Consider the following 576,716-nt stretch of genomic DNA (forward strand, 5'->3'; position numbering starts at 1 on the left):
ACCTCTCCCTCAAGCAACTGGAAAGGATGGAGGTGTAGAAAATGGAAGGAAACAGAGTGGCCATGGCAGACAGGGAAAAACTGGGGGGCCCCTCCACAGGATATAGAGGTGAAGCCTGTGTTTTTTAACTGCTGGAAGGTAAGGCCAGTCCAGGCTGGAGGCTATGTAAAAGGACAAATGGGATTTATCAGGGTGCAGACATCCCGTGTAAAGGATGGGAATCAGTCAGAGAATCTGGCAGGTCAGGCCACAGCTTTGACTGGGACTATGCATCTGTGTATCAGTAATCCTGAGTGCATGCGTGAGATTAATCAAATCCCTGACAGCAACCAGGACTTTGTATCTGAAGGAAGCGTGGCCATGTTTCTCCAGGATGGCGCGAGCAAGTCTGTAATAAGGGATACTGGGGTCTGCAAAACTCTCCTACAAAGGGTAAGGCCTGATCTTCCTACGAGAGTGTGTGGTGAATTGGCAAGGTGTTGGTAAAGTAGATTGAGGAGAAGGATAGGGGGAACTGGCTACATGGAGAAACTGAGGGCTGCAGATGCCGGAGATCAGAGCTGAAAATGTGTTGCTGGAAAAGCGCAGCAGGTCAGGCAGCATCCAAGGAGCAGGAGAATCGACGTTTTGGGCATGAGCCCTTCTTCAGGAATGACAGGAATTCAGGAATAAGGAACTGGCTACATGCCCATTTCCCTTCACCAGGTCCATTTGGACACCTTTTGTCCAGAGCAGGGAGATATCAATGGGGTTGTCCTTTTTGGCAATGATCTGACACAATCAGAAGCCTCTGAGATGCTTACTGAGGTCTGGGAGACTGATGGTGCTAGTATCTTCCCTGACTGTGTGACTATATGGTCTATGATCAGCCAAGCTCCATCTATGCAGGATGCAAGCAGGAGACCTGCCTCACCTATTATCTGAAATCCTTTTGTCCAGAAACTCAAAGACAATGAGAACGTAATAACTCAATCCTCTTTGGTAGCAGCCCGGCAAGCCGACCCACTGTTAGAAACATCAGTTCCAAGTGCTCACACTGAATCCCCAGATCATATCGCCTTACCAATAAGTTGCTGCCACAGGGGAAATGAACCATCAGCTAGAAGTGCTTCCAAGATACCTTAGTGAAGTATTGTAGCTATCAAAAGCCTTGCTGATGTCTAAGTAGCCGAAATCAAATGCATTGCCCGTATCAACACACTTGGTCACCTCTCTGAAAAGTTCATTCAGGTTGGTCAGACAGTGACTGTCCCTTAACAAAACCATACTGACTGTTCTTGATTAATCCCTGCCTCTCCATGTGCAGATTAATGCTGTTCCTCAGAATTGCTTCAGTAGTTTCCCTGAGGTCTAAGAGTGACTGGCTTGTAGTGTCCTGGTTTATGTCTTACTTCCTTCTTAAATAGTGGCCCCACATTGTCTGTTCTCCAGTCTTCTGGCATTTCTCCTGTGGTCGGAGAGGAATTGAAAATTATTGCCAGCGCTGCTGCTGTTTCCTCCCTCTCGCAGTCAAGAGCCTGTGTTAAATTTCCTCCCACCCTGGACATTTGTCTAGAGCAGACTACATCACTAAGAACCTTCTCTGTCTACACTAACTTGTTTAAGTACTGTCCTTCTCCCTACCCACTGTATACCCACTGTATTGTCCTTCCTGCTAGTGAATACTGACACAAAGTGGAACCCTACCTTCATCCTTCGGCTCCCTACACAAATTCCCACTGATGTCCTTAATGGGTCCTACTCGTGCCTTTGTAACTCCAGTTGAACTACAATGGTACCTTATAATGTCATTCAATCTCCAAATCGCTCCGACCACCTTTTAAAGGCTGATGAAGCAGATCGTGGCTGGCTTCTCTCATTGCATAAGTGTTTTTAGGTGAGTTCCTATTGGGCTGCAATGCTTGGGAAATAAATGCACATATAGCAACTGGAAACTCTCTTCCAGGGAGTACAGTCAGATAATCTGGTCAATCTCATAATGAGCAAGTTCAGTAAAACCCAAGAGTCTTGTCCTGCCCAGGGAACCAAAGTGGGCTCCCAGGGCTGCAATGGTGCAAGCAATAGCACAGTCCACCATTCCCAGAACAGATTAGGAAATTGTGAGGCTCTCAGGGACATAAGGGTTCTATTGGAAGCTTGTCCCAAACATTAGCAGAATAGCCACTCCACTGTCAAACCTACTACAGAGAGAAACAAACACCTTTTGAGAATCTGCAAGTCATTTTAACAGCAGCTCCAAATGTTAACCAGCATTGTAAGTTACCTTCCATTTGAGTGACATAAGGGCAGGGCCTTTCCTTTTTCAAGATTAAAATGGTGCTGGAAAAGCACAGCAGGTCAGGCAGCATCCAAGGGGCAGGAGAATTCATGATGAAGGGCTTTTACCTGAAACGTCGATTCTCCTGCTCCTTGGATGCTGCCTGACCTGCTGTGTTTTTCCAGCACCACTCTAATTTTGACTCTAATCTCCAGCACCTGCAGTACCCACTTTCATTTTCCTTTTTCAGACAGACCAATCCAGAATAGAGACCAATTGGGTATTTCCCCAAAAATCTAAACAAGCATCAGTGACCATTCTCCACAGTACAGAAGGAAACCGCTGGTGTATTACCAGCTCACAAACACTTTGAAATCTATGTCTGAAATGGGCACGGAGAGTTCCATAGTCTAACCAGAAGACATTACCCCTTGTGGAAAGGTTCAGACTAAAAGCCAAGTCTTTCCTTATCCCCCATTTGTACAACCTAAAAATGAATGGGAAATCAAATGTATCACTGAAGCCTTATCCAAAATGTAGAGAGATCAGGTCAGAATTGAAAAGATAACATTTACCAGGACCAGGAGAATGTGTATGTGAATGTGTTTGTGGTTTATATACAATTCTTTTTTTTAACCCTGCCCTTTTGGAGTGAAATGAGAATGAATCAGAATTCATTCATAGTGCAGTGAAGTGTCATGGCAATGGATCATAGCCCTGATTACTCTCAGTCATTACGAATGGATTTCAGACAGGTTTTGTTTTGATTAAAAAAATAGAAATAAAGGACACACTGAACAAAGGTGGCTGCAAATTTAAATTCTGAGAAGGGAACTCTGCGACTTTCTGTTATTCCCAATCCCGAGGGAGACAGCGGAATCTCACATGGCATAGCAACTGGTGTGGGCTGTGAAGGTCTCAGCTGCGGAACATCCACCAGACACCCTTGCAGTTGCCAGCTGAAGAAAAAGTTCCTCTCTCACTGATTGTTGGAAACGAGTCACAACTCAGCAAAGTTGCGATCAAAAAGGAAACAGGACAAATTCCTTCGGCTACTTGAAGAACCAAGAATCTCCAGGTCAACTGACCAATGTCAGCAGCAACACTTCACCATCTCCAGGACCAAACGACATAGGAGCAAAAGTAGGCCATTCAGCCCATCAAGTCTACTTCACCATTTAATGAGATCAAAGCTGATGTGGCAATGATCGACTTTTTTTTCTACATAACCCTTGATTCTCTTTCTCATTAAAAATCTAGATCAGCCTTAAATATACTTAATGACCCAGCCTCCACAGCTTCCTGTGGTAGAGAATTCCACAGATTCACTACACTCTGAGTGAAAACATTCCTTATCTCTGACTTAAATGGGTGACCCTTTACTCTGATATTATGCCCTGTGGTCCCAGACTCTTCCGCAGATGGAGAAATTACACCCTGTCAAACCTTCGCAGAATCTTGTGTGTTTTTAATAAGGTGACTTCCCAAACTTCTAAATTCCACTGAACACACCGCCAATCTACTAACCTCTCTATAACCTGGATCAACCTAGTGAACCTTCCCTGGATTGCTTGCAAGGCCAGTTTATCCTTCCTTCGGTAAGAAACCCAAAACTGGTCACACTGCTCCAGCTGTGGCTGGTATTGTTGTAGTAAAATCTCCCTACTTCTTACCTCCAACCCAGAAATTCTCCTCACAGGCAGGCCAAAGACTGATCTCAGGATCTCTTTTCTCGTTATATGTTTGCTCACCTTACATTTCTGATCTGGATATGAGTATGTGTTACATTTTATCATTTTCCCATGTGGCCTAGTAACTGATAAACTCATTCTTGACTTAACTCGAGAAAACCAAGTTGTTTTGGGTCCTTTTAAAACAAGTACATTGGAACTGGAGAAGATATTCACAAAGGACTCCCTTGTGTTAAGTTAACCGTGTTGAGTGCAACTGAATTGAGGACAGTTACATAGAAAAGGGGAGTTAGTTCCTCCCTTCTTGCCTGGGAATATTACCATCCAGATTCAAAAGGAATTGGTGATTGGGGAACTAGCTAACATTCTCCGCATTATACTGTAATCCAAGGAAGTTGCAAACAATTTCATTTATGCCTGAGAGGAAGTGATTTGTACAGAATCCATTTAGTCAGCACCAAAGCCTTCTGCACATATCATATAACATACTTGCAGTATTCAGTTTATTTTTCAAAACATTAGATTGGAGTGGCACAATCAAGTAATTGAAGCATATTAATCAATTTAATTAATACCCTGTATTGCATTCACCTGAATTATAATTGGCGTAAGACACTCAAACATCATATGGCCATGCCTTTGTCTGTAGGTGCATCCTTACTTGTCAAGTTAGATATATCACATGGTCAAAGGGTTGAAAAAAACTACATTTGCATTGCTTAATTGCAGACTATTTCTGTAAAGACCTTAAGGGTGAATCAATCCAGTCTGAGTTGGCCATTATACTGTTCTGCACTCAGCATTTGTGATTTATAACTCAGAGGCTTACTGTGAAAAGAAAACAATGGTGAGTTTTTCAAGCTTTTAGCTTTATGTTGTAAATTAGTTTAGCCTTTTAACTTTAGATGATTTAAAAAGAAGAGAATTCAAATTATACAACATGCTGAATGTTTATTAAGCACCACCTTCAAACGGCACAACACACACTGAGAAGTACCGAATAAGACGACTACGGTCAAATGAAGACTAGCAGAGACAGTGGTGCCAACAAAACAGGAATTGCTGGAGAAACTCAACAGGTCTGGCCACATCTGTGGAGAGAAAGAAGAATGCTTTTGCAAAACAGTTAATTCAGATTTGAAACACTAACTCTTTCTATCTCCACAGATGCTGCCAGATGCTGATTTTTTCTGGCACTTTTGGTTTTTATTTCAGGTTCCAACACCTGCCGTATTTTGCTTTTATTCTGAAGTGAAATAGCTGCATATCACTACATTTATTAAGCATTGTGTTACAGCATGAGCAGCAAGTGATAGACAGAGCTAAATGATTCCACAATCAATGGATCAGATCTAAGCTCTGTAGTCCTGGCCCATCCACTCATGAATGGTGGTGGACAATTAAACAATTCACTGGAGGAGGAAGCTCCACAAATATTCACATCTTCATTCACAGCACTCTTATTGTATCAGTCATCGCTACTTCATATTTAGGGAAATAGGGGCGGCAAGGTGGCACAGTGGTTAGCACTGCTGTCTCACAGCGTCTGAGACCCGGGTTCAATTCCCGACTCAGGCGACTGACTGTGTGGAGTTTGCACGTTCTCCCCGTGTCTGCGTAGGTTTCTTCCGGGTGCTCTGGTTTCCTCCCACAATCCAAAGATGTGCGGGTCAGGTGAATTGGCCATGCTAAATTACCCCTAGTGTTAGGTAAGGGGTAAATGTAGGGGTATGGGTGGTTGCGCTTCAGCAGGTCGGTGTGGACTTGTTGGGCCGAAGGGCCTGTTTCCAAACTGTAAGTAATCTAATCTAAGTAATCTAATCTCATCAGGAAAGTGCTGGTGTAGTAAACCAGAAAGCCCAGAATAAAGTACCGAGGGCATGGGTTCAAATCCCATCATACTGCAAACTTGATTTCAATAAAAAAATCTGGAATAAAACCAGCTAATCTAAGGGCAAGTATGTAACCACTGTTGACTGTTGATAAAACATCCTGGTTCAATCCCTTCATTTAAGAAAGGAAATCTGCCATCCTTACCTGGTCTGGCTTACACGCACCTCCAGCAAATGTGTTTAACCATTAACAAAAAGCCCTCAGGGCAATTAGGGATGGACAATAATGGCTGGTCTAGTCAATGATGCCCACAGTTGCACGAATGAATTTTTAAAAATCAAAAATGGCTGGAGGCATTGGATATGCAAAAGCTGTGGGCCATAACAACAGAACAGTAATTTATTGTCACTTGTATTTTTACAAAAAAATAGTGAGAAGTGTTTAAGTCACATTACTCCAAAGTCTATTTTAATAAAATTAATAACATTGGGTAATAGTACTGACCTGCTGCGTCCCTATTCAGGCTGTTCCAGCACAGTTACAACTCTAACATCTATCTGAAAATATGGAAAATTTCCCCAGTATCTCCTGCATGAAAAAAGCAGGACAAATTCAACTGGACCAATTACTGTTTCATCAGTCTACTCGAATAATCACTAAAATGATAGAAGGGGTCAGTAACAATGCTTTCAAGCATCACTTCTGAAGCATTACCCTGCTGACACTCAGTTAGGGTTCTGCCACGGTCACCTATCTCCTGAAGTTATTACAGATTTGGCTCAAATACAGACAGGAAAGCTGAAATGCAGAAGTGAGGTGAGACTGCCTGTCTATGACACTAAGGCCATACTTTCTGAGCCCTAACTAAACTGGAGTCAATGGGAATGGGGAGACCTCTCCATTGGTTAGTCATACTTAGCATAGTGGAAAATAGAGGTCAGTCATTTCATATGCACGAGTTCCTCAGGGTAGTGCCCTCATCTTTCCCTGCTTCATCAATGGCATACTCTCCATCAGAAGACTAAAATTGGGAATGTTCACGAATGATTGCAAAGATTTCAGCACCATTCACAACTCCCCAGATACTGAATAGTCCATGTTCAAGTGCAGGAAGACCTAAACAATTTCCAGATTATGGTTGACATGTAGCACACAAGTACAAGGCAACCACGATCTCCAACAAGAGAGAATCTATCAATCACCCCTTGACAGTCAATGACATTACCATTACTGAATCCTTCACTATCAACATCCTGAGGGTTATCATTGATCAGAAACTGAACTGGACCAGCCATTTAAATACTGTTGTTACAAGAGCAGGTCAGACGCTAGGAATTCTGCAGTGCGTAACTCATCTCCTGACTCCCAAATCCTGTCTATCATCTAAAAGCACAAGTCAGTAGTGGTGATTGAATATTCTTCACTTTCCTGGATGAGTGCAGCTTCAACACCATCCAGGACAAAGCAGCCCACTTGATTGGCACCACATACACTTCTCATTCACTGATGCTCAGTGGCAGCAGTGTGTATGATCTACAGATACACTGTACAAGTCCACTGAATCTTCTTAGACAGCACTTTACAAGCCCATGAACACTACCCACTAGAAGGACAAGGGCATCAGATACATGGGAACACTACCATCTGCAAGCTCTCCTCCAAGCTATTCACCATCCTGACTTGGAAATATATAACTGTTTCTTCAGTGTTAAAATTCAAGAACTCTTTCTAACAGCATTATGGGTCTACCTACAGCTTGTGGACTGTAGCAGTTCAACAAGACGGGTGGCACGGTGGCACAGTGGTCTCACAGCGCCAGAGACCCGGGTTCAATTCCCGCCTCAGGCGACTGACTGTGTGGAGTTTGCACGTTCTCCCTGTGTCTGCGTGGGTTTCCTCTGGGTGCTCTGGTTTCCTCCCACAGTCCAAAGATGTGCGGGTCAGGTGAATTGGCCATGCTAAATTGCCCGTAGTGTTAGGTAAGGGGTAAATGTAGGGGTATGGGTGGGTTGCGCTTCGGCGGGTCGGTGTGAACTTGTTGGGCCCAAGTTCCTGTTTCCACACTGTTAGTAATTTAAAAAAAGACAACTTGTCACCATCTTCTCAAGGGCAATTAGGGATGGGCAATAAATTCTGGCCAACCAGTGACACCCACATCCCATGAACAAATTACAATAAATCTATTTACCATAAATTAATTAATACATCTGTCCCCCATGCATCCTTACTCACAGTCAGAGTGATTTGCATTCGGTCTGAATCAAGAATCTCCCAGGATTCTTTACACTCTGTAGATTTCAGCAATTGTAAAGAACACTGGAAAACAATGATCATTTCTAAAACTCAACACCCAGTATTAATCAAATCAGTAACTAACCTGAAAGTGCCAGTGGTGGGGGACAGAGTGGGCAACATGATTCTCCTGTTTAACTTGTGCTCAGCTGTAAGTTTAACAAAAGGCATTTGCTGAATCATTGAACTCCAATACGGCAGAACAAACATTAAATCAAATTTTACACACGAATGACATTACACTTGGTATACTGTGAGCAGACACTCCCAGCACCTGTGGTAAGACACTTACAAACAGCAGCCATGCACCCTTTAGAAGACAATGTGTTATAAATTGATTTTCACAGAAACAATTTTTGAGAGCTCAGTTCTTTGCTTTTAGAAGGAGTCCCTGGGCTTTACTGACTTTCAGGAAAGGAACCCCAGGTCTAAAGCACAATCGCAAATGATTTCAAGTTTATCCATCACCTTTTGGGACAGCAGTGAAGTAATGTCAGTGGGATAGTACTCCCGATTAATGTTGTTGGCATGTGGAATTGAGATATTAGGGACCGGTAATAAATACTGGCAAAGCCTATATCCCATGAATGAATTAAAAAGTCTCAAATCTTGTCTTCCATACATAAACGCAAATATTTAAATATTAATTAATTTATAGAATAATCAAGAAGAGGATTTTCAATTGACAGAACAGTCGAGATACACAGAAACTGAGCTAGGAATATTACTGATGATGCACAAATGTGTGGTGAAGAGTCTTACAAATCAGAACAATGAAGTGAAGGGAATTATAAGTCAACACAGTAAAGAAAAGCAGTGAAATAAGATGTAATCCTTCTAAAAGTGAGAAACAATAATGAGTTTATTTTAGGCATTTTTAATAAATTCCTTTCCTGGCATAATCAGAGTGTTCTTTAGTGACAACATTTAGCAGAATGCACTGAACAAGAACACACAAGGATGGGTGTCACATGTCACATTTTACATGAATAGAATTCAGACTTTATAGTCTGCATTTCAAATTATGGTAAGCATAATGTGCTTAATAATTTTGATCACAAATTGAAACATAATGTAACATTTATCATGAATGATATATTGATTAAAGTTTAAAAATGCATGAATTGCAGTAGCAAATTCAAGTTTAAAATGATCAATATTTGGCGCTTTGGTTGCATTGAAGACTGCAAACAAATTGAAAAAGTTGACTCACTTTATCTAAAAGAGCTATGATATCGTTAGGAAGCTTGCAATAACTTGGAGTGAACTTTTTAAGCACAGTAAACTAAATGAAATGCCTATTGGACTTGATTAGATCAAGACACGCAGAATGAACGAGAAATTATGGAGAATTTACAAACATCTATATTTAATGTGTTAGGAAATATGGCAAGAGAGGAAACAGCTTATGACATTGATTTATACAAAGCCATTCAATTCAAGCAATGAGAGTTACACAGCACAATTTTACAAGATTAACGGTTCTATAAGAAATACAGAAATGACAGACAAATCAAGCGGAGTAGTATGACATAAAACAGCATTAAGTCCACACATATTTGTGATGAACTATTTTCAGACTATCTCTGGGTTATGTACTATAGAATTTGTTTGTATAAGGCATTTAGTCATTGATAAATTTTCTCAAGTCACAACGTATGCAGCATGCACAAACTGTTTCTTCTGTGAAATCTCTAATTTACTGGAGAAAAACCTCCAATCTGCAACATGTTGTAAAATTAAAAAATATTTTAGCCATATTTGACTTCTTTCCTCTTCACTATGTACAAAATTAAGAAGCCTTCTTTTAAAATATTTTAACTAAAACCTCTGGACATACACAACACAGAGTAAACTCAAAAGCTACTGTAGCAAAGTTTGACAGCAGAGTTGCACTGAGTTCATTTGTACACCTTGCAATTCATTGAAGAGCCATAAACCTTGTTTTGGCATTGCTGATTTTTGTTACGTTGTATGATGGAATTCTCACAGATATGGGAGCAAATGAAAGTGTTTGTCAACTTACTGTCACAATAATACAGCAGTATTAATTCTTACTAGCTTCTAATGTTGCTTCACCAAGGTAATATTGTATTGCATATCCAATTCATGCCAATAGAAATATAAATTCACTTCTGTTTACATACCAATGACACCATGGCTGTACAAAAATGGTCACCTTGATACGTCATGCACCATTAAACATCAATCCATAAGTGAACAGACACTGGGTAAGTTTAAACATTGCTCAATATACTGACTTTTTTAATCCTTATGAACATGCTCTATTTCTTTATTTTCCAAACCAAGATGTGTTCCCCAACCTCCCCAGTCCAAATTGCTGCTATGAAGATGAAAATGAAATATTAGGATTTTAACAGTGCTGTCAAAAGAATGTAAAGATTTCAACTCCGAGGCATTGGATGATTCACATCAGAGGTAGAAATGTTATGTTTTATTGGAAGCACCACAGACTACCTACACAGCCCAGCTAATGGCCTATTCAAGATGCTGCAGCCTAAATTGTCACAATTACATAGAATCATATGGCCCTTTTGCTCTCGGTAGTGGGTGTGTTCATAAAAAAAAAGCAATCAATATGCTGTTAGAAATGTATTCTGGCACATGTTGCAGGGTGTGAGGGATGGAGCAATTACTTACTGGCCATGAAACTTAATCAATCAACATTTTAGTGCTGGGTCCCAGATTTTTGTTGAAGGGATCTGATGACATTCTGCAACAAATGTTTTAAGAGTCAATTTTAACTGCTGATGGAAATCCTAGAGTCCTCACAGCGTGGAAGCAGACCATTCAGCCCCTTGAATCTACATCGACCCTCCAAAGAGCATTCCACTCTTCTATCCAAAACCTGTGACCTTATATTTCTCATGGCTAATCCGTTTAGCCTGCTCATCCCTGGACACTATGGGCAATTCAGCATGGCCAATCTTTGGATTGTGGGAGGAAACCCAGCAGACACGGGTAGAATGTGCAAACTCCACACAGACACCAAGAGTGGAACTGAACCCAGCTCCTTGGTGCTGTGAGGCAGTAATGCTAACCACTGAGCCACTATGCTGCACTGTAAGGATAGTGCAGTTAAATGGAGCAGAGCCTTTCTTCACAATGATTATTTCCCTCTCAAAGTATTTGGTTTTTGCTGGAAGCCATCTGTTCCCCTTGGAATCTGGCAGCAAGTAGTACATTAATCAGCTGAGGTTAGGACTCCCTGTAACATATCCAGATCCGGTCTCCCACCCACAAGCCCCTGCAATACAATAACATCCATGGCTAAACCTCCCACTACTGCTAGCAGTCCCAGACTAGCTTCCTTCAGACTAGTCCTGGACTAGCCTCCCTCTGACCAGTCTTGGATGGTCTCCCTCTGACCAGTCCCTGACTAGCCTCTCTCTGACCAGTCCCGGACTAGCTTCCCTCTGACCAGTCCCAGACTGGCCTCCCTCTGACCAGTCCCGGACGAACCTCCCTCTGACCAGTCCCGGACGAACCTCCCTCTGACCAGTCTTGGACTAGCCTCTCTCTGACCAGTCTTGGACTGGTCTCTCTCTGACCAGTCCCAGACTAGCCTCCCTCTGACCAGTCCCAGACTGGCCTCCCTCTGACCAGTCCCAGATTGGCCTCCCTCTGACCAGTCCCAGACGAGTCTCCCTCTGACCAGTCCCAGACTGGCCTCCCTCTGACCAGTCCCAGACTGGCCTCCCTCTGACCAGTCCCAGACTAGCCTCTCTCTGACCAGCCCCTGTCTAGCTTCCCTGTTTTTGCTTTTGGCTGAACCCTCCTACCAAACCCAGCTGCTCACTTTGCTGACCTCCTGGCTGCTAATTAGAAACAAATTTCTGTTTCCCCTGCAATTACACTGGGAAAAAAAAATCAGAGATGATGGGAATGCTTGTGATAATAGGCTTGCACAAAGGTACATCTGTCTGATGGGAGCATTAAATGTTTTTTTATTAATGGGGCTAATTCCCCTGTTAAAATTAGAGATAGGAAAACAAAATGCATCAAGTTCAACAGTTAATATCAGCAGCACAAAATTCTTGACTGTTGATATTTTTAAACTCATTGTATAACATGAAAGGCTGAAAAAAATTGCATTAAATGAAGTAATTCAACCATATCCTAAGCTTCCCTTTGATCTTTATATTAGCTTTGGAAGAAAATTTATTCACACTTCTCAAAGTATGCACATTTCAAAATATTTTATATGAGTCTGTAAATTATCATATCAAAGTAGAATTAGAAAATTGTTGAATTTGCCATTGTGCACTTCAACAATTTCCTCATTTCCCTTTCCCCCACCTCACCCTAGATCCAAACATCCAGCTCAGCACTGTCCCCATGACTTGTCTGGACTTGTCCTACCTGCCTATCTCCTTTTCCACCTATCCACTCCACCCTCTCCTCCCTGACCTATCACCTTCATCCCCTCCCCCACTCACCCATTGTACTCTATGCTACTTCCTCCCCACCCTCCTCTAGCTTATCTCTCCACGCTTCAGGCTCACTGCCTTTATTCCTGATGAAGGGCGTTTGCCCGAAATGTTGATTTTGCTGCACTTTGGATGCTGCCTGAACTGCTGTGCTCATCCAGCACCACTAATCAAGAACGCTGTAGCCTGTTCTCAATGAGCATTAAAATTGCTACAGCAACAGATCAGCTTCTCTTTAGTTGAAGTGTTAACAACAGACCACTAACATTACAATGAACAGAAGACACCCAGTTAGCAGCAAAACCATCTGAAAAGCTGTCATAAGTCCCCTCCACTCATGTGTGATAATACAATAAGTCACCAAGCAGCATCCCGAAAGCAAAGTTAAAAATCACACAACACCAGGTTATAGTCCAACAGGTTTAATTGGAAGCACACTAGCTACACGCACACTCTCACATACATACAGACACAGGTACATACAGACGCACACAGACACCCACACACACCCTTATAGACACACACACTCCCACACTCACACATGCACCCCCTTGCAGACTTAAGACACTCTGCACTCACTACACACACACACACACGCTTTCTCACACTTACAACCCCCACCCCAGGCATATACACACACACACACACACACACACAAAGACCCACATGTACACAGGTGAATTGGCCATGCTAAATTGCCCGTAGCGCTAGGTAAGGGGTAAATGTAGGGGTATGGGTGGGTTGCGCTTCGGCAGGTTGGTGTGGACTTGTTGGGCCGAAGGGCCTGTTTCCACACTGTAAGTAATCTAATCTAATCTAATATTTTGTGGGGTGAATTTGTACTTGCAGAGTTACATTGTACTTTGCTCAAGAACTGCATGCATTCATGTAGAACTCTGAGCTCAAAAACTGCATGAATTTATGTAAAACTCTGTTATCTCACCTTTTAGATTAGAATCGATCTAAACATCATGGCATAGACAGAGAACACAGGGGGCCAATACCTTCAACATATTGACTAGCTATCACCATTGTTAACAGCTAACCCGAGAATGCAACTTTAAAAAAAGGTTTTGTGATTTACACATGAAAGAAGTGAAACTATCACTGTATTCTAACAGATGAAAGGCTTAACAATCAATTTTTCAATGTATAATTTCAGTTACATCACACAGTAAATTTTTGCTATAAATTCTGTGTTACGATCGAGCCCTCCACGATCACCTGATGAAGGAGCGTCGCTCCGAAAGCTAGTGTGCTTCCAATTAAACCTGTTAGTCTATAACCTGGTGTTGTGTGATTTTTAATTTCGTACACCCCAGTCCAACACCGGCATCTCCAAATCATCCCTAAAGCAAAGCATTGATTCAGTGCAGCCGTGGAATTATAACAGTGATAACAGGTAAATCTGTAAAACTGGAACAGGTATCAAATGCACAAGGTCAGAAGTGTCTTCCGGTGACATAACACCAACAGGATGACTTAAAAATACTGAAAACTGTCTGACATAATCCATACAAAATGGATGCATTTTGCAACTGTCAGAGACAGTAGTGAAGTGCTCAATAGTGCAATATTAATTGAAAAGGGAGATTTATCATTTGATGTTGCAAACATTATAAGCGCACTGTTGTGCCAAATTCATTACATTGTTTGCTTTAGGTGTTTTTAGCTACATAAGTAGCATTAACAACAAATTGCTTTTCATCTACCAGCATATCCCTGTTCAGGATATGATTCAACTTACTGCTCTATATGCTGATGTTTTTTGCACATATAACCAGATGAGCGAAGTCATGCATATGATCTTTTCAGTTTCAAAGGTCTTCCCACGAGTAAAACTAATAGGAAATTAGGATGTGGTAAACAGAAATAAATTCTGCTTGAACACAATTCATTTTAATTACTTAGTTCAAAGGGGAGATATTTTACTGTGTAATTACAGCCCTTTGTTCATTCTCAAACCTGGGTTAATAAAGCATTTCGTGCTGATGGCAGGGCAATAAATAGTGACACTGACAGGAATCAAAGTACCCATTTCACTAAACTCTGGTCAGACAAGAAGTATCTTGAGAAACCTATGGTTTAGCTAATTGTAAAGTGAATCTTAATCCTTTGATTTTTATGTTTACCTGTCATGTTTAAATCTAATTTTAAAAGGGCAATGATGATCAAATGAAGTTTATTTTGCATGATATTGTGAAGAATATGTATTTATTGCAGAGCTGCGGTTCCGTGACTGAGTTTCACAGTTGGGTTGTTTAATATCCCCACTAGGACAACATTTATGATAGGATCCTTAATTTTCAATTAGGTAAAGTTAAATAAACGACTGTCCCTGAAACGCAAACAATAATAAATATGGCTGAACATTAACTTAAATAACCATGTGCATTTACGCAACTTACTAGCAGGTATGTTGGAGAGATACTTTCACTAAACCATAAGACACAATATAAAAATAATACTCCAATAATAAACTGCTAAGTTATAGCTACAACATGCACTCACATGGTGCCCATGCAGAAAGAATGCATGTTGGTGATCACCATGGAATCCCCTACCTCATCAGTCCCAAATTTTAGTGCATGACCAGGACAGCTGCTGAGCATTTGCACATCACTTTCCCCAATGAGAAATGGACAAGATGATAAAGATAAATAATAACAATATACAGGTTGCATCTTCTTGGGGTGCTGAAAATCAGCATTATTGAAAGAGGACTGGGTCAGATGCACGACAGTGTCACAAAGAAAATGGCAAAAGGCTCTATCAAATATGCTGTCAAGATTAGAGTGGTTCTGGAGAAGCACAGCAGGTCAGGCAGCATCTGAGGAGCAGGAAAATCAATGTTTAGGACAAAAGGCCTTCATGATTCCTGACGTGCTGTGCTTTCTTGCTCCATTTTAATCTTGACTCTAATCTCCAGCATCTGCAGCACCCACTTCTGCCTCTATCAAATATGCTGCCAGTCCTCTGGTGCAGCACTCTAATGCTCAACCTTCTTGTTATGTGTTTGAACAAATAAAATCGCCATGCCAAGTGCTAGCAAACTCAGTTGCAAGGCTCTACAACCATCCACGATAACTACTTGCATCTTTTTTGCTTCAAACACATCACATCTGTCCTTCATTGGACAATTAGTTTGCACCACTAAGATTCTCTCCTTCTCTCACTGCCAATATAAAATATTTTTTCTTGAGAATTTAATGATCCCTGCAAGGTCCCTTTTTATAGTGTTGTGATGGAAAATATTTTTCAGCAACAAATCATCAAATAAGGCAAGAACTATACTCATAAAGAGAATAAAATTGTAATATTGACAATAAAAATGTATTTAAACATCAAGGACTAGACAGCAGAACAGCAGCATACTCTGTCATTGAATAATTACATTTGCTCCTAAGATTTCTTTCTCGAGATCTGACCATTCATTTTCTGTGCTAAATGTGCAAATCAAATAAGGTCTTATATTTTTCATTAAAGTAATCAACAGCAACTGTTTAAGGTGGATTTTTACAGTCTAATCTCCCTCAGTGTACTATGACACGTTTGTGACTGTGGCATCAGAACAAACAGATCTTGAATGACAGTGCTTTGTGTAGTAATGTGAATGATCAAGGCCACTGGTTTATAGTTTCACTGAAAAATGGATGGAGTCATGGAATGTGATCTCCAAGACTTATCCAGTTGCCATAAGTCAATGGCCCTGCCACTAAGCTTCAAATTATTCTAGTATCATAAGTTTTGCTGAAATGACTTAAACTTCGTGCATGCGTAAATCTCAATGGAATAAAACTTTGCAGCGATGGTGACATCGTGGTCATATCACCAGGCTAGTAGCACAGGGATCAAACCTCACGCTGCATCGAGTGGAACTTCAATTCAATTTTAAAATCTGAAATATAAAACTAGTCTCAGTAATCGTGGCCATGATGACTGACAGCTATCTTAGTGAAAGTTCTAACGAAGAGTCTCATGTCGGACTCGAAATGTTAACCGTCTTTATTCTCTCCACTGTTGCTGCCAGACCTCTGGTGAGCTTCTCCAGCACTTCCTGTAGTGAAAGTTCACCTGGTTCACTGAAGGGAAGGTAACCTTCTATCTTTGGGCAGCCTGTATATCATGTGAGTTGAGCAATGTGGTTGACTCTTAATTATTCTCCAGAAATCAACCAGCAACCACTCAGTTCATAGGCAAACGGGGCTGAGCAATAGATTCTGAGCCTTGACTGCAACATCCACATCCAGTGCAAGAATTAGAAAACATTTCTCTTTCTTCACCCAGGAGGAATATGACTTGCTTATGGAACTATTGCTTGCTTCGACAGAAAATTAACCAATGCTATTGTCTTCAGTTATACACATGGTTCATATTGGGAACCTGTCTCATCATTTAAAAACTCGTGAGAAGAGCCTGTAGCATTGTTAAATCGTGGAAGATTGTTTCTTTTTTCTTGTTACTGGCATGTCCTTTAATTATACAGCAACATCATTTACTAATTTTTAGAGAAAAAAGACAATCTGACAGCTAAGAGTTAAGTCACTACAAGTTAAAGTGGTCACTCAAAACAAAAGCAAGCACACACTACAGCACTTCATGATGGGGGGGCGGTTACAGTGTTTTTAATAAATAAATAATGCATGACACATTGAAGGATGTACGTATTTGCTGTGTGATGATTATGTTCAACCAATATTCAATATCCAATGAGGATTAAGTGTAACCTGCCTGCAAATGATCAATCGACCAGTGACACCAAATGTGAAAATTTATCCTTATGTCATTTAAAGTATAGAATAAACCAAAATAGAAGAAAAAACTTAATGCACTTAATAATGTACCCTTTATTTTTTCTGGAGTGTGCATGTGAACTACGTGAGTGCACAACCCTTTGAGGTTTTATTGTGGGGCTATGCAAGTGTGAAAACCTGAAGGAGCGGCCTTGTGTGCTATCTGCTGGTGAACTTTTCGGTTTCTGCGCAATTTGCAGCCTACAGGGAACAGTGCACTTAGTTCTTCATTCATTAGTCCTTATAGATCTTAACTTATGGCTCACAAGAAATTGCATAATGTTTTTGCTTCAATAGTTCTTATTCAGTTCTTATTTTGCATATATCACTTGTTCTACATATAAGCTATCTGCTGTTTCCTGATCAACAGCTCCAGTGGTGTTCACCTGCAAACATTTAATGCCACAGGGCACAGCCAGCATTCTAGAACACGTGCTTCTTGTAACAACTTTACTCAGAAGGTTTGGAATTGGATTTTGATGGCTGGACAACACAAATGACCCAAATCACCAGCAACGGTCATGAGTTCATTGATTGCTGTATTTCTGATGTCCCCTTAACAATTTTTAACATTTACATTAATTGCCTTTCTGTTCAGGGTAATTTAAATGCACCATCCCAATTACACTGTTTCCTGATTTACTGTGCCACAACACTGACAGGAACAAAAGCAACCAGACAACAGAAATATTAATACTGACATTTTAAATAATAAAATGAAGACAAATGACCATGAACAATTTTAAAACACACTGTTTGACTTCTAAGATTTAAAAAAAATGTCATATTTATAGATCAAGTATGTCTTTGTGAAGGTACTCATTCCAATAATACCACTTAGAAATATTTCTAAGTGATTGTGGTACATTTTAGGTGGAAGCTAAAGCTCTTTCCCCTCACTATATGCAGCAAGCAATTCCTAATAATAAACAATACACAGTAGGTCTTGAGATTGGTGACATATTTATATTACATACAGGACAAATGTCTTAATCATGCACAGCATTACAGTATCACATTTAACACTATTGTACAAAAATAACAAATGACACGGTGTATGGGTAAATGTCTTGCAGTTACGCATATTTTGTGCATTTTTACTAAGGAACCCAGATTAAATTAAATCAAAAACTCCAAGATGTTGACAACACTAGAGTTTAATCAGGAGCTGTCAGCACACAATATGTTAAATGAAGTGTAGGGCACGCAGATCCAAAACAAAACAAAATAACAGGATGAGCCATTTTTCTTGTGTGTTAAGCAATTTGATCTCATACAGTCACATTAGTACAGAGGCATCATTCCATAAATGGAGGAGGGCATGCTACTGCTGTTAAAAGTGCCATAAATACTGCTTTAGGCTCTTTATCATCAATAAAAAATATTTCCCATTTGGTATAATTATTTGTACAGTAGCAGATTAAGCCCTACATTCATAGCCTTTGCTGTTATGATGCCCCTGCAGATGGAATACTGCGAGATCCACTTCTACCTAGTAAAAGGAATCCTCTCAGAAGTTAGCATTCCATTAGCAGGTGAGTGAAATACTAAACGTCCATTTTGTTCATGTTCTGTTCACTATTAGAAGCCCTTTATGTAGCAATAGGCCTCCAGAGATGAGAAAAGAATGTACATTAACCAAAGCAAAGTGAAAATTACTGAGGTTAAAATCTTGGCAGTCCGTGGTCCACCCAACTCGCCACCAATCTCTGGCTTCCTTCGGTACAGTAACACACCAAAGTTTATGAAAGCAAATATAGTATAGAGAGTGACTGAAAAGGCCAGGTTTCCAGGCAGCACCTCAAACTTCTTTCCCTGAGCATTCCAATAGATTGCTGCAACTGTCCAGGCCACCCCAATTCCTAAGAAAATATTCACAGCATTGCTCCCAGTCACATTACCAATAGAAGCATCAGCATACTGGTCTTGAATTGCAGCTACTTTACTGGCAAAGGTATCTGTAAAACAAAACAAGAAACAACGAGCTCTTTAAATGGTTAGACTATCAAGTTGTCATCTTATACAGGTTGTAATATTAATTCAACTTGTTGGTATTGTCATTAATTTCCATGTCAGCGAGTAAATTCTCCATAATAAATGTCACCTGAGGAAGAAATAACTATTAGTTTTCACAAGGCCATAACAGGCTCAAAGACACTGGGTTTTTGGACAATATTTTCCACTGCACATTTGTAAAATGGCCCAGGAAAATGGGATGGATTTAAGATGGGGAGGCAGTAAAATAATAATAATCTCTGTGGACTAGTAACAGTAATGCAACACCAATGTTCTGGCAACGTAAAATTACACCATGGCAGACGGTAAAAGATTAATTTGACAAAAATCTGAACTATTTTCATAGAGACCATGTCAATGAGACAGGTAGAAATGGGGGAATGTATAATAGGGGACAAAGAAATGGCTGAGCAACTGAACAAATACTTTGGTTGTCTTCACAAAAAGGGACACAAATCAGTTAATAGAAATGATGCAGAATGCAAAATTTAGTGACAGGGAAGAACTGAGGGAGATCAATATGAGTAGAGAAATGGTGCTGGGAAAATTGAGGGGATCGCAGGCAGATCCCAGGGCCTGACAATCTACATTCCAGAGTACTTAAGGAAGTGGTTCCAGATATAGTGAAAGTATTGGTGGTCATCTTCCAGGATTCTATAGACTCTGTTACAGTCCCTGCACATTGGAGGATACCTAATGTAACTCTAGTACTCAAAAAGGGAGGCAGAGAGAAACTAGGGAATTATAGACCAGCAAGCCTAACATTCGTAGTGGGGAAAGTTCTCGAACCCATTATCAAGGACCTTATACCTGAGCATTGAGAAAGCAGTGCACGATCAGAGTCAGCACGGACTTATGAAGGGGAAATTATGCCTGACAAATCTATTGGAGTTCTATGAAAATGTAACTAGTAGAATTGACAAGGGGAAGCCAATTGATGTGGTACATTTGGGCTTTCAGAAAGTGTTTGACAAAGTCCGGCATGAGAGATTATTGTGCAAGATACAAGCGGATGGGATTGTGGCAAGTGTATTGAGATGGAGCGAAAACCACTTGGTAGAGAAGAAGCAAATAGAAGGAATTAATGGGTCCTTTTCAAATTGGCAGGCAACTAGTAGGCTGCCACAGGGATTTGTGCTTGGACCCCAGCTATTCACAATAAACATTAATGATATGGATGAGGGAAGAAAATGTAACATCTTGAAGTTTGCAGATGATACCACATTGGGTGGGAGGGTGAACTGTGATGAGGATGCAGAGATCCTTCAGGTTGGGTGAATGGGCAAATGAATGACAGATAATTTGGATAAATATGAGGTTATTCACTTTGGAAACAAAAACAAGATTACTACTTGAAAGGCTGTAAATTGGGAGAGGGGAGTGTGCAGCGGGACCAGGGTGTTCTTGAGCACCAGTCGCTGAAAGTAAGCATGCAGGTGTAGCAGGTGGTAAAGAAAGCCAATGGCATGTTGGCCTTCATTATGAAAGGTTTCGAGTTCAAGAGCAAGGATGTGTTGTTGAAGTTGTACAGGGCCATGGTGAAGAATATTGTGTGCAGTTTTGGTCTCTTTTTCTGAGGAAGGATGGTCTTACCCTCGAGGTAGTGCAGCGAAGGTTTACCAGGCTGATTCTGGAGATGGCAGGACTGACATATGAGGAGAGATTGACTAGATTATGATTATTTTCACTGGAGTTCAGACCTGTGAGGGGGGGCCTCATAGAGACTTATAAAATTCTAACAGGACTAGGCAGGGTAGATGCAAGGAGAATGTTCCTGATGGTGGGTGTGTTCAGAACCAGGGGTCACAGTCTGAGGAGTTAGGTGGACCATTTAGGACGGAGACGAGACTTTTCTTCACCCAAAGAGTGGTGAGTCTGTGGAACTTATTACCACAGGAAGTAGTTGATGCTAAAACACTGAATACATTCAAGAAGCGGCTAGATATAGCATTTGGGGTGAATGGGGAGAAAGCAGGATTAATCTACTGAGTTGGACAACCAGTCATGATCGTGATGAATGGCTGAACAGGCTTGAAGGGCCAAATGGTCTCCTCCTGCTCCTATCTTCTATGCTTCTACTGTTGACTGTCTTAAGAATGTATCTAATTCACTAAAGCTTTTTAGGAAGGGAAATCTGCCATCCTTACCTGACCCACACTTGACTCCAGACCCACAGCAGTGTGCTTCACTCTCACCTGTCCTCTGTAATGGCCAAGCAAGAGACTTGCTTCAAGGGAAATTAGGGATGGGCAACAAAGGCTGGCTGAGCCAATGATATCCATGCCCCTTGGAAAATGAAAGAAAAATGTATAGACCAGATGCACAGCTCCTATTTGTGGACATAATCTGAGCCAGCTTTGAATTAAGGTAGAAGTAGGAGCCAGTGAAAGCAATGTGGGGGTTTACCGGGCAGGTTCACCTGTAAAATGCAAACCAATTCCTATCTCAAAATATGTTCTCATCAGAAACAGAAGCAAATTGAAGAGAGGTGAAAGGAAAGCACAGAGAGTTAGGGAAATGAGAGGTTGAGAGCGAGTGAGTGAGAAGGAAAGACAAAAGAGGAGATGAAAATAATTACAGAAAAATACATTGGAAAAAATAGAGAAGCAAATAGAGATGGAGAGAAACACAGAGACAAGTTTACAGAGTGAAGATTGGGTGGTGAAACATCCTCATGTCTGTGTTAAGTGGGTGGCCCGAATTCTGAAATTCTGCCTTCTAGTCCTAGACTCTCCCACAAGAGGAAATGGAAACAGTCTTTCCACATCTACCCTCTGAAGTCCCCTAGAATCTTGTATATTTCAATCAGGATGCCTCCTCTCATTTTGCTAAAATCCAAAGAGTATAGGCCCTTCAGTCTTTCACCTCCATCATTGCATGGTGCCAACTTGGCCCTGGCTATACCACACCCTCCCATTTGCTGTGAGATGGCTATTTCTGATGGGTATTTCCAATAAAGTCCAACTGCAGTCTGGTCAGGAGCTCTGAGGGGAGGGACCTTCTTACCAGGTGCAGGAAGAAGTCTCAGCTCAAGGAAATGAATGGTCTGTGGATAGTAATGTTGTGGGGCTAGGTGCCAGAGCGGACCCATTCACTTGGTGGGGGTGGGGGATGGACGATTATGGTGGGTGCAGTGTCCCTGCCTGGCACTACTTGAAATTCCAAAACAATAACTTCAACGTTTCATGCAACTAAGCTGTTGTGACATGCTACATTCCAAGTAAGAGCCACTTTGAATTTTTAAAAGCAAACCATTGATGGGATGCAGATGACTTTCTCTTCAATATACCAGATGGATAAGGACAGCACATTCCCATCTCATTAGGGGAACTATTCCGGACTTCAGGATTTATAATGGCCAGCTGTTCCTATTAAGACATGCTAAGACAAATACAATGTTTCCAACCAACACACTGCGATGTGAACCTATGCCCTTAGAATTGGTCATATAAGCCTACAGACTACAGGTCCAACTACAGAAACACTACACTACAACATTTTAGGATAGCATGGTGGCTCAGTGGTTAGCACTGCAGCCTCTCTGCGCCAGAAAGCCAGGTTTGATTCCACTCTTGTGTGTATGTGTGGAATTTGTAATTTCTTGCCCTGTCTGCATAGATTTCTTTCGGGTGCTCAGGTTTCCTCCCACAGCCTAAAGAAGTGTAGGTTAGGTGGATTGTTCATGGGAAATGCAGGGTTTTAGGATTAGAATGGGGAGGTGGATCTGGGTGGGATGCTCTTTGGAAAGTTGATGTGGACTCGATGGGCCGAACGGCCTGCTTCCACACTGTAGGGATTCTATGATTCACTGCTAGACCACTTCAACAACACTCACTCCACTCATACCTTTCTCACTGTCACTTATTTCACAATTCTGTCACAATGCTGTTCCATGCTCCAGTGATAAATAGTCGACCGAGACATTACTTCAGAGTTGTCTTAGGTCCAGTCTGGAGGAATCTAACATGTAAAAAAGAATTAACTTCTTTCTTAGCATTCTTCATACATACTGAGAGAGACTGGGCAGCCACTTGTATATGAAGTACTCTGTTGTATCCATCGCAACATATAATCACAATAAATTAAATAATATCTGAATTAATATATATCACTTTCAGAAGCTACTAAATTCCCTAATTGATTTTTGCATTATTGGCTGAGTCAAACAGTTATAAAATGTGCACAGAGGAAATTTCTATCAGTGTTGCCCATTCCGCCAAAACCACCCTCACCCCATTGCATTCATCACGCAATTTGTGAACAATCTTTGTGTTTAATACCTTTCACTAGAATGTGTTTCCAAATTCAGGTAACCTTTAGTTTTTTCCAATTTTCCTGGAACTCAATTGACACCAACATTTTGATGAATGCTCCACTCATAACTCTCTCATTGTAATTTATTTTTTAATTCCATTCTGAATTCCAATCACAATATAGTCTTGGCTCTCTTCCCAGGTTGCAATTTATTTCAAAACCTGAATTTGTTCCTTCATACTACGTACACTGTATCACTGTCAAAAAAAGAATCAGAATGATGAGTCAGGTCTCAGAAAACAATAAAGGATACCACGACCGTTTTTCCTTCCACACAGTGACACAAATCTTAGTTTCAACATATGATTTTGTACCTGACGCATGTAGAATCCCAGTGTTGTGGTCAAAACCAGATTACAGAGAAACTTACACCCATTAAAACTTCAGTTGAACCTTTCTAAAATTAGGTTCTAGGGACATGGTAGTTGGTGGAGGGAGGGGGACTTAAAATAATGTGGAAAAGCAGAGTTGGGGAGACAGAGACAGTGTGTGTGAAAGCATGTTAGTGTGAGTGTGTGTATTGTTTGTGTGAGTGAGTATGAATGAATGAATGAATGAGTATAACTGAGTGTGTGAACGAGTACGAGTGTGAGTGAGTGAATGATTGAGTGGGGAGTGAGTGAGGGAGGGAGGGACGGCTTAAATCAGGGAAGGTGGGTGAGGAAGACCCAAAGCTTCTCAGCGCTACGGAAATAGATGGAGATTGCAGAGGATTGTTTCCCCCAGCCACAGGCCAATTGATGCCCTTCCTGATGAAGGGCTTATGCTCGAAACGTCGAATTCTCTATTCCTGAGATGCTGCCTGGCCTGCTGTGCTTTGACCAGCAACACATTTGCAGCTGTGATCTCCAGCATCTGCAGACCTCATTTTTTACTCGATGCCCTTCTATAGACAATTAAGGGCAACTTAAGGGCTTTCTCCTGCCCCTTTGAACAGCAGTGTTGGTTCCTTCAGGAAAATGCCCAGCAAATGTTCAGTGCCTCCCTGTGGGCATAGGGATGGATGGGGGCCCCTCACAACTGGAGACTCTGAATCCTACAGAAAAGTATTTCCAGCAAGAATAGTCACCCTTGCGACAACTACCATGCCACCTTCACCAACCACAATCATTCCCACTCTCTCAGCCCACACACTCGAGCCTGGGTGACTGACCGCAGCAACTCAGTCTCCATGTACTTCCTGCCAAGAGCAGTACCCATCACTGCCAGTGGAACTGCTGCTGGGATTAGAAATTGCTTCTGATTCATCAGTAGGTTCTGGAGGCAGGATCTTGTCTCTGAAAAGAGATGGGAGCAGCTCATTGGTACCTGACTGCCCCAGAATCTGGTCCCAGAAATTGCTGAGGAAAACTGTCCCTGTTGTGACCTGTGGTTCAGACATGAGATTATTTCATGTATTACTGAGTACTTTCTGTGTTCGCTGCAGAAATTGACTGCCCCCATTTTAACAGATCAATCCAAGAAAATCAATTGTAGAAATCTCATTTACCTACTTTGCTCAAAGAGTAAAGTCACTGGGTATTGAATGATAATTGGTTGGAATGAGCTTTCCCAAGCATACTGAATAGTTTCAAATAAAAACACATCCTGAGAAGGGCAATCATGTGGGAACCAGAGTTCTATTACTTCAGATGTCATAAAAATAGACGTACTTCTCCGCTTTTAATGCTTCTGCTACTTTGATTAAACTTTGTGATATATTTCGTTCACTTTCTTTTGCAGGAGAAAAGATCTACATCACCATCTTCAATGCATTAGATGCTGCTGTCCATTACATCTCCAATTTTGGCGTCATCTGTAAACTCACTAAATATTCCTCCTATATTCACATCCAAATCATTTATATAAATAACAAAAAGCAGTGGACCCAGCATCGATCCTTGCAGCATACCACTGGTCACAGGCCTACACTTCTATAATGTTCTCCATGTGTAAAAACTAATCCCAATTTATTCCATTCAAAACAAAACCTGTGGATCCTGGAATTCCCTTCTTATTCCTTAAATCAATTCAAATAAACTCTGAACAATACAGCAAAATAAGGATTCAACATATTGAAACTTTTATTTGTGGGATGTGGACTGGCCAGCAATTTTTGCCTGTTGCTCGTTACCCTTGAGAAGGTGGTGGTTAGCTGCCTTCTTGAACTGCTGCAGTCCCCCTGCTGTGAGTTGACCCACAATACCATTAGGGAGGGAAATCCAGGATTTTGACCCAGGGACAGTGAAGAAACTGCAATATGTTTTCAAGTCAGGAATGGAGAGTGGCCTGGAGGGGAACTTGAATGTGGTCATGGACCCATGTATCTGCTGCCTTTCTCCTTTTAGATGGAAGTGGTTGTGGGTTCTGGAAGGTGCTGAAAATGTGTTGCTGGAAAAGCGCAGCAGGTCAGGCAGCATCCAAGGAACAGGAAATTTTGCTGTATTGTTCAGAGTTTATTTGAATTGATTTAAGGAATAAGAAGGGAATTCCAGGATCCACAGGTTTTGTTTTGAATGGAATAAATTGGGATTAGTTTTTACACATGGAGAACATTATAGAAGTGTAGGCCTGTGACCAGTGGTATGCTGCAAGGATCGGCGCTGGGTCCACTGCTTTTTGTTATTTATATAAATGATTTGGATGTGAATATAGGAGGAATAGTTAGTGAGGGGCTTATGCCCGAAACGTCAAATTTCCTGTTCCTTGGATGCTGCCTGACCTGCTGCGCTTTTCCAGCAACACATTTTCAGCTCTGATACTCCAGCATCTGCAGACCTCACTTTCTCCTTCTGGAAGGTGTTGTCTTGGGAACCTTCAGTGAAACTCTGCAGTGCATCTTGTAGATGGTACACAATGCTGCTATTGAGTGCCAATGGTGGAAGAAGTGGATGCTTGTGGATGCTGTGCCAATCAAGTGGGCTGCTTTGTTGTGGATGGTATCAAGCTTCTTGAGTGTTGTTGGGGATATGCTCATCCAGGCAAGTGGACAGTGTTCGACCCTATAGGCTTTGGGGAGTTAGGTGAGTTACTCACCACAGTATTCCTAGTCTCTGACCTGCTCTTGTAGATACTGTGTTTATGTGGTGAGTCCAGTTGAGTTTGTCAGCTCTCACACAGATTGCGACATTACATTTTGGATACTGTTTGAAGGTATTTCTGGCTGGTAAGTACAGAACATGGGTATGAGGAAGATAAGAACGGCGTGTCGCAGAGCCGTTTACCTGTGGAGTGTGCTTTCCTCAAGTGTTGATGAGGAATTGTTTTTGAGAATGAAGGAAACTTCCTGAGGTGGCCATGCAAGGATCACAGAGCTATAGGCCATCCAGATGGAAATGCCACATTCAGCCCATTCATTGCCAGCATGTTGTTAAAGTCAAAGGGGGCAGTCATCATTGCCATGAGTGGGCCTTCCCCTGACTTTTCAGACAAGGGGTCAGTGTTAAAAGGCTCTGTGAGATCTCAAATCTATTTTAGTTGGGAAATGCCAAATGGATGATCCATCTCAGCTTCCCCACTGGTCCCCAGCATTACAAATACCAGTCTTTGGTCAAATCAATTCACTCCAAGTGATGCCAAGAAATGGTTGGAATCACTGGATACTGCAAATCCTATGGGCCTTGACAATGTTTCAGCAATATTACTGAAGATTTGTGCTCCAAAAATAGTTACCACCCCTAACCAGGCTATTCCAGTACAGCGTTCAGAGTGTGTTGCTGGGAAAGCACAGCAAGTCAACAGCATCTGAGGAGCAGGAGAATCAACATTTCGGGCTAAAGCACTTCATCAGGAATGAGGCTTATGGGCCAGGGGGTGGGTGGGGCCCTGAGAGATAAATGGGAGGGGGAGGTGGGATTGGGGAGAAGAAGGTAGCTGAGAAAGTGATAGGTAGATGAAGGTAAGGGAGAAGGTGATAGTCCGGGGGAGGGGGTGATGGACAGTGGACAGGTCCGGAGGGCGGTGCCAAATTGGAGGCTTGGGACTGGGATAATGTCGAAGGTAGGCGAAATGAGGAAGCTGTTGAAGTCCACATTTATCTGGTGTGGTTGCCTGGTCCCAAGGCAGATTATGAGGCATTCTCCACCAAGGCATTGGGTGGTAACAGTTTGGCAGTGGAGGAGGCCCAGGACCTGCATGTCCTTGACAGAGTGGGAGGGAAAGTTGTAATGTTCAGCCACGGGATGGTGGGGTTGGTGGGTACGGGTGTCCCTTCAGGCACAGGGTTGTGGGGTTGGTGGGTGTGGGTGTCCCAGCATCTGCAGTCCTCACTTTCTCTTATTCCAGTACAACTACAACACTGTCACCTAAGTTTCAATGTGGAAAATTACCCAAGTATGTCCTGTACGTAAAAATCAGGACACATCTAACTCTGTTAATCAACACCCCATCAGTCTACCTGCAACCATTAGCAAAGTGATGGAGGGTGTCATCAACAGTGAAATCAAGCGCACATGCAAAGGAATAACTTGTTCAAGTGATGCCCAGTTTGGGTTCCACTCAGCTCTAGATCTCATTAAGATCTCTTGGTCCAGACATGAACAAATGAGCTGAACTTGAGATGTGAGGTGAGACTGACTTGTCTTTGATGTCAAGACAACATACTGGGTATGACGTCAAAGAGACCTGGCAAAATTAGACTCAATGGGAATCAACTCTGAGGTGGTTGAAGGTCAGTCATCTCTAAGACATCTCCGCAGGAATTCCTCAGGATAGTGTCCTCGGCCCAAGCATTTTCAATTGTTTCATCAATTACCTTCCCACCATCATAAGGTCAGAAGTGGCAATGTTCACTGAGTCTGTGTACATATTCAGCAAGAGTTGAGCAATACCCAGGTTTGGACTGATAAGTGACAAGTAACAGCCCTGTCACACAAGTGCCAGACATTCACTATATTGTGAAATAGTGAGCTGTTGAGGATTATGAGAATCTGGCACAAAAGAGAAATAGAGACCTGGGGCAGATGATCAATGTTCTTGAAGAATGAAAGGGCAGGGATCAATGGCTGAATGGTCAACCTTTGCTTTAATTTTTTTTAAATGTTCTGCTTAGCTCCAACAAGACAGAATCTAACTATTGCTTCTTATGTTCCATCACTGAATTTTCTGTTATCAACATCCTGGACCTTATCACTGACCAGAAACTGAACTGCACAAGCCATACAAATACTATTGATACAAGAGATCAGATGCTCAGAATACTGCAGTGAATAACTCATCTCCTGACTCCTAAAGCCTGTCCGCTATCTACCAGGCGCAAGTGAGAAATGAGATGGAATAACTCCCACTTGCCTGGATGAGTGCAACTCCAACACATTCTAGAAGCTTGACACCATTCAAGATATAGTGAGCTGTTTGACTGAATCTCTATCCATGACCTTCAATGTTCACTCTCTGCACTGCTGACGAATAGGTGGTAATAATGTGTACCATCCACAAAGTACATTACAGTAACTCACCAGAGCTTCTTCAACAGCAAGTTCTGTATACTAAACCTCTACCAACTAGAAATACAAGGACAAGAGATGCATGAGAATACAAGAACTTACAAGTGTCTCTCTAAGCTACTCATCATCCTGACTTGGAATGATTGCGCTGCCCATTATTGTTCTTCCCTTTAGAGTCCTTAAAGTCTAAAGACTACAGCAGTTCAAGGAAACAACACACCTCACCTTCTCGAGGGCAATGAGAGATGGGCAATAAATGCTTGCCTTGGGAGCGATGCTCGCATCCCATGCATTAATTTTTTAAAACTACTCAATTCCACAGTAACCCATTCTTAAGGGTTTTAAGAGACAAAATAACCAAGATTTAGACGACTGAACAATCAGCCTTTCCAGCATTTCCAGCTTTGTCACTTATATTATGTTTTGAGCCCTGGTTAAGAGACTGCAATCTGGGGGGATTTAGAGAGTGAAGTATGCAGTGAGGAGTGCACGGAGCTTAAGTGGATAGAAGAATCTGGACACTAAGATAAGAAAGAGAGCAGTTGCTCACTGCAGGATCAGGAGATATCTGTTCTCAGTTGAATAGCTTTGAAAGCCAAATGTCATGGGCCTTACTTTTGACAGAAGATGCTTGCAAGGCATGTCCAGTCATTGAGAAAAGAAACCTCAAGTTTAAAGCCAACAATGACAAATAACGAATGCTAATAATGCATCTGAAACACATTACTTAGCCATTACTGACATTTACATCCAATTAGAAAAAAAACCCTGCATATATTCTGCCTTGTAAATTGCACTTAGGACAAATTTATCTAATGATACCTGGCTAATGGTGCTCTTTTTTCTGTGCATTGTCGAGGAAGTTACATCAATCATATGATTAATCTACAACCAAGGTTTTATTCTTTATAGTAAAATGTCTTTTATAGCTGTATATCTATGAACTTTCCAAAAAAAATTGATTCTATTACAAATGATTCTATCCTTAGCTGCACTTATTAATGTGGAGAATGATTAGTAATTAAGCTAACAAAAATGGACAAGCCTGAGTTGCTATATATTCTGTATCTCCTTTATCTGCACATATGTCTATCTCACACATCCATATATATATATATATTATGTGCACACTCCCCACCTCTCCTAAATCTGATCTCCTAGAGGTAAGAAACAAAAAAATTCAACACAATTTGAGGTAAAAGAAACAAACAGCTCAGGTAAACTGTTTCCCCTTTAGGTAATTCAAGCAACTAACGTTTCTGTTGGTATATGAAACACAAATTGTACTGATGGAGTGCAAGTTCTATAATAAACAAAATAAACAATCAAATGAGGCTTTATAAACAGAGAAATTTTTAAAAATCTATGAATAATAATAAAAGAGAAAATCAAATAGTACAGGGAACAATTCTGAAAGAAGGAGCATCATGATCAGAACGAGTAACACAGAGGATAAATTAATTTATTGAAGTGTAAGTATGACCATTCGGGGTGTATAAGCAAATCTCACGGAGAATGAAGGAGTGGTGAAGATAGATAAATCGCATCATAAACACCTACAAAGGTTGGGTACAACAGTGAGTGGGGAAGGAGCATGATCCTGCTCACAGACATCAAAGCAGTTATACAGAATAATAGAGAAGGAGAGAGAATGGGGAAACAGGGTGGACCAGCAGTGGTGGCTGAGAATGAGAGAGAAGCAGAGTGGCAAAGTAGGAAAGACCAAGCAATTAACACATATGAGAGGTGACATCAGAACAAGCTATCATGTATGGTGGACATACTGGTAAGCTTTATATTTCTATTTGAAGATAATGTAATCAAACATGAGGCCAATTATTTTGCGAACTATTGAGATCAAACCACAGAACTACAGAATTATTGTGGAACAGAAGGACGTCATTCAACCAATAGTACCTTTACCAGCTCTATTACCAAGGGCTAATTTCCTGCCTTTTCTCTATTTCTCTGCACATCATTTCTATCAAAATAACCCTCCAATGCTCTCTTGAATGCCTCAACTGAAACTGCCTCCACCATATTTTCAGGTAGTGCATTCCATACCCTAACCACTCGCTGGATAAGAAAGGTTTTTCTCACATCACTCTTGCTTCTTCTGTACATCACATTAAGTTTGTACATTTACAAATCAGAAGAAAAATAAATTGCAGGGTGATGGCAAATAGTAAGGGGAGGGAAAGGCTAGCTGAGTTGTTCCTGGGGCTGGCAGAGATATTACGGGTGGAATGGCCTTCTTCTTTGCTGTAACCATTCTATGATCAAAACACATTCAGTCTTCACAGGGCAGTGTGACGGTGGGAATCAAAAGAGAGAAGCAATTGGTCAATGTGATTGAAGTTAAGAATAAAACAGCAGAGAAGGAGGCCAGTGGGCCTACTATGTTTGAGCAGACGCTGACAGAGTTAGTCAATGAGTCAAAATTCCTGGCCCTTATTCCCTTATTCAATCAATAACCAATCCCAAGTTATCTGGTTCCACATATTTCAGATCATTACAACTTTTGACATATATTTTCCTCATCATTAACTTAGTCCTTCAGACTGAAATTTCAATTTGTGCCTGCTGATTATTGGCTCTCCCGCCAAAGGAAATCATCTCCTTGTTTACTCTATCAAAAATATTTCATGATTTTGAAAACCTTGAATTAAAACCTTTCCAAAACTAGCTTTGCTCTAAGGAGAACAATCCCAGTTTTTTGTATGCACCTACAAATAAAGTTCCACTTCGCTGGTCTCTTTCTAGTAAATATTCTCTGCAACCACCACTCGAAGGTGTGATTATCAAAATTGGACACAATACTCCAGTTGGGGTCTGATATATTTAGTAGCAGTCTTCCACCTTCAGCTTTGTGCTGTGAGGGTCAACATTGCCGTAAATATTGCCAGATGTGGTTCAGGATGGAGTCCTACGCAATCACAGCCACATTTGCTGCAGGGGACAGAGGACAGAGAACGTGTGTGATTCCCTAGCCTCCATTTTCTAAGGAGCTGTGTTCCAGGCTAGCTGAGCTTGACATTTCAGCTTGTCTCTTCCAGTGCACCTCTAAAGAGTCAGCTTCCAGAGCTGCCAGCGATTTGCAACTGTCTCCTGAGTGTCTGTGTCAAAGTCTGTCTTGCTTGCAGGTGTCCTTATAGGGATGGTATGGAAGCCTAGCACGTGTCCGTCCAGTGATCAATTCAGAAGAATTCTGATATTTGGTTTCATTGATCTGATACATAGAAACATAGAAAATAGAAGCAGGAGTAGGCCATATGCCCATTCCAGCCTGTTCCACAATTGAATATGATCATGGCCGATTACCCAACAAAGTAACTTATTCCGGGTTTCGCCCCATATCCTTTAGCCCCCGATGAACAAAACCAAGTATTGGCGTTGCCTTAGCTTTGGAATTGATATGCTGCAGGCACAAATTGTCCAAATTTTTCAGGCTATTCTCTTAAATTAGGCTGACTTTTCTATATTTGTCAGCTTTCCTGCTGTCACCTTTTCATTGAACATGGCTCCAGCTTTTGGCATACTTGGCACAAATGGTGCTGAACATTATGCAATCATCAGTGAGTATCCCCACTTCTGATCTTACGATGGAGGGAAGATCATTAATGAAGCGTTAAAGATGTTTGATCCAAGATACTATCCTGAGGAATTTCTGCTGCAATGTTTTGGGACTGAAATAGTTTAGCTCCAGCAGCCAATGCCATTTTCCTTTGAGTCTGGTACCCAACCAATGGAGAAATTTCCCCCCAATTCCAATTTTGCCAGGGTTCCTTGATGCCACACTTGGTCAAATTTGGCCTTGATGTCAAGGACATCACTCTCACCTCATCTCTGGAATTCAGCTCTTTTGTCCATGTTTTAACCAAGACTGCAATGAGGCCAGAAACTGATTGACCCTGGCAGAAAGTAAACTGAGCATCAGAGGGCAGGTTATTTGTTTGGAAGTGACACTGTATGCACTGCTATCAATCTAGCTATGTATTGTTGATCATCAGTAAATGATATAAGTAGCCCCTTCCATTACTTTGTTGATAATCAAGAATAAATCGATTCAGCAATAACTGGTTAAGTTAGGCTTGCCCTGCTTTGTTTGAACAGGATATACCAAGGCAATTTCCCACACTGTCATATAAATGCCAGATTGTGTATAGACAGTTGATTCGGTTATAATCAACAAAACAGCTTATTCAACAATAACACAATCTGGAATATTAAGGTTCAAAAGTTAATTCCTGCAAGCAGCAAAGATGTTTATCCCATATCAATGACTTTCAATGACAGTTTACTAGCTGTCTTAAATGCTGACACAGCCCCTTTTAAAACACACTCCAATGCATACATGTGTCTCCTCTGTGAAGAATCATGTCAAATATTCTTTTGATAATATGTTTTTTGCAGAATTCATCATTTTGATAGATCTGTTGAAAAAACATTCTTCTGTGAAGACCTGTATAGCTCAACAATTAATCATTCTGAGTTGACTGTAATTATATTTTGTTTTAGTATAGTTTGCTAGCACTTCTTCCCTGGGGAAGGTATCCAACATCTACCTGACTCCAATCTACAATTTCAAAAATGTCATTACAAACAGGTACTTTAAGGCATGCACTGAGAAAAATAATCCGGTGAGCTTTACTTAATGTTAATATAGTAGAATCATACAGTACAGAAGAGGTCATTTGGCCCATTGAGTCTCTGCTGCCAAAAATACACTCCTACCTACAAGAGTCCCACTTTTCCACATAAGGCCCATAGCCTTGAATGTTCTGACATTTCAAGTACTCATCCAAGTACGTTTTAAAGGTTGTGAGGTTTCCTGCCTTAATTACCCTCCCAGGCAGTGCATTCCAGACCCCCACTACTCTCTGAATGAAAAATGTTTTCCTCAAGTTCCTTCTAAATTCCTGCCTTTTACTTTAGAAGTGTGCTGCCTTATTCTTGTCCCTTCTTTTAAGGGAAACAGCTGCTTTCTATTCACATTGCATCTGACCATCACAATATTATGCACCTTTATCAGGCTCCCCCTCTCCCTCCCAACATTCTCTGCTCCAAAGAAATCAAACTGAGCATTTCCAGCTGCTCTCCCAAGCTGAAATGTTCCTCTGCACCCCCTCCAGTGAAATCTCATCTTTCTTAAGGTGTGGTGACCAAAACTGCACACAATATTCCAGCTGTGCCTTCATCAAAGTTCTGTTCAGCTCACATACAACCTCCCTGCCCTTACAATTTATACCATAACTGAAAAAGCCAAGCAGCCCATTAAGGGGAGGTAACGGCCTAGTGGTATTATGGCTGGGCTATTAATCTAGAAATGCAGGTAATGTTCTGGGGACCCAGATTCAAATCCTGCCATGGCAGACTATAGAACCTGAATTCAATAAATATGAGTCTAATGATGACTATTAGTCAAGTGTCAGCAAAACGCATCTGTTCTTTAACGTGCTTCAGGGAAGGAAACTACCATCCTTACCTGGGTTGACACACATACGACTCCAGACCACAGCAATGTGGCTGACTCTTAACTGCCCACTGGGACAACAAATGCTGGCCTTGATCCCGTGAATGAATTTAAAAAGTCTTAACTACCTTATTACCCTGCCCTGCCACCTGCAAGGATCTATGGACAAGCACCCCAAGATCCTTGTATTCCTCTGAGCTTCCGAGTGTATTGTCTTTTACTGAGTATTTCCTTGTTACTTTTTTCCAAAGTACATCACCTCATTTTTATCGGGGTTAAATACCATCTGACCAATCCATCTGTATCGTACTGTAACCTAAGATCTTCTTTCTCACTGTCAACCACCCAGTCAATCTTTGTGTCATCCATGAACTTACTTCTCATCAACATCACATTTTGTCCTATATCATTGTTATATATCAACATTATCTCATGGGAATGTGGAGCTACCTATAGCACATGGACTGCAGAGATTCAAAAAGCCAGCTCACTACCACCTTTCACATGGTTAATTAGAGATGGAGAACAAATTATGGCCCAGTCAGCGACACACACATCCTATGGATGAATTGAAAAGAAAGCTGTCCACTGCAGGCTATACCACCAGATATAGTGGCTGCTGGCTGTAATGTTCCAGGAACTAGATCTGTGATCGTTGTTGGCTCTCTCTGCACTCAGGTGAGTGAAGGTGGGATGCAGGTTACAGGGTTGAGGGTCATAGGAAGGAGGGGGTAGGATTCAGCGATCTCATCTTCGACCATAATTCTAACCCCAACAGCCTCAGGCATACAGATGGTAGAATGTGAGAGACAAGCCATAAGGGCATTGGAATAGTTAATTTTAGAAGGAGCAAACACTTGCACGAGAGTTTCAGCAGAAGAAGAGCTAAGCCAATAATGGAGTTGGGCGATGGTATGGAGTTGGAGGAAAACAGTCTTTGACATGGCATGGATTAGTGATTACAAGCTCACTTTAGAATCAAATATGACAAAGTTAAGAAGCATGTTCATGAGCCTGATACCTAAATTGAGCAGTAGTACTCCCAGTGCGCTTGATTACAAAGCTTGCTAAACTTTATTAGAAGTGTTCTAAAGCATTTAACCTGTCTTTGGGAATTAGTATTCTTCCCATTCAGCCAAATAGGTGCACTGCCTCAACCTGCACAGGTATTGGGATTGGCATACTAGGTTGGGAGAGAGATCATGAGAGATGGAGAGGCAGAATTTCAGGGAATATTTCAGAATACTCGGAATAAGATTATTGCTAGTATAAAGATAAATTCTAAAGGGAGGTCTCATCATCCATGAATCATTAAAATATTTTGGAAAACATAAGAACTTAGGATAGGCAGTTCAGCCCCTTGAGATGTTCCGCCATTCAGTGAGATCATGGCAGATCTGTGGCCTAATTTCACCAATTTGCCTTTGGTCCATGTTCCTGAATACCTCTGTTGAATAAAAAATCATCTATCTCTGATTTAAAATAAACAACAGATATAGCATTCACTGCTGTTTGTGGAAGAGAGTTCTAAATATCTACCAATCCGTGTGTCTAAAAGTGCTTCCTAACATCTCTCCTAAACAGCCTGGCACTAATTCTCGGACTGTGGCCCCTAATTCAAGAATCCCCAACCAATGGCAATAGGCTATCTTTATCTACCCTATCATTTCCTCTTAATATCCTGAAGACTTCGATCAGATCACCCTTTAACCATATAAATTCCAAAGACAGGCCTGATTGGTATAATCTCTCCTTGTAACTTGATCGCGAAAGTCCAGCTATCATTCTTGTAAACCTACGTTTTACTCCCACCAAGGGCAATATATCCTTTCTAAGGTTTGGTGCCCAGATCTGCTCACAGTACACCAAGTGGAGTCTAATTAGGTTTGGATAACTGCAGCATAACTTCTGCATCCTGTATCCCAGTCCTGTAGATATAAAGGCCAACATTCCATTAGCTTTCTTGATTATTTTCAGCACCTGTTTGTGACATTTTAAAGATCAATGCACTTGAACCCCCAAGACTCTTTGGACATCCACTTAATACCCCGATCTATCCTTTTATGGTCTAAAATGGATAACCTCATAGTTGTTTAAATTGAGATCCAGCTGCCACATTTTCACCCATTCAACTGGTCTATCGATATCCCTTTGTAATTTTATGCTATCATCCACACGACAATGCCACCTAAGTTTGTGTATTTTAGTCACCTCTTCAAAAATTCAAGAGAGGTTTGTCAGGAATGACCTACCTGTCTTGAATCTACATTAGCTCTCCCTGATTAACTGAAAAAATTCAAAGCATTCTGTTAGCCCTTTCAGGGGTATAACCTGGTTTAGTGTTGTATTAAATGTTTCTTTAAACATCCTCCACTGTTCTTCTGTTGTTTTACCCATGAGTAGATTTTTCCAGTTTACTGTGGATACTCTCTGTCTCATCTTATGAAAGCCCGCCTTACCTAAATCTAAAGGTCTAGGAGTTGATTTATGCTTTTCACTTTCAAATGCTACATTAAGCTCAATCACAATTTGACAAATATGTTTACACACAATTAGGTTCCCAATTAAATCCAGCTCATTACTAAATCCAATACTGTTTATCGATTTGTTGCATCCAGGACACTCAGACGATGCTGTGGCTTTAACAGGTTATGTTGTTCTAACTTTTTCTTAAAGAGAAGCTTTAAGACTGAAGTCATGAGCTGTCTAATTGGAAAACCAGTAAAGTAAACAACTTGTGAGGTCTTGGGGTTTTATTAAAAGTTGGAACAGTAGAAGCAGGCTCAGCAGGTGTGGTTAAGCTCCCACAGAACCCAGATCTTTAGTTGTAGCTTTCAGTATCAGAAGCTGCTGGGGTTGTGAAAAGCTGCCAAATCTCTCTTTGCTACTGCTGAAAGCTGGAGTTGTCTCTCCCTCAGAATTATCTTTTGATGCTCTTTCCTCGATTGGAGAACTACACGTGGAACAATGTGTGTTCTGAATTTGCCTTTTGCCAAGACTGTGTTTATAAGATGTTACTATATTGGAACAGTTAGCCAATAGCACAGTGGTTAGCACTGCTACCTCACAGCACCAGAGACCTGGATTCAATTCCTGTCTCAGGCAACTGACTGTGTGGAGTTTGCACATTCTCCCTGTGTCTGTGTGGGTTTCCTCCCACAGTCCAAAAATGTGCAGGTTTGGAGAATTGGCCAGGCTAAATTGCCTGTAGTGTTAGGTGTAGGGGATTGGGTTGGTGTGGACTTGTTGGGTCAAAGGGCCTGTTTCCACACTGTAAGTAATCTAATCTAACTAAATAATTTACTATTCTGTTAAGTTTTCCAATCGAGTTGTTATTTCAAATTCCTCTTTCTTTTGTTGCATTTTAACTGTAGAGGATGCATAAAGTGTGTTTTGCTTTAAATCTGGGAGTTTGAACAATTTAATTGCACCTGGAATGCAGCACCTGACATTTATCCTTAAATGGGAAAAGGTTAGGGTTTAGACTAATTTTTGAATACTTTGAAGTGGTTTGCTCTGGCCCATAACAAATTAGGGACTCTTGTCCGGATCAAGATCTCTAATTCCAGGTTGGGTTTAAGCATATTGGACTCTAAGGCAGTGAGTGACAAATTTCGCGCCTTTTGGTCTGGGTGTTGACTTTGATTGGTTTAAAAAGAGTCTGCCTTGTATAATAATGGCTCTTCCAATCACACAGAGTTTCCTGTGAGTCATTCCATAAGGTTGGAGTAAGTGAGCAAGACGAAGCTTTCTGAATTGACAAACAAGTTGATTTTGGAGTAGCTTGTGTGAATAGGGGAGATAGTTGTGGCAATCCTGTAGCATTTACAATTGCTGGAAATACCATTGGAATCTTTGGAAATAGCTAAAATCAACTGAAAATGAATCAGCTTGAACATCAAAAAGGAAATGACCATTTGGATACAGAACTGGCTCAAAGGTAGAAGACAGAGGGTGGTGGTGGTGGAGAGTTGTTTTTCAACTGGAGGCCTGTGACCAGTGGAGTGCCACAAGGATTGGTGCTGGGCCCTCTACTTTTTGTCATTTACATAAATGATTTGAATGCAGGCATAAGAGATACAGTTAGTAAGTTTACAGATGACACCAAAATTGGAGGTGTAGTGGACAGTGAAGAGAGTTATCTCAGATTACAACAGGATCTTGACCAGATGGGCCAATTGGTTGAGAAGTGGCAGATGGAGTTTAATTCAGGTAAGTGCGAGGTGCTGCATTTTGGGAAAGCAAATCTTAGGAAGACTTATACATTTAATGGTAAGGTCCTAGGAAGTGTTGCTGAACAACGAGACCTTGGTGTGCAGGTTCATATCTCCTTGAAAGTGGAGTCACAGGTAGATAGGATAGTGAAGAAGGCGTTTCGTATGCTTTTCTTTATTGGTCAGAATATTAAGTACAGGAGGTCATGCTGCGGCTGTACAGGACATTGGTTAGGCCACTGTTGGAATACTGTGTGGAATTCTGGTCTCCTTCCTATCGGAAAGATATTGTGAAACTTGAAAGGATCTTCGGAAAAGATTTACAAGGATGTTGCCAAGGTTTGAGGATTTGAGCTACAGGGAGAGGCTGAACAAGCTGGGGCTGTTTTCCTGGAGCGTCAGAGGCTGGGCAGTGATGTTATACAGGTTTACAAAATTATGAAGGCATGGATAGGGTAAATAGACAAAGACAGGGGGTCCAGAACTAGAGGACATAGGTTTAGGGTGAGAGGGGAAAGATATAAAAGAGACCTACGGGGCAACTCTTTCACACAGAGGGTGGTACGTGTATGGAATGAGCTACCAGAGGAAGTGGTGGAGGCTGGTACAATTGCAACATTTAAGAGGCATTTGGATGAGCATATGAATAGGAAGGGTTTGGAGGGATATGGGCCGGGTGCTGGCAGGTGATTGGTTGGGATATCTGGTCGGCATGGGTGGGTTGGATCGAAGGGTTTGTTTCCATGCTTTACATCTCTACGAATCTATGACTCTATGAACAGTGTGAATTACAACTGAAAACAGAGGAAAAAGAAATGGAGAGGAAGGCCCTAGCAGAAGAAAGGGAGAGAGAGAGAGAGAGTTTTTGAACTTCAGAGATTGGAACTGAGAACTTGAAGGTGAATTAAAGTGGCGGAGGTAGAGGTGAAAGGTAGGAGTACTGATGAGGAAAGTGTTGAAGAGCAATCCCATTGGAGCCAAAGGCCTGGTGGGAACCTGTTTAAACATGTCCAAGCCTGATTTTGGTGAGAAAGGTGTAGAAGCTTTTTTCATTTCATTGAGAAAATGGCTAAACAAATTAAATGGCCCATGACCCATGTGGGTATTGTTGATTCAAACAAAGTTGGTAGGTAGAGCTCGCTAAGTAATTGCATCACTATCAGAAGAGGTATCTGGAGTGTAGGATAAGGTGAAAAACAAGTGCTTTTGAGTTGGTAACAGAAGCCCACAGACGCTTCAGGAATCTAAGGAGGGACCCTGGTCAAACATACATTGAGTTTGAAACAATCAAACAAAGTAATTTTGAAGGTGAATAAGGACATTGAAAATAGATCAAACATATGATACTCTTAGACAATTATTTTGGAGGAATTAAAAAATTCACTTCCTGAAGTAGTGAGAACTCATGTGAAAGAGCATCGTTATAATTGCAAAATTAATAGCAGAAATGGCAGATGATTATCAGTTAGTTCATAAATCAAAGTTTATATTTCAACATCAATTTCAGTCTTTAAGGGATATAAATTGGGGAAAAGAGAAATCCTCGGGGGTAAACATCAGGTTATAGTAGAAAGTGCAGATGCTGGAGATCAGAGTCGAGAGTGTGGTGCTGGAAAAAACCAGCAGATCAGGCAGCATCCGAGGAGCAGGAGAATCAACATTTTGGGCATAACATTTTGCCTATGGACCTTCATGTCCAGTATTTAGGAAGTACATTAGAAACATCATTAAAAAGTACACCACTCACAAAGGATACCAAGGGTTCCTAAGCATCTCAGGCACAAAACTACTTTGTGTTGCATGACAGCATTTATGAGTCTTGTAACATTGCAACCATTAAGAATCGATTGCCGTGAAGCATTAATGTGTAAAACAACATGCAAAATCCTTTCCCATCATGTAAACACAAAATTCTTGCTAACTAAAGCAAAATACTGGAGATATTGGAAATCTGAAATAAAAATAGAAATGCTGCGATTATTCAGAAAGTCTTTCAAGTAGGATCATGCAATGGATATAGCACAGGAGGTCATCCTACCCATAATATCCATGATCTTTCTCTCTGAGGGTATTTCAACATTTTCTGTTTTTAAAAGGTATATTGCAGAGAGGAGCTTCAGGAGGGAGGAGACGGTAAAAGGGGATTAACAGCTGAATATGGTAATGGAGTCATTAAGGACTGCAAGGAATCATAAACACCTGGAGGATCCTTAGACATGAGCTCGAGGCTTTAGTTCCCACATTCACGACAAACTAGGAAACAGTTGCAGGTCTCTAAAGCTGATAGATTGAGGTTCAGGGCCGTTTAATTGTCAGCAGGACGCATGCATGCTGGCCATGTTTATAGGATGCAATGTACAGAAGAGGCAAACGCACACTCTTTTACAAAAGTTTAGGAGAGATTTTACACTTTGAAAACTGCAATCAAGAGAAATGTTTGTCTCTTCCGAAGTTTCAGACTTGAAGTAACAGTGATTACTTTTTCACAGGATATCATAACAGCAGGATGTTCAGGCAGAAAACATAAACCAAGCATCTGCAGAAGGCTGTGGAAACCAAGTCATTGAGTGCCTTTAAGACAGAGATAAATAGGTTCTTCATTGGTAAGGAGGTCAAGGGTTACAGGGAGAAGGGGTTGAGAAACATATCAACATGATCCAGTGGTAGAGCGAACTTGATGTGCCATAATGGCCTAATATTGCTCCTATATCTTATGGTCTATTGGTTTATCACTCTTGGAATATTTGAACTATGAACTGAATACAAACTTTAATTGATAAATTGTGTCGGCAATGCCAGTCCATTCGGGAACTGATAGACATAAATGTCATCAGTGACCTGGGTTTAGTTGTGTCTTTCCTTTCCAAAAGGAGACTTAAGAACAAGATGAAATCACCTCTAAATTACAGAAAGGCCATTTCAAATTAAGTTTCAAAAAGATTCATGTTAAATCTAGAACTCACTTCCTGAAAAATGCTGTCAGATCTTATTGATGCTCTGAGGACTGAGATACATAGATTCTTTTTTGAGATGAGCTTATCAAAGGGTATGGAACAAAGACTGTTCTTATGTTTGCTTCTCCTAGTCTGTGATCCAAAATACATTTGACAAGCAGTACCCTATAAACACCAGTGTTAAAGTCACCTTCAATATTACACCAGCAGCACATCTCAGCAACAAGGTCAGTGAAGAAAGATTTGTTAATAAGACAAAACAGAACAGCACAGAGAGAAAAAAAAGTAAAATAGAGAGAGTACCAGTAGAGAGAGATATGACAGGGGGAGTACCAACACACAGACAGGTAAGAAAGTGAATCTATCCTTAGACATGTTGAGATTTGTGGGTTTCATTAAAGTAAATAAAACCCAGATGGTCATATAACTAGACACAATTACAGGATGAGCACATTATCTATGTGCTGTGACAGTCAAATCAAAGAACTTAAGTTTGGTTAAAGTGAAGATGTGTTATAAAATCTCTGGTTGAGCAGTTTATTTATTTATATATACTATATAGGTGCGCACTCTCATTGCGGGAGATATACTGCAAAGATTTTGATGTGGGCAGGATGATTACTACTTATTTCAATGAAACGTATTTCAGATTTTTGACATTTATCGGTTTTCTTTGATTTTGTACAAGGCATTGACTTTCCAGCAACTCTTTCACTATTTCATGGTATTTCATCTTACAACTGAATAATAAAAATCAAATTATTGGAGATGCTGGAAATCTGAAAAAGAAACAGAAAATGCTTCATTAACGCTTCAGGTCAATGAGCTGTGTTCTTTCAACTATATTTGGAAAAATGTTGAGAAGATATTTACAATTCAGGATCCAAATCTAGATAATATTTTAAATCGCAAATTGAATTACTGAATTTTTAATTGACAAAAATTGTGAGGAACTGCAAAATTCAACTTTCTTGTCTGCAAGTTTAGAACAAACACTTGCCTTGCAAAATTTAATTGGCAGCCAATTACGTTTGAAGTATTAAGATTATTCAAAGAACAAAGAAACGTTTCTTTACCTGGAACAGAGGTTCCCAATGCAACAAACACTACTGCAGTAACAGAGTCCTTCAGTCCAATGGTACAGCCAAAATGGGAAGCCAAGTCACCAATAATTGCAGTTAGGATGCCAATCATAAAAATGGAAACTACAAAGCAGGCCCAGCCATTCCAGTACTCCGTAGGAGGTACAATAGCAAATAGAACTTTCCAGAAGACAGTCAGAAAGTGCATCACATAGTCAAAGCATGAAGGCAGTTTCTCCTCAGCACATTCATCGTCGTCGTCATCTTCTCCTGAAATAAAATATCAGAAGATTTTTAATTAAAACCAAATTGTTTCATGAAGCAGTGCCTGTGGGGACATCACACGAATATAAAAAGCATCAACATCAATAGACTCAGAACTCTGTATCACAAGTGTTTCATCATTAACATGAAAAAATTTGAAAAACATACTTTGTTTTTGTGCTACATGCTCTTTTCACAAAATCACAGAATTGTTACAGTGCAGGAGGCTGCCATTCAGTCCATCATGCCTGCGCCGGCTCATTAAATGAACATCATTACTTAGTGCCAATCTCCTGCATTTTCTATATCCCCTGCACACTACTTCTATCCAAATAATCACCCAACACCATTTTGAATGCCTCAATTCAAGAACAGTACAAGTAAACTTAAATACACAGTACAGCCCGAAGTATCACAAATATACGTTAGAATTTCAGACAATTGAATGAGAAGCTCTTTGGATCAATATGTTCATCGTTATCATGTGATGCTTGAGTTTTCTTTTTAAAAACAGATTAAACTTTTCTAAGAGTCAAAGTCATATTGGAGCTGGTGTTGAGGTTTAATAAATATACGGCAAGGAATTTCTCTCTTAAATCCTTTTAGCATGTGTGTAATGTTCTTTTTACAGAAAAGAGAATGCATTAATAAGGTGAATTGAGTCCAGGATCATGTTCCAGGTAATTCAGATATTCCCTCAGTTTGCTCAGAGTATCAAATCAAAATGTTCGAGAGGCATGGTTACTGCATAAATGTGTACATGACATTAAGGTTGTTGTTCGGGATTTAACAGCATCAGTACAAAGGCAAACAGACACTTTTAGATTAGATTAGACTCCCTACAGAGTGGGAACAGGCCCTTTAGCCCAACAAGGACACATCGACCCTCTGAAGAGTAACCCACCCAGACCCATTTCCCTCTGACTAATGCACCTGACACAATGGGCAATTTAACATGGCCGATTCACGTGGCCTGCACACTTTGGACTGTGGGAGGAAATCGGAGCACCCAGAAAAAATCCCATGTCTACGTGCAAATTCCACACAGTCACCCAAGGCTGGAACTGAACCTGGGTCATTGGCACTATGAGGCAGCTGTGCTAGCCACTAATCCACCCTGGTTATACTGCTTTTAAATTGCAAAACATTACACTGTAATGTATAAGCTATAACTTGAGAAGTTAGAGTAATCACTATCCAAAGTTGCTTAGAAGACAGAAAACTGTGATAATAAAAGTGTCTTTGACTGCAGACTTATCAGGAATGATTCTGCAACGTTTCATCACCGTATACTCATGTGAATTGTATTGCATGTTCCTGATATTTTCATTGTAGCCCTTTATCTTATTCTTTACGAGAAGTTTCTTTTCAAACAGTTCAACAAAGACAATACTAACTGCCTTATTTCAAGTGGATTCTGCTTTTCTGAGCATATGAAAGGCAAATCTTTCTTGAAACTTCCTTGTAAATAAATGCTTAATTCCATTTAAAGCACGCTTGCCGCATGTTCACTTTATTGCTGGTTGCTGTAAGATTATGTGCATTCAACAGTGTTGGATTTCACTCTAGATGATGTGTTCCTGTACAGGGACATACATAGAGACCTATAGATGCAATATTTATGGTGTCACATTGTTAGTTGTAGCATTTCTGATTGTCCTGATTTGCAATTTGAACCTTCAGTGGCATTTGTGCTCTGGCTTGAATCGGGGATAAAAATACAGCTCATCATGGGGATCCGTGCTCTAGATTTTAGATTAGACTTAGATTAGACTTACAGTGTGGAAACAGGCCCTTCGGCCCAACAAGTCCACACCGACCCGCCGAAGCGAAACCCACCCATACCCCTACATTACCCCTTACCTAACACTACGGGCAATTTAGCATGGCCAATTCACCTGACCCGCACATCTTTGGACTGTGGGAGGAAACCGGAGCACCCGGAGGAAACCCACGCAGACACGGGGAGAACGTGCAAACTCCACACAGTCAGTCGCCTGAGTCGGGAATTGAACCCGGGTCTTCAGGCGCTGTGAGGCAGCAGTGCTAACCACTGTGCCACCGTGCCGCCCTCAGGACCCAGGAATATTGTATTTTGGGCAATGAGACACGGCCGGGGAGAAGAGTGCAAATACCCCTCCCAAAATGCCTGGGGAAATTCAATCATGGGGGATCAGTACATTGGGCAATCAGAATCTTTGAGGAACTGCTCTCCAAATTATAGGCTAGTTCTATCCTGTGTTTGGTGCTGACAGGCTCACTACTGATCAAACACAAGACAGAATAACCCTGTGATGAGAGGAGCAGCAGGAAGCCACCTGATTGTGGTGGGGGTTGAGATGAGGGCTGGGGCTGGAAAAGTGGGGCCAGAGAAGCAGGGCATCAGCTGGAGGAAACAGGGTTGAAGAAACGGTAACAAAACAGAAATTTCTGGAAAAGTTCGACAGGTCTGGCAGCATCTGTGGAGAGAAATCAGAATGAATGTTTGCAGGTTGAGTAACCCTTCCTCAGAACTGGTTCTGAGATCAAGACCTGTTGAGCTTTTCTAGCAATTTATGTTTTTGTTTCTGATTTACAGAATCCAGTGTTCTTTCCATTTTATTTCATAGAATCCCAACAGTATGGAAACAGGCCCTTCGGCCCAACAAGTCCACACCTACTCCTCCGAAGAGTAACCCACCCAGACCAATTTCCCTACTCTATATTAACTACGGACGAATGCACCTAATCTACACATCCCTGAACATTAAGGACAATTTAGCATAGCCAATTCACCTAACCTGCACATCTTTGTGATTATGCAAGGAAACTGGAGCACCTGGAGAAAACCCATACAGACACAGTGAGAATGTACAAACTCCACACACTGAGGCTGGAATCGAACCTGGGTGCCTGGTCCCCTGAGACAGCAGTGCTAACCACTGAGCCACCATGCCATCACAACATCTGCTGAAGGAAGTGTTGGGGCTGGACTAGAGCTGTTTGCTGACCTTGTAGGGATTGAGAGAGTGAAATAGGGACAGGCAGAAAAAGTTGGAAGTGAGAGAGAGAGAAGGGGGGGGGGGGGCGGGGTGGTGGTTGAGGCTTCGGGCATCGGGAGGGAGGTTAGGAGGAAGGCTGGGGGGGGGGGTCAGTGAAAGTAGCTTAGGATTGGGGGTGGTGAGACAGAGGAAGGTAGACTGAAGACAGAGAAAGAGGGAGGCTGCAAGGTCTTAGTGAGTGTGCAAGTGAAGTTGAAATCGTAAGACATCGGCAAGAGGATAAGGAAAGAGGGAGGCTACAAGACTGGAAGAGTGAGCTGTATTGTTTAAGCACATTGCTAGTGGATAGGCATTATTTCAGACTGGTCTGGAAGACTGTGACAGAGATAGAGAAACTGGGAGAATGGAATGGAGTCCTTACAGGAAGCAGGGTGTGAGGATACATTGTCCAGGTAAGTGTGGGAGTTGGTGGGTTTGTAATGGATACTGGTGGCCAGCCTACCCCATATACGGAAACAGAGATATTGAGGAAGGAAAGAGAGGAGTCGGACATGAACCAAATGAAGATGAGAGCGGGGTAGAAACTGGGTGAAACTGATGATTTCTTTCAATTCTAAAAGCGAGAAGGAAGCATTTTCTTCCTTCCAGTTATGTCATCACTGTACTGTAAAAAGAGTTGTGGGAAGGTACCCAGGTCAGAGTGGAACAAGAAATGTTCCACATACCCCAGGACTCCATCCCATTCTTTTGCTTTCTCTTGTCTCCATCATATCTGTTCTGATGATGCCACCTTCCACAGGAAATGCCCATCTTCTTCTTCAACTGAAGATTTCCTACCATTGGGCTCGACAAGACTGTCAGCCATGTCTGATCCATCTTCCGCATTTTGTCCTCCTCACTTCCCTCCCTCAACAATGATTGGGTCCCCCCAGTCATCACTTAACTCCCATCCAGCCTCCACATCCAAAGGATTGTAAGTCACCATTTCCATGACCTCCACTAGGATGCCAACCAGGCACACATTCTCCTCCCCTCTCTTGTCAGCATTCCTCAGGGACCGTCCCTCTCGTACACTCTGGCACACTCCTCTCCATTCCCACTCCCTACATTGTCACAGCTCACATACGATTGCAGTAGGCATAATGCCTGCCCATTTACCTCCTCCATCCTCACTATCCAAGGCCCCAGACACACCTTTCGGGTGAAGCAGCGATCTACCTGTACTTCAGTCAATCTAGTCTACTGTATTCGCTGCTCACAATTCAATCTCCTCTACACTGGGGAGACAAAATGTAGACTGGGTGTCCGTTTTGTAGAACACCTTAATTCTGACAGCAAGACCGCCAAGACCGAGCTTCCTCTTGCCTGCCACTTTAACACACCACTGTGTTCCCACACCAACATTTCTGTCTCAGGCCTGCTGCAGTGTCCCAGTGAGCCTCAGCACAAGCACAAAGGGCAAGATCTCATTTTTCGCTTTGAGATCCTGCAGCCTCAAGGACTCAACGTAGAGTTCATTAAGGTTACAGCCTGATTTCATCCTTCCATGTTTTGTTACCCAGACCCATACCTACTCCTGTCATGACATGTGTTACTTGTAGCACTCTCCATTCTCTCAAACTCTTAGCTCTTATTATCACTTATTCAGTTTTTCTTCTGTCCTGGCCTGCTATCAATAATCTCCTTCTTTACCTATCCTTCTCATTTCTATCTCATTCTCTCCAGGCTCTATCTCCACTAATCCGCTCACTTGTCCTTCTCCAGGCCCCCCTCAAACCTCATCTTCAATATGAATAACACTTTTTTTGCTCTCAGTTCTGATGAAAAGTCACCAGACCTGCAACATTAATTGAGGCTTCTTCCCACAGCCTTGCTGAGTTTCACCAGCAAGTTCATTTTTTTTGTTTCAAATCTACTGCATCTGCAATTTCAGTTTGTTCTATTTTGTTGAAAATACACACCCCGCAAGAGGTTAGAGAGTGAAACTTTTCACGTAGACAAGAAAGGTATCCCTGGGCTTTTATCACACTCATTTTTTTTTCAGGTCCCTGCTGCGATGAAAAACTGTGTTGAAATAGCTGTCAATGACATCTTAAAATATTCAAATTCACAAACCACCTCAGGCAGCCAAAAGCACTGCAGTTAAATCCGAAAGTTAATGGATTGGAGCTACCCTAATGAACTACTGCCACTTTTAACACTTCTAACCACCCACCTGCTTTTTGAATTTAATATACAAACCCCTACCCCAACCCCGCCCCCTCCCAATGTTTTTGTAACGTTTTGACTTTCCTGATTTCTGAATTTGGAAAACATGATAATCTAACTCAGGTTAATCATGGGGTTCATAATAATTGAACCATAAAAAGACAGGAATTTTCACTGCTGTTTACTATGACTCATTTGGCAGTAGAATCATGTGTTGTAAGAGCATAATGAAGTAGAATTAATTACCATCTGAATCAAAAGTTTGTTGATGCTGTAACAACGTGAAAACCCAATGGCCGTATTTTCATCTGGTTACATGTGCAAGTGGCCAAATGCTGAAAGAAGTTAATTTTCTTCCACACTTCACATCCTGCACCATATACCCTTTTCTGCAGCTCAGGAATGCTTTATGTTCAAAATACATTTTGAATGAGAGATGAAAATTGCACTTCCTCAGTCATACCATTTTCATCAGGGGCTTTGGAAATCCATAGAAGACCAGCAGGTCTAAGAGTTTGTGAAAAGTATGCAGCACCTACTGAAGGGTTGGGAATATTTGGAAAACAAGTGCAAAATGTTTCCAATTGTCAATTATTGTTGTCAGGTGCTGGATTGCATCAGCTCATACTTCTTTGCATTGGACATTCATATGTCGTCTATCTACCAAATTCACTAACATGTCCTTTTGAAGTCCTTCAGCATTCTCCTCAGAGTTTGCAAGGCTTTCAAGTTTTATATAATCTGCAAATTTTGAAATTGCCTTTGAAAAGATCTAGATCATTAATATAAATCAGGAAAAGCAAGGATCCCACTACTGACCACTGGGGAATGCCACCAAAATCTTTCCCTGCTTGAGAAATATCCCATTATGCTTGACCATTATGCTTTGTTTATCATTCAGCCAAAAAGTCTTGTGTGCAGTGCGCAGTTTCTTTAGCTGCCATGCCTGCTTTCCACAAATCTCTCCCTGTAATAGTTCCTCCCTTCATACAGAAAATATCTCAAGTGGATAAAGGATCTAATTCACCATGCCAGCACCAGATATCTATAAACACATGATAGAGTGGGTGGCACAGTGGTTAGCACTGCTGCCTCACAGGGCCTGAGACCCGGGTTCAATTCCCGACTCAGGCGACTGACTGTGTGGAGTTTGCATGTTCTCCCCGTGTCTGCGTGGGTTTCCTCCAGGTGCTCCGGTTTCCTCCCACAGTCCAAAGATGTGCGGGTCAGGTGAATTGGCCATGCTAAATTGCCCGTAGTGTTAGGTAAGGGGTATATGTATGAGTGGGTTGTGCGTCGGTGTGGACTTGTTGGGGCGAAGGGCCTGTTTCCACACTGTAAGTAATCTAATCTAGAGTAGCAGAATTTGGCCCGAGTCTGCTCCACCATTGCATTATGGTTGATGTTTTGCAACCCCATTCTCCTGCGTTCTTCCCATAACCCTTGATCCCCTTACTAATCAAGAACTTATCTATCTCTATCTTAAGGACATTCAATGACTTAGCATCCACAGCCTTCTGCAGCAATGAGTTCCACAGATTAACCATCTTCAGTTCCCTCAGTTCTAAAACGTCATCCCTTAACTTTGAGGCTGTACCCTCAGGTCATAGCCTCTCCTCCTAATGGAAACATCTTCATGTCCATTCTATCTATGCCTCTCAGTATTCTGCATGCTTCAATGAGAACCCCCTCATCATTAAATTCCATCAAGCACAGAACCAGAGTCCTCAATGCTCCTCACATAAGAAGCCCTTCATTCCCAAGACTATGTTGTAAACCTCCTTTGGACCCCTCCAAAACCAGATTAGATTCCCTACAGTGTGGAAACAGGCCATGAAGTCCACACTGACACTTCAAAGAGAAACCCACCCAGACCCATTTCCCTCTAACTAAAGCACCAAACACTATGGGCAATTTAGCATGGCCAATTCCCCTGACCTGCACATCTTTGGACTGTAGGAGGAAATTGGAGCACCCGGAAGAAACCCACGCAGACACGGGAAGAATGTGCAAACTCCACCCAGACAGTGGCCCAAGGCTGGGGTCGAACCTGGGTCTCTGGAGCAACAGTGCTAACCACTGAGCTAGTGTGCCACTCAGCACATCCTTACTTAGATATGGTGTCCAAAACTACTCACAATACTCCAAATGTAGTTTGACCTCAGCCATATACAGCATCAACATTACATCCCTACTCTTGTATTCTAGCCTCCTTGAAATGAATGCCAACATTTCCATATCAAGAAATTACCAAGAAACCATTTCCAATAAGAAAATCAATAAAAAGAAAACAAATTGACAAAAGGTTTTGCAATGTCTCTCCTAGCCATTGTTCAAATATTTATGAAAAGCAACAATGTACATGCATTACAGTAATCCATAATTTCTGTGAACATTGACTACTGGTTAGGTACAGAGCATATAGCAGGTATCAGAATGCTACTGGATGAGACATTCTGTGTAGGCTGAGCAATCTGACAGTATTTGGTGAACGTGTGACTAAAGTAACATCATTGGTTGAGAAGCGTTAAACTTCATGGGACACTGGCACTAATTTTGGGACAGGAAGGAACTATACCACTGAGATAAGCTACAGCTGAACTGAGCAAGGATCAGGGTCTTATCACAAAGGATAAATATATTAGATAGCAAAGGTACCTGGATGAAACCTGGAATGGTGGGACTAACATACAATGAATGGCTGAGGATCCTGGGATTGTATTCATTAGAGTTTAGAAGATTGAGGGGAGATCTAATAGAAACTTAAAAGATAATGCATGGCTTAGAAAGGGTGGACGCTGGGAATTTGTTTTCATCAGGCAAGGATACCAGGACTTGTGGGCACAGCCTTAGAATTAAAAGGGGTCAATTTAGAACAGAAATGAGGAGACATTTCTTCAGCCTGAGAGTCGTGGGCCTGTGGAATTCACTGCCACGGAGCACAGTGGAGGCCGGAATATTAAATGTCTTCAAGGCAGAAATTGATAATTCTTAATCTCGCAAGGAATTAAGGATTAAGGGATACAGGGAGAGTGCTGGTAAGTGGCACTGAAATACCAATCAGCCATGATTGAATGGTGGAGTGGACTCGATGGGCTGAATGGCCTTACTTCCACTTCTATGTCTTCTGATCTTACTTCTGGCTTCAGAAGAATAGTTTGGGTGCTGCATGGTTTTAGCTTTTAAACAAATTGGACTGCTTTTCCTTCAGTAAGTGAAATTCTCAATTCAAAAGTTTGCCTTGTACGAACTCTGCTGGATTTTCTTGATTTTTTAATGATTCCTTTGATGATTTTCACTTTCATCTAATGACTAGGGATAGTGTATAGATTATGTATGGTATTGAATTTCCTAATGCTTCACTTGTGAATTGTGGCCCCTGGCACTTATCACAATTTCAAGAATGTCATAATACATACTTTGCAGTACTCTACACTCTCACTGCTGGTCATTGACGTGAGCTGGTCTATCTCCTAGCAATTAGAATAGTCATCAGTAACATGATAATAAACTCCTGCAAGAGTGAACAATGAGAATGCATACTCCGATCTTCATCTGCTCTGGCCGAAAGAATAACTGCAAAATTTACATTGCTTGCCATTTCAATGCTCTCATGCTAAAATTTCTCTCCAAGGCCTGCTGCAGTACTCCAGGGAAGTTCAACAAAAGCTGGAGGAATAGTTTCTCATTTTTGTATTAGGCAATTTACAATGTTTAGGACTCAAAGGACCTGGTTTCAACTATTCATACCAACCACTAACATCTATTATTCATCAATATCTTTTCTCTGCTACCATTAACACTTCCTCAGTCATTTTCTCTGTGCACCCTCACTATCTATTCTATTTGTTCCTTCTTTCGCTTTATGAATTGCATAAAAACACTATTTTTCAGACCTTTTTAAATCTGAAAAACAGCAGCCATATTGAACGTTAGTTTTGTTTTCTCTCCAACAGATTTTGCCAGCATGTTTTTGTTTTTACTTCATCCTTGGCCTGTTGAGATGCCATGTATTATAAGCTGATCTTTAGACTCTTCAGTATTTGTTTGGCCAATGGAATAGTTTTTCTTAGTTTTGAAGGAGTTCTGGGGAAGGGTCACTGGACATTAACTCTTTCTCTCCACAGATGCTGACAGGCCTGCTGGGTTCCTCCAGCAACTTGTTTTTTTGTTTCAGATTTTCAAGATCCGCAGCTCTTTATTTTATTTAGAGCACTTTCTCTTGCCATCCTCAAACTAGACTCAATTCTAATGTAGGTTGTATAGACACATGCTTTTTCTCATCTCCTTCAGGATAATAATTCTATTTTCTTTGTATAATGAGCTACCTTGGGCAACTGCATGCCTAAACCTTTCTTATACCAACAGATGTGCCCTTGATGTTTTAAGGCCAACCTTTCATCAATTTGCATCTTATTGTATAGTTGACTTGATATGAGCATGCCACATGTCTTTCAGATTCAATGTCTGTTGTGTTGAAGACAAGAGTATATCAAGCTGTCGCATTCTATCTGGAAGGTTTTACACTGTCTTATAGGTCACATCCAGATGATACTTCTGTACACGAAGAAACATTCGCTGCAGGTGCTTTGGCATAGATAGGAGTGGATAGAGGAAGATACTTTGAAGTTGCTTGTGGTTGGGCTCCACTGTCAGTTTATTGAACAGATACTGATTAAAATGCTTACAAGCAAAGACAATAGCCAAGCATTTATTTTCTATCAGTGTAGCGCTGTTTAGTTTGCCTAATGTCTTGGATGCAAGTGCAATTGGTTGTCCTGGCTATATAAGAGTTGCTAGTAAACATTGCAATGTGACTTCATCATTGATTGCCATTGATTCATACAGTAATCGATTACCATTGTCACCACTAGTTGTCTGATTGTCATCAGAGTTGTTTCCTTTCTTTGTCCAGATCACTGCATGTCCGTAGCAATAAACTTCCATAAATGTTCACAATCTGATGACAAATTAGCTAAGAACGTTACTAAATAGAACATGAATCCATTAAATTAATGCATTGCTTTCATAGCCTTTGATTGTCACATTCTCTGTTACTGGTCTCATCTTGTCAGGATCCAAGCTCAGCCCAGTGGTCAGTTCATGATCTATGCAGTTGGCTTCAGACATCTTCAATTGTATCATTTTGTTGTTCAGTTTCAGCTTCACCTGGTGAGCTCTCTCTAGTAGTCACACCAGATTCTGATCACAATCTGCAACAAATCCTTTCATTGTGTAACTGTCTCCAGAAATCAGTAGATGGCCTAGTGGTATTATCACTAAACTATTAGCCCAGTGAGCCACCTATCATTTTAGCGGCTGGGGTTCAAATCCCACCATGGCAGATTGTGGATTTCGAATTCAATTTTTTAAAAATCTGGTATTAAGAATCCACTATTGACCATGAAATCATGGCCAATTGTCAGAAAAACTCATCTGATTCATTAATGTCCTTCAAGGAAGGAGATCTGCTATCCTCACCTTGTCTAGTGTACATGTAACTCAAAGCAATGTGGTTGACTCTCAACTGCCATCTGAAATGGTCTAGCAAGCCATTCAGTTATACCAAATGCTACAAAATCTCAAAGAAATTAAGTTGAATAGATCACCTGGCATTGACCTAGGCACTGGAAAAGACAATGGCAGAAATTTCCTTATTGACCCTGCAAAATACTTTTTACTAATTTTGTGCCAAAATTGGGAGAGCTGTCTCACAGACTAGTCAAGCAACAGCCAGACACAGTCATACTCATGGAATTGTAGCGTACAATGTCCTAGACACTCCCACCATCACCATTCCTGTCCTGGTGGCTATCCACCATCAGGATAGACCCAGCAGAGGTCATGACATAGTGGTATACAGTTGGGATGGAGTTGAGTGAGTCCTCAACATTGACTTTGGACCCCATGACATCTCATGTCTTCAGGTTAAACATAGGGAAGGAAACCTCCTACTGATTATCACGTACCATCCTCCCTTAACTGATGAATCGGTACTCCTCCATGTTGAACAACACTTGGAGGAAGCATTGAGGATGGCATGGGCACAAAATGTACTCTGGGTGGCAGACTTCAATATCCACCATCAAGAGTGGCTTGGCAGCAGTACTACTGGTCGAACTGATTGGGTCCTAAAGGACACAGCTGCTAGAATGGGTTTGCAGCAGATGATGAAGGAACCAACAAGAGGGAAAAACATACTTGCCTTCATCCTTACAAGTCTACCAGTTGCAAATACACCTGTCCATGACAGTATCAGTAACAGTGAGCATTACACATCCTTGTGGAGACAAAGTCTTTACATTAAGAATAACCTTCATTGTAATGTGAAGTATGATCGCCATGCTAAATGGGGCAGACTTTGAAAAGATCTAGCAACTCAAGACTGGGCATCCATGAGGCATTGTGGGCCATCAACAGCAGCAGAATTGTACTCCAGCAGAATGTGCAACCTTATGGCCCTGCATGTCCCCTACTTAACCACTACTATCCAGCCAAAGGATCGACCCTGCTTCAATGGAGATGCAGGAAGACATGCCAGGAGCAGCATCTGGCATTCCTGAAGATGAGATGTCAACCTAGTATTGCCACCAAACAGGACTACTTGCATGCCAAACAGCATAAGCAGCAAGTGACAGAGCTAAGCAATCACAACCAATGGATCAGATCTAAGGTCTACAGTCATGCCACATCCAGTTGTGAATGGTGGTTGATGATCAAACAATTTGCTGGAGGAGGAGGCTCTACAAATGTCCCAATTCTCAATGATGGAAGATCCTAGCAAATCAGTGTAAAAGATAAAGCTGAAGTTTTCACAGCAACCTTCAGCCAAAAGTGGATGAGCTGTCTCAGCCTCCTCCAGTGGTCCCCAGCATTACAGATATCAGTCTTCAGCCAATTCAATTCCCCCCATGTTATATCAAGAACCAATTGGAGGCATTGGAAACTGCAAAGGCTACGAGTTCTGACAACATTCCGGCAATAGTACTGAAGATGTGTGCTCCAGAACTTGCCACTCTCCTCGCTAAGCTGTTTCAGTACAGTTACAACCTGGCAATGTGGAAAATTGCACAAGAATGGACAAATCCAATCTGGCCAATTACCGCCCCATCAGCCTGCTCTCCATCATCAGTAAAGTGATGGAAGGTACCATTAACAATGCTATCAAGCAGCACCTGCTCTGCAATAACCTGCTCAGTGACGCTAGTTTTGGTTCCACCAGGGCCACTCGGCTCCTGACCTCATTGCAGAATTGGTTCAAACATGGACAAAACAGCAGAATTCCAGGGGTGAGGTGAAAGTGACAGACCTTGACATCAAGGTTGCATTTGACCGAGTGTGGCATCAAGGAGCTCTTGCAAAACTAGAATGAATGGGAATCTGGAGGCAAACCCTCCGCTGGTTGGAGACATACCTGACACATAGGAAGATAGTTCTGGTTGCTAGAGGTCAGTCATCTCTGCAGGAATTCCTCAAGGAAGTGTCCTAGGTCCAATCATCTTCAATTGCTTCATCAATTCCCTCCACCATAAGGTCAGAGTGGGGATGTTCGCCAATCATTGCACAATATTCAGCACCATTCGCGACTCCTCAGCGACTGACGTAGTTGTGTCCAAATGCAACATGATCTGGTCAAAATCCAGGCTTGGGCTGAGAAGTGGTATGTAACATTTGCGCCACACAAATGCCAGGCTATGACCATCACTACTAAGAGACAATCTAACGACAGCCCTTTGCATTCAATGGTGTTACCATCATTGACAACATCCAAGACAAAGCGGCCCACTTGAGTAGCATTATATCCACAAGCATTCACTCTCTCCAGCACTGCTGCTCAGTAGCAGCACAGTGTTCTATCTATAAGATGCACTGCAGATATTCACCAAAGATCCTCAGACACCACTTTCCAAACCCACGACCACTTTTATCTAGGAGGACAAGGACAGCAGTTGTATGGGAACACCACCACCTGCAAGTTCCCCTCCAAGCCACTCACTGTCTTGACTTGGAAATATATTGCCATTCCTTCACCGTCGCTGGGTCAAAATCCTGGGAATTCCCTCCCTAATAGCAGTGAGGATAGAAAGGGAGGCAAGAGAGGAGGGGGAGTGGTATTTTTGGCAAAGGATAGCATTACAGTTGTGCTGAGGGAAGGTATTCCCGGAAATACATCCAGGGAAATTATTTGGGTGGAACTGAGAAATAAGAAAGGGATGATCACCTTATTGGAATTGTATGATAGACCCCCCCCAATAGTCAGAGGGAAATTGAGAAACAAACTTGTAAGGAGATCTCAGCTATCTGTAAGAAAAATGGGGTGGTTATGGTACGGGATTTTAACTTTCCAAGCATCAACTAGGACTGTCATAGGTTTAGATGGAGAGGAATTTCTTAAGTGTGTACAAGACAATTTTCTGATTCAGTATGTGGATGTACCTACTAGAGAAGGTGCAAAACCTGACCTACTCTTGGGAAATAAGGCAGGGCAGGTGACTGAGGTGTCAGTGGGGGAGCACTTTGGGGCCAGCGACCATAATTCTGTTAGTTTTAAAATAGTGATGGAAAAGGATAGACCAGATCTAAAAGTTGAAGTAAATTGGAGAAAGGCCAATTTTGATGGTATTGGGCAAGAACTTTAGAAAGCTGATTGGAGGCAGATGTTTGCAGGTAAAGGGATGGCTGGAAAATGGGATGTCTTCAGAAATGAGATAACAAGAATCCAGAGAAATTATATTCCTGTCAGGGTGAAAGGGAAGGCTGGTAGGTATAGAGAATGCTGGATGACTAAAGAAATTGAGGGTCTGGTTAAGAAAAAGAAGGAAGCATATGTCAGGTATAGAAAGGACAGATCGAGTGAATCCTTAGAAGAGTATAAAAAAAGTAGGAGTATACTTAAGAGGGAAATCAGGAGGGCAAAACGGGGACATGAGATAGCTTTGGCAAATAGTATTAAGGAGAATCCAAAGGGTTTTTACAAATATATTAAGGACAAACGGGTAACTAGGGAGAGAATGGGGCCCCTAAAAGATCAGCAAGGCGGCCTTTGTGCGGAGCCACAGAAAATGGGGGAGATACTAAATGAATATTTTGCATCAGTATGTACTGTGGAAAAGGATATAGAAGATATAGATGTAGGGAAGTAGATGGTGACATCTTGCAAAGTGTCCAGAATACAGAGGAGGAAGTGCTGGATATCTTGAAATGGTTAAAAGTGGATAAATCCCCAGGACCTGATCAGGTGCACCCGAGAACTCTGTGGGAAGCTAGAGAAGTGATTGCCGGGCGACTGGAGGTTGGCAAACATGGTGCCACTGTTTAAGAAAGGCGGTAAAGACAAGCCAGGGATCTATAGACCGGTGAACTGACCTCAGTGGTGGGCAAGTTGTTGGAGGGAATCCTGAGGGACAAGATGTACATGTATTTGGAAAGGCAAAGTCTGATTAGGGATAGTCAACATGGCTTTGTGCGTGGGAAATCATGTCTCTCAAACTTGATTGAGTTTTTTGAAGAAGTAACAAAGAAGATTGATGAGAGCAGAACAGTAGATGTGATCTATATGGACTTCAGTAAGGCGTTCGACAAGGTTCCCCATGGGAGGTTGATTAGCAAGGTTAGATCTCATGGAACTAGCCATTTGGATACAGAACTGGCTCAAAGGTAGAAGACAGAGGGTAGTGGTGGAGGGTTGTTTTTCAGACTGGAGGCCTGTGACCAGTGGAGTGCCACAAGGATCGGTGCTAGGTCCTCTACTTTTTGTCATTTACATAAATGATTTGGATGCGAGCACAAGAGGTACAGTTAGTAAGTTTGCAGAAGACACTAAAATTGTAGGTGTAGTGGACAGCGAAGAGGGTTACCTCAGATTACAACAGAAATTGGACCATATTGGTCAATGGGCTGAGAAGTGGCAGATGGAGTTTAATTCAGATAAATGCGAGGTGCTGCATTTTGGGAAAGCAAATCTTAGCAGGACCTTTACACTTAATGGTAAGGTCCTAGGGAGTGTTGCTGAACAAAGATTCCTTGGAGTGCAGGTTCATAGCTCCTTGAAAGTGGAGTCGCAGGTAGATAGGATAGTGAAGAAGGATTTTGGTATGCTTTTCTTTATTGGTCAGAGTATTGAGTACAGGAGTTGGGAGGTCATGTTGCGGCTGTACAGGACATTGGTTAGACCACTGTTGGAATATTGCATGCAATTCTGGTCTCCTTCCTATCGGAAAGATGTTGCAAAACTTGAAAGGGTTCAGAAAAGATTTATAAGGATGTTGCCATGGTTGAAGGATCTGAGCTAGAGGTAGAGGCTGAACAGGCTGGGACTGTTTTCCTTGCAGTGTCAGAGGCTGAGGGGTCTTATTGAGGTTTACAAAATTATGATGGGCATGGATAGGATAAACAGACAAAGTCTTTTCCCTAGGGTCGGGGAGTCCAGAACTAGAGGGCATCGGGTGAGAGGGGAAAGATATAAAAGAGACCTAAGGGGCAATGTTTTCACACAGAGGGTGGTATGGAATGAGCTGCCAGAGGATGTGGTAGAGGCTGGTACAATTGCAACATTTAAGAGGCATTTGGATGGGTATATGAATAGGAAGGGTTTGGAGGGATATGGGTCGGGTGCTGCAGGTGCGACTAGATTGGGTTGGGATATCTGGTCGGCATGGACAGGTTGGACCAAAGGGGCTGATTCCATGCTGTAAATCTTTATGACTCTATATGACTGTGATCACTAACTGTCTCAAAGCCAGTTGCTAACAGTGACATGAACAAGTGACATCAGCCATCTTTACATGGCTATAACATTGCATCCAGATGAAGAGCAAATGGTTGACTCGACTAACACCTGGAATGAGCAGATTGGAGTTGGGGTAACATTTTATCACAGAGGATTACTTAATGGACAGAGAGCAGAGTTCGGATAAATGGAGCATTTTCAAGTTGGCGGACTGTGATTATTGAAGGGCAGCAAGGATCAGTATTGATGTTTCATGTATTTACAATGTATATTAATGACTTTGATGAACTAACAGAAAATAATGTCACAAATGTTGTTGACCATACTAAACTCAGAGGGCTAAAAGAGATGCAAAGAGATACAAACAGGTTAAATGAATGGGCAACAAGTTGGCAGATGGAGTATAATGTGAGGCTAATTCACTTTGGCCATGAGATTTGAGAAGCAGAATATTTTTCTAAAAGGCCTAACATTTTATAAATGTTGTTCAGAGGAACACAGAATGTGAGTTCACAGGTACATGTTAGCTTTTATTGCAAGGGGAATGGAATGGAATGCATGAATAAGGCACCTTGTGAAAACTGTCCAGGGCTTTGGTGGACATTAGTGTGCAGTTCTGAACTTCACCAGGTTTCTGAAGGGACTCTATAACGATGGCCTAAGCAGCTGAAAGCATCACTGGTGTTGCAGCCTTGAAAATTACTGATATGCAAAAGGCATGTCGGAGTAGGTTTGCAAATCTGGAGAAGGTAGGGAAGTACAGCAGTAGGAAAGCACAAGGTAATGGTGGAATATGACAATCAGTATGAGAATGTATTAACAGCTTAAGGAAAATATTTTAATGCTAAAATTGTTATAGTCAAAACATCAAATAATCAGTATATTAATGCAGAACTAATATATCAAAATAGCACGTATCATATGAATTTGAATGTGAATGATTTAACTTATCTACATTTGATAATTAGTTGTCTTATAATCCAGTGCATTCTGTCTGGATTGTGAATAGGACTCTCACATAGGATTAAAAGTTTAAAAGGGTCTTCAGAGAAAATGTTGATAAGGGAGCATAGAATACAGTCTTTACTGCAGATGAAAGTAAAGAACTAACTGCCCTCAATTGAATTGTGAAGATAATTTAAAACTATCAGCAGCTGACAGGTTTAAATACAAGTTCACCTCATTTTTTTCAGTTGCTCTGAAACATGGAGACTCATCCATGAATCCATTCAAGACACTCAACATGGACACCAACATGGGTTGTATATTGCATCATTCCTGATGAAGGGCTTATGCTCGAAACGTCGAATTCTCTATTCCTGAGATGCTGCCTAACCTGCTGTGCTTTGACCAGCAACACATTTGCAGCTGTGATCTCCAGCATCTGCAGACCTCATTTTTTACTCGTGTATACTGAAACAAAGCACTAAAATTACTTCTTTAAGTGGATTATATGGGGCCATTAATGCATTCACTGCACAAACAAGTTCATTTTAGGTTAAAACTTAATGTTGACAATTTTAGCTCTTAAATGTATTATTAAATGTTTAATGCATTTGGACAGCACTCCTCTGACTACAATTTAAGGATTAGTCAATGTTTGAAAGATTTTTTCTTTAAGATAGTAAAAGGATTAATTCTTATCTACCACTTTAAGTCTTTGTCTTCTACTATCACCAACAGTGATTTCTAACCTTTAAGAATATATGATATTGCTGTGAAGGTGGTTTAGCAAATAAGTTAAAATTACGATAATCTCAAATTGCTGCAAATTTATTCACCTTTCTTTCCAACTGCTCTCCAGTAACAAAAGGAAAGATTTTTAATAGCAGAAAAATTGTTAGCATGGTCTCTCAATATTTTTTTGAAGTCAGGATGGTGTCAATTTGCAAAGGAATCAACTGCGGCACAAGGAGAAGTAAGTTTTGACCAGCAAGTGGAGGATCTGGACTGTGCTGCTTTCAAAAGAGAATGAGATAATTATCTGGAAATAAATAAACTGCAGGTTGTGGGTAAACTTGGGGGATTGGGACGTGGTGAATTGTTTTTGCAGCAAACAGGCACAGCCACAACAGATCGAATGGCTTCCTTATATGGTGACTCATTTGATGATTATGTGATTCTTATGGAACATCTGTATTCACAATTGCAAGACTAATTTCAGAGAGAAGTTATTGAATAAAATATTTATCCCCATCCCACGTTACTACAATAAGCATACATGCTCACTTGGGGCTGATAAAATAAAAGCAAAAGGCATCAAAGAATCACAGTAAAAATGATTTGCAAAATACTGTATTTGTGACAATGGTGCCAATCTTATCGTTAAGATGGGACTGGGGAAGGGAATTAACGTTGCTATTTGGAAATGCAAAAAGGTAGTTTTTCTTTAGGCCCTGCCAAGTGACCATCGTGTGCCCTCTGTCCTAGAATCATAGAATCCCTATCATGTAGAAGTAGGCCATTCAGCCCATTGAGTCCACATTGACCTTCTGAAGAGCATCCCACCCACACCCAAACCACCACCCCATCCCATCCCTGTAGCCCTGCATTCCCCATAGCTAATGAACCTAACCTGCACATCCCGGGACACTATGGGCAATTTAGCTTGGCCAATCCACCAAACTTGCACAACTTTGGATTGTGGGAGGAAACCAGAGCACCTGGGAGGTATCCACAGATATACTGGGAGAACGTGCAAACTCCACACAGCCAGTCACCCAAGGGTGGAATTAAACCAAGGTCCTTGGTGTTGTGAGGCAGCAGTGCTAACCACTGAGCCACCATGCCACCCATGATGTCCTGGCACTTAGATCTACAAGTGAATAAGCATAGAACATAGAACATTACAGCGCAGTACAGGCCCTTCGGCCCTCGATGTTGTGCCGACCTGTCATAACCAATCTGAAGCCCACCTAACCTACATTATTCCATGTACGTCCATATGCTTGTCCAATGATGACTTAAATGTACTTAAAGTTGGCGTTAAAGCAGAGGAAGGCATCAGATACTTAACTTTGTTTTCACATTCCACCCAACTCAAACCTGTTGCACATAAAAACATTAGCCACCAAACAAAGTGCCTTATTCTGAATTGCTTCACTTCATTCTGTAATTTTTTTTAACTTACCAGCACTGACAGTGACAGCTTCAATAAACTGATCCCTCCAACTGTTCGTCCCCACAACCAAGGCTAAGTTTGTCTTCTTTATCAGTTTGTCCACAGTATTCTGCAGCAATAAAGGAAGTATTTGTAAAACTTAGGTTTTCAATTACCTTACAGATCAGATATCATGACAAATGAAGCAGTTTAATATTAGTTATTCCTTTAAACAAAAGCCTGTATAAAGTTGACTGGGAACAGATAAGGTAGTGAATTGATTATGCCACAGAATTAGAAATCCAGATGTTGCAAGTTCAAATTAAATTGAATATAGCTCGTTATTCATGGATTGACAGAAAAATGATACATCATGAAACTTGCTGAATTGTCATTAACAATAGCCTTCAAGATCTACACATGACTCCAGGTTTAGGTCAAGATATATATTCATGGGTGAGTTAACATCCTTGGTTGTAAAATCGGTATACACATAATACTATTTTACATGATGTTTAGTGTTGCATTCCTTTTTAAAAGCTGGGCAATGCTGGTGCCTGAGGGAGTTCCTTGTTACACAGTGTTGGCAGTGACTGAGTATCTGCTCTACTGACTTGAGGGATGTTTGCACATTACAAACTGAATGGACTTATACATTTAATGGTAAAGTCCTCAGGAGTGTTGCTGAACAAAGAGACCTTGGAGTGCAGGTTCATAGCTCCTTGAAAGTGGAGTCGCAGGTAGATAAGATAGTGAAAAAGGCATTTGGTATGCTTTCCTTTATTGGTCAGAGTATTGAGTACAAGAGTTAGGAGGTTACGATGTGGATATAAAGGACATTGGTTAGGCCATTGCTGGAATACTGCGTGCAATTCTGGTTTCCTTCCTATTGGAAAGATGTTGTGAAACTTGAAAGGGTTCTGAAAAGATTTTCAAGAATGTTGCCAGGGTTGGAAGATACAGGGAGAGGTTGAATAGGCCAGGGCTGTTTTCGCTGGAGCGTTGGAGGCTGAGGGGTGACCTTATAGAGGTTTACAAAATCATGAGGGGCATGGATAGGGTAAAGAGACAAAGTCTTTTCCCTTGGGTTAGGGAGTCCAGAACTAGAGGGCATAGATTTAGGGTGAGGGGGGAAAGATATAAAAGAGACTTAAGGGGCAACTTTTTCAAGCAGAGGGTGGTACGTGTATGGAATGAGCTGCCACAGGAAGTGGTGGAGGCTGGTACAATTGCAACATTTAAAAGGCATCTGGATGGGTATATGAATAGGAAGGATTTGGAGGGAAATGAGCCAGGTGCTGGCAGGTGGGACTAGATTGGGTTGGGATATCTGGTTGGCATGAACAGGTTGGACCGAAGAGTCTGCTTCTGTGCTGTACATCTCTATAAATCAATGCCACAGTTGTCCTCCTGAGATAAGGTTGTCCCTCTCTTGGAAGACCACAAGATATGGGAACAGAAGTAAACCATTTAGCCCATCCACTCTGCTCCACCATTCAACATCATGGCTGATATGATAATCCTCAATTCCACTTTCCTGCTTTACCCTCATAACCCTTGATTCCCTAACTGATTAAAAATCTATCTCAACCGTGAGTAGATTTAATGATTTCACAATGTCAGCCCTCTGTGGTAAAGAATTCCACAGACTGATTACATGCTGAGAGAAAAAAAACTCTTAAGGTTTCTCTGGTTCTTTTTGCTTTCAGCTTCCAGCACTGTCTAAATGGTTTTCGCCAAAGACAAGTCTTCTTTGTATAGTAATAAGTATAACAAAGAGTCATAAGTAGTTCCATCAACAATTCTGTCTCTTATGGATTCTCATTTCAAAACTTCACAGTCACAGTTTTATCCCAATCTATAGAAATCAATAATTAAATTATCCATGGATTTCCCTAGATGCTGAATTCTTCTGTTAAATCTTGCTCTTTCAAGAATTTTATTTGCTCTAAGATTAATGAATGTTTCAAACTTTTGTAGAACTTCATTAACAATATCTGTGCCTTCTTTAATGCCTTGGCAAGCTATAATGACTTCAGGTAACTTCCCAATTGAATACAAATATGGGTTTACCTGTTATGCATCTGATTTAATGTCTGTATTTTAAGTTTTATATTTTAAGGACTGGTTTCTCCAAGAATTTTTTTCTGTGTTCTATTTGATCCACCGCTGAAATTAAATCTTCCAATGCAATATTATTTCTGCTGCCATTTTTCCTATTTTAATTATTTATTCTTCTTACTTTAAAGATATTAAATTCTTTACAAAGGAATCCTGTTGTCTGTGCCTTCAGAGCTGAATCCATTCTCTTAATGACTTCACCTGGATGAGTTACACTTTCTGCAGCATTGTTAACAACATTTCAGTTTCAATAAAGATTCCCATTCTCTTTAATTGCTTGTCTGAATGAATCCAACTATCTGCAGCCTTAACAAATTCTTCCTCTATTTATCTTACTCTCACATTCAATTCAAGATCTACAGCTCTTACTGTTGTCTTAATAATCACCTTACTTTCTTCTTCCATTAGACTCTGTCTGGTTAGGTTACTAAACTTTCTCTTTATCACTTTGATTCTAGCTGCCTAACATTCCTGGCACTGCGACTTCATTTTTAAATCTGTATCCTTCTTTTCTCTGACAGTAACTGCCTTATGACACTTACTCACTATGCTGGCTGTGAGTTGTACATAATTTGTGGATTTCTAGTTTTCACACTCTGTAAATGTGCTGAATTTTTACAGTTATCCTTTTGCTCACCAGGTATTTCAAATTCACTTAAGGAGCCTCAAATCTCCAGCTGAGACTTGCCTCAAGACCACTCCAAAAATTCACTTACATCCAATGCCCACGGAGATTCTATCTCATACTGTTGGATTTCCCTTTGAGTTCACTGGATGGTGCACTGCTGTCTAACCCTTTGTATGGCGCAGTTAAATCAAATCCCAATCCCTTTCATTGCTTACCACATTGTATAACAGATCCTCACCACTGCCCACCGTGCTGTACGGTGCATCCCCACCACTGTTCACGGTGTTGTATGGTGGATCCTCACCACTGCTCACCGTGCTGTACGGGTGGATCATCTCACCACTGCTCACTGTGTTGTACAGTGGATCCTCTCACCACTGCTCACTGCGTTGTATAGTGGATCCTCTCACCACTGCTCACTGCGTTGTACAGTGGATCCTCTCACCACTGCTCATTGCGTTGTACAGTGGATCCTCTCACCACTGCTCACTGTGTTGTATGGTGGATCCTCTCACCACTGCTCACCGTGCTGTAAGGTGGATCCTCACCACTGCTCACCGTGTTGTATGGTGGATCCTCAGCGTGTTGTAGGGTGGATCCTCACTACTGCTCACCATGTTGTATGGTGGATCCTTACTGTGTTGTATGATGGACCCTCAAGGCAGCACACCGTGTTGTATGGTGGATCCTCACCGTGTTATACGGTGGATCCTCACCATTGCTCACCATGTTGTAGGATGGATCCTCACCGCTGCTCACCATGTTGTACAGTGGATGCTCTCTGCTACTCACTGTGTTGTATGGTGGATCCTCACCGCTTCTCATCATGTCGTACGGTGGATCCTAAGTGCTGCTCACCCTGTTGTACAGTGGATCATCACCGCTTCTCATCATGTCGTACAGTGGATCCTCACCGCTGCTCACCACATTGTACAACAGATCCTCACCAATGCTCACCATGTTGTATGGTGAATTCTCACCGCTGCTCTTCATGTTATAAGGTGGATCCTCACCACTGCTCACCATGTTGTACAGTGGATGCTCTCTGCTACTCACTGTGTTGTATGGTGGATCCTCACTGTGTTATACGGTGGATCCTCACGGCTGCTCACCGTGTTGTATGGTGGATCCTCAACGTATTGTATGGTGGATCCTCATGGCTGCTCACCCTGTTGTATGGTGGATCCTCACCATTGCTCACCGTGTTGTATGGTGGATCCTCAACGTATCGTATGGTGGATCCTCACTGCTGCTTACCATGTTATATGGTGGATCCTCACCACTGCTCACCGTGTTGTATGGTGGATCCTCACTGCTGCTCTCCATGTTATATAGTGAATCCTCACTGCTGCTTACCGTGTTATACGGTGGATCCTCACCACTGCTCACCGTGTTGTATGGTGGATCCTCACCGTATTATATGGTGGATCCTCACCGTTGCTCACCATGTTGTATAGTGGATCCTCACTACTGCTCACCATGTTATATGGTGGATCCTCACCGTGTTATACGGTGGATTCTCAAAGTTGCTCACTGTGTTGTGTGGTGGATCCTCACCGTGTTGTGTGGCGGATCTTCAAGGCTGCTCACCGTGTTGTATGGTGGATCCTTACCGTGTTGTATGGTGAATCCTCACCGTGTTGTGTCTTGGATCGTCACTGTGTTGTATGGTCTTTGCTCACTATAAGGTTGATTTGCTGCTACCAATCTCCCTTTAGGTTGAAATCTACAGGTCCTGCTTTGTAAGAAAATTTGTAGTATAATGAGAAGAGGCTCATCACTTAGAAAATGTACTGCATGACAGTAAAGTACAAGTTATATTGATGTGTAGGAATTGGTCCTAAGGCTACAAGGAGGGATAAATGGTAAGTCCACTTCCTTCGATGTCTAGAGCTGTTCTCTCTACCAAACGTCTTTTGGTATTACCGTTGTGGGTTGAGTTGAATGCACAGTTAGCACCCACCCTTTAAGAAATGGGTTTGTGGGTTAAGAGAGTGAAGGAGTTTTCCTCCAGGCTCTGCCATGAACTTAGACTTCCTTGCAATTGACCTCCCTCCTCTGACAATGATGCCCTCCACGACTCTCTCCTGACCGTTTGATTTAGTGCTGAGTGCCTTAGTACTCTGACAGAGTGCTTTCTCCTGTCCGGTGAAATCCTACACAAAGCCACCAGCCAGAGAGTGATTTTCACTGGATTCTGACCCAAGCCATTCTTCCAAAGTTGATACGAGGGCCTGGATTTAACAGGCCTGACTTGATCTTTTTAAAATTCTTTAATAGGATGTGAATGTCACTGACAAGATCAGCATTTGATGGGATCTACAGGAGTGAATGAAATGTGTGGGGTCAGGGAGGCCTCTGTAACACAGCCACTTAAAATCTGGGGTCAGAAACAACTTACATGCTGCCACGCCTTATTGCTCTCTCATGACAATAACAGACATAATTTGATGTTCTAGTGGCATAATGGTCATGTCGGCAGTATGTGAATAGCTGGGTTGATTGAAGAAGCTATGTTAGCTAGTTCATACACAAAACTCCCTTGCTTTATTTTCTACAGACAGTGCTGTGGAATCCTTCACATCAACCTGAACAGGCAGAATTGCCATCATTAATATTTTCTCTGAATTTCTAGCCGTCATTGTGTGTTCAGGTCTTACATGAGATTTCAATCCACAACGTTGTGACTCTGGATAGAGCACAACTGACCGACTAAATGTGACACCAAGCTGTATCCCATTCTTATTGGGCATTATTTCATACAGCACGAAAAGGCAGAATTGAAGACTTGTTCAGAATCAATGGAAGAGCTGAACGATTATTGAGCTATAAAGTAAGATGATGAGAATGGGGATGAGCTGGAAGACTGTGGATTAATTGTTAAATTCAAATATAAAATCCTGAACATGAAACTAATTTACAGAAGGAAATCAGACTCTTTGTAAGATTCAGAGCAATGTGGTTGACTCTGTAATGTTACTCAAAAGCCACTCAGTTGAAGTGCAATTAGGGCCAGAAACCCAGGAAACTGGAGCAGGAAGTCATTCAGTCCATTAAGCCCACACCATCATTCAATATTTCCACTCTCTCTCCTTTGACACGTCTAGACTCTGGCAATCTATTTCTTTCTTAAACATATTTAGTGACTTGGCCTCCAAATCCTTCTATGATTAAGCACGATGGTCAATAAATATGCCTTAGCAATGATGCACATGAAGGAAAATTGAACAGAATGTTCTAAAAGCCCATCAACTTCACAAATGCAAAGAAAAATGCCATCCTTTCCTGATTCTGGAATTGCATAGCCTACAGTGACTAAGTGATCCAATGCCAGATCCAAACAGCCTTCCATTGGTAAGACATAGGGTGGGATGCTCAGATTTCTACACAGTCCTTCTGCTATTTGTGCTTAGCCTCCACGTTTGATTATCAAAGATACTTGCAATGGTTGGTACATTTGTGGATGCTCTTTCTTCAGTTTGAACAGTCTTGAGTAGAGATTCTTATAAGTTGGCAGGGATATTGCATTTTTTTTCAGGAAGGCTATGAGGACGTCTGTGAAGCATTTCCTCTACCCTCCTGATAACTTCTTTAATTGCTATAACTAGCAAATAAATATACTTTCTAAACATGTTTGCAGTGAACTTTTAATTGAAATGTATACAACTACATCTACATGCAAAATTGTACTTTTGAAATTAAGATTTACATGTTTTACATGTATGAATCACATAAACAGCTGTTTTTATTGCATTATTGTTATTATTGTATGTAGGAGCCCATTGATACAAAACATAAGGTTGTTGGAGAACATAATCATAATCTCTTTGTTTTCACTGCTCTTGCCAGACGTATGTAATAACATGTCTGAGTTCACATGATTAGAAAATATTTACAACAGCACTGATGTATTGGCATATTTTAAATCAGAGATTCAGAAATATAAAACTGTTTGATACCTTAAATTCATAGGATTCTTCAATTATAATTTCTAACTTTGTATTTTCTCCAAGGACAGGACGGCCCATGTCAGCTATCCGCCGTTCTTCGTCATTTTTATTTGCAATGGCCTGATTATCTTCAGTATCACCTACAATACAATCAAATAACTCAATATCAATAGAATCAAATAAATTGCACAAGACAATTATGAAACTAAATTCTTCTTCGTAAAACTTCTAGATGTTTAGTTACACATGCTTCAACTTTCCCAAGTTCTATGTAAAACCACCTACACTTTATTACACTTACCATATCTGAAATTGTTTTCCCACATTGTCCTCAACTTTAGTGTCAATCCACATGGTACATATATAACTACATAAATTTTACATGGCAATATCTATACAAGAATCTTTTTCAATTAGCATTTCAAATCATATTTTACAAATAATCTGGCTAGGGCTATATACTAAAATGTGTGCTACATTTTTTTTCACAATACGAGGTCACGCCACAATTTATCTCAATTACACATCTAGCAACAAACCACATGGACAAAGGGAAGATCTAGATTAAGAAAGACACAAGACACTACATTTTTCGTAAAGGACAGATTAGAATTGAAATTGCACAGAAGATCAGAGAAGAATGAATAAAAAGTTCTGAAATGGACAGGTTGGGACATTATGGAAGATGTTTGTGGATGGCAAAAAGGTGATAAACTCAACAAAAAGTCCTTATGTGTCAAAGGACTTTGTGTCATATATTCATAAAACTAACACATGCATTGTTTATAACACTTTTTTAGTCTTTAATCTTTTTGGTTCTTGTTTGGGTCTCTGTGAACCTGTCAGTATGTAACTCTGAAATTATACCTTTTTCAAGGCCACTTTCCCTTCTTCTTAGCCTTATATGATCGTTAATACACTGCATCACACAAAATATTTTTGTAGAGTGCTAGTGTCCCTTACATGTTATAAAAAGATAACAAGATGCACAACAGCTTATTATGACACACAGTTACTTTACAAATATTTGCTCAATACAATCATGCAGATTTTCCACTTACAAAGCAAAACTAGGTATGTACAATAGAAAATGTCACTTCTCTATTCATTCTAAAATCAATAGATGGAAAATCAGGCAAGCCCTGATATATGATTGCAATCCCCCTCCCCCAGCTATTTCTATATGCTACATGTATAAAATATGGAAAACCAATCTTTTACAACATTCATTTAATAGCATCTCCCAGACAAATTAGCTTGATCGCTAGTGTCACAAAGCCAGTGACTTTTCTTTTCTAAAAGCTGTTCGTTGGCTCAAAGAGACTCTGTCCTTAATTTTTTTCAGAGGGGTAATAAACCGGTCTGGGCTCCAATCAGTCTGCTTTGGTACAGAGATGAAAAGGATCTTGACAGGCCTTTTGTTTGTATGTAAACAGATGAGACTTCAGGCCAAAGTGGTCATGTTTTAGAAGTGACCTATATAATGAACAGAGAGTGATCAGCTCTCTAGTTGTGCAGTTTTAATTGAGTCTTGAACTGGTTGGAAGTTCAACAGGGAGCTGTATTGAAACTCTCTCTCTCTCTCCCTCTCGCCCTTGAACTCCAAGCTGCAAGCATGTGTTCCATTTATACTGTTTTTTAAAGGGAGTTTGCTTACTGGGACTTTTGTGTATACTCGGAACAGCATAATTAAGTCTAGTTGGATAGGTTGAGTTTTGTAGGAGTTATTTATCCTGTTCTTTGTGTTTCATTGTGTAATTTTGTGAATAAATTTTTGTCTGTTTTAAAATCTAGTAGTCAACCTAGTTAACTTAATCCAGAAAATTTTCACTATACACTTACTGAAACAAATTGCAAAGTTATGGTCTGAGCTGCCTGCTTAAGAATGTTTTGAGTGGTCTGGTTTAGTCCATAACATTAGAAAGATACTGGATGCAATATTAAGACAATTTAATTGAAAGCTAAAAGGCAAAATAGCCTGACCTAATAGCTTACAAGCAATAAAGTCATAAGAGAGTCCTGGTCAGTGCCAAAACGGGAATGTAGACTATATAGTAAAATGTTTCATAATGTGTTCTCTTAACATAAAACACTTAGTAAAACGAAAGTAATAGAAAAGAAGTGTTTTGGATTGTAAATGAGAGGAAACTTGTGCTGTCTACTTCTGGTGATGTTGCTAAGAAATGTTCTTTCTCTAGTCATCCCTTCTATTTTCTGTTTTGACATAGTCATCATTGAATGTAGTGAAGTGCAATATGAATAATAACCCTGCATACCTAGACTATATATATGTATCAAGATATTTATTTCAAAAAGATTAAGCTTAGTCAAAAATTAGAAGTGCATTCCTCTGTGACATGTTTAGTTTCAAGTACAGATTGATTTGAAATATTCGTGGGCAACGTAAGGCCATGCAAGTTTATTTCAGTCTTTGGAAACTCTCTCAATCCATTACAATTGCTCACCATCACAGTTTATGAGGTTGAGCACTGGACTTTCAAAAGGACAAGGCCAAGGATTGAATCTTAAGGTATTTCTCTGTCTCTTCAACTTACCTGCTCCGGGCAACCTGAATTTTATCTATCCCCATCTGGGTCACTTGGCAAGCAGTGGAAAGGAAAATTTACATTTTGCAGATCACATTCTGATAATAACACCTTGTTCACAGTGTAGCAGGGATAATAGTGATGAAAAGCTCTATAGGCTAGTGTCTGGCCTAGAGAAGGAGAACAATCTGCTTTAAAGGAAAGAAACAGGACAACAACTTATTCTATAAAGAAGAGCCTTTACATTTCATTACACTACAATTAACTTTGATGGCTTGTTTAGGAAATTTGAGTGTCTGAAACTCAATTGAACTCTTCAGGTTTAAAAGATAAATATATTTGAATCATATGAAGTAATGCAATTTACTTGGCTGTACATTACAACTTTCAGATCACTAGTTTATCCAAAGCAGATAGAAATCAACATTATTAAATTAGTATACATTTTTAATGTTCTGAAGTTGTTAAATTGAAAATATATTATTACATTTAGCTGTATATTTCCAAAACATTTACTCAGTTGAATTTAGAATTATTTAATTAAGTGACAAAAGGTCAAACTTTAATTGGTTTCCATTAGTACATTTTTTCACAAATATTATTATTAATATATTAGCACTGCACTTGCACTTTGATTAAAACTTTACAAAATGTATTTTTATTTGCAACACCACTAATTGCCAAATTTGATTAAAAATTTTGCCAACCTCATTGTGAATCGAGCAGTCATCTATTGGAACCCAGGACATTAATGAAGGGAGCCTTCAATTCTGGAATTTTGTGACTGACCTTTTAAAGAGGGGATCTAACATTTGCCTCACTACAAGATCAATGGCATCAGAAGAACAGATATTCCCATTATTTTCACTTACATATTTATATATTCATTGAAATCAATACTGAGTTTGAGTCAACTCTACTGTGGTATCAAGGCCAGAAAATCTTAAAAGAAGTTTGTTTTTAACAAATAATGCATCAGCGTCCTTGCCCAGGGGTATGGGAACTTATACCGAAGTTTCAGGACTCATAGGGATTGGTCAATTTGGCTCTCACGATGAGCAAGCCCCAGGTGAACAAGAAACAGATGGATTCCCCTGCAGGAACCCTATTCCCCAAACAATACCTAATAAATTAGGTAACTGATTCATCCAAAACTCGATAGCACTGAAAGGTATAGGTAGGTGCGAATGTGGCATGACGATTAGAACTATAGCCAGGTAACTGTAACTAGAAGCACATTACACATGAAGAATAATATAAATTTAATTTGAATCAACTTTGAGAACATCTTTGTTTTTAGATGTGGAGTTGCTGGTGTTGGACTGGGGCGGATGAAGTTAAAAATCACACAATACCACAATACTAGAAAGTACTTCCAAATAAACCAGTTAGACTATAGTCTGGTGTTGTGTGATTTTTAACTTTGTTTTTAGAAGAATATCTTATAACTTGCTTCAGCAATGCAGTACTAAGAAGTGTTACAGAAAAAAATGATAGCCACTTGGTGATAAATAGAATAGTTCAAACTATTATGTTAGCTTCATAACGTCATGGTCAGGCACTCAATGTGATCTGAATGCTGTACATAAAGTTATATTGAATATGTTGCAGACTTGCAATAATACACTTCAATGTTTTTAATTTAGTATATAATCAGGTCCCATTGTCTTTTTTTCCCCACTATATGCAGGTCAGTTCACGTCTGACACCTATTAAATTCTTGACATTGTTAATTTGTAATATATATCAGTCTAGAGTTTGGGCAGCTGAAAGTAACAATTTACAAATGCCATTGAGAAGCGATATCAAATGGGTTGCTTTTAGGAAAAAAAATTCTGTTTATATTGCTATTCATGATGCTTAGCTACTTAGTGTGCATGAGCTATCCATATTTTAATTATATGCATTGAAATGTCATCAAACCTAGGAATGAAGATCGTGATATTCTATACCTGCTATACTAATAATAGTAATATCCTAATACTTGTTGTCTTGAATGATAATAATATCATTGTCATCAAATCCTGGCACGTTTGTAGTTTGTTAGAGGGAACGTGGATACCACGGTCACATGTCATTGCAAAATCTACTGCTTGCACAAGGTTTTATTCGGATAACTGACCATTTGCATAACTGATCTGATCGTAAACAAGCAGTAATTTATGAGTACCAGTTATTGAAGATGCCTCGATTATCTGGCAAAGCACGCTATTATGCTGTTTAACTGATAAGTGAATGCTGAGTTGCCTAATGCCGTTTTTACGGGACCCTGACATCTTGTTCGGATAATCCAAAATTCGGATAATTGATGTTCGGATAATCGAGATTGTACTGTAATCACCTAGATCTTCCAATGCAGAAACAAGTTGTTCAACCCAAACAGTCTATGCCAATTTTTCTGCTTCACACAAATCTTTTACCCTCTTTGTCTAGCTCAATTAGCGAATTTCATCTCATGTATTTATCTAGATTCATCTTAGATACATCTATTCTATATTAACCTTTATAAAGCTTACCAATAGCTATATTTTAAAATTATTTATTAAATTCACAGTGCTATCTGAAAAAAACTCTAATCTATAACCATGAAATGATTGGAGTGAGAGCGTGATTGCAGAAACTAGCAAACTATAATGCTTGAACTGAAGGGATAGCATCAACATTTGCTCATATTCTCCACGTTTATATACTGTAAATATATTTATCCTACATTCTCATTTTAAAATCTGACATTCAAATATGTTATAATCTTCTAAATATTAATAACGAGTTATTGGGCTTCCAGTGGGTGGAATGGTGCTATATATGATTAATGCTTAATAGACAAGTACATGCAAATCTTAATTAATAAAAATATTACTTCAGTAGCTTTAGTAATAACTACTGCTAACTGTCAATGCAACAGGATGACAAATACAAAGTGTAAAGAATCACTTTATATTCACGTTGATAAATTCATGTAATTATGGTGCCTCAGTCCATATAGACAGAATCTTAGTGAGTGAGTGAGATATGAAATATAGATTACCAAATGTGTCAAAAATGCATGCTTAATTTTTCAAAGGATTGGAATTTCTCTGTGTTAACTGAAGTGCAGCTAATGACTTACAAAACAGAAGTACAGTACTCATTATACCTGCAAAGAAGATCACAGTAGATGGAATCGGATTGTCCCTAAAATGAACCTTCCTGTAGAGAGCATGGCCTAAAAACATGGGAATGATCCACAGCATAAAATAATTTTCCTGTTCAGAACTCATTGACAACAAAAAAATTAACATATTCTCTTATTAGTATCAAATTCTGGATTAATTTGTATAAAATGATAATTTAAAAATTTTGTCTATTATTTTCATGTTAGACTGCAAAGTGTGCAAGATTTCAAGATATTATTAAAATCCTGAGTATTCCGAGTGTTATAAAGTGCTACAACGTTTATCTAATACGTAACTAAGTAATAACTAATATTACACGGTGCACTGGAAATTCATTTTAGAAAATTCTTACCACTGAAGTATTTTGCTTCAAAATTAAAGAGCGAAAAGGGAAACAAGAAAGTATATTCAATAACTTAAAAATATCATTAACTTAAAAACTAGCATTTGGAATTTAAAGAAATAGCATCTAATAAACAGTGTCATACCTGTCTTTGTGAAGGGTCCTATTAGTAATAATATCAAAAATATTGTTATTGTTCAAAATATAATACTTATATTACAGAAGACAATTTTCATTGAATTTTCCTAGCTTTAAAAGACAATTCTATCTATACTCCTTAGCTGGTGAGCAATACTATTAATTTCCATTGTAATTTGGTGGCAGAAATAAATCCAATTATAAATTGACCTTATTTTAGCACCACTTTTGTTTCTCTACCAGGAATGGAATCCTCAATGAGCCCTTTAAAGATGTGCAGGTTAGGTGAATTGGCCATGCTAAATTGCCCATAGTGTTAGGTGAAGGGGTAAATGTAGGGGAATGGGTCTGGGTGGGTTGCTGTTCGGAGGGTCGGTGTGGACTTGTTGGGTCGAAGGGCCTGTTTCCATACTGTAAGTAATCTAATCCCCTTTCTCCATCCACTCCAGGTGTATGACCAAGCTACATACAGTAGGGCTTCTGATGATATTTTATTTGTTTCCACTCCTCGTGATAATTGTTGTAAGTACTCAATTGATTATCATAAAGGGTCTAGGAGATTAGCTGATAATTTGCATTATTCTACTGACATTGTATCATCGTGCAAACATTTCCCTGCTCGGGAGGTGAAGGGGCAATTTCAAACTCTGAGAAAAAAGTGCCCACCGAGGAATATTCCTGACATTCCAGATGGAGAAAGGAAAAGGCAACCAAGATGAGATCGACATATAATTGGATTTAATTCTGTCACTGAATTACAGTGTAATTAAAATGCTGACCCAACAGCTCCTCCAAGCTGTCCCAATATTCTTTTCACAGCACGAGCATAGGAATCTATAAAGTCATCAATACATCTTCAAAGGATTATAATTAATGTTTAATAGCCTTCCAGTTATCCTTCTAGCAACAAATTACATTATGTAGCACCTTCAACCTGAGCTTCTCAGATTCCTTAATAGAGCTTTTGGAGGGGTGAAGAGTGTGAGGGCTTTGTGCAGCAAGGAAGAGAAGATAAGAATTGAGGCATGAGCTCCCAAGGAAGTAAAAGGAAGAGGTTGAGAGGTTTGATTGAAAGGTTGGTTGGGTTTGATGGAAGACTTTCAAAATTCAGGAAGAGGAGGAAAGGTAACTTTCAAAGGGGGGGGGGGGTCCAGAGGATAAAGGCAAAGCAACCAACACCTTTCCTACTGATGGCAGCCAAGGGAATAGTGGCGTATATGGGAGAAAGGGTGCTTTACAGAAATTACAGGAAACTGACAGTCACTGAGGCAGACTGAAGACTGGAGGAGATTGCTGAGATATGATGAGTTGAGATCACTGAAGAACCTGACAGGGAAATCGAATCTAGAGGTGACTAAATCAGGGTAAGAATTTCAGTGGCAAAGCGTGTGAATTAAAGAAAGAGGTTGGCAATATTGTAGGGGTTTAAATAAGGAAGCTTTGGAACTGGACAGGGTGAGAGGGTTGATGCCAAGTTCCAAGTCAAATGGGAGAAGTTATGGCTTTGTCTGATTTTGTACCAGTAAGTATTCAATGAGTAGTGTGGCAGAAGCTAAAAGTAACATTTTAGGTTTTTTTAGATTACTTACAGTGTGGAAACAGGCCCTTCGGCCCAACAAGTCCACACTAACCCGCCGAAGCGCAACCCACCCATACCCCTACATTTACCCCTTACCTAACACTACGGGCAATTTAGCATGCCTAATTCACCTGACCCGCACATCTTTAGACTGTAGGAGGAAACCGGAGCACCCGGAGGAAACCCACGCAGGCACAGGGAGATCTTTGTATATTGAGGTAGATGAGGATCTGACTCAGTTACAGCCTGATCTCTGATAGGCACTGTAACATCCACAGGGATGGTCAGTGGGTTGAGGGAACTGGTCAGAAAGTACAACTGTTTGCCATGAACATAGATGTGGAATCTGATTAGCATTCATTGCAGAAGAAAAATCTGAGAGAAGAAACCAGTTTAAACTCAAGGATCTGAGCAGGCATCAGCAGATTAGAAATTAATCTAGATTCTCAATCAAAAGGCCAGGTCAGAACCTTTGAATTGTAGTTCTAAGCTGTTCCTTTCAAAAGATTCTTGGAGAAAAGAACAATTCAAGCAAAATGCATTTAAAGTTAATGCATTTATTTATTTTACCACTGAATTCCTCCCACTAAGAGATGGTGACTTAATTGATGTGAGTTACAGTTGACTTGCAGCCTTCCACTATCTTGCCTAAATATCTGGAAGGTTTGTGAACACAAAAGCATTGCGGAAGAGGGATTCACATGCTAATAACAGCTGTAAATAAAGTCAGCTTGTCGAGTGCTATGCTACTCAGTATAGGTTCAGATTAGCCAAGTCTTGAACTCATAGAAACTGCTCTTGCACGGTTTCAGACTGGTTATTCCAATAATACTGACAACCTCACTACAACAGCACAACCAAGATTCAAACCTGAGTCTTTTTTGTTGTGTATATCCCAAAATTTCATGACACAGTGTATCTGTTCATTCAGTCTGAATGGAAAGCTTTATTGTCAAAAATAATAAAGTGTATTATGGTCTAATCTTGAAAAGAAAGACTGGAAGATTATACTGTAAATGTAAGCTAAGCAACTTCCTACACATGTTTTATCACATGGATAGCTCGCATGGTACAGCTAATGTACATAGCAAACAGAAACAAAGAAGTTAAAGAAGCTTACCCAGCTCATTCAACAACAATGCTGTAAAGAGAACAAAAGTTTAAAAGAAAAGAAAGACAAAATAAGGAACTTAAAGTTAGAACAATGAAAGGATTACAAAAAGAAAAGAAAATACACGTTTTTACGACAATAGCACTGGGGTGATACGTGAAATGACTATTTCAACTCTGTGCAGGATAGTGTGTCAATTCTACTAATTTATTACAGGGAACAAATGTGCAGATATTAGGAATGTCAAAATCTAGTCCCTATAAATAAGATTTGGATAACCATAATACATCTTCTTAAAAAGCCTCCCGTTTAAAAGTGATTCATGTTTTTACACACTTTTTAACAAAAAAATGAATTGATTGTTCAGAAACTTTCTTCTGATCATTTCAATTTGTTTTCATCTTTATTTGAGCACCACAGAGAAAGAAAATATCCTCAATAGAACTAGCTTGTTGTACTGTGTGTAAACATAGACAACCTGACTCTCAGAATCTGTGCAGCACAAAGACAGTTCAACATTCATCATGGGAAAATAAACACAGAAAAATACACCCAACATCTGATATGATAAAGGACTTAGATAGTAAAGTAAGAGGAGAAAGTCAGTGTGAGAGTAGGACACAAACAGAGAAGAGAACAACTCTCAAAATGTCTTTTGTTACTCTCACACCTTTCATTCCTCTTCTGATCCATACAGGTTCACCAAGTGCAATGAAGAAACTGCCTTGCTTTTCATATTCCCCACGGTCAACTATATTAATGGTAATGGTTTTCCTGTAAGAACATAAGACAAAGGCAAACAATGGATTGGAGTTGTCCATCACAGTCACACATGCTTAAGTAAACTAAGTGATGGTTAGTGAGATGTTATGAAGGGAGGGATCCTGCATCACATTCAGACAGTGCGATATGTAATAGGGTATAAACTTATTAGTGTTGCTTTAAAACTCAATGAGCTAATCTGTCATTTAGAAGAACTTTACTTTTTTGAACTTTTATGCGGTTTTTAGTCCAAAATACATAAGATTTTAAACTTGGACTGATTTTTAAAGTCTTTCAGGTAACACTTTTTATTGAATGGACACATGGTGTACCATATCAAAGGTTACATATGCATTTTTGAAACTATCATCAGAAGGTCTACAAGACATTTGCAAGTTGTATTCAATTACCCATTGATAAGTTGGCTTTTTATGTTTTTACCCTATTACACATATCTAAATGTGTGCATTTATGTCCTGGGCATCTGATAGTGCCAAGCATCCCTGTGACATTCAGGCATGGCATTAAGGCCTTAGCTCTGAGCAGGTACCCCACCTTTCTTCTCACTCATCTCCACCAAGCGTGGCTCCCCAATCTCAATGAAGAAGTTCTTGTTTTTTTCATACTCCTCATCATCAATTACTCTGATTGCTATTGTCTTGCTGAAATAGAGAAAAAAAGAATTGGGAAAAAAAGCAAGAATTAAGAACAAAGAGAACAGGAGACAATTGACTTTTGTATCTTATTTTAAAAGTTATTTTTGAGTTTCTCATGCTTTTAAGGTTTTTTTAAATGGACATCTGATGCTGTTTTCTAAACTACAAAGTGAAGAGAACAATAGTAAATTTTATCTCATGGACAGTGATACAAACGATCCCCAAATCCTACAAACAATTTGCTAGTCAGTTGGGCTGTTCCAGACTTGGATTTGGCACTTTGAATCTTTGATGCATTTGGACTGACATAAAATGAGAATTAAAAAGAAGAGACAGGGCAACATAAACAGAAACTAGGTTTGGTAATGGTGATTACAACCCAGAAAAAAGCAACTGGGTTAACAAATAACACTGGTGTTGGAAAAGACTGGGTTACAAGTCATCAAATTCATTTGAAAAAACTAACTAGGGCTACAGAAAAGAGGCTGTGGGCTGGGACAGGGTGTTGGAACAGGACAACACCATCTGGTCAAGTGCAGGCTTCCAGCTGGGACACAATGACCATTGAAGCTATGTTAACCAACATCTTCTTCCATCTTAGGCAAAGTTGCTCATGAAAAATGCTGTAAAACGCAGTGACTTTCAAAACTTGTGTTTGTTATGTCCTCAACCAATTGCACATTATTAACTTGTTTTTTTTTCTGAAATAAACAGAAGCAAGTATCAAAAGTGCATCCCGCATTTCTCATTCTTGTTACATGTGTACATAATTGTTGAATTGGAGTGGAATTTCAATTGGGTAATTAATTGACAATTAATTTGTTTAATAACAATCGATTCTTCTAATACATAAAAAATACGTTATACAGAACATAACATTTCTTTATAAACCAGAGAGGTTTGCAACAAGCATGGGCACGAATATGAACAGAGAGTCTCAGCAATAGCTCCAGCCCTCAAAACTGATGATCTTGGCATTCATTTCCAAACCACATGTCCTGTATTAAATTTAATGCTTCTTTGCATTGACAGATTTAATATTTTCCTACTGCACTGCACTTATTTCAACTTCCATTAAATATTGAATATCACAAATTGCTATAAACATTTACGTTAACTCAGAAAAAGTGAAAGTACAAATTTATCAAAATCCAAACTATTTTAAGATAATAAATACCTAAATTTAACAAAAACAACTGTTTACTTTGCAGATTTGGCCAATTTGCATATCCAATCATCAAATAAATACTAATTATTCACAATATGTAGAATTCAAATGTAAATATGTCTATGCATGATCATTAATTTTGAAAACGTTTTCATTAATGTAATTAACAGCAATCTTCTAATAATAAAACACTCAAAATTTAGTAGTTTCAGTCATGTGATGCCATATACTTTAGGTCTTACAATTCCACTTAGATCACAATGCATTTACCAACCGATAAATTCCCAAAATAAAAGCTGTAATGGTCTGGAAGATATTGATTATAGGTGCACAATATCTTGTGAATAACACTGAGTATCAAAAGCAAGTAAGTAAAAACATTGCTCATGAGAATTGTCAAGAATGAAAAAAAATCTATGCCCCAGATCTCCCAATTAAGACTGGAAACCATATTTGCAACCCTGAAGTGATGGATGTCCCACATACATTCCACTGCCTACCATGGCACTTTCTGTTCTTTAGTGGGTTGTTTTTACCTGGAGTTAGAGAAACAGAAAGGGACTAAATGAGATGAAAATGGGTGGCAAAAATGTTAGTGTTGGTGGGGTGGAGGAAAGGTGGTGAGGTGTCCTAAATGAGTGAATAGGCAGCAGAAAGGCTATCTATAAATTATTGGGATCTTGGAATACAAAGTAAAATTTTAAGATTTGCTGACGGTGCAAAACAGAGTGGTACTGACTCATAGATAGGCTAGTGAATGGGTGTTTAAGTGATAGATAGAATTCATTGCAGAGAAAATGTGAAATGATTGAATTTTAGTCGAAGGGATGGGGAGTGGCATTACAGACTTAATGGCACAGTTCTTCAGTAACAGTTGGCTTATGTGCATACATATTTGAAAAAGGTAAGATACATTTAGAGCAGCTAGGAAAGCATATGGGATCCTCTCCTTCACAATTAGAGACATTGAGTACAAAAACAGCAAATTCATGCTGATGTTCTATAAAGCTCTGACTGGACTTTAACTTGAGTTTTGCATCCAGTTCGAATCACCATGCTTGAGGAATGATGTGAAGATCCTTGAGATGGAGCAAAGGACATTTACTGGAATGGTGGAAGGATTGTGGGGGATGTGGAAGGGAGATTTAGTTAAGAAAGTTAGGTTGGAAAGGCTGGGGTTACTGCAATTGCAGCGAAGGAGAAAAATTTGACTGAGGTGTACAAGATTATGGTAAACTTAAGTTACACAAACATGGAAACCCTTTTCCTATTAGCCTAATGGTATGTGAACAAAGGGACATAGTTTTAAGGACAAACGATGAAAGGGAAATGTGAAAAAGACCTATTTTACATAACAAGTAGTAATGGCCTGGAACACAGTGCTCACAAGAGTAGTGAACTCGGAAGCAACGGTTTAAAAAGGAATTTTAATGAGGACTTGCAGGAAATAAGGAAACGTGTCCGATCACAGCTGCAAATGTGTTGCTGGTCAAAGCACAGCAGGCCAGGCAGCATCTCAGGAATAGAGAATTCGACGTTTCGAGCATAAGCCCTTCGTCCGATCAGCCCTGATCAGATTAAATGATGTATTCGAACTCATAAGTCCCTAACTTCCAGGTTGATGGAGATCAAACAGGAGAGTACAACTGATTGCATGTTCTGAGGAAAACCAACATGATTTCAATGGTCATATGCCTACCTTTCAATCCTGTGGAACCTCTGCAAGGTTTTCCTCACTAACATCTGGGGTCTGCTGCCAAAGTCAGAGTACAATCCGACAGATTAGGCAAGCAATAAATTTTATTCATAGATTTGTGCCTTCAACATTCCTTATATGTGTGCTACCTATAGAATGCACTGTAACAAGACGCAAACACTTCTTCAGTACCTTCTAAACCTATGACTTCCACCATTTAGAATGACAATGACAGCAAGTACATGTTCACCTCCAAAGTCATGCACTAATTTGACCTGAATATATATCTCCAGCATCAGTGAATCAAAAGTCTTTTTCCCCTTACCAAGCAGTATGGTGAGAGTAACTACACCCCACAGACCACAAGAGTTCAAGAACGGATTCTATTAACAAGGATAATCAGGGATGGGCAATATTGATGTTGCAGCACTGAATATGGCCTGAGAATGAGTTATAAATACATCATTACATACCTAATCTATTCAACTCATAACTTACTTTAAACTAATGATATACTAAATAATGTAAAATGATGTGCACTATATTAACTGTATGCACAATACAGAGAAGGGAAAGCCATAGTAAATTAAAATCATTTTGAACATATCATTATAAAGGCTTCACTTTTAATATTTTTGAAAAATTTGAAAGATTGTGGAAAACACATTCAGTAGTGATACCTGGATTGATTTTTGTTTCAAGGTCACATAAGACACACTGGAACTTTTCTTAAACAATACATTCCTTGGAAACCACTGGGTTACCACTAATTGTTGGACTGGTTTGCTGGAGGTTCAGCTACTTGGGTTTTTATGGCTGCATCGTTTGAAAAGGTTTGTGAAGGAAGCTAGAGATTTGGGTAAGTCTGCTGGGTAATAGACTGCTTGGCTTATCTCTCCTGTTTCTGCAGCACCATTGATGTGAATTCTATGTGAAAACTCACTGACCTCTTGAAAACAGACTGGAAGATGTCTCGATGCTGAGTTTCCTGAGCAAGCTGCATCTAATAAGAACCTAGAAGCAAATGCCATGACTTATGACATGTGTGTGTGTGTGTGTGTGTGTTCGCGTCAGAATATCAGGTCAACAGCCACCTAGACACTTCATATATTATCTATTGTTTACTCTTGAAGAATTAACCATTTCTGGTCAAAAGGTGTGTTTTTTTCCCCCCTAAATCTCTGCAGAGTGGAATCCCTCCTTCCCCTTTACATCTTGTGTGTGCATATTTTAGATCGGTAAATAGTTATAATTTCATATTACAAACAATGTGCATTAATCAATTCTGCATCCTTATGAAACATATTTTATAATTAATCAATAATATTGTGCTTTTCAAAAAAATCTGGTTGATAAAGCTTTTTTATTTTAAGTTCAATGTAGAGAAATCAAATGGATGGTCATATTGGGAACGAGGTAAAACAATTAAATTCATCTTGTGACCTGTCGAGTGGCCGGATTAAAACAATGTATTCTTTCCTGGAGAAAGTGAGGACTGCAGATGCTGGAGTTACCAGAGTTAAAAAGTGTGGTGCTGGAAAAACACAGCAGGCTAGGCAGCATCCGAGGAGTAGGAGAATCGATGTTTCGGGCATAAGCCCTTCTTCAGGAATCTTACTAGAATTGAAAAATGTGGTGCTAGAAAAACACAGCAGGCCAGGCAGCATCTGAGGAGCAGGAGAATCAGGATTCCTGAAGAAGGGCTTATGCTCGAAACATCGATTCTCCTGCTCCTCTGATGCTGCCTGGCCCGCTGTGTTTTTCCAGCACCACATTTTTCAAATTTATTCTTTCCGTCTGGGTCATTATAATATCAATAATAATGTTCAAAAAAGGTGAAAATTAGACATTTTGGTGGCTTTCTGGTTGTATGCCCAACACCACGTTATGAAACTATGGAAAAGGTTGGAATTGAACTCTAACAATCATACTGGAAAATCTGACCACAAATATTTTTGGAGGATAAAGGATAAATCTCCGTTGTGGAATATGCATGCTTACTTGGGAGCTGAACAGTGTTGAGGGTGAGGACCATGAAACCTTGCAACGAGTTAAAAGACAAAAACAATGTGTGGGTATAGAGTAGAATGGATAAAAGGTCCATGGGATAGAAATCAGGAGAACATAGCCATGTATTAAAAACCTTTATGGGTGAAGCTGGCTTTTCGTTGTACCGCAACAGTGATAAAGAAACCATAGAATCCCTTCAGTATGGAAGCAGGCCATTTGACCCACTGAACAGCATCCCACCCAGATGCACCCTTTACTCTATCCCTGTAACCCTGGATTTCCTATGGCTAATCCACCTAGCCTGCACTTCCCTGGATAGTATCTGCAATTTAGCATTGCCAATCCACCTAATCTGCACATCTTTGGATTGTGCACCTGCAGGAAACCCATGCAGACATGGAGAGAATGTGCAAATTTCACACTGACAGTGTGGAATCAGCAACCATTTTGCAGCTTGCCCAATTTCCCTTTGCAGAGTGAGGGAGCATGCAGCAAGGCAAAGAATTGTTCTTGCCACAGTGTTTTGTCCACATCTGCTGAATAGTTACATATAGGATAGACATATGCAGCCATATGTCAATCCAAACGGCGTTGGACCTATTTTCAAGGTCACACGCTGACAAAGACTGACACCAACATCCCTAAAGATGAACATGGCAACAATCCCTTTGTTCTTCCCCCTGAATAAAAACTTTAAAGGAAGCATACTGTTGAAAACCAGAAAAATACATATACGCACTTCCACTTAAAAGAAACATTCAGGTGTTATATCTGTACCATATCCTGGGTGAGTACAGGTTGGGATGATGATATTATAGTATGAGTTGAAGCTCTTTTGAAGTGGTGCAATTTTAAGTGGCTGGGAGGAATGTCGCTGTTTTTATGGATATAATATTTGACTGAGTGATATGGAGGAGTTGCTTTATTTTGCTTCCTTGCAGATGTGTAAATGGTTGCAACTCTGATGTCTCTCTGCCTGTAACATTTCTTTGCAGGGTTAAGTTACAGCACATAACAGGAATTTTGAAAACGTTGGCTTCATAAGCTCCTTCAGTTATGCCCTTACTTCTTCACAACCAGTACGTAGGGAGGGGGTTGGCCACTGGGACTGCCATAACTTCCATTTAGATGCAGCTTAACTAAAATTCCTTTAGCTGAGACCCAGAGATGGCATGTAAATCCCGAGATTGGTGAGGAGTTGGGAAGCCTTTAAAAAAAGGTGGGTCAGATACAATTTCAAGATTCTTGCCCTACTCCCATTTCCAGTCAATTTTACTGGTGCAATCTAATGGTGCAGATCACCAGCCTCATGCTATTCAATCCTGTGTAGCTCGCTCTTTGGCAAGGGTGGGCATTTTAACCAACCCCTGCAATTTTGATGGAGTCGGGCCCAGTCTGTGAGGAGATGTAGTTCATCTGGCTTCTGAGAGAAGTCCTGAACCATGAAGGAGTCCTAGCCACTCAAATGGGCTTTGCAATGAATTATCTGCTTGCTTTCTCAATCAGCTACAGTCATTCATAGTATCAATGACAAAAAGCTATTATTGGCTTCACACACTCTCAAGTGTTTTACAAGGTAAAGCTTCCAGTCCCCTTTGCAGCTATGTTAACATAGCTGCTGAGTTCAGTACAAATCCTGTTCACTATCTGCAAGGCACAAGTCAGGAATGTCATGGAACACTCTTCACTTGTCAAAGAGAGTGGTGCTGGAACAGCACAGCCAGTCAGGCAACATCTGAGGAAAGGAGAGTTGACATTTCCAGCATAAGCTCTTCATCAGGAATTATGCTCAAAACGTTGACTCTCCTGCTCCTCGGATGCTGTCTGGCTGGCTGTGTTTTTTCAGCACAACACCTTTTGACTCTGACTTCCAGCATCTGCAGTCCTCACTTTCTTCCAGTTAATACTCTTCACTTGCCTGGATGGGTACAGCTCCAACAATACTCAAGAAGCTTAACATCTCTAAGACAAAGCAGCTCCTTGACTGACACCACATCCACAAACATCCATTTCTTCCGCCTCAGTATCATAGTAGTAGCAATGCGGACAATTCACAAGTTGCACTGCAGAAATTCAGCACCTTCCAAACCTTTCTATCTAGAAGGATAAGGGCAACAAATACGTGGGAACACCACCACCTGCAAATTCCTCTCCAAGCTAGTCACCATCCTGACTTGAAATTATGTTGCTGTTCCTTTACTGGCACTATCACAATGCTGAATCCACAATCACCTTCCTCAACATGGATGATGACAGTTCAAGGCAACGAGGTAAAAACAATGATTGCAGATGCTGGAAACCAGATTCTGGATTAGTGGTGCTGGAAGAGCACAGCAGTTCAGGCAGCATCCAAAGTGCAGCAAAACCGACGTTTTGGGCAAAAGCCCTTCATCAGGAATAAAGGCAGTGAGCCTGAAGCGTGGAGCAAGGAGGCAGCTCACCACCACCTTCTTCTCAAGGGCAACTAGGAATAGGCAATAAGTACTACCCAGCTAGTGATGTCCACATCCCATGAGTGAACTTAAAAAAAGGCACACTTGGGAGGTTATCCAAGCTGAAACTAATTAGCAACATATTCACCTTTGGTTGGGGTCTAGTGATTGTGTTGAAAATGTGTTGCTGGAAAAGCGCAGCAGGTCAGGCAGCATCCAAGGAACTCCTGAAGAAGGGCTTATGCCCGAAACATCGAATCTCCTGTTCCTTGGATGCTGCCTGACCTGCTGCGCTTTTCCAGCAACACATTTTCAGCTCTGATCTCCAGCATCTGCAGACCTCACCTTCTCCTCTAGTGATTGTGTCTCAGCATGGGGCCAGGAAGTCCTTCCAGTCTTGGAGGTGTGTTGGAATATGTCTGAACAGGTTGATTAAAACATAACTACTCACCATTAGGAACATGAACTGAAGAGTCAATTTATGCAGGTTTGATCACCAGCTGTTGTTTAAGTTCCGTGATAATATAACAATACAAGATCTCTCAAAGTTTTTTTGGAGCCGACATGTAATGAGCAAGCACATTCTCATGTATTATATCATTCTTTATAGAATGAAGATACAGCAGGACTCAGAACCAAATTATGCAAATATCCTGTACGCTATATCCAGCGCTGCTCCTCACACTGTTAAGGACTGCTCATGAAATGAGAGGAAAAAAGTCTTTAAAAACCCACATCCAGTCAAGTTAAACCTGCCAGAAGACTTTGAACAAACTTATAGTTTGTCAAATAAAAAGAGCCAGAAATAAAAAAAACTGCATGACATGACAAATATGATCAATCCTGAAGTGACAAGAAATAACAAGTAATCACAATTATATCATTATAATGCCTCAATTAAATACTCCTATTCTGACAACTACGAATAATGCTCTCTTCAAATTTCTGCCTACTTAATTGATTGAAAGATCTTAATACGCCTACAATAGTTTATCAATTTTAGACTCTGTTACAACTTAATACTGTTATAATGATTTTTGACTCATATTTATTAGTTAAGAAATGTTACGGTTGGATTGTTATTTCAAAAATCACATTTTTCACCAATTCACTTAATTTGCTCTGTCACCACCAAAGACTTGACAAATCAACCTATCTAGTAATTCAAGGGGGGGAGGCAGTGGCATATGTCACTAAACTAGTAACCCAAAGGCCCTGCCTCATACTTTGGAGACGCGGATTTGATTCACACCACAGCAACTCACGGAATTCTCGAATCAAAATTTTGAATCCTGTGATTAATGACAACTATCATTAATTGTTGTAAATCTATCTGATTCACTAATATTCTTTTGGGAAAGAAAGCTGCTAGCCTTACTCAGTCTCTCTATAAGTGACTTCAGACCACTGGAATATGTTGGACTTTTAACTGCTCTGAAATGCTCATGTCAAGGATGAAGGGCAAAAAATGCTGGCCTTAACAATGATAGCCACATGTCATGAAATAATAAAATCTAAACCTATTTTACATCAATGAATAGACTTAAAAATGGATCTATCCATTAGGCAGTGGCAATGGACTGATTATGCCAGAGCTGGAGAGTTTGAGCTATAGGGAGAGGTTGAGTAGGCAAGGGCTGTTTTCTCTGGAGTTGGAGGCTGAGGGGTGACCTTATACAGGTTTATAAAATCATGAGGGGCATGGATAGGGGAAATAGAAAATGTCTTTTCTCTGGGGTGGGGGAGTCCAGAACTGGAGGGCATAGGTTTAGGGTGAGAGGGGAAAGATATAAAAGAGACCTAAGGTGAAACCTTTTCACGCAGAGGGTGGTATGTGTGTGGAATGGGATGCCACAGGAAATGGTGGAGGCTGGTACAATTAAAACGTTTAAAAGGCAACTGGATGGGTATAATGAATAGGAAGGGTTTGGAAGGATATGGGCTGGCTGCTGGCAGGTAGGACTAGATCGAGTTGGGATATCTGGTCTGTATGGACGAGTTGGACCAAAGGGTCTGTTTCCGTGCTGTACATCTCTATGACTATATTTATTGTGATGAATATTATATACTAATGATCTTTTTTGGCAAATAGTGAGCACTTGGGATTTTATATTTAAATGTTAACTTTAAAGTAAGGATTCGACAAAAAGCAATCTGGAGCACTGTTTCAAAAAAAGAATAATGTTTGTCAAGAATATATTTTTTACTTGTTGATGGTTTGTGGATGTTTCTGGCTATGCCATTTCTTACTGCCCTGGAGAAATTGGTGGTTCACTGCTTTCTTGAACTGTTGCAGTCCTTAGGTTGCAGGGAGAGCTACAGCGGTGACGATTTGGGCCAGGCAAGACATATTTCCAAGTCAGGATGGAGTGGAGCATGAGTGGGAACTTGCAGGGGATTGTCATTCCCATGTAAACCTATTACTCTCTCTGCGTAGTTAGATATTTTGATTTCAGAGACGTTCAAGTTTGGAGACAATTACGCATTAATACTTGGGATTTTACTCTGTAGTTCTGCATGATATCAAGACTAATGATGATGGAGGGTGATGGAAAGTATGATTAGTGAGGCTTACCACCATCTCTGAGCTAGGACATTCCTCCTCACATGACCAAGGGTGCCACAACTGGCTACTCCTCCTGTCACCCTGCCAGGCTAATTGTGACCACTCCTTGTGTGAAGGTGGATATTGAGGCAGCAATGCCCGAACCCTCTCAGGGATTATCGTGATTATTTTAACACTTGGCTTGTTGCTCAAATTTGATTGTCAATAGACAATGGCTACTGCATCATAAACATTAAGAGATTTCAAGTTAGGTTCTTGCGCACATATTTAGACCACTTGTGAGAGTCTATTGTGAACCTGACAGAAAACCGAGAAAACTATGCTGATATTCCCTTTTCTTGCACAATGGAAAAGCCACCTTTAAACCTCAAAAGGGAATTCTAGTGAGCTGGACAGTATAATCAGGGAACACTCTCCTTCAGGTATTTCGGTTCATGACACTCATGGCTACGTTTCCTCATTGCAGAGAGCTGTCCTTATGTCGTGATTACTGATGGATAACTGAGTGATGGTTGTAAGGTTGGTGCCCCTGGGGAATGGTATTCACATGACCTCAAGAGAGTCTGTGAGTGGGGAAAAGTGATTTTTTTAATAAGGCAACAGAAAGGCACTGAAGAATAAAAGTCAAGCAGAAACTGAACTGCCCTTTCTTAGAGTGGTCCTTTGAAAAGTACCCTCCACATCTTGTATCACTAAGGATGTACATATACTGCATACTCCATCACCAAGATTTGAAAACAGCTGTGGGCTCCTAAGTCATAGAGATGTACAGCGTGGAAACAGACTCTTCGGTCCAACACGTCCATTCCAAACAGATATCCCAACCTAATTTAGAACATAGAACATAGAAAGATACAGCGCAGTACAGGCCCTTCGGCCCTCGATGTTGCGCCGACCGAATCCTACCTAACCTACACTAGCCCAATAACTTCCAAATGCCTATCCAATGCCCGCTTAAATGACCATGAAGAAGGAGAGTTCACCACTGCTACTGGCAGGGCATTCCATGAACTCACAACCCGCTGTGTAAAGAATCTACCCCTAACATCTGTCCTATACCTACCACCCCTTAATTTAAAGCTGTGTCCCCTAGTAACACCTGACTCCATTAGCGGTAAAATGTTCTCAGTGTCGACCCTATCTAAACCCCTAATCATCTTATACACCTCTATCAAATCTCCCCTAAACCTTCTCTTCTCCAATGAGAACAGCCCCAAGTGCCTCAGCCTTTCCTCATAAGATTTTCCTACCATTCCAGGCAACATCCTGGTAAACCTCCTCTGCACTCGTTCCAATGCCTCCACATCCTTCCTATAGTATGGCGACCAAAACTGCACACAATACTCCAGATGAGGCCGCACCAGAGTCTTATACAGTTGCAACATGACCTCAGGACTCCGGAACTCAATTCCTCTACCAATAAAGCCCAGTACACCATATGCCTTCCTCACAGCACTATTTACCTGGGTGGCAACTTTCAGAGATCTGTGTACATGGACACCAAGATCCCTCTGCTCATCCACACTACCAAGTAGCCTACCATTTGCCCAGTAATCCATCATCTTGTTACTCCTACCAAAGTGAATGACTTCACACTTAGCTACATTGAATTCCATTTGCCACATTTCTGCCCAGCTCTGCAACTTATCTATATCCCGCTGTAACCTACCACTTCCTTCCTCACTATCCACAACTCCACCGACTTTTGTGTCATCCGCAAACTTGCTTACCCAGCTTTCAAGCCCTTCCTCTAGATCATTTATAAAGAAAACAAAAAGCAATGGTCCCAAAACAGATCCTTGTGGTACACCGCTAGTAACTGCACTCCAAGATGAACATAGTCCATCAACTACTACCCTCTGTCTCCTTCCAGCCAGCCAATTCCTAATCCAAACCTCTAATGTATCCTCAATGCCATACCTCCGTAGTTTTAGCATTAGCCTACCATGGGGAACCTTATCGAATGCCTTACTAAAATCCATATACACAACATCTACTGCTTTACCCTCGTCCACTTCCTTAGTCACCTTCTCAAAGAACTCAATAAGGTTTGTGAGGCACGACCTGCCCTTCACAAAACCATGCTGGCTATCCTTGATCACGTTATTCCTATCCAGATGTTCATAAATCTTATCCCTTACCATTCTCTCTAAGACTTTGCCCACCACTGAAGTCAGACTCACTGGCCTATAGTTACTAGGGCTATCCCTACTCCCTTTCTTGAACAAGGGGACCACATTCGCTATCCTCCAGTCCTCTGGTACTATTCCCGTTGACAATGACGACATAAAAATCAAGGCCAATGGCTCTGCTATCTCCTCCCTAGCTTCCCATAGGATCCTAGGGTAAATGCCATCAGGCCCAGGAGACTTATCTATTTTCATCCTCTCCAATATTCCCAGAACCTCTTCCCTGCATATTTCCAGGCCATCCGTTCTAATCATTTGTGACTCCATATTCACATCAGCAACAGTGTCCTGTTCCTGAGTGAACACTGACGAAAAGTATTGATTTAGTGTCTCTCCAATCTCCTCCGCCTCCACACACAACTTCCCACTACTATCCTTGACTGGACCGGTACCTACCCTAGTCATCCTTTTATTCCTGACATACCTATAGAAAGCCTTTGGGTTTTCCCTAATCCTACCAGCTAAAGACTTTTCATGTCCCCTTCTCGCTTCTCTTAGCTCTCTCTTTAGATCCTTCCTGGCTACCTTATAACTCTCTATCGCCCCAACTGAACCTTCACGCCTCATCTTTACATATGCCGCCTTCTTCCCTTTCACAAGGGATTCCAATTCCTTACTAAACCACGGCTGCCTCACAAGGCCCTTTAGTCCCACCTGCCAGCACCCGGCCCAAACCCTTCCTATTGATATACCCAGCCAGATGCCTTTTAAATGCTACAATTGTACTAGCTTCCACCACTTCCTCTGATAGCCCATTCCACACATCCATCACTGTCTGTGTGAAAAAGTTGCCCCTTAAGTCTCTTTTACATCTTTCCCCTCTCATCCTCAACCTATGTCCTCTAGTTCCGGGCTCCCCCACCCCAGGGAAAAGACCTTTTCTATTTACCCTATCCATGCCCCTCATGATTTTATAAACCTGTATAAGGTCACTCCTCAGCCATTGATGCTCCAGGGAAAACAGCCCCAGCCTATTCAACATCTCCCTATAGATCAAATCCTCCAACCCTGACAACAATTTGGAGATGCCGGTGTTGGATTGGGGTATAGAAAGTTAAAAATCACACAATGCCAGGTTATAGTCTAACAGGTTTAATTGGAAGCACTAGCTTTCGGAGCACCGCTCTTTCAGCTGATGAAGAAGCAGTGCTCCAAAAGCTAGTGCTTCCAATTAAACCTGTTGGACTATAACCTGGTGTTGTGTGATTTTTAACTTTGTAAACCCTGGCAACATCCTTGTAAATCTTTTCTGAACCCTTTCAAGTTTCACAACATCTTATTGTTGTAATAGAAACCTGATTTGCATAGTATAACATGGCTCCTGTCTATTTCCCCCAGCCCCAAACCCCTCCTTCTAATTATTTCACAGATACCCTCCCCTCCCCCAGGCCTAATGAAAGGTTTCGACCTGAAATGTTAACTCCCCTTCTCTTCTGAGCTGCTTGACCTGCTGTGTTTTTTCCAGCTCCACTCCTTATCCATTCCCATTCAATAAAATTCTGCAGAATAAACATGGTATTGTGAGGGTTTTAAGGACTTTTATGTGAACTAGCATGCCTGAAGTTTGGAGATGACAAGTGGAGGCACTAATTTCACTCTGTGCAAAATTTAGAATAGCAGTTTTGAATTTAAATTATGGCTCAAATTCTGCATCACATTTCCTGCCTTGATAAGAATAATTTTCTGACAGCGACTGCATATTCTATGGTTGGGAATGGTACAAATTCAAATTGAAATGTTCCTCAGGAAAGCCAATCGTGGAGATGCTCCTAATAGATGGCAAGAATAGATTTAGCAACCATAATTCCCCTCAGGAACACTATCTGATCAGACCTTCTGAGAGTGATGACAGATTTGGGCTGGTATGTGATGTTGCCAGGGTCAACAATTTCCCAAGGTTCACCATCTGAACTCATATTTGACAAGAACCCATATCCCAGCAAGGAAGAGACCCACAAACTGGTTGTTACTGGGCCTGTTTACTGGTGCCTAAGCTTCAAATATTGTTTGTCGGGAGCATGTGTCACCAGGTACATCCCTTACCATACTGGTTAAGACACCCCCGGGAGCTATAAAGAACTGTACATAAACAAGTAAAGACTTTAACCTCTGTTGGTTCCACTTTCTCAAATCATTCCACCCCAATCACTTTCACACTGAACTGGCTCCATTCAGGAAAACTAGGCTTACATATTACCTGCAGCCCCTGCCATTCCTACCTCCTGAAAGCCTCACCCCTATCTAATCCTCAGCACCCTAGAACTCTGTAGGAAGCCAGGGAAGTGATTGCTGGGCCCCTTGCTGAGATATTTGTATCATTGATGGTCTTGGCCAACGTAATACCATTATTTAAGAAAGGTGGTAAGGTCAAGCCAGGGAACTATAGACCAGTGAGCCTGACATTGGTGGTGAGCAGTTTGTTGGAAGGAATCCTGAGGGACAGGACTTACATGTATTTGGAAATGCAAGGACTGATTAGGGATAGTCAACATGACTTTGTGCATGGGAAATCATGTCTCACAAACTTAATTGAACTTTTTGAAAAAGTAACAAAGAGGGTTGATTGATGAGGGCAGAATGGTAGGTGTGATCTTTATGGACTTCAATAAGGCATTCGACAAGGTCCCCCATGGGAGATTGGATAGCTGGGTTCTTGATCAGATGGACGAATGGGCTGAGAAGTGGCAGATGGAGTTTAATTTAGATAAATGTGAGATGCTGCATTTTGGGAAAGCAAATCTTAGCAGGACTTATACACTTAATGGCAAGGTCCTAGGGAATATTGCTGAACAAAGAGATCATGGAGTGCAGGTTCATAGCTCCTTGAAAGTAGAGTTGCAGGTAGATAGAATAGTGAAGAAGGCGTTTGGTATGCTTTCCTTATTGGTCATAGCATTGAGTTTGGAATTGGAAGGTCAAGTTGCGGCAGTACAGATGTTGGTTATGCCACTTTTGGAATACTGCGTGCAATTGTGGTTTCATTCCTTTTGGAAAGATGTTGTGAAACTTGAAAGGGTTCAGAAAAGATTTACAAGGAATGTTGCCAGGGTTGGGAGCTCTGAGCTATAGGGAGAGGCTGAATAGGCTGGGGCTGTTTTCCCTGGAACATCGAAGGCTGAGGGGTGACCTCATAGAGGTTTATAAGATCATGAGGGGCTTGGATAGGATAAATAGACTTTTCCCTGGGGTGGGGGTGTCCACCCAGGTCATAGGTTTAGGGCGAGAGGGGAAAGACATAAAAGGGACCTAAGGGTCAACGTTTCCACACAGAGTGTGGTGTGTGTATGGAATGAGCTGTCAGAGTAACTGACAGAGGATGATACAATTGCAACATTTAAAAGATTATATGAATAGGAAGGGTTTAGAGGAATGTGGGCCAAGTGGTAGCCTAAATGTTGGCAAATGGGACTAGATTAGGGATATCTGGTTGGCATGGACGAATTGGACCCAAGGGTCTGTTTCCGTGCTGTACATCTCTATGACTCTACGAGACGCCTGAAAACTGCGACTGGTCACGCAAATGCGCAAAAACACCCTGAAATCTTCATCAGACATGCTGCCTGGGAGTGAGCAGCAGATCTCTCTGGTCTTGTGCTAGTGGGGTACAATGCTCAACACTGGGCATACACTGGGTCCTACCTGCATTACATCAGGATTATTTCTTATGCACAGTCTGCAGGAGTCACTGCAAACCAATTTCTAGGCCAGTGAGGAGTTAGGAGGTCATGCTGCATCTGTATAGGACATTGCTCGGGCTACTTTTGGAATACTGCACTCAATACTGGTCTCCCTGCTATAGGGAAGATGCTGTGAAACTTGAAAAGGTTCAGAAAAGATTGACAAGGATGTTGCCAGAGTTTGAGCTATACGGAGAGGCTGAATAGGCTGGCGTCACTTTCCCTGAAGCATCCAAGACTGAGAGGTGACCTCATAGAAGCTCGTAATACCATGAGGGGCATGGATTGGGCGAATAGCCAAGATCTTTTCCCCAGGGTAGGGGAGTCCAAAACTATAGGGAGCAGGTTTAAGATGAGAAAGGTAAGATTTAAAAGGGGCAACCTTTTCACACAAAAGGAAGTGCATGTAAAGAAAGAACTGTCAGATGAAGTGGTGGAGGATGGTACAATTATAGCATTTGAAAGGCATCTGGATGGGTAATTGAATAGGAAGGGTTTAAAAAGACATGGGCTAAATGCTGGCAAAAAGGGCTAAATTAACTTAGTATATCTGCTCGGTGTGGCTGAGTTGGACAAAAGTATCTGTTTCCATGTCATAAATTTCTACGACTTCAGGAGAAGGGGAGAGAAACTGGGAAGATAAATAGTGTATAATTACATCGATAACTCAGAATTGCAGTAGAGACACAGAATATTTGCTGCAACAGGTCTATGTTTGTGTATATACTCCAAATGAACCTTTTCCATCCTTATTTCATCGTATTCCATCAACATCTCAGATGTCTGGATAGCTCACTGGCATCTTGCCATTATCAAAAATTAAAATATACACAACAGTTTTGCAATGTGAGTGCTACAAACTTCAGCACAATACTGAAATACATGACGCTTTTCCATTTATAAAAAACAAATTCAATTGGCTGCGTATAATACTTCTGGGAAACACTGATGAGCGTTCTTTATTGGGAGAATGTCTAGTCATGATAACGAAAACGCATAGGTGGCATGTACTTTTAAAGATCTGGGAAAATGCAACTGCTAACTCCATCCACAAATCCCACTGATTTCAATGACAGCAGACCAATGTAATCAGCTTCTAACTGCTTTTGGCAAGAGCAATGGCACCAGTTTAATATCCCAAAGTAGTACAATAATGGAAGACATTATTCACTTATTCGACAATATCAAATTTTCCTGGAGATTTACACTAATTTATGTCACTAGCAGCCTTGACCAACACAAAAAAAAGACTTGTTATTCATAATTCAAAGTGCATTTTTCTGAGATTTTGAGCTTGTTGCCATTACCCTCACCAAAAACAGTCAGAAGATAATTATTATAAGTCTGCCTCCAATGAAACTGACCATTATGCACTTAAATCAATGTTCATGTCGCTGCCAATTAGACTTTAACGTAATGGTTTGTGTCAATGATTCCAAGAGTGGTATGGAAAATAGACAGCCAAAATTAAAACAGTACACTGCATTTGCAACAATTATCATAGACAGCACAAGCGTGGACCAACAATTCTTGAAAATAAATTATGCCGCTATCAGGAGCCCATGGTGTATAATTACATTGATAACGCAGAAGGGCAACAGACACACAGGCTATTTGCTCCAATAGGTCTATGTTTGTGTTCATACTATAAATGAGCCTTTTCCATCCATATTTCATCTTACTCCATCAACATCTAAGATGTCTAGATAGCTCACAGTCACTACATACGTAATAATTACATTACATCCATCTACAGTCTTAGAACTGTTCTGCCTGTGATCAATCTAATTGTATTTTTTGATGAAGTAACAGAGAAAGTTGACGAAGGAAATATGGTTTACATTACCAAGATTGACAAGTAACAAAATGCACCACAAAAGCTGGTTAACAAAATTGAGGCTCATGCAATACAAGCGTTAGTGTCAACTTGGGCAAAACAGTAAGTGGTGGTACATTGTTGTTTTTCAGACTGGAAGGTTGCTTGACAGTCACATTTTCCAATGTGCTGGGTTAGTGCTGGAACAACCATTTTTTAAATTTCTATAAATTACTTGGACATTGGAACAGAGTAAAATTTCAAAACTTGCTGATGACAACAAAGCTGGAGATATAGTAGACAGTGAGAATGACTGTGGCAAGGTGTATTTAGATTAACAGAATGGACAGAAAGGTGATACCTAGAATGTAATGCAGAGAAATGTGAGTTAAAGATATTTGGCAGCAGACATAGGAAGAGGCAATAAAAACTTAATGACACAGTTCTGTAGATTATGCAAGGATAGAGGAACCCAAGGGTTTATATGCAGGGATCTTTGAAGATGGCAGGATATATTGAAAGAGTTGTTACCAAATGGATGTTGGGCTTCGTAATAAATGGACTGAGTACAAAGTCAGTTATACTGAACATTTAGAGACTTCTGGTTAGGTCACAAACACGGTTTTGCACCCTGTCTGGACTTGAGGGGATGCAGGGGCGGTTTACCAGAATGGTTTCATTTTGAGGGATTTTCGCTACAGTTATTTTGGAGAAAATGAGGTAGTTCATTTTAGAGAAAAGGAGACTGAAAGAGGTTTGAAAGAAGTGAACAAGACTATGACAGACGTAGCAGGGGGAGGCAAAGAAATGTGATCTGCATCATCTGACAAGGACTAGGAGATAGAGGTTTGTCCCATTGCAAGTTTGGTGGTGAGGACACTTAATCACATTTAGGATTTTGGATATGAGGTTAACTGAGGATGGGAAGATTCTTGTTTAATGCAGTGGATGTCAAGGACCTGGAATTTGCTATCTATAAGGTGGATGCAGAGATAATGAATGTCTTCAAAAGAAAATTGGATGGGCAGTTGAGATAAACAAGCTTAATGGCCTTTGATTCTATATTTAATATGATGATAGGTACATGGGTTGTTTTGTCCCAAACGTTGGCAGAACATATCAAACAGCATGTCTCAGACTAAGGAGTGACAATTTAAGACTGAGATGAGGAGGAATTTCTTTTCTCAGAGGGTTGTGAGTCTTTGAAGCTCCTTGCCACAGAGGCATGTGGGGGCAAAATCCTTCAATATATTTAAGGCTGAGCTAGATAGGTTCTTCATCAGTGGAGGAATCAAGGGTTAGATGAACAGTGGAAGTGGGAAATGCCAAATCAGCCATGATTGTGTGAATAGTGAGCAGCCTTGAGGAGCCAAATGGCCTATTCTTGTTCCTATGACTTATGGTCCTTATGGCTGCTTATAACAGGCGAAGTATTGACTATGCCTATGCAGCCTGCATTTGCAAAACTCAAAACATGCAGTTAATATTAGATGTGAGTCCATAAGTGGACAACATTCATTGAATAATCCAGAGTGTTCAAAGAATTTTGCAGAGAACCAATTTAAGATTGCCAGTCAGGTTTATGGTATAGCACACTTGCTTTTACTGGGAGCTATGCACATTAATGCATAAAACCCTGCACTTTGAAAACAGAAAGAATTGCTTCAACTCAATAAAAAAATTGGTGGCTGCCTTGTTCTAGTTCATTCCTCAAGGCAATGCCTTGATCAATCAGTTCAATCAATACCTGATGAAGGGCTTTTGCCCAAAACGTTGATTTTCCTGCTCCTTGGATGCTGCCTGACCTGCTGCGCCTTTCCTGTACCACTCTAAGCTTGATTCTTGATCAATCAGTGCCAACTTACCTGGTTTAAATATAAAAAGAGCCTGGCAACTAACTGTTGTTAAGTTCAGACCCTCGGAAAGATTCCCCAAATTATTATTGTTCCTGATGGGTGTACTCCAAATTGCCAAGCCTCTGGGTGAGGAAGGGTGAACTGAATCTTCTTCGTTATTCACTCGGTCTCTCAGTGGTCACAGCAGGATTACCACTTACTAACTGTGAGAAGAAATTATAATGTAACACACATATACACAGATGAGAAGTGAGAAGTGAGTCCCAAAAAAAATAAAAATTAAAAGATATATGGATCAGTCTCTGTGGGTTGTTGGTGAGGAGTAGATCATGGGATGTTGACAGTTGAACAGTTAGGTTCAGGGTTCTTGGTTTTGTAGGTTATTTACAATCCTTTTGACCTGTTTTCTTTTGATTAAATTGCTGGCAGGCTAGTTGATTTTCAGCATCCAGAGTTAGAAACATTTACCAACAAAACAAGGGTGACTAGTGTCTGCTTCTTCAACTGTCACCTTCAGAGCACACCATCTCAAACACAAGCTCATATACACACACATATCTCAAATCACAATTTCTTCTATGAATATACACAGACCAGCTTGAATTGGTTTTTAATACCTATTCTTAAATCATAAGACCATAAGGTATAAGAACAGAATCAAGCCTCTTGGAGTAGTGAGTATGTTCCACTCTTCAATTAGATAGTAGCTGATCTGATCATGCACTTTCCAGCCATATCTCCATAATCATTAATCCCCTACTGATTAAAAATCTGCTTATCACAACCATAAATGCAGTTAATAACCTAGCCTTGTCAGCCCTCAGTGGTAAAGAGTTCTATCGACTTACTGCCCTCTGAGAGAAGAATTTTTTTGTCATCTTTGTCTTAAATGGGAACCCCTTACTCTGAGATTATGCCCCCTGGCCCTATACTGTCCTATCACTTGCTGCTTACACTGCTTGACATGTTTTGTAGATTCATCAGGTTTAATACCTCATTTTTAGGTGCATATGCTGCTCCTTTTGATATGACCTCCTAACTTTTTTTTTCATTCAATCATGGGGACATGGATATCATTGGTTGGCCAGACTTAATTGCCCATTCCTACTTGCCCTCCTGAATCAATGCAGTCCACGCGATGCAAGTTGACCCACAATGTCATTAGAGAGAGAATCCCAGGATTTTGACCCAGTGAGAATGAAGAAATGGTGACATATTTCCAAGTCAAGGTGGTGAGTGGCTTGGAGGGGAATGTTCAGGTGGTGGTGGTTTGGGATTCTCCTTAATTCTGCTCACTAAAGCTATTTCATGACCCCTTTTAGTCCACTTGATTCCTCATTTAAGGCTGGTCCTTCTCTTCCGATATTCCTCCAGGGCCCATTCTGTTCTTGGCTGTCTGGACTTTACGTACGCTTCCCATTTCCTCTTGGCTAGTCATACGATTTCTCCTGTCATCAACGGTTCACGAACCTTGCCTTTCCTATCTTTTGCTTTCAACAGGACATGCCTATCCTGCACTATCTTTAACCTATCTTTGAAAGCCTCCCACATATCAAATATGGACTTCCCTTCAAATGGCTGTGTCCAATCCACATTTCCCAGCTCCTGCCTAATTTTGATATAATTGCCCTTGGCCCAGTTTAGTACTCTCTCCTTAGGACCACTCTCATCTTTGTCTACAAGTATTCTAAAACTTACAGAGTTGTGGTCACTGTTTCCAAAGAAGTCCCCCACCACAACTCCTACCACCTGGCCTGGCTTATTCCCTAACACCAGGTCCAATATGGCCCCTGCTGCAAATGTGTTGCTGGTCAAAGCACAGCAGGTTAGGCAGCATCTCAGGAATAGAGAATTCGACGTTTCGAGCATAAGCCCTTCATCAAGGGCTTATGCTCGAAACGTCGAATTCTCTATTCCTGAGATGCTGCCTAACCTGCTGTGCTTTGACCAGCAACACATTTGCAGCTGTGATCTCCAGCATCTGCAGACCTCATTTTTTACTCCAATATGGCCCCTTCCCTTGTCAGACTATTGACATACTGCTCTAGAAAACTCTCCTGGACGCTTCTTACAAATTCTGCCCCTTCCAGACATCTGACACTACGTGTATCCCAGTCAATGTTGGTAAAATGAAAATCTCCCATCACCACTACTCTGTTGCCTTTACATTTTTCCATAATCTGTTTACCTATTTGTTCTTCTACCTCACGCTCACTGTTGGGATGCCTGTAATACAGCCCCAACAATGTAACTGCACCCTTCTTATTTCTCAGCTTCACCCACAATGCCTCACTACTCAAGCCATCCATAGTGTCCTCCTTTAGCACGGCCATGAAATCATCCCTGATTAGCAATGCAACTCCACCCACCCCCTTTTACTTCCCTCCCTATCCTGTCTGAAGTATCTATATCCTGGAACATTTAGTTGCCAATCATGCCCTTCTTTCAACCAAATCTCTGTGACTGCAATAATGTCATATTCCCAGGAACCAATCCAAGCCCTAAGTTCAACTGCCTTACCCAGTATACTCCTTGCATTAAAGTAGATGTACTTCAGGCCACCAGTTCTTTTGCATTCATCTGCTCTCTGTCTCCTCTTCCCCGTATTAATGCTATCTTCATGACTCTTACAGTCTCCAGTTACCACCTCGTTGTCTACTTGTCTTCTCTTCTGGTTTCCAGTCCCCTGCCACATTACTTTAAAACCTCCCCAGCAGTAGCAAAAACTCCTCCAAGGAGATTAGTTCCAGTCTGGTTCAGATGTAGACTGTCCATCTTCCCCAGAACAGGTCCCAATGTTCAACAATCTGAACCTCTCCCTCCTACACCATTCCTCAAGCTACATGTTCATCCTGCCTATTTTTAGCACGTGGTTAGCACGTGGCACTGGTAGTAATCTCGAGATCACTACCTTTGAGGTTCTCCTTTTTAACTTCTCTCCTAGATCCCTGAATTTTGCTTTCAGTACCTCATCTCATTTTTTACTTATATCATTGGTGCCCATATGTACCAAGATTGTTCACCTTCCCCTGTTTGAATGCTCTGCAGCTGATCGGTGATATCCTTGACCCGTGCACCTGGGAGACAACATACAATCCGGGAGTCCCATTTTCGGACACAGAACCGCCTATCTATTCCCCACAGAATCCGCTATGACTATGCCCCTATGAGTCTTTTTCCTGCCATTCTGAACAGCAGTGCCCACCACGTGCCATGATCTTGGCAACGGCTGCCCTTCCCGGTGAGCCATCTCCCCCAAAAGTATCTAAAACAGTATACATGTCTTGGAGGGAGATGACCACAGGGTACACCTGCACTGAATCCTACTCTTTTTCTGCCTTTTGGTCACCCATTCATTGTCTCCCTCAGCAATTCTAACCTGCGGTGTGACCAGTTCACTTGACTACAGTGAAGCCCACAGGTTGGGGAGCTGGTAAAGAGTCAAGCTATAAAATGTTAAAACTAAGTTTATTATATCTTTGCATGTGCTACACTTCCTACGCGCTTATTCTAAATGGCACATCATAGGAATGGCATCAAAATGCCCGAGCAAATGGGATGTACAGACAATGAGAATCAGCGGAAATTTACCCAGTGGCTGGAGTCATTACTACCACAAAGGAAACTGGATGTGGCTTTCAGAGGTCAATCATCTTGTTCCTTGTACATCGCTGGAGGCATTTCCTACAGTACTGTCCTAGGCTCAACTATCTTCAGCAATGATTTTCCTTCCATTATAAGGGCAAAATTGAAGTGTTTAGTGCTGATTGTAAAATTTTCAGCATCATTTACAACTCGTAGATATAGAAAGAAACTGTGATTTGGGCAGCAAGACTTGGGACAACATCCAGGCTCAAGCTGGTAAGTGGCAATTAACATTTCATTGCCTTACGTTTGCCAGACAATGATCACCTTCATCAGGAGAGAATTTAACCAACTTGGATTGAATTGAATTGAATAACTTATTGTCACTTGTATTTAACAAATAAATAGTGAAAAGTATAATACAGTATATCGCCATGCTCCAGCACCATTTTGAGTTACATAAGATAGTAAGATATAACAAAAAAAAATCCTTCCTCCCTTCTTGTGTTCTGCTCGACATCAGGATTGGAGGGTCTCCACTTTGTGTTCCATGTCCACCAATGAATCAACAATCCAAGATGGTGGCAGAGTAGTGGCGCTGCATCAGTGCTTCTGGCCTGGAGCTTATCTGCTTTCTTTGCTTTTTTCCCCCCCTTTTACTTTTTGCTTTTGCTGTTTTCGTTTGCTCTTTTTTATCTTTTTCTTCTGTTTGGAGGTCTTTTTGTGTCATTGGTAGGGCAAGAGTGGGTCTTTCAAGCATATGCGGCAGCAGGAGTTGGCTCTTCGGGGAGAGTGAGCCCTCAAAGAGTTCACAACAGCAGCAAGTGTTGGCCCAGTGGTGAGAGGTGGCACTGTCTTCCTATGATAATATTGTTGAATCCCCTATTTTAAACATCATGGGGTTACTGCTGACCAGAGACGGAACTGGAGCATAAATATAAATACTGTGGCTACACGATCAGCTTTAAAGCTCAGAATTCTGTGGCGAGTCACTTACCTCTTGTCTTCCCAGTGTCTATCTGCCATCCATAAAGCACAAGTCAGAACTATGATGGAGTGCTCGCTACTTGGTGAGGTACATGCAGCAAAACTCAAGAAATTCAACACCATCCAGGACAAAGCAGGACTTAACTGGAACCATTCCATCAACATTCACTTCCTTCACACAGTGGTAACAGTGTGTACCATCAACTTTGGCAGCACCTTCTAAACCCACATCTACCACCTAGAAGGACAAAGGCAGTAGTAACACAGGACCACCATCATCTGCAAGAGATACACCATCCTGACTTGAAACTATATCATTACTCATTTACTGTCATTCAGTTTAAATCCAGGAACTCCCATCCTAACATTACTGTGGATGTACCTACAACACATGGACTGCTGCAGTTCAAGATGACAGCTTATAGGGTGGGCAATAAATGCACACCTAACCAACAATGTCCATATCCAATGAACAAACAATAAATGAAATATTAATGCTAGCACACAGAAACAAAAAGTAACTTGAAGATATCCTTTAGAGAATTATACAATATACAAAGTGGATTGTGTCTTTGCAGACTGAAAAAGCATTTTAGGTAGCTTTACTCTCTTATTCTTTCAACAATCATGTAAATTTATCCTTTTCAAATTTATGATGATTCTGCATTGATTTCCATCCTGTTTGATGATTATCTGTCTCCTTTGATTCCTAATGCTGCTGACAGTGGAAACAGTATCTCCCAATTTCAGTCAATCAAAACCCATCATAATTTTAACCTTAACATCTTAATCTTCTGTGTTTAAGAACAATCCCAGCATCTCTGGTTACTTCAATAACTGAAGTCGCCCATTGCTGGTACCATTTTCCTCTGCTCCACGGCATAAAATGCAATGCTCAGAATTAAACATAATACTCTAGCTGAGGTGAAAGTAGTGACACATGCCTTTGAACTCTCTGTGTTAATAAAGCCAAGATACTAGATATAATTTACTAGATAAATAAAATATCTAGTAAGCCTTTATTTATTGCACCCCCCCCCCCCCCCCCCACCCCCAGTCTGCCTTCTCAACTTGTCCTGGCACATACAAAGATCAAAGTGTTTGAACTCCCCGGTCCATTTATTCTTACCTCTCTTCACCACGCAAAGTACAATCTGAACTAATGTCAAGTCTAGTGGTCATTACATTTCTTTAAAAAAAACAGAATTTAAACCTTGCCTACACCTTTCTTTGAAGATAATTGCAAAAAAATAAGCCAGACTGACTATATAAACTTAATTTCAATATTATTACTTCATTGCCAATTTCGTTCATATGCCAGTATTGTTACTCCAGCACCTCAGAAAACTGAAAACTTAGACAATGTTTAATCATCACTGCCTTCAACATTTATCTCTGGAGGCGAGAAAAGATTAGAGGTGGGTGGCAGATCACAGATCACACACAGCTTATGGATAAATTGATTCCAAAATAACAATACAAAGCAAGTCAGTCCAGTCAAATGAGACAACCTAAATTTAAAACAAATCAGAAAGATACTCTTAAAGGGTGGTAGAGATTTGGTGTAATCATTCAGTGTAATCAGATGCTCTGTATAAAAAGGGATTTAAATTTATTTGGATGTTGACTGGGCAAGTCAGTCGCCCAGAGCAAGGATGGATTTGGATGGAATTTTATAATTCATGGCTTTTCTAATGTTCTTATATCCATAACTCCCAATCCTGTTGCTGACCAGATGTTCATGCTGAACCTATTAACTGCTTGGTGGATAATCTCTTCCACATGTCTACCTACAGTTGAGGAAACTTTGCTTCTAATCTTGAGTCATGATTGAATTCTGGGGCTAACTTTGACACTAAATTTGTAAACCGATGCAGGGATCCTGATGTATGTTTAATTATTGCCTGTCAAAGGCAATACAAACAGCATGCTGTCTGTTGAATTTATATATTGTAGCATCAAACCAGCGCCAGCTACAATATTGATTGGCTGGATGAATAAGGAAGTGGAAGCCTTGTATCTAGGCTGCATGCTTAAAGCTAGCTTGCACCTTTCAAAAGTTTGTTTGTTCTTTTACTCACTCATGGGTTGTGAACACACTAGTTGAGCCAGCATTTTTTGTTCACTGCTAGTTACTGATCAGAAGGTGGCAGTGAGCTACCTACTTGACCCACTGTAGTCGATTTGGTGTAAGTAGGACGAAGTGCCATCAGTGAACGTATTCCAGGATTTTGACTCTGATGTGAAGAACTGATGAGATATTTCCAAGTTAGGATAATGAGTGGCTTAGAGAGCAATGTGCAGGGCAAAGTTGCGTATAAACCGAGGCAGCAGGTACAAACGAGAGAGAAACAGGCACACATGCATGTCCTCATTCATGTAGGATATTGATTTTGGGTTATGGGTGGGGGCTGACACTGAAACTATCAGAGATATCTACATCTTCATGTCTAATCCTGCCTCTTTCCTTTACATCAATATACCCCACTAATTCTCATTGCTAGATGAAGAAATAGACACTCAATAACTAGTATTGCACTCAGATGAGTTCTTCAGAGACAGTCCAGTCAGGAAAGATCTATCTAGGGTGTCTTCTCATTTCCTTTTCATATTAACCTTGATCACAAAAGCAAAAAGCTGACACTGTAATGCAGTCCTGAGGAGTGTTGCACTGTCAGGGTGCTGACATCCAAGTGTGCCTGTTTCTCTCTCGTTAGTACCTGCTGACACAATTTATACACAACTTTGCCCTGCACATTGCTCTCTAAGCCACTCATTTTACTAACTTGGAAATATCTCACCAGCTCTTGGATGAGACATTAAACTGAGACTCTGAGTCCTGTTTCAAGTGAATGTGAAAGATGACAGGACATTGTTTTGAAGCAGAGCAGAAGAGTTATTCTAATGTACTAGCCAATATTTATCTATTAATCAACATCATAAAATCAGATTATCTGACCAGTACCACATTGCTATTTTGGAGACATCATTTTAATGGAATCAGTAGTGAAAAAAGAGCCCATTCGGCCCATCTAGTCTGCATTGACCCTCCCCTCATAATCCTGCATTTACTATGGCTAATTCACTCTGGACACTATGGGCAATTTAGCATGGCCAATCTACCTGATCCACACATCTTTGGACTGTAGGAGGAAATCAGGGTACTCGGAGAAAACCCACGCTCTCGTGGAATTTAACCCAGATCCCTGGTGCTGTGAGGCAGCAGTGCTCACCACTGAACCACTTTGGTCCTATATTGCAGACACCTGAACTTGTCAAAACACTCCAAAAAGTACTTCATCAGCTGGTAAGACATTTTGTGCTCATCCCTTGGTCATGAAAGGCACTTTTGAAAGGTAATGCCCTTATGGTGAGGGATCTAGCATGCCACTAATCTTGACACAATCTCTGAGAAGTACTGTTACTGCTCTTCTCCAATGATCCTTACAGTGCAAATGTATGAATGAGCCAAAAGCCATCACTTTCAGTCCCAAAAGTTCCCAGTAATATTCATTGAATTCTAGATTTTGTTTTTAACTGAATTCAGAGTCTAACGATGACCACAAAACCATTGCGAACTGTGAGGAAAACCCACCTAGTTCACTAACGTCCTTTTGGGAAGAAATCAGCCATACTTATCGGTTTGGCCTACATGTGATTCAAGACCAACAGCAGTGTGTGGATTACTCCGAACTTCCCTCTGAGCAACTAGAAATGGGCAATAAATGTTGTCCTAGATAGAGAAGCCCACATACTGTGAATGTATGAATGAAAACAAACATTCTTCAGTGAGGTTGGACCTCACTGGTTTAACTCAGGCAAAAATACTCTTGAATTTTCACTAAGTGCTGAATAATTTTGTATATGAACTCTTTAATATGTATGGTCTACATAATATATCTGAATGCTTTATTCTTCTCTTCCTTCTCTGATAAATACTTTCTCACAATATCCTTAAATGAATTCAGTGAACGTGATAATGAAATATAAATACAAAGTACAACGATATGTTATAAAGAATAACAAACGTCTGGCAACAGACTTTGCAAAGTAATTCAATCTAACACTTCTGTTGGCATTCATAAACTGCTTAAGCTTTATTCTTGAGGATAATCACATCATTGGCGCCACAAAATTGAATTACTGTTTTAGAACTCTCAGCCAACCATCAGTTGTCTTAATAGTCATGGCCAAGAAGAGTCTGTATGGGACCCAAATGATTTTCTAAGTCAGCCTCATTTGTTCTGCGCGGGTTGACCTGCCAGATAGACAGAAAGGATACCAGAGGCTGAAAGGCATCAAGAAGCATCATGCATCCTCCTCAAGTGTGAAAAAATCCAGGATTTATGACATCACCTCCCCCACTCACCCAACCCTCCCTAATGAGGATGCCCAAGTAATGAAGCTGTTGATGTCGATGGAACTTCACGGATACCCAGTTTTGAGCTACTAGATCTGTTCAAAGTCTGTTCTATGTAGCTCAGAGGTATGCCATTCAACACGACGAAAAGTATCCTCAGTGTGAACTTAGTAATCACACAAAACTAGGTTACAGTTCAACAGGTTTATTTGGAAATACTAGCTTTCGGAGCACTGCTCCTTCGTCAAGTAACTAGTGCTGCAGGATCATAAGACACAGAATTTATAGCACAAGATCATAGTGTCACGCAACTGATAGGATATATTGTACAAACCTAGGTTGCTGTTCAGTCTTTCATCTTTTAGAATGGTTTGCAGGTTTTGATTCTTTTAATATGTAATTCCCAGAACCTCTTTCAAGTTACATTGCTGAGATAACTTAGAGATAACTTAAGGTTTTATAAAAAAAAATGACATCTCAGCTCAGACACTCTGTTCAATACTCTTAGGACAACATCTCCCCCCATCCCCGGTTCCATGCGACTATGCCGGCACCTCTGCTGGGTCTGTCCTACAGTGAGACACTACATACTTGTGGATGGCGATGGTGGTACCTAGGACATTGTCATACTGGCAATGTCATTTAATCATATCATACAGACATTGTCAGGCTATTGCTTGACTAGTTGTGTGGGACAGTTCTCTAGATTTTGGCATAAAATCTCAGAGATTCTTGAGGAGGACATGGCCAACAAGACTAAGTTTGCCCCTGTAATTTCAGAGTCTAGGTTGATGCTGGGTGTTTATCTGATTTACTTCTTTACCTAGACTTTATAATGGCTTGATACTTAGGAATTGCTGTAGGTCTGAAGTAAGCCAGCTCAGGTAAGGACAGCAATTTACTTTTCTTAAAGGGCATTGGTGAACCAAAACGTTTTTATATTAACAACAATTGTCAGTGGTTATATAGTCACCATTAGACTAGCCATTAATTCCAGGTTTTAAATACTATGTTCAATTCTGATTTCCCTGCAAAGGAAGAATAGTGCGAAACATGAAAGAGTTCAGAAAAGGTTCACAAGGATAACGGAGGGTTTGAACAATAGGGAGAGTTGAATAAGCTAGGGCTATTTTTCCTGGTTTGATGGAAGCTGAGGGGTGACCTTATAAAGGTTTACAAAATGAGGGGCATGGTTAGGGTGAATAGCCAAGGTCTTTTCCCTGGGGTGGGGGAGTTCAAAGCTAGAGGGCATAGGTATAAAATGAGAGGGGAAAGATTTAAAAGGGACCCAAGGGATAACGTTTTTGCACAGAGGATTGGGTGTGCATGGAATTAGCTGCCAGAGGAAGTGGTGGAGGCTGGTACGATTACAACATTTAAAAGGCATCTGGGTGGGAGCCTTTTTCCGCAGATGGTGAAGACTAACATGAGGGGACATAGTTTTAAATTGAGCGGTGATAGATATTTGGGGTAGTTTCTACAATCAGAGAGTAGTAGAGGCATGGAATGGTCTGCCTGCAACAGTAGTAGACTCGCTAACAGTAAGGGCATTTAAATGGGTATTGGAGATACATATGGATAATAATGAAATGGTGTAGGTTAGATGGACATCAGATTATTTTCACAGGTCGACACAACATCAAGGGCCGAAGGGCCTGTTCTATGTTCTATGAGTTGCTAATAATGTAAGAGGCACCTTGCATTAGATGCCTCTGAACAGGATTCCCTAAAATATATTCTTCCTTTCTTTGTGTTTGAACACAAAGTTCTTTCTAAAACAAGTCTGTACTTAAGCTAGACAAAATGGCTCTGAAATCGCATGCAAACAGCTGCCTTGATGAGTAATGTCCAGCAATTCATCCAGCAATGACTTACTTCTAATTTCAAGCTCAGATCATTTGCATGCTCGATTGTGAAGTTTGGCAGGACTGCTGTTTAATATGGGAGTGCTGTGCCTGGGATAGAAGGAAATGTCAGGTATGTCTTTTAAAAATCTGTATCCTTATTAAACTGTCACCAGCAGATGGGGAGCAATCTTCTTCAAGATTAAATGTAATGTTACTTTGTGCCTCATCCGAGGTCTCATGTTTGTAATAAAGAAATCCTTCATCACACACCACAACATAACGTGAGTGAAGCGAAGGCAGCAAACTGTGAGTAAGAGTGGAGAGCATTTATGGTTTCTGAAGAAACGGTAAGGTCTTCAATTTGTGTTCAGGTCTCTAGTCTTTTTCTTTCTCTTTCTGAAAAATTATCTGGTTAAGTATAAGATTGGCTCTGGTGTATAAAACAAAATTACACTTTAAAGAGTTGCAATACTAATTAATAAATTAAACACGAAACTGATGACAAGATGAAGATGTGCTGCTACGGCAGCATGTGGGAGTTGATGGACACCAAGGTGTTCCAGGGTGAACATACACTCAGCACACATTTGTTGCTTGAGGAACTATCGATCCAAGTTGAGGAGCTGGAATCTGGCCTGAACATATTATGTCACATTAGGAACAGCAAGTTACTGAGTCACTTTGCTCCAGGAGGTGTCATACTCCTCAGATTAGGTAATTTGATCTTTTATTTTTGAGAAGATAACCTAGAATGTGGCTGATAGCTTGGAATGTTGAATTTAATGTGTTAACAGTGATTTAGCTTTTGATAAGGTCCCTCATAGTAGACTGATGAAGAAAGTAAGCCCCATGAGGTCCATGACAAAGTGGCATGTTGGACCTAAACATTGGCTGAGAGCCAGGAAGAGGGTGATGGCAGAGGGATGAATCTGTGAGTGGAAGATTCTTTTTTAATAATTTATTCACAGGTTTAGGGTGTCACTGGCCAGGCCAGCATCTATTGCCTCAACCAATTTGCCCAGAGGGCAGTTAAGAGTCAACCTCAATGCTGTGGGTAAGACCAGGTAAGGATCGCAATTTCCTTCCCTCAAGAACATGAGTAAAACAGATGGGTTTTTTCCAAAATTCAACAATAGATTCATGGTCATCACTGGACTCTTTAATTCCAGCCATTTACTGAATTTAAATTCCACAATCTGTTGTGGCAGGATTCAATCCCAGGTCCCCAGAACATTATGTGGGTTTCTGAATTAACCAGTAGGCAAAAGTGAGGACTGCAGATGCTGGAGATCAGAGTCAAGATTAACGGTGCGGGAAAAGCACAGCAGGTCAGGCAGTATCCGAGGAGCAGGAAAATCAATGTTTCGGGCAAAAGCCCTTCAGCCATTCCCTCCCCCATGTTTCTATTGAAGTCTCAGAGGGTTTAGTGTTAGGGCTATTGCTGTTTGTGTTGAACATTAATGACTTGGGCTTAAACATATCTCTGCCTCCTCCTGGCTCTCAGCCAACTTTAAGGTCCAACATGTCACTTTGCCATGGATCCCATAAGGCTTAGTTTCTTCATCAGTCTACTAAGAGGGGCCTTATCAAAATCTAATGTCCACTTAAAACACATCAAATGCAACATTCCAAGTTATCAGCCACATTCCAGGTTATCTCCTCAGACATAAAAGATCAAATTACCTAATCTAAGGGTATAATACCTCCTGGAGCAAAGTGACTCAGTAACTTGCTGTTCCTAATGTGACATAATATATTCAGGCCAAATTCCAGCTCAACTGGGATCGATAGCTCCTCAAGGTATGATCAAGAAGTTTGCAGATCACCCAAAATTTGTACGGTAGTTAACAGTGAGGAAGGTGGCCGTAAACTGTAGGAAGGTATTTAAAGACTGGTCAGGTGGGCAGAACAGTGGCAAATGGAAATCAACCCCAAAAAGTTAGAAGCAATGCACTCTCTGAAGGTTAACAAGGCAAGGGATTATATCAAAAAGGATCAGACTCTGGAAAGTACCGAGATCCGAGGACCTTGGTGTGCATGTCATGGAGGGAGTTCCAGGATTTTGATTTAGCGACACTGAAGGAACAGTGATATAATTCCAAACCAGGATGGTGAGTGCTTTGGAAGAGAACCTTTCTAAGAATGTGCCTCGAATCCCAGATCTGTCACTGCACATCAGTGTAATTGTAACCCAGTTTCAAATAAGAAACACTGGAATTTGGAACCAGTTCAGGATTTTAACCTACTATGGCTACAGCTATGATTGGACAGTTTATATGCCACAACTAAGTGAAAATAACTGGATAATTTGTAAAGGATTAACTGTATCTAATTGATATAAGTTGAGCAACCTGAGCATCAGAGTGCACACATGCAGATGGTAAAGAGGTAAAATGTGGAAAACAGATGTAATAATATCTGAAGAAGAAATAGCTTAGAGGATGATCGACTTATGAGCTCTACATTATTTTCCAGCGGCGCACTGCGAAAAGCAATCAGAAAGTTCAAGGTTATTCCTTGGACCGTCTGTTCACAGTGAGTTTACACACTCCATCATGGAATCGAGCACTTTGTGTGCAGTGTTCCTCAATTTGTCAAGTAGTGAATTGACAGCTTTCCGCAGCTGTATCCAGGGAAGTGGCTCGGTTTAATAGTTATCAAAAGAAAAATGAGCGGTGGTTTTATTTTCAGCAGGTGATTAAATATTGGTTTTATACACTGAGTACAGACTCAGCAGTGATGACTGAATTAAAATGGGGACATCTGTGCTCTGTGTATAATAAAATTATTAACACTTTGATAGGCAATAGACTTGCCATTTTGTTACCCCTAGCTCAGGGGAAAAATCTTTTACTCAAATGAGCAAATGCAATGTAGTTTTATTTGATCCTTGCAGTGCTGTGAATCATTAGCTTTATGGATTTTTCGGACATGTGAAACTGTTCTAAATAGCCTTCACTAACTTTTCGAACATAGCATTCCAGATCATAATCACTCTTTGTGTTAAAAAATCTTGTCCTCATTTTGCCTTTGCTTCTTTTGCAGATCACCTCAAGTCTGAACACTCTAATTACTAGATCTTTTTGTCAATAGGAAAACATTTGCTGTCTCGTCTACTCAGTCTAGACTCCTTGTAATATTGAACATCTATCTCTTAGTAATACAAGTCATTTGACGATGGAGATTATAGAATTATCTTGAAATTCATACCATTGGGTTCAGTCATGACCTGACACATGCCTCAGTCTCCGTGAAGCCATGATGACATTGGTGGAGATACAGGTAAATTGCTGTCGGATGTGGAAGGATCCTCTGGGGCCTTGGATGGAGGTGAGGGCAATCATGTGGGCGCAGGTTTTGCACTTCCTGCAGTGGCAGGGGAAGGTGTCAGGAGTGGGGTGTGGACTAGGTTGGGGGCATGAATCTGATGAGGGAGTTGCGGAGGGAATGGTCTCTCTGGAACACTCACAGGGGTGGAGAGAGAAAAATATATCGAGTGGTGTAGTCCATTTGCTGGTGGCAGAAGTGGTGGAGGATGGTGCAATACATGCGGAGGTTGGCGGGTGGAAGGTGAGGACCGGGTTCGGGGAGGGTGTAGGTTCTGTCCTTGTTGCAATGGGAGGGGTGGGGTTCAAGGGCAGAAGTGTGGGAAGTGCAGGAAATGCGCTGCAGGGCAGCATCAACCATGTGGGAATGCTGTTGTTCAAAAAAGTCATAGCTTTTCGTCTTGAACTCATCCTGTCATTTGTAAGAATGCCACTGACAAGGAGAAACAATATTTTATATGCATGAATCAAGAAAACTGATTGGTTGGCAAGTGGATATTGATTAGTATGGACATTGCTATGGTAAATGCATCAGTTCAGTGATGGCTAACACTTTATGGCTAATCTTTGTTTAAATTTAAACCAGGCAGGTTGTCTTTTTTTAAAACTCATGTATAGGATGTGGCTGTTATTGGCTGGACCAGCATTTATCGCCCATTGGGCAGTTAAGAGTCAACTATATCGTTTTGGGTCTGGAGTCACATGTAGGCCACAATGGATAAGGGCAGCAGACTTCCTTCCCTAAAGGGATTAGTGAACCAGATAGGTTTTTCCTGACATTGGTATGGTTTCACAGTCAACATGAAACTGTTATGTCACAATTATTAATGAATTCAAATTCAACCATCTGTCATGGTGGTATTAAAATCCTGGTTCCCCAGAACATTATCTGGATCTCTGGATTAGTAAGCTAGCAAAAAATACCACTTGGACATCGCCTACCCTGACTCTGATTAGGCAATGCCTTGACCAGAGGAATGAACCAGACAATGGTTGTTAACTATTTCTTTCAGCTGAAACAGGTGCAAGTTATACACTTGTTCCCTCTGTTTCAAATAACAGGGGCTTAGGTACGAGGCATCTGGGTATTGTCTGTATGTGCAAAGCCAAAAACATGTTGTGCTTGTTCCATCTTTAAAAAATAAACAGCAGCCATAATCTAGGCAGTTAATTGTCAATAACCATTGAACTGATGCATTGTCCATGTCATGCCTCTGCCAATCACAGTCCATTGGTCAAACAATTAACATTCTCTTCTCATCCAGCTTAAAACATTGTTCCTTTTTACAGTAAAAATCTCATAAATATTCAGAAAGTGCAAGAGAAAAAGCTTAAACAAAACATGTCTTTTTTCATAATAATCAAATTCTGTACAATCAAACAATTCTTTAAAATATAAAATGTTCCTCCAACTCTTACTCATTGCACTTCCCTGACTGCCCAACACCTTCACACACTCCCTATGCTCCATCCATGCCAATCTGTGCAACTCCTCTACCTATCCCCATATCCCCTATGCTACCTCATGCCAGTCGGCCCATATGCATGGATGATCATACTATTTCATTATATGCAGACATTTCTTGACAATTTTTTCCTATGTCATGACAAATCTGGACACTTCTTGGCATGTCTTGTCAGATCTTGACCATTCTTGGCACTTCTTGACAGTGTGGCGTTTTTTGACAAGTCTTGACAGCATGACACTTCTTGACAGTTCCAAAGCATTTATGTACTTTCTGCACACAGCCTTTCCAAAAAGTACTTTACAACACCTCCCAACCCCACTTGAATGTAGTGCAAGCTATGGCTAATAAAACCGCTCCCCACCCATCCTCCAATCCTGTTCTCACAAAGGCTAAATTCAGTATGGGATCTTTTTATAGATGTCTGTAATGGCAAAGATCCAGGGCTATGTTTTATGGATCATATGCAACCTCTACAATAGTTCGTTGAGTTGATTACATGAAAAACGATGGAGAAATGTTAGATGACAAATTCTGGGAAGAAAAGTCGAAACATGCAGCAAGTCAGGCCACAGGGAAAGGCAAATTTCCTTAACTTGTGAAGCTGTAGTTACAGGCTGAGGGATTTGACGTTCATTGATGCTTGTGAACTCTAATTGCAGATACAGGCATGACTTGATGTCACAGATGTGACATTCAAATAAGGAATGCAACATACAGATTCAATCTGACATTAATATATAACAGATTGTTCAGCATTACAAAGGTTCATACATGATACCAAAAAAAATACACCCATGAAAGTCGCAGTCTCTACGACTTGAGCAAGTCCTTCAGTGCATTTTGGAATACAAATATTATTTGCAGCAATAACTTCTCTTTGGGGAATTTGCAGAAAAATAGTATTTACTGTTGTATTACACTTTCATTTCAATGAAATATCATAATCACATTTTGAGCCAGGCATGGAATAATACACCCCCACTTGGGGTGAAAGCTCTGTTCGTGATCCATCTTTCAAACAAAAGATTAAAAAGGCTTGCAAGGTTGAGGGATATTTTCCTGTTAATAAATAAATTAGGACAGCAATATTTTGCTCTAATCAGCCTGAATGATTTATTTGCCATTATTGCTGAGATTGCATGTGGCTGTATTTATTTTACCACAGCTATTGTCCTTATTAAAATAGATTTTAAAGTTATTACTTTCACCCTGCTTTACCTTCAATATTGACCAACTTTGAGGCACAGAGATCCATGTATTTTTTAAACAGAACAGCACTGGTCATGATGGTAAGTTGAACCAAATGCTCATGAGAAGTCCTTTGAGGCTGATTACACATGGACCTCATGTTGAGTAAACTCAGTATCAGTATAGATTACACCATGTAACAGAGATAGGAATAATAAAAAAATTCCACCTGGCTACCACTAAATCACTAAAAGACTCACTGGGTGGAAATTTCCCAGCCCCTAATCAATATGGTCAATAGCAAGAAATTTGGGTGAGTCACAGCCAGGAGCTTCCCAATGTTGAGAGCAAGCAGTCCCAAATATATAATCACAGTGAGATGGGATACTTGCAAGTCAGCAGTGAGAGGCCTAGCTGTATGCAATTCCATCCTCATTAAGTTGTAACGCCACTCATCAATAAGCAGTTAGCCAATCTCACCACCTGCTGGGGAGTAACTAGGCAGCAACCAGTCTTGCCCATGAAAGCTGGAACTACAAATTGGTCCACAGGCTCTCCATTAGTCACCAGCATCTCAGGACACATTCCATGGACAACGATGACATCCCTCTGTCCACAGAATCTCTATGCCAGCGCTGGCCGTACAACGTATCAATTTGTCTCTGTGCCACACATTTGGGGTACCTGACAGGAACCATGCAGTACAGCTGCACACTGAGAGCAGTTCAGCAGGTGCATAATTGAGTTTTAAAGGTGCTGATGGCTCTTGGAAACCTGGGAGGTCTCAGCATTTCTGCTTGCAGCAGTAGAGAATACAAACATCAGGGTGCCAGAGGGATATGGTGCATTTGGAAAGAGACTAGATTAGGAAGATAGCATGAAAAATCCTGACTATTTCACAGGGAGAAACCCACCATGAAACTTGCCAAAACTGCCTCGTTGCCTGTTTCTGGTAAAACTGAGCCCATGGAGTGGCACAGTGGCTGGCACTGCTGCCTCACAGTGCCAGAGAGCAGGATTTGATTCCACTCTCAGTCGACTGTCTGTGTGGAATTTGCATGTTCACTGTGTGTCTGCGTGGATTTCCTCTGGGTGCTCTGGTTTCCTTCCACAGTCCAAAGATGTGCATGTTAGGTGGATTAGCCATGCTAAATTACCCCATAGTGTCCAGGGCTGTGTGGGATTGGTGTGTTAGCCATGGGAAATGCAGGGTTGTGGGGACAGAGTATGGGGGTGGGTCTGGATGGTATGCTATTTAGAAGGTCGGTATGGACCTGTTGGACCGAATAGCCTGTTTTCACACTGTAGGGATTCTATGAAAACAGAAAACAAAGTCACTGCACTAAGAACATTTTTGTCTTTGCAGTTTTGGGTCTAATTTGAAGAATGATATAGAGCCAAAACATGGCAATTCTTCTTTCATAACTATGGACGCAGAATGATTTCGTGAGAGGCGTCAGTGTTTTCTAATTTAATATTTTCAGCATTTGCAGCATTTTCTTTCATAATGATCCTAATGTTCTAATTACTTTCAGGATGTCGGGAGGTCAAACTCCTTATTGAAAATGACAGAGTAACAGAGACATTTGAAACAAATGGGATCTGCTGTATTTTAAATCTTTGAGCCTAAAATAAATAGCTGATGGTTTTACTTTAAAGTGAGCTCTCTAGTGACACATTAAATAAAACTACTTCAAACAGAGTCATTAACTATTTTCCAACAGCCGTAATGTTCAAGAGGAGGCTGAAGGCTCCTTTAAAACGATCCATTAAGCGCTACTTCAATGTTTCTCCTACACAAAAAGGGACTGAAGAGGGTGCAAGGCTGTGGGCCATTAGTTTAGCTTTGGCAACACAGATGGGACAGGGGATGCAGAGCAGGGCAAACTGAAATTCCCCTCACAAGGCTAAAACCTTTTGTGTTTCTGCTGACTTGAAATTAACACTTGTATCATCCACCAATATCATGGTGGTTAAAATCAAAGAAAAGGATTGGAACCAATATATAATCTGTTTCATCGTTTGGTTTCCTATGGTCTAGCCAGCTATATAATTAGAACAGAGGAACATTTATTAAGAGTACACACTGGTGTGACTTGTTTAATGGTCATCACCCTGGACAATTAACAGCAGCACAAAGAAAAGCAGAGGAGAGATGAAGAAATAAAATAAAATAAAAATCTTTACAAGAGTCTGAAGTGATAAGTGATATAATTAGGAGCTACCTGATGTATTACCTGAAAATAGGAATAGGCAGGCTTAATAAATGAAAAGATCCGAGTGGAGCTGGAAAAGCACAGCAGGTCAGGTAGCATCCGAGGAGCAGGAAAATTGATGTTGGTGGAATGTGTTGGTGAAGTTAATGGTGGTATCAACTTCACGAACACATTCCACCATCAACATCACCAACACATTCCACCAATGTTGATTTTCCTGCTCCTCGAATGCTGCCTAACATGGTGTGCTTTTCCAGCACCACTCGAATCTTGACTCTATTCTCCGGCATCTACAGTACCCACTTCTGACTTAATAAATGAAAAGACAACTGGGATGAGATTTCAGAAGGAATGTTTTTAACAAAGGAAAATATAGGTCTGGAATAACTTGGCAGGCAGCACAATAAAGAAGTCAAAACCTGGCTGTTGAGCTGAATGAATTTCTATCATCCATGACATTTCTTACTTTCTTGAATTTATTCATGGAGTCGTCAAGCAAACACCTGCTAGCAGATTGTTACATGGTGAAACACAATACACATTAAAATCTGATAAATGTGTTATGTGCTAAGCTGCTGCCTCCTATCTAATCACTGAAATTAACACACACTTTTACCACAAGGTTTTGTGTTCGAAGAAGCTGAACTGTATCCATCAGTATCTTCGCAAGAACAGGCTTTATGACAATTGCTCTGCACGTAATACAAAAGGGAAAGACAGAATGTTGTGTGCGAGTAACTTCTGCTTTCTTGGTGTGAAGGATAGGGCTAAAAATTGGATTCTCCAGGTTTCTGAGTGTTGAGGTTAGTCTTTGCAACTAAAATAAAACAAAGAATTGCAGTTGCTGAAGATCTGAAACAAAAACAGAAGTGGGTGGAGAAACTGAGCAGGCCTGGCAGTATCTGTGACGATGTTTCAGAGGGTTTTCAGAAAATTCACTGGACCTGAAGTGTTTCCTCTGCTTTCTGACGCTGCCATGCCTGCTGAATTTCTCCAGCCAGTTCTGTTGTTGTTATCACTGGTGTTGCCAGTTGTGTTGGAAATGGCCAGCATTCCCATTAGATGTTGGCACTTTGTGACCATGATTGTCTCAGCACTGGCTACATTGAGCATAGGAGTTGAGAGGTCATATTGTGGCTGCACAGGACATTGGTTTAGGCCACTTTTGGATTAGTGTGTTTAATTCTGGTCTCCCTGCTATATGAAGGACGTTACAAAACTAGAAAGGATTCAGACAAGATTTACAAGGATGTTGCCAGGGATGGAGGGTTTGAGCTGTAGGGAGAGGCTGAATAGGCTGGGCTATATTCCCTGCAGCATCGGAGACTGGGGGATGACCTTATAGAGGTTTATAAAATCATGAGGGCATGGATGAGGTGAATACCCAAAGTCATTTTCCCAGGTTGGGGGAGTTCAAAACTAGAGGGAATAGGTTTAAGGTGAGAGGGGAAAAATTTAAAAGGGACCTAAAGGGCAACTTTTTCATGCAGAGGGTGGTGCATGTATGGAATGAGCTGCCAGAGGAAGTGGTGGAGGTTGGTACAATTACAACATTTAAAAGGCATCTACATGTGTATATGAATAAAAAGGGTTTAGAGGTAAATGGCCCAAATGCTGGCAAATGGAACTTGATCTATTTGGGACATCTGGTTTGCATGGACGAGTTGGACTGAAGGGTCTGTGCCTGTGCTGTATATCTCTGTGACTGTAAATGGGACTACATTAATTGTCCAAATTGTCCATGCCGACCAAAGGATCTGTTTTCATGCTGTACATCTCTGTAACTCCACCTGGTGTTATAAGGGATGAATTTGCTCGACTAGTCATATCATAAATGGCCTTCAGCTCTCAAATGCAGATTATCTCTGTTTTAAGGGAAGCTGTGTGACTGAAAGGGAAGCTAATAGATAGCAATTTTAGAAGACTGTAGATCAAGGTTACTGCAGACAACAGAGAGGACCCAATACAGAGTGATCCTGCATTAGAGGCACAAGTGACCTAGATAGAACACAGAACAAGAGATCCTAGGTCAGAACCATATGACTTAGCTTCTGCCACATTTTGGGACCATGTGCCTTACCTCTGATAGCTAGGCTTTCCAGTTATTGCTGGCCAAACCAATTAAGAGCCCACTCTGAGCACCTTAGTCAATGAGGGATGGCAAGCACGATGGTACAGTTACCGTTTCAGACGTTTTCTGTCTAAAGGGAACATGCCGTGTTTCAGAAAACCTCAGCACCACTCAGACATTTTCAGGCTTCAGAATCCCTGGGAGTAAAGAGCAGAACTGGGTTGGCCTCTCCCACCTCCTCCTCGAAGGCCTGACTGACAGATCTGACAAGGATGAGAGAGCAAGAAATGACAAAAGAAAAGTGCAGGAAAAGCTCAGCAAGTCATGCAGCATCTGTGGAGGGGAAACAAGTTAAATTTGCAGCTCATGATGACCTTTCAATTGTTCTTGGATCAATGCAGTGGACACTAGGACAACACTGGAGGAAGTGGCAAGTGTAGAGGTATTCTATCTGACTGGGTACTTGGCCTCTTGACAGGCTCTAATATTTAAGGTTCCCTACTGGCCACCTCAGTCAAATGTCCAGCTGAAAAGCTGCCTGACATCTTTAGAGTCCTGTGCTTCAGACACTGCAGTGATAAGCCCATTATAGCACCACCACATCTAACTCCCCAGACAGCAGTGATTAAACTCTATTTGCTGCCAGGAGTTGGCTGCTTAGTTAATAAGACCCTGAGGAAGAAAATATGATCAGACCACTGTGGAATTGAGATGACAGGTAGAAGTCTTGCCCTCTTTCTTCCTGGACTAAACTCAAGAAATTGCAGTTTAATGAATAGGAAATCTACCTCATCCGCTTGATTGTTAATTAACTCAACTTTAACCCTTAATTTAAAAAACTGGATTATCATGCCTACATATTTTGATGTAATGTTTTATTTAAAGTGTTTTGATTATATTAATGCAGTGCAGACAGAATAATTAGGTAATTAATAATGCATGAGGTTCTTTGTGGAAAATGGGCCACTGTTAAATTGTATGAAATTACATTATTTTGTATGTAATAAATATTTTATTTCTCCTAGTTCTTATCTGGAGAAGTCAGATTTACTGGCATAAATAATAAGTCAATTTGGTCCCAAGACAGAGCTGGAAAATAGCAGGGCTGGCTATGTTCCATCTTTTGCACTTGCATGACTTCTACTTTACCATCTATTTATTTAAACTGTGAGTGGATTTTTCATGGTGATAAATTGACTGCATTCAAAAAGGGTTAATGTAGGTCTCCCTTTCCAGTATTGTGCCATGAATCACTAACAGTGAATAATGTAGCAGAGATGGGCTGGAAGATTGAATTCTCTACCTTCTTATCGATAATTGTCACTCGTGAAGGTTTTCCTGAAACTAGACCCTGAAAATTCCCTGAATGTCATTTGCGAGATGTGGGCACTGCTGGCCAGGCCAGTCTTTATTAACCATCCCTAACCGCGCGAGGTTTGATTATCTCATACTCAGCGACCCAGGAAAAATTAAAAAGAGAACAACAGCATCTGCTCGAAGCTCGTTTAAAAGCGGCTGAAACAGCATATGCTGACAGACCTTCTATTATCAAATTGCAAAGCTTACGGCCCTGAGGACAACTCTGAACACCACGCTTACCCAAACAGCTAAGAGGGAAATATCATTTGCAAAACAAAGGTTATATGAATTTGGTGATAAACCTGGTAGATACTTAGTATTTCTGCAAAGAAAAAGAAGGCCCCTCAAACTATCACGTCTATCAAGGAAAGTATGGGTATTTTGACTCATGATCATAAAAAGATTAACGCAATCTTTAGAAAATTTTATTCTGATTATATAAATCGCAGGATTGCGAAGACAGGACTAGGAGGATGCAGTCATTTTTAAAAAACCTGACCTTTCTTGACCTAACTCCGGAACAGGTATTGGTCTTGAATGTTCCCCTAACAATCCAAGAAAAACTTGACGCAATCAGGCAACTTCAGAGCGGTAAGGCACCTGGCCCAGATGGCTTTCAAGCTGGATTCTATAAAGAATTTACAGGAATATTGGCTGGTCCACTTATGGACATGTATAACTATTCATACAGTCAGGGCTGTCTCCCACCTTTGCTGAAAGAGGCGAATATCTATCTTATCCTCAAAAAAGGAAAGGACCCAGAAGATTGCGCGTCATACAGACCAATATCTTTGCGTAATGTAGATTTTAAAATCCTCTCTAAAACGTTAGCATTGAGGCTAGAAAGGGTATTGCCACATATTATAAAGGAGGATCAGACGGGGTTTATTAAGGGCCATAGATCATCAATTAATGTCAGAAGGGTTTTGAATGTGATTCAAGTCTGCCATCAGGGAAAGATACCAGGAGTAGTAGTCTCATTAGGTGCGGAAAAGGCATTCAACAGGGTTGAATGGTCATATTTGTTTTACACATTGGAAAGGTGTTTACCAAATGGGTCTCAACACTGTAAAAGTGATCCCAAGGCAGTTGTGATTACCAATGAATTAGGCTCGGACAGCTTCAGTGTGGATAGGGGCTGCCGTCATGGATGTCCCCTTTCACCATTGTTATTTGCACTAATAATTGAGCCACTAGCAGAAGCTATATGGGCTGACCCTAATATAACGGCCCCAAGGATTGGTACAGATAAACATAAAATTACCCTTTATGCAGATGATGTTCTTCTATTTCTCAGTAATCCTTTTATGTCCGTGCCTCGCTTAATCCAAGTTATTGATACATTTAGTGTATTCTCAGGCTACGAAATTAATTTCTCAAAATCAGAGGATATGCCAATGGGCGGCCTTGCTAGTATATCCCACTTATTGGATGGATCCACTTTCCCTTTCGGTGGTCCCTGGAGGGTATCTTACATTTAGGCATTTACCCCAGTATTTGGTCAGTTATACAAGGCTAACTTTGTGCATTTACTGGAAAGGATAAGGCAGGACCTCCAGCAATGGACAGACCTTCCAATTTCCTGGTTGGGTAGAACAGCACTAATTAAAATGAATGTCCTGCCCCGTCTCCTATATCCTGTGAGAATGCTTCCGGTGATGCTGCCGAGGCTGGCACTACATAAATTATATGGCTGTTTGGGTTCCTTTATCCGGAATCATAGACAGCTCCTCATTAAGCTGAAGAAGCTACAGCTTCCACAGGCAAGGGGAGGATTGGGTTTCCCAGATTTTAGGAAATACCAGTTAATTTCCCTATTAAGTTATATAGCTGATTGGATCTAAACTGACCCGCAATCAATCTGGCTGGATATCGAGGCTTCTCAAGTAAAATGCCCACTTATTAACCTTTTATTTTCAGACAAGAGGAAAATCATTATGGACTACTGTAAAAACCCTATAATACTAAACACAATTAAAGCTTGGAATATAATGTGGCAAAATGAGGGCAATTCACATAAAAATCCCCCTATGCTCCAATAGTGGGAGCCTGGGAATTTCAACATGGGCTTACAGATGCCACTTTCAGACCCTGGAAATCCAGGGGTATCTCATGTTTAGGGGATCTGTTTAAAGAAAGGGTCCTGATGTCTTTTGAACAGCTGCGTCAGAAATTTGGATTAAGGGCGGCACGGTGGCACAGTGGTTAGCACTGCTGCCTCACAGCGCCAGGGACCTGGGTTCAATTCCCGCCTCAGGTGACTGACTGTGTGGAGTTTGCACATTCTCCCCGTGTCTGCGTGGGTTTCCTCCGGGTGCTCCGGTTTCCTCCCACAGTCCAAAGATGTGCGGGTCAGGTGAATTGGCCGTGCTAAATTGCCCGTAGTGTTAGGTAAGGGGTATATGTAGGGGTATGGGTGGGTTGCGCTTCGGCGGGTCGGTGTGGACTTGTTGGGCCGAAGGGCCTGTTTCCACACTGTAAGTAATCTAATCTAGTGGAGACCTCTTTCGATACTTCCAAATTCGAGATTACATGCAGAAGAAGACTACGTTATTAGATAGTCTTTATAAATCAGATAGAGAACGTAGAGTGATGGTATCTTCCATCAGTACTATTTATCATTTATTACAGGATGAAGTATCAGGAGATATGGACAATCTACTTAAAACATGGAATCAGGATTTGGGACTAGAAATCTCTATAGAAACATGGAATGACATTTGGGAAAATGCCAGAAGAATCACCATCTGCAACCGAACTCAAGCCATTCAGCTAAAGATACTTCATAGGGCCCATATAGCACCAGATTGATTGGCAAAATTTAAGGCAGGAGCATCTCCAATGTGTCCCAAATGTAAAATAGAGGTGGGCACTCTTGTACATTGCTTATGGACCTGTCATACGATCCATAGATATTGGACTGACATAGCAAGTGCTCTGACAGAAATCTTAGGAACGGAAATGAGAGTGGACCCTGTATCTCTCCTTTTGGGCTTTTCGAACTTACCCTCCCTAGATATGCACGGGAAGAGATTATTTTCTATTCTCTCTTTCTGTGCAAGGAAAATTATTTTGGTAAACTGGGTGGCTGAGGGCCCTCCTGGACTTTCGAATTGGCACAGATTAATCATGGAATGTATTCCCCTTGACTTCCTTACAAATATGGTGCACCAAAAGACCGAATTATTGCATAAAATATGGCAACCCTTCTTGAATTATACAAATGGAGATATTTCGGCCATCCTAACAAGAGCTTTTATTTAATTGAGATGGCGAACCTGGCTGGTTCGGGGCCCCTTGGGAGAGGAATCCAGCATGAATATGGGTTTTGTTACAATTTGATGTTAATACATTCCGAACATGTACCTCACTACCCAATTTCTGTGTTATCCGTCAGTTGTTTTTTTTCTCTTATTTGAATAATGTAAGAGACTTAACTATACACTCTGGTTAGTTGTAGGTTAGGTTAGTAGTTAGTTGAGTTTTGTTTTTTTCTCTCGGTATTTTCCTTTTGTTAAATTTTGGTTATTATTTATTTAATATTTAATTGTATATCAATGTTTATACTTGGGGATTTTTTATTGTAAAATATGTTAAATTTTCAATAAAAATATCTATTAAAAAAAACCCATCCCTAACTACCCAGAGAGCAGGAATGTGGTTAACCACATTGTTGTGGATCAGGAGTCACGTGAAGGCCAAACCAGGTATGGACACCTGATTTCCTTCTCTGCACGATGCTAGCGAATCAGATGGATTGTTCCAACAACTGGGAGTCATTATCAGACTCTTTATTCCAGTGTTTTTTAACTGAATTCAAATTCCACCATCTGCCATGGCAAAACTTAAACCTGGATTCCGAGAATATTAGAAACAAAAACAGAAGTTGCTGGAAAAGCTCAGCAGGTCGGGCAAGATCTGTGAAGACATATCAGAGTTAACATTTTGGGTCTGGTGAGCCTTCCTCAGAACTGATAGCAGTTAGGAAAATGTTGGTTCATATGCAGGGTGTGGGGAGGGGATAAGGAGTAAACGATAGAGTCTAAAGAGAGAAAAAAAATCTACTCAAAAACAGCCTGTTATTTCTTTTCTCCATTTGTTGTTAGTTTCATAGCTGTCCTTTCGTGGATTTGTTCCTCGGGTTACATAATCTGGGTTCAAAAAAGATGGAGAGAAACTAAAATGCCCATGATTTGCAAATTGAATGATCAACGTTCAATGAGACCCACTTGATAACTCAAGATTTAAATCTAACTCAATTAAAGGTTGACTGGCTGAGGTGTTGCCATGGAGAAAGCTATGGAATAGCCAAGATCCCTGGCTATTCAAAAATGGAGGCTTAGGCATCCCATAGTTCCCTGGTGCTTGCTTTATGACAATGCCACAGCCAATCAGAGTTGACATGTAAATTGTTATGAAGGTTTGTAAGTTGGCATTCTTGTATTTGAACTAATAAGCATAATGCGAAGAGCTTTAGTAACATATCTCTCTTTTCAGTAATATTCAAGGTTTGTACCACAATATAAATGGTTGAAATAAAGCTCTAACACATTACACATTTGGTCAGGGAATTGTAAAATGTACTCTAATGTAAATCAAACATCCAGCATATGGAGTTGGTGGATTATAATGCCGCTGCATTTTATTGAAAATAGACAGAAGAAGATACGCTGTATCTATCCTTCAGAACTTCTAATTCAAATCTTAACTTGAAATTGCACACAGTCAAATGGTGAAGGAATCCAGGTACTCACCTCGGCCAATGGCAACTTGAAAGAGAATCTCACCAACTGGAAAGTGGAACTGCTGATGTGTCAATTCAACTCCTATGTGATTTTTGGGATCCTGTAAGTGCAGCACTATTCGCAAGATTGTTTCCATTGCCAGACTGACAAAGTGACCTTAAGCAAAGTTTCTTGACAAGGTGCTAATGGAAAAATTGCCCAAGGAAACCCGGGATCATCAGCTTCCTCTCAGTAGAGTACAGAGGTCAAACCAATGGATAATGTAACATATCATGAAGCAGACTGTAGTTTAATGGAGAGCAACAGGCTCAGTTAATGAGCAGCAGGGACATATTTAAAGTATTTTCATTAAAGGCTATAATCTAAATGGTCTACACAGGAGACTCTCTGCTTTCCTGACAGTTCTGCTCTCCAAATTCTGAGTAGAGATATTGGAAGAACAAATACTCAGTTTTGTTTGGACTTCATTCCTGAAGAAGGGCTCATGCCCGAAACGTTGACTCTCCTGCTCCTTGGATGCTGCCTGACCTGCTGTGCTTTTCCAGCAACACATTTTCAGCTTTGTTTGGACTTCAGTCAAGGTAAAGGAATATTCATTGTATATCTAATGCAATATCATCAAACTGATCCTATTGATCAAGGTTTAAATTATTGACAGTAAATGTTTGGCCCAATTTGAACTCATTTTCTCTATCAATGTGCTAAATGTTTATTAACTGTATGCAGTTCGTGGAGATTCACTTGTGCCCCTACAAATAACGGACATAAAGGGTGATGGTTGAGTTGGAGGTGCAAGTTTGGGGGGTATACTTATATACATACATGTCTATAAAGTACATGCTTATAAAAGATTATCAAGATTAGCTATAGAATACAAAGCGTTTACCATGATGAACACTGGAAACTGTTTTGGAGATCCTAACAGCATTCTAATCAATGGGCCACATTACATGTTATTAGATCCTGCAGAGCCATTCTAGTGTCTTTACTGGACTAATGGAACAAGCTGAGGACACTCCACTTTCTTAATACAAAAGATACACTGACCGTGACTCCAAAGTTTGCATTTGAATTATGTGATTGTACATGAATTTCTAATTTACATCCATTCAATTTCTGCCTTCAATCCCTGTGTACATTGCTCCTTAAAATTAACCACCAAAGCATAGCTGTCACAAACAGGAAGAGCTCTCTTTTTACAGTTGTGACAAGCAGATTAGTCATGTTTTTACAAGCAAAACGTGACATCTTAAATTGCTCAGAGCTCCTTTGGTCATCATTTCCTCGTCAACCAAAATCTACCTTGGATACAATCCCCAGTAATATCCAAGATCTTGCTGGGGCAGTATGGTGGCTCAGTGGTTCACACTGCTGCCTCACGTCGCTAGGGACTTGGGTTTGATTCCAGCCTTAGGCGACTGTCTGTGTGGAGTTTGCATATTCTTCCTGCGTCTGTGTGGTTTCCTCCCACAGTCCAAAGAGGTGCAGGTTAGGTGAATTACCGATAGTGTTCAGGGATGTGCATGTTAGTTGCATTAGATGGGGGTAAATGTAGGAGAACGGGTCTGGGTGGGTTATTCCTTGGTGGGTCAGTGTGGGCATGTTGGGCTGAAGGACCTATTTCCACACTGTAGGGATTCTGTCTTCCTGTGGATCTTAACCAAGGGCTTGGAATGCCAACTGACAGTTTCAGCATGAGTGTAGTCAAAGTCAAACTCTCTTTCACGTTTTTGTTCAGGCCAATTTAGCACTGGAAAGGGACTAAACGTGTCCACTGCGAGCTTGGCACTGGAAGACAGCAGAGAGCACAGCATGAAACAAACAAATCAACACCAAGTTTCATCTGGGTCCAACTGAAATCAGGCTTTATGTTTCAATTCTTTAAGTAATATAGTGTATTATTTTCTTCTCTGCTGGACAGTTAGGCAATGCAGTGCCACACCTGGGCCAAACAAATACAGCTCACTTACCATCTCCCGCATACAACATCTCCCATAGTTCACGATGAGCTGCTTGGAACCTTGCTGCATGTTAGGACTGCTTATGCTATTTCACACAGGTTGACACTAAGAAAATGAGAGAGGAATTCTCCATCAAGGAACTCACTGGAGGGAGCCAGCAACTGGGTTACATACCATGAACTACTGAGGTTGTAGGTGACTGTACCAAAAACTAAAGAGTAGCAGTAATTTTTCAGATATAAAATGCACTTGTCAATGACATATTTCTGAATATTTCCATTTCTTCCTAATGTTTTCTCCCGAGTGTCATCTCAACAGTATTGCCTTGTTTCAGGCTCAAGGTTTCAGGTCATTGATCACTTTCTTAAAGTTTTCCCTGAATGAGGAAATGAGGATGAACATTGATAGGCTCTTCCCAAACTAAAGAGGCTCATATAGCTAAATAAAATATAAATAATAAATAAATACATCATATTGGACTCAAAATGTAACTCTTTTTCTCTCTTCATAAACACTGCCTGATCTGCTGAGTTTCTCTGGCACTCTGAGTGTTTGTTTCAAATGGGTACAGCCTAATATCAAATGTTCACACTTTCACCTAGTTTATATTTTTTTTATTTCTGGGATATGGGCCTCACTGACTATGCCTGAGTTTATTATCCATCCCCAACTGCTCTGGAGAAGTGTAGTGAGCTGCCGTCTGCAACCCATGCAATCCTTACGGTGTGTGTAGTGTGCTGTGACAGAAAGGGAGTTCCAGGATTTTGACTCATGACAGTGAATTAAGTGATACAGTTCCAAGTGATGTGTTTCTTGGAGAAGAACATGCAGGAGGGGACTTTCCATGCATCTGCTGCTCTTGACTTTCCAGACGGTAGAGGTTGTGCATTTTGAAGGTACTGTCAAAGGAATGTGAGCTACTGCAGTGCATCTTGCAGACAGTGCACAACTGCCATTGTCCATTATTGACCAAGGGAGTGAATGCTGAAGGTAGTGGGCATGATGCCAATCAAACAGAATACTTAGTCCTGTGTGAAGTAGAGTTTATTGAAGTTATTGAGTTTATTGTTGTTGGAATTTGCAAGCGGAGAATTCAATCTCCTGGTTTGTGCCTGTGTGGATGGTGGAAAGCCATTGGAAAAATAGAAGGTGAGTTGTTTGCCACAGAATTCCTGGATTCTGACCTGATGTTATAACCTTTGTATATGACTAGTACCATTTAGTTTCCGGTTAATGGCAACTTCAAAGGATGTTGGTAGTGGGAGATTCTACAATGGTAATACCATTGGACATCAAGGGGTAGTATTCTCTTAAGGTGGAGATAATCATTATTTGGCTGTTGCGTGGCTCAAATGTTACTCAACACTTAGTCCAAGCCTGGATGTTGTCTAGGTCTTGCTGTCCATCGACAGAACGTAGTTCAGTATCTGAGCAGTCACAGATACCAGATTACCACGAGGAACAGTAATTAGCATTTTCCCAGTCCTAGTCTAAGTATTGAAGCCAGCTGTTGAAATCTATCTCTACCATGGTGACTTCATCTGACCCAGGCCATCATGCAGGCAGACATTAACTACATGCATATTATCTTGTTGACATTGCACCTTAACTGCATCTCAAAGAGTACTGCAACCAAAAGGGATCGGCTTCCACAGCATTCAGCCAGCATAACACCACTGGTGTTATTGCCAGGCAGGTCACCGCCCATTTATCAAGATTTGTTATGGCCAAGTTCTTGCTCTATCACCTCCTGATCACAAGAGTAGAACTCTTGCTACAGTTTAATGTCAAGCAGCAGCAGAGGTGAGTAGAAGAGGAAGCAGAAGCGAATGGGAGGAGAGCTTTTCTGACTGGGTTGTCAATCCAACTGCAGTACTAGCAATTGCAACTCCGACTTCCCATGCATCAGCAGTCCTGCATCTTAACCTCATTCTGCCTGAAACATGCGAGTCTCCACTTGGCCAATGTAAAATAAAAGCCATCATTGTCATGTGCTGCTTATATTACATAAACATTGCAATCCAAATGTGTCAATCAAATGTCGCCATATTGCAGATGTATGCCAACTGACTACCTATGACCTTAATTTCTTCTCTGTGCCTTTGCCTGCCCTAGTGCAGAAGTAGTACTATCACACAAAGGCCCAGAGCTCTGCTGGTAAATCCTGTGAAGTGGACTAACCCCGGCAAAAACATACTCAACAGCATGTACAGAGCAGATCAGACAATGGGCCTGTTGCTTTAGAACTCCAATGGTCTGTCCATGAGCAGCACAGCTTCTACTGTACACATACCAGACCAGAGTAAGTGACTTGCAACGCAAAGTCATGAGCAGACATGAAGTGAAGTTCTCCTGTTCCACAGCAGTCTCCCTCTGACATGAGGTGATGGCTCTAAGACTGACGGAACAGGAGAGGATGATACAGCCACAGAATGAAAGCACCATGACTGTTTCCACGACAATAGGTGTCCACCAGTTTGACCTGCTTTGTGGGCCCACACACCAAATGTTCATTTTAATAAGGGGTAACTTTTGCAGAATGCAGAACATTTCCATCAAGCTACATAGATGCAGTTGACCATGGAATTCCATCAAAGCTACCTGAATAATCTGAATGCTTCTCTGCTTAAAAGAGCACAATGAATTCATTTCGCCTGGCATAACTGAAGAAAGAGTGGATGGTGAACTGGGAGATGTTACATATATTGTCTCCTTCAGCTTGGATGCGATCACATGTTTTCTAGTCGCTAGCACCTTGTTGGCCACCCAACTAGCAACATACACCCAGCTGGACCACAAGGAAGGGTATCTCATCCTAGGGCACTTTAGGATGAAGCACTACTGGTGATAAAATGGTTCCCTACGTGGTGTTCACACCCACATTTCCTTTCAGCTTGATCTGTGTTCATCCCCTCTGCTATGTGGGGTATTTTGTGGTTGAAGAGAAGATAGTTGCTAATGGGAATGGTTTTGGTGTTACTCTTGCTTTAGTCCTCATCAATTGCACAGGTGCAGCTGCATTAGTTGCCACTATGCCCCAGTAAAGGTTGACAGTGGGAAAGTGCAGGAGAAGGTAAGTGATGTGCTCGACAAGTGAGGCTAGTAATTACCTATCAAGCCATTAGGAGTGCTACAATCAGCAGCATCTCACTTGCTCAATCATCCAAATCTTCTCAGCCTGTGCTGCATGAAGAGGCCCTTGTGTACTTTCCTCATTCATGTGGGTGAGTAATTGATAGACTGGGACACAGGTGAAACTGTTAGGAAACCAGAATTGAAAATTAAAACAATAATTAATTACCTATTTCATCACATTAACACTTTGCTGACAGCTACATCGTTGTTTTCTGCTCACCTTCAATTTTACTTGACTGAAACCCGGAAAATAATGGGATAATCAGGATCCAAACCAACGTAATTTTGGGGAATTCACCTTGTCACATTCTCCAAATCTTGATTGCCTTTGCCTGGAAAAATTCAGCCCAATATTTCTGACAGAGACTCTGTTTAACTAACTTCATCTAGGGCACTAATTATACTCAACTTGTCAACTTAATTGTTAAGAAATTTTTTATTTGTTATTGAAACAAAGCTTCTAATGAATTACTGAAATAATTTTTTAAAAAATACATTCATTCTAATATCACACAAAACAACAGCAAGCCCTATATACTCAACTGCTCATTTCACCATTATATTACCAGTTAAAATTAATTTAAACAGATCAAAAGCATTTGTTTTAATTTAACCTTACCAAGGTTTAAATTATATGGAGGCATTTGCCTTCAAAACCGTCACAGTGATTCTCAACCCTGTGCATGAAGCTTATCATTTGAATTAAGCCCCATTGTGGCATGTTGCTGAAAGGACATTAGGAGTGATGGAGCTGCAGATGTGGCTGATCAAGGTAAACAAATTCCTCTAGAATTAATTATGCAAGTGAGGTGCAGCAGACTTTGTCTGCGTTTTGTGTTTTTGAAGGTGAAATGGTATGCAATCAAAATATCAACAACAATATGAGGATGGTAGGGTTGCACACAAGTCCAGAATGTTTGATTACGGCAATGATGCTGCCATATGGAAACTGTGAAAAATTTGCAGCTTTAATTTGAAGAGATCTTATGGGAAGCTAACATTCAAATTCGGGATCATATCCTTTGGGATAAGTCATTTGGTTAATAAAATTTGATTAAAATGAACTAATCTGTAAAACGTAATTTGCTTCAAGTTTCATCCATGTTCAAACTGCTCCGATGTTCAATTCAAAGAATGTGAAAACCGTGGGTTATAAAAATGAACTTTATCTTCCTTTCCTTTCAGTTTATCTGAGAATAGGTTTAGATTCCTTTGTCTCTTCATAGTTCAAAATACTAACAATTTTCATTCCTTTTCCTGAATCTTGTCTGTGTTTGTGTTTTTTTTAAAACATGATCACAAATGAACTTGGAAAGTCACATCATTAATGTACTTTTCTAGCGTTCCTGAAATTGTGGGAATGCTAGAATTTTATAGTAATAAAAATCATCTGTTGATTGTGAATTGGCTCAAGTTGGCTTTTGGGTGGGAGTGTGCAGGGGGAGGGAAGAATAAAAAATAACAAGGGAGTGAGACGCTGTAAGCAAAAACTTTATGGGTGTCTACTCTTCATAATGAGCTGCACACATACTCCTGCCACATTATGGGCAGATTTCCCTATTCAAATATTCTCATGATCCTAAGAAACATTTGCAATAATCTGTGCTTTGCCAATGCTCATTATGTTGTTGACAAATGGAGCACTGTGTAACACTCAGTTTGATAAATCTAAAATGGTATGACAAGCCTTAATACTTGATAATAGGAGAAAGGTACACCCTGAAATTGCATTACTGTTTTATGCCTTTCTAGTGGCTTTGCTGGAATAATTTCATGAACTTGTGTAATTCATGTGTAGTCTAATCTACTGGCAAACAACATTTCACATTTGCAACCCCTCCTAACATCTCCTATTGAAAGTAATGACTGCAAGCAATTGTAATCCAGCTATAAATGTTGTGCACAAACCTCCAAAATCTGCAATTTTTAAAACTTTTATCTGGGTATGAAGGTCTGGGTTCAAGTTCCACCTGCCAAAGAGATGTGTCTTAATATATCCAAACAGGTTAATTAAAAAACAAAATCTCCAACCTGGAAGCATAAATTCAAATCAACTAGTGTTGATACCTGACTTACAGTAAATGAGGAATGGATATTCTGAAATTTCACTACTGACATCTGAATGTTTTATGTCCTAGTCTGTAGCTGCAAATTCAAAAGGTGCCTTCCTAAAACTACAGGTTATAATAACAAATCTAAAGAATGAAAGCTTGGTGTTAAATTATTTCAGTTGGGATCATTCTTTTATCAGTTAAAGACTGCATTCAGGATACCATGTGAAGATTGTTGAATTGTTGGAGGATTATTCAAACATTAGAGAAGGGCTAACTATTTTGTCCTTGAATAAAGTCATGATGTAGAGGTGCTGATGTTGAAGTGGGGTGGACAAAGTTAAAAATTGTACGACACTAGGTTATAGTCCAACAGGTTTATTTGGAAGTACATGCTTTCACAGCGTTGTCCCTTTGTCAGGTAGCTAGTGGAGTAGGATCATAAGAAGTAGAATTTATAGCAAAAGATCATAGTGTCATACACTGATGCGATATGTTGAATAAACCTAGATTGCTGTTAAGTCTTCCATCTTTTATAATGGGTTGCAGTTTAATTCATTAATGTGTAAATGCTAGAACTGTTTTCAAGTCACATTCCTGAGATAACTTAAGGTTATAAAATAAGGTGACATCTCAGCTCAGACAATGCATTAAAGGTGTGAGGTTAGAGTCTGTATGTATTCCAATCTTGAGTCAGACTGGTTCTATTTCCAAAGTAGGAATTTATAAAATGTCAAATGGATTATAAAAAAATATTGACTGCCTACAGATTGTGTGTTTTTGAACAAAATAGAATATATCTGCAAATACAATTCTACAAATGCAAATTCACCGCATTGTGGTGTGTGTTTGCATGTGAGGGAGTGAGAGAGTATGTGTGTGTGTTTGTGAGAGACAGGTAGAGAGTGTGAGTGTGCATGTGAGAGCATGTTTGTGTATGCTTGATACAGTGAGTGTGTGAGTGTAAAGGAGTATATGCCTGTGAGAGGGTATGTGCATGGCGTGAATGTAGGGAGTATGTGTGTGTTTGAGACACAGCCTGCTTCTGAAAAGAGTCTGTGTGAGTATGAATAGGGAAGATTGTGTGTGTACGTGTGTTTGTGTATGAGAGTGTGTGTGAGTCAGTGCATAGGGTAGTGGGGTCACCTGTGGTGTGACATGAACCCAAGGTCCCGGTTGAGGCCATTATCATGGTACCAAACTTGGCTATCAGTCTCTGTCCGGCTACCCTGCGTTGTTGCGTATCCCGAAGTCCACCTTGGAGGATGGTCATTCGAAGATCCAAGGCTGAACGTCCTTGACCACTTAAGTGTTCTTCGAGTGGGAGGGAATACCCCTGTCTGATGACTGTTGTGCGGTCTCCATTCATTTGTTGTCGTAGTGTTTGCTTGGTCTTGCCAATGTATCATGCCTCGGTGCACCAACGCAGGATGGCCTAGCAGAGGCTGATAGACAAGTTTGGTACCCATGAGGATGGCCTCAACCAGGACCTTGGGTTCATGTCACACTGCAGGAGACTCCACTACACTATACACACTCACACACAAACACACATACATTTACATGCTCACACACACTTACATACACATACGCAGACCCTTTCTCATATACATGCTCTCTCTCAGGCACACACATACATCCCATCCTCACACCCATGCGTGCATCCTCTCGTGGGCATATACCTCTTCACACTCATGCACACACTGTGTGAGGTGAATTTGCATTTGCAGAAACACTCAATTTTGTTCAAAAAGCATACAATCTGTAGGCAGTCAATCCTTGTGACATTTTATAAATTCCTACATTGGAAATAGTATCAGTCTGGCTAAGAATTGGGATACAGACAGACTCTAACCTCACTCCTTTAACATATTCTCACCTTTTTTTAATAAAACCTTTAAGTTAACTCAGGCATGTGATTTGAAAGAAGTTCTGGGATGTACATATTAATGAATCAAAACCTGAAACCCGTTCTAAAAGATGAAAGACTTAACAGCAATCTAAGTTTGTTCATTATATTACATCAGTATATGACACTATGATCTTTTACGAGAAATTCTGTGTCTTATGGTCCTACTCCATCAGCTACCTGATGAAGGAGCAGCGCTCAGAAAGCTTGTACTTCCAAATAAACCTGGTGGTCTGCAACTTGGTGTTGTGTGATTTTTAACCATGAATAAAGTGGCAGACTACTTTGTCACTGTAGATTAATAGGTTTGCCTACATAGCATCTCATTGGTTGTTTTATACATTGAAAATTGGTAACTTGTTATATAAATTTCAAACTTCCTTTGACTACATTTATGAGTTTACTTATTGTTATCAACTCTTCATAAATTGTAAAGCTGTAAGCTTGAAACAAGTACACTAAAGCAATATTGTTGGGCTCTAATTGAAAAAATGTCCTTGGCTCATTCTCTGCTGCTGCTTTGTGCAGTTTACAAGCAACATTTTCAAACTAGACTGTTTAGAACCTTCTGGGATCAGTATTGAGTTCAACACTTTCAAAGTGTGAACCCATTCTTCCCCCTTCTTTCAGCTTTGCTTGTTACGTTCTCTGTCACCCTCTCCCCCTTAGTGGGACTTCCACTCTGGCATAGACACACCATTGTTCTACCATTCTCACACTCCAATCACTTTATCTGCACTATTAGCATCCTTTCTTCCCCCAGCACTTCAACCCTAGCCCCCCTCCCACTATTTGTATAAATACTGCCCCCTCCACACTTCACTTCAGCCCTGATGAAGAGTTTTCAAGACTCAAAACGTTAACTTGCTGTTGCTCCATCGATACTGCCTGACCCGCTGTCATCTCCAGCATTTTTTGTTTTCAGCTGCTTTATGCTGAGCTGTTTCATTGGCAGATTTTGTCAATTATGGTTTGTTATTGCCTTCTACTCCTCGAAGAGTGAGGAGGTAGGTCAAAAGTTTACCTTAGCTGGAACAGGAATAAATCACATTCTGATGACAATATTCATCTAGCTATCTGAACTAACTGGCCACCTTGTCCTGCAAATAATGAGTTTTATTTTCAAGAACATTTTGTATGACTGAAGGCAGTGTTGCAGCCTCTTGATTACATGACAAACTCAAGATGATATTGTAAGCACCCTGGTTCAAACTATGCAGAACTGCTCTAGAGCAACATGTTAAAATGCTGTGGGTAGTGGGTAGTTTCACCATCTTTGAATGAGAAGTCCAGGACCTACTGGCTGCTCATAACTTGACCAAATTGATTGATTATCAATCTGTGAATCCTTCCAGCATAAACCAATGGCAGGTGATAAAAATAAGAGGTGTTTCTGGTCAGCCATGTAATAGAAAGAAATGTGAGGCTACCCCACTACAATCCAAAAAATCTGCTCTACAACCCATGTACAAACTCAGCAATGTAGACTCTGGATGATCTGTAACACACCACCTATTTAATAAACTGTTTGCAGTAAAGACAAAACAGACTTTTTTTTTTCCCTTCCTGTTATCCTGAATCAACAAGAACAATAGTTATTAATCTTTTCACCCTATTTAATGTACAACATCATGAATAACTAGCAGCCAATGGAACTGTAAAGTTTTAATGTGTGAGTTTATACCCAAAAATACGGCACTCCAGTCAGTGCATATAAGGATTTATTGTCAATAATTTGACTGCAAAAACAAATTAGAAATATTTGTTATTTGTTTGTCATAATATAGAATAGAAATTCAACAGCAGTGGCATGATGCAAATTTTAATTTTAGAAAAAATGCAGCTCCTTTCTCTCATTAGGCTTGGCATGATTGCACAATAGTGGGGAAACAACTGCATTGGGTTTTAAAGATACAAATCAACAACTTCCTCAAGGACAAGGGCAAACACAACATTAGCTTACTGGTTTTCCACTGGAACATAAATCTACTGCATAATTAAAGCTTATAAATATGCTGGATTGGGAGAGAATAAGCTGCAGGAGTAACAAATTGATTTTAATTTATGTATCTGAAAAATTCCAATAGAAATGCAGTACAGTTTTCTAGGATTATAGGCCAGGTCCAATAATCATTTGATCTGAAAGCTAATGGTTTGGATGTACAATTAGACAGTGAGGTAAGACAGGAATAAATGTTTACTCCATTAGAATTGGACATTGAGTAACATCTCAATATTCTTTACAGGAAACAAACTAAATTCAACATAGGCATCATAAGAGGATATTTGGAAGTAAACAAAGACCTTTGTCAAAAATCAGTTTTTAAGGAGCATCTTTAACAAGGAGAGAGTAATAGCCAGGACCAAGGCATTTTAAAAAAAACTTAAGCAGCAAATAATGGAACAAAGGAGCAATTAAATTTGGAGATGGCCAAGAGGTCACAATTTTCCCCTTTAGTCATTGCTTTTTAATGCGTATCAATCAAAAGAGCGGCTGTTACTATTCCCACTTGTTCAATTTTCAATAAATGTTTTGTTTGTCATTTCCAGGAGCTTGGGTTACAGCAAAGGAATTGCCAGAAGGTCCAGGCAGTCTCTGGCACCAAGGACTCTGTCAATCCATTTTTAAAAGATTGTATGTACCTGTTGCGACAGATGGTGGTGGTGAAGGAGTTTTTTTTTTAATTGTACAACTTACAAATATGATCCTATACAGGAGCTTACTTCTAAATATCCGACACATGAACATTTCCTCTACTTACAAACAGCTGTTTTGTATTGTCCTGTATTGTGCTCCGATTTATGTATGAATTGACTTGTGAATGGACTCCGAAACAGAATCTGTTTGCAACCTGGGCACTGTCTGCAGAACAACTTTAATACATTTAGAATGGAATTCATTTCCCAAAGCATTTTGAGTCAAGTAAGTGTGATAAGGCACTATATAACTACAAGTCTCATTATAAAAAATGATGTTCTGTTCTAAACTAGAGCATCTATCTGCAGTTTACATTAAACTGATCTGTTGGCCAAATAGGAACCAATGATACATTTTACATACTGCATGCTGGTCAACATTTAAGTTGAATTTAATTTGAAGATTTCCTACTTAAATAATATTCTTTCAAGTTTCACCTATGCAATTCTCTATATATGGCAATATGAATTTTGTGGTAGCAAAGCCTGCTTAAATTGTTAGAAACTTCAGCTCATTGAGACGCTTAGTGTTAGTGAAGCATCCAACCTCTGCTACTACATTCATAAATGTTGTCTGTCAATTATAGACAACATGTTAGATGGTTGGTCACTGTTGTGTGTACACACAAATCAGGTTAAGTGAGCTAACACATCACAATCATCTATTTTGTTGCTAATTTCTAGACTTTATGGAACACACATACTCTCATTTTTAGTAATGATCAGTCTCATGTTTGAAACATAACTTAAAAACCATTCTTCAGGCACAGTAATTTCAATATAATTTACATGCTTTTCAATGTACTTCAATATAAAAACAATAATATGATATAATTAATTGAGATGATCTGTTGTTTTTGGAGATGTTAGAAAATGGAAAGGATCATTGACCAACCAGTCTGTTGTTGTAAATGAGTAAATTTCTAATTGCCTTTATCTGCACTCATGCCATATATTTTTCACTTGCCATATACTGGTGGATTTTCTGGCATTCACCTTTTAGTTTAATTCTAAAGTTAGCATGGACTACAAATCCTGCAAGTGAATTCCAGTATTTCAAAGCTCCCATGTAAAGAAGTTTGTTCTGTCCTCCTTTAATTCTTTAAATTTAGACGTGGGTCAATGGCGCTTCATTCTGATCTCGAGCATTAAAAACTTTTGCATCTACCTTGTCTTTTTGTTACATCATTTAGAAGACTTTGTCCCACGTCATCCATTGAGATCACCTTTGCTAGAAAGCTATCATTTACAGGCAGAAGTGAGTACTGCAGATGCTGAAGATTAGAGTCAAGATTAGAGTGGTACTGGAAAAGCACAGCAGGTCAGGCAGCATCTGAGGAGCAGGAAAATCGGTGTTTCGGACAAAAGCCCTTCATTACCCTATCCTGAAGAAGGGCTTTTTCCTGAAACATCAATTTTGCTGCTCCTTGGATGCTGCCTTACCTGCTGTGCTTTTTCAGCACCACTCTAATCTCGACAGCTATCATTTATAGCCCATTTCTAACTCCTCTTCAGAATGTGAGCTGCCTTCTTGAACCACTGCAGTTTCTGTGATACAGGTGCAACCACTGTGTTTCAGCTATGGATCCTAGGATTTTGACCCAAGGACTAGAAAAGAATTTCCAGTCAGATGTGTGATTTAGAGGAAGGTTTGTACAGCTATGCACATCTGTATTGTCTAAAAAAGAGAGTGTTAAAAGAATCTGGGTTACACCCTTCTCTAAAACCTCAAAGGCTTCCCCTTGGTGTAGAACAAAATAATGCACAAGTTCTGCACTGGAGTCTCAAAGCTTCATACCTGTTCCTTGGGTTTTATAGGTTTAAACTTCATCAGCCCATGAATGATATGAGCATTGGGCAATCAGTTGGGAAAATGCTGCAGGACTGCAAAAAATTAGATTCTTGACACTTAGAAATAAAGTCCAATTTTCCACTCAAGGTTTGAATGGTAAGGTGAGAATCTAGTGAATGGTGAAAAGTCTGTTTGCATGCACTAAAGTCTCATTAATATCAAATTTTACTATATTTATATGTAGTTTGCTATTTTGCCCCAAAGTAGAGAAACACTAGACAGTGACAATTCCTGACATGTTTGTCTGAGGAGATAGCTCACTCCATGGGTAATGATTACCTGAACCCCATCCACAGGTATTAGCATCAGCCAAGTAGCAACCTGGCCACATCTTCACAGAACATCACTAAACCATTCAGAATATGATTATTAATTTCAATGCTGCACTTTACAGCACACGGACACTTTGCATTATGAGGATGTGGCCGGGTCACACTGCAGTCAAAGACAGGCATCTATCTCATCGATTAAGGCAGGGGTATATCTCAGAACTCTTAGCTAGCTCTGTTAGTGCTCACTCATTCTATGCCAAGCCGAATGCTCATAACATCTCTGCCTTGCCTTTTTCCACATTGCCAAATCATTTAGAACTCATATGTGCACTGTACTTCCAAATGGCCTTGCCTTCTAATGCACAGGCAAAGTCAAAAAGCTTGCCATGTCTGTTAGTAGTGATCAGTGAAGAGGGCGAACACATTGCTAAAATCACTGTGCTACATCAACATCACATTGCAGCTTGTGCAATCAGTGTATGCAGCATACACACTGAACATGCTTCAACTAAATGGCCATGTCTCAAAGTCTAAGTGGGGTGGTCCTCAGTCAAGTTGGATATCATCAGTCAGGGGTTACCAGCAAAGTATGTCAAGAACATCAACCTCAGTCCACTGGCTTGGATACGATCGATCAGGTTCTTGGGCCCGTCAATATCATTGATTGCTTATTAATACAATATGGGGTTTGGCCACAGTCGGGCCTGCAGGTCAGCCAGATAGGGGTTTGGTGGTAAGTCTATCAGAAACTGAACAGATATCTCTCAGAGGTATCAGGAGCTGAAAAGATATCAGTCAAAAGTCTGGTCACTCATCAGTCAGGGCTATACATCCAAGTCAGTTAGATAGTTGGGCCATTATCAGACCTGAACAATGACTAGATGTTATGTTACATTGAATGTTAAGGGAAATATAGTACTCTCTTAAACATGGAACAGAACTAAGGATAGGTAGCCTGTTTAGCTTCAGTCTTGCGGCTGCAGTTACAATTACAGTTCATCAGATGGGTGATGATGTAAAGAGGCAAATGTGTGCAAATGTCTTTGTATTTATTGACAGTGGAGTGTCATCTCACCTGCAAAGCTGATATGCCCTCAGAAACTTTATTTTTTGTTTTCCTCCCACGATGTGCACTGTGTATTTATGGATGACAGCGGTCGACCTAGTCCACAGGTAGATTTCAACATGGCGCTGGTGGCAGAAATCCCAGAGGATCCTGGCAGTGACAAGTACTCAAGATAATCCGAGAGTGATGCCACAGAGGCAAGGTGTGTACAGAATGACATGTGCATTGGAAAACTGTGAGGAATAACTCATTAGAGCATGTGGAAAGAAACTCTCCGTAAATCTCCCCAAAAATTGTCACTTAGCCAATGTTAGGTAAAATTTACTATCTTCTATGCTTTGTATGTTAAAAGCTAGAAATGTTTACTTATAAACAATAAAGGTCAAATTGTTTCGTATTTTTTAATTCCAAGGTTGAAAATGATCTTTACACTTGATTCTAGCTCCTCTAATGTCACTATGGTAACATAATACAAGCAGATGATTCACATTATTGGAATTGTTTTTGCAACAGCTAAAAATCGATTTGAAACTGCAGGGGAAATTAAGTGATCCCATGCTACAGCAGGTGGTCAAAATGAAATATTAGCTAGAGATGAGACTACAAAATGGAATCTCCCGTATATTCAAGGCTGGTTCCCAAATGGAAATGTGAATGCACTCAATTTAGTTGTGTTTTCTAACTCACTCAATTTTATCATGAAGCCTCTGTGGCTAGGATATCTAACTTTAATTATTGTTAAGATTCTCATGTAGGTGGAGGAAAGTATCAAGGTTTAAGGATTCCAAGCAGAGGTGAGGCATCAAGGTTCAGGAGGGGTTAACTGGCCTAGTAGAAAATATCCAATGGCCATTTAAAACTCGCTCATTTCTTTGCCACTTGCAGACTAAATTATTCCAATATTCCTCAGACAGCCCTCCCATCCACAATCCATTATAAATATCTGCTAAATAAAAGTGTACAGTGATGCATCTTGGGAGGACTACAAGGCAAGGGAGTACATACAGTCATACAGTTGTACAGCACGGTAACAGACCCTTTGGTCCAACTCGTCCATGCTGACCAGGTATCACATCCTAAGCTAGTCCCATTTGCCAGCATTTGGCCCATATTCCTCTAAACTCTTCCTATTCATATACCCTTCCAGATGCTTTTTAAATGTTATAATTATATCAGCCTCCACCACTTCCTTTGACAGTTCATTCCATACATTCACCATCCTCTGCATGAAAACGTTGCCCTTCGAATCCCTTTTAAATCTTTCCTCTCTCAGCTTAAACCTATGCCCTCTAGTTTTGGACTCTGCCACCCTGGGGGAAAAGACCTTGGCTATTCACCCTGTCCATGCCCCTCATGATTTTATAAACCTCAGCCTCCAATGCTCCAGGGAAAACAGCCCCAGCCTATTCAGCCTCTCTCTATACCTCAAACCCTTCAACCCTAGCAACATCCTTGTAAATCTTTTCTAAATCCTTTCAAGTTTCATAGCATCTTTCCAATAGCAGGGGAACCAGAACGGAATACATTATTCCAAAAGTGGCCTAACCAATGTCCTGTACAGCCGCAACATGATCTCCTAACTCCTACACTCACTGCACTTATGAAAGCAAGCGTATCAAAAACCTTCTTCATCACCCTGTTTTCCTGTGACTCCACTTTCAAGGAACTGTGCACCTGCACCCCTAGGTCCTTTTGTTTGGCAACACTTACCAGGGACCTACCATTAACTAACTGCTAGAACTCTTGGAGGTACAGAGTACCAGAGGGACCTCACTGTGCATGTCCATGGATTGTTGAAGGGCAAATATGGTGGATATGGAAGACTTGACTTTATTAGTCAAGGCACTGAATATAAGAGCAAGGAGATTTGATGGAGCTGTATATAACATTACTCAGGCCACAACTGGAATACTACGTACAGGGAGACAATCATTTATCTGAAATCCTGTCTTTCAGATTTTGGAATTTTTTTGAAAAAGGACTAAATTACATTTTCATTGTAAATTAAAAAAAAATACGGGTCAGCAGACCCACCTGTGATTAATATGAGCACTGAGACAGAATTGATGCCTGCCAGCGCTGGGCCACGCTGCTTCACATCTGAGTGACATGGGTTGAGTGGGTGGGGAGTTGCTTTAATTCTTTGCACACCAATCTTGTTAATAGAAACAAAAACTTTGGATTTCGGAGTTTTTCGCATTTCGGAAAAAGGCTTGTCCTACCTGTACAGTACTAGTCACCAGAGAAACTGCAGAAGAGATTCACACAGGAGGTTGCATGTGTTGGAGTCATTCAACTGTGAAGAAAGTCTAGTTGGGCTTGTTTTCCTTACAGCAGAGAAGACTGGAAGGATAGCATATCTGAACAGATTGATTAAAAGGATACAGACCTTGTGCTGGAAAATTACATTAGAATTAGATTAGGTTAGGTTAGATTCCCCTACAGTGTGGAAACAGGCCATTTGGCCCAACAGGTTTGATGGCTATACAGGCACAATGGGCACAATGGCCTATTTCCATGCAGTAAAAAAGCAATGACTCTATCAGTTTGTCCAAAATTCTGCTGGTCATATACCATCTCATTCCACATCCATTGTAACTGCCTTTCATAGGCCGGTGTAACTCGCAGGTCTCTAGTGCCTCAATGATGAGATCTGCAATCTTTCATGATCATCACTACTCCTCATCCAGACAACCTCTTCAGTCTCTCAGAATCTTTCCTGAACTCTTCCTTTCTTCCGCTGACTGAAGGTGTTTATGCATCCCATCTCCCCAGCGCACTTCATTTAACAATGGAAGTTATCCCTTTAACCGGCTCTCTCTAACTCCCTCCTGACTATTCAGTACCAAGACTTCTGTTCAACCTTATTACAAATTCACTTCTGTCCAAATTTCTGGCCAGGCCACAAAACTTTTCTTTTGGTGACTATGAGTCTGTTTCAATTTTAATCTTGGAATCGTTGCAACATTAAAGGGGCTTTGTAAATAGATGCTAATCTGAGGCAGTTTCAACCACTGAATTTTGTAACCAGAAGGAATATATTTCCTTGGTTGTCAGGCATAATAATATTGATCCAAAAAGCTCCTGCTCATTTATGCCTTATTGCAATTATAAGAACACCAAGAGAAAAATGACAGATGAAAATTGAAAAGGGCCAGTGGTTAGGGTAACTATTTTGAAGAAGTCTGCTTGAGACAAATTCCAGTAAAACTATTCAGAAGGAATGAGGTAAGAGGTTAGGTATAAAATGTGACTGCTGAATTTCACTCCCATGCTGTTAGTTATATGAACAGGCACTTTCCTTTTGCTACAGAAAGCGATGTGGCAATGGCTAAACCAACGTAAGTGTGAGCTCTGCTGAAACTCTGCCAGTTTATGTTATCAGACCTGACCTGACCTAAACGGAACTGACTCCCACCATACAGTTCTCTGTAGTTTATGAATATAAATTTAGGAAACTGGTATTCATTTTGACATCTTCAAAACTATGCCCTCAAACTCCCAGGGTAGGAAAATACATCAGCACACTATTTGCATGATTTATCTTTTTGATCGCAATTTGGATAATTACATCTGTTTAAAAATCCAAAGTAGTTTAGACAAGGCCTTTAATACTGTGTAGAACTCACAATTTATAGTGCATATTTTATATCTGAGACTTCAGAAACTGACACCAATAAAACAGGAACAAACATCTCAAATGTCTACATCAAGAAACATTTCATTAAAAAACATGTCAATGAACTGTAAATGTGCCACTTTACGCTGGATTAGTCCTTAACTCTCACTGACATTTGCAGCAAAGTGCATAATTAAAATGAATTATTCAATTTCATTTGCTATTGGTTCATTTTTTTTTGATTATGCCTCTGTAAGTGCTACCATCCACACCTGCATACTTTACACCACAGGTTGCTGAATAGTGATCAAGAGCAGGAATGTGTTGACTTTTAAAAATAAATAACTGGCCAAAGGATACTACTATCAGTTAGAAGGACTTCTTCAACTCTTGTTTTCGTTTTGCCTGTATGAGGCCATTTAGTCTAAAAAGATTCGGCACCTTTTTGCTCAATATGATTCTGAATGATAACAGAAAGTATAATTACCTGCAGTGAGTCTTGAATCTGGTGAGACACCTTTTCACCATGCTCATATTTTACTACATATTGATAGATTGTTGAAACAAAATTCTGGCAGCACAACTGTATGTCTCTTTAAGAATGGAAGAAGAATAAAACAGGTTCTGCTCCCACTATGTTATGTTTCATTCCTACATGATCAAGATAAAATTGTGCTTTATCTAAATACTCAGATTACCAATTTTAGAGGTGTCCATTTTGCCATCTGATTTCAAGCCAATAAAAGAATGGCAATCAAGAGGCATGAATGGTCCACACATCTCAATTATTAGCACATAGTAATAACCTTAGGCGAATTATAATAGATGTCTTAAACTCTTTAATATTAGACTTACTACAACTAAACATACTCACGCTTCGGAAGCAGGAGCCTTCAAATAAAACTTAACTTCCAGAATCTACTCATCAAGGCACAAGGAACTCACTGCTTGGAAGTGGCAGGAACCAGCAACATGACATAGAAACAATATTGAAATGAATATACAAAGTGCTATGCATGACAAAGCTATGGGCCAAGTGCTGGAAAATGGTGCTTGACAACTGGTACAGGCACAATGGGCTGAAGGGTCTCTTTCCATGTTGTAAAACTCTATGATAGTGAGGATATGATTCAAGCTAACACAGAACAGAAAATATATTGTAAAGAAAGTACTTTTCGTTTCAATCTCAAAATCGATGCGTACCTGTGCTTATGAACAAAGGAACAGAAGGCTATTGAGCTTACTGAGCCCGCTCTGCTGTTCAAATGGATCAATGCCACTTTTCTGTGCTCTTATTATATCCCTGATATCATTTCTTCCAGAAATCTATCAATTTCTACCTTTATCATGCTCGATAATTGAGCTATCGTAGCCTTGTTGGGTAGAATATTCTCAAATTCACCACGTTCTGAAGAAATTTCTCCTCATCTCAGTCTTAAATAGTCTACTTCTTATCTCAAGATGTCCCCTGGTTTTATCTATCCTGTCATAATTTTATAACCTTAAACGGGATCACCTCTCATTCTTTGACATTCCAAGATCATGCTAAATTGCCCGTACTGACAAGATATGTGCAGGCTAGGTGGGTTAGCCATGGCAAATATGGGATTATGAGGATAGGGTGGGAGTCTGGATGCTTTTTGTCAGGTCAGTGCAGACATGATGGGCAGAATGGTCTATTTCTGCACTGTAGAGATTATATGAAATGTTATGCCTTTCTGCTTTTTCCACCAAAATGAATAACTTAAGATTTATTCACATTATATTCCATCTGTCATATTCTAGCCAATGCATGTAGCCTATCCAAGTCAAAGAACAAAGAAACTTACAGCACATGAACATGCCCTTCAGCCCTCCAAGCCTGCACTGATCCAGATCCTCTATCTATACCTGTCGCCCATTTTCCAAGTATCTGTATCCCTCTGCTCCACGCCCATTCATGTATCTGTCTTGAAACATCTTTAATGATGCTATCATGCCCGCCTCTAGCACTTCCTGGCAACACATTCCAGGCACCCACTATTCTCTGTGTAAAGAACTTTCCATGCAGATCTCCCTTAAACGTTTGCCCTCTCACCTTGAACTCGTGACCCCTAGTAACTGAGTCCTCCACTCTGGGGAAAAGCTTCTTGCTATCCATCCTGTCAATACCTTACACTGATTTTGTAGACCTCAATCAGGTCCCCTCTCAACCTCTGTTTTCTAATGAAAATAATCCTAATCTACTCAACCTCTCTTCATAGTTAGCACCCTCCATACCAGGCAACATCCTGGTGAACCGCCTATGCACCCTCTCCAAAGCATCCACATCCTTTTTGGTAATTTAGCGACCAGAACTGTACTCAGTATTCCAAATGTGACTAAACAATTGTAACATGACCTGCCAACTCTAGTACTCAATACCCTATCCAAAGAAGGAAAGCACGCCATGTGCCTTCTTGACCACTCTTTTGACCTGCGTTGTGACCTTCAGGGTACAATAGACCTGAACACCCAGATCTCTTTTCCCAGGGCTTTTCCATTTACATATAGTTCTTTCTTGAAATGGATCTTCGAAAATGCATCACCTCGCATTGCCCCGATTGAACTCCATCTGCCATTTCTCCATCCAACTCTCCAATCTATCTATATTCTGCTGCATTCTCTGACAGTGCACTTCACTATCTGCTACTCCACCAATGTTAGTGCCATCTGCAAACTTGCTCATCAGATCATCTGTACCTTCCTTCAGATCATTTATGTATATCACAAATGACAGTGGTCCCAACACGAATCCCTGTTGAAGCCTATTGGATCCTCTTGAAGCGTTACTGCATCCTCCTCACAACTTAAATTTCTATCCATTTTTGTGTCATCAGCAAAGCTGAAAATCTTACAATTAATCTCCACATCCGCTAAACCACAGAAATAGCAGTAGGAGTAGGCTGTTCGTCCCCTTGATTCAGTACGATCAAGGCTGATTCCACACTCCATTTTCTTGTACGTCCCCTGTAACCCTCGATTCCCCTACTAATCGAGCATTGATCTAGCTCAGCCTTAAATATGCACAAGGTCTCTGCCCCACAGCTCTCTTTAGCAAGGAGTTCCAAAACTCACAACCTTCAGAAGGAACTCCTCTTCATCTCAGTCTTAAATTGGAACTCCTTTATTCTTAGACACTCCCATGAAGGGAATCATCCCCTCCGCATTTACCCTGTCAAGTCTCTTAAGAATCCTTTATGTTTCAAGATCACTTACAGAGACTGAACAACCATGGATTCAGCACTGATCCTTGTGGTATCTCACTAGGTACAGCCTACTACTGAAGGAATAATATGTTTATTCTCTCTTTTTTTCTGTCTGTCAACAAATTTGGAATACATACCAATTATTGCTACTGATCCCATGCACTCACATGTTACTTATTAACCTCGTGTGGGACCTTATCAAAAGCCTTCTGAAAATCTAAATGCATCTCATCCATTGGTTCTTCTTTATCTTCATTAGTAACAACCTCAAAAAAAACTTCACCAAATTTGTTAAATATGATTTGCCTTTTATAAATCCACTTTGACTCTGCCCAATTTTATACTTCTTTACATATTCTTTATGATGAATTCCAACAGTTTTCTTACTACTGATATCAAATTATCACGTCTCCATTCTCCCACTCCCTCCTTTTTAAACAGGGGCTTACATTTTCTATTTCCCAAACTTCAGGAACCTTTGCAGAATCTGTAAAATTTTGAAAGATAACCACCAGAGCATCCATTATCTCATAGCCACCTCCTTCAACACTCTGGGACATAGGTCATCTGGTCCAAGGGATTTATTAACATTTAATCCTATCCTGTTCACTCTCACTAATCTCTTATAATTCCTCAGTTTCACAAGTTCTTGAGTCACCTTGTATTTCTGGTATATTATCTGTATCTTCTTCCCTGATGAGAGATGCAAAGTAACTGTTTAGCTTCTTTACCATTTCTCTGAAGTCCACCTGTAATGGGACACATTTTTAGCTTGGCTCTTAACTTACTATTTCAAAGAACTGAAAAAGCTTTTACAGTCCATCATAATGTATCTTGCTAGCTTGCATGTGTATTCTCTTTTTCATTTTCTTTATCTGTTTCTTAGTTCTTCTCCTCTAGGTTCTAAAGAGTTCATTATCAGGCTTATCATGTCTTCTGACATCCTTGTAAGGCACTTCCTTTGATCTAATGTAATCTTTAACTTATTTCATTTGCATGATTGATTCACCTTTCCCTTTAGACACTGCCTTAGAAGAATATATCTCTGTTATAGACCATGTCATGTTTCCTTAAGTACTAGCCATTGCCTGTTGACCAGCAAATCTTTTCGTGTATTTTCCCAATCTACCAAAAGGACCCTCAAATTTCTTCACAGGTTCATTTGTTCAAACTTTATGTGAAATTCTATAGTATTATCTTTACTATTTTTCAAAGGCTCCTTTACAACAAGGATATAAATGAGCCCTTTCTCCCACCAGCCTAATCCCTAATTCAGGTATAGACTAATCCAGTTTTACTTTCTTCTTAAAGGAATAGCTTGTGGATTTTCTGAAGAAATACTTCGGTGGAGTACTATCAATTTATGAGTGAATTTGTTATAGCAATCAAAAGTAGAACACTAATTATACTCAGCAGCTAAAACAGGCCGACAGAGAACGATAACTGAAAAACTACTTTTATCCTTCAATGCTAGTCACAATTCTGCAGGTTGCACTCTTGTCAATGAGGCAGAAGGTTTTGCTTTCAGACTCATTCCAAAGACACAAAAACATAGAGTACGTTTTCATCAGCTATTTATCTGATATCCTTTAAAAGCTACAAATGAATCTCCCTCCACCATTGTCTTAGGCAGTGCATTCCAGCTCCTAATCATTTTAAAAAATCTTTCCTGTTGCCAACAAGCAACCAACATAAACAGAGACCCCTCCAACCCCGGTTATACTCTCTACAACCCTTTTTGGTTGGGCAGAAAACATAAAAGTTTGAATGGACATATGAACAGATTAAAGAACAGCTTTTTCCCTGCTGTTATCAGATGTTTGATGTGGTCCTTGTGTTGGACTGGGGTGGACAAAGTTAAAAATTACACAACACCAGGCAATAATCTAAAGGTCTATTTTGAAGTACAAACTTTTGGAGCACTGCTCATTTGTCAGATAAAGGAGCAGCACTCTGCAAGTTTGTACTTCAAAATAAACCTATTGGACTATAACCTCGTGTTAAAGGAGGAAGACAACAAAGGGAGGGAGAGAGAAAGAGAGAGGGGGAAGAGAGAGAGAGAGAGAAAGAAAGAAAGAGAGAGAAAGAAAGAGAGAAAGAAAAAGAAACCTACACTGCCGTCTGACACACAGTGAATCTGCACAGCTACTGCCTTTGCTGTTTGAGTTCTAGTGTTTCTGGACAGAGTGCATCTAAGAAAAATGAATAAATAGCAAAATTCACAGCTGACCTTGAAGGAATGTGTGTAGGAGAGCTCAGAGCACAGGAACAGATAAATGCATATTTTTAAGTGTAACCTTGTTGTCTTTTTTAATTGTGGGTAGAGTGGGTTCTTTTTGGTTATATGTTTTATTGAGATCTGTCTTAATATAAAACATAGTTACTAAGTTAGCCTGGAGCAGTGTTTTTAGAACTGTAAGACTGTGCTATTTTCTGTAGACTGTTAAGGTGCAAAGATGGCCTATACTAGAGTGATGTGTTCTTCCTGTCAGATGTGGGAGATAAGGGGGTATTTTCATGTTACTGATCATTATGTCTGCAGTAAGTGTGTTTGGTTGTGAACCCTATCAGATCGCATGGATCGATTGAAGCAGCCATTAGAAGCAATGAGGAATTTACAAGAGCTTGGGTGTTATAGTAAGGGAGAAAAACTGCAGATAGTCAGGTAGATGGCTTACTGCCAGGAAAGACGGAGAGGGAAGCAGGTAGTGAAAGAGTCTCCTGTGGCTATCCCAATCTTAAATAAGTATGCTGTTTTGGAAAATATATGGGATGGTGAACTCTCAGGGGAATGTAACACGAACAGCCAAGTTTCTGGTACTGAGACTGGTTCTAATGTAATAAGGGGTATGTCAGGTTCCAAGCAATTGGTTGTGAGAGGGGACTCTCGAGTCAGATGCACAGATCTGTGTTATCTCACAGCTGGAGGCAATTGTACACATTGGAATTAATGACATAGGAGGGAAAAATGATGAGATTCTGAAGGGAGAAGATAGGAAATTAGGCAGGAATTTAAAAAGTGTGTCCTCAAGGGTAGTAATATCAGGATTACCCCTTGTGCTATGAACTAGAGAGGGTAGAAATAGAAGGATAGAATAGATGAATGTGTGGCTGAGGAGCTGACGCAGGGGAAAAGGGTTCACATTTTTGGATCATTGGAATGTCTTCCGGGGTAGAAGTGACCTGTACATGAAGGATGAATTGCACCTGAATTGGAAAGGGACTAACATACTGGCAGGGAAATTTGCTAGAGCTGCTTGGGAGGATTTAAACTAGTGGGGGTTGGCGGGGGGGGGGGAGGAGAACCCCAAGGAAATAGTAAGAAAACAGATCAGCCTGCCATTGGTACAGTTGGGAAAAGGAGCAGGTCAAACAGTCAGGGCAAGCAGGAACAAAGTTTTTAAAAAGGGGCAAATTAGACTGCATTCATTTCAATGCAAGAGGCCTAACAGGGAAGACAGATGAACTCCAATGAACATGGCAAAAGTGAGGACTGCAGATGCTGGAAACCAGATTAGATTAGAGTGGTGCTGGAGATATCTCCACCCTGGAGGCTCCCTGCCTCCATTCCTGATGAAGGGCTTTTGCCTGAAACATCGATTTTCCTGCTCCTCGGATGCTGCCTGACCTGCTGTGCTTTTCCAGCACCATTCTAATCTAGACTCAGGTGAACATTGTACTGGGATGTCATAGCAATTTACAGAGATGTGACTCAGGGATGGACAGGACTGTCAGCTTTATGTCCTCAGGTTCAAATGCTATAAGGAAGGATGTGGTGGGGGAAGAAAAGATGGCCAGTAGCATTTAGATAAGGGATAACATTACAGCTGTACTTAGGGAGGATATTCCTGGGAATATGTCCAGGGAAATTATTTGGGTGGAACTGAGAAATAATTACCTTATTTGGATTGTACTATAGAAATTGAGGGTTTAGTCAAGAAAAAGAAGGAAGTATATGTTAGGTATAGACAGCAGAGATTGAACGAATCCTTAGAGGAGCATAAAGGCAGTACGAATATACTTAAAAGATAAATTAGGAGGGCAAAAAGGGGACATGAGATAAGGAGAATCCAAAGGGATTTTATAAATACATTGAGGACAAAAGGGTAACTAGGCAGAGAATATGACCCCTCAAAGATCAGCAAGGCACACTTTGTGTGGAACTGCAAGAGATGGAGGAGATACTAAACAAGTATTTTGCATCAGTGTTTACTGTGGAGTCAGACACAGAAGATATAGAATGTGGGGAAATAGGTCTTGAAAAATGTCCATATTACAGAGGAGGAGGTAGTGGATGTCATAAAACACATAAAGGTGAATAAGTCCCCAGGAGCTGATCAGGTGTACCCTCGAACTCTGTGGGAAGCTAGCGAAGTGATTGCTGGGCCTCTTGCTGAGATATTTGTATCATCGATAGTCACAGGTGAGGTGCCAGAAAACTGGAGGTTGGCAAACGTTGTGCCGCTGTTTAAGAAGGGCAGTAAGAAAACGCCAGGGAATTATAGACTGGTGAGCCTGACATCGGCAGTGAGCAAGTTGTTGGAGTGAATCCTGAGGGACAGGATTTACATGTATTGGGAAAGGCAAGGACTGATTAGGGATAGTCAATAAGGTTTCGTGCGTGGAAAATCATGTCTCACTAATTTGACTGAGTTTTTTGAAGAAGTAACAAAGAGGTTGATGAGGGCAGAGTGATGGACGTGATCTATATGGACTTCAATCAGGTGTTTGACATGGTTCCCAATGGTAGATTGGTTAGCAAGGTTAGAACACATGGAATACAGGGAGACCGAGCCATTTGGATACAGAATTGGCTCGAAGGTAGAAGACAGAGGGTGGTGCTGGTGGAGGCTGGCTTTTTAGACTGAAGGCCTGTGACCAGTCATGTGCCACAAGGATCGGTGCTGGGTCCACTGCTTTTCAGAATTTATATAAATGATGTGGATGTGAACATAGGAGGTATTGTTAGTAAGTTTGTAGATGAATAAAAAATGAGGTCTGCAGATGCTGGAGATCACAGCTGCAAATGTGTTGCTGGTCAAAGCACAGCAGGCCAGGCAGCATCTCAGGAATAGAGAATTCGACGTTTCGAGCATAAGCCCTTCATCAGGAATAAGAGAGAGAGAGCCAAGCAGGCTAAGATAAAAGGTAGGGAGGAGGGACTAGGGGGAGGGGCGATGGAGGTGGGATAGGTGGAAGGAGGTCAAGGTGAGGGTGATAGGCCGGAGTGGGGTGGGGGCGGAGAGGTCAGGAAGAGGATTGCAGGTTAGGAGGGCGGTGCTGAGTTGAGGGAACCGACTGAGACAAGGTGGGGGGAGGGGAAATGAGGAAGCTGGAGAAATCTGAATTCATACCTTGTGGTTGGAGGGTTCCCAGGCGGAAGATGAGGCGCTCCTCCTCCAGCCGTCGTGTAGTTGTGTTCTGCCGGTGGAGGAGTCCAAGGACCTGCATGTCCTCGGTGGAGTGGGAGGGGGAGTTAAAGTGTTGAGCCACGGGGTGATTGGGTTGGTTGGTTCGGGCGGCCCAGAGGTGTTCTCTGAAGCGTTCCACAAGTAAGCGGCCTGTCTCACCAATATAGAGGAGGCCACATCGGGTGCAGCGGATGCAATAGATGATGTGTGTGGAGGTGCAGGTGAACTTGTGGCGGATATGGAAGGATCCCTTGGGGCCTTGGAGGGAAGTGAGTGTGGAGGTGTGGGCGCAAGTTTTACATTTCCTGCGGTTGCAGGGGAAGGTGCCGGGGGTGGTGGACAGCGAAGAAAGTTACCTCGGAGTACATTGGGATCTTGATCAGATGGGCCAAAGGGCTGAGGAGTGACAGATGGAGTTTAATTTAAATAAATGTGAGGTGCTGCATTTTGGAAAGGCAAATCAGGGTAGGACTTATCCACTTAATGGTAACATCCTCGGGAGCGTTGCTGAAAAAAGAGATCTTGGAATGCAGGATCCTTGAAAGTGGAGTCTCCGGTAGATAGCATAGTGAAGATGAGGTTTATTATGCTTTCTTTTATTGGTCAGAGCACTGAATATAGGAGTTGGGAGGCCATGTTGTCCAGAACATTGGTTAGGCCACTTTCAGAATACGGCGTGCAATTCTGCTCACCCTCCTATAATAAGGATGTTGTGAAACTTGAAAGGGTTCAGAAATGATTTACAATAATGTTGCCAGTGCTGGAGGCTTTGATCTATTGAGAGAGGCTGAATAGGCTGGGGCTGTTATCCCTGGAAAGTTGGAAGTGGGGGGGGGGGGGGGGGGGGGAGTGACCTTACAGAGGTTTATAAAATCATGAGGGGCATGGATAGGGTAAACAGACAAGGTATTTTCCCTGGATTGGTGGAGTACATAAGTAGAGGTCATAGGTTTAGGCTTGGGGCAAGATATAAAAGGGACCTAAGGGGCAACGTTTTCACACGAAGGGTGATGCGTGTATGGAATGAGTTGCCAGAGGAAGTGACAGAGGCTGGTACAATTACAACATTTAAAAGACATCTAGGTGGGTATATGAATAGGAAGGGTTTACTGTGATATGGCCAAGTGCTGACCAATGGGACTAGATTTATTTAGGATATATGGTCAGCATGGACGAGTTGGACCAAAGGGTCTGTTTCCATGCTGTATATCTCTATGGTTCTCCCTGTGCCCCTTCTCTGTGGCTGTAACGGAGTATTCTGCACTGTGTTCTGCTACCGTGATGCACTTTATATGGTATGATCTGCCTTATAGAATGCAAAATGATTCTTTTCACTGCATCTCGGTCCATGTGACAGCAATAAACCAATCAACCATTGGTTCTTTTGCCTTAAAAGTATATCAGTATTCTCAAGTCCTTGACCCACCCGCCAATAGGAACACTTTCTCTCTATATAAACTCTTCATAATTTGAAAACCTCCATCAAGTCTGTCATTAACATTATTTTCTCCCCAGCTTCTACAAGTACATCCACTTAATTGAAGTCTTTCATTCCGGGCACCATTTCTATCAATATGTTTTGAACCCTATCCAAAGTTCTCACAGCCCTCCTAAAGTGTAAATTAGACATTGTACTCAAATTGAGGACAAGCTAACATTTTACAAAGGCACATCATCGCTTCTGTGCTTTTATATTTTGCCAGAATGTCTCATCGCTATAACTTTCTAACAACCACCAAGACACTGCTTGGCAGGTGGTGAGAAAGGCACTACCTGTGAGACCCTTCACGCATGTCAGGTTGGTCTGAATCCCACATGCTGCCCTTGAAGCAGCTGTGGTGGGGGATGAGACTATCACACATTTCCTGCTAGAATATGCCTTTGCAAAGGAAGCAAAGATGCAGTGTTTTTTCTCGAGGTTTGTTCCAGGCAGCTCTGTAACATGGGATTTTATGCTCTACTGTCTGTTTCCCAGGACACACACCGAGGCAAACATCAACTGCGCCTGGAGGACCATCAGTTTGGTGACAGACTCTCTTTGGTCTGTCCAAAACTTATTGATCATCCAGAAAAAGGAGTTGACCCCGACAGTGTTCAGATTGGCATATTCCAAGGTCCAGGATTACATGCTAAGGGATGCACCTAAAGATTGGAGCAGCTGACACCAAGAACCAGTGGGAAAGACCACTTCTGAGGTCTTGCTGAAGGTAAATGGGGACCTCCCTCCCAATGTCTCGAATATATGTAAATATTAGTATTGCATATGTAAGAGGGGTCTTCGGTTTTGTGGATCGAGTCCAAGTCCAATGTTTTGTTTGTGTATTTGATAAGCAACTAAACAGAAACGAACCACATTTGTGACATGTATATATAAAGAATGCTTTATAAATAAATTACATTCCTGGAATAAAATGTTGCTTTTATATTTTATGCCTCTATTCATAAAGCCCAGGGTTCTGTATGTTTTGAACCAGTTTCTCAACCAGTCCTGTCACCTTCACTAATCGGGATCTTCTCTCTCTAAGCACAAAAAGCTAGACACACAATATATTGCAGTTGAAAATGCAACCTTTCAGTGGGATATTAAACCAAGGTCCTGCGGTAGTTTGAAGACCCCTGTATCCCGGCCTATATTTAGCTCGTAATCACTGAAACAGATTATCTAATCATTATAACATGCTGTTTGTGGCATCTCACTGTGAGAAATGTAATGCTGGACTTCCCGCATGTACATTTGGGAAGTATTTATTTGGCTGTAAAGCACTTTGGAACATCTTAAGTTTGTGTAAAAGTCCAAGTTCTCTTTTTTTCAACCAAAGCCTTTCTTGAAACATAATGATCAGGTCCATACACTTACAGCAAACAGGTAATAGGAGCTACTTCAAGCAGTAAATGGCTTCAACAAATACATATCTTGGTAAACTTTCGCTTTTGCAGAAAGCTGCTTTGCTTTTATAAAAAAAAATCTGCTTAAAATAGCTGAAGTCATTACAATACTCTACAGGAATGTTAGTTTAACTTACACTCTGGTGGGTAGCAGTCATGAGTAAACTATTGAACATTTTTCTGATCTTATTTGGTGTAGATTGACCAACAGAAAACAACTGACTTTATACAAGCTATACTTTCAGATAATTACAAAGTTCTCTGAACAAAGTAGCCACAATTAAGGCAGTTGTATGTTCTTTTTCTGAACACAGAAGAAACATTAGATAATTACCCTTCATTTCGTCCTTATTTATTTTATCAGCTAAATAACCAAGAGTATCAATTTAAACTAAAGAATTTTCAGCAAGTATGATAAAGTGATCTGTTAAAAAAAAATGCTGGCAAGCCAGTTAAACAGAAACAAAATAGTTTGTGAATTTAACCTGCAATGGCATCAGATCTAATATATAAAGACCCCTAACATCAATGTGTGGTAGCTATAAGAAGGATGTGACAGTAGGTACAGAAGGTACAGTGTGAACCCTTGGTTTTGTCACATTTTATCACAGATTTTCATGAGTCAGGCCAATTTTGGAGATTATATAAAATGGAGAGGAGTAAGATATATAAGTGTTGTCCCAATTTCTTATCGATGCTATTTTTGCTGGCAGGGGGAAGCAGGCAGGGTGTAAATTATACAAACAAAATCCCACTTCCACTGTTTCAAGGTCTTAGCTTGCAGTTGGGAGTTACATATCTATGGAGGAAATATAAACAAGTGCGGAGTGTGGATAAAGTCTGAAATGTTATATGATTTTGCTTCAATCCTCAGCCCTTTAAACATGTATAAAAAGGTCAGATTTAAAATAAGATACTGTCTGCTGTAATAAAAGAACTGAGGATTTTGGAGATCTGAAATTAAAAAATAGAAATTGCTGGAGAAACTCAGTTCTGATGAAGAGTCACAAGATTCGAAACCTAACTGTGCTTTCTTCCCACAGGTGCTGTCTATTGAACTGCTTTAAACACTTCTTCTGTAATGATGCTTTTCTTCACCTATCATAATATCTATTTCCTAACATTCATTGAAAGCATCCTATCTGGATACATCACAGTTTGGTATCGCAACTACTCTGCTCAAGTCCACAAGAAATTACAGAACGTTGTGGAGACAGCCCAGACCACCATGAAAACCAGCCTTCCTTCCATTAACTCCATCTACACTTCCCTTCCCACTGCCTTTGGAAAGCAGTCAACATAATCAAAGACCCCTCCCATCCCAGTTATACTCTTCCATCAGGCAGAAGATACAGACATTTGAAAACACATGCCAACAGATTTAAGAACAGCTTCATCTGCGCTGTTGTGAGACTTATGAACAGAGTTCCCATTTATTAGAGTTGACCTTTCTTTGTATCTTCTCTGTAGCTGTAACGCTATACTCTGCCTTCGGTTTATTATCCTGATATACTTATGTCAGTTATGATTTGTCTGGTTAGCACACACAACAATACTTTTCACTGCATCTCAGTACATGTGACAGTAATAAATTAAATCAAATATCTTCCAATGCAAACTTATCAAATCTGTTTGAGGGCTATTAAGGGTTATAATACTGGAAACTGATAAAGTCTAGAAAATTACAAATTCTATTATGTCAATGTCACAGTTGCAGAATCAATGTTTAAAACAAAATTGTTAGTCAGTTAGCAGATGCATTTAAAGCACAAGTATGTGATGCAACCATTTAAAAATCAAGTTCAATGCAAGAAGATGGAAGATGCAATATATATCCTCTAGTGATTAAGTGAAAAACTGAGACACACTGAAACAAAATTCTTATCTTAATGAGTTGGGAATCACTCATTGTCGGACTAGTACGCTAATGTTCAACCAGGCATTTGATAACTTGTACCTTTTCATGACTGAACGTGTCCAGATATTGTTATTTTCTCCAAGCCATAAACATATCTGATGTGGCTACTTCAAGCTTCAACACCTCCCCATTCCATTCGCTTGCTACAGTAACCTGAAATCTGATTGCTGGCACTGCAATTCAGAAAAGTCCTATTCAGTGGTATTTTAGTACAACCATAATTTGTTCCCTCTTACCCTGCTCACTTCCCCAGTACAGCTCTCATCACTGCTTCAAGGGAGACAGATTTATAAGGCTGTGTCGGACAAGTGTTGAGCCATTCGTCACTAGCTCTGACTACACCACATAAAGCAATATTGGGGCCTGAAGACACACCTGCTGAAACTTCCAGAATCTTCCTCAAATATGAAGGTAACTCCCCACCTGTTCCTTTCACCTATGTCAAAACATTTTCTGAATCCTTCTCCCTCGTCTTCTTCAACCTCACTTCATAAAATAACTGCAAAAAGTTAATGGACTTATTTGAAATAAGTGTGACCACTGATCTGCTGTTATGTCACTTCTTTCCATCAGCCCACTTGGCTGTCCTGGTTCTAAGGTGGCATCTTTCTCAGTTGTTCTCATCTCTCTCATGCATATCCAAACTCGTTACTCTTCCTGAAGATGAGCTCCTAGTCCTTGACATGCATTCTCATTAAATTTCTTACCAGCTAATTTCCCCTCCTGGTCCCCGTGTTAGCCGATACTGCTAATGGTTCTCTCTCTTTAGGTATGGTCTCTGTCTCCTTTGAATCTGCCATCGTTACCTGAAAATGTGAACCCTTGGTGGGGTCTCTCGGTTCCGCGATCAGTCAATAATCACTCCCAATCAGTCTGGTGCTTTAAGACTTCACTCTTTGTTTCTTCATACAGCCAGGCACAGATCGTCCAGAAACACAGATTGTACACTTCCACGTTCCTCTGAGGAGCTGTGCACATGGCTTTTTATATTTTTCTTAAAGAAAGGTACAGGTTATGATCGCATAGTACATTCAGCCAATTACCAATCAATACATGAAATTGCTTTACTTAACAGTTATTTGGTCCAATGATATTTCCTGGGAACCAACTTTGTTTTTCAACATCGAGAGTTTGTGGTGCTGGAAATGCACAGCAGGTCATACAGCATCTGAGGAGCAAGTGAATCAGTGTTTCGGACATAACCCTTCATCAGGAATGAGGCTGGGTGCCTCAAGAGTGGAGAGATAAATGGGAGAGGGGTAAGGCTGGGGAGAAGGTAGCTGAGAGTGCAATAGGTGGATGGAAGTGGAAGTAAAGGTGATAGGTCGGAGAGGAGGGTGGAGCGGTTAGGTGGGAAGGAAGATTGGCAGGTGGGACAGGTCAAGGGGAATGGTGCTGAGCTGAAAGGTTGGAACTGGGGTTAAGTGGTAGGAGGGGAAATGAGGAAACTGGAGAAGTCCGCATTGATGCCCTGGGGTTGAAGTGTTCCGAGGCGGAAGATGAGGTGTTTTTCCTGTATGCATCGGGTGGTGAGGGAGTGGTGATAGAGGAGGCCCAGGACCTGCATGTCCTTGACAGAGTGGGAGCGGGAGTTGAAGTATTCGGCCACAGGGCAGTAGGGTTGATTGGTGTGGGCGCCCCATAGATGTTCTCTGAAGCATGCTGCAAGAAGGTGTCCAGTCTCCCCAATGCAGAGGATACCACATTGGGAGCAATGGATACAATAAAGGACATGTGTGGAAGTGCATGTGAAACTCTGATGGATGTAGAAGGCTCCTTTGGGGTTTTGGATAGAGGTGAGGGGAGAGGTGTGCACCTAGGTTTTGCAATTACTGCGGTGGCAGGGTAAGGTCCCAGGAGGGGTGAGTGGGTCGTTAGGGGGCATGGACCTGACCAGGTAGTTGCAGAGGGAAAGGTCTTTGCAGAAAGCGGATATGGGTGGGGAGGGAAATATATCTCTGGTGGTGGGGTCCACTTGTATGTGGTGGAAATGTCGGTGGATGATGAAATTTATGCAGAGGTTAGTGGGGTGGAAGGTGAGGGCCGGCTGGTGGGGGGGGGTTCTGTCCTTATTGCAGTTGGAGCAGTGGGGTTCAAAGGAATATGGGATAGCATTTTTGCAGAAGGGAGGGTGAGAGGAGGTGAAATCCAGGAAGCTGTGGGAGTCAGTGAGTTTGTAAAAAATGTCAGGGCATCAATGCGGACTTCTCCAGTTACCTCATTTCCCCTCCCCCACCTTACCCCAGTTTCAACCTTCCAGCTCAGCACCATGACCTGTTCCACCTATCACCTTCACTCCCACTTCCATCCATCTACTGTACACTCAGCTATCTTCTCCCCAGCCTCATCCCCCTCCCATTTATCTCTCCAACCCGAGGCTCCCAGCCTTATCCCTGATGAAGGACTCCTGCCTGAAACACTTATTCTCCTGCTCCTTGGATGCTGCATGACCTGCTGTGCTTTTCCAGCATCAGACACTCTCGACTCTGATCTCCAGCATCTGCAGTCCTCACTTTCTCCTTTGTTTTCCAACACTCAAGCCATCCTTATCTCACTAACCAAGCCTTTGCACCTGTATCTGAAGGTCAGTTAGGATGGCCAGTAATGTCTTATCTAGTCTAGTTATTTCTATGCTGCAAGGGGAGCATTGTCTGCGAATCTCTATTGAACCAGACTGTGGTTAGTCAATCATGCAGCATTAGCAGATTTAGCAGTTAGGAACTGAAAAGTCAATTTAAACTACAACCACCTGATGAAGGAGCGGCACTCCAAAAGTTAGTGCTTCTAATTAAACATGTTGGACTATAACCTGGTGTTGTGTGATTTTTAATGTTGTACACCCTCGTCCAACACTGGGCATCTCCAAATCATGCTTTTAGCAGAATTGTCAATTTGTAGCCCAGAAGCCATTTTGCCCTGTTATTTGCATTGAGAAGCCATTTTATTGTCACCTATGTTACTAAGAACATCTATGAAGCGGTTGTTCCTGACAACAACTCATTAAGTCAGCCTGCATTCAGGTTTCAGATCCTCACATCCATCTCCTTAGAAAGGCAATACTTGACTCCACCCATTTTGCTCAACACTGTTCCATGACTTGCGTTTACTTCCTCTACAAAGACCTCAAGCACATTTTTGACTCCCAATGTATAACCACCTTTCCAGAAATTCTATTTGCTCCAGTACCAAAACAGGTTTTCTTGAATTTACAAATGACATCCTATGTGACGGTGACAAAGGTAAATTATTCCTCTTTATCCTTCTCAATTGGTCAGCAGTCTTTCACACAATTTATCACACGTCTTCCTCCAATGCCTGTATTGTCCAGATGTTATGAGACTGCTGTCACCTGATTTCATTTTTATCTTGTCCAATCATAGTCGGATCATCACTTGGATTGACTTCTCTTTCGTAGTTCCACAACATTACCTCTATCATTTCTCAACAATCTATCATTAGTCCTCTCGTATTTCTGATCTACACACCGTCTCTGGGTGACATAATCTAAAAGTACAGTATGATTTCTCACTTGTACACTGATAATAGCCAGCTCTACCTCACCACAACCCTTACACTACTACTCCAATTTACTACGTTTTCAGATCACAATCTGATATCTGCTACTGGTTGAGCAAAAGGTTCATCCAACACCGGGAAGCACAAAGCCACTGCTTTCAGTCCCCATTCAAAATTCTATATTTTGGCAACAGTTCAGCACCTCATCAGTCGGTTCCTAGAATCATAAAATTCCTACAGTGTGGAAGCAGGCCATTCAGCCCATCAAGCCCACACCAACCCGCTGAAGAGGAACCCAATCCGACCTACCCCCTACCTCATCCCTGTAACCCTGCATTTCCCAATGCGAGTCCACCTAACTTACATATCCCTGGACACTACTGTGCAATTTGGCATGAACGATCCACCTCACCTGTATATCTTTGGACTGTGGGAGAAAACCGGAGCATCACAGGAAACCCACACAGACATATGGAGAATATACAAACTCCACACCGACAGCCATGCAAGAGTGGAATCGAACGTGGGTCCCTGTCACTGTGAGGCAGCGTGCCATCCATGGAACCACTGTGCCACTCTTAACCTTGACATCGTTTCTGACCCTGTAAAGATGCTGTGATCACACACTTGTGCCGTCAACAAGGCTGATATTTCCACTGTTGCTATTTAAACAAACATTCACTTCAGCTGCTGTTGAAGTCTTCAATTATGCCTTGGTGATCTTCCCTTTCAACTCATCCAATGTACTCCTAGCTGCAAACTCTCACGTTCTACCCTCTGTAAAGTTGGTTGCCAGTGCTGTTTTCACCTTTAATAAACCATGATACATGCCTGCAGCCGGTGGGATTTAACCTAAGCAGGAACACTACCACTGAGACACAAGGAGTGCCATTCCTCTGATGACCATACCCATTAACATATATTGACCCTTGCTCAACAAATGTCCTGGCTTTAAACAGAAATCACCCTTGTTTTCAAATCCTTCCATAGCCTAATCTCTTCCTACCGGTGTAATCTTTCTCAGTCTCACACTCTCTGAGACGCCTGCCCTCATCTGGTCCTCGACTCTTGTGCATCCCTAATTCTGATTTTAAAAAAAAGGAAGAACTATAGATGCTAGAAATCAAACACAAAAACAGAAATTGCTGGAAAATTCAGCAGCACAGGCAGCGTCTGTAGAGAGAAATAGAGTTAACATTTCTGGTCCAGTGACCCTCCTTCAGAATTTAACTCAGATTACTCTGATAGCTCTACTTAGTTTTAAACTTTATTTCAACCTTTTTTCCCGATGCCACATCACATAACATTAATAGCAGTTGTGCAGAATTCTACCAGTTCCTCCCACGTTAACCAGCTGTGAATTTGAGGCAACTTCAAGGCCTGAATGATTCTTTTAAAAATCGTCAGTTCTCAAAATGTGGAAGCCGCTAGCAAAGGATATTTATAATCCATTCCTGTGCTCCCCTAGAAACTGATGGTTGTGGGCGGATCTCCTTATGAATCACTGCAATTAATTTATGCTGTAGCTGGACATAGCAAATTGGTTCACATTATCTCATTACAAGGCAGCCAAGAGTTAGCCATATCAGAATGCAACTGGAGTTGCACACTAGCCTTACTATGTGAGAATGGTGTTCAAAAGGGCATTAATGAACCAAATGGATTTATGCAGCAATCTAATACCATATTTTTAAATTGAATTCATGTGATTGACTGCCATGATGGGATTTCAGCTCATATCTGCTGCATTATAAATCCTGCACTCTGGATTACCGGCCCAGTAAAATAATCACTGCAGTGTTACAATCCAGTGATATGTCTGAACAGATGGTAAAGGTGCAGATACAAGGTTCTGAAGTGTACGTCAATTCACAATCAACTCCATCAACATGTACTCAAAAAAGTATCATTCATCCATGGGTCATTTTAACAGGGAAACAAATCAAAGTAATGAAATAAATATATATGAAACACTACCGTCCACAAGGCACACTCTGACACCTGTACTGATTCAAAATCAAGCAAGATGTTGCAAGAGGGTTTGTGAGGGGTTCAATTCCTGCACTGGCTGAGGTTACCATGAAGGAAACCTCTCAAATTCTCCCCTTGCCTGAGGCATGGTGATCCTCAGATTAAACCAATACCAGATGCCTCTCTCTAATGACACAGCAAACCTATTGTTCTCAAAGCACTGAGAAGAATGGCAGGCCAGTGAATTAACATACAGTGATCTGAATACATCCCACCAGCTAAAAAGCAGCAGGTTTTTTTTGAAGTCATCATCACTGTTTCAGATACTGACCAGACGTATTAAAATGCCACTTATAAAATTAAATTCAACCTGACAAGCTCTAGTGTTTATGTTATCAGTTGAAAGATTGCATACTGTTAATACCAAGTAAATGACTGTTCATGCAACTTTAGTCGCTGCCCTTAAAGCAGATGCCTTCTATGTAGCTTTACATTGAGCTGTATTTTTTTTACCTGGAGGCTTTTTAAAAGTTGTGAGAAATGTCGAAGTCATGTTGATTTTGGCACCATAACCACTTTACAAACAAAAATGGGTGATAATCCAGTTTGCGCATTAAGGTCTTTTTAGGCTGTGTTTAAATAAATATTTAGTGATACAGTCCAAACATGAAAGTAGCACACTGCACAAAGCTGTGTCTTCACTTTCTGCAGTAAGGAGGGAGGAGGAACGTCGAATAATAATTTTACAGCCCATTGATGGGGTGGCATAGTGGCTCAGTGGTTAGCACTGTTGTCTAACAGCGGCAAGGGACCTGGGTTTGATTCCAGCCTCAGATGACTATCTGTGTGAAGTTTGCACATTCTCCCCATGTCTGCATGTGTTTCCTCCAGATGCTCCAGTTTCTTCCCACAGTCCAGATGTGCAGGTTAGGTAGAATGGCAATGCTAAAATTGTCCATGATGTGCAGGCTGCATTGGTTAGACATGGGAAATACAGTGAGAGGGTGGTGGATGGAATGCTCTTTGGTTGGTTAGTGTGGACTCAATGAGCTGAATGGCCTGCTTCCACATTGTAGGGGTTCGAAAATAAATAAATGTAGTGGTCTCTTTCTTCTATGTGCCCTACTGTAACTATTCAGAAATCAGCAACCATCATCCTACACACTCTTAAGATAAAGATATTCAAAGATTTTTGACAGACATTTTAAGTCATCATCTTAAGAATATGGGATGATCAACTATTGTTTGCACCTGGGAGTCCATTTCCTTTCAGTGAGCTGGCAAATTAAGATCGCCACAGATACAGAACATTTCATTGGGTTTTCCAGCCTCCATACTGATAGAATGTCACAAAGCCAAATATCATAATCAACTTAAAACATTACCTTTATTTCTGTCTCCATTAATGGTACTTAGCCTCCTGAGTATTTTTGACATTTTATGCTGTTATTCCTTGTTGTGCTCTGACAGGCCAGGCATCAACTCACTATAATAAACAGTCACGCACTATTGATGCTACTTTTTTTTTGTTTCTTGTATGGAGTGCCTTATACTAATTTGCTGTTGAGAAGTCATTGGTTTGAAATGGGCTGCAGATTTTACTGGAGGTCACTGGATTGTACATGACGTTGGATACGGGTGGAGAATCAGCTAAAACACCAGTGTACAAATCTGGTTGAAAGGAGCAATGATCTCATGATTTCAATGAGCCACTGAAAAGGAATGAATGGAGTCCACCAGGATTTAGTAGTGGCTGACAGATTTAAGGGACTCTAATAGGTCTCTCGTGCCCCTCGAAAGCAGTACAGTAAACCATGTTACGTGTGCTTATAGCCTCACAGTGGGGAGATTGCGCATTCACAGGCACTCACTGCCCAATCAAGGAACAGTCTGGAGTTGGTTATAGAATAGAATAACCTTTATTGTCATGCTCACGTGAATGAGTGCAGTGAAAAGTTTGGATTGTCACCTCTCGGCACCAACTTAGGTACAGGGTGCCAGGTACAGATATTTCAAGCATTGTTACAGAACTGAAATAATATAAAACTGGACAAGCATGGAATACAGAGTTTAAAAAGTCCAGAAAGATAATAAGAAGTATAAAATCTTAAAAGTACTCAATTTGTGCTTCTTCTCCACTGAGTCCATGCTACCTGTTCTGGGCTCTGACTGTGAATTGTTCCAGGATTTAGCCCATGATTACTCTGCTTCCCACTCTGGGCTCCAGCTGTGACTCACTTCTGGACTCTGCCCAAGATCACTCTGCTCCCTGCTCTGGGCTCCAGCCGTGATTCACTTCTGGGGGGGGTAGAAAAACTTCAGCAAGGAGGGGAAAAAAGGAAAAAGGAAAAGAGTCTACCGAATAGAAGATCTCCAACTGGAACATCTTGCTCTGCTGCCATTTGTCTTACTTATTATCAATGACAAAGCAAAGGTACTCACTGTTGGCCAAGGATTCAGCCTAATGAGTTCTAGCAATCTCCATGATGAAAATTTCAATTCTATCGCAGTGCAACTGATTGCATGTGTTCCTCCTTGGGAATTTTCTTGAGCACAGAGTAATGCAAGCTGTGCAAGGGACAGGGATTTTCACACCCATGCAGGAATCAAAAGTGAATTTAAAATATTTATTATTAATCATTTAACAGCACTCTGCAATTACAAAATTGTTTCAGGTGAGTTCTTTAGTTCACCAAATTTTATTAATCGTATTACCAACAAAAAAAAACATAGTAATATATATAACAGTGGCGTGGGAGCAGGGAAGTCAAAATTCTTCTCTGGCCCGAAACGTCGAATTTCCTGTTCCTTGGATGCTGCCTAACCTGCTGTGCTTTAACCAGCAACACATTTTCAGCTCTGATCTCCAGCATCTGCAGACCTCACTTTTTACTCTAAGTCAAAATTCTTCTCAAATTCCTGAAATTCTTCCCAATCATCCCACCATGGCTACTTAGCTCCTGACCTCATTACAGCCTTGGTTCAAACATGCACCAAAGAGATGAGTTCCAGAAAGGAGGGGAGAGTAATAGCCCTTGACATCAAGGCTCCTATCGGAAGAGTGTTGTGAAAGGGTTCAGAAAATATTTACAAGGATGGAGGGTTTCAGCCACAAGGAGAGACTGAATAGGCTGAGGCTGTTTTCCCTGGAGTGTCGGAGGCTGAGGGAAAGTTTATAAAATCATGAGGGGCATAGATAGAGTAAATAGGCAAAGTCTTTTCCCTGGGTTGGGGGTAGTCGAGAACTAGAGTGCAGGTCCAACTACACTTAAGAAGTTTGACACCATCCAAGATAAAGCAGCCTGCTTGATTGACACATTCATAAGCATCCACTCCCTCCATCACCGATGCTCAGTAGCAGCAGTGTTCACTATCTTAAGATGATTTGGAGGTGCTGGTGTTGGACTGGGGTGGACAAAGTTAAAAATCATACAACACCAGGCATTAGTCTAACAGGTTTATTTGAAAGCACTAGCTTTCGAAATGCTGCTTCTTTGTGAACTTTTAACTTTATCATAAGATGCACTGCTAAAATTCACCAAGGATCTTCATATATCACCTTCTAAATCCACAACCCTTCCCATCCAGAAGGACAAGGACATCAGACACATGGGGACACCATCACTTGCAAGTTCTTCTCCAAGCCACTCACTATCATGACTTGGAAATATAACGCTGTTCCCTCTATATCACTGGGTCAAAATCCTGGAATTCCACCCTCCAACAGCACTGTGCGTCAACCTACAGCATGTGGACTGCAGCAGTTCAAGAAGGCAACTCATCTCCAACTTCTCATGGGCAACTACGGATAGGCAATAAATGCTGGCCCAGCCAGGGATGCCCAAACCCCATATGTGAATAAGATCTGATGGATGGGATTGTATTGTCTCGATGGCACAAATAGCCACAAGCTATTCTTTTTTTTAACTGGTTTCTCATTATCCACACAAAGTAGGAGAATGTTATAGTTACATAAATTTAGGAAAATGGAGGGCTGAATAAGAACTATAATACGATTTATCATGATCAGTCTGAGAGAGGTGATAACGCTCAGTTGTGAAATTGAGACAGAGTTCTTTGGCTGCAAAGTTAATTCTGATCATTAATTTTATTATTTTTCATACAAAGGACTGGCACTGGCCTTTTTATCTATGGATACCAATTTGTCCTGGTTGCTACATGTATCAAATGTTATCATTAACTCCTTATAAATTGTTTAAGGCTTTTCTATCATTTGTAGCAATGTCAGTGATTGGGGTCAGTTTCTCTCGAATCAAAAAAGAGAAAACTCTGGAAAATCTCAGCAAGTCTGGCAGCATCTGTAAGAAGAGAAAAGAGCTGACGTTTCGAGTCTAACTGACCCTTTGTCAAAGCTCAGTTTCTCTCTATTTGGAGATGTACACACAGTTCACAATTTCCCTTGTGAACTCTTGGAGAAAGTCAATCAGAATATAGTAGCATCTTCCCATCCTGCATTAACATAATTCAAGAACTGCTGATTTACTATTTTAAGTAATTTCTCTTTATTCGTTCAACAGGATGAGGGTGTCACTGGCTTGGCATTTATTGCCCATTTCTAGTTATCCAGAGGGCAGTTCAGAGTAAACCACATTGCTGTGGGTGTAGAGTTGCATGTAGACCAAACTGGGTAACAACAGTATTTCTTGCCTTAATAGGTGAAGGAGGTTAAGGAAGATAGGAGGGTGTAAAAGTGGAAAATGCAAGGAAAGGAGCTGAATATTGTAAAACATTGCACAAAATAAAAAAAAACAAGCTTGGACAGGCAGTAGTGTGTAGGGTTAAGAACAAAATACCCATCCGTATATGACGATAGTTAGTGCAGCTTCAGCAGTTTAACCACATAACCATAAATAATAGTCAACAGTTACTCAGGGTCCAGGGACTGTCTATACTACTCAAAATAACCAATCAGAATTACTCATAAAGTCATAGAGATGTACAGCATGGAAACAGACCCTTCGGTCCAACCCGTCCATGCCGACTAGATATCCCAACCCAATCTATTACCACCTGCCAGCACCCGGCCCATATCCCTCCAAACCCTTCCTATTCATATACTCATCCAAATGACTCTTAAATGTTGCAATTGTACCAGCCTCCAACACAACCTCTGGCAGCTCACTCCATACACGTACCACCCTCTGTGTGAAAAAGTTGCCTCGTAGGTCTCTTTTATATCTTTCCCCTCTCACCCTAAACCTATGCCCTCTAGTTCTGGACTCCCGACCCCAGGGAAAAGACTTTGCCTATTTATCCTATCCATGCCCCTCATAATTTTGTAAACCTCTACAAGGTCACCCCTCAGCCTCCAATGCTCCAGGAAAAACAGCTCCAGCCTGTTCAGCCTCTCCCTGTAGCTCAAATCCTCCAACCCTGGCAACATCCTTGTAAATCTTTTCGGAACCCTTTCAAGTTTCACAACATCTTTCCGATGGGAAGGAGACCACAATTGCACGCAATATTCCAACAGAGGCCTAACCAATGTCCTCCCATGACCTCCCAACATGACCTCCCAACTCCTGTACTCAATACTCTGACCAAAAAAAGGAAAGCATGCCAAACGCCTTCTTCACTATCCTATCTACCTGCGACTCCACTTTCAAGGAACTATGAACCTGCACTCCAAGATCTCTTTGTTCAGCAACACTCCCTAGAACCTTACCATTAAATGTATAAGTCCTGCTAAAATTTGCTTTCCCAAAATGCAGCACCTCGCACTTATCTGAATTAAACTCCACCTGCCATTTCTATGGAGAAGTTTGTGGGGCAGGAAATGGTGAGGACCGGTAAAACCATGAGATATACAAGTTCTGATAAAATTAGAGGCTGCAGCATAAACCACAGAGATTGAGAGGCCCAAGATTAACAAGATACAAAACCACAACCTAAGTTTGCAATATGATGAAACGCGAATGATAGACACCTGATTGACACATGGTTTATACTGAAGTGATACTGCATAGAATCACTGTGACACAAAATCTATAAATATGTTGCTTTGAGCTGTAAAGGGCAGAGTGTTTCCGAACTTGACTTGGAAGACCTCTCCCACCTGCATGTGGTACCAGCTTGAATAAATTTTCCTGTCACAAGCTACTCAGGTCTGAAGACTCGATCTTTGAAAACCCTTCACCAATTGGAGCATTGAGCCACACTGGATGATGACTCCTGGGTGAGAATGCTTATTTTACCATCTGTAGTTATAGGAGATAATCATGTGGTTGATTACTGGATACAAGTTGTGGTACCAAAGAACTATTGAAGGCTGTGTTGGACTGAGTAGAACAAAATAAGAAAATTATGGTAATCGAGCTACAGGAGTGACAATCTCTCATATCCAGTAGAATACTTGGAAACCTAGGAAGTTAAAGAAACGAATAAGGAAGGGAGAAGCCTTAGTCACATGAAAGGTAATGAGGTGAATTGGGAAGATGCATGTTTACCAACAAAAGGAAAGGGATATCGAAAGGAAGGATGATATTAAATGAGGCATTGTGCAGACTGTGGGACTATAATAAGAAACTAATTGGCAAAATGATTGAAAGGGGGTAAAGCCCCTAGCCCCAAGCAAACAATCTCATGGAAGGGACAGAAGAAAGACAAATATAGAAAGGGACCAGTAAAATTGACAGCTACAGTAAGGCGTTAAACTAATCATAAACTGAATGCAGCACGTGTACTTGCATTCAAACAGAATGAAACAAAACCACACGAATGGATGGTAGCAATTGCTTCTAGGGTAACATCCACTAGTCCACTGGTAATGAAAGAATGGGAACCAGATGATACTCTCGATGATGATGACATTGACTGGAGTGGGTTGAATGACAAGGCATTCGCACACAGGCATCACGATGGGTTTGAACCCCCACCCTCCAGACGAGAGTCAGGGGAAACGGGATCCTATGGCACCTCTAAGGCTTGGGCAGAAACATGTAGGGGGACAGACCACTGTCATCTTGGTCCAAGAGCTATTTAAGGCTAAAAAACACGTTATTGAATGAATTCCCAATTGGGAATTGTGCGTGTGGAAAACTAGGGCATCTGCCCAGGAGATGATGACGACATTGATGGAGTTCAATGCAGCTAAGTGTGAAGTGATTCACTTTGGTAAGAGTAACAAGAAAATGGAGTACTGGGCTAATGGTCGGATACTTGGTAGTGCGGATGAACAGAGGGATCTTGGTGCCCATGTACACAGATCTCTGAAAGTTGTCACCCAGGTAAATAGTGCTGTGAAGAAGGCATATGGCGTACTGGCTTTTAGTGGTAGAGGAATTGAGTTCCGGAGTCCTGAGGTCATGTTGCAGTTGTATAAGACTCTGGTGCGGCCGCATCTGGAGTATTGTGTGCAGTTTTGGTTGTCATACTATAAGAAGGATGTGGAGGCACTGGAATGGGTGCAAAGGAGGTTTACCAGGATGTTGCCTGGTATGGTAGGAAGATCGTATGAGGAAAGGCTGAGGCACTTGGGGCTGTTTTCATTGGAGAAAAGAAGGTTTAGGGGTGACTTGATAGAGGTGTACAAGATGATTAGGGGTTTAGATAGGGTTGACTATGAGAATCTTTTTCCACGTATGGAGTCAGATATTACGAGGGGGCATAGCTTTAAATTAAGGGGTGGTAGGTATTGGACAGATGTTAGGGGTAGATTCTTTACTCAGCGAGTCGTGAGTTCATGGAATGCCCTGCCAGTAACAGTGGTGGACTCTCCCTCTTTATGGGCATTTAAACGGGCATTGGATAGGCATATGGAGGAAAGTGGGCTAGTGTAGGTTAGGTGGGCTTGGATCGACGCAACATCGAGGGCCGAAGGGCCTGTACTGTGCTGTAATTTTCTACGTTCTATGTGTGTAGCAACAGCCCGCAAATCAGTGATTCTTGAAATGCAGGAAGTGTCAGGCACCTGAAGACAAGAGGAAGGAGTGTTGAGAAAAAGCAGTCATCTCTTCAAATAATTTAAATTTGGAAGGCATGTCCTTCCCTTAACAAAGACACTCTGACTATCCCTGACTAGTCCATGCCTCTCTGAGTACCAATTTATCTTATCTCTCAGGATTGATTCAAACAATTTGCGCATCCCCGAAGACAAAATGGCCTATTATTTGTTGGCATTTCCTTTGAACCCTTTTTAAACAGTAGAGCATTTGCATTCCTCCAATCCTCTGGCACCTCACCTGGGTTTAGTGAAGATTGGAAAAAAATCCTCAGAACATCTGCTATTTCCATCTTCACCTCCTTCAATATCTTAACAAACAATTCATCCAACCCTGAAGACTTATCCAAGTTCAAAGATTCTAACTGCTGTAACACTCCCTCTCTCATTATGATTATTTTGTCCAATATTTTACACTGCCCCTCTTGGATTACTTTAATTACAATATCCCTTTCCTTTGTGAAAAATTCATTTCAAATTCTTCAGACATCCTCTGCATTTTCACACAAGTTCCCTTCTTCACCTTTGATATGTTCCACTCTTTCCTTTAAATAACCATTTATACTTTATACATTGGTAAAACATCTTTGAGTTTTCCTTTACCTTGCTTGTTAATTTTTTTTTCATACCCTCACTGTGATTTCCTCATTTAAACTTGATCCCTACATTTTATATATTCTCTAGGCTATCTGCAGTGTTGAGTTTTTTTGTGACTATTAGAAGCTTTCTTTGTTTTGTTTAATGTTTCTTTGTACTCTTCCAGATAACCAGAGGAGTCGAGATTTAGCATTACCATTCTTATTTTTGAAGGTGACATGTCTGCTTTGTGCCCTAAGGATATCACTTTTTAGTACCTCCCAGTGGTTTACCACTGACTTATCACTTTTCAGTTTTCTAAAATTTGCCTTCCTCCAACTTACTCTAATTTATGTGTGTCCTTTCCATAATATTGAAGTTAACTAAATTGTGGTCACTATCCCCGATATGATTGCCCACGTCACTTTACCCACTTCCCCATCTTCATTTCCCAAAGCTAAATCTAGCTTGCATCTAGAATTGCATCATCACCTCTTGTCACGTACTGTTTAAAAATATTTCCTGGACACGGTGGGAGTATGTAGTATACTCCTAGAAGTGTGATTACCCCTTTTTTATTTCTAAGCTCAACCCATAAAACCTCACTAGTTAACCAGTTTAGGATTATTATTCCTTCTCACGCCTTTATTTGATTCTTTAACCAATAATGCCAAGGACTCCCTCCTATTTTGTTACTCACTCTATCCTGCCTGAAAACCCTATCTAGGTCACTGAACGACCAATTTTGCCCCTCCTTTAGCCAGGTTTCTGTTATAGCAATGACGTATTGTGCTAACTACTCAGGGCAGGTATCTATGCCCTCAATTCATTTGCCTTGTTTGATATATTCCTTGCATTGAAGCTTAATTCCATCAATTTCCTTTGCTGGACGCTAGTTAATTCTCGCTGCTTTCCGAGTCGCTGGCCACATCACAAACTAATGTCCTATCTTTGGTTTGTGGATCTGAATCTGACCCATCTGAGCCTATGCTTTGGTTCCTATTGCTCTGCCATGCTAGTTTAAAACCTCTCCAGCAGAACTAACAAAAGATCTTGTGAGGATATTTGTCACATCTCTGCCCAGGTGCAATCTGTCAGGCTCGTACAAGTCTCACCTTTCCCGAAACAGTCCCAGTGCCTCAAGAATCTAAACACTCCATGGCACATCATTTATCCAGCCCTGCATTCATTTGATCTGTCCTCTTATTCTTGCTCTCACTGGCACATGGCACAGGGAGTAATCCTGAGATACTACATCTTAACTTATCATTTATTCAGTTTTCATGTCCTCATTCCTTTTGTTTACCTATGTCATTGGTACTTATGTATGAGACGACCGCTGGTTATTCACTCTCTGCCCCTAGAATGTCCTGCAGCCATTCCGTGACATTCCTGACCTGGCATCAGGGAGACAGCATACAATCCTGGATTCACCTCTCTAGCCACAGAAGTGCCTGTCTGTACCCTTTACTATTTAATCATCTATCACAATAGCCCTGCTGCTTGTTTTCCTCCTCTTCTGTGCACCTTCGATGCTATGAACTAATGTTGTTTTTCTAAGAGGCCACACCCCTCCGTGAAAATGTGGAAATAACACAAGCTGAAGTTCTGATCGAACCATAAGCTGCAGCATAAACCACAGAGATTGAAGGGCTTTTGCCCGAAACGTCGATTTTGCTGCTCCTTGAATGCTGCCTGAACTGCTGTGCCCTTCCAGCACCACAAATCCAGAATCTGGTTTCCAGCATCTGCTGTCATTGTATTTACCACAGAGACTGAGAGGCCGAAAATTCACAAGACATGAAATTATAATCTAAGAATACATCTGGGCGGCACAGTGGTTAGCACTGCTGCCTCACAGCGTCTGAGACCTGGGTTCAATTCCCGACTCAGGCGACTGACTGTGTGGAGTTTGCACGTTCTCCCCGTGTCTGCGTGGGTTTCCTCCGGGTGCTCCGTTTTCCTCCCACAATCCAAAGATGTGCGGGTCAGGTGAATTGGCCATTCTAAATTGCCTGTAGTGTTAGGTAAGGGGTAAATGTAGGGGTATGGGTGGGTTGCGCTTCGGCGGGTCGGTGTGGACTTGTTGGGCCGAAGGGCCTGTTTCCACACTGTAAGTAATCTAATCTAATCTAATTATGAAAATAAGAGAATGACCGACACCTGATTAACACATGGTTCATTCTGAAGCAATATTACAAGTAACCACTGTGAAACAAAAATGTATATTTGTTATGAGCTGTAAACGGCAGAGTGTCTGAATTTGACTTGGAAGACCACCTGCATGCTCAGTGCTACAGTGGGCGCACAGAGAGGGGAGCCGGAAGGTAAGCGGAGACCGGTTTAAATCAACATTTTTCTTTTCGCAGTCAGTGATTTTTTTTCAACTAGGAGCGGGAACCCGGAAGTCATCAACAGAGGCTTGTGGGAAAGTAAGACGTTTGAGTGGAGAAGGAACCCGAGACACTACGCGTGTAGTGTCTCCCACCCTCCCTCCTCCTCTAACCTAAAAAAAAGGACTCAGTCGGCTGAACAGGTAAGTTACTTAGTGTTCTTGTTTTTGGAGACTAAGTGTAGAGTTATGGCAGCGCAGGCAGTGGAATGTTCCTCCTGCAGGATGTTTGAGGTAGGGGTGACCACCAATGCTCCTGCCGACTTCACCTGCAGGAAGTGCAGCCAGCTCCAGCTCCTCACAGACCGTGTTAGGGATCTGGAGCTGGAGTTGGATAAACTGAGGATTATTCGAGAGGCTAACAGATCGAAGCTACAGAGACATAGTTAGGCCAGAGAACAGAGGTATCTGGGTAACAGTTAGAGGTGGGAAGGGGAGGAAGCAGGCTGTGCAGGGATCCCCTGTGGTCATTCCCCTCAACAGTAAGAATACCGCTTTGGATACTGTTGGGGGGGTCAGCCTAGCAGGGGTAAGCTGCAGTGACCGGGTCTCTGGCACAAGGTCTGGCTCTGAGGCCCAGAAGGGAAAGGGGGAGAGGGGGAGAGCGCTAGTTATAGGAGACTCTATAGTTAGAGGGACAGACAGGCGGTTCTGTGGACATGGGCGAGACTCTCGGATGGTTTGTTGCCTCTCGGGTGCCAGGGTCCGAGACGTCTCGGACCGTGTCTTCAGAATCCTTAACGGGGAGGGTGTGCAGCCAGAAGTCGTGGTGCACATTGCCACCAACGACATAGGTAAGAAGAGGGGTGGGGAGGTCATTCATGAGCTCAGGGAGTTAGGCTGGAAGCTAAAAGCTAGGATGGACAGAGTCATCTCTGGGTTGTTGCCAGTGCCACGTGACAGTGAGGCAAGGAATAGAGAGAGAGTGCAGTTGAACACGTGGCTTCAAGAATGGTGTAGGAGGGAGGGCTTCAGGTATTTGGATAATTGAACTGCGTTCTGGGGAAGGTGGGACCTGTACAAGCAGGACAGGTTGCACCTGAACCAGAAGGGAACCAATATCATCGGAAGTAGGTTTGCTAGCACTCTTTAGGGGGGTTTAAACTAATTTGGCAGGGGGATGGGATCCGGACTTGTAGTCCAGCAAGTAGGTTAGCTGTTTTTCAGGATGTCCAAGAATGTAGGGAGGCTGTGGAGAAGGTAGCACTGACAGGGAATACTGCAGACAGAGAGATGGGCTCAAGTGTGTATACTTCAACACAAGGAGTATCAGAAATAAGGTGGGTGAACTTAAGGCATGGATCGGTACTTGGGACTATGATGTTGTGGCCATCACGGAAACGTGGATACAAGAGGGACAGGAATGATTGTTGGAGGTTCCTGGCTACAGATGTTTCAGTAAGATTGGGGGGGGTGGTAAAAAAGGAGGGTGGGTGGCGTTGCTAATTAGAAATGGTATAACGGCTGCAGAAAGGTAGTTGAGGGGGACCTGCCTTTGGAGGTAGTATGGGCTGAAGTCAGAAATAGGAAAGGAGCAGTCACCTTGTTGGGTATTTACTATAGGCACCCCCAATAGCAGCAGAGATGTGGAGAAACAGATTGGGAAACAGATTTTGGAAAGTGCAGAAGCCACAGGGTAGTAGTCATGGGTGATTTCAACTTCCCAAATATTGATTGGAAGCTCTTTAGATTAAGTAGATTGGACAGGGCGGTGTTTATGCAGTGTGTCGAGAAAGCTTTTCTAACTCAGTATGTAGATTGTCCGACCGGAGAGGAGGCCATACTGGATTTGGTACTTGGTAACGAATCGGGACAAGTGATGGGTTTGTTAGTGGGTGAGCATTTTGGTGATGGTGACCACAATTCTGTGACTTTCACCTTGGTTATGGAGAGAGATAGGTGCGTGCAACAGGGCAGGTTTTACAATTGGGGGAAGGGCAAATACGATGCTGCAAGATTGGATCTGAGGAGCATAAATTGGGAGCATAGGCTGTCAGGGAAGGATGTCGTTGAAATGTGGAACTTTTTCAAGAAACAGATACGACATGTCCTTGATATGTATGTACCTGTCAGGAAGGAAAGAGATGGTCATGTGAGGGAACCTTGGTTGACGAGGGAGGTTGAATGTCTTGTAAGGAAGAAGAAGAAGGCTTACATAACGTTGAGGAAACAAGGCTCAGACAGAGCTTTGGAGGGATACAGGATAGCCAGGAGGGAGCTGAAGAAAGGGATTAGGAGAGCTAAGAGACGGCATGAAAAATCTTTGGCGGGTAGGATCAAGGATAACCCCAAGGCCTTTTATGCATATGTGAGAAACATGAGAATGACGAGAATGAGGGTAGGTCCGATCAAGGACAGTAGTGGGAGACTGTGTATTGAGTCAGAAGAGATAGGAGAGGTCTTGAATGAGTTCTTTTCTTCCGTATTTACAAACGAGAGGGACCGTATTGTTGGAGAGGAGAGTATGAATCGGACTGGTAAGATGGAGGAGATACTTGTTAGGAAGCTGTGTTGGGCATTTTGAAAAACCTGAGGATAGACAAGTCCCCCGGGCCTGACAGAAGATATCCTAGAATTATGTGGGAAGCAAGAGAGGAAATTGCAGAACCGTTGGCAATGATCTTTTCGTCTTCATTGTCAATATGGGTGGTGCCAGGGGACTAGAGAGTGGCGAATGTTGTGCCCCTGTTCAAAAAAGGGAATAGGGATAACCCCGTGAATTACAGGCCAGTTAGTCTTACTTCGGTGGTAGGCAAAGTAATGGAAAGGGTACTGAGGGATAGGATTTATGAGTATCTGGAAAGACACTGCTTGATTAGGGTCAGCCAGCACGGATTTGTGAGGGGTAGGCCTTGCCTTACAAGTCTTATTGAATTCTTTGAGGAGGTGACCAAGCATGTGGATGAGGGTAGAGCAGTGTATGTAGTGTACATGGATTTTAGTAAGGCATTTGATAAGGTTCCCAATGGTAGGCTTATGCGGAAAGTCAGGAGGCATGGGATAGTGGGAAGTTTGGCCAATTGGATAGAGAACTGGCTAACCTGTTGAAATCAGAGAGTGGTGGTGGATGGTAAATATTTAGCCTGGAGCCCAGTTACAAGTGGAGTTCCGCAGGGATCAGTTCTGGGTCCTCTGCCGTTTGTAATGTTTATTAATGACTTGGAAGAGGGAATCAGAGGGTGGGTCAGTAAATTTGCAGACGATATGAAGGTTGTTTAAGTTGTGGATAGTGAGGAGGACTGTTGTTGGCTGCAAAGGGACTTAGATATGATGCAGAGCTGGGCTGGGGAGTAGCAGATGGAGTTGTGTCCCGTTCAAAAAAGGGAATACGGATAACCCCAGGAATTACAGGCCAGTTAGTCTTACTTCGGTGGTAGGCAAAGTAATGGAAAGGGTACTGAGGGATAGGATTTATGAGTATATGGAAAGACACTGCTTGATTAGGGACAGCCAGCACGGATTTGTGAGGGGTAGGTCTTGCCTTACAAATCTTAGTGAATTCTTTGAGGAGGTGACCAAGCATGTGGATGAGGGTAGAACAGTGGATGTAGTGTACATGGATTTTAGTAAGGCATTTAATAAGGTTCCCAATGGTAGGCTTATGCGGAAAGTCAGGAGGCATGGGATAGTGGGAAATTTGGCCAGTTGGATAGAGAACTGGCTAACTGGTCGAAGTCAGAGAGTGGTGGTAGATGGTAAATATTCCGCCTGGAGCCCAGTTACAAGTGGAGTTCCACAGGGATCAGTTCTGGGTCCTCTGCAGTTTGTAATTTTTATTAATGACTTGGAAGAGGGAGTCGAAGGGTGGATCAGTAAATTTGCAGACGATACGAAGATTGGTGGAGTTGTGGATAGTGAGGAGGACTGTTGTCGGCTGCAAAGGGACTTAGATGTGATGCAGAGCTGGGCTGAGGAGTGGCAGATGGAATTCAACCCTGTCAAGTGTGAGGTTGTCCATTTTGGAAGACAAATAAGAATGCGGAATACAGGGTTAACAGTAGGGTTCTTAGTAAGGTGGAGGAGCAGAGGGATCTTGGCGTCCATGTTCATAGATCCTTGAAAGTTGCCACTCAGGTGGATAGAGCTTGTAAGAAGGCCTATGGTGTATTAGCGTTCATTTGTAGAGGGATTGAATTCAAGAGTCGTGAGGTGATGTTGCAGCTGTACAGGACCTTGGTAAGGCCACATTTGGAGTATTGTGTGCAGTTCTGGTCGCCTCCTTTTAGGAAAGATGTGGAAGTTTTGGAGAGGGTGCAGAGGAGATTTACCAGGATGTTGCCTGGAATGGAGAATAGGTCATATGAGGATAGGTTGAGAGCGCTAGGCCTTTTCTCATTGGAATGGCGAAGGATGAGGGGTGACTTGATAGAGGTTAATAAGATGATAAGGGGAATAGATAGAGCAGACAGTCAGAGACTTTTTTCCCTGGGTACAACAAAGTGTTACAAAGGGACATAAATTTAAGGTGAAGAGTGGAAGGTATAGGGGTGATGTCAGGCATAGGTTCTTTACCCAGGGAGTGGTGGGGGCATGGAATGCGCTGCCTGTGGGAGTAGCAGAGGCAGAATCATTGGTGACCTTTAAGCGGCAATTGGATAGGTACATGGATAGGTGCTTAAGCTAGGACAAATGTTCGGCACGACATTGTGGGCCGAAGGGCCTGTTCTGAGCTGTACTGTTCTATGTTCTATGCGTGCAGTACAAGCTTGAATAAATTCACTTTGTTATGATCTACTCAGGTCTGAAGACGGTCTTTGGAAAACTCTCCATCAAAATGCATTTGTAAACCAGATGGGTTTTTCCAATAATCGACAATGGTTTCATGGTCACTTTTCTTCTTTCTTTTAACTCCAAATTTTTATTGAATTCGAATCCATTATCTGGCATGGCAGGATTTAAACCCGCGTCACCAGAACATTATTTGGGCTAGCAACTTTTGAGATTTGTTTCTCAGATTGATGATAGATATGCAAGTTAGCTCGCTGAGCTGGATGGTTTGTTTCAGATGTTTCGTCACCATACTAGGTAACATCATCAGTGAGAGTCTCTGATGAAGCACTGGTGGCATGTCCCGCCTCTCTACTTATAGGCCTTGATTTCTTAAAGTGGGTGATGTCATTTCTGGTTCTTTCTTTCAAGGGAAGGTAAATAGAATCTAAATCGGCGTGTTTATTCATGAGATCTGGTTAGAATGCCATGCCTCTAAAAATTCTTGTGAGCCTCTTCGTTTTGCCTGTCCTAAACAGCTACTAATGAACCTAAAGGATCCAATAGTTACCACCAGCAAACTAACACCATTTACAAGATAGCATGCAAAAACTGTAAAAAAAAATCATCGGACAAACTAGCAGGAAACTTGTCACCAGGATACATGAACACCAACTGGCCACCAAAAGGCACGACCCACTATCACTAGTTTCTATACATACAAAGAAGGCCACCACTTTGACTGGGACAGCACAAACACCCTAGGACAGGTGAAACAAAGAGACGCACGAGAATTCTTAGAGGCATGGCATTCTAACCAAAACTCCATCAATAAACACATCAATTTTGACCCATTTATCTTCCCTTGAAAAAAAGAACTGGAAATGACATCACCCACCTTAAGAAACCAAGACCTATAAATAGAGAGGCAGGACATACCACCAGAATTTCACTGGAGACTCTCACTGATGATGTTACCTAGTATGGTGACAAACGTCTGAAAACAAACCTTCAAGCCTCAGTGAGCAATCTTACATACTTAACATTGTTTGGATCAATAGTCTAGCAAATTAAACAGTGCACCATTGTCTTTATGCTCCTGTTTGTCTGTTTCTGTTCATATTGCTAACAATCAAGCTCACTTTTGTTCACTGCTTCTTCACTTTTATCTCACTGTAACATCTATCCTCTTGAGTTTTCCTTTGCTTTTTCACACCCTCTCTACAGATTACTCAATAATTGTTCAAATGTTCTTTGCTTTTGTCCGGTTGAGGTGTTAGGAAGGCTGTTTATGTGTGGAATGTGATTCTTGATTCTTTGAGGCTTAAGCCAATTAGAATTTTAAAACTGTGCTGTTAACAGATGAATATCTTGATTTAATATTCCCTAACTGCTCCATTAATTAAGTGAAATTAAACCACACTGAGCACAATGAATCAGGTTGTAACCAATGATTTAGATTTGCTGATATAGACATTCTTATCCAGCACAGTGGTGGATATTTTTAATCAATTTGTTCAGGAATGTTATGACTAATATCTGGAGCAGGTGGGATTGAACCCAGGCCTCCTGGCTCAGAGGTAGGGATACTGTCATTACTGTGCCACATTCTGCGACAGCACACTTCTGGGAGCACTCTAACAAGCTGCCTGTGTACTAGCTCCTGGTTACTAACCAGCAAACTCTAACAACGTATGTTTGGATATGATGGAATTAAATTTAAATCCAGTGCCCATGCTGTCAACTAGCCTACGGACAGTGGCTGAGTCTTTAGCAAAAACATAGTCAGTTGGATGTCCAGAGAATAATACTCCAGCACTTCTGGAGAGAAAGATAGAAAAGTCAAAAGGTTAAAAAAATTATCGCAAATGTTAAAAAAAATGCGCAAATATCGTGGCATTTTATGAAAATCATATTTCAGTGTAATTATTGTGCTGATTTGCAAAGGTAAGTGCAGATAAAGAAAACTTCACTAGCCTGTGCGGATAATCTAGAATGCTACATGCTCATCACTGCATTTCATTGGTGTGTATAAGGTAAGCTGTTTGATTTAACTAGCCCATGGAAGACCATTCCAGGTTTAAAGACACTATGCTTCCAGACATCCTGCATGTACTTGCCTTTTACTAGTTTAGACTGATGTTCTCTTATACTCGACACTGATTGTGACAAAGTGCTCTGATTAACCTGTCCTGTTTAATTCTTATTATCATCAGAAGTACACTGGAACAGGGCTTCTTTGTTCTGTCAGGGTAATCCTACTATGACCATATCCTTTTCACCTGGTTCAGTTTTGTTTTAATGTTGGTGTTGGACTTCTTGAGGAAAGAATGATGGAACAAATCATTAGGAAGAATAAAGAAATCCCAAATAAAGGTACTAATGGTCCTTCAAAACAATTCTGAAGAAGGGCTCATGCCTGAAACATCGATTCTCCTGCTCCTTGGATGCTGCCTGACCTGCTGCACTTTTCCAGCAACACATTTTCCGCTCTGATCTCCAGCATCTGCAGTCCTCACTTTCTCCTTCAAAACTATTACCTTACTGCAGCCCTACAATGAATTGTAACGCTCAACATTAATTTAGGTCAATTAAATTTAAACTAATGCAGCTCATTGTCAAAAGTAAACCTGGAACCATGACATTAAATAGGAAGATACATCATCTTACTTTTACATAGGTTGCTCTAAATATTAAAAAAAAAGTTCTAGTATTAGCAACGTTTACCGCCATAAGCATCTGAAAATGAGAAATATGCAAAATAAGTCACAGTGCACAACAGCTTTTTTTTTCATTTTATGAACAACCATAAAAAACACACACACTAGTATGGTACCTTGTATTCTTGAGTGGAAAAATGAATGAGGTAATATCCTGCCAATTTGCATTTGACAACATTATAATTGCATGAATTATTACACCATGGAATAAAATGCTGTTTCCACCGAAAAAAAATTGTAAGATCTGTAACAGAGCCCAGAAACACATGCAGAATTACTCTTCATACAGTTACCTTCAAATCAATATTCTGGACTCTGGAAGAGACTTGGACTGTATTCAAATGCTCTGTCAGCTGGTATTTACTTTAGCTGCTCTACCTGATAGGACTCTGATTGTTAACCAATAGATTAATTGAACGTCTTGTCATGATGGCATCCTTTGTCATTGCAAAGTACTCTTCATCAGATGAAGTAAAAATCCACAGGGAGATCTTGACAGCTGCATAAAACTCTGACTTGTCTCAATCCCTAAGGAGGAAAGTTTCCAATAATCTGGAAAGGTCTTTGACCCAGATCCTCTTGTTCCCTTGACTGTAGGAGCATGGTAAGCCAGACTTAAAAAGGGATATAAAAACAGATGCAAGCATTTTTTCTTAATTACAGTTTTCCCAAGCGAATTTATTTTAAAAGTTCTATTTACAGGAGTTCCTTTACTTTCACTGTTTAATATTTAAAGCAGTATGTCTGAAATCAATTCCAGTTGGAAAACATATTCACCCTTTTCAGAATATTTCTGTGATTATTACTCTAATGTCCATTGTAGTGAGGTAATAGTCCCTGGCTTCCCCTTCCTCTAAATGCTATGTTATGTTGTAGTTAGCATATAGTGCAATGAAGTTCATTTTCAGATTGTAGAAACAATCCCAGGCTCAATTTTAAGGGCTACGTTTTTATAATAGAGTATAGTTTTTTTTAAGATTTTTCTCAAAGCAAATAGATCTAATGGATTGAATCTTATGTTTTTTATGCAGTGTCAGTTTCGTCAAGTTGCACGGAAGTTTTCTCTTTTGAGATCTCTCCCACGCACCTTAAACTTGCTGAACAGCACAATTCTATCTCCATTCTATTACCCAGAACAACAACTCACTCGTCGGATGTCAGCCATGTTATGGACTCGGCCAGACCCCGTCAAAACATTTCAAGAAAGACCCCAACTTTGCTAGTCATTCTAAGCACGTATAACATAGATATTCCAGGAGGGATGCAGTTGGTCAAACCACTTAGTTTAAAACAAAACAGAATTTATTTGCAAGATTACCAAATGATACACATATAAAAGAGAACAGAATACAGAACGACTTAACCAACCCAGAAGATTATACCAACTTAATGATGCTGTTCCAAATACCTGCAACGATCCTTGGTACAAAAGATAAAATCAAACATAGGGTCTTACAGGTCTAGATTGGGTTAGGATATCTGGTCGGCATGGACGAGTTGGACCGAAGGGTCTGTTTCCATTCTGCCCATCTCTATGACTCTATTACACGAAAGAGATAGATGGCAGCATGGAACACCCTCTTCTATGTAGCTCTTTCTTGGATTAGCAGCCTCAACACTACCTAGCTGCTTTCACTGAACAGCTAGACTGCCAAAATCAAATCAAGCCAGAGGCCAGCTGAGCTGGGAGAATGGACCACTGCTTTCTCATTGTACAAGTGTTTTTTTTTAAACTTGAAAGCCTTTTTCCCCGAGGCATCATCACTAGCTATAACCAAATGGGTCTTACAACTCATCCAAGTCAGACTTTTTGGAATTGCTGCTTTTATGACCTTACTGAAAAAAATGCCATTTACAAGCATCACTTTGTTAAAGGAGCAGCATCATCACAGCCAATAAACCAGCATCCTGACAACCATACCATCTTTACAGGTTGCTGAGCACTTTGGGAGACTTTGCCCAGCAACGTTGTCACTGGACTATTAATTCAGAGGCCCAGGCTGTGTCCTGGAAACCTGGGTTTGAATCCTCTGTAGCAGATGATGTATAATTTGAATTCAATAACAATCTGGAATTAAGAATCTAATGATGACCATGAAACCGTCACTGATTGTTGTAAAATACCATCTGTGTATTGACTCCGGATACACAACGTGATTGACTCTTAAGGGATGGGCAATAAATGCTGGCCTAACCGGGGATGCCTATCCCATGATCATTTTTTTAATCCAGACAAGCATTGGCAATCTGACATTACAGCAGCCGTAAAGTCACACTGCTTCCAGCACAGAGTAGGCAACACTGTTAACCTGTCCTTAGTCTAAACACCCTCTCTACGTCATTGCTTATCTGCACCCAATACCACTGCTCAACCCCATCCAATCATGTAAAGGCAAGCAATTGGACAATTCCAAACATGAGTTTTTATTTACAGCCAGCAAAAGTGCACACAAACAAAATGAACAGAGGCTGTTGTTCACTTCCACAATACAAACAAACTGTTGGCATAATGACCAATAATTATTTTACAGTCTACGATTGTCTGCTGCATCCAGCTTGCATTGACTGAAAACAAATGCCAATTGTCCTGTCTGGTTTGTATCTCCCAATATAGTCGAGCATAAAGGCTGATGCTAAGTGAGCCACTGGTAAAACTGCAAGTGAGCAGCCCCAGCTCTAATCCATGAGGTGGATACAAAGTGTCTTTGCAGCAACTTTTCAATGCTAATTGCCAATGTGCTCTTTAATGCAGGTCTGTACTTCTAAAGTGTCTTGCATGTGGATCCAAGGGGTGCCATGGGAAACCAGAGGGGTTGGCAATTGTCATATACCAATTTGCATGTATGAAGGATACATCTGGCTGGCACCCAGGAATCATGAACCGAGATGTTGTTGCCTGGTGAGCAACATGCAAGCCATTTGTTGGTCGCAATGGGCTGAACTCGCCAGGGGTCCACTCTTTCACAAGAAGAATTCTCAGTGCCTGAGTCATAGAGTCATATAGTACAGAAAGAGACTCGGCAGCCCACCATGTCAATGCTGACAAACAAACAATAAATGACGGTGGTGTGCCACAAGGATCGGTGCTGGGTCCCCTACTTTTTGTCATTTACATAAATGATTTGGATCCGAGTATAAGAGGCACAGTTAGTAAGTTTGCAAATGATACTAAAATCAGAGGTGTAATGGATAGCAAAGACTGTTACCTCAGATTACAACAGGATCTGGACCAGATGGGCCAATGGGCCAAGTGGCAGATGGAGTTTAATTCAGGTAAATGTGAGGTGCTGCATTTTGGGAAAGCAAATCTTAGCAGGACTTATACATAATGGTAAGGGCCTAGGGAGTGTAGCTGAACAAAGAGACCTTGGAGTGCAGGTTCATAGCTCCTTGAAAGTGGAGTCACAGGTAGATAGGATAGCGAAGAAGGTGTTTGTATGCTTTCCTTTATTGGTCAGAGTATTGACTACAGGAGTTGGGAGGTCATGTTGCAGCTGTACAGATCTTGTTGGAATATTGCACGCAATTCTGGTCTCCTTCCTATCAGAAAGATGTTGTGAAACTTGAAAGGATTCAGAAAAGATTTACAAGGATGTTGCCAGGGTTGGAGGATTTGAGGTACAGGGAGAGGCTGAACAGGCTGGGGCTGGTTTCCCTGGAGCATTGGAGGCTGAGGGGTGACCTTATAGAGGTTTACAAAATTATGAGGGGCATGGATAGGATAAATAGATAAAGTCTTTTCCCTGGGATCGGGGAGTCCAGAACTAGAGGGCATAGGTTTAGGGTGAAAGGGGAAAGATATAAAAGAGACCTAAGGGGCAACTTTTTCATGCAGAGGGGGCTGCGTGTATGGAATGAATTGCCAGAGGAAGTGGTGGAGGCTGGTACAATTGCAACATTTAAGAGGCCTTTGGATGGGTATATGAATAGGAAGGGTTTGGTGGGATATGGGCCGGATGCTGGCAGGTGGGACTAGATTGGGTTGGGATATCTGGTCGGCGTGGACAGGTTGGACCAAAGAGTCTGTTTCCATGCTGTACATTTCTATGACTCTAATTCTATTTACCTGTACATAGCATACTACATCCTAGCATTTTAAGTGCTCATCCAAATGCTTCTTAACTACTGCATGAGTGCCTGCCTCCACCACTCCCTTAGGCAGTGCGATCCATATTTCTACCACCTTCTGGGTGAAATATGTTTTTCTCAGATCTCCTCAAAACTACTTACTCTTCACCTTAAACCTATGCTTTCTGGTCTTAGGCATATTTGCCATACGAAAAAAGTTTCTCATGATTTATTGTTCTATGCCTCTGGACCTCAATCAGATCCTTCTCTTGCCTCCTCTGCTCCAAGGAAAATAACCCATCCTACCCAGATTCTCTTCATAACTAGTTTGCTCGTGGCAGATGGTGGAATAGGAAGCTACATACAATAAGGTAGGTGTGCAGTTAATAAGATCATTAATAAGCAATCATCCCCAATACTAGGTAACTTACTGCTGCCTCGAGAGAATCTCACCTCAACAGTTGGTACTTAGTTAAAAGATGCAGCAAGTTGTCCCCAAAAGTAGAGCAACCTCACATGACTTGCTACATTTCTTGTCATAACCCATGTTGTTCAGGGTTATAAAATTCCTCATTCCTCCCTTAGGATTTCAAGAATCATACATTAAATGAGGTGCAACGGAAGCAACTAAAATGAATCCACTGACAAATGTATATAAATATTACGTATTTTCACAAAATAATAGAATGGAAATTGTTGTGCAAAATAAAATCATCACAACAAATGGTTAGAATAAGCTATATTTGGAACTGATTTGCCAAATAAGTCTCAGAATGACAGCAATTCAATCTTAAACAGTGGCTTAGTTTATATCAAAATCTCTGCATGGCAGATATGGATTTCCACTGTAACAGGGAAGCTCTGACTAACCAATGAAATATTCATGGTGCAGTGCTCAAAGCATAATCATTTTTAAACACTTTTCAACTTCAGTCCCATGCATTTATTCTGTTGATATCTCCGAAATTGTTTGCTGGATGGATGAATTGTCAAAAAAATACTTGCACTCAGTTCCAACTTCCAACATTTACGGAGCAGAAGGAAGCCATTTGGCCCATCATGTCTGTATCAGCTCTCTGAGTATTATGACTTTCTGTGCATTCTCCTGCCTTTTTCCCATATCGCTGGATATTGTTTCTATGCAAATTATCATCTAATGCTCATCTGAATGCTTCAGTTGAACTTCAGAAAGAATACTTGCCAATTTTCTTTCATTTTATCCATTTCGTGAGAAGTCAGCATCCCTGGCTGGTCAGCATTTATTGCCCATTCCTAGTTGCCCTTTAGAAGGTAATGGTGAGCTGCCATCTTGAACCACTTCTGTCCATCTACGGTGGATTCACCCACAATGTCACTAGGGATGGAATTCCAAGATTTTGACCCAGTGACAGTGCAGGAACAGCAAAATATTTCCAAGTCAGGATGGTGAGTGATTTGGAGGAGAACTTGAAGGTGGTGGTAGAAACAGCTCAGAGGTAACTGACATTTTTAAAACACTGGCAAAGGTTGGGGGGGGGGGGTGCAGGTTTGCAGGGAAGAAAGAACGTATATACATCTACTGATGGCAGAGTACATGAGTCAGAAGTCCATGCTGAATGAGAAGGAATCATTTGTCTGTTACTGTCTTGTGTTGGCCAATAAAGGACAACAGGCAGCTTCTGGAAGCTGAAACATCAATGGGAAACCCTCAATCTTGAAAGTGACAATGGATTGCCATGGTCAGGAAGTGAGAGAGGGCTGCCCCAAAATGGAGGCTTTCTCTTTACAAATTTTTAAAAATTTAAAATAAAAATAGCCTGCACATCTGGTCCATCTTGGGGCAGAAGAACTGTCCACAAATAGGCCTAAAGCTGAATCCAGGAAAGTGGAGGGAGACTCCTAAGCCCAGCTGCAGCACTTTGACTGCCATCATGTATCAGTCTCTCAGCAGCTGTCCTGTGTTCCACCATTTCTTGACCTGGAGACAGATTGGAGAATCCCAGTTGATAAGAGATCTCACTAAGTGTTCAATTAGGCTATTCGTCTATCTGCTGCTTGTGGGTACTTATTCTACACAACTCTCTGTCACCATCTTGCTTCTGGCAAAATAACTGTGGGGTAGGGATAGGGCAGGAGCAATCAACACAAATGATTTAAGTTTGAGCACCTGCCTAGTCCCACATTTACTCCTAGTGTAGCTTAAAATACTGCCTGTGGAATATTTTCAGTGACTGAGTTCAACTGTATGAAAAATAGCATGGAAAAATGGCAGAAACAGAAACTGATGAAAACACTGAGTAGTTCAAGTGCATCTTTGAACAGAAAACCTGTCTTTTCAGGTGCAGGTATGTCATCTGATGATATTGACCAACTTGCTGAATATTTTCAGTATTTCCTATTTAACTTTCCAGATTGCACAGTTTCTTATTTTTATTGTATTTGAGGTAGTTTTACTTTGTGTAGATGAATAAATTCATGCAGTAATTACAGAACAGCTATTCAATTTAGTAACTCAATTCACAGCACAAAGGACAAACATTATTGTGTCAAAACTCTAAACAAACAAAATGAGCTTCTTTTACTATGGCAGAACCATCAATAAAATACGTTAATATGTAAATTTATGTCTTAAGCATCTTTATTTGCAATTTCCTTCCTTAATCTTATGCCAGATCAAAAGGACAGGCTCTCATTACCAGTCCAATCGATGGTTGTGAAATGTAAAACATTCTAGTTTCCAGTTTTTTTTTCCAGAATTCGTTGTGAACACCATCCACTGATAAGATAGCAGGGATCAAATTTACAAAATACTTTATCCAACTTGTCTTTTACCACTGTGTGGCACCACACACTTCAGTTTTATACAGTGACAAGCTTTCATTTTATAAATTGTATTGATCATATGCATATCCCCAGTAGTACTCTGAAACTTGTGTAACCTATTTTAATTAAGAGATATAAAAAGTATATGAAAACATACAGTAAAAATGCATGAAAATAAATGTCGAGCAGGCGATTCTAGTTCAAGACCTAGCATAGCACTGGTTTGTTGAGATCAATAGCTCATCTTGTACTGTAATTCCTAATATTATACTTCAGTCATCTAAATGAATTACATAAATGCTGTTGATGTAGGCAATTCCATCACTTGTTATTTTAATTCTCCACCTCAGTCCCACACTGATCTCTTTGATCTCAGTGTCAAAGTCAACACATTTCCACCGAAGCTCAAGGAACAGCTTTTGCTTAAGCACTTCACAGCCTTCCAGACACAATGTTCAAAACAACAATTTAGGTCATAACCACTGTTTGTGTTCTTTGAAAATTAGTTGCTGGTAATAATTAAGTTATTCCCATATAACCCATTCATTCTCTAGACCCAGCTTTAATTTATTGATGTGCCTGACAACCATCCCCTTTTGCTGGATAAGATCACATCTTTTGTGATTTAATCTTTCCACCTTACCACAGACTTGTCCTTTTTCCCCACCCAATTTCCCTGCGTCTGCACTGGCTTAAAACCTGATTACATCTCTTTTGTCCAATAGCTATGTTTATGGGCGATGAACACACGTGCAGATATGCAGCACTGCAGTATGACATTGAATTTACTTGTCAGACATTCAGTGTTGTTTCAAATTAGAAACTTCCCATGGTTCAGTACACATTGGCCCCAAGCACATTGCTACACAACATGTGCAGGGAATTTCTAGGATAAATCATGAGCTTGGATTATTAAGTCCATTCACATTCCCAGTCTTGATGATCGGCAAAGTTCTTACTGCATGAAATTTTTTTTCTCTTAATTACATGTTTGAATTATTTTACAAGTCATAGAATCCCTACACTGTGAATGCAGGCTATTCAACCCATTGAGTCTATATTGATCCTCCGAGGGGCAGCCCACACCCCATCCCTGTAAATCTGCATTTTCCATAGCTATCCCACCTAACCTGCTCATCTTTGAACTGTGGAAGGAAACCAGATGTGCAAACTCACATGGGCAGCCACCCAAGGCTGGAATCAAACCTGGGTCCCTGGTGCTGTGAAGCAGCATTGCTAACCACTAAGCCCCCACCATGTTGCCCTGTTGAATCATGCTACACAACATGAATATCACTGACCATGCTGACAGTGAAATATGCAACAGCCTTATTGTATGTTTCTATGAGTTAGAGTTGTGCTCTGGGTGCACACGGACATACATAAATGGATCTCAGCAGTGATCTTTAATGGTGGTAGCTGTTGCCTGCACTGAGCACACACACTCCATTTTCTAATTCCAGTTGAAAGTCATTGACCAGCTGCTTATTTCTCTCCACACAGATGCTGCCTGACTGGCTTACACAGCAAGTCATATTTTTACTTTGAAAATACGTTGTATTTGTTTAAACACATTATATTTTGATTGGCTTTCCCATCTCACAGAGACACACTACTTCTACTCCCTTCCCATAATATCAACCTCAGGCACACAACTTTTACCTTTACTTTAAAGGTGTCCCACTAAAGGAGCCAGGGACTACCGTTCCCTTCAGTGGTTTCCAGCTAAAATTACCCTGCTAAAAAATATACCAGATTAGTGGATCATATGTTTATTTTCAAAACACCTATCCATTATGTTGAATGTAATAAATGGAATGAATTATTTTAACTTACTCCTGCATACCAGATGTTGCATGCACTGTACGGACATAATTCCACCCTGACTGTCAAGAGTATTAATGTTTTAATGTAGAAGTGCAGCAGATATGCTTTGCAACAGTCTCACAAATATTTTTTGAGATTATGATACTCCATTACAATCTATTACATTAAACAGGATAAACAGTATCTTGAAACACTGCAAGTTATGATGCATGAATAAGCAGACACAGTATTACACTGAATAATGGATGGTCTGGAGTATTTTATGAGGCTGTAATACCATCTATAGTTTCCAATGCACCTTCATTGTGAGAAAAGCTTCTGAAATTTATATCAACTAAATTGCATTATCACTGTCCAATCAATAAGACACTCACAGCTGCTTATGATCCAAGTTCAGTTTCAATAAACGGAAAGTATCATACTTACGGGATGAACATTGTGTATTGACAAAAAGTATTCTAGGAAAACGGAGATGTTTTAATGCACAAACCATTCATTGTAAGATCATGAATTTAGGACAGATTGATATTGTATATTCACAGTTCAGTAAAGTCAGTTACATAAATTTAAAAATGGCACTCAATGATGTTTTACTGTTTTAACATTGATACCTAATACGCTAAAGAACAAAGACACACACTGTGTTAATGGACATTCCTGACTGTAAATAATTAATCAATGATTCATTAAAATTTATAAACATTATAGTATGTTATTCATTAATGAAGTAATCATTGTAATTAGTACAATATCTTTCATTTGCTGCTACAAAATCAATATAACAATGTTTATACTTATAAGATTATTAAACATGTTACTGGCCATATAGCAGCATACTGTCTGTACAAGAGCAGTCAGAGCCTAGGAATCTTGCAATGAGTAATTCACGTCCTTTCTCCCCAGTGTCAATCTAACAAGCTAGAAGTTGCAAGTCAAGAATATGATGGAATACTCCGCACTTGCTTGATGGGCATCAACAACAAGGTTGACATCATCTAGGTAAAGCAACTTGCTTAAATGGTACTCTATTCCAGACAACATTCAATCCTTTCACTACCAATACATAGTGACTCCAAATTGTACCAACTACAAGATACAGTGCAGCAATTCAGCAGGGCCCCTCTGACTGCATCTTCCAAACCCATGACCTCATGATTAGAATGTTACGATATATACAAGAAAAGGGCCTTAACTGATTCCGGAGTAGCATTTTAAGAACTAAATTCATCAGCATTCCAAACTGCAGAAATCTGGCAGCAGAAAAACCTTTTATCTTTTATCTAATGCTGTAAATCAGATTTAATTGATTTACAACAGTAGACCTGATATCTTGAACTGATAGTAACCTTGCCAAAATGATGTAAAGTCATATTTATTGGTTATTCATAGTTTGCCTAAAATGGTGTGATGGCCTTTTACTTAAACTATTGCAGTTGTTTTGCTGATGCAGTTCCCACAAGAACATTAAGTTGGATTTGACAAGTGATGAAGAATCAACAAAATTCATGTCCAAGTCAGGATGGTTAGTGACTCAGTGGTAATGGTGTTCCAATACTGCTATTTTTTCTTTCTTGGTAGCAGAAGGACTGGGAGCTTTGGTAAGGTATCTGCTGAACTGATAATTTTTAATTTCCAAGTGCTAATTTGGCAGGTGTGGCGGGTACAGCAATCAAAGTAGCTGGACATGAGGTAATATTTGAATAGCAATATGAGAACTGCCATAGTGATAAGTGGCCTTGCTTGTGGATACATAATATAGACATTAGGCTCCTCATCTGAGTGTAATAACAATATGAGGCTCTCCAGTTAAGTTCTGGTCTCCCCGTTTAAGGAAGGATGTTATTAAGTTGGAGAGGGTTCAGAAGAGATTTATCAGGATGTTGATGGGAATGGAGGATTTGAGTTAAGGGGAACATGGACAGGGAGGGATTTCTTTCACTGGTGCATTAAAAGGTTAAGAAGTGACCTTATAGAGGTTAATAAAATAATGAGGGGCATAGATAAGGTGAATAGCTGGTGTCTTTTCACTAGGGTGAGGGATTTCAAGACAAAGGGGCATATTTTTAAGATTAGAGGAGAAAGATTAAAAAAGACATGGGGGTAATGTTTTTACACAAACTGTGGTTCATGCATGGAATGAACTTCCAGAGGAAGTGGTGGAGGCAGATACAGTTACAACCTTGAAAATACATTTAGACGAGTGCATGAATAAGAAATGTTCAGAGAGATATTGGCCAAGCATAGGCAGGTGCTTGTTTGGGATAATCGTCAACATGGACTGGTTGGACCAAAGGATCTGTTCCAATGCTGCATGACTCTATGACTCTGTAGTTGTTATGAACACCTCTTGATTTGATAGTAGAGACTATATCTTAAGTACAATTACCATTAAATGTTCTCTTAACAAAACATGGTGTTTTTAAAAATGTTTCAAGAGAGTCAGGAAAACAAGCATCCCCACAGCCATACAAATGGTGATCATCCACTCCACGTCACCTAACACTTACTTTTACAAGTAACTTCATATGAAATTTACTGATATACATAATATGTCTGAGGCAGGTAGCTTATACACACATATTAATGAAGTTCAAGGACAAGTTCAGGTTGTCCAAAACCTTCAAATGTACCACTGATTACAGGCCCTAATTCAGGTCGGACCAATTTCCCCCACAAGGAAAAGGAAGTGTCATATTAGGACAAGAAAAGCTCTGAAAGCTTTTCACTAAAATGCAAAAGGCAGGCCATGAGATTAATGAATGACTGGAAAATATGATGGGAAATGAAATAAGATACAAGTATGACTGCTGAGCCAAAAATGGAAGAGCTCAGGATTTGACCCCATGTGTTAACGATGCTAAATAATGTCACTGCAAATCTCTTCACTGCACACAAATTCCTCAGTTGTACATCAACATGAGTTTGAAACCCAGCAGCAATGGTAAGTTGCATTTGTCTGGCATAATGCTGTAATGAGGTCAGGAGTTGAATAGCTTTAGAATATTGGTGAGTAAGTGACATTCAATAACACTGCCTACAAAATCTTCCAATACTTTGCTCTGGTCAAAAGTAAGCAAATGAGGTGGCAATTAGCTGAACTGGATCAGTCCTTTTTATGGACAGAACACATCAGGGCAATGTTCCACTTTGCCAGGTAAATGCCAATATTGTAGCTGTTTTGAACAGCTTGGCTAGCAGGTGGTTAATTCTAAGTACAGGTCTTCAGTATCATTGCAGGACTAATATCAGGGCACATTGCCTTTTCAGTATCCAGTGTATTCAATCAATATTAATATTCCATGGAGTGAACTGGCTGAAGGCTGCCATCTGTGATGTTGGAGACCTCAGAAGGTGGCAGAGATGGATCACCCACTTTGTATTTCTGATTGAAAATGCTGGCAAATGCTTCAGTCTTGTCTTTTGCACTGATGTGCTGGGCTGCACTGGTCACTGAGGATATTTGTAGAAATGCCTCCTCCTCTTAGTTGTTTAACTGTCAACCAATCATAGTTGAATGAGGAAGGATTACAGAGTTAGATATAATCCATTGGTTGTGGAATTGCTCAGGACTGTCCACTGCATACTGGTTTAAATGGTAGACTTGCAATGAGTCCTGTGTTGTGACTCACTGGATTGACACCTCATTCTTAGGTATGCTTAGTGCTGCTCCTAGCATGCCCTCCTGGACTCTTCACCAAATCAGGAATGAATCATTGATTTGTATTCAGTGTCGAAAAGTCAAGCCATGAGCAAACAGAAAGCACCCTATGGTGTAACTGCAGGAGCAGCGAACAAGTGTGGGATTCAGAGACCAGCAGATCTTCCAAACGCAGATTCTGTCTCTCCCACACTGACTGCTTCAGCTCCTCCAATGTCAGGCTACTGCCTCTTCCTGCTGCTCCTCCAGAGGCAAAGGTTATGATGATTACACATGCATCAAAGACAGAAAGAGTAATGGATCTGTCAGAGGAGCTAAAGCAAATTTGTTAGCTGATGGTCTGGCACCTTCAGACACTGCCCATTCTTCAGAATCACAACAACCAGTTTACTGCAAACTTTTGACATCCTACATGACCAGGATGAAGATTTGGGGGGACAAAAAGGAGGAAAAGGATCAGGATGCAAGAAACCCAGAAAGATAACTAGGAAGAAGGTTAGAAGACTCACCGGCAATAAAAATAAGTGCGGCAGCCAAACGAGACAGTCAGTCATTTTAATTTTCTGTGTTGGAGATGGACAAGATTGGAAACTAGGAAGGCAATGAAAAAGTGCTGTATGTCTCTGTGACTCTAAGTGCATTTCTTGACACTCTCAGTGGTTAATAGAAGGTAAACATGGGATAAACTAATGATTAAATTTAAGCATTTTATACTTTTGGTTATAATGGAGTCTTTAAATACAAGCAAAACTGCTGTTTACTCAATTTCCATATGTCATCTTTGTTCTGGTTTTGTTTACATCAATTTGCATAAGCCACATTATGTCAAATGAAGGAGCTGCTTCACAGAAGTCTAGTATAGACATGTGGTTAATGTACTATTTTGATCCAGTCAATCATGAACTGTGATATAATATGCAGATTTTTAAATTTGGCATTTATGCCATCTTGTCTATACAAAGCAAGAAATTCTAAAAAAGAAATCAACACAGATACAGTAAGTAATGCGATGTGACTACATCTCCTAATTGAGGACTTAGTAAGAATAAAAAAGGAACTACTGAAAAATCAAAATATCACCCCAGAGTAAAATTTCAAAATAAGCCCTCAAAAAAATGACCCATGCAGCAGATGCAAGTGAAGAATGATGATAAAAGTATGGGCAGCACACTGGCTCATTTCTGCCTCATGGCGCCAGGGACCCAGGTGCAATTCCAGCCTTAGGCAACAGTCTGCACATTCCCCTCATGCCTATGTGGGTTTCCTCTGACTGCTCCTGTTTCCTTCCACCACCTAAAGGTGTGCAGGGGCAGGTGGATTGGACATTCTAAATTGTCCACTGTCCAGGGATGTGCAGGTTAGGTGGATTTGTCATGGGAAATGCAGGGTGACACAGATAGGGTAGTAGTGTTGATCCGGGTGGGATGCTGTTTAGAGGTGCAATGTGGACTGGACTCAATGGACCGAATGACCTGCTTCCCCCTGCAGGGATTCTAAGATTGACAGTTACGTGAAGAGAATTGAGATACTGGGACTATTTCAACCTTGTAGATGCTCAAGAAAATATTTAACATTTTCTTTTAATTTTGGAGAATATTAAATGTGTGTATAGAGAAAAACATTTATCTCTGGACTGAAAGTTGGCAACTACATGGTATAAATTTTAAAATCTCACCAAGTGAGGGGAGGCAGGAGGAGAAATTTATTTTTGTGCTGAGTTATGTAGAAATAGCAATGTCTCAACACTGAGCCTGCTGACCCTCATTTAGTACTTCCTTCTACTTGTTTCTTACTCTTTAGCCAATTGTGTATTCATATGCAACAAAATTCCAACAACTTTAATTTTAGTTAACTAGCTGCTCAAGCAAAACTTTTAATAATTCTCCTTCAAAGGTCTAACTACACAGATCTGATGCATTATAGTAGTTGACTTGGGCTTTCATTTCCTTGAACAAAATCATGGTCAATTGACAACAGTGCTTGAATGATGGCAAGAGTATGGATGCAAAAATCGGTTTATACAAGCACAGCAATGTAAGTTGAATAAGCACAGTTCAGAGCAACAACAGTCTGAAAACGAACATTTAAATGGCATTGACAACTTTATTTACTTCCTGCGTGAAAAGCAGTGAATGCCTGCTTCAGATATTGACCCCTGGGTACCAGCACTTTTAATGACTATATTAAGGTAACAGATGGGCAATTCAAGATGCGAATGTGTGTGCAGATGCTCCCCTGCCAACCGTGGGACAGAACATAAAGAGTTAGGTAGGGTATTCCATGCCTAAAGCCATGTTGACTGCTGGTTACTAGGTTTGTGCTCACATAATTGCACCTAATTATTCCATTATTTAACACAGAACTGAAATAAGACTAATGAGCTTGTTCTTGCCTCTGGTGGTTCTACTACACTTTATAAATTAAAAATAACATTGGCTTATTCCTGATGTACTAACAGCTTCATTCACCAACCTGTTCAAAATGGTTATCAGTACCTCACAAATCTCATGGGACAAATAACATTCACTATCAAAACGTTCCTTGAGTGTTTCTGGCAATTTTATTATATTCCATTTAGTTTTCTGCATCGGTGAAAATAAGCCTGGTATGTCACATTTCTGTTCATCAAAAATTTCCAATAATTAAAAAAACGCCAGAATGTAATAACCAATCCTTTCTCTTTACTACTCTGTAGGTTTGACATTCTTTTGTATTTCCTGTTTTAGTCTTTTCTCATTCCTATAGTGCCACACCCTGATATTATCCTGACAACAGCTTGGCACATCTGGCAAGGGCAGTAGATACATGGAAATATCACCCACCTGCAAGTTCCCCTCCAAGCCACACACCATCCTGACCTGGAAATATATCACCTCTCCCTCACTATTGCTGGATCCAAGTGCTGGGATTCTACTTTTAATAGCATTCTAGCTGTACCTCCACCACTTATCCTATAGCAGTTCAAGAAGGCAATTCACCATCACCTCTGAAGGGAGAACAAAGATAGCCAATAAATGCTAACTCAGCCATCCAATTTCCCACATCCTGTGAATGAGAGAAATAAAAACTGCCCAAATAGAATGCTTTCAAATGTTACCTTCAACCACGAAAGACGTCAGGATGGCAACTTGGTTCACAAATTTTCCTAAATTTTCCTCTACTTCTCTACACTAATTTTCTGGGGTAATGGATGGAATCAAGATTTCCCACACTGAATTTAGACCCTAGTCTGCAGGAGGATATGAAATCTAATCAACCCACAATATTATTTATTCTCTTAGCTGCTGGTCCGCATTGGCACCCACAGTGTTCACAAAACCAACATCAATCAACAAAATGCCTCCAAAACACTCCAACAAATATATGCAGGTACAAAGGTGACGGGGTACCTGGCACAATAATGTAAGAAAGGGTTATACTGTACATGAAAGGCCACCTGGTCAAGAGATCAAAGGGAAATTGCTAACATCACAACCCAGCAATACTGTTCTTCACAAATGGTGAAATTGAAGAGAGGAATTCGAAGGAAATATCCAGGTATTTTTTGAAAATATGATATGTTCTACTTTTTTGTGCCAAATACTTCAGGGCAAAATTCAATGGCCTTTCAACGCTTACTCATTATCACCTCAGCAGGGTAGTGCTAGAAGGTGCAGAGTTTACATTTGAACTTAGATATATTGGATTCCAGCTTTGCACTGGAGCCTTTTTAAGTGCATATTTGGTCGGTAGACCTTCTATCCTTAATAAGGCATTTGATATTAAAGACACAGCAAAGGGCATGGATTCCTTCTGTCAGCATTTCCCACGTTCAGGCCTCCCGAGGGATTTGCTACACAGTTAGCAGCTGTCTGCTTGTCAGACAAGAGCTCCACTTCCGAACTAAAGCAACTAAGGTCAAGAAATAAGGTAGCAGATAGTGTCTGTGGAGACTGGTATTGGAATATCTCATCAGGAATAAAATGACTGTGCACTTAGACAAGTATCAATGATCTAGCATAGATTCATGAAAGGAAAATGTCTAACCAATCTAATTGGAGATCATTTAAAAAGATGAACAGGGGAACATCAATAGACATACATATACTTTTGATTGTCAGAATGTGAAAAGTGGTGCTCCCCAGGAATCTGTATTGGGGCACTTAAATAAAAGGAAAACACCACAGATGCTATAAATCTGAAATGGAGACAGCAAATGCTGGAGAAACTCACCAGATGTGGCTGTATCTATAGAGAGAAAATCAGTGACTATTTTGGGCCTATATTTTCTTCAGAACTCAATCTGAAGAAAAGATCTGAAATGTTAACTTTGCTTTTCTCTCCATTGATCCTGCCAAACCTGCTGGGTTTTTCTGACATTTTCCATTTTCACACCTGCTTTTTACTATAGACATATCAATCACTTGGGATGAAGCAATTGGGTTCTATGTTCAAGATTTCAAGTCTTTGTAAAGATTATAAATGATGTGGCGAATGTGTTGGCAAGAAGAGTGATCCAACAGTAGATTCATCTCCCATGCCAACTGGTCCCGCATCGAGGCACTGACCGTACAAAATCAACTTCATTGGGCATAATATTCTGTCCACATAACTGTGCCTGTACGTAGACAGACCTAATAGAGATGGGATAGTGTCAGACTTAATCCTGGGGAATTAAACCAGTCAAGTGGTTGAAGTGTCAGTGGGTAAGCATTTTTTGGATAATAAGTTTCAAAGTGATTATGGAAAGGGATGGGGATAGTGCAGAAGTTGGGTCTAATTTGAGGGAAGGCCAATTTCAATATCATTAGACAAGATCTGGCAAACACAGAACACTTGTAGGTAAGTCTACATTTAGAAAGTGGGAATCTGTTAGAAGTAGTTTTGTGAGAATTCAGGGCCAGCGTGTTCCTCGCAGAGAGAATAGCAAGAGCACCAAGACTAGGGAAACTTGATATATAAACTTGAAGGGCTTATGTCCCAAAATGTCGATTCTCTTACTCTTTGGATGTTGCCTGACCTGCTGTGCTTTTCCAGAGCCACACTTTTCAACTTGGGAACCTTGCATATCAAGAGATATTGTGAGCTTGATAAAGAAAAAGAAAGAAGCACGTATGAGGTACTGCACACTAAAAAAATTGGAGAGACCCTTGATAAGTGTGGCACTGGAAAATCACAACAGGTCAGGCGAGATCCAAGGAGCAGGAGAGTCAAGACATAAATGGGAAGAGGTGGGGGCTGGATGGGAGATAGCCACGAGTGCGATAGGTGGATGAAGGTGGAGTGTGATGGTGGTAGGTCAGAGTGGAGGATGGAGCAGATAGGTGGGAAGGAAGATGGACAGGTAGGACAGTTCAAGAGGGCGGTGCCGAGTTGGAGTGTTGGATCTGGGATAAGGTGGGGGGGAAGGGAGATGAGGAAACTGGTGAAATTGACACTGACTTCGTGTGGTAGGATGGTCCCAAGGCGGAGATGAGGTGTCCTCGCTCCAGTGGCTAAGACTTGGCAGTGGAGGAGGCCCAGGACTTGCATGCCCTTGGCGAACTGGGAAGGGGGATTGAAGTGATCGGCCACAGGGGGGTGGGGTTGTTTAGTGTGTGTCCCAGAAATGTTCTCTGAAATGTTCTACAAGTGTAGAGGAGACCACATCAAGAACAATGGGCACAATAGATGAGGTGTTTGGATGTGCAGGAAAATTTCTGCCGGATGTGGAAGGATCTTTTGGGGCCTTGGAAGGAGGTAAGGGGAGAGGTGCGGATGCAGATTTTACATTTCATGCTGTGGTAGGGGAAGGTGCTGGGAGCAGATGTGGCAGAGGTGGAAAATTTGGGAATAAAGGATAGCATTTTTACAGGAGGGGAGTGGGAGGAAGTATAGTCCAGGTAGCTGTGGGAGTTGGTGGGCTTGAAATAGATGTCCGTATTGAGTAAGTTGCTGGAAATGGAGATGGAAGGTCCAGAGATGGGATGGCGATGTCCAAGGTGGTCCAGGTGAAGTTGAGGTCAGGGTGGAAGGTGTTCGTGAAGTTGATGAACTGTTCAATCTCCTCATGGAAGCATGAGGCAGTGGCGATGTAGCAGAGGATAAGTGCTGGTGTAACTGTGGAAGATGGACTGTTCCATGCACCCAATGAAAAGGCAGGTACAGCTAGGGCCCATGCAGGTGCCCATGCCTACCCCTTTGGCCTGAAGGAAGTGGGAGGATTCTAAAGAGAAACTGTGAGGACCAGTTCAGCCAACCAAATGAGTGTGCCGGTGGAAGGGTACTGGTTGGGTCAGTGGGAGGGGAAGAAACGGAGGGTAGGGTTAAGGAAAACACAAAGTACTCTTAGTATACTTATAAAAACTATGAGTAAGAGAATTACCAAGGATTGAATGATACCCATTTGAGACCAGAGGGGCATCTGTGTGTGATGTCTGAGGATGAAGACAGAGGGTGGTGGTGGAGGGTTGTTTTTCAGACTGAAGGCCTGTGACCAGTGGAGTACCACAAGGATCGGTGTTAGGTCCTCTACTTTTTGTTATTTACATAAATGATTTGGATCTAAGCATAAGAGGTACAGTTATTAAGTTTGCAGATGACACCAAAATTGGAGATGTAGTGGACAACGAAGAGGATTACCTCAGATTACAACAGGATCTGGACCAGATGGGCCAATGGGCTGAGAAGTGGCAGATGGAGTTTAATTCAGATAAATATAATGTGCTGCATTTTGAGAAAGCAAATCTTAGCAGGACTTATACACTTAATGAAGCCCTCCTGATGAAGGGCTTATGCCCAAAACGTCGAATTTCCTATTCCTTGGATGCTGCCTGACCTGCTGTGCTTTAACCAGCAACACATTTTCAGCTGTGATCTCCAGCATCTGCAGATCTCATTTTATACACTTAATGGTAAGGTCCTAGGGAGTGTTATTGAACAAAGAGACCTTGGAATGCAGGTTCATAGCTCCTTGAAAGTGGAGTTACAGGTAGATAGGATAGTGAAGAAGGCGTTTGGTATGCTTTCCTTATTGGTCATAGCATTGAGTATAGGAGTTGGAAGGTCATGTTGCGGCAGTTCAGGATGTTGGTTTGGAATACTGTGTGCAATTGTGGTTTCATTCCTTTTGGGAAGATGTTGTGAAACCTGAAAGGATTCAGAAAAGACTTACAAGGATGTTGCCAGGGTTGGAGGATTTGAGCTATAGGGAGAGGATGAACAGGCTGGGGCTGTTTTCCCTGGAGCATTGGAGGCAGAGGTTTACAAAATTATGAGGGGCATGGATAGGGTAAATAGGCAAAGTCTTTTCCCTGGGGTCGGGGAGTCCAGAACTAGAGGGCATAGGTTTAGGGTGAGAGGAGAAAGATATAAAAGAGACCTAAGCGGCAACTTTTTTACAGCGGGTGGTACGTGTACCGAATGAGCTGCCAGAGGAAAAGATGGAGGCTGGTGCAATTGCAACATTTAAGAGGCATTTGGATGGGTATATGAATAGAAAGGGTTTGGAGGGATATGGGCTGGGTGCTGACAGTTGGGAATAGATTGGGTTGGGATATCTGGTTGACATTGAGGGGTTGGACCAAATTCTGGATTAGTGGTGCTGGAAGAGCACAGCAGTTCAGGCAGCATCCAACGAGCAGCAAAATCGACATTTCGGGCAAAGCCCTTCATCAGGAATAAAGGCAGTGAGCTGGAAGCTTGGAGAGATAAGCTAGAGGAGGGTGGGGGTGGGGAGAAAGTAGCATAGAGTACAATGGGTGAGTGGGGGAGGGGATGAAGGTGATAGGTCAGGGAGAAGAGGGTGGAGTGGATAGGTGGAAAAGGAGATAGGCAGGTTGGACAAGTCCGGACAAGTCATGGGGTCAGTGCTGAGCTGGAAGTTTGGAACTAGGGGGAGGTGGGGGAAGGGGAAATGAGGAAACTGTTGAAGTCCACATTGATGCCCTGGGGTTGAAGTGTTCCGAGATGGAAGATGAGGCGTTCTTCCTCCAGGTGTCTGGTGGTGAGGGACTGGCGGTGAAGGAGGCCCAGGACCTCCATGTCCTCGGCAGAGTGGGAGGGGGAGTTGAAATGTTAGGTCACGGGGCGGTGTGGTTGATTGGTGTGGGTGTCCTGGAGATGTTCCCTAAAGCGCTCTGCTAGGAGGCACCCAGTCTCCCCAATGTAGAGGAGACCGCATCGGAAGCAACGGATACAATAAATGATATTAGTGGATGTACAGGTAAAACTTTGATGGATGTGGAAGGCTCCTTTAGGGCTTTGGATAGAGGTGAGGGAGGAGATGTGGGCGCAGGTTTTACAGTTCCTGTGGTGGCAGGGGAAAGTGCAAGATGGGAGGGTGGGTTGTAGGGGGACGTGGACCTGACCAGGTAGTCACGGAGGCAACGGTCTTTGTGGAAGGCGGAAAGGGGTGGGGAGGGAAATATATTCCTGGTGGTGGGGTCTTTTTGGAGGTGGTGGAAATGTTGGCGGATGATTCGGTTTATGTGAAGGTTTGTCAGGTGGAAGGTGAGCACCAGAGGCGTTCTGTCCTTGTTACGGTTGGAGGGGTGGGGTCTGAGGGCGGAGGTGCGGGATGTGGATGAGATGCATTGGAGGGCATCTTTAACCACGTGGGAAGGGAAATTGCGGTCTCTAAAGAAGGAGGCCATCTGGTGTGTTCTGTGGTGGAACTGGCCCTCCTGGGAGCAGATATGGCGGAGGCGGAGGAATTGGGAATACGGGATGGCATTTTTGCATGAAGTAGGGTGGGAAGAGGTGTAATCCAGGTAGCTGTGAGAGTCGGTGGGTTTGTAAATAATGTCAGTGTCAAGTCGGTCGTCATTAATGGAAATGGAGAGGTCCAGGAAGGGGAGGGAGGTGTCAGAGATGGTCCAGGTAAATTTAAGGTCAGGGTGGAATGTGTTGGTGAAGTTGATGAATTGCTCAACCTCCTCGCGGGAGCACGAGGTGGTGCCAATGCAGTCATCAATGTAGCAGAGGAAGAGGTGGGGAGTGGTGCCAGTGTAATTACGGAAGATCAACTGTTCTACGTAGCCAACAAAGAGACAGGCATAGCTGGGGCCCATACGTGTGCCCATGTGTACCCCTTTGGTCTGGACTGAATGGTCTGTTTCCATGCTTTACATCTCTATGACTCTATGTGGATGAGGTCTTAAAATGAATATTTTTCATCTGTACTCACAGAGGAGAAAGCCTTTGTAGCTGGGGATATGATTGGGATAGTGAGGGTCTGGAACATATTCAGATTAATAAGGAGAAGGTATTAGACATTCCTATACAAACACTCCTACAGACACACACACGCACACTCCTTCAGACCCATACACACACACAGACCCTCTCTCATACACAAGCTCTCTCTCATATGCTCACACATACACTCACACCCACACATGCACCCTCTCACAGATTTATGCCCCTGTGCACCCACACTCACACACTCTCCCACAGACACTTATACCCCCTCAAGGACACACTCACATGCACACAGACACAAAGTTTGTGGGTTAAATTTGTACTTGCTGAATTACATTTTATTTTACTTCAAAACTGCATGAATCCATGTAAGATTCTGTAAATCCCTTTTTTAGAAACCGAATTTGTCTGAACACTGGGGCACAGACTGCCTCACGCAGTGAGAATGTAACTTTTTAAAAAAAGTTTTGTGATTTACATATGAAAGAACTGAAACCAGCATGGTCATTCTAAAAGATGAAACTTAACAAATAATCGAAGTCTTTTTCAATATATAATTTCAGTTACATCACACTGTAAATCTTTGTGATAAATTCTGTGTCTTACAATCTTATACTCCACAACCACCTGATGAAGGAGCAGTGCTCCAAAAGCTAGTGCTTCCAAATAAACCTGTTGGACAATAACCTGGTGTTGTGTGATTTTTAACTTAGATGTTTTAGCTAGTATACAGGTGTATAAATCCGCAGGCCCTGCTGAGATGTATCCCAGGCTGTTATAGGAGGCAAGGGAAGAGATTGCTGGGACCCTGGCGGCGATATTAAATATAGAAGCATATTACTGCACAATCTGGAATCTGTACTGAAAAACAAAAAATACTGGAGATCATAGTGAGTCAGGCAGCATCCACGGACAGAAAGCAACCTAACATTTCGAGTCTAGATGACTCTTCATCAGAGCTGAAATGAAGTGTTGAAGGTGACACCATTTATGTGATAGTGGGGACTGAGATTGGAGTGCTGGGGAGAAAGGATGTTGATAGTTCAGACTAAGTGATTGGAATGTGAGAATGGCAGAACAATGGTGTGTCTAACTGTCAGAGTGGAAAGAACAGACAGTCCCACTGGGGTGGAGGGGAGGGGAGAGAGGACATCGTGACAGAGAATGTAACAAGTAAAGCTAAAAGAAAGGAAAGGAATGGGTTCACAATTTGAAGGTATTGAACTCAATATTAAATACTTACCGGCCACAGGTGAAGTGACAAATGACCCGAGAAAAGCTAATGTGATTCCTTTGTTCAAGAAGGGCAGCAGGGACGGGCCAGGTAATTCCGAACAGATAGTTTGACATCGGTGATCAGCCATGATTTGGAGGTGCCAGTGTAGGACTGGGATAGATAAAGTTAAAAATCACACAACATCAGGTTTTAGTCCAACAAGTTTATTCGGAAATACTAACTTTCAGAGCGCTGTCCCTTCATCAGGCAGCTGTCAAGCAGCGTCATAAGACACAGAATTTACAGCAAAAGGTCACAGTGTCATGCAACTGAAATGATATTTTGAACAAACCTAGATTTCCTGCAATCCATTCTAAAAGATGAAAGACTTAACAGCATTCTAGATTTATTCAAAATATTGTTTCAGTTGCATGACATTGATTTTCTGCTATGAATTCTGTGTATTTTGATCCTGCTCCATAGCTACCTGGTGAAGCTACAGCGCTCTGAAAACAAGCACTTCCAAATGAACATGTTGGACTATAATCTGGTGTAGTGTGATTTTTAAATCAGTTATTAGGAAATTATTGAAAGAAATTCTGAGGAATAGGATTAATCAACACTTGGAAGGGTGAGAATTCATCAGGAATAGTCAGTGCAGATTTGTTAAAGAGAGATCCCGGTTGACAAATTTAATTCAGTTTTGGAAAGGTGACTAAATATATTGATGAGGGCAATAGAATTGATATGGTTTTCATGGATTACAGTGACGCCTTTGACAAGGACCCACATGGAAAGCTGGTCCAAAAGCTAAAAGCCCATGGAATCTAGGGCAAGTTGACTAACTGAATCCAAAACTGGCTTGCAAACAGGATGCAAAAGTTGATAGTGAAGGGCTGTTGTGATTGGAAGCTTGTGGCCAGCAGCGTACCACAGGATATGGTGTTTGGACTCTTGCTGTTTATTATCCATATTCATGACTTGGATGTGAATGTAAGAAGTATAATTAGTAAGTTTGCAGATGACATGAAGATTGGTGATGTTGTTGATAGTGAGGAGGACAATATCGTTAGTTGGTAAATTGGGCAGAGCAAGGCAAAAAGAATTTAATTCTGCTAAGGGTGAAGTGGTGCATTTTGGGAGGTCAATAAGCGAAGGATGTACACAATGAATAGTAGCTCCCTTGGGAGTACAGAGGAATCAAGGAACCATGGTTTACAAATCCATAGATCCCTGAAGCACAGACACCTTCAGAGGTGGCATATTAGCCAGAGTGTTTAATATCAGAGCAAAGATATGTTCTTACAAAATATTGGCTAGGCCACAGATGTGTGCAGTTTTGATTGCCACACTATTGAAAGATCGTGACTGCACTGGAGAGGGAGCAGAGGGAATTCACCAGGATGTGATGTTACGTGGGTTGAAGAGTCTCAGTTATGAAGACAGCTCAGACAGGATTGAAGTAGATCATTGAGTATAAAAATCATGAGAGGCATAGACAGAATAGATTGTGAATTTTTTTTCCCAGGCAAATATGTTCAAGACCAGAAGGTATAAGTTTCAGATGAAGAGGAAGGACATCCGAGAAAAACTATTTTCACGCACAATATGGTAGAAATATGAATGTGCTACCTGAGAGAGTGGTGGAGGCATGTATTCGTATAGCATTGAAAAAGTATCCAGATGGGCACTTAAAATGTCAGGGACAGTACGCTATGGACCAAGTGCAGGTAAATGGGATTACTGTAGTTTGATGTTTGGTGGTCAGCATTGACAGGGTGTGGGCTGAAGGGCCGTTTGTCTGTTGTATGACTCTATGATCATATGCAAACTGTCTATGACTCCTAGAGATGCCATTTGTAACTTTCACAGTTTTTTTAATTAAAAAACTTATGAAGGCACCGTGCTCATCCATGCCAACCGAGATTTCCTGTCAGTAATGTGAGAAGCCCCAGTCCCGGTCAACATGGTGGACTTCAGGATAGGTGGGGGAGGGGGGGGGGGCGCTGATGTCTCACATGGTGAACCTCAGGATGGAGGGGAGGGCAGATGTCCCACGTGGTGAACCTTAGGATAGGGACAGATGTCTCACACGGTGAACCTCAAGATGGGGACAGATGTCCCACATGGTGAACCTCAGGATGGAGGGGAGGGCAGATGTCCCACATGGTGAACCTTAGGATGGGGACAGATGTCTCACATGGTGAACCTCAGGATGGGGACAGGTGTCTCACATGGTGAACCTCAGGATGGAGGGGAGGGCAGATGTCCCATGTGGTGAACCTTAGGATGGGGACAGATGTCCCACATGGTGAACCTCAGTATGGAGGGGAGGGCAGATGTCCGTGGTGAACCTTAGGATGGGGACAGATGTCTCACATGGTGAACCTCAGGATGAGGGCAGGTGTTCCACATGGTGAACCTCAGGATGGGGGGGGGAGGGTTTTGACTGATCCACTGGTATAGTTGTGGAGGGGTTGATCTCTTGGAGCATGGGCCAGGCAGTTGTGGTATTTTTCTTAAAAAGTACTTGCCTACATTGCGTCTTCAACGCCACCATACTTACAATGGTAGCTCCTAGCTTGGCTGGTGAAGCTGGCAATCTCCAAGTGCTGGAAGATCTCCACATTGTGCTGTAAAATCCAGAAGCCAGCTACCATCCCCAATGAACGAGCCCAGTAAACAATACTAATTGGCTAGATTATTGAGGATCGCAGTGAGCATGCTTAAAACTTGCTGCAGAGGGTCAGGACCTAGAATCTGTACTCATTTCCAGGTCTTGACCCTTGATGAAAAATCCAGCCCCAGTGCTCAAAAAAGTCTGCAGGCTGTCTAACAGGTTCAGCAATACAACCACCTCCAACAGATTATTAGGATTGTTGTGGAATAGAAAATAGAACATAGAACAATACAGCACAGAACAGGCCCTTCCGCCCACGGTGTTGTGCCGAACATTTGTTGTATAAGCACCTATCCATGTACCTATCCAATTGCTACTTAAAGGTCACCAATGATTCTGCCTCTGCCACTCCCACAGGCAGCGCATTCCATGCCCCCACCACTCCCTGGGTAAAGAACCTACCCCTGACATCCCCCCTATACCTTCCGCCCTTCACCTTAAATTTATGTCCCCTCGTAACACTCTGTTGTACCCGGGGAAAAAGTCTCTGACTGTCTACTCTATCTATTCCCCTGATCATCTTATAAACCTCTATCAAGTCACCCCTCATTCTTCGCCGTTCCAATGAGAAAAGGCCTAGCGCTCTCAACCTATCCTCGTACAACCTATTCTCCAGTCCAGGCAACATCCTGGTAAATCTCCTCTGCACCCTCTCCAAAGCTTCCACATCTTTCCTAAAATGAGGCGATCAGAACTGCACACACTACTCCAAATGTGGCCTTACCAAGGTCCTGTACAGCTGCAACATCACCTCACGACTCTTGAATTCAATCCCTCTGCTAATGAACGCTAACACACCATAGGCCTTCTTACAAGCTCTATCCACCTGAGTGGCAACTTTCAAAGATCTATGAACATAAACCCCAAGATCCCTCTGCTCCTCCACCTTACTAAGAACCCTACCGTTAACCCTGTATTCCGCATTCTTATTTGTCCTTCCAAAATGGACAACCTCACACTTGACAGGGTTGAACTCCATCTGCTACTCCCAAGCCCAGCTCTGCATCATATCTAAGTCCCTTTGCAGCCAACAACAGTCCTCCTCACTATCCACAACTAAAACAACCTTCATATCGTCTGCAAATTTACTAACCCACCCTCTGATTCCCTGTTCCAAGTCATTAATAAACATTACAAACGGCAGAGGACCCAGAACTGATCCCTGCGGAACTCCACTTGTAACTGGGCTCCAAGCTAAATATTTACCATCTACCACCACTCTCTGATTTCGACCGGTTAGCCAGTTCTCTATCCAATTGGCCAAACTTCCCACTATCCCATGCCTCCTGACTTTCCGCATAAGCCTACCATTGGGAATCTTATCAAATGCCTTACTAAAATCCATGTACACTACATACACTGCTCTACCCTCATCCACATGCTTGGTCACCTCCTCAAAGAATTCAATAAGACTTGTAATGCAAGGCCTACCCCTCACAAATCCGTGCTGGCTGACCCTAATCAAGCAGTGTCTTTCCAGATACTCATAAATCCTATCCCTCAGTACCCTTTCCATTACTTTGCCTACCACCGAAGTAAGACTAACTGGCCTGTAATTCACGGGGTTATCCCTATTCCCTTTTTTGAACAGGGGCACAACATTCGCCACTCTCTAGTCCCCTGGCACCACCCCCATTGACAGTGAATACGAAAAGATCATTGCCAATGGTTCTGCAATTTTCTCTCTTGCTTCCCACATAATCCTAGGATATCTCCCGTCAGGCCCGGGGGACTTGTCTATCCTCAGGTTTTTCAAAATGCCCAACACAGCTTCCTAACATTTCCTCCAGCTTACCAGTCCGATTCATACTCTCCTCTTCAGCAATACGGTCTCTCTCGTTTGTAAATACTGAAGTCTTTACACAAGTCTTCCACTACTGTCGTTGATTGGACCTACCCTCATTCTCATGTTTCTCATATACGCATAAAAGGCCTTGGGGTTATCCTTGATCCTACCCGCCAAAGATTTTTTATGCCGTCTCTTAGCTCTCCTAATCCCTTTCTTCAGCTCCCTCCTGGCTATCCTGTATCCCTCCAATGCTCTGTCTGAACCTTGTTTCCTCAATGTTATGTAAGCCTTCTTCTTCTTCCTTACAAGACATTCAACCTCCCTCGTCAACCAAGGTTCCCTCACATGACCATCTCTTTCCTTCCTGACAGGTACATACATATCAAGGACATGTCATATCTGTTTCTTGAAAAAGTTCCACATTTCAACGACATCCTTCCCTGACAGCCTATGCTCCCAATTTATGCTCCTCAGATCCAGTCTTGCAGCATCGCATTTACCCTTCCCCCAATTGTAAAACCTGCCCTGTTGCACGCACCTATCTCTCTCCATAACCAAGGTGAAAGTCACAGAATTGTGGTCACCATCACCAAAATGCTCACCCACTAACAAGCCCATCACTTGTCCCGATTCGTTACCAAGTACCAATTCCAATATGGCCTCCTCTCTGGTCGGACAATCTACATACTGAGTTAGAAAAGCTTCCTGTACACACTGCACAAACCACCCTCCCACCACTACCCCCCCCCCCCGCCCCCCCCCCCCTCCCCGTCCAATCTACTTGATCTAAAGAGCTTCCAATCAATATTCGAGAAGTTGAAATCGCCCATGACAGCTACCCTGTGGCTTCTGCACCTTTCCAAAATCTGTTTCCCAATCTGTTTCTCCACATCTCTGCTGCTATTGGGGGGGCCTATAGTAAATACCCAACAAGGTGACTGCCCCTTTCCTATTTCTGACTTCAGCCCATACTACCTCCAAAGGCAGATCCCCCTCGAACTGCTTTCTGCAGCCGTTGTACCATTAGCAAAGCAACCCCCCCCCCCCCCCTTTTTTATCACCACCCCTTAATGAAACATCTGTAACTAGGAACCTCCAACAACCATTCCTGTCCCTCTTCTATCCATGTTTCCGTGATGGCCACAACATCGTAGTCCCAAGTACCAATCCACGCCCTAAGTTCACCCACCTTATTTCTGATACTCCTTGCGTTGAAGTATACACACTTGAGCCCAACTCTGTGTCCGCAAGTATTCCCTGTCAGTGCTACCTTCTCCATAGCCTCCCTACATTCTTGGACATCTGAAAAACAGCTAACCTACTTGCTGGACTACAAGTCCGGATTCCATCCCCCTGCCAAACTAGTTTAAACCCTCCCCCCCCCCCACCAAAGAGTGCTAGCAAACCTACCTCCAAGGATATTGGTTCCCTTCTGGTTCTGGTGCAACCCGTCCTGTTTGTACAGGTCCCACCTTCCCTAGAATGCAGTCCAATTGTGCAAATACCTGAAACCCTCCCTCCTACACCATCCTTGCAGCCACGTGTTCAACTGCACTCTCTCCCTATTCCTTGCCTCACTGTCACGTGGCTCCGGCAACAACCCAGAGATGACGTCTCTGTCCATCCTAGCTTTTAGCTTCCAGCCTAACTCCCTGAGCTCATGAATGACCTCCCCATCCCTCTTCCTACCTATGTCGTTGGTGGCAATGTGCACCACGACTTCTGGCTGCACACCCTCCCCCTGAAGGATTCTGAAGACACGGTCCGAGACATCTCGGTCCTGGCACCCGGAAGGCAACAAACCATCTGAGAATCTCACCCATGTCCATAGAACCGCCTGTCTGTCCCTCTAACTATAGAGTCTCCTATAACTAGCGCTCTCCTCCTCTCCCCCTTTCCCTTCTGGGCCTCAGAGCTGGACCTCGTGCCAGAGACCCGGTCACTGCAGCTTACCCCTGCTAGGCTGACCCCCCCCAACAGTATCCAAAGCGGTATACTTATTGTTGAGGGGAATGACCATAGGGGATCCCTGCACTGCCTGCTTCCTTCCCTTTCCACCTCTAACTGTTACCCAGGTACCTCTGTTCTCTGGCGTAACTATGCCCTTTTAAAAACTGTAGCTTTTATCTATCACCCTCTCAGCCTCTCGAATAATCCTCAGTTCATCCAACTCCAGCTCCAGTTCCCTAACGCGGCAGGTGAAGTTAGCAGGAGCATTGGTGGTCACCCCTACCTCAAACATCCTGCAGGAGGAACATTCCACTGCCTGCGCTGCCATAACTCTACACTTAGTCTCCAAAACAAGAACACTAAGTAGCTTATCTGTTCAGCCGACTGAGTCCCTTTTTTTTAGGTTAGAGGAGGAGGGAGGGTGGGAGACACTACACGCGTAGTGTCTCAGGTTCCTTCTCCACTCAAACGTCTTACCTGCCCAGAAGCCTCTGTTGACAACTTCCGGGTTCCCGCTCCTAGTTGAAAAAAAACAGACTGCGAAAAGAAAAACCAGTTTAATTTAAACTGGTCTCCGCTTACCTTCCGGCTCCCCTCTCTGTGCGCCCGCTGTAGCACTGAAGGAATGATAGCGTTACAACAGAACATAAACCTGCTGTTGTCTCTTCTGATAAGAGCAGTCTTTTTCCCATCACTAGCATTCTGCCAATGCTTTTGCTGTTGTCTGTCAGCTACCCAGCTCAGATGACTGCCATTCATGTTGAGTTTGGGAGCCTACAATGGGACATTCTATTGCCAGTATTATTTGAGATTATGCTGCATGAGTAACCCACTATCTACACAGCAGCCACGTTACAGCTGCATGTAGCATTGTGTAGGAGCAAGTGCGGTAACACCGTGTAGACGAAATAAGAGAGGCCTTAGAAGAACACACAAGATCAATTACTAAAAATAAATGCGATATGACATGCTTTCATCCATAAATTTTGTTTGGAATTTATATTTTGCATTGAATTTTAGCATTGTGAAAACTTGATGCTGCAAAGGTCAGTAATAGAATGAAGCTAAGGCATATGATTGTTGAAGAATGGGGAATTGAAGCTAAGCTTACTAGATTCTCAGTTAGATAAGTCTTTTCATGGATAGCATGGCAATAAAGGCATAGGTCGGTTGCCTTCTTTTTACTTCCTCCTCCTATTCAACTGATTCTCATATAGCTATTGGTACATCCTCCTCATGGTCAGGTTGTGGAGCAGGCAACAGTAAGCTTGACAAGCGCTCTGCCAATTATAGTGGGGCTTCTCCAGAGCTCTATCACATTTACTGTGGCAGCAAACTTTTTGTTAGGTGCATGTCATCCACACATACACGGGCTATGTATGCATTAGAACCATCAATCCTGTGGCCAACTGATAGAACTTACTATCCAGTAGCCACCTTTGGTTTGAAGCGCGGGATGAAATGCCGATGGCTCAGCAGACTAAAGATTTAAAGCATTTTTACTGCTGTCTGGATTCCAGCACTGACCTACAGGATTCTTCATGTATGGTCTCACATTTGCTAGAATGTCTTTCAGTTCAGGTATGCCCCAGTGTTAATCTGCTGCACTTACTACAAATTTTGTCTGACTGGCATTACAGCATGAAATATATACAGCTCTCTTTGGAATACACAGCCTTATGCAACAGTGGAAAGCAAACAGTGATTTTGCAAATATCATCTGTTGACACCAGGCGGATGCCAGAGTCAACTTCACTGTGAATGTTGTCCTTGACCTGTTTCAAGACTGTAGTTTTGGCTGTTGCAAGTGGCAGATCTCAGCAAGAATGTCTGCCATAGTGTTGCCTTTTGATGTTCAGGTCAGAATTGCTTGCTGGGCAGATTGTGCCCCGTGCTCAGAACTCTTCTCCAATTCTTCCTCTTCCCCCTTCCAATAGCTTTCATTTTCTGTATTTGTTTAGTTTGCCTGTCATTATGTAATCAAAGGGATATCCTAAGTACTGGAACCTATGTATAGGAACAAGTGATATGGCAGATAAGTCTGACAGCACATACCATACAACTTCTTCCACACGTCAGCCACAATTCCAAAACCACAACACTTCCGCAATCAGAGCAGCAATCGACAGGTGGGATCCTTTCTGATGATGAATATGTTTAGTTATGTTAAGATAAGCAAATGCAAAAGCTCCAAAATGACAGTGGTGGCACCAAATCAGCTGTAAGCTAACTAATGTCACTGTCAGTCTACTCTCTGCATTTCTGATTGATACTACCCAACAGAATGACCTAAATGCCATCCAGCACCAGGTGCATCAGACACCATTCTGTAGGCAAATTGGCACCCACTGCGTCAAAAATACAGAGGATTAAAGCGCCAAATTTCATGGCTATTGAGTTAGATTTCACAGTGTGATCAGATTGTAACTAGCATTTTGATTCGTTGCTACTTGAATAACAGAACCTCTATGACGCTGTAGCATGATTTAATCTCAAAACTTTTGTTTGAACAGTAGACCACCGTGCTTAGTTTTTTTCCTATACATCTTGCTGAATATTTTTCCTCAATGTTGAACAAGTGTTTTCTTTCCTTTCTTAAGTATGTTTCTTTTACTTTTTTAAACCCCGGGTAATGGAAAATCTGCTGTAGTTTATGTAGCTTTTCAAAACAAGGAACTGTGCCAAAGCATGAAGAAAGAAGCCAAAAGAACTCGCGCCAGAACATCTGACTCAATGGGTATTTCCATGGATGAAAAATAAAGCAAAATGAATGTTAAAAGTTATGAATAATTCAATTTATTTCCTTAGGAACATTAACAATTGTTTTGTTACGCTATCATTCAAGCTTATTTTAAAAAGTTGCTATTTCAATCACTTGCTTTCATTACTGTTATTGAGCATGATATGAAATGATCTTGGGCAAGAAATCTATAACTACAATTATAAACTAAATTATTTTGCAGGTGGTGTCTGGCATTTCCATAACAGAAGACAGAAATCTATAGATAGCCCTTTGTGAAACTTAATGTTTATATTGGGAAGGGTTGCAAGCAAGTTCTCTCAGGATAAGTCAGAATTCATATACACATAAACAGAAATCAGCATGTACTTTAAAAATTCCTATGTCCATAATATAGGAAATTATCTATGTAATCATGTTACAGAGAAATTACAACCCTCTACCAATGGTGTCAGTCCTGTATCTCCCAGTTTAATCTGTGTTTTAGCTTCGTGCTTCAATCAATTCTACTTCACAACTTTCTTAGCTTCAGTTTATAAACTTACCCATAAATAATACAAAAATCAGATGTTATTTACTAATAAGGCTACTGTGAGGTAGTGATCCAAATGGGTAATTAGTTATATCAAACTAAGTTCAAATTATACCCTCTATGATATTTGGTCTCAATATCAAAGAAAGTTAGGTAGTATGCATATTATATAATTGCATTTATTGTCTTTTGTCATGATTTAGTAATATTTTTGATGATTATATAGCGTAACCCATTAGTTGTAACTGTCAAACCTAGTATAAAAGAAGATAGCTGTGGCTGTTGGAGGTCTGGAACAAGCCACAAGTCAGGAGTATGCTGAAATACTCCCCACTTGCATAGACGAGTGCAGGTCCAACAATTCTCAAGAAGGTTATACATACAGACATACAAACATATTATTCAGGAGTAAGCCACCTGATCCCTCGAGTCTGCTCCGCCATTCAGTAAGTTCACAGTAAATTTGATAGAAATCACAAATCTATGTTTCTGCTTATCACTGACAAGCTTTCAGTCTTTTGTTTAACATAAATCTCTCGACTTCTGTTTTTAAAGACTCTGCTTTTCAAGAAAACGTGTGCCCTCGGAGAAAAAAATTATCTGATCTCTTTTCAACTGATGACTTCTAACTTATAAAAGAGTGATCCCTAATTTTAGCCTTTCCCCATCAGAATATACATTTTCTCTACATCTACCCTATCAAGACCTGTCGGCATTCTACATGTTTCAATAAATCACCTCTTACTCTTCTAAACTCCAGGAGACAGAAACCTAGCCTGCCGAACCCGTCTTATCAGACAAGCAGCCCATTCCAGCTATTAGTCTGGTAAGCCTTCTCTGAACTTCCTGCAATACATTTACATTTTTTCTTTAACAAGATGAACAACACTATATACTTTTCTATTCAATAAATGATAACATTTTGTTAGCTTTCCTAATTACTTGCTGTATTTCCATGTAACCTTTTGTGATTGATGAATCAGGACTCTCAGATACCTCTGTACCTCAGAGCCTGCATTTTCTCACTATTTAGAAAATATGCTTTTTATTTTTCCTGACAAAATGGACAATTTCACTTTCCCACATGATACTGCATTTGCTACACCTTTAGCCACTCAATTAACCAATGAATATTTTATAACTTTTGTCCACCTCACAACTTACTTTCTTACCTATCTTTGGGCTGTCTGCAAATTCAGCAGTCATACCTTTGATTCTTTATCTACGTCATTTATATAAAAACGTAATGTGAATAAGGAACAAGAGTAGGCCACTCAGTCCATTCAGCCTGCCCTGGCATTCAACAGAATAAGGGCAGATCTGGTTTTAACCTCAACTGTACAATCCTACATATCCCCGAGAATCTTTCACCTCCTTGGTAATGAAGAACTGATCTATGTTTGTCTTAGAAATATTTGAAGGTTTTGCACTCTCTGCCATTTCAAGAATGTATCAATTGTAAACAGTTGAGGTTCCAATACTGATCCCTGTGGCATACTAGATGGTCCATGTGGCCAACCTTGAATTGAAAAATGTGGTGCTGGAAAAACACCACATCTTTCAACTCTGGTCTCCAACATCTGCAGTCCTCACTTTCTCCATGTGGCCAACCTGAAGACCCATTTACTCTCTGCTTCTTATTCTCCAGTCAACCTTCTATCCATGTCAATATGTCACCCACTATACCATGAACTTTTATTTTCTACAATAACTTTGATGGGGCATCTTAACAACTGCCTTTTGCAAACCCTAGTATAGTATATCATCCGGTTCCCTGTTATCTACAGCACATACTATCTCCACAAAGAACTTCAAGAGACTGGTCAAACATTATTTTCTTTTTACCAAACCACATTGACTCTGGCTGATTACCTTAAACTTATCCAATGCCCTGGTGTAACTTCTTTAATAATAGCTTCTAATATTTTCCCTATGACAAATGTTAAACAAGCTGGTCTATAGTTTCCTGCTTTCTGTGTCTCTCCCCTTTTTGAATAGAGGAGTTACAGTCACCTTCTTCCAAGCTGAAGGGATAGGTTCCAAATCAAGGGTGTTGGAAAACTGAAACTAATTCAACGATGACGGTAATCACTTATTTTAAGATGCCGGCATAAAGTCCATCAGGACCCATGTACTTGTCAGCCTGCAACTCCAATAATTTACTCAGTACTAACTGCGAGGTGACTGATATTCCTGATTTACTCTCTCCCATCAATTTTCTGAGCTATTACTGCATGCATAAACTATAGTGAAAACTGATGCAAGACATTACTCAATTAATCTGTCATTTGAGGATGTAACTCTGAAGATGGACGAGGGAGATATAGTAGATGTAGTATACCTGGACTTTCAGAAAGCTTTTGATAAAGTCCCACATAGGAGGTTAGTGAGCAAAATTAGGGTGCATGGTATTGGGGACAAAGTACTAACTTGGATTGAAAGTTGGTTGGCTGATAGGAAACAAAGAGTAGTGATAAATGGCTCCATTTCGGAATGGCAGGCAGTGACCAGTGGGGTACCGCAGGGATCAGTACTGGGACCGCAGCTTTTTACAATATATGTTACCATATAGAAGATGGTGTTAGCGATAACATTAGCAAATTTGCTGATGATACTAAGCTGGGTGGCAGGGTGAAATGTGGTGAGGATATTAGGAGATTACAAGGTGACCTGGACCAGTTAGGTGAGTGGTCACATGCATGGCAGATGCAGTTTAATGTGGATAAATGGATGGTTATCCACTTTGGTGGCAAGAACAGGAAGGCAGATTACTACCTAAATGGAATCAATTTAGGTAAAGGGGCAGTACAGAAAGATCTGGGGGTCCTTGTACACCACTCAATGAAGGTAAGCATGCAAGTACAGCAGGTAGTGAAGAAGGCTAATAGCTTGCTGGCCTTCATAACCGGGGGATGGAGTATAGAAGCAAAGAGGTTCTTCTGCAGCTGTACAGGGCCCTGGTGAGACCACACCTGGAGTACTGTGTGCAGTTCTGGTCTCCAAATTTGAGGAAAGACATTCTAGCTATTGAGGGAGTGCAGCGTAGGTTCACGAGGTCAATTCCTGGACTGGCGGGATTACCATACACTGAAAGACTGGAGCGACTGGGCTTGTATACCCTTGAGTTTAGAAGACTGAGAGGGGATCTAATTGAGACATTAAGATTATTAAAAGATTGGATACTCTGGAGGCAGGAAACATGTTTCCGCTGATGGGTGAGTGCCGAACCAGAGGACACAGCTTAAAAATACGGGGTAGACCATTTAGTACAGAGATGAGGAGAAATTTCACCCAGAGAATGGTGGCTGTGTGGAACGCTCTGCCCCAGGGGGCAGTGGAGACCCAGTCTCTGGATTCATTTAAGAAAGAGTTGGATAGAGCTCTCAAGGATAGTGGAATCAAGGGTTATGGAGATAAGGCAGGAACAGGATACTGATTAAGGATGATCAGCCATGATCATATTGAATGGTGGTGCAGGTTCGAAGGGCAGAATGGCCTACTCCTGCACCAATTGTTATTGTCTATTGTCATTTCCTTGTTTACCACTAATTCTCCAGTCTAAACAACCAACAGTCTCCTTGTTAACTCTATTTTTCTTTAAATGTTTATAGAAACTTTTATGCAAAAATGTTAAACAATTAGCAACTTTCTTTCATAGTCTATTTTTCCTCTTTGTTTTGATCATTCTTTGTTTGTTTTTTTAATTTCTGTCCAATCTTTTGACCCGGAAGCTGCCTTTGCAAAATTATAAGTTATTTCTTTGATTTTGATACATTTCTAATTAACCACAAATGGTAAGCGCATCTTTGGAGTTTTTCCTACTCATTAAAATATATATCTGTTCTGCAAATCTCTGTCAATGTATTTCTATTGACATATTCTTTAATCTAATTTACAAATTCACTTTAGCTATCTCTATGTTAATGCCTTCACAATTTCTTAAATTAAAAAAAATGTCCTGAACCCATTCCTCACTTCCTCCCACTTGAATCTAAAATTCAACTATATTATGTCGTTTACTACCTAGGGGGAATCTTAACTATGAGATCATTAATTAATCATATCTCACTGCACAATACCAGGCCTTATGTACTCTGCTCTCTGGTCAGCTCCAGAACCTGCTGTGAACTCCTTCTCTCAGCCACTTTGGCTCATCTGACCTCTCCAGTCGACATGTAGATTAAAATCCCCTTTATCATTTCTCATCTCTCCACAAGCTGTTTCCACATCTTAGTTCCTTTAACCTAGGACATCCCTCTTAATTGTGCTGATACCACTATTAACCAATGAAGTCAATCCTTCATCTGCTATTTCCTGCTATTCCGAAAAGTCCTGCGTTCTTCAAGAACTAGGACCATTCCAGGTCAGCCTGCAGACCTGTCTCTGTCATGCTACTAGACTGGACTTATATCTACTTGTACTCTCAGTTCCTCTGTTTTGTTTCGCATGCTCCTTTGCAAAATTATAAGTTATTTCTTTGATTTTGACACATTTCTAGTTAATTTTTATCCTTGACTCTTAGAAATGAGTGGAAATTATGAATCTGTCATGGTCTATTTATGGTCTATTTCCCTTTGGCTTTGGCTCCACTCTTTAATTTGCCACTTATATTTGCGCTCGAATTGCGCTCAACTTTGAGATATGTGCCTGAATTTTAGTAACCCTGAGGAACACACAGCCATGGAGTTTAGCTGCAATGGGATAGTGCCTGGAGTATGAATGAGCCCTTATCTCCACTACTTCGTTTAAGACCTCACTACTTCCCTTGTTACCTGGTTGGGAAGGACTCCAGTAAAATGTTCAGGTGGAGAACGTCAGATTGATACAGATCCCAATTTCCCCAGTACTGATGTCAGTGCTAAACGTTATTAGAACCCATTTCTCCCACAAAGTCTTTGAACTATGCATTCAGCTCTTTAAGTTGGTTTTCCCAATTCCAATTTGCATGTAGCTCAGGTAATAGTGCAGAGATTATGAGGTTTTGGCATTCCTGATGATGGGCTTTTGCCCAAAACGTCAATTTTCCTGCTCCTCGGATGCTGCCTGACCTGCTGTGCTTTTCCAGCGCTACTCTAATCTTGACCCTGCTTCTTAATTTGGTGTCTAGCTATTCACACTGACGATGTAGAACATCCTTTTTATCCTGCATATGTCATCGGTATCTACATGGAATGCATATTTGTTGCCAGTCCTGAGCAGATATACTGAACCCTGGTATCAGGCTCTGTACTCATGCTGTTTGCTGTGCTGAATCATGTCAATCCATCTCGTTACAATTACCACTACATTCCTTTTTACCTTCACCACCCCCCTTCAACCCACCATGTGTGGCATCCTGTACCAAGGTGCAATGGTCATTGACGAAGAAAGGCCACAGCCCTCACTCTCAGCCTGATAAGCTGAAAGAATCTCAAACCTCTTAACAACGGGAAAGGCTAAGGCTCCTGCGCATTTACCCCGGGTGCTTCTTACCCACCTCAATCACAGTCACACCCTCCAGTCACTGAATATTGACCAAACCAGAAGATCCAATCCTAAGAGGTTCAACTATCAGGTAGTACAAAGATTCCAGTACGTTTCCCCTGCCCTGCAGTGTTGCAATGTCTATAGTTCAGCCTCCAGCCTATACATTGTGAGCCAAAGTTGCTTGAACTTCAAATACTTGCTGCAAACATGTTCGCTCTGGACCAATCCTGTATCCAAAAATTTACACATGCTGCAATATGATACACCATTAGTCCTGCCATCCTTAAGGTCATAGAGTCATAGAGATGTACAGCATGGAAATAGACCCTTCGGTCCAATCCGTCCATACCGACCAGATATTCCAACCCAATCTAGTCCCACCTGCCAGCACCCGGCCCATATCCCTCCAAACCCTTCCTATTCATATACCCATCCAAGTGCCTCTTAAATGTTGAAATTGCACTAGCCTCCAACGCATCCTCTGGCAGCTCATTCCATACACGTCCACCCTCTGCATGAAAAAGTTGCCCCTTAGGTCTCTTTTATATCTTTCCCCTCTCACCCTAAACCTATGGCCTCTAGTTCTGGACTCCCCGACCCCTGGGAAAAGACTTTGTCTATTTATCCTATCATGCCCCTCATAATTTTGTAAACCTCTATAGGTCACCCCTCAGCCTCCGACGCTCTAGGGAAAACAGCCCCTGCCTGTTCAGCCTCTCCCTGTACTCAGATCCTCCAACCCTGGCAACATGCTTGCAAATCTTTTCTGAACCGTTTCAAGTTTCACAACATCTTTCTGATAGAAAGGAGACCAGAATTGCATGCAATATTCCAACAGTGGCCTAACCAATGTCCTGTACAGCCGCAACATGACCTCCTAACTCCTGAACTCAATACTGTGACCAATAAAGGAAAGCATACCAAATGCCTTCTTCACTAATCTATCTACCCCGACTCCACTTTCAGGGAGCTGTAAACCTGCACTCCAAGGTCTCTTTGTTAAGCAACACTCCCTAGGACCTTACCATTAAGTGTATAAGTCCTGCTAAAATTTGCTTTCTCAAAATGCGGCACCTCGCACTTATCTGAATTAAACTCCATCTGCCACTTCTCAGCCCATTGGCCCATCTGGTCCAGATCTTGTTGTAATCTGAAGTAACTCTCTTCGCTGTCCACTACACCTTCAATTTTGGTGTCATCTGCAAACTTACTAACTGTACCTCTTATGCTCGCATCCAAATCATTTATGTAAATGACAAAAGGTAGAAGATCCAGCACTCCACTGGTCACAGACCTCCAATATGAAAAAAGGTGTTCCAAGGAACGACCTAATTACTGTCAGAAAATGCTGGAAAAGCTCAGCAGGTCTGGCAGTATCTTTGGAAATAAAATCAGTGTTAATATTTTGAGTCGAAAATCCTTTTGACCAGACGGTGAAATGTAAATTCATTATTATTGTAAAAATTCTTTTGGTTCTCTAATCCCCATTATGGAACAAAGTCATCTTTAACTGACCTGCACACATGCGATGCCACATTCACAGCAATCTGGTTGACTCTTAACTGCCCCTTTCATATGGCCTAGTGAGCAATTAGGAATGAGAAACAATTGGTGACATTGCCCTCATTTCCTGCATTTAAAAAATCTAGGCTGCAGCTAGGGACGTTTGCAAGATGGCCCACTCATACTTGCATTCCAATTATGTACAATCTTGAGATACATGCCTGAATTTTAGTAGCCCTGAAAAACAGGGTCATGGAGTTTAGCTACAAAGGGATAGTGTTAGGAGTATGAATGCAGTGCAGGAAGGGTTGATAACAGTTTATATCTAAACTATCACATTAAAAACTGTGGTTTCAAGACTCTTGCTCTTCATATTCACTGTCTTATATAACTGCATTAACCAGAATCTTTTTGACCTAAAAGTCCAAAAATACCAGTGCCAGTTTTTTTTTGTGTAACAATCAATTGTGGGCGGCACGGTGGCACAGTGGTTAGCACTGCTGCCTCACAGCGCCTGTAGACCCGGGTTCAATTCCCGACTCAGGCGACTGACTGTGTGGAGTTTGCACATTCTCCCCGTGTCTGCGTGGGTTTCCTCCGGGTGCTCCGGTTTCCTCCCACAGTCCAAAGATGTGCGGGTCAGGTGAATTGGCCATGCTAAATTGCCCGTAGTGTTAGGTAAGGTGTAAATGTAGGGGTATGGGTGGGTTGCGCTTCGGCGGGTTGGTGTGGACTTGTTGGGCCGAAGGGCCTGTTTCCACACTGTAAGTCTAAGTCTAATCTAATCAACTGAGACCACTTCACCTCAAAAGTCAGTTTACAGAATGCGGAAAGATACGGTGGAAATGTTCTAAATTATTAATCATTTTCTATTCATCCTTCTGTCCAAATTTTAAATGTTAAAATAATTACTGAATGAATTTAACAAAAGAAAGTACATTTGATGGGAAAAACCCTTTTCTTCCTTTCTTTCTCAATTTCTTATTGGTTCAATAGTTCTTTCCTGCTTATGCTGTCTTCTGGAATAACACAAAAGAAAATGTCACCATTGAATTTAATTAGTGATGTCATTTCTTTAATTTATTAAGCTAGAACCCTTATTTTGTTGACAATAAAATTTCACAGCATAGAAGGAAGACAACACTTGGCCATCCACTGTCGAACAAAGAAGATGGCCAATGGCTTTCTTCTGTGCTGTATCATTCGATGATCACATCGCAGCCAATTCAACTTAATCCCATGCCACACACGCTTTTACTATATCTATTGTATTAAAATTTATATAGGTCTTTAAAAAGCTAGAAAGTCTTTTCCACTGCTGATTCACCCTCACCTAAAAAAAAATTTTCAGAATTTTTTTGGCCTGTTGCTAAGTCAGTTAATAGGAATAGATTTTTGTCCGTTTACCTCAAAGAAGCATATTTCAAATGTTGTGGGGTAGAGGTAGGAAATGGACTGATCAAAAACCATTAAAAATATATGGAACAATCTAATTTATTCACTTCTGTTTTCTTTTCTATCTTCTGACTGGTTGATCACTTTTTTGCTTTCAAGCCAATTTCAGCACTTTTGATTTTTACATTCTTCAATTTTTATCTGATCTAGTCTTATTTTGAAAAGTAAACAATGTCTTGACAGAAACATGGCTCATAGGCAGCATGGACTGTTTCATCATTTTTTAAAATCTAGTATAAATTGGAAGCTCTTGCACTGCACTGTTCACTGAATTAGAGATTATCCTACTTGAAGAAGCTACTGCAATGAATGCATAATTAGCACAGCTGTATAAACAGACCTTTATGGAAATATTGATTTCTATTTAGTTCTTATCATAAATAAAATAACATATAGATATTATAATAATCACTTGCCCATAAAATCAAAATAGTTCAAAACTTTTGTTCTGAGATAGCAACTCAACAAGTTGCAAATTTGTTCAATTCATTGTGAAAATAATAAATGTGAAATCATATCCTCTGCCAAGACATACTTTGATCTTTCCACTAAGCAAAGTAAGCATTCCCAGAAATAGCCACTTATTTTGAATTCTTACTCTTCATAAAGTAGGGCAAAGGTTCTCTAACCAACCTCTGACTCAATTTCTCTCAGATCGTCTTTCTCTCTGAAATGCGAAAAAAAACCATAATGGATCAGAGTTTACTGAAAAAAAGTGAAGAAAACAGAACTCAAACAAACTTATATGCAAATAAAACTGCAACTTTAACTGCAGATGTGCAATAATCTAAAGTGAAAATACCAAAGGTGCTGTTCAGGTTGCACCAGTCCCTTCAGTGCCTGACTCTAACTTCAAGCGTACTGTAGATTACATGCCAACATCCCAGGCCTGTTGCAGTATTCTGGGTAGTTCAATGGAAGCTGGAGGAACAACAGTTAAGAACCCTAAAGTCCTCAGGACCAAAAATTGAATTTAACTATTTCAGAGCTTGAAAATTCCCGCCATATGCGTTACACAACCCACATCGCTAGGTCCGGACCTACACAGGTTGCGCGGCCAACCAATTTTCAACTATTCACATTTTGCATTATCACCTATTCAGCATTTACTACTATCAGTAATCGCTTTGTCTGCTTCTCCTTTTTTTCTCTCTCTCACTCTATGGGTACTATCTCTATCTATTCATCTGTCTCGCCATCCCACCCCTATCATCAGCATGAAAACTTCAGTTTTTAAGTTGTTTTCAGTTATGACGAGAGGTCACTAGGATTGAAACATTAACCCTGTTTTTCTCTCCATCGATGCTGCCAGATCTGCTGACTTTCTCCAGCACTCCATCTTTGGAAGCTCCTATATTTAAGAGACATGGAGTCGCACAACACAGAAACAAGCTCTTTGGTCCAACTCATCCACTCCAGCCAGATATCCCAAACTGACCTAGTCCCATTTACCAGCATTTGGCCCATTTCCCTCAAAATTCTTCCTATTCATGTACTTATCATTTTAAATGCTGTAATTATGCCAGCCTCCATCACTTCCTCTTGACAGTTCAATCCATACACGCATCACCCTTTACATGAAAAAGTTGTCCCTTACGTCCTTTTAAACCTTTCCCCTCTCACCCTAAACCTGTGTCCTCTAGTATTGGACTCCTCCACCTTAAGAAAGAGACCTTGGCTATTTATCCTATTCATATCTCTCATGATTTCATACACCACCACTAAAGTCAACCCTTAGCCTCCGATGCTCCAGGGACAAATCCCCAGTCTTCTCAGTCTCTCCCTGTAGTTCAATTTCTGCAGTCCCAGTAACATTCTTAGAGTCATAGAGATGTACAGCAAGGAAACAGACTCTTCGGTCCAACTCATCCACGCCGACCAGATATCCCAACACAATCTAGTCCCACCTGCCTGCACCTGACCCATATCCCTCCATACCTTTCCTATTCATATACCCATCCAAATGCCTTTTAAATATTGCAATTGTACCAGCCTCCACCACTTCCTCCCGCAGCTCATTCCAAACACGTACCACCCTCTGCGTGAAAAAGTTGCCCCTTAGGTCCCTTTTATATAGAGTCATGGAGATGTACAGCATGGAAACAGACCCTTTGGTCCAACCCGACCATGCCGACCAGATATCCCAACTTAATCTAGTCCCACCTACCAGCGCCCAGCCCATATCCCTCCAAACCCTTCCTATTCATATACCCATTCAAATGCCTCTTAAATGTTGCAATTGTACCAGCCTCCACCACATCCTCTGGCAGTTCATTCCATACAGGTACACCCTCTGCGTGAAAAAGTTGCCCCTTAGGTCTCTTTTATATCTTTCCCCTCTCACCCTAAACCTCTGCCCTCTAGTTCTGGACTCCACGACCCCTGAGAAAAGACTTTGTCTATTTATGCTATCATGCCCTTTATAATTTTGTAAACCTCTATAAGGTCACCCCTCAGCCTCCAACGCTCCAGGCAAAACAGCCCCACCTGTTCAGCCTCTCCCTGTAGCTCAGATCCTCCAACCCTGGCAACATCTTTGTAAATCTTCTCTGAACCCTTTCAGGTTTCACAACATCTTTCCGATAGGAAGGAGACTAGAATTGCATGCAATATTCCAACAGTGGCCTAACCAATGTCCTGTATAGCTATAACATGATGTGCCAACTCCTGTACTTAATACTGTGACCAATAAAGGAAAGCATACCAAACTCCTTCTTCACTAACCTATCTACCTGCGACTCCACTTTCAAGGAGCCATGAATCTGCACTCCAAGGTCTCTTTGTTCTGCAACACTCTCTAGTGTATAAGTCCTGCTAAGATTTGCTTTCCCAAAATGCAGCACCTCACATTTATCTGAATTAAACTCCACTGCCACTTGTCAGCCCATTGGCCCACCTAATCAAGATCCTGTTGTAATGTGAGGTAACCTTCTTCGCTGTCCACTACACCTCCAATTTTGGTGTCATCTGCAAAGTTACTAACTGTACCTCTTATGCTCGCATCCAAATCATTTAAGTAAATGACAAAAAATAGAGGGCCCAGCACCGATCCTTGTGTCACTTCACTAGTCACAGGCCTCCAGTCTGAAAAACAACCCTCTACTGTCTTCTACCTTTGAACCAGTTCTGTATCCAAATGTTTAGTTCTCTCTTTATTCCGTGAGATCTAACTTTGCTAACCAGTCTCCCATGGGGAACCTTGTCTAGATCACATCTCTGCCCTCATCAATCCTCTTTATTACTTCTTCAAAAAACTCAATGAAATTCGTGAGACATGATTTCCCATGCACAAAGCCATGTTGACTATCCCCAATCAGTCCTTGCCTTTCCAAATACATGTACATCCTGTCCCTCAGGATTCCCTCCAACAACTGCCTACCCCCGACATCAGGTTCACCGGTCTATAGTTCCTTGACTTGTCCTTACTGCACTTTCTTAAAGAGTGGCACCATGTTTGCCAACCCCACTCTTCCAGCACTTCACCTGTGACTATTGATGATAAAATATCTCAGCAAGAGGCCCAGCATTCACCTCTCCAGCTTCCCACAGAGTTCTAGGGTACACCTGATCAGGTCCTGAGGGTTTATCCACCTTTATGCAATTCAAGACATCCAGCACTTCCTCCTCTGTAAATTTTGCAAGGTGTCACCATCTATTTTGCTACTTTCTATACCTTCCACATCCTTTTCCACAGTAAATACAGATGCAAAATACTCATTTAGTATCTCCCCCATTTTCTGCAGCTCCACACAAAGGCTGCCTTGTTCGTCTTTGAGGGGTCCTATTCCCTCCCTAGTTATCATTTTGTCCTTAATGTATTTGTAAAAACCCTTTGGATTCTCCTTAACTCTATTTGCCAAAGCTATCTCGTGTCCCTTTTTTGCCCTCCTGATTTCCCTCTTAAGTATACTCCTACTGCCTTTATACTCTTCTAAGGATTCACTCGATCTATCCGGTCTATACCTTACATATGCTTCCTTCTTTTTCCTAACCAAACCCTCAATTTATTGAGTCATCCAGCATTCCCTATGCCTACCAGCCTTTCCTTTCACACTAACAGGAATATACTTTCTCTGGATTCTTGTTATCTCATTTCTGAAGGCTTCCCATTTTCCAGCCGCCCCTTTACCTGTGAACATCTGCCTCCAATCAGCTTGTGAAAGTTCTTGCCTAATACCATCAAAATTGGCCTTTCTCCAATTTAGAACTTCAATTTTTAGATCTGGTCTATCCTTTTCCATCACCATTTCAAATCTGATAGAATCTATTAATCTTTTCTGCACCGTCTCAAGTTTAACAACAATTTTCCAACAGAAGGGCGACCAGAAGTGTATGCATCATTCCAAAAGTCATCAATGTCCTGTACAACTGTATCATGGCATGCTAACTCCTATACTCAATACATTGACCAATGATGGCATGCGTGCCAAACAACTTCTTCACCACCCTGTCTATCTGTGATTCCACTTTCAAGAGACTATGCACCTGCACCCTTTTGTTTGGCAACACTTCCCAGAGTCCTACTATTTACTGCACAGGTAGTTCTTCTATAACGCAATGGTGGCATACTTGTACAACACCACATTATAGAAAAATCGCACTTTAGAAATGATGCTTAAAGTACTGGTGATGTAATCATGATACAACCAACACACATTTTAAAAGTTCCCGCTTTAGAAACCGTGTCCTCAGTTCGCCTATCATGCTACAGCAAATTTGTATTGATGAAACACACGTTATAGCAGAACAACCTATATAAGTCCTACCCTGGTTTGCCTTAACAAAATGCTGCACCTCACATTTATCTAAATTAAACTCCAATGGCTAGTCCTCAGCCCATTGGCTCATCTGTCCTTGTATCATATCACAGACTAAATTCACAAGATAAACTTAAAAGCTCTTTATTTTGAGTTGCTAAGTGTTTGCTGACACCAGTGATAATTGACATATGCACATGCTCACCTTTAATCTTTCTCATTCTGCACATACGCATGCCCAATAATAAAAGCTGATTTTTTGAAAAAATTTTCAAATCAACTCTGACATCTTTTTACATTTACCAATATATTCTTTCATACAATTATTTTCATTTACAGTTAACTTATTATTGTCTGCCAGCTACCAGGCCAGGAGTGTGCCAATTGATCAAATAGTCCGGATAATCAAAACGTCCACATCATCAATGTAAAAGCACACACTTAGTAATGGAAACGTAATAAGGGAGTACACACATCACTGTTATGAAAGTGAGGACTGTAGATGCTGGGCATCACTGTTATACTTTATTTACAGCATAAATCAAATAAAATAATATAAAATAATAATGCAACTTTGTCTTAAATAAAACTTACTGGCAGACAGCCTTCTGACTCACACCTTCAACTGACTATTTGGAGGTAGCAGTCGATCACGGTATTTGAGGAGAAACTGAATCAACTGTTGATATTTCATGTGGCTGTTTGATTAAACGAGAAGAATATTTTCACTGAGGAAAATGAATTGAAAAGCTGTAATAATTGTACAGAATAACATAATAAACTTTGTGGTATTTCAGATTTCATTTTCTTTCTTTTAAAGCTTGGAGGGTGGCAGGTGATGGAGGAGACTTCCTGTGGCAGCAGCAACAATGCCAGGAAAATCTCGTCGAGTGAGGAGCAGGTCATGGGCATTACTCCCTTAGCGCGAAGTCGCAGGTTGCAGCATGGCTGCAGGTCTGCAGCTAGGTCTTGACACCTGAAGGAGTGGAAACATCAGCAAAAGGGACCGATGGCGGATCAGCGGTAACATATGAAGAAGCACTGGATGGGGAACAGAAGGCTTCTTCCAGCATAGCAATGAGGTGGCTTCCAGCGGCCCAGCATGGCAGTCTCATCCTATCATATCCCTGCATGGCAGTCTCGCCCTAACTGCATCTTCTGGGTATTCCATCATTCTTTAATCGGCTTTCCCCTTGCCCGTTAAACCATTAAGTGAACTGTAATGAACTTTGTCTTAATTTTCCTATTTTTTATTATAACGTATGACTTCTGTCATTAATATAGGTGTCCTGGTGTGGCGATTTATAAAACTTTTTACTATATTTCATGGAAAAGTACACGTAATAATAAATTTCTATTCTATTCTATACAATTTTTGTCAATATATCAAGAGTGCTGGTTCCTAAGGTGCCGAGTAAAACAAATTTTGATGCATATATATTTGCTAGCATTTACTTTTGCTCGCATGCAAAAATATTTCCTGGCTATCAGCAGACACAGCCTGCAAAGTTTTTTTTTAATTTAGAGTACAGGCAATGCAGAAAAGACAACATTTATTGCCCATCCTATTTCCCCTGGAGAAGATAGTAGTGAATCTGCTGCTTGAATGCAGCAGCTAAGTAACTTGCTAGGCCATCAAAAGTTAACCAAATTGCTAAAAATCTGGAATCACATATTAGCCTAGGCCATATAATTGATTTCCCTCAAGACTATTAGTGAACCTGTTGGGTTTTAACAACAGTCCTTGAGTTCTCCTGCTGCTATGTTGAAATTTGAATCCATTATTTATGATCACTCTACATTCAATACCAGAACCCCAGAAGAGGAGAATATTGCTTTCAATGAGCAATATCACTAAACCTTGAGAGTTTGAACATTTAAAGGATGAGCAGAGAAAAGATGTTCTTACAAACATGAGGTGTAACTAACTACCACCTATTGTTCACTTTGCTACCTTCTCCCCAGGCCCACCCCCCTCCCATTCACCTCTCCACCCTGGAGGTTCCCTGCCTTCAGTCCTGATTAAGGGCTTTTGCCTGAAATGTTGATTTTCCTGCTCCTCGGATGCTGCCTGACCAGCTGTGCATTTCCAGCACCACTCTAATCTAGACTCTGATTTCCAGCATCTGCAATCCTCACATTTGCCTAGTTGATCTTAAGCTTACTGCAAATCCTCTTTCAAGGATGCCTACTTAGATTAGATTACTTACAGTGTAGAAATAGGCCAATCGGCCCAACAAGTCCACACCGAACCTCCGAAGAGCAACCCACCCAGACCCATTCCCCTACATTTACCCCTTCACTTAACACTACAGGCAATTTAGCATGGCCAATTCACCTAACCTGCACATTTTTGGACTGTGGGAGGAAACCGGAGCACACGGAGGAAACCCACGCAGACTCAGGAGAATATGCAAACTCCACACAGACAGTTGCCTGAGGTGGGAATTGAACCCGAGTCTCTAGCGCTGTGAGTTCTCCTCCTCTCTCCACAAGAATCTCAGTGAGTCTCTCTCTCTCTCTCTCTCGCTGCAACCCCCAGGTCATCTCCTCTGCCCTGAAGCCTTCAACCATGTTCTACCGGCCAATCTCCCTTCCCACCTATCTGCTCCACCCTCATCTCTGACCTATCATCTTCATCCCCATCCCCATCCACCTATATTGCACTCTTTGCTACCTTCTCCCCAGCCCCACCCCCCTCCCATTTATCTTTTCACCCTGGAGGCTCGCTGCCTTCAGTCCTGATGAAAGGCGTTTGCCCGAAATGTCAATTTTCCTGCTCCTCAGATGCTGCCTGACTGGCTGTGCTTTTCCAGCACCACTCTAATCTAGACTACCAGAGAATGCCTAATGAGAGAAAAGAAACTTACTCTCAAGAAAGAATCATAATTAAAATTAGCATTATTGTTGTATGTACTCAAATGAAAACATTGTAAGTCACCATATATGGCACCTAAGTCCCTCAGCACAGCTTCTTCAGATAAAGTTCGCATAAAAATAGAGAAGTAAAAATTCCAACGTTGCAGATTTTAGAAACAAATTATAAAATGGAGAAAAAACATGTTACTGACATGATCAGAAGGTTGTTTATCATCCAGGTTATAGTCCAACACGTTTATTTGGAAAAACTCGCTTTCGAAGCGCTGCTCCTTCATCAGATGGTTATGGTGTATAAGATCGTAACACACAGCATTTATAGCACAAGTTTACAGTGTGATGCAACTAAATTATATATTGAAAGAGACCTGGATTGTTTGTTAAGTCTCTCATCTTGTGAAATGACCATGTTGGTTTCAGTTCTCTCATACTTAAATCCTCACTTTACCACAAACCTACAGATAACCTCACAATGCGACACTTCTCCAGCTTTCACACAAAACATATTAAAACAGCCATCCCCTACAGAAAGCCCTACGTATACTCAGGATCTGTTCAGATGAGGAGGAATGTGTTGTACGTAAGGATGCCCTCATAAGAACAGGTACGATGCTCAACTCATCAATCGTCAGTTCCAACATGCCAAAGCGAGAAACCATAATGACGTCCTCAGAAAACAGACACAAACTGCAACCGACAGGGTACCCTTCATTGTCCAGTACTTCCCAGGAGCCGAAAACTACGCCATGTTCTTCGCAGCCTGCAACACATTATCAATGAGGATGAGCACCTTGCCAAGTCCTTCCCCACACCTCCACTTCTTGTCTTTAAACAACTACCAAACCTCGAACTGATCATTGTTCACAGCAAACTGCCCGGCTTTTAGAACACTATATAACCCTGTCAGGGCAGTCGCTGCAAGACATGTCGGAGTGTCGACACAGATACCACCATTTACAGCAGGTACTCATGTGACTCTGCCAACGTTGTCTACCTCTTATGCTTCAGGCAAGAATGCCCTAAGGCATGGTACATTGGCAAGTCCGAGCAGAGGCTCCGGATGAATGGACACCACACAATAACCAACAGATAGAAGTGTTCCCTCCTAGTTGGAGAACACTTCAGCAGTCTGACACATTTGACCTCGAACATTTGGATGACCATCCCCTAAGGTGGTCTTTGGGACAGGCAACAATGCAAAGTGGCCGAGCAGAGGCTGATAGCCAAGTTTGGTACCTACAGGGATGGCCTCAACTGGTACCTTAGGTTCATGGCAGGTGACCCCTTTACACTACATACACTGTCTCTCTCTCTCTCTCACACACACATACACACACAAGCACACACACTCCTACAGAACCATACACTGACGCAGACCTCTTTCATACACAAACTCTCTCTCATATGCTCACACATGCACCCCCACACGCGCACTCTCTCACAGACACTCATACCCCTCATACACACATACCCACATGCATACACACAAATATAAGTTTGTGGGGTGAATTTGTACTTGCAGAATTATATTTTATTTTACTCAAAAAGTGCATGAATCCATGTAGGATTCTGTAAATCCCTTTTTTTAAGAAATTGAATCAGTCTGAACACTGGAGCACAGACAGCCTCACACAGGGCACCTCTCACCTTCAATGCATTATCTGAGATGACATGGTACCTATTGTTCAAATTCACTTGAGAATGTAACTTTAAAAAAAGTTCTGGGATTTACATACGAAAAAACTGAAACCAACATGATCATTCTAAAAGATGATAGACTTAACAAGAAATCCAGATATTTTTCAATATATAATTTCAGTTGCATCAAACTGTAAACTTTTGCTATAAATTCTGTGTCTTACGATCTTATACTCCATAACTATCTGATGAAGGAGCAGCGCTCCGAAAGCCAGTGTTTCCAAATAAACCTGTTGGATGATAACCTGTCATTGTGTGATTTTTAACTATGTACACCCCAGTCCAACACCGGCATCTCCAAATCTTGTTTATCATCAGCTCCACAGTATTAATGGGGGAAGTGACGAGACTTTGCAGCCTACGGAGAGGTGGTCTAAATCTTACAAGCACAGTACAATGGAGGAAAGGAAGAGCTATTTATGGAAGGACAGCAGAAAGATCAAAGCCAGATTACAGGATGCATATATTGCAAAGGGCACTCCAGAAAAGGAAAGGAAACGTGTCCAGGCTGGGAAAAGCTGGCATTCACTGCAAGAAGCTGAATTGTTTGTTGGCAAGAAGAAAACAAAACCTAAAAAATCTAAAATGATCGTTAATGTAGAGGTGCCAGATGCTGAGTCTGATTAATCACTCTTCACCTTATAAATGATTGATACCATCAAATTTCAAGGTTAAAAAAATGATCTGTTACCCTTGGAATCATGACAACACTATAATCGAGGAACTGAAGTTTCATATAGACATTCACAATATTGTGGAATATCATAAGCTCTGCAAATCTTTGTCATGTGATTCAAGACAGTGACCCAAAACTGAAGTTATCAATTGTAAAGTTGGTGCCATATGATGGTACAATGCTCAGACCCAAGAGAATTGACAGCCCATGGCAAGAAGATAAAAAGAAAATCCACAGTTTCAGACAACAGACATTAAGCAAAAGCCTGTTTTGGAGAGATGAAGTGACAACTAAGCCTGAAAATAAGCCACACTGAAGAATTTTGTGATTGTTTTAAATTTGGCATTCTTGCATTTGTCCTGAGGAGTGTAAGATGAAAAGCTTCACAGCATGTCCTCCTTTTCCACAATATTCAAGTTCTGTACTGTCAGCAACTTTATTTCACTTTTTGTACCTGAATTGAAATTGAATTCACTATTCTAACTTAGACTTCCTGATTCTGACTCTGTGCTGTTCATGAACAATACTCCAATATGATTGGTCAAGAAAATACAATGACCAGAAAGACTCTGTGCCATCTGGATTTGCAATGTGCAGAAAGTCAGAAAAAATGAATGGTTATGGATATACTGAAGAAGTAATTAGCAAGGTTCATTTTCCACCAACAGTAAATTCTGGCCTTAGGAATTTAGCGTGCGTTGCCACAAAAAAATGCTGAATATTCAAGTTCTAGCTTTTTGAAAATCATTCAGAATTATTTAGGAGTGAATCAGTATACTTTTATGTACTCTGTCGCAACCAGTCTATTTTAATCACTTCAATTTTATTTTCTCATAAATTTTCTCATGCTGTTGTGATGACACCAGACTTAATTTTTCAGGTCCTTCTACATAGTTTTAATTCCACATACCAGTAAACATCTTACTGAATTGGCATTGTTCTCTCTCTAAAACTTCCGTATCTTCCCTGCACTGTGGAGTCCAAAACCTAACCACAATGTTCTAACTCAGGGTTGAACACATAATGCTTGCCCACATTATGAACAATGAGAAAGAATGGGCCAGACTGCATGACATGCAGAAGTTAGATTGCTGAATGGGAAGTTACAAGAGAGATGAAACTTAATTGAAAAGAGTGTGAAGTTATGCATTTTGGAAGAAAAATTAAGAGAAAAGCTGTACATGAACAAGGAGATCTAAACGTTTCCCAAATCTCTGAAGGTGGCAGTGTAAGTTAATAAGACTGCTAAAATAGCAGAAACTCAAGGTGTTGACTATATTGTTCTCAATGCTGATGCTCCCTGGTCTTCTGAGTGTTTTTGTAGTTTTTATGTCTGTTTTCTATTGTTTTCAGTCCTTGCTTCAAATACTGTTCCCTAGCTTCCAACTCCATCCTTCTATCTGACAACTGAGACTTCACCAGTCTTATCACAGCCTTGGTATGATATCTAATGCCAAGATGTTTGCTCATTTCCATTTCTGTAATATTGCCCTATCTCAGCTTATCTGCTAACCAAACCCTCATCCATAATTTTGTTACCCCTAGATTTGATTATTCTAATGAACTAGTGGCTGGTCTCCTCCATACTACCCTCAGTAAATTTGGGATTAACCAAAGGTGTTGCCCATTTCTTAACTTGCAACAAGTTCTGGACACCGCCCACTAATGTTCCCTTAAACTTTTCTGGTGCCCGTACAGAAATCTGAATAGTTTGAGCGGTGCACTGCATTGATTGAACAGAAATCATACTGCAATATTTTTGCAGTTTGTTTATTGACTATTAAAATGTTCATTTATATTACTTTACAGTAATAGGAAAGTTTTTCTGCTGTGTTTATTAAATATTAAAGCAAGGATCTACATTATTTTAGAGTTACAGGTATTCTACCTGATAAAATAAACAAATGTGTTTGCTCAGCACAGAAGTCTCGGGATCTGTTAATGGTGGTGATACGTACACCATGTATAATACACGACCAAAAGAGGACACTAGTATTTTCTTCAGTCCTTTCTTAGCAGCTCTTTGCACTCAATGATTGTATATTACATCCAGGTAGATATTGTGTCCAGATTAAATGGACAACTCATTTGCATCTAGTTCTCCAACTGATCTATTTCTAGTCTATTTCTGGATTTTGATTTATTTAGGTTCATTAAGTTAAATCACACTCACTTGATGCTTGAAAGGTTGCAGAAATGTCCAGATAATTGGACATTTCTTGAAAAAGGTTGGCTTGTAGGTCATTGTCCACTAAATTACAACATCTGAATGGAATTCATCTTGACTTGTTCTACAATCATAAAATTGAAATTGGAGTATTGTTTACATATCTTTCTGGTCACATTTCATCATAATTTGGTCTAAGAGTCGAATATAAGTTTCACAATACTCTTTTCTGAATTAATCATCAGTTGTGTTGGTAATTGCAGCCTGATCAAATGTACACTTCCTCTGGAAATGTGCTTTCTAGGTGGTCACACAGTAGTTGAACAAGTTGAAGGACAGCAGCAGCGTCAACATCACTTTCTTGAGAGAAGCCTTTCACTCCAAAATGCATGTTCACTGAGTTACACAGTCTTCACTTTATTAATTTTGGCCTCTGCAAAATGCAGCTTTGACTGTTTCTCTGAAATAATTTGCACAGTGATGCCAGTTCAGAGTCGTCAATGCAATGCAACACTGTGCATATTTTCAGGCAATATATCGCACTTATTCACTTGTTCTGTGCAGTACTCAATGAAGACACTGCAACGCACTTCCTACAGTGTGCCTTGACAGCAACTTTACTTCATTCAGAAGTTGAAATACCACTGCAACACACTCTGTAACTCTCTATAAATATTGAGATTGGTGTTTTTGTACTCTGTACACTCATCTCGCGATCTCCTGGTATTTCAAAAAACATTTGTAAATTCTACCTTGATTTTGATTTTGTAAACTAATAATGGCACTCATATGCACTTTGTGGCTCAAGGTAATTAAATTTCCAGTCACACTATTTCTTCTCAGTACTTGTCTCTAGCGGTTACTTTACAGCAAATAGTGTATATGATTAAATCAGTTCCATGACAAATTAAAATCTCATCAATTTGTACTATTTCTGTGTTGTGATAACATTTTGGTTTTGATTATCTCAGAAAGCCATTTCTTTTTTGAAATATGCATAGGACTTCTTTCTTAAGGAGCTATTCTATTAAGGGGAAGAGGAAAACCAGGGAAAGGGTTGGGTCCAATAGGGAACAAGGGGGAATGTATGTGGAGCAAAGGACTTTGGTAGGGTATTAAACGAGTACTCCACTTCACTCTGATGTTAAATCTAGGAACAGAGTTTGAAGAGAGGGACTGGGGGATTCTTGAACAAGTTGGGACAGAGAGAGGAGGTCCAGACAGAGGGGGACAGAAAGAGAGGGAGACAGAGAAAGGGGGCTGTGAGAGGCAGACAGTGAGAGTGGGACAGAGAGGGGAGAAGAGAGAAGGGGACAGAGAGAGGGGACACAGTGGGGGGACAGAGAGAGGAGACAGAGAGAGGGGTGACACAGAGGAGGGTGACAGAGTGAGAGGGGGCAGAGAGAGGAGAGAGAGAGGGGGCAGAGAGACGGAGAAAGCGAGAGGGCGACAGAGAGAGGGGGCTCAGAGAGTGGTGGGACAGAGAGACGGGTTACAAGGAGAGCGGGACAGAGAGAGTGGGAACAGAGAGAATAGATTGATAAATTCTTGATGTCACAAGGAATTAAGGACTTCGGGGAGAATGCGGGTAAGTGGAGTTGAAATGCCCACCAGCAATGATTGAATGGCAGAGTGGACTTGATGAGCCGAACGGCCTTACTTCCACTCCTATGTCTTATGGTCTTATGGACATACAAAATGAGGAGTCAGTCTAATGCCTGTGGTCAGCAAAGTTTTGGAAAGAATTCTGAGGGATAGGATTTATGACTATTTGGCAAAGCATAGTGTGATTAAAGGCAGTCAGCATGGCTTTGTGAGGTATCAAGACAGTTCAATGAAGGTCGAGCAGTTGATGTGGTGTGTATGGACTTCAGCAAAGCATTTGATAAGGTTCTCCATTGTAGGTTCATTCATAAAGTCAGGAAGTATGGGATACAGGGAGATCTGGCTATCTGGATTCAGAATTGGATGGGTGACGGAAGGCAGAGAGTGGTTATAGATGGTAAGCATTCTGCCTGGAGGTCATGTTGAGTGGGTCCAGCCGGGCTCTGTTCTTGGCCCTCTGCTCTTTGCAGTTTTCATAGATGACTTGGATGATGTGGTTAAGGGGTGGGTTAGTAAATTTGCAGATGAAGCAAAGGTTGGAGGTGTCATCGATAGTATAGAGGGTTACTACAGTCTGCAGCGTGACATGGACAGGATGCAGAGCCGGGCTGAGAAATAGCAGATGGAGTTCAACCCAGATAATTGCGAAGTGATGCATTTTGGAAGGCCGAACTCAAATGCTGAATATAGGATTAAAGACTAGATTCTTGGCAGCGTGGAGGAACAGAGGGATCCGGGTGTGCAAGTACATAGATCCATCAAAGTTGCCACCCAAGTGGCTACGGTTGTTAAGAAAGCACATGGTGTTTTCACTTCATTAACAGAGGGATCGAGTTCAAGAGTCATGAGGTTTTGCTACAGCTCTACAAATCACTGGTGAGACCACAATTGGAATATTGTGCCCAGTTCTGGTCGCCCTACTATAGGAAAGATACAGAGGCCTTGGAGAGGGTGCAAAGAAGGTTTACCAGGATGCTGCCTGGACTGGAGGGCTTGCCTTATGAAGAAAGGATGAATAAGCTCGAACTTTTCTCTCTGGAGAGAAGGAGGAAGAGAGGAGACCTGATCGAGGTATACAAGATATTAAGTGGAATAGGTAGAGTCAATAGCCAGAGACTATTCCCCAGGGCAGGATTGACTGGCACAAAGAGTCACAGCTTGAAGATATTAGGAGGAAGGTACAAAGGAGACGTCAGAGGTAGATTCTTTACATAGAGAGTTGTGAATGCATGGAATGCGTTGTCAGCTGTGGTGGTGGAAGCAGAGTCATTGGGGACAGTTAAGCGACTCCTGGACATAGCAGTGAGTTGAAGGGTGCGTAGGTTAAGTTATTATATTTTACATTAGGATTAAACATAGAACACAGAACATAGAACAATACAGCGCAGTACAGGCCCTTCGGCCCTCGATGTTGCGCCGGCCAAAGCCTACCTAACCTACACTAGCCCAATAACCTCCATATGCTTATCCAATGCCCGCTTAAATGACCATAAAGAGGGAGAGTCCACCACTGCTACTGGCAGGGCATTCCATGAACTCACAACCCGCTGAGTAAAGAATCTGCCCCTAACATCTGTCCTATACCTACCACCCCTAAATTTAAAGCTGTGTCCCCTAGTAACAGCTGACTCCATTAGCGGAAAAAGGTTCTCACTGTCAACCCTAGCTAAACCCCTCATCATCTTGTACACCTCTATCAAATCTCCCCTAAACCTTCTTTTCTCCAATGAGAACAGCCCCAAGTGCCTCAGCCTTTCCTCATACGATCTTCCTACCATGACAGGCAACATCCTGGTAAACCTCCTCTGCACTCGTTCCAATGCCTCCACGTCCTTCCTATAGTATGGCGACCAAAACTGCACTCAATACTCCAGATGAGGCCGCACCAGAGTCTTATACAACTGTAACATGACCTCAGGACTCCGGAACTCAATTCCTCTACCAATAAAGCCCAGCACGCCATATGCCTTCTTCACAGCACTATTTATCTGGGTGGCAATTTTCAGAGATCTGTGTACATGGACACCAAGATCCCTCTGCTCATCCACACTACCAAGTAGCCTACCATTAGCCCAGTAATCCATCTTCTTGTTACTCCTACCAAAGTGAATGACTTCATACTTAGCTACATTGAACTCCATTTGCCACCTTTCTGCCCAGCTCTGCAACTTATCTATATCCCGCTGTAACCTGCCACATCCTTCTTCGCTGTCCACAACTCCACCGACTTTCGTGTCATCCGCAAACTTGCTCACCCAGCTTTCAAGCCCCTCCTCTAGGTCATTTATAAAAATGACAAACAGCAATGGTCCCAAAACAAATCCTTGTGGAACACTGCTAGTAACTGCACTCCATGATGAATCTATACCATCAACTACTACCCTCTGTCTCCTTCCAGCCAGCCAATTCCTAATCCAAACCTCTAATGCACCCTCAATGCCATACCTCCGTAGTTTTTGCATTAGCCTACCATGGGGTACCTTATCGAACGCCTTGCTAAAATCCATAAACCTCGGCACAACATCATGGGCCAAAGGGCCTGTTCTGCGCTGTACTTTTCTATGTTCTATGAAAGTAGAGTCCTAAATTTAAACCAAAAAAAACTACAGAAGTATGAGAGATTGGGGGATTTAGCGGACTTAAAAGTGGACAAATCCCCAGGACCGGATAAGTTGAATCCTGGGCTGCTGTAGAAGGTGAGGGAGTAAGTTAGAGGCTTTGAGCCATATTTTTAATTCCTCTCTGACCACAGGTGAAGCGCCTGAGAACTGGAGAGCAGCTAATGTTGTTCCACTTTTCAAGGAAGATGGTAGGGATAGAGCAATGAAGTACAAATTCAGGAACCTCAGATCAGTGGTTGGGAAGCTACAGGAGAAAGTTCGAAGTGAGAGGATTAATCTTCACTTGGATAGGCAAGGTTTGATCAGGGATAGTCAGCATGGCTTTGTTACAGGGAGTTGAAAAGTGTGGTACTTGATAAACACGGCATGTCAGGCAGCATCTGAGGAGTAGAAGTGCTGATGTTTTGGGCATAAACCCTTTATCCCTGATGAAGGGCCTATGCCTAAAATGTCAATACTCCTGCTCCTCAGACGTTGTCTAAACTGCTGTGCTTTTTCAGTGCCACACTTTTCGACTCTGATTTTCCAGCATCTGCAGTCCTCACCTTCTCCTTTGTCACAGGGAGGTCATACCTATCAATTTTTGAGAGGAGGCAATCAGTTATGTAAATGAAGGTAGTGCAGTTGATGTAGTTTATTGCAATTCAGATTTATCAGGTGGTTAATACTGAGGAAGGAGGTTTTAGGTTCCAGGAAAACATAGACAGGTTGGTTAGATGGGCAGATCAGTGGCAGATGGAATTTAACCCAGAAATGTAGGGGATGATGCGATTTGGAAGAAGCAACAAGACAAGAGGGTGCTCAATAAATGGCAGAATATTAGGAACCTTGTAGGAACAGAGGTATCTTGGGAAGCTTGCCCACAGATTCCTGAAGGCTGAAGAATAAGTTAGTAATATGGTTTACAAGGCATATGGGATACATGAGGCATCAATTATAAGAGCAGAGAGCTTATGTTGGAGTGGTTCAGCCACAGCAGGAGTACGGTGTGTAGATCTGGTCGCCACACCATTAAGAAGGATTTACAGCAAATTTTGCATTACTCGGCACTTTATGAACCAGCACTTTCGATAAACTAGCAAAAATGATCCATCTCAAATACTGAAAGTTTACTACATTATCATAATCTTCACAACGGCTGAGTGTTCAGGTAAGGGTGTGACTAAGAAAGCTGTTTGCCGATAAGTTTTATTCAGGGCAAAGTTGGATTATTATTGATGTGATTTATGCTGAAAATAAAGTATAACGGTGATATGTCTACTCCTTGCATTTATGTTTCTATTACTTAATGTGTGCTTTTACATTGATTATATGGACATCTTGAATATTTGATCAGGTATAGTTCAACTGGTTACACTATTGCCTCTAAGTCAAATCTTTGTGTGTTGAAGTCCTATTCCACACACTTTGAGCACCAAAATATAGTCTAACACTCCAATGCAGTATTGAGGTAATACTGCAGTGTCAGAGATACTGTCTTTTCAACGAGCCTTTAAATCAAGGGCCAGTTGATTCTCTAAGGTGAATGGAAACTATTCCATGACATTATTTTGAAGAACTGGCCAATATTTATCTTTCAACATAACAACAGATTATGTTATTCTGTTCACATTGCTGCATAATTATCTACAACATGCATAAACTAGTTGCTATAATCTCTATATCACAACAGTGTCTGTCCTTCAAAAATACATTAATGGATGTGAAGTTTCTTGGAGCGTTATAATAGGGGCAATATAAATGCACTTATTTATTTCTATCTATCCCATTGCCAATAAGCCCCAGTGATAACTCTATTCTAAAATGGAATGTGGACTCCTCGGCTATTCATGGCAAAGTCTGATTGTCAAACCATAATAGGCTCAAGAAAATGAAGACTGATTTTGAAGCTTCATTACCAGGGAATGGCTATTTTCATCAAAGGGTTTAATTTTAAAATTATGCAAGAGCTTGTTGTAAGGCTGATTTCTTAAAGATACTTCCATTTAGCCAAACATTTTATCATTTCTCCCAATATTTTGTCTCAGCATCTATTTTTGCTCCATTACAATTCTGTAAACAACTTCAGCACTTTATAATTTTAAATTTTTAACTGTTGTTGTCATAAATAAGGTGGCCTTCCTATTCTGTAGACCTGGCATCATGCCCATATTGAAGAAGTTCTCTGCCTCCCTCAGACATGCACTCAGTAAGTCCCTTTCTCGCTGCCACAACAATGTGACCCTCTGCCTGTCTTCACCTATCCCCACTTCACCACCCCGTCCCCACTATCCCCTTTATCTGCAGCTCCCCCTACACCCATCCCAAGTCCTGAAGAAGGGTTACACCCGAAACCTTGACTTCTCCACTTCCTGATGCTGCCTGGCTTGCCGTGTTCTTCCTTCCTTCTGCCTGTCTATACCTGGCGCCACCAGCTAACAACCCACATAAAAATTCAAACATGGATTACACATGATTTTCTGATTAAATTAATGTGAGAAAGAATTAAAAGAGATCTAAGGGGTATCCTTTTCATGGAATAAGCTGTCAGAGGATGTCGGGGAGGCTGATACAAATATAACATTTTGATTTGACTCGATTTGATTTATTGAAGTCATGTGTACCTAAGTACAATGAAAAGCTTTGTTTACAACAATACAGGCAGTTCATAGTAAGCAAAGACATAGACATTCTAGGGTGCTTCAACAGAGTGAGGCATATAGGTAACACCATACAGGAGATGTGGGAAGTAGGATCAATATTAACAAGGTTAACATTATTTGAAGTTAGAGAATTCCTGATGAAGGGCTTTCGCCCGAAACGTCGATTTTGCTGCTCCGCGGATGCTGCCTGAACTGCTATGCTCTTCCAGTACCACTAATCCAAAATCTGGTTTCCAGCATCTGCAGTCATTGCTTTTACCTAATTTATTCATCAGTCTAGAAATGGCAGGGAAGACAGAATTCTTGAACCTGTTTGTGCATCTGTTCAAGTTTCTGTATTTTCTGCCTGATGGAAGAGGTTGTAGGAGGGCATTCTTGGGGTGGGAAGAACCTTTGATGATGTTGGTGGCCTTTCTGCAGTGGCAGGAAGTGTAAATGGAGGTGTAAAACGCATGGGTGTATGAATAGGAAATGTTTAGACGGATATGTATCAAATGGTGGCAAATGAGACTAAATTAGATTGGAATGTCTGGTCGGTGCAGACAAGTTGGACTAAAGGGTCTGTTACCATGATGTATGAATCTACGACTGTCTTACTCCAGCTAGAAAAATCACGTGGAGAGCATTCCCAAATTTCACAAACATGATTTTAACCTCATATCAATACATCAGTCAGAAAATTATCTCAAATTTCATCAAATATTTTAAAGCCAATAAAGATCTCATCCTAAGAACTAACAAGCAATAGGTCCAGTAATACTTCAAGAATAAAAGACCTTATAAATTTACTCTAATTTACTAAAGACACTAAAGAAATACAATTTTATTGCACAAATCTGCACTTCAAAATGTATAAAAGCATTTCTCTAAATGTGTAAAGCATCTTTCTTTTTAAATAACTTCTTTAGTTGCAAAGACATGTAAAGAATATTTTAAGGTCCTTATATGTGGTCAATTAATAGAAATTAACTTAAAATAGTGTATTCTCATATAACTACTATGCATATACACTTATACACTATACACTTTGACTGCATACAGAATACTCAGCTGGGGTCAATCAAGTGTAAAGACCGAACAGACTGAGTGACTGCTTTGCAGAACACCTAAGTTCTTTCCTAAAAAAAAATCCTGAGCTTCCAGTTGCCTGCCCCTTCAACATACCACTGTGTTCCACGCCAACATTTCTGTCACAGACCTTGTGTTCAAGTGAGCCTCAGCACAACATCGAGGAACAAGATCTCATTTTCCACTTGGGGACCCTGCAGCCTCTAAGACTCAATATCAAATTCAAGAACTTTACAGCCTGATTCCATTCTTCCATGTTCTTTCTTTACCCACCCCCCATCTGCTCCTGTTATGACATGGGTTGCTTTTAGCACAGTCACCCATTCTCATGTACTCTTAGGCTCATAATTACATTACATGGGATGCATTCAGCGCAACTAATTCATATTTTCACTCTTGACTCTTATTATCACTTATTCAGATTTTCTTCTGTCCTGGCTTGCTATCTATTATCTCTTTGTTTACGTACCTCCACCTATCTGCACACCTCTCCCCTTGCCCCGTCCTCCACTTCAGCTTCAGCCTAAATACTACATTTTCATATCTAGTAACAGTTCTAATAAAAAGTCACTGGGACTGAAATCTTAACTGTGCTTTCTTCCCACAAAGGCTGCCAGATCTGTTGAGTTTGTCCAGCAATTTCTGTTTATGTTTCAGACCGCCAACATTTGCAGTTCTTGGTTTGATTTTGATGTGAACACTAATCTTTTTTGCCCATTTTTTTGTGGACTGAAACAAAGAATTGTGAAAAGGATTACTTAATGTTTTAAAACAAGAAACCCTCATTCTTCGTGCTGTTTACATTGCTGTTCAAGCAATGGAAGAGGTTACTGCAGACTAGCTGGAGACAAGGGGAATGCACAAAGGGAGTTTCAGCTGAAACTATTAGTTGATTGGTCTGTGAAATGATGACCAGCTACTGCCTTCTACCTGCCAACAACTGTGTGATTGACTCTCAGCTGTGGGTGTCAATATTTGGTCAGAAGCCTTTGGACTTCTGAATAAGGTGCCACGCTTTCCTCTGCTATTAAAAAAAATCTCAAGCTTGAAGCAAGCCAGTTTACATCTCCTCATCAGTTGCTGTAAACTGTGGTTTTTAACTAATACATCAGAGACCTTATGAGTGCAAACAAGTTGCTCTGTGCCTCCTGCAAGTGAAAGCACCTTAAGGAAGACTGAAGAACAGCAAGTCCTGACAAGCTAAAATGATCATCTCAGTGAACCATGTGGATGAAGGCCATTTACCTATCTTCCCAGTCCTTCCCTCCACTCATAACACTCATTTTTTTTGTCAAGAAGTGTGGCACTGGAAAAGCTCAGCTGGTCAGGCAACATTCGAGAAGCAGGAGAGTCCACGTTTTGAGCATAAGCTCTTCATTGGGAATGTGTTTTTCCAGCGCCCCACTTTTTGACTCTGATTTCCAGCATCTGCAGTCCTCACTTACTCATTTTTCTTTGTGTCTGTGCATGTGTGTTGGGGCAGTTTTATTAGGTTGGTCGTGTTTTAACTGGTAGAGTAATATATCGATGGTTGATGATCGTTTACCTGTAGCAAAAATCTACATATTTGCAATAAACAGTAACCCTTGTTAAATTGCAGCAGATTGTGTACTTTATGATGACTCCAGGAATAAAGGAGCTTGATTTTCAATGTGTTAACCCAGTGAGGCTTAATGTAAGTATTTTGTACATGTTTGGTACAAGTTGTATTTGGGCTCCATGTCTCTTTTCGTAAAGAAATTCTATTTGTCTTGTCATCTTTAAAGATCTATGTACATACACCCAGTTCCTTGTTCTTGCATTTCAGTCCAAACTGCATTATTTAGTTTATAATGCATATCTGTACTTAACACACAAAAAAAGCAGCTCTTCATTTTCCCCAGCATTAAATCTCAGAGTTTGTCAACATCTTCTCCTGAAGACTGTGGTGATTCTCCTCCCTTTTGGGTCATCAGAAAACTTTGAAATCATGCCCTGTCTACCCAATTCTAGGTCTAGACATTAAAAACAGCAGTGATCTTAATTGGTCTCTTGAGCAACATTACTGTACTATGTCCTCCACAATTAAAAATAAACATGTAAGCAATAAGTTTTATTGGGTCACTTAGACAATTTCATACACTTTTTCCATTGTCCCATTAATCCCTGGCTTTAAATTTCCTCCCGAGTATCACAATGTGCTAATTGTGATTTCAAAGTCCAAAGTCCATGACATGGATCAACAACACTTCATATGAAATGCATTATCCTTTCTGCTTCTTCATCAGAGATCAAATTACGTTACTTAAGCCCAATTTGCCTTTAACAGTGGGTAAATATAACAAATCAAGGGATAGAGTCGAGGCAAAAGCTCAAAATACCAGCATGCAAAATCAATCATAGACTGACAGCAAGTAACAAAGAGAAACATGAGTAGGAGAAAACACGTTGTGAAGATGACATAATAAGGATGCAGACCAATGTAGATAAGTCAAGTGAGAGGGAGTATAATATGGGAAAATTTGAAGCTGTTCACTTTGGCAGGAAGAAGAAAAAAATCAGAGTATCATTTAAATATAGTATAATTACAGAATTTCAAGTTGCAGAGGAACTTAAGTGCTGTAGTGCACAAGAAACAAAAAGTGAGGAGAATTGAACATAAAAATAAGGGTGTTTTGCTTCAATTACACAGGTCATTGGTAAGACCACATCTTGAATACTGTGTGCAGTTTTAGTATCCTTATTTAAGGAAGGATGGAAATGATTTGCAGGCAATTCAGAAGAGGCTCAGCAGGTTGTCTACGAACCAAGGTTGAAAAGGTTCAGTTTGTTTCCACTGGAGTTTACAACAGTAAGGGGGAATTTGGAGTTTATAAAATCCTGAGTGTTCTTTACATGTGCATGTATCAAGGATATTTACTTTTGTTAATGGTGTTGGAGGCTGAGGGGAAACCTTACAGAGGTTTATAAAATCATAAGGGGCATGGATAGGATGAATAAGCAAGGTCTTTATCCTAGGATAGAGGAGTCCAAAACAAGAGGGTTTTAGATGAGAGGGGCAAGATTTAGATTACTTTCAGTGTGGAAACAGGCGCTTCGGCCCAACAAGTCCAAACCGACCCACCGAACTGCAAACCACACGCACCCCTATGGGCAATTTAGCATGGCCAATTCACCTGACCCGCACATCTTTGGACTGTGGGAGGAAACCGGAGCAAACCCACGCAGACACGGGGAGAACATGCAAACTGCACGCAGTCAGTCATCTGAGGCAGGAATTGAACCCAGGTCTCTGGCGCTGTGAGGCAGCAGTGCTAACCACTGTGCCATCATGCCGCCCACCATTTAAAAGGGACCTGAGCGGCAACTTTTTCACGCAGAGGGTGGTGCGTGTATGGAATGGGATGCCAGAGGGAGTGGTGGAGGTGGGTGCAATTACAACATTTAAAAGGCATTCTGATAAGTACAAAAATAGGAAGGCTTTAAAGGGACTTGGACCAAAGGCTGGCAGATATGAGTAGATCAGTTTAGGATATCTGGTCAGCATGGACCAGTTGCACCGAAGGGTCTGATTCTGCGCTGTATAAATCGATGAGTTCAGAAATTGAGGTTGCTGTTCTAAAATTAGGGGTCATCCTTTTAAGGCAGTGCTAAAAATATATTTTCCTCAAACATTTGTACAACTTTGGAACTCTGTGCCTCATGTGGTGGTGAAGGCAGGATTAATGAATATTTTTGAGTCAGAGGTAGACAGGTTCTTGGTTTTCTAAATTTATAGACAGATTCTTGTTTGGCAAGGGAGTCAAAAGTTAGTGGGTGTGGACAGGAATGGGGAATTCAGATTAAAATCAGATCATCCATTACCTTATTAATTGATGGAACAGATTTGAAGGGCTGATTGGCTTATTTCTGCTCTGAACTCAAATGTTCGTATGAAACAAGTCAATATCAGTTTTTATTTATCAGTCTTTTCCCTTTTCATCCTTTGAAACTCTAACCACTACTTTTAAAAATAAAACATAAAGAAAGGATGATCTAAATATCACTTAAAGAAAAGTCTCAAATGTCAAAAAGCAAGCAAGATTGTTGATTAAACTTTATTGGAAAGTTGCAACTTCTTTAACTGGAATTGCTGGGATAATTTGTCTGGTCTGCTGGAATCTTATTTATTCACATTATTGCTGCATTGAGAGCTATCCTCACTCATGAATAAGTACACATTATTATAACAAAATCCTTCAAAACCACATGTGGTGAACATCAAAACCTGTGAAGTAAAAATAAAGAATCATGAACCAAATAAGAAATTTTTAAAAAGCAATATGTAGATTATATACATTATTAAGTACAGAAGTCATGTTGCAACTATACAGGATATTAATAAGGCCACTTCTAGAGTATTGTGTACAATTCTGGTCACCCTTCTAATAGGAAGGATGTTGTTAAAATTGAGAAGTGCAGAAAAGATTTACAAGGATGTTGCCAGGACTGGAGGTCTTAAGTTATTAGAGGAGGCTGACTAGGCTTGTGCTTTTTTCCCTGGAGCCTGAGGGGTGACCTTAGAGAGGTTTATAAAGTCATGAGGGGCATGGATAGTAGCTAAGGTCTTTTCCAAGATTAAGGCAGTCCAAAACTAGATGGCATAGGTTTAAGGTGAGAGGGATAAGATTTGAAAAGGATTGGAGTGTTACTTTTTCACATTGTGTGTAGTGCGTGTATGGGGTGAGCTGCCAGAGGAAGTGAAGATGGGTACAATTACAACATTTAAAAGGCATCTGGATGGGGAGATGAATAGGAAAGGTTTAGAAGGATATAACCCAAATGCTGGCAAATGAGACAAGGTCAGATTAGGACAGACAAGTTGGACCAAAGGGCCTGTTTCCGTGCTGTATAAATCTAATGACCATGCGATTTGTAAATTATAATAAAACACAGTTAAAAAATGGTTAGTGGACCAACCTGTCAGACCATAAAAAATAGAAACTAGGGTAGACCATTTGGCCAATGACCTCGCTCAATCTATCAATATGATCAGGACTGATCTTTTATTTCAGCTCTAACTCTCCACAATAGTCCACTATCTATCGATTCCAATAGGTATTCAGAAATGTATCAACCTCTGACTTGAACATACTCAATAATGGAACATTTATGGCTTTACAGGATAAAAAAATTCCAAAGATTCACAATCCCTTGAGTGAAGAAATTTCTGATCTCAATCCTAAGTGGCCAACCTGTTACCTGAGACAGTGACCCCAAGTTCTAAATTTCCCAGCTAAAGGAAATGTTTTCTCAGCATTTTCAAGTCTCAGAAGAATTTGATATGATTCAATTAACTTCTTACCATCTACATTTCAGGAAAGATAAGGCTACTCTACTCAATACTAAATTGTTAAAGTTGGATGGGTGATGCGAAAGTCTCTGCAAGATAAATTATAAAATGGAATATTTTAATGCTCTGTTAAAAAATTTTCAGTCTATGCACATATCTTGTCTGTACAACTTAACTTCTTTTGTCACATATTTGCTTGAACTTGGCTAGTATATATTAATACAAGTTTGTGCCAATGGAAAATTATAAAGCTGTTTGCAAAAGTCAGCCACTGGATTTTAAGAAATCACTTAAAAAATTCTTCATGAAAAGGCCAAAGGGACTGTTTCATTTATAACTCTTTGCTTAGTGACTAACATGTTTTAAGAGTTTAAACATCACTTAATTTCAAATTTAAAAATATATAATTCACATTACTTTGATTAGTTATCCACTGTTTATTTGTTAAACATGGTATATAAACATGGAATATATTGGATATTTGTCCCAGTGTAAAACCTGTACAGACCGTTTTTTTGCAATTTGTATTCCAAAATTGACTAGCTCTTTGCAATTAACTAATATTGGTGACACTGTTCCAAGTCAGGCTGATGTGTGGCTTGCAGAGCAACTTGCAGTTTGTGGTGTTCTCCTGCAACTGCTACCCTTGTCTTGCTTGGTAGTAGAACTTGAGAATCCAGAACAGCAGCCTTGGTAATTTTTTTTATATACTCAATCATGGGATGAAGGTATTTACTGCCCATCCCTATTTGCTCAGAGGGCAGTTAGGAGTCAATCACATTGCTGTGGGTCTGGAGTCATATGTAGGCCAGACCAGTTAAGGACGGCAGCTTCCATCCCTAAGGGATATTAGCAAACCACATGGATTTTTCTCACAATTAGCTATGGTCATCATTAGACCCTTAGTTCTAGAGTTTTAGTGAATTTGAATTCCACAATCTGCCATGGCAGATTAGGAAATGGGTCTCCAGAACATTACTTGCGTCTCTGCAGTAATACTAGGCCATCACGTCTCCATTGCTACTAAGCATCCTGTATGTAGTATACTCTGCAATCACTGTGCATCGATGGGGTTGGGAGTGGATCTTTAAGGTGGTGTATGGTGTGTCAATCAAGAGGACTGCTTTGGCATAGATGGCATTAAGCTTCTTGAGAGTTTTGCTTGAGCTGCACTCATTCAGGCAAACTCATCTAGAAAACTGATCGGACTCCGAAGTGCACCTCATAGATAGTAGAATTGCTTTGGGGAGTTACAGAAGCTACTCACTACATAATTCCTATTCTCTGACCTGCTCTTATAGTCACAGTATTTGTATGGATTCTGCTTCTGGCAATGGAAACCTCAAGGAAGGAGACAGTAGGGGATTCAGCAATTTTAACAACATTAAATGCCAGGGTGGCATGGTTGCACAGTGGTTAGCACTGCTGCCTCACAGTGCCAGAGACCTGGGTTCGATTCCCACCTCAGGTAACTGTCTCTGTAGAGTTTGCACATTCTTCCTGTGTCTGCGTGGGTTTCTTCCAGGTGCCTCCCACAGTCCAGAGGGTCAGTGTGGACTTGGTGGGCCAAAGGGACTGTTTCCACACTAAGTAATCTGATAGGAAGTTGGTTTGATTCTCTCTTGTTGGTTGAAGTCATTGCTTGACACTTTTATGCTACAAATGCCACTTGTCACATATCAACCTTGATGTAGTTGATGTCTTATTTAGTTTAGACATGGACTGCTTCAACAACTGAGAAGTTGCAAATAGTACTGAATATCATGTAATTATCAGCAAACGTTCTCACATTTAACTTCAAGCTGTTTCATCAATGACCTTTAAAACATCCTGAAGTCTAGAATGCTGCTGAAAACTTGCAGTGATGTCACAGAACTGAGATGACTGGCATACATCAACCACAATCATCTTTCTTTGAATTAAGTATGATTCCAACCAATGCTTTTGCCCCTGATTCAGACTGACTTCAGTTTTGTCAGGATTCTTTAATACATACTCAAGTGTTGCCTTGATGTCAAAAGCAGTCACTCACAACACACCTCTGGAGTTCAACTCTTTTGGCCAAATTTAGATTGATATTAACTCAGTGTTGGAAGAATCTAAACTGGACATTAGTGAGCAAATTATTGTTGAATAAGTGTTGTTTGAAAGCGCACCCAACAATTCTTTGCATCATTTTAATTACTGACATTAGGATGCTAATTGGTTGGATTGAATTCCTTGAGCATGTTCCATTTTGACTAAAATGCTATATCATTACTGAGGTTACTTCTGCAATTGCCCATCAGTGCTTTACAAGTTTGCAAGACAGCATGAGCAAGTTCCTTGGCCAATCACAGTCCCACCGCCAGCCTTTTAAGAGGCTAACAGCCTATGGTTCCTAAAGTTCAACAGTTGAGACCTACTACTTGTGGGATTCAGTAAGAAGGAACACAATTTTTAAATTTATTAATCCGGATGGGGATCATGGGGAAAGAAGGGTCAGGAGAATAGCTTTGTCAGGTTACACTCTTTTCCCCAAGTTGTGCTTTCAGATTGGAGAGGATAGTCAATACTGAGGTCTGAAATGAATTAAAACACATCAACAAAATGAACAAGTGAGCATATAATTAGCAATTTCAATAGTCAAGTGCAACATGATAGATTGTGATAAGATATAGAAGTTATATATTGGAAAATAAGATTATAAATTGGGTAGAAGCAGAGAGGGAACTTCATAGCAGAGTATAAATGCACAAATACATTAGAAGTAGTCATGCAAGTCAATAACGCTATTAAAGGAGTAAATTAAACAGCAGAATTTATTTCTAGAAGGATGGAAATAGAGAAGATATGTTAAACTTGTACAGAGTCATGGATTAATTATACTTGGAATACTTTGTACAAGTGTAGTCATTGTATTATAAAAATGAATGCAGGCACTGATTAGGTGCAAAGCGATTCACAAGTATGGTTCCAAAAATGCAAGGTTATACCAATCAGTAAAAACTGAGTAGGCTGGGCCTGCCCTCCCATGAAGAGAAGACAGAATGGTAACCTCATCAAGATCTTTACATTTATGAAAGGCTTTGAAAAGGTAAGCAGAGAAAATGTTTCCACTCACAGGGAAAAGCAAAATGAAATGTCATCAGCAAAAAATAGTCACCATGGAATCAGGTGAATCAGTATGTTGCAGTACCTAGTTCAAGATTTGTATACTTTATCATAAAACTTTTAGTTTTAGGAATTAAGAAGCTTCAACTGAAATTAAGGTCATCTGTTTAAGGAACTGGACAGCATTTCAAGGGAATTGATTTCAAACAAGCTTGCAGTTAATTACAGTTAAGAACTTACAAATGTTTATTTTACAATGACAAAAGTAGAAGTCTAAATTTGAACAATGAATTACCAACCTCTGGGATCAGCCAGAAGGTATGTCCTCACTTCAGTAAAAGATTTATATTATTTATGTAGAGTGAATTAACAGCAGATAGTGAGAGATCTAATGAGATAAAACTGACTTGATCTTGTCACCATTCTATTAGCCACAGTGAATCTGCCCATGACTCTTAGTCATTGTGGAAACAAAGTGTGATTTCATACTGAACATACTCTCTGCATGTTGTGTGGCACTACCACTGTGCTAAACAGGAAGACTTTGAACAGATCCAACAATTCAAAACTGGGCATCCACGAAGTGCTGTGGGCCATCAGCAGCAGAATTGTATTCAAATGCAACTTTTAATCTCACGGCCTGGCACAAAACCCCACTCTCCCACTACCATAAAGACAGGAGATCAACCCTTGTTGAAATGCAGGAGGGCATGCCAAGAGCAGCACAATGTGTACCTAAAAATGAGGTGCAAACATAGTGAAACAGCAACATAGGCCCACTTGCATGTCAAACACTGGAAGCAGCATCCAAGCAGGGCTAAATGATCCCATAACCAACAAAGCAGATCTAAGCTCTACAGTCCTGCCACATTCTTTGATCAGGGAGCAGACAGGCATTTCTGCAGCCAAAAACGTGACTCCAGGATGGTGAGTTGGCTCCCTGGTACCAGGTTCAGGGATGTCACAGAACAGCTGCAAGGCATCCTGAAAGGGGTGGGTGATGTTTAGAGTCATGGGACGTGTTGGTAGCAATGATATGGGCAAAGCAAGGAATGAGGCCTTGCATCAAGAATTCATGAAGCTTGGCAGTAGATTAAGGAACACAACCTCAATGATCGTAATCTCTGGATTACTCCCGGTACCACGTGCTAGTGGATATAGAAATAGGAAAATAGGACAGATGAATGCATGACTCAAGTGTGGGTGCAAGAGGGAGGGATTCAGATTCTTGGATCAATGGGACTGTTTTTGGGGAAGGTGGGACATATACAAACAGATAGTCTGCACCTGAACATCCATGCACTAGATTTGCTGGTACTGTTGGGAGGAATTTAAACAAGTCTGGCAGGGGAAGGGGACACAGAATATTAATGAAATGGAGGCACTCAAAGTTTGTGAGAAAATTTGTAGCTCGGGTGCTCATTGTTGTGGTTCTGTTCGCCGAGCTGGGAATTTGTGTTGCAGACGTTTCGTCCCCTGTCTAGGTGACATCCTCAGTGCTTGGGAGCCTCCTGTGAAGTGCTTCTGTGATCTTTCCTCCGAAATAGAGACACATCATGTTTCAGTAAAGGAAGCAAGTCAGAGTGAGTTCAGCTATATTGAATGTGTTGCTGGAAAAGCGCAGCAGGTCAGGCAGCATTCAAGGAACAGGGGAATCGATGTTTCGGGCATGAGCCCTTCTTCAGGAAATTCCTGAAGAAGGGCTCATACCCGAAACGCCGAATCTCCTGCTCCTTGGATGCTGCCTGACCTGCTGCGCTTTTCCAGCAACATATTTTCAGCTCTGATCTCCAGCATCTGCAGTCCTCACTTTCTCCCAACTATATTGAATGTCAAGAGAGTAGGAGAAGACTGGATGGTCTTTATTTCAATGCTAGGAATGTAATAAGTAAGACTGATGAGTTAAAGGCATGGATTGACACATGGAAGTGTGATCTTATTGCAATCACAAAACATGGTTGAGGGAAGGACTGACTAGAAACTTAACATTCTGGGCTATAGGATCTTTAGGGGAGACAGAAAAAGATGCAAAAAGGGTGGTAGTGTAGTACTTCTATTTAAGGATGCGATAACTGCAATAAGGAGAGAAGGGTCCTCAAACAAGACTTTGTGGGAAGAACTAAGGAATGTTAAGGGGGAAACCACTTTACTGGAGTATATAATAAGCCTGCAAAGAGTCAGCAGGAAATAGAGGAACAAATATGTAGACTGTTCACAAAACTGTATAACATTAATAATCAAGTAATTATATACTAATGGATTTGAATTTTCCCAAAATATATTGGGATAGTTATAGATTTAGAGGGGGTGGATTTCTTGAAATGTATCCAGGGGAGTTCTTTTGTATCAATATGTAGAAAGCCCAACAAGGGATGGTACAGTCAGAGGATGTGAGAGGCAAGTATAATTAGAAACTTTAAAACTCATTTGGACAGGTACATGGATAGGAAAGGTTTAGGGGGATTAGATTAGATTACTTACAATGTGGAAACAGGCCCTTCGGCCCAACAAGTCCACACCGACCCGTCGAAGTGCAACCCACCCAGACCCCCTATATTTACCACTTACCTAACACTACGGGCAATTTAGCATGGCCAATTCACCTGACCAGCACATCTTTGGACTGTGGGAGGAAACCGGAGCACCCGGAGGAAACCCACGCAGACACGGGGAGAACGTGCAAACTCCACACAGTCAGTCGCCTGAGTCGGGAATTGAACCCAGGTCCCTGGCGCTGTGAGGCAGCCGTGCTAACCACTGTGCCACCGTGCCGCCCATATGGGCCAACTGCAGGCAAATGGGACAACAGCCAGTTCTTCTATAATGCGAAAGATGCATTCTTGTGCAACCCGGTGTTATAGAAAAATCATGCTCTAGAAACAGCGTTTAGAGTGTTGGCGATGTAATTGCGTTACAGCTAACACACATATTAAAGGTTTGTGTTTTAGAAACAACATCCCCCAGTTCGTCACTTGTGTTACAGCGAATGCGTGTTGATGAAACACACATTATAGCAGAATGACCTGTAGTTCAGTTTAAGATACCTGGTTGGCATGAATGAGTTGGACTGATGAGTCTGTTTCATGCTGTATGACTTTGTCATTGGGAAAATCTAACATTCAACAATAAGGAAGAAAAAGCAGGGTATTTAGAAAAGCTTAGTGCAATTAGAGACAACACAGTTCTATCGAAAAGAAATCACGTTTGTCAAATTTGCTCCAATACTTGGAGGATATAACAAGCAGAGCTTGTAACTGAAACAGGTAGATGCAGTCATTCAATACATTGCCACATAAAAGTTTATGGCACAAAACAGGAGCTCATGAATATTGGGACAACATAGGGGATTGCAGATTGAATAACATGCAGAAGACAGAAAATTGGGATTAATGGGGCTTTTTCAGGTTGGAAATTTGTGAATAATGGAATGTCACATGGATCAGCCTGAGGACCTCAATTACTTAGTATCTAAATTATTGACTTTGATATAAAAATAGATGGAAATGAATTTATGATCAGGTCAAAAGGAATCTTTAAAGTGATATAAAACAAATAAAGCGAAGAACTGCACATTCTGGAAATCATAAATAAAATAAATTGCTCGAAAAACTCAGGTCTGTGGAGAGAAAGCAGAGTTAACGTTTCTGGACAAATGACCCTTTTTCTGAAGTGACTGTAGCTGGAAAAAGGTTGGAATGGGGTGGGAGAGGTGGTTAAAGAGTAAACAGTAGGGGAGATAGAGCAGAGAAAGAGAGAAAAACAGTTCAGCAGACAAAGGAATTGGTAAAGGTCAATTTGGGAGAATGAACAGCTGCTAACGAGGAATTTTAGTAGCTGATAATGGGTTGTTTGTGGTATAGGCCCATATGATAACAAGGCGTGGTGTTTGGGGTTATCCTAAAATTATTGAACTCGATATTGAGTCCAGAAGACCGTAGAGTTCCCAAGAGGAAAATTAGGTGCTATTCTTCCACCGAATTTCACTGGAGATTTATAGCGAGACTGAGACAGAGGTGCTGGCCAAAGAACACGGTAGTGTGTTGAAATGGTTTTTTTCCCAAAGATGCTGCCAGACCTGCTGAGTTTTTCCAGCAATTTCTATTTCAAAGGGAGGGAGATAGGTTGAGTAAGTGGGCAAAAAACTTGTTGGGTGGAATTTAATTGAGGAACATGAATATGAAGAATGAAAAGGAAGGCTATTGTCTAAATAGAGACAAACTGTAAAAAGGTACAGCAAAGGGATTAATATGTTTTTTGTGCATGTAACATAAAATGTTAGCAGACAGTACAGCACGTATTTAAGGCAGCAAATTTAATTTTCACCATTGTTGCTACAGGGTTGCAGTCAAAAAAATTGGAAAATCTTGTTACAACAGGGAAAAAGGCTCCAACTGGAGTGTTATGCAATTTAGGTCCCCATATTCTAAAAATGATATGCTGACACTGGAAGCAGTCTAAGGAGAATTCACTAGGCTGATTCCTGGGATGAAGGGATTGACATATCAAGAATGCCTGAAAAGGTTAGGTATTTGTTCTTTAGGGGTTAGAAGAATAAGAGGCGATCTTATTGAAACATACAAGATCTTGAAGAGCCTTATCAGAGTAGATGTTGAAATGTTTCCGCTAATAGGGCAATCTTGGGGCATAGGTACAGACTAAGGGGACATGCAAGGAAGAGCAAGTGAGGGGTGAACAATTCTGTCACAATTAATTTATCCTGCAAACTCCCGAAAACCCCATTTTTTAAGGCACACATCAAGAGCATGATACAATGCTCTGCAGGAGTGTAACTCAAGAAGCTTGTCAACAATCAGGTCATCTCCTCTGCCCTGAAGCTCTTCAGGACTGCCCTCATGACTGTCCTACCTGCCTATCTTCCTTTCCACCTATCCACTCCACTCTCCTCTCTTACTAATCACCTTCATCCCCATCCCCCATCACCCACTGTACTCTTTGCTACCTTCCCCTCACCCTCCTCTCTGACCTATCACCTCCATCCCCACTCCCATTCACCTATTGTACTGTATGCTACTTTCTCCACACCCCAGCTCCCTCTCATTTATCCCTCCACTGCAGGCACCCTGCCACTATTCCTGATGAAGGGCTTTTGCCCGAAACGTCGATTTTCCTGCTTCTCGGATGCTGCCTGACCTGCTGTGCTTTTCCAGCACCACTCTAATCTAGACACCAATTCCACAACCTTCAACATGCACTCTCTCCATTGACACACAGTGACAACACAGTCTACTACCTATAAAATGCACAGTGGCACCTCACCACAACCTCCAAAATCTTCTGAACATCACCTTCCAAATCCTCAACCTCTACCTAAGGGCAGCAGATGTATGGGAAAACCACCATCTGCAACTTCCACGCCAAGTCGCAAGGCATTTTTAAAATATCTAGTATATTGTTTTGTAATTCTATATCAGATTTTTAAGGCAGAGGTAGATAGTTTTTTGATTACCAAGGGATTAGATTACTTACAGTATGGAAACAGGCCCTTCGACCCAACAAGTCCACACCGACCCTCCGAACAGCAACCCACCCAGACCCATTCCCCTACATTTACCCCTTCACCTAACACTACGGGCAATTTAGCATGGCCAATTCACCTAACCTGCACATCTTTAGACTGTGGGAGGAAACCAGAGCACCCAGAGGAAACCCACGCAGACATGGGGAAAATGTGCAAACTCCAGATAGACAGTTGCCCGAGGCGGGATTTGAACCCAGGTCTCTGACGCTGTGAGGCAGCTGTGCCACCGTGCCACCCAATGGAAAATGTAAACATGCAGTAACATAGAGCTGAGGTTAAAATCAGATGGACATGGTCTTATTGAATGGTGGGGCAGACTTAAAAGGCTGATTGGCCTATTCGAGCCAGTAATTGTAAATGTTGATCAAGACAGTCACAGACTCAGAGGAGCAGATAGCTTGGGACAATTAACAATCATGTAGCAAATTTAATCAAGAAACGTAACAAGTGATGCAACTGAAAATGGCAAAGGATAGCTTGCTGATATTGAGGAGTTCCAGAGCAAAAATCAAAGTGAGATTGCATGAGGGTGTCATGGTTCAAGTATAGCAATATAACATTTGTGAGCAAGTTGCAGTTTTACCCTTATTTTGGGTCCTGAAAATCCAGGTCCAAGTCCTACCTCAGGTGGTGATGGTCAAGCATTTTTATTTGGGGGGAGTAGTCTCATAACACATTCAAACAGGTTTATTTGAAAATAAAAGTTACATTTGTGGGCATCCTTGAATTTCGTAGCTCTCAAGATTTCCAACAGCAGGAGATTACAGAAACCTTGACTGTCTTCCCAGGATCAAAAATCTGGGATAAGATCTTGTTAACTCAGGACTTTGCCCCAACTGGACTTGCTTGGGGCAGGGGTGCATTGGATCTTCTGCCCATCTGCTAAAACACATGTTTGGGAAAATTCTCTGATTTCACAAGGAATTATGCCCATAATGTCCTTTGTAAACCTCAGCAGAACATATGCCTTAGGAATTTTGAAGCTGTGAATATCCTGTATGATCATTTTACTGGTGAAATCATATTCCTTAATACTTCCTTAAACAAGAAAGTTTCCTGAGATTTATGGCTGCAGTGTAAACTGTCTTGATACAATGACAGATTAATTCTGCTAGATTTATCTCAGTTTCTACTTAAATAAACAAAACAAATGAATTTCAGATATTCAAGGTAATGAAACACATTACTTATATGCAACAAATTTCTTTTGATTCCTATAAACTAAAGAGACCATCACAGTGTTTTATGATTATCTGGAGGAAAACAAAACTGGTACTCTACAGAATATTTATTAATTTGCTCGCTGCTTTGTCAGATATACAAAATAAACTTTAATATGAATTCACATTTATTTTGGTACACAATTTACAGTTGTACAAATAACATTTTTGTGCAAAATCTTCTAGCTTTTAGCCAAAGAAAACAGAAGAGCAAATAAATTTAAGAATGAAACATTTATGATAGCGAAGAGAGATTAATTTTTGCATAGAAAATTGTTGTGCTTACTCTAGTGAAACAAACTCATTTTTATATTTGTGACTCCAGGGAAGTACAACAAATAAGAATGTAGCTAACAATCAGCAAAGGAAATCTGACTAGTTTTAGAATTGATGGTGAAATTTATGGTGAAATTCTGATGATTCAAATTTAGATAACTCAAAATCCTGGTTGCAAAGCTATTCCAGCCATTCCTGCCAGCAGAATAACAAACCCACTATAATGAAGGCTATGATAAATCCAAGTTCCAGACTGATAACTTCAGATTAGCTGAACTCATACAAGTTTGTCATATGACTGTGCCAAACAGAGCAGAGTTAAGTCAACTAGAATGCAAATACATGGAGCTCTGGGCAAGCCATTATTTTACATCAAGATATCCCAATGAAACAGCATTCAAACTCTCCATATATGGGTAAACCTGTGAAAAATTTAAATCTGTTGTTGATTGGAGAGGAACTGAAGGGAATACAACAAATTAAAACTGAAGAGCAAAACAAAAAATAGATCAGAGCTGACAAAGAGGCTGGGCTGTGAGAAATTCACCTGCAGCAAAAGATGACTGAGGAGGTTCAACACTATCATCTGCAGAATAATTGGTGAAGGTGCTATAGCTTTGGCTAAAATGAGAGATTATTAGCTACAAACCAATTTCACTGACACCACCACCATCAAGAGACATTTTAACATGGACAAAATGGGACTATTTCTTCGGATTTTTTTATTCACTCACAGGAGAGAACATAGCTGGCTGGGCCAGAACTTATTGACAATCCACTGACCTTGGAAAGATCATGGCGAGCTGGCACCTTGACCACTTGGTGTAAGTTTACCACAATGTCATTAGGGAGGGAACACCAGGACTCTGAGCCAGCAGCACTGAAGGGATATGACATGCTTTCAATTGTGAATTGTGAGTTGCATGGAGTGGAATTTGCAGATGATGGCATTCCCATTTATCTGCTACTCTTATCCTTCTTGATGGTAAATGGTCATCAATTTGAAAGGTGCTGCCCAAGAAGACTGGGTGAATTTCTACAGCGCACCTTGTAGATAGTATACATTATTATTATTGAATGTTGTGGTAGAGGAAATTAATGCTTGTGGATGTAATATTAATCAAATGTGCTGCTTTGGCAGGATAGTGTCAAGCTTTTGAGTATTGTTGAAGCTGCACTCATCCACGCAAGTGCGAAGTATTCCGACATTTGACTTTTGCCTGGTTGATAGTGGGAGGTAAATTACTTGCTGCACGATTCCTAGCCTTTGACCTGCTCTTGTAACTGCAGTACTTGCAAGACTAGTCCAGTTGAGTTTCTGGTTAATGGTAACTCTCAGAATGATGATAGTAATACAACTGAACATTGAGGTGCACTGGTAATATGCTCTATTGTTGAAGATGGTCATTGCCTGGCATTCTTGCAGTGCCAATGTTGCTTGCCACTTGCTAGCCCAAGTCTGGATATTGTCCAGATCTTGCCACATTTAGGCTTGGACTGCTTCAGTATCTGAGAAGTCCCAAATGGTGCTGAATATTGTGCAGTTATTAGCAAACATCATCACTTATGACCTTACAATGCAGGGACGCTCAAGGATGAAGCAGCTGGAGATGTTTCAGACAAGGTCACTACTGCAAGGAACAGGTGCAGAGACATACTGGAGATGACCTCCAGCCATGACAATCATCTTTCTTTTTGCAGATATAACTAGCCAGTGGAGGGTTATCCACATTTCCACTGCATCCAGTTTTGCTACAGTTCCTTGATGCCACACTTGGTCAAAGGCAGGCTTGATATCAAGGACAATCACAGTCACTCTCATTTCACTTCCAGAATGAATTCCTTTGTCCATGTCTGGACCCAGGCTGTAATAAGATCAGGTGCTGAGTGGCCTTGGTGGAACCCAAATTGAGTATCAGAATGAGCAGGTTATTGCTAAGTAAGTGTTGCTTGATAGCAGAGTTGATGACATCTTCCCTTACTTTACCAATGATTGTGAATAGATTGATAGAGTGGTAACTGGCTGGTTGGATTTGTCCTGCTTTTTCTGTACTGGAATAGCTTGGCTAGGGGCGCACAAGTCTTCAGTACTATTTCCAGAATAGTATCTAGTGACTGCAAACATTTCTTGATGTTACACAGAGTGAGCTGAATTGGCTGGAGATTGGCATCTGTGATGCTAGAGACTTCTGGAGGAGGCTGAAATGGATAATCTACTCCACATTTATGGCTGAAGATGGTTGCAAAAGCTTCAATCTTATCCTTTGCATCGATATACTGGGCTTATCCATTGTTGAGGATGGGGATGTTTATGGAGCCACCTCCATAACAGTTGTATTCCACCATTAATGACGAAAACTGGCAGGACTGTAGAACTTAGATCTGATCCACTGTTAATGGAATTACTTAACTCTATTACTTGCTGCTTATGCTGAGTCGAAACATGTGGCTCTGGAAAAGCACAGATCAAGCAGCATCCAAGAAGCAGGAGAATCAATGTTTGAGGCCTTTCCTCAGGAATATGGAGGAGGAAGAGGGCTGAGAGATAAACAAGGGGTGGGGGTGGGGGCAAGAAAATAGGCGGATGCAGGTGAGGGGTAATTGTGATAGGTCAGTGGTTGGGGGGACAGATGGGAAGGAAGACGTTCAGGTAGGACAGATCAAGAGAACAGTGCCAAGTTGGACAGGTGGATCTGGGATGACGTGGGGGGAGGAAAGTTTTGGAAACTAGTGAAATCAATGTTGATGCCGTGTGGTTGAGGGTCCCATGATGAGGCATTCTTCCTCCAGTTGTCAGGTGGTTTGGATTTTGCAATGGAGGAGGCCCAGGGCTTGTATGTCCTTGGGAGAATGGGAGAGAGAGTTGAAGTGGTCAGCCACAGTGCGGGGGGCTGTTTGGTGCGTGTGTCGCAGAGATGTTCCTAAAATGCTCTGCAAATTGGCGTCCTGGCTCCCTAATGTTGAAGCGATCACATCTGGAGCAACAGACTGTAGAACTTAGATCTGATCCACTGTTAATGGAATTACTTAACTCTATTACTTGCTGCTTATGCTGAGTCGAAACATGTGGCTCTGGAAAAGCACAGATCAAGCAGCATCCAAGAAGCAGGAGAATCAATGTTTGAGGCCTTTCCTCAGGAATATGGAGGAGGAAGAGGGCTGAGAGATAAACAAGGGGTGGGGGTGGGGGCAAGAAAATAGGCGGATGCAGGTGAGGGGTAATTGTGATAGGTCAGTGGTTGGGGGGACAGATGGGAAGGAAGACGTTCAGGTAGGACAGATCAAGAGAACAGTGCCAAGTTGGACAGGTGGATCTGGGATGACGTGGGGGGAGGAAAGTTTTGGAAACTAGTGAAATCAATGTTGATGCCGTGTGGTTGAGGGTCCCATGATGAGGCATTCTTCCTCCAGTTGTCAGGTGGTTTGGATTTTGCAATGGAGGAGGCCCAGGGCTTGTATGTCCTTGGGAGAATGGGAGAGAGAGTTGAAGTGGTCAGCCACAGTGCGGGGGGCTGTTTGGTGCGTGTGTCGCAGAGATGTTCCTAAAATGCTCTGCAAATTGGCGTCCTGGCTCCCTAATGTTGAAGCGATCACATCTGGAGCAACAGACACAGTCGGTCAGGTGGGTGCATGTTCAGAAAAATCTCTGCCGGAAGTGAATGATCCTTTGGGACCTTGGATGGAGATGAGGGGGGGGAGGTGTGGGTGCAGGTTTTACGCTCTTGCGGTGGCAAGGGTAGGTGTGGGTGTGGAGCGTGGGTTGGTAGGGGCTGTGGACCTAACGAAGGCGTCACAGGAGGAATGAACACAGAAAGAATGCAAATGGGGTGGGCTGGAAAATATAGTTTTAGTGGTGGGGTCTTATTACAAGGGGCGGAAGCGACGGAGGATAATGCGCTGTATCCAGAGATTAGTGAGATGGAAAGTGAAGACAAGTGGGTTCTATCCTTATTGCGGTTGGAGGGGTCGAGTTCGAGGTCGGAGGTGCGGTAAGTAGAAGAGATGTGCTGGAGGGCATCATCAATCACGTGGGAGGGGAAATTGCAGTCCTTAAAATAGGAGGCCATCTAGGATGTCCTGAAGTAGAATTGCTCCTCCAGGGAGAGGAGGAGAAACTGGGAGTGAGGGATCGTGTTTTTACAGGAGTGCGGCTGAACAAGGACACCTTGGAGTGCAGGTTCATAGCTCCTTGAAAGTGGAGTCTCAGGCAGATAGGATAGTGAAGAAGGTGCTTGGTATATTTTCCTTTATTGGTCAGAGCATTGAATAGAGGAGTTGGGAGGTCATGTTGCAGCTGTACAGGACATTGATTAGGCCACTTTTGGAATATTATGGTCTCCCTAGTACAGGAAAGATGTTGTGAAATGTGAAAGGGTTCAGAAAAGATTTAAAAGGATGTTGCCAGGGTTGGAGGATTTGAGCTATAGGGAGAGGCTGAACAGGTTGGGGCTGTTTTCCCTCGAGTGTCGGAGGCTGAGGGGTGAGCTTATAGAGGTTTTTAAAATCATGAGGGGCATGGATAGGGTAAATAGACAAGTTCTTTTCTCTGGATTCGGGGAATCCAAAACTAGAGGGCATTGGTTTAAGGGGAAAGATTTAGAAGGGGCCTAACGGGCATTTTTTTCAGGCAGAGAATGGCACGTGTATGGAATCAACACTCAAAGGAAGTGGCAGAGGCTGGTACAATTACAGTTTTAAAAGGCATCTGGATGGGTATATGAATAGGATGGGTTTAAGGGTGATATAGGCCCAGCGCTGGCGAATGGGACTAGGTTAATTTAGGATAGCTGGTCGGCATGGACGAGTTGGACCGAAGTGCCTGTTTTTGTGATGTACACCTCTAAGAATCTATGGTGGACTGTGACAAGTTCCAAAGACTCTAATCCAAATTAATTGCAATCAGTGTTTGTCATTTATCTCAAGACTACGTTTCAGTCCTAACAAACGGATTATTTTAAATTAATTAATGAATCCTGGTAATTTTTTAATATTCTGAATAACCGTACAGAGAGTAGTAAGTGGCCATTATGGTGACTGAAATCAACAAATTCAGACTAACTGTGTGATTGGTGGAACTGCTGACACTTTTGAATGCCTTTTGCTGTATTTTCAGTCATTTGACTTAGTAAAGACATTTTTACACATTTATACTGTATTGTCATTTATTGATGTAGAGACCACATCAGGTTCCACAGCTACCTCAAAGGTCTGCTTAAGACAACTTTTGTGGGCGAACCCCTGCAATTCAACTCATCCAATTTCACTGTACATTTTTACTTTGCCATACATAGAGGTGAATTAATACGTTGGTGTAGTATTCATGCTACTAAATTCAAATGTGATAATCTATAAAGTAAAATTCAATAATTTTATTGATAGTCCCTGAAAAAATGAACAACAAAACCTGATAAACTGTCACGTACATTTCAGGAAAAGGACCACTGCTGCCAAGTCTCACCCAAAACAATTCCTATTCCTCACTACAGAGTTGAGTCATACACTCTCTGAAATGGCTTAGCATGCATGCCATGATATTAAAGATAAAGACAATAGCAACAAGTGGAAAGGGCATTCAGCAAAATGTGTATCTCTTCCATACTGTTTTAACTCAACATAATTAAAATAAAGCAGCATTTCCGTGAGGTTTGTTAATCATAGGGCTGGAAAGACTATCGGGATAGGCAGGAATGAAGATTTGAACATTCAATCAGATCATGAATTATTAAATTGAGGATTAGGAAAGGCTCAAGAATCTGAATAGCCCACAACAACTCCTCATTCATATGTTTGTGTTTTCCCTGTCTGGTTGATGTTCTTGAATTAGATTAAAAAATGTCAATGAAAAGTCTTCCTATCACTGAGGTAGCTCAGCCCAACCACAAACTATGTTGAAAACTTTGTGTACAGGTAGTTCTCCTATAACACGTGTTTACTAAACGCAATTTGGTTGTAAAGCAATTTGTGAACTGTGAGCCTTTTCTTAAAAAAACAAACACCCCTTGGCTGTTATGCAATTCCATCCCTGACACTAGCTGAATAGCAAAACCTAGCCTCAAGATATCCTGTCTGCAAAACGCAATGTAAGAGTTCAGCTAAAACAGGAATGCAATCAGCTCTGCAAGCCTTGAAACTTAACCTGAAATTAGGAATTGTAGTCTACGTTTAGAAATCATCTGAGAATCTTTAGGAGCAATGGACTTCCTCATCAGCATCATGTGGTCAGTCGACTCTCACACTTTCTGGTGAAGAGCTTCATGGAAGGTACAGTGTTGTAGCCAATGATTTTAAAGTGTTAAATTTACTGTATTATTTAATTAAAATGTATAATTTAAAGATTTATTTAGACTGTGTTATCACTTGTGTTAGGTTAATTACTATTTTTGTTTTGATTTCTACTGATAATTTTGGAGATTCACCCCGGCCCTGATTTTCCCATAGGCCCAATTATTTATATTGCGGGAGTTTCTATAACACGGTGTCACTCAGGAACGCAACTACCGCGTTATAAGAGAACTGCCTGTACATTTTGACAGCTGTAATAAATAGCCTCCAGCAACTGAGACAATCCACATCATTTTAACACAACTGGCGACATCTTAAATCAAACAATTCAAAATTATAAAAACCAAGTGAGTTCAACCTATTCCCGCTGTGACAGCAGATCTTTTAAAAAATTCCAGAATCGTCAGTTTCTTGTTGGGCCATACTCTACCCAGTTAAAATCCTTTCACTATTTTTTAAAATATACTGTTTCTAGACAAATAGACTAATAGCTGAACAAACAGAGTGAAAACATTACTTCCACACACCTTCAGTGGCAGAGGTAAATATGATGCACAGGTTAATGCACAGTATTTAACTGAATTTACTACTCCATTTAGAAACAAATGGTAGCTAACCAAACATTAATTATTCCCTATTTAAAATATTATGTTCTGCAATAAACTGAGCCATATCCTTGGAGATTGCTGGTAGTTTTGTCCACTGATTCTCTTACTGCTAAAAGCTCTACAATTCGTTAAAAAAAGACTGTCATCCTTGGGCTGTATATGGTATTAGAAACTTTTCTAATACAGAAAGCATTGAATGTTCGAAGTAGCAAGAAGTTATTACTTTATGATGGAATACTTTTGTATATTTTATATTGTTATAAAGTATAACATTAAAAAGGGTTCTTCTCAAAGATACCAACAAAACTTGTTTTTACATAGTGGCTTACAGCGTCCTCAGTTGCCACACAACAGCATTATGGAACAAAATATAACAAAGGCACTAAGAGATATTAGGGAAAATGATCAAAATCTTAGTCAAGGTTAGATTTAAAGTGTCTCAGAGGAAGAAAATGAGAACAAAAATAGGCACTGAGAGGTTTAAGGAAGGAATTCCAGTGCTTTGAGCCAAAGCAGAAGATACAGCCATCAGTGGTGGAGAAATTAAACTCTCAGATATCCAAGTGGCCAATATTAAAGGAGCACAGATAACTTTTGAGAGACACGGGCCTGCAGGAGATTACAGAGACAGAGAGGAATGAAGCACGGACGGATGAAAATATGGATGAGAAATTTAAAATGAAGGCATTATGTAATTGAAAGCAATGTAGGTCAGCGAACAATTTATAGGTTAATGTAATTTGGCAATAATTACAGCGTGACAGCAGACTTTTTGATAACTTCAAGTCAACATGGTTGTGTTGGAGGCTGCCCAGAAACACAATGAATAGACAAATCTAGAGACAGCAAAGGCATAGTTGAGAGATTCACCAACATATGAGTTAATACAGGGGTAAAATATGGAAAAACATAGAAAATTAGGAACAGGAGTAGGCCACACAGCCCTTTGAGTCTGCTCCACCACTCAATATGAGCATGCTGACCATCCAACTCAGCATACCCTGTTTCAACATTCTCCCCCATACCCTTTGATTCCTTTAGCTGCATGTATTGTATCTATCTCCTTCTTGAAAACATTCAAGGTTTTGGTCTCAATTGTTTTCTGTGATAGAGATTCTAGAGGCACACCAAACTGAGTGAAGAAATTTAGGACCTCAGTCCTAAACAGTGTACTCAATATCCTTCAACTAAGGTTTTGGCTTCCTTGGATATTAGGATCATCCTTCCTATATTTTCCCTTTCTAGTTCTGTTAGACCTTTATTGGTTTCTATCAGATACATCCTCATTTTTCTGCACTCCAGTGAGTATAGTCCTAAATGAATCAGTATGTCCTTACATGTCTGATTTCTGGGATCACAGTTCTATCTGGTAAACTTTTAATTTGCATTCTCCAAAGCCAAAACATTATTTCTCAGATTTGGAGACCAAAACTACATACAATACTCCAGCTTTGGTCTCACCAAGGCTCTGTACAATTTCAGGAAGGCATCTCTGCTCCTGTACTTGAAGTCTCTTGCTATGAAGACCAATATACCATTTGCCTTCTTCTTTGCCTGTTACCCCTGCATACTTACTTTCAGTGACTGGTGTACAAAGAAACCCAGGCCTTGTTGCACACTTTCTCAATCTATCACCATTGTCACCAGTAATTCAAATTTTGTGTTTTGTTACCAAGGTGGGTAACCTCAGTTATCCACATGATACTTTAGCTATCATGCTCAACTTGTCCAAATTATATTGAAGCATACCTGCACGTGCAGTCAGGTCATGTTACAAAAGTGAAAATAGATGGATTTAATGATGACACGAAGTAGTTGAAACTTAACTTCAGGAGTAAATGTCCCACAAACATTATGAAGAGTCTGATTCAGCCTCAGATAGCTGACAGACTGAAGATGACTAGTCATCAGCGTCTGTGTCAGTGACCAAAGACAATGGATTCACTTTCCCAAAATGTCACATACATTTCTTCGTTGTTAGTCTCATTTGCCTTCAGGTCATCTGGAGGAGGTATCTACATACACCCCAAAAATGGTGGAGAGCTGCTCAACCTGGCTCATCTGAGAACTTTAATAAAAGCTGTGCAAATCCATAGAGTTGCTTTAAGTTGACAATGATACATCAGCATTCCATGCATCTTAAGGAGCAAACAAATGGAAATGATTCAGTCACACCTGTATGAAGTTTGGTTTGCACAATTTTATTAGGATGACAAATATCATGGTCCAGGATGTTGCCATGCTGACATCTATCAGCATTGATAATGTGAGTCTGGAAGTTGTTGATAATTTCACAAATCTAAACTTTGCAATCAACAGCAATCTGTCATTTGATGCTAAAACAAACAAGCATGTTGCAAAAGATGCAGCTGCAATGTCCAGCTCAATAAAACCACGTGGAACAACACCAATTGACCTGAGAACATCCAACTGCCACCTTCTTGATAGCAGTGGAACCTCAGGAACACATGTACTTTCTAATCAACTTGATAAGTGATGTTATTACACATTTCTGGAGCAGGTGGGACTTGAACTCGGGCCTCCTGGCTCAATGTAGGGACACGACTGCTGCACGTGACACCCTGACTTGAACAACGTATGTTGGATTGAAAAGGTTGAACAGTTTTCATCTTCATTGTCTCAGATATATTAGTACCATTTCTTTGCAGGTCAAAGTGAATCCCTTGAAGATTCAGAGGCATGGTAATTACATCAGCATATACTTGCTGCAAGCCAACATCATCTGTTTTGGTTCAATCACATTCAGTAGACGGATGACAGCTATGTACCCAATGGCTCTTGATCCACTGGACACCCGCACCACAAGGACACTTGCAAGCAAGATATGAAAATGGCAGGCACTGACATCAACAACTGGGTGATAATCACTGATGGATATGATATCTGGAGGCTGATGTTTGCAAGGGCACTGGAAGCGGCAAGCATAGAGTGAAAGGCCAGATAGCTGAGAAACGGTCTGAAGAAAACAAAGGTCAGCAAACTGTGCATATTCTTGTACCACCGTCTTTCTCTGCAGCAAATGAGGCAGAGTCAGTTACACCAGCCGGAGTAGGATTCCTGAACTACAATAGACTGCATGTAAAAGGCAGCTTACCAGAGCACAAATCATCATCTCATGACATTAAAGGCTGCCACCAATATCCAGTCTGTTTGGTCACTCATTGATATCATATAAAATAAATCAAATTGACTGAAAACTCTGCAGAGTAAGCCTTCAAAACATTACTGAACTGATGTGTTTCCACTTAACTTTATTATGAATGACTTTAATACTAAGTCACTTGAACTAACTTTGTCAACTGCAGTTTTAGAATTCTATCAGCAAATCAGGTTATTTGCTAATTTAGTCTGATTCCAAAGTGTCTTTGGAACAATTTCAGTTTCAGAAGTGATAAGGGAATCCAATATATAAACATTGAGTTAATGAGCAAGTTTATATTTGTCTGTGTATGATTATATTGCATAGTAGATTACACTTTGTTCATCAGGAGGGGGTTTATCTCTACGAAGGGACTTTTATGTTGGATGATGGAAAAGCAACTGTTAAAAGCCAAAAACTAATTGTTATATTATTTCCCATAAAAGAGATAATACAATGCAATGAGCTGGAGAGGGCTGCTGAAATAATTTTTATCCAATAGCAGTGCAATACTCAGTACTATTTTGGCTGTATATGGTAATAAAACTGCTTCCAGTAAAGAATGACATCTCTGTTTAGAATGCCTTTAGTTTGAAGTACCAAGGGGAATTGTTAAACTTCTATGTAATTTGCAACCCTACCACATTAATCAGTACAAACTGGTAACTATAATGGCTTTCATTTTTTTTAAGAGACCATAAACTCCCCTGGGAGAGCTGAAACGTACTTTCTAACTTTCAAAAGAATGTTTTTTCAAATTCTGATACACTTTTCAGAAATTAAATTCTAATATACTCAGAGAATTAAACCATAAGATATTTACCAAATCATCCATGTTTAAATAGAGTCATAGAGTCATACAGCACAGAAGGAGACCCTTCAGTCCAACTCATCTGCACCAACCAGACATCCCAATCTGACCTGGTCACAGCTGCCATTATTTGGACCATATCCCGCTAAACCCATTCTAGTCATCTGCCTATCCAGAAGCCTTTTCAATGTTCTTCTCTCTAGAGTAAGCACATTTCTCCCTTTAAGAGAATTTAATTAAACAAGGGACTTTCCTTTGTATCAAACACTTCTATTATAACCAAAAGCCCTTACCTTTACTTAAACTAATATATTACACTTTATAAATTGTAAGAATAGTAAGTGATACTTCTTCAGGTATCACTTACCAATTGGATGTTTCTGTGGGGACCGTGTCATTTTCTGAACTGCCCAGATTGAGGCTGAGCACCGCACCCAGTTTTTCAGCTTCACCTTCTCCGTCTCACTGAACTCTGTGTGTTCACCCAACTCCCAAGAACCCTCATTGAGCCAAGCAGCATTCACAGTGCAGCCTTGTCATTTTCTCATTTTAATTGTCTGCTCACACCCACTCTGACCTCAGTCTCTTGTTCTGTTCCAATGATGCTCAATGACAGCTCAGGAAATGGCATCTCCTTTTGCAGTTCAGCACCTTATAAACTCTGGATTCAAAATGGACTTTAGCAGTTTCTGGATCAACAGGGAGTTGTTGGATTCTGGAACATTCCACCTGAAGGGGTGCTGGAACCCTGAGTCCATAAGTAATTGTAAATTGGAGCTTGCATTTGAGAATTAGGAATTTATAGGTTAAAATCATGTATTACGTGATTGGGACTAAAAATGAAAGTTCTTTCAAAGAGTTCGTGGTGTTATTTGGATAGATCTATGCCCCTGTTAGCCCAGAATCTCCTTCCTCAGCTGCAGGGCCCAGAACTGAACACATAACCCTGAGATAAAAATTTGAACATCTTGCTGCCTTTGCAGTTACAACCATGTCTGAGATACTTTCCTCCAGACTAACCTTTTTCTTTTCACTGTTAAATGCCAATGATATTCAGATCCTGATGACACTGCTGACTCTGTCAGAACTTATTTGAAAATTCTGGTCTGAAAATTATTTTTAATTATAAATAATGTGAAAGATTTGCAGGCCAATGATAACCTACTTTGCAAAAGCAACACAGAATGATAAAAGTCATACTGCACAGAAACAGACGCTTAGACCCAAGTCATCCATGCCGACCAGATTTCCTAAACTGAGTTAGTCCAATTTGCCTGCATTTCACCCATATGCCTCTAACCTTTTCTATCCATGTATCTGTCCAAATGACTTTTAAATGTTTTAACTGTACATACCTCTCACTTCCTCTGATAGTTCATTCCATATACACACCACCCTCTGCGTGAAAATGTTGTCCTGCCGATCCCTTTTAAATCTTTTTCTCTCACCTTAACTGTATGTCACTAAATCTAAATTTATGACCCAATGTCAAAATGATGACATTGAATGTCCCTAATTTATTTATGTTTTGTTTTATTATTTTAACAGGGAAGTGATAACCCAGCAGTATCTCTGGACATTATGGAGGAGTAAGTGAGGACTGCAGATGCTGGAGTACCAGAGTTGAATGATTCCTGAAGAAGGGCTTATGCTCGAAACGTTGATTCTCCTGCTCCTCGGATGCTGCCTGGCCTACTGTGTTTTTCCAGCACCACATTTTTCATCTCTGGACATTAATCCAGTAATAGGTCTGGGGACACAGGCTCGAATCCCACATGGAAGATGATTGAAATTGAATCCAATAAAAATCTGGAATTAAGAATCTAAGGATGGCAATGGAACCATTGTCAATTGTCATGAAACCCATCTATTTCACGAATCTTCTTCAGGGAAGGAAATGTGCCATCATTTCCTGGTCTGGCCGACATGCAACTCGGACCCACAGCAACTTGGTTCACACTTAACTGACCTCCGGGACAATTGGAGATGGGCAATAAATGATGGCCTGGCAGTGACACAACAAGTCATGAATGAACATTAAAGAAAATCCATTTTGAATTAAGTGTTTGATTCTTTTATAATTTATGATGCATAGTTTTTTATTATAATACTGGAGAATCAGATCCCAAGATGCTACAGAAAAACAATCACGCAGATAAAACAGCATGAACTTTGTTATTAACCTTATAAAGATTACATGGTCAGAGAAGAAGCCTTTCAGAGTCCCAAGCCCAAAAAATACCATAAACTCATTAGAAGCTTGTATACCAAGCAGGCTGCTAGAATATTGCCTGAGACAGTGATGGAAATGTGTCTTTTGAACATGTGATTAATTTTGAAAGTTCAAGATCAAGTCCAGACCTGGATTCCAATCGAGGTTGTACATCTGTAATTTGGTACTCTGGTATACTTGGTCTCACCATATATACATCAAAATCCAACAGAGAAAAGGGAATGCATGGGATTGGGAGTCCTCATCTATGGTATTTTGTTGAGTCATAGACCCCATACTCTCCTCATAAAACCGGGAAATACCTAAAATAACACAAGTTAAAATATAGCATATGCTGGAAATCAGAAATCAAAGCCTAAAACGCTGGAAATTTGCTGCTCAAATTTGTATGTTCCCACTGGAGTTTTGCTTGGCTTGGATTGGACTCAATTTCTAGAGTAATACTTAGTTTCTTTCTAAGTTAACTGCCATGCTGCATAATGAAACATCAATATATGCCTCACCGACCATTAATCCAAGCACTAGCCAAAATGCTTTGAGTCAGCAACAATCTATAATGCGTCAATTGCTTAAAAGTGAAGAAGACAGACGGATTGTTCTTCAGACATTGTACCATGATGCCCTACAGCAAATACTCTAATAGCACAGATGCATTTTGACACTGATGTCAACATCTCATTGCAGCTACTCAATTGATAAAGAAAGGTACATTTAGTCAGGCCACAATAAAAATTGAGCAAAACAAAAATGAATTCTTTTTATGGAACTTTTCAAAGCTCAGGGATGTCTAGTTCAGTTATGAGGTTCCAGTTGAGTTCCACCATGAGATATGTCTCATGCTGTGTCTAAGTACCAGTGTGCTTATTTCCCACTTTGAGGGAGATATGAGGGAGGTGCATGACTGCATTGAATTGGTTAATAAACTTTCTTTAAGCACTTGATACTTGTGCTTCCTACCTGTCCCTATAGATCAATTAAAGCCACTTCATTTAGCCAACTTCTTCAATGAATGTTTTAACTCTACACCATCATAATAAACAATATAAATCATGAGTTACTGCTGTGCCCTTGTAAACAAATGTCTGGAAACTTTAAGATGCGCTTTGCCTCTAAACTTTCACAGTATTTGACCACTTAAATGTTCAACATACAATAAATTGGATTATACAGTGCATTCAATATAATAAAACATTCCATTACACTCACCTAACATCTCAAGTCTTGTGAGGAAGGTAAATGACACATGGTTCTAGATCTCCACCATGCCCTTATATTTCTGTTCTGTCCCTGACCCGTGGATTCCTGTCTCAAATCCAGTCTTGATTTTGCTGCAATTTCTTCGAGCCAAACATCATATTCACTCATTGCCACAAATGCTGTAATTTTTTCCAATAATTCCACCCCCGCAATGTTCAAATTGGATTGCTGTCTTGCAATAGAAACATTGATAGGAGGGTAAGTACTGTCATGTGAGGTGCCCTTTCACGTAAAGGGCACACTCCAAAAAGATAGCAAGTCTCCTTTTGTTCTTCACACATTTTTAAAACTCACCTTTCCTTGCCCCCTACCAAAATGAGCTAAGCTCCATCCCCCCAAATCCCAGACCTAATTAAGGATTCAATCACTGCTGGTAACACCCACTGTGGAGTTCTGGCACGGCTGCAACCTTTGGAGCTGATGGTTTATTTATATTAATATAGGAGGTATAGTTAGTAAGTCTGCAGATGACACCAAAATTGGAGGTGCAGTGGGCAGCGAAGAAAATGACCTCAGATTACAATGGGATCTTGATCAGATGGGCCAATTAGCTGAGGACTGGCAGATGGAGTTTAATTTATGCAGGGTGCTGTATTTTGGGAAAGCAAATCTTAACAGGACTTATACATTTAATGGTAAGGTCTGAAGAAGTGTTGTTGAACAAAGAAACTTTGGAGTGCAGGCTCATAGCTCCTTGAAAGTAGAGTCACAGGTAGATAGGATAGTGAAGAAGGCATTTGATGTGCTTTCCTTTCTTGGTCAGAGCATTGAGTATAGGAGTTGGGAGGTCATATTGTGTCTGTGTAAGACATTGGTTAGGCCACTTTTGGAATACTGCAATTCTGCTCTCCTTCCTATTGGAAGGATGTTATGAAACTTGAAAGGGTTCAGAGAAGATTTACAAGGATGTTGCCACGGTTGGAGGATTGAGCTATAAAGACTCTAAATAGGCTGGGGTTATTTTCCCTGGAGTGTTGAAGGCTGACCTTATAGATGTTTATAAAATCATGAGAGGCATGGATAGGATAAATAGACAAAATCTTTTCCCTGAGGTGGGGAGTCCAGAATAGGGGGCATAGGTTTAGGGTGAGAGGGGTAAGATATAAAAGAGACCTAAGGGGCAACCTTTTCGCACAGAGGATGGTGCGTGTATGGAATGAGCTGCCAGAGTAAGTGATGGAGGCTGGTACAATTGCAACATTTAAAAGGCGTCTACATGGGTATATGAATCGGAAGGGTTTAGAGAGATATGACAAAAGTGAGGACTGCAGATGCTGGAGATCAGAGTCAAGATTAGAGTGGTGCTGGAAAAGCACTGCAGGCCAGGCAGCATCTGAGGAGCAAGGCCAAGTGCTGGCAAATGGGACTACATTAGGTTGGGATGTCTGGTCAGCATGAACGAGTTGGACGGAGGCATCTATGTCCATGCTATGCAACGCTATGACTCTATGATTGTCTGACAGCTCCAGAAGATGAGATCTCCACTTCAGTGAGTCGTGGAAAACCAACTGTGAGCTTGATTAGCCACCCAGATAACTTTGTGGCTTCTGGGCAGGCTTGTTCCAGGTCTGTCATCTGGGTACCAATTTTCTTTCAGGGTCAAGCTTATGTCTAAGCATGTATTCACTGGCTGAAAGATCAGGAATGGGTTGGTGTATTGAAAAATACTGATGGAAGACTTAGTCACAATAAGAAAATGACAGCCCTAGAGGACTTTATCATCCAAATGTGTCCCCATCTCAGGTTTTTTTTGTTAGCAGCGCACTTACAACATTTAGAGTTTAACTAATGCATTTCAATTGCTCCTCCTGAGATTGCTTTCACTGTCCTTTTTAATGTCTAGAAAGAAGGGCCAGCTAAATCTGCAAGTTTAGCCATGTCCCCCAGAGTGCTGAGTATAACTCCGTGTACTAATATGGACATTCAATAAAAAGAGTGAATGTAAAACATAACTTATTTCTTGTACAACAAAGGAAATATCTATATCGTCCCTATAACTATCAATGCATACCAGCCAGAAGGCGTACCAGTACATTTAGCTCTGATTAAGCTAGTCTCAACAAATGATGATGCACACATGAATGAAGTCAAACCAATGTAGTATGAAATATTTATAAATGGAGTTTGATTTTTAAAAATATCCTTTGTTCACTCAAGTCTTATGTTAAAGGCAATGGAGTTAAGCGGGAAGGTTGTGACTGTGCTGCAGAGTCTCCTTATTTGACCACAAGACTCTTCAATACTGTATGGCACGTTGCACCATTGAAAAATGTCCCAGACGGTAAACTGAACATGTTTTGAATGCATGCTGCTGATACATTGAACTTTAATTATAATCACATGATAAAAGGCAAAACAACAGAAACTGAAAACACACAGCTTCAGTTACAACTGAGGAAGGCACAATACTGTCAAAATCTTGGCCACTATTCTTATTTCTTTGGACAGTAATATGTGCATATTTCTGCTGTTGCTGTTTTCACCTCTTTCAGGGGCATCATTTGGTTTAACTGTTCTTTTACCATCTCTTTCGCCTTGCATCATTTCACTTTTGCCACTTAATCTCTCTTGCTTTCCATCCTACCACAGGCTTTAACTTTGAAGGTCTTAACATTGAATTTAATGACTTCAAAAACAGACCACATGATGTCTGTTCCCCTTTTGTAAGACTGTAACAAATTGGATCAGAAGTAGGTCATCCTACCCCTCAAACATGTGCCGCTATTCCACAGGATCAAGACTGTGTTAACATTCCCTAAATCTACTTTCCTGCCCTTTCCCCATAACCCTCCAGATCCCTTCTGATTAAGAATCTATCACAGCATTAAATATACCCTCATAGGTCTCTGTGGCAAGGAATTCCAATAACACTAATACCTCTGACAGAAGAAATTCCTCCTCAAATTGATACCACTGAATTTGGAGACTATGCTCTCTAGTCCTAGACTCTTCCATGAGGGGAAACATACTCTCAACATTTACCCTGTCAAGCCACTTTAGAATCCTGCATCCTTCAATCAGACTACCTCGCATTATTCTAAATTTCAATCAGTAGGGTCCCAATCTGTTATACCTTTGCTGATATGACAAACTCTCCATACTGGGAATCATCTTTGTGAATGTTCTCTGAAATGCCTCCAATGAAATAATATCTTTTCCTAAATAAAATAACCCAAACCACTCACAGTACTCCAGATGTGGTCTCCCCAGCACCTTATGCAGTAGCAGGAAGATTTTCCTACTTTTATCTCCCTTGAAATAAGGGCCAATGTTCCATTAGCCTTTCTGTGCACTAGCTTTTGGGTGTTTTGAGCTCAAGTACACCCATACCCCTTTGTGTTTCAGCTGACCGTAATTTTTCTCTTTTTAAATAATGCTGTTTTTTTTTTGTTCTCCATTCTAAAATGAACGACTTTACATTTTCCCACATTACACTCTAGTTGCCAAATTGTCTTACATGCTATCTCTGTGATCCCCAACATCTTGAGCAGATAGGTGAAGATAGGGTCCAGAGAAAAATAGGTAGGCAGACCTGTTGTTGATAGTAAGCCAGGTAAGAAGAAGCCAGATAAGTGATAATAGGGGTCATGAGCAATCGAAAATAGATTGGCTGCAGTGAAAGTAACCATGTCATTATAGGATTTGGGGCGTGGGGTGGGCAATAGACATGGAAGAAGGTGTTCATGTTCTAAAACTGTTAAGCTCGATGTTGAGTCCAGAAGGCTGTGAGATCACCAAGTGGAAGATGAGATGTTGTTTCTCCTCCAGGACAACTCAGCAAAGCTGAGACAGAAGATTGCATGCTTTGTTTCCAAGAACTACATCTTTATTACAAAAGGGCTTCGGTGATAAACAGAACTAAACTGAGAGCCCAAAACTCTGCCACAATTTATCTCGAGTTTACAATATACTACGTGGGTGTATACATTACTGCATAACTGAATGACTGTATCATGACATTTTTAAAAATTTTATTAGAACGGTCAGAATCCTAAGTTAAAATGTGTGTACTAATCTGTTATACTTTTCCACGACATATATGTCATTACAAAAACAGTCATTCATTTGTTTAAAACAGCAACAACAGTCTCAAGAATTTTGAAGAAAAACAGTTAATGTTGTCATAATATTAGCAATTGATCATCCTGATACAAAATATGTCAGGATTGGATATTTGATATTGAGTTTACACTGTAAATGCTTACCTGAAGAAATGAAAATACCATTAAACAGAATTCTAGTCTTTTGGGCAACCCCAATTTTAATCATGCTCCTACTTGCATTTCATTGCCTTCAGCTGCTGAGGTATGAGGGTCTGAAATTTCCTGCTTGTACCGATCTACTTCTCTATCTCTTTTAGCAATTCATTTTAAAATCTGAAGGATTGAATTTTTACTGACTTGACTGTAGGGAGCCAATGTGCCTGAAAGCTGAAGTGCAGCGACAACTCAGATTTCCCCCACATGACATGAAGTTTAACTCCACATCACTCTACCATTAGCTCCTCACCCAAATGAAGGTCCAGGCACCAAGTGCCAATCTGTTAATTGATGGCTGTAGCAGTAAGTCTGCCCACGCCAGGATTGGAGATATGAAATCCATCAGGGAGCTGGGAGAGTGGCAAATTACACATACCCCTCAGGCAGTCACCTGTCCATGAGGTGGATGTGAATGCACACAGGTCCTGAATCCCACCAAATGTTCATAGAACATAGAACAAGTTGCCACCCAGGTGGATAGTGCTTTTAAGAAGGCATACGGTGTGTATGCAGAACAGGCCCTTCGGCCCTCGATGTTGCGCCGACCTGTGAGCTATTCTCAGCTCGTCCCCCTACACTATCCTAGAATCAGCCATGTGCTTATCTAAGGCTTGTTTAAATCTCCCTAATGTGGCTGAGTTGACTACATTAGCAGGTAAGGCATTCCACGCCCTTACCACTCACTGTGTAAAGAACCTGTCTCTTACATCTGCCTTAAATCTATCACTCCTCAATTTATAGTTATGCCCCCTTGTACACGCTGATGTTATCATCCTACGAAAAAGACTTTCACTGTCTACCCCATCTAATCCTCTGATCATCTTGTAGGTCTCTATCAAATTCCCTCTTAGCCTTTTCCTTGCCAATGAGACCAGGTTCAAGTCTCTCAGCCTTTCCTCATAAGACCTTCCCTGGTAAATCTCCTCTGCACCTTTTCCAGTGCTTCCACATCTTTCCTGAAACATGGGGACCAGAACTGTACACAATATTCTAAGTGTGGCCGTATCAGCGTTTTGTATAGTTGCAGCATGACATTGCAGCTCCAGAACTCAATGCCTCTACAAATGAAACCTAACACACCATATGCCATCTTAAAAGCACTATCCATCTGGGTGGCAACTTTCAGGGATCTATGCACATGGACTCCAAGATCCTTCTGCACACCCACACTACCAAGAATCTTTCCATTGACCCAGTATTCTGCCTTCCTGTTATTCTTCCCAAAGTGCATCACCTCACATTTAGCTGCATTGAACTCCATTTGCCACCTCTCAGCCCAATTCTGCAGTTTATCCAAGTCCCCCTGCAACCTGTAACACGCTTCCACACTGTTCACGACTCAGCCAACTTTCGTGTTGTCTGCAAATTTACTAATCCATCCACCTATGCCAGCATCTAAGTCATTTATAAAAACAACAAACAGCAGTGGCCCCAAAACAGATCCCTGTGGCACACCACTAATAACCGGACTCCAGGCTGAATATTTTCCATCAAGCACCACTCGCTGCCTTCTTTCAGAAAGCCAGTTTTTAATCCAAACTGCTAAATCACCCTCAATTCCATGCCTCTGCATTTTCTCCAACAGCCTACCATGTGGAACCTTCTCAATGGCTTTACTGAAGTCCATGTATACCACGTCACCTGACCGACCTTCATCTACATGCTTGGTCACCTTCTCAAAAAACTCAATGAGGTTTGTGAGACTCGACTTGCCCTTGACGAAACCATATTGACTATCAAATTGTTGCTTGCTAGATGATTATAAACCTTATCTCTTATAATCCTTTCCAAGACCTTTCCTACAACAGAAGTAAGGCTCACTGGTCTATAATTACCTGGGTCATCTCTTGAACAAGGGCATAACATTTGCAATCCCCTAGTCCTCTGGTACCAAACCTGTAGACAATGACAACTCAAATATCAAAGCCAAAGGCTCTGCTATCTCCTCCCTAGCTTCCCAGAGAATCCTTGGATAAATCCCATCTGGCCCAGGGGACTTGTCTACTTTCACTCCTAGAATTGATAACACCTGTTCGTAACTAACCTCAATCCTTTCCAGTCTAATATCTCGTATCTCATACTTCTCCTCTACAATATTCTCCTTTTCCTGAGTGAAAACTGATGAGAAATATCCATTTACCACCTCTCCATCTCCACAGGGTCCACACTCAACTTCCCACTTCTGTCTTTGATTGGCCCTACTCCTACCCTAATCATCCTTTTATTCCTCACATACCTATAGAAAGCTTTAAAGTTCTCCTTTATTCTATTTGCTAAAGACTGCTCGTGTCCTCTCTTTGCTCTTCTTAACTCTCTTTAAATCGTTCCTAGCTGATCTGTAACTCTCCATCACCTCATCTGAACCATCTTGCCTCATCAACACATCAGGCTTTTTCTTCTTCTTAACAAGAGATGCAATTTCTGTTGAAAACCAATGTTCCCTTACTTTATCACTTCCTCCCTGCCTGACAGGGACATACCTATCAAGGACAAGCAATACCTGTTCCTTCAACCAGCTCCACATTTCCATCGTCTGCATCCCCTGCATTTTGCTACCCCATTCTGTGCATCCTAATTCCTGCCTAATCGCATTATGATTGCCCTTGCCCCGTCGATAATTCTTGACCCGTGACGTGTACCTATCCCTTTCCAACAATAAACTAAACATAACTGAAATATGGTCACTCTCTCCAAAGTGCTCACCTACAACTAAATCAAAGGCTTGGCCTGGTTCATTACCAAGCACCAAGTCTAATGTAGCCTGCCCTCTTGTCAGCTCTTAAACATACTGTGTCAGGAAACCCACCTGTACACATTGGACAAAAACTGATCCATCCAATGTACTAGATTTATAACATTTCCAGTCAATGTTAGGGAAGTTAAAGTTCCCCCATAATGACCACCCTATTCCTTTCACTCCTATCCAGAATAATTTTGCTAATCCTCTCTTCCACCTCCCTGGAACTCTGCGCAGGCCTATAAAAAACTCCAAGCAGTGTGATCTCTCTTCTCCTGTTTCTAACCTCAGCCCACACTACCTCAGTCGTCGAGTCCTCATCAAAATTTCTTTCAGCACCGTTCTACTATCATGACTAACAAGGCCACACCTCTCCATCTTTTATTGCCTTGCCTGTTTAGATTACTTACTTACAGTGTGGAAACAGGCCCTTCGGCCCAACAAGTCCACACCGACCCGCCGAAGCGCAACCCACCCATACCCCTACATTTACCCCTTACCTAACACTATGGGCAATTAGCATAGCCAATTCACCTGACTCGCACATCTTTGGACTGTAGGAGGAAACCGGAGCACCCGGAGGAAACCCACGCAGACACTGGGAGAACGTGCAAACTCCACACAGTCTGTCCCGGAATTGAACCCGGGTCTCAGGCGCTGTGAGGCAGTAGTGCTAACCACTGTGCCACCGTGCCGCCCACTAATGAAAGATCTAAACCCTGGAACCCGCAACATCCATTCCTCACTGTGCTCTATTCATGTTTCCGACATGGCCACAACATCAAAGTCCCAGGTACCTATCCATGCTGCAAGCTCATTTACCTTATTTCGAATACTTCTGGCGTTCAAGTAGACACACTTCAAACCACTTCGCTGTCTGCCAGTACATTCCTGTGACCCTGAAATCCTGTCTCTGTCCTTCCTGCTCTCATCCTCCTGTGCACTGCAACTACACCTCCAGTTCCCATTCCCCTGCTGAGCTAGTTTAAACCCACCCGAATAGCACCAGCAAATTTCCCACCCAGGATATTAGTACCCCTCTGGTTCAAGTGAAGACCGCCCTGTTTGTACAAGTCCCACCTTCCCCAGAATGAGCCCCAATTATCCAAGAACCTGAAACCCTCCCTCCTGCACCATCTTTGCAGCCACTTGTTGAGCTGATATCTGTCCCTATTCTTTGCCTCGCTATCACATTGAGGAAATTGTAAGGTTACGCAACACTAGTCAAAAAAATGGACAGCTGTTAAGTTTTCAAAAGCAATATAGCATTATCCGTATTGGGTTACTCTCCTACCCATCTTTCAACTTAAATCTGAGCCACTTATGGGCAGATTGAAGGCAGTGTTGGGTCGGAATGGGTGGGCCTGTGGAATTCATTGCCGCAGAGTGCAGTGGAGGCCGGGACGCTAAATGTCTTCAAGGCAGAGATTGATAGATTCTTGATGTCACGAGGAATTAAGGGCTATGGGGAGAATGCTGGTAAGTGGAGTTGAAACGCCCATCAGCTATGTTTGAATGGCGGAGTGGACTCGATGGGCCGAATGGCCTTACTTCCACTCCTATGTCTTATGGTCTTATGGGATACAGACTTGCAACATTTTGAGCTGTTTTATCTCACTAGCTTCAGGATATCCAGGTCAGGACCCAATGAGGTACTAAGTCTACATGTGCTAGCAACAAACATGATGATCCACAAAGCAAACTCACTTGTCCACCTTCATATTCACTGTTCTGTTAAGGACAATTGGTAAACTTCACTTGCAGCAGAGTGCTACTTGCTCCACTGATATTAGGGCTGCAAAAATCATTGCCATTTGGGGTCTTAACTTGAGAGCAGACTATTTCCAAAGATCAAGCTGTCAAACCTGATCCCTGGAACAGTTTCCTAGAGGCAGGAAAATTTCAGAGATTATTTCCAACATAGCTCCTACACAATTTTCCCAGGGCACCTCAGTTTGAGGCCGACAGAATTTAAATCCCTCAACCTGATTCAAATTCATATTTTTTTCAGTTAAAATGCCAAATGTATTTCCAAGTACCAAGTAACACAGTAACAGTTTCAGAAGAAAGACTTTCAGTCTATCTAACCAACCAATCCCTGCTTTGGTGTATTTCTCACATTTCATGAGAAGAACTTTATCTGGTTCCTGTTTCGAACTAAACACTAATTATATTGGCCTTTGTGATTTGTGCCAGCAATCAGAGCAATCATTTTTCATTTGGCAAGGCATCTGTATGGAATGAAATAAAGTATCCTCTTTTGACAAATTGAACAATGTGTTCACTCCACGTTACAGTATCATCAATAATGTTATTTTTGAAGTCTAAGCTTTTATATGAACATTGTATTCCTGGAAGCTTAGGAAATAGCAATACAGTCTTACAAATAATATATTTAACTTTTATGAATATAACATGTTAAAAATAAGGAAATGCGTTTATATTGAGACTTTTGCAACCACCAAATATCTTTATGTGCTTTACAGCCAGTAAAGCTTTTTTTTAAAATGCAATCACTGTTGTAATATAGGAACTGCAATGCCATTCTTGTATTCAAATCCTGAAATGAGACTTGAACTGGCAACTCTGTACCTCACCAGCAAGATCAATTGAGCTGAAACTGACGTCTATCTGACATAACGACCAAATGATTAGTCAAAATCAACCACCCAATTCTTATTTCATTGTCAACAAATTGCCTGGTGATATGACGTCCTCTTAGCTCTCATGTCCCTAGCATTCAGGAAAGAAGGGTGAATTGAATCATCTCATTTCTTCCTACTGTGAAGCCTTCAGCCTACCATAATACTTTTACCTGGTCTGAAACTCTATATGTAGAGAAATTCCTACATTAACATACACAGAATCGTGCTGTAGAAAAGTATATTAATACAACAAACTTCCAAGACACCAAGCCATATCACTTAATAGGCATTCAAGATATATTTATTTTAAAATGCAGCTGACAGTTTGCTCTAATATTAGCCAACAAAGATCACCATTTACTATTAGGTTTAGTTCTCTAAAATGAAAGAAGGAACTTCCTGTAGCAAATTCAGCATGTCTGATCATTTATTAATTTGATTTGGTAGCTTGTATTTCTGTTGTTCAGTTATCATTAGAAATGCTTTATCTTTTAACATTTCACATTAATCTGACAAAATCTGTGGTGAAAGAGTTTATTCAGATGAAGTGGTAAATTTATTACTACTTTACATTGTAGCCTGTAAAAGTCAAAGAAAGCTCTTTTTCTGGTAATGAACTTTACTTTGCGTTTCAATTTATAGAATGTTTCATCTGAATTAGCTACTTTGTACACCACTGCTTAATGTCTAAATACATTACAGGAAATGTTTATTTTCCTCCAATAGGTGATACGTATTTAACAGGTTATCTAATATAACATTTCATACCACTTTCACTTTTCCCAAAAGCAGACAATATTTAAGCTATAAGCCCTTTCTCATAAAAGCTGTCTTATATGTAATAACACATTATGTCATTATGAAGCATAGCTTCCCCCATTAAAATAGAAACCAGCATTTAATACATCTTGAAGAACCTATAACACAGGAAATAGGAATGGCTGGAAGAGCTGCAACAGTGTTAATAGACTTGCAAGATACCATTAATCTCAGCTGCAAATCTCAAGAGGTTTACACAATTATCCAAGCTCTTAGAATATGTCACAGTTCCAAACATAATTTTTGATAGATAACATACCGCAAAAACAAATCTTGGCTTTTTAAAGTTTTACCACAGCTCATAACTTTAGTTCCTTTGCCAGTCAGCACCAATATCATGGACAGATTTATCCACATGGATCAAGAATAATTCGGGTTCTGCTGTTAATGTTAACCTGGTCAGTGATGAGAGAATCCATGAACATATCTTTTAAAAATAATGTTATAAAACCATTTACAATTTCAACACTTCACTATCTTTTCTAACTACTTTTCCCTCAACTTCATTTTTGACATTAAAAATCACACAACACCAGGTTATAGTCCAACAGGTTTAGTTGGAAGTACTAGCTTTCTGAGCGCTGCTCCTTCATCGGGTGGTTGTGTGATTTTTAACTTTGTACACCCCAGTCCAACACTGGCATCTCCAGTTTATTTTTGACCATTGTCTTAAAATGCCAATTAAAATAAATAAATAGGGATTTGAAATTGGCAACATTTTTTAACAATGCCAGTAGTATTTTAAGCTGGAGCTGATCAGTGGAGGGATGTGGGTTTCACTGAATGTGCCATAACTTATTGCCCATCCATACTTGTTCTTGAAAAGGAGATGTGAGTTGGCTTCTCAAACTGCTGCAAGAGCATTTAGTGTAAGTACAGTCTTGTTCAATCTTGTTATGACACAACCTTGTGGGAGAAGGGGGTTGAACTCTGACATTCTGGTCCAGAGGTAGGAACGCTGCCATTCCTCAACAAGACAGCTAATATCACCACTGAATCTAGACATGAGGCATCATATCATTACACACACCAAGTGGATAATTATTTTTGTAATTAAGCAGGATTCCATACTGAAGTGGACAGAAAAGGTAAAAGAATGTTGAGATAGCTATGCATCAGTGATGAGATATATTCAGCACATAGAGCAAAGCAGCCACCACAGAATGAGGTTTCCAAGACATAAACAAAACTCTAATGATAAGGGAATTCTGACTAGCAGAGAGGAAAAATGTCTTAATCTCAAATGGCCTTAATAGTGCTAATTAAAATCTGATGCATTATGTAAAATTCCTGACATACAAGAGTCCAACAAAACAAATTTGTGGAGCAATTTATTATAAAATGTAATAAAATATTAACAAGCCACAATTTAGCCCAAAAATATTTTAACTTTGTATAATTTTGGACGTGACAAAAATAATTAGTTTGGTAGTAACTTAGTTTTTTTTCCCAATAGTCATAGACTTTTTAAAAATGTTCCAGACACAAAAATCTGCCTTGTGGTTGGTTTGGGCCCAGAAGCAATACAGTAAGCAAAATTTATAATTTCTTTAACAGGTCTGTGGAATCTGTCATTTTATTTTAAGGAATGTTTGAAAAGACTATACAGCGTTTGCATTAACAGCAAAAAGGATCAATTACAATTAAGATGTAGTACTGGTCCAAGTGATCTAGTGCCTCTAGAAACAGTACCAAAGGCAAGGAAGGTAAAAAAAGTCAACTGGTTGACAGACACAAAGGAGAGTTACAAGCATAGGAGCTGGAGGGTGAAAGCCCAAAAGAAAAAGCAGAAAAAAAACCCATATTCTTGACAGGCGAGACATAAACCATGCAAGATGCACTCAGTTTTACTCTTTGGCAGAAAAGGAGACAGGATTTCTTAGAGTTCTGTGCAATCTAGTTAAAAAAGATCTAAAACTTGAAAAGCTACACCTTCAGGACTATCACAAACCACAGCAAAGACTGCTTACAGCTCTCGGCTTTGCTGATGATAATTGCAGGTTGTTCTGCTATAACGCACATTTTGTTAACACAAATTCTCTATAACACAACTGATAAATTGGGGACACTGTTTCAAAAGCGCGGAGTTTTAAAACGTATATTGGTTTTAATGTAATTCCAGCCTCATTAGTTTAAATGTTGCTGCTATTACACTATATTCTTGTAACATGGGATTACACAAGAACAGAAGTTCCGCTTATAGCAGAACTAACTGTATATTAGAACTGGAGATGAAAACTCAGTTGGCTGATGGCTGGTTTGCAATGCAAAGTAATGACATGGGTTCCATTTCTGCACTGGCTATGGAACCATGAAAGTCTCTTCTTCTCAATCTCTCCCCTCGTAGTGATCCTTAGGTTAAATCACCACCAGTTGGCTCTCTCCAATGATCCGCTAGGTCCACGGCGATTAACATTACATTGCCTCACTCAACCTGCATGAATAAAGTTTACCTTTTTTAGAATTTGTGTCGGGATTTTTTTTTCCTTCTGGAGGGTCATTCAGCAAATTTGGTTATTTTGGATAACTGTTTCCTCACAGGGATTATAAGATACTATTACAGTGTTATAATAATTTGGCAAATGGTTACCAGGCAGCCTGCTTCAAAGAAGAGCCAATTCTCTCAATTGAGCTACCAAGGTGATGAATAATATTCAGACATGCTTCATACTGGCAGCAAGTTGAATCGTAGAAATTTATTCAAATTCTTTGATTCCATTTATTGTTTTGGGGGCATTTTTCAACTGTTTCCAGAGCAATAAATATATCTGAGATTTTCAGTCAAGAGGCTTTATTGCATCTTCAAACTGAATCTGAGTGCTTTCTTGCAAAACACTTCCAATTTTGCATTCCACAAGGACCCTCATCAACTTCTACATAAGCACAATCGAGAATATGCTGTCCGGGTGCATAATACCCTGGGATGGCAAATGCTCTGCCCAGGACTGTAAGAAACAGCCCAGATAATAAGTGTGCACAGCCCAGACTATCATGGAAGCCAACCTTCCATCCATTGAGTCCACTTATATGACTCGCTGCTGCAGAAAGGCTGCCAACATCATCAAAGACTCATTTCACCCTAGTAATGCTCTCCTACAACCTCTTCCATCAGGCAGAAGTTACAGAAACCTGAACTCTTGCACCAGCAGTTTCAGGAACAGCTTCTTCTCATCCATTATTAGACTGATGAATGGATTGTCTAGCCTCAAATAATGCTGATCTTGCTAATGCTAATCTTGCCAAGCACACGCCTTGTTCAATGTATGCCTCTAAGTCTTTTTGATCTGTACATCCCTGCTTACTTTGATCTGTTTGTACAGCTTGTAAACAAAACTTTTCATTGTACCTTGGTACACGTGACAATAAATAAATCAATCATTGTTAATGAGATTATAACAAAAACAATTACATGTAAAAAATTCTTTTAAAATTTCACCTTGTATATCTCATTTCATTGACAAGTATAAAAGACATTTCTGGACGTTACAATAAAATCTGGCAATCTCAGTACTGAATTTTCTAATTGATATAACATCTACAGCCTTTTGGGGAAAGAATTCCAAATTTGTATCCGGCACACTTCATGTGAAACTGTGGTTCCTAATTTCACTCCTGAATAGCTTAGTTCTAATTTTCATGTATTGCTCCTTTGTTAAGGATCCCCCACAAGAGGAATTAGCTTCTTGGTGTCTACTCGTATGTAATCATTTTATAATTTTGAATGCCTCAACCGGAACACCTCTCAACCATTTAAACTCAACAGTCTTTAACCTATCCTCATAATTTAATCATTTTTAACTGCAACATTATTCTGTATTATTCTAAGCCTGCATCAAACATCCTCCAACATATTTCTGAGATGCAGTGCCATTATGCAGATGGAGTACAGCCAAGGCTCTCTGCAACTGATCCAACTTTCTCCACTCTGAATTTTAACTCCCTTGAGATAAAAGAGCTATATCACATTCGATTTTCTAACAATTCGTCTTCTGAGCACAATAATTGACTGAATAAAAGTTTACCATGTGCCTCAATGTTATGTGAAACACAGCAACCAGTCTTCACTGATCAGGTTCTGACAGCAATGAGACAAAGCTACTATACCCACTTTTAGTGATGTTTGTAGAGGTATGAATTTTAACCAGGGCCATGGTAAAGCTCCTTTTACTGGTAACATCTCACTAAAACATTAATTTAACATCTCTTCCAAAGAACAGTACTTCTGTCAGTGTATGGTCTCTCAGTACTGTGTTGAATTATCAGACTAAATCATAATGCAGTCTAACCAAGGCCTGGTACAGATGTAGCAAGACTTCTCTACTTTTATAACTGACTCCTCCTGCAATGAATGCCTGCATTACATTTACAATTCAATGAGACCATGTCTCATCTACAACTTACAGGTGGCATAGTGGCTCAGTGGTTAGAATTTCTACCTCACAGCGCTAGGGACTCAGGTTCAATCCCAGCCTTGGGTGACTGTCTGTGTGGAGTTTGCACTTTCTCCCAGTGTCTGTATGGGTCTCCCCTGGCTTCCTCCAACGGTCACAAAGATGTGCAGGCAGGTCAGGGGAATTGACCATTTTATATTGCCCATAGTGTTAGTTGCATTAGTCAGAGGGAAACGGGTCTGGTTGTTTACTGTGTGGAGTGGTTGGGCCAAAGGGCCTGTTTCCACACTGTAGGGAATCTAATCTAACTCCATATAGCTGCCTTTACCTAGACTCCTCTGTATTAGAATTTTAATCTCAGATATTATGAAGGAATAAAACTGAGAACGGAATACAAATATAGGGAAGTATTACTGGAGATGTATGGAATCTTAGTCAGACCACATCTTTAGTATTGTGGACAATGATAGTCTTCATATTTGGAGAAGTAGTTCAGAAATGATTGACTCGACTCACTGCTGGGATAAAAAGCTTATATTATCAAGAAAAGTTGAACAGACAGGTTAGGTCTAACTCCATCAGAGTTTAGAAAAATGCGAGGTGATCATATTGAAAAATATTAAGATCCTGAGAGGACGAGACAGGATGGCTATGTCTAGGTTTTTCCTCTTCTGCAGCCTACTTCTGCTTCGCAGTCCTACATTCCCATGTCCTAACCATTAACTTACGCTGCAATAGAAATTACAGCATGTTTAAGAACACATATTTGAATTGGAGTCTGGAATAAAATGTTACTAGTAACTGACCAAAATGCTTTCGAATTGTCATAAAAACTGAACTGGTTTACTACTGACCTTCAGGAAAGGAATTTTGCTGTCTTTCCCTGATCTTGCCTAAAAGCGATTCCAAACTCAAAATAATTGGGTTGACCTTTAACTCCAAAATGGTCTATGAACTCAGTGAGTTATTCTGAACCACTATCAGTACAATTAGAACAAAAGTGGACAGACTACCAGATCTAGACACTAGAATCAACAAAGGCACTGCTATCCCAGTTTATCTTTAAAAATTCTTCAGACTAACACCTGAGAGTTAGGGTCAAAAATGGCAGATGCATTGCAAATCAAATTATAAAGTTAACTGGATAGCTGCTGGTAGGTTGTGGGGATCTACCCTGCAAAATGGAGCACTAGCTAGGTTTGTCATGCCTACAAAAACAATAAAAACACAGTTTACCACTTTTTACAATTTATATAAATGACCTGGATTAAGGCACTGAAGGTATGATTGCTGAATTTGCTGTTAACACAAAGATAGGTGAGAAAGTAATTTATGAAGAGAACATAAAGAAACTACAAAAGCAAAATACTGAGGTTGTTATAGATTTTAAATAGATACAAAATGCTGGAGAAACTCAGAAAGTCTGATGGAAACAGAGTTAACAGATCGAGTCCAATGACTTCTTCGGATCCGAGTCACTGGAATTGAACTTATGACTTTAACTCTCTCCACAGATACTGCCATACATGCTGAGTTTCTCTTACACTTTCTGCTTTTATTGCAAAACATATAGATTGGTTAAATGAGTGTGCAGACATCTGGCAAATATAGCTTTATGTTTGAAAATGAAAGTTGTCCAATAGGATACAAAACAGTAAAAAAAAGCACATTGTCTGAATGGTGAGAAAGAGCTCAGAGGGGCAAAAAGACTTGGATGACCTAGTGCATGAATTGCAAATGATTTGGATGCAGGTAGAGCAAATAACTAGGAAACACATGGAATATTATCAGTTTTTGCAAATGGAATTGAAATGGGATAAAAGGTTTGGGTCTTACACTTCAGTTGTACAGGTGTTAGTGAGACTGCATCTGGACTACTATACACAGTATTCATCTCTATATTTATATTTACAGAAGGATGTAAATGTTTTAGTGGGAGTTCAGAGGAAGTTTTCTAAATCAACGTCTGGAATCAGTGAGTTACCTTTTGAGGAAAGGCTTAACAGGCTAGGCTTGTATCTAGTGGAGTTTAGTAGAGTGACAGAGAGCTTGATTGAAACATATAAGATCCTGAGGTTACCTGACAGGGTGGTTGTGCAGAGGATGTTTTCTCTTGTGGGAAAATTTGGAATTAGGAATCACAGTCTAAAAATAAGTGTTGTCCATTTAAAATAAAGAGAAGGAAGATATTTTCCCTCACAGAAGGTCATAGTCTTTGGAACTCTTCCTCATTTAGTCAGTAAAAATCAGAATATTTTTAAGGCAGAGTTAGATATGTTGCTGTAAGCTGAGGTCTGAAGGGTTCTCAGGTCAGGCAGGAATGTGGAGCATTCCAATCAGTCATAAGCTTACTGAATGGTGGATCAGGCTCAAAGGGTCAAGGGAAAGTGAGGCCTGCAGGTGCTGGAGATCAGAGCTGAAAATGTGTTGCTGGAAAAGCGCAGCAGGTCAGGCAGCATCCGAGGAGCAGGAGAATTGATGTTTCAGGCATGAGTCCTTCTTCCTGAAGAAGGACTCATGACCAAAATGTCGATTTTCCTGCTCTTTGGATGCTGCCTGACCTGCTGCGTTTTCCAGCAACACATTTTCAGCTCAAAGGGTCAAGGAGCCTACTTCTAATTCATTGGTTCTCTTGCTTGGATGAATGGATTGACCTGATCTGATGTACGACTTTCACAAATGTAAAGGTTTGTGATGCCTTGCGTGCAAGTGTTTTCATACTGTATAAACATATTAATTTCAATATTAAGTAGGGCATTGCATTAAATGTTAACTTGTGGTAGGAACTAGACAATTTCTAAAAACTTTTGTCTGATTTATAAACTGACCTATAAAGCTGAAATAAACAGAAACACATTGAAAGATATTGTGAAACTTGAAAGGGTTTAGAAAAGTTTTACAAGGATGTTGCCAGGGTTGAAGGATTTGAGCTATAGGAAGAGGCTGAACAGGCTGGGGCTGTTTCCCCTGGAGCACTGGAAGCTGAGGGGTGACCTTATAGAGGTTTGCAAAATCATGTGGGGCATGGATAGGATAAATCGACAATGTCTTTTCCCTGTGGTAGGGGAGTCCAAAACTAGAGGGCATAAGTTTAGGGTGAGAGGGAGAAGATATAAAAGAGACCTAAGGGGCAACTTTTTCACACAGAGAGTGGTAGTGTATGGAATGAGCTGCCAGAGGAAGTGGTGGAGGCTAGTATAATTGCAACATTTAAAAAGCATTTGGATGGGTATATGAATAGGTAGGATTTGGAGGGACATGGGCCCGGTGCTGACAGGTGGACTAGATTGGGTTGAGATAGCTGGTCAGCATGGACGGGTTGGACCAAAGGATCTGTTTCCATGCTGTACATCTCTATGACATTGTCTGAGTGTTAAGAAAGAGCTCAGGGAGGCAGAAAGACCTGGATCCCCTTGTGCATCAATTGAAAATGATTCACATCGAACAAATAACTAGGAAACAGTTTTTGCAAGGAGAATTGAAATGGGATAAAAGTGGGAAAGAGGTGTTATGCGTCAGTTATATAGGTATTAGTGAGACTGTACCTGCAGTACTGTATACAGTATTCATCTCTATATTCATAGTTAAGGTAGAATGTAAATGTTTCAATGGGAGTTCAGAGAAAGTTTTCTTACCTAATGTTTGGAATCAGTGTGTTATCATGTAAGGGAAGTTTTGACAGGCTAGGCTTGTAGCCAGTAGAGTTTAGTAGACTTATGTGTCTACACTCCATTTATGAGGAATAATTTTGTTGGAACCCTAAACATTTTGTTCATCCAAACCATTCAGTGTATTGCTGTTGAATTTATATTCCATTCTACATTTCACCCGACATCACTGTACCTCTACCTGCCATTCTGGATTCTGCCCTGAACATCTGTGTCCTCCTGAAGTATTTCATGGTGATTCTTGTTATTTGCCAGAAGTCCCATCCGTGTACTAACAACAAATTTCAGTCTCCTGCTCCCAACCCACCAATTTAAATCATATCTCAGCAATGTTTCTAACCTTAATCCCATGTTTTTGTCCATCAACTGACTTTCTGCCCATGATGCTATAATTCCTTTTGTTCAACTCACCAGAATTCTAAACGTTCTTATCTTTTATTTATTTTGCTTGTAGTTAAATACTTAAATTTCAAGTCATAATTTCCAAGGATTTTTTGTGCATTAAAAATTTAGGGATAAATGTTATGTTGGGCTCTTCTTCAATCTCTTGTTATAATTTTAATGGAAACTGCAGAGAAAATGCTGTCATAAAGGTTTCTACTACATACATGTAAGGAGTGAGGAAGATGTAAAGATTTAGAGATATGAGCTGAAACCCAATGTGGAAATACAGGACAGAATTCATAGGAATTGATGCAGTAATGTCGAAGTAATACCTTGAATTTCCTACTGACTGGTATGTGGGTAAGTTGCTTCCTAAAGTGCATACAAGAGAAACCTGTCATCCCTGACTAAAGGGTGTAAGTATAGTTTGCCCACTAGGAGATGACTGTCAAGCTCAATTGTCTGTATCGTACGTGGAAGCCTTAACAATGGGCTGAAAACGTGGGGAGAAAACCAGTTAATGGCTTGAGTTCAAAATGACTTGTCTTTGATTTGGTAGAGTCATATTTGACTCAAAATATTAATTGCTTTTCTCTCTCTCTAAAAGCTCTGCCAGATCTGCAGAAGTGTCTGTTTTTCCTTCAGACTTTCAGCATCGACTTTTATTTTTACCTAATTAACAGAATTCTGCATTCTTGGAAACCATGCCACTGAGGGAAAATTCTGTGTCTCCTGAAGCAAATGCTTCCTTCCATAGCCTCTATTGATGTATTAGTGTCAGTTGACTGAGGTAGCATATTTCATTAGTTGTGGTTCAGGAGGGCTGAATGAAAAGCAGGTACACTGCATGAATATGCTTCCAACTTCCTAAACAGGAGACATGCAATTTACATGTCAGTATCTAGGAAACAGTAAAGTCAATAATAGGCTATGCTGTGGGATGGTGGTGTCAAAGTCTCCTCCAAGAACTGTCCAGGACATGGGGTTATGAGAAAAGAGTGTTTACATATATCACAAGAGACATAGTCACTTCTGCTCATAATTTTCCCAATGTTATATAAATTTGACACGTTGTCCCGCAGACAAGCGACAAGCAACAGTCTGACATAGTCACTTAGTTATTGTCTCACATTACTACATCACCAATGCTAGAAACGTCCTATTCCATTACCAAGCCAAACTCATTAAAAATGGCAGAAGAGTGAGGTAATGACAGAGTGAAGGCCTTATTATCTTCAACAATTGACTTTGTGGAGTCCAGAGTCAAAGGGCACCAAGGAACCCTAATGGAACTGAATTCAATAAGAGTCAAAAAGTCTCCAATAGTTGGAGTCATAATGAGTACAAAGAAAGATTGTTATGACAGTTGTTAGTCAATAATTTCAGAATGAGGCATCACTGCAGAGGATTCTCAGGGTAGAGACCTCAGTCCAACCACCTTCAGCTGCTTCATCAATGATCTTCCCTCCATCATATGGTCAAAAGTGGAGGTGTTCATGGATAATTATGCAACATTCAGCATCATTTGCGACTCCTTAGTCTGTGTAACATGCAACAATGCCTAGACAATATTCAGGCTTTGGTTCACAAGTAGCAAGTTACTTTTCATGCCCCACAATGACCACTGCCGACAAAAGAGAATGTAGCCACTTGACCTTGACATCCAATCTCAGCATAATCACTCATTCCCGCACAATCAACACTATGGAGGTTGCAATTCACTGGAAACTGAATTAGACCACTCATAAAATTATTGTTGCTACATGCACAGGTCAGAAGCAGACAACTCTGCAGCAAAAACTTCCAGAGCCTGTCTACCATTTGCAAGGCAAAAGTCAGAAATATCTAATGAAATCATTTTTATTCAATGAATTTGAGCTGCAGGAACCAGTATTCAGAATATTATAAAAAGACAGGACAAACAACTTTGAGGGCTTCCTACACTTGACTGTTCCAAAACATTAGTTCCATGTAATTCACCTAGGAATGATGGTAGTCCTTATTCCAAGGCATTTCATAGGTCACTCAAAACATTTCAAGGATCATTGAAGAGAAGGTCCGAAATCACAGTTACTTTGAGTTAGGGACAGATCTATAAGCAAGCTCCAAACAGAAAACACCTTATTATGTGGACTGCTGAAAAGGCAACTGTATAATACTGAGTTGGTGTGGTTGGGTACTTAGTGAAGAATCAATAACAGTTGGATGGCTCTGTGATGTTATAATTCAGCAATATATTCTAGAAATTAGTAGGCAGCTAAATGTTGGAGTAAGGCTTCCAGCTAAGTGCTGGAAGCTGTGGGGGCTCAGAAGGAAGGAATAGTTCAATGCAGTATTGAGCAAAGCTGAAAGAATCTACAAATTGTATTTGCTTTGTGCAACTAACCCAGATGAGAGCTCAGAAAAATTATGGAGCAGTACTAACTTGATGAAGCTAGCTGTCAGTGAAAAGTTGGAGTTATACCTCACCAGTGAAAATGCTAGACTGCAGTTTCCAAGGAAACATAATCCTAAAAAAAAGGTGAATCACAAAAAAAAATTGGGATAGTCCGTGCAGCAGTGGTTTTGATGGAGTTCCAAGGCTACATCAGCAAAGATGAAGAATTGGAATCCTGTGTGATGTTCTCAAGAAACTAGATGATCCATAGCAATCCCTTAGATGTTAGAGATGCTTAGAAATTGTGGGAACTGTCTTGATCATATTTTCTAACTTAGGTGTTCTGGGTGGTGATTGGTTGTAGTTTTTCAATTCATCATATCTGCCATACGTTAAGTCTGGTGTGATAGAACATAAGTTATACTTATTGATACAGACTAACTATTTTCTGCCAATAATCTATGGCTATTTGATTAATAGGTTTTGTTTGTAATAAACTAGTTTTTCTTTACTGACTAAGAAACTTGGCTAACTGTTTCGAGCACTTAAATAAATACAATCTAATACCTACGTATTTGGCTCTTTCAGCAGTCTGGTTAAATTAGCAAGTTATTAGAACCAGGAATGGGACTAAAAAGCAATCTGTGTATTCCTCTAACTTTAGTTACATTGATAGAATACTCCCCAGTTGCCTGATTAGTGAAGCTCAAAAATCACTCACGAATATCCATACCTTCCTTCCTCTTTTAACTTTTACCAAATACATGAGATATCCACAATGCTAGTTGATGATTTCTTCATATGAAATAATTTAGTTTGGCTCTGACAAGTTGTTTTACACATATACGTACTTCCTGCCATGAACTCTCCCAATTTACCTGGACTAAGGACCAGCATAACACATGTTGGCTTGTCTGCACCTCCTTAAAAATTCACTTTTTACATTACTGATTCACAGTAGCATCAGTGTTTACCATCGACAAATGTGCCACAGCAACTTAACAAGGTTCCATCACTAGTACCTTTCTAATACATCATTTCTGCCACTTAGAAGAACATGGACAGTTGTAAAGTCATCCAGAACAAGTTCATCTCCGAGCTACAGAATGTTCTGACTTGGAATTATGATTCCATTCCTTCACAATTCCTGGGTCAAAATCCTGAAACAGTTTTCCGAGCATCATACTACATTTATCTATACCCCAAGGACTGCAGTGGTTCAAAAAGGCAACTTACATCATCTTCTGAATAATCTTGACAAGGTGGATGTGGAAAGAAAGACTCTTCTTGTAGGTGAGTATAGAACTAGGAAACTTAAAAAAAAGAGTACAATTGCCCTTTTAGGACAGAGATAACGAAAAATGATTTCCCTCAGACTTAGAGGCTTTGGAACTCTCCACCTCAGAAGGCAGCGGAGGCAGGTCATTTAATAGCTCTAAGGCAAAAGCAGATTAATTCTCCATACAATAAGCTAAATTTATCAAGGGTTAATGGAAATGTGGAACATGAAACACAAACAGATCGGCCATGATCTTATTCAATGACAGAACAGACTCCAGAGGCTGAATCTTATGCTCCTGACTAAGCGGCAGTTCTTATAGTCTCATGGAAGGCTTCTCTCTGCAAGGCCAAGTGAGTTTTCTCACTACATCTCACCAAACTGTAACTTCCTATTCAACCCTTATGTTGCCCTTCTTGTCAGATTCTATCCCCAATTATGACTTACCAAACTGGGAACAACTCACTTCTGCTAGAATATTACAGAATTGACGGTATCCTTTGCACCAGAAACATCTGTAGTGACCTCTGCACCACAATGTACAGTGAACAAAGTGTGCTGTAAGTGGGACAGAGAAGTGCCACGAGATATCTTACAGACAGGCACATATGGGATGCCAATGTTTGTCGACACTCAGGTGCCTCAATCCAGTGAATATGAAACTTGCCCCAAGATTTTGGTGCCAGATGTCCAACATGAAAGTCCTTTGGAGCAAGCAGCAAGTTTAAGTTGCCAGGTACCACATCTGAAATCCATGTCAACAAATTCTTGAGAAGTGGTTTGTTCATGGTGGGTGGTACATTTGAAAAGTGCATATTAATAAGATATTAAGTTAACACAGTTGTTAGCAAGCAACAATGTCCTGCAATTTGCCTACTGACGTAACAGGTCCATAGCAGACGACATTTCCCTTGCCCAGCACTTAACCCTAGTACATCTGGATAAGGATACATATGTCAGACTCCTGCTCATTCACTACAGCTCCACCTTCAACCATTATACCCTCCAGACTGATCTCAAAACTTAAAGACCTACGTCTCAGCTCTGCTCTCTGCAACTGCATCCTCAGCTTCCTGACCCACAGACCGCAATCAGTGAAAATAGACAACTTCACCTCCTCCAAGATAAACTCAACACTGAAGACCTCAAGGATTCATTCTCAGCCCCCTACTATACACCTGCACACCCATGGCAGTGTTGCCAAATTCTGAACAAACACCATCTCTAAGTTTGCTGATGACACAACTGTGGCAGAATGGACGTCAAGCAACGATGAGTCAAAATACAGAAATGAGATTGAGGGCTTGGTGATGTGGTGCAATGACAACAACCCCTCTCTCAATGTCAGTAAAACAAAAGAACTGATCATTAACTTCAAACAGAAAGGAGGAGAATACATCCCCATCAACATCAAGTTCTCTGGAGTGACAATAAACAGCAACCTGTCCTGGACCTCCCACGTAGCTGCAATGGTCAAGAAGGCACAATATTGCCTCTTGTTCTTCAGGTAGCTCAGGAAATTTGGCAGGTCCGCAAGGACGCTCACCAACTTTTACAGATGCACCACAGAAAACATACTGTCTGGGTGCATAATAGCCTGGTATGGCAAAGACCATCACGGAAGCCAACCTCCCATCATGGACTCCATTTACACAGCTTGCTGCAGCGGAAAGTCCACCAATATCATCAAAGACCTACCCCACCCCGGTAATGCTCTTCTACAACCTCTTCCAGCATGCAAAAGATACAGAAGCTTGAACACATGCACCAGCAGGTTCAAAAGCAGCTCCTTCCCTGCCATTATAAGACTGATGAATAGACCCTCTAACTTCAAGTAATGTTGACCTTGTTAATGTTGCCTAGCACATGTCCTGTCTGGTGTAACCTGTATGCCTTACCCTGTCCAAGTTTTTTTCACCCTATGATTTGAAGATCCTCGCATAGTCTGATCTGCCTGTACTGCTTATAAACAGAGCTGTTCATTGTACTTAGGCAGATGTGGCAATAAATAAAATCAAATCAATCAAGTGCCCTTGACAGGCAAATTGCTGCTACCTAATGAGAATGTCACCCAGAATGTAGTTAAAAGATGCAGTGAGTTATTCTTGGCTTTGAGATAGGCCTCATAAGGCTTCTTCCATCACTTCTTAGCAAAGCACATACCATTCAGACTCCTATAGGATTGTGCTTGATGGGTCATCCTCTGCTCCTAATTCTTACATTCTCAAGGGAAGTTAGGTGTGAGCAATAAACACAGTACTTATCTTGGCAGCAACATATACATCCATGAATAATTTTTGTAAAAACTGAAAGAATCTACTAGAATCTCGAACAAATTCCCAATCTGCTTATCAGTTTGACAGATGCAAAACAACACTGGGAAAGTCAGATGTGAAAAAAACATTTTTGTTAAATCATTCAATGCAAAACAAACGTTCCAGAGAAAGCAAATTTTAATCAATGTAATAAAACAAATCAGTGAACCCTTCAATGACATTAAAAAACAAATATCCATCTTTAAAAGAACATGCTAGACCATTCCTTCCATGTACCTCTGTAGAGATATAATTACACTTGCATGGTTGCATACGCATAATTGTCAGGCACTTCTTCAGAGATTTACCTATCAGCAGATGTAATTTCAGTGAAGCTACTGATACATTGCATGAATGAAGTTTCTGTTTATCTTGGAGTGTAAATTACCTGTCACCCAAAAACAAATGTTTATTCCATCATAATAGCTTTTTGAGTCTTTCTCTAAAATATCAAAACTATACAGTCAGTATTGCTAAGACATTTCTTTTACCAAGTCAGTGAAAAAGGAGGCAGGTCCCAAATCTAACTTAGAATGGGGATTGAATCCCAGGCTGTTTGGCATTAATCTGATCCACATGCTAGCTCTCTAAATAACTGAGCTAACCATCTCCCAAGGTGATCAAATAAAGCAATGGAGGTTCTAACAGTTAATATGTCACAGCAAACAGATTGGATGTGTTTGAGGATGCTGACTCTTATAATGGCAGAAACAGCGCATGCCGATAATCTTCCAATCCTCCACACATTTAGAGCTGCAGAATTGCAAGTGTTACACCTTTGTTCAAAAGGGTGCATGGGTAAACCGAGCAACTACAGGCCAGTCAGTTTAACCTTACAAACAATAATTCAAGACAAAATTAAGAATCACTTAGGCAAGTATGAATTAATGAGAAAAATCTGTTCAGCTAATTTGATGGGGTTTCTTTGAGACAATAGTTGGCGCAGATGATACGGTTGATCCTTTTTATTTGGACTCTCAAAATGTGTATCATGAAGTGTCATGTAATTGAGTTGTCAGCAAAGCTGAAGCAAGTGGAATTAATGAGAAAGACTGTATGATCCAAAGTTGGCTGAGTGGCAGGTAACAGTAAGCAGCAGTGAATAAATGAATTTTGGTCTGCAAGACATATACAGAGGAACCCCGATTATCCGAATATCAATTATCCAAATATCAGATGATCCGAAGGAGAATTCAAGGTCCCGATCGAAACATTACATGAAATTTGTGTTTCCAACACTGATTGTATCTTTTGTTTATAATAATTAAAAATGAACTCGGCTTACTGAAATGCTGCTAAGAACAGTCCTGGACATTGATGGGAGCCCAGGCACCGTTTCCAAATGACTGACCGTCCACCTTCTCTCTCTCTCCCCACATTTTCCCTGGAGTTCAATACAGGTGTGTACTCTAAACCCCCTTCCCCAGATAATCTCTCCAACATTGGCTTGTACAGGGCAAAGGTGGAACCTGTCAAAAGGTTGCAGTAAAAGGTTGTGTGAGACGGTATATGTGTGTGTGTGTGCGCATGCTATTTGGAGACTCACCCCCAAAAGGCAGCGCCAGCAGTCTTTTTGGTGTCCAGTCCTGCTGCCCTGGAGAGGGGACAGGGGTATGGTTGGACAGAATTGGGGACAGGTGGGGGAGGGAGGCAGGCAGAGTTGGGGGCGGGCGGGGAGCGGTGTTGGATGGGGTTGGGTGCGTGGGTGGGCGGTGTTGAACAGGATTGGGGACCAGGCGGGGCCTTGTGGTGTGCTGCTGCCTCGTCTCCTGAATGGGGAGCAGACTTAACAGAAAACTCCAAGCGCCGGAGGAAAGGCATTGAATCAATTAACTGAATAATGAATTATCCAAACGAAATAGTGCCCGCCCATTTCGTTCGGATAATTGAGATTCGTCTGTACAATGAATGTCCCTGGGGTCAGCACTAGGGCCACTGTTGTCTTTTATATTCAATGACTGAGATTTGGGTGTGCAGGACTCAATTTCAGAATATGAATTTGATACAATTATGGGAATGCCACTACCTGATGTTCCCCTCTAAGCCATTCACCCTCCTGACTTGTAAATATATTGTGATTCCTTCGCTGTGCTGTGGTTCAAAAAGGCAGTTCATCACCACCTTCTCAACGGGAACTAAGGAGGCAATAACTGCTGGCCATTCAGCAATGCTCACATTCCACGAGTGAATAAAACAAACTACACTCTCTGGTTTTGTGAGAAGGGTAGTGAAAAGAGTTTATGAAGACATAGGTAGGAATGAGTGCACCCAGTGCAATTTAATGGAAAGAAATGCAAAGTGATACATTTTGGTAAGAGGAATCAGGATAAGTAAAAGAACTAAAGGTTCACTTCAACAAGGTGTGTACACATAGAGAGATCTCAGAGTACATTAGTGCAAATTGTTGAAGGGCATAGGTAATTGGAGAATGAGGTTAATAAATCACAGTAACACAACATCCTCAACTTTATAAACTGAAGCATAGAGCGTAAAAACAAAGTATAAAGAGAGTAGTCATCTCCCTAAGAACAATCCCTTGTGCACATTTCTCCACACCTCACAATCTTGAGCTTTCCCCTCCAGTTGCCTGTAGTAGCCTCCTATTTTCAATTTGTCTAGCATCATCAATCTGTTTCTCGAATTTGGTCTACACCCCTCCAATCAAGTTGTTTCCTTTAGCGTGTTCTCATGCTTTAGAACCAAAGATGAACTTTTTAAATTTGTTATTTCGTCCTAATTGGAGCACTGTGTTTATTGAACTTTGTTGTGAATTCTTTAGAGAAGCTGCAGAAAAGATTTCAAGAACGGTTCAAGAATGCTTCAACACATGGATTGATTGAAGAAATTGAGGCTGTCCTCTTTTCAAACAGTGAAGGAAAGCCTGATAAGAGCTGTTCAAAATTATAGGTAGTGGAGACAGAGTAGATAAGAAGAAATTATTCCCATGGCTGAGGGAATATCACAAGTTTAAAGTAATTGGTAAAAGAACCAGAGGTGTAATGAGGAAATGTCCATATTGCAGTGAGGGGTTATTCAATCTTGGATGCATTGCCTGTAGGTATAGTGCAGGCAGATTCAACTTTCAAACAGAGCTTATAAGACTGACTACAGGTAGTTCTTCTAATAATGTGATGGTTGCGATGTTGTGCAACCACGCATTATAGAAACACTGCACTTTAGAAACAACGCTTAAAATGTTGGCGATGTAATCACATCAAAGCCAACACTCATTTTAAACGTTCACACTTTAGATACACTGTCCCAATTCATCAATTGTATTAGAGCGAATTTGCCTTAACCAAACATGTTATAGCAAACATGTTTAACCAAACTGTAAGTTGCTTTTGCAAAACATCAGTACCTAAATAGGTCAACTGGTGCTACAATATTCTATGATTCTATTTTATGATTATTTCTACAAAGGCACCACTGACCGTTTCATACATTGTTACTAAAATGTTGAATGTGGCAGAAACAGAATTTCATAAATTAAAATGATTTTATTGTAAATTTATAGTGTAGCACAAATACCAGTTTCCATCTTGCCCATTTCCCTGAAACCAACATACAACTAGGAAGAACACAATTTTTTTTAAATTAACCTATTTTTTTAAACACTCTGTTCAGAGATATTATATGTTTGGAGCAGGTGGAAGTTGAACCCAGATTTCTCAGCCCATTGAGCCACAACAGTCCCTTTAGAACTCAGCTCCTAATTACAAAAGTCCAATATAATTTGCTGTCAATCAAGTCTAAAACTAGATAATTTATTTGTGCCTCAAAGGGACTTTCATTTTTTTACCACCATTGCGTATGTTCTTCCTATTTCCTTCATCTCCAGTTTACCTGGCATCAAAACTTATTTAGGGCGGCACGGTGGCACAGTGGTTAGCACTGCTGCCTCACAGCGCCAGGGACCTGGGTTCAATTCCCGCCTCAGGCGACTGACTGTGTGGAGTTTGCACATTCTCCCCGTGTCTGCGTGGGTTTCCTCCGGGTGCTCCGGTTTCCTCCCACAGTCCAAAGATGTGCGGGTCAGGTGAATTGGCCGTGCTAAATTGCCCGTAGTGTTAGGTAAGGGGTATATGTAGGGGTATGGGTGGGTTGCGCTTCGGCGGGTCGGTGTGGACTTGTTGGGTCGAAGGGCCTGTTTCCACACTGTAAGTCTAATCTAATCTAAAACTCATTACCTAATTCTGCTTCTCCAAATGCCCATTGCTATATTGCTTTCTTTAGTCCTCCTTCCGCTGACAGTATTTAAGAATTTAAGACTTAAAATTAGTATAAGGTAAGATGTAGTTCCTTTCATTGCTCTTCTCATTGATCTGGTTGTCATGTCCCTTGGTCCTTTGACTTCTCTAAGAAAGTACTAACAGCAAGTGAGAAACAAGATGCTGAGTGGCACTTGGACATAATAGCAATTGCCCTGACAATGCTTCTTCAGTTTTCAGCGTTTGCTGTTTAATACAGCTGACAATAAACCTATAACTTCTGATCCAGGACAACCTTTCGTGATATTTTACTGTCAATTGCAGCTGATGTTTTATATCGAAATTATGAAATTCTACTTACTAGCCAAGAATTACACAAATTATGTACTCTTTAAGCTCCACTAATGCTGACTGTGAAGCAACCATTATGTAAAGTATGACTGCAGTAATGTCCAAATATTTCTTCACGCCAACTGAGATACTACTTAGCGGAGACCAGAAGCCTTCCTGCACTTATATACCTCAAAGCAATGGCTTCATGATGTGACTAGTTTAGCATGTATTATTAAAAATGCATTATCTTTATTCAATAAAAACAAGGAAAATGCATTTTACAATGAATGCACATACATCTTTGGACTGAAAAATAGTTATCCCTTAAGTTAAGATGCAGGAATATAGTTGCTTATGGTATCTGCATGTAGGGTTTTAATGTGGCTAGACTACCACAAGAGCAAGCTCATAATAGGCAAATCTGAGCTTGCTACAATGTGTGTTATTTATTCTTCCACAAAACAGTTACCATAATGGAACTATATTTCTAAACAGCCTGTCAAATGGAGATTAAATAACTACATTTTCCTTAATCAAAACTTCAAATCAAGTATACATAATATAAAACAAATTTTATTATTGTCTGTATTAAATGTCAACAGACTCCATTCTAAGTGTTAATAAATTGCTTTTATCTTAAATAAATTTGCCTACAAGTAAATTATAGAAAAATTATATGTATACACACAAACTAGTTTCAAAATTTAAGAAAGAGAATCTATAAATGCACCACTTTCAAACCAAAGTGGTTGAATTTCTATGTACATTGCAGAAGGCAGGGAACAAGACAGTTTGGGTGCCTGCATGATGTCACTAACATCAAGTGCAAGTCATTTTGATAGTCAGGCTTCAGTTCAGTCTATTAAATCCACTGCCTGTACATTAGTAATTTTGATTGGCAGCTTGTAGCTTTGGAGAACAGGATAACTGGTAAGTTTGATGCTTACATTGACCTCTTAACACTGAAAAGAAAGTTGCAGTGGTTTTGTGGTAAATATCTTCTAGAGGGACTATCACATTTAGTAATGCAGCAGTGGAGATTCTAATAGGATAAGTGAAGATCTGAAGACAGGTCTGCTTCTCTAGAGAGGGGTGGCCTGTAAGATGCTGCAGCAGATCTGTAAGGTACATGTCTAAGAATGCCAACTCCAGATCATTGATGATCTGCCAGAAAATGTTCAATTATCTTATCCAAACAACGAAGAATGCAGTTGATTCTTGCTACCCCTTTTGCTCAGATGAGATATTACATTTATTTTCCCCAAGACAACCAAACTTGAGGGCAGAACTAGCTTTTGAACAGATCCTTCATCAGCTCGAAGAGGAAGCTTGGGAGAAAATGGAAGCAGACAGCAGGCAAATGTTAAGCACAGCAAGGCTGGAGTCCAGTGTGACATAGTGCAACCTAATTCCTTTAACTTATCCTGTTGTTAGGAAATCACCTGTGCAATTGTGGAATCATGGTGCTGTGTTTGTTTCTGTATCACTTTCCCATTAGTTCCTGACCCTAAGATTTTTCCAATTTTCTCTGTGTCATTCCATGATTTGTTGCAAGAAATCAAAGGGGATCACCCTCATTATGCATCATCAGTCCTTTTCCACGTCAGCACTTTTTCAGTCCTTTCTACGCACACATACTAGCAAAGAAGTCACACCCAGGTTAGAAGAATGTGAAGAGAAGAGAGCTTTGAACTGGTTGAGAAGGACACAAAGAGGCCAAAAGAAATACAGACAGATCAAATGAGTGAACAAGATGTTCAATATGATGTGTTAGATTTACCTGTAAGAATTGAAAAGCAGGTCATTTTATTAAAATGTGCTAAGCATTTGGATGCACTCATACAAGGAACATAAAGTTAGCATACAGGTATAGCAAACAATTGGAAAAGCGTATCGCCTGTTGGCCTTTAGTACATGGGATTTGACTAAGAGAATAAGGAAGTCATCGTACAACTGTATAAATCTTTGACATGACCATAACCAGAGCAGAACGTGTACAGTTTTGCTCCTCATATTAAGAAAGGATATTCTTGCATTGTAGGCAATACCGCAAAGTTTCACTGAATTGGTTCCTTGGATGACCGAATGAGTAAATTGGGGCAGTATGCACTGGAATTTAGAAGCTTGAGAGGTGATCTCATTGTAACATGGGAGAGGTTGAAGCGCTTGGTGGGGAGAGAACGAAGTTTCAGAACAAGATACTGATCATTTAGTACTAAGATGAGAAGAATATGTTCACTGAGGATATTATAAATCTTTAGAATTGTCCATACCAAATCAATGGTACTTCATCAATGAGTATACCTAAGGTTCCAACTGACCATAACATGGTAGAATTTAGCATTCAGTTTGAGAGGGAGAGAAACTTGGGTCAGAAACAAATGTGGTAAGCTTAAATAAGGATAATTAAAAATGAATGAAAACATAGTTTTCTGGAATGGATAGGGAAGTAATTTAGCAGCACATATCAAAAAAATCTAGCTCATAGCAAAAACATATTCCAGTGAGGAAGAAGGATTCTAGGAAGGGGGACAAGCCAACCATGATTAATCAGGGAAGTTCAGGATAACATCAGAATGAAAGAAAAAAACATACAATGTAGCAAAAATAGATTACTGGTGACCCAGAAGATTGGGAAAACTTTTAAAAAAAGACCAAAAATAATCATGGGAAAGAAAATAAACATTAAGAGTAAATTTACAAGTAATATCAAGACAAACAATAAAAGCTTCTTCAAATATATAAAAATGAAGAGAGAAGCTAAAGTGAACATAAGCCACAAGAATGAGGCTGGTGAAATAATTATGGGGGACCAAGAAATGGCAGAGGAGTTGAATAAATTTCAGTCTTCACAACAGACACTAACTACATTCCAATATTATTAAATATTCAAGGGCAAAAGGAAGAGAGAAAATAAATACAATACATATCATTAGTGAAGAAGTGATTTTGGGCTAAAGACCATTAAGTCCCCTGGATTCAATGAGATGCATCCTAGGATATGAAAGGAAGTAGGTTTAGAGGTAGTGAATGCAATGTTAGCAATCCTCTAGAAATCCTTACATTCTGGAAAAGTCCCAGAGAATTTGAAAACTGCCAATGTGACACTTTTATTGAAGAAAGGAAGGAAACAAAATGAGGTAACTGAAGGCTAGTTAGCTAAACATCTGCTATTGGGAAAATATCACAGTCTATTATAGAGGATGTAACAACACAGCACTTAGTTAGGCAAGAGTCAACTTGGCTCATGAAGGAGAAACCTTGTCTGATAAATTGAATACAATTCTTTACAGGAGCTAACAAGCAGGATGGATAAAAGGGAAACACTGATTGTAAAATATTTTAATTTTCAGAGGTGGTGGATAACAAAACAAGAGTTGGGATAAGGGAAGAAAGTGAGGACTGCAGATGCTGGAGATCAGAACTGAAAATGCGTTGCTGGAAAAGCGCAGCAGGTCAGGCAGTATCCAAGGAGCAGGAGAATCGACATTTCAGGCATGAGCCCTTCTTCAGGAATTGGGATAAGGGGGACAATTTCAGGATGGCAAACTGTAACTAGTTCAAAGCCACAGAAATCAGCATTGGGGCCAGAATTAATTGCAATATGCATTGGTTACTTGGATACAGAAAGTGAATGTACTATAGAAAAGTTTGCAGATAACACAAAAAAAGGTAGCAATGCAAATGGTGATCATGACACAAACTGTAGAGGATAGGCAGGTTAACTGAGTGGGCAAAAACTTAGAAGGTGAAATAAAATGTGGGAAAATGTGAGGTTATACACTTTGGCAGGAAGAATAATTAAGCTGAAAGTTGTTGAAATAGAAAAAGACAGCAGAAAGCTACAGCACAGAGGGATTTGGGAATCCTCGTGCATATATCACAAAAGCAAACGTACAAGTTAAATGGGTAGTAGGGAAGGCAAGTGGAATGTTGCCCTTTAGATCAAAGGGAATGGAATATAAAAATAAGAATGCTTTGATAAATCTATGCAAGACATTAGTTAGACCATACCTGGAATAGTTTGAACAGTGTTGGTCCTCTTATTCAAGGAAAGATACGCAGAGATGGAAGACAGTCCAGAAGGAGTTCACCAAATTGATTCTGAGTATGGAGGACCTGTCTCATTAGGACATATTGAGTAGGCTGGGTCTGTATGCTCTGAAGTTTACAAAATTGAGAGACAACCTTACTGAAACACACTAGATTCTTCAGGAACTTGACAGGGCAGATGCGTAAAGATTGTTTTCCCTCGTCAGTCAGTACAGAATCGAGAGCATAATCTCCACATAAGGGGTTATTCACTTCAAGCAAAGATGTGCAGGAATTTCTTCTCTCAGAAGGTAATGAAGTCATGCAATTCTTTACTACATAGAGCTGTAGAAGATGCGCCATTATGCATATTGAAGGCTAAGACACCAGAATTTTAATCAGTACAGGAATCAAGCATTGTCAGCAATTGACATGAAAGTGGAGTTGCAGGTTATCAGATCATGATCTCATGGAATGGTGTCGTGATTTTGATAGACTCAAAGGCCTACTTTTGCTCCTACATCTTTTGGTATAACAGCATGTACTGAAGAGTAAAAGGACTGGTTCAAATGATAGTTGCTTGCTGGAACACAACCTAAGTATTGCTGAAAAAGGAGACACATTGTTGAAGCGTTTCATTTTTGCATCAGAACAAATGTGAGAATGACAAATTTCAAAGGGAACAACAATTTATACTGTATGAGAACTGAACAAAATTATACTAACAACTAACTGAAGATCATCAGTCAGGCTCAAAATGTTGCTCACTTAAACTTGCTAAGAACTACATTTATTCAGACAACGAGATCTGTCATCTGCAGGAAAAATGAGCATGTCCAGACACAAGCCTTTATTGGATTATAGACGATTGTAGGTTCCTGGTATATTTTCCATAAAAACAGCTTGACCAATCAGAGATGACATGACAACTGATCAGCAGACTTTTCTTTTGCAGTGTAAGTTGTTGTTCCCTTTGAAATTTGGCATTCTTGCATCTGCACTGATGAGCGTGAAATTTAAAGTTTCACCAGCACGCCTCTTGTTTCATCAATACTTGAGTTCAAATGAGGTAGTGGTTAGGGAATAAAGTTGCGGTAGAAAAGAATAAATGATTAAAAATGATATTTTCTAATCGGCCTACACACATCGCTGGGGTAGGTGAGGCTTGAACTTAGGCCTTCTGGCCCAGCGGTAGGGACATTATCACTGTGCTACAAGAGCCCTGTGATGAAAAGTGATGGTTGATGAGTTGATGGAGTACAACTGAAATTCTCCACCACTCTGAATCATCAGCACTCTCCTCCCTTTGTAGACAACAGTAGCAAAGATACACAGAAGGAAGCACACCACTATTATCTTGGCTTTCTCCCAAGGCTAAAGTGTAGGAAATCCCAACTTTGTTCCAAGCAACAGATTTGTTGATTCAACACCCTTTGATAACTGTTGTGGTCGAAATACATTTACTGTTGTTTCTGATCTCCACTTGTATCCTTGGATTTCAAAGCCAGGTAATCCGTCAAGTCAACACAGTATATCTATTATCTGGTGTCAACTAGCCTGCAATGTGCTGCATTTCTTTCAGTGAACAAAATGCTAGATTGCTCCAGGATGTAAGCATTATGAAGACTACCTGGAAAGTGAGTCTACATCTGCATGAACCATTGTCTGTGTTTAAAATAAGTTAGATAATTGAAAAAGGAATCCTCTGCAGCTTATGGATGTGCTTCATTCATTTTGATAAGTTCTAATGACCATAAATGCAATGGATGACGCCATACATGAATGATATAGATCTTAGCATGTAGGTGTTTTCTAAAGGTTTTACAATTGACTCTTGAGCCTCCTACACTGCATTTCACTTCATTAAGCCTCAGTGTAGGTCTGCAAACCACGAGTAAGATACGACTTTGTCTGAGCAACCACCCTTCTTTCTGCAATTTATCTCAAATCAAGGAACACTGACGCTCAACAGCTGGCTCATCTGGAGCTGCTGCTCCTGTTCCTTCTTTCCCTGGAACTCAAAGTTGTTCAACATTATGTTCATTTATAATGATACAAGCACCTCCAGAGTTAAGATAAGAGAAACTGGAAAATAAAATGCAGAACAAAACCAGAATACACTTTTGTTAAATCTCTTTCAATCTCCAAATAGAAACTAATTATCTATTTTCAAGAGACTGCCACATTTGAATAGACTAACTATTACTGGCTGAGTTCAACATGATTGCTCACCATATTAAAGTGCATGAAATGACATCAGATGATTCACCATCTGTGTCCAAGCTACACTGCAAATGTTGTCAGAAGAATGGGCAAAACCAGATGGATCAATTCTAAATTCTGATTTTCATAGTGTTATTGGCTGTAGTATGACAACTGTCCCACCTCATTTCAGAGCAGAGATAACTATCTGATCAAACTTACAAATACAGCGACTTTGGGTCACTCTTGTAAAATACTGCCATACAGGCAAATCGATTCGCCAACACAGAAAAAGAAAATTTGCATAAAATTCAATTCAGAGCCTCAGTAAAAGGTTAATTATTTTAGCACTACCCTTTTTTTGGATAAACTTCTGCAACATGTAAACACAGAAACACAAATGGGCCATTTATAGTTAGATTCCTCACCATTCACCCAGCTTGTTTCAGAAAACTTTAACATTATTATTGAATAAAAATCTATCAATCTCAGTTTTGAAGGAGTAAGCAGCCACCCAGCACCAACTGTTCTTTCTGGGAGAAGGGCCCCAGATTTTCATGACTTGTGTTTGAAGTGACACTTGGCATCACCCCGTGTGGACCAGGCTCTAATTCTGAACACTGCCTGTTGTTATTTGTAACAACCACTAACACAGGCCAGCACTAGTTGACAATTCTCTGTATTCCTTTATTTGACGGGGAAAGGAGCATGTGGGAGTAAAGACAAATCTACTTCCTTTGGGTAGCAGAGAGAAAAAAGATCCATGGGATTTCCAAAAAAAAGAATCAATGTAGAAACATAGAAAATAAGAACAGGAGTAGACCCTTCCAGCCTGTGCCACTATTCAATATCATCTTTGCTGATCATTCAACTCAGCTTCTCACTTTCGGCCCAATCACTTTGGGCCCAGGACCTGCAGGAATCACCTTCCTGAAAATATTTAATGTTTTGTTCCCCAACTGTTTTCTGTGACAGAAAATTGAAAAGGCTCTGTGGGTTAAGAAATTTCTCCTCATGTCAGCCTTGAATGGTCTACTCTGCGTTCTTTAAAACTTGTGACTCTTGGCTATGGACTCCCCTGCCATCAGGGAACATCTTTCCAGCAATTATGCGGCCTAGAAGTTTATAAGCTTTTTGTTAATGAGATATTCATTTATTCTTGTAAATTCCAATAATTGTAGTCCTTACAACTAAAAGAATCAAAGGGTGAAAGCAGGTTACTGGGTTGAATGATCAGACATGGTCATATTGAATGGCCTATTCCTGTCCCCATTTTCTGTGTTGCTACCAAAAGAAGACTCAATGCGTGAGCTTTTATCCATCCCCTGGATAAATGCACTGGTGCCTCAACCCAATATAATATGGCATCACTGACGGCCAAGCGGCACAGAGATAGACAGACGGGCACATAACACACACAAAAATACAACAAGCAGAGAAGGGAAGGATGAAAGTGTGTGAGTACGAGGGTAATGACGAGCCTTGCCCCGCTCCATTCCACACCCTGTCCCTCCGTCCCTTCTCCGGCCGCCACTTACACAATCTCGTCGTTGTCGAACTCGAGCTCGCCGGCCGTGTCCTCGAAGTCCTCGCCGCCGCCGCGCGCGCTGCCCTCGATCGTGCGGTAGGGCACCACCACGGTGCCTCGCGCCCCCGACGCGCGCAGCACCTTCACCTCCATGACGCCCACGCTCTCGCTCACGTGCGTCACCTTCTCCTCGAACGTGAAGATGCCCGCGTGGTCGTCGTCGAAGATGGTGACGTTGGCGGTCGACGGCGCGCACAGGCACGCGACCTCGGCGACGGACGACAGCGCCGCGCCCGCCACGTGGTTGGCCGTGGCGCCGGGGGGCGGGGCGGGGACGGCCGACGTGTTGGCGCTGGAGACCGAGGTGGCGTCGTTTACGTCACCACCGCCGCCGCCGCCGAGTTTGGGCGAGGGCGCCTGCGCGCTAAGTGGGCCCGCGCCCGGCGCAGGCGTGGTCGGGGCGCCGGCGGCCGGCTGCTGGTTCCCGCTCAGCGGCCCGGCCGCGGGCCCCGGGCCGCCCACCCTCAGGTTGCTGAGGTGGACGCAGAAGTTCTCGTCCTCCTCGAAGATGTCGTCGTCGATAATCCCCACCAGGATCTCCTTGTGCGTCTCGCCCGGCTTGAAGACCAGGCTGCCCTCGGTGAACTCGTAGTCGGAGCCGGCGTTGGCGGTGCCGTCCTCGGTGCGGTAGTCGACGGTGAGGGTGCGGGTGAGGTCCCCTCCCCGCCGGACCACGGTCAGCGCCACCGAGCCGCAGTTCTCCAGGCACTGGTAGCTGCCCGGGTCGAAGTAGACGCGGCTGACGGGGCCCTCGTCGATCTCGGGCCTGACCTCCTGCATGGAGACGGCCTTGCGGGCCTGGTCGGCGGCGTGGCGCTTGAGGATGTTGCCGGCGCCGATCATGAGGCGGGTGGCCTGGATGCGGTAGAAGGCGCGGCTCTTGGCCTGCTGGCTCAGCACCTGGTAGTTGGCGAGCTCGATCAGCTGCTCCATCTCCTTGTCCGGGTGCTTCTGCTTCAGCTCCTTCAGGATGCGCGCCATCTCCCGCCTCGACTCCTCCTCCTGGTCCTTGGAGAGCGCCGGGGCTCCGGCGGAGGCGGCTCCGTCGAGGGCGGGCTCGGCGGACGGCCGGGGCGAGGCGGGCGGCGTCGAGGACGAGGTGGAGGCCGCGCCTTCCTGCAGCGAGTTGAACATCTTGCCGTCCATCTCGATGTCCACTTTGGCCGAGGAGGCGGCGGCGGCCGAGGCGGCGGGGTCGGCCTCGGGCCGCTCGGCCTCGGTCTCGATGATGATGGCGCGGTGCCTGCCCGCCCGGTACTTCTTGTACATGTACTTGTAGAAGAGGAGGCGGCGGTCCGCCACCCAGGCGAAGACCACGCACAGCGGGAAGAAGATGAAGGTGAGTAGGCTCTCCCAGAGGTCGACGACGCCGGGCGAGATGACGGCCAGGATCAGGTAGAGCCAGGCGTAGGCGAAGATGCTCCAGGCGGCGGTGACGAAGAACACCCGCAGGTGCTTGATCCGGCGCACCTCGCCGTCGGGCACCACGTACACGCAGATGGCGATGATCACGAAGGTGTTGAAGGCCGCGCTGCCCACGATGGTGCTGGGCCCCAGCTCGCCGGCGCGGAAGCCGTGCCCGCACACCTCGATCACCGACAGCAGGATCTCCGGCGCCGAGGAGCCCAGCGCCATCAGGGTCAGGTTGGACACGGTCTCGTTCCACAGGCGCACGGTGGTGGTGCTGGTCTCGCCGTTCGGCTTCTTCACCGTGATCTCCCGCTCCTGCGAGGTGATCACCTCGATCGACGACATGAAGCGGTCGGCGATGATGGAGACGCCCAGGAACATGTAGATCATCGCCACGAAGTAGACGATGGCCCGCGCCACCTTGTCGCCCACCGACGGGTCCTGCGGGTACCACACCGGCAGGATCACGCCCTCGCTGCACTTGTACGAGCCCTGGCACAGGTTGGACGAGGCGTTGGCGCCGTCGCTGTTGGTCGCCGCGGCCGATGCCGCCGCCGCCTCCTCGCCCCCACCTTGATGCTGCTGCTGCTGCTGCCGCCGCTGCTGCTCGGCGGCCGAGCCCCTCTCGCTCGCTTCCACCTGCCGGACGCCGCCCACCAGCAACAGCAAGAGAGGCACCGCCAGCCACCAGCCAACCTCCAGCACACGGTCACGGGGCGCCGCTTTCCACCACCTCGCCATGATGACCATCAGCCGCTTTCCAGACCCTTCCGTCTGCAACATTTAGAAAGAGAAACACACACACATATTAAAAATAATTCGCCAGTGTCTGCTTGTCAGAGCATTACTTAGTAGATCACACCTTTCCTCGTCCCATGTGTGACTGGGGTGTTACTGATTTGCATTTTAAGTAAACATACCAAGGTCCCGATGGGCGACCAGTAGAGTTAAGCGTTTACCTGATGATGCTTTACCATGTAAAACTGCCCTGACATTTTCCGGATGCTTTCTGGAGGCTTGCCTAAAATGCAAGCCCCTGCGTCACTTAAGCCTCAGAAACACAGAGAGGAATCAAACTCAGCTCATCTTATGCATTCGGCTTTAGTGGTACCAAGCAATTGCAAAAAAAAAGGCAAAAGTCACATATGTCAGTTTCAATATGTTGCCATAAGAACTGTTTAAATGTGCCGGGCTTGCCTCGCCACGTTAATCAATTAGTTCTTTTCTAATTTACCATTGCTACTTCGGTTTCACTCTACACGTCTGTGGCTTTCTTCTTTACAATGTTTTAAACACGCATCGGCGTGGCAATATTTTCTAAGCGTACATCCGTTTTCAATTTTATAAAATTTGACCAGAAAGTGAGCGGTGGATAACTCCAGCCACGGACAGCTGTCGATTTCCTATTTGCTGTGCAAAAAAATTAAATTATTTGAAACGCACGAGCAAAGAGCCACTTTCCATTTCACTTTTTTTTAGAAAAAGCGTCTTTGTTTTATACAAACCGAGTCGAACATACCCCCACAGCGTTTAGTCGGTGGTGATTCGTCGGTATGAGGTCCGTCAACCCTTGCCTTCGCCTTTCTTGTAGATCAGGAGCGGAAGGTTTTTACCATGATAGTGTTGAGAGAAGCGAGCTGCAATGAAATCCGCTAGACTTCGCGCTTACTCTCAGCCATAGAATCAACCATTCAGTTTCGTATCCGACGGAATATTGATGGTTATTGAACAAAGTATGAAGCTGAGATGAAACCTATGAGATGTGGAATGGTCAAAGTTTCTCCGCATTATGTTTTCATTATTATGCGTAGAGCATTTCCACGTAATATAACCATCGTGGTCACCAAGCGTCTGAGTACTGTGCAACCCAAGCACTACGGATGTCTAAGGCAATTACTATTTTCCAATTTCTGATCGTGAGAAAGCCCAGGCTTGCAGTGCATCATGGGCTTCTTGCCAGTACTCTTATCTCGGTGTGACCCACCTACTTCATTGATCATTCTGCCGGCCGTCTTAAAGAGGAACGAACTCCAATCGGCTAGGGAAGTGGAATCGAAAAAGGGAAATTCTCTAACAGTAACGCGTTTTGTTTTAAGAGAATCTTCTTCGTCTTTTAGAATTCCCGCAAGCCCATGCTTAGTGAAATGAATAGGCATATCCTGCTTTCCGTGCATAATTTATGGCAAGCTGCCGAATGATTTCAGACACCTAGCGTACTGTTCGTGGTCTGTCGTTTCATGGTCTTTTTGATATTGGTGTGATGCGCCAAACCGTAAAACACTGAAGTATAGCCACCCACGCGCAATCTTCCATTTACAGGCATCTATAATCTCGCACGTTTGGAAAGCATACTTCAAATTGACGACTTCACTGTGATGGATTAAAAAAACAGTGAAAAGTCATCTCTGCGATTTAATTCCATTTTGACATAATTCGTATGTCCTTTGTGCATGCACATGAATAGTACGTGTGCATGTGCATCAGACATGCATGCACGTTTGTAACCTTGGACACGTTTGTTGAAGGACTCTATTACTGGGACTCGTAGATCCAGTAATGCAGTTTCAATAAAGTAGTACCAATCAATAGGTTGTTGCTATTATTGTGCCGTGGTCTGCATTACGTTAATTTCTCTCCACGGACCAGTAACTGAAGAAACTCAATTGTACTTGCAGTAGCTGTCATATTAAACCACTGAGGCATCTCATTTTTTGTTTGCCCTTGAAGCGTGTTTCCAAATACTGCAAGGTGCATCATTTCATTAATACTCACGCCTCATAGAGTTCTTATGTTATACAAATTAAAGGAATGCAATGAAAAGAAAAGCCAATTTGATGATGAAAGGAGCACCAGCACGTTAAGGGAGTCCTGTTTTATGTCTTGTAGTAGTTTTCACTGAATAAATGTAGTGAGTAGTTTCCTGTTCTTGAAGTTTGGTACCCAGAGAATGATGATTGGAGACCAGCAAATTGCTCCTTCTGATAAAAGTAAACGTTTTTCATTTATCAAAACCATTTAGGCAAATGCAGAATCCAGAATATTACAAAATAGCATTGATATAATGAAATGATTTTGCTTTGGTACGGCCAGTTCGGCTGTGCAAAAATTCAAATTGGAAAAGTCACTGGTTGATAATTAATCTTTGCCACATGAGAACTATTTTCCCACAATATGAGTCCAATATATGCTGATGCATGTAAGTAAGGTTATGTTGCCCCTGCTGTAATGGTAGCCCTTCCTTATATGTCAAATATTATGGATTTAAGATCTTAAGGACCTGAGCACATGATCTTGTGAGATAAACCAATGCAGTACTAATTAAATGTCCTGTAAGGTGATCATTTTGAAGATTTGGTGGTAGTGTTGGGGGCGGGGGGAGTGTGGTGTAGTTCAGACTTCTTCCTCACTTTATCAAAAATCTTCAGGATTTAGAACTCTTAAAAATATCTTAACTTTCTCTAAGAAACACAGTCCCAACTTCTCTTGTCTCTTCGTGTAGTCAAGGTTAATGACGTTGAGGGAAAACTCCACAGGATTGAATTCATACCTGGTACATGGAAGATGGATATGGTTGTTAGGGGACAACTATCTGAGCCAAAAAATAAAAGTTATCAGAGTTATTCAACACAATGCGTTACATCTAACCATCTTTATAATGCTGTCTATTATTAGGTGAAAAGTGGGAATATCGCTGATAATTGTAATTTTCAATTCGATTTGAAGTTCATCTGATAATGAAGCAGTCTGGGCTTTTAAGCAACAAGAGTTAAGCACCATTCAGGCTTATGGTGACAAGTGGCAAATAATATTTGCAATAGACAAGTGTTGAACAATTATTGTCTCTCGTCAATCTACCCACCTCCCTCGCCACCAAGGAAATTCCTCGTCACTGATGATCACTGGGGTCACCATAAACTAGAAGCCTAACTGCAGCAACCCTATAAATAATGACCACAGGAACGTGTAAAAGACTAAAAAATCTGTGCAAAACAATTCACCAACTTACTCTCCATATCCTTTCCACCATCTACAATGCAAAAGTCATGAATGTAATGGAATATGTCATGATTGTTTAAATGAATGCATCTTCTAGAATACTCAAAAAGCTTTACTTCTTCAAGGACAAAGCCCTCTGGATTGACCCACATCCACCACATTAAATATTAATTCCCTCCAACATCATAGCACCTTAATAGTAATGGATGACAACTACAAAAAAAAACACTGCAGCAACTTGCCACGATTTCCTTGGCATCATCTTCCAAACATGCAACATCTACCACCTAGAAAAACAAGGGCAGCAAACATGCAAGATCAAAAAAAACCTGGCAAAAAAGTTTCTACCCTTGATGCGATGTCAACTAGTTTCCTCTGCGCCATGTCAAAAGCTTCATGCTTCCTCTTAATATGTACCTATATATAGACACAATAATCCAGTTGGGCATAACCAGTGATATTTAAAGATTCATCATAATTCCATTTTTTCTGTACCCTATTACAAAAATAAGCATCACAAATATTGGAAGGAAACATGCGTATTCTAGCCAAACTTAAAGACAATGCAAAAATAGGTGTAAAGGCAAGTTACAAAGGGGATACAAACAATTTGCGCAGAGAGATTGATATATTGATTGGGCAATAAGTTGGAAAGTAGTGTACAATGTACTGTGAAGTTCATTTTGGAAGGGAGAATAAAGGACAGTATTATTTAAACAGCTGCAGAAAGTGGCAAAGCAAAGAAACCAGGGATATTTGTGAATGAAACCGAGAAAGCTAGCACACAGGTGCAGCAAGTAATCAGGGAGATTAATGGACCATTGGATCTTTTATGTCTTAATAGCCTTGTGAACTTGTTCAAAGATTTACGTATATAAATGCCATTGTGTCTGATATTTCAGTCCCTTTCAAATGTGTAATTCGATTTTTATTCTTCCCAAAATATATCGTGATGCCTCTGTTAAATTTTAACTGCTGTGAGTTTTCTAATTTCCTTCATATATGTCTTGATAAAGTTTGCTATTATTCTTCTTACTGGTCCATACATTTCCAAATTTTTATCCTTTTCAAACATTGAAATTATGCCCAGGATATCAAAATCCAGTTCAATACTGCTCACCAACAAATCAGCTATTCTAATAACAATGCCAAGGATGTACCACTACAATATTTCTCATCAGACTGAGAAATATTCATTGCTGCTCTCTACTTGTCTCCTAGAAAGGTTTCTACTTATGTAGCCTCTGTCCCTTTATGTCCATCAGCAACAATTTTGCTAATAAAGCTAGTATGGGTTTTTTAGTCAGGTGCCTTTAAATAGCTGAGATACTTGACCTGAGGGACTCTCTTCACAATATCAAGACCTCACCCTATTCTGGGCTTTCTGATGTTGTGTTCACTGTTTCATGCGGAATTGGGGTGAAAAGCAGCCTCTATAGCAATCAAATAACATTTGCACTTCAATTTTATATAAAGATACACTCTGTATGTGTTGGCATGCATGGCAAAAGGTATTTTTCTTCATCTGTGAGATGTGGACATCTGTGGCTAGGCCAGCATATATTGCCATCCTTAATTCCCCAAAGGGTAGTTGAGACTCAACTGCATTTGCTGTAGGCCAGGAATCATGTGTAGGCTCGACCAGGTAAGACATTAGTGAACCAGGTTGTGTTTTTAAATAATGATTTCATTGTCATCAGTAGACCCTTAATTCCAGATTCTTTACTGAATTCAAATTCCATTATTTGCCATTAGGTATCTCTGGACATTAGCTGAGTTTCTGAATTAGTAGTCTCGTTTTAATACACCTAGGCCTTTGCCTCCCCAGATTTCCCACATCTTAGCTTCGAATGTGGCAAAGAAAATAATGTTGCTTTAATGTCTTGAAAGCCTTTGTACAAGGCAGCACCCAATTCTTGATAGTTGCAGTTAATCTGTTCTAAGTCGCTAATCAGCACTTAATGGTTCGTGGGTACAACAGAATACAAATGCTAGTTTCCATTGCGACAAAGCAGTTGTCTGTTCTATTTCTATCTGGTATCACTTTGCCTCAGATGATATGCTTTTCTATTGAGTCAGAAGACAATAGTGAGAAGCAAGTCAAGCGGTTGCATTTTAAGCAATTTCTTGAAAATTTTATCAAATAATGATGTAACAGCAGCTTTTGGAACACTTCTGATTTTCTTGTCACCTGAGAAGTGACGAATGTCGAAGAATATTTTATTTACAGTAGTTAGAGGCAGTATCGGCTCCCTTCTTCAAACCAACCATACCCATTGAAGACTTTTTAGATTCCAACAAAGAATATTTTCTTTTGCTTGCGACTGATTTGATTCTGAACTTGGTTTCGTGTCGTGGCCCTGAGTTTCTTGCTGGTCCGGCGCACAGCTGAAGATAGATTGCTACTTTCGCATTCAATCTAATTGTGATAAATCATCAATCATCTTATCTTGACTACACGGACACATATCCTCATTCATTTTCAGTGGCCACACCTTCAAAACGAAAACGAGTTTAGTATTCCATTCTACCATGTGAAGCAAAAAGCAGGAGTCACATTTACTAACTCCAAAGAAGAACATTTCGGAATACGAAGTATATAAGGTGTAGGTTAAACAAAGTGCAATGAAATGGTAAGTTACATTGGTACGGATTGCAATATCTTCTGAGTTATTGCAGACAGACAGATAGCTTGTGCTGCTGTAATATTGGACAGAAGATATTTGTACCATGTCTCTGATCAAAATGTATGTGATTCCCACCACCGAAACAAGAGTTACCATCACATAAGAGAAAGGTGTAAAGTATTCCACTCTATCTGAAACGAAAGGTTTTCAAGTATGTTCTTTGACCTTTTTGTCTAAAACCTATTAAATGAGCAACCACAGAGATCATGAAGTTGGTTTTCCGTCCCGCCTAGGCCGCTCACAGGACATGGCTAATTACTGTACAATTATAGACTGCAGAGTTAAATTCTGAAGGACTATTGCCAATAAGCCCCCAAAATCACCCTGGAAGACAAGAATGATGGGAAAAACATTTCGGGCCAAATTAACTGCTTTCTCTTCAAGCGCATATTTCCAAGCAATGTTTTATTGACTGCATAAATTTTTTAATGGATTGTGTTTTATCCAAAATGGATGTTCCTCGACACCGGCGATAGCAATATCTACACGAGAGTTTTTTTTTCGATATTAGAATCGGCTGTTGCTGTACAGTCAATGGAGATTGTGGATTCAGACACACGCTTCCATTCATCATCCAGGGTATGAAGAGGGTGCTGCTGCACCCAAAGAAGTCTATATTTGCAGTTAGTCCAAGTCCTTGTCTATTCTTTGAGGTGGAAATATCTTTTTGCCAAATCACTATTTAAAAACACAAGGTTGGGGTGGGAGGCGACCTGCCTCACCTTAATTGATATCTAAGATGTCAAAAGTAATGAGTTATATAAAGGTATTTTATGTGTTATGAAGTACTAACGAACTCATTTGTTTCTGTCTCCTCTGATACTGCCAGACCTGCTGAGTTTCTTCAGCATTCTCGGTGTTTGTTTCAGATTTCCAGTATTGGCAAGGCTTTGCTCTTATATATTGGTGTTTAGGATGTTGGATCACCTTAATTTATGACCAAACAACTTCGCTAAGTTTACATGTAACCATTGACGATAAGCGTTGAAGTGCAATTACTGGAGTCATTTCAGGAGTTTCCACAAACAACAATATGACAATGGTGAAGTAAGCTTTTTTTGTGTAGATGGTGGCTAAGTATTGGCTCGGACACCAAGGGACAACTCCCATGCTCTTCCCTCCAAATGCGGCATGGTTTTTATTAACCTTCACTTATGAGGGCTTTGTGACCTCCATTTAATCTCTCATTCCAAGAATGTCAATTCTGCCACTGCAACATTGCTTCAGTGTAATGTCAGCCTAGATTTTTGAGCGAACTCTGTTTTTGTTGACTGTTTGGTATTGACATCCTGAGAGTATGAAAGGTTCTATATGAATATTCATTTCTCATCAAAAGTGCTTCCAAAGATTTTTCCCAGCGTTTTCTACAGAAGCGTCTCGTTTTGCGTAGAAACTATCAATCTAAAGAAACATTATTTGTCGTGGGATTATGCATTTTTGTCATGTACTTATGAATTTGGAAGTCTGCAATTGAAGAGATGTCGCTATCTAGAAAAATAAATTTCATAGAATATACACCGGTATGCTACTGTATAGTGAACTCGAAGCGGATTTGAATTGCCATGTAATATGTCTATCGTTAATTACTCGCTCGTGGTTCGTTTGGAGACACGGTATTTCTGAACTTTCTGTCCAATCAAAATGTCTAAAAATGAATCATATCTGTCAGACCTCGCAGTAATCATCCTGTCCTAGATTCCTGCTAAATCACTAATCGTGGGATTACTTACTGCCATCTCAAATCAAGGCAGTAATATTCTTTCAGGTTACAGCAACTTGTTTATTGGACACAAACTTCATTTCTTGAAAGTATCAATTGGCTGCAACACAATAGGCACCTGATGAAATGTGGCATTCTTGCCCCGGGCTTACTGCAGCGATAGGGCGATTGTAGCAAGCAAAATTTAAAAATGCTTAACGCTGTGCCCCCTGGCAGACCTATGGATTACTACAACCCAAGGATAGATACCAACATGCCTGTGAATTGTGGAATGGCTAACGACTACAAGATGTATCATGTGTACACTTGGAAAATACATAATTCTTGAACAGTAGCTGTGTAAATCACATCCATTATCTGGCAGGTTTGTACGCTCCGGTGTATTTTCTTTGACAGAGCTGGAATTCCTCTGGCCTAGAGCCAAAAGGAAACATTAATTGCTGCATTTTGATTAAAGATGTGAGGACCAGAAGCCCCAGACATTTCATAATCACCATACGGTTCGAGTGATGTTACATCAACCAGTCTTCATGGTTTTGCAGGAACTCCAATTACTAATCTCGAATCGATTATTCTACAATTCAGTTGTTCACTTCACTCGCCGGGTCTCAACTCAACCCTTTAGTTTTCCTTTCGATTATTTGTGATGATTTTGCTTTCTTACTCACTTTAAAGAATCGATTTATTTTCAGGCGATATGCTTTTCAAATCCTGATGCTTGTGAACAAATTGTGTGCGACAATAAGATTGGTGTTTGCCTTTTGTTTAAATGACCTATTGCACAGTGCATTATAGTACAATAATACACCCCAAGGCATACGAATTGTAAGACTTAAATGGAAATCGTTATCCGCAATTCTGTTATCCCAGTATGCCGAGTCTCAGAATGAGATGGTCCTTATGCATTTTCCCACTACTTAATGCTCTGTTGTTGACGGTCATAAATGTGAAATGTCAATCGATTGAACAATAAAACTGTCAACAGCAATATCTGGAGGTGCTACAATCTCTCAACACTCCTGGATTAGGGAAAAAACAAGATTGTTCAAGATTCAGGTTCCTTGGTCATTCTGCAGCTTTTCCTTCTGAAAATGTACCAGTGGATTTGGGGTCAGAGCAAAATTGGATCTGGCTGTAATTTTAGCCCGAATTATATAATTACCTGCATTCTGTTTAGTCTCACTTTGGGATTGACCTGGTCTGGGCAGTTTCAGCAATGCGAAATCAATGGTATTCGAATTTTAATGCTAATAATCAACATCTAGGTTTATAGCTAAACAAAGGTTACTTGTGCAAGGCACTGGGAGTCCAGGATTAGTTGTGTTGTGCCTCAGTCAATACGTCCAGGGGATGAAAAGAAAGACTTATTTTTATATCATTCTTTTTCACAATTCTCAGGAACATCTTAAAGCATTTCTTGTAGTGTTAATGATCTTGAAGTTCACTGACTATGTTTTGTAGATAAATTGGTCAACCTTTTGCTCATTGTCTGAATCTCATACCAGAAAAGACAATTAGAAATGAAATGGTTTATGATGTTATTGGCTGAAAGATATGTGCTGACCAAAATATCAGGGGAATTCACAGCTTTCTTTGAATATCTAAGTCTATCCAAACAACTGGGAAAGGTAGGTAGGGCCCAAGTTTAACATTTTGTTGGGCAAGGCAGCACTCCCTCAGAACTTCATCAGACAGTGGATAGGTTAAGAAATATGTTAATCTCAATGATGAAAATAACATTTAAACAATTTAGAAGGGAGACTGACTGTAGAAAAGTTCAAAGTATCACCCATCTACTTCCAAAGTGAAAAAAAAACACAGCTCAATTTAGTTCATTTTGTTTAGTCTTAATTTTGCCTATGACCTTGTCTGGGCAATTACATCAATGCAAAATCATGATTACTCTAATATTTACTAATCAATTGTACACTCTATTCAACATGTTTTAAAGATGGCAGTTGCTATTTTGCACTGTCTTCACTATAGCTATATTTCCGATGAACTTGGTGAGTAGTATTTTGGATGTAATTACTCTTGTGAAAGCTGCACAGCATCCTGCAATTGTTTGGCTCAACCACAACTATCAGAATAAGTGCCATATAATTTGAAAATGAGAGTTAAAGAATTATACCTATAAAGCTTACCTTAGAAGAGTCCCTGTAGCTGTTTGAAGCTTTATGGAAAAAGACAGCATGTGATAGCTTCTCTAAATTTAACAGAAAGACATCAGGGAAGATTCTTGTCCTTTAAGTGTCTCTAAACATGGTTTGCATAGCTCCGTCTGAGCTTATCTGTAGTTTTGTGCTTTTGCTTCCATACATGGATCTGTTCCCAACAGTAACTTAGTGCTGCTGAGCAGCATTGTCTGGCAGTCTTTAGCTGGATCCAACATATAAATGATAATGTCTTTATGACTAACACAAGCCCTAGCAATAACAGCTACAAATATTGTTTTTCTTTTGAAAAACATCATGTATTTCCTAGAAACATACTTATAAACTTTGTAAATAAATAGAAAGCTAAAGCTTTGATTTAAAATAATATTTTCACACTATTTATTCATCTGATTGTGTTAGTGTAAATTACTGTAGATAGCACAACCATTTTCATGCTGACCAACCTTCCTGGATAACCACACAAACATTTCCTCACAATAATTTAGTGCTACATATTTGCAAATAAACTAATGCCTGACTTTTGTTCCACAGCTTGTAAAATAAAGAAATTACCTAACAATAAACTGAGCAATGGTGTTAATCAACATTTAAGAATGTCTGATCTGATCTGGTTGTCAGTTACTGCAAAGATCATGGTCCTTGGACTGCATCACCAGTGCAAAATATTTCAAAGTGCTGTGTTGATTAACTCAAGTTGCTTTACAATGTATTTGATGGAACTGTATAGATCAGAAATAGTAGACTTGGTTCATAAAAATAGAAAAAACTGCAGAGACAAAATTAGAAATTGCTGGAAAAGCTCAGCCAGTTTGGCAGCAATTCTGGAGAGAAATCAGAGTTAACATTTCAGGCCAAATGACCCTTCCTCAGATTTGGTTGATGCATGTCAGCTTATGTGTGACTATTGCAGTCCTGATAAGTAGCCAGTCACTTAAAAATAAAATCAAGAACTGGAAATGTTAAATAAAAACAAGAAAATGCTGGAAATACTCAGCAGGTCTTCCAATAACTGTTGAAAAAAAGCCAGAACATAAGTGCAGATCCTTTGTTAGAATTGAAAAATAAGACAGCCCTTAAATAGTTTTGAATACAAAAAAACCTAAGAAAACAACAGGTATAGAACCACAAGGAGAAAATTAATGGGGTGAACAATCTACAAACTGCTTAGAAAAGCATGCTTCGAAGCCTTTTAAAAAAGCCAGTCATTTCCTGCTGGTTTCAGAAAAGCCTAACTTGCAGTAAGAAATGTCCTCTAAATGACCTCAGGATATACCTAAAAGCAATTTGTTGACATTTGAACTTAGGCTATAATTATTTATAATGAATAGGACTTTGGCTCAAATGGATACAGTTTTATATATTGTGCCCATATGGAACAGTGTGTTATAATTTTAAAAATGGTATAATGCTTCTGTGCTTTCAACAGTTTGGTTTTTGATTTAGAAGTAAAGAATGCTACTACTAGCAATAAAACTAAGTGATGTTTCTTACAAGATATTGCCTGACCTATTGTTAAAATGAATGCATGTCAGCAAGCTTCTATTCTGCTTAACATTAAGGAGCAAATGTTGCCCAGACTCAAAATCCTGACACCCACCAAACAATAGAAGATCAGATTTTCTTACTTGGCATCAAGATCATCAACAGGGAAAGGATACCTTAAACTATCAATCAGCACTTAGCTAACTGAGCAGAGCTAAATTACCTCTAAAAAATTTAGTAGTTCAATGCTTCTCCTTCCACTGCTTCAAATGAAGAGAGTCTCTTTCTGTTGTTCCCATCCCAGCTCAATATGATTTCTCTGTGCATCCTCCAAACATCAGTTGACCTATCAATAATATGTGCATGCGTATCATCCTAGAACATGGACAAAAAGGAACTGAATCTCAGAGGTGATGCTAGAGTGACTGTGACATCAAGATTAGATTAGATTACTTAGTGTGGAAACACGCCCTTCAGCCCAACAAGTCCACACTGACCCGCCGAAGTGCAACCCACCCATTCCCCTACATTTACCCCTTTATCGAGGTAGCATTCAACTGATTGTGGTCCAAGGAACTCCAATAAACTGAACTCAATGGGTTTTAGTGGGGACTGTCCCGGGGCTGAAGTTAAACCCAATTAAAACCAGATGGTTCTGTTTCTAGAATACCCAGAATGTCATTGCAGGATGTAATTAAGGAATCATCCCAAGTCCAACTATTTTCAGCTACTTCATCCATCACTTCTCTCCACGATGAGGTCAAAAGTGAGATGTTCACTGGTCATTGCATGTTTCAATTTGAGATTTTTCAGATGTGGAATAATACTGTCCTTACATATCAAGGCTGAGACCTAATCTTCAGCTTATAATTGTCAAGCTATATTAACGCTACAAAAATACTAGGTGATGACTATTTCCACTGAGAGAGGGTTTTACTGTTTTACCATGATATTTATTGTCATAAGGACTACCAACAACATTGTTGGGGATATTATTGACGAGGCACTTAGCTTGATCAGTCACATAAATACTGTGGTAGTAGAAGAAGCTAGAGCCTAAAAACTCAACTGTGAGCATTTCATTTCCTGAGTTCCCCACACCTGTCTTTCACTGGTATAAGACAGTTAGACCATACAATCATATCATGGAAAATATCAACTAATACATCAATGTATTAAAACAGAAATGACAAACAAATGCAGTCAGTTTAGTAGTGTAGGTTTTAAGAATCAGCACTTTCAAACTGTTGATAGGTAGGATAATTATATTAACAAAGTATCCAAATAAAGGTCTATTTTAATTGGAATCCTCATCTAGTTTGTGCTACTGAGTGCCTTTGTTAGGCATACAGCATTCCAATAGTGGCAACATGAAAAGAAGTATTACATGATCTACCATGTAGTTATACATTAGAGTGCAAACAAAGTTTCAAAGAACACTTTATTCCAGATTTTGTGGGCAAAGGTAAGCTACATAAGCATATTAAATTTCAATGAATATTTTTAAGAAATCATTGTCTACTTACCATCCTAAAGTGTGATATGACACCTTTCCATTTCTCCTAATGCAGTTACTATGAATAAAAATGTGACTACCAAAATAAAGGAAAAGAAGACTCAAAGATTGGACATACACTGCAGTACAGCTGTCTGATTCTGATGAAGCAAAAGTGGCTACCCTGTTTCCATTACATGCCTTTGGTTCTATAGGTCAATTTTCCAATGAGGCAAGAAAGAGGTAGAAGCAGATTTGTAGTGTCAGTTTAAATTGCATTGTCCTAGCTAGGGAGGGCTCCACTGCATGTTGGCTATACGTTTCTAAACACCATTTGATAGAAGTTTGCATGTGGATACTAGAATCCCGGACCTTGTGAAACCAATTACTAATAACTGCTGCTGGTTAAGTACATTAGTTCCTGCAGACAAGGTTGGTCAGACCTTCGCTGATGTGGCCTGACAGCTCTGTTTGTGCTTGAATGATCCTGAAGTATCTTCTTTCAAATCTGTAAGAATAAAAGGGTGGCTATGGCAGAAGATTTTAACTTTCCAAACATAGACTGGGACTGCCATAGTGTTAAGGGTTTAGATGGAGAGGAATTTAAGTGTGTACAGGAAAAAAATCGGATTCAATATGTGGATGTACTTACAAAAGAAGGTGCAAAACTTGACCTACTCGTGGAAAATAATGCATGGCAGGTGACTGAAGTGTCACTGGGGGAGCACCTTGGGGCCAGCAACCATAATTCTATTAGTTTTAAAATAGTGATGGAAAAGGATAGACCAGATCTAAAAATTGAAGTTCTAAATTGGAGAATGGCCAATTTTGACAGTATTAGGCAAGAACTTTCAAAAGCTGATTGGGAGCAGATGTTCGCAGGTAAAGGGACGGCTGGAAAATGGGAAGCCTTCAGAAGTGAGTTAACAAGAATCCAGAGAAAGTATATTCCTGTCAGGGTGAAAGGGAAGGCTGGTAGGTATAGGGAATGCTGGATGACTAAAGAAATTGAGGGTTTAGTTAAGAAAAAGAAGGAAGCATATGTCAGGTACAGACAGGAGAGATCGAGTGAATTCTTAGAATAGTATAAAGAACGTAGGAGTGTACTTAAGAGGGAAACCAGAAGGGCAAAAGGGAGCATGAGATAGCTTTGGCAAATCAAGTTAAGGAGAATCCAAAGGGTTGTTACAAATACATTAAGGACAAAGGGTAACTAGGGAGAGAATATGGCCCTCAAAGATCAGCAATGCGGCCTTTATGTGGATTTGCAGGAGATGGGGGAGATACTAAATGAGTATTTTGTATCAGTATTTACTGTGGAAAAGAAGATGGAAGGTATAGAATGTAGGGAAATAGATGATGACATCTTGAAAAATGTCCATATTACAGAGGAGGAAGTGCTGGATGTCTTGAAACACATAAAAGTGGATGAAGAGACCTAAGGTGCAAATGTGTTGCTGGTCAAAGCACAGCAGGCCAGGCAGCATCTCAGGAATAGAGAATTCGACGTTTCGAGCATAAGCCCTTCATCAGGAAGGGCTTATGCTCGAAACGTCGAATTCTCTATTCCTGAGATGCTGCCTGGCCTGCTGTGCTTTGACCAGCAACACATTTGCAGCTGTGATCTCCAGCATCTGCAGACCTCATTTTTTACTCGAAGAGACCTAAGGGGCAACATTTTCACGCAGAGAGTGGTACTTGTGTGGAACGAGCTGCCTGAGGAAGTGGTCGAGGCTGGTGCAATTGCAACATTTAAAATGCATCTGGATGGGTATTTGAATAGGAAGGGTTTGGAGGGATTTGGCCAGGTGCTGGCAGGTGGGACCTGATAGGGTTGGGATATCTAATCGGCATGGAAAAGTTGGACCGAAGGATCTGTTTCCATGCTATACATCTCCTTGACTCTATAAGTACCTTCATTAAAAGTTTGGAAGACTGTGATTGAGCTGCTTCCAAAGAAACAAACCACATTACAGCCTAGAAAATCTTCATGCTCTGTGGCACACTGTCCAGTTAAGAATTACAAATTGTGACAGCACAGTTATATCCAAATCTATGTGCAGAAATCTCTTCTTTGTAAACTGGTCCTTGCTTTTGTGGGTAGCATACTTCCACTCTAGTTCACTGAGTTTTGCCAGCAATTTCTGAGAGGACCAATCATTCCAATATGTCACCTACAGACTCAGCCTTATATGGTGTCTCGTATGCTGTTTGGAGCATTGGTTGAGGGGGGGCTGTTTGGAGATTTGTGCCTTGACTTCATATTCCTGATGTAATCTCTTGGCATTGTCAGAGCTTTCATGAGTGGATGGACCTTCTCCATCATTAGAGTAAAAAGTGAGGTCTGCAGATGCTGGAGATCAGAGCTGAAAATGTGTTGCTGGTTAAAGCACAGCAGGTCAGGCAGCATCCAAGGAACAGGAAATTCGACGTTTCGGGCCGGAGCCCTTCATCAGGAATGAGGTTCCTGATGAAAGGCTCCGGCCCGAAACGTCGAATTTCCTGTTCCTTGGATGCTGCCTGACCTGCTGTGCTTTAACCAGCAACACATTTTCAGCTTCTCTACCATTAGCAAGGATTCCCCATATTTCACTAAGTGCACTTGACTTCTCTAAGGATACTTATACAACATTCCTAAAGAGTGTCTGATGTCCTCCTGGGAGCCTCCTGGCAGGATTAGATTCCGAGTGCAACAATAATTTCAGAAACCTAGTGTCAGGCGTTCAAAATACATCTCCTGGAGGACACTCCAGGGATGACTCTTCTTGACACTAGATTGAGAGGATCCTCTGATGGAACCCTTGTGCCCAGTGCTTTGAAGTACCTACTGAAAGTTCATAGAATCATAGAGTTCTTTTTTACAGCATGGAGTGAAGCCCTTTAACCCATTATGACCCCACCGGTCATCAAACATACATCTGATCTAATCCCATTTTTCAGCAGTTGACTTGCATCCTTGTATCCTTGTATGCCACGCTGCTCCATGAGGTCACCTAAATAGTTCTTAAATGTCTTGATGTTTCCCACCTCTACCTTGTTTCAGGCAATGAGTTCTGGATGCCCACAATCCTCTGAGTCACTCTTCATAGCTAAATCAAGACAGTCTAGGTAATATCCTAATGAATCTCTTCTTCACCCGCTCTAGTGCAATCACATCCTTCCTGTATATAATACAGCAAACAACTGAGAATGCTGGAGAACTGAAACAGAAACAGAAATTGTTGATGACATCCCAGGGGAAGAAAGCACTGATGAAGATTCACCAGACTGGAAATGTTAACTCTGCTTTCTTCCCATAGATGCAATCAAACCCATTGAGTTTTGCCAGCAATTTCTGTTTTTGTTTCACATCCTTCAAATAGTGTGATGATCAAAACTGTGCACACTACTCCGACTGTCGCTGTAACCTTCTTGCTCCTTTATTCAATGCCTTGACTAACCAAGGAAGGTGTGTTACATGCCTTCTTAATCACCTTATCTACCTGTCCTGCTGCCTTCAACAATCTATGGACATGTACATCAAGGTTTCTCTATATTTTTTAGGTTTTTTATCATTCAATGTGTAATTCCTTGTCTTGTTATCGGAAGGATATTGTGAAACTTGAAAGGGTTCAGAAAAGATTTACAAGGATGCTGCTGGGGTCAGAGGGCTTGAGCAACACGGAGAAGCTGAACAGGCTGGGACTGTTTTCCCTGGAGCATCAGAGGCTGAGGGGTGACCTTGTAGAGATTTATAAAATCATGAGAGGCATGGAAAGGGTTAAATAGACAAGGGTTTTTTCCTTGGTTGGGGAAGTCCAGAACTAGAGGGCATAGGTTTAGGGTGAGACGGGAAAAATTTAAAAGGGACGTAAGGAGCAATTTTTTCATGCAGAGAGTGGCGCGTGTATGGAATGAGCTGCCAGGGAAGTGGTGGAGGCTAGTACAATTACAACATTTAAGACAAGTGGATGGGCACATGAATAGGAAGGGTTTAGAGGGATAACGGGCTAAATGAGATTCGATTAATTTAGGATATCTGGTCAGCATGGATGAGTTAGACCAAAAAGTCTGTTTCCTTGCTGTACATCTCTATGACACTCTGACTCTAGTCCTCCCAAAATGTACTACCTCACTTTTCAGAATTAAATTCAATTTGCTGCTGCTTAGCTCAAGTTGTCATTGTCTCAATAGTTTTGCAATATAGAAATACATACAGAGCATAAACTTTGAACTGGTCGGTGATACAGATCTCTGGCAAACCTTCTGCAAAATAATGCACCATAATCCAAGGTATACAGTGTGTCTTGGAGAGTGACATCATTCCTTTTATGTTTACTTATAGGAATTCTGATTCTGCTTCGATCACTAGCTGTAATGGAAATAGAAAATGCTGAAAGCAAGAAGATCAGTCAGAACTAAAAGACAGTCATTGGCTAAGGAAGAAAGACACTTATATTAATATTGCATCTTTTACCCGCTTAGGTCATCTCAAAGTATGTTACAGCTAATGAAATACTTTTGAATTGTACTTGCTCTAGTAACGTGTGAGTGGTTGGGTGTGGAGATCCTCATCAGAATGACATAGTATGAAGAAGATAAAATGAATTGGTGACAATTGGAGTTCTTATTGCAAAGTCATTGGTGCTCATAATGGACAAAAGTAATGAAGACTGGCAATTCCAGCAGATGCTTTAGATTGAAACCTGGGCTGGACAAATAGATCTTGACAGTTATACTAACACAAGGAGGAAGCCATAGAGATAACGTTGACGGTGAACAGGACAAGAGAGACAAACGAAAAGCACTCTGAAGACAGGGACTGCGCTTCTTTAGGGTCAGGAAGGAAGCAGCATTTAATTAATTCTGGAAATAAAGACAAAAACATTAACGATATTGAAATCTTTATTTGCTGTCATTCAAGTGTTTGACAAACATACAAACATGTCATTATTGCCAAAGATTCCAAATACTGAGAAATCTAAACAGGTCAATCTTATTTTTGTCCAATATGGAGATCACATTCTCCCTGTTTAAATCCAATCCACATTAATCTGAAGAGATTAGATACAGCTCAAGGCAAAGGGACCTCTAAATGTTTGCTGGAGGACTCCTTGAATTTAATTATTAAAACCATCTGGAGGATTTATAAGCTTTTGCTGCATTTGTCAAAATGTTTTCTGAAGAAGTCTATCCACCAAAGTCAGGTTTATTCCTCCTGGTTGCATTAATAGGCTGGGCTGTTGGTCCAACACCAACAGTAGCTTGGAATACAATTAGATTGCTTGGGTTGGCCCTCATTATTTGTACATAGCTATGGTCATGCCTCATTGACTAACAAATTCTTCATCTACAAATTCTAGACAAATAAAATAAAACAGAAAACTTCAAGTTAATTAACATCTCGTAGAAGAAAAAGGAATAATTAATATAGTATGCAATGCTGTTTGCTATGGATGTCTATTTTCAATTATGAAGCATGAATTTGATGTACATTGACAACGTAGCCCTCATCATAAAGGTTGGAAGTAATGGTCCTGTTGGTTCCATATTTCATCAAGGAGAATACTTTAAATTTGCAAGTGCCTTGCTTTCTAATACACTGATTTCAAAATTTTTATCTTTGCTTCCAAATTGGTTTGTGGTCTTATGCTCCCATCTATACTCTGGCCTATTTCCTTTAGTCCAATGTCTCATTTTCTTGTGTATTCTGTACTCCATGGAATTATTTCTGTTAAAATGATCAAAACTGTTGTTCTGACCATATCATGTTATTATGTAGTCATAAGTCTTATCCGTGAAGTAGTACCTTAATGTCATAAAGATGCCATGAAAACCTAAATCTTTATTATTGCTGTTCATTTAATGAATAGAAACAATTTAGAAAGAAAACAGCAATGTTGCCAACTATCTCCAAGACAGTAGAATATTTATGATGTAGTTTTATTCTGCCCTAGTTAAGAATATTCAAAATATTGTGTACAATTCCGATCTCCACACTGTAGAAGCTTAATGGTGACCATGAACAAGAACAATTCAAAGTATAAAGAAGATAAGCTGTGAGGCAAGATTAAACTCTACAATTTTTTTAATATTAATACTTTTAAGATGGGAGCCACATTATTCATTCTTGGAAAATCACTGCATTTGCTGCCCATATCTCATTGATTTCATGTAGCATTTTGATTCGATTGAGTGGTTTGTCAGGCTACCTCAGATAATAATTAAGAGTCAACCAGATTGATATGGTGAATGGTGGCAGTTTAGGAAAAGATGAGGTGCAAAGAGGCCTGAGAGTCATGGTGGAACATTTGCTGAAGGTTGGCAGGCAGATGCGTCAGTTGGTGGTTGACTTCTGCTCCTATTTTTTATTTTTCTGTGTTTCTATGTGAGATGAGAGCTGCATATAGAACAGTCCAGATAAGGAGCACAGGTTTCTTCCCATGACGGACCTGAGTGGATAAGTTGTCTGTTTTATGAAAATTGCACACCTTCATGATAAATTTTCACTTATAAACTTGATTAAACTGAATTCAGGTTCTTAAATTACCATGCTTGAATTGAAACTCATGCTGTCCTGATTATTAATTCACACTTTGGAAGTTTTAATTTAACAACATAAGTATGCTCTCTCCTTTCCTGTAGCTTTCTGTATTGCTGGAGAGCTGCTTATCATGACTTTCTACTTATCTCTATCTCTTGAGGTATTTCTATAATGGGGCAAGTAAAAGGGGCAAGTAGAAGAGGCAAGGCCGAAGAACTTTCTCAATTGGTACAGGGATTAATCTTACAACATATTCTAATCAATTGAGCTAACTGCTCTGAACATTACCCAACCATTACAACTCCAACCTAATGATAGGTAGATTTACAACAGATCTTTGAAAAAACTTCTTTTATTTTATAGTGGTTCCTTCTATAATTTCCAAAAGAAAATGGTGGAATGCACATTGGATATTAGATTGAGTGAATGAAGTTGTAGACACCAGTTTGATGGAACAAGTTGTAATTACTTGCCTTTTGTCTAGTCTAAACTCTATCTAAAATCTAAAACCTGGTTAATCTGTTTTGGCATAAAGAGGTGGCTGGGTGCAACTGGGGAGAAATTAAAGTGTCCAAGTAATAATTTGTACATTTGCTTGGCTGGAATTAATTCAGAGATGGAGCCCTATGCGAGTGGTGTTTATCAACTTGGATTTTGCAGCAATTGCAATGCGAACTGGTACTTCTCTGTTCCCTTTGATGTTTACTGGAAAGCAGGGCTTCTACTGGAGATACAATTCACACTTCAACAAAGTGTGACTGAACTTGCAAGTGATAATCCCCATTACATTTTATTGAGGTAAGAAATGCTACAGATTCTTCTGGAAACTGTAAAAATGTTGGTGTACAGTACAGCTTTAGTTTCAATCACTTGCGGCTTGTGGGTATCAAGGCCAAGATTAATTGCCCATCCCTATCGATACATAACCACATCACAATGAGCTACGTTATTTGACTGCTGCAGTCCATGGGATGCTACACACTCTGAAGTGCAAAATATTATTTTGATTTTGGGTTCGTTTGAGGTTTTCTTGAGGGCCATTTTTGATTTTTGAAGGTAAGTAGCGAATGCTGAGGTGGGACCAGAAATGGTCACCTGCACATGGGCAGATACACTGCCGCATCAGAAGCTTTCCTGCCATGTGCCTGCCCCCATCATTGGCTGCAGTGGAGGCCCATGTGCAGAAGCAGTGTCCAGCAGTAATTCAGAGCATGAGCAACGCAAATGCCGGGGGTGATCGGTTTCTTGTTCGTCAAATTCACAATCGACATGTTTTTGGTTGGGAAGATGAAATGCCCAGACCAGATGTGGAACACTGGAAGTGTATTATTCAGGTATTCTCCCCTACCCTGTCTGTGCACAGATCTGGGGCATCTTGTGTATCAGACAGACTACATTGGAGGACAATGTGGAGACAAAAGACAAAAAGAGATTTCCACTGCAACCTCCCCTTTCCCTCACAGGATGTTGAGAGGAGCTGCTTAGATTGGCAGGAAGTGATGTTCCATGTGGAATAATGCAGGGAGCCCTCTAAACACTTGGAATTCCTGTGCATACCTATCACCATGCCGATGTATTGAGTTCAATTTGTGCTAACAAACCTTTGATGTTTGCCTAGTGGACCAACAAGTCCGAACCACTGTCATTTGTCATTTATGCCCAAATTTGTTCCTGGCAACTGTTGTTCCATCATTTTGTAGTGATGTGGTAATTCAAATCTATTTCTTTGGATGCACAGTAACTGTATCAGAATACATGTAAAGGCAGGGAATAGAGTGACACAGACCATGTGCAGGTAGGTGTGATTAGCTTAGAATAGCATCATGGACGAAACGGACATGGTGGGCCAAATGGCCTGTATCTTTGCAGTACTATTCTATGTTCTCAGTGGTGTAATTGACATTTTTTTTTATTATTCGCTCATGGAATGACCATAAGACACAGAAGCTAAAATTAGGCTATTCTGCCCATTGAAGAGAAAGTTATGACTGCAGATACTGGAGATCAGAGTTGAAGACTGCAATGCTGGAAAAACACAGCAGGTCAGGCAGCATCTGAGGAGCAGGAGAGTCGGACATTTTGAGCATAAACTCTTCATCTGGAATGAACTTCATTCAGCCCATTGAGTCTGCTCCTCCATCCAATCATAACTGATAAGTTTCTCAACCCCATTCTCCCATTTTCTCTCCGCAATCCTTGATCTTCTTTGATACTCAATAACCTAGGTTTCTCAGTCTTAAATATACTGAGTGACCTGGCCTCCACAGCCTTCTGTGGCAGCGAATTCCATTGGTTTAGATTAGATTAGATTAGATTACTTACAGTGTGGAAACAGGCCCTTCGGCCCAACAAGTCCACACCGACCCGCCGAAGTGAAACCCACCCATTCTCCTACATTTACCCCTTTTACCTAACACTACGGGCAATTTAGCATGGCCAATTCACCTCACCTGCACATCTTTGGACTGTGGGAGGAAACCGGAGCACCCGGAGGAAACCCACGCAGACATGGGGAGAATGTGCAAACTCCACACAGTCAGTCGCCTGAGCCAGGAATTGAACCCGGGTCTCTGGCGCTGTGAGGCAGCAGTGCTAACCACTGTGCCACCGTGCCGCCCTCTCTGGTTCTCCACTCTCTGGCTGAAAAAGTTTCTCCTTATTTCCACTCCTTTACCTCCAGTAAAGGTCTCCCCTTTGCTTAAAGGTAAAGGGTATACCCTTGGGTCCTGGACTCTCCTGCTAATGGAAACATCTTCCCAACAACTACTGTGTCCAGGCCATTCAGTATTCTGTATGTTTCAATTATGTTCCCCTCATTCTCCTAAACTCTGTCAAATATAAACCCAGACTCTTCAAATATTCCTCATATGTTAAGTTTCTCATTCCTGGAACCATTCTCTTGAACCTCCTCTGAACATGCTCCAAGGCCAGTACAACATTCCTGAGATACTGAGCCCAAAACTGCATACAGGGACATCAGTAAATTAATACTTTCCTGTGTCTTATTGCTTTAAGTTGAATGGAAGGCTGGAATTTACTGATGGTATTAATGAATTTTTCTAATTATGCTTTGTGTGAGTCCAAATACTGCATTTGCTAACATAAAAACAGAGAACATGCTTATTATGCAAATATGTATTGGTGACGCTTGCTGAGACAACATTTATTCCTCATCTCCAATTGGTGAGGTGGTGGTGAGCTGCTTCTTGAACTGCTACAATTCATTAGCTATAAGGAGACTACAATGCCGTTAGGAACATAATTCAAGGACTTTCTCCCAGTGACACTGAAGCAACAATGATATATTTCCAAGAAAGCTGGAGTGTGATTTACTTGGGAACTTGAAAGTGGAAATGTACACTTGCAGCTGCTGCTCTTTTCTTTTAGAAAGTTGTGGTCCCAAGTTTAGAAGGTCCAGTCTACGGAATCTCAATGGATACCTCAGTGCATTTTATACACGGTACACGCTGCTGGTACTGTGCGTCAGTGGTGGCTAGAACGGATGTGGTACGAATAAATGCAACCTTTTAATATTCAGCAGTTATTGTCTGGTTTCTTGGTTCTTTGTTTTCATTTGCACTAATTAATGAGAGTGCTGTATTTACATAATAACCATGCTTTCTGTTTTTATGTTAGCAAATGCAGTATTTGGACTCACATAAAGCATAATTAGAAGAATTCATTAATATCCTCAATACATACCAGCCTTCCATTAATCTTAAAGCAATAATATACAAGCAAGGTGTTAATTTACTGATGTCACCTTATTTAAATTGACTCAGGAAACAGGCAGAAATTGACATAAGTTGTTTTCAAAATAACTAACAGACTCTTCTACGCAAAAAAATCCATCGCGCAAATAAGCGTGAATAAGTCTTGTAAGCTCACTGCTAAAGTTTGTCCATTGTATATGTTCAAAATTGGAAAGTTTTAATCAGCAAGTCACCACCCTTTTTGATCGCATCTCATGTCTCAATCACAGATTCAAATTTAACAATTGATTTAGGGTACATTATAACAAGAACATCCATTACATTTCCACTACATAGTACCTTCTCTCATATGCAGTCTTAAGACAGAGGTGCCACATTCATTTATAAGGATCAGTGATTTTAAGTTTTCCTGGTTCCTAGGTAGCTGGGTATTCTTTGGTTGACATGTTTAAATTGTTTCCTCTCCTTCATAGTCTATCTCTCTCTAACCTTGTAGCTTCCATCTCCTCCCACCCCTTTATCCTCATTCTCTCTAGTCCCTTTCAGCTGCCCTCACACTCCTCCTTTACAGAATTTCTCCTGCCTCAACTGCTCCCTTACAGCTTCCCTCTCTGTCCCTTCATCCTATCTGTATTTCAGACCCCCCTACCCTTTTCACGCTCTTTCAGCCTCCCATTCTTCTCTTAAGTAATGGCCCTTGTGCACTCTGCCTTGCAACTTCTGGCCCTGTCCCTGTCGTCTTTATAGACCCTGATTTTTCTCCCTCTTCACTCCCTCTTGAAACCACCCTCATTCTCTCCCACCCATTTATAGTGTCCTCTCACAATCCCCATCCATTTCAAGCTACCACCTTTCCCCAACCCTGTCTGCAGCCCTTTATTTGCACCAGTCCATTTTCAGCCTCTTTTTTTTCTTCATTACCTACCTAAAAGACTTTTTCTATTCCCCACATTCCCTGAAACCTCTTGCTATACTAACAACAGCCTTTTCTATCTGCCCCATCCTTCTTACAGCCTTTCCATCTCCCCCCAACTACCAACCCCACTATCCTTGAGCTTCATTTCTACCTCCAATGGAAGTGCCCTGATTGACCCAGTGGATGGAATTCCTGACGGATAGCTGCCTAATCTCCTATCCCCCAACCAAATGTTTCCTTGGAGCCTCACTTGTTTCCTTCCTGCTCTTTCTTCCTTACCCTTAAATAACCAGTTGCTTCTATCCCACACTTAGTGCTGAAAGACACACTATGAATCTATGAGCTGTAAGCATAGAAGAGAACCACACTGGGATTGGAGGAGCAAGCTCCTAACAGGTTGTAGAATATCAAACGTTACAGCGCAGTACAGGCCCTATGGCCCTCGATGTTGTGCCGACCTGTGAAATTAATCTGATATTCATCTAATGTAGATTGTTCCATTATCATCAACATGGATGTCCAATGCCCATTTAAATGCCCTTAACATCGGCGAGTCTACTATTGTTGCAGGCAGGCCGTTTCATGCCCCTACTTCTCTCTGAATAAAGAAACTATCCCAAAATGTGTCCTATATCTATCACCCCTCAATTTAAAGCTATGTGCCCTCGTGTTGGCCATCATCGTCCGAGGAAAAAGGTTCTCTCTGTTTGTGTCGATTCTAATTACAGGGATGCTCCCCTCCCTTGATTGAACTTTTCCAGGTAATTTTAATCATGTTGGGTACGAATTTGCCTTCTGCTCCATTTATTTTGAGCTGTTGTACACTCACTGTTGAAGAGTGGGTTCCAGTATTTTAACCCAACATCTATGAATGAACAATGATATATTTCTAAATCAGGGTGGTGTGTGGCTTAGAGTGGCACTTGCTGATGATGGTGTTCCCATGTAACTGCTGCTCTTGTCCTTTTGAGATGATAAAGGCTGCAAGTTTGGAAGTTGCTACATTGCATCTTGTCGATGATGCACACTATGTGTTGGCTGTGAAAGAAGTGAGCATTGAGTGTAGTGGATGGGCTGCTGTATTGTGTTTGGTGATATTGAGTTTCTTGAGTTGTTGGAACTGTATTCATCTAGGTGAGTGGAGATTACTCATGACTCAGGCCATCTCGATGTGGAGAAACACTTATAGAGATAGGAGGTGAATTACTCAACACATAATCCTCAGTCTCTGAGCTTTTTCTTGCCGCTACAGTATTTAAATGCTGCTCCCATGTACTGCTCAGGTTCTGGTTATTGGTAACTCCTTCAATGTTGTTAGTGAAGTTCTCAATTATGAAAATGTCTTTAACATCAAGATAAATTAGTCAGATGAGAAAGCAACAAGTGATGGAGAAGCTCGGAATGTTTGATTGTACCTTTCTCGAGAGAAACGTGGTTAATGTTTCATGTAAAATGTAACTCCACATCAGAACCTGAAGAATAATCATATCAGGCTCGAAATATTAAATCTGAGGCTTTCTCCACAGACACTGCCAGACCTGCTGAGCTTTCACCAGCAATTTTTGTTTTCATTTCAGAACTCTAGCATTTGCTTTAATTTGAGTTAGATGCTCTTATTTTTGCCGATAGTTGTTTCATGCCACTTGTTGGCCCAAGCTCAAAATGTTGTCCAGACGTCACTGTCCATGGACCTGGGCTGCTTTGATTTGGAAGGACCTGTGAATGGTACTGTTTGGTCATCAGTGAGCCTCCCCAGTTCTGGCCTCATGCTGAAGGTGAACGGAGAATAGTGTGAGCCACAAACCATCCAAACCTTCAGAGTATAACCTGAGAAAGCTATTAACTCCTGGGTCCCTAACACAAACAGCTTCGCAATATCACATAAGCAAGGTTTTATTAGGAAATTATGTTCTGCAATCTGTTCTATAATTAAAAAAACTATTCTACTGAACCAGCCAATATTTCTAAAATGTCATAGAATTATCTTAAGTCACTAAGGCCGTAATTGTTCATTCAGGGAAATGAGCAAATATGAACCTACTGTGAAACTTTGTCAGCAATCAGTACAAACTCTTTAGATCAACATATCTTCCATATCTTGAGACTCAGTTCATTGATGATCTTCTGCTCTACCTCAGGGCAGGGGGCCCCATGCCATTTTGATTGGAATGGAAATTAGATTTCAATCTTGGTGGCCCTGGTGCTGAGAATCATACAAATCAGAGATGCACATATTGCAGGAAAATGAGAAATTGAAACATTTGCTACATAGGCTTTAATGTAGTTCTATAAGGGCATTTGTTGACAATAATAAATATAGCAAGCAAAAAAGAAAGGTAAATATGAAGCTCACAAAACTATTTTCCAGATATTCCCTGGTCCAGATGTGAGTAGAGGCATGAACTTTGATGCTCAGAGTCACGGGTCAACCTTTAGATGGCTGCACAAATCATCAGCTAGTTAATAAAGTGACCGAAGAGAATGGTCAATGTAAGTCCACAGAAGAACTTCAACCTCTCATGAGGTTTTACCTTAGTAAAAAACTGGGTAAAGAAGCAAACCACCAGACATTACAAAGGAAGAGAAATGGGTGATTTGTGAAAGAGAGTAGAAGGGAAAAGAAAAGAAGCTGCTTTTCTGCCTGAGATATGGCTAACCTAGGACTGTATTAGAACGTCTCTGTAAGATTAAGTGAACTGTTGCTTTATGAACCTTGGCACTGGAATTGGTTGCACGTCCTGGTCCTTCATAGTCCTTACTTTGATAGATTAAGAATGTTACAACAGCTCCGATGGTGCCAGTGTTAGCTCAGCGGCAACAGTCTCACTTCTGAACCAGAAGATTGTGACTTAAATTCCCATTCCAGAATTTGAGTGTGTAACCTTGTCTGGAAGTTCCAGGCAGTACTGTGGGATTGTACAAATGGGGATGCCTTCTTTCAGTGGAGAGGTTAAACCACAACACCCTCCCCCAGTGTTTCTCAGGATTGATGTAAGTGATCCCGTGACAATACTCAAAGAAGATTCTCCTAGCCAGCAAGTATATATATTTTTAATCAACCTATTCAGATATGTTACTGCATGCTTCTGGAGCAGGTCGGTCTTGAATGTGGACCATTTGATCCAGAGGTGTGGATATTACGACTTGCACGTCCAAATGCCTAAAGAGAAACTTCATCAATGTTCATCTGCCTCACCAATGTACTGTTCAGCTAATATCAAAAGAAAGACAATTGAAGACATTTATGTTTTTACCAAGATCTTTCTGTGCACAGATTCATTGCAATATTTCCTATCCTATTACAATAGTCAGACTTTAAAAATATTTAATTGGCTGTAAACTACTTAAGAACATCCTGGTATTGTGTGAAAGGAGCTTTAGAAATGTAAGTGTCTCTTTCTTTGCATTTTCCCAAAAGATAATTTTTCCCTTGTTATAGTCAGTCAATTTAAAGCATTTTTGCTCTGCAGGTTGATAAAAGAAAATAGCTTGCAACCTGCTGAACTAGCATGGACTGTCTTCACTCATATTCAATTATATTCTATATCTGTATACCCTTGTATATATGTAAATTTGACTTTGCCTGCTTTTGGATCTGAATTGAATCAGAGTAATTGGTGCTAACTAAGTTTATAATCAATGTCTGATCAAATGATTAAATTATGAATATTAGTTTTCTTCAGCTAACACGACAAACGAGTAAATTACATGAACGTGCCCTGGGCGTGTGGCATGGGAGTGATGCATAATGATTGGCTCTTCAAAGTATATTACCCAAACTGGAAATCAATGGTTTAAGTTCTATCTGAGTAAATAAGAAGTGATTGTCTGGTATGAATAAGATATTTTGTGGTATGTCAACAGAAGTAAAAGCTGGAACCTAAGAAAATCCAAATGGAAGACAAGGCATTAAATAAGTTGTACTGTGGACATGCTAGGTATGAAACTGTAAGGTGAGGCAAAATTTGTATTGCATCCCTGGAGGCTGTGAAGTCCCCTGATGGCCTTGTTGCTGCCATAATGTCCCTGAAATGTCCACAATATTTCCAGTTAGGGAACAGGCATAGCAACCCAAGATGGAGAGAAACAAGTGACAGGTGCTGGACAGTTTGAGGTCAATAATAGGAAGGGCAGCCTTCCTATGTTTGGTGCTGGACAGTTCGAGGACAATAATAGGAAGGGCAGCCCATCAGATCACACTGCACAGGACCGCAACAGGAAAGAAGGGGAGCATCCTCGTCATGAGCTCCCTTCGAGGCACACCCTGATACCACCACCATGGCCACCCTCAACCTCCCCACTACCCCGCAGAGGTTTGTCTCACCTATCTCCCGGGGTGCTCCACCACCACTTGGTCACCCACTCCTTCCACCTCCTCTGGCATTCCCCGTTCATGAGATCCCTAACTTACCTGTTCTGGCATTTACACTGGCAGGTTTGCTGTTATCCCAGCTCTGGCCAAGGCTCCCAGTGGTGCAAATGAAATGACAGAGCTCTCTGAGCCTGCCCTTCCTTCTGACCGAGGAGCAGAAATCATTCCTCCAGTCACTTACTAATATACAAATTAGGAACAGGAGTCGGCTGTTATACAACTCAATATGGTTAGGGTTGATCTGGTTACTCCAAATTCCCACCTTGACACTAAACCACGCCCCCCCCCACTCCCCCAGATAACCCATCACCCCTCACTTGTTAAGAATCAATCTTCCTTACAAATGTTCAAAGGTGCTGCTTTCTCTGCCTTTTGAGAAAGATTGCTTCAAAGACTCGTGACCCTCTGTGTGAAAGGAAAACCAGTATTTCTGTCTAAATTGGGTGGCCTTTTGTTTTATTTAACAGTGACCCTTGTTCTAGTTTCTCTCACAAAAGAAAATATCCTTTGTATGTGCATTTCAGATTCATATCCCAAAAGTTTTGGAATCAAATTTTCAGAAACCTTCACATGGTTTGGCCTTTATGACTGTAATGGTCAGGAACATGCCATGAACACTCCTGAACACCCAAGTGATTAGGATTATGTTTACAGTCACAATCTTGCTAGGCAAAAGCATGAAAAAAAACATGTGTTCACGTATATCAAACATATATCTGACAGGGCAGACTTCACCCTGGAAGGTCTAGTGTATACATGCTCCCTCAGCATCCTGAAAAGAAAGGCATTTCTTTGCTTTAACTGTTATAGTGTGACGGGTACAGACTGCCTGCTCCATCCAGACGTCTCATTCACAACTCATCTTGCCAGGCCTTAACAGTGTAAGATGTGCAGACTGTGTCGCCAACCCAGACTGTCCAAGGGAGGCAGCCACACTGCTGACTGGAGCAGGCACAAGGACCTCAAAACAAAGTGGATTGAAAACAAAAGTTGCCAATGAAAGTCAGAAGGAATGGCAGAGAGTTAAACATAAAGGGCATGATTGTTTGGGGTGCCAGAAAGGTCTTGGAGAATGGAGGTAGACAGCTGGGAGGTAGAGAGAAAGGCAAAGGGGAACAAGGAAGATTGGAGCTGCATTTTGAGAGTGGGAAACGCACTGGGCTCCTCAGGTGCAGTAGTGAGGGTAAAAGGGCAGGTGAATTGAGATAGGAGATGGTGTAAAGTAAGGGGGTGGCATGGGGAGCTGTATAGATGTGGGATCAAGCCAGACCATGAATGGAGCCACATCTACAGTGAACGATTGAAGCATAACAGAGGGAGTTAACAGAGGAAAGAAGACTGTCAATATTCATGAGGAGAGGCAAGGGAGGGTGAAGGTTAGAGGAGAGGATTATAGATGAAGGAATAAAAAAAATCATACAAACTGTATTTCTGTTCAGGCTGGCCAACAACAAAGAGGCCCTCCCTGAGAATGTGCAGTCAGAATAGGAAGGGCCTGAGATCTGTTTGCACGGGTCGGTGCACAGCTCAAACACTCAAAAATGAATAAATTGAAACAGAAGACACAAACAAAACAAAGATTGCATGAATGCTCCTTCAAGGACTTTATGTTGATACAAAGCATTCATTGCAGGATAAAAATGATTAGACTCCAACCACTCATAATCCTGAAATGCCAAAGAGGTCCCATTAAGCACTGAACTCTGAGCTGAAGGGCAGCTCACACTGGACAGCAGTGATGATGCTAGTGGGGTTTGATCTACGAGGAAAGCGATGGGTTCAGACAGTGTCCACCGGCCATGCACCCAGATCCAGTGTGGACCAACCGGTGAAGGTATTCACTGACATCTTCAACCTCTCCCCCCTACAAGCTGAAGTGCCCACCAGCTTCAAGAAGACCACCATCATCCCAGTACCAACAAAAGTATATGCAATGTGCCTTAAGACTACCGTCCAGTGGCTCTGATGTCCATAAGCATGAAGTGCTTCAAGAGGCTGGTGATGGCCCACATCAGCTCGAGCCCCCCAGCCTGCTTGGATCCCCTACAATTAGCCCACTGGTGAAACAGGCCCACAGCGGATGCCATTTCTCTAGCCCTGCGTTCATCCCTGGAACATCTGGACAATAAGGACACCAGTGTCAGACTCCCGTTTATCGACTATAGCTCTGCCTTCAACGTTATTAATCCCTCCAGATTGATCTCAAAATTCCGAGACCTAGGTTTCAACTCCACCCTCTGCAAGTAGATCCAGAATCAGAATCCCTACAGGGTGGAGACAGGCCCTTCAGCCCAAAAAGTACAAACCAACCCTCCAAAGAATAACCCACCCAGACCCACTCCCCTCCCCTATTATCCTATATTTACCCTTGACCTTCCTGATGAAGGGCTCTGGCCCGAAACGTCGAATTTCCTGCTCCTTGGATGCTGCCTAACCTGCTGTGCTTTAACCAGCAACACATTTTCAGCCTTGACCAATACACCTAACCTACACATCCCTGAATACTGTGACCAATTTGGCATGGCTAATTCATCTAACCTCCACATCTTTGGTCTGTGGGAGGAAACTGGAGCACCCAGAGGAAACCCACGCAGACAAGGGGAGAATGTACAAACTCCACACAGATAGTTGCCTGAGGCTGGAATCAAACCCGGGTCCCTGGAGATGTGAGACAGCAGTGCTAACCACTGAGCCACCGTGCCATGGATCTTCGGCTTCCTGACCCATACACCGCTATCAGTGAAGAAAGACAACTGCACCTCCTCCATGAAAACACTCAATACTGGAGCCTCCCCAAGGATGAATTCTCAGCCCCCTAGTGCACTCATGACTGCATAGCCAAACTTCACATGAATGCCATCTCTCAATGTCAGCAAAACAAAAGAACTGATCATTGACTTCAGGAAGAAAGGAGGGGAACACATTCCAATCTACATCCATGGAGCTGAGTTGGAGAGGGATGAGAGCGACACGTTTCTCGGAATAAGGATAATCAACAATCCGTTCTGGACTTCCCACGTAGATGCAACAGTGAAGAAGGCAAAACAATGCCTTATTTTTCTTGGGCAGGTTAGGATATTCAGCATGTCCATGAGGACCCTCACCAATTTTTACGGACGCACCATTGAAAACATTCTATTCAGGTGCCAGGACTGTAAGAAACAACAGAAAGGTGTGTGTACAGACCAGACCATCATGGAAGCCAACCTCCCATCCTTGGACTCCATCTACATTTCTTGTTGCTGCAGAAAGGCTTCCAGCATCAATAAAGATCCCTCCCATCCCAGTAATGCTCTCCTACAATCTCTTCCATCAGGCAGAAGGTACAGAAGCTTGAGCACACACACCACGAGGTGCAAGAACAGCTTCTCCCTTGCCATTATTAGACTGCTGAACAGAGCTCTCTCACTTCACATAATGTCGCTCTTGTTTCATGCACCTTCCTGTGCAGGGTAATCTTGTATGCTTCACTCTGTCTCAGCACCCTGTGATCTGTTTGTCCTTGCTTGCTATGATCTGCCTGTACTGCTTGCTATGATCTGCCTGTACTGCTTGCTATGATCTGCCTGTACTGCTTGCTATGATCTGCCTGTACTGCTTGCAAAACAAAGCTTTGCTCTGCACATGATTACAATAAATCAAATCAAATTAAATGTGAAGCTGAGTAGGAGCCTTCACAGACCTAGGTATCTGGGTCTTAAGGGCATGGGGCTAAAACAAGAACAAGTGGTGTTGATTTCAAAGTTTCTGGGCTGGGTTACAGAGGATAATAGAGGCCATTCAGACTCAGAGTGAACTCCTATCATGGAATACGCTATTTGATGCTATCAATGTTCAATGTGATCAATTCCTTACACACAGCTGAATGAGGAAGAAGATCAGCAGTCACGGGGAATGCAGGATAGACCTTCCCATGCTGAGCTGGCTGTAAGACTGCCTTTCACTTTAGATCGGTGCAACTTGCTAAGAGCTGATTAGGTTGACTTCGGCGAGTTCATAAAAAAGAAACTAAAGATCTCTTTCCAGTTATTTGTTGTAACAGTTCAGCATTCAATCAAAGTGATTTGATTAGCTTTGCTCCAATAACCTGCTCCTCAATTTTGGGGCCAGAGTATCAGTATGGAAGATATATAAGGGCTTGCATATATTCCTCAAATATCATAAGCAATAGGTCTATTGGAGTAGACGAATGGAGAGGACCTATACAACACCTATGGGATGCCTATCCAAACCCATATCTCTAGCTGAGGGGCATCCCTCCCTGAGGTTATGCTCCTCCCAGTGACCTGGTGCCTAGAGAGTTCTATCCTTCTAGTGCTTTCCTTATAGGTGCCTTGACCTTATTGAGATGATCAAGTCCCTGTCAGGAAGATGAAGCAAGACATGCTGGAATTCCCCAAGGTGCTGCCTGGGTGTTCCTCCTCCCTGGGTATTGTGCAGCAGCATCTCCTTCACCCCATGAAGGCACAGGGTACTTGGAGGGAGGTCAAGGTGCCTCATTCTCCCCTTGTTTGTCCAGTTCATGAATGCTTTCATGGCTCAAGAGACAGAGTGGTGTCTCTGTGCATATTCAGCAGATGCCAATTGATTCTAATTGTGATGAGAGAGACGAGATCAATATGCCTTGGACAGCATCACCGAAGCATTGAACCACTGCTGGTCTGGTGTCAAACATCAATGGGGTTGGCTTGCAGAGAGTGAAATGCTGTCCAGTTGCCTTTTAAACATGGCTCCTGGGAATAGGAGCTCAGGATGGCGGCCCTAAGAACATCCTGCCCACCTTCAATGGTTCTACTCACATTTGCACATGCAATGAGTTGAGAAGAATGTAATTGTTCATGTTGAACATACAAGCATGCCAATAGACATGTGAAATCAGAGCAGCAGCAGGTCATTCAGCCCCTTGTCCCTGCTCGGCCACTTGATAAAATCATGGCTGACCTGATTATAACCTTCACCTCCACATACCCGTCTGATCCCTGATAACCTTTCACCCCCTTGCTTTCAAGAATCAATCAATCTCTGCTTTAAAAATGGTCAAGGACTCTTCTTCCTTGCAAAACAAAAGATGTTGTGAAACTTGAAAGGGTTCAGAAAAGACTTGCAAGGATGTTGCCAAGGTTGGAGGTTTTGAGCTACAGGGAGAGGCTGAACAGGCTGGGGGCTGTTTCTCCTGGAGTGTCAGAGTGACCTTATAGAGGCTTATAAAATCATGAGGGGCACAGATAAGGTGAATAGCCAAGGTCTTTTTATCCCAAGGTAGGGGAGTCCAAAATTAAAGGCCATAGATTTAAGGTGTTGGGGAAAGATTTTGTGTGTGTGTGGAATGAACTGCCAGAGGAAGTGGTGAAGTCTGGTACAATTACAGCACTTAAAAAGACATCTGGATAGGTATACGAATAGGAAGGATTTAGAGGGATATGGGCCAAACAGGACTAGATTTATTGAGAATAGAAGTTGGACTGAAGAGTCTGTTTCCATGCTTTACATTTCTATGACTCTGTGAGTGTATTCCAAAGGCTCATACTTCTTTGGGAGAAAAGACATTCTCGTATTTCTGTCTGAAATGGTTGACCCCTTGTTTTTAAACATTCACCTCTCATTCTAAATTCTCCCAGAGTGCAATGGTTTCTGTGGATCTCCCACACCATTGACTGGATGTGGCTATTGCTGACGAGGCAGTTTACTGGCCACCCTTGTGCTGTGCTCAAGAAGGTGATGATGGGCTGTACTTTTGAACATTTATAGTAGTCCATGTGATGAAAACACTCGCACAATTTTGTGCAGAAAATACCTTAATGGCTGTAAAAAGAATTAGGCTGTGAAACAATGAAAAATTATTACTGTGCATGCAGATTGTATGCCCCTTTCTAAAATACAAGGAAAACATTTGGACATAGCTGGGCACCTTACTGTCAATGTGGAAATGTTGGTAAGAAATTTCAGGAACTAGCTAAGCTTGCTTAATGCCTGAATTTTTTTTTCTTTGCATCTGATGTTTGTTCAAGCACTTGAACATAACCTGAAAGTGGCCAATTATCAAACAGAGCCTTGTGGAAGTGATTGAGTGAAGCTGTAACACAGTTCACCAAATGTCATGCATAATGGAACAAAAGTTAGTGGCAGCATTGCTGACTGAGTCAAGGTGTTAACTTGTTGATGCCATCCCATAATGCAATGCAAATTTTGATTTACTCTGATTCCTTCTCCTGAGTTGCTGCTGTTAGTGACGGCATGAATATTATGTAGGACAAATCATGCAAGGGACTTAGCAAACAAATACTTTTCAGTTTATCTTCATGATAGTGGCCGCTGTTTTTAATTTAAATCTATGAAGGACTTGGTGGAATCCTGGAGTTGTGAAAATATATATACTGTGGCCTTCTTTTGTAATTCATTTGTTTGGTTCTGTTATCAGCCTTTGATAACATGTTACCATAGAAGATGTGAACAGTCTAATTTCATTTTTCATGGCTTTAATACAGACTTGTGTTCCAGACACTGGATGCAGGATTAGACATTACCGAAACACACCTCATTTGAAGAATTATTCTATCCAAAACCTCCATCTAATTCCTCCTTTTTTATGCATGTGGGAGAAACAATAAAGGCTGAAACTGTGGAAGATCAATGCAAACAATTACTTTTAGCAGGAGATCCAAAGTAAGTCACAGGGAGAAAATTGCAGTGCCTTTACAGCAGAAATCAGTTGCTATGGCTTTGATTCACTTCCACGTTTTTATATTGCTAAGGAACCAAATAGAATATATTGCTTAAATTTATATTTAATTGAACACTTGCATGTACCCTGCTGAAACAGTTTAGAATGCTACATTTTCCCCCCCAAAAAATTTTCATTTCATGGACATTTCATTATAATGAAGAAAAGCAATATTAAGAGAGGGTATATTACTTACTGCAGAACTGTTGAATGCTGTTATATTCTAAGGATGAAAACAATTTGCATTTAACATCAATGTACGCTAAAAATCAATCAATGCTTCGAATATTTAAATTTTAATTGCTTACCAACTGTCTTTTACAAACAAAGTACACGGCAGGGCCAATATCCCACTGAGTTGGGGCTTCAGTTCCCATGATCAGGACCATCGATAATACAGTTTCCATGGTAAAATGGATGGGATACAACTTGAAAAGCAATGGCAGATTGCCTGAAAATTCTGTCATAAGTGTAATAAAATTGGAATTTTAATTATTCAGTCGCCATAAACCTGTAGACGTTTATTTAGAAGAATGAAATCTGAGATGGCAGCCTCCAAACCAGCAGTAAATATCCCGGAGTCCCAACTAATAAAAACAGCAATTGTCTAATTCAGTCGTTGTAAAGTTTCTCTTTATTTATCAGGTCAGCATAACTCGGGCACAACATAATGGAAAATTTCTTTTGCAGAAGTTATAGTCCTTTTATTTCCGGTGGATTAAAATCCATCTGAATCAGGAGTGGGCACAGTGAGATCTGGATACTGATGGTCATTCAGTTTCGGACTATTTATCCACCCCCGGAGTGTTCTCTATTAACCTCAGTACTCCCCCTCCCAACCCGTGACATACCAAAACCTGTAACTGCAACATTCGACACCGTCACAAGTTGGAAAAAAAGTGCATGGCAACCTATTTTTACCTTACCTAACCTGGTGAGGAAACATAATTTTTCGTGCTTTTAAAAAGCCACGTGAGAGTGGCTGGAGGTGACCCAGATATTCAACTGATACTCGCTCTATCTGTTGGACATGGGCCACTGGGAATTTCTTTCCACGCAAATGAGGCTATCAGTTTAGTCTACAGTTCCTGAACGTGGTGCAGCCGGTGGGTGATATCCAGAGTTCCTGAAATTGGTGCAGCTGGTGGATGATATTCCGAGTTCCAGAACTTGGCGCAGTTGCTGGATGATCTCAAGAGTTCCTGAACTTGGTGCAGCTGTTTGATGATATTCCAAGTTCCATAAGTTGGAACAACTTGTGAATGACACTTGAGAGGTCAAGATATTAATGCAGCTGGTGGATGATGTTCTGAGTTCATGACCTTGGTGTAGCTGTTGGATGATATCCAGAGCTCCTGAACTTTGTGCAGCAGGTGGATGATATTGAGAATTCCTGAACTTGGTACCGCTGGTGGTTGATATTCCGTGTTCTGGAACCTGGTACAGCTGGTGAAAGACATACAGAGTTGCTGAACTTGGTACAGCTGCTGGATGATACTCTGCATTCCTGAACTTGGTGTGGCTGTTGGGTGATACCCAGAGTTCCTGAACTTGGTGCAGCTGGTGGATGATATTCCGAGTTCATGAACTTGGTGCAGCTGGTGGATGATATCCAGAGTTCCTGAACTTTGTGCAGCAGGTGGATGATATTCCGTTTTCCTGAACGTGGTGCAGCTGGTGGATGATATTGAGAGTTCCTGAACCTGTTACAGCTGGAGGATGGCATTCCGAGATCCTGTACTTGGTGCAGCTGTTTGATGATATTCCGAGTTCCATAAGTTGGAACAGCTTATGGAGAGATTGTGATATCGATGTAGCTGCTGGATGATATCCAGAGCTCCTGAACTTGGTGCAGCTGGTGGATGATATTGAGAATTTCTGAACTTGGTACAGCTGGTGTTTGATATTCCGTGCTGCAGATCTTGCTACAGCTGGTGGAAGATATCCAGAGTTCCTGAACTAGGTTCAGCTGGTGGATGATATTCTGAGTTCTTGAACCACTTGCAGCTGTTGGATGATATTCTGAGTTACTGAAAGTCGTGCAGCTGGAGGATGATGTTCCAAGTTCATGAACCTGGTGCAGCTGGTGGATGATATTGAGAGTTCCTGAAACTGGTGCAGCCGTTTGATGATATTCTGAGTTCCTGAACTTGGCGCAGCTGGAGGATGATATCCAGAGTTCATGTGCTTGTTGCAGCTGAAGGATGACACTCCGAGTTCCTGTACTTGGTGCAGCTGGTGCATGATATGCAGCGTTCCTGAACCTGGTGCAGCTGGTGGATGATATTGAGAGTTCCTGAACTTGGTGCAGCTGTTTGATGATATTCCGAGGTCCATAAGTTGGAACAGCTTGTGGATGATACTTGAGAGATCGTGATTACGATGTAGCTGCTGGATGATATCCAGAGCTCCTGAACTTGGTGCAGCTTGTGGATGATATTGAGAATTCCTGAACTTGGAGCAGGTGATGGTTGATATTCCGTGTTCTGGAACCTGGTACAGCTGGTGGAAGATATACAGAGTTCCTGAACTTGGTACAGCTGCTGGATGATGTTCTAAGTTCCTGAACATGGTGCAGCTGGTGGGATGATACTCTGCATTCCTGAACTTGGTGCGGCTGTTGGGTGATAACCAGAGTTCCTGAACTTGGTGCAGCTGGTGGATGGTATTCCGAGTTCATGAACTTGGTGCAGCAGGTGGATGATATCCAGAGTTCCTGAACGTGGTGCAGCTGGTGGATGATATTCCGAGTTCCTGAACTTGGTGCAGCAGGTGGATGATATTCCGTTTTCCTGAATTTGGTGCAGCTGGTGGATGATATTCTGAGTTCCTGAACTTGGTGCAGCTGGTGGATGATATTCCGAGTTCCTGAACCTGGTGCAGCTGATGGATGATATTCAGAATTCCGGGATCTGGTTCTGCTAGAGGATGACCTTCCGAGTTCCTGTTCTTGGTTCAGCTGGTGGATGATATCCAGCGTTCCTGAACGTGGTGCAGCTGGTGGATGATATTGAGAGTTCCTGAACCTGTTACGGCTGGAGGATGGCATTCCGAGATCCTGTACTTGGTGCAGCTGTTTGATGATATTCCGAGTTCCATAAGTTGGAACAGCTTATGGAGAGATTGTGAGATTGATGTAGCTGCTGCATGATATCCAGAGCTCCTGAACTTGGTGCAGCTGGTGGATGATATTGAGAATTTCTGAACTTGGTACAGCTGGTGTTTGATATTCCGTGCTGCAGATCTTGCTACAGCTGGTGGAAGATATCCAGAGTTCCTGAACTAGGTTCGGCTGGTGGATGATATTCTGAGTTCCTGAACTTGGTGCAGCTGGTGGATGATATTCCGCGTTCCTGAACTTGGTGCAGCTGTTGCGTGATATCCAGAGTTCCTGAACTTGGTGCAGCTGGTGGATGATGTTTCGAGCTCCTGAAACTCGTGCAGCTGGTGGATGATATTCCGAGTTACTGACGTTGTTGCAGCTGGTGGTTGATATTCCTAGTTCCTAAACTAGGTGCAGCTGGTGGTTGATCTTTCGAGTTCCTGAATTTGGTACAGCTGGTGGATGATATCTAGCGTTCCTGAACGTGGTGCAGCTGGCGGATGATATTGAGAGTTCTTGAAGTTGGTGCAGCTGTTTAATGATATTCTGTGTTCCATAAGTTGGAACAGCTTGTGGATGATACTTGAGAGGTCATGATATTAATGCAGCTGATGGATGATATCCAGAGCTCCTGAGCTTGGTGTAGCTGGTGGATGATATTGAGAATTCCTGAACTTAGTACAGCTTGTGGTGATATTCCGTGTTCCGGAACTTGGTACAGCTGGTGGAAGATATCCAGAGCTCCTGAACTTGGTACAGCTGGTGGTTGATATTCCGAGTTCCTGAACTTCGTGCAGCTGGTGGATGATATTCCGAGTTCCTGAACTTGGTGAAGCTGATGGATGATATTAAGAATTCCTGAACTTGGTATAGCTGGTGGTTGATATTCTGTGTGCCGGAACTTGGTACAACTGGTGGAAGATATCCAGAGCTCCAGAACTTGGTACAGCTGGTGGTTGATATTCTGTGTTCCAGAACTTGGTACAGCTGGTGGAAGATATCCAGAGTTCCAGAACTTGGTGAAGCTGGTGGATGATATTGAGAATTCCTGAACTTGGTACAGCTGGTGGTTGATATTCCGTGCTGCGGAACTTGGTACAGTTGGTGGATGATATTCCGAGTTCCTGAACTTGGTGCAGCTGGTGGATGATATTCCAAGTTCCTGGACTTGGTGCAGCTGGTGGAAGATATTCAGAGTTCCTGAACCTGGTGCAGCTGTTGGATGATATTCGGAATTCCTGAACTTGGTATAGCTGGTGGATGATATTGAGAGTTCCTGAACCTGGTGCAGCTGGTGGATGATATTCTGAGTTCCTAAAGTTGGTGCAGCTGGTGGATGATATTGAGAATTCCTGAACTTGGTGGAGCTGTTGGGTGATATCCAGAGTTCCTGAACCGGGTGCAGCTGGTGGATGATATTGAGAGTTCCTGAACCTGGTGCAGCTGGTGGATGATATTCCGAGTTCCAGAACTTGGCGCAGTTGCTGGATGATCTCGAGAGTTCCTGAACTTGGTGCAGCTGTTTGATGATATTCCGAGTTCCATAAGTTGGAACAACTTGTGAATGACACTTGAGAGGTCATGATATTAATGCAGCTGGTGGATGATGTTCTGAGTTCATGACCTTGGTGTAGCTGTTGGATGATATCCAGAGCTCCTGAACTTTGTGCAGCAGGTGGATGATATTGAGAATTCCTGAACTTGGTACCGCTGGTGGTTGATATTCCGTGTTCTGGAACCTGGTACAGCTGGTGGAAGACATACAGAGTTGCTGAACTTGGTACAGCTGCTGGATGATGTTCTAAGTTCTTGAACATGGTGCAGCTGGTGGATGATACTCTGCATTCCTGAACTTGGTGCGGCTGTTGGGTGATACCCAGAGTTCCTGAACTTGGTGCAGCTGGTGGATGATATTCCGAGTTCATGAACCAGGTGCAGCTGGTGGATGGTATTCCGTGTTCCTGAACTTGGTGCAGCAGGTGGATGATATTCCGTTTTCCTGAATTTGGTGCAGCTGGTGGATGATATTGAGAATTCCTGAACTTGGTGGAGCTGTTGGGTGATATCCAGAGTTCCTGAACCGGGTGCAGCTGGTGGATGATATTGAGAGTTCCTGAACCTGGTGCAGCTGGTGGATGATATTCCGAGTTCCAGAACTTGGCGCAGTTGCTGGATGATCTCGAGAGTTCCTGAACTTGGTGCAGCTGTTTGATGATATTCCAAGTTCCATAAGTTGGAACAACTTGTGAATGACACTTGAGAGGTCATGATATTAATGCAGCTGGTGGATGATGTTCTGAGTTCATGACCTTGGTGTAGCTGTTGGATGATATCCAGAGCTCCTGAACTTTGTGCAGCAGGTGGATGATATTGAGAATTCCTGAACTTGGTACCGCTGGTCGTTGATATTCCGTGTTCTGGAACCTGGTACAGCTGGTGGAGGACATACAGAGTTGCTGAACTTGGTACAACTGCTGGATGATGTTCTAAGTTCTTGAACATGGTGCAGCTGGTGGATGATACTCTGCATTCCTGAACTTGGTGCGGCTGTTGGGTGATACCCAGAGTTCCTGAGCTTGGTGCAGCTGGTGGATGATATTCCGAGTTCATGAACCAGGTGCAGCTGGTGGATGGTATTCCGAGTTCATGAACTTGGTGCAGCAGGTGGATGATATCCAGAGTTCCTGAACTTGGTGCAGCTGGTGGATGATATTCCGAGTTCCTGAACTTGGTGCAGCAGGTGGATGATATTCCGTTTTCCTGAATTTGGTGCAGCTGGTGGATGATATTCTGAGTTCCTGAACTTGGTGCAGCTGGTGGATGATATTCCGAGTTCCTGAACCTGATGCAGCTGGTGGATGATATTCAGAATTCCGGGATCTGGTTCTGCTAGAGGATGACATTCCGAGTTCCTGTTCTTGGTGCAGCTGGTGGATGATATCCAGCGTTCCTGAACGTGGTGCAGCTGGTGGATGATATTGAGAGTTCCTGGACCTGTTACGACTGGAGGATGGCATTCCGAGATCCTGTACTTGGTGCAGCTGTTTGATGATATTCCGAGTTCCATAAGTTGGAACAGCTTATGGAGAGATTGTGATATCGATGTAGCTGCTGGATGATATCCAGAGCTCCTGAACTTGGTGCAGCTGGTGGATGATATTGAGAATTTCTGAACTTGGTACAGCTGGTGTTTGATATTCCCTGCTGCAGATCTTGCTACAGCTGGTGGAAGATATCCAGTGTTCCTGAACTAGGTTCAGCTGGTGGATGATATTCTGAGTTCCTGAACTTGGTACATCTGGTGGATGATGTTTCGAGTTCCTGAGCTTGGTACAGCTGGTGGATGATATTTCGAGCTCCTGAAACTCGTGCAGCTGGTGGATGATATTCCGAGTTACTGACGTCGTTGCAGCTGGTGGTTGATATTCCTAGTTCCTAAACTAGGTGAAGCTGGTGGTTGATCTTTCGAGTTCCTGAATTTGGTACAGCTGGTGGATGATATCTAGCGTTCCTGAACGTGGTGCAGCTGGCGGATGATATTGAGAGTTCTTGAAGTTGGTGCAGCTGTTTAATGATATTCCGAGTTCCATAAGTTGGAACAGCTTGTGGATGATACTTGAGAGGTCATGATATTAATGCAGCTGATGGATGATATCCAGAGCTCCTGAGCTTGGTGTAGCTGGTGGATGATATTGAGAATTCCTGAACTTAGTACAGCTTGTGGTGATATTCCGTGTTCCGGAACTTGGTACAGCTGGTGGAAGATATCCAGAGCTCCAGAACTTGGTACAGCTGGTGGTTGATATTCCGAGTTCCTGAACTTGGTGCAGCTGGTGGATGATATTCCAAGTTCCTGAACATGGTGCAGCTGGTGGTTGATGTTTCGAGTTCCTAAACTTGGTGCAGCTGGTGGGTGATATCCAAAGTTCCTGAACTTCGTGCAGCTGGTGGATGATATTCCGAGTTCCTGAACTTGGTGAAGCTGATGGATGATATTAAGAATTCCTGAACTTGGTATAGCTGGTGGTTGATATTCTGTGTGCCGGAACTTGGTACAACTGGTGGAAGATATCCAGAGCTCCAGAACTTGGTACAGCTGGTGGTTGATATTCTGTGTTCCGGAACTTGGTACAGCTGGTGGAAGATATCCAGAGTTCCAGAACTTGGTGAAGCTGGTGGATGATATTGAGAATTCCTGAACTTGGTACAGCTGGTGGTTGATATTCCGTGCTGCGGAACTTGGTACAGTTGGTGGATGATATTCTGAGTTCCTGAACTTGGTGCAGCTGGTGGATGATATTCCAAGTTCCTGGACTTGGTGCAGCTGGTGGAAGATATTCAGAGTTCCTGAACCTGGTGCAGCTGTTGGATGATATTCAGAATTCCTGAACTTGGTATAGCTGGTGGATGATATTGAGAGTTCCTGAACCTGGTGCAGCTGGTGGATGATATTCCGAGTTCCTGAAGTTGGTGCAGCTGGTGGATGATATTGAGAATTCCTGAACTTGGTGGAGCTGTTGGGTGATGTCCAGAGTTCCTGAACATGGTGCAGCTGGTGGATGACATTGAGAGTTCCATAAGTTGGAACAGCTTGTGGATGATACTTGAGAGGTCGTGATATCGATGTAGCTGCTGGATGATATCCAGAGCTCCTGAACTTGTTGCAGCTGGTGGATGATATTGAGAATTCCTGATCTTGGTACAGCTGGTGTTTGATATTCCGTGCTGTAGGTCTTGCTACAGCTGGTGGAAGATATCCAGAGTTCCTGAACTAGGTTCAGCTGGTGGATGATATTCTGAGTTCCTGAACCACTTGCAGCTGTTGGATCATATTCTGAGTTCCTGAAAGTCGTGCAGCTGGTGGTTGATATTCCAAGTTCCTGAACCTGATGCAGCTGGTGGATGATATTGAGAGTTCCTGAAACTGGTGCAGCTGGTGGATGATATTCTGAGTTCCTGAACTTGGTGCAGCTGGTGGATGATATCCAGCGTTCCTGAATGTGGTGCAGCTGGTGGATGATATTGAGAGTTCCTGAACTTGGTGCTGCTGTTGGGTGATATCCAGAGTTCCTGGACTTGGTGCAGCTGGTAGATGATATCCAGAGTTCCTGGACTTGGTACAGCTGGTGGATGAGATTCTGAGTTCCTGGACTTGGTGCAGCTGGTGGATGATATTCCGAGTTCATGAACTTGGTGCAGCTGTTGGGTGATATCAAGAGTTCCTGGACTTGGTTCGGCTGGTGGATGATATTCTGAGTTCCTGAACTTGGTGCAGCTGGTGGATGATATTCCGAGTTCATGAACTTGGTTCAGCTGTTGGATGATATTCTGAGTTCCTGAACTTGGTGCAGCTGGTGGATGATATTCCGAGTTCCTGTACTTGTTGCAGCTGAAGGGTGACACTCCGAGTTCCTGTACTTGGTGCAGCTGGTGGATGATATCCAGGGTTCCTGAACCTGGTGCAACTGTTTGATGATATTCCGAGTTCCATAAGTTGGAACAGCTTTTGGATACTTGAGAGATCGTGATTACGATGTAGCTGCTGGATGATATCCAGAGCTCCTGAACTTGGTGCAGCTTGTGGATGATATTGAGAATTCCTGAACTTGGAACAGGTGATGGTTGATATTCCATGCTGCGGATCCTGGTACAGCTGGTGGAAGATATCCAGAGTTCCTCAACTTTTTTCAGCTGGGGGATGATATTCTGAGTTCCTGAACCACTTGCAGCTGGTGGATGATATTCCGAATTCCTGAACTTGGTGCAGCTGTTGGGTGATATCCAGAGTTCCTGAACTTGGTGCAGCTGGTGGATGATATTCCGAGTTCCTGAAGTTGGTGCAGCTGGTGCATTATATTCCAAATTCCAGAAATTGGTGCAGCTGGTGGATGATATCCAGAGTCACTGAAGTTGTTGCAGCTGGTGGTTGATATTCCTAGTTCCTAAACATGGTGCAGCTGGTGGTTGATGTTTCGAGTTCCTGAACATGGTGCAGCTGATGGGTGATATTGAGAGTTCCTGAAGCTGGTGCAGCAGTTTGATGATATTCCGAGTTCCTGAACATGGTGCAGCTGGTGGATGATATCCAGCGTTCCTGAACTTGGTGCAGCTGGAGGATGACATTCCGAGTTCCTGTACTTGGTGCAGCTGGTGGATGATATCCAGCGTTCCTGAACGTGGTGCAGCTGGTGGATGATATTGAGAGTTCCTGGACCTGTTACGACTGGAGGATGGCATTCCGAGATCCTGTACTTGGTGCAGCTGTTTGATGATATTCCGAGTTCCATAAGTTGGAACAGCTTATGGAGAGATTGTGATATCGATGTAGCTGCTGGATGATATCCAGAGCTCCTGAACTTGGTGCAGCTGGTGGATGATATTGAGAATTTCTGAACTTGGTACAGCTGGTGTTTGATATTCCCTGCTGCAGATCTTGCTACAGCTGGTGGAAGATATCCAGTGTTCCTGAACTAGGTTCAGCTGGTGGATGATATTCTGAGTTCCTGAACTTGGTACATCTGGTGGATGATGTTTCGAGTTCCTGAGCTTGGTACAGCTGGTGGATGATATTTCGAGCTCCTGAAACTCGTGCAGCTGGTGGATGATATTCCGAGTTACTGACGTCGTTGCAGCTGGTGGTTGATATTCCTAGTTCCTAAACTAGGTGAAGCTGGTGGTTGATCTTTCGAGTTCCTGAATTTGGTACAGCTGGTGGATGATATCTAGCGTTCCTGAACGTGGTGCAGCTGGTGGATGATATTGAGAGTTCTTGAAGTTGGTGCAGCTGTTTAATGATATTCCGAGTTCCATAAGTTGGAACAACTTGTGGATGATACTTGAGAGGTCATGATATTAATGCAGCTGATGGATGATATCCAGAGCTCCTGAGCTTGGTGTAGCTGGTGGATGATATTGAGAATTCCTGAACTTAGTACAGCTTGTGGTGATATTCCGTGTTCCGGAACTTGGTACAGCTGGTGGAAGATATCCAGAGCTCCAGAACTTGGTACAGCTGGTGGTTGATATTCCGAGTTCCTGAACTTGGTGCAGCTGGTGGATGATATGCAGCGTTCCTGAACCTGGTGCAGCTGGTGGATGATATTGAGAGTTCCTGAACTTGGTGCAGCTATTTGATGATATTCCGAGTTCCATAAGTTGGAACAGCGTGTGGATGATACTTGAGAGATCGTGATTACGATGTAGCTGCTGGATGATATCCAGAGCTCCTGAACTTGGTGCAGCTTGTGGATGATATTGAGAATTCCTGAACTTGGAGCAGGTGATGGTTGATATTCCGTGTTCTGGAACCTGGTACAGCTGGTGGAAGATATACAGAGTTCCTGAACTTGGTACAGCTGCTGGATGATGTTCCGAGTTCCTGAACTTGGTGCAGCAGGTGGATGATATTCCGTTTTCCTGAATTTGGTGCAGCTGGTGGATGATATTGTGAGTTCCTGAACTTGGTGCAGCTGGTGGATGATATTCCGAGTTCCTGAACCTGGTGCAGCTGGTGGATGATATTCAGAATTCCGGGATCTGGTTCTGCTAGAGGATGACCTTCCGAGTTCCTGTTCTTGGTGCAGCTGCTGGATGATATCCAGCGTTCCTGAACGTGGTGCAGCTGGTGGATGATATTGAGAGTTCCTAAACCTGTTACGGCTGGAGGATGGCATTCCGAGATCCTGTACTTGGTGCAGCTGTTTGATGATATTCCGAGTTCCATAAGTTGGAGCAGCTTATGGAGAGATTGTGATATCGATGTAGCTGCTGCATGATATCCAGAGCTCCTGAACTTGGTGCAGCTGGTGGATGATATTGAGAATTTCTGAACTTGGTACAGCTGGTGTTTGATATTCCGTGCTGCAGATCTTGCTACAGCTGGTGGAAGATATCCAGAGTTCCTGAACTAGGCTCAGCTGGTGGATGATATTCTGAGTTCCTGAACTTGGTGCAGCTGGTGGATGATATTCCGCGTTCCTGAACTTGGTGCAGCTGTTGCGAGATATCCAGAGTTCCTGAACTTGGTGCAGCTGGTGGATGATGTTTCGAGTTCCTGAACTTGGTACAGCTGGTGGATGATATTTCGAGCTCCTGAAACTCGTGCAGCTGGTGGATGATATTCCGAGTTACTGACGTCGTTGCAGCTGGTGGTTGATATTCCTAGTTCCTAAACTAGGTGCAGCTGGTGGATGATATTTCGAGTTCCTGAACTTGGTACAGCTGGTGGATGATATTTCGAGCTCCTGAAACTCGTGCAGCTGGTGGATGATATTCCGAGTTACTGACGTCGTTGCAGCTGGTGGTTGATATTCCTAGTTCCTAAACTAGGTGCAGCTGGTGGATGATATTTCGAGTTCCTGAATTTGGTACAGCTGGTGGATGATATCTAGCGTTCCTGAACGTGGTGCAGCTGGCGGATGATATTGAGAGTTCTTGAAGTTGGTGCAGCTGTTTAATGATATTCTGTGTTCCATAAGTTGGAACAGCTTGTGGATGATACTTGAGAGGTCATGATATTAATGCAGCTGATGGATGATATCCAGAGCTCCTGAGCTTGGTGTAGCTGGTGGATGATATTGAGAATTCCTGAACTTAGTACAGCTTGTGGTGATATTCCGTGTTCCGGAACTTGGTGCAGCTGGTGGATGATATTCCGAGTTCCTGAACTTGGTGCAGCTGGTGGATGATATTCCAAGTTCCTGAACATGGTGCAGCTGGTGGTTGATGTTTCGAGTTCCTAAACTTGGTGCAGCTGGTGGGTGATATCCAAAGTTCCTGAACTTCGTGCAGCTGGTGGATGATATTCCGAGTTCCTGAACTTGGTGAAGCTGATGGATGATATTAAGAATTCCTGAACTTGGTATAGCTGGTGGTTGATATTCTGTGTGCCGGAACGTGGTACAACTGGTGGAAGATATCCAGAGCTCCAGAACTTGGTACAGCTGGTGGTTGATATTCTGTGTTCCGGAACTTGGTACAGCTGGTGGAAGATATCCAGAGTTCCAGAACTTGGTGAAGCTGGTGGATGATATTGAGAATTCCTGAACTTGGTACAGCTGGTGGTTGATATTCCGTGCTGCGGAACTTGGTACAGTTGGTGGATGATATTCTGAGTTCCTGAACTTGGTGCAGCTGGTGGATGATATTCCAAGTTCCTGGACTTGGTGCAGCTGGTGGAAGATATTCAGAGTTCCTGAACCTGGTGCAGCTGTTGGATGATATTCAGAATTCCTGAACTTGGTATAGCTGGTGGATGATATTGAGAGTTCCTGAACCTGGTGCAGCTGGTGGATGATATTCCGAGTTCCTGAAGTTGGTGCAGCTGGTGGATGATATTGAGAATTCCTGAACTTGGTGGAGCTGTTGGGTGATGTCCAGAGTTCCTGAACATGGTGCAGCTGGTGGATGACATTGAGAGTTCCATAAGTTGGAACAGCTTGTGGATGATACTTGAGAGGTCGTGATATCGATGTAGCTGCTGGATGATATCCAGAGCTCCTGAACTTGTTGCAGCTGGTGGATGATATTGAGAATTCCTGATCTTGGTACAGCTGGTGTTTGATATTCCGTGCTGTAGGTCTTGCTACAGCTGGTGGAAGATATCCAGAGTTCCTGAACTAGGTTCAGCTGGTGGATGATATTCTGAGTTCCTGAACCACTTGCAGCTGTTGGATCATATTCTGAGTTCCTGAAAGTCGTGCAGCTGGTGGTTGATATTCCAAGTTCCTGAACCTGATGCAGCTGGTGGATGATATTGAGAGTTCCTGAAACTGGTGCAGCTGGTGGATGATATTCTGAGTTCCTGAACTTGGTGCAGCTGGTGGATGATATCCAGCGTTCCTGAATGTGGTGCAGCTGGTGGATGATATTGAGAGTTCCTGAACTTGGTGCTGCTGTTGGGTGATATCCAGAGTTCCTGGACTTGGTGCAGCTGGTAGATGATATCCAGAGTTCCTGGACTTGGTACAGCTGGTGGATGAGATTCTGAGTTCCTGGACTTGGTGCAGCTGGTGGATGATATTCCGAGTTCATGAACTTGGTGCAGCTGTTGGGTGATATCAAGAGTTCCTGGACTTGGTTCGGCTGGTGGATGATATTCTGAGTTCCTGAACTTGGTGCAGCTGGTGGATGATATTCCGAGTTCATGAACTTGGTTCAGCTGTTGGATGATATTCTGAGTTCCTGAACTTGGTGCAGCTGGTGGATGATATTCCGAGTTCCTGTACTTGTTGCAGCTGAAGGGTGACACTCCGAGTTCCTGTACTTGGTGCAGCTGGTGGATGATATCCAGGGTTCCTGAACCTGGTGCAACTGTTTGATGATATTCCGAGTTCCATAAGTTGGAACAGCTTTTGGATACTTGAGAGATCGTGATTACGATGTAGCTGCTGGATGATATCCAGAGCTCCTGAACTTGGTGCAGCTTGTGGATGATATTGAGAATTCCTGAACTTGGAACAGGTGATGGTTGATATTCCATGCTGCGGATCCTGGTACAGCTGGTGGAAGATATCCAGAGTTCCTCAACTTTTTTCAGCTGGGGGATGATATTCTGAGTTCCTGAACCACTTGCAGCTGGTGGATGATATTCCGAATTCCTGAACTTGGTGCAGCTGTTGGGTGATATCCAGAGTTCCTGAACTTGGTGCAGCTGGTGGATGATATTCCGAGTTCCTGAAGTTGGTGCAGCTGGTGCATTATATTCCAAATTCCAGAAATTGGTGCAGCTGGTGGATGATATCCAGAGTCACTGAAGTTGTTGCAGCTGGTGGTTGATATTCCTAGTTCCTAAACATGGTGCAGCTGGTGGTTGATGTTTCGAGTTCCTGAACATGGTGCAGCTGATGGGTGATATTGAGAGTTCCTGAAGCTGGTGCAGCAGTTTGATGATATTCCGAGTTCCTGAACATGGTGCAGCTGGTGGATGATATCCAGCGTTCCTGAACTTGGTGCAGCTGGAGGATGACATTCCGAGTTCCTGTACTTGGTGCAGCTGGTGGATGATATCCAGCGTTCCTGAACGTGGTGCAGCTGGTGGATGATATTGAGAGTTCCTGGACCTGTTACGACTGGAGGATGGCATTCCGAGATCCTGTACTTGGTGCAGCTGTTTGATGATATTCCGAGTTCCATAAGTTGGAACAGCTTATGGAGAGATTGTGATATCGATGTAGCTGCTGGATGATATCCAGAGCTCCTGAACTTGGTGCAGCTGGTGGATGATATTGAGAATTTCTGAACTTGGTACAGCTGGTGTTTGATATTCCCTGCTGCAGATCTTGCTACAGCTGGTGGAAGATATCCAGTGTTCCTGAACTAGGTTCAGCTGGTGGATGATATTCTGAGTTCCTGAACTTGGTACATCTGGTGGATGATGTTTCGAGTTCCTGAGCTTGGTACAGCTGGTGGATGATATTTCGAGCTCCTGAAACTCGTGCAGCTGGTGGATGATATTCCGAGTTACTGACGTCGTTGCAGCTGGTGGTTGATATTCCTAGTTCCTAAACTAGGTGAAGCTGGTGGTTGATCTTTCGAGTTCCTGAATTTGGTACAGCTGGTGGATGATATCTAGCGTTCCTGAACGTGGTGCAGCTGGCGGATGATATTGAGAGTTCTTGAAGTTGGTGCAGCTGTTTAATGATATTCCGAGTTCCATAAGTTGGAACAGCTTGTGGATGATACTTGAGAGGTCATGATATTAATGCAGCTGATGGATGATATCCAGAGCTCCTGAGCTTGGTGTAGCTGGTGGATGATATTGAGAATTCCTGAACTTAGTACAGCTTGTGGTGATATTCCGTGTTCCGGAACTTGGTACAGCTGGTGGAAGATATCCAGAGCTCCAGAACTTGGTACAGCTGGTGGTTGATATTCCGAGTTCCTGAACTTCGTGCAGCTGGTGGATGATATGCAGCGTTCCTGAACCTGGTGCAGCTGGTGGATGATATTGAGAGTTCCTGAACTTGGTGCAGCTATTTGATGATATTCAGAGTTCCATAAGTTGGAACAGCTTGTGGATGATACTTGAGAGATCGTGATTACGATGTAGCTGCTGGATGATATCCAGAGCTCCTGAACTTGGTGCAGCTTGTGGATGATATTGAGAATTCCTGAACTTGGAGCAGGTGATGGTTGATATTCCGTGTTCTGGAACCTGGTACAGCTGGTGGAAGATATACAGAGTTCCTGAACTTGGTACAGCTGCTGGATGATGTTCCGAGTTCCTGAACTTGGTGCAGCAGGTGGATGATATTCCGTTTTCCTGAATTTGGTGCAGCTGGTGGATGATATTGTGAGTTCCTGAACTTGGTGCAGCTGGTGGATGATATTCCGAGTTCCTGAACCTGGTGCAGCTGGTGGATGATATTCAGAATTCCGGGATCTGGTTCTGCTAGAGGATGACCTTCCGAGTTCCTGTTCTTGGTGCAGCTGCTGGATGATATCCAGCGTTCCTGAACGTGGTGCAGCTGGTGGATGATATTGAGAGTTCCTGAACCTGTTACGGCTGGAGGATGGCATTCCGAGATCCTGTACTTGGTGCAGCTGTTTGATGATATTCCGAGTTCCATAAGTTGGAGCAGCTTATGGAGAGATTGTGATATCGATGTAGCTGCTGCATGATATCCAGAGCTCCTGAACTTGGTGCAGCTGGTGGATGATATTGAGAATTTCTGAACTTGGTACAGCTGGTGTTTGATATTCCGTGCTGCAGATCTTGCTACAGCTGGTGGAAGATATCCAGAGTTCCTGAACTAGGCTCAGCTGGTGGATGATATTCTGAGTTCCTGAACTTGGTGCAGCTGGTGGATGATATTCCGCGTTCCTGAACTTGGTGCAGCTGTTGCGTGATATCCAGAGTTCCTGAACTTGGTGCAGCTGGTGGATGATGTTTCGAGTTCCTGAACTTGGTACAGCTGGTGGATGATATTTCGAGCTCCTGAAACTCGTGCAGCTGGTGGATGATATTCCGAGTTACTGACGTCGTTGCAGCTGGTGGTTGATATTCCTAGTTCCTAAACTAGGTGCAGCTGGTGGATGATATTTCGAGTTCCTGAATTTGGTACAGCTGGTGGATGATATCCAGCGTTCCTGAACGTGGTGCAGCTGGCGGATGATATTGAGAGTTCTTGAAGTTGGTGCAGCTGTTTAATGATATTCTGTGTTCCATAAGTTGGAACAGCTTGTGGATGATACTTGAGAGGTCATGATATTAATGCAGCTGATGGATGATATCCAGAGCTCCTGAGCTTGGTGTAGCTGGTGGATGATATTGAGAATTCCTGAACTTAGTACAGCTTGTGGTGATATTCCGTGTTCCGGAACTTGGTACAGCTGGTGGAAGATATCCAGAGCTCCAGAACTTGGTACAGCTGGTGGTTGATATTCCGAGTTCCTGAACTTGGTGCAGCTGGTGGATGATATTCCAAGTTCCTGAACATGGTGCAGCTGGTGGTTGATGTTTCGAGTTCCTAAACTTGGTGCAGCTGGTGGGTGATATCCAAAGTTCCTGAACTTCGTGCAGCTGGTGGATGATATTCCGAGTTCCTGAACTTGGTGAAGCTGATGGATGATATTAAGAATTCCTGAACTTGGTATAGCTGGTGGTTGATATTCTGTGTGCCGGAACTTGGTACAACTGGTGGAAGATATCCAGAGCTCCAGAACTTGGTACAGCTGGTGGTTGATATTCTGTGTTCCGGAACTTGGTACAGCTGGTGGAAGATATCCAGAGTTCCAGAACTTGGTGAAGCTGGTGGATGATATTGAGAATTCCTGAACTTGGTACAGCTGGTGGTTGATATTCCGTGCTGCGGAACTTGGTACAGTTGGTGGATGATATTCTGAGTTCCTGAACTTGGTGCAGCTGGTGGATGATATTCCAAGTTCCTGGACTTGGTGCAGCTGGTGGAAGATATTCAGAGTTCCTGAACCTGGTGCAGCTGTTGGATGATATTCAGAATTCCTGAACTTGGTATAGCTGGTGGATGATATTGAGAGTTCCTGAACCTGGTGCAGCTGGTGGATGATATTCCGAGTTCCTGAAGTTGGTGCAGCTGGTGGATGATATTGAGAATTCCTGAACTTGGTGGAGCTGTTGGGTGATGTCCAGAGTTCCTGAACATGGTGCAGCTGGTGGATGACATTGAGAGTTCCATAAGTTGGAACAGCTTGTGGATGATACTTGAGAGGTCGTGATATCGATGTAGCTGCTGGATGATATCCAGAGCTCCTGAACTTGTTGCAGCTGGTGGATGATATTGAGAATTCCTGATCTTGGTACAGCTGGTGTTTGATATTCCGTGCTGTAGGTCTTGCTACAGCTGGTGGAAGATATCCAGAGTTCCTGAACTAGGTTCAGCTGGTGGATGATATTCTGAGTTCCTGAACCACTTGCAGCTGTTGGATCATATTCTGAGTTCCTGAAAGTCGTGCAGCTGGTGGTTGATATTCCAAGTTCCTGAACCTGATGCAGCTGGTGGATGATATTGAGAGTTCCTGAAACTGGTGCAGCTGGTGGATGATATTCTGAGTTCCTGAACTTGGTGCAGCTGGTGGATGATATCCAGCGTTCCTGAATGTGGTGCAGCTGGTGGATGATATTGAGAGTTCCTGAACTTGGTGCTGCTGTTGGGTGATATCCAGAGTTCCTGGACTTGGTGCAGCTGGTAGATGATATCCAGAGTTCCTGGACTTGGTACAGCTGGTGGATGAGATTCTGAGTTCCTGGACTTGGTGCAGCTGGTGGATGATATTCCGAGTTCATGAACTTGGTGCAGCTGTTGGGTGATATCAAGAGTTCCTGGACTTGGTTCGGCTGGTGGATGATATTCTGAGTTCCTGAACTTGGTGCAGCTGGTGGATGATATTCCGAGTTCATGAACTTGGTTCAGCTGTTGGATGATATTCTGAGTTCCTGAACTTGGTGCAGCTGGTGGATGATATTCCGAGTTCCTGTACTTGTTGCAGCTGAAGGGTGACACTCCGAGTTCCTGTACTTGGTGCAGCTGGTGGATGATATCCAGGGTTCCTGAACCTGGTGCAACTGTTTGATGATATTCCGAGTTCCATAAGTTGGAACAGCTTTTGGATACTTGAGAGATCGTGATTACGATGTAGCTGCTGGATGATATCCAGAGCTCCTGAACTTGGTGCAGCTTGTGGATGATATTGAGAATTCCTGAACTTGGAACAGGTGATGGTTGATATTCCATGCTGCGGATCCTGGTACAGCTGGTGGAAGATATCCAGAGTTCCTCAACTTTTTTCAGCTGGGGGATGATATTCTGAGTTCCTGAACCACTTGCAGCTGGTGGATGATATTCCGAATTCCTGAACTTGGTGCAGCTGTTGGGTGATATCCAGAGTTCCTGAACTTGGTGCAGCTGGTGGATGATATTCCGAGTTCCTGAAGTTGGTGCAGCTGGTGCATTATATTCCAAATTCCAGAAATTGGTGCAGCTGGTGGATGATATCCAGAGTCACTGAAGTTGTTGCAGCTGGTGGTTGATATTCCTAGTTCCTAAACATGGTGCAGCTGGTGGTTGATGTTTCGAGTTCCTGAACATGGTGCAGCTGATGGGTGATATTGAGAGTTCCTGAAGCTGGTGCAGCAGTTTGATGATATTCCGAGTTCCTGAACATGGTGCAGCTGGTGGATGATATCCAGCGTTCCTGAACTTGGTGCAGCTGGAGGATGATATTCCGAGTTCCTGTACTTGGTGCAGCTGAAGGATGACATTCCGAGTTCCTGAATGTGGTGCAGCTGGTGGATGATATCCAGAGTTCCTGAACTTGGTGCAGCTGGTGGATGATATCCAGAGTTCCTGAACTTGGTGCAGCTGGTGGATGATATTCCGAGTTCCTGAATGTGGTGCAGCTGGTGGATGATATTGAGAGTCCCTGAACATGTTACAGCTGATGGATGATATCCCGAGTTCCTGAACTTGGTGCTGCTGTTGGGTGATATCCAGAGTTCCTGAACTTGGTGCAGCTGGTGGATGATATTCAGAATTCCTGGACCTGGTTCTGCTAGAGGATGACCTTCCGAGTTCCTGTTCTTGGTGCAGCTGCTGGATGATATCCAGCGTTCCTGAACGTGGTGCAGCTGGTGGATGATATTGACAATTCCTGAACCTGGTGTGGCTGGAGGATAGCATTCCAAGTTGCTGTGCTTGGTGCAGCTGTTTTATGATATTTCGAGTTCCATAAGTTGGAACAGCTTGTGGATGATACTTGAGAGATCGTGATATCGATGTAGCTGCTGGATGATATCCAGATCTCCTGAACTTGGTGCAGCTGGTGGATGATATTGAGAATTCCTGAACTTGGCACAGCTGGTGTTTGATATTCCGTGCTGCAGATCTTGCTAATATTCTGAGTTCCTGGACTTGGTGCAGCTGGTGGATGATATCCAGAGTTCCTGCACTTGGTTCAGCTGGTGGATAATATTCCGAGTTCCTGAACATGGTGCAGCTGATGGATGATATCCAGAGTTCCTGAGCTTGGTGCAGCTGGAGGATGATATTCCAAGTTCCTGTACTTGGTGCAGCTGGAGGATGATATTCCAAGTTCCTGTACTTGGTGCAGCTGAAGGATGACATTCCGAGTTCCTGAATGTGGTGCAGCTGGTGGATGATATCCAGAGTTCCTGAACTTGGTGCAGCTGGAGGATGATATTCCGAGTTCCTGAATGTGGTGCAGCTGGTGGATGATATTGAGAGTCCCTGAACATGTTACAGCTGATGGATGATATCCCGAGTTCCTGAACTTGGTGCTGCTGTTGGGTGATATCCAGAGTTCCTGAACTTGGTGCAGCTGGTGGATGATATTCAGAATTCCTGGACCTGGTTCTGCTAGAGGATGACCTTCCGAGTTCCTGTTCTTGGTGCAGCTGCTGGATGATATCCAGCGTTCCTGAACGTGGTGCAGCTGGTGGATGATATTGACAATTCCTGAACCTGGTGCGGCTGGAGGATAGCATTCCAAGTTGCTGTGCTTGGTGCAGCTGTTTTATGATATTTCGAGTTCCATAAGTTGGAACAGCTTGTGGATGATACTTGAGAGATCGTGATATCGATGTAGCTGCTGGATGATATCCAGATCTCCTGAACTTGGTGCAGCTGGTGGATGATATTGAGAATTCCTGAACTTGGCACAGCTGGTGTTTGATATTCCGTGCTGCAGATCTTGCTAATATTCTGAGTTCCTGGACTTGGTGCAGCTGGTGGATGATATCCAGAGTTCCTGCACTTGGTTCAGCTGGTGGATAATATTCCGAGTTCCTGAACATGGTGCAGCTGATGGATGATATCCAGAGTTCCTGAGCTTGGTGCAGCTGGAGGATGATATTCCAAGTTCCTGTACTTGGTGCAGCTGGTGGATGATATTCCAAGTTCCTGTACTTGGTGCAGCTGAAGGATGACATTCCGAGTTCCTGAATGTGGTGCAGCTGGTGGATGATATTGAGAATTCCTGAACTTGGAGCAGGTGATGGTTGATATTCCGTGTTCTGGAACCTGGTACAGCTGGTGGAAGATATACAGAGTTCCTGAACTTGGTACAGCTGCTGGATGATGTTCCGAGTTCCTGAACTTGGTGCAGCAGGTGGATGATATTCCGTTTTCCTGAATTTGGTGCAGCTGGTGGATGATATTGTGAGTTCCTGAACTTGGTGCAGCTGGTGGATGATATTCCGAGTTCCTGAACCTGGTGCAGCTGGTGGATGATATTCAGAATTCCGGGATCTGGTTCTGCTAGAGGATGACCTTCCGAGTTCCTGTTCTTGGTGCAGCTGCTGGATGATATCCAGCGTTCCTGAACGTGGTGCAGCTGGTGGATGATATTGAGAGTTCCTGAACCTGTTACGGCTGGAGGATGGCATTCCGAGATCCTGTACTTGGTGCAGCTGTTTGATGATATTCCGAGTTCCATAAGTTGGAGCAGCTTATGGAGAGATTGTGATATCGATGTAGCTGCTGCATGATATCCAGAGCTCCTGAACTTGGTGCAGCTGGTGGATGATATTGAGAATTTCTGAACTTGGTACAGCTGGTGTTTGATATTCCGTGCTGCAGATCTTGCTACAGCTGGTGGAAGATATCCAGAGTTCCTGAACTAGGCTCAGCTGGTGGATGATATTCTGAGTTCCTGAACTTGGTGCAGCTGGTGGATGATATTCCGCGTTCCTGAACTTGGTGCAGCTGTTGCGTGATATCCAGAGTTCCTGAACTTGGTGCAGCTGGTGGATGATGTTTCGAGTTCCTGAACTTGGTACAGCTGGTGGATGATATTTCGAGCTCCTGAAACTCGTGCAGCTGGTGGATGATATTCCGAGTTACTGACGTCGTTGCAGCTGGTGGTTGATATTCCTAGTTCCTAAACTAGGTGCAGCTGGTGGATGATATTTCGAGTTCCTGAATTTGGTACAGCTGGTGGATGATATCCAGCGTTCCTGAACGTGGTGCAGCTGGCGGATGATATTGAGAGTTCTTGAAGTTGGTGCAGCTGTTTAATGATATTCTGTGTTCCATAAGTTGGAACAGCTTGTGGATGATACTTGAGAGGTCATGATATTAATGCAGCTGATGGATGATATCCAGAGCTCCTGAGCTTGGTGTAGCTGGTGGATGATATTGAGAATTCCTGAACTTAGTACAGCTTGTGGTGATATTCCGTGTTCCGGAACTTGGTACAGCTGGTGGAAGATATCCAGAGCTCCAGAACTTGGTACAGCTGGTGGTTGATATTCCGAGTTCCTGAACTTGGTGCAGCTGGTGGATGATATTCCAAGTTCCTGAACATGGTGCAGCTGGTGGTTGATGTTTCGAGTTCCTAAACTTGGTGCAGCTGGTGGGTGATATCCAAAGTTCCTGAACTTCGTGCAGCTGGTGGATGATATTCCGAGTTCCTGAACTTGGTGAAGCTGATGGATGATATTAAGAATTCCTGAACTTGGTATAGCTGGTGGTTGATATTCTGTGTGCCGGAACTTGGTACAACTGGTGGAAGATATCCAGAGCTCCAGAACTTGGTACAGCTGGTGGTTGATATTCTGTGTTCCGGAACTTGGTACAGCTGGTGGAAGATATCCAGAGTTCCAGAACTTGGTGAAGCTGGTGGATGATATTGAGAATTCCTGAACTTGGTACAGCTGGTGGTTGATATTCCGTGCTGCGGAACTTGGTACAGTTGGTGGATGATATTCTGAGTTCCTGAACTTGGTGCAGCTGGTGGATGATATTCCAAGTTCCTGGACTTGGTGCAGCTGGTGGAAGATATTCAGAGTTCCTGAACCTGGTGCAGCTGTTGGATGATATTCAGAATTCCTGAACTTGGTATAGCTGGTGGATGATATTGAGAGTTCCTGAACCTGGTGCAGCTGGTGGATGATATTCCGAGTTCCTGAAGTTGGTGCAGCTGGTGGATGATATTGAGAATTCCTGAACTTGGTGGAGCTGTTGGGTGATGTCCAGAGTTCCTGAACATGGTGCAGCTGGTGGATGACATTGAGAGTTCCATAAGTTGGAACAGCTTGTGGATGATACTTGAGAGGTCGTGATATCGATGTAGCTGCTGGATGATATCCAGAGCTCCTGAACTTGTTGCAGCTGGTGGATGATATTGAGAATTCCTGATCTTGGTACAGCTGGTGTTTGATATTCCGTGCTGTAGGTCTTGCTACAGCTGGTGGAAGATATCCAGAGTTCCTGAACTAGGTTCAGCTGGTGGATGATATTCTGAGTTCCTGAACCACTTGCAGCTGTTGGATCATATTCTGAGTTCCTGAAAGTCGTGCAGCTGGTGGTTGATATTCCAAGTTCCTGAACCTGATGCAGCTGGTGGATGATATTGAGAGTTCCTGAAACTGGTGCAGCTGGTGGATGATATTCTGAGTTCCTGAACTTGGTGCAGCTGGTGGATGATATCCAGCGTTCCTGAATGTGGTGCAGCTGGTGGATGATATTGAGAGTTCCTGAACTTGGTGCTGCTGTTGGGTGATATCCAGAGTTCCTGGACTTGGTGCAGCTGGTAGATGATATCCAGAGTTCCTGGACTTGGTACAGCTGGTGGATGAGATTCTGAGTTCCTGGACTTGGTGCAGCTGGTGGATGATATTCCGAGTTCATGAACTTGGTGCAGCTGTTGGGTGATATCAAGAGTTCCTGGACTTGGTTCGGCTGGTGGATGATATTCTGAGTTCCTGAACTTGGTGCAGCTGGTGGATGATATTCCGAGTTCATGAACTTGGTTCAGCTGTTGGATGATATTCTGAGTTCCTGAACTTGGTGCAGCTGGTGGATGATATTCCGAGTTCCTGTACTTGTTGCAGCTGAAGGGTGACACTCCGAGTTCCTGTACTTGGTGCAGCTGGTGGATGATATCCAGGGTTCCTGAACCTGGTGCAACTGTTTGATGATATTCCGAGTTCCATAAGTTGGAACAGCTTTTGGATACTTGAGAGATCGTGATTACGATGTAGCTGCTGGATGATATCCAGAGCTCCTGAACTTGGTGCAGCTTGTGGATGATATTGAGAATTCCTGAACTTGGAACAGGTGATGGTTGATATTCCATGCTGCGGATCCTGGTACAGCTGGTGGAAGATATCCAGAGTTCCTCAACTTTTTTCAGCTGGGGGATGATATTCTGAGTTCCTGAACCACTTGCAGCTGGTGGATGATATTCCGAATTCCTGAACTTGGTGCAGCTGTTGGGTGATATCCAGAGTTCCTGAACTTGGTGCAGCTGGTGGATGATATTCCGAGTTCCTGAAGTTGGTGCAGCTGGTGCATTATATTCCAAATTCCAGAAATTGGTGCAGCTGGTGGATGATATCCAGAGTCACTGAAGTTGTTGCAGCTGGTGGTTGATATTCCTAGTTCCTAAACATGGTGCAGCTGGTGGTTGATGTTTCGAGTTCCTGAACATGGTGCAGCTGATGGGTGATATTGAGAGTTCCTGAAGCTGGTGCAGCAGTTTGATGATATTCCGAGTTCCTGAACATGGTGCAGCTGGTGGATGATATCCAGCGTTCCTGAACTTGGTGCAGCTGGAGGATGATATTCCAAGTTCCTGTACTTGGTGCAGCTGAAGGATGACATTCCGAGTTCCTGAATGTGGTGCAGCTGGTGGATGATATCCAGAGTTCCTGAACTTGGTGCAGCTGGTGGATGATATCCAGAGTTCCTGAACTTGGTGCAGCTGGTGGATGATATTCCGAGTTCCTGAATGTGGTGCAGCTGGTGGATGATATTGAGAGTCCCTGAACATGTTACAGCTGATGGATGATATCCCGAGTTCCTGAACTTGGTGCTGCTGTTGGGTGATATCCAGAGTTCCTGAACTTGGTGCAGCTGGTGGATGATATTCAGAATTCCTGGACCTGGTTCTGCTAGAGGATGACCTTCCGAGTTCCTGTTCTTGGTGCAGCTGCTGGATGATATCCAGCGTTCCTGAACGTGGTGCAGCTGGTGGATGATATTGACAATTCCTGAACCTGGTGTGGCTGGAGGATAGCATTCCAAGTTGCTGTGCTTGGTGCAGCTGTTTTATGATATTTCGAGTTCCATAAGTTGGAACAGCTTGTGGATGATACTTGAGAGATCGTGATATCGATGTAGCTGCTGGATGATATCCAGATCTCCTGAACTTGGTGCAGCTGGTGGATGATATTGAGAATTCCTGAACTTGGCACAGCTGGTGTTTGATATTCCGTGCTGCAGATCTTGCTAATATTCTGAGTTCCTGGACTTGGTGCAGCTGGTGGATGATATCCAGAGTTCCTGCACTTGGTTCAGCTGGTGGATAATATTCCGAGTTCCTGAACATGGTGCAGCTGATGGATGATATCCAGAGTTCCTGAGCTTGGTGCAGCTGGAGGATGATATTCCAAGTTCCTGTACTTGGTGCAGCTGGAGGATGATATTCCAAGTTCCTGTACTTGGTGCAGCTGAAGGATGACATTCCGAGTTCCTGAATGTGGTGCAGCTGGTGGATGATATCCAGAGTTCCTGAACTTGGTGCAGCTGGAGGATGATATTCCGAGTTCCTGAATGTGGTGCAGCTGGTGGATGATATTGAGAGTCCCTGAACATGTTACAGCTGATGGATGATATCCCGAGTTCCTGAACTTGGTGCTGCTGTTGGGTGATATCCAGAGTTCCTGAACTTGGTGCAGCTGGTGGATGATATTCAGAATTCCTGGACCTGGTTCTGCTAGAGGATGACCTTCCGAGTTCCTGTTCTTGGTGCAGCTGCTGGATGATATCCAGCGTTCCTGAACGTGGTGCAGCTGGTGGATGATATTGACAATTCCTGAACCTGGTGCGGCTGGAGGATAGCATTCCAAGTTGCTGTGCTTGGTGCAGCTGTTTTATGATATTTCGAGTTCCATAAGTTGGAACAGCTTGTGGATGATACTTGAGAGATCGTGATATCGATGTAGCTGCTGGATGATATCCAGATCTCCTGAACTTGGTGCAGCTGGTGGATGATATTGAGAATTCCTGAACTTGGCACAGCTGGTGTTTGATATTCCGTGCTGCAGATCTTGCTAATATTCTGAGTTCCTGGACTTGGTGCAGCTGGTGGATGATATCCAGAGTTCCTGCACTTGGTTCAGCTGGTGGATAATATTCCGAGTTCCTGAACATGGTGCAGCTGATGGATGATATCCAGAGTTCCTGAGCTTGGTGCAGCTGGAGGATGATATTCCAAGTTCCTGTACTTGGTGCAGCTGGTGGATGATATTCCAAGTTCCTGTACTTGGTGCAGCTGAAGGATGACATTCCGAGTTCCTGAATGTGGTGCAGCTGGTGGATGATATTGAGAATTCCTGAACTTGGAGCAGGTGATGGTTGATATTCCGTGTTCTGGAACCTGGTACAGCTGGTGGAAGATATACAGAGTTCCTGAACTTGGTACAGCTGCTGGATGATGTTCCGAGTTCCTGAACTTGGTGCAGCAGGTGGATGATATTCCGTTTTCCTGAATTTGGTGCAGCTGGTGGATGATATTGTGAGTTCCTGAACTTGGTGCAGCTGGTGGATGATATTCCGAGTTCCTGAACCTGGTGCAGCTGGTGGATGATATTCAGAATTCCGGGATCTGGTTCTGCTAGAGGATGACCTTCCGAGTTCCTGTTCTTGGTGCAGCTGCTGGATGATATCCAGCGTTCCTGAACGTGGTGCAGCTGGTGGATGATATTGAGAGTTCCTGAACCTGTTACGGCTGGAGGATGGCATTCCGAGATCCTGTACTTGGTGCAGCTGTTTGATGATATTCCGAGTTCCATAAGTTGGAGCAGCTTATGGAGAGATTGTGATATCGATGTAGCTGCTGCATGATATCCAGAGCTCCTGAACTTGGTGCAGCTGGTGGATGATATTGAGAATTTCTGAACTTGGTACAGCTGGTGTTTGATATTCCGTGCTGCAGATCTTGCTACAGCTGGTGGAAGATATCCAGAGTTCCTGAACTAGGCTCAGCTGGTGGATGATATTCTGAGTTCCTGAACTTGGTGCAGCTGGTGGATGATATTCCGCGTTCCTGAACTTGGTGCAGCTGTTGCGTGATATCCAGAGTTCCTGAACTTGGTGCAGCTGGTGGATGATGTTTCGAGTTCCTGAACTTGGTACAGCTGGTGGATGATATTTCGAGCTCCTGAAACTCGTGCAGCTGGTGGATGATATTCCGAGTTACTGACGTCGTTGCAGCTGGTGGTTGATATTCCTAGTTCCTAAACTAGGTGCAGCTGGTGGATGATATTTCGAGTTCCTGAATTTGGTACAGCTGGTGGATGATATCCAGCGTTCCTGAACGTGGTGCAGCTGGCGGATGATATTGAGAGTTCTTGAAGTTGGTGCAGCTGTTTAATGATATTCTGTGTTCCATAAGTTGGAACAGCTTGTGGATGATACTTGAGAGGTCATGATATTAATGCAGCTGATGGATGATATCCAGAGCTCCTGAGCTTGGTGTAGCTGGTGGATGATATTGAGAATTCCTGAACTTAGTACAGCTTGTGGTGATATTCCGTGTTCCGGAACTTGGTACAGCTGGTGGAAGATATCCAGAGCTCCAGAACTTGGTACAGCTGGTGGTTGATATTCCGAGTTCCTGAACTTGGTGCAGCTGGTGGATGATATTCCAAGTTCCTGAACATGGTGCAGCTGGTGGTTGATGTTTCGAGTTCCTAAACTTGGTGCAGCTGGTGGGTGATATCCAAAGTTCCTGAACTTCGTGCAGCTGGTGGATGATATTCCGAGTTCCTGAACTTGGTGAAGCTGATGGATGATATTAAGAATTCCTGAACTTGGTATAGCTGGTGGTTGATATTCTGTGTGCCGGAACTTGGTACAACTGGTGGAAGATATCCAGAGCTCCAGAACTTGGTACAGCTGGTGGTTGATATTCTGTGTTCCGGAACTTGGTACAGCTGGTGGAAGATATCCAGAGTTCCAGAACTTGGTGAAGCTGGTGGATGATATTGAGAATTCCTGAACTTGGTACAGCTGGTGGTTGATATTCCGTGCTGCGGAACTTGGTACAGTTGGTGGATGATATTCTGAGTTCCTGAACTTGGTGCAGCTGGTGGATGATATTCCAAGTTCCTGGACTTGGTGCAGCTGGTGGAAGATATTCAGAGTTCCTGAACCTGGTGCAGCTGTTGGATGATATTCAGAATTCCTGAACTTGGTATAGCTGGTGGATGATATTGAGAGTTCCTGAACCTGGTGCAGCTGGTGGATGATATTCCGAGTTCCTGAAGTTGGTGCAGCTGGTGGATGATATTGAGAATTCCTGAACTTGGTGGAGCTGTTGGGTGATGTCCAGAGTTCCTGAACATGGTGCAGCTGGTGGATGACATTGAGAGTTCCATAAGTTGGAACAGCTTGTGGATGATACTTGAGAGGTCGTGATATCGATGTAGCTGCTGGATGATATCCAGAGCTCCTGAACTTGTTGCAGCTGGTGGATGATATTGAGAATTCCTGATCTTGGTACAGCTGGTGTTTGATATTCCGTGCTGTAGGTCTTGCTACAGCTGGTGGAAGATATCCAGAGTTCCTGAACTAGGTTCAGCTGGTGGATGATATTCTGAGTTCCTGAACCACTTGCAGCTGTTGGATCATATTCTGAGTTCCTGAAAGTCGTGCAGCTGGTGGTTGATATTCCAAGTTCCTGAACCTGATGCAGCTGGTGGATGATATTGAGAGTTCCTGAAACTGGTGCAGCTGGTGGATGATATTCTGAGTTCCTGAACTTGGTGCAGCTGGTGGATGATATCCAGCGTTCCTGAATGTGGTGCAGCTGGTGGATGATATTGAGAGTTCCTGAACTTGGTGCTGCTGTTGGGTGATATCCAGAGTTCCTGGACTTGGTGCAGCTGGTAGATGATATCCAGAGTTCCTGGACTTGGTACAGCTGGTGGATGAGATTCTGAGTTCCTGGACTTGGTGCAGCTGGTGGATGATATTCCGAGTTCATGAACTTGGTGCAGCTGTTGGGTGATATCAAGAGTTCCTGGACTTGGTTCGGCTGGTGGATGATATTCTGAGTTCCTGAACTTGGTGCAGCTGGTGGATGATATTCCGAGTTCATGAACTTGGTTCAGCTGTTGGATGATATTCTGAGTTCCTGAACTTGGTGCAGCTGGTGGATGATATTCCGAGTTCCTGTACTTGTTGCAGCTGAAGGGTGACACTCCGAGTTCCTGTACTTGGTGCAGCTGGTGGATGATATCCAGGGTTCCTGAACCTGGTGCAACTGTTTGATGATATTCCGAGTTCCATAAGTTGGAACAGCTTTTGGATACTTGAGAGATCGTGATTACGATGTAGCTGCTGGATGATATCCAGAGCTCCTGAACTTGGTGCAGCTTGTGGATGATATTGAGAATTCCTGAACTTGGAACAGGTGATGGTTGATATTCCATGCTGCGGATCCTGGTACAGCTGGTGGAAGATATCCAGAGTTCCTCAACTTTTTTCAGCTGGGGGATGATATTCTGAGTTCCTGAACCACTTGCAGCTGGTGGATGATATTCCGAATTCCTGAACTTGGTGCAGCTGTTGGGTGATATCCAGAGTTCCTGAACTTGGTGCAGCTGGTGGATGATATTCCGAGTTCCTGAAGTTGGTGCAGCTGGTGCATTATATTCCAAATTCCAGAAATTGGTGCAGCTGGTGGATGATATCCAGAGTCACTGAAGTTGTTGCAGCTGGTGGTTGATATTCCTAGTTCCTAAACATGGTGCAGCTGGTGGTTGATGTTTCGAGTTCCTGAACATGGTGCAGCTGATGGGTGATATTGAGAGTTCCTGAAGCTGGTGCAGCAGTTTGATGATATTCCGAGTTCCTGAACATGGTGCAGCTGGTGGATGATATCCAGCGTTCCTGAACTTGGTGCAGCTGGAGGATGATATTCCAAGTTCCTGTACTTGGTGCAGCTGAAGGATGACATTCCGAGTTCCTGAATGTGGTGCAGCTGGTGGATGATATCCAGAGTTCCTGAACTTGGTGCAGCTGGTGGATGATATCCAGAGTTCCTGAACTTGGTGCAGCTGGTGGATGATATTCCGAGTTCCTGAATGTGGTGCAGCTGGTGGATGATATTGAGAGTCCCTGAACATGTTACAGCTGATGGATGATATCCCGAGTTCCTGAACTTGGTGCTGCTGTTGGGTGATATCCAGAGTTCCTGAACTTGGTGCAGCTGGTGGATGATATTCAGAATTCCTGGACCTGGTTCTGCTAGAGGATGACCTTCCGAGTTCCTGTTCTTGGTGCAGCTGCTGGATGATATCCAGCGTTCCTGAACGTGGTGCAGCTGGTGGATGATATTGACAATTCCTGAACCTGGTGTGGCTGGAGGATAGCATTCCAAGTTGCTGTGCTTGGTGCAGCTGTTTTATGATATTTCGAGTTCCATAAGTTGGAACAGCTTGTGGATGATACTTGAGAGATCGTGATATCGATGTAGCTGCTGGATGATATCCAGATCTCCTGAACTTGGTGCAGCTGGTGGATGATATTGAGAATTCCTGAACTTGGCACAGCTGGTGTTTGATATTCCGTGCTGCAGATCTTGCTAATATTCTGAGTTCCTGGACTTGGTGCAGCTGGTGGATGATATCCAGAGTTCCTGCACTTGGTTCAGCTGGTGGATAATATTCCGAGTTCCTGAACATGGTGCAGCTGATGGATGATATCCAGAGTTCCTGAGCTTGGTGCAGCTGGAGGATGATATTCCAAGTTCCTGTACTTGGTGCAGCTGGAGGATGATATTCCAAGTTCCTGTACTTGGTGCAGCTGAAGGATGACATTCCGAGTTCCTGAATGTGGTGCAGCTGGTGGATGATATCCAGAGTTCCTGAACTTGGTGCAGCTGGAGGATGATATTCCGAGTTCCTGAATGTGGTGCAGCTGGTGGATGATATTGAGAGTCCCTGAACATGTTACAGCTGATGGATGATATCCCGAGTTCCTGAACTTGGTGCTGCTGTTGGGTGATATCCAGAGTTCCTGAACTTGGTGCAGCTGGTGGATGATATTCAGAATTCCTGGACCTGGTTCTGCTAGAGGATGACCTTCCGAGTTCCTGTTCTTGGTGCAGCTGCTGGATGATATCCAGCGTTCCTGAACGTGGTGCAGCTGGTGGATGATATTGACAATTCCTGAACCTGGTGCGGCTGGAGGATAGCATTCCAAGTTGCTGTGCTTGGTGCAGCTGTTTTATGATATTTCGAGTTCCATAAGTTGGAACAGCTTGTGGATGATACTTGAGAGATCGTGATATCGATGTAGCTGCTGGATGATATCCAGATCTCCTGAACTTGGTGCAGCTGGTGGATGATATTGAGAATTCCTGAACTTGGCACAGCTGGTGTTTGATATTCCGTGCTGCAGATCTTGCTAATATTCTGAGTTCCTGGACTTGGTGCAGCTGGTGGATGATATCCAGAGTTCCTGCACTTGGTTCAGCTGGTGGATAATATTCCGAGTTCCTGAACATGGTGCAGCTGATGGATGATATCCAGAGTTCCTGAGCTTGGTGCAGCTGGAGGATGATATTCCAAGTTCCTGTACTTGGTGCAGCTGGTGGATGATATTCCAAGTTCCTGTACTTGGTGCAGCTGAAGGATGACATTCCGAGTTCCTGAATGTGGTGCAGCTGGTGGATGATATCCAGAGTTCCTGAACTTGGTGCAGCTGGAGGATGATATTCCGAGTTCCTGAATGTGGTGCAGCTGGTGGATGATATTGAGAGTCCCTGAACATGTTACAGCTGATGGATGATATCCCGAGTTCCTGAACTTGGTGCTGCTGTTGGGTGATATCCAGAGTTCCTGAACTTGGTGCAGCTGGTGGATGATATTCAGAATTCCTGGACCTGGTTCTGCTAGAGGATGACCTTCCGAGTTCCTGTTCTTGGTGCAGCTGCTGGATGATATCCAGCGTTCCTGAACGTGGTGCAGCTGGTGGATGATATTGACAATTCCTGAACCTGGTGCGGCTGGAGGATAGCATTCCAAGTTGCTGTGCTTGGTGCAGCTGTTTTATGATATTTCGAGTTCCATAAGTTGGAACAGCTTGTGGATGATACTTGAGAGATCGTGATATCGATGTAGCTGCTGGATGATATCCAGATCTCCTGAACTTGGTGCAGCTGGTGGATGATATTGAGAATTCCTGAACTTGGCACAGCTGGTGTTTGATATTCCGTGCTGCAGATCTTGCTAATATTCTGAGTTCCTGGACTTGGTGCAGCTGGTGGATGATATCCAGAGTTCCTGCACTTGGTTCAGCTGGTGGATAATATTCCGAGTTCCTGAACATGGTGCAGCTGATGGATGATATCCAGAGTTCCTGAGCTTGGTGCAGCTGGAGGATGATATTCCAAGTTCCTGTACTTGGTGCAGCTGGTGGATGATATCCAGAGTTCCTGAATGTGGTGCAGCTGGTGAATGATATCGAGAGTTCCTGAACTTGGTGCAGCTGGTGAATGATATTCCAAGTTCATGAACTTGGTGCAGCTGCTGGATGATATTGAGAATTCCTGAACTTGGTACAGCTGATGGTTGATATTCCGTGCTGCAGATCATGCTACAGCTAGTGGAAGATAACGAGTTCCTGAACTAGGTTCAGCTGGTGGATGATATTCTAAGTTCCTGAACCTGGTGCAGCTGGTGGATGATATTCCGGGTTCCAGAGTTTGGTGCAGCTGGTGGATGATATTGAGAGTTCCTGAACTTGGTACAGCTTGTGGTTGATATTCCGTGCTGTGGAACTTGGTGCAGCTGATGGAAGATATCCAGAGTTCCTGAATCTGGTGAAGCTGGTGGATGATATTCCGAGTTTTTGAACTTGGTGCAGCTGGTGGATGATATTCTGAGTTCCTGAACTTAGTGCAGCTGGTGGATGATATTCCGAGTTCCTGAATTTGGTACAGCTTGTCGATGATATCTAGAGCTCCTGAAAGTCGTGCAGCTGGTGGATGATATTCCAAGTTCCTGAACTTGGTGCAGCTGGTGGATGATATCCAGCGTTCCTGAATGTGGTGCAGCTGGTGGATGATATTGAGAGTACCTGAACTTGGCGCTGCTTGTGAATGATCTCGAGAGTTCCTAAACTTGGTACAGCTGGTGGTTGATATTCCGTGCTGTGGAACTTGGTGCAGCTGGTGGAAGATACCCAGAGTTCCTGAACCGGGTGCAGCTGGTGGATGATATTCCGAGTTTTTGAACTTGGTGCAGCTGGTGGATGATATTCTGAGTTCCTGAACTTGGTGCAGCTGTTGGGTGATATCCAGAGTTCCTGGACTTAGTGTAGCTGCTGGATGATATCCAGAGTTCCTGAACTTTGTGCAGCTGGTGGATGATATTCTGAGTTCCTGAACTTGGTACAGCTTGTCGATGATATCGAGAGTTCCTGAACTTGTTGCAGCTGATGGATGATATTCCAAGTTCCTGAACTTGGCGCATCTGGAGGATGATATTCCAAGTTCCTGAACTGGTTGCAGCTGCTAGATGATATTCTGAGTTCATGAACGTGGTGCATTTGCTGGATGATATTCTAAGTTCCTGAACATGGTGCAGCTGGTGGATGACATTCAGAATTCCTGGACCTGGTTCTGCTAGAGGATGACCTTCCGAGATCCTGTTCTTGGTGCAGCTGGTAGATGATATCCAGCGTTCCTGAACGTGGTGCAGCTGGTGGATGATATTGAGAGTTCCTGAACTTGGTGCAGCTGGTGGATGATATTCCAAGTTTCATAAGTTGGAACAGCTTGTGGATGATACTTGAGAGCTCCTGAATTTGGTGTAGCTGGCGGTGATATAACATGTTCCGGAACTTGGTACAGCTGGTGGAAGATATCCAGAGCTCCAGAACTTGGTACAGCTGGTGGTTGATGTTTCGAGTTCCTGAACATGGTGCAGCTGATGGATGATATCCCGAGTTCCTGAAATTGGTGCAGCTGTTGGGTGACATCCAGAGTTCCTGGACTTGATGCAGCTGGTGGATGATATCCAGAGTTCCTGTACTTGGTGCAGCTGGTGGATGATATCCCGAGTTCCTGAACTTGGTGCAGCTGGTGGATGATATCCAGAGTTCCTGGACTTGGTTCGGCTGGTGGATGATATTCCGAGTTCATGAACTTGGTGCAGCTGGTGGTTGATATCCAGAGTTCCTGAAAATGGTGCAGCTGGTGGATGATATTCAGAATTCCTGGACCTGGTTCTGCTGGAGGATGACCTTCCGAGTTCCTGTTCTTGGTGCAGCTGGTGGATGATATCCAGAGTTTCTGAACGTGGTGCAGCTGGTGGATGGCATTCCAGGTTCCTGTACTTGTTACAGCTGTTGGGTGATATCCAGAGTTCCTGGACTTAGTGCAGCTGGTGGATGATATTTCGAGTTCCTGAATTTGGTACAGCTTGTCGATGATATCTAGAGCTCCTGAAAGTCATGCAGCTGGTGAACTTGGCGCAGCTGGAGAATGATATTCCTAGTTCCTAAACATGGTGCAGCTGGTGTTTGATGTTTCGAGTTCCTGAACTTGGTGCAGCTGGTGGATGATATCCAGAGCTCCAGAACCTGGTAGGGCTTGTGGATGATATTCTGAGTTCCTGAACTTGGTGAAGCTGGTGGATGATATCCAGAGTCACTGAAGTTGTTGCAGCTGGTCGTTGATATTCCTAGTCCCTAAACATGGTGCAGCTGGTGGTTGATGTTTCGAGTTCCTGAACATGGTGCAGCTGATGGGTGATATTGAGAGTTCCTAAAACTGGTGCAGCAGTTTGATGATATTCCGAGTTCCTGAACAAGGTGCAGCTGGTGGATGATATCCAGAGTTCCTGAATGTGGTGCAGCTGGTGGATGATATTGAGAGTTCCTGAACTTGGCGCTGCTGGTGAATGATCTCGAGAGTTCCTGAACTTGGTGCAGCTGGTGGATGATATCCAGAGTTCCTGAACTTGGTGCAGCTGTTGGGTGATATCCAGTGTTCCTGAATGTGGTGCAGCTGGTGGATGATATTCAGAATTCCTGGACCTGTTTCTGCTAGAGGATGATCTTCCGAGTTCCTGTTCTTGGTGCAGCTGGTGGATGATATCCAGCGTTCCTGAACATGGTGCAGCTGGTGGATGATATTGACAATTCCTGAACTTGGTACAGCTGGTGTTTGATATTCTGTGCTGCGGATCTTGGTACAGCTGGTGGAAGATATTCTGAGTTCCTGAACCACTTGCAGCTGGTGGATGATATTCCGAGTTCCTGAACTTGGTGCAGCTGTTGGGTGATATCCAGAGTTCCTGAACTTGGTGCAGCTGGTGCATGATATTCCAAATTCCTGAACTTGGTGCAGCTGGTGGATGATATCCAGAGTCACTGAAGTTGTTGCAGCTGGTGGCTGATATTCCTAGTTCCTAAACATGGTGCAGCTGGTGGTTGATGTTTCGAGTTCCTGAACATGGTACAGCTGGTGGAGGATATTCTGAGTTCCTGAATGTTGAGCAGCTGGTGGATGATATTCCGGGTTCATGAACCTGGTGCAGCTGATGGATGAAATTGAGAGTTCCTGAAACTGGTGCAGCAGTTTGATAATATTCCGAGTTCCTGAACATGGTGCAGCTGGTGGATGATATCCAGCGTTCCTGAACCTGTTGCTGCTGGAGGATGGCATTCCGAGATCCTGTACTTGGTGCAGCCGTTTGATGATATCCAGAGTTCCATAAGTTGGAACAGCTTATGGAGAGATTGTGATATCGATGTAGCTGCTGGATATCCAGAGCTCCTGAACTTGTTGCAGCTGGTGGATGATATTGAGAATTTCTGAACTTGGTACAGCTGATGGTTGATGTTCCATGCTGCAGATCATGCTACAGCTGGTGGAAGATATCCAGAGTTCCTGAACTTGGTTCTGCTGGTGGATGATATTCTGAGTTCCTGAACCTGGTGCAGCTGGTGGATGATATCCAGAGTCACTGAAGTTGTTGCAGCTGGTCGTTGATATTCCTAGTCCCTAAACATGGTGCAGCTGGTGGTTGATGTTTCGAGTTCCTGAACATGGTGCAGCTGATGGGTGATATTGAGAGTTCCTGAAGCTGGTGCAGCAGTTTGATGATATTCCGAGTTCCTGAACAAGGTGCAGCTGGTGGATGATATCCAGAGTTCCTGAACTTGGTGCAGCTGAAGGATGACATTCCGAGTTCCTGTACTTGGTGCAGCTGGTGGATGATATCCAGCGTTCCTGAATGTGGTGCAGCTAGTGGATGATATTGAGAGTTCCTGAACTTGGCGCTGCTGGTGAATGATCTCGAGAGTTCCTGAACTTGGTGCAGCTGGTAGATGATATCCAGAGTTCCTGAACTTGGTGCAGCTGTTGGGTGATATCCAGTGTTCCTGAATGTGGTGCAGCTGGTGGATGATATTCAGAATTCCTGGACCTGTTTCTGCTAGAGGATGATTTTCCGAGTTCCTGTTCTTGGTGCAGCTGGTGGATGATATCCAGCGTTCCAGAACATGGTGCAGCTGGTGGATGATATTGACAATTCCTGAACATGGTACAGCTGGTGTTTGATATTCTGTGCTGCGGATCTTGTTACAGCTGGTGGAAGATATTCTGAGTTCCTGAACCACTTGCAGCTGGTGGATGATATTCCGAGTTCCTGAACTTGGTGCAGCTGTTGGGTGATATCCAGAGTTCCTGAACTTGGTGCAGCTGGTGGATGACTTTCAGAATTCTCCCTCGATCTCTGTTACACTTATATCAAGGTCAGTGAACTTCCCTTCCAACTGCATTCCCCACACCCCCTATGCACTGCAGTTGTTCAAGATGGTCACTCTTCACCACCACCTTCTCAAGGGCCATTAATGATAGCAATAACCTGCCCAGCCAGCGAAGCCCACACCCCGTGAATGAAACAAGAAGAAAGTCTGAGCCCCAGGCTAATTTGTTTTGAGACGAGCACCTTTCTGCCAAACATGCAGCGGGAATGGGCTGAACGGCCTGAAGAATTTTCGGTCCATTCACCTTGATCAGTTGTCTGCAATGAGCTGAGATTTAAAACGGTGCTTGTCAACAGAACCTCAGACAAAACGATCGACTTTTTGCATTACAAACAAACAGTTTTACATCCTTCTTCTCAACCCATGCCTCAGTGATTTAGAGGTCAAGTGTTGCCAAGTGATTTTTTTTCTTTCAAAGGCAGAAAGAGGAAGTTCCTTTTTATAGACCTCTAGTTCAACACCCTTTCCCTTCCAGCAGATATTTCCAGAGATGCTTGTAGTGGTTGGACATCAATCGCCTCAACCCCATACTGTGCAACAGGAATTCCTCAGCGCAGTGTCCCTTGGTGCAATGTGCACTCGACAACATTAATCTTGATAGCTACTCTGTTGAAAACTGAATGTATTGTTTCTACATGCTCCTGCATTTGGCAGTGTAGCTTTCAATGTATGTATGCTGTGTGTCTTTGGGCACAGCTTAGGTAGCAGCATCACCCGCCCCTTCACCAGCTGATACTCCTTGTTTCCTGTGGCTACCCTTTGGTGGCTGGCATTGTGGACTGTCACACAACATTGTGACTGCTGCCAGGGTATTGGGCACTGACTTGCATGATAATCAATGGCTAATGACCACACACAATCTCACAGGACATTCAGGGAGAGGGGTTGGTACAGCTGATGAGTAGTGACTGCAGTCAATGACACCCTGCATTCCCAGCATCCTACAATCCAAGCAAATGTCCTACATGATCATTGCACTTCCCAACTCTAACATGTGATAATGAAATGTTATTAACTCTCATTGAGTACAGTGCCTCAGTGATTGTTCTTATGCGACAATGGGTGGAAAACTCCAAGGTGTTTCTGAGGGGTGGTATGGTGGCACAGTGACTAACACTACTGCCTCACATAACCATGAATCTGAGTTCAGTTCCAGCCTTGGATGACTGTGGTGTTTGCACATTCCCCTCGCGTGGGTTTCTGTCCGGTGCTCTGGTTTCTTCCCACAGTCCAAAGCTGGGCAGGTTAGATGGATTATCCATGGTAAATTGCCCTGTGGTGTCAAGGGATATGCAAGCTAGGTGGATTAGCCATGGTAAATGCAGGGTTACAGGGATAGAGTGGGATGCTCTTTGGAGGGTCAACAAAGACTTGATGGGCAAAATACCTTTGAGTTGCACTGTAGGGATTCTATGTCTCCTGCTTCAATCGGAAATAGACAGACATATCACTGTTGTATATCGGCTATAAGGCAACCTTACGCTAATGCCTGAGCATAAATAACACAGTGATGTGCAGTCTTAGAACACTTCGGAAGACTTGCATGAGCACATGGAAATGATCACATGAAGAAGATATGTTGGTTCTCATCTACTGTAACTATAAGTCAGTGCTTTGTAATTCTATGACTGCCACCTATAGCAGCACTTGGTGTTAATGTATAATAACGAGGGTTACTCTGCAGTATAAGCCTGGGCATACCCCTGACTTTGCCCTCTTATCGACCAGCCCATCTTGAACCCAAAACATCTGGTGTGGCATTAAACCACACACCAAAAGCTAGTGGCAGTGACTAGATTAACTGTCTAGAAAACATAGCAGCAGTAAAGATCAGAAACAGACCTGACATCATCTGGAGTTGAGAAGATTTTTTTTAAAGTTTTTTTCAAGAAATTGATGATACAACTCAAAGATCAGCGACAGCCAGAAATGCCACAGAGTTGAACAACTGAAGGAAATATCTCTGAACAGGAACCTCTGCTTGAGGCACCATCTCAGCAATGTAAACCTTACTAAGCCTTTTGCAGACAGTAAAAGGGGAAACATGCCTTTTAAAAATATAATAGTGAAAACAACAAAAGCCTACCAGCAATTTAGGGGAGAAATCTTAATTGAGTATCTATCAAAAGAAGTTAATTACTGGACACCCAAAACAAATTTCCTTCCTTAAGGGAAGAGGCAAAAATATCTTGTTTTTATCTAGGAACCGCTAGGCTGCAGAGCACAGTTAAAATATCTGACGATGAGTTAAAAAGGATTGCACCTACTTATTTGATTGTGAAGCTAACAAAGCTAATAACAGCAAGTTAAGATCATTCTCCAGATACAGGCCGCAAGAAAATTTTTTAAAAATCATGTGTAAAGTTAGGCATTGCAATTCAAAGTATCAGGGCCTTATGAGTAAAGTTAGCAAAATCTACAAATTTTGGAATACAAATTCAAAGTTTTGTTTGGCAAGGAAGAAGATGTGCAAATTTTATTGTTAAAATATGAAAATCAGATAAAGAAAAGTCTGTGTTTATTATCAACACCATCACTAGGTGATGCAGTGACTGCACAAGCACAGAGACATTGGTTTGCAGTGCTATGACACTGCAGGCAATGGAATGGCCAGGTGCCAGGATCAAAGATGGCATTATCCATATGATCACACTTAAGGTTGATGTTGTTTGCGACCAATATCTGACCAGTCATCCAGGGGAGATTTAGGACAGCACTATCGTGTGGATAGTATGTAGGATAGGAACAACACTGGCAGCAATGAAACTAAAGTCCTGGGAGAGTAACCTGGGACAGCATTTGAGAGAATAATTTCAGCTTGTTTTGCCTATATTGAATCTTCTATACCTGTTTCCTGTCTTCAGGTCCATAGTGCCGTGTGGCAAAATGGATATAGTTTAAGATGGCAAACGTTGCACTTCCTGATTAAACTTTAATGACATCAAATCTGAAGTCAAATCAGCATCTGATTAAATCACAAATATGTTCATCCATGGATGACACCAGAAATGCTTCCATTTACCTAAACCTATGCACATGAACCATTGACCATACATGCACAGATGCATTACTGCTTAAGGAGAGCCGTTGCCAGTAACTGATGTCACCAGGCTGTTTGCTCAGGCATAGGCAGCCATTTTGACAGCCAACTTTGCATTCGAGCCAGTCCTTCTGTAAAGAAGGGGAGAGCAAATCTGAGCACGTTGTTCAGATTTCTGGGTGAAACCACCTCAGATATAGATTTAAAAAAAGCACAATCAACAGCACTGCAGCTGTCTTTGATACAGTCAAAAAGATCATTGGATCATATTGAGGGAAATCATTTTCAGAAAGGGGAATGTCACAGAGATTGGGTTATAAAAAATAATTGACAATGCCAAAAAGGCGTCCAGTCTGATACCCACTCCATGTAAATCTTCATAGCGTGAAATATCTGTAGAAAGCACTGAATAACAACATCCAAAAAAAATAAAGCAGCATCTATCCCATAAGTAGTTGATGATTTATTTGAATAGAACTGCAGGTGGGTTGCTGAGGTCCATCAGCTGCTGCGTATGTGTTTCCTGGAGGGAGATTAGGACAGGGCTGGTGTCTTGACCTCCAATGTCATTTGATATAATGATCTGGCTGGTCTGCATTCACTCAGGGAGATGTTTCCTGTTGTGGAAAGGTGGCATTTACAAAGGTGTCCTCAAATGCTGGAGACACCATTTTGAAACTCTAAAAACACATGTAATGATTCAATAAGAGCACAGAATAGAATCCCTACAGTGTGAAGACAGGCCATTTAGCCCATCAAGTTCACGCCAACCCTTCAAAGAGCATCCCACCCAGACCCATCTCCCTCTCCTAACCCTCATCGTACATTTCCCATGGCTAATCTAGATAGCCTGCACATCCTTGGACATTATAGGCATTTTAGCAATGTCAATTCACTAACCTGCGCACCTTTGGACTGTGGGAAGAAACCCCCCCACACAGACACAGGGAGAATGTGCAAACTCCACACAGGTCGGGATTGAACCTGGGTCCCTGCTATTGTGAGGCAGCTATGCTGACTACTGAGTCACTGTCCTGCCAGAAATTTGAGCCCAATCTCTTGAAGTATATTAATAGCAGAGCAGTAAATTAATGCTGAGTCCCAAAACTTGCATTGTCACATTAGTAATTGCATTACCAATGTGGTAATGTAGAAGAGCTTGCAAGGCACTGAGGCATGCCAATGATTTCTCAGCATCTGCTTTTCCACACAGCAATAAGCAAGATGAGGAAGTCAGCCTAGTGCGTAGCAAACACTCTATCAACTGTCATTTGCCAATTGTTTTGTTTTGGTTATGTGCACCATAAAGATGTTAAGCTGTTGTTTGAATGCACAAGGGAGAAACTTAAAATAAACAGCAGGTCAGTCAATATCTTCGAATACATGACGAAGTTAATGTTTATGCTAAGGGTGACCTCTCTTAGTGTGAAGTAGAGAGCAGTTTCTCTCCCGATAGGTATTTCTCAAGAATTGAGACTGGGATCACTGTTCACAACTTACATTAACTGTTTAGACACTAGAATTGGAAGTAATTTCAAATTGTGCAGGGATATCTAATTTGGAATCAGGTCAATTCTGAGGAAGACAATGATAAAGTACAGAAGAAAGTGAGGTCTGCAGATGCTGGAGATCAGAGCTGAAAATGTGTTGCTGGAAAAGCGCAGCAGGTCAGGCAGCATCCAAAGAGCAGGAGAATCAACGTTTCGGGCATGAGCTCTTCTCATGCCCGAAACATTGATTCTCCAGCTCTTTGGATGCTGCCTGACCTGCTGCACTTCTCCAGCAATACATTTTCAGCAATGATAAAGTACAGGAAGACATTAATAAATCTTGAACAGCAGTGGTGTATGAAATGAATTCTATGATAGGTGAGTGAGGAAGGGGAATCATACACTTCTTTGAAGATCGGTGTCTGAATGAGGTGGGAAGGGATCCAGATACACAAATCACCACATGTAGGCAGGGCCATGGTTTCAAAGCTCACTGTGATGTAGAGTGGGTTCAGCCGCAGTCTAATCTGCTTACCATGTTGAACACTGGGCGTGTTTCTTCGATTCAGCCTGCCCTTATCAACATTTCAGCCATCAGAAAGCTGTGTAAATAAGATGTGAATGCTCAATGATATTTGGCAGCATCAGAGGGAAGATATCAGACATACTAATTGCCTGAGCACTGACAGGAGTAATTACAAGGACATCCCGGTTTAACCCAATGCCTACACGGATTAAATCTCCGGCCGCTGTGATCCAGCGCTGAGCTTTGATGTCCTCTGATTACGATTCTTTGACAATTTGCATTGAATGTTTTTGCCTAGTAGGCCTCTATTCACCAGGAGGGCCAATATATTCTAAAGTCAGCTTTTGTTTATTTCCCCCCCCCCCCCCCCCCCCCCCCCCCAGAATAATGCTGAGAAAAGCACATTCAGCATCAAGTGACATTGAGAATGTGAAACAAATCATTCAAAGCCACTGGGACAGTCCAGTGAGCAGAGTTCAGGCAAAAATGGAGGGGAGGGAGGGGGTGTGGTTGGTGATGGGGGGAAGGGGTGAATTTTTGGTTCCGCCTATTTTCAGGAATAAGGGTCCCTTTCGAGACAAGCTTTGTAACTGATTACTTATCAACAGGGGTGTCACATACAGTGTGAAACACAATGCTGATTGGCTTGCACACCCAACAAAGGACCCGATGGTCCAAGTCACTAATGTGATTCCCTTGCTAGGTTGGTCTTCTTAATGATGACTTGCTCTTGTGATTTATATGTGTCATTTATATATATATATATATTTTAATGTCATTTATTGTCTGTTTGAGTTTTTGGATTTCATAAGTTGGTACCCATGTGTGTTTTCTATGTTTCTGAGGTTTTTGAGGCCTGAGGTATCGCATTTTGGAAATACAAACAAGGACAGGACTTATACAATTAACAGTAGGGCCCTGGGTAGTGTTCGGAGAAAGTGAGGACTGCAGATGGTGGAGATCAGAATCAAAAAGGGTGGTGCTGGAAAAGCACAGGTGGTCAGGTCCTCGGTAGTGTTGTAGAACAGAGACCTAAGGGTTCAGGTGCATAATTTTTTGAAATTTGAGTTACTGTTAGACAGGGTGGTTAAGAAGGTGTCCAGCACAGGAGTTGGCACATGCATGTTGAGGTTGTACAATGCATTGGTGAGGTCCCTTCTGAGTCTAGTTCTGATCACCTGTCATAGGAAGGGTAAACTGGAGTCAGTCAGAAAGGATTTAGCAGGATGTTGCTGGGAATGGAAGGTTTGAGATGTAAAAATTGACTGGAAAGGCTGGGACATTTTTTACAGGAGCACAGGAGGTTGAGGGTGACCTTATTGAAATTTATAATCTGATTGATGAGGATCCTTTCCCTAGGGTAGGAAATTCAATACTAAGGGGCATATTTTTAAGCTGGGAGGAGAAAGATTTAAAAAGGACATGAGGGGCAATTGTCTTACATAAAGAACGGGTTCTGTGTGGAATGTACTGCTAGAGAAAGTGGTCAATGCAAGTACAGGTATAAATCTAAAATACATTTGGATAGAGACATGACTAAGGAAAGGTATGGAGGAATAAAGCCCAAGGGCAGTAGGGTGGGACTAGTTTGGTTTGGGAACATGGTCAGCGTGGACTGGTTGGAATGAAGGGTCTGTTTCCATACTGTATGACTCTGACTCTATTGTGGCTTTTTTATGTGTACCTCTTAGTGGCGTTTTGTTTACCTTGGATTGTTTTGTGATGCAGCAAGGTAAATAATAAGGGTTCCAGTTTGTTGACGATTAGTGGAACTTCTTTTTCATGCTTTGGGGAAATATGCATAGTGGGGAGAGAGAGTTTTTTTTAAATTTCAATTTGAGTTACGGGCAGTCATATAAAATCCTTGGATGAGGAGAGCTGTATAGGCCAGTGCTCCTGAGAAGGAAGGATATAGTGAAGCCAGATTGCCTCAGACTGAAGAGTTAGTGGTCCCAGACCAGCACTAATTTTATCATATTGTGATAAAATGTTGAAGGGATTACTTAAAGATGAACACATTTAAGCTCATCTGTATACTAGTTTCAGAAAGAATCTATCTGCTGTTCCAATCTATAAGTTGAAGTAACCCTAACCCTAACTATATTACTTACAGGTGTTAGATAGATATGGGGAGCTGAAAATGTGTTGCTGGAAAAGCGCAGCAGGTCAGGCAGCATCCAAGGAGCAGGAGAGTTGATGTTTCGTGCATAAGCTCTTCTTCAGGAATGAGGAGAGTGTGCCAAGCGGGCTGAGATAAAAGGTAGGGAGGAGGGACTTGGGGGAGGGGCTTTGGAAATGTGATAGGTGGAAGGAGGTCAAGGTGAGGGTGATAGGCCGGAGTGGGGGTGGGGGCGGAGGGGTCAGGAAGAAGATTGCAGGTTAGGAAGGCAGTGCTGAGTTTGAGGGTTGGAACATGGGGGACAATAGATATAGTGTTATTTACAAGTGGTATTTTTTAGGACAAGCCTTAGTGTGTTTTAGGTACTGTATAACTGCTGTTATTTATTCTTTTCAATTTATAAAGGACTGCTTTAGGAGTAATGGCAGTGTGATTATAAAAAGTGAATTTGTTGTAAAGTATGTAGTCTGATTTGTTCTATTTTAACTTCATTTCTTTTGTTAATAATCTTCTGTTTGATTTAAGCAATATCTGCAGCATTGCATGCTTGTGTTGCAGTGAGTGTCCACTTTTTCAAAACTGAAACAGACCAGAATATGATCTCTGAGGTTGGGTTCTGACTTGTCTAGTGATGATGTCATCTGGGAGCATAAGTGAAGTTTCAGGGAGGATTGAATGTTGGGGTACTGGGGAGTAAATTGAGCAAAAGAACAATGAGATGGTCCCACATCTCTTTCCATTGTGGTTCTACAGGACTCAGTGCTAGGGCTTTTGAAGGCCGTAGGACAGATGAATAAGGTGATTCAGAAAGTATATGGGATACTTTCATAAAGTCATAGAATTGTATAGCATGAAAACAGGTCCTTCAGTCGAACTCGTCCATGCCAAACAGATATCCCAAATTAATCTAGTCTCATTTGCCAGCATTTGGCCCACATCTCTCTAAACCCTTCCTATTCATATACCTGTCCTGATGTCTTTTAAGGGTTATAACTGTACCAGCTCCACCACATCCTCTGGCAGCTCATTCCATACATGCACCACTCTCTTCGTGAAAAAGTTGCCCCTCAGGTCCCTTTTAAATCTTTCCCCTCTCACCTTTAATCAATGCTGTCTAGTTTTGGACTCCCCTACCTTGGGTAAAAGACCTTGGCTATTCACCCTATCCATGCCCCTCATGATTTTATAAATCTCTAGAAAGTCACCATTCAGCCTCTGATGCTCCAGGGAAAACAGCCCCAGCCTATTCAGCCTCTCCTTATAGCTCAAACTCTCCAACTGTAGCAACGTCCTTGTGACTCCTTCCCGTACCCTTTCAAGTTTCACAACATCCTTCCTGTAGGAAGGAGACCCGAATTGAATGCAGTATTCTAAAAGTGGTCTAACCATTTGCAATGAACTGTACAGCTGCAAATGACATCCCAATTCCTATACTCAATGCACTGTTCAATAAAGGCAAATGAACCAAACATCTTCTTCACTATCTTGTCTACCTGAGACTCCACTTTCAAGGAACTGTGAACCTACACCACAAAGTCTGTTTGCTCAGCAACACTCCCCATGACCCTGCCATTATTTGCATAAGTCCTGCCCGAATTTGCCTTTCTGAAATGCAGCACCTCACATTTATCTGAATTAAACACCATCTGCCACTCCTCAACCCATTGGCCCATCTGATCAAGATCCCATTGTACTCTGAGATAACCTCCTTCACTATCCTCTACGCCTACAATATTGGTGTCACCTGCATTTGGTGAGGTGTGACCTCCTCTGCCTGACCTTCAGGAAGAGAACAGCCCTCCTCTGACGCATCCAGAATCTTCAGAGCTGTGTCAGAGGACCATAGCACCATTTCCTCCATCTCCAGAAGAACTGTGACTGAGTTGGGCAGCTTCAGAACATCAGTGAATTGTCTGAGTGCCCAAGGACCTTCTAAAGATGGTGCGGGTACTAGGGATTCTGGCCTGCTGGGGGGGATATCCAGTGAATGGCAACTCTTCCAGGAATGGTGAGCGGTGAGATGGGGCTAGAGCTGGGTAAGAGGGGCACTATAGGGGCACAGTAGGTCATCAGTGAGATGAATCTTGTCAGAAATCTTGCCAGGCCTCATGGTGAAAAACCCTGGATGAGAATGATGCTTAGTCAAAGGATTGTAAGGTGCAGTCTATACAAAACATTCACATTATCTTGTAGTCAGATTCACTGTGGAGTTAGGAACCTATAGTTGAGTCAAATCCTCAATGAGAATTATGTCCCATGTTAGTGGTAATCCAGTTGATTTTTTGTGGCGTATGAAACTGGGCTGCAATGATTGAAGGGGGTGAGCTCTTCTCCAGCTTCTAAGGACAACTAACAATAAATGTTGGCCCAGTCATGGACACCCACGTCCAATGAATGATTTTTTAATAAAAATTGTTATGTGTGGTGATGGCAGAAGGAGAAGGAAGAGGAGACACTGAGGTTTGCTGTATTTGGTCTTGGATCAACACAGGACAGAAAAAATAAACATCCATAGCTGGTCCTTCAGCAAGGAGGTATCCAACTGTAAAAACTGAGGGTGAAAGCTAGTGCTTTGTGTTATGGTTCAGCAAGGAAAAGAAGAAGTTCAAAGTCAATCATTTTATATTCATTTATGGGATGTGGGTGTTTCTGGTTAGTTCAGCATTGATTCCGAATCCCTAGTTCATTGGCAAAGTCATTCGTTTGAGATTTTTAGGGGTTCTTTTTGCCATGAGCTCTGGCAAAATTTCTCACCCATATCTTACCAACCACGTCTCGTTATGACCTACCCTGTCTGTCTGGCACCCCTCCCGCCCAATTCTAACACTATTTTATCACTCATTATTCCAGATGAAAACTCTCCCAATGAGCTACTTTCTTGAACTGCTGCAGACCTTGGGGTGTAGCAGCACAATGCTGATGAGAAGAGAGGACTTTGATCTGGCAACAGCGAAGGGACGGTGATATATTTTCAAGTTGAGGTGGTGTGTGGCTTGGAAGAAAATATTAAGCTGGTGGTGTTCCCATGTATCTGCTGCCCTTGTCCTCTAGGTAGTGAATGTAATAGGCTTGGATGGTGTTGTCTTTGGAGCCTTGGTGAAACACTGCAGTGTGGCTTGTAGATGGTACACATTGCTGTCATTGCCTACTAGAAGTGAATTTTGACGGTTGTGGATGCGGTGCCAATCAAGTGGGATGCTTTGTCCTGGATGGTGTCAAGCTTCTTGAGTGTTGATGGAGCTGCACCCATCCAGGCAAGTGAGAAGTATCCCATCACACTGCTGACTTGTGTCTTGTCTGGAGGTGAGTTACTTGCTGTAGAATTTGCCAACTCTGACCCACAATTGTAGCCACAGTACTTACACTGCTGGTCCAGTTGAGTTTCTGATCAATGGTAATGCCCAGAATGTTGATACTGGGGGATTCAGTGATGGTAATGTCACTAAAAGTCAGGATGATCCTAGAAATCAGAAATCAGATATTTGGGGTTGAATACTGTAGGAATTAAGGGAAAACTCACCGAAAGTAAAGGAAGGCAAGTTTTCAAAACAAAAAGGTACAGCAGGAGAAAAAACAGTTTATGATGAACAATATTCAGAAATTGGCCAAATTCTCTCTCCCAGCATTCCATAGGCAATGAAATGAGGCAGCTTCAATACTAGTCAAGAATTGCCTAATAAAGCCATTAGACAACACAACATACACTCTGTAGAGCATAAAATAAACCTACAGATCGGAGTTTTATCATCTTGATGTGCCTTTCCCTTCCAACTAAACACTGAACACCAGACAACTTATTGAGTGGAGGGAAACCTACATGATATCATAAGCAGGAGGTTAGCCATCAAAACCACCTTGATTTGCTAACTAACTATTTACAAAATTGTCACAATTAGGGAGATAGGTTTGTGGAAATCTTTGTCGCAGACATGTTTTTCTGCTTTTCTTTGAGAAATATATTTTCAGCAGTGGAGCAGTTATGTAGGAAGTAACAGACAAAGCAGCCAGGAGGTGAAGCAGTAACAGCTGACAGCCGTGACAGCGTTACACAGCACTGATCTCCCGGGGCGGGCTTTGTGACGTGATTCCATTTGCAAGTGCTGATTTAATCTAAAAGAAGATATTTGTTAAATGATCAATATTACCATACTCTAATAGAAGAAGAGTTGTGAGCTTTGACCATTTTCTTCACCCGTCCTCTTCAGGCTGCCCATTCAGGATCAAAAGGGAGTGTGAATACACCCATCTACGGCTGGAATGTGCAAAGATGCATTAGCAATGTTTAAGGACCTCTCCAACTGGAATCTTTTGCACTGACTTTCAAAAAAAAATTATGAGCACCTCTCTTAGGTCTTTAGAAATGTTGTTTGCAGGGCCCACACACATACTCATGGGGCTAAATCATGGGTGATGTCTTTGTGATGAAAGTGTTAATTCACATACAGTGAATGGCAGCTGCTTGAACAAAGGAACAAGCAAGTTGTGACGTCAACCAGGGGGCAACGGTGTTTGGTGCCAACTGTGCCACTTTAGAGCTCAACAGACTCGCTAACATCCTGTTCTTAACCTTGCACTTCTGAACTCGTATTCGGCATCACTAATCATTACATCCCACCCCACCCATCAGCACTATTTAAAGAAATCATCAGATACTTAATGACTGGTTAATTTACTCTGGCTGTTGCTATGATTACAGGAGTATTTATAGTTTTCTGCACTTATTCCAAGTTGCGAAGGCCAGCAGGGGAGGGCATTTGTGGATATGTGGTAATGTCCTTAGCTCTGAGCCAGGAGACCCAGATTCAAGTCCCACCTCCTCTATCACCGAGCAGTTTACCCACCCACTCAGTCTTTGGGCAGATTGATTTGAAGACATTTTAAAGAGAGTGCTGAAGGACTGGTTTGATGACATTAAAGATTTCTGAACAAGTCAGATCTCCCAACATGGAAGCATTAACATTCACCTCAGGATACAACATGACTTGGAGAATGGAAAGAAACCATCCAGAATAGGGCAAACTGCTGGAAAAGCGAGGAGGAAATGTGGGGGAAGAACTCAGACAAGGAAGCTATATTCTCCCAGAGTTTACATGGGGCTATGAAGTAAAACCAAAAGGAATTTAATTCCCACAATATCCAGCGGAATGTGACTGTGGGCAATGAACCTTTATTTCCTTCTTTTTGTGGGATATGGGCATCTCTGGCAAGGCTAGCAAATGTTATCCTTCTCTAAAGAGGTGGCGCTATATAAAAGCACAGAAGAAACTGGACATCAGAAACAAAAACAGAAATTGCTGGAAAATCTCAGGAGGTGTGACAATATCTGTGGAGAGAAATCAGAGTTAATGTCTGTGAAGACGGGTCACTGGACCTGAAATGTTAATTCTGCTTTCTCTCCACAGATGCTGCCATACCTGCTGAGTTTTTCCAGCTATTCCTGCTTTTGTTTCTAATGGAGAGGTGATACCCTAATGGTAATACTGCTGGACGGTTAATCCAGGGGCCCAGGTGACGTTCTGGGATGTGGGTACAAATCCTGTCGGATGGATTTTTCCAACAATCAACAATGGTTTTGTGATCATCATTAGACTTCAAATTCCAGATTGTTATTGAATTCCACCATATAGAATTTGGAGTCTAATGATAACCAAAAAGCCATTGTTGATTTATGGGAAAAACCCATCTGGTTCACTAATGTCCTTTAGGAAAGGAAACTGTCATCCCTAATTGGCCAGGCCAACATGTGACTGCAGACACACAGCAATGTGGTTGACTCTTAACTGCCCTATGATAAGGAATGGGCATAAACTCTGGCCTAGCCAGCGATGCTGTCATCCTGTGAATGAATAAAGAAAAATTGCTCTTGAGCGGTTAAGTGTCCATCACATTGCTGTGGGCCTGGAGACAGGATAACATTGACAGATTTCCTTCCATGAATGATATTAGTGAACCCAACGGGTAGTCCTTTAATGTAAACCAATGGCAGTTTTCTGAGACCAACTTTCCATTCCAGGATTATTAAATTATTTTAAAACTCCCCCATCTGAATGGGCCTTTGAACTCATGTACCCAGAGTATTACAGCTGCAAATGTGTTGCTGGTCAAAGCACAGCAGGCCAGGCAGCATCTCAGGAACAGAGAATTCGACGTTTCGAGCATAAGCCCTTCATCAGGAATAAGAGAGAGAGAGAGCCAAGCAGTCTAAGATAAAGGGCAGGGAGGAGGGACTAGGGGGAGGGGCGATGGAGGTGGGATAGGTGGAAGGAGGTCAAGGTGAGGGTGATAGGCCGGAGTGGGGTGGGGGGGAGTATTAGCTTGGGCCTCTGGTCCTGTAACATTGACACGGAGACGCCAACAGCCCACAGTGTTGTTGCTGAGTATTCTGATGGCAGTCATTAAGTCTTCAATCTGTGGTCATTTTCACTGGAGGCTGTAATCGAGTCAAGACTCTAACTTGAAGAGTGGTTATGAGACGACAAAGGGCTAATCTCTAATGACATGGCCCGTGACTCCAATGCAGCCTTGAGTAACATGCAGCCAGTGAAAGCAGTGCTTCCACATGAAATGTCATACAGCGCCCCATCAGCACACTGAAAGAACACGTCACTCTGGAGGAGCCCTGCACAACCCAGCATGGGTGCCATGATTCACGCTGGCCCACAGGCACGTGGCAGCCTTGCCACTAATCACGCAACAAGGAGCGGGGCAGGAGGTGGAGGAGGTGCATGAGGGTCTACCAGCCTTAACCCTTTGTGATTGAGAAAAGGAAACATCTTTTCCTGAAAGTTCAATTGGTTTCTAGAAACCCTAACATTGGGGAGAAAAATGGACGTCAGACAAAAAAAACAAATCACTCATGGAGTTCCTGAACAGAAAACATCAAAAAATGCTATCGCCTAAAGAGATTTTTGAACTATGTTCTCAAAGCAGTAGAGAAACTCGCACTGCAATGTCTGACAAATATACTTAAGAGTTAAACCATCAGTTAGCTTTAGCAGGTACATAGCAGATCGAGATTCGCAAACAGGTCAAAAGGTTTTTAAAAATCATTGCTTTCAAGTCAATTCTTTAAAAAAAGCACACTTCTTACAGCTTACAGTAACATTATTTTACAGACATTTTGTTTAATGTAGTTAATCACAGAGTTGTTTTGTTTTGGCCCATGACCCACTACTTAATTGTGTCCAATCTACTCAATCTTTCCTGGTCAGATAATCTGCTCAACCCAGCAGTCAGCCTCGGGAATCTCCCGTGAACTCAAGCATCTTTTGCCAAATGAAATACTGCGGATGCTGGAAATCTGAAACAAACATGGGAATTGCTGGAGAAACGCAGCAGGTCCGGCAGCATCTGGGAAGAGAAAAACTGTGTCAATCTTTGGTGTCTGAGATTAATCTTCTATTTAATAATTTCCCCTTCTCATCACCGTCAAAGAGGGAGATGCCATTCCCTGAGTTCTCCGTTATTTCCAAGTGATTTAAGTGTCCTTTATTGTGAACGCAATCCAATTTAATTTCTTACTATCGTTGCCTTTTCATTACTACCCATCATATTTTCTTCTGTCTTTCTTTTTAGCTGGTTAGCATTGCAGGCTCACAGCACCGGGGACCCGGGATCAATTCCAGCCTTGGGTGACTGTGTGGAGTTTGCACATACTCCCTGTATCTGCGTGGATTTCTTCCGGGTGCTCCGGTTTCCTTCCACAGCTCAAATATGTGCAGGTTAGGTGGATTAGCCATGCTCAATTGTCCATAGTGTAAGTCAGAGGGAGATAGGTCTGGGTAGGTTGCTCTTCAGAGGGTTGGTGTGAACTTGTTGGGCCGAAGGTACTGTTTTTAGATTCTCTACAGTGTGAAAACAGGCCCTTCGGCCCAACAAGTCCACACCGACCCTCCGAAGAGTAACCCACCCCGACCCATCTCCCTCATACACCTAGCATTATGGGCTATTTAGCATGGCCAATTCACCTAATCTGCACATCTTTGGATTGTGGGAGGAAACCGGAGCACCCGGAGGAAACCCACGGAGAAAATGTGCAAACTCCACACAGACAGTCACCTGAGGCTGGAATCGAACCTGGGACCCTGGTGCTGTGAGGCAGCAGTGCTAAACACTGAGCCACTGTGCCGCCATACTGTAGGGAATCTAATCTTTTTATTTAGAATATGGTCATCCCTTTATTTGTCTCTTCTCAGCCCAAGGCTGAATGTTGTTCATGTATGTTGCACTGGTACATTGAGTTGTGACTGAAATTGAACACTGGGTAATAATCAGCAAACATCGCCACTTCTGACCTTATGATGGAGGGAAAGTCATCAATGAAGCAGCTGAAGATGGCTGGCCTCGGACACTATCCTGAGGAACTCCTGCAGAGAATGTCCTGGAGCTGAGATGACTGATCTCTGACAATCAACCATCTTCCTATGAGCCAGGTATAACTCTAACCAGTGGAGAACTTTTTCCTCTGATTCCTCTTTAACTTCAGTTTTGCTTGGGCTCCTTAATGTCACACACAGTCATAGGAGACCTTGATGTGAAGGATAGTCACTCCAATTTCACCTCAAGCAGAAATATTTATGGACATTCCAGTATAGTTTGCTGGTGAGAGCTGTGAAATACTAAGGAAATGATTGACAATGTGTTGAATATCCTTTCCGCATTCATGATTTTTCATATATTCTGATGTTCACTGTGAATGAGAAACATGCCAAGAAAGTGATGCTCTGCATCCTAGCTCTCTAGTCAGATGATAAAAGTCCTGATGTCACAACAAGATTCTGCTCTCTGTTAATGGAATCGCTATTCACTTTGGGATGGATCACAGATTAGAGCTTTAGGGCATCATAAATAGATGAATTTGTAGCTCATTTGGTTTTACCAGCCTTCTCCGCCATTCAATAGATCATGGCTGACCTTGTACTTTAACTCCACTTTCTCACACCATCCCTGGATTCCAACATTCCCCAAGCACCCAGAAAACTGATCAAACTCTGTATTGAACCTATTCAATGCCTGAGCACCTGCAGTTCTCTTGGAATAGAGAATTCTGATGACCCATAGGCTCTGTTGTGCAGAGATGTGCCTTTTGCCCCAGTACCAACCTTCTACCTGCTTATTCTGAGCTGGCGATCGTGGTTGCTCAATTGTTTGGTCTTTGATTCTGGGGGTTTGCTAACTCTTTTGTCAAAACTGGAAGCGGTATAGAGAGAAACGGGAACTGAACTAAAACAAGAAATATGAAAGCGGGCATTTGAAAAGAACCATAAATTAAGGCCCTCTTTGGGCATTGAATCTGCTGTATCATCTCTGCACGTCCCCAAGATAGAAAATACAGTAGTGATTTGGAATTCTGGACTCTGCAGCCAAGAGAATCATTCTCCCAGCATCGACCCAATTGTTAGCTCATAGGCTGTGGGCATCTCCGGTTAGGCCAGTATTTAGTGCCCATCTCTAACTGTCCCTGAGGTCAGTTAAGAGTCAACCACATTGCTGTGGGTCTGCAGTCTAATATAGGCCAGACCAGGTAAGGATGGCAGATTTCCCTCCCTAAAGGGCATCAGTGAACCAGATGGGTTTTACCCCCGACAATTGACAATGGATTCTAATGGTTATCATTAGGCTTTAGGTTGCAGATTCTTTATTGAATTTAAGTTCCACGGTCTACATGGCGGGATTTGAACCCGGAACATTAGCTACATTTCTGGATTAATAGTCTAGTAGTAACATAACTACTTCATCACCTCCCTTATTCTGTGAGCAGTAACTCTGCGTGACTGCACACATGTATGTGATGGACAGACATACATTGTCCTTGGCCTGTGTCTGCTTCTTACAATGGTGGAAAATCTAAACTTGGTCGATCTTCAAGCCTACAGTCTCGTTTTGCATTTGAAACCATATCCTTTGATTAGTGGAACATCATCATCTCAATAAGGAGGGTAGCTGAGAGTGGCTGAGAAAGAATTGCTGCTTGTACAAGCAACATCATTCACTCTGCGTCAGAAAATAATGGCCTTCTGAGATATTGCTGCTTTCTGCTGATGGCTTGCTGAGCAGAATTAAACTTACAAAACCATTTTGAAGCCAAGATTCAATTGAAATGGTTGAGGCAGATCAACCAACTATCAAAACTCTCATGCCTGACAGAGAGAATAACAAATGGTAGGATTCACCTTCGGCAGTTCCAGGCCAACAGCCCGTTATCACACAGTGCCTGACAATCAGACCCATTGCAATCATGAGCTCTCTGGATTGATAAGCTCAAGACATGGAAGAAGTGAAGATGGATAAAAGGAAATCTGTTTTCTCCCCTCTGAGCGGAGAGGAGTCCTTGTCTATATACACCAGTATACCTGATAAGAATGCTGAACTTGACAGTAGCATGAATCACCTCTGATCTTGTACTACAACTGTTCACCAAAACCATGACAGGATTTATTATTATTTAAACCAAATTGATAAAGCAGTGCCATTAGCACAAGAGCTATTGTAGCTACACTTGCACATTGTGTATAAATCACACATAGCTTTTCATCATATTATGTTTCTGCCACAGACCCTCTGTCCCTGGGAATACACGTTATGAACTTGGGCACTAACTCTGTATGCCTTTCCATCAGTTAAGTCTAATCGACAGAAACATATTGAATGGGAGAAGGGGATCATGCAGGATAGAGCTGCCTGAATTTCTGACATGCTCTCCTAATAGGCAAGCCATATTAGTTATGTTATTACTAGACTATTAATCCAGAAACGTAACTAATGTTCCGGGTTCAAAGATCTTAACTTTGACAAAAAAAAACACTAATTCTAGTCACAAAATGAAATGCATTGCTTTACCAATCAATTTCTTCATCGGATAATGTTTAATATCCTGAGGGGGACTAATGTCCTGGTGGGGAGATGTGTTAGAGCTACTCGGAATGCTTTAAGCCAGTCTGGCAAAGAGGTGGGACCCTAAACAGTAGGGAGACAAGACAGAAGACTGAGGCTGGTACAAATGTTAAAGACAGTAAATTAAATGGACAAGGCAGGCAAGAGCATGGTAGAGAATGAGAGGAGACTGGTGAATTACAATGCATTTATTTCAGTGCAAGGTGCCTGTCAGGTAAGGCAGCTGAACTCAGGGCATGAATGGGAACATGCGACTGGGGTATCATAGCTATTACAGAAACTCAACAGAGGGAAACACAGGACTGGCAGCTCAATATTCTGGGGCATAGATCTTATAGGAAGGATGGAAGGGGAAGTGGGGGTAGCGGTGGGTAGGGGGCTTCTGTAGAGGTGCTTTTGATTGGAGAAAGCATCATGGCAATACTTAAAGAGGACATTCCTGAGGGGATTGTCCAGTGAAGCTTTATGGGTGGAACTGAGAGAAAAGAATCCCACTTTGATGGGATTGTACTATAGGCTCCCAATAGTCAGTGGGAAACTGAGGAGCAAATATATCAGGAGATTCCAGATAGCTGTAAGAATAATAGGGTTGTAATGTTAGGGCATTTTGACTTTCCAGTCATAGATTGGGATTGCCATTGTATTAAGGGCTTTGATGAGGAGGAATTTGTTAAGTTTGTTCATGAAAACTTTTGCAATCAATGTGTAGATACCTCGACTACAGAAGGGCAAAACTCAACTTCCTCTTGGGAAGTAAGGTAGGCCAAGTGACTGAGGCATTAGGGGGGAGCATTTTGAGATAAGTAACCATAGGCTGCAAGGAAAATCCATGGAACTACAGACCAGTGAGCCTGACGTCAATGGTGGTAAGTTGTTAGAAGGGATTCTAAGAGACTCGGGATTTACAAGCATTTGGAAAGGCAAGGGCTGATGAAGGATAGTTACTATGACCTTGTGCATGGGAAATCATGTCTCACAAGCTTGACTGAGGTTATTGAAGAGGTGACCAAGAAGATAGATGAAGGCAAAATGGCAGATATTGCCTCCATGGACTTTAGCAAGGCCTTCAGCAGGGTTCTGCATGGTAGACTGGTTTATAAAGTTACATCAGATGGGATCCAAGCAGAGCCAGCCAATTAGATACAAAATGTGCTTGATGGTAGGAGACAGAGGATGATGGTAGAAAATTGTTATTCAGACTGGAAGCCTGTGCCCAGTAATGTGCCACAAGAATCAGTTCTGGCACCACTGTTGTTTGTCATTTATATAAACAATTTGCACAAGAATATTGGAGGCATGGTTAGTAACTTGTGGATGACACCAAAATTAATCATATATTGGACAGTGAAGAAGGTAATCGAAGAGTACAATGGGATCTTGATCAATCAGGCCAATGAGCTGAAGAATAGCAGATGGAGTTTAATTTAGATAAATCCAAGGTGTTTTTGTTAAGACAAACTAGGGCAGGATTTAGACAGTTAATGACTGGGAAGGGTTGTCAAACACAGTCCTAGAAGTTCAGGTATGTAGTTCCTTGAAAATGGCATCCCATGTAGACAGATTGGTGAAGAAGGCATTTGGCACACCTGCCTTCAAAGGTCAGAGCATTAAGTACAGGAGTTGGGGTGTCATGTTACATCTGTACAAGACATTGGTAAGGTCACATCTGGAATACTATACACAATTCCGGTTACCCTGCTACAGGGAGAATCTTATTTAACTGGAAAGAGTGCAATAAAGGTACACAAGGGTGTTATCAAGACTTGAGGGTTTGAGTTACAAGGGGAGGCTGGATAGACTGGGACTTTTATCCCTTGAGCATATGAAGCCGGTGCGTGACCTTATAGAGATTTATAAAATTGTGATGGGTGTAGATACAGTGAATGGCCAAAGTCTTTTCCCCAGGATAGGGGAGTTCAAAATTAGGGGACATAGGCTTAAGGTGAGGGGGAAAGATTTAAATGGGGCCTGAGGGGCAACATTTTCACACAGAGGATGGTGCATGTATGGAATGATTGCCAGAGGAAGTGGTAGAGGACGGTGCAATTACAGCATTGAAAAGACGTTTAGAAAGATACGTAACAGGAACGATTAAGAGGGACCTGGGCCAAATGCAGGAGAATGGGGATAAATTGGGTTGAAGGGTCTGTTTCCATGCTATATGACTCTATGGCTCTATGATTAACCAAAACTTTCTCCCTTATTTTGTTGACTCATCATGACTGCACAGAAAGAGATGATTTGGTCCATCAAGCTTATTTGGAGAGGTTTAAGCTTGGAATTAACAACATCCAGGTTAATGGTCAGGCCTGTTGGATCATAAAAAACCTGCACCTTCCACCTGGTTACACCAATGCAATCTTCCTAGTGTTTCTACATCTCAAGTGAACAGAATGAACGTGCTCGTGAGAGGTCAATACCAATAGGTGACTCTTTCTAGCTTTGACTCCTTGTTCTGCTGTTGAATAAACATTGCAAAAGTAAAGAGAAAATAACAAATGACATAGCATTTTAAATTATAGTTCGTTTGTAAGTAGAAGTGACTCATTAATAAAAATATTCTGGCAGGAGAATCCATCTTGTGTAAATTTATCAAAAGATGTTAATGGATGTGAGATGCTGAGAATATATTGGAACATCATGAACAACAGCAGCAATGCCATCACAGGGGAATTAAGTTTTAAGCACCTTGGAATTATGCTATCTCTACATATTCATGAGATGTGCTCTTTTATAGTAAAATAAAGGATGAGTTTCTGTGAACAACATAGAATTACAGGTAGCAGCTGCCTGTCTTCAATTATGATGGCAATTAGTTCAAGTCGAAGAATGTCTGTGATTTTTTTATCCCTGTGTGACTGTTGAGAACAATGTTCATCCATTCTTCATTAGGCTGCTAGGTTGGAAAGGGAAGTTAACCTAGTTTTATTTTTCTGTCAGGCACTGCAGCAAAGATGCCCTTCCTGACCATCTGTGGGAACCTGCCTAGAGTTATGACTACGTTGTTATGAAAAGCGAGTCAAAATTGGATTCAGGTAAGAGAACAGTGTAAGATGTGAGTGATAAATAACACACATTCAGACAATCTGTTAGTTTAGTATAATTTTTGACTGCACAGTCATTCAGCTTGCAACATGGCTTATTAAATGTTAATTTTTAAAAATTGGAACATTTAATGGACAGGAATGGATCAAAGTCAGAGACAGTCATTTTCAGAATGAACATCTCATTATTAGGAATTGTGTGTCCATTTTCTGTTTTCAATTTATTTATTTTTCTTCCTTGTTTTAACTAAGTTTATTTGGGGTTCACAGCACAGAGACAGGCTGTTCAACTGGTCTATTGTTAGTGTTGATACTTCCATGAATTTACTAATTTCTAAGCAATTGTGTAGCACTACTGCCTCATAGTGCTAGGGACCTAGGTTTGATTCCAGCCTTGGGTGGAGTTTGTGCATTCTCCCCGTGTCTGTATGGGTTTCCTTCTACAGTCCAAAAATATGCAGGTTAGGTGGTTAGCCATGGCAAATATAGGGTGAGATGCTTCCTGCAAGTTTTGTATGAGCCAAGTGGCCTGCTTCCATACTCTAAGGATTCTGTGAACAAAATGTTGTGGATTGACTCATGGATCAGACAACTTTGTATCTGGTGATGTGCATTGAGGCAAATTTAATAGCTGGTCTCAGAGTAAAAGTTAGGAAACAGTGACCATAACACTGTCGAATCTAGCATTCAGTTTGAGAAGGAGACACTTTAGAACAGTTAGAAACAATTGTATTAAACTTGAAAACGAAAGGGTGATAACAAAGGAATGAGGACTGAAGGGGACTTGGGAAGAAGGTTAGCAGCAAGGATGGTTCACGAACAATTGCACATATTTAACAGAATAGTTCACGGCTCACAATAAAGAGATATCCTGTTGCAAAAGAAGGTATACAGGAAGGGCATAAGCCACCATGGTTAACCAGGGGTATTAAGAATAGCTTCAAGCTGTGAGAAAAACATACAACATGGCAAAGGTTAGTGATAAGTCAGAGTACTTGGAAAGTTCTAAAACTGAACAAAGATAACCAAAACATAATAACAACGGACAAGATAAACTTGCAAGTAATATCTAGATGGACAGCAACAGCATCTTTATAAAATAGGAAGACAGACATCAGAATGGACGTAGCCCCCTTAGAGAATGAGGCCAGGCACATCAGTATGGGAATCCGGGAAATGACAGGAGAATTGAAGAAATACTTTGCAACATTCTTCACAGTAAAGACATGAATTGCATTCCAAAAGTTTCAGATAATCAAGGGACAAAATGAAGAGAGAAAGTAAAGACAAGAACTATCTCTAGAGAATGATGTGCTAAGCAAATGTTGGGACTAAAGACAAACAGGTACCCTGGAGCTGATGGGGTACATCCAAGGATACTAAAAGCAGTAATGGAGATAATGGCCATAACAGGCCATAATCTTTAAATTCTGGAAATGCCCCCAAAGATTGGAAAACTTCCAATTCATACAAAAGAGACGGAGACAAAAAAAAACTATCATCCAGTTAGCTTCCCATCTGTGATTGGGAAAACATTACTTTATTATGCAGGATGGAACAGCAGCACATCTAGAAATAGATAATATCATCAAGAAAAGTCAGCATGGCTTCATGCCTGACAAGTTCATTACAACTGTTTGAGGAGGTAATAAATGGGATAGATAAAGAGGAAGTGATTTGCAATAATGCCTTGGTGTTGTACCTTATCAAACACTTTCTGCAAATACTTTGGGATGTGGGTTTGATAATGTACAACACATTGGCCACTTGATAAGAGCCTGTGGTGTTGGGGATGAGAATTGACAAACTAATAGATGATAGAGAATTGGAACAATGGTCCATTTTTAGGAGGCACCTGCAACTAGTGGAGTTCCACGGGGATCAGTGATGGGGCTATGATTATTTGCAATATACATTAATGCCTTGTATGAGGGAAATTGATGTACTTTTGCCATGTTTGCAGATGGCACAAATTTTAGATTAGATTAGATTACTTACAGTGTGGAAACAGGCCCTTCGGCTCTACAAGTCCACACCAACCCACCGAAGTGCAACCCACTCATACCCCTACATTTACCCCTTACCTAACACTACGGGCAATTTAGCATGGTCAATTCACCTGACCTGTACATCTTTGGACTGTGGGAGAAAACCGGAGCACCCGGAGGAAACCCACGCAGACACGGGGAGAACATGCAAACTCCACACAGTCAGTTGCCTGAGGCAGGAATTGAACGCATGTCTCTGGCGCTGTGAGGCAGCAGTGCTAACCACTGTGCCACCGTGTCGCCCACTATGTTGGTGAAAAGGCAAGTGCTGAAGACAACACAAAGAGCGTTCAGAGGCATTGAGATAGGTTTGGTGACTGTGCAAAAAGTTGGCAGATGGAATACAATGCAGGAAAATGTGAGGTCATGCATTTGACAAGACAGATGGAAGAGCTGATTATTAGTTAATCTGAAAATGGCTGCAGAAAGATACAGAACAGGGAGATTTTGGAATCCTCGTGTGTAAATCCCAAAAAGCTAGCATTTATGTTTGTTGGGTAATAACAAAGGCAAGTTAGATGTCGGCCTTTATTTCAAATGGAGTTCAGTGGTAGAATACCAAATTCTTGGTAAAACTATACAAGACACCTGTTAGACCACAGCTAAAATACTGTGAAGAATTTTGGGCACCTTATCAAAGGTAAGATATCCAAGAGACAGTCCAGAGGAAGTTTACAAAGTTGGCACTGGGTGTGGAGGGATTGTTTAAAGACAAGAAGTTGAGTAGGCTGCACTCGTATCAATGGTGTTTCAAAGATTCAAAGGAACCATTGTTGAAACATGCAAGGTTTTTAGGGAGGGTAGATGCAGAGAGGTTGGTTCCCTTGGTGGGAGAGTCTAAGACCAGAAAGTATAATGTCAGAGCAAGGGGTCACCTATTTAAGACAGGAATGAGGAGGAATTCCTTCTCTCAGGATAATGACTCCATCAAATTCTTTACCAGAAGCTGTGAGGCAGGATAGTTAATTATATTCAAGGTTGAGTTAGACAGATTGTTAATCAGTAAAAGGGAAGTAAGGGTTATGAGGAAAGGCAGCAAAGTAGAGTTCTGGATTATCAGATCAGCCGTGATTTCATGAAATGGTGGAGCATGTTAATGTGTTGTATGCCCTACTTCTGCTTCTACATCTTGTGGTTTTATGGTCTTAATGTGTTCAACAGCACATAGGACGTCCTTCTCTCTGCCACCTTAAATGCATTTTTTTCTGGAGCTTTATTTTCATTGAGTTCAAAGCCACACTGTTAAAAATCACACAACACCAGGTTATCGTCCAACAGGTTTACTTGAAAGCACTAGCTTTTATGACAACCACCCATTGAAGTAGCAGTGCTCCGAAAGCTAGTGCTTCCAAATAAACCTGTTGGACTATAACCTGGTGTTGTATGATTTTTAACTTTGTGCAGCCCAGTCCAAAATTGGCACCTCCAAATTATCAAAGACACACTGGATGTCTTTTCTTCTGCCTTGACTGTCTTGACGGCTGTTAAACAATGCTATTGTGGTTACAGGTTTTTGCTTAGAATCATAGAATTCCTACAGTGTGGAAGCAGGCCATTTAGCCCATCAATTCCACACTGACCCTCTGAAGAGCATCCCAACAAGACCCACCCCACCCTATTGATGTTATTCTCATGCATTCCACCACCTTCCTGGACACTATGAGCAATTTAGCATGGCCAGTCTACCTAGATTGCACATCTTTGGACCGTGACAGGAATCAAGCGCATCCAAAGGAAACCCATGCAGACATGGGGAGAATGTGCCAGCTCCATGTTGAGGAGGATTGTCAGAGAATACAGCAGGATATGGATCAGTTGGAGGCATGAGCAGAAAAATGACAGATGGAGTTTAATCCAGTCAAATGTGAGGCAAATGCATATTATTCCATCACACTCCTGACTTGGGTCTTAGAGAAAACAGACAGGATATGGGCGGTCAGGATATTCTGAGTTACTTGCCACAGAATTACCAGCCTCTGATCTGCCTTTGAAGCCTTTCCATTTTGAGTTAGGAGAGTTTATGAGTCACCGGTAACCACAAGGAAATTGATAAGCTGTTGACAATAATTCTGTTGACTGTTAAGCTGAGATGTTTAGACTCCCTCTTGTTGGGTACAGTGCCTGGTGTTTGTGCGTGGAGACATTACTTCCCATTAATCAGCTCAAGCTGAAATATGACCAAGATCTTGCTACATGTGGGCACAGTCTGACAAAATGCAAATGAAACTAAAATTGTTTCAATCATCAACGGAAAAAAACTAGGAGGAAGTACAATAGAATCGAAATAGAATAGATTAAAAATTTATTGTCGTGTGTATATTTACATGAAAAAAACTGTGAAAAGTTTTATAGGTTACCACAGCACAGTGTGAGGTGACGAAGGAGCAGCGTTCCAAAAGCTTGTGATTTCAAGAAAACCTGTTGAACTATAATCTGGTGTCGTGTGACCTCTAACAATGAGATGGTTATGGAGAAATGACAGATGCAGATACAAGTGAACCTGAAGGTCAGCATGTGAAAATAATGCTTGTGAAGATAAGTTTAGGAAAGAGGTTAGAGGAAAAGGTTTATAAAAGCATGAGGGGCATGGATAGGATAAATCGACACAATCTTTTCTCTGGGGTGGGGGAGTCCAGACTAGAGGGTATAGGTTTAGGGTGAGAGGGGAAAGATATGAAAGAGACCTAAAGGGTAACTTTTTCACACAGAGGGTGGTACATGTATGGAATGAGTTGCCAGAGGAAGTGGTGGAGGATGGTACAATTGCAACATTTAAAAGGCATCTGGATGGGAATATGAATAGGAAGGGTTTGGAGGGATATGGGCCGGGTGCCGGCAGGTGAGACTAGAATGGGTTGGGATATCTGGTCAGCATGGCCGTCGGACCAAAGGGTCTGTTTCCATGCTGTACATCTCTATGACTCTATCAAATAGGAATGCAAAGATAAAATATGAAATAAAAAAGCAAAATAAAACAGGAACAATAAATTTCTCACAAATACACAATTCACCAAAGCGGAATTCAAATTGTTTGGTCATGGAGTATTGCTGAAAAGAGACACATTTTGTTGAAGCTTTTTGTCTTTCACTGTCCAGGATAATTTGCAAAAATATCAACGGAAATGGAAGGCAACATTTTATATCCAATAAGATTTCAGAAGAGATTGGTTGTCAAGTGGACTCTAATTGGTAGAGGTGTTACCATGGAGAATACACAAGTCACTGACAATTGTCAAGCTTTATTTAAATTTTAAACCAAATGAGTTGAATCTGATTGGTCAAGACATTGCCCTGAGAAATGAACCAGGGAGTGGCTGTCAGGTATTTGGTCAGTTTGAGTCAGGCACAGTAAGTGTAGATGGTCTTTATGTCTGCAAAGAACAGGGCCCTGTTTATCAAGATAGGGAGCTTCCAGGACATACACATGGGCCACTGTAAGTCTGATTGAGAATCCTAAATTGGAATGCAGTGTAATTGTTTGCACACTCAAAATTCTGATGAGTGCAAGACTCTTTGCTTCAAACAAAAATGTGTTCTTTTTAGATTAGATTACTTACAGTGTGGAAACAGGCCCTTCGGCCCAACAAGTCCACACCGACCCGCCGAAGCGCAACCCACCCATACCCCTACATTTACCCCTTACCTAACACTATGGGCAATTTAGCATGGCCAATTCACCTGATCCGCACATCTTTGGACTGTGGGAGGAAACCGGAGCACCCGGAGGAAACCCACGCAGACACGGGGAGAACGTGCAAACTCCACACAGTCAGTCGCCTGAGTCGGGAATTGAACCCGGGTCTCAGGCGCTGTGAGGCAGCAGTGCTAACCACTGTGCCACCGTGCCGCCCACTATGTTGGTGAAAAGGCAAGTGCTGAAGACAACACAAAGAGCCTTCAGAGGCATTGAGATAGGTTTGGTGACTATGCAAAAAGTTGGCAGATGGAATACAATGCAGGAAAATGTGAGGTCATGCATTTCTCAATAACACAAAACAGGAACTAAGAAAAAGATAGTCCATTAATGAGTGAGCATGGGAACTTCCCAGGCATCTTTATTGAAATGGCAGGAACACTGATCTTTGCTTCAGTTTTTGTTGCTGAGGGAAGAACAACAATGGAATTGAAGATATATTTTACACAAAATAATATTAAAGTAAAGGGAATACCAGATAAACCTACCAAACTGAGGGTGATCAATGTACAGTTCCAGATGGATTGTATCTAAGACAAAAACAGACATTGCTGGAAAAGCCCAGCTGGTCTGGCAGCATCTATGAAGAGAAATCAAAATTAACATTTCTGGCCCAGGGAACCTTCCTCAGAACTGATGGTAGCTTGGAAAATGTTAGCTTTTATGCAGAAGACTGAGGGAGGTTGGGGGGGTGGGGGAGTGGGTTGGGGAAGGGGGGGGGAGGGGCAAGGAGTAATATAAAATGATAGGTGGAGATAGAGCCCAAATAAAGAGATGGGCAGATAAAGGAATAGACAACATTCAGCCTGAGGGAATGAATAGCTACGAATTGGGACTGATAGTGCCAACAATGGGTTGTGTGTAATAGCAGACCATGTGATAACAAGGTTAGAGTGCTGCTGGAAAAGCACAGCAGGTCAGGCAGCATCCGAGGAGCAGAAAAATTTTGAGCCCTTCTAATAAAGGGCTCCTACCTGAAACGTCGATTTTCCTGCTTCTCGGATGCTGCCTGACCTGCTGTGCTTTTCCAGCACCACTCTGATCTCCAGCATCTGCAGTCCTCACTTTTGCCATGTGATAACAAGGCCTAGTGCATGGGGTTTGGGGTAAGGGCTGGGGGAGAAGGTGCCTCAAGCCCTCGAATTGTTGAACTTGAGATTAAGTCCCAAAGACTGTAGAGTTCTCAAGTAGAAAATGAGGTGCTGTTCTCCCACCTTTGCTGGAACACTGCAGCAAGCCTGAGACAGAGATGTTGGCCAGGGAACAGGGTGGTGTGTAAAAGTAGCAGGCAACTGGAAGCTCAGGGTGCTTTTTGCGGGTGGAACATAGATGTTCTGTGAAGTGGTCACCTGGTCTATGCTTTGTTTTGCCAATGTAGAGGAGACCACATTGTGAGCAGTGAATGCGGTAGATGAGATTGCATGGATTGTATCTATGTTTACTCAAGGAACCTAGGGAATAATTAGCTGAAGCACCGATACCCATATTTAACTCTTCAAGACAAAAAGAGAGTGCCAAATGATTAATGGGCAGTAAATGTAATTCCTATCTTCAAAAAGTGAGTTAAGTCTAATCTAGAAAGCTATCTAAATAAATTTGATTAATGTTACTGATAAGAAGGATTGCAGAACATTAGCTGACAAATATTTGAAAAGAAATTAATTATAATAACTTTTCTGGAAACTGAAACTATTGTAAAAGGATATGCCAGCATATATTCTAATTGGAGGATCATGATTATCCATTTTTTTCTAATGCTTCATGCATTACTAAAAGAATTTGCAAGGGCAATACAGCAGATGTGACAAATATATTTTCAGAAGAGTTGTGATTTCGTAACTTATGACAAAGGTCAATAGATGCAGGGTCATTTGCCAGGGAGCAGAATTGATTGAATAATCAAGGGAGAAATCAAGAAAACCCTGCCAAATTGTCAGAGAGTGGCATCTCATCGTAGCAGTGCTGGGACACCTAATGTTCACCATCTGTCTATAAATGATCAGTATATTTCCTGCCAGTGAAACAGGAAGTCAGTGCTGTTGACATTACCATCATATGCACAAACTGCAACCACAAGTTGGAAACCAGAACTGAAAGTAATTCATCCATTATTTTGCCTCTCCCTTGTTGTCCCATTCTGCAATCCTCTCACCTCCCAGATCTCCACTCCACTCACCAGTCCACAATCAGCTATTTGGAACTAAAATGATGAGAAATGTCTTCATTCTGAGGGTTCTCGATTATTGGGATTCTCAACGTCAGAGGGTTATGATGTTGAGACTATTCCAGGCCAGCACTGAACTATGACTTGAAGAATATGAAGGAGTATGAACAGAGAGTGGGGAAGTGGAGTTTATGGTAGAGATGAGCTATGATATTGAATGGTCGAGGGACCGAATGGCCTACTCCTGTTCCTGTTTCTTATAGAGTCATAGAGTCATACAGCATGGAAACATACCCTTAGCTGAACTTGTGCATGTTGATCAAGTTTCCCAAACTATACTGGTCCCATTTTCCCACATTTGGCCCACATCCCTCTAAACCTTTCCTTATGCACCTATCCAAATGTTGTAACTGTACCTGCATCTACCACTTCCTTTGGAGGTTTATTCCACATACAAAAACCACCCTCTGTATAAAAAAGGCCCCTCAGGTCTCTCTTAAATCTCTCTCCCAGAAAAGCCTGAAGCACAGGAGGAAGAGAAGACTGTATGTACAGGGATGCTGACAGAGTGGATGAGATACAATTATTGGAAAAGATTGAGTAGACTGGGCTCTCTCCTCTGAATAAAAAACTTCATAGAAGTCTACAAAAACCACAAAGGGATTTGTTCGAGTGGAGATGGATGGTCTGTTCGGTTTGTAGGTATGCAGTGAGCAGGAATATCAAGTAGGCACAAACAGCTCATACTGGAGGAGACTGTTCACTCAGAGGGTGGGATCTTGTTGCCTTATCGAGTTTATAGCAGATAGCACCTGTGATTTCAAGAATTACTTCATATACGTCTGAATGTGAAGAGATTGTAGCGATACAAAGGCGGTTGGAAGATGTGATTTGAGAACATGCATAAGACCATAGGCCTGGGAGTAGGAATAGGCCATTCAGCCCATCAAATCTGCTCTGACATTCAGTGAGATTGTGGATAATCTGATAATCCTCAAATCAACTTTCCTAATTTCTCTTCATAAACCTTGATTTCCTACTCTTTTAAAAATCTGTCTATTGAAATCTTGAATATAGTTATGACCCAACCTCAACAGTCCTCTATAGTAAATAATTCCACAGATTCACTGCCCTCTGAGAGGAGAAGAAATTCCTCCTCATCTCTGTCTTAAATGGGCAGCCCCTCACTCTGAGATTAATGCCCTCTGATGCTAGACTTTCCTGCAAATGGAAAATACCTCCCGCACTTAGTTTGTCAATTTCCCTCAGAGTATATGTGACTTTGGAGAGATGGAGGATCATTAGAGAGAGTCTGCATGGATTAGTTAAGGGAAGGGCATGTTTGACAAAGTTGATTAAATTTTCTGAGGAGGAAGCGAGGAGCGTTTGATATGGTCTCCATGGAATTTAGCGAAGCGTTTGATAAGGTCTCAGATGGCAAACTGGTGAAGAAAGTAAGAGTACAGAGGATCCAAGGCAAAGTGGCACGGTGACTGAGAGGCAGGAGGCTGAGGGTGATGAGGAATGTTTTCGTGACTGCCTGTGTGTTTCCAGGGGGTTCCAAAGCATTCAGCGTTAGGGCCATTGCTGGTTGTCATGCATGTTAATGATCTGGACTTAAATTTAAACAGTATGATCATGATGTTTGCAAATAACACAAAAATTGGCAGCATGTAAATGAGGAAGATGATAGCTGTAAACTGTAGGAGGGTATCTACAGACTGGCTAGGTGGGCAGAGCAGTGGCACATGGAATTCAACTTGGAAAAGTGAGAGATAATGCACTAGAGGAAGGTTAACAAAGCAAGTGGTTTCATTATAAATGGGAAGTGCTAAAGATAGAGACGGACCTTGCTGTGTATACTCACAGATCACTGAAAATAGCAGGAACGGGAGATAACTGAAAAGAAAAAATGCTGGAGATCAGAACGGGTCAGGCCGCATCCATGGAGAGAGAGTAAGCTTAATGTTTTGAGTCTAGATGATTAATTTGCCTCTATTAGTGATGGTAGATAAGGTGGTTAACAAGACATATGGGGTACTTAAGACCATAAGACTATAAAACATAGGAGCAGAAATTAAGCCATTCAGCCCATTGAGTCTGCTCTGACATTCTATCATGGCTGATAAGTTTCTCAACCCCATTCTCCTGCTTTCTTCCCTTAACCCTTGATCCTCATAACAATCAAGAACCTATCTATCTCCGTCTTAAGTATACTCAAGTGACCTGGCCTCCACAACCTTCTGTGGCAGTGAATTCCATAGATTCACCAACTCTCTGGTTGAAGAAGTTTCTCCTTATCTCTGTTCTGAAGTATCTTCCCTTTACTCAAAGGCAGTACCCTTGGGTCCTAGTCTCTCGTGCTAATGGAAACATTCTCTTAACATCTACTCTGTCCAGACCATTCAGTATTCTATATGTTTCATCTAGATCCTCTCTCATCTTTCTAAACTCCATTGAGTATAGACCCAAAATCCTCAAACGTCCCTCATGTGTTAAGCTTTTCATTTCTGGGACCATTCTCGTGAACCTTTTCTGAAACAGTTCCAGAGCCAGTATAACCTTCCTGAGATATGGGTCCCAAAACTGCACGTAATACTCCAAATGTGGTCTGACCTTATAAAGCCTCAGAAATACATCCCTGCTTTTATATTCAAGTCCTCTCAAAATAAATGTCATCATTGCATTTGCCTTCCTAACTGCTTACTCAATTTGCAAGCTTACTTTGAGAGAATCCTGGACTAAAACTTCCACGTCTCTTTGCACTTCAGAATTCTGAATTTTCTCCCCATTTAGAAAATAGTCCATGCCTCTATTCTTCCTGTGAAAGCACATGATCCCACACTTTCCCACATTGTACTCGGTCTGCCACTTCTTTGCCCACTCTCCTAACCTGTCCAAATCCTTCTGCAGTCTCCGTGCCTCTTCAGTGCTAACTGACCCTCTACCTATCTTTGTGTCATCTGCAAACTTATCTAGAATACCCTCAAGTTCCTTCCTCTACATCGTTAATATAAAAAGCAAAAAAGTGTAGTCTCAAAATTGACCCTTGCGGAACACCACTTGTCAGTGGCTGCCATCCTGAGAAGGACCCCTTTGTGCCCATTCTTTGCCTTCTGCCAGACAGCCAACCTTCTATCCATGCTAGCACTTTGCTTCTGATACCATGGGCCCTTAACTTACTCATTAGTCTCCTGTGCCACACTTTGTCAAAGTCTTCATGAAGTCCAGGTAGATAACATCCATTGGCTCTCCTTGTTACTTCCTCAAAGAGTTGTCAGGCATGACCTCCCCTTGATGAAACCATGCTGACTTTGCCCTATTATACCATACACTTGCAAGTGTTCAGAAGTCTCATCCTTTACAGTGGATTCCAGGATCTGACCCACGATCGAGTTTAAGCTAACCGGTCTGTGGTTTTCCATCTTTTGCCTCTCTCCTTTTTTAAACAGAGGTGTCATAGTAGCAATTTCCAAGTCCTCTGGGGCCCTCCCTGATTCTAGTGATTCCTGAATGATCACCACGAACGCCTCCACTATGTCTTCAGCTATCTCCCTTAGAGCTCTGCGGTGTAGTCCATCTGGTCCAGGTGATTTATCCACCTTCAGGCCATTCAATTTTTCTAACACCTTCTCCTTGGCGATGGCCACCATACTCACTCCCTGGAAGTTTTGGGATATTACTCATGTACTCCAACGGTGAAGTCTGATGTGAAATAATTATTCAGTTAGTCATAGAGTCATAGAGATGTACAGCATGGAACCAGACCCTTCGGTCCAACCTGTCCATGCCAACCAGATATCCCAACCCAATCTAGTCCCATCTGCCAGCACCTGGCCCATATCCCTCCAAACCCTTCCTATTTATATACCCATCCAAATGCCTTTTAAATGTTGTAATTGTACCAGCCTCTACCACATCCTCTGGCAATTCATTCCATACACATACCACCCTTTGTGTGAAAAGGCTTGCCCCTTAGGTCTCTTTTATATCTTTCCCCTCTCACCCTAAACCTATGCCCTCTAGTTCTGGACTCCCCTACCCCAGGGAAAAGACTTTGCCTATTTACCCTATCCATGCCCCTCATAAATTTGTAAACCTCTATAAGGTCACCCCTCAGCCTCCAACGCTCCAGGGAAAACAGCCCCAGCCTGTTCAGCCTCTCCCTGTAGCTCAGATCCTCCAACCCTGGCAACATCCTTGTAAATCTTTTCTGAACCCTTTCAAGTTTCACAACATCTTTCTGATAGGAAGGAGACCAGAATTGCACGCAATATTCCGACAGTGGCCTAACCAATGTTCTGTACAGCCGCAACATGACCTCCCAACTCCTGTACTCAATACTTTGACCAATAAAGGAAAGCATACCAAACGCCTTCTTCACTATCCTATCTACCTGCGACTCACTTTCAAGGAGGTCTGAACCTGCACTCCAAGGTCTCTTTGTTCTGCAACACTGTCTAGGACCTTGCCATTAAATGTATAAGTCCTGCTAAGATTTGCTTTCCCAAAGTGCAACACCTCGCATTTATCTGATTTAAACTCCATCTGCCATTTCTTGGCCCATTGTCCCATCTAGTCCAGATCCTGTTGTAATCTGAGGTAACCCTCTTCGCTGTCCACTACACCTCCAATTTTGGTTTCATCTGCAAACTTACTAACTGTACCTCTTATGCTCGTATCCAAATCATATATGTAAATGACAAAAAGTAGTGGACCCAGCACCGATCCTTGTGGCACTCCACTGGTCACAGGCCTCCAGTCTGAAAAACAACACTCCACCACCACCTTCTGTCTTCTACCTTTGAGCCAGTTCTGTATCCAACTGACTAGTTCTCTCTGTATTCCATGAGATCTAACCTTGCTAATCAGTCTCCCATGGGGAACCTTGTCGAACGCCTTAGGGAACCTTGTCGAACGCCTTACTGAAGTCCATATAGATCACATCTACTGCTCTGCCCTCATCAATCTTCTTTGTTACTTCTTCAAAAAACTCAATCAAGTTTGTGAGAAATGATTTCCCACGCACAAAGCCATGTTGACTGTCCCTAATCAGTCCTTGCCTTTCCAAATACATATACATCCTGTTCCCTCAGGATTCCCTCCAACAACTTGGCCGCCACCGAGGTCAGACTCACCGGTCTATAGTTCCCTGGCTTGACTTCACCGCCCTTCTTAAACAGTGGCACCACGTTTGCCAACGTCCAGTCTTCCAGCACCTCACCTGTGACTATCGATGATACAAAAATCTCAGCAAGAGGCCCAGCAATCACTTCTCTAGCTTCCCACAGAGTTCTTGGGTACATCTGATCAGGTCTTGCGGATTTATCCACCTTTAACCATTTCATGACATCCAGCACTTCCTCCTCTGTAATCTGGACATTTTGCAAGATGTCACCATCTATTTCCCTACAGTCTATATCTTCCATATCCTTTTCCACAATAAATACTGATGCAAAATATTCATTTAGGATCTCCCGCATTTTCTGTGGCTCCACACAAAGGCCGCCTTGCTGATCTTTGAGGGAGCTGAAAATGTGTTGCTGGTTAAAGCGCAGCAGGTCAGGCAGCATCCAAGGAACAGGAAATTCGACGTTACGGGCAAAAGCCCTTCATCAGGAATGAGGAAAGTGTGTCCAGCAGGCTAAGATAAAAGGTAGGGAGGAGGGACTTGGGGGAGGGGCGATGGAGATGTGATAGGTGGAAGGAGGTCAAGGTGAGGGTGATAGGCCGGAGTGGGGTGGGGGCGGAGAGGTCAGGAAGAGGATTGCAGGTTAGGAGGGCGGTGCTGAGTCCAAGGCAATTGACTGAGACAAGGTGGGGGGAGGGGAAATGAGGAAACTGGAGAAATCCGAGTTCATCCCTTGTGGCTGGAGGGTTCCCAGGCGGAAGATGAGGCGCTCTTCCTCCAACCGTCGTGTTGTTAGGCGCTCTTCCTCCAACCACTGATCAGAATTCAGGACCAGCATCTTCCCATGAGGATAAAAGATAAGAATGACAAGGTCAGGAATCCTGGATAAAAGATAAGAGATATTAAAAGGTTAGTCAAAAATAAAAATGAAGCATACATAAGGATTAGGGAACTGAAATCAGACAAGTCCCCTGAAGAACATAAAGGAAACACGAGAGAACTTAAGTGAGGAATTAAGAGGGTTAAAGGAGCCAGGAAATGTCTAGGCAAATAGGTTTAATAGGGACCCCAAGGCATCATATCTGTATATAAAGAACGAGAGGGTAGCTAGGGAAAGGGTACGTCCAGGACATAGAAGGGAATTTATGCATAGAGCCAGAGAAAATGGGTGAGGTTCTTAATAAGTACGTTGCATCAGTATTTAATAAGGAGATGGATGCTGATAAGATTAGGAATGGTTTTGTCGATATTCTAGGGCCTGTCAACATTAGGAAGGAAGAGGTGTTGTGTGCCTTGAAAAACATTAATCTAGTTAAGTCCCCAAGGTGTGATGAAATCTGATCCAGGATATCAAGGTCAGAGATTGCTAGGGTCTTGACAGAGACCTCCATATCCTCTTTGGCCACAGATGAGGTCCAAAAGACTGGAGAATAGAGAACATTGTGACTTTGTTTAAGTAGGCCAACAGGAATAATTCAGGAAATTATAGGCCAGCGAGCCTTGCATCAAAGTGAGGAAAATTATTGGGGAAAATTCTTAGGGACAGGATTTACTCAAATTTGGAAAATAATGGACTTATTAGGGATAGTTAGCATGGCTTTATGTGGGGGATTGATGAAGGTAAGGCAGTGAATGTTGTCTACATGGACTTTACTAATGCACTTGGCAAAGTCCCTTATGGTAGGCTGGTCCATAGGATCCATGATGAGTTCGTAAGTTGGATACAAAATTGACTTGATCATTGAAGACAGAGGGTAGTTGTGGAGGGGTGTTTTTCTGGAACTCTGACTAGTGGTGTATTGCAGGGATCAGTCTGGGACCTCTGTTGTTTGCAATATATAAATATGATTTGGATGAAAATACAGGTGGTCTGATTAGTGATTTTGCAGAAAACACAAACTTTGGTGGAATTGTGGATAGGGAGGAAGGTCATCAAAACATACAGCAGGATATAGATGAACTGGAAAGTTGGGTGGAGAAATGTCAGATGGAGTTTAACACAGCCAAATGTGAGGTGATGCATTTTGGGAGGTCAAATGCAAGTATGCAGTCAATGGCAGGACCTTTAGGAGCATTGATTAGCAGAGGGATCTTGGGATGCAAGTCCATAGCTCTCTGAAAGTGGCAACACAAGTGTGTAGGGTGGTAAGCGTAGCAGGTCAGGCAGCATCCAGGGAACAGGAGATTCGACGTTTTGGGCATAAGCCCTTCTTCAGGAATTTGGATGAAAATACAGGTGGTCCGAAACGTCGAATCTCCTGTTCCCTGGATGCTGCCTGACCAGCTGCGCTTTTTCAGCAACACATTTTCAGCTCTGATCTCCAGCATCTGCAGACCTCACTTTCTCCTCTGTGTAGGGTGGTAAAGAAGGTATACGGCAAGCTTGCCTTCCTCAGGCAGGGCATTGAGGATAAAAGTTGGCAAATCATGTTGCTGCTTTAGAAAGCTTTAGTTAGGCCACATTTGAAGTACTGTGCATAGTTCTGGTGATCACAATACAGGAAGGATATGGAGGCTTTGGAGAAGTTGCAAAAGAAGCTTATCAGGATGTCTTCTGGATTGGTGTATATTAGCGAGAAGGAGAGGTTGGACAAACTTGGATTGTTTTCACTACAGCATTGGAAGCTGAGGGGCAACCTGTTAGAAGTATATAAAGTTATGAGAGGCATGGCTAGGGTGGGTAGTCAGAGTCATTTTCCCAGGGTAAAAATGTTAACGACTAGGGGAATAGGTTTAAGGTGAGATGGGGAAAGTTTAAGGGGAAAGTGTGAGGAAAGTTTTTTTTGCTTAAAGGGTGATGAATGCATCGCCAGGGGAAGTGATAGAAGCAGAAATAATAGTAACATTTAAGAGGTATTCAGAAAGACACATGAACAGGCAAGGGCACTGAGGGATATGGACCATATGCAAGTAGATGGGATCAGATTAAAATGGAACCACCGTCAACACAAACATGATGGGTGGCACTGTTCTATGTTCTATGTTCCATGTTCTAACATCATACATTCTGCATTCTATGTTCTCCAATCTATCCAGTTAATTTGGTGGATTTGGATTCTCTTTTGGAACAGAGAGCAACTATTAAAATCCTTTCGGCTACTCACATCTAGCCTTTCATGGGACCAGCTCGAATCACAATCCTCAGAGCAAAGGGTCTCAATAAAGCAGACATCAGATTGAATCGGAGAAATATCAGCAGCCATCTGAGGAGCATTTGCATTCTGCCATCATTTTAAAATTCCTTGCATTGGAAAGACATGATTTCAGCCCCACAGGAGTCAGTTATGTACAATAAATTGTCAGATTTAAAGTGAGCTATTCTCTTCATGGGAAGTCTCATTGGACTTTCCAATTGAAAGATTTGGAAGAAATTCTGCTGGAACTTTTATTCTATTTTGTCTTAGGGCTGCCCAGTTCTGACTGGCATTTTTACTGCACTCCAGGACAGTTAAAGTGGGCACTCATCTGTCATATCCCAGTTTTAACTTCCTTTAATCCTCAGCATTTACACTATGGGGGATTTCTTTGTTACCTCTGCCCTGAGGCAAATGGCCTCCAGAGGTTAAAAATTGAATATTTTTTCGTTTGATGAACAGAAAGCATCCCTCCTTTTCAAGACATAATCCGTAGCCTCCATCAAGCTGTGACTTCTGAAGCAGAGCAAAAGACGATAGGGATAAGGGAAAAAAAAGAGTTGAGACATTTCATCTACAAATGCTGGAAACCAAAATGACTGAATTCCATTGGACCTGGCAACTCCAGGCTCAAACAGAACAAGCTTTTCTGAATCTGGAGACGGAGATTGCCAAGCAACAGAACACGCATTAGTTTGTTTCCAAGTGATATCATCGCAGTTGGCAGCATGCCCCATGGCATATGCCATCAAAAAAGATGTGAACAGCAACAATATGGTAACGCCATCACTTACAATTTCTGCAAACATCCTGCCTAAGGCATATCAATATTCACATCACTACACAACTGTCAGCATAAAATTCAGAATCTAATTATTACTTCTGTTAAATCACCAACCAAATATCCACTTGACTGAGCAGCTTGGCTGAGATTTTACTAATCTGACTCTCAGAAGACCGGGTTAGAATTTACAGCCACTAAGCGAGTCCAACGTGACCAGATCCAATCGGGCAGAGGGTAGATTCCAGGTAAGAACCTCGCAGGCAGGAAGGATAGCTTCACTTCGGAGAAAGGGATACATGGGAATTGAGGACTGCACTAGGGCAGGATGCACGGCTGATCAGAGCGAAGTGCCCCGTCTGAAAATCCAAACAGTCTCTTCGACGGTGTAGCACTCCTTCAGCATTGACCTGAACTGAAGTAAATGTCGCCAGGTCCTGCGGCCTCAAGCCAGGTTCAGGACAGAGACAAGAATGCAGCCCACTCTGCTGATAGCTGCACCGTCGAAAAGGGGAGCAACAGTAGGCCGTTCGGCCCTTTGTGCCTGCTCACCACTAAATATAGTCATGGTTGATCAGTGTACCCTGTTTCTGCTTTCTCCCCATACCCTTTTAATCCCCTCAGCCCTAAGAATTATATCTATTTCCTTCTTGAAAATCTTCAATGTTTTGGCTTTGACTGCTTTTTGTGCCAGAGAATTCCAGAGGCTCACCACTCTCTGGGTGAAGAAATTTATCCTCATCTCAGTCTTAGATGGACTACTCCTCAACCTTACACTGTCAGCCCAGGTTTTGGGCTCCCTGGTCATCAGAAAATTTATTCTGGTGTCCAGTGCTACTGGAATTCTATAGGTTTCTATGCGATCCCGCTGCCCCCCTACTCATTCTTCCAAACCCAAGTGTATTCAATCCTAATTGATCCAACCACTCTTTATATGTCAGTCCTGCCATCCCAGGAATCAGTCTGCTAAATCTTTGTTGCATTTTCTCCATAGCCAGAACATCCTTCCTTGGATAAGGAGACCAAAACTACACACAATACTCCAGATGTCATCTCACCAAGGCCCTGTATAATTGCTATGATTTGTCAACACACCACTTACCTTCTATATATGGTTTTAGAATTTTGAAAGATGACCGTAATGCATCCATTATTTCTCAAGCTCCGGTAATAACTTCAAAACTTTGCTCTGCCAGTTAATGTATAAAACACACCAACTTATTTTCAGAGGGCACTACATGTTCTTCGATGGCTCATGCCCCAATTTAACTGCTGGGCACATCCCCACATACCTCAGGCAGATTCCCACTCCATCCCTGATTGGTCTAGAAGGTCACATATCTCCTCTCTCAGAGCTTGTTCGTAAAGGAGCCAATGACTACTGTCACTTCCTTAAGTACTCTGGGATATAGATTGTCAGGCCCTGTGGATTTATTAGCCTTTAATCCCATCTATTTCTCCAACACCATAACACCATTTCCCTAATAATACTGATTTTCTATAGTTCCTCACTCTCATGAAATCTCTGATATTTCTGAGACACTATTTGTGCCCCTGTTTTGTAAAGACAGAACCAAAATGTATACTTAATTGGTCTGTTATCTCTTTCTTTCTCATTATAACTTGCCGTCTTTCCAAACGTAAGAGACCTGCGTTTGCCTTTATTTATCTTTTTTGCTACATGTCCATATAGAAACTTTGACAAACAGTTTTTAGTTTCCCCACAAGCTTACTCTTGTACTCTATTTTTCCTTTCTAAATCAATTCCTTTGTCCTTTGCTGAATTTTAAACTGTTCCCACTTCCCAGGACTATTGCTTTTATAGGCCAATTTATATTCCCCTTCCTTGGACTAAATACTAAAGCTAAATGTCCTTGTAACCCATGGTCAGGCCAGGAATGAACAATTGCTGCAGTTCCTCCAAATGCTCTTTAAATGTTGGACAAATCAACAATTTCTTATTTTTCTTTTTTGTTCTCAGGTTGGTATCCTCTTTTAAGGAAGAAGGATAATGTCCATTGCACTGTGTTATAGTGTGTTATAATTCAAGCTAATAATAAAATTGGACAAGTCAGTTCCCGAAATGAAACCAAAGCTTGATAGCTCATGAATTCAATTTTTGCAATTTGTGTCCCGTGGTTGTCAGTCATTGAACAGATTCACATAAGGCTGCCAATGTACTTTTTAACAAAAGAACATCAAAGTGTAGAACGCACAAAAGGAAACAAAAACACCATCCATTTTACGTTATGAGATGACTGTTTGAAATAGTCCTGTTACAAATATCAGAAACAAAAAGATTAAAACTTTTTACCTGAACAGCAGCCTTACAGATACACAATCCTCAGACAAGGGTCACTCTGTCTCCTCTCCTTCAGTTGTCACCAGCTATACTATACTTGGTATCTTTCCATTTATTTGATACTGTCTTCTTTCCTTAAAGTATCATCGTAAACAAACTGCTAATGTGGTTAACTTGCTCATTAATATGCTCCTTAAACTAATGCATTCAATAGCCTTGTATGATATACAAACATACAAAAGAGGAGTGGAATTCGGCTCTTTGACCCTTTAAGCCCTACTCTGTCATTCAACTAGATCTTGGCTAGTGTGTTTGTGTTTTGAATTCCATATTCTCACCTGCTCTCAATAGTCTCTCATTCCCCTGTTCAACATTTTCTATTTTTGCCTTAAAATTATTCCATAAGGCCATAAGACGTAGCAGCAGAAACAGGCCATACAGCTGGCTAGGTCTGCCCCAACCATTCATTTACATCATGGGGCTGATTTGATAATCTTCGAGTCCACTTTCTTGTCTTTTCCTCATAATCTTTAATTCCTTTACTGTTAAAAAATTTATTTACCTCAACGTTGAATACACTTAATGGTCCAGCCTCAATAGCCCACGCACAGAGTCATAGAGCTGTACAGCACAGAAACAGATCCTTCGGTACAACTTGTCGATGCTGACCACGCATCCTAAACTAATCTAGTTCCATTTGCCAGCATTTGACCCATATCTGGCTAAACCCTTCCTATTCATGTACCCATCCAGATGTCTTTTAAATGTTGCAATTGTACCAGCCTCCACCACTTCCTCTGGGAGCTCATTCCATGCATGCATCACCTTCTGCATGAAAACATTGCCCCTTCAGTCCCTTTTAAATCTTTCCTCATTAAAGCATTCCATAGATTCACTACCGTGTGAGAGAAGAAATTCCTTCTCTGTCTTAAATAGGTAACCTATTACACTGAGATCAGACCCTCTAATTGTACACTTTTGCAAAAGAGGAAACAACTTCTCCATATTTACCCTTTCAGGCCCTCTCAGAATCTTGTATGTTTGAATGAGGTCATTTCTCAATCTTCTCAACTCTAATGTAAATGCACTCAACCAACTCGAATTCTCCTCATATAACAATTCCACAATCCTTGGATCAACTGAGTGAACGTTCTCTAGACTGCCAAAAATGCCAGTATATCTTCCCTTAAGGGAACTACAGCGGTTCACAATATCTCAGTTGTGATCTAACAACTGCCTTTTGTAATTTTATCAGGGCTTCCATATTTTTGAACTCGTTTCTCTATGAAATAAAGGCCAATATTCCATTTGTCTCCTTGATTGCCTGCTGAACTTATATGCTAACTTTTTGTGATTTATAAGGAAGGACCACAAAAACATTCTGTTTTCTAGCTATCTGCAGTCTTTCTGCATTTAAATAATATTCAGATCTTCTATTCTTCCTGCCAAAGTGCATAACCTCCCATTTTCCCATATTGTAATCTATCTGCTAAATTTTTACCTGAAATAATTCCACGGAATCAGTATCCTGTCACTAAGTCGCCCTTTGTTTACATGTTAAGGGTCCTTGACACTAATCCAGCTCCCTCAGAGCCAGCTGTCAGACAGAACAGAACCTCTGATACTCCTGCTTATATCTAGGAGAAAGTGAGGACTGCTGATGCTGGAGATCAGTATCAAGAATGTGGTGCTGGATAAGCACAGCAGGTCAGGCAGCATCTGAGGAGCAGGAGAAACAATGTTTCAACTATAAGCCCTTCATCAGGATACTTAATTCTCCTGCTCCTCGGATGATGCCTGACCTGCTGTGCTTTTGCAACACCACATTCTCGACTCCTGTCTATATCTGTCGGTCTGGGCTTCCTGATTGGACCAGATTAACAGCCCCAATCAGACAACTCATATTTTATGAGACGTAAAAATGGGAGGAAGACACTGATGAGTAAGTACACCAAGAGTAGAAATGTCTCTATACTGACTGTAAGATGATAGTTCCATTTGAGTCAATAATTCCATTATTTTGTTCCAAATACCATGCACATTTAAGTTAAGAGCCATTAATTTTGCCTTTTAATTATGTTTCCCACTTTGACCTTATTTGCTGCTTGTATTTTGTTTATACACTCTGTCCCTTTCTGTCCTACCCTGGGTATCATTACTGAAAGAGCTGTCGTGCAAAGCAGCCATACATTTTTACTTTGTAAGCCTACATCTCCTCTCTCCAGGATACTCCTCCACCCCAACCCCAATTAGTTTAAAGCTGTCCCTACAGACCTTGGTATTCACCTCATCAAGACTTCTGTCCCAGTACATTACAAAAGAAGCCCATCCATCCGGACCAACTCCCTCTACCCCAGTTCTTTTTTTTAGTGCCCCATGAACTAAAACCCATTCCACCCACAAGTTTGCTCATTGTTCAGCTAGTAATCCCAATGTTATTACCTTGGAGGGTCTGCTTCATAATTTAGCTCCTAACTGTTCAAAGTCTTTCAACAGAATCTCTTTTTTTAAGTACGATCAATGTTGTTGGTATTAGGCTAATCCGGTTCAGTTTCTGGAAAATGAAAACCCCCAGGATGTTGTTAAACACAGTTTTCCCTTAATAAATCAATGCTGACTCTGGTGAATATCTTTTCCCATGTGACTATTAGTTTTATTCCAAAAACTTGTGTCCGGAAGTTAAGCCGACAAGTCTGTAATTCTGGACCTATCTTTACAACTTCTTTCACACACTCGGGGAGGTGATGGGCTGTTTATCCAGAAACCCTGATGACCTGGGATCGAATCCCACAAGGGCCGATGGTGGAATTTAAATTCAACAAAAATCTAGAGTTAAGAGTCTAAGAATGACCGTGAATTGATTATTGGAAAAACCCATCTGGATTGCTAATTTCCTCCAGGGAAGGAAGCTGCTAGTCTAGCCTAGATTGGATTCCAGACCCACAGACTCTTAACTGCCCTATGGTCAATAAATGCTGGTCTAATCAGTGACATCCTCATTCCACAAATGAATAAAAACAAACAAGGCTCATAAAGTTTGTGAAGCTTTACTTTGGGAAACTCACTTTTAAATTTATGATCAAATTAACAACGTGCAACTGATTCAGTGATTTAATCAAGTATTCCTCTCAGGTTTGACCAAACATAACCAAATCATTTACATTTACAGCATGTGGTATGCTCCTTCAATGACATTATAAATTTATCATTGAAAAGTTGCTGGTGCATTTTTGATTCCAGAGAACATGACTTGGTGTTAAAAAAAATCTATTATTTCTTTGGCTTTTTTTTTAAGAACAAACTATATTTTTCTCACTATCTCACTGGGTCACCCCTCTGCCCCCACCCCATCCTTTACTAGCTTAAATCCTCCTGAGTAGTGTTAGCTGCTCCCTGCCAGTATGTTAGTCCCCTTCCTACTCAAGTGCAGACTGTCCTTCTTGTTCAGGTCACTTACAGAACAGAAGAGATTCCTGTGATCCAAAAATGAGAATCCTTCTCCCTGCATCAGCTCCTTAGCCAAGCATTCATTTGCTCTATCCTCCTATTCCTACCCTCCCTAGCTCATGGCACTGGGAGTAATCTGGATATTACTCCCCTTGAGGACCCACTTTTTACATTCCTGCCTAACTTCCGGCATTCGCTCCTCAGAATCTCATCCTTTTCTCTTCAGTTCCAATATGTACAACAACCACCTGCTGGTCCCCCTCTCCATTGAGAATATTCTGCACCCCCACCAAGATATCCTTGATCCTGGCACCAAGAAGGTATCACATCATTCTGAAGTCTCGCTGTCAACTGCAGAAACTTCTGTCTGTGCCTCTGACTCGAGAGTCCCCCATCACAATTGATTGCTTGGAACCTGACATGCTCCTCACTACCTTAGAGCCAGTCTCAGTACCAGAAACTTGGCTGTCAGTGCTACATTCCTCTGAGAGTCCATCACCCCCTACATTTTCCAAAACATATACCTGTTTCAGATGGGGATAGCTGCAGGAGAGTCCTGCCTCCCTCTCCAACCTTTCCTGGAGTTACCCCATCTACCTGACTGTATCTGCAGTTTACCTCTCCTCATGAAACTGCTATCCATCAAACCCCCTAGCTCCTATGAATTCCTTATTGCCTCTAACTGCCACTCCAACTGATCCATGTGATCTGATAGGATTCACAACCAAAACACATTTCCTGCATCATCAGTAACATGGAAACGCATCCTAATCTCCCACATCCTATCAATATTTTTAAAGTTTAATCAAAAGACAGATCTCAATATAACATATAATCAAAAAAGATCCCACTTGACTCACTAAAAAACAGTAAGAATCTTTGATACTTGACACTCATCTACATAAATTTTAAGAGTTACCAAAATACTATTTCAGAATTCTTATATCATCATAACTTCTATCACAATTTCAAACTTCTTTGGTGATTTAGGTGATCAAAACCACTAATCCAACCAGATTTCTTTCTCTTTCAGTAGACTATTACACAAAATGTGGAGGAATGGGATTGTGGGAGACATAGCAATATGGATCAGTAATTGGCTTGCTGAAAGAAAACAGAGGGTTAGTTGATGGAACATGTTCATTTTGGAGTCCAGTTACTCGTGGCGTACCGCAAGGGTCAGTGTTGGGTCCACTGCTGTTTGTCATTTTTATAAATGACCTGGATGAGGGCTTAGAAGGATGGGTCAGTAAATTTGCGGACAACACTAAGGTCGGTGGAGTTATGGATAGTGACGAAGGATGTAGTAGGTTGCAGAGAGACATAGGATGCAGAGCTGGGCTAAGAGGTGACAAATGGAGTTTAATGTGGACAAGTGTGAGGTGACACACTTTGGACGGAGTAATCGGAATGCAAAGTACTGGGCTAATGGTAAGATTCTTGGGAGTTAAGACAAGCAGAGAGATCTCGGTGTCCATGTACACAGATCCCTGAAAGTTGCCACCCAGGTTGACAGGGTTGTTAAGAAGGCATACAGTGTCTTGGCCTTTATTAATAGAGGGATTGAGTTCTGGAACCAGGAAGCTATGCTGCAGCTGTACAAAGCTCTGGTATGGCCACACTTGGAGTATTGTGTACAGTTCTGGTCACCGCATTATAAGAAGGATGTGGGAGCTTTGGAAAGGGTGCAAAGGAGATTTACTAGGATGTTGTCTGGTATGGAAGGAATGTCTTACGAGGAAAGGCTGAGGGCCTTGAGGCTGTTCTTGTTAGAGAGACGAAGGTTGAGAGGTGACTTAATAGAGACATACAAGATAATCAGAGGGTTAGATAGGCTGGACAGGGAGAGCCTTTTTCCAAGTATGGGGACGGCAAACACGAGAGGACACAACTTTAAAGTGAGGGGAGATAGGTATAAGATAGATGTCAGAGGTAGTTTTTTTACTCAGAGAGTAATAAGGCTATTGAATGCTTTGCCTGCAACGGTAGTAGATTCGCCAAGTTTAAGTGCATTTAAGTCGTCATTGGACAAGCATATGGACACACAAAGAATAGTGTAGGTTAGATGGGCTTCAGGTTAGTATGACAGGGCGGTGCAACATCGAGGGCTGAAGGGCCTGTACTGTGCTGTAATATTCTATGTTCTATGTTCTTTCAAATTTTACTTTTATTTCTTGTAATCCTAAATTTTTATTGATAATGTTAAGGTACAAGCTAATGAGCACTGTCTTTTTTTCTTTTATCAGATTCAGAGTCACCACATTTTTCTTCTGACAAACTAGTGCATACTTTCAAAGCTGTACCTATCATAGATGCAGCTTCAATGAAGGTGCAGCAGACAGCGAAGAAGGTAAATGATGTGTTGGCCTTCATAACAAGAGGATTCAGGTACAGGGGCAGGGATGTCTTGCTGCAATTGTGCAAGGCCTTGGTGAGACCACACCGGGTCTATTGTGTACAGTTTTGGTCTCCTTATCCAAGGGAGGATGTTCTGGCAATGGAGGGAGTGCAATGAGAATTTACCAGCCTAGTTCCTGAGATGAGAAGACTGACGTATGGAGAGAGAGATTAGATTTCTTCAGACTATATCCATTAATAGTTTGGAAGAATGAAGGGGATCTCATAGGAAACCTATGAAATTGTAACAGAATTATACTGGGCGAATGTAGGATCAGTGTTTATGCTGAAACGGGAGTTTAGAAACAGAAATCCGACATTGGGTAGGCCACAGGACTGAGATGAGGAGAAAGCTCTTCACCCAGACAGCGGGCAGTCTGTGGAAGTCTCTGTCACAGAAAGTGATTGAAGCTAAAAACATTGAATGTTTTTAAGGAGTTAGATATAGCTTTTAGGCCTAAAGGGATCAAAAGGTATGGGGAGATAGCAGTGACAGGGTACTGCGTTGGATGATCAGCCATGGTCACATTGAATGGCGGTGTAGGCTTGAAGGGCTGAATGGCCTACTCCTGCTCCTCTTTTCTATGTTTCCATGACGAACCTTTGTAACATTCAAATCCAAGCATCCTTTGGCCATTTCAACTTCTCCACTAACATTTCAAATGTTCAAATGATGAATCCTCTGAAAATGTAGGCACTAGATCAAATTCAGATCATAGCCTACATCAGAATCACAATAATTCTCTGTGCTATTAACCCTTCACTGTTCTACAGTTTGAAGTTTTTCTCCAACTATGTGTCATGATGTCTGATTTTCCCTCTTTCCTCAGCATTCCAGCTTTGGTTGACCATTTCCCTTTTTATTGCTCTTCCTTTCTCTATTTTGTCTAATTATGTTTCCTTTTTCTTTCCCGTCCCCTGCCAAATTGAGTTCCTTTTAATTTCCTGCACTATTTTCCATTCTATTTATCCCTTTCCATTTCACTTTTCTACTCTTTTCCTTGCAACTCAAATTTTTTATTTCTGACCAAATCTTAGCAAATTCTAGCAATGGCTTGTCAATTTCAACGGTCCCTCCTCTACGTACTGGGTCCTTGCTTGAATCTTGCCATCTTTATGAGTTCCTGATTTTATTTGCACCTGCAATACATGAGCTAGCTCTCTTAGTTTAGTCGAAGATTTCAAATAATTCACTGTTACATCTTCCACTCCTAAAATGTTTGAGCAACAGTCAAAGACATTATGAGGTTACAATCAGGTAGGGCCTAATACTGTTGTAATCACCTTTCTTCTATGTTTGCACTTCCATCCAAAGATTAATCTTCTCCTTATCCACAACTACCTTAACGTTTACGGAATTATGATCATTGTTCCCCAAATGCTTGCTCACTGAAACTTCAATCTCTTGACCAGGCTAATTTCCCAATACTAGGTTTAGTCTATACCCTTCCCAAGTTGGCATATCTATATTTGTTTCAAGAAACCCTCCTGGATGCACCTAACAAATTCTGCCTCATCTAAGTTCCTGAGGAAGTTAAAACCACCCACTACAATGATCCTGTTGTTTTTACATTTTTCTACGATCGGCTTACCTATCTGTTTCTCTATCGCCGTCTAGCTATTGGCAGACCTATAGTATAAACCTATCAGAGTGACCTCATGTTTCTACCCATCTGGCCTTGCTGGATCAGCCCTCCCAAGATGTTCTCTCTTATTGCAGCCCTGATGTTCTCCTTAATCAGTAATGCAACTCCCCCCACCAACTTCTTCCCCCCCCCATTCCTTTTACATCCCTGTCTATCAAGCCTGAAACATCTTAACTTTGGAATGTTGAACTGCCCATCCTGCCCCTCCCTCAACCAAGTTTCTGTAATGGCCACAGCATCATAGTTCCATGTACTAATCCAGGCTCTAAGCTCACCTGTCTCACCTGTTACACTCTTTGCATTAAAATAAATACACAGACATTTCCTCATGTCACTCAGCATCTTATGGACCGGAGTAAACCCCCTCAAAATATTTTGAAGATAGTGTCGAATTTTTTTTATCCTAAAGGTCAAATTCGATTGGTCAAATGACAGGATTTAATTAAAACGCTTTATTCATCCACTATAATTAAAGTACAATAAAAGAAAGAATGAATTGGAATAACTTAACTCTATTGGAAAATTTAACAGATTAATCGATACAGTCAGCATTGCGAATTAACTGATCCAATTTAGTAACAACTCATAAACACAACTTTGTCAAAAGGCAAACTTAGTAAAACAGACTGACACATCAACTCCAGCAGCAGGAAGAGAACCCCAGATTTTGGCTGTATTTGGGAGAAGGAAAAATAGCTTCTACTTCTTCAAGATACCAATTACAACAGTTGAAAGCTAAAACTAAAAATCCTGATTCTGCGGGAGCTTGACCCCACCCATTCAGGCTGCTTCTATTGTTCCAACCTTTCAAAATAAAACCCAAGGCCTCACACACTGCTTATTCTGGTTCTGGTAGACATTTTGTGACCTCTGCCTTAAAACGTCTCTTCAAAACAACCCAGGACAAAATGCACCTCTTAAAGCCAGGGTATTGACACAAGAGTCACAGTTTGTTTTATAATGATACTGTGAGGTACCTTGAGGTATTTGATTACATTAAAGGTACCATATAAGTTACTGTTCATGATTGTTGTTGATTTCAATAAACATCTTTTGCCAACACTTTGGTAGAATAAAGTGGATGCAAAATGGTCAAACTATGTCCTGGAACCTGGCACAATAAACACAGTCCTACAGTTTAGACCATGTGGTCAAAATGTATTTTGAAATTTATCTGTCTCCCACAGATTGCTGCAATGGAAATATGCTGCATAATTCACATTAAAAAATTACATTAAATTCTATATACATTTGGAGTGAAGTCCTTCAGCGTTCCCTTTGAGCTGACTCTTTGGGCTGCACCTCAAATTTTGTACAATCAAATGAAACAATACTTGCTCCTTCAGAAAGGAAAGTGCAGGAAACAAGATGACAATTTAATTTCCTGCTGCTTGAAAGGGACACTTATACTATCAGCCAGTTACAGCATGAAAAATATGGTTCAGGAATTAGCGTCTAAGCTAACAGTAATAATAGGATACGGCAAGGTGCTAAATTCGAAATGGGTTATTCTGCTGAAACGTTGTTTCAAAAATGCATACATTGAGCCAAATTTTTTTTTTTGGTAATGAGAAAATAAAAGTCATAAAATGTTGCAGCATAACAGGAGGTCATTAATCCCATTGTGCCTGTGCGGGTTTTTCAACAAAGCTATTCACTAATCTTGCTAAGCTTGCAAAGAGATGAAATATTAAATCTGTAGAGATTGTGTTTAAATCACAATTTAAGACAGAAGCTTGGGTGCTCGCCTCTGCCAAGTTTATGGCTGGGGGGTGTTTTAATCAACAGCTCTGGGCAGCCTTCCTGTACTTCTAACTATTTAGGTCCTTAAATGGGAAATCAGTGCCATTTTAAGGGCTCCATCCCATCACGACTGGTTCTAATCCAATGACAAACAGGGGCTCATCATGGAGGGACCACAACAAGTAAACTCAGGCATGTTTGTTGCCTTCCAGTTCCTGTTCGAGGAACCAATGTCAGGAAAGGGTGTGATAGCTATTGCTGACAGCCAACCTCTGCCCTTGCTATTGCCAGTCTTCCATAAATCTTCCCGTCAACCACAACCCATGACCCACCCTGGCAACTCATCCTCTCCACCACTCACCTATGGACTGAACTCCTCCTTGATTGGAGGCAGTGAGTGGGTGCAATACCAGCAGCGGCCACTACTGGTGCGGCTGAGTATGGAAGGCTGGTACCTCTTGGTGAGTGTAGAGTCCCATCCAGAGTCTTTGATCCAGGGAAGGAAGATCCAAACAGGAAGGTCCCATTATCTCTATGGGGTTCCATGCCTGGGATGGCACTGCCGAGAGACCGTATTTGTCAGGGAAATTTGAACAGGCCGAGCCATTATGTTTTTTTGTGGGTTATGAGAAGTTCAAAAAAGAAAATATCTCCAGTCATGCAGTTTAAAACACCAAGCCACAGATGGATGATTAGCAGTAATAAATACTGTAATAAATTTAGGAGGAACCTGCTTTTGGAGTGAATAGTTAGATTGTGGTACTTGTTGGGGTGGTTGTGGTTGACATGAGTAGCGTGGGTATAATGGAGAACACGTTAGAGTTACTAACATGAGAAGGATATAGAGGGAGGATTAAATGAAGAATAGTGAGAGCAGGAAAGTGTAGTTCAGGCTGCGTCAGACCAGCCCTGACCCCAGTGATAGGCAGCACAGGCTCATGGTTTCAATGATCTTACTCCGGCTCTTATTTCGGATGTTCTTCTGTTGAAGATACCATAAAGCGGATGGGCAGAAAGATTGGTTTCAGTGCTGTATGTGCTGCGCAATCTTTTTCCTCATACTTTTATTTTTGAAAGATTTAGTGACCTCCCTTTAACCTCTACCACTACCCTCTCCCTCCACCATGGATCCCAGCCAGCCATTCTATGTCCTAAAATCAAGTGTGATTGGAAAGGATGGCAACTCTTAATTCTCTCCCTGAACTTCTTCTGTATAATTTACAACCTTATTTGCAAAATGACAAAGTGAGGGAAGTTTTATTTGAGGGAAGGTAATGGAGTGCCACAGGAGATACAATAACCTGTACACGAGGAGACTGCACCCTCCACTAGCGAAGGAGTAACTCAAGACTAACTCTTGCACCATGTATCTACTGATTGCTCATGCAGTAAGATTCAAGATCCTAGTTCACAAAGTAACCCCTTTTAATATCAGGGACTTTTACAATTAAAAAAGGTATAACAGTTGGTTGTAGGAGTGTCTGAAATGTCAACAGTTTCCTTTTGAAACAGGACAAGGTCATTCAACCCCTTAAACATCTTCCACCATTTGCTGAGCTCATTACTGGTTGGACCCAACTCCATTTACCTGCTCTAGTTCCATGTGCCATAATGCACTTACCCAACAGAGAATCTATCAACCTCAATTTACTTTTATTTCCAATTGATTGCTTTTTAAATTTTTTTACAGATGCTGTTTTTGGGACTGCATAATTCTATTTTCAGACTCTGTGGGGGGGGGGGTGGAGAGATGAAAAACTGTCAGATATCAAACCATTTTAACACTTTTCAAATAAAATAATTTTCTTTTAACCAAGGATTGAGGTTAACATTTCAAATGCGACTGTGATCCGATGCCTATTTTTTGAGGGAGATGCCTATATAGAGGTTCTTTAATTGTGGTGTGGGTGTGGTAGAAGGTCCTGGTGGAGCAAGATCATTGTCCAGTGGACGACTAGAGACTACTGCTTGGACAGACCCAAGCAAACAGACGTATTGTTGCCCCCGGCCATTCCAATATAGGAGTCGGCAGTTCTACTTGTTTGTGGCTCAGTGTTGAAGCAAAGAGGCTGTTCCGTATCAATCTGTCAGATCAGGAAGAACTCAATGCTGCCACTGCCTACCCCACTGTGTGCCAGCACCACTTCTAATTCCTGGCAAATGGGGTTAGGTCAGATTGGAATGTCTGACCAGTGCAGACAGATTGGACTGAAGGGTCTGTTTCCGTGCTGTACAACTCTATGACTACATAAGATGTATTCTTCTCCAGTCCATGTTGACTATCCTAGATCAACTGATACCTGTTCCTGGTATAGGACTTTTGCCTGAAACGTCAATACTCTTGTTCCTCAGATACTGCCTGACTTGCTGTGGTTTTCCAGCACCAAATTCTTGCCCATTCATTGTGTCTTTGATGGTTGCTCCCAATAATCCAGAACTTTAAAAGCACAGCAGTACCAAGTCAGCTGACTACTAAGTAAGTAAGCCAGGTTGAATTAAGCAATTCTGTTTTGAGATGAGGAGGTTGCTAGGAGCAGTATCAATCTCAAATATTGACAAATTAGGGCATGTAACACTTCAGATATGTGATAAAAAGAATTTTTGAATTGCAGCATCTTTAAATGTGGCCATAGCAGATGGAAGGCATAGATGTTCACATAGATAGATTCATAGAGCTACACAGCATGGAAACAGATCTTTCAGTCCAACTCATCCATGTCAACCAGATATCCTAAATTAATCTAGTCCCATTTGTTAGCATTTGGCCCACATCTCTCTAAATCCTTCCTGTTCATGTACCCATCCTGATGCTTTTTAAATGCTGTAATTGTACCAGCCTCCCCACTTCCTCTGGCAACTCATTCCATACACACTCACCACCCTCTGCATAAAAACTGCCGCGATGTCCTTTTTAAATCTTTCCCCTCTCACCTATGCATTCTAGTTTTTGACTCTGCTATCCTGGGGAAAAGTGCGTGGCTATTCACCCTATCTATGCTCCTCATGATTTTATGAACCTCTATAACATCACCCCTCGGCCTCCAATGCTCCAGGGAAAACAGCTCCAGCCTATTCAGCCTCTCCTTTTAACTCAAATCCTCCAAGACCAGCAAAATGTTTGTGAATCTTTCTGAATCCTTTCAAGTTACAGACCATCCTTCCCATAGCAGGGGGACCAGAATTGAAAGTAGAGTTCCAAAAGTGGCCTAACCAATGTCTTGTACAGCCACAACATGACCTCCCAACTCCTGTACTCAGTCCAAACATACCAAACACCTTCTTCACCAATATACTACCTGCGACTCCACTTTTAAGGAACCATGAACCTGCACTTCAAATTCTCTTTGCTCAGCAACACTTCCCACAACCTTACCATTACATAGACGTCCTGCCCTGATTTGGCTTTCCAAAAAGCAGCACCTCACATTTATCTAAATTAAACTCCATCTGTCACTCCTCAGTCCATTGGCCTAGCTGATCAAGATCCTGTTGTACTCTGAGGTAATCTTCTTTGTTGTCCACTACACCTCCAATTTTGGTGTCATCTGCAAACTTACTTACTATGCCTTCTATGTTCACAGCCAAATCATTTATATAAATGACAAAAAACAGTGGACCCAGCACTGATCCTTGTGGCACACCACTGGCCACAGTCCTCCAATATGAAAGATAATCCTCCACCATCACCCTCTGACTTCTACCTTCCAGCCAGTTTTGTATCCAAATGGCCACTTCTCCCTGTATTTCATGAGATCTAACCTTGCTAACCAGTCTACCAAGAGGAACCTTGTTGAACACCTTACTGAATTCCATATAGATCACATCCACTGCTCTGCCCTCATCAATTCTCTTTGTTTCTTCTGCAGTAAACTCAATCAAGTTTGTGAATCATGATTTCCCACACACAAAGCTACGTTGACTATCCCTAATCAGTCCTTGTCTTTCCAAATACATGTGCATTCTGTCCCTCAGGATTCCCTCCAACAACTTGCCCACCATCGACATCAGGCTCACTGGTCTATAGTTCCCTGGCTTTTCCTTACCATCTTTCTTAAAAAATGGTAACCTCCAGTCTTCTGGCACCTCACATGTGACTATCGATGATACAAATAGCCCAGCAATCACTTCCCTAGCTTCTCACAGAGTTCTAGAGTATATCTGCACCGGTCCGAGGGAATTTATTCACTTTTTGTGTTTTGAGGTATCAAGCACCTCCTCCTTTGTAATTTGAATATTTTTAAGCCATCTATTTCCCCACATTCTATATTTTCCATGTCCTTCTCTACAGTAAACATTTTTTTCAAAATACTCGTTTAGTATCTCTCCAATCTCCTACAGTTCCACACATAGGCTGCTTGGTTGTAGGTTTGCTCACTGAGCTGAAAGGTTCGTTTTCAGATGTTTCATCACCATCATAGGTAACATCATCAATTAGCCTCTGGTGAAGCACTGGTGGTATGGTCCACTTTTTATTTGGGCTGCCTTGCTGGTCTTTGAGGGGTCTTATTGTAACAAAGCTAGTCCCTTTGTTTCCATTCCTTGGCGCAAGGATACCTCAGGCCAAAGTGGCCATGTTTTAGAAGTGACCCGTATAATGAAAGGTGAATGGTCAGTTCTCTAACTAGCTGCGCTGAGCAGTTTAGTTCAGTCTGAGCTGGTGAGATGTTCTTCAGGGAGCTGTATAGAAACTCTCTCTCTCTCTTTCTGCCCTTCAACTTCAACCTGTAAGCATGTGTTCCATTTAATATTGGGTTTTAAGGGAATTTGCTTATTAGAATTGTTGTGCATGCTCGGAACAGCATAATTAAGTCCAGTTGGATAGGCTGAGTTCTGTAGGGGTTCTTTTTTCTGGTCTTTGTGGTTCATTGTGTAATATTGTGAACAAACTTTTGTCTGTTTTAAAATCTTGTAGTCAACCTAGTTAACTTGATCTGCATAATTTTCATTATACACTTACTGAAACAAATTACAAAGTTATGGTCTGAGCTGCCTGTTTAAGAATGTTTTGAGTGGTCTGGCTTAGTCCAGAACACTATTCTCTCCCTAGTTACCCTTTTGTCCTTAATGTATTTATAAAATCCCTTTAGATTCTCCATAACTCTATTTGCCAAAACTATCTCATGTCCCTTTTTTGCCCTCCTAATTTCCCTTTAAGTATACTCCTACTGCCTTTCTACTCTTCTAAGGATTTACTCAATCTATGCTGTCTATACTTGACATATGCTTCCTTCTTTCTCTGAACCAAACCCTCAATTTCTTTAGTCATCCAGCATTCCCTACACCTACCAGCTTTCCTTTCACCCTAACAGGAACATTCTGTCTCTGAACTCTTGTTATCTCATTTTTGAGGACTTCCCATTTTCCAGCCAACTCTTAACCTGTGAACATCTGCCCCAATCAGCTTTTGAAAGTTTTAGATTAGATTAGATTAGATTAGATTAGATTAGATTACTTACAGGGTGGAAACAGGCCCTTCGGCCCAACAAGTCCACACCGACCCGCCGAAGCGCACCCACCCAGACCCATTCCCCTACATTTACCCCTGCACCTAACACTACGGGCAATTTAGCGTGGTCAATTCACCTAACCTGCACATTTTTGGAGTGTGGGAGGAAACCGGAGCACCCGGAGGAAACCCACGCAGACACGGGGAGAATGTGCAAACTCCACACAGTCAGTCGCCTGAGGCGGGAATTGAACCCGGGTCTCTGGCGCTATGAGGCAACAGTGCTAACCACTGTGCCACCGTGCCGCCCACAACCACTGTGCCACCGTGCCGCCCACTAGTTCTTGCCTAATAACGTCAAAATTGGCCTTCTTCCAATTTAGCATTTCAACTTTTAGATCCTGTCTATCCGTTTCCATCACTGCTGTAAAACTAACAGAATTATGGTCACTGGCCTCAAATCAGGCAGTGTCTGAGGAGCAGGGGAGTTGACATTTCAGGTAGGATCCTTCAACCTAAAGAAGGGTCCTGCTCAAAACGGCAACTCTCTTGCATCTCACATGCTGCCTGACCTGGATTAGTGGTGCTGGAAGAACACAGCAGTTCAGGCAGCATCCAAAGTGCAGCAAAATCGACGTTTCGGGCAAAAGCCCCTCATCAGGAATAAAGGCAGTGAGCCTGAAGCATGGAGAGATAAGCTAGAGGAGGGTGGGGGTGGGGAGAAAGTAGCATAGAGTACAATGGGTGAGTGGGGGAGGGGATGAAGGTGATAGGTCAGGGAGGAGAGGGTGGAGTGGATAGGTGGAAAAGGAGTTAAGAGCTTCAGGGCAGGGGAAATGACCTGGGAGTTGCAGTTTGAGAGGGACTCCCTGAGATTCTTGTAGAGAGAGGAGGAAAACTTCTTCAAGGCAGGCATCCTTGCAAGAGGATTTGCAGTAGGGTTAAAATCAACGAGGTAGGTTTACAACATCTGCAGTCATTGTTTTTACCTTGCTGCCTGACCTGTTGAGCTTTTTCCAGCGCCAGACTCGATGAACCCTTAATGGATAAACGATTCAACTTGCTGAATTTTTGACACATCGAGGCAATTCGTTTAGATTTGACTTTACAATATTTGAGTTCAGAAGAACCCAGAGTTCAATTCTCAAGATTTATCCAATCAGGGGAAGAAAATTGCTTTATTCAGTTCAGGGCGACCACCTGCCTCAGCAAGACTGGTTCCTAAACCATGAAGCTTCTATGCCGGGACAGTTTGGAAAGAAATCTTCATATTGTTAGAACTGAATACTTCAGCCATCAGAATTGTGAGATGTTCATGCCCAAAAACGTCAGAAAGAAATTGTAAAACTGCTTTCATATTCTGAGAAAATGAAACTGAGGCAAGTCAGTTAACGAAAGATTTCAGAAATGGAGAAAGGGGTCATATAACTCTTGGATTGAAACTCTTAACAGATGATGCTGGGAAACAGGTTGAGATTTTATTTTGATGCTTCGGTTAAGAATTATCGTCGATGTGTATTCATACACATACATTGGCATTCTTTATTCTTTTGTGCAATAAACTGACATTCTTTCTCTGAAGAAAATCTGCAGCTCCATCTGAATATGTCCCAGTGACTGACCATCGTATTAACAAACTGCATAAATACATACAATGATGAAATCATAAATTTCTGGAAGACCTCAGCAGGTTTGGCAGCATCTGAACAGCTCTGACAAAGGACCTCTGGACCTGGAACATTAATTCTGTTTTCTCTCCACGGATGCTGCCAGACCTGTTGAGCTCTTCCAGCAAGTTCTGTTTTTCTTCCTGGTTTCCAACATTTCTCAGTTCTTTGATCTTTTTTGCATAAATATATAATATCATTTATCAAGCCAGGTTTCATTGTGGGATCTGACTTTTTGAGTATTACTATCAGTTGCGATCATAGCACAATGGATATTTCCCTGGATGAGGTCCTTCCAGGTTTCCTAGTTAGTATCTCATCTGTCACAATTGGCTGACAATTCTGATATAAGGGATTACCACACCTCATTTTCTTGATCTTAAATCTATGGGTGGCACAGTGACTCAGCGGTTAGCACTGCTGCCTCTCAGCACCAGGGACCAACGTTTAATTCTATTCTCGGGTGACTGTCTGTGCATGCTTGCACATTCTCCCTGTGTTTGTGTGGGTTTCCTCTGGGTGCTCTGGCTTCCTCCCACAGATAGAACATAGAACATAGAAAAATACAGCACAGTACTGGCCCTTTGGCCCTTGAAGTTGCGTCGACCCAAGCCCACCTAACCTACACTAGCTCGTTATCCTCCATATGCCTATCCAATGCCCGTTTAAATGCCCATAAAGAGGGAGAGTCCACCACTGCTACTGGCAGGGCATTCCATGAACTCACAACTCACTGAGTAAAGAATCTACCCCTAACATCTGCCCTATACCTACCACCCCTTAATTTAAAGCTATGCCCCTTCGTAATAGCTGACTCCATACATGGAAAAAGGTTCTCATTGTCGACCCTATGTAAACCCCTAATCATCTTGTACACTTCTATCAAGTCACCCCAAACCTTCTTTTCTCCAATGAAAACAGCCCCAAGTGCCTCGGTCTTTCCTCATACGAACTTCCTACCATACCAGGCAACATTCTGATAAACCTCCTCTGCACCCGTTCCAGTGCCTCCACATCCTTCCTATAGTATGGCGACCAAAACTGCACTCAATACTCCAGATGCGGCCGCACCAGAGTCTTATACAACTGCAACATGACCTCAGGACTGCGGAACTCAATTCCTCAACCAATAAAAGCCAGTACGCCATATGCAGGTTAGGAGGGTTGGTCATGCTAAATTGCCTCGTAATGTCTAAGGGTGCGCAGGGTGGGTGGGTTGTTCAAGGTAACTTGGGGACTATGGAAATAGGTGAGAGCTTGGGTCTGGGTGGGATGCTGTTCAGAGGGTTGGTGTAGACCCAGTGGGCCAAATGGCCTCTTTCAGCACTGTAGGGATTCTATAAAGTTCAATATTGTGATGGTCATTAGTGATATCCTGATTGGATGCTTTAAACTCAATGCCGTTGGAAAACGGAAGACTGTGACATTGTTGATAAACAAAATGAATTACCAAGCCTTAAAGAGTCTATAGGACCTGAAGTCTGAAACTTACCCCTGTCATAACAATTTTGTGAATCAAGGTAAATGACTGCAAATGTGCATCCTGCAACCACATGCAGTGTATATTCCAAATAAATGTTTTGTTTCTCAGACTCTGATGGTAGAATATGTGATAAGCACATCACTTACTGTCAACTTGAAGTCATCAGCAAGGGCACTCAATTAAAAGTCACCAGTAAATTCAGCAGTGTAAGGCACTGTCATGCTTTGGCTGCACATCAATGCTTCATCGCTGCAATTTTGTAAACAAGTTATTTCAGTTTAATGGCTCAATACTTATCCTGCTGCCCAGTCTTTCTTTTTTAATTTAATGTCCTGCTTAAAGAGGAGCAAGTGTAATTAGCTAATTTTAGTAGTTAGATTTGAATACTGTCAGTGGATGGAGAATTTCTAATAAGATTAAATTGAGCAATTATTTATGAAGGGCACTCACTGCTTCAATATCTTTGAAAAATGATTTTGCTGTTAGAGAATTCTTGATGTGAGCACTTTATTGGGCTATGTTGGGTGCATTTAAAAAAAATTGATTACACCAAAGTTTGGAAGGAGAGCTCGGAGGTCTTCAACAAAATTTGAAATAAGATATTGCAAGGCTTTAGTATTAAGAAGCTGCAAACTGGATTAAGTATTGTCCTTCAGAGTAGAACACTTAGGCACTTGGTTATGTAATCATTGCAGATTTGCCAATGCTTTGAGAGCAAGCTTTCACTCAGTAACAAAGATAGGGGTCATTGCTACATTCTCCTGCACTTCCAAACCTGAATGAAACAGCAGAGATGCTATTGAAGAAGCTTCATTGTGTTGCTACAGTGCACCTTGTAGATGGTGCACACAGCAGCTACAGTACATTGCTGGTGGATGGAGTGGTTGTTCAAAGTAGGGGTTGGGTTGCTTTGTCCTGGATGGTGTTAAGTTTCCTGAATGTGTTGGTGCTGCATTCATCCTGGCAAGTGGGAAATATTCCATCTCATTCCCAAGTGTCTTTGAGGAGTCAGGAGGTGAACAACTCACTGCAAAATACCCAGCCTCCAATTTGTTTTTGTGGCCACGTTATGTATATAGCTGGCCTAGTCATGTTTCTAGTCAATGATGATCTTAAGGTCTTTATGGAAGGGGTAGTGTGCTAATTATTTTGTGCTTTTGTTTCCTTATCCATGGCATGTGGACACCAATGGTAGGGCCAGAATTTGTTGCCTGTTTCTTATGACCCTTGACCTGAATCACTTCCTAAGCCATGTCATAGGACAGTTAGAGGTCAATCAGTTGCTGAAAGTGAACATGATGGTGCAACAGTGTGTGAAGAAAGCAAATGTTGGTCTTCATAGAGAGAGGATTTGAGTACAAGAATGGGACTGCTTGCTTCATTTATACAGGGCATTGGTAAGAATTGTATCTGGAATATTGTGCGAAGTTTTCGTCTCCTTATGTGAGAGATGTGGTCACGGACAGAATGCAAAAAAAAGGTTAACCAGATTGACTCCTGGAATGGCACTACTGATGTATAAAGTGAGACTTGGATTGGTTAAGATGATAGAAGTCCAGAGTTTAGAGGAATGATGGGAGATCTCAAAGAAACCTATACATTTCTAATAGGACTGGATAGGGTAAATGCAGGAAGAATGCTCCTGATGACCAGGGAGTCCAGAATCAGGGGTATAGTCTGAGGATATGGGCAAGGCTATTTCAGACTAAGATAAGGAGAATCTTCTTCACCCAGAGATTGGTGAGTCTGTGGAATTCTCTGCGGTTGAGGCAAAAACATCAAATGTTTTCAAATAGGAATTAGATATTGTTCTCAGGGCTGAAGGGATCAAAGGATATGGGGCGGGGTGGGGGGTGGGGGGGGAAGCGGGAACAGGGAACTAAGTTGGATGATCAACCATGATCATACTGAATGGCAGAGCAGGTTGGAAGGGCGAAATGGCCTACTCCTTTCTTCTATGTTTCTAATAAGTGCTGCCTGAGAGCACTGTCCATTGGCTTGCTGATGGTTGAAATTGGAACAATAAGGTGCTAACTAGCTGGAGTGATTTTTTTGGACTGGGCATAACTGGGTAATTTTCCATATGACCAAGTTGATGCCAGTGTTGCAGCTGTACTGGCTACAACTTGGTGAAAGGTGCAGCTAGTTCTGGTAATCGTCTTACCCTTGCTCCATTGACAATGCCAGACAAGCACGTAACTCCTGAATCCGGTCTCTCCAGCCTCCTTTCAGGTGCTAAGTGCCTGGCCTTGCAGCTATTAAATTCAACTGGCTTCCAAAACAGAAGATGTGATGCTCCTTTTAAAAATGATAGTCGCTGAAGTGTTTCTCCAGAGCACACGACTCCAACAAGCCTTTCTGTTTAAATTGCAGTTGGGAAACTCAGAGAGAGGTTGAGATTGGATTTCACATCTTTACTCATTTATCGCTGGTGACTTTTTTTTACCCATCATGGATGGATCATGCTTGTTCCTGGATGGATCATGCTTGTTCCTGGATGGTTTATATTGCTGCCGCCAAGACTTTGTTTGGGGGAACGAAAGGTGAAATGGCATTTTCTCATGCCAGTCAAAAGGATAGAACAAAATTGCTGTATTTGCTCAACCGTCTCTTAAATTGCAGCACTCCGGTCCTTGTTTAGTTGGGTTTCTGATTTACTTGCCATCCATATCTGGCCTTGCGCTGTCTTAAAGTTTTAAAGTTCTCCCTGAGGCAATTCCTTAGCCAACTTATGCCAGTACAAGGGAAGAAACATTTACCATCACTGTTCAGTCTTGGACTCTCTTCTGATACTGGCATAAAAGCCTCTTTGCTGAAAGAATCTCAAAGACCATTGAGTGTTGTGTTTATCTCCCTCCAACTCTGCAGTATTGCTCAGGAAATATTGATAGCTCATCAGGCAACCCCATGGGAGGTCACTTGCTGAATCTGCTGTCACTGTAACCTTTAGGTGCAGGTTACTTTGATCATGCAATGAACCAAGGGGTTACACATTCGGAGATAAGCGAGATGCATTTCTGTTTACACTGAACTTTACTGTTTTAAATTTACAAACTGAGTCTGCATAAATGAGATGATGAATATAACATATATCTTTATTTCTAATCAGTGGCCTTGTAAATTCTGTGATGTTGTGCTTCACCATATCTTTCCTTAACTCATGACCAGCGCAGAGACGGCAGTCTGACTCTCTGGGATTAAGGCATGGACTAGCTCGCAGCTCCTTCAAATAACTCATAAAAATATCAAAATTATCTTTCTCAGCCCTCTGTAAGATCTCGGTTCATTTGACACAAACTCTGTTTGCCTTGGGTGCCTACAGATGTTGCACTGAGGTATATAACACCTGACCTCTCTGTCGGTGTTAGGAAAGGATCACGCCGGATTTGTTCACAGTTTAGAGCACTTCAGCTATCCAAATATGTATAAAGTTGAGTGTGTTTTAGATAAGCATTGACGCAAAAGTGATTTGATTAAGCTCTCCAAAATAATAAAGGTTGTGTTCACTTTAATAAATCGTTTTCAATTAGATTGGCTGGGGAAGATCTGGATTTCTTATGAGATGATCAAGGTAGGAGTTGCGAAATTTTTCCTAACCTCAGCCAATATTAAACCATGGCACAAGTCGACAGTTCACATACGGTCACCCTCCTGTTTCCCAGAATGGATGAAGTGGCACTGAGTGGGCAACATGTGACATGACCCTTTTGGGGGTGGGGGGAGTGGGGGGGTTGGTGTAGGTGTGGGTGAGTGACAGTGGATGAGGTGAGCCAGGGTGGGTGACATAACTCTGGGTGGGTGAGGTGACCTGGGATGGGGGTGGGTGAGGGGGGGGGGGTGGAGTGGGGTGACTCTGGGTGGATGAGACCACCCAGGGTGCTTGAGGTGGCACAGGGTGAATGAAGTGACCCAGGGTGGGTGAGGTGACTCTGGGTGAATGACACCACCCAGGGTGGGTGAGATGATCCAGGATGGGTGACAATACTCTGAGTGAGTGAGGTGACCCAGAGTGGGTGAGGTGACCCAGGACGGGTGAGGTGACTCTGGGTGAATGAGACCACCCAGGGTGTTGAGGTGACCCAGGGTGGATGAGGTGACCTAGGATGGGTGAGGTGACTCTGAGTGGGTGAGGTGACCCAGGATGGGTGAGATGACTCTGGGTGAATGAGACCACCCAGGGTGGGTGAGATGATCCAGGGTGGGTGACAATAATCTGAATGGGTGAGGTGACCCAGGATGGATGAGGTGACTCTGAGTGGGTGAGGTGACCCAGGGTGGGTGAAGTGACCCAGAGTGGGTGAGATGATCCAGGGTGGGTGAGATGATCCAGGGTGGGTGAGATGACTCTGGGTGGGTGAGACCACCCAGGGTGGGTGAGATGACTCTGAGTGGGTGAGATGGCCCAGGGTGGGTGAGATGATCCAGGGTGGGTGAGATGACTCTGAGTGGGTGAGATGACCCAGGGTGGGTGAGATGACTCTGGGTGAATGAGACCACCCAGGGTGGGTGAGATGATCCAGGATGGGTGACAATACTCTGAATGGGTGAGGTGACCCAGGATGGGTGACAATAATCTGAGTGGGTGAGATGATCCAGGGTGGGTGAGGTGACTCTGGGTGGATGAGATGACCCAGGGTGGGTGAGATGATCCAGGATGGGTGAGGTGATTCTGAGTGGGTGAGATGACCCAGGGTGGGTGAGATGACCCAGGGTGGGTGAGGTGATTCTGAGTGGGTGAGATGACCCAGGGTGGGTGAGATGACCCAGAGTGGGTGAGGTGACCCAGAGTGGGTGAGATGGCCCAGGGTGGGTGAGATGGCCCAGGGTAGGAGGAGGAGGGGGTGAGGTGACCAAGGCTGGGTGAAGTGATGTGAGCTGATATATGATCCAGCCATTGAGAAATTTCTGTAATGTCTTGGGGTATCCTAGTGAATATTTACATCTGTCCTGTGTCCACTTACAGGAGTGGCTTGGCCACATAAGCCTGAGCTGAAAATGTGTTGCTGGTTAAAGCACAGCAGGTCAGGCAGCATCCAAGGAACAGGAAATTCGACGTTTCGGGCCAGAGCCCTTCATTCCTGAGGAAGGGCTCTGGCCCGAAACGTCGAATTTCCTGTTCCTTGGATGCTGCCTGACCTGCTGTGCTTTAAGCAGCAACACATTTTCAGCTCTGATCTCCAGCATCTGCAGACCTTATTTTTTACACATAGGCCTGAGTGTTATATGAGAGGTATGGGCCAAATCTCGCTCCTTAGACTGCAGTATGCAGATATGCACTATCAATCCAACATTGGAGAGCTTGTGCTGAACAAATCACTGTGCCAAATATAGCAGATTGTGGAACCTTCCCTGCCCTGCCTGAGTGCCTGATAGCGGGTGTTGGCTTTCGCTCAGTTGGCTGGCTGGGTTTGTAATACACAGTGATATGAACAGCATGGGTTCAATTCCTGCACTGGGTGAAGGCTCTGCCTTCTCCAGCTGACCCTTTGTCTGAGGTATATGCACCCCTAGTTTAAACTCACCAACAGCACCCTCTCCCACCCCACCCCCAGAATATAGAGATTTTATTCCCATGTGTGCCTGAGACACTTTCTGCTGCTGTAATTTCCCGCTACTGCTTCTTTTGTGCTCCTGACTGACTGGATACAAGATCTCTGCCTCTGTAACCCCTCACCAGAACCTGGAGATGATTTTCCTGAAACTCCCACTCCTTTAGCACTTTCTTCTGATGTAACACGCTGGCCGTAAAAATGTCTATCAAGCAGTTCTGGTAAGGCATGCAGCCCAGCATGGTCTCACATACACTGGTGTGCTGACGTGCACTAATCATGCTTCCCAATCTCTGTCAATGAATACAAATGCTGTGGAATCTGGGGTTCACTGCTGTCTCTCTGAGATGGCTGTGCTGCTAACCATTTAGTTTGCTTTGCTCTACGTCTGACTGCTGTCACTATGCAACTGCGAGGGACATGGTCAAACCTCAATTTGGTGGGCATATCCCAATAGATGGGTGACAAAAGAGCAGGTAGGTGGGCAAAGGACAAGGGAACATGCAATGAGGCATCTACTAGAGTATAATAAAAACTTGCGTTAATGGAGAATATCATTAGCAGCCAGTGGTACTATAGCTATGTCATGTGACAACTCTTCACGCTTAAAGGCCAAGTGTACTGCTTCAGGCCAGCCAGTCTAACCATGATTAGCTCCTCCTTGCAGTGGCAGTGTTCAGTTGGACAGCTATGGTCACTCATCTGGCTGTGGAACTGAGAATTTGCAATCCTCACTTGGGAATGTAAATAAAGCTTATGGGCTTGGGGCAATAGGTTACAACAAACAGAACAGAAAGTAGCAATTCCTCTGTTGTGTGATTTGATGCCTCATTGAGTTGGGATTTATTACAGTTTAGTTGCGAAGGTAAAGAACTATTTTCAGGCTCAGCCTTCAAAATAACTGTTCATTGGATATTAATACTAAATAGTGCTGTACATATTAATCATAAATACACCAGGTTCTGATCCTGTAATTACGTTTGGCGATGACTAATCTATTTGCTTCATGTGTTCATGTCCATCTGCTCTCTGTGTATCTCTCTGAGAGAGTGTTATATCTAGCTTGCTGCAGCCTGCTTCTAGAGGGTCTACATCCATCCACTTGTACTCAGTTGCTCTAGGGTCTCAATGTCCCTACACAGGACATTAGATTAGATTACTTACAGTGTGGAAACAAGCATTTCGGCCCAACAAGTCCACACCGACCTGTGGAAGTGCAACCCACCCAGACCCATTCCCCTACATTTACCCCATTACATAACACTATGGGCAATTTAGCATGGCCAATTCAGCTAACCTGCACATCTTTGGACTGTGGGAGGAAACCCACGCAGACACGGGGAGAATGTACAAATTCATGTTCAGACTGAAAGGCGATAACTAACTGGGTTGTGTACGGACAGGTAACAGAAACTAGGAACAGGAGTAGGCCATTCAGCCCTCTGACCCTGCTTCACCATTCAGTGTGATTGCCGAATGCAGGTGTTGGTACTACCACCCAGCAGGGAAGTGGGACAAGCTGTGTTGCTCTGCGGTGAATCAACACAGGAAACAGGATGCCCTCTTTTTCTGCTGTGCCCATTCTCATTGTAATATTCTATTTCTCCATGGTCGACCAAGGATGTTACATTGAGCATTTTCCCAACCTTCAGTACATTCGCATATTAAAAGAGATTTAAAAGTAGTGATTGGAACCTCTGCTGTGTTCTCTCTACTAGCTTAGGGCACACATTATCAAGAGCCAATGATTTTGCACCTTGAATTCTACAAATACTTTCGAAAGATATTTTATTTCGTACAGTTATCCCCCACATCCTGCACCAGTTGCAACACATCATAACGTCTACACCATGTACTTATCCCTTTGCTTCATTGCTGGATGGTCCTAGTCTCTGTTTGACTGTGTTGCAACATTGTGGGCTCAGCCCTGTAAGTCATAATGCGCAATGGTTTTGTTTTTTGACAGAAGCGAAATGTTCCTGCTGTAATACAGACAGGATGGAGCCATTTCAAATGGTTTCGAATGAAGTTATCGTCAAGCTCAGCAGTGTGACAGGGAACATGTGAAGATTTGTTGCTGGTCAAAGCACAGCAGGCCAGGCAGCATCTCAGGAATAGGGAATTCGACGTTTCGAGCATAAGCCCTTCATCAGGATGAAGGGCTTATGCTCGAAACGTCGAATTCCCTATTCCTGAGATGCTGCCTGGCCTGCTGTGCTTTGACCAGCAACACATTTTCAGCTGTGATCTCCAGCATCTGCAGACCTCATTTTTTACTCTAACATGTGAAGATTTATTAACTTATCGGGATGCTGCAGTTAAATAAACAGCACCTTGGCGGACATTCTGAAATGATTCTGGTTTCTTCCTCTGCTCCCTTGGCTGTTCAACCCCAGCACTGAAAGTACCTGCCACCAGTAGATTACTTACAGTGTGGAAACAGGCCCTTCAGCCCAACAAGTCCACACCGACCCGCCGAAGCGCAACCCACCCATACCCCTACATATACCCCTTACCTAACACTACGGGCAATTTAGCATGGCCAATTCACCTGACCCGCACATCTTTGGACTGTGGGAGGAAACCGGAGCACCCGGAGGAAACCCACGCAGACACAGGGAGAACGTGCAAACTCCACACAGTCAGTCGCCTGAGGCGGGAATTGAACCCAGGTCCCTGGCACTGTGAGGCAGCAGTGCTAACGATGTACCCTGGGACCTGAAAGCACGGCAGCCCTCCTTCAATGTGCTTCTTGTGAAAACACTTCCAAGCACTATCGGAGAAAGGGAACAGCTTAGTGTGCTTGGCCATCCTTCCAATTGGTATCCATTACAGGCGGGCCATTTGACCAGCGTTGGAGTGATGAGCTGTCCCTCAGGAGAGCTGAAGCTCACTGTGTGTCTAATCCTTTCATCTCTTTCCATGTGGATTCTATTTTAGCTGCATTGAAGGCTATGTCACTCTACTCAACTCTTGTTATGTTATTTCTAATGAGTACAACCACTCCATTGCTCTGTCTGCCATCTTCATCTTTTCTAAACTTTCACCCTTGCAACCTTTAATTCTCAGCCTTGAAATTTAAGTAGTCATATCTGGGTGGGTTACTCTTCAGATGGTTGGTATGGACTTGTTGGGCCGAAGGGCCTGTTTCCATACTGCAGGGAACTAATCTATCTCGGTAATCTCCATTATGATTGGTTTTATTATTGCCTCCAGTTCCCCTGTGCATACACAGTGTGCATTATTTTACAGCACAATGGAAGGCATTCCCTCCTCAAACAGCAGGTCTCAGGCTCAGCCTCTCCTCTTGATCAGTCCCCAAATGCAAACATTCCTTTCCTGGCTGCCTTCCCGGTTAATCCTAACTCTACATGTCCCTACATCCCCATCCATATCTACATATCTAAATCTTCATCTGGCCACTGCTTCCAGACCCAGGTACACTGAGTAAGGTCTGTGTGTGCAGTGTCCTCCATGGATGCCAGTGTGTAGCTTACAGTTGGTGCCCCCCACTTCTGCATTATCCTTTTGCTCTCCCATGCTCTATCACTTCCCCCATACTTGATAGATTGAGTTGCCTCCCTCCTTTTAATTTATAATCCCTTCTGCATCCCAATATTCTAACTCCAATCCTCATAATTGAACAATTGAAGGCCCCAGCCTTTGTCCCTTCTAACCCTCCATTTAACCTTCAGTGGACTGACCATGCCCACCGCTCCCCCATCAATGAGCCAGGTAACCCTGAATGATGAGTGACCCAGACCCCTGATTGATACCTGTCCATGCTTCCTGACTGTGTTCCACAATTCCCCAGGGCCATAAGGCTGACCATGGCACATTCCCTAAACCGAAGCAATACATTTTACGGACAGTCTCACTTATTTCTAATAATCATTTCCCTCACTTGAACTTTAATCATCTTTTTACATCCCTGTAACCTTGACCAGTATGCTATGACCATTTACATGTTCCCTCATACTCCCCTGTCCTTTTCCCCTTAAAATTTAGCTCATTTCACTTCTAAATAAATTCCTCCATTGCTCTTATTAATTTTAAGATGGTCTCACAGTAGAATGGTACAGCAGGCTTGAAGGCCTAAGTGGTCTACAGCTGTCCCTATAGTCTGAAGGTAAAGAAGTGTGTGGCCACATAATGAGTTCAGCACCTGGTTGAACAGTGAAAGAGGTATTTCCTTACTCTGTGACAGACTTGTGGCCTTTCAGATCTGTGTGTATAAGTGTGTATAGTAACTATCCCTTACAACCAGAGAGGATTTTTTTTTCAAAAATGTGTACAATCTGCTGGAGCCTGAAGTTACCATCTGCCACCATCGCACCTCCTCCACACCCATCCTCAAAGAGTCCAACTCTTTACTTGCACATATGAGCAACACCACAGGAGGGCGAAAAGTATTTCAAAGCATCTTTGTTGAAATTTATAATTGCGTCTTCTTTGCATATGACAAATGCATGGATTAACAGAGAGCCTATCCTGCAGTCTTGCTGTGAACTGAAGAAGTGAAAATCATTTTGACATTTTCTAAATTATCAGAATTTGGAGGAAAAAATTGAAAACTGAATTATTTGCTAACTGCCAGAGTCAGTCATATAAAACGTAATAGATAAAAATGGCTTTTGTGGTAATTAGAGGAAATTCTGATGACAGACTGGAAGAATTGGATGCAAAGCAGGGGAGAGAACATCGCATCAGAATTTATACCAAATCCGAGTAAAGGCAGCTGATTATGATGGACCTATACTACCATTCACCTCAACAATCTCCAGAGAGATGGGAGATATTGAATTAAATTGGAAAATAGTGAACACAACAGCAGTTTGAGGAAAGATGACAAGCTATTGCCATCAAATTTAAGAGCCATCATTATAATATCTGCCATTTGCTAAATGTAGCGACATATAATTTATGTTCTGTGATGGATGACCTTGATAAATTGACATTTTCAGCACTGTTCATACTAAGCAATTGTTGTGGTTCTGTTCGCCGAGCTGGGAACTTGTGTTGTAGACGTTTCGTCCTCTGTCTAGGTGACATCCTCAGTGCTTGGGAGCCTCCTGTGAAGCACTTCTGTGATCTTTCCTCCGGCATTTGTAGTGGTTTGAATCTGCCGCTTCTGGTTGTCAGTTCCAGCTGTCCGCTGCAGTGGTCAATATATTGGGTCCAGATCGATGTGCTTATTGATTGAATCTGTGGATGAGTGCCATGCCTCTAGGAATTCCCTAGCTGTTCCCTGTTTGGCTTGTCCTATAATAGTAGTGTTGTCCCAGTCGAATTCATGTTGCTTGTCATCTGAGTGTGTGGCTACTAAGGATAGCTGGTTGTGTCGTTTCGTGGCTAGATGGTGTTCATGGATGCAGATCATTCGCTGTCTCATCCACAGATTCAATCAATAAGCACATTGATCTGGACCCAATATACTGACCACTGCAATGGACAGCTGGAACTGACAACCGGAAGCGGCAGATTCAAACCATTACAAATGCCGGAGGAAAGATCACAGAAGCGCTTCACAGGTGGCTCCCAAGCACTGAGGATGTCACTTAGACAGGGGACAAAATGTCTGCCACACAAATTCCCAGCTCGGCGAACAGAACCACAACAACGAGCACCCGAGCTACAAATCTTCTCCCAAACTTTGAATTCTAAGCAATTCATACGGCACTAAGCACCAAGAAAACAAGAAGCCTGTTGTACTAATGTTCAGCTTTTCAAAGACAGTTGCCAATCTACTGCATAAAATGAGGCTACATAAGCTTCTTTCCATCTTATCAAAAGTAAGTTATTAGGTTGGCTTAGGGTCCAGTTTTAAATAGGATATAAAATATGAAAATGTTCAGTTTCAGAAAGATGGTAACTGCGCAGTTTGAAGTATTGTGTGAACAGTATAACTTACATGCTTGAACTTGATATTTAACTGAATGGAAAATCCCTCAAATGAGGAATAAACCATAATAGGCATGGAACTCAAAATGCAATCAAAACGCCATAATGATGCTGAGCCAATTATTAAGCTTCTGGCAACATTCTTAATGAGCTGAGCTAATGTTGCTGTTTGGTGTTGATCCTTCCAGTGCTATTTGTTCAGATGAAGCTGAAAATTGCCAAATATTGGCTTTTGGATCACCATAGATTCCTGAAAATGCTTCCTTGCTGTTAAGCATAAGGTCCTCTCCATTAAGAGGTATCAAAAATACACTACAATCTGTTCAATTGAGACAATATGAAATTTGTGAAGAACTTCCATTTTAATTCCAACACAGGAGATGCTGCTGGATAAGGATGGCTGTCTTTAGAGATTAAGGGGAGACACCATCCTAGACCCCATTCAACTGCTTGGGAAGAGTCTGCACATTAACTCTCTGTCACATAGTACTCTCACATCAGGGTTCTATTTCCTGTGAATGCAATGTAAGAAATTTAACAAGGTACAAGTCAATGGCTATTTCCTTGCAAAGGAGTGGTCTCTTTACTTGGACTGTCCTATTATTTTCTTTGGATTCCTCTGTCAGGTCTTGTTCCTTGAAAACCATGCTTTAAAATGCCACCAGGTTTCTTAAGAGGTCTGTGTTATGCACACCTCTCCAATCCTTTACCCTGAGAAAACATTCATTGCTTATCTGCTACACCTGGCATCCAGCTAAAAACATCCACCGTTTGAAGATTTGTCAAGGCCAATGGGTCAACTGGTAAGAGTAAAACAGACAAAATCAAAACAGTCCATCTCTCCCAATCTCTGGTTTTAAAGTCAATGGGGATGGAACTGGGATTGATTCTTCACTATCATTCGCTTTATAAAATCACTCAAAGTCATAATTAGAAGAAACGTTTGTTTAACATCTTTCATAATTACGGAACATTTCAAAATGTTTCACAGCCAAATAGGCACCTTTAAAGGATTGTAATGTGGAAACATAGTAAAAAATTTGCTCAATAATGATAAGGACCTAACCTGATTGTGGAGCAGCATTTCCCCTGCTGTTCCTCTAATAGCACCGTGGGATCTACCTCAGAGAGCAGACTGGTCCTCAACTTTATGTGTCAACTGAAAGACGGTACCCTGAGAGCGCAACAATGTCTGTGTGCTCAATTTTCAGTTTGGAGTTTGTTCACAAATCTTTGTTGTGGGACATGAGAACATGACCGTCTAATGCCGGAGGCTAGTTTGCTATCAATGACCATATCCTTGGTTTGCCCCAAGGTCACAAAACTTAATTAAAACTTTCAGAAAATGCTTTAATTGTTTTACATACACCTTCTTTCTGGCTGTTGATTGGTTATCATTTACCCACACATTGTTCATCTCTTTTTGTTTTATATCTTCTAATCATTTTGTTCCAAGATGTTATGATTCACCTTTAGAGCGGATGCGATTTGAATTAAGGCCTCCTGGCTCAGAGGTAAGGATACTGCCACAAGGACCCTACATATAATTCTTAAAAATGTTGTCCAAAACATTATGGGCAGCATTAGCTCAGCCTAATTATTCAGGCTTAATCCATCCCTAATTGCCTCGATGGCAGTTAAGAGTCAACCACATATCTGTGGATATGGAGTCACATGTAGGTCAGACCAGGTAAGGGCTACAGATTTCCTTTTCAATGTGACATGAGTGAACCAGACTTTTTATTTAATGCCAATTGACAATGGTTACACAGTGGGCGAAAGTGGGTACTGCAGATGCTGCAGACTTGAGTCAAAATTAGAGTGGTGCTGGAAAAGCACAGCAGGTCAGGCAGCATCTGAGGAGCAGGAAAATCGATGTCTAGGGCAAAAGCCCATCATCAGGAATGGTTACACATTCACCGTTGGGTTAACGCTTCATTGTAGATTTTATTAAATTCAAAATTTCACAATCTACCATGGTGTCTTCAGAACATTGGCCTGGGATTCTGAATTGCTTGTTCAGTGACAGTAGCACTATGCCACCAATTCCTCTCTCTATTGTAGACTTCCACCTTGCTTCTGTACTAATTTAGATATAGTGAGGTCAATCAGCAATCATTCAAAAATTAGTATTTTTCTAAATTGCTGAATTTTTGTCAATATATCATTCTTTACTTAATCATGTCAGGATGACAAGCAATGCGACATTCATTTTCACTTCAGGCTGTGGCAAATAGAAGCATAGAATCCCTACAGTGTGGAAGCAGGCCAGTCTGCCCATCGAGTCTGCACCAACTCTCCGAACAGCATCCCACTCCGACCCACCCCATCCCTATATTCCCCAGGCTAATCTGTCTACCCTGCATATCCTTAGCCAATGCGAGGAAACCGGTGCACCCGGAGGAAACCCACACAGACACAGGGAGAATGTGCAAACTCCACACAGACAGTCACCTAAGGCTGGAATCAAACCTGGGTCCCTGGTGCTGTAAGGCAGCAGTGCTATCCACTGAGCAACTGTGCGGCCCAGACAAAACACCACAACACTTCCTCTGATTATTGCATCCAACCTACACATCCCTGAACATTATGGGCAATTTAGCATGGCCAATCCACCTAACCTGCACTTCTTTGGACTGTGGGTGAAAATCTGTGCACCAGGAGGAAACCTACACAGACACGGGGAGAATGTGCAAACTACACACAGTCACCCAAGGGTGGAATCGAATCCAGGTCCCTGGCACTGTGAGGAAGCAGTGCTGCCCATTTGTACCCACACCATTTTGAAGTCTGGTGGACAAGTGGTAAAACACAAAAGTCTGGTGGACTACATTTTCAATTTCTGTTCAGAAATGTTTAGCAAGAATATAAATACTGGCAATCAGGAACATAATAAAACTCTAATGTGAAAGGATGGATCAATGAGAATATCATTAATAAGTAGAGATGATGGAGTAAAATAAGCTGTGAATAAAAATAAAAAGGTATAATGCAAAATGGCAAGATGAGCATGTATAATGATGAAAGGGTTTGAAGGTGCCACATTGAAGAATGAAAAAAATGGCTTGTCTCCATCAACATTTCACTTTAATTTATCCACCAATGTCAATCATCCTTTCAGCAATTTTACACAGAGAGGGACAAACTGTCTCAGTCAGGGCAGACTTCTGAATTATAGGGTAAAAAATGAGGTCTGCAGATGTTGGAGATCACAGTTGAAAATGTGTTGCTGGTTGAAGCACAGCAGGTTAGGCAGCATCCAAGGAATAGGAAATTTGACGTTTCGGGCATAAGCCCTTCATCAGGAATGAGGAATGAAGGGCTTATGCCCAAAACGTCGAATTTCCTATTCCTTGGATGCTGCCTAACCTGCTGTGCTTTAACCAGCAACACATTTTCAATTCTGAATTATAGGTGCTATTTTCTCCCATGAAATAACAACACTGGAGGGAGGGGGGGGGTGGGGTTAGAGTAAAGGTCTTAACTTACCAGAAATGTGCCAGAAAAGTTAATTGCTTCATTTGCCAAGGTTACTAGGATATTAGTAGCACACTCATCTCTGAGTTACAGGGTTGAGGATTCAAATCAAATTGTAGGACTTGAGCTCAAGATGCAAGGCTGATATGCCAGTACCAGACTGAATTGGGGCTGTACTGTGGAGCTGTTCTTCCAATGAGATTCCTGTCTCTCAGGTGGATCTCATTTAGACATGTTGAAGGTAACCAGGGAAGTTATCTCTGGTATGCTGAACAATACTTATCTCCGATGAAGGGCGTTTGCCCGAAACATTGAATTTCCTGCTCCTCAGACGTGCCTGACCTGCTGTGCCTTTCCAGCACCACTCTAATCTCAATGCTTATCTCTTGTCTAACATCATTGAAAATAGATAATCTGGTCATTATCATCTTGTTATTTGAGAGAGAAAGGTGTGTGCAAATTGGAAAGCATAGCTGAGATTTAACTCTTCATTCCCTGAGTGTAGAAGAGGACATGTTCAATGACAACTGACTCTTTGACCCCGACCAATCAGAATCCTTGCTGGATCGAACTGAGATCAACTGGGCCAGAGCTAACCAAACAAGCTTCTCAGTGAATCATAAGCCTCAGTGTTTCATCAGAAATTGCTACTCTCTCATCATCACAGGATTAATTGCACGCCAAAGAGTAGAAGCAACCTGCACTAGACAATGCTCCACTAATATTCCCACCCTCATTGATACATTAGATTCCAGACATAAATCTGGCTTCATAGATCACGTAGAATTTTGTTTAGTTAACCTGGAGGTCATTGGCTGAAACATAGCTACATTCGGCTGCAGATTTTCTCCAAGGAAACAAATTTATTGCACAATAAGATCATAAATAAACCAAGCTATCTCAACATAGAACTCTTTGAAAGAGCTTAAAAACAAACCAAAGCAAAAGCTCATCTATTCCCCAATTCAATTAAATTGCCGTAATCTAAATCCTGAGAAATTACCTTTTGATATCAAAACTTTAGATTTGACTTAACGTCTTCTCTTTCATTCTGTTCTGTGAACTGTGATGGCCTTGGACACAAATATGGACAAAACTGAAACTTTCCCATTCTTTCAATTATCTGCTAAGTTCTAATCATACACTCATGGTCAAGCTAAGCTCCTACACCAAGGTAACTGGAATGTCTTTCGCTCCCTTTCCAGGAGTGAAACTATAGATGCTTCTGACTCCAGTTCAGGTCTCCACCCAAACTGCACTGAAAACTTTCAGACTACATTTTTTTTTCTCAGTTAAAAGCAATGCTTATTTATTTTTAAATGAAAAACAAGTGAATGTCTTCAGTACTTAATCTCTGTTTCATAAATTTGGCAGTGAAAACAAACAATCTTCCATTAACACTTACAGAGGTTTTGTAGTCACATGCTTTCAGACACATTTCAAATTATTCCAGAAGGATTCTCAAATCCTGTTTTTCTGAACTTTCCACAGAATTAACCAACACCACATGCCACTAGTTTGAAAACCAAAGTCTAAATTTGATACCAATGTACATATAAAGAGTTCACATACCTTTCATCACACTTCCCCTAAAGAAAAATTAAATGTATCATTGGAGGAATTTTCATCATCAATTAAAAAATATTTCTGTGTTGCATTAACAAAAATAACTGGTTGACATTAAACATACAATGAGTTCTATGTCAACCATATTTTACATAAGGGAGGAGAAAGTGAGGTCTGCAAATGCTGGAGATCAGAGCTGAAAATGTGTTGCTGGAAAAGCGCAGCAGGTCAGGCAGCATCCAAGGAACAGGAGATTTGACGTTTCGGGCATAAGCCCTTCTTCAGGAATTCCTGAAGAAGGGCTTATGCCCGAAACGTTGAATCTCCTGTTCCTTGGATGCTGCCTAACCTGCCGTGCTTTTCCAGCAACACATTTTCAGCATATTTTACATAAGACAATTTGAATCGCAGAACTTTGGTTTCTTCAGGTATGCTCTTGTTAAAACATTGTATTTTCTAGGAGCATGAAGAATTGTAAGTCATATGGCTGGAGAATTAAACTCCACCAAAATGTAAGAGTCATAATATGTTGTCATGAAATTTCATCAAAAAAAAATTATGGGCCTGGGAAATAACAATCCCTTCCACACTGTTGGTGTTATAAGTTTCAAACTGTTGTAGGAGCAACGCAAAACTCTGTGTCTTTTCCTCTGCCATTGAACATATCTGCTTGCATGCCTTTTAAGTTCTTTAAAAAATAACTGCCAGGCCATTTCATTTTCTTTTTGGGAAGGAGTACCCGCAGTGAAGTCACTTACACCAACAGCCAGTTTGCTTGGTTTCTCATAGTTTGATACTGCTCAGACAGCTTTCAAGTTGTCAAAGACACTCGGGCATTTTTGTGATAATAACATTTTCTGCCTTTCTTTGACAGGTTCATCAATAGAGCCCCAACATTGAAACAAGCATCCAATAAAATCCACCCAGGCCAACATACCACAAAATTTGCTGTTTTGTTTTAGGGACAGAAAGTCCAAATTTGTCCTTATATTTATGTCTCTTAGTTCCACTTGGTCTTGTTCTATAGTGTGGCCCAACTACTGTGGCTACTTTTGCTCTGGCAAAGATTCTCACTTGATGGGCTGGATGCATGGAAACATAGAACATGGGAGCAGGAGTAGGTCATTTGGCCCTTCAAACCTGCTCTCTCATTCAATATGATCATGGCTGATCAGCAAACTCAGTACACTGATGCTGTTTTCTCCCCATGTCACTTGATCCCTATAGCCCAAAGAACTTTCTTCATTTCCTTGTTGAAAACATTCAATGTTTTGGCCTCAATTGCTTTCTGTGGCAGAAAATTCCACAGGCTCACCTTCCTCTTCCTGAAGACATTTCTCCTCATCTCAGTTCTAAATGGTCTAACCTTAAACCATGATGCCTCATTCTGAATGACTCAGTCAATGGGAACATTTGTCCTGCATTTACCATGTTTGGTTCTGTCAGAATTTTATAGGTTTTTAAGAGATTATCCCTCATTCTTCTAAATTCCAAAGAATATTGCCCTAACTTATCCAGTCTCTCTTCATGTGACCAACCATCTCAATCCACAACCAAGGCATTGGTAGATGATGAGCAGCCAGGTGTCACAATGAGACATGGTAAGCAGATGACAAAATGACAATGACATACATTTGCCTTTAAATTTATATTACATAAAAAATAAACTGTTTATTGTATAATTTCTTTGGGGTAGATCCTTCATATCAGGAAGTGATCTTGTGCTTGACATATGAGGACCATTTGAGGACTCTGGGTCTGTGATGGAGTTTAGAAGGATGAGGGGGATCTATGTGAAACTTACCGAATAGTGAAAGGCTTAGACAGCATGGACGTTGGGGAGATGCTCCCACTGGCGGGACAGAGGAGGACCCAAGGGCACAGTGTTAGATTAAAGGGAAGACCTCTTAGAACAGAGATTTGGAGAAATCTTCAGCCAGAGAGTGGTGAATCTGTGGAATTCACTGCTACAGAAGGCTGTGGAGGACAGGTCATTGAGTCTGTTTAAGACAGAGATAGATAGGTTCTTGATTGTCAAGGGGACTAAAGGTTACAGGGAGAAAGCAGGAGAATGTGGTTGAGAAACTAATCAGCCATGATTGAATGGTGGAGCAGACTCAATGGGCTGAATGGCCTAACTTCTGCTCCTATGTCTTATGGTCCTATGTTTAAAAGCGTTGGTGACCACTGCCCTACGTTAACATTGTGAGCGGCAATTATGTTTCCCTAGTAATTCATCTTCCTTTTTTATCATTCCTAAATAAAACCATTCAGTTATTACTTACTACAATAAATATCCTAGGGATGCAAATAATTAGTGATACCCGTTCAAGTTCAAGTCTTAACCAATGATTTGGAGCAAATTGTGAATTAAGTAGTGTCCAATCCATCACAATTTCTTGCCAAATGCATGAATAGAAACACTAATGAGAGATTTATTGACAATTCATAGACCCTAGTAAGGGCTTCAATGACTTGGAAGCAGCATGAAGATTTTAATTGATGACATACATGAAAGTCATTAGGAACTTGTGAGCCCAGTTGTGACATGTCGGTGTGGCTCAGAATAATACCAACAGAGTGGGGTTTGATCTAGTTGAGGTAGATTTGGGACCTTCCCGCAAGCCCTGCACTATAGCAAAGCTCAAGGTATAAAGTGTGGTTTGATGATTCTTGAATAAGTGAAGTTGTATCCTGGAGAAGTGCCATTGATCTGTTCACGACTTATCTCAGTTTTGGCCAGAGAATTTCAAGCTGCCTCACTGATATGGCTCAGTGTTCAACCGAATGAGTCAGAAACTTAATGAGCAAGTGTGAGGCTGGGAAATGTCAGATGTCTTGCTCTCCGGATATCATGGTAGCCAGAAAATTAGCAAAGCAAGTCTTGAGACGGCTGGTTCCTCACATTTACAGTTTCCAAGATTTCAATGAAGAGCAGAATATGGTTCCACGACTTGCATTGATATAGCACCCAGAATGGCAGTAAAATATCTGCTGGAATTCAACCAAATTTAATGTTCAATTTGATATTAAAAAAACAAATCATAGAGCCATACAGTGCAGAATACCGATCGACTCAGATTCCCTATGAACTCTTTCTCTTTGATTTCAAATTGAAATCCCATTTTATCATAAGAATTAATTTGGATTTTGAGCTGTAATTTCCTGAACCTCCACAATTTGTCCTCTGTTAGCCTCTGGATGTCTCCCCATGGGGCTTCTGCAACATGTAGAACTGCAACATGTAGCCATTTTGTAATGGGCATATTGGAAGGGCTGAGCCTGATGGGACTGCCTGAATTGGACAAAATGCAACTGGAGACAGCCAGCTGCTGAAACACAAACCGTTGCCTCTAGTTCAAACTGGAAACATCTAATGTATGATTGATTAGCACAACAAACGTAATGATTGGCAATCAAAGCCTCGAAACTGCTGTGCGTAATGTGAGAGTACGAGCACTTAGTGGCTTTGTGTGACATTCTCCTATCTAGTGTCCTCACTGGGAGAATTGCTCTTTTGAGCTTACAGGCAGTGGAGTAGTATATTAAAAGTGTTAAAAGGTCACATGTAAGCATCACAATCTCAGGCTCAAAAATCAAAGTTTGGGGCTCAATATGCAAAATTATAAACCATTCAGAAAAACATTAAAGAATAATCAGCTTGTATTTGTGTGATATAGAACATGAGAAATAGCATGAGGAGTCAACTAGTTGACCCCTTAAGCCTGCTCCATAATTCAACACCAGCATGGCTGATATTCCGGCAGGATTTCATTGGCTACCATTTCATCTCTCAGAACAGTCCCAAAGCACTGTACAGCCAGTGAAACCTGACTCAGAAGTACAACGACTTCTGCGATGCCATGAGTGCAACATTAATTCATTAAAATCGGTTTGTGTAAAGCAAGTTGCAAAAATACCACCACCGAAATAAAATGGAAAATCAATCAAGGTGGGGAGCCAGGCAGCGGGAAAGCCATGTGCTGCATTTTACGAGTTCTTCCTCCTCCCCCTCACCGCATCTTCAAACACACCAGCAAAGGACTGTAACATTCCCCACTACATCCCTGCTAATGTAACGCTCCATTAGGATCACACCAGAGTGTAGCCTTACCTCTAATTCACTCACAGGATGTGGGTGCCTCTGGCTAGGCCGGCATTTATTGCCCTTTCCTAATTGCTGAGAGAGCAGTTAAGAGTCTGGAGTTTCGTACAGGCCAGAACAGGGAAAGATGGCGCATTTCCTCCCTAAAGGATGTATGGTACTAAGTGGGTTTTTCCGACAATCAGTAACAGTTTTGTGGTCATCATTAGATGCTTAATTCCGGATTCTTTAATAAATTCAAATTCTATCCTGTGCCATTGCAGGATTTGAACCTGGGCCCTCAGAATATTGGCTGAGTTTCTGGATTAATAGTGTTGCAATAATACCTACTAGACCATTGCCTCCCCTTTTGCCCTTAACTATTGATTATGGATTTTGAACCTGCAAGCTTTTGACTGTGGAGGTAAGGGATCTTTGTTTATATTTACTTATGGGATGTGGACATTGCCGATTGTGCTAACATTTAATGCTTATCCCCTTTTATCCCTTTGAGCTGCCTTCTTGAACCACAGTTGTAGGTAGACCCAACACCATTTGGGTCAGAGCTCCATGATTTTGACCCAGCGACAGTGAAGGAACAGTGATATATTTCCAAGTCAGAATGGTGAGTGGCTTGAGGGGGAGCTTTCAGTTGGTGGTGTTCCCATGTATCTTTCTACGTGGAAGTGATCATGGACTTGGAAGGTGTTGTCGAAGGGGCCTTGATGAATCTCTGCAGTGCATCTTGTAGATTGTAGACATTAAAAACCCCAGCTATGCACTGAACTACTAAATGTTCACATTGGAAACTTTACTGTAGATCATGTTAATGGCTTGCACTAAAACTCTGCCAAATGACCCTGGGTAAAAATGGTACAAAGTGGGTAATGCCAATACCCAAAGCTTCCATTGAAAGTTACTCTGAAAGTTCAGGAGAACCTCTCTGCTTATGCATAGCTCCAACTATCCCTATGTACAGGATTTTAATTAATTTGATAAATCTACTCAAATTTGAATGAAAATTAAAATAACATTAACCTGTTAACAGAAAAGCAGTTAACTCATATTTCTATTTTTAAAATTTATTCTTCCAGGCGATAAGGGAAGCCTTTGCTGCTCATCCCTAATTGAACTGAGGGACATGTTTGCCTATTTCCAAGGGCAGTTATTGTGGGTCTGGAGGTATGTGTAGGCCAGAGCTGGTGAGGTGACAGATTTCCTTATCTAAAGGACATTCACAATACAGACTCTGTCTTAAAATAACAAGCAAAGATATTTTAATGATCACCATCATCAAAACTAGCTTTCAGTTCCACATGCGCTTCATTTCATTTAAATTCCCCAGCAGGTTAGAACAAAAGCCCTCAGAGCATTCATTTGGACCTTTGCATTATCCATCCCAGTGACATTTCCATTATGTCACCATCCCCACAATTTAAAGGTTGAGAAGATGTGAAGCGTTCCCCAGAGCCACCCCTACACCCCCCACCCCGCCCCATGGTTTATTTCTCAATCCTAATGATCCTGCTGAATTCTAAAACCACTCCAGTCCATGTGATGTAGACATACCTACAGTGATACTATGGAAGGAGTTACAGGACTTTAACCCAGTGACATTGAACAAACAGTGATATTCTTCCATGTCTGGACGCTGAGTGGCTTGGAGAGGAACTTTTCATATGTATCTATTGTCTTTGTCCTGTGGTCACAGGTTGGAAAATGCAGTTGAAGGAGCCTTAAGGGCATAATAGGAACAAGAGTAGGCCATTCAGCCCCTTGAGCTGCTCTGCTGTTCAATAGGATCATGGTTGATCCGACATTCCCCATGTCCACTTTCCTGCACTTTCCCCATATCCCTTGATTCTCTGACTGATCAAGAATCTAACTATCTCAGCCTTAATTGTAAACAGGGATTCTGTCACCACGTCTCTCTGTACCAAGGAGTTCCCAAAACTTACAACCATTTGAGAGAAAAAAATTCTCCATATCTCATTCTTAAATTAGTACCCCTTTCGTTCTGAGACCATGCCTAACTCTCCCAGGAGGGGAAACATCCTCTCAACACTTACCCTGTCAAGCCCCTGAAGAATCCTATTGCTTTCAGTGAGATCACCTTTCATTCTTCGAAACTCCAGTGAGTAGAATCCCTCACAAGGCAATCCCTCCAAACCAGGGATCATCCTGTGAATCTTCTCCAAACTGTTTCCAATGAAATGACATCTTTGCTTAAATAACGGGACCAAAACTGCTCTCAGTACCCCTGATGTGGTCTCCCCAGCACCGTGGACAGTTGCTTTCTGATCACCCTGTTCAAGAGGGCTCTCCCTTTTATGACTTACCTCCTGGGCTGGTGGGAATTTGACTGTGGGTCACCCAATCAGTGGAAGGGACACCAGCACGGTGCTGTAAATACCCCTGAGTTAGTTGGACGGTTATTCACTATGAAAGTGTTGGACAAGTGCTGATCGAATAGACTGCTTTATCCTGGATGCTGTCGAGCTTCCTGACTTTTGGAGCTGTATTAATCGAGGCGGATGGAAAATATTCCATCACGCACCTGACTTGTACCTTGTAGTTTGAGGAGTCCGGAGGTGATTTACTCAGCACAGAATTCCTAATGTCACGATTCCCTGGGGCAGCTTACTGGAAACCAAGCCCCATTCCGTTTGGATCTCTCACAGATACAAAGATTTGATTAAAAAACTGAATTTCTCAATTTTACTCAACTATCAAGATCAAATTACAAGAACACTCAAACCTGGTGATAGTCATTCATGTGAACCTCATTACTTATTGTAACTGAACAGTTTAACCATTCTCAAGAAAGAAACAAGCTGTTAACTTATAACTCAATAACTTAAACTTACCCTTTTGGAACATTCCCATACACATCGGGGCAAATGCACAAAGAGACAAGACATAAATAATATGGCTGGTAATAAAGCAAAAAAAAAGCACATTTCAGGCACCAGTCCATATTACGAGTGGCTATGAATTGTTTTCATTCAGTCCCTTTCTGATTCCTTTCATCCCTTTGATGAGGACATGCGATTGTGGACAGTGATTCTCAATCTTTCATTCGCTGGTTGAAGCTGTGACCCTTCAGTGACCCTTCAGATGTGCTGGTAGATTGGTGGTGCAGGGTTCCAGCCTAATATTCTGGAGACATGGGGTTTGAATGGTGGATGGTGAAATTTGAACTCAATAAGATAAATAATTTGAATAAAACACTATCCTAAGGATGGGAGAAAGTGAGGAGATCAGAGTCAAGCACCAGAGTGGTTTTGGAAAAGCACAGCAGGTCAGACAGCATCTGAGGAGCAGGAGAATCAATGTTTCGGAGATAAGCCCTTCATCAGGAATATGATAGCCCAGGGATGGCTGTGTAACCAATACCAATTGTCACAAAAACCCATTTGGTTTCAAAACTACTTTTTAAAAAACTTTTTAGACTGACTTGGTTGGAATTAGTTAGGAATGGAGGTTCTCACAGGGAGATGAGTCCCTGGTGTGTTCTGGAGGCCAGTCCCTGAACTGGAGGCAATTACAATGAGGCAAGTCCCTGTTGGAGGTAAATGAGGCCCCTTGTGGACTGGAGGCTGCTCTAGGGAGGGGAGGGGAGGATTGGAAGTTGCTGTGGGGAGGGGAGGGGTGGAGGAGGGACTGGAGGACGCTGTGGGGGGGTGAGGAGGGGCTGGAGGCTGCTGTAAGGAGGGGAAGGGCTGGAGGAGGGCCTGGAGGCTGTTGTGAGGAGGGGGAGGGCCTGGAGGCTGCTGTGGGGAGGGGAGAGGAGAGGGGCTGGATGAGGGCTTGGAGGCTGTTGTGAGGAGGGGGAGGGGCTGGAGGCTGCTGTGGGGAGGGGGGAGAGACTGTGGGCTGCTGTTGGGGGTGAGAGGCTGGAGGAGGGACTGGGGGCTGCTGTGGGGAGTGGGGAGGGACTGGGGGCTGCCGTAGGGAGGGAAGAGGGAGGGGCTGAGGAGGGCCTGGAGGCTGCTGTAGGGAGGGGAGGCTTCAGTGATTTGGAGAGGTCTCCATGCAGACTGGAGGGCGGTGGACTCAGGTTACGATGCTCGATGTGATCTGAAGACTTGGCCCAGTGTTGTTTGGAGGCTCAGTGCTGGCATGGCCTGTGGTGAAAGGATTGGAAACTGTATACTTGTATATTTTCATTTTTCCTTTTTATTCTTAGGCTAGAATGTTTACTCTTTTTCTGTTTTATAGTTAACTATCTGTACCCAGATATCTTGTACCTAAGGTGGCGCCCTAAGTGGTGACTTGTAAACTTTGCACTGCGCCCATTCGAGTACACGTGACAATAAAGCTAATTCCATTCAATTCCCCAATGTCCCTTTCGGAAAGGAAATCTTCCATTTCTACCTGTTCTGGCACACATGTGACTCCAGACCACCCAACAATCTGGTTAACCCCAAGGCTATAAGCACTGGCCTTGAGCCCAACACCTACATCCCCTGAATGATTAAAAAAAAACAAAGCAGCAGCATCTCAACCCCAGAAACAATCAAGACGTTGTTGCTGTGCTGAGTACTCCTGAACAGAGACAGCCGGGCCTTATTGAAAAGCCAGTCAACCCTGGGCCCCTGTCACTGTGAGGCAGCAGTGTTAACCACTGAGCCACCCACCCCCGTGCTGCCCTGGTCCAAGAAAGTGAAAAGAAAACCTTAATTTTTAATGCTGTGTGGTTATTTTCCTGGAATATTAACAGCCAAGTGCTGGGCCTTAATCTTTAATTCTTGGAGACTCCCATGAGGGTTGGAAACCATGACCTGGGGCTCCTGTGGTATTTCGGTGAAGGGATGAAGGGAGGGAATAAAACCAAAGCCATGTTCTGTATCCCTGCCGGACTGTCGCTGTTTGACAACGACTGACAACGAAACACACATCCAGCAAAGTTTTCCATAACTGGAGAAACGAGTCTGACATGATCCCTGCGGATGCTTGTCTGTTGGAAACACCACTGGAACACAGACAGCCTTTGGAAAAAAATGAAAGAACAAGGGGAGGATTGATCAGGTATGACACTGACATGTGCAATCGTCTGGGTGATGGATGGAACATGCCAAGTGGCTGGAGTCTCACACAGCGTTACTCACTCTCAGTTTAGGTCAGCAAGGATTGCCAGTTGCTAAGGAGTAGGAAAGAATAACAAAGCCCAGGTTGGGATGTTAAAAATAATGTTAAAAATTCAGTTGGTAAGCATCTAATCAGCCAGCGATTCCAGTGGAATTTCTGAAGTGGTTCAGACAATCTTTGTCAACTCGCCATTGAAGGGGAGCAACATTCAATAAAGAGTTGCTGGCAAACATTTATTTGCTGGTAAATCAATTTACTGTGCACCACAGCATTCTAGTTTCACCTTTAATGTCAGAAAGCTTCACAGCATTGTATTTTATAATGCTCAGGATGGATGATATGACACTAAAAGGGGTAGACTCATACAGCTGTATAGTGCAGAAACAAACCCTTCAGTCCAACTCATCTATGCCAACCAGTTATCCTAAATTAATCTAATCCCATTTGCCAGCATTTGGCTCATAACCCTCCAGATGCCTATTAAATGCTGTAATCGTATCAGCCTCCACCAGTTCCTCTGGCAGCTCATTCCACACACGCACCACTCTTTGGGTGAAAAAGTTACCCCTTAGGTCCCTTTTAAATCTTTCCCCTCTCACCGTAAACCTATGCCCTCTAGTTTTGGACTCCCCGACTCTGTCCTGCCCTACCAATATTTGGCATCTCAGATTGATCTAACTTCAACTCCATCTGATCAAGGCCCCATTGTACTCTGAGGTAACCTTGGTCACTGTCCATGACCCCATCTATCAGAACACGCCAGAACTTTGTTCCCTTTTCTAACTCAGGAAATCTAAAGAACGAAAAATGTCGAATTATATTGTGTTATTCACAGTGTCAGGAGTGTAACTTACATTATAGCCAATGAGGTACTTTGGAAGTGTGCAAATGTTTTAAACAGAAGTAGCAGCCAATTTGCACTTGTTCAGCTTTCTGTCTTGGCCTGACTCTGCACTCAGCACTGGCTGGTGACTACAGTCACAAGTCACAGATACTGCAGAACTGAATAGAGAAATGTGGAAGTGATTCTGTGTACTCTGTGATGTCACAGTGAACTGCATGGCCACTATCTTTTAAAGCCACTTATAAAAGGAACTCCCCAATGGTTGAGTGGGTGAACAAACTGCCCTGTGTTAATGTGAGCCATGCACACTGAGGAGACTCTTTGCTCTATTTTAAACTATTTTCCTGACCTAAAAAGGATACAGCACGCTGCTGAAACAGGTGGGATTTGAACATAGGCCTCTTAGCTTAAGCAGTGGGGACACTACATGAGTGCTTCTCTGTAGTGTTCCCTACAGACCATGCTGAAAGCTTTGGATTGGTATCAGTGTGAGTTGTTTGAGGGAAAGGAGAGAGGGGCCAGGGGTCCTGCTATTAATCACTGCTCACTGATATAAATACTGAGTGTGTTGGTAGACATTGTTGACACTCAGTTGCTACACTGCCTGGCAATCAAATAGCTTCCACACTGTCCAGCTCGCACATGAACAATGAATCTCTCGAGAAAGGGGTTTCAAAGAATGCTCTGCATGTTACGGAACTGCTTCTGCGCAAGAATCAATGTCTTCGGGAAAGTGAGGGAGTTGGCTGGGAAAATTAAAGAAGAAACTATTTATTAAAACCCTAACATTTTTTTTGCCTGATCAGCAAATCAGGCCTTGCAAATGAGATGGAACCTAGATGTGAGGGCTCCCCCAGTGGCGCAATGAGGCAGGACAAATGTCTGGGCCTCGCTGTCAACTTGCCAGATCCCAAACACGAGCTCTTGTCCAGGTAACTGATCTGAACACAGGTCACGGTGTTTGACGCTGCAGTCTCGTCACTACTTTAACTCGGGAGGGAAGTATTGGCTAAGATTCCGTCTTGTAATCATTATCCTGGAAGCCCTGTTAGAAATTTTAATGTCTGAACAGTATCAGCTGTGGCTCTGTTACTACTCACCACACTTACACATTAAAAAGGTGAGCTGTGAGAGGGTGTTCAGTACCAATGGAACAGGATCTGTCACTATCAACAAGATGAAAACAATGTGTAAAAAAAAGCAAAACAAAGAACTGCCAATGCTGCTGGAAATCTTCAAGAAAAGCAGAGAATTTTGGAGAAACTTGGCAAATCTAGTAGCATCTCATACAGTCATAGAAATGTACAGCATGGAAACAGACCCCTCGGTCCAACCCGTCTATGCCGACCAGATATCCCAACCCAATCTAGTCCCACCTGCCAGCACCCGGCCCAAATCCCTCCAAACCCTTCCTATTCATATACCCATCCAGATGCCTCTTAAATGTTGTAATTGTACCAGCCTCCACCACTTCCACTGGCAGCTCATTCCATACACATACCACCCTCTGCGTGAAAAAGTTGCCCCTTTAGTCTCTTTTATATCTTTCCCCTCTCACTCTAAACCTATGCCCTCCAGTTCTGCACTCCCCAACCCCAGGGAAAAGACTTTGTCTATTTATCCTATCCATGCCCCACATAATTTTGTAAACCTCTGTAAGGTCACCCCTCAGCCTCCGACGCTCCAGTGAAAACATCCCCAGCCTGTTCAGCCTCTCCCTATAGCTCAAATCCTCCAACCCAGGCAACATCCTTGTAAATCTTTTCTGAACCCTTTTAAGTTTCACAACATCTTTTCGATAGGAAGGAGACCAGAATTGCACGCAGTATTCCAACAGTGGTCTAACCAATGTCCTGTACAGTTGCAACATGACCTCCCAACTCCTGTACTCAATACTCTGCCCAATAAAGGAAAGCATACCAAATGCCTTCTTCACTATCCTATCTACCTGCGACTCCACTTTCAAGGAGCTATGAATCTGCACTCCAAGGTCACTTTGTTCAGCAACACTCCCTGGGACCTTACCATTAAGTATATATGTCCTGCTAAGATTTGCTTTCCCAAAATGCAGCATCTCGCATTTATCTGAATTGAACTCCACCTGTTACTTCTCAGCCCATTTGGCCCATCTGGTCCAGATCCTGTTGTAATCTGCGGTAATCCCCTTCACTGTGCACTGTATCTTCAATTTTAGTGTCATCTGCAAACTTACTAACTGTACCTCTTATGCTCACATCCAAACCATTTATGTAAATGATGAAAACTAGATGATCCAGCACCGATTCTTGTGGCACTCCACTGGTCACAGGCCTCCAGTCTGAAAAATAACCCTTCACCACCACCAAAACCGAGTTAAGGTTTCATGTTCAATGACCCTTTGACAGGATTGTTTTGTAGAAAGCGGTTGGGGCTGTGGAGTCCGGGAGGATGGTTGATTGATTAATTGTTGTCACATGTACCCAGCATGTGTACAACTGTGTTTTAGTAAAAAATGAGGTCTGCAGATGCTGGAGATCACAGCTGAAAATGTGTTGCTGGTCAAAGCACAGCAGGCCAGGCAGCATCTCAGGAATAGGGAATTCGACGTTTCGAGCATAAGCCCTTCATCAGGAATGAGAGAGAGTAGCCAAGCAGGCTAAGATAAAAGGTAGGGAGGAGGGACTTGGGGGAGGGGCGATGGAGGTGGGATAGGTGGAAGGAGGTCAAGGTGAGGGTGATAGGCCGGAGTGGGGTGGGGGCGGAGAGGTCAGGAAGGAGATTGCAGGTTAGGAGGGCGGTGCTGAGTTGAGGGAACCGACTAAGACAAGGTGGGGGGAGGGGAAATGAGGAAACTGGAGAAATCTGAATTCATACCTTGTGGTTGGAGGGTTCCCAGGCGGAAGATGAGGCGCTCCTCCTCCAGCTGTCATGTTGTTATGTTCTGCCGGTGGAGGAGTCCAAGGACCTGCATGTCCTCAGTGGAGTGGGAGGGAGAGTTAAAGTGTTGAGCCACGGGGTGGTTGGGTTGGTTGGTCCGGGCGGCCCAGAGGTGTTGTCTGAAGCATTCCGCAAGTAAGCGGCCTGTCTCCCCAATATAGAGGAGGCCACATCGGATGCAATAGATGATGTGTGTGGAGGTACAGGTGAACTTGTGGCGAATATGGAAGGATCCCTTGGGGCCTTGGAGGGAAGTGATTGTGGAGGTGTGGGCGCAAGTTTTACATTTCCTGCGGTTGCAGGGGAAGGTGCCGGGAGTGGAGGTTGGGTTGGTGGGGGGTGTTGATCTCACGAGGGAGTCACGAAGGGAGTGGTCCTTGTGGAACGCTGATAGGGGAGGGGAGGGAAATATATCCTTGGTGGTGGGGTCCGTTTGGAGGTGGCGGAAATGACGGCGGATGATACGCTGTATACAGAGGTTGGTGGGGTGGTAGGTGAGAACCAGTGGGGTTCTGTCTTGGTGGCGGTTGGAGGAGCGGAGCGCAACGATGCCCTCCACCGCAGTGATCGACGATGCCCTCCACCGCAACTCCTCCACTTCCCGCTCCTCCGCCCTTGAGCCCCGCTCCTCCAACCGCCACCAAGACAGAACCCCACTGGTTCTCACCTACCACCCCACCAACCTCTGTATACAGCGTATCATCCGCCGTCATTTCCGCCACCTCCAAACGGACCCCACCACCAAGGATATATTTCCCGCCCCTCCCCTATCAGCGTTCCGCAAGGACCACTCCCTTCGTGACTCCCTCGTGAGATCCACACCCCCCACCAACCCAACCTCCACTCCCGGCACCTTCCCCTGCAACCGCAGGAAATGTAAAACTTGCGCCCACACCTCCACACTCACTTCCCTCCAAGGCCCCAAGGGATCCTTCCATATCTGCCACAAGTTCACCTGTACCTTCACACACATCATCTACTGCATCCGCTGCACCCGATGTGGCCTCCTCTATATTGGGGAGACAGGCCGCTTACTTGCGGAACGCTTCAGAGAACACCTCTGGGCCGCCCGGACCAACCAACCCAACCACCCCGTGGCTCAACACTTTAACTCTCCCTCCCACTCCACTGAGGACATGCAGGTCCTTGGACTCCTCCACCGGCAGAACATAACAACATGACAGCTGGAGGAGGAGCGCCTCATCTTCCGCCTGGGAACCCTCCAACCACAAGGAATGAACTCAGATTTCTCCAGTTTCCTCATTTCCCCTCCCCCCACCTTGTCTCAGTCGGTTCCCTCAACTCAGCACCGCCCTCCTAACCTGCAATCTCCTTCCTGACCTCTCCGCCCCCACCCCACTCCGGCCTATCACCCTCACCTTGACCTCCTTCCACCTATCCCACCTCCATCGCCCCTCCCCCAAGTCCCTCCTCCCTACCTTTTATCTTAGCCTGCTTGGCTACTCTCTCTCATTCCTGATGAAGGGTTTATGCTCGGAACGTCGAATTCCCTATTCCTGAGATGCTGCCTGGCCTGCTGTGCTTTGACCAGCAACACATTTTCAGCTACAACTGTGTTTTGCCTGCTGTATCATACAAAGTGCATCCAGGTAGCAGAACAGAGTGAGAATACAGTGTTACAGACACAGAGAAGGTGCAGAGAGAGAGAGAGAGAGAGAGAAATCAGAATTACCATTTGAGAGGGCTTTTCAAAAGTCTGATAACAGCAGGGAAGAAGCTGTTCTTGAATATATTTGTATGTGTATTCAAATTTTAATATCTCCTGCCTGATGGAAGAGGGTGGAAGAGAGTACAATCAGGATGGAAGGGGCCATTGATTATGTTGGCTGCTTTCCCAAGGCAGTGGGAAGTATTGATGGAGTCAATGGATGGAAGGCTAGTTAGTGTGATGGACTGGGCTGTGTTCACAACTCTCTATAGTTTCTCACAGTCTTGGGAAGAGCAGTTCCCACACCACACTGTGATGCATCCAGATTGGATCGGCTTTCTATGGTGAGTGTGTGTCTGTGTCTGTGTGTATGTCTCTGTGTGTATGTGTGTGAGAAAGTGTGTATGAGTGAGACAGTGTTTGTATGTCTTTGTGTGTATGTGTGTGTGTATGTGTGTGAGAAAGTGTGTGTGAGTGAGACAGTGTCTGTATGTCTCTGTGTGAGTGTGTGTGTGAGTAAGACAGTGTGTGTGGGTATGAGTGTGCGTGTGAGAGAGAGCACATGTATGTCTCTGTGTTTGTGTGTGTCTGTGTGCATCTGTGTGTCTGTGTGTGTGCGTGTGCGTGTGTCTGTGTGTGTCTGTGTGTGTATCTGTATGCATCTGTATGCATCTGTGTGAGTGTGTGTGTCTGTCTGTGTCTGGGTGTGTCTGTATGCGTCTTTATGCGTCTGTGCGTGTGTGTCCGTGTGTGTGTCTGTGTGTGTGTGTCTGTATGCATCTGTGTGAGTGTGTGTGTGTCTGTGTGTGTGTGAGTGTGTCTGTGTGTGTGTGTCTATGTGCGTATGTGTCTGTATGCGTCTGCGTGTGTGTGTGTCTGTGTGTGTGTGTGTGTCTGTATGCGTCTGTGTGAGTGTGTGTATGTCTGTGTGTGTGTGTGTGTGTGTGTCTGTGTCCTGTGTGTGTGTGTTGGGGGGTGGGGGGGAGGGGGTGAAGTTGAAGGAGCTACAGCTATACTTCTGTGAGTCCCCTGTTATTGCCACAGTGCTGCTACATGCACCCAGCCCCATCAATCACAATACTGAGTTTGGAGCCTGAAACAGCTCCCTCCATGACCACTCACAACACTCAGCAGCAGCAAACCTGCTCCACAAAGTAATAACGTTGCAGACATTGTGGGGCATGAGACATCTTGTTGAAAGTTGACTCTTTTTGGGGAAGAAAGAAAGATTGAGGATGGTGAACATAGTTTCCTTGGACCATTAGTCCTTGCGTCATCGATTCCATTAATTTAATTCCAGAAGTCTCAGTCACAGCAGAATCCATCACAGGTAAATTAAACGAGAAAGGCACTTTGTTGTTTGTTGAAGTGAAGTGGATATTGTGAAGGTTTTACCCTCCCACTTTCCAAAGGCCTGATTTAGGAAGGAATCTGTTCTGCCCTGGTTGAACTCTGAATGAACTCTGAGTTAAAACAGTACCCATGAACAATTTTTAAATGTTACTGAACCCAATAAAGACACAACTAGAGTACTCTGATCCAACTGGACAACCCATATCATGGCATTAACTGGGTTTGTGATGGAGACAACATTACCAATCCAGGAGCTTTGTTTCATATACCTGAGAGGATGGAAGCACAGGGAAGGAAACCAAGTGTGGTAAAAATGGGTTTGTTGAACTAGCTGATCTTGTTCCTATTCCATGTTTTCCAATAGCTTCAATTGAGATGAGTTACAATAACACAGGTTTGGGAATTGGGCCTGGTCACACTCAACGTTCAATATTCACAGTTGTTCAGGACATGTGATTTTATTATCAAATCATATTATAACATGCCCGCATCTTCTGATTGTAGTTATAACCTCCAACTCGAAGTGCTATAGTTATACCATCCACATTTAGATACACCGTGCAACTAAAGGTACACCTTTTAACGTCAAGTAGGTACATATGATTATCAGAAAACCTACGCTGACTTTTCTTCCCATTTCACCTTGAATAGGGTTTTGAAGAATTTTCGTGTTGGTAGAACTGTCATTTATTCACATGATGTAGGTTTCAGTGGGGTAAGGCCAACATTTCTTGCTGTTGAGAAAGTGGTGCTGCCTGCAATCTGTTGAACTACTGTATAAGTGCCTGGAGGGTTAGGACTTGTTTGGGTGCAACAACACCAGGGTAATGGTGTCTCGTGGTCTTAGTGAGAGGATAGAGAAGGAACATATTGGAAACAGGCCTGGGCTAATGTTTGTCCTAACAGTCTGTATAGCCAGGGAGGGTCTATTTCTGCAGCACATCATCAGTCGCAGAGATGTTTATAGGACTGTTCTCATTAGAGCACAAGACAGTAATCCTCACACACATGAGACCACATAAGCCCCTAAAAAACCTGTGCACATTGAAGAAATGGATGACAGCACACAGAAAGCTTCACAGTTTGTACTGATGTTTGATAGGGATATTTTGCAGTACAGTTAACAGCAGTTTATTGTGGGCCTGGAGCCACATCTAGGCCAGTCTGGGTCAGAACAATAGATTTCCTTTTCTAAAGAAACCTTCATAAATGAGTTGTTTTTTTCTTGTTTTATTTTTAGCAACAATCTGCTGAATTTGTGGTTTTTGTTCCTAGTTCCACCTTAAAGTGCTAGATGTTAGTGGATTAAATAGATTTATATTTTGCTGTCATTGTGGGATTTGAACATCTGTCTTCAGACTATTAGCCCTGGGTTATAGCAACATAGAAAAGAGGAGCAGGAGTAGGCCATTCAGCCCTTGGAGCCTGTCCCACTGTTCAATATGATTGCAGCTGATTATGCAACCACTGCCACTTTCTCCCCATATCCCTTCATTCCTTTAGCCTCAAGGGCCTTGTCCAGCTCCCTCTTGAATATGTCTAATGAACTGACCCCAACATGTTCCTGTGGGAGAGAATTCCACAGGTTGACAACTCTCTGAGTGAAGAAATTCTTCCTTATGAATTCTTCCTTATCAGTCCAATAGCACTTTACTGGCTGGAACATGGGAATAACGAGTTAGCATCTGTTAAGGACCTTTCCCGGAAAATTATTGCCAGCGAATAGATCTCTTCTGGCACATAAATCAGAATGTGCTGGACCTTCTAAGCTTGTTCCTGTGGAGATGGTGAGGATACAGCATTGCTTCTGTTAGGGACACTGCTCTCTCCTATCCTTCCACCAGCCCTTGGCCCCAGGACTGAACTGATGCCTGCCAGGCAAGTGACTCAAACTACTGGTGGTGTAACAGTAAGCCATCTCTGGAAACTTGACAGGGGCTGGTGGCTCACCGCCATCATGGAGATGATGCCTGGGAGGCCCAGTTTCAGAGACACCAGCTTCGGGAGCATGAGCTACGTATATATGCAAACTAAAGCCCTTCCCACCCCAGTTATGATCTCCTCCATCGAACAACTGAAAGCGTAAATTCACGTGCCAACAAATACAAGAACAGCTTCTTTCCTGCTGTTATGAGACTTTTGAATCAACTATCAAATTTTAACTTTAATGTTGATCGTAGTGTTTATGCAGCTGTAATGCTGTATTCCTCACTCTGTTCTATCATCCTAATGCACTTTGTATGGTATGATCTGCCTGTACAGCATGCAAAGTAAAACTTCCCACTATACACAGGTACATGTAACAAAATAAATAAATACATAAATTAATTAATAGATTGCAACACTTTTTCATGCAAAATTGGGCCTCGCTCAGTTCTCCTCCATATTATTAATGTACGTCGAAATGAGACAAGGAAGATGCTGACTGTTGAGCCTGAGTTAGGGGATTCACTTGCCATGTTTCTTATTTACTGATTTGCTTCTTGTTTCCTATTACAAATCCTGAGCTGCTTTTGAAACAGTGTTCCAAAGGTAATGGAGAAGAGCAAATGTGTTCTGATTTTTTTTTAATGTACCTGCAATTTTCCAAAAGTGCTCAGCAATGATGAGCAAATGGCGTAATCAAATGAAGCATTATCTTCGCATTCCCTAATATTTTCCTTTTGAGTTAGTTTCAAATGCTTAGACTGCATCGTTTATGAGCTGTTTGCAGCCCAGTTAGTGCGGTGGTAATGGAGCACAGTAAAATGCACATTGACATTAAGCCAGGCGGGCAAAACAAAGCAGTACTCAAATGACGAAATCAATTTAGTGTGAGCAATCAGATCCCATCATTACTCAATTTCACCAATCTCAAGATGTTCTTGTTGGTTTCCATTCACATAGATGCTTCACTGTACAATGCTTGGGGAGGTGTATGCTGATTTACTAGGGCTTTTTTCATGCATTCGAATAGGCAGACTGATTTATTCTCTTTGTATATTCAATGAGACTACCAATGAATGGGCATCAAAGTCATCTGGATATCATCTGCCGATGACATCCCATGTGCAAATGCATATTTGTGAACACACGTGTATGTATGTGTATGTGCATGTGTGTGTGCACGTATGTGCATGTGTGTGAATGTGCACATGTATGTGCGCATATGCGTGTGTATGTGCATGTGTGTGTGGTCGTATGAGCAACTTGGTGGTTGAGTGACACCAAACGTTGTTCACGTGTCCCATTTTCAATACATGAATAGATGGATGAAAAGAATTGCGAATGCTAGTGATGGTAGAATTCCGGAGAGAGGATTCTGTGAACCCACAGCAACCAGGGTCATGGGAGCTGGAGATAACTGTTAGCGGCAGCCTGCGCTCACTTGGAAGTGGGGACTGGGCAGTTGAGATGGCCAGTGGTCAGTTAGAGCACAGGGAAGTTGTGGGTCATGAGGACTGGATGACAAGGCAAACAATGGATATGGCAGATTGAAATTTATTGGACAACATCTACTTCACCGAGGTATATAGAAGAATGTTGATGGAAACTACCAAAAGACAGTATTCCATGCAAAACTCTTTCCACACTTCTCCAATTTAACCCCAACAAATTCTTTCTCCTTCCTATCTAACTAACTTCATCTCATGGCGGCTCAGTGGTTAGCACTTCTCCCTCACAGTACCAGGGACCCGGGTTCAATTCCACCTGTGGGTGACGTTCCGTGTGGCGTTTGCATATTCTCTCTGCCTCTGTGTGGGTTTGCTCTGGTTTCCTCCCACAGTCCAAAGATGTGGAGGTCAGGTGGATTGGCCAGACTAAGTTGCAGGCTAGTGTGTGCAAGCTAAGTGGGTTAGCCATGGGAAATGCAGGGTGAGAGAGATTGGATGGGATGACTTCCGGAGGGTCAGCATGGACTTGATGAGCCTGCTTCCACACTGTAGGGATTCTGTATCAACCCTAAAGTCACTTTAAGTGGCAAAGAGTTGCACATTATAACCATTCTGTCCTTGTTAGATTGATTTGAAATTATCTTTCACTTGCACTCCCTCCTTTCAGATTCCACCACTGGTAGAAACATATTTTTTTAATCAAAACCCTTCATAAGCATAAATACTTCAATGTTGCCTTCAAGGGCAAAGGGTCTCCACCCAGATCAGCTTCCCTCTCAGCGTTGCCCCCCCCCCCCCTCAGTTCTGGAGTAGAACATTGCTGTACTTACTTGGGGATACAGTGAAACTAAACCTTGACAAGTGAGATTAAATAAGGCCCATTCACTCATGAAACGATATTGGGGAACGATGAATCTAATCCACAGTAATATGACTCGGTCTAGGCTGTCTGTATTTAACCAGTGAAGCCGATATAAAACAACATAATGAATCAACAAGATGGACTGCAGACAGCAATTGCCAAACATCAAACTAAGAGGCACAGGCTCAATGCAGCAATGGGCCTGAAAGCAATGGAAATAATCAGTGCAACGATATGAGAGAGCATTCAAATCAAGAGTATGCTTCCAGCCCAAAATGTGAAGCATTTGATTGGTGGAAATCAGCTGGAGCTGCTCAAATCTGAGATTTCAAGCATGCGTTGGTGGATTTTGGTTATTTGATAATCAGAGGCCTTGCTTTTACAAACTGCATTCAATGACAAATGCTTTCTAAAACTGAGATTTGTTTTACTTCCTTGAACCAGTGAAAACTGAACCTCCACACCTTCCTGTTACTCATAAAGCATCTCAGTAAGGGGAAGTTCTGAAAGAGTGTCATGGTAAAAACACATTAATATTGTTGCTTTTACTATAGGGTTCAGTTGTTACGGTTATGTCAACACTACAGGGCTCCTGTTGTAATGTCTTATTTCCTTATTCTTTCATAGGGCTGTGAGGGTCACTGAGAGGGTCAGCACTTGTTGCCTCTCCCTGATTGCCCTCAAACCGAATGGCCTGCTGGGCCCATTTCAGAATCAATCACATTGCTGTGGGTCTGGAGTCACGTATGGGCCAGACTAGGGACGGATGGCAGATTTCCTTCCCTAAACTGAACCAGATTCGATTTTCCAACATTCTGGGGATCGGCTCCTGGTCACAAATAATGAGACTAGTTTCAATTCAAGACTGAACGGAATTGAAATTATCTCTGCAGCTGTGGTGGGATGATGAAACCGATGTCTAGCCAGAACCTCTGAATTATGAGCCTAAATGAGTGGTTAATGCTGGATTACCCCTACAACTTTACTACTGCCACCGTAGTCTCTCATTACTGTTACTTTTGTATAATGCTCTTGCTACTATGGTGCTCCTGGAACTATAATGCTCTGGTTGCTATGCTTGCTGCTCCTGTTACGATGGTGCTTCTCTTACAGGACTGCTTCTGTTAGTATACAGCATACATGAGCATTGATGAACCCCAGCTCTCTATTCCCATCGCCTCTCATGACCCCTGCACTGTGCTGAAAAAGCAGACTACTTACCTAACATCCAGAACTGGATGAATTGAAATTTCCTTCAATTAGCTATTGGAGAACCCAAATCATTGGATAGTCTACTCACTGGTATTAATTCCAACACCCACCCTGACAACCTCCTGTGGGTTATTAGGTGTTTTGCTGCATTATCTGAGCCCAGGATGAATTTCTGACCACATATCTATGCCTTCTTTAAGATCACCTCTTTCCACTTCCATTAAATCGAATCAGAGAAAATAGAAGCAGGGAGAGGCCATTTGGCCCATCAAGCTCTCTCCACTTTTCAACATGATCATGCCTGATTCTCTATCTCAAAACTACACTGTTGTTCTCTCCTTTAACCTCTTTAGATTTTGGAAACCTACATATTTCTTAGTTAAATATATTCTATGACTTTGTCCCCACAAATCTCTGTGGGTAGAGAATTCTACAGGTTCATCACACCTCAGTACAAAATGTGCTTACGGCATATCCTGAGGCCTTGTTCTAGACCCCGTGACAGGTCAGGGAAACATCATCCCTGCATCCAGTCTGTCCAACTCCATCAAAATTTATACATTTCAATTAAATCTTCATATTCTTCTGAACTCCAGTGAATACAGGCCTAGTTGACCCAATCCTTCCTCGTATCACAAATCTTCAATCCCAGGAATCAAGTGGATGAACCTTTGTTGCATTCCCTTTATGACAATAATACCTTTGGATATGGAGACGAAGACTGCACACAAAACTCCAGTTATAATCTCACCGAGACCCGGAACAGTTGCAGTAAGAGTCCTTACTCCTGTACTCAAACCCTCTTGAAATTAATTCCACAACACGTTTGCTTGCTGCATCGGCATATTTGCATTCAGTGATTGTTGTACAAGGACAAGCAGATCCTTTGGTCCAGCAACATTCACCATTCTATCACCATTTAAGTCATACTCTGCTAATCTGCTTTCCTCTTCACATTTATCCTCACTTTAACATATTTGATATGGATTTGACAATATTGGAAGATAGGAGCAGGAGTAGGGCATTCAGCCCTTCCAGCCTGTTCCATTGTTCGATGAGATCATGGCCATTGTGCCCCAATTATGCAACCTGCCTAATTTGCTTTGAAACCTTTTTATATCCCCCTCACCACTCATGACTCCACCTTGTTTTGTGTCGATAGCAAACCTGGAAATATTGCATTTGATTCCCTCATTCCAATTGCTGATACATATTGTGAATGACTGGGGCTCAAGCATTGATGCCAGTGGGTAGCCCACATGTCACTGCCTTCCAATCTGGCAGTGAGCCTATTATTTCCTGTCTGCTAATCAATTCTCTATCCATGCCAGTATTAGGCCACTAATCCCAAGTGCCCCAATCTTGCAAACCAACCTTTTGAGTGGGACTTTACCAAAATCTTTATGAGAATCAAAATGCTTAATATCCACTGGTTCTCCCTCATCTATTCTATTAGCTGCGTCCTCACAAATCTCCAGTCTTTGTCAAACTTGATTTTCCTTTCCTAAGGCCGTATCTGATCCTGTTTGTGTTTTCTGAATGTCATATTATCAAATCCTTTATAATAGAATCAAGCAATTTTTCGTACTACAGGCATTTGGTTAACAATCTATACTTCCTGGTTTTCTCATGACCCTGTGAGCGAAGTCCTTTCTCCTCACTGCAGTCTGAAGTGGCCTGCAGCATATCCTGAGACTGTGACTTATCGTTCTGGATCCCTGGTCAGGGTAAACATCACCCTTATATCAGCCTTGTCTATCAGCCTTGTCAGATATTTATAGGTTTTGATGAGATTCCTTATCATTGTTTCAAACTTCAGTGAGAACAGGCCAGTCAACCAAATCTTCGCAAATTGTTCCAGAATTTTGGAATACGACAACTGATGCATCTACTACGTTCACTGCCACTTTCTGGAATGTCAATTATCACTTGTCAGTTTTCAAGCCCATTAATTTCTCCAGCACCATTTCTTTTTCTGAAAACTAATCTTCAACTCCTCCTTCTCAATGAACTCTTGCTTCATCAGCTTTTCTGGGAAGTAATCTATGTCAGTTTCTGTGAAGACAGAACTAAAATAATTGTTTAATTGCTCATTCTTTCTCTTTCTATACTCCATTATCAATTCTCTCATTTCAGATTGTAAGGGGTTGTTGGTTTGCATTAAACATTTTCTTTTTACATACTTAAGCTCTTACACTCTTTTGTTATGTTCCTTGCAAATTTATTCTCATACTCTATGCTTTCCCTGTTAATCAATTCTTTCCTGGATCTTAACCTGTTCCCAGTCCTCAGGCTGGCTACTTATCCTCCTAGCAACTTTAGACGACTCTTCTTTGGGTCTCATGCTGTCATTAATTTCTTTTGTTAGCCATGATTGGGCCATTTTTCCTGTAGTGCTCTTTCACACAAAAGAAATGTGTAACTGTTACATTTGTTCATCAATATCAGCCATTGCAATCCATGGCATGACTTTTAATGAGGTGATCCAGTCTGTTGAAAACAACTCACCCCTCATAGCTTTTGGTAGTTTAGATTTAGGGCCTAAGTTTTGGATTGGACTAGCAGAAACCTTGGTGTGGATATTGGTGCTAGTCCTGCTGGGATGCGTCCTGTCTGGCTTGTACAGGTCCCAACCCTCCCAGAATTAATTCCAATGTTTTAGGAACCCAAATCACACCCTTCACACCATTCCAACAGTAACGCATTCATTCAGTATGCTGTTGTTTTTCTGTTCTCGCTAGCACATGGCACTAGGACTAATGCAGAGATTACTACCTTTGGAGTCCTGTTTTTTAAATTTATTTCATAATTTCCTACCTTCTGCTTGAGGCTCCTGTTCTTCTTTTCATCTGTGTGCTGACATGGATTAGAATCGCTGACTCTTCTCCCTGCTCCTCCAGAAAGTCATGCAGTTGCTCAGTGACATCTTTGACCCTGGCACCATGTAGGTAATGTATCATCCTGATATCATGTGTGTAGCCACAAAAGTGTCTGTGTGTTCCTCTTACATTGCAAGCCTCTATCACTGCTGTGCTGACACTTGTTTTTTGTCCCCTCGCTCCTTTCTGTGTAGCTGAATCATTACCATTGACCGTAGACTTGGCTGTCACTGTACTCCCTTGAGAAGCCATCTCCCCTAATGTTGCCCAAAACATGGAATTTGTTCAAGAGATAGATGGCCCCAGGGGTCTCCTGCACAATCTGTTTGGTACCTTTACTCTGTCTAGTGGACACCCCATTCCTTTTTTGCCAGTGCTGTCCAGTGCGCCCAATTGGTGTCTGTACTATCCAGGTCTTAGCCTTGTGGTGATTCCACAGTGATTCCAGTCACTCCAAATCCGAACCATAGACTTCCAGGAACTGAAGCCGAAGATACCTCCTTCACATGTGGTCTCCTTGGATACTGAAGTGTCCCTGATTTCTCACACCTCAGAGAAGGAATATTCCATGCAGCCGAGTCGCCATACCATCACTTACCCTCAGATTATTCCCTTCCTTTTACTTTCTCTGGAAAGAATATTAAATCTATACCAAGATGTTCCTTATTGTTTAAATACACTTAGTCTAAACTAAAGGCCATTTTGCATTTTAAAGACTGGACAGTACAAATACTCACTTGGGTATACTTGCCAAGCCCATCACTTATCCCAATCCCTTTTAATGAGCTTTTCCTGTAATGCTGCTTTTGAATATTCTCTAAACTCACCCCTCAGTGACGTGAGCCCTGGTCTCCTTGAGGCTGATGGTAGAGAAAGTAAAGGGAAAAGACCACCTTGTTTCCCTTCTTACTGAATTCACCTTTCATCAAATCACAATCTTAGCACTAAGCACCAGTGCATTGATCTCAGATCACTTGACCACTCTTGTTTATACCCCAGAGACTCTTCATCATACACCAGCCATCCCGCCAGCTGAGCGAAACAGCATGGATTCATTTCCCGCACAGTTGTGGAGACAGGAACTACTGAAGGTGGTGGATGGTGTCCCATTCAGGTGGGCTGCTTTGTCCTGGATGGTGTCAAGCTTCTTGAGTGTTGTTGGAACTGCACCCATCCAGGCAAATAGGGAGTATTCCATCACATTCTTGACTTGTACCTTGTTGATGGTGGACAGTAAGGCAGCATTTGACCTTAGTGAATCTGTAAGGAACCCGAGCAAAATTTTAGTCAACAGGAATCACAGGTAGAACTCTCTACTGCTTGGAGTCATACCAAGCAAACAGGAAGATGTTGTTATTGGAGGCCAACCAACTCCATCCCAGGACCTCACTGTGGGTGTTCCTCATGTAGAATCCAAGCTTTTGCTCACTTGTCTTAATATCTCCTTATGTGGTTTGCTATTGTATTTCCTTCTAGAATGTTCCTCTTCAAGGCATCTCATTGGATGCTGTAGAAATATAAGATTTTGTTGTTTTAAACCAAGATGATCATGAGTTCTGAAGCCAAAAATTCTTTGAGGAAACCAAACGGAACAGTGGTGAATCGGTTATCAATGAGTATATCCTCTTGATGTCTTTACTGTTGTCCCAGAGTAGACTAATGGGGCTGTCATTGCTTACATTGGACCAATCCCCCATTGTACCACACACCCTGGTGTCTCCTTCCACACTCATAGGTCAATGCCAGTGTTGTGCCTGGACTGGAGCAGTGTGGCTAGGGACACAGCACTGCAGCCACAAGCTTACCAGAGCCCAGAGCCTTTGTTGATTCAAAATGCTCAGCCCCTTCTTGGTATCACAATCGGATTACTAAAGACTGGATTCTGTGATAGTGCAGATCTCAGGAAGTGACCGAGAGGGATCTAACACTCAGCTGCAGATGGGAGGAGGACACTTCATCTGGGCGTGTGCTCTAACAGTCTAGACAACACGATCACTGAGCACAGGATATTGCTTCCTCTTAGTTATTCAATTGTCCACCACCATTCACTAATAGAATAGGGTTACTGGTAAGTGTTACTCTATCTGCTGCCCTAATATTCCTTTGCTGTTATTATTACTATAGTGGGACTGGTCCTTAGTTGCTATTTTGACTGAATTCCAATTATTGTGTTGGTGCCACAAATATAAAGACAAAGAACATACGAACATAAGAACTGGGAGCGCGGGTCAGCCATCTGGCCTTTCGAGCCTACTCTGTCATTCAATAAGATGGTGGCTGATCTTTTCATGGAATCAGCTCCACTTACCCACTCGCTCACCATCACCCTTAATTCCTTTACTGTTCAATGATCTATCAATCTTTGCCTTAAAGAAATTCAACAAGGTAGCCTCATTTGCTTCACTGGGCAGGGATACCCACAGATTCACAACCCTTTGGGTGAAGAAGTTTCTCCTCAATTAAGTCCTAAATCTGTTCCCCCTTATTTTGAGGCTCTGCCCCTAGTTCTAGTTTCACCCACAAGTGGAAACAACCTCCCGGCTTCTATCTTGTCTATTTTTTTCTTAATTTTATATGAATCCATAAGAACTCCCCCCCCACCCCCACCCCGCTCACTCTTCTAAATTCCAATGAGTATAGACCTGGTCTACTCAGAGCTATTAGAAAAAGGAGAATGTCTGCTTAGAGGTAAACTAACAATAAACCAGAATTACTTGCAGCATTACACAAAACAAAGGGTTTTGAACAATTAAGATTGTAAGTGTCAGTAAAGCAGAACTGAAGAGATATCCATATTCTCAGGAGACTAACCGATCAATGCCTGTCATTTTTGGTACTGTTGTTAAGATTGTGGAGAAATTTGATCTCATTCCTAAAGCCATTGTCTCTTTTTCAGTTGTTGTGACAATTTTTTTTTCTCTCAGGGAAAAAGGATACAGGATTTTGACCAGCAAAATTTTGTCTGAATTTCTGCAAATTTGTATCTATCACACGGCAGTAATTCCATTAAGTGCCTTCAGTGCAGTAACGATACCTTTACAAAGCTAGTCATCAAACTGCTCACAATTGGTTCTTCGAGTGGTTGCCTATGCTCCAGCCCTGGAGAAAATAAGTTTTAAAAAAAGTTAATATCTGGGGAGCTACTACAACCAACCCAGAGGGAGAAATGTTCCAGGCAACGGAAGGCAACACTTTGGAAAAAATACTAGATGGGGTTAGGGAGCAAAGATGCTGCTGGAATGAGAATGTAGAATGGTCCGGCTGAATAATGAAGAGTTAATTCATTACCCGGTTAATGTGGGAAGGCGATGAGGCTCAAGAGTAGTCCTTTGGGCCATGGAACGCTTGTTCAGGAATAAGTAGAGGTGTAATGGGTATCCCCACACAGTGCTGGTGGTGAGGTGTGATCCATTTCCCAGCTGGAAGAGAAATGGATTGGAAATAGTTTGCAGCAAATTGGGGACTGGTTTGGCAGCAAATTGAGAGGGAGACAACTTTGTTCTTTTTTATTAGATTCCCTACAGTTTGGAAACAGGCCCTTCGGCCCAACAAATCCACCCAGACCCATTTCCCTCTGACTAATGCACCTAACACCATGGGCAATTTAGCATGGCCAATTCACCTGACCTTCACATCTTTCTGAAGGGATCATGAGATATGCTGAGCATTTTGTCTTCTGGCGACCGCTTTGCCCTGCTCTTGTGGATGAGGCTTTTTTCGCAGTGAGCTTCGGTGCTCTGGTTATTCTCTCACTGCAAGGTGGATCGGGTGGTGGAGTTCCCATTGCGGATTTGGAGTGGGTAAAGTGAGGGAATGTGAGAGAGACAGTGACCCGGGCTGGTTATGTGGAACCCTCATGTTCATCCTGTATGACCCCACACAAAGAAGAAGTGAAATGTAGCGACCAGTTGACACGGCAAGGAATGCACAGCACAAACCTCCAATTCAGTGCCAGTTATATCACCAGTGTTTCACTTAGGTGAGAGTCATAGAGCCATACAGCACAGACACTGACCCTTTGGTCCAACCAGTCCACACCAATCATATTCCCAAACTAAACTAGTCCCACCTGCCTGCAATTGGTCCATAGCCCTCCAAACCTTTTCCTACTAATGAACTTCTCCAATTGTCTTTTGAATGATGTAACTGCACCTACATCCATCACTTTCTCTAACAATTCTCTCCACACACGAAGCACTCTCTGAGTAAAAAGGTTATCCCTGGTGTCCTTTTTAAACCTTTTCCATCTGACCTTAAAAATATGCCCCTCAGTTTTGAACTCCCCATCCTATAGAAAAGACTTTTGTCATTCACTTTATCTATGTCCCTCATGATTTTACAAACCTCAATAAGATCACCCCTCAGTCTCCTATGTTCTGGTGAAAAAAAGCCCTAGACTTTCCAGTCTATTTTTGTTTCTCAAACATCAAAATTCATATTAACTATGTGATCTTTCTAACTGATTTCTCCAGTTTCCTCATTTCCCCTCCCCCCACCTTGTCTCAGTTGATTCCCTTGAACTCAGCACCGCCCTCTTAACCTGCAATCTTCTTCCTGACCTCTCCGCCCCCACCCCACCCCGGCCTATCACCCTCACCTTGACCTCCTTCCACCTATCACATCTCCATCGCCCCTCCCCCAAGTCCCTCCTCCCTACCTTTTATCTTAGCCTGCTGGACACACTCTCCTCATTCCTGATGAAGGGCTCTGGCCCGAAACGTCGAATTTCCTGTTCCTTGGATGCTGCCTGACCTGCTGTGCTTTAACCAGCAACACATTTTTAGCTGTGATCTCCAGCATCTGCAGACCTCACTTTTTACTCGAAGATCTTTCTAAGCAGACAACTCCTGAGAGAACCTTGATGCAATGGAGACCATCCCTTTGGCGGAGTGAGTTGTGTGAGAATCACATTTTCTGCTGTTGTACTTGGAGCTCTATCATTCCATTTCCACAAGGCTAGAGGCCTCAGAAATTGAATTTCATGTCTTTACACAAAAAAACCACTTCATCATCTAGAGAGAGCTATATTTTAAGCAGTCAGGGCATTATCTGACAACTGAAACTGGGCTGATATCTTAACTAATCCTACCACTTAAGGATTTGAGACAATAAAAGTGAGCGATCACTTGGCTCATTTGTCTTCTTTGTTGCCATTGATTATCTGAATATGATTTTTTAAAAGACTATGGGGACCTGCTGGGAAAGTCTTTGATGATTTGAGTTTTGGGGAGAGTCTCAATGTGTCAGCCAAAAGACAAGACAAATTGAAAAAATAAAACTCAATAAAACCATCTCTTGTCCTGATATTTATGGAATAGTAATTTTGAAAGGCTAACTTCTTTCCAAGTTTGATAATGTCATCTTGCACAGGGGGATAACTAGGGCGATGCAACAAACTTGCATCTGTATAGTGTCTTTATTTAGATTAAAGCCAGTCAGAACTTTCTGAAGTGAGGTCACTTTTGTAAAATGTCATTTGGTGCACAGTTGGACTGACAAGCAGCAAATGCCTGAACTGTTGTGCTCTTCCAGCACCACTAATCCAGAATCTGGTTTCCAGCATCTGCAGTCTTTGTTTTTACCTCATTGATTTTAACCCTCCTGCGAATCCTCTTGCAAGGATGCCTGCCTTGAAGAAGTTTTCCTCCTCTCTCTACAAAAATCTCAGGGAGTCCCTCCCCCACCGCAACTCCCAGGTCATTTCCTCTGCCCTGAAGCTTCTCCCTGACCTATCACCTTCATCCCCTCCCCCACTCACCCATTGTACTCTATGCTACTTTCTCCCCACCCTCACCCTCCTCTAGATTATCTCTCCACACTTCAGGCACTCTGCCTTTATTCCTGATGAAGGGCATTTGCCCGAAACATCGATTTTGCTGCTCCTCGGATGCTGCCTGAACTGCTGTGCTCTTCCAGCACCACTAATCCAAAAGCAAATGTGATCAGATTATTTGCTTCAGTGGTGTTCATTGATGAATGGGTATTGACTAAAACATGAGGAGAACTTCCCTCCCATTCTTCAGAATAATACCATGGGATCTTTTACAGCCGTGTCAAAGGACCTCTGTGGTGGGGACATTGTTGGAGCCAATACTCAAGGATGGCGTATCTGAACACCTCAAAAATTTTCAGTTAATCGGGGAGAGCCAGCATGCATTCATGTCAGGTAGGTCATTCCCAACAAACCTCTCTGAATTTTTGGAAGAGGTGTCTGAGGTGGTTGGCAGGGGAAATGCCCATGGAAGTTGTTTATATCGACTTTCAGAAGACATTTGATAAAGTCCCACAATAGAGACTGTTATTAAGGTCAGAGCCCAGGAATTGAGGGAAAAGTACTGACTTGGCTGGGGAAATTGGTTAAGTGGCAGGTAACACAAAGTAGGGGGAATGGGTTGTTACTCAGATTGGCAGGATGTGATGTGGAGTCCCACAGGATCTGTGTTCAGGCCTCAATTATCCATGTTATCTATTAATGACTTGGGCAATTACACAGAAAGTCATCTTTCCAAATTTGCTGATGGCATAAAGTTAGGCAACAGTGTATTAGATAGCATAAAATTACAAAAGGATATTGATGGTCTAAAGGAATGGGCAAACCTGTGACAGATGGAATTCAATGTAAGCTAGCATGAGGTTATCTATTTTGGATCAAAAAAGGATAGATTAGGATGCTTTATAGTTGGTATTAAGTTAGATATGGTGGATGTCCAAAGAGACCTAGGAGTTCAGGTGCATAGATATTTAAAAGGTCATAAACAAGTGCAGAAAATAATCAACAAAGCTAGTGGCATGCTGGCCTTTATATCGAGAGGACTGGAGTGCAAATTTGTAGAAGTTATGCTGCAGTTACATATAGCCCTGGCTAGACTACAATTGACGTGCTGTGAGCAGATCTAGGTACCACACCTTAGGAAGGACATACTGGCCTTGAATGGAGTACAACATTGGTTTACAAAAATGATACCTGGACTTCAGCCATTAAGTTATTAGAATTAGAATCCCTACAGAGTAGAAACAGGCTCTTCAGCCCAACACTGATCCTCTGAAGAGGAACCCACCCAGACCCATTCTCCTACCCTATATTTATCCTGACTAATGCCCCTAACCTTTACATCCCTGAACACTATGGGCAATTTAGCATGGCCAATTCACCTCACCTGCACATCTTTGGATTGTGGGAGGAAACCCGCGCAGACATGGGGAGAATGTGCAAACCCCACATAATCGCCTGAGGCTGGAATCGAACCCAGGTCCCTGGCGCTGTGATCAGTGCTTCCCACTGAGCCACCATATTTTTAATTAGGCATGTTTCGAAATAATTTAGATAGTTACGGGTGATCCAATCGAAGTCTTGAAGATATTAAAAGGTCAAAATAAAGTATTTCCACTGGGTGGGGACTCTAGAACTGGGGCCCACAAAAAGACATGAACCACTCACAAAGTCATGATCCTTATGTACAGGTGCGGAAGGACACCACTTCGACTGGGACAACACATCCATCCTAGGACAAGCCAAACAGAGACATGCACAAGAATTCCTAGAAGCATGGCATTCCAAATGAATCTCTTTCAACAAACACTTTTACCACCAGGTGAGAAAAAGAACAGGAAATGACATCACCACAGGAAATGATGTCACCAACCCAAGGAAACCCATACATATAAATAGAAAGTGGGCCACACCAACAGTGCTTCATCTGGAGGCTCACTGACGATATTACCCAGTATGCTGATGAAATGTCTGAAAATGAACCTTCCAGCTCAGCAAGCAAACCTACATCCAGAACCTCAACCTGAGCTACAAATCTTCTCAAAACCCGCAGGGGGCCACAGTCAAAACATTAGGGCCAGGCCATTCAGGGAGATGGTAAGAAGCACTGCTATAGACAAATGGTGGGAGAGGTTTGAAACAATTTTGCACAAATGACAACTTTGAAGGAGTTGTTAAGTTCAAATCTGAGATAGCTATGTTTTTGTTCAGTAAAGGTATTCAAGGATATGGGCCAAAGGTAGGTATATGGAGTTAGGCCACAGATCAGTCATTATCTCAGTGAACGGTGTAGCAGGCTCAAGGGTATGAATGACTTACACCCATTCCTTTGTACCAATGTTCAATATTACCAATGGAATATAGCAGAGCCTATTGTTATGAAGCAGTCTGCTCCTTTAGAAAGGATCCAATGGAAAGCATATGAATAGTTTGCCTGTCAACTAATCTTCATTAGAATTATATTAATGGAGCTTCACTCCATTAGCATTCATTATAGGCCTTGTACACAATTCGATTAACTGGAATTGATCAACTATCCATGATTGAACCTGCCTGATTGCATTGACAATAGTTTTCAAGCAGTGCTTGCAAACTATTTTACAATGTGACCCAATTTTAACTCCTGAAAATTAATGTGACTCCGGATGCCAACAAAAATAAAACAGCAATACAGTAGCATTATGTGTATAATTCTTAAAGTTTGTATGTAATAAATCAATGTAGAAATATAGAACGCTGTTTTTTAAGTACTTTGTAAAAATGCTTTTGTTTTATGTACAGGCAGTTTGAAAAAAGAACCGGAAAGGACATCATCCACCTTAAGAAACCAAGACCTATAAATAGAGAGGCAGGACATACCACCAGCATTTCACTGGAGACTCTCACTGATGATGTCACCTAGTATGGTGATGAAACGTCTGAAAACAAACTTTCCAGCTCAGCGAGCTAACTTATGTACTTAACCAGATGTCATTTATTGCATGTTAGTAATGGTTATCTGACTAGTTAGACTTAATTTAAAAGACAGTTAGGAGTCAGGGGTGAGACATCTGTTTGCATTAAGATCTTAAAAAGGGTACCTCATTTTCACCCAGAACTGTGTGACCGTCAATAGATTGGGCAGAACCAAATTCAATCTTCAATGTTAACCTTTTTGAAACCATTACCTTAAATAACACGAGGTCCATGGAAGTTCTTGTGGTGCACTGGTAGTATCCATACCTCTGAGTCAGGAGGCCTGATTTCAAGTCCCACTTGTTGTAAATTAGATTAGATTAGACTTACAGTGTGGAAACAGGCCCTTCGGCCCAACAAGTCCACACCGACCCGCTGAAGCGAAACCCACCCATACCCCTACATTTACCCCTTACCTAACACTACGGGCAATTTAGCATGGCCAATTCACCTGACCCGCACATTTTTGTGACTGTGGGAGGAAACCGGAGCACCCGGAGGAAACCCACGCAGACACGGGGAGAACGTGCAAACTTCACACAGTCAGTCGCCTGAGTCGGGAACTGAACCCGGGTCTACAGGCGCTGTGAGGCAGCAGTGCTAACCACTGTGCCACCGTGCCGCCCACAAAGGTGTGTAACAACATCTCTGAATAGGTTGAGTTAAAAAAAACAGGAAGTACGCTGGTAATAACAGTACGCACTGGTAATAGTATTGACTTTGTTCAATAATAGAGATAACAACATGAATTAAAACAAGTTTAAGATTGTGAAACATCCTGGTGTCTTTCACAAACAAAGTTGGACACTCAGCTACACAAGGAGATATTAGATGGCCAAAGAATTAAGGGCATTCTTAAAAGAGGAAGGAGAGGCAGAGAGGCAAAGAAATTGAGAGAGGGAATTCCAACGCTTCATGTTTTGGTAACTGAAGGCACGGCCAACAATGGTGGAGTGACTAAAATCAGGGATTTTTTTGAGAAAACAGGGAATTGTTGGCTATAAGCCTCAGATTACACACTGAGTTTATCTCAAAGATGATATGAACTGTAAATGTCCTCAGTGGTTAGCACTGCTGTCTCACAGTGCCAGGGATTCCTGCCTTGGGCGACTGTGTGGAGTTTGCACATTCTTCCCGTGCCTGCGTGGGTTTCCTCTGGGTGCTCCGGTTTCCTCCCACAGTCCAAAGATGTGCAGGTCAGGTGGATTGGCCATGCTAAATTGCTCATAGTGTTGGGTACATTAGTCAGGAAAAATATAGGGTAGGAGAATGGGTCTGGGTGGGCTTGTTGGGCCTAAGGGCCTGTTTCCATGCTGTAGGGAATCTAATCTAATCAATCTAGTACAAATCAATGGAGCATTAGAAAGCTCCATTGCAGTGGCCAGCACCTTCTTTGTTCTCAGTGTGAACATTAACATTGACATCTGTTTCTTGCCCTTACTCTGGCCATTGTGAATCGTCTTCCCACTGAATCACCCCAGTAACAAAAGGTTACATTGATATAAACCACTGCCTCCTGTTTATAAGAGCGAGTGAACTGACAGCCTCTGCATTTCACACATCAGAGCAAACTGAGGGATACGTCAATGGAAAAAAATACTCTTAAGTCTTCCCTGGTTAAAAGCTGGCAAGAAACAACAAAGAGCACTGAGAATATATAAATAAAAAGTAATTTGAAAAGATGCTTGAAGATAAAGAAAGAAGCAGGAACAAACTGGATATAAGAGGAGGCGAACTGCACACTCTGCTATCAAGGGAATGGCAGTTCTAATCGGTTTGAAGTGTAAGAAAGAAAAACTGTTTCTATGGAAGCAGTGATAGCATCTTTTTGCCTCAATGGCTTTCTGAGGATGATTTATTACGGTGCTTTGAAATAAATGCAAAGAATGGTCATTGAACGTACAGCAATAGAAGACAACACAGGAAGAAGGGGAGAGTTATGATCATCAGAAGTGAAACGTGATATTTTTCTTTGGAGCTGGAGACAAAGTTCACCTTTATTAAAATCCATCAGTATTGTGACTCTGGGCTTTCTATTCATCAGAGGGCTGGATGAGTTGGTGAACACTCATGGTTTGAGAAATGCAATAATGAAATATTAAAGCGTTGTTTGACCTGACTTCATTCCGTCCAAATTCTAAACTTGTCGAAATCTTAGCTGGAAATATTTGTAGTGAACTTGTCACTCCTTAGTTTAAATTCAATCGGAAATGCCTTTTACAATAGAGAATTGCGTGAGAGACATTATATTGTCCCTCAGTTGTGAGCATGCAGTTGTAGTTAGTATGACAAAGGGAATAATTTCAGTAGGAACTTGCTGAAATCAAATTAAAGGGTTAAATCCCTCTAAACTGGTAGCATTTGCAGCTTTTTGTGTGGAATTTGTGCTGTGCTTTCACATTCCAGTTGAAGAAAAATGACTAATTTCTAATTTTGCCTGAGGCTTGTTACTCTTGTTCTTATGCTAAAGCTCCTCTGTCACAGGTTTAAGTTAAAGATCAGTCCTTGCATCTGAATTATCTGCTTTTCAGTCTTTCATGGTAATCTGCTTCCATTACTTGCAAACACCAAAATGTTTCAAAATAGCTGGGTGCCGTCAACAGAGCTGAAAACAGATACATCAGAACTGAATGTGAATTTTAATTCCATTGCATCTCAGCTTCTTTAAAGATTAGTGACTGAAAGCATTATCATAAAAATAGACTTTCCATTTTTGAAAATCCAGCGCTATTATTGTGTAGATTCCTTTCAGCTAAGTGAGAGACATGGGGGTGTAAATAAAACTTTTACCATGATAATTAGAATTTAAAGTACACAATCAATGGATTCAAAACTCATCCCACTTCCATTTTTGTATGAATGAATCATTTGATATGGTACCAGAACCTTTCAGAATGACAACACAGACGCTGCTTCCTTTTTATTTGAACGGTTGCATTGAAACAAGCCAAAAAAGATCAAGGTCACCTTTTATTGTCTTCACTGATGAACAAAATCAGAGAGTGTCAACAGTAAAACATTAGCCGTAGAACCGCCCAAGAATACAGCATGGCCATGCAACAAAAATAGGTTTGACTTCAGCAGTCTTCAGAAAGTTGTAATAGCATCAACTGTGGTTCACAATGAAAAACTTTCCAAGTGGAACTTGTGCGGACCACAATTCAGTGCTGGAACACTGACTCTCCTGCTCTTCTCATGCTGCTTGATCTGCTGGGCTTTCTCCAGCTCCACATTTTATCGATCCCAAAGCTTTCAAAGTGAGATCATTGTCAGACCTAGAAGACAACTGTCTTTGAACAGAGTCTAAATCCACACTTTTTAGTGAGAGCTTTATTTCAGTAAATCAGACACAGTGGTTAGCACTGCTGCCTCACAGCGCCTGTAGACCCGGGTTCAATTCCCGACTCAGGCGACTGACTGTGTGGAGTTTGCACGTTCTCCCCGTGTCTGCGTGGGTTTCCTCCGGGTGCTCCGGTTTCCTCCCACAGTCACAAAGATGTGCGGGTCAGGTGAATTGGCCATGCTAAATTGCCCATAGTGTTAGGTAAGGTGTAAATGTAGGGGTATGGGTGGGTTGCGCTTCGGCGGGTCGGTGTGGACTTGTTGGGCCGAAGGGCCTGTTTCCACACTGTAAGTCTAATCTAATCTAAAAAAAAACTCACAATCTGCTGATGACCAGCTCCCTATGTTTATACCAATACGCACCCAATCTAATCACCCAATCCATCACCTGTCACCCCTTTTAGTGCAGTGATAGTGTCCCTCCTTCTGAGCTGGGGGCTCATTCAACCTGCTCAAGGGGTGTGTATTAACATCGCTAAACAAATTGGTTCGGAAAAATAAGAATCCTTTACTTGTTCCCTCATTTAATATCAGGCAGTCCTTCAGACCATATTGAATGATAACAATTTCCCCAATAGTCCCTGATTGCTATGGCACGGTGGTTAGCACTGCTGCCTCACAGCACCAGAGACCTGGGTTCAATTCCCACCTCAGGTAACTGACTGTGTGGAGTTTGTGCATTCTCCCAGTGTCGGTGTGGGTTTCCTCCCACAGTCCAGAAATGTGCAGGTTAGGTAAATGGCCCATAGTGTTAGAGGAATGGGTCTGGGTGGGTTGTGGGTAGGTGTGCACTTGTTGGGCCAAAGGTCCTGTATCCACGCTGTAAGTAATTTAATCTTTTTCATTTTTCAACTAAATCAGTACATGCAATAAATAAAACAAACAAAACATACAAACTGACATCATATTATGATTCTGCTTTATTCTTTCTTTGCCCAATAAATTCCCACGTGTCCTTCTTCCAACAATTTCTGAGAATTTTGTCCTTTCTTGTTACAATAATCAGCTACCCGAATGCTGCTATTCACCTATTTCAGTTTTGCATTTCTTTTCATTTTACGCTGTCCTTACCACTGTTTGACCTCTCCCTTTGATTAATATGATTCCCATCAACAGTCCCTGATTGTGGTGGCACGGTGGCTCAGTAGTTAGTACTGCTGCCTCACTGCGCCAGGGACCTGGGTTTGATTCCAGCCTCGAAAATGTGTTGCTGGAAAAGCGCAGCAGGTCAGACAGCATCCAAGGAGCAGAAGAATCAACGTTTCGGGCATGAGCCCTTCTTCAGGAATCATGCCCGAAACATCAATTCTCCTGTTCCTCGGATGCTGCCTGACCTGCTGCGCTTTTCCAGCAACACATTTTTCAGCTCTGGTCTCCAGCATCTGCAGTCCTCACCTTCTCCTAGTTGATTCCAGCCTCGGCCAACTGTCTGTGTGGAGTTTGCACATTCTCCCCCTGTCTGTGTGGGTTTCCTCCCACAGTCCAAAGATGTGCAGATCAGGTAAATTGGCCATGCTAAATTGCCCATTGTGTTAGGTACATTAGTCACAGAGAAGTAGGTCTGGGTGGGTTACTCTTCAGAGTGTGGACTTGTTGGGCTGAAGGGCCTGTTTCCACACTGTAAGGAATCTAATCTTGCTCAAGGAGCCTATTTGCTCCAGCACCCACTGTTTGATCTCACACCGTGTTTTCTAGCCTTCCATCTCGCATTTCATGTTCTCAATCCATGGGCCTAATTTCCAGACCTCACCCTGTACTATGATTCAGATTTTATATTTGCCCAGTAACTTTCCCTATTCTACTTACAACTGTCACATATCTCCATTGACTCCCTTCTGACAAATATTTAGCTTTGGTACCCACTTTTGACAGTTGCCCTTTGTGACCAATGGTGTTATATTGACCATCAGATCTGTCCATTTTTAGATAAAGTATTAATTGCATGAACTCAAAACTCTGCAGCATTTTGTTGTGAGAGGTAGCTGGCATCTCAAGATTTTCTACAACTCCTTCAGAATCTGCCAGTTTGGAATGGTCCAAGTAACCTTGAAATATATACCTGATCAGTCTAGTTCCCATGCCATCAAATCATTACTTTTTCCCCTAGCCTGGGCCTCTCCCCTCTCTATATAGGACAAACAGGAAGACAGCTAACAATCCGCATCCATGAACATCAGCTAGCCACAAAACGACACGACCAGCTATCTCTAGTAGCCATACACTCAGACAACCAGCAACATGAATTTGACTGGGAAAACACCACTATCATAGGACAAGCCAGACAGAGAACAGCCAGAGAATTTCTAGAAGCATGACATTCATCCCCAAACTCCATCAACAGACACATTGACCTGGACACCATATACAAACCACTACAGCTGAAACTGACACCCGGAAACGGCAAGAACATCCATCAACAGACACATCGACCTGGACCCCACATACAAATCACTGCAGCTGAAACTGACACCCGGAAGCGGCAAGAACAAACCAATACAAATACCGGAAGAAACATCAAAGCAGCGCTTCACACGAGGCTCCAACAGCACTGATGATGTTTCCTAGCCAGGGAATGAAACGTTTGCAGCAAAAACTTCCAGCTCGGCGAGCAGAGCCACAACAACGGATACCCGAGCTACAAATCTTCAATCAGATTTTAAACTCTCCCCTCTCTGCTCTAATGAAATATAATCTTATAATCAACCTGATTGAAATTGATTTCTGGGGACTTTACATTATGCCTTCAAGCTTTCTGAGACTTCAGTTTCGCTGAAAGGTTTTCTGTTTGCATGAAGTCTGTGTTGAAATACACCTAAAGATTGTAATAAATTGTTTGTAGCCCATCCCACCTCAGGGGTTGATCAGTTGTTACTGATGGATTCTTACCAAAACCTAACTGATATGGATTACACCCTCCAACCATCTGCAACAAATTCTTAAGCCTATAGAGCCCAAGCTGATGCAGACAATAACTTACAGTTTCACTGATCTGATTTAATGAACCATGTTGTTCTTTATTGTAGGGTTGCTTTCACATATCCCATGGTGAAAGGGTTTTCTGCTGCTCTATTCAGAACTATTAGTTTCATACGTACACACATATCTCTAAATTCATCATTAGCAAATCCTCCCTCCATTAACAGTGAGTCATTTTGCATGGTCCCTATCCATTTTTCCATTACTTTATCCACAAGCTTAAATAAATTTTTACAGCAAAATCTGGTTGCCAAATCTATGCCATGTAAAATGAGCAATCTTTATCTTATATCTTTAAATCTATAGCCACTACCATGATGAAATCTCTTGCTAAGGGCAGACTTAATATAGGCCGTGAGAGTGTCCTTCAATACTTTTTACAAATCTCACCTCTCTCACATATTTCTTCCATGAACTTATCACATTGCTATCTATTATTCCTGCATCTGATACGACAAAGTTCAACCCTTTGAATGTTTGTTGGGTAAATAGTCTAATGATTTTGACTTCTAAATTTCTATTCTCTGATGCCAATAAGATTTCTTTAATTTACAAGACCATAATGCCAAGAGATATAGAAGTAGGCCATTCAGCCCATCAAGCCTGCTCTGCTAGAGGTGATCATGACTGATTGGATAATCCTCAATTCCATTTTCCTGCCTTTTCCAAACAACCAGATTCCTGTACTGATTACAAATCTGATTACCTCAGTATTGAATATACATGATGACCCAGCCTCAACAACCCTCTGTGGTAAACAATTCTACAGACTGACAACTGTGTAAAAGACAAACAGCTATACAGGCCACTTTTAGAACACTACATTTAATTTTGGTCTCCCTGCCACAGGAAATATGTTGTTATGCAACTTGAAAGAGTTCAGAAAAGATTTAGAAGGTTGATGCCAGGGTTGAAGGATTTGAGCTATAGGGAGTGGTTGAAGAGATTGGGGCTGTTTTCCCTGAAGCATTGGAGGCTGAGGGGTGACCTTACAGAGGTTTATAAAATCATGAGGGGCATGGGTAGGAAAACTAGACAAGATCTTTTCCCTGGGGTGTGGGAATCCAGAACTAGAGGGCATAGGGTAGGGTGAGAGGGGAACAATTTAAAAGGGATTTGAGGGGCAACTTTTTCATACAGTGGATGACACGTGTATGGAATGAGCTGTCACAGGAAGTAGTAAATGCAGGTACAATTACAACATTTAAAAGGCATCTGGATAGATATATAAATAGGAAGCATTTTAAGAGATATGGGTCAAATGCTGGCAAATGGAACTAGATTAATTTAGAATATCTGGTTGGCATGGACAAGTTGGACCAATGAGTCTGTTTCTGTGCTGTATAATTCTACGACTCTATAAGTTCCTCCTCATCACTATACTAACTGGGTGACTCCTTACTCTGACATTATACCTTCCGGTCCTAGACTCTTCCTAAAGGGGAAACAGCCTTTCTGCATCTCAACTGTTAAGCCCCCTCAGAATCTTGCATCTTTCAATAAGGTCTGTCTTCATTCTTGTAAATTCCAATGAATACAAGCTCAACTGACTCACCCTCCACTCGTAAGACAGTCCCTCCATACTTGTTATAAGTCTAGTGAACCTTTTCTGGGCTACCTCCAATGCTAGTATACCTTTCCTTAGGTGAGAGACCTGAAACTGTTCACAACTTTCTGGATGTCGTTTCACAGATACAGATGTAGCAAGACTTCCCTAAGCTTATATTCAATTCTCTTTGTAGCAAATGCTAACATTCTATCTGCCTTCCCTATTATCTGCTGACCTTGGATGCTAACTTTTTCTGATTTATGCACAAAAATTCCCAAATGTCTTTGCTTCAGTTTTCTGCCATCTTTCTCCACTTAGATGATATTCTTCTTGCCAAAATGCATACCCTCTGATTTTTCCGCATGACATTTCATCTACTAAGTTTTTGAGCAATCATTTAACCTGTCAATGTCCCTTTGCATACTCTTGATGTCATCCTTAAAACCTGCCTCCCTATCTATTTTTGTGTCATCCACAAATTTGGCTAGAGTGCATTCACTTTCTTTATCTAAGTCATTAATACGTATTGTAAATAATCTTATGCCAGCACTGATCCTTGTGGTACTCCACTAGTTATAGGTTGTTATCCTGAACATAGACCCTCATCCCAACTCTCTGTCTTCTGTCACTTAGCTAAGACTCTATCCATGCTAATATACTTCCCCAATTCCACTGACACTTATTGTATTATCTTACATCTTTAATAGAGAGGTTTTGTTCCACTAAAGGAATGCAGTAATGTCCTGATTGTGAGATTTGCAAACTTATATATTATCCAAATACAGTATCTTTGTAGATTTCCTTATCATTTCATCTGTGCTATCTTCAATTAATGGCCTACTTAGTAAAATTGGTATTTCACTGGATGCTACTTCAGGCTAATATCAGGATTGATCATGACAATTTTACAAGAAAAGACAAATCTTTTCAAAGATGTTAGTGTGTAATCATCCCCAAATCTGAATCCAAAGAAACTCTCAAATTTCTGATCTTTGTCACAATTCTTATACTTAGAGAGTTTAGTTAACAATCCAGGCAGTCCATTGCACCCACTGTAGACATCCATCCATTATTCAATATAGCTCAACTGAAAAACTCTGCCACTAACATATTCATCACAGAGCTGAAACGTCTTGTGACCAACAGAATGCCCTCTCTTTGATCTGCATCTCCCTCATCTTCCTTTGAATCTTCCACTTCATGTTCAGTTTTTATTACACTGTTTGGGCCAGGCCATGGTGTAGTGATGCTTTGAATCTTACCTGAAACATAGATCGATTATACCTTCGGCATTTCTGGGTGGCATTTTCTTCTTCTAAATCCTACAGTCTGTTCAGTTTCTCAAAATTATCAATAGCACTTCTGACCTCATTCTGTTCTCCTGTGACCTGTACCTACATGGTCTCACCATGGTGTTGGAAAGGGGTCCTTAACAAAATCAGAGAGTCATAGAGTCATACAATATGGAAACAGACCCTTCGGTCCAATCAGTCCATGTCAACCATGTTACCAAACTAAACTAGTCCCAACTCATTGCACCTGGTCCATATTCCTCCAAACATTTCCTATTAATGCACTTATCAAAATGTCTGTTAAAAGTTGCAACTCTACCTGTAACCAATGCTTCCTCTGGCAGTCCATTCCACATCTCTTGTAAAAGTATTGCCCCTCATGTCTATTTTAAATCTTTCTCCTCTCACCTTAAAACTATGACCGACCTTAGAGAAAAGACATATGTTATTCACTTTATCTCTGCCCCTCCTGATTTTATAAACTTCTAAAAAGTCACTCTCCGAACTACTACACTCCAGTGAAAGAAGTCCCAGCCTATATTTGTAACTCAAGCCCTTAATTCCTGGAACCATTTTGATAAATCTTTTCTGAACCCTCTCCAGTTTAATAATATCCTTCTGATAATAGGATGACCCTAACTGGACCCAGTATTCCAGAAGAACCTTCACAACGTCCTGTACAACCTCAACATGATGTCCCAACTCATATACTCAAAGGTCTGAGCAATGAATGCAAGCATGCTAAATACCTTCTTCACCACTCTGTCTTCCTGTGATGCAAATTTCAAATAATTATATACTCCTAAGTCTCTTTGTTCTATGTCACTATCCAAGGCCCTATCATTCATTGTATAAGTCCTTCTCTTGTTTATTTTAGTTGAATACAATACCTCACATTTGTCCAAATTAAACTCCATCTGCCACTCCTGAGCCCATTGACCTAATTGACCAAGATCTCTTTCTAATCTTAGGAAACTTCTTCACTGCCCACTACACAACCAATTTTGGTGTCATCCGCAAAGTTACTATGGTAATTCTTTCAGTAATTCTGACATTTGTTCTCAGGGAGTGTATTGATCCATGATTTAGCTTCTGTCCCTAATTGAGGAGAAAGTGAGGTCTGCAGCTGCTGGCATCAGAGCTGAAAATGTGTTGCTGGAAAAGCGCAGCAGGTCAGGCAGCATCCAAGGAGCAGGAAATTCAACATTTCGGGCATAAGCCCTTCATCAGGAATGAGGAGAGTGTGTCCAGCATGCTAAGATAAAAGGTAGGGAGGAGGGACTTGGGGGAGGGGCGATGGAGATGTGATAGGTGGAAGGAGGTCAAGGTGAGGGTGATAGGTCGGAGTGGGGTGGGGGGCGGAGAGGTCAGGAAGAAGATTGCAGGTTAGGAAGGCGGTGCTGAGTTCGAGGGATTTGACTGAGACAAGGTGGGGGGAGGGGAAATGAGGAAACTGGAGAAATCTGAATTCATCCCTTGTGGTTGGAGGGTTCCCAGGCGGAAGATGAGGCGCTCCTCCTCCAACCGTCGTGTGGTTATGGTCTGGCGATGGAGGAGTCCAAGGACCTGCATTCCTTGGTGGAGTAGGAGGGGGAGTTAAAATGTTGAGCTACGGGGTGGTTGGGTTGGTTGGTCCGGGCCTTTTATCTTAGCCTGCTGGACACACTTTCCTCATTCCTGATGAAGGGCTTATGCCCGAAACGTTGAATTTCCTGTTCCTTGGATGCTGCCTGACCTGCTGCGCTTTTCCAGCAACACATTTTCAGCTCTGTCCCTAATTGATACTAACGTAAAAGCCCCCACAGTCTGGAGGATTTCCAACTGGAATTTCCACACTCTTGCAGACAATCTACTGAATTTCATTAGATACTCTTCCACTGCATTATCCATTGAACTTTGCAAAATCTGACCATGGCTTGTAACTAGTCGATAATCATCATTTTGATCAATTTTAGCCATGGAGGTTAACAATTTGTGTAGACCTTCATCCATGTTCAAACATCAGACCTCAATTCTGAAAAGAACCATTGCCTCTTCTCCCGTTCTGTTTGGTAATGGAATTGCTAAGGTTTTAGCTTGTTTCCTCTTTCATCATAAAGCAATCCAAGTCCATGTTGCAACTTCATTCTTCCATTGGTCATAAAGGTCACTTTCAGAATGCTGGAGTAGGTAATTATACCCCTAAACCTTACATTTTGAATGAGCCATCTTCTGTTACAAATGTTAGACACTCAAAGGTAACAGGATTTAAAGTGATTCAGTCCACATTATTTCTGATAACCAGGTTCCATAAACTCATACCCAATTGATTACTTGCTTTCCATATTTATACAATGAATTCTCACCTAATTAGCATATAGTTAATACCACAAGCACCAGTTATGTCTCTCTCTCTCTCTCTCAATCTAATGAGAGAGCAGCCCTATGGTCTGGTAAGGCAATGGCAACTTTTATATCCATTACTTATTCCCTCATTCCATTAGAACTCAGGTATTTCTTCAGATCATAATAGATGATAACATTCACTGCCTCATAGAGGTATTAATTCACAACACAGCAAGACCCATGAGAACACAAGTAAGCTGAATAAGTAGCTAGTCTGCTTTCAGGTAAGGATGCAATGTTAGTCTTACCCATCCTTCAAATAGACCCTCAGAATTATATATGTCATCCAGTTCAAGAAGAGATCATTTGGTCCACCGGGCCGTGGTCAGCACTTTGGTCAGTCAATCTAATTTCAAACCCTTTCCCTACTGTTCTGAGCAAGTTTTCCCTTAAAAAGGGATCACTGCCTTGAAAGCTCCATTAAATCTTCTTCCTTTCAGCTGGTGCATTACAAATCATAACAGCTCATGTGAAAGACATACCCATCTCCTGTCTGGTTTTAGTGTTAATCATTGTGACTATACACCCTCTGTTTACTGAAGAATTGTCAGTGGGAATAGGTTCTCAATTTATTCCATTAGAATCCCTCATTGGTTTGAAAACTGCCAATAAACCGCCTTTTAATTTTCTCTGCTCTTGTCAGAATATTAGTTTCCCTGTTAGAATTAAAGCAGAAAATGCTGGATGTGCTCAACAGATTTGCCAGTGAGAGGGGAATGAGAAATCGCGTTAGTGGAAGGGATCTTCCCAGGCCCTGGGTGATGTGGGCTATGCTGAAGAATTTGGGAGAGCCAGATAAACTGGTGAGTGAGGCCTTTCTTAAAGTCAAAAGCAAAGTGTCACGTTTTCGAAACAAGTCCTGGACATCAATGAGATTCTTGTGAGTCAGAAGTGAATGGCTAATTGATGGGGATTATCACGCTTTATCACCCTCATTACTAGTATTCTTACCTTAAAGTCTGGATTAAAATTAATACAAGAAGACACACGCACTTACAATGAAGCAACTTTATTAGCTTAGCCTGCTTAATATATTTATTAGAGACATATGCAAACTAATGAGTGATTCTGTTAGCTTTAACTACATAATACCCACACATCTATATAAACACGCGAGTCTTACACTACCTCCTGTCCATTTGTAACTTTGGTAATTGTGGCATTCAGAGCTCTATCTCAGATTCCGTAGTCCCAGCCTCACAATCCCAGTCTGATGGAGAAAGTCCTTGATATTAATACTGCTCAGAATCTAAGGTTATGTGCTGAATCCCCATTTCACAACAACTGCAGTAATTTTCCAACTCTCAAAAACAGGTGGGAGATAGCTCCAGATGGCCCCACATAGACCACACAAATGGATGGTTCTGACTGCCCCTCAAGGTCAAGCAGATCCCCCCCAGTCAAAACAGGACACTTTTGCATTAAGGAAGTGATTATCTTGATGAAGGGCTTATGCCCGAAACATCAATTCTCCCGCACCTCAGATGCTGCCTGAACTGCTGTGCTTTTCCAGCATCGCTCTCTTGCCATTTTTGCATTATGTCTGTTTTTCATGTACTTTTCCACTTTCCTCCAACTGATCATTGTCATGTCCACTTGACCCTTAATGGTCTGGCTTGAGAATATCCTTTTTAAGCCCAACACTGTGGGTGGGAAGCCCGGGAACCTCTGGAACATCCTTACAGGAAGCTTCAGGAGGGAGTCTTCATGTGGTTCTTCCTCCAGCTGAGTGCCTCCTGGTACTGCCCTGTCTCTAGGAAGATTGGATCATAAAGGCGACAACTCTGAGACCATGACCTGCCCCTTTAAGCTGGAATGAGACAGCAGTGACAGCTTCATCAACTGGTGAAAGCAGTTTCCCAAGGTAGGAACCTGGAGCTGGGAGATCCACTTGATGGCCTGGAATGCTTTTTACAGATTGGCTCAATGAGTCAGGAACTTGTCCTGAGCTCAGTAGGAAGCTGCAGACTTACACTGGCCTGCCTTTGCCTGCTCCTTTTCTCCTAATGAGAATCTCTGGGAACCATCGGAGATTGTTCTGTACGCTCCTGCAATAACGTACAGACCTCCCCCCCCCCCCATTGACTTCCCAACTTGAACAGCTGGGCAACTGCTTCTGAATGGCTTCCTTGGGAAGTTTTGAGAACAAGGAGTAAGGGGTGAAGGCAGGAATAGCGAATTAGCTCACAGCTCAACGGTGATCCTCATTGGATGGTGGAGAAAGTTCAAGGGACTTGTTCCTGTGTGGCTGGTTGTCTTTGTTAAGGAGTTTAGCAAGTGGCAGATTAATGGGGCCTGGCTGTTAAAATTAAGGTCCAAATATCTGTCAGCCAGCAATGTGAATCAGTATCATAGTGACTGGAACTGACATGAATCATACTGGTCCATATATATATTGATCACTTTAAGCAAAAGATTTGAATTCCTAGTGACCAACTTAACTGCAAGTCATGATGTTACATTTTTAAGACTTTTAACGAATGGGCTTAAAATCAACATTAACATTTTGAGTGCTGTGACCCTTTGTCAGAAATGTTAACTCTGTTCTCCACTCGACAAATGTTGCCAGACCTGCTGAATGTCTCCAACACTTTCTGTTCAGATTTCTAGCATCCGGAGTTCTTTGTTATTATTTTAAAAATAAACTTCGATTAAATACTACAATAAAACAAACGATGGGTTCAACACCATTTGGTAAGGAACTAATCCAATAAACTCCAGAAAACCTTCTTTAACATGACTGAATACCTGATGGCACAAGTGTATCTTATAATCCATTCTCTGCACAATATATTCCCACTCCAACTTTATCCCTTTGGGTTTTGTGAGATCAAATGACTGGCAAACAATACGTTTTCCTCTCAATCCCAAAGAGTTTCCAGACTGCACCTACAGTGAGGCCAACACCATTAATATCTCCAAAGAATCCCTACAGCATGGAAGCAGGCCAGTCAGCCCATACTGACCTCCAATGAGTATCCCTCTCAGCATCTTGCCTCGCCTTCCGTCTCCCTGCTTTTCCCATGGCTAATCCACCTAGACTTCAAAAATGTGCAAGTTGGGTGGATTGACCATGCTAAATTGCTCATAGTGTGGGATAGCCATTGGAAATGCGGGATTTGAGGGATAGGCTCCTTGGAAGGTCAACATGGAATTGATGGGCTGAGTGGCCTGTTTCCATACAGTGGAGATTCTACATATCTAGCCTGTACATCCCTGGATGCTATGGGAAATTTAGTATAGCCAATCTGCCTAACCTACTCATCTTTGGACAGTGGGAGGAATTAGGAGGACACCTATGCAGACACAGATACAATGTGCCACCTCTACACCAACTGTCACCCAAGGGTGGAATTCAACCTGGACCGCTGGTGCTGTGAGGCAGCAGTGCTAACCACTGAGACACCACGCTGCCCTAACTTTGCCAGAACAAATGTCCTCTGTGGCTTCAATTGACATGGGATGCATCCTCTTGTCTAGACAAAATCTTTTAAGTATCCTGTCTGCTTATTTACAGAAAACTCTCAGCCTCTTTTCTCTGCTTACTACATTAGCCTCAGTTATTTGTCTCTGTGAGACCTCTTATTCTCTCACTCCTTGCTGTCCAGAGACTGAAAGTCTGTCCACAGTCAGTCAGAGCTATTCTTGTCTGATTCAGATGCAAGCGTCTTGTCCTAAGATAACTTGACTTGGATCTCCCTATTTCCACCCATCTAGCCTATTGTCAGGCAGAATGCATAATAAAACACGTGATTCTTTTTATTCCTCGTAATTGCTTTCTTTCTGAAGAGACTGCTTAAAATATAGCAATCTCATCAACCCTCACAGTCACAACAATGCAATTGTGTGGAAATCTTCAAACTGGTCACAGTTTCTTACCATCAGACACATATGCAGTAATTCTTTATTCTTAGTGTCTTTAAGTGGTGATGCTACAAGCTTCAAAATGGCTGGAATGCACATAAATGTAACTGCAGGCACCTTTTATGATTGACTGTTGACCAATCACAATCCTGTAGCAGCTTGCAAGTACAACCCTGACATAATTTGGAGATGCCGGTGTTGGACTGGGGTGTAAACAGTTAAAAATCACACAACACCAGGTTATAGTCCAACAAGTTTAATTGGAAGCACACTAGCTTTCGGAGCGACGCTCCTTCATCAGGTGATTGTCAGGTAATAGTACCTGATGAAGGAGCGTCACTCTGAAAGCTAATGTGCTTCCAATTAAACTTGTTGGACTATAACCTGGTTTGTGTGATTTTTAACCCTGACATAGGTTTTCTGGTGAAACTTAGATCTTGCTGCAGTTTTTAGTTGGGCATGGACCATAGGCGTGAGAGGATTCCTGTTTTGGTACTTTCCCGGTTACACAGCTCAACTGGCCTTCAAGATTCCTGCAGCATATGAGGAAAGGAGAAATAGGCAAATAGCTCATCAAAACGATACATTTACTACGTGAATCTGTTTGTGTGCAGCTGCTTGATGTCCCAATGTGTGATATGAGTGGGCATTGTGATAAAATAATATTGAACAGTGGAACACAAAGCCATCCATAGGCTCACTACCACAGATTTAATAGGGCTGGCTCTAGATTGTGTCAGGGTCCAGTCCAGCTCCCCCAAACTCACCTTATATTCTGCCCCTTGACTCTGTGTAACAGCAGATCAGAGTGATCGCGAGTCAACAGCTTCCATGATTTTCTATGTACGACTCGCTTCAATGGGAATAAAATAGGGAACTGTGGATCCTAACAGCTGGCCGACTCACTTACGCTCATTTTAGACCTTTCAACATGAAACCCTCAACTCTCTCTGTATGTTCTCAGAATGTTGCAAGTGCCCTTTGGAACTGGATGTGAAGGCTGAGGGGGAGAGTGTTTGCTTATTTGCAGTGTCAGCAGACTGCAGCGGGTTCGAATTCGACTGAGCTGAATTGATCATCTGAGACCATTCTGATTGTTTTCTCCCAGTTCACTCATTAACAACAAAAGCCTGTCATCTCTTGTCAGTACAGTGAAGGAAGCAGCAGCAAAGAGCGAGCAGACAACTTCATATTAATGAGCTATTACATACACCTTGCTGTCTGAAATCCCTCGCCGCAAAGGAACATTTCAAAAACAATCCGAATAGATGTATAATAATGTAAGGAAAGAAGAGGCATAAATCACACCACATGTGATCTAAAACTGATGGCCAATTATCTCGCTGTGATTACTTGTGTGCTATCCCTTCATATCTAGCTTGGCAGATACAATGGAGTTATAGAGATCTACAATATAAAAAAATGCCCTTTGGCCCATTGAGTCTATGCTGGTCAAAAACAGCCACTAATTACTCTGGTCCCATTTTCCAGTACTTAGCCCATAGCCACCTATCATCTTGGTATTTCCATGGTTGTATAAAAATACTTCTTAAATGTTAGGAAAGTTTTTACCAGGCAGTGCATTCCAGATTCTCCACACACTCTGGGTGAAAAACGTGTTTTCTCGCGTCTCTAGACTTCCTGCCCCTTAACATAAATCAATGCCGCAGAGTTTTAGGTAATTTGGTTGAAGAGTAAATGGTTAACTCTGTAGACTGCCAAGTTATTCCTGATGAAGGGCTTATGCTCGAAACGTCGAATTCTCTATTCCTGAGATGCTGCCTGGCCTGCTGTGCTTTGACCAGCAACACATTTGCATCTGTAGACTGCCAATCCAATTTTAGCATGCATTATGATATGCATATTGAGCAGACAGATGGTATGAGTCTGCTTATAAAAGTCAAAGATCCACAAAGACAGGCCAAATATGTACCAGGCAGTTTAAAATCTTCAAATGACATCTTCACATCTGACAATGTTGTACTCCGTTGATACCCTTGTCTATAGAGATAAAAAAGCTGCAGATGCTGGAATTCAAAGGAGACAGGCAGGAGGCTGGAAGAACACAGCAAGCCAGGCAGCATCAGGAGGTGGAGAAGTCAACGTTGCAGATGTAACCCTTCTTCAGGACTGGATACCCAGTGACACCCATATGTATGCCAGTTTAGATTAGGCATTTAACTCTTCTGTACCTCTGCGGTATTACTGGTTAAAAAATGCACTGAAACCCTAAAAGCAGTTGTTTTTCTTGCTTTGAAAGTAATTTATTCACAATCAATACATGTTAAGGCAAAGAGCAAATTACATTTTGCTGCTTTCAGCAGTAATAAGATTGTCAAGTATTCTCTCCTTAATCTGTACCAGCCTCATTCTTTGAACTTATGAGTTGCACAATTAATTGCAAGCCTACTTTCTGGCTTTACTTTATTCTAGTTGGGAACACAATGGAAAATGAACAATTTGAAAGCTGAAGAAGAGATAGTAATTAGGAATGACAGGACAATACAATAGAACTGGAGCACTTTGTACGTTTTGCAGTAAACACAACTAAATCTATTTCTAATCCCAGATTTGCATGTCTTCCACTCTTCCCCGCATTCTGTTGGGAATCCAAGTTGCATTTCATCAGGATGTTTTGTTCCATCCACATATGTTTCCAACAGTGTAATGAAATCAATCTGCAGTGACTAGAATTGTTTGACAGCCTGGATTACATTGAAGCACAAACCTGACACTACTGGAGTTGCTGAAATTCCCAAACTTCACGTTTAATTCATTCTCTTCTTAATCCTAAAAGTCAGTTGACATTTGTAGTTTTCTAATAAATGGCTCCACTGTTGATGTACAGTCAGGGCATGGAGAAAAACATTCCAAGGTACAAAGTCCTCACGACTCAATCCAATCCAATCATCCAGGTTGAAGGACGTTGAGTCAGATTTCCGAAAAAATTGCAGCCAACTTTTCAACATCTAGCTAGGTGCTAGGTTGGAAGCTCAGAGCTAGAACTAACAGAGTTGTTGTCTCTGGTTTGTTACCTGTGCCACGTGATAGAGAGTCGAGGAATAGGGAGAGAGAACAGTTAAATGCGTGGCTACAGGGATGGTGCAGGAGGGAGGGATTCCGGTTTCTGGACAACAGGGGTTCTTTCTGGGGAAGGTGGGACCTCTATAAACAGGATGGTCTATACCTGAACCTGAGGGGCACCAGTATCCTTGGGGGGAGGTTTGCTAGTGCTCTTTGGGAGGGTTTAAACTAACTCTGCAGGGGCATGGGAACCTGGACTGTAGCTTTATGGTACAGGACCTTGAGTGTAGGGAGGTTAGGAACAAGGCATCGATCTCAAAGGAGGGTGCCTGTAAACAGAAAGGTGGCTTGAAGTGTGTATACTTCAATGCCAGAAGTATAAGAAATAAGGTAGGTGAACTTGCAGCGTGGATTGGTACCTGGGACTTCGATGTTGTGGCCATTACAGAGACGTGGGTAGAACAGGGGCAGGAATGGCTGTTGCAGGTTCCAGGGTTTAAATGTTTTAGCAGGGTCAGAGATGGGGGTAAAAGAGGGGGTGGTGTGGCATTGCTTGTCAAGGATAGTATTACAGCGGTGGAAAGGACGATGGAGGAAGACTTGCCATGTGAGGTAGTTTGGGCTGAGGTTAGAAATAGGAAAGGTGAGGTCACCCTGTTAGGAGTTTTCTACAGGCCTCCCAATAGTCTGAGAGAAGTAGAGGAAAGTATTGCGAGGATGATTCAGGAGAAGAGTGAAAGTAGCAGGGTGGTTGTTATGGGGGACTTTAACTTCCCAGATATTGACTGGGAAAGCTATAGCTCGAGTTCGTTAGATGGGTCGGTGTTTGTCCAATGTGTGCAGGAGGGTTTCCTGACACAATATGTAGACAGGCCAACAAGAGGTGAGGCTATACTGGATTTGGTTCTAGGTAATGAACCAGGCCAGGTGTTAGACTTGGAGGTAGGTGAGCACTTCGGGGACAGTGATCACAACTCGGTGACTTTTACTTTAGTGATGGAAAGGGATAAGTGTGCACTGCAGGGCAAGAGTTATAGCTGGGGGCAGGGAAATTATGATGCGGTTAGGCATGACTTAGGATGCGTGGATTGGAAAAATAGGCTTCAAGGGAAGAACACAAATGATATGTGGAGATTGTTCAAGGAACAGCTAATGGGTGTCCTTGATAAGTATGTACCAGTCAGGCAGGGAGTAAAGGGTCTTGTGAGGGAGCCGTGGTTTAATAAGGAATTGGAATCCCTTGTGAAAGGGAAGAGGGCGGCCTATGTAAAGATGAGGTGTGAAGGTTCAGTTGGGGCGATTGAGAGTTATAAGGTAGCCAGGAAGGATCTAAAGAGAGAGCTAAGAGCAGCGAGAAGGGGACATGAAAAGTCTTTAGTTGGTAGGATTAGGGAAAACCCAAAGGCTTTCTATAGGTATGTCAGGAATAAAAGGATGACTAGGGTAGGTATCGGTCCAGTCAAGGGTAGTAGTGGGAAGTTGTGCGTGGAGGTGGAGGAGATTGGAGAGACACTAAATCAATACTTTTCGTCAGTATTCACTCAGGAACAGGACACTATTGCTGATGTGAATATTGAGTCACAAGTGATTAGAATGGATGGCCTTGAGGTATGTAGGGAAGAGGTCTGGGGAATACTGGAAAGGATGAAAATAGATAAGTCCCCTGGGCCTGATGGCATTTATCCTAGGATCCTCTGGGAAGCTAGGGAGGAGATAGCAGAGCCATTGGCCTTGATTTTTATGTCGTCATTGTCTACGGGAATAGTGCCAGAAGACTGGAGGATAGTGAATGTGGTCCCCTTGTTCAAGAAGGGGAGTAGGGATAGCACGAGTAAGTATAGGCCAGTGAGTCTCACTTATGTTGTGGGCAAAGTCTTAGAGAGAATTGTAAGGGATAGGATTTATGAACATCTGGATAGGAATAATGTGATCAAGGATAGTCAGCATGGTTTTGTGAAGGGCAGGTCGTGCCTCACAAACCTTATTGAATTCTTTGAGAAGATGACTAAGGAGGTGGACGAGGGTAAAGCAGTAGATGTAGTGTATATGGATTTTAGCAAAGCGTTGGATAAGGTACCCCATGGTAGGCTAATGCAAAAACTACGGAGGTATGGCATTGAGGGTGCATTAGAGGTTTGGATTAGGAATTGGCTGGCTGGAAGGAGACAGAGGGTAGTAGTTGATGGAATAGGTTCATCTTGGAGTGCAGTTACTAGCGGTGTTCCACAAGGATCTGTTTTGGGACCATTGCTGTTTGTCATCTTTATAAATGATCTAGAGGAGGGGCTTGAAAGCTGGGTGAGCAAGTTTGCGGATGACACGAAAGTCGGTGGAGTTGTGGACAGCGAAGAAGGATGTGGCAGGTTACAGCGGGATATAGATAAGTTGCAGAGCTGGGCAGAAAGGTGGCAAATGGAGTTCAATGTAGCTAAGTGTGAAGTCATTCACTTTGGTAGGAGTAACAAGAAGATGGATTACTGGGCTAATGGTAGGCTACTTGGTAGTGTGGATGAGCAGAGGGATCTTGATGTCCATGTACACAGATCTCTGAAAGTTGCCACCCAGGTAAATAGTGCTGTGACGAAGGCATATGGTGTACTCGGCTTTATTGGTAGAGGAATTGAGTTCCGGAGTCCTGAGGTCATGTTGCAGCTGTATAAGACTCTGGTGCGGCCTCATCTGGAGTATTGAGTGCAGTTTTGGTCGCCATACTATAGGAAGGATGTGGAGGCATTGGAACAAGTGCAGAGGAGGTTTACTAGGATGTTGCCTGGCATGGTAGGAGGATCATATGAGGAAAGGCTGAGGCACTTGGGGCTGTTCTCATTGGAGAAAAAAAGGTTTAGGGGAGATTTGATCGAGGTGTACAAGATGATTAGGGGTTTAGATAGGGTAGACACTGAGAACCTTTTTCTGTTAATGGAGTCAGCTGTTACTAGGGGACACAGCTTTAAATTAAGGGGTGGTAGGTATAGGACAGATGTTCGGGGTAGATTCTTTACTCAGCGGGCTGTGAGTTCATGGAATGCCCTGCCAGTAGCAGTGGTGGACTCTCCCTCTTTATGGTCATTTAAGCGGGCATTGGATAAGCATATGGAGGATATTGGGCTAGTGTAGGTTAGGTAGGCTTCGGTCGGCGCAACATCGAGGGCCGAAGGACCTGTACTGCGCTGTATTTTTCTATGTTCTATGTTCTATGTTCTATCTCTGGGAATCACATTTTTACGGATGATAGCTACTCATCACTAACCTCCTTGCTAGATTTTTTGTCACTCTTGCTTCATAAGGCATTATCGGAACAGAATTACTTTCTAAATGACAAAACCAGGGAATCCAGCCAGCTGATCTCCCCTCCACACATCCCGACCACACCAGCAAAAATGAAATGCCCAAGAGGGGGAGTTCTCCCCTGACATTTGCCTCCATGATCTTTGTATTTTTTAAAGCTTCACCCAGATTCTGAGGCCTCTCCCACACCCCAGCAACTGTAGTAATAAGGAGTTAAGTATGACTGTGTGCTGTGCTAATGATCAGAGGAAGTCACGTGATCTTGCTTTCCTGTGCAGCCTCATGATAAGCAACGCAAATTACTTTGAACAAACCCTCTCCCAACTCTTCTCAATGTTATCAGCTGAGTCAGTCTGTAATGTATCATCGTTCCTGTTGGAAGAAGAGTCTGGAGATTTCCCGGAGATTCATGGGTTTTTCGGGTGGCTCAGGTGGTAGCACTGCTGCCCCACAGTGCCAGAGACCCAGGTTCGATTCCAGCCTTGGATGAATGTCTGTGTGGAGTTAGCCCATTCTCCCCATGTCTGCATGGATGTCCTCCTGGTATTCCGGTTTCCTCCCACAGGTCAGGTGGATTGGCCATGCTAAATTACTCATAGTGTCTGGGGGTGTGCAGGCTGGGTGGGTTAGACATGGGAAATGTAAGGTTACAGGAATAGGATGGAGAGGTGGATCTGGGGTGGGATGATCTCTGGAGGGTTGGTGTGGACTCAATGTGCCGAATGGCCTGCTTCTACATGGTAGGGGTTCTATGATTTCTTAGGTGCTGTGTCCACTCCTGAGCCATTGTTTAGATGGGATTGTTGAGGGGATGCGTTAATTGGAAAAGTGACTAGCAAGTAGTGCACTGCACTTGGTGAGTATGGAAGTTGGGAATGTTGCACCTCTTATAATAACCATCCCGCTGCTGTGTTTGTGCCTCCTGACTTACAAACTGACCCCGTGATTCATTCAACCACCAGGAATTTGTTTTTCTGTTATTTTCACAGCCCCAGAATGACTGTGTTAGCAGCTACTCTGAATGAAACTATCCCTTTCTCTAGATTCCTAAAATGTTAATTGCTTCATGATTTAATGACCAATAATTCTAAGTAAGGGTAACAGCCCGGATTGGGTTTACTACAGAATGAAATGAGGGTTGTGGAGCTGATCCCACTCCCTGTTTTCAGTGGCCAGAAGTGATTGAAGAATAACGGGCTGCTGCCCTTCAGAAACAGGGATTGATTTGCACAGGAACTCCGTGCGGTAGGTGGATTGCAGCAGCCATTTTTGAGTGCACAGAGAAATACTCCATTGCTAAGAGATGTCAGACATCATAAGGAGGGAATGACTCGGAGGTATGGCATTGAGGATACATTAGAGGTTTGGATTAGGAATTGGCTGGCTGGAAGGAGACAGAGGGTAGTAGTTGATGGATTATGTTCATCTTGGAGCGCAGTTACTAGCGGTGTACCACAAGGATCTGTTTTGGGACCATTGCTTTTTGTTATCTTTATAAATGATCTAGAGGAAGGACTTGAAAGCTGGGTAAGCAAGTTTGCGGATGACACAAAAGTCGGTGGAGTTGTGGATAGTGAGGAAGGAAGTGGTAAGTTACAGCGGGATATAGATAAGTTGCAGAGCTGGGCGGAAATGTGGCAAATGGAATTCAATGTAGCTAAGTGCGAAGTCGTTCACTTTGGTAGGAATAACAAGATGATGGATTACTGGGCTAATGGTAGGCTACTTGGTAGTGTGGATGAGCAGAGGGATCTTGGTGTCCATGTACACAGATCTCTGAAAGTTGCCACCCAGGTAAATAGTGCTGTGAGGAAGGCATATGGTGTACTGGGCTTTATTGGCAGAGGAATTGAGTTCCGGAGTCCTGAGGTCATGTTGCAGTTGTATAAGACTCTGGTGCGGCCTCATCTGGAGTATTGTGTGCAGTTTTGGTCACCATACTATAGGAAGGATGTGGAAGCTTTAGAACGAGTGCAGAGGAGGTTTACCAGGATGTTGCCTGGAATGGTAGGAAAATCTTATGAGGAAAGGCTGAGGCACTTGGGGCTGTTCTCATTGGAGAAGAGAAGGTTTAGGGGAGATCTGATAGAAGTGTATAAGATGATTAGGGGTTTAGATAGGGTAGATACTAAGAACCTTTTACCGCTAATGGAGTCAGGTGTTACTAGGGGACATAGCTTTAAATTAAGGGGTGGTAGGTATAGGACAGATGTTAGGGGTAGATTCTTCACACAGCGGGTTGTGAGTTCATGGAATGCCCTGCCCGTATCAGTGGTGAACTCTCCTTCTTTATGGTCATTTAAGCGGGCATTGGATAGGCATTTGGAAGTTATTGGGCTAGTATAGGCTAGGTAGGATTCGGTCGGCGCAACATCGAGGGCCGAAGGGCCTGTACTGCGCTGTATCCTTCTATGTTCTATGTTCTAAAATTAGCAGCTATGATTTTATCTCACAATTTGTTTCCTCAAGATCTACTGATGAGAGATTTGAGGGAATCTAAGTCAATCTACAACATACATTTACACTTTGCTATGAAAATATCTCTGATTGCTGGTGGAGGCCCTTGGATTATTGATTTATTTAAAAAGGCACACCAAGCATTTGGGGGCCATACCCTAACTGACAAAATATCGGATTGTCAATTCTGAATGACTGATCAAGGTGAAGAGTTATATAAATAGAAATATTTGTTTAAGTTTCTTCAGATCCCTGTTACTTGCTGAGATGCTCAGCAGAGAATGCGCTGCCTGATCAGTGGGCCCTTCCTCATGTATGGAACCCATCCTGACTTCATGAACCACATGGCTCTTTGCTGTGCTTTAATGGCCCAAGGTTTCAAAGAAATCCTTTCTGGACCAACCTCACAAAGCAGCGATTAATGTTCCTGCTTTCAGATGGATAAAAAGGTTGGCTGCATCTTTTCCTGTGCATCTTAATTCACTCGGTGAGAAAGCAGCAAGCTAGAGAAGCAAATATTATTGTCCCACACCCACTGGATTTTCTGTGCACTCTCCTGTTCAGACTTTGACAGTGATTTATGTCCCTCTGTTGCTCAATGGCCTTTTATAGGCAAATGGTACTGTTTTGATCATTTTGTGATCTTCCAATGTACACCTCTCAGAACATCAATGAATACTGAAACTCTGAAAGCCTTTCTGTGTACCATAGAATAACAAGTTTGAAATGGCCTTATTTCACATTAGGATAGGGCACTCAATAGGTTTCGACAAAATCCCATCATCCACAATCTTAGTGAGGGCACAATGGATCAATTCAAGGGTCACTAATGACTTTGTTAACATAGTGACAGAGGCATTGTGTGCCAGTGTATTAACATACCCATTATTAATGCTATGATTTAAACTCTCTCATTCTTAGTCATATTGGAAATTATTTCCATTGTTAAAAGGACATAGATTTAAGATCTTGGAGGAGGATCTAGAAGGGAAATTCTAGTAAATAATTCTGACATTTAAACCTTCACTTTGTTGAAGGTTTGCTGCTGTTATTTATTCTCTTCATTTTGCAATCTTGCCATCAGCACAGACCAAGTGATGGACTTGTCTAGGTCGAAGAGTTTTATTAGAATTGTTTAATTTATGTAAACCCGATTGGATGACATAGATTTTCACCAAGACCATGCAAAGTTGAAAATGGGGTTTACTGCATTATAAGTCCAAAGCAACATCACACAAATGCTAAAGTGCCTTGAAGCTCCGGGAGCCTGGAGTCTCCTCAAGGCAATTCATTACGAATACAATGTAAGCTCATGGCTGGTAATGAATATCTGATTGAATAGAATGCTTTGCATGTAACACCTCTTTTCATCATTTGCATGCAGTAGACCATGCCCAGAACATTCTACATTGCTTTAATATTGACTAATTTTGCTTTATGAATACCAAAACTCTTAAACCCTTAGACAAGGACTCAAGTTTTAGGCTCACATTTGCAGGAAATTGAAATTCAATTCATTGCAAATTAACAAACTTTGGCAGTTTTAAGAATTGATCATATCAATGCAGGGGAGGTGGTGGTGCTGAAATGGTATTATCACTGGATTGTAATCCATAATTCCAGACTATTGTTCTGGGGATATAGGGTTTGGGAGATGGTGAAGTTTGAATGAATGAAAATCTGGAAAAGATAATAGCAGTCATGCATCCATTATTGCAAAATCCATCTGGATGACGAATGATATGACCTACATATGACTCCAGACCCACAGACTGCCCATACTGTCTGAAGCTAGTTAGTTCAGTGATGCTGGTCCAGCAGTGACAGCCCCATTGTCTGGATGAACCCTTTGGAGCTTAGAAGGTTCAGAGCGGATTTAATTAAAACATGTAAACTCCTGAAGGGCCAAGGGGGTCATAGAATCATAGCACAGAAACAGACCGTTTGGTCCAACCAGTCCTCACTGAACATGTTCCCAATCTAAACTAGTCCCACCTGTCTGCGCTTGAACCATTTCCTTTCAAATATTTCTAACTCATGGACTTATCCAAATGTCTTTTAAACATTGTATCTGTACCTGCACCAACCAATTCCTCTTTCTCTTCTGACCTTAAAATATGCCTCCTTGTCTTGAAATTCCCAACCCTAGGAAAAAGACACACGTCATTCACTTTAGCAATGCCCCTCATACTTTTATAAACTTCTTAAGGTCACCCCTCAACCTCTTATGCTCCAGTGAAAACCTCGCAGCCTACCCAGCCTCTCCTTATAACTGAAGCCCCCCACCTCCCCATTCCCAGCAATGTCCTGGTAGGTCTTTTCTGAACCCTCTCCAGCTCAATAATATCCTTCCTATAACAGAACTGCACACAGTACTCCAGAAGAAGCCTCATCAACGTCCTGTACAACATCAACTCCTATACACAAAGGTCTGGGAAAAACTACAACTCTAGGGTCACTGTTTAAAAATCAGGGTTTGCCCATTTAAAACGGAGGCGAGGTAAAAGCAAGAATTCTCTGAGAGCGTCATCAGTTTTTAAAACTCCCTTCCTGGAAAGATGATGGAAACAGAATCCGTGAATATATCAAGCTAGAGGTGGGTAGATTCTCGTAATAGAAGACAGTAAAAGATTAGAATGGATGCTGTGGATGTTGTATGTCTGGATTTTCAGAAACAACATGGGCAGGTTGTTTCATTAATTAGACATGCTTGGGATTGCTAGGCCCTTAGCAGCATGGATTAAAGGTTGGCTAAAAGATAGGAAGCAGAGGGTAGGTATAGATAGGCATTTCTCAGACTGGGGACAAGTTAGGAGTGGTGTTCCTCAGGGATCGGTGCTGGGACACCTGCTTTTTCAAATTTAAATAAACTAGCCTCTAACTTTGCAGATGATACTAAGATAGGGAGAATTGTGAGAATATTTGCTGAGCAACTTCACAGGGACATTAGAAACAAAAACAAATATTAATGGAAAAGCACAGCAGGTCTAACAGAACTGCGGAAGGGTCACTCAACCTGAAATGTTAACTCTGATTTCTCTCTGCAACTGCTGCCAGACCTGCTGAGCTTTTTCGGTCAGTATCTCGTCTTGTTTCTGATTTGTAGCATCTGCAGTTCTTGCAGTTTTTATTCAAAGGGGCATTGACAAGTTGGCCAAATGGACAGTCTGCCCGTTCATGCCTAATACAGGACCCTCTTGCCCTGGGCAGAACTGAAAGGAAACTAGAAAGCCAATCCCTGCCTGAGGCCTGTGGTTATTTCCCAGCACTGGTTTGAAAAGGAGCATATCCTCCGACTATCTTGCTCACTTTAATCTCAGTGTGTGAGGCTGCAGACACCACTACAAGAGTGACCACACTTGGCTATAAAGCACTTACAGAAATCCTCCGTTTGTTAAAATCACCCTATTAATGTGGGAGAGTCTTTTATTAATGCAGTATTATTTTGGCATGGGATAGTTTTAGCTTTCAGTGATAGTGTGAATCATGCCTCATAACGGATGTAGTTCATTATCTGTATCTTATTTAGCACTATTGCTGAGTAATGCAGTCATTCAAGTTCTTCAAATGAAATGAAGTTTTAAAAATTCACAGCCCTGAGGAGGCAGCATGCGTGTACGGACTGATGAAACAGTTCAGAATCAACCTTGACCTCGAAAGGGAATCCTATTGATTTGATAGCTGCTGCGGTGTTTGCTTTCCAGTGATCCGTATTTCAATTTCAGGTCAGCTCCATAAATTGGGAATTAGGCACCTTGTTGATTGATCTGTGTAAGTGCTATCACAGGAGCAAGCTGCCTGAATATTGACTGTGACTGGATAATTAAAATGACTTCAAAGAAATCTGGGTTTTATCGACTAATGGATAGGAAGGAGCTGTTTCAACCTTGCAAAATGGACTACTATAAATCTCTTAGGAAGAAATTCCAGTAGTAAACTGTCCATTTGAACTCATATATGCAGGGATGGGTCTGCACTGCATTTATAGTGTAGACTGATGAAGCAATTCTCACGGTAGTTCCTGTAACATTAGAACCAGCTGTGAATAATGATGTACTGAAAGATGCAATAGACATTTATAAAAGCTTCTGTTATATAGAAATATTACAGGCATAGGCACTTCAGTACTTGGTTAAAAACTGTAGAGTGCTTCACTCAGTATGTCATTCTTAAAGTGGTTCCAATTAAGATGGAGACTGAAATCTCTGTGCCATGAGTCACATGGTATCATAGGTACACTCACTTTGGTCCTAGCAGTCCATTGGACCACTCTCTCAGTAGAGGGAGATGACTGGTGGTGGTTTAGCCTGAGGGTCACCACAGCTCAGGCGAGAGGAGAGGTTGAGAAGGAGGGACCTTCAGTATCATGCTCTGATCTCTTAAAGCTACATGGTACAGTAGCTGTATGACCATGTCCCAGGTCACGGTATTTCCATGAAGCTGCTATGTAGTCTCATTAGTGTCAGGTCAAGATCAGGCCGGTCTGTTTGTTTAAAATGGTGCAAGTAAGATCTCTGCTTGAGGATGATAGTGTTAGTTACCTTGTGATTGAGAAACTGTGATTAATAAGTGGGAATGGTCTGGTCTAGATCCCCTCAGACAACAACACAGCTGATAAATTGTATTGATATAGAGCTGTTTAAAAAATGGGAACAGGAGCAGAAAGTGCTGGCTCAGTTACTGATGCCCTCATCCTGTGTGAAAATGTTCGAACCATTCAGAACATCTTAAATACAGGATTTTCAGCCTCTGCAGATAACAGCATTTATTTCACCAGGTAGTTGGATTCTGAGTTTTTTAAACAAATATAAGATTTTTTTTTAAAGTTGGAATTGGTTAAGTTGGGCATGTCACAAAAAAATAGCCAACTGGTTCATGTATGTCCTTAAGGGAAGTCAATCTGCCAGCAATACTCAGTCTGGGCTTACAGACAATCCAGCTCTACACCAAGCTGATTGATCTTAATGACCCTCTTGGCCCAGCAAATGATACTGCTGTGTCCTCTCCATTCCTGGGACACCCTCCCTGGGTATCTCTCCCTCATTTCTCTTGGGTCCATGATGAGTCTCACCTTGGCACTATCTTCTGGATGAAGTGTCCACTCTCCTCTGCTTATAGTGCCCAGTTTCCTCTGCGTGCAGTGCCTAATGTCCTCTTGTTGCAGTATCCATTGTCCTCTAGATGTAGTATCCACTGTCCTCTGGATTCAGTGTTCACCATCCTCTGGATGCAGTGCCCAATGTCCTCTGGATGCAGTGTCCAGTGTCCTCTAGATGCAGTGTTCAGGGTCCTCTGGATTCAATGCCCACTGTTCTCTGTATGCAGTGCCCAGTGTCCTCTGGAAGGCTAGATCTCCTGGCTCCAAGGTAAGAACGTTACCACTTCACCACAAGAAGCCTACTGCTCTCTGAATGTAATGAGTTGGAATGGGCCATCAGATCCCCAACTATTGCAAGGTAATGGATTCCAAGTGGGCTGTCAGACTCTGTAGGCAAGGTCACCCATTCTGCAGCTGCCTTCCACTTTCATTGCAAGGACAGAAATAAACGAGTGAAGCAGAGGAACAGCAGCACAGGCAAGGGCAAGAGGCAGCTCAGAAACATTGATGGACAACAGCTAGACACTGAATCCAGAGGACACTGGACACTGCATCCAGAGAACAGTGGGCATTGCATCCAGAGGTCACTGGGCACAGTGTCCAGTGTCCTTTAGATGCAGTGTCCAGTCCTCCAGATGCAGTGCCCAGTCTCCTTGGATGCAGTGTCCAGTGTCCTCTGGATTCAGTGTCTAGCTGTTGTCCATCAATGTTTCTGAGCTGCCTCTTGCCCTTGCCTGTGCTGCTGTTCCTCTGCTTCACTCGTTTATTTCTGTCCTTGCAATGAAAGTGGAAGGCAGCTGCAGAATGGGTGACCTTGCCTACAGAGTCTGACAGCCCACTTGGAATCCATTACCTTGTAATAGTTGGGGATCTGATGGCCCATTCCAACTCATTACATTCAGAGAGCAGTAGGCTTCTTGTGGTGAAGTGGTAACGTTCTTACCTTGGAGCCAGGAGATCTAGCCTTCCAGTTCCACCTGCACTAAAACTGTATGATAACAACTCTGAGCAGGTAAATTAGAAAATACCCAGTTCAGAGAGTAATGCTTAATGTGTTTTCTGTTTTAATTAACCTGTTTGGACATGTTATGATGCAGATCCAGGACAGGTAGGACATGAACCTTCTGACCTTGAGGTAGGAATGCTACCATTTTGCCACAAGAGCTCTGATTGATACTTAACCCCATGCAGCACTATGTTACCCTACCTTCATGATTTCCTAATGATTCGAATTACCCTCCAACTTCCAGCCTAGTTCTGATATGCAGGCCCCCACCCAATCCCACAACTCCCTCCTCCCTCTGCTGCCCAATGACCTGATTCCTCTCCTGCAGCCTGAATTAACCTAACCCTAACCCTAACCCTTGGTTTCTTTCTGACTGTCAGACCTGCTGAGGATTCCCAGCACTGTCTTCCCATTTTTTATAAAGCAGCACTCTTGTACAAAGAGCAAAGAACAGTTCAACACAGGAGCAGGCCCTTCGGCCTACCAAGACTATGCCAACACATGATGCCTTTCTAAACTTAAAATTACACGGCCCATGTCCCTCTAGTCCCTGCCTATTCATATATCTGTCTGCATACCTCTTAAACATTGCTATTGTATCCACCTCCACCATGTCCTCTGGCAGCCCATTCCAGGCACTTACCATCCTCTGTGTAAAAACAAATTGTCTCTCATATCTATAAGACCACAAGACATAGGAGTGGAAGTAAGGCCATTCGGCCCATCGAGTCCACTCCGCCATTCAATCATGGCTGATGGGCATTTCAACTTCACTTACCCGCATTCTCCCCGTAGCCCTTAATTCCTCGAGACAACAAGAATCTATCAATCTCTGCCTTGAAGACATTTAGCGTCCCGGCCTCCACTGCACTCTGTGGCAATGAATTCCACAGGCCCACCACTGTCTGGCTGAAGAAATGTCTCCGCATTTCTGTTCTGAATTGACCCCCTCTAATTCTAAGGCTGTGTCCACGGGTCCTAGTCTCCTCGCCTAATGAAAACAATTTCCTAGCGTCCACCCTTTCCAAGCCATGTATTATCTTGTACGTCTCTATTAAGTCTCCCCTTAATCTTCTAAACTCCAATGAATACAATCCCAGGATCCTCAGCCATTCCTCATATGTTAGACCTACCATTCCAGGGATCATCCGTGTGAATCTCCGCTGGACACGTTCCAGTGCCAGTATGTCCTTCCTGAGGTGTGGGGACCAAAACTGGACACAGTACTCCAAATGGGGCCTAACCAGAGCCTTATAAAGTCTCAGTAGCGCATCTCTGCTTTTATATTCCAACCCTCTTGAGATAAGTGACAACATTGCATTCGCTTTCTTAATCACGGACTCAACCTGCATGTTTGCCTTTAGAGAATCCTCGACTAGCACTCCCAGATCCCTTTGTACTTTGGCTTTACTAATTTTCTCACCGTTTAGAAAGTAGTCTATGCTTTTATTCTTTTTGCCAAAGTGCAAGACCTCGCATTTGCTCAGGTTGAATTCCATCAGCCATTTCCTGGACCACTCTCCCAAACTGTCTAGATCCTTCTGTAGCCTCCCCACTTCCTCAGTACTACCTGCCCGTCCACCTAACTTCGTATCATCTGCAAACTTCGCTAGAATGCCCCCAGTCCCTTCATCCAAATCATTAATATATAATGCGAATAGCTGTGGCTCCAACATTGAACCCTGCAGGACACCGCTCGTCACCGGCTGCCATTCTGAAAAAGAACCTTTTATCCCAACTCTCTGCCTTCTGTCAGACAGCCAATCCTCAATCCATCCCAGCAGCTCACCTCGAACACCATGGGCCCTCACCTTGCTTAGCAGCCTCCCGTGTGGCACCTTATCAAAGGCCTTTTGAAAGTCTAGATAGACCACATCCACTGGGTTTCCCTGGTCTAACCTACTTGTCACCTCTTCAAAGAATTCCAATAGGTTTGTCAGGCATGACCTCCCCTTACTAAGTCCATGTTGACTTGTTCTAATCAGACTCTGCTCTTCTAAGAATTTAGAAACCTCATCCTTAATGATGGATTCTAGAAATTTACCAACAACCAAGGTTAAGCTAATTGGCCTATAACTTTCCATCTTTTGTCCTGATCCTTTCTTGAACAAGGGAGTTACAGCAGCCATCTTCCAATCATCCGGGACCTTTTCTGACTCCAGTGACTCTTGAAAGATCTCAACCAATGTCTCCGCTATTTCCTCAGCCACCTCTCTCAGAACTCTAGGGTGTATCCCATCGGGGCCAGGAGATTTATCAATTTTAAGACATTTTATCTTTTCTAGAACTATCTCTTTTGTAATGGCAACCATTCTCAACTCAGCCCCCTGACTCCCTTTAATTGTTGAGATATTACTCATGTCTTCCACTGTGAAAACTGATGCAAAGTACTTGTTAAGTTCTCCTGCTATTTCCTTATCTCCCATCACTAGGCTTCCTGCATCAGTTTGAAGTGGCCCAATGTCTACCTTTGCCTGTCGTTTGTTTCTTATGTACTGAAAGAAACTTTTACTATCATTTCTAATATTACTAGCTAGCTTACCTTCATATTTGATCCTCTCATTTCTTATTACACTCTTTGTTATCCTCTGTTTGTTTTTGTAGCCTTCCCAATCTTCTGATTTCCCACTGTTCTTGGCCATTTTATAGGATCTCTCTTTTTCTTTAATACATTTCCTGACTTCCTTTGTCAGCCATGATTGTCTAATCCCTCCCCGGATAATCTTTCTTTTCTTGGGGATGAACCTCTGTACAGTGTCCTCAAAAATACCCACAAACTCCTGCCATTTTTGCTCTACTGTCTTCCCGGTTAGGTTCTGCTTCCAGTCTATTTTTGTCAGTTCCTCTCTCATGCCCTCATAATTACCTTTATTTAACTGTAACTCCATTACATCTGATTTTGCCTTCTCTCTTTCAAACTCCTGACTGAACTCTACCATATTATGATCGCTACTTCCTAAGGGTTCCCTTACTTTAAGATCTTTTATAGAGTCTGGTTCATTGCAAAGCACGAGGTCCAGAATAGCCTGCTGCAAATGTGTTGCTGGTCAAAGCACAGCAGGTTAGGCAGCATCTCAGGAATAGAGAATTCGACGTTTCGAGCATAAGCCCTTCATCAGGAATGCCTTCCTTGAAGAAGCTCTCTTCCTCCCAGCATCTGCAGACCTCATTTTTTACCAGAATAGCCTGCTCCCTTGTGGGCTCCTTCAAACTTACCCCCTTTTAGCTTAAGCCCTTCCTGAAGAAGGGCTCATGCCCAAAGCGTCGATTCTCCTGCTCTTTGGATGCTGCCTGATCTGCTGCGCTTTTCCAGCAACACATTTTCACCCCTTTTAGCTTAAACCTATGTCCCCGAGTAATTGATATTTCTACACCGGGAAAAAGACTATGACTATCCGTGCCTCTCATAGTTTTGCAAACTTCTATCAGGTTGCTTCATCCTTCAATATTCAAGTGAAAACAAGGCAAGTTTGTCCAATCTGTCCTCATAACTAATATCTTCCAAGCCAGACAATGTCCCAGTAAACAGTTTCCATACCCCCTCCAAAGCTTCCATAACCTTCCGTTAGTGTGGCACAATACTTCAAACATGGCCTAACTAAAATTCTACATAGCTGCAACATGACTTGCCAATTTTATACTCTATGCCCCATACGATGAAAGCAAGCATGTCATGTGCCTTTTGACCACCTTATCCACATGCACTTTCAGGTAACTGTAGCCCTGTAGGTCTAAATTCCTTTGTATGTTGATTATACAAAGGGTTCTGCCAATTACTGTATACTTCCCTCCTACATTAGATCTCCCAAATATATCAGTTCGCACTTGTCCAGATTAAACTCCATCTACCACTTCTTCGACAAAGTCTCCAGCCTATCTACATTCTGCTGGAACCTCTAACAATCGACCTCCCTATCCACAGCTCCCTTCATCTTTGCATCAGCAAACTTATAATTCGGCCACTTCCATTCTCCTCCAAATCATTTATATATATATATATTACAACCAACAGGGGTCCCTGCACTGATCACTGTGGAACACCACTGGTCACAGATTTCAATCAGAAAAACATCCTTACAACGCTACTCTATGTCTTCCATGACTAAGCCAGTTCTGCATACATCTTGCCAATTCCCTGCAAATCCCATACAATCACTGCAGATCCCATATGATCACACAGATACCATGTGAAATACACAGGAGCAGGTGATGGTGACTGTCTTCTTGAAATGATGCAGTCTATTTGCTGAAACAGAGGCAAAATATCTTTTTGGATATGGCCTTGAACACATTTCAGAGAGGTCAGGTGCCCTTTGGGATTATTTAAAGTAGGTATGAATGTGCATAGAAAGTTGATAAACCCATTAGAACACTCAAGCTTCTGGCAGTTTTCACCAAGATTGTCAGGGAATCTGTCGGGATTTCAAAGCATTTAAATATCCTGCCCTTTAAATATTTGAATAAAGCTGTCTGCATTCTTCAAAGAAAGATTTGGCTATTTCACTCTTGTCTGTTGACATAGGCCTGAGGAATATGATATAAGATTAGTTGCTACAGAAATGATTTCACAACCTATAATTAGCACAGTGTGGTTCCTTCCAGCTGCAGTTTGACAGCTCCAGGTCCCTAAGGTGAGGTTACAAATACAAGTGATTGTTTCCATTAGTCATTAAAGGATATTAAACATAGTGAATGGGTTTTATCAATGAAACATTTTAAAAAATAGTGAATTCATCAATCAATGCTTCAGAGCATTATTTAATCTCAGCATGAGGCTGAGTTTTGCTCATGGTGGGCACGCACGATGAGTTGGCATGGAGGACTTCAGCATCAAAATCTAGGCTGAGAATCCAGTGAGGGAGTACTGCACTGTTGGGAGGTGTCATCTTTCAGGTGATATATTAAATGGTCCACTCAAAAAAAGAACGTTATGGTATGATTTCCAAGAAAAACAACTTATCCCTGGTGTCCCAGACAATATTGATCCCTCAAAAAATGCCAAAGAAAGAGACCCTCTGGTCATTAGCATATAGCTGTTTGTGGAATCTTGCTGTGTACAAAAAGCTGTTGAATTTCCTCCGTTACAACCTACTTTATTGACTGGAAAGCTCTGTACAATACCCAGTGATCATGAAAAATATACATGTAAAACTTCCCATTGTTACCAATAAATCAGGCAATCTGCTGGAATATCATTGGGGATATCAATGAACAGAGAGCAAAACAACAGTGAAGATTTAAGGGTGGTTTCTCATCAAGTGACACACAGCTTCTCCAGGACTGAGATTCTCTGCCAACTAACGATGATGAAAGACATTTCAAATTAGGACCACAAACACAACGACAATTTAATTCAAAATACAGCAGGCATCCTAATAAAACAGGACATGATTGCTTGGTGCCTTCTGTCAGAAATTGCTATGACGGGCATCATTCCAAATTGAAATGTCTGCTAATTGTAATAATTCTCTGGTAAATGCCAAGTCTTTTGCTCGTGATGAAAGTCCCATTTGTCAAAGAGTCAGTGAAGAATAGAGTTGCCCCAAGCAATATCACCACAGAACAAAAAAAATAACAACATGCATGTTCAGATTTGAATGGGCAGCATTGTGTTCTGCTAAGGGATCTAGTAAAGTACAGAATGCAAGTTGACAAGTTCCTCCTTCTCAGAATTCAGATCATTGCTCTCTAATTTTGTTCTTATGAATGAAATCATCTCGGCAGAATTCAAACATTACTCATGCGTGATGAGGTCGTTTGAAGCAGTTCAGTACAAGAGGATGTTTATGATGTACACTTTAGAATTCAGTAGTTGATCATTGTTCTTTCACAGGATGTCAGTAATGTTTATTGCCCATCCTTAATTGCCCTTGAACTGTGTGGCTGAATGGGCTCTTTCAGAGGGAGGGTAAGAGTCATCCTCATTACTGTGAGCTGGAAGTCACATGTAGGTCTGACCAGATAAGGATGGCCATTGGATTTCACTCCCCAGCTTATTAACCTGTCCAGTGACATTACCACTATACTGCCATCTTCCTAAATCGGGTCATTGTTCCCCTTGGATACAACGCATGAAATTGGCAAATGTTTTCTTTGCTGACAATGCCACCAGCTGTACCACATTGGCAAGGGAGGGCAGTCCCCAGCCAGAGCAGGTTCTCTTCCTGATTGTCTCACAGAAGGATATCTTGAATGAACATAAAATCAAATGCAGATACTGGAAATCTGAAATAAAAGCAAAAAGCTTTGGAAATACTCAGCAGGTTCTGCTAGGGGGAGAAAAACAAAGTTACAACTTTGCGCTGAAAATGGCAGAATTCATTCTGTGAGGATTTGATTTTGATTTTATTGTTGTGTGCATTTTACAGTAAGAATACATCAAAATACAGGGAAAAGCTTTCATTTGCCACCATAATACAGCGCAATTTTAAAATAATTTAAGAAAAAGGAAATAAAAGAGAAAGGCATCGCTTGATAAAAATTCCTCAGTCCTGAGCCAGCTCATCACAGTCAACGATGCATGTGCCACTATCCCCCTGCCACTGCTACACCACTGTCTACACTCGACCCAACCAACACTGAACTGACAACCCTCAGGTGCCATCTTTGTTGCTGGGCCTATACTCCTCCATCGCCCCCCTCACCGTTGCCTGCGTCGGACCCTACCGACATCCAAGTGCCATGTCTCACCACAGGGCCCACCTCATTGATGTTAATGTGATGTTTTTCCATCACCAGCCAACCAACAACAAAGTCGCCGATCTTCAGTCGCCATCTTTTGCTGCTGGGCCTTCCTCACCGAGGTTGCCCCCGCCGATGTAGCAGCGGCCAATTCCAGGTCCCATGCTGGCGCTGGAGATGTAGGTTGGGGCTGACTCTCCTCCACGCAGGGCCCAGCTCTATGTTCACACCGTGGGCTCTTGTCGACGCTGTTGAAGCTCAGGACAAGATGTAGTAAGTAAGGGAAAAAAAAAATGACAAGAGAAAGAGAAACGGTCAAAGTGGTCAAACTCCAGCCCATGAGCCCTACTCTGCCACCATGAAGCACATGATAAGCAGAAATAGTTCCAAAGGTAACCAAGTACTTTGAGGCAATTGACCATGAGAGGACATAATAACAACCCAAATCCACACAAGCAACCTAGAGAAGGAACTTCTCCCAACAAATGCAAAGGATTCCAATACAGAACGTCTTTTGGTGTTAGGATTATTTTTATACACTCATGGGATGTGGGCATCACTGGCTGAATGAGCGTTTATTGCTGGGCCCGAGTTGTCCTTGAGAAGGTAGTGGTGAGTGCCCTACTTAAACCGCTGCAATGCAACAATTGTAGAAATACCCACAATCCTTTTAAGGAGGGAGTTCCAACAATGCTGAAGGAACAGTAATATATTTCCAAGTCAGGACGGTGAATGGCTCGGAGGGGAACTTGGAGATGGTAGTTTTCCCATGAATCAACTGCCCTTATCCCTCTGGATGGAAGTGCTTGTGGACGAGGAAGGTGCTGTTGAAAGATATTTGATTTATACCTGAGGCCCTCAATACTTGTGCCAGTTTTCTGAAACTATTTGACTTATCCACAGTCAGTGCAATCCATCTTCATTTCCATGAGAAATGAGACTCTGTCTTAAGTCCTAACATGGAATAATATTGTATCTTTAAAATAATGACCAGGTAGCTGGAAGATAATGAAAGATAATTGTTGAGCAATATAGACACTCCTCAGAAATCTTGACTAAGTGCAAATGAGCTGACATGATGTTTAAATTTCTAATGGGCAATTATCATGAATTAAGAAACCTCTGAGAAAGCCTCCAACTCTGAGTCAGAACTGAAGACTTCTAAGAGTTTGAACTCGCTTATCTGGATCATTACCAGCTCCAACTTCCAGCATGGCAATGAAATTGACATTCCAGTTCATTACTGACACACCAACTATCTCACCAGGACACCCCAGTGACATCCCCAAACCCAACATAATACCCACCCAAGACGTGACATGACCTGACTTCACTGCCTAACTCTATCCTGAATCCCTTCACCCACCTCGCACCCTAATCACCCATCATCCCATTTTCCAGCCACCTGATCCTCTTATTCACTTCCCTTTTAAACTTGCCTTCTGTCCGATGCTTTTCAGTGAGATTTTAGATAATAAACGTTTCCGCTCATTAGATCTCAGCAGTTAGTGCTACAAAAAGGGGGAATGACTCAGCCTCCCCCCATGATCTGAAAGGATGACGCTTCAGCTGCTTGGAAGTTGGACTGATCATTCCTGAAGCCTCTTCGATTGGATTATGGGACCGGAAATACAAAACAGAGACTCAACACAAGAAAATAAGCAAAAACGTATCAAGTGGATGGGGATTGCTGCTCTTGGAATATTTGATTGATGTTTTCATGACAATGCTTTCATTTCATAAAGTCATAGAGAAGTACAGCACAGGAACAGACCTTTTGGACCAACTTGTCCATGCCACCAGATATCTTAAATTAATCAGTCCCATTTGCCAGCACTTGGCCCAGTCCTTCCGAGTTCCCTAAGTACCCTCATCCCGTGTACTTCTTGCGTAGGCCACTTCTACTGCCTTCCAAAGATACACAAAGCCAATACACGCGGACGTCCCATTGTATCAGGCAATGGGACCCTGTGTGAGAACCTCTCTGGTTATGTTGAAGGCATCTTGAAACCTATTATACAGCTGACGCCCCCCCCCCTCCACCGATGCTGTCTTGACAGTACAGATTTCTTACAGTAACTCAGCACCCACAGACCAGTTGAATCGGGAACATTCCTCATCACAATGGACGTTTCTGCACTCTACACCAGCATCCCCCACAATGATGGCATCGCGGCAACAGCCTCAGTACTCAACATCAGCAACTGCCAATCTTCGAGCACTGTGCTACAACTCATCCAGATTATTCTCGACTACAACGTTTTCACCTTTGACAGCCAGTTCTTCATCCAGACACACGGAATAGCCATGGGGACCCAAATTTGCATCCCTATATGCCAACATTTTCATGCACAGGTTTGAACAAGACTTCTTCTCTATGTAGGACCTCCAACCAACATTATACACCAAATACATTGATGATATTTTCTTCCTCTGGGCCCATGGTGAGGAGTCACTGATAAAACTACACAGTGATATCAACAAGTTTCATCTCACCATCAAACTCACCATGGACTACTCTCTAGTATCTATCGCACTCTTGAACACATCCATCTCCAACAAGAATGGCGCCTCAGCACGTCATTCTACCGCAAACCCATGGATAGCCTCACGCTGCTAGACTTCTCCAGCATCCACCCAAAACATATTATAACAGCCATCCTCTATGGAAAAGCCCTCCGCTTACACAGGACCTGTTCAGATGAGGAGGAACACAATGGACATTTGAACGTGCTCAAGAATGCCCTCATAAGAACAGGGTACGATGCTCAACTCAGTTCTGACATGCCACAGTGATAAATCGTAATGACCTCCTCAGGAGACAGACATGAGCTGCAACAGACAGGTACCCTTCATTGTCCAGTACTTCCCAGGAGCTGAAAAACTATGCCATGTTCTTCAGAGCCTGCAACACAATATCAATGAGGATGAGCACCTTGCCAAGACCTTCCCCACACCTCCACTTCTCGCCTTTAAACAGCCACCAAACCTTGAACAGATCATTGTTCGCAGCAAACTGCCCAGCCTTCAGGACAACATCAACCACAACATTGTACAACCCTGTCATGGCAGACACTGCAAGATGTGTCAGAATGTTGACACAATTAACACCACTACATGTGGGGACACCATCCACCATGCACATAGCAGGTACTCAAGTGACCTTGTCAACCTTGTCTATCTCATACACTGCAGGCAAGGATGCCCTGAGGCATGGTACATTGGCGAGACCGAGCAGAGGCTACAGCAACGGCAGAATGGACACTGCGCGACAATCACCAGGCAGGAGTGTTCCCTCCCAGTAGAGGAATACTTCAGTGATCAGGGACGTTTCAGCCTCGGACCTTTGGGTGAACGTCTTCCAAGACGGACAGGCAACAACATAGAGTGACCGAGCAGAGGTTGATAGCCAAGTTCGGTACCCATGGGAATGGCCTCAACCGGACCTTGGGTTCATGTCACACAACAGGTGACCCCACTGCACTTCACACTTTCTTACATGCACACACACTTCTACATACTCACACACTAACATAGGCACTCTCTCATACAAAGGCTCGCTCTCATATATACACACATACACACCCAACACTCACACCCATGTACGCACTCTTTCACTGGCTTATATCCCATCACGCTCACACACATACTCTGCCAAGTTTACACGCACGCATGCACACTCCTTCACATGCACTCACACCCACACGTGCACACTCACATACCTTAAAGGATGGCATTGAGTAATGTAGAGCCAATTGCCGACTGTGCTGGAAGACAGTGAGGTCTGCAGATGCTGGAGATCAGATGCTGGAGATCAGCCCTTTCCTGATGATAGGCTTTTGCCCGAGACGTTGATTTTCCTGCTCCTCAAATGCTGCCTGACCTGCTGTGCTTTTCCAGCACCACACTCTCAACACTGTAGACTGCGCTGTCTTAGCATGTGTGCTTGCAGGCTGGGTTAGCTGAATGATACACAACATGAAGGACACTCCTGAATAGGCATGGATGGTGGGGGGTGGTGGGGGGAGGGGGGGGCGGCTGGTTGCAAGGACTGTCTTCCTTATTGAGAACCAAAGCTCATTCATGCTCCATGAAGTCACCTGGATGGGGATGTCAATATGAAGGGTTTAGAGGGATATGGACCCAGTGCCAACAAATGGGACTAGATTGGGTTGGGATATCTGGTTGGCTTGGACAAGTTGGACCGAAGGGTCTGTTCCCAAGCTGTACATCTCTATGATTCTCAATCCCACTTCAGAAACAGAACCAGTGTGAGCCAACTTTGGGACACAGACAGACTTTAACCTCACACCTTTAATGCATTGTCTGAGCTGAGATGGGTTCTTTTTAGAAAACCTGAAGTTATTTTGAAAATGTGACTTAAAATGTGTTCTGGGATTTACATATTAATGAGCTGAAACTAGCAAAACTATCCTAAAAGATGAAAGACATAATCTAAGTTTGTTTGATACAGTTTAGCTGCAAGCCACCTGTAACCTTTTACTATAAATTCTGTGTCTTATGTTCCTGCTCCACAACCACCTGATGAAGAAGCAGTTCTCCAAAAGCTAGCTCTGACAAATAAACCTGTTGGACTATAACCTGGAGTTGTGTAACTTTATCCACCCCAGTCCAAAACTGGCTCCTCCAAATCATTACTTCCAACGTAAGTTGACACTGTAAGTAATGCTACTACTTTCCCTTTTATTCCTCTTTTTATCCAAAATTTGTACCTAAGGTAGCTGTATCGAAGATGACATTAGTCGAGGCTGCCGTTGTAAAATCGTTTCTCTGCACTCCTGCACTTCTGCTATGGAGTACATGTGACAATAAAGGATATTCTATTCTAAAACGACGTGTGCTTTGTAGATGGAGGGCTGGCTTTTGGGAATTGAGAGTTAAGTTACTCACTGCAGGATTCCCAGCCTCTGACCTGCTGTTGTAGGCACAGTATTTATCTGGCTAATCCAGGTCAATTTATGGTCAATGGTAGCCTTGAGGATGTTCATAGTGAGGGATTCAATGTTGACAGTTCCATTGAATGTAAGACACCCCCTAGTTGGATTTGGTTATTGTCTGGCACTTGTGTGCCACTTGCTACTTGTGGATCCTCCAATTAGCTTCAGCTTATTTGCAGAAACTTTGGCTGGGAGTGCTGTTCCTTCACATTCAACAGTGAGAAGGTAGTCTGCTGGGGAAGGGCAGAAATATCAGTGTAGGGAGAAAAGGGCATAACAAGATGACAATGAGGAGCAGGGGTAGGCAATTCAGTCCCGTGAAGGTGATTTGCCACTTCATACGCTCATGACTAATCTCATCCTGACCTCAACTCTACTGTCCTGATGCTCTCCGTAATCCTTCAATCCATTCATAATTAAAAATCTGTCAATCTTCTTCAATATTCCACAGTATTCTGGAATATTGTGTTCTACAGATTCGACCCTTTGAGAGAAGTAATTCCTACTCGTCTCTGTTTTAAATCTGCTATCAGTTTTTCTAAAACGATGACCCTCCCTTGTTCTAGATTAACCCCGCAAGGGGAAACATCCTCTCCAAATGTGCTCTGTCAGTCCCCTTCAGCATCATATATCCCACATTAGGTCTCCTCTCATTTTTCTAAACTCCAGAGGGTGCCGGCCTACCCTGCTCAATCTCTCTCCACCAGACGAAACCCTTCATCTCTAGAATCAATCTGGTGAACCGAAGGTGGGACCCCAACTTTTCCAGATCAAGCCACTGTGCTGATAATAGAGACAGATAGAGAAGTGCTGCTGGATTACCAACGATTATTCGACACAATCACACCAAGTCAAAGTGTTCCCCTTGATCACAGCGATGGAATAACGGGGAAGAAGTTAAAGGACCACTAGTTCCAAAGCATATCATTAAACTGTCACAAAATTAATACAGATATTAAATTAAAATTGAGCAATGCTGGATGAATGATATTTATAATTAGACCTGGACTTTCTGTTTCCTTGGCTGCAATTTTATGATATCATTCTGACTCAGATAAAAATTGAGAATTTTGCCCATTTCCAAGCTGTACCTAACATAAATGAATCATTTGAGACAGCTGGATACTTTAGCTTTCAGGCTTTAAAAAATTATATGGATCATGCTTTTTGAAGTTATTTCGCAGGATGAGAACATCACTGGCCAGCTCACTGTTTGTTGCCTATTACTAATGCCCTTGAGGAGGTGGAGGTGAGGTGTCATCTTGAAATGTTTCTGCCTTGGGCATAGGGACACTTAGAGTCATAGAGATGTACAGCACGGGAACAGACCGTTCAGTCCAACCCGTTCATGCTGACCCGATATTCCAACCCAATCTAGTCCCACCTGCCAGCACCCTGGCCATATCCCTCCAAACCCTTCCTATTCAGATACCTATCCAGACGCCTCTTAAATGTTGTAATTGTACCAGCCTCCACCACTTTCTCTGGCAGCTCATTCCATACACATACCACCCTCTGCATGAAAAAGTTGCCCCAAAGGTCTCTTTTAAGTTTTTCCCCTCTTGCCTTAAACCTACGCCCTCTAGTTGTGGACTCCCCCGCCCCAGGGAAAAGACCTGCGAGTTAAGAAGGAAGTTCAAGGATTTTGAAGGAAAAGCAATATATTTGCAAGTCAGGACGCTGCATAACTTGGTGGGGAAATGGCGAGTGGTGCTGTTCCCATGGATCTGCTGCCTTCGTCCTTTGGTGTGGAAGCTTTGGAAAGTACTGTTAAAGGAGCCTTGATGTTCCAGTGCATCCTGAGATGGCACCCACTGCTGTCACCATGCATCAATGGGTAGAGGGAGTAAATGTTGGTGGGTGTGGTGCTAATCAAGCTGCTTGCTTTGTCCTGAGTGTTGTTGGAGCTGCACCCATCCAGGTAAGTGGCGAGTATTCCATCACAATCCTGAAAGAAGTCTTCCCAAGGTTTTCAGGAGTCAGGGGATGAATTATTCATTGTTCCGCTGAGGTACTGGTATTATCACTGGCCGAGAAACCCAAAGACTCTCGCAATGTCCTGGAGACATTGCTCGAATCCTATCATGATCCATAGTGAATTTGAATTCAATAAAAATCTGGAATTATAATTCTAGTGATGGCCTTGAAAGCATTGTGAAATGATGTTAAAAAAAAAACATCTGTTTTACTAATGCCTTTTAGGAAAATGAATCTGCCATCCTTACCTGGTCTGGCCTACATGTGACTCCATGTGGTTGACTCTTAACAGCCCTCTGAAAAGGCCCACCTGCCACGCAATGAAACTGCTCAAATGTTTCAAAAAAATGAATGGCACAGATGGACTACGTGATATTGGCTGAGGCACTAGACATGACAAAAGCTCAGTCTGCCCTGCAAACCCCTCTTTACTGACATCGGGGGGTTGGTGCCAATTGGGAGAGCTGTCTCACAGACTAGTCAAGCAACTACCTGAAATAGTCATACTCCCAGAATCACATCTTACAGATAATGTCCCAGACAGTCCCGTCACCATCCTTGGATATGTCCTGTACTATCGGCAGTCAGATCCAGCAGAGATGATGGAACAGTGGGACACAGTTGGGAGGGAGTTGCTCTGGAAGTCCTTAACATTGACTCCGGACCCCATGAAGACTCATGGCTTTGAGTTAGACACAGGCAAGGAAACCTCCTGCTGATTACCAAATGTTGCCTCCTCCTTCTCACCCCAGCCTCTGGCACAACCACCCGAGCTGATGAATCGGTACTCCTCCATGTTGAATAACATTTGGATGAAGCACAGAGGGTGGCATAGCCAAAGAATGTACTCTGTATGGAGATTTCAATGTCCACCACCAGTAGTACGACTAATCAACGTGGTCGGGTCTTAAAGGAGATCACTGCTGGGCTGGGTTTGCAACAGGCGGTGAGGGAACCAACAAGAGGGGAAAACATACTTGCCCTCATCCTTACCACTCTGTCAGCTGCAGACGCATCTGTCCATGACAGTATTGGTTAGAGTGACCACCACACAGTCCTTGTGGAGATGAAGTCCCGCCTTCACATTGAGAATAATCTCCATTGTGTTATGTGGCACAATCAGCGTGCTAAATGGGACAGACTTTGAACAGATGTACCAACTCAAGATTGGGCATCCATGAGGCACTGTGGGCCATCAATAGCCGCAGAATTGTACAGCAGGGGCACAATCTGTAACCTCATGGTCTGGCATATCCTCTACTCAACATTACCATCAAGCCAGGGGATCAACCCTGGTTCAATGGAGAGTGCAGGAGGGCATGCCAGAAGCAGCACCCGGCATGCCTGAGAATGAGATGTCAACCTGGTGAAGCTACCAAACAGATTACCTTGTGTGCCGGACAGCATAAGCGGCAAGTTATAGACTGAGCTAAGTGATCCCACAACCAATGGATCAGATCTAAGCTCTGCAGTCCTGCCACATCCAGCCGTGAATGGTGGTGGACAATTAAACAACTCACTGGAGGAGGCAGCTCCACAAATGTCCCCATCCTTGATGGTGGAAGAGCCCAGCACATCAGTGCAAGAGAGAAGATTGAAGCATTTGCAGAAATCTTCTGCCAGAAGTGAATGATCCATCTCGGCCTCCCCAGCATCACAGATACCAGTCCTCAGCCAATTCGATTCACTTCAAGTGATATCAAGAAACAATCGGAGACAATGGATACTGCAAAGGCCCTGACAACATTCCAACAATAGTACTGAAGACGTGTGCTCCAGAACTTACCGGTCTTCTAGCCAAGGTGATCCAGTACAGTTACAACCCTGGCATCTACCTGACAATGTGGAAAATTGTCCAGGTATGCCTGTACACAAAAAGCATTCAACTCCAACCTGGCCAATTACCGCCCCTTTGGTCTACTCCCTATCATCAGTAATGTGATGGAAGGTGTCATCAACAGCACTATCAAGCTGTGCTTGCTCAGCAATAGCCCGCTCAGTGACGCTCAGTTTGAATCCCACCCGGGACAATCAGCTCCTGACCTTCCTAATTATGACCCCACTGCAAATTCCATCCCATTTTCAATATATTTCCAGAAACAATTCGCATGTTCATCTCTTTCTGGTTCTACATAAAACTGTTGAGGAGAAAGTGAGGTCTGCAGATGCTGGAGATCAGAGCTGAAAATGTGTTGCTGGAAAAGCGCAACAGGTCAGGCAGCATCCAAGGAACAGGAGATTCGACGTTTCGGGCATAAGCCGTTTCGGGATTCCTGAAGAAGGGCTTATGCCCGAAATGTCGAATCTCCTGTTCCTTGGATGCTGCCTGACCTGCTGTGCTTTTCCAGCAACACATTTTCAGCTCTACATAAAACTGACTGACTTACCTTTTCAGACTGTATTTTTGTTTAACAATAAATCACAGTTATTGCTCCCTAATGCACATGCTAATTGAGATGAATTAAATAATGGGTTTAATCTTGACAATTATAATCCTAGTTATCCTCTGCTCTCCACTTGCTGTTTTTCATGTTTGTGATTGACAGAAACGTGTTTCTCCCACAGGCACAGTTCCTCAAGATAACAGGAACTTGAGAAGAGTTTGGAAGAAGAGAAGCCTCAGACAGCAGGCGAGTACTTTCAATCTTCCACAGATCCTCCAGTCTTATCTAAACCATATAAGCCCTTGAGGAAATGCTGCTATATAAATATCCCTGGCTGCCTGCATCCCAACTAAAAACAGTCAAGTGAAACTCTGGAGCATTTTATCTATTACAACATCTGTGCTTCTGAATGCTGGGCTCCTAGTATCCTCAAACAGCAGTGAACTCTATCTCTGAGCAGCAACACTGCAGCCTCTGTGTTCTGTTGAACAGGAGTACGTGGCTTGGGTTTTAAGGATTACACATAGTCCTCAAGTAGCAGACGCTACAGCCCTTCATGAACTTATTTTCTTTTTGTCTTTATTTACTGATTTGTCCTGTTTGAATTATGTTGGTCTTGAAATTTGGAGAGTGCTGCTTTTAATATTGTTGCTTCACTGTTAAATAAATCTTTAATCAGGACACCAAGACTTGTTTACGCCAGCAATGTGAGATATATGTAGCATAATGGAACATGCATCGTAATGTGCCTTGGTGAATCTTAGACCTGTTCGAACAAAGTGTATTAGAACATTAGATACTTGGGAAAATTTACTAATCCTGAATCTTTAACTCCTTGCTGTTCAACTGCCCTCCAGCTTTGAGAACCTCCCTGTGTGATCAGTGATCTCATTAGCTGCTAAGTAATTAATCAAGATATCAGTTACTGTGAGGGGATTGCATTCCAGATACAGAATGGAGTCGGGTTTTACGTTCGATCCCAACATCAGGGGCCCATCTCAAAATCGCACAATTCCAGATTCATTGAGATATCCATAAATCTACCCTCTTCCTCTAATGTAAACACCCCATGTAACACAAATATTCAACATGTCCAGTATCTCTTTACAAGAGACCCACATTGCTCTTGACTGTTGTCTTTTTTTTGCTAAATGATTAAAGGAAACTTTTGGCTGGATTTTGTGTTGATATCGCAAAGGCTATAGGCCCTGACAACATTCTGGGAATAGTACTGAAGATTTGCATTCCCAAATCTTGCTGCTCCCCTAGCCAAACTGTTCCGATGCCCCTACAAACCTGACAATGTGGAAACTTGCCCAGGTATGTCCTGTACACAAAATAAAAACAGCAGAAATCCAACATGGCCAGTAATTGACCCATCAGTCTACTCTCAATCATAAGGAAAGTGATGGACAGTTGCTTCACAAAATTGCCGCTGATGCTCCTCCAGGGCCACTCAGCTCCTCATCTCATTACAGCTTTGGTTCAAACATGGACAAAGGAGCTGAATTCCAGAGGGAAGGTGAGAGTGACAGCCCTTGACATCAAGGCTGCATTTGACCGAGTGTGGCATCCAAGGGACCGAGCAAATCTGGAATCAATGGGAATCAGGTGAAAATCTTTCCATTGGTTCAAGTCATATCTGGCACATAGGAAGATGGTTGGGGTTGTGGGAGGTCAGTCATGTCAGGGTATCTCCACAGACCTTCCTCAGGGCAGTATCCTAGGACAGAGGTAAAAACAATGACTGCAGATGCTGGCAACCAGATTCTGGATTAGTGGTGCTGGAAGAGCACAGCAGTTCAGGCAGCATCCAAGGAGCAAAAGCCTTTCCTGAAATGTCGACTTTGCTGCTCTTTGGTTGCTGCCTGAACTGCAGTGCTCTTCCAGCACCACTAATCCAGTAGGACAAACCATCCTCAGTTGCTTTATCAATGACCTTCCATCTAAGATCAAAAGTGAGGACATTCACTAATGGTTGTATGATATTCAACACGACTCATGACTCCTCAGGTACTGAATTAATATGTGACCATATGCAGCAAGGCGAGATCAATGCTGACTTATGAGCCGATGTGTGGCATGAACGCTATTTGACATTTAAGTGCCCAGCAATGACCATCTCCAAAAAGAGAGAGTCAATCACCCCTTGACGCTCATTCACTGACTGCTCCAGCATCAACAGCTTGAGGGTTATCATTGATCAGAAACTGAACTGGACTAGCCATATACAATAATATTGTAATACTTTAAATTCAGATGGCATAAAAGTCTCACTGTGTTGATGTTTTCAGTTATTCCCATTAACGATATCAAATCCAAATGGAAGGTAGTTGTGATGAACTGAAATTGGGCATTGATGACTCCCATTTGGCTGAACTTGTGTATACTGATTATGTGACTGCACCAACCAATCAGACCAGAGTTAGGCTACACAAGGGCACAAACTCATAGAGCTTAAAGAAGAGTCTTTGAACTACTGCCAGATCCACCGAGTTTCTCCAGCATTTTCTGTTTTTATTTCAGATCTCCAATATCGTCAGTCATTTACTTTGTAAGGTAATTGAAAGTGTTGTCAATCAGAAAGTAGGTAGAGTGAATACAGTAAAGAGAAAACTGTAAGGTGAAACAAAAAGTAGGCGCCTGACCAAGATCCTGTTGTACTCTGAGGTAACCTTCTTCGCTGTCCACTACACCTCCAATTTTGGCGTCATCTGCAAACTTACTAATTATATCCCCTATGTTTGCATCCAAACTACTTATATAAATGATGAAAAGCAGCGGACCTAGCACTGATCCTTGCAGCACTCCACTGGTCACAGGCCTCCAGCCTGAAAAGCAACCCTCCATTACCACCCTCTGTCTTCTACCTTTGAGCCAGTTCTGTATCCAAATGGCGAGTTCTCCCTGTATTCCATGAGATCTAGCCTTGCTAACCAGTGTCCCATGGGGAACCTTGTCAAATGCCTTACCGAAGTCCATATAGATCACATCTACCGCTCTGCCCTCATCAATCCTTCATCATCTTTCTTAAACAGTGGCACCAAATTAGGCAACCTCTTGTCTTCCGTCACTTCACCTGTGACTATCGATGATACAAACATTTCAGCAAGAGGCCCAGCAATCACTTCCCTAGCTTTCCACAGACGTCTAGGCTACCCCAGATCAGGTTCTAGGGATTTATCCAGCTAGATGTGTTTTAAGACATCCAGCACTTCCTCTTCTGTAATATGGACATTTTTTAAGACGTCACCATCTATTTCCCTAATCTATATCTTCCATGTCTTTCTCCACAGTAAACACCGATGCAAAATACTCATTTAGTATCTCCCCCATCTCTTGCAGCTCCATACATAGGTTGTCTTGCTGATCTTTGAGCGACCCTATTCTTTCCCTAGTTACCCTTTTGTCCTTAATGTATTTGTAAACACTCTTTGGATTCTCCTTAATTCTATTTGCCAAAGCTATCTCATGTCCCCTTTTTGCCCTCCTGATTTGCCTCTTAAGTACACTCCTACTGCCTTTATACTATTCTAAGGGTTCATTCTGCTGTCTATATCTGACATATACTTCCTTTTTTTTCTTAGCCAAACCCTCAATTTCTTTCGTTATCCAGCATTCCCTACACTGACCATTTTTGGAGGCTTCCTATTTTCCAGCCGTCACCTTAACATCTGCCCCAATCAGCTTTCTAAATTTCTTGCCTAATACCTTCAAAATTGGCCTTCCCCCAATTTAGAACTTTAACTTTTAGATCTGGTCTATCCTTTTCCATCGCTATTTTAAAACTAATAGAATTATGGTCACTGGCCCCAAAGTGCTCACCCACTGGCACCTCAGTCACTTGCCCTGCCTTATTTCCCAAGAGTAAGTCAAGTTTTGCACCTTCTCTAGTAGGTACATCCACATACTGAATCAGAACATTTTCTTGTGCACACTTAACAAATTCCTCTCCATCTAAACCGTTAACACTATGGTAATCCCATCTATGTTTGGAAAGTTAAAATCCCCTACCATAACCACCCTATTATTCTTACAGATAGCTGAGATCTCCTTACAAATTTATTTCTCAATTTCCCGCTGACTACTGGGGAGTCTACAATACAATCCCAATAAGGTGATCATCCCTTTCCTATTTCTCAGTTCCACCTATGTAATTTCCCTGGGCTTTTTTGAGGGCTTTTTGCCCTCCCTAAGTACAGCTGTAATGTTATCCCTTATCAAAAATGCCACTCCCCTCTTGAATGTTTGCAAATGAAATGTGAGATGGTGCAAAGCAAAGATTGCATCGCTGTTACCATCTGCACCAACATGGATGGTGCTGCCATTTCTTATCATAAGAAAGTCCAAAAAGCTTCAGGAATGTCAGGACACTGGAACGAGGGTGTAAAGATAGCACAATTTCTGGGAACATTTGCAATTTCCAGAGTGTAACATCTATCTCTTTTGGCATAAGTTTGGGGTTTGCAGAAGAAAGCCCAGAGATACCTGAAGTGATTTTCATAAGGTTAGGTTACTGTACATCATCCAGCTCAGTATTAGAATCCAATATTAGGGCTAAAGGATTAAGAAAACATGAGCAGGCATTGTTCAGAAGTCGTTTTTTGTGCAGAGCACTTAGTTAGAGGAGCGTACAGCTTGAGAGAGAGAGAGAGAGAGAGAGACGGAGACACGGAGAGAGAAAGGCACTTTGTGAAATATATGTTACAAAAGTTAAAGCAGACCAGGAGACTAAAAATAAAGCTGCAAAGGAATGCCTCTGTATAAAAATGGTACGCTTTTGTTTTTCTACGCTTTTGGTTGTGGACTGAAAAGTGTAAATAATTGATTTAAGAACCAGGGAGTGCTGAAGGATTGCTGTACCTTTGAAAAACAAGCAACCACAGTCTTCACTGACACTCATTGTAAGTATTGTTTACAAAGCTGCTTGTCTGAGCAGTTGTGGACGTCTGATTACAGATGAGCTGGAGCCAAGGGATTGTGTCTGAATGTAATTTCAGCCAGCAACAGGTAACTGATTGGTCTATGGACTAATGACTGGTTAGTGATGACAAATGCCTCCTGTTTGCCAACAATAATGTGATTGGCTCTCAGGTAGCTGACCAGCTTGGGAGGAAAAGTGTTTGGCAGATGCAATTGGGAAATCGAAAGGAAGGGACCGTGTTTCTGTTCTGTCGTAAAAATCACCTTAAGCCTGAAGAAGCCAGTTATGTTTTTTTCCTGAGCAGTTACTGTAAGCTGTGGCATTTAACCATTAAACCAGAAGCTTTCTAAATGTGAACCAGATCCCTGTACCTTCTATAAGTGAGTGAAAAGATCTGGAGAAGGTGAATGAAGGAGAATATGTCCTGACAAACTGAAAGGATCATCTCAGCAAACCCTGTGAACATGGATCAATGAATAGCCAACCTAGTCCTTTCCCACATCCGTATTACCTATGTCTTTTTTTATGTCCATCTTCATGCACATTTAAAGGAGGGAGGGAGGTTATATGTAGAAGTATTAACTAGTTATGTATCAACAATTTATAATTATTTATTTATTTATAGTTAGAATCTATTTATTTGTAATAAATAGTAATTCTTGATGTATGCTTTCTATCAACCTTAAATTAAAAAATCAGGAAATTTGAGGAATTTTTGTATACTTGCAAAAATCTTTTTAATGTTTATGATAACTCCAGGAATAGCAGGGTGTGGTTTCTACTGAGTTACTCCGGTGAGGCATAACAGTCTGTTAGAGTTCAGTTGACTAATTTGATGTTTTGATGGACTTTTTGGATCAAGAGATAAGATTGTCAATGTGTATGTTGCCGAGAAGCAATAGATGAAGCCAAGAGGAATTCTACTTGACCCTTCAATGCCTCTCGTGCCAGAAGGCAAAAAGAGATTCTCCTTGGTACTTTCAATACCAAATTTGTGATGGTGCAAATTTCTCAAACAGAGTGATTGTCAAGAGAGGCTTAGAGAAAATGCATGGTCTTGTTGAAAACCATACTCTATTTTGGCAGAGACATAAACACAAGGAGGCAGCTCACCACCGCCTCAAGGACTCATCAGGATGGGCAAGCAGCACTGGTCCAGACAGCAACACCAACACCAACACCCCAAGAGTGATACATTGGGACATTTGACTCTAACATGAGTCACCTATAGCATGTTTGTGCACCCACCTCTAAGACACCCAACTATGGGAAGGATATTATTAAATTGGAGAGGGTTCGGAAAAGATTTAGCAGGATGTTGCTGGGACTGGAGGATAGAGTTATAAAAATAGGCTGGATAATAGGAGTGTAGGAGTGATCTTATGGAAGTTAATAAAATCATGACGGGCAGAAATAAAGTGAATAACAAGGGTCTTTTCTTTTGTGTGGGAGAATTCAAAACTCAGGGACATATTTTTAAAGTGGTTTTAAAAAGGAGTGACTTTTTTACATTGAGAGTGGTTTGTATGTGGAATCAACTGCCAGAGAAAATGGAAGATGCAGGTGCAGTTGCAATATTTAAAAGACATTTGAATTAAACATAAATAGGAAAAGGTTTGGAGGGACATGGACCAAATGCAGGCAAGCAGGGCTAGTTTAGTTTGGGAATATGGTTGGGGTGGACTAATTGGTCCAAAGGGTCTGTTTCCATACTGTATGAGGCTGTGACTCTGATCCAGAAAAGAGGCTCCACCTTTTATGTTTGCTTGTGTTTTAATGAAGTGGTCCCCGAAAAATAAACTGGCAATGTTTCAGATTTTGTTTTAAAAATCAAACAAGTTTAATACGTACAAAAAATGAAGCTCATAGAATCATATAATACACAAGAGCCAGTTCGTTTTATCAAGGCTGCACTGACAAAAAAAAACCTCCTCGAAATCTACATTGTCCCACTTCCCAGTATCTGACCCATAGCCTTGAATGTTATGACATTTCTAATGCTTATCCAAGTACTCTTCAAAGATGATGAGGTTACTCACCTCAACTGTCCACCCAAGCAGTGCATTCCAGATCACACTACCGTCTGGGTTAAAAGTGTCTTCCTCAAATCCTCTTTCACCTTAAAATTAAGTCCCTCTATGATTGACTTTTCAATGAAGGGAATTCATTCTATCTATGCCTCTCAATCCTATACATCCCAAATAGGTCCCTTCTCAACATTCTGTACTCCAAAGAAAGCCAGCTGAGCTTATCCAGCTTCTCTTCATAGCTAAACTGTTCCATTCCAGGCAACATCATGGTGAATCTATCTTGTAGCCCCTCCACTGCATTCACCTGCTTCCTATAGTATGGTGACCAGAACTGCACACTGTAGTCTAGCTATTGCCTCATCAATCAAAGTCAGCATCCTTGAAGTAACCAATAGCATCAGAGTTGAGGCCATGATCATCTGAAATCAGCTCCAGTCGTCTGACCACATGCTTTGGATACCCATATTCTGACTGCCAAAGAAAATCATCTTCACCCAGCTCTCGGAAACAACTCGAATGACTTGCCTCAAGAAATACAACATTGATCATCGTAGAATCCCCACAGTGTGGAAACAGGCCCTTCGGCCCAACAAGTCCACACAGACCTTCTGAAGAGTATCCCACCCAAACGGAGGAAACCCACGCAGATGCGGGGAGAATGTGCAAGCTCTGCACAATCATCCGAAGCTGGGATCGAACCTGTGTCCCTGGTGCTATGAGGCAGCAGTGCTAACCGCTGAGTCACTGTGCTGCCCGATGTCAATAAGAAGACTCAGAGGAAGCTGTTTTATGAATGCATATAATTCTTTGAGAACACCAATTTGCAAAAGGAAGTATGGAAAAGGAACTGAAGAAAGAAATGCCAAACATTTAAAGTCCAAGAATCAAGGCCAACTCCCAGAAGCACCTGCCAAATGAGTGGTGGGAGATGTGGCTCTAGGATCTGGCTCATCAGCCACAGGAATCACTGAACCCAGGCAACAGTGGCATAGAATTCCCAAGGTGAACAATCCAGCTCATTAGGTAGTGGTTGCTGTTGCTGAATGTGTGCACAATGATAAAATAGAATAATCCCCCTCTATTTACATATAGCACAGATTCAAAAATGTTTAAGTACTTAATGGCAGTATAATCACATTAATCCCAAAACACTCCTTTTCCATTCCAGGAAGGAAAACATATCTATTCTCGAGTACCCAGCAGGAATCCATATACAGTACTCATGCTAGAATCCATTTATTTCAACCTATCAAAGTGTTAAGGTAACTGACTTTAATTCCCAGCTTGGAAAACTCTGATGACTTATTCTAAAACAATCATAGGCCTGTATTTTAATAATGGTTTCATCAAGTCCTGTTCAGGGATTTTTCCCAACACCCAGTCCAGAATTTACACAAGGGCAATCTAGTGTGACCACGTTCTCCCTTTCTCAGGAGCATTGCCCTATAAATGTATCTCCACCCAAGGACTTCACAGAATTGTCTCAATAAAAGTAAAAACTAAAAACAGCACTCTCTCCCTCTAAGCTAGGTATTTCCCTTAAACTTAAAAAGGTAAGTATAGGAATATCTAATGGACATTAAAGTGGAATTGTAAATTGCTAAATTATAAAATCCTAAATTAAATACAGCCCTCACAAACTGCATTGAAATAAATCACCATGGCTATATAAATATGTACAAATTAATGATTAATTTTAGGCACGCAGAAAATCCATGCTGTTAACTCAAAATTCAAAACCCAAACTCAAAATAAATAATATTGAAATGTATATATAAATCATATTTTTGTGTATTGTATGAAGGTGATATAAATCCTGTATGTTCACGTAGAAGTCAAATTTTTGTGACCAGCATACTAGGTCAGAAGGGAATAATACATGGTAATGTTTTTGAGAGATTAGCATGTAGACTCAGGCCTGGAAAAAGATTGTCACAGTGAAATAAAGCAATATTACAAAAGCAGAATCAGTTTAGAATGCATTAAGCATTAATTCTCGAATATTTATTTATTTTACAGCACTTATAGCTATATACATTTCATCCAGCATAACACAGACGATACCAAAATAAATTAATGACAATAAATTAATAAACCTTCATGCGACCTGAATCACATTAGATTAATTTGAGACGTGCTTCCTTCTCTTAGTTCAGATTGGATGTTACTGATTGTGATTGAGAGATAAAATAGACAAGAATGTAGAACTTGTAGGAATGAGAACAAGACATTTGGCCCATAAAGCATATTTGTCAATACCTGTACTACTTTGCAATCAATTAATCATTGTGGTTCAGTGGTTAGCACTGCTGCCTCACAGTATCAGGGATGAAAATGTGTTGCTGGTTAAAGCACAGCAGGTTAGGCAGCATCCAAGGAACAGGAAATTCGACGTTTCGGGCCAGAGCCCTTCATCAGGAATCCTGATGAAGGGCTCTGGCCCGAAACGTCAAATTTCCTGTTCCTTGGATGCTGCCTAACCTGCTGTGCTTTAACCAGCAACACATTTTCAGCTCTGATCTCCAGCATCTGCAGACCTCACTTTTTACTCACAGTATCAGGGAACCAGGTTTGACTCCCGCCTTGGCAACTGTCTGTGTGGGGTTTGCACATTCTCCTTGTGTCTGTGTGGGTGTCCCCTAGGTCCTCTGGTTTCCTCCCACAGTCCAAAAATGTGCGGGTTAGGTGAATTGGTCACACTAAATTGTCCATAGTGTTCAGAGATTAGTCAAGGGTAAATGTATAGTAATAGGGTAGGGGAATGGGTCTGGGTGGGTTACTCTTCAGAGGATCGGTGCAGACATCTTGGGCCAAATGGTCTGTTTCCACACTGTGGGGATTCTAGGATTGCTGCTCGTATATATTTAAAAAAAAATAGAGTGGTGATGGTGCTGAAATTCTCAAAGCTGAATGAAAGAAGTTTGAACCTTCACAGTTAGAACTGGGAAACTTCTAAATATGGTCTGAAAGATATTAAGTTTTCTCGTGCCTGACCTTGGCTAAGGCTGACATTTATAGAGTACATCTAGGGCTTTACCTTAACTTTGAATCTGTTATAGTCTGTTGATGGAATGGGATAACATAACTTTCATTTCTGTCATCTCATTAGTAAATTTTCACTCTGTAATTAAAGTGTAAAACATAGCAGATAATGTCAGACTGTTTTATTATCATAGATTCAATAAATGTTTTTATTTTGCTCAGAGCTTGCTGGAATTTTGGTTTCAGTAATTGTACTATTTTATGGTGACATTTGGAGGCAGTTAACCCTCCACATTGTATGAGTTCTCTCAGGCCAACTGCTTGTACATTGGAACACAGTGAATGTGAGCCAAGTCACCATGAGGCGGAATTAGCAGTCACTGCCAGGTTAACAATTTCCTCTTGAATGTTTTATTATGATCGGTGAAAAGCAGGAACCACAACACAAATGGCAAGAAAAGTAAACCTGCAGCATTAGCTCGATAAGATTGGTAACCAACCGAGTTTCTGTAAAGAATGAGAATGGTACACATTCCGAAAAATGATTTTGAAACAATCATACTAGGCTTCCCACGCAAAAGCAACATCTTTAACAGAAGGGGAAAAAATGAAACATGCCTCAATTACTAAAACTAAAACAGCATTGCCATGGAGACCAAATGCACTGCAGCTCCAATACAGAATGGTTCCAGTCATTGGTGAACCCCCAGATGACAAAGGAGCCTGTAAGATTTTTAGGTTTCGCACTCCTGTTGTGATGTAGGGCCAAAGCTTAGGAAGATGGCAGCTTCCTTCCCTAAAGGACATGAGGGAATTAGATGGAGTTTTCCAACAATGGACTCACAATCACCATTAGACTCTTAATTCTAGATTTTACTGAGTTCAAATTGCACCATTTGCTGTGGTAGGATTCAAACCCAGGTCCCCAGAACATTACTTGGGTCACTGGATTACCAGTTTAGTGATAATACCACTAGGCATTGCCTTCCCACTACATCCTCCCCAGGATGTGAGGCAAACTACTTGAGACTAAGATGAAGACGAACATTTTCACTCACAGAGTGGTGAGCCTGTTAACTTCACTTCCGTAGAAAGTAGTCAAGCCCAAAACATTGTATAATTTCAAGGACATGGTATTTGGAGCTCATGGGATCAAAGGAAATTGGGGAGAAAGTGTGAACAAGTTATTGAATTGGATGATCATCCGAGACCATAATGAATGGTGGAGCAGGCCCAAAGGCATGAATAGGAGAAAGTGAGGATTGCAGATGCTGGAGGCCAGTGTTGAAAAATGTGGTGCTGGAAAAACACAGCAGGCCAGGCAGCATCCGAGGAGCAGGAGAATCGACGTTTTGGGCATAAGGCCTATTGACTGTCCCTATATTTCAATGGGTCAGTGCTATCTACACAGTGTAGAGGAGTGGCTGGCAGTGCCATGCCAAGCTAAGTGCGTCACTTTGCTCTCAGTTATCTCACACTCTATCTCTGATCTTGCAGACAGCTCCAACGAAGGCCATGTTCTGCCACTCTGACGATTACCTGCAACATCTTACTGCATGAGCTCTCACTCCCTCCGCCCAACCTCCTGCCCTACCAACCCGGCTAGGCCTCATCATTGCGCACTCGCTCACACTGAACATTTCACCATCTTTCCACCGCAGAAGGAGATTGCCACCCTCAACTGGTCTGGCCTCTAGGTAAAAACAGATCTAGGAACTCAAGGCTGGGCATCCATGAGGCGCTGTGGGCCATCAACAGCAGCAGAATTGTATCCCAGCACAATCTGTAACCTCATGGGCAAGCATACCATGGCCCCAACACCCCCCCCCCCACCCCCCTCCACCCCCACACACACACAACCAGTACCGTAAGGCCAGGGGATCAACCCTGGTTCAATGGAGAGTGCAGGAGGGCATGCCAGGAGCAGCACCAGGCAAACCTGAAGATGAGGTGTCAACCTGGTGAAGCTACCAAACAGGACTACTTCCATACCAAGCAGCATTAGCAGCAAATGATAGATAGAGTGAAGCTTTTCCACTTTCAACAGATAAGATGTAAGCTCTGCAGTCCTGCCACATCGAGTCAGGAATTGTGGTGGACAATTAAACAACTCACTGGAGGTGGAAGCTCCACAAATATCCCCATCCTCAATGATGGAAGAGCCCAGATCATCATTGCAAAAGATAAGGTTGAAGCATTCGCAGAAATCTTCAGCCAGAAGGTGCTGAGTGGATGATCCATCTCAGCCTCGTCCAGTTGTCCCTAGCATTATAGATGCCTACTCTTCAGCCAATTCAATTCACTCCATATGGTGTCAAGAAATGGTTGGAGATACTGGATACTGTAAAGACCATGGGCCCTGACAACATTCCGGCAATAGTACTGAAGACTTGAGCTCCAGAACTTGCAGCTCCCCTAGCCTAGCTGTTCCAGTGCAGTTACAACACTGGCATCTACCCAACAATGTGGAAAATTGACCAGGTATGTCCTGTACACAAAAAGCAGAACAAATCCAACCCAACCAATTACTGCTCCATCAGTCTACTTCCAATCAAGGTTTCAGGGAGAAAGCAGGAGAATAGGGTGGAGAAACTCAGCCACAGTTGAATGGTAGAGCAGGATTAATGGGCTGATTGGCCTAATATCTGCTTCTTTGTTTTATGGTCTTATCATCAGTAAAGTGATAGAAGATGCCATCAACAACGCTATCAAGCAGCACCTGCTCAGCAATAATCTGCTCAATGACGCCCAGTTTGTGTCCCACTAGGGCCATTCAGCTCCTGATCTCATTACAGCCTTGGTTCAAACATGGACACAAGAGCTGAATTCCAGAGGGTAGGTGACAGAGATAGTTTTTAATATCAAAGCTGCATTAGACTGAGTATGGCATCACAGTGCCCAAGCAAAACTGGAATCAATAGGTATCGGGTGCAAACTCTCCAGTAGTAAGAGTTATACCTGGCACGTGGGAAGCTGGTCATGATTGTTGAAGATCAGCCATCTCAGCTCCAAGACAACTCTGCAGGAGTTCCTCAAGGTGGTGTCCTCAGCTGAAACATCTTCACCTGCTTCATCAATGACCTTCCCTCCATCACAGTGTCAGAAATGGGAATGTTCACTGATGATTGGACAATGTTCAGCATCATTCGCGATTCCTCAGGTACTGAAGCAGTCCATGTTCAAATGTGACAAGATCTGGACGATATCCAGGCTCGGCTGACAAGTGGCAAGTAACATTCGTGCCACACAAATGTCTGGCTATGACGATCACCAATAAAAGACAATCTAACCACCAGCCCTAGACATTCAGTGGTGTTACCATTACTGACTCTCCCACTATCAACACCCTGGGCTTACCATTGACCAGAAAATTAACTGGACTCACCACATAAATACAGTGGCTACAAGAACAGGTCAGAGGCTAGGAGTACAGCAGCAATTAACTCACCTTCTGGCTCCCCAAAGCCTGTCCACTAGCTATAAGATACAAGTCAGGGGTGTGATGGAATACTCCTCACTTGCCTGGATGGGTGCAGCTCTAACAACACTTAAGAAGCTTAACACCAACCAGGACAAAGCAGCCCGCTTGACTGGCACCACATCCACAAGCATTCACTCCCTCCACCACGGACGTTCAGGAGCAGCACTGTGTACTATGTCAAAGACACTCTGCAGAAATTCACCAAAAATCCTTAGACAGCACCTTCCAATCCCACAACCATTTCCATTCAGAAGGACAAGGGGAGCAGAAAAATGGAAGCACCACCATCTTTAAGTTCCACTTCAAGCCATCCTGACTTGGGAAAATATCACCATTCCTTCACTGTTGCTGGGTGAAAATCTTAGAATTCCCTCCCTAAGGGTATTGTGGGTCCATCCACAGCAGGTGAACTGCAGCAGTTCGAGAAGGCACCCCCCACCCTCTCAAGGGCAACTAGGGACGGGCAATAAATGCTGGCCCAGCCAGTGATGCCTTCATCCCAAAAATGAATTTAAGAATAATATTCGAGCCACACAAGTGCCAGGCAATGACCATTCCCAAGAAGAGAGAATCCCTGTTGAAATTCTTTTTTTTAAGAGAGGTTAAGGCAGAGGGACCAACCAGCCTACCAGAGCCACTCAGGTAAACAGCTTGGGAAGTCTTGGATTTGTTTCACAGCCTGATTAGGTGTGGCCAGCTCTCGCAGATCAGGATGACTAGGTTTTGGTTTTTCATCAGAAGCCTTTGGTGCCGAGACTGTCGTGCTGGAAAAGCACAGCAGGTCAGGCAACATCCGAGGAGCAGGAAAACTGACATTTCGGAAAAGCCCTTTGGCCTTTGGTATCTCAACCAAGTTGGAGGCTTCAGTAAACATCTCTTAGCTGCTACGCTCTCTGAATTGTCTCTTGACGTTCTTGATTTCTCTTGGATTCAGGAATTGCCTGCGAGAATCTGTGTCTGAATCTGCCTGTTTTGCCAAGCGGTGTTGTTTTTGGGATGTTACTATATTGGAGCAGTTAATTAGTAATAAGTACTGTATCTATTATTCGATTAAATTTTCCAACAGAGTTCAGTTATTCTAAGTTCATCACTCTTTAGTTTGTAATTTAACTGTCATGTTTGAATAAACTACAGTGTTTAAATAAGCTTAACATTGAGTAGTTTGACCACTTGCATCACATCTGGGACACACATTTCACATTTACCTTTAACATAAGAAAACGTTAAGCTCTAGGCTACCTTCTAAATATACTTGGAGGGGGTCTGCTCTGGTGTATAACAGTATCTCATCTTGATGTACCCATTGGTGTAGTGACACAACAAGCCAGCTGATCTTGTGGTCAACAGGCTTAGTGTAGGGGACTTCCATCTTGCTGGATGGCAGTGTGCTCTATTAATCTCACATCCCCCACATTGTGTCAGCAGCTGATGTGTCAAGGACAGTGCATACACAGCAAGCCAGCAGACACATCTCTAAATTTGATTTGATTTATTACTGTCACTCGTACCGAGTTACAGTACAATTTTGTTACCTTATGCACTTTACAGGCAGATTGCACCTTGCAAGTGCATCAGGGCAACAGAACAGAGTGCAGGATAGGATGTTACAGCTGCCAAGTAGGAGCAGAGAGAGATATCAATATTAACATTGAAAAGAGGTCCAGTCAAAAATCCGATAACAGCAGGGAAGAAGCAGTTCTTGAACCTGTTCATACAGTTTGTGTATATTTTGCCTGAGAGAACAGAGCATAACTGGGGTGGGAGGAGTCTTTCACTATGTTGGCTGCTTTACAGAGGCAGCAGGAAGTGTAAATGCGAAGAATGAGAGAGCTCAGATTTCAAATTATTTGCAAAAGGCGCAAATGTGATTTGAGAAGAAGCTTTTTCACGCAGTGAGGGTTTCAGGTCAGTGATGTACTGCCTGGAAGGGTGGCAGTGGCTGGTCCTGTTGGGGCACGGTTGCTTATTTAAACAGAAACAATGGGGAAGTGTACAGGGAAAGAGCTGGAGAACGGCCCTAAATTGTGTTGCTCTTTCTGAGACCAGGTGCTGATATGATAGGCCAAACAGCTGACTCCTCCACCGTAACATTTCTGTGATTCGGTGAACTCATGTCTAAAAGATAAGTAAATTCCATTTAAGCTCCATTAGTGTGCTCATTAGTTAATAGCTCTCAAATTTCCTGGGTCAGCTCAATGGCGTTACTAATTACATACCATGCAGATCGAGACTGGGTCAAGTGAAAGCAGCACATTAGTGACGGAAACAGAAGATTTCGGTGAAAGTGGCGCTAACAGGGATTGGAACGATTAAAGACAGTCATTCTGAAAGCCTTTCAGGATGCTCAGAATGAGGTATTGCCCACCATTCGTGATCTTTTTGAACGATGTTGTGGGCCTCTTGTTGGGTGAAGTCAATGCCATTTCATTGACATGGTAGCGGGCAACGAATGCAAAGCAAACTTTTAGATTAGATTAGATTAGATTACTTACAGTGTGGAAACAGGCCCTTCGGCCCAACAAGTCCACACCAACCCGCCGAAGTGCATCCCACCCATACCCCTACATTTACCCCTTACCTAACACTACGGACAATTTAGCATGGCCAATTCACCTGACCTGCACATCTTTGGACTGTGGGAGGAAACCGGAGCACCCGGAGGAAACCCACGCAGACACGGGGAAAACGTGCAAACTCCACACAGTCGGTCGTCTGAGTCGGGAATTGAACCCGGTTCTCTGGCGCTGTGAGGCAGCAGTGCTAACCACTGTGCCACCGTGCCGCCCACTTCACAGGGAAGATTCAATCACTCACTGTGCCAGCCTGATGGCACATCTTAATAAGTAGCTGTAGCTGATGGCACAACTTTCTGGGGCCACAGACATTACCACATCAGTGTGACAGTGTTTGCGTATTTACTAATGGCACCTTGACTCGGTTGGTTAATGATCACCCAGGCTTGCCATCTTCCATACAGAGTGTGGCACGCTGTGACTCATGCTTCACCCCAGGTTTCTGCCCTTTATTCGCTCGGGATCATCACTTGTTTGCCTGCCAATGTTCTATGTGTTCATCTACTGAGCTTCCAATCCATCTTACTCCTATTAGGTTTGAGCTACATACTGGCTGGACAAAATACTAGTAATTAAAAATTGCATTTAATTTCATCTGCATCATAATCAATCAGTTTTGTTTGGAGATACCCTCGCAAAGACCTTTCTTTTGCCTACTTCCTCAAACATAAGACAATCCTTGATCCACTGGCCAGGATCGATGCCAATGTTTTATTATCAGCCTGAAGCAGATGAGTTGCCTTGTGTGAAACCAATTTGTAAAGGTTACACTCTGATTTCTCAAGGTATCTCTGTCCCATCAGTTGATAATGGCAAATGCAATGCCCTCAGTGGCAACTGCTGAGATTATTAAAAATTTATAATGTCACACAGCATCCCCAGCTGTCATAGAGGCACTTCCACTGAATGTTATCACAGCAAACATGGCAATGCAGCCTCTTGGATCGCAAGTGAGCACTGAAGTCTGGAAGCGTCAGCCCGGGAATTTGGGAAGCAACAGGTTCGACTCCAACAGAGACAAGTTTGGTAAAGGGGATCAGGCCTGATTGGAATCCCACAACTTGGCCACCAAATGACTGCTCACTCTCTGTGCCTAAGTTGTTAATACTCTTGCCTCTGGTTCAGAAAATTACGGTTCAGAGCCCACTCCAGAACCGTGTGTAATTCTGACAACACCCCTCTACCCCTGCGCAGTGCTGAGGGGGTGCTGCACTGTCGGAGGTGATGTCTTTCAGAAATTTAAAACCTCAGCCCTGTCCAAGGTCAAGGAAAAGACCCGATGAAAATATGTCAAAGACGGGCATAAGAGTTCTCTCTAGTTCTGCTGAGATAGATTATTTGGTCACTCTTCCATTGGCGCTTTTGGGATCTTACTGTGTGCAAATTGGTTGTCTGCTTTCCAATGCTGCAGCAGTGACAAGAGTGTAAAAGTACTTCACTGGTTGTAAAATGCTTGGGGACAGGTGCTATATAAATGCAAGTTCTCTTCTTAGTGATATTTTGACCTCTGAGCCGGGAAGTGGCTGATTCCACCCCCAATCTCTAGCTGAGTGCTTATTGTCTTGAAATGTCCAGGCTGCACCCGTGCACTGGACTGAGTGAGCCAGAGATGAGAGGAGACTCCTGAGACAAAGGAGAAACACGTCAATGTCCGACGGTAGGAGGCATCCACCAGAGTAAAGCAGTGAGCTGGTCACTGACCAGGAGAGCTGTCAAATCCACAAAGGCAGCGCGAATAGTCTGCACAGCCGATGACCAACCTATCCAAATACGGTAAGGTGGTATTTGGTGGTAAGGAAGGTGTTGTTCTAGATATTTCATCCCAATGTCCACAACTGGATGTCAGTGTGTCAGAGTGTGAATACACCAGCTCATCCTGGTGTACAGGGTTCTCATGGTAAGAAGGTCAGATCACACAAAGTCTCATGGTGTGCCTTCTCCCCTCTGCTCCGACTCCTTCTCAGCAATGTCATGATTGGAGTAATAAGAAGCTTGATGGTAGGGTAGGAACCACTGTATCATGGTCTAAGATGTCCTTCCCCAACTTTTCACAGTCCCCTTACTTGCTCATTCAAGAAGCATTCAAGCAACACCTGAATGAACACAGGAATAGGAAGAGAAAGAGGGATACGGATCCTGTATGTGAAGACGCTTTGAGTATGGAAGGTCAAAATGCGGTAGTGCAGGTTTGGAGGGCTGAATGGCCTGTTCCTGTGCTGTATTGCTCTTTGTTCTTTCTTTGCTCTATTCTTGAATTCTTTAGAAATTCAACTCCTCAATCTAAACAGGTAGTCCAGCAGAAGATTGAAGGAGTTCTGCTTCATCAAGACCCTGTCTTACGGGTGAAATATTATATTAAGATGCAGTTTCCAGTTCTTTTGACCATTTGGATGTTAAAGAGCCAATAGAAACATCCAAAGTGCAGTGAGGCCTCAAACAAAAAGCAACAGAGTCACAGATAACTTGTCAGTTTACGTGGGATTCAGGGGGAGCTTGCTGATTGGACACAAAATTGGCTTAATGGTAGGAGACAGAGGGGGGAGGTTTGTGATCAGCAGTGTGCTGCTGGCCTCTGTACTGGGTCCACTGTTGTTTGCCAGTTGTATAAACAATTTGGATGAGAACATAGGAGGAATGTTTAATAAGTTTGCGGATGACACTAAAATTGATGGCTTGGCGGACAGTGAAGAAGGTTATCGAAGATTACAAAGACATCTTGAACAATTAGGTCAATGGGCTGAGGGGTGGTAGGTGGAGTTTAATTTTGATAAATGTGAGATATTGCATTTTAGTAAAACAAGCAAGGCAAGGGCTTATACAATTAATGGTAGGGCCCTGGCTCATGTTATAGAATAGAGGGACCTAGGAGTTAGATTGACAGTGTTTAAGAAGATGTTTAGCATGCTTGCCATCATTGCTCAGACCTTGGAGTACAGGAGTTGGGATGTCATGTTGCAGTTATAGAGCACGTTGGAACCACCTCTTCTGGAGTACTGTTTTCAGTTCTGGTCACCTGGTTATAAGAAGGAGATTATTAAGCTGGAGAGGGTTCAGAAAAGATTTACCAGGATGTTGCCAGGAATGGAGGGTTTGAATTTTAAAAATAGGCTCGGACCTTTATCATTGGAGTTTAGGAGGCTGAGGGGTGACTTTATAGAGGTTAATAAAACCATGAGGGGCAAGGATAAGGTGAATAGCGAGGATCTTGTCCCTCAGGTGGATGAAAGTTCCAAACTTGGCGGTATATTTTTAAGGTGAGAAGAGAAAGGTTTGCCAAGGGCATGAGGAGCAACTTTTCAACAAAGCAAGTTGTTCCTGTATGTGTAATGAGCTGCCAGAGGAATTAGTGGATGCAGGTACAGTTACAAAGTTTAAAAGATGTTCAGATAAGTACATGAATTGGAAAGATTTGGAGGGATATGGGCCAAATGCAGGCAGGTGGGAATAGTTTGGTTTGGGAACGTGCTTGGCATGGATTAGTTGGAACGAAGAGTCTGTTCCCATGCTGTATGACTCTGATGCAGATACAGAAATTAGGTTCCAAGTCTGCTTTCATATCAGCCTGAACCCACTGGGAGCTGCCTTTCCCTATGTTGCTAAGTTAACACAGACTAGTTTCAGCAACTTGAATATACAATCTGCAGATATTTCAGTGCAGTGTATGTGGAGTGGGCACTGTTGGAGCAAGGGAACGGAAACCACCCATGGCACTGATCAAAAGCCAGGAAAGCTCTTTGGAGCCATGACTGTTGGGGCAAAGAATATAATAGCTGGGTAACTGGATAAATAGTTGAAAAGGACACCTCTGCAGAGATGTAAGGAAAGTGCAAGAAAGTGTAGACTGCTTTCAAATGGAAAGCCAGCACAGGAGCAGGATCTTTGGCCCTCTGTAATATAAATTATTCTTCATGCTGCAGCACAGGGATAAGCCATATCTTTAACATATTGTCATGTGGAAGTTTGATTATTTACCTGGATGGAGCATGAGAATAGTTGAACACTAAACCAAAATGTGATGAAACGTTAGCTTGTGAGTTGTAATCATGTGGTTTCAAGGAAGATTGTGACCCTTAGCAGGGAGATGGATTTATGGGCGAAATGCTGTTTGACTTGTAAAGACCATTTCGGCCCTTGGGTGGTGAGCAGGGAGGCCCCTGCCATTTTGGCATTTATCTGAGGAGGTTGGAAAGAAACTTCCTAGTGCTTTTCAAATTGAAATTTCGTCCAAAGCTCCTCGTTCCCCTCAGAAAATGAGGATCGAGTACATGTTCATAGAATACACTCCCTGGATTTCTGAACATTAACATAAAATAAGGTAGAGGTTAGAGTAGGAGCACTTCCAATTTCTGGAGCCCCGTCAACTGATGGTAGAAAATGATATTAGGTATCCTGTGCTCTGATGTTGTATTTCCATCCTTCCTTAAAACATTGCTACCAAGTGTGGCATCTGCGTCCAATCTGCTGAGAGGCTGTAAGTCTAACTCAGTGTGTGGGATGAGTGCCAGTCAGCGTAGGGAGAAAATGCCAGTTTAGATTATGTTGCTCACTGGGACTTAAGCTCACAACGTTTTCGGATGGAACCAAGCACACTGCCAGTAAAGTGTGAAGCTGCATATTGGGAAGCTGTTGCATTGTCATGAATATTTAGCTTTTATAGACTCCTCATAAAAGAAAAGGAAGCCTTCCTTCTATATAATAATATTCACAGCTACCAGACGTCTCCAGCACTTTGCAGCTCACAAACATGTGAGTGTCACAATCAGGGTGTTTCTGACAGTCAAGGGCTGGCAACCAAACAAATGCAAATGAATGAATGTTTATTAACTCTTTACAGTCCTTACAGAGACAAAGCTCAGCAGCAGTCTATAAGAACCTTCTTGCCTCCGATCCCAATTCAATGTGGCAGCACAGAAGCAGAGATCACTGATGATACACACTCGCTACAATGATGCTACAATGAAGTACTTTCATCATCGGCTGTCCCTCAGTTCGATGGTGATGTGTACTTAGGGATCTGAACTTCTGCCACAGACAGTCTGCTAACTAAATAGCTAACCTGATGAAGGGCTCTGGCCCGAAACGTCGAATTTCCTGTTCCTTGGATGCTGCCTGACCTGCTGTGCTTTAACCAGCAACACATTTTCAGTGCTAACCAAATAGGCCAATTCTCAACCCACAGGTCAGTGGGACATCACACAAGGTCATGGGATCTGGAGTTCTGGATCACTTCATTTTCTTTCACTGCTGCTCTGCCTCAAAACTAAAGACTTTAGACTTAAAGCATGACGCAGTTTGGTGAGAAAGTCCTCGCCACTTTGAATGACTGATAACAAACTGCTCCCAGTCACGAGCATCAACAATGCTGCACTTCAAGGAGAGATTCCAACACTCTTTGTAGCATTTTGATGGTGCTCTCCAAGAAAGTCGGCCATTTGAGAGTGGGGAAAAGAGGACATGATGTGGAAGACGCTTTATGGTTGCCTGGTTGTTCTTACTTGATGTTGCAGGAGAGTTGTCTGAAGGCTTGTGAAGTTGACTTGAAGAAAGATGGGAATATTTGTTTGACAATCTTGCTATCTTCTTTCCGGTCTTCAGAGTCTGTTACTGCCTACCGTCCTTCCAATTCTGCTGTCTTCTCCCTGGGTCGTCTTCTTACTTTTTACTGCTTTTATTGGGTAAGGAACCTTTGATAGATTAGTGCCTTCTGGGATTTTTTTGAGAGCACGGTGTTTATTTCTTCGGGTCGCAGTTGCTCTGATACACAGTCCAGGTCTTGCTGCTGCTCAGGAGCGTAGCTCTGCAGATTGGGATTTCAGTTCAGTCCTTAGTCTCAAGTCGTTACTGCTGTAGCTTGTAGGAGGGTGGGCTGGTGCAGCTGATCAGGGATTGGATGTCATCGTGAGCATTGCCCTTGGAGAGAGCTGGCTGCTGAGATATTGGAGGTAGTCAAAATATTCCAGAGTCTCTCCTTCAACATATATATTGTGGGTGGAATATTTGACTGACCCAACAACATGCAGGGACAGGCTGAGTTTCTTGTAAGTATAATTGAAGAAGCATTGGAACTCGGACCATGTGTAGGCCACTCAGCCCTTCAGGCCTGCTCCACCATTCATTATGACCTTGGATGATCATCCAACCTCAACAACTTGTTCTCACTTTTCCCCCATTTCCTTTGATTCCTTTGGCCACCAGTGCCATCTCTAGCACCTTCTTGAACTCATGCAACATTTTGGCCTCGACTATGTTCTGAGGCAGAGAATTCCACAGGCTCATCACTCTCTGGATGAAGACATTTCACCTCATCTCAGTCCTAAATGATCGTTCGACTTTGACCCCTGTTTCTGGACTCTCCTGCTGTTGGAAACATCTTTCCTGCATCTAATCTGTCTACGTCTGTTAGTATTTCATAGTCACTCTATGATTACCACTCATTCTTCTGAATTCCAGTGAATATAATCCTAACCAATTCAAGGTCTCCTCATAGGCCAGCCCTGCCATCCCAGGAATCAGCCTGGTAAACTCTCACTGCACTCCTGAGATCAAGAGTGGCTTAGAAATCTGGTGAAGAGTGAATGCTGATGCTGCAGTTAATCACAAACCGTACATCATGTACGTCAAGAGTGGTCAATGTTGGAACGGAGGAGACTGTGGTTAAAGAGTGTTCTATCTGTGTGCTCTTTAATATTGACACAAGAGGGCAATTGCCAAATTGTTGACATGAATAATCTCTGTCAAGTAGATGGCAGAGAGTATGGAGGCCATCACACAGCCTTACTTCATAATAGCTAGGATTTTGAAGGCGTCTGTTTCAGATCTCTCACTCAAGACACTTGCGGTCACATCACAAGGAAGCAATTGCAGGGTTGTGAGATTTCTTGAAGACCCAAATCTTTCAAGCGTGATCCTCAGAGATTTGTGATTTACTGAAGTCAGATGCTTTGAAAAATGAAGATTTCCTGGTTCTGAAGGAGAGTCGAACCAGCCTCAAAACATGAACTGTGTTTCTCTCTCTATGGATGCTGCCAGACCTGCTGAATTTCTCTGTGCTTGTTTCACATTTTCAGCATGGGTGGGATTTGGCCTTTTTTCCTTGGATTTCTCTGCCACAAAGACCATATCTTTGAGGTCTAAAGAGAGACTGTGTCCCCGGGAGGATGTTCTCAGCCACATCAAGTCAGTGATTCAAGAGAATGGGTAACAGGAGCTTCTTTGTTCTGGATAAGAGGAAATACTTTGATCAGTTCCACAGCATCTGGAGGATGTCGGATGAAGTCATGGAAGCATGATGTGAGACTAGCAGCTTTGAAGACCTCAGCTGGGCTACCATCAGAGCCACAGATTGTGTTGACTTCTATACACTAACTGTTTATTGTAGCTCTCTTAGCTACAGAAGTGTAGTCACTATAGTAAGGCAGGAGGCATGGCAGCTACTTATACTCCCGCAAATCACCAAACTATAACATGTAGGAACAGACTTAGGCCATTCAGTCCATCCAGTCTGTTCCATCATTCAGGCATTTACGGTGATAAGGAGAAACTTCTTCAGCCAGAGAGTGGTGAATGTATGGAATTCACTGCCACAGAAGCCTGTGGAGGCCAGGCCATGAGTATATTTAAGACTAGATAGATAAGTTCTTGAGTAATAAGGGGATCAATGGATAGGGGAGAAGGTGGGTGACTAGGGTTGAGAAACTTATCAGCCATGATTGAATAGTGGAGCAGATTCAATGGGCTGAATGGCCTAATATCTGCTCCTATGTCATAGGGTCTTATGATCTTATGGCTGATATGGGTCTCAAGCCCATTGTCCTGCCTTCTTCCTGTAACCTTTGATCCCCTTACTAATCAAAAACATATCTATCTCTATCTTAAATACACTCAATGATTTAGCCTCTCCAGCCTTCTGTGGCAATGGATTGCATGGATTAACCAGCCTCTGGTTGAAGAAATTCCTCCTCATCTCAGTTCCAAAGGGTTGCCCCTTCATTCAGGCTGTGCCCTTGGGTCTTAATCTTTTCTATTAATGGAAACATCTTCTCCATGTCTACCCTATCCAGGTGTCTCAGTATTTGGTAAGTTTCAGTGAGGTCCCCTCCTTATCCTTCTAAACTCCACTGAGTACAGACCCAGAGTCTTCAACCACTCCTCATATGACAGGGTCTTCGTTGCGGGAGCAACTCTTGTAAAACTCATTTGGACCTCCTCCAATGCCATCATGTCCTTCCTTAGATACGTGGTCCGATATTCCAAATGCAGTCTGTTAGATCCAGAAAAATAACCAGATAATCCATTTTGCAATATTAATTAAACACTGGACAGAAATAATTCTTCTGCTGTGATATAAAAGTGTCATGGGAGACCTTAAATACGGTTGACCAAGTGAATGGGGTCATGCCTTGGTGTATGGGAGAGGGAGAAGGATTCACATTTTTTGATCATTGGAATCTCTTCTGAGGTAGAAGTGACCTGTACAAGAAGGACAGGTTGCACCTAAACTGGAAGGGGACTAATCTACTGGTAGGGAGATTTGCTAGAACTGCTCAGGAGGATTTAAACGAGTAATGTGGGGGGTGACACCCAGGGAGAAAGTGAGGAAAGAGACTAGTCTGAGATTGATACAGTTGAGAGCAGAAGCGAGTCAAACAGTCAAGGGAGGCAGGGACAAGGTAGGACTGATAAATTAAACTGCATTTGTTTCAGTGCAAGGGGCCTAACAGGGAAGGCAGACAAACTCAGGGCATGGTTAGGAACATGGGACTGGGATGTCATAGCAATTACAGAAACATGGCTCAGGGATGGGCAGGACTGGCAACTTAATGTTTCAGGATACAAATGCTACAGGAATGATAGAAAGGGAGGCAAGAGAGGAGGGGGAAATGGCATTTTTGATAAGGGATAGCATTAGAGCTATACTGAGGGAGGTTATTCCTGGAAACACATCCAGGGAAGTTATTTGGGTGGAAGTGAGAAATAAGAAAGGGATGATTACCTTATTGGGATTGTATTATAGACACCCAAACAGTCAGAGGGAAATTGAGAAACAAATTTGTAAGGAGATCTCACTTATCTGTACGAATAATAGGGTGGTTATGGTAGAGGATTTTAACTTTCCAAACATAGACTGGGACTGCCATAGTGTTAAGGGTTTAGATAGAGAAGAATTTGTTAAGTGTGTACAGAAAAAAATTCTGATTCAGTATGTGGATATACCTACTAAAGAAGGTACAAAACTTGACCTACTCTAGGGAAATAAGGCAGGGCAGGTGACTGAGGTGTTAGTGGGGGAGCACTTTGGGGCCAGTGACCATAATTCTATTAGATTTAAAATAATGATGGAAAAGGATAAACCAGATCTAAAAGTTGAAGTTCTAGATTGGAGAAAGGCTGATTTTGATGATTTTAGGCAAGAACTTTCAAAAGCTGATTAAGGGTAGATGTTTGCAGGTTAAGGGATGGCTGGAAAATGGGAAGCCTTCAGAAATTAGATAATGAGATTCAAAGATTGTGAAAAGATTTGTAGCTCGGGTGCTCGTTGTTGTGGTTCTGTTCGCCGAGCTGGGAGTTTTTATTGCAAACGTTTCGTCCCCTTTCTAGATGACATCCTCAGTGCTTGGGAGCCTCCTGTGAAGCGCTTCTGTGATGTTTCCTCCGGTATTTATAGTGGCTTGTCTCTGCCGCTTCCGGTTGTCAGTTGCTGTCCGCTGCAGTGGCCGGTATATTGGGTCCAGGTCGATGTGTTTGTTGATAGAATCAGTGGATGAGTGCCATGCCTCTAGGAATTCCCTGGCTGTTCTCTGTTTGGCTTGCCCTATAATAGTAGTGTTGTCCCAGTCGAATTCATGTTGTTTGTCATCTGTGTGTGTGGCTACTAAGGATAGCTGGTCGTGTCGTTTCGTGGCTAGTTGATGTTCGTGGATGCGGGTTGTTAGCTGTCTTCCTGTTTGTCCTATGTAGTGTTTTGTTCAGTCCTTGCATGGGATTTTGTACACTAGTTGGTTTTGCTCATGCTGGGTATCGGGTCCTTTGTCCTGGTGAGTTGTTGTCTGAGAGTCGCTGTACTGCAGTACACCAGAACTGCAAAAGAGGAAGAAGAAGAACACCTATACAAGATATTCACCAAAAACGGATACCCGCGCAATTTCAACAACAGATGCCTAAGGGAAAGACAACAAAACGAGGACATGCCACAACCCAAAGGACTAGCCACACTACCATACACCAGGAGCATTTCCGAACTGACAGCCAGACTGCTGCGACCACTAGGACTCATAACAGCACACAAACCAACAGCGACTCTCAGACAACTCACCAGGACAAAGGACCCGATACCCAGCATGAGCAAAGCCAACGTAGTGTACAATATCCCATGCAAGGACTGAACAAAACACTACATAGGACAAACAGGAAGACAGCTAACAACCCGCATCCACGAACATCAACTAGCCACGAAACGACACGACCAGCTATCCTTAGTAGCCACACACACAGATGACAAACAACATGAATTCGACTGGGACAACACTACTATTATAGGGCAAGCCAAACAGAGAACAGCCAGAGAATTCCTAGAAGCATGGCACTCATCCACTGATTTTATCAACAGACACATCGACCTGGACCCAATATACCGGCCACAGCAGCGGACAGCAACTGACAACCGGAAGCGGCAGAGACAAGCCACTATAAATGCCGGAGGCAACATCACAGAAGCGCTTCACAGGAGGCTCCCAAGCACTGAGGGGACAAAACGTTTGCAACAAAAACTCCCAGCTCGGCGAACAGAACCACAACAACGAGATAACGAGAGTCCAGAGAAGATATATTCCTGTTAGGGTGAAAGGAAAAACTGGTAGGTATAGGGAATGCTGGATGACTAAAGAAATTGTGGTGAAAATGTGTTGCTGGTTAAAGCACAGCAGGTTAGGCAGCATCCAAGGAACAGGAAATTTGACGTTTCGGGCCAGAGCCCTTCATCAGGAATGATGAAGGGCTCTGGCCCGAAACGTCGAATTTCCTATTCCTTGGATGCTGCCTAACCTGCTGTGCTTTAACCAGCAACACATTTTCAGCTCTGATCTCCAGCATCTGCAGACCTCACTTTTTACTTAAAGAAATTGAGGGTTTGCTTACGAAAAAGTAGGAAGCATATGTAAGGTATAGGCAGGATAGATAGAGTGAATTCTTAGAAGAGTATAAAGGCAGTAGGAGTATACTTAAGAGGGAAATTAGTGGGACAAAAAGGGGACATGAGATAGCTTTGCAAATAAGGTTAAGGAGAATCCTTACAAAAACATTTAAGATAAAAGGGGAACAAGGGAGAGAATATGGCCCTTCAAAGATGAGCAAGGCGGCCTTTATGTGGAGCTGCAGAAAATGGGGAGATACTAAACGAGTATTTTGCATCAGTATTTACTGTGGAAAAGGACATGGAAGATATAGAATGTGAGGAAATAGATGGTGACATCTTGAAAAATGTCTATATTACAAAGGAGGAAGTGCTAGATGTCTTGAAATGCATAAAGGTTGTTAAATTCCCAGGACCTAGAACTTTGTGGGAAGCTAGGGAAGTGATTGCTGGGCCTTTAACTGAGATATTTGTATCATTCATACTCACAGGTGAGGTGCTGGAAGACTGGAGGTTGGCTAACATGGTGCCATTTTTTAAGAAAGTTGGTAAGGACAAGCCTGGGAACTATAGACCAGTGAGCCTGACGACGGTGGTGGGCAAGTTGTTGGAGGGAATCCTGAGGGACAGGATTTCCCCTTCCCCCACCTCACCACAGCTCCAAACTTCCAGTTCAGCACTGTCCCCATGACTTGTTTTACCTGCCTATCTTCCTTTCCACCTATCTTCTCCACCCTCTTCCCTGACCTATCACCTTCATCCCCTCCCCCACTGACCTATTGTACTCTATGCTACTTTCTCCCCACCCCCACCCTCCTCGCATTTATCTTTCCACCCTTCAGGCCCTCTGCCTGTATTCCTGATGAAGGGCTTTTGCCCGAAACGTCGATTTTACTGCTCCTTGGATGCTACCTGAACTGCTGTGCTCTTCCAGCATCACTCTAATCTGTACATGTATTTGGAAAGGCAAGGACTGATTAGGGATAGTCAACATGGCTTTGTGCATGGGAAATCATGTCTCACAAACTTGATTGAGTTTTTTTTTATAGAAGTAACAAAGAAGATTGATGAGGGCAGAGCAGTAGATGTGATCTATATGGAGTTCAGTAAGGCATTCGACAAGGTTCCCCATGGGATACTGGTTAGCAAGGCTAGATCTCATGGAATACAGGGAGAACTAGCCATTTGGATACAGAACTGGCTCAAAGATAAAAGACAGAGGGTATGGGGTAGAGGGTTGTTTTTCAGACTGGAAGTCTGTGACCAGTGGAGTGCCACAAGGATCGGTGCTGGGTCCTCTACTTTTTGTCATTTACATAAATGATTTGGATTCTAGATTAGAATGATGCTGGAAAAGCACAGCAGTTCAGACAGCATCCGATGAGCAGGAAAATCGACGTTTTGGGCAAAAGCCCTCCATCATATTCCTGATGAATCTGGTTTCCAGCATCTGTAGTCCTTGTTTTTACCTACATAAATGATTTGGATGCGAGCATAAGAGGTATAGTTGGTAAGTTTGCAGATGGCACCAAAATTGGAGATGTAGTGAACAGCAAAGAAGATTACCTCAGATTACAATGAGATCTTGATCAGATGGGCCAATGGGCTGACAAGTGGCAGATGGAGTTTAACTGCGAGGTGCTGCATTTTGGGAAAGCTAATCTTGGCAGGACTTATACACTTAATGGTAAGGTCTTAGGGAGTGTTGCTGAGCAACAAGACCTTGGAGTGCAGGTTCATTGCTCCTTGAAAGTAGAGTTGTAAGTAGATAGGATAGTGAAGACGGCGTTTGGTATGCTTTCTTTTATTGGTCGGAGTATTGAATACAATAGTTGGGAGGTCATGTTGCAGCTGTACAGGACATTGGTTAGGTGACTGTTGGAATATTGAGTGCAATTCTGGTCTCCTTCCTATCGGAAAGATGTTGTGAAACTTGAAAGGGTTCAGAAAACATTTACAAGGATGTTGCCAGGGTTGGAGGATTTGAGCTATCGGGAAAGGCTGAGCTGTGTGGGGCTGTTTTCCCTGGAGCGTTGGAGGCTGAGGGATTACCTTATAGAGGTTTATAAAATCATGAGGGGCATGGATAGGATAAATAGACAAAGTCCTTTCTCTTGGGTGGGGGAATCCAGAACTAGAGGGCATAGGTTTAGGGTGGGAGGGGAAAGATATAAAAAGGACCTAAGGGGCAACTTTTTCACACAGAGGGTGGTACGTGTATGGAATGAGCTGCCAAAGGAAGTGGTGGAGGCTGGTACAATTGCAACATTTAAGAGGTATTTGGATGGGTATATGAATAGGAAGGGTTTGGAGGGATATGGGCTGGGTGCTGGCAGGTGGGACTAGATTGGGTTGGGATATCTGGTATGCCTGGTCGGGTTGGACTGAAGGGTCTGTTTCCGTGCTCTACATCTCTATGACTCTATGACTCTATGTGGAAGGCAGCAGCTCCTCAATGCAATGCCCTCTCATTCTTTCACTGGAGTGGCACTCGAATCTCGAAAGTCTGGGGTTCAGTGACAAGTGTTACTATCAACTGATAGCACGCACTCAAGTCAGCAATACAATCCTCATCCATTGATGGGCACAACATTGAAACTTTCTGAACTCAAATGAAATGCTGCATTTTCTTTGTGCCCTGCTCAGCATGATTGCAAAGTTACTGCGACTTAATGGTTCTTCAGAGACATTTCAATTCAAAGACTGGAGAAAGCTGAGTTCAGCTGAGGAGAAGGGTTAGATCTGAAGGTAATCTTTGTTCACACAAGCATTCAACTTCCATGGCAAATCCAATAAATACAGCTCAAAATTCAAATTGAATTAGAAACATTGGTGCAAATCAGCAAATGCAGTTCAATAGAACCACAGACAGCAATGTGAGCAACTCAGAAAACAGGAGCAGGCCATTCAGCCCCTTAGGTCTGCTCTGCTGTTCATCGAAACCATGGCTGATCCGTTACCTCAACAGCATTTTCCCAGACTATCACCCCATCCTGAGATATCTTCAATTTCTGTAAATCTAGCAGTTGTTTGGTGGTACATTCTGTTATTACACATCTCTGAAGCAGGTGGGGCTTGAATGCAGGCCTCCTGGTCTGGGGGGCGTAGAAGCACTGCCACTGTACCACAAGAGGGCCCCTGGGTGGTTTTTTTTGCCCCAAATTACCTGTGGTTGTGTACATGTATGTTTATTTGTTTTATACAGGGACATAGTCAAAGACACCATCGTTCAAAGACTTTATTGTATATTTTTACCAGCACCAGGAAGACACCCATGTGGCTAATGAAGCATTAACAAGCAAAGCCTGTTAAGAGCAATACTAATGAGGTCACCCCTCATTCTTCTTCAAGAGAATATAGGCCCAGTTTCTTCATCTGTCCATATAGAACAAACCTGCCATCCCAGGAATCTGTCTGGTCAGCAATCATCCCATTTCTATGACAGCAAGTCTATCCTTCCTTATGTAAGGAAATCAAACCAGTATATAACAATGCAGAGACAGTCCCACTAAAGCTCTATAATTTTTAAAATTTAAACTGTTTTTCTAACCAACCGGTTCAGAGATACTATTAGACAGCTGAGGAACAGGTGGGATTTGACCCTGGTGTCTCCTCCTCCAGAGGTAAAGACACTGCCACTGTGCCACAAAAAGCCCCTTTCCAAAGCTCCACATAATTACAGCAAGTGATAGACAGAGCAAAGCAATCCCTCAGCCAATGGATCAGGTCTAAGCTGCGCAGTCATAGAGCCGTGGAGTCCTAGAGATGCACAACATGGAAACAGACCCTTCCATCCAACTCATCCAGGCCAACCAGATATCCTAACCTAATCTAGTCCCATTTGCCATCACTTGGCCATATCCCCCTAAACCCTTTCTATTCATATACCCATCTAGGTGTCTTTTAAATGCTGTAATGATACCAGCCTCCACCACTTCCTCTGGCAGCTCATTCTGTACACACACCACTCTCTGCGTGAAGATGTTGCCGTGGCACAGTGGTTACACTGCTACCTCACAGGGCCAGAGACCGGGGTTCAATTCCTGCCTCAGGTGATCTGACCGTGTGGAGTTTGCACATTCTCCCCATGTCTGTGTGGGCTTGCTCCAGTTTCCTCCCATAGTCCAAAAATGTGCAGGTGAGGTGAATTGGCCATGATAAATTGCCTGTAGTGTTAGGGGTAGGGGGATGAGTTGTGCTTCAGTGGGTTGGTGTGGACTTGTTGGGCTGAAGGGCCTGTTTCCACACTGTCCCTTTTATATCTTTCTCCTCGCACCCTAAACCTATTCCTTCTAATTCTGGACTCACTTAGCCCAAGACCTTGTCTACTTATCCTGTCTGTGATGCTCACGATTTTATAAACCTCTATAACATCATTCCTTGGTATCCAATGTCCCAGGGAAAACACCCCAGCCTATTGAATTGAATTGAATTGAATTTATTGTCATGTGTACCAAGGCACAGTGAAAAGCTTTATCTTGTGAGCAATACAGGCACTTCACAGGGTTAAGTAAATAATAGATAAACAGCAGCAAAAACAAAAACACAGGTACAGGTGAATGTTAAGAGTCCATTCAGTATTCTAACAACAGTAAGGTAGACACTGTTTTGAAACCGGCTGGTGCGTGTGTTCAGGCTTCTGTACCTTTTCCCCGATGGTAGAGGTTGTAGAAAAACATTGCCAGGGTGGGATGGATCTTTGAGAATGCTGGCGGCCTTTCCTTGACAGCGGGCCTGGTAAATGGATTCTATAGATGGGAGGTTGGTCTTTGTGATTGTCCAGGCCGAGTTTACCACTCTCTGTAACCATCTCCGGTCTTGAATGGTACAGTTGCCATTCCAGGTAGTGATACATCCAGACAGAATGCTCTCGATGGCGCACCTATAAAAGTTGCCAAGGGTATTCACCGTCATGGCAAATTTCCTCAGCTGCCTGAGGAAGAAGAGGCGCTGTTGGGCCTTTGTAACCAGTGGGTCCACATGAAGAGTCCAAGGAAGTTTGTTGTGGATAACCACTCCCAGGAGCTTGACACTCTCCACTCGTTCCACCTCTGTGCTGTTATGTGTGTGTGGAGGGGGTGGAGGGGGTGGGGGGGCATGAGTAACATCCTGCAGAAAGTCAATAATGACTTCCTTGGTTTTGCTGACATTGAGAGCTAGGTTGCTCTCAGTGCGCCATTTTTCCAGGTCTTCCACTTGCTGTCGGTCGTCTGTTTCATTGCCATCTGACATTCGACCAACTATAGTGGTGTCATTAGCGAACTTGTAAATGGCATCAGTCTGGTATTTGGCGACGCAGTCATGGGTATACAGTGAGTACAGAAGGGGGCTGAGTACACACCCCTGGGGAGCTCCAGTGTTGGGTGTTAGTGAGGATGAAATATTGTCCCCAATCTTCACTGATTGTTGCCTGTGGATCAGGACTGAGGATCCAGTTGCAGGGAGTGGGGCTTAGTCCGAGATCACTGAGTTTAGTAATCAGTTTCAATGGGATAATAGTGTTGAAGGCTGAACTGTAGTCAATGAGTAGGATTCTTATGTAACTGTCCTTGGTGTCAAGATGTTCTAGGGAGGAGTGAAGGGCAAGCAATATGGCATTTGCTGTGGATCTGTTGGTCTGATAGGCAAATTGGAGTGGGTCAAGAGTAGTGGGGAGGCTGAAGTTGATTAATGCCATGACCAACCTTTCAAAGCACTTCATGACCACTGAAGTTAGGGCCACTGGGCGGTAGTCATTGAGACAGGCTGCATGAGCATTCTTAGGCACAGGGATGATGTTGACCCTCTTGAAACAGGCAGGGACAGTGGCCTGCTGCAGGGAGAGATTGAAGATGTCCAAGAAAACCTCTGCCAGTTGAGCTGTGCATGCTCTGAGTGCACGGCCTGGTACTCTGTCTGGTCCCATCACTTTCCTTGGATTCACACGAAGGAAAACTGATCTGATCTCTGATGCAGTGACTGTTGGGATAGATATATCAGGACTTGTCAGAACAAATGTTACCTCTTCACCGAAATTCTGCTCAAAGTGAGCATAGAAGGCGTTGAGACGATCTGGAGGGATATGTCATCGTCTGCTATCTTGTACTGTCTCTTTTTAGAACCTGTGATGTCATTCATTCCTTTCCATAGTCACCGGGTGTCTGTCTGGGTCTCTAGTTTGGATTAGTGTCGGACCTTGGCTGTCCTGATGGCTCTGTGAAGGTCATACTTGGATTCCTTACATATTTGGCCTCTCACTTTGACTCAAAACGTCCAACATTGGCAACATCCTTGTGAAGCTTTGCTGAACCTTTCACATCCAGTCAAGAATGATGGCGGACAATTCAACAATTCACTGGAGAAAGAAACTCATAAAAATCCCGATCCACAATGATATGGGGCCAGAAGAGCATGTTGAAGCAAGTTCAGCCAGATGCGACCGAGTGTGATCACACACACACCTCCCCCCCCCCCCCCCCCCCCCCTCCCCACCCCCCCAAAACCCTGTCCACCAGCCCCTTCAGGGGAGAGACTGGAAATGACAGGGACCATGCAAAGTATCTGCTTATCTGAGTGCACAGCTGGGCTTTATGGATGACACAGCATCAATAATCCCAGGAGCTGTGGGCAGTGGTCAATAATCCTTGCAGTGAGTGGGACACTGTAGCACACAGGTAATAAGGGGAGTTTGAGAAGATAATGTGAGAGAACCCACTAGGGCTCATGGAGGGAAACCCTCCATGTAACACGCTAAATTTGACATGTAGCCGATTTCTGGTGAGATTCAGCTATCTGGTTCTCTCTCGCAGATGCTGCCAGATTTAATGTCTGTTTCCTGCTTTCACTTGACAATTCAGGAAGCATCATTAGCATGACAAAACGTACCAAGGTGCTTCCTCGGAACACTTAGGTCAAGCAAGGAAAGACTTTGGGGGCTGAAATCGACTTTACGGAAAAAGATGAAGAGATGTTTAGGAAGTAAATCCATAGATTAGTGCCAGGGCATCTGAAAGCACATGGAATGGGGGTGCTGAGAATGTCAGAATTATTTGAGCGTAGAGGTCTTGGGATAGCAGCCCCTGGAGGAGATTAAGCAGATGGGAAGGGACGAGGTTACAGAGCGATTTGAAAACAAGAGTAAGAACCTTGCAGAGCAATAATCACTAAAAGAAATACTAGAAAGAAACTTGAAGATGAAAATGTCATGCACTGTTGCAAAAAGATCAGAAAATTCTGCTCAGCTACCGCTTGTGAACATTGGTTGGGTCAAGAGTGTGGTGCTGGAAAAGCACAGCATGTCAGGCAACATCCGAGCAGCAGGAAAATTTGACGTTTCGGGCAAAAGCCCTACATCAGGAATGAGGCTGGGAGCTTGAATCTCCAGCATCTGCAGGACTCAGTTCCACCTACATTGGTTGGGTCACAGTCAATGAACGATTCACATCTACCAAGTCTGTCTTTAAACCAATTTTGTTTCTTAAAAAAAAACTTGACAGCTACCGGGGGGAATCAAAGTTCACAATTCTTATGCAGTGGAATATTGGGAGTGAACTAATTAGCAAGAAAAAACTTGAAAATTTGCCATTTTCAAAATTCTCTTATAGTACACGATGGCTTAGTGGTTAGCACTGCTGCCTCACAGCGCTGGGGACCCAGGTTCGATTCCGGCCTCAGGCAACTGCCTGTGCGAAGTTTGCACATTCTCCTTGTGTCTGCGTGGGTTTCCTCCAGGTGCTCCGGTTTCCTCCCACAGTCCAAAGATGCGCAGGTTAGGTAGATTGGCCATGTTAAATTGCCTGTAGTGTTATGTGCATTAGTCAGGGGGAAATGGATTTGGGTGGGGTACCCTTCGGAGGGTCAGTGTGGACTTGTTGGGCCGAAGGGCCTGTTTCCACACAGTAGGGAATCTAAACTAATCTACAGGGACAGGAGGAGGCTGTTTTATTTCAAGAGCCTATTCTATCATTCAGTGAGATCTTGGCTGATCTGGGACCTCACCACACATTTTTAATTTGTTCACTCATGGAACATGGGGGTCCCTGGCTGGGCCAACATTTATTGCCTGTCCCTAGTTACCTTTGAGAAGGTGGCAATGAGCTGACTTTGTGAACTGTTGCAGTCCATTTGATATGGCTTGTCCCACAATGCCATTCAGAAGGGAGTTCCAGGATTTTGACCCATCAACAGTGAAGGAATGGTGGTATATTTCCCGGCCAGGATGGCGAGTGGCCAGGAGGAGGACTTATATGGTGTTCCCAAAGACCTAACCAATCACATCCTTCTAAATACTCAAATTGGCAGGATGTGATTGGTTAGGTATTTGACCCCAGGAAACATGGATCTCCAAACAATCATTGTCTGAAGAAGAGTCACAACAAATTCAAAATGTTAACTTTGTTTCTCTGCCCACAAATGCTGTCAGACCTGCTGGGTGTCAAACCTGGCACACATGAAGGTGGTTGTGTTTGTTGGAGGTCAGTCATCTCTGCTCCAGGACATCTCTGCAGGAGTTCCTCAGGGAAGTGTCCTAGGCTCAACCATCTTCAGCTGCTTCATCAATGACCTTCCCTCCATCACAAGGTCAGAGGTGGGAATGTTCTTTGATGACTGCACAATGTTCAACAACATTCACGATCACTCAGACAGTGCAGTAGTCCATGTTCAAATGCAATAAGGTCTAGACAGTATCCTGGTTTGGGCTGACAAGTGGCAAGTAACATTCATACCACACAAATGCCAGGTACTGATCATCTCCAACATGAGAGAATCTAACCTTTGCCCCTTGAGCATTCAATTGTGTTACCATCACAGAATCTCTCACTATCAATATCCTGGGGGATCCCATTAATCAGAAATTGAATTCATTCAACCACATAAATACCTGCTTTAAGAGCAGGTCAGACGCTAGGAATCTGCAGTGTGTAACTCACTTCCTGACCTTCCCAAAACCTGTCCATGATCTCCAAGGCACAAGTCAGGAGCATGATGGAATACCCTGCAGTTGCCTAGATAAATGCAACTCCAACAATACTCAGGAAGCTTGAGACCATCCAAGACAAAGCCACCCAATTGATTGGCACCACATCCACAAGTATCCATTCCCTCCAGTACCGATGAGCAGTAGTAGCAGTGTGTACCCTCAATAAGACACACTGCAGATATTCATCAATTCACCTCGGATAACACTTTCCATCCCACAACCATCTCCATCTGAAAGGACAAAGGCAGCTGATACATGGGAATACCACCAACTGGAACTTCCCCTCCAAACCACATACCATCCTGACTTGGAAATATGTCACCATTGGTTCAGTCTTGCTGGCTCACTATTCTAAAATTCCTTGCCTTGCAGCATTGTGGATGTACTTAGAAAACATGGACTGTAGCAATTCAAGATGGCAGCTGACCATCACCTTCTCAAGGGCAACTGTGGTTGGATATAAAAATGTTGGCCCAGCCAGTGCCGCCCATAACCCATCACTGAACAAAATAAGGATGCATTTTCAAAACAAAAGCATTTACAACAAATCTTACAGTGGCAGCTTCCATTTCATTAATGAAAAGTAACTTATTGAATTTATATGACAGCAAATAAATTATGTATCAGAGACCTGAAGGGCAATCCAAAGTACTGGAAATGCAATATAATAAATGGCACCTTAATTTAGCAGAGTGCAATAACTAGAATTTACAATTTGGCAGGCTGCACATGCAGAGGAGAAAGAGTTTACATTTGCAGAAATGAGCAGTTTTTGGGAACAGGCAGAGTGTTTAAAATTATAAAACCGACCCTGCTTCAAGGGCTGGTTCAAGACTCGCTGTCTTCCATTAATATTGGGATCATGGAATTTATTGCTGAGGAAGCCCCTCAAGACAGGGTCAATTATTCAGTACAATTTGTTAACGGCTTTTTACATCGCCTTGTGGAGCTAACTGCAGTTGCACGGATTTCCTACACTTCTTTGGAAACTCCGGTGAAGGCATTGCAGAAACACGGCAGCAATGACTGGTACCGGCTGACTGTTCGGTGATGGAGGTCACCCATGCTAAATTGTGACTGGCTACATTCACAAGAAGCAGTAGATGACAGCCCCTACATGGCTCGGGGGAATTACTCATTAATCTCCCTGTGGAGCTTGTTGAATAGCAGTTCCCTTAGTAACAGGCAGTGATGCCTATTCAGCCAGAACTCATCACCTGAGCATCTTATAAAGCAGATTCAGGGATAGCTCTGCAGGACTGTCTGTCTGGGGTTAGCCTATGGATGCCACACATAGTGACTCTACATTAGTGTTCAACCATAAATGATATTCCTTTCCATTCAGGCCTCCTGAATTATGACCTCCTGAACTATTATTCCCAATTCCTCTGCCTCCGTCATATCTGTTCCCAGGAGGACCAGTTCCACCACAGAACACACCAGATGGCCTCCTTCTTTAGAGACTGCAATTCCCTTTCCCACGTGGTTAAAGATGCCCTCCAACGCACCTCATCCACATCCCGCACCTCTGCCCTCAGACCCCACCCCTCCAACCGTAACAAGGACAGAACGCCCCTGGTGCTCACCTTCCACCCTACCAACCTTCGCATAAACCAAATCATCTGCTGACATTTCCGTCACCTCCAAAAAGACCCCACCACCAGGGATATATTTCCCTCCCCACCCCTTTCCGCCTTCCGCAAAGACCGTACCCTCCGTGACTACCTGGTCAGGTCCACGCTCCCCCCTACAACCCACCCTCCCATCCTGGCACCTTCCCCTGCCACCGCAGGAACTGTAAAACCTGCGCCCACACCTCCTCCCTCCCCTCTATCCAAGGACCTAAAGGAGCTTTCCACATCCATCAAAGTTTTACCTGCACATCCACTAATATCATTTATTGTATCCGTTGCTCCCGATGCGGTCTCCTCTACATTGGGGAGATTGGACGCCTCCTTGCAGAGCTCTTTAGGGAACATCTCCTGGACACCCGCACCAATTAACCACACCGCCCCGTGGCCCAACATTTCAACTCCCCCTCCCACTCTGCCGAGGACATGGAGGTCCTGGGCCTCCTTCACCGCCTCTCCCTCACCACCAGACGCCTGGAGGAAGAATGCCTCATCTTCCGCCTCAGAACACTTCAACCCCAGGGCATCAATGTGGACTTATACAGTTTCCTCATTTCCCCTTCCCCCACCTCACCCTAGACCAAACTTCCAGCTCAGCACTGTCCCCATGACTTGTCCAGACTTGTCCTACCTGCCTATCTTCTTTTCCACTCCACACTCCTCCCTGACCTATCATCTTCATCCCCTCCCCCACTCACCCATTGTACTCTATGCTACTTTCTCCCACCCCACCCCCCTCTAGCTTATCTCTCCACGCTTCAGGCTCTCTGCCTTTATTCCTGATGAAGGGCTTTTGCCCGAAACGTCGATTTTACTGCTCCTCGGATGCTGCCTGAACTGCTGTGCTCTTCCAGCACCACTAATCCCGAATCTGGTTTCCAGTATCTGCAGTCATTGTTTTTACCTCTAGTCCAACTGGTTTATTTGAAATCACAAGTGCTTGGAGCGCTGCTTCTTCATCAGTTACAGTGACTGGATTTAAAAAGCCACTGATAGACAACACTGAAACCAATTCTGAGTTTCTCTCCAGTGTGAGGGGTCACCTCCTTACTCCCAGCACACCTTCAAGGTAAAATATCCCCTTCCATTTCACTTTCTCCAAATAAAGAGACATTAAATTAGGATCTCTGGCATACACTACCTTCTCCTTCAGTCAGATTGGAGAACACATTAGCCCTGTCTCTAGTTGAGATAAAATAACCTTGTGATTTCAGAAATTGGTGCAAAAATTGCCACTGCCTCACAGCCCCAGAGACCCAGATTCGATTCTAGCCTCGGGCAACTGTCTGTGTGGAGTTTGCACATTCTCCTCACGTCTGCGTGGGTTACCTCCGGATGCTCTGGTTTCCTCCCACAATGTGCAGGTTTGGTGAATTGGCCATGCTAAATTGCCCATTGTGTTCAGGGATGTGTAGGTTAGGGGTAGAACTAGAATAATGGGGAATGGCTTTGGGTGGGATACTCTTCAGAGGGTCGGTGTGGGCTTGTTGGGCCGAAGGGCCTGTTTCCACACTGTAGGGATTCTTAAAATATATTTAGTCCAACACATAAGCACTGTAGGTATTTATGAGTTATTTCATAGATATCTTTAATAAACCTGTTCAGGCACTTTATGACCCACTTCAGCAGCAGATGACACTTGAACCCAGGGCTTCCAGCCCAGAGGTGAGGACATTACCACTGCGCAACAAGGCTCCCAGAGTCAAAAGTGTTTCATGATGATGCTGCTAGGTTTTACACCAGAGACATTTCATGTGTTAGGTGAATGTGATCATCACTGCACAACAGAAGCACAAAATATCTTTTGTTAACCTGTTGAGATGATATAACACATTCCTGGTTTGGGTAGGACTTGAAGCTAAACCTCCTTCTCCAGCAGTTTGGACACTACCACTGTACCAAAGAGCTCCAGCACCATAGGATTACTCTATTTTTTTGTCTCTTCCCAGAAGTGTTAGGATACAAAACTGAG

General features: G+C 42.2%; 1 protein-coding gene across 3 annotated transcripts; it reads right to left on the reverse strand.

Moving 5' to 3' along the window:
- Window positions 1-18,416: 18,416 nt before the first annotated feature.
- Window positions 18,417-312,859, reverse strand: LOC132830875 (sodium/calcium exchanger 1-like). Of its 3 annotated transcripts, XM_060848801.1 has the most exons (11): window positions 312,101-312,171; window positions 309,407-311,640; window positions 78,964-79,070; window positions 77,656-77,676; window positions 74,964-74,981; window positions 74,828-74,842; window positions 74,457-74,525; window positions 68,784-68,914; window positions 62,106-62,205; window positions 42,788-43,063; window positions 18,417-19,275 (listed from the first exon to the last, which is right to left on the reverse strand). In XM_060848801.1, exons 1-11 carry the CDS (start codon window positions 312,101-312,103, stop codon window positions 18,899-18,901), a joined length of 3,351 nt encoding a protein of 1,116 aa, XP_060704784.1. In that variant the 5' UTR covers window positions 312,104-312,171; the 3' UTR covers window positions 18,417-18,898. The 3 variants fall into 3 exon arrangements, with proteins under 3 accessions (XP_060704784.1, XP_060704776.1, XP_060704766.1); XM_060848793.1 differs by lacking the exons at window positions 74,457-74,525; window positions 74,828-74,842; window positions 74,964-74,981; ... (1 more) ...; window positions 78,964-79,070; window positions 312,101-312,171 and adding exons at window positions 78,317-78,420; window positions 312,386-312,859; XM_060848783.1 differs by lacking the exons at window positions 74,457-74,525; window positions 74,828-74,842; window positions 74,964-74,981; window positions 77,656-77,676; window positions 78,964-79,070 and adding an exon at window positions 78,317-78,420.
- Window positions 312,860-576,716: the final 263,857 nt, after the last annotated feature.

This window comes from Hemiscyllium ocellatum, chromosome 3 (assembly GCF_020745735.1).
Source record: "Hemiscyllium ocellatum isolate sHemOce1 chromosome 3, sHemOce1.pat.X.cur, whole genome shotgun sequence".
In the NCBI taxonomy this organism is placed as follows: Eukaryota; Metazoa; Chordata; class Chondrichthyes; order Orectolobiformes; family Hemiscylliidae; genus Hemiscyllium; species Hemiscyllium ocellatum.

Excerpts from the sequence above, each read along its gene's own strand:
- LOC132830875 (XM_060848801.1), bottom strand. Across the intron at positions 79,071-309,406 it reads TTCGACAACGACGAGATTGT|CAAGACAATAGCAATCAGAG; the intron begins GTAAGTGGCGGC and ends TCTCTATTTCAG. Across the intron at positions 68,915-74,456 it reads TACTGTGATCTTCTTTGCAG|GTGATACTGAAGATAATCAG; the intron begins GTATAATGAGTA and ends ATTGTATTGTAG.